At 61.4% G+C, this 456726-nt stretch overlaps 23 protein-coding genes and 1 long non-coding RNA gene across 54 annotated transcripts; 9 read left to right on the top strand and 15 right to left on the bottom strand.

Annotated features, from left to right (window-relative positions):
• The first annotated feature begins 822 nt into the window (after positions 1-822).
• Positions 823-11002, top strand: CDK4 (cyclin dependent kinase 4). 2 transcript variants are annotated; one of them, XM_050925312.1, is made up of 8 exons: positions 823-883; positions 1823-2056; positions 4075-4210; positions 4592-4759; positions 6312-6421; positions 7440-7490; positions 9462-9597; positions 10128-11002. In XM_050925312.1, the coding sequence occupies exons 2-8, from the start codon at positions 1839-1841 to the stop codon at positions 10218-10220; spliced, it is 912 nt and encodes a 303-aa protein (XP_050781269.1). In that variant the 5' UTR covers positions 823-883; positions 1823-1838; the 3' UTR covers positions 10221-11002. The 2 variants fall into 2 exon arrangements, with proteins under 2 accessions (XP_050781269.1, XP_050781268.1); XM_050925311.1 differs by lacking the exon at positions 823-883 and adding an exon at positions 1171-1256.
• A 498-nt stretch (positions 11003-11500) lies between these two features.
• On the bottom strand, positions 11501-30605 carry TSPAN31 (tetraspanin 31). The gene is made up of 6 exons (XM_050925322.1): positions 30449-30605; positions 21988-22155; positions 17913-17993; positions 15161-15310; positions 14648-14776; positions 11501-14426 (listed from the first exon to the last, which is right to left on the bottom strand). The coding sequence occupies exons 1-6, from the start codon at positions 30512-30514 to the stop codon at positions 14352-14354; spliced, it is 669 nt and encodes a 222-aa protein (XP_050781279.1). The 5' UTR covers positions 30515-30605; the 3' UTR covers positions 11501-14351.
• Positions 30606-37411: 6806 nt separating this feature from the next.
• Positions 37412-43179, top strand: LOC127035422 (uncharacterized). 2 transcript variants are annotated; one of them, XM_050925303.1, is made up of 5 exons: positions 37412-37882; positions 37985-38050; positions 39873-39980; positions 40118-40264; positions 40400-43179. In XM_050925303.1, exons 1-5 carry the CDS (start codon positions 37783-37785, stop codon positions 41149-41151), a joined length of 1173 nt encoding a protein of 390 aa, XP_050781260.1. In that variant the 5' UTR covers positions 37412-37782; the 3' UTR covers positions 41152-43179. The 2 variants fall into 2 exon arrangements, with proteins under 2 accessions (XP_050781260.1, XP_050781261.1); XM_050925304.1 differs by lacking the exon at positions 40118-40264.
• A 4536-nt stretch (positions 43180-47715) lies between these two features.
• LOC127035580 (uncharacterized protein F54H12.2-like) lies at positions 47716-49023 on the bottom strand. Its single transcript, XM_050925600.1, has 2 exons — positions 48208-49023; positions 47716-48048 (listed from the first exon to the last, which is right to left on the bottom strand). Exons 1-2 carry the CDS (start codon positions 49021-49023, stop codon positions 47716-47718), a joined length of 1149 nt encoding a protein of 382 aa, XP_050781557.1.
• A 357-nt stretch (positions 49024-49380) lies between these two features.
• On the bottom strand, positions 49381-51673 carry LOC127035431 (uncharacterized). Its single transcript, XM_050925317.1, has 2 exons — positions 51507-51673; positions 49381-50684 (listed from the first exon to the last, which is right to left on the bottom strand). Exon 2 carries the CDS (start codon positions 50270-50272, stop codon positions 49532-49534), a length of 741 nt encoding a protein of 246 aa, XP_050781274.1. The 5' UTR covers positions 50273-50684; positions 51507-51673; the 3' UTR covers positions 49381-49531.
• A 9137-nt stretch (positions 51674-60810) lies between these two features.
• Positions 60811-66479, top strand: LOC127035428 (uridylate-specific endoribonuclease D-like). The gene is made up of 6 exons (XM_050925313.1): positions 60811-61106; positions 61784-61986; positions 63465-63581; positions 64780-64886; positions 65601-65743; positions 66358-66479. The coding sequence occupies exons 1-6, from the start codon at positions 60871-60873 to the stop codon at positions 66470-66472; spliced, it is 921 nt and encodes a 306-aa protein (XP_050781270.1). The 5' UTR covers positions 60811-60870; the 3' UTR covers positions 66473-66479.
• Positions 66480-73364: 6885 nt separating this feature from the next.
• AGAP2 (ArfGAP with GTPase domain, ankyrin repeat and PH domain 2) lies at positions 73365-133701 on the top strand. 6 transcript variants are annotated; one of them, XM_050925277.1, is made up of 21 exons: positions 73365-73684; positions 113693-113751; positions 114677-114764; positions 116210-116295; positions 116511-116652; positions 120221-120355; positions 120948-121069; positions 124424-124576; positions 124894-124980; positions 126261-126365; positions 126659-126821; positions 127268-127387; positions 127755-127901; positions 128699-128758; positions 129390-129541; positions 130084-130174; positions 130257-130479; positions 130994-131249; positions 131894-132748; positions 133112-133161; positions 133317-133701. In XM_050925277.1, the coding sequence occupies exons 1-19, from the start codon at positions 73525-73527 to the stop codon at positions 132098-132100; spliced, it is 2556 nt and encodes an 851-aa protein (XP_050781234.1). In that variant the 5' UTR covers positions 73365-73524; the 3' UTR covers positions 132101-132748; positions 133112-133161; positions 133317-133701. The 6 variants fall into 6 exon arrangements, with proteins under 6 accessions (XP_050781234.1, XP_050781235.1, XP_050781230.1 ...); XM_050925273.1 differs by lacking the exon at positions 73365-73684 and adding an exon at positions 92395-94151; XM_050925278.1 differs by lacking the exon at positions 128699-128758.
• Positions 133702-136352: 2651 nt separating this feature from the next.
• On the bottom strand, positions 136353-148122 carry LOC127035426 (glycoprotein-N-acetylgalactosamine 3-beta-galactosyltransferase 1-B-like). Of its 2 annotated transcripts, XM_050925308.1 has the most exons (4): positions 148010-148122; positions 146053-146223; positions 139088-139752; positions 136353-136896 (listed from the first exon to the last, which is right to left on the bottom strand). In XM_050925308.1, exons 2-4 carry the CDS (start codon positions 146201-146203, stop codon positions 136732-136734), a joined length of 981 nt encoding a protein of 326 aa, XP_050781265.1. In that variant the 5' UTR covers positions 146204-146223; positions 148010-148122; the 3' UTR covers positions 136353-136731. The 2 variants fall into 2 exon arrangements, with proteins under 2 accessions (XP_050781265.1, XP_050781266.1); XM_050925309.1 differs by lacking the exon at positions 146053-146223.
• Positions 148123-157030: 8908 nt separating this feature from the next.
• On the bottom strand, positions 157031-164161 carry LOC127035423 (glycoprotein-N-acetylgalactosamine 3-beta-galactosyltransferase 1-B-like). Its single transcript, XM_050925305.1, has 4 exons — positions 164121-164161; positions 159984-160213; positions 158611-159275; positions 157031-157775 (listed from the first exon to the last, which is right to left on the bottom strand). Exons 2-4 carry the CDS (start codon positions 160177-160179, stop codon positions 157557-157559), a joined length of 1080 nt encoding a protein of 359 aa, XP_050781262.1. The 5' UTR covers positions 160180-160213; positions 164121-164161; the 3' UTR covers positions 157031-157556.
• Positions 164162-171731: 7570 nt separating this feature from the next.
• Positions 171732-189143, bottom strand: OS9 (OS9 endoplasmic reticulum lectin). Of its 2 annotated transcripts, none has more exons than XM_050925290.1 (15): positions 188948-189143; positions 182910-183086; positions 182194-182257; positions 181301-181377; positions 180820-180918; positions 180358-180559; positions 179592-179741; positions 179033-179127; positions 178434-178476; positions 177616-177704; positions 177116-177349; positions 176332-176536; positions 175508-175675; positions 173914-174026; positions 171732-173150 (listed from the first exon to the last, which is right to left on the bottom strand). In XM_050925290.1, exons 1-15 carry the CDS (start codon positions 189119-189121, stop codon positions 173013-173015), a joined length of 2028 nt encoding a protein of 675 aa, XP_050781247.1. In that variant the 5' UTR covers positions 189122-189143; the 3' UTR covers positions 171732-173012. The 2 variants fall into 2 exon arrangements, with proteins under 2 accessions (XP_050781247.1, XP_050781245.1); XM_050925288.1 differs by having other exon boundaries at positions 173908-174026.
• Positions 189144-206580: 17437 nt separating this feature from the next.
• On the top strand, positions 206581-228736 carry B4GALNT1 (beta-1,4-N-acetyl-galactosaminyltransferase 1). Of its 3 annotated transcripts, XM_050925286.1 has the most exons (12): positions 206581-206670; positions 209247-209389; positions 217610-217825; positions 218399-218572; positions 218660-218766; positions 219049-219086; positions 220678-220858; positions 223346-223447; positions 224057-224244; positions 224365-224505; positions 225521-225758; positions 226482-228736. In XM_050925286.1, exons 3-12 carry the CDS (start codon positions 217611-217613, stop codon positions 226694-226696), a joined length of 1599 nt encoding a protein of 532 aa, XP_050781243.1. In that variant the 5' UTR covers positions 206581-206670; positions 209247-209389; position 217610; the 3' UTR covers positions 226697-228736. The 3 variants fall into 3 exon arrangements, with proteins under 3 accessions (XP_050781243.1, XP_050781244.1, XP_050781242.1); XM_050925285.1 differs by lacking the exons at positions 206581-206670; positions 209247-209389 and adding an exon at positions 214936-215868; XM_050925287.1 differs by lacking the exons at positions 206581-206670; positions 209247-209389; positions 224365-224505; positions 225521-225758; positions 226482-228736 and adding an exon at positions 214931-215868 and having other exon boundaries at positions 223351-223447; positions 224057-224154.
• A 36-nt stretch (positions 228737-228772) lies between these two features.
• LOC127035604 (solute carrier family 26 member 10-like) lies at positions 228773-243934 on the bottom strand. 3 transcript variants are annotated; one of them, XM_050925649.1, is made up of 18 exons: positions 243902-243934; positions 235794-235904; positions 235194-235351; positions 234382-234546; positions 234090-234242; positions 233834-233916; positions 233545-233692; positions 233215-233328; positions 232757-232834; positions 232310-232405; positions 231564-231670; positions 231174-231243; positions 230693-230872; positions 230321-230375; positions 229864-229949; positions 229707-229761; positions 229503-229609; positions 228773-229116 (listed from the first exon to the last, which is right to left on the bottom strand). In XM_050925649.1, exons 2-18 carry the CDS (start codon positions 235900-235902, stop codon positions 229078-229080), a joined length of 1803 nt encoding a protein of 600 aa, XP_050781606.1. In that variant the 5' UTR covers positions 235903-235904; positions 243902-243934; the 3' UTR covers positions 228773-229077. The 3 variants fall into 3 exon arrangements, 2 of the variants coding, with proteins under 2 accessions (XP_050781606.1, XP_050781607.1); XM_050925650.1 differs by lacking the exon at positions 243902-243934 and adding an exon at positions 237303-237404; XR_007769884.1 differs by lacking the exons at positions 229707-229761; positions 243902-243934 and adding an exon at positions 237303-237381.
• A 15728-nt stretch (positions 243935-259662) lies between these two features.
• LOC127035773 (transcription factor Sp5-like) lies at positions 259663-260505 on the top strand. The gene has a single exon (XM_050926038.1). It carries the CDS (start codon positions 259663-259665, stop codon positions 260503-260505), a length of 843 nt encoding a protein of 280 aa, XP_050781995.1.
• A 2209-nt stretch (positions 260506-262714) lies between these two features.
• On the bottom strand, positions 262715-291584 carry ARHGEF25 (Rho guanine nucleotide exchange factor 25). Of its 4 annotated transcripts, none has more exons than XM_050924631.1 (17): positions 291462-291584; positions 285457-285637; positions 275233-275552; positions 274293-274382; positions 272370-272494; positions 271786-271852; positions 271306-271409; positions 270789-270858; positions 270147-270236; positions 269661-269753; positions 268770-268820; positions 267751-267828; positions 266964-267155; positions 265110-265290; positions 264468-264691; positions 263997-264098; positions 262715-263597 (listed from the first exon to the last, which is right to left on the bottom strand). In XM_050924631.1, the coding sequence occupies exons 1-17, from the start codon at positions 291567-291569 to the stop codon at positions 263508-263510; spliced, it is 2166 nt and encodes a 721-aa protein (XP_050780588.1). In that variant the 5' UTR covers positions 291570-291584; the 3' UTR covers positions 262715-263507. The 4 variants fall into 4 exon arrangements, with proteins under 4 accessions (XP_050780588.1, XP_050780587.1, XP_050780590.1 ...); XM_050924630.1 differs by lacking the exon at positions 291462-291584 and adding an exon at positions 288350-288535; XM_050924633.1 differs by lacking the exons at positions 285457-285637; positions 291462-291584 and adding an exon at positions 283430-283649.
• Positions 291585-296928: 5344 nt separating this feature from the next.
• On the bottom strand, positions 296929-298976 carry LOC127035126 (uncharacterized). Of its 3 annotated transcripts, none has more exons than XR_007769580.1 (4): positions 298902-298976; positions 298371-298453; positions 298147-298202; positions 296929-297699 (listed from the first exon to the last, which is right to left on the bottom strand). It is a non-coding gene; the product is annotated as an uncharacterized LOC127035126 (long non-coding RNA). The 3 variants fall into 3 exon arrangements; XR_007769579.1 differs by having other exon boundaries at positions 298147-298229; positions 298342-298453; XR_007769581.1 differs by lacking the exon at positions 298902-298976 and adding an exon at positions 298566-298597 and having other exon boundaries at positions 298147-298229; positions 298342-298453.
• Positions 298977-299960: 984 nt separating this feature from the next.
• DTX3 (deltex E3 ubiquitin ligase 3) lies at positions 299961-310114 on the bottom strand. Of its 3 annotated transcripts, none has more exons than XM_050924604.1 (6): positions 310037-310114; positions 305660-305793; positions 304995-305066; positions 302200-302933; positions 300733-300950; positions 299961-300071 (listed from the first exon to the last, which is right to left on the bottom strand). In XM_050924604.1, the coding sequence occupies exons 3-6, from the start codon at positions 305005-305007 to the stop codon at positions 299996-299998; spliced, it is 1041 nt and encodes a 346-aa protein (XP_050780561.1). In that variant the 5' UTR covers positions 305008-305066; positions 305660-305793; positions 310037-310114; the 3' UTR covers positions 299961-299995. The 3 variants fall into 3 exon arrangements, with proteins under 3 accessions (XP_050780561.1, XP_050780559.1, XP_050780558.1); XM_050924602.1 differs by lacking the exon at positions 310037-310114 and adding an exon at positions 309261-309332; XM_050924601.1 differs by lacking the exons at positions 304995-305066; positions 305660-305793; positions 310037-310114 and having other exon boundaries at positions 302200-304077.
• Positions 310115-312514: 2400 nt separating this feature from the next.
• PIP4K2C (phosphatidylinositol-5-phosphate 4-kinase type 2 gamma) lies at positions 312515-327100 on the bottom strand. Of its 4 annotated transcripts, none has more exons than XM_050925697.1 (11): positions 326935-327022; positions 324759-324922; positions 323093-323190; positions 320112-320208; positions 319562-319708; positions 318688-318834; positions 317776-317814; positions 315474-315587; positions 314378-314621; positions 313909-314012; positions 312515-313531 (listed from the first exon to the last, which is right to left on the bottom strand). In XM_050925697.1, exons 2-11 carry the CDS (start codon positions 324780-324782, stop codon positions 313451-313453), a joined length of 1095 nt encoding a protein of 364 aa, XP_050781654.1. In that variant the 5' UTR covers positions 324783-324922; positions 326935-327022; the 3' UTR covers positions 312515-313450. The 4 variants fall into 4 exon arrangements, with proteins under 4 accessions (XP_050781654.1, XP_050781653.1, XP_050781650.1 ...); XM_050925696.1 differs by having other exon boundaries at positions 324759-325427; positions 326935-326996; XM_050925693.1 differs by lacking the exon at positions 324759-324922 and having other exon boundaries at positions 326935-327100.
• A 3190-nt stretch (positions 327101-330290) lies between these two features.
• On the bottom strand, positions 330291-355046 carry KIF5A (kinesin family member 5A). Of its 3 annotated transcripts, none has more exons than XM_050924609.1 (30): positions 354851-355046; positions 350714-350801; positions 350407-350480; positions 350127-350231; positions 349448-349496; positions 349092-349147; positions 348594-348681; positions 348270-348394; positions 347903-348007; positions 345940-346088; positions 344651-344799; positions 343743-343918; positions 343313-343381; positions 342979-343185; positions 342728-342874; positions 341722-341910; positions 340552-340669; positions 340397-340464; positions 339755-339864; positions 339512-339613; positions 339290-339350; positions 339128-339199; positions 338743-338847; positions 337467-337487; positions 334733-334946; positions 334332-334473; positions 333920-333978; positions 333521-333548; positions 333157-333246; positions 330291-331877 (listed from the first exon to the last, which is right to left on the bottom strand). In XM_050924609.1, exons 1-29 carry the CDS (start codon positions 354977-354979, stop codon positions 333168-333170), a joined length of 3084 nt encoding a protein of 1027 aa, XP_050780566.1. In that variant the 5' UTR covers positions 354980-355046; the 3' UTR covers positions 330291-331877; positions 333157-333167. The 3 variants fall into 3 exon arrangements, with proteins under 3 accessions (XP_050780566.1, XP_050780564.1, XP_050780565.1); XM_050924607.1 differs by having other exon boundaries at positions 333920-334002; XM_050924608.1 differs by lacking the exon at positions 337467-337487 and having other exon boundaries at positions 333920-334002.
• Positions 355047-360376: 5330 nt separating this feature from the next.
• DCTN2 (dynactin subunit 2) lies at positions 360377-384775 on the top strand. The gene is made up of 14 exons (XM_050925410.1): positions 360377-360492; positions 362593-362661; positions 378427-378523; positions 378830-378891; positions 380143-380241; positions 380598-380758; positions 381396-381549; positions 382334-382399; positions 382548-382586; positions 382915-382992; positions 383541-383612; positions 383993-384095; positions 384211-384302; positions 384436-384775. The coding sequence occupies exons 1-14, from the start codon at positions 360457-360459 to the stop codon at positions 384520-384522; spliced, it is 1215 nt and encodes a 404-aa protein (XP_050781367.1). The 5' UTR covers positions 360377-360456; the 3' UTR covers positions 384523-384775.
• A 436-nt stretch (positions 384776-385211) lies between these two features.
• On the bottom strand, positions 385212-399085 carry MBD6 (methyl-CpG binding domain protein 6). Of its 4 annotated transcripts, none has more exons than XM_050925383.1 (13): positions 399052-399085; positions 392607-392747; positions 391448-391578; positions 391252-391354; positions 390604-390775; positions 388529-389893; positions 387782-388353; positions 387373-387550; positions 387125-387297; positions 386298-386870; positions 386144-386196; positions 385979-386054; positions 385212-385799 (listed from the first exon to the last, which is right to left on the bottom strand). In XM_050925383.1, the coding sequence occupies exons 3-13, from the start codon at positions 391552-391554 to the stop codon at positions 385725-385727; spliced, it is 3447 nt and encodes a 1148-aa protein (XP_050781340.1). In that variant the 5' UTR covers positions 391555-391578; positions 392607-392747; positions 399052-399085; the 3' UTR covers positions 385212-385724. The 4 variants fall into 4 exon arrangements, with proteins under 4 accessions (XP_050781340.1, XP_050781337.1, XP_050781338.1 ...); XM_050925380.1 differs by lacking the exon at positions 399052-399085 and adding an exon at positions 395160-395424; XM_050925381.1 differs by lacking the exon at positions 399052-399085 and adding an exon at positions 393106-394586.
• Positions 399052-403516, top strand: DDIT3 (DNA damage inducible transcript 3). Its single transcript, XM_050925415.1, has 4 exons — positions 399052-399351; positions 401944-401991; positions 402438-402592; positions 402667-403516. Exons 3-4 carry the CDS (start codon positions 402464-402466, stop codon positions 403093-403095), a joined length of 558 nt encoding a protein of 185 aa, XP_050781372.1. The 5' UTR covers positions 399052-399351; positions 401944-401991; positions 402438-402463; the 3' UTR covers positions 403096-403516.
• On the bottom strand, positions 403457-420743 carry MARS1 (methionyl-tRNA synthetase 1). 3 transcript variants are annotated; one of them, XM_050925405.1, is made up of 22 exons: positions 420582-420743; positions 418950-419040; positions 417861-417939; positions 417632-417766; positions 417195-417270; positions 416894-417066; positions 416393-416505; positions 415443-415559; positions 414776-414979; positions 414251-414452; positions 413928-414002; positions 413629-413799; positions 413240-413335; positions 412168-412285; positions 406391-406604; positions 406142-406273; positions 405516-405620; positions 405002-405185; positions 404823-404894; positions 404475-404501; positions 404062-404178; positions 403457-403891 (listed from the first exon to the last, which is right to left on the bottom strand). In XM_050925405.1, exons 1-22 carry the CDS (start codon positions 420682-420684, stop codon positions 403742-403744), a joined length of 2754 nt encoding a protein of 917 aa, XP_050781362.1. In that variant the 5' UTR covers positions 420685-420743; the 3' UTR covers positions 403457-403741. The 3 variants fall into 3 exon arrangements, with proteins under 3 accessions (XP_050781362.1, XP_050781363.1, XP_050781364.1); XM_050925406.1 differs by lacking the exon at positions 404475-404501; XM_050925407.1 differs by lacking the exons at positions 403457-403891; positions 404062-404178; positions 404475-404501; positions 405002-405185.
• Positions 420744-422182: 1439 nt separating this feature from the next.
• Positions 422183-441945, top strand: ARHGAP9 (Rho GTPase activating protein 9). The gene is given in 21 exon segments (XM_050925408.1): positions 422183-422235; positions 422483-422768; positions 422770-422801; positions 425178-425215; positions 426111-426525; positions 428009-428265; positions 429739-429957; positions 430588-430734; positions 431515-431625; positions 431953-432014; positions 432793-432880; positions 433399-433494; positions 434693-434791; positions 435956-436082; positions 436187-436300; positions 439326-439424; positions 439869-439946; positions 440140-440193; positions 440569-440703; positions 440998-441103; positions 441720-441945. Coding segments are annotated over 20 exon segments (2556 nt in total). The 5' UTR covers positions 422183-422235; positions 422483-422676; the 3' UTR covers positions 441907-441945.
• Positions 441946-443445: 1500 nt separating this feature from the next.
• LOC127035581 (zinc finger E-box-binding homeobox 1-like) lies at positions 443446-448944 on the bottom strand. Its single transcript, XM_050925601.1, has 8 exons — positions 448821-448944; positions 448562-448711; positions 447930-448123; positions 447636-447723; positions 446097-446686; positions 445237-445399; positions 444248-444448; positions 443446-443537 (listed from the first exon to the last, which is right to left on the bottom strand). Exons 1-8 carry the CDS (start codon positions 448942-448944, stop codon positions 443446-443448), a joined length of 1602 nt encoding a protein of 533 aa, XP_050781558.1.
• Between the last annotated feature and the right edge of the window lie 7782 nt (positions 448945-456726).

Genomic DNA, 456726 nt, shown 5'->3' on the forward strand with positions numbered 1-456726 from the left:
CCCCATGGAACCCAGGAGTCCGGGCTCTCCACGTCCCACAGAACCCAGGAGTCCAGACTCCCCCCATGGAACCAAGGAACCCAGGAGTCCGGACTCCCCATGCCCCACGGAACCCAGGAGTCCGGGCTCCCCCGACAGAACCAAGGAACCCAGGAGTCCGGGCTCTCCACACCCCACGGAACCCAGGAGTCCGGGCTCCCCCGACAGAACCAAGGAACCCAGGAGCCCGGGCTCCCCCGACAGAACCAAGGAACCCAGGAGCCCGGGCTCCCCCGACAGAACCAAGGAACCCAGGAGTCCGGGCTCTCCACACCCCACGGAACCCAGGAGTCCGGGCTCCTCCCATGGAACCAAGGAACCCAGGAGTCCGGACTCCCCATGCCCCATGGAACCCAGGAGCCCGGGCTCTCCACGTCCCACAGAACCCAGGAGTCCGGGCTCTCCCCACAGAACCAAGGAACCCAGGAGTCCGGACTCTCCACATCCCACAGAACCCAGGAGTCCAGACTCCCCCCCATGGAACCATGGAACCCAGGAGTCCGGGCTCTCCACGTCCCACGGAACCCAGGAGTCCGGGCTCTCCACATCCCACGGAACCCAGGAGTCCGGGCTCCCCCCACGGAACCAAGGAACCCAGGAGTCCGGGCTCCCTGCACGGAACCCAGGAGTCCGGGCTCTCCACGTCCCACGGAACCCAGGAGTCCGGGCTCCCCCCACGGAACCAAGGAACCCAGGCGTCCGGGCGAGTGGGGGGAGGGGGCTGCTCCATCGACCTTCCTGCCGGCCCGTCTCGCTGGTTCCGGTCCTCCGGCCCCGCCCCCGCCCGGGCCCCGCCGCCGACACCCGCGGCCCCCGGCCCCGACCGCTGCGCTGCCACCTCGGGGTGAGTCCGCGCCCCCCCCGACCTCCCCCTCCCGGGCCCCGCCTCCCCGCGGCCCCCCCCCGCGGCCCCCACAGCCCCCCCCCGCCAGCCCCCCCGCCTGGGAATTCTGCCCCCCCCGCACTGCCCCCCAAGTTAGCCCCTGCCGGGGGGGGTGCTGGTCCCCATGGGGATTCCCAGGGGAGGGGCAGTTCAGCTCCCTCCCCTCCCCTCCCCCACAGCACATGGTGCGGGCCGGTGGGGGCAGGGCTGGCCCTGGCCGGGGGGGTGGGACCGGGGTGGGGCGAGCCCTTTGCCCGGAGCCTCCCCAGCGACCGGACCGGAGCCTCCCTCTGCCCAGGGCGCCGGAGCAGGGTTTCTGCGCTGAAATGGCCAGGTGGGGTGTCTGTTATTGTAGGGTCGCTCATGGGGGCTGGGCCCCACGCGTCGTGTGCTTCCCCCCCACACACACACACGTGGGTGCCCTTGTAGGGCTGCCCAAGGGGTCTGGGGCCGAGGTCGCTGCTGTTGTAGGGTGGCTGTGGATATGGGGGGGTCGGTGCATTTTTAGGGTGGCATGGGACAGCTGTAATGTGTGTCTGTGTGTGTGGGTGTGGGGGGGTCTGTGGTAGGGTTATTGAGGTGGTGGGGCAGCCTTTCTGGGGTCGCTCAGGGTCCCAGGTGCTGGGCAGTTGTGGGGTCGCCCTGGCTCTGCTGCGGGAGCCCCATATTATATGTTTCAGGGGTGGGCTAGGGTGGAAGGTGACACATCTATCTTGGGTGGGGAGGGGGGGCATGGGATCCAATAGCAGGGGATTGAGCTGCGGGGGAGCAGACAGGGTATCTGAGTGAGGGGGAGCGGGCTGGGCAGTGGGGTGCAAGAGGGAGCAGGCGAGGTTGCTAACCGGTCATAATCCCCTCTGCCGGAGTCTCTGCTTAACCCGCCATCCCCTTCCCTCCTAGCCGGCGTGGAGCCAGGATGGCGAAGGAGATGCGGGCACAGTACGAGCCGGTGGCGGAGATCGGCGTCGGCGCCTATGGCACCGTCTACAAGGCCAGGGACCTGCAGAGCGGCAAGTTCGTGGCCCTCAAGAACGTGCGCGTCCAGACCAACGAGAACGGGCTGCCGCTCTCCACCGTGCGCGAGGTGGCTCTGCTTAAGCGGTTGGAGCATTTCGACCACCCCAACATCGTCCGGTGAGGCGCTGGGGGCGGCTGTACGGACGGGGAAGGGCTGGGGGGAAGCCAAGACCCAGGGAGGACTTGCACGTGGTGCCCCGTCACGTGGGGCGGGGCTGGCAGGCGCTTAATTTGCATTGGAGGGAGTTTGGTTTTGGGGACCCAACAGCCACTTCCCTCTGGGATAAAGGCCCCAGGCTGTGCAAGAAGGGGAATCAGTATCCCATGGGGGGGGGGCTCCCCCCCAGCTTGGGGGTGTGGGTAGAAAGGAAAAGGAGGCTTGGGGGCATGGGTGGGAGACAAGATGTGGGGAGGGGTCCCCAATCGGGGTCTGCATAGGAGGCACATGGCTAGGCCTGCTTGGGAGGTTGGAGTGGCCATGCAGGGGACAGAACCCTGCCCTGCTCTCTGGGGCCTCTCTTCCTGTATGAGCTAATCCCTGGGAGCTGGAAGCAGCCCCAGGCCGCTTTGCGCTCGTTTTTCCAGCTCTGGGAAATGTGCGGCCGGTTCTAGGAATTGAGCCGCGGCGGCCTGGGAGCTGCCTCCTTCCTGCAAGTTCTGAAACGCCGGCGCCGGGGCTGGGCCGCGGGATGGCTCGACTGGCAACCGGGCGGGTTTCCACTGGCAGAGGATGTCTGTCCTCCCGCTCCCGCCGAGGGGCCCGCCTGCGCTGGGGGTGGGGGAGGAGGCTCAAGAGCTGCTCTGAGTCTTGCCCGGCCTTGGCCCCCAGGTGTTTATAGGCCTGGTGCATTAGGGCTTTTCTGCCAGCCGGTTCCGCTCTGCTGGGGGTCCGGCCCACCCCTGCCTGGGGCACTGCTGGCTTTACAGAAACACTGGGGTGACGGCAGGAGAGCTCCAGGGAAGGAGGTCACTGGTGGGTGGGGTCCCTGTCCTGCCCCTCTCCTGGCTGGATGAGATGCTCGGGGGGTAAATTGAGACGTTTTCGGGAGCTTCTAAAAATCCAGCTTCGGTAGCAGGGCCTTGGCGGGAGGGGATGGGGGCAGGGCTGGTGGGACGAGTGGCAAGCCATTGGGGAGAGGAGTGGGTGTCGGGAGGCAGGAGAAGCGGCGGGGCAGGGGTGCGTTGGGGACTGAGGGCAGCCGCATCTCAAGGGACCGTAGCTTTTTAAGCGTTTAGCTCCCTGGTGGCCTCCTATGGTGAGAGGGGCTAGTGGAGCTGTCCCGACCCCACTGCGAAGGGCCAGGCCCTGGCACACTGCCCCCAAGTGATCTCCAGGAGTGGGGACACTGCTGCCCTCGGCTCTACGGCTCCCCCTGTCAGAGGAGCTTGCAGGGGCTGGTTCTGTCGCATTCTGTCTACACGTGAGCCCGGCCCAGCCGTTTCCCAGGCAGTTCCCAGCCCCTTGCCAGTCTCTGTGAGCCAGAGGGCAGTATGGGGGTGCAGTGGGGGAAGGAGCTCCCTGTCCTGCGCTGATTAGCTTCCAGGAAGCAGGGAGGAAGCAGTGGGGCCCCAGGAATTGCTGATTGAGTTAGCCAGATAAGAGTCTCCAGCCCTGCCTCGGGCTATCTGGCGGTAGGATCTGCAGCTCGGGAATCGAATCAGCCTGGTACTGGCTGCAGCTCTGTTATTGGGGGGGGGGGGGGGGTTGATGCTATGAGCTCAGGGACATGCTCAGAACAGGGGCTCAGGAAGCGTGTCCCCAAATTACCATGTGATATGAAGCATGGGGAGCAGGAGAGGGGGCTGAATGTTGGGATTGAGGGACATTGGCAGAGCGGGGGGGGAGGGGGCTGGGTTAGCAGGGGGCTGCAGGTCAGGACTGAGGGGCATTGGCAGAGCTGTGAACCATCTCTCTAGATGGGCCTGGGGGCGGTCCTTGGCCCCCATCTGTCCCGCCTTGGGTCCAGACAGCCCTGGTCCTTCGTATTGTGTTGAGCTGGATTGTTGAGTTTCTGCAGCTGCGAGCGGGAGCCCCCTTCCAGCAGAGCATGTGTCAGTCAGACCCCTGCCTGGCCCCTCCCTCCCGCACTCAGATCCCCAGCCCCCGCCAAGCTCCCTTCTCCGCCGCCCCGCAGGTTGATGGACGTCTGCGCCACCACCCGGACAGAGCGCGAGACCAAGGTGACCCTGGTGTTCGAGCACGTGGATCAGGACCTGAAGACGTATCTGGACAAGGCGCCGGCCCCTGGCTTGCCAGTGGAGAAGATAAAGGTATGAGGGAAACCGAGCCCTCGGCTGTAGGGACCTTCGGGGGTGCTCCCACCCCGCGGTACCCACTGCCCTTGTGACAGAGGCTGCTAGGGTGATCAGGGAGGGGAGAGCTGCTTGCCCAGAGGAGGCTCCAGGAGCTGGGCTGGTTCAGCCTGGCCTAAACACATCTGATTGCTCTCCATCAGTACAGCTGGGGGAAGCCCAGGGGAGGGACGAGCTAGTGAAGCCAAAAGACAATGAATTGGATGGCATGACAGGCTCCAGGGCTGGACTCGATGCCCCAGGAGGGTCCTTCCTGTCCTGTATCCCTGGCCCCCGCCCCACCTGTGCTGCTGGGGTAGGCGGGGAATCTGACCCTGCGCTCTCCCCCTGCTCGGCCAGGATCTGATGCGCCAGTTCCTGAGCGGCCTGGACTTCCTGCACTCCAATTGCATCGTGCACCGCGACCTAAAGCCGGAGAACATCCTGGTGACTAGCAGTGGGCAAGTGAAGCTGGCGGACTTCGGCCTGGCCCGGATCTACAGCTGCCAGATGGCCCTGACCCCTGTGGTGAGCACTCGGCCTGTGTGTGTGGAGGGGGTAGACAGGAGCAGCTTTTGGTTCATGGAGCCTGGCTTGGAAATGCTGAGGTGCCTCCTCCCCTGCTGGTCCCCAGGCCCTCTGCCATCCCGCACTTGTGGTTGTGATGCAGATGCCTGGATCCCTCCTCAAATACTCTGCCCTTGGTGCTGAGGCTCCTGCCACTGTGGGGAGGGGAGAGCCACTGCCGTGGGTGGGGATGGCAGGTTGGGAGCCGCATGAGCCTGAGTCACTGGAGGGTGACTGCCTGCTGCCTCATCCTCTGCTGCGGGCATCTTCCCCCAGAGGTGCCGGCCCGGCCCCAAGCCAGAGATCCTGTGCTGGGCGACAGGCTCCTTCCCCGGGCCGGCCTGGCCTGGTCTGCTCTCACTGTCTGAGCCCACACGGTGCTCCGAGCAGACGGGGCAGCAGCCCGCTGGGTGCCCTCTCTGCTGCAAAGGGAGGATTTCCCCAGGGTTCGGAGCCACCCAGACATGAGTGCTTCCCAGTTACCCCCATCAGTGGGATCTTCACTCAGCTTCTACAGGGCACCACCCGTGGGGGGATTACGGTGACCAGACAGCAAAGGTGAAAAATCGGGATGGAGGTGGGGGTAATAGGAGCCTATATAAGAAAAAGACGCAAAAATTGGGACTGTCTCTATAGAATCAGGACCTCGGTCATCCTAGGGGGGATCCCGGGGAGACCATGCTGAGTGGTCCCCCTGCCGCCGATGTTGCTGGGAGCGGGGTGTGCTGGGAACCTGGCAGAGGCTTGGGCGCACTCAGCCATCATTGGGCTGGGCTCCCAGGGCCCTTATTGGGCTGGGGGGTCCAAGAACCGGGCGGGGGGCACGGTATAGCTGGAGCTCATGGCTGTGTGAGCAGCAAGGGGGCCTGACTCAGCAGCTCTTCCTTCTCCGGGGGCTGGAGATCCAGGGCCTAGTCTGAGGGCCCCTGCCCTGCTTGAGGGCTGAGAGAAATGAGGGTTCTCCAAGCTGTTAACTTTCAGCTCTTGGGGCACCTGGGGGCAGGGCCTGGGGCAGCCCTGCCCGGGCAGGCTGGGTCTGTTGCTGGGATGCTGCTGTCGGGGTTTACCCGGTCACGTCTCCACGGAGTCGAGCTCCAGTGTGGTGGGTCTCTGTGCTGGGGGGTGGAAGGGGGGAAGCTGCAGTCTCTGGCAGCCCCCATGCTGCTTCCCCTCAGCCAGTGGGGTGCGTGGAATCTGTAGGGTAAATATTGTGCCATAAGCAGGAAGTGGGACTGGCGGGTGGGGACACTCAGCCTAAAGGCATTTCCTGCCAAGCAGGGATCAGGAGCTCTGAGCTTCCAACCAGCCCTGGAGAGACTCTCCCTCCAGGAGATGGGGGACTCATAAGCTGTTTGCGGGAGGGGAGCCCTAAACCCCAGCAGGCGTCTAGCCAGGGATGGGGACACAGTCTCTTTCTGGGAAGCATCAGGACGTGTGGCCTTGGGGGCTGCCTAACTGTGAGGGCCCCTTTGAGCTTGTCGCACCCCCCTCCCATGTGACTGTGCCCGTGCAGGTGGTTACCTTGTGGTACCGCGCCCCGGAAGTGCTGCTCCAGTCGACCTATGCCACCCCCGTGGACATGTGGAGCGTCGGCTGCATCTTTGCCGAGATGTTCCGGCGAAAGTGAGTGTGCGTGGGGAGGAGCTTGGCGGGTGCTGAGCAGGGCTGGGGTGCGGGCAATGGAGTTCCTGCAGACACAGGGTGGGCACTGGGTGGCGTGGGCACGGGCGGGTGAGGGCGTGGCTGTGTGTGGTGTGGGTAGGTCTGGCTGCGTGTCTTTGTATAACCTTGAACCCCACCCACAACCTCCCAGGTTGGCATCTCCCCAGCACCACTTAACTCAGGACCCCAAAGTGCTTGATGCCAGGGGGTTGGTCTTGCCAGGTCCCTTCTCTGGGTGGGAGGCGTCTTGCCTGAGATCTCACACAGCCAGGAACCCTGACTCCCAGGCCCCTGCTCCGACCAGTCAGTCACACTGCCTTGCGGTAACGTGGCCCTGTTGGGGACTAGGACGGGCACGGCTGGGTTGACTCTGGCCTCCGGCTGGCGGCAGCCCATGGTGGGGAGCCCACCTGCTGGTCTCTGCCTTCTCCCCCCCCCCCCCCCCCCAGCCCCTTGCCGTAGCTTAGCAAGCCCAGCTGGGAGACAATTAGGGCTGAGCCAGGAACTACCCCCCCCCCCCCAGGCTTATCGGCTGGGCTCTGTGCTGATAGACAGGGAGGGGCCCCGTGCTGCCAGATCTCCCCTCCCGGCCTTGTGGGCTCAGCTCTGGGCCTCTCCAGGGGTGGGGGGGATGTGTGATAATGAGGCTGACGCCCTGGTGCCCAGCGGGCCCCTTCTGGGCAGGTCATGGCTAGCTGGGGGAGGGGGAGTTGGGCCCTGGCCTCGTTACTGTCCTTGTTACTGGCCCCCCTAAGCCCTCCTGCCATTGTTCAGCCTCTTTGGCCTCTGAGTGGACGGGAGGGTGACGTGGGTGGGAGTCTGTGCCCATGCAGCCACCTCTGGGTAGGGACGGAGCAGCTGAGCAGATCCCGGCTCTGATTCTGATATGAGTCCTGCCCCAAAGGGAGAGGGGAGGGGGCTAACGGTGGAGAGCACGCCCCACGCTCAGCTCAGCAGCCAGCCCCTCTTTCCCCTGCAGGCCCCTCTTCTGTGGCAACTCAGAAGCCGACCAGCTGGGCAAGATTTTTGAGTAAGTTCTGAAGCTTCCCTAGTGTCTTGCGGGAGAGGGCTGGATGGGGGCAGGGGTGGTCCCCTGGGATCTCAGCAAGGGGAGGGGGGTTAGGCACTAAGGGCAGAGCCAGGGTGGGGCTGGGCTACCCAGCCCTGGGTGAGAGCTGCTGATTGATGGGACAGGGTGGGGCAGTGTGCCTGGGTGTAGCGCTGCTGCTGGAGGTAGAAACACAAGAGTTTGTGGGGTGGGGGGGCTGCTGGGAGCTTGTCGTCTCCGTAACCAACCCACCCTGCTGTGCTCCAAGATCAGACCGGGTCCAGCCTTGTGCTGCTTAGTGACCTCCTTTCCCATCCCCGCTTCCCTCCCCGGGGGGCCAAGGCAGGAGGCGACCGGCCGAGGGGTTCTGTTGCCGCATGGAGCAGAATGTCCAGGGAGCTGCCTCGTGCAAGCGGCCTGGTGCCCAGTGGTGTGGGCAGCTCTGTGCTAGAGGAGAGAAGGTGCATTTCAACCCTGGTGCCGAGGGGACAGTAGCGTCTAGGAGCACCAGTCACAGACCGGGACCCCTTGGTGCACGGTGCTGCGCAGACGGAACAGAGACGGCCCTTGCCCCAGAGAGTGGCCGCTGTAAGGGAACAGTCTGGTGAACATGGGTTACGTTAGTGGGGATTAAAGAGGCCCCTTTGTTCCTAGCAGAGACAAGGTGTAAGGGAGTCCCCGGGCGACGCTCTGGAGCTGCTCCCTACGAAGCCAGCCAGGACTCTGGGGAAGTCTCCCCTCTCGGAGCAGACTGGCTCCAGGGCAAGACGCTCACACAGCTTCACCTTCCTGGGTTTGACCTTGGAGCATTCAGCATCCTCTGTCCCTCCGTACGCTTCCCACAGCGAGCCCACCCAGGCGGGGGCCTGGGGAAGCCACCGGGTTCTGCACGCCCACTTCGCAGTCAGACGTGACTCTCAGCCAGCCAGTAAAACAGAGGTTTATTAGATGACAGGAACACGGGCTAAAACAGAGCTTGTAGGTACAGAGAACAGGACCCCTCACCCGGGTCCATTCTGGGGGGCAGTGAGCCAGACACCCACGTCTGCACTTCACTCCTCATCCCCAGCCAGCTCCAAACTGACTCTCCAGCCCCTCCTCCTCTGCTTTGTCCCTTTCTGGGGCCAGGTCACCTGATTCTTTTGTTCTCCAACACCTTTAGCTACCCCCTTGCAGGGGGGAAGGGCCCAGGCCATCAGTTGCCAGGAGACAGTGTCGGCCATTTATGTACACTGGCCCTTTGCTCTGCAACAATTACACCCCCCTTATCCCACCACCTAGAGACTTAAGAAATATATAGGGGAAACTGAGGCACCCCTGCAGTATTTAGAGGAAACATTAAGAGCAGTCCCAGTTCATCACACAAGGCTGGAGGGGCAGAGAGCCGGGGTGGGGGAGATCCTGGGACTCGTGGGTGAGGGATTCGGAACTGGGCCGGGAGAGGCTTTTGTCTGAAGAGGCTGAGGATGTGTAGGGGTGGGCGGGAGATGGGACAGCGAGTCGCTAGTGGGTCAGGGAGCCTGGGCTCAGCTCACGAAGGGCTTATCAATGAAACGGAAAGCCGATATCCTTGGAAACCCATGCAGTGTTAGCCTGGGGAACTCACTGCCACAGGAGCTCATGAGGCCAAGAGCTTGGCAGGGTTCAGAAGAGAATCCGACCCCTCCCCCCCATGGGTAACGAGACAGACAGAGAGAAAAATAGCTTGTTTTTAAACAAGGGATCAGAGTCCTTTAGCCTCAGGGCAGAGGGAAAACGCTGTTCCCTTGCATCCCAGGCAGGGTTCCTCGCACCTTCCTCCTGCCCTTGGTTGGATGGGACAGTGGGCTGTGTGGACCTCTGCTCTGGGCTAGCAGTGCCCATGTCCCACCCCCTTCCTGGGTGCCAGTTGCTGTGCAAAATCCACCCCCTCCCTGCTGCCCTGTCCCAGTCATTCTCTTCCCTCCCCCACAGCATGATCGGGCTCCCGGCAGAGGATGACTGGCCCCTGGACGTGGCCCTGCCGCACTGCGCCTTCACAGCACGCTCCCCGCAGCCCGTGGAGATGTTTGTGCCAGAGATGGAGAAGCTGGGGGGACAGCTTCTCTTGGTAGGTCGGGGCGGGGGGAGACGATGTGGGAGTAAGGGGGGGAAGCAGCAATAATTCAGCCTGAGAAGGAGAATTGGGGAGGGGGCCCTCTGGAGCCCTCTGGGCTTTGCGTCCGAGCCCCTAGAGCTGCTGATGCTGCTTGGAGAGACAAAGGCCTGATCCGTGTTTGTTCCCACCGCAAAACCAGTCCGTGGGGTCGGCTGACTCCGGAAATGACATGCCCAGGAGCATCGGCAGAGCCGGGGGGAGCATGCCGTGCTGGGAGAGCAGGGGGCTGCGCATCGGGATTGTGGAGCACCAGCAGAGCTGCGTGGTGGGGAGTCGGGGGTTGGGAGCGCTGGGGGCTGCGGGTCGGGGAGGGGGGACAGGACACAGGGTCCTGTTAATTTGCCCTTCGCTCTTTGAACACCCAGTTAGCTCAGCTGGCCCCCAGCTGATCCATTGGGTGCGGAGGCTTAGCCCCAAAGTCCCTCTCTGTGGGGGTAGGGTGGGGGTCCGTCCCATTTAACCCTTTCTCCTCTCCTCCCTAGGAGATGCTGACCTTTAACCCCTACCAGCGGATCTCGGCCTTCAACGCACTGCGTCACCTTTACCTCCAGGACAAGAGCCTGGTGGAGGGATAACGCCCCAGCGCCCCCCTCTCCCCTCCACGGGGACCCAACAGAGGACTCGGGATAGTGCCAGTTCTGCACCCGCAGCCACGGCCCCTCCTCACTTTCAGTCCCCTGCACCTGCCCCACGCACACGGAGACAGACTCGAGCAGGGAGCGAGACGCCTCCTCCCCAGGGACGCTGGGATTCCGGTGGCGTCTCCCCTCCCCCCCCCAATAGGCGCCTGGTCCCGAGCAGGCCTAGCTCTGTTGAAGGTCAGTTTGTGTTGGGAGGGGGCCCGGCGGGGCCTCACCCGAGTTCTCACGGACACTTTGAGTAGCCTTTTGTAACCGTTTACAAGATAACTGTTGCTGCCTTATCGCATTCCAGCCTCCTGCTGCTGGTCTCAGCTCTTCCCACCCCCCTAGCGAGGGGCTGAGAGCAGCACGACAGGCCCCTCCCACTCCCCACACTTGGGGCAGGTGGGGGTTTTTTTACAAGAAATATTCACGCGCGGTTTTTCTACTGCCAGGGCTATGGGCCAGGGCGAACTGCCCTATTCTTGGTGCACATGTGAGAGTTGCTTCCCTGAGGGTGGACTGGGGAATCCCGGGGGGGGGTACTCCCCCGGGGCCAGGGATCGACAGTTTATATTTATAATGATTTTTCTCAGACACTTTTTTTTTTTTTTTTTAAATCGGCTCTAAATATGGTAAGAGTCCAATAAAGGGAAGGCAGGGGGATGGGAGGGCAGCACCCAGGCAGACCTGGCTGCCCTGGCGTGTGGCCCCACCCCAGCCTGCTTTGTCACTTGGCTTGCCTGAAAGTGTCTTGGGTTTGACTGATGCGGCTGAGAAGCCAAGACCGCGCCCCTAGTCATGTGGGGGTCAGAGGTCCCCTTCCTCTGATCACTGCTGCCCCAGTGACACTGGTAGGTTACAGGGTCGCTGGAATGGAGGCAGCTGGGCATCGCCCCTCATTGCTCTTGACTGGCTTGTTCGCCCTTGGGTCTGAGATCCGGGGTGGGCTGTCGACCCCGGAAAGTGGACACCCCTTCCTCTGCGGCAGTGAGCAGAACCATGCCTCCTGCTCCCAGAGCATCCATCCAGGCTGCAGCGGGGGGCCAGAGACAGGACCCTGAGAGCTGTGTACGTGTTCTCACCTGGCATCCCCCTCAGGGGCAGGGGTCATGCTCATGTTCCTGCCTTCTGCCAGCTGGTGGTCTCACCGCTGCCTCTGGGGGGGGCACTACACCTTTACTCGACGGGGACAGAGGAGTGTCCGCCCCCCAGTGATAGCGCAGAGCCAGAGGGTCACTGAAAGGTGTTTATTTGAGTGATCGATAAAGTAACAAATACACACAACAATGAATGAGCTGTGCAGGTTCCAGCCACTCCAACGGACGCTGATAACACGGGTCCAGCACGGATCCCCCGGCTGGGGAGCCAGGACAGAGGCTGAGCAGACTGGGGAGAGGCTGACGTCCTGCTGCCCCTCTGTTTAAACTCAAGTCTCTGGGAGCAGCGTCTGCTTTGCTAGCGCCCCAGCTGAGTTCTGCCCACATCCACAAGTGCTGCTGGGAAAGCATCCTCTGCCCCAGCAAGCCCAGCTAAAGCACCGAAACCTTTAGTATCACTGCCTGGGGCTGAGTCACACGGGAGTCCCCAGTGCCCCCCGAGGGCCTGTGTGCAGGACCTTGCCCTGTGGCTTTGTTTACATACCAGCTGGGGCCGGTGACTTCCCCAGGGAGCGAAGCCTTGAACTCCATGCTGCAAGGCTGGCTCAGCTGGCAAATGATCCAAGCGGGCGGCAGAGAGGAAATCGACTCCTTCAGCGCCTGGGATCCCCGCTGTTGGGCTGCGCCCAGATGCCTGCTAACGGCAGCCTGCACCTAGTGTGCGTTTAATACTGAGGAGTGGGCACTCTCACTGCGTTCCCTACAAGGGTTAATTGACAAGGGAGCCAGCAGCATTCTGCTGCTGCCTGGTCCCTCCTTGCTGGCTCCGGTGGGCATAGCCCAGAGACTGAAGGGCAGAGTTTGGGGAGAGGGCCCTTTAATGAAGCATGGCTGGAGAATCAGGCGCTTGTGCTGGTTCTGCAGAAGGCCCCAGTCTCCTTGCCCCGAGCCTGGTGCAGGGAGGGCTCTGTCGCACTGCGGGAAAACACCTTCTACTCCTACCACATACCTAGAGTTTCCAGCTAGACTTATAAATAAATAGCATGCAGCCCCTCTGGGCTCTAACCACACTAGTCACATGGGTGAGGGGACTCTCAGAGGCAGGGCGGGAAGAAGAATCAAAACTATCCAGTGTTGGTTAAGGATGGTGCTTCTGGGCGGGGTGGGGGGGGAGGGAAGTTTACCCGGCTGTGCCTGGGCCCTCTACTGCATGCGAGTGGAGGAGGAGCAGCCGCCATCTTTTGGGGAGCCTCCAGCCCCATCCTACTGCCCGTCTGAGTCCAGCCAAGGGGTGGCTGGGCCAGCGCTGTCTTGCCAGGGAGCTGCGGCCTGCAGCGGGGGCTGTTCTATGCCATCGGAGCTGGGAGACACTCATTGCAAACTCAGGTGAAGGTGAGAAGCTAGCACTGTCTGTCCCCGTACTGGGGGGGAGGGGGGAGAATCCATTGGCCCTGGCTCTATTCCCAGCCCCACACGCTAATCAACTTAGCCACACTGCATAGCACAGGACTTGTGTGTGGGACTAAGTGCCCAGCTGCACATGTAACAGCACCAGGCTCCAACTCCCCATGTCTGACCCAGAGGAAGGGGCAGACACTGCCCCTTGGAGACAGCAGGTGGATCTGGGAATGCAGTGGGGCTGGGCCAGCCCAGCCCTCCCAATCAGTCTCAAGCCAAACTCACCTGCTGCAGGGAGGTGTAACACTGCACTCTAAGTAAGGCATCCGTCAAGCTGTGTCTGGCTGTTGGGCTAAGGTCTCAGGCCGGGGATGCAGCAAAAACCAAAGATGCCACAGCTGGGGGCTGGCAAAGAGAGATCCCAGCCAGCCCTGCAACAGGCAGGGAACTGCCCTGCAGAGATCACCTGGGCAAGGAATCTGGGTGGGGGGTGGCCCCTCTACAGCAGGCCGATCCCTTTATGACAGCGCAGAAGCAAGCTCCAGCTGACTGTGGCAGTGCAGGAGGATGGGACCCCCAGCTCGGCTGAGGCTCTCACCGTTCCAGGAAGGCAGCTGGTCTCTACTGCCCTTTGGGAGGTTAGGGGCAGACACCTGGCGGTCAGCCATGGACATAGAGGTCAGAGGCTTTGAAAGATTCTTCTGCAGGGGGCTGAGTTGCTGGTCCAAGGCTCTGAAATGTCCCTGCAAAGCCCTTAGGTGGGGCAAGAGGCAGCAGGAGCAGCTGCCCAGGTGCCACCTGCTGAAAGGCTACAGCCTGGCTCTTAAGATTCTACTTAGTTTAAGGATAAAAATGCCAAATTTCCTGCCACGCACCAGCACCTCGGCACCTGTTAGATCCCCTCCACCACTCCCCCCCAGTCACATGAACATCTTCAGGGCAGGTAGCTCCGTGACAGGCTGCACATTCATCAGAGACAAGGCCCCCTGCCCCACCCCTTAAAGGAACGTAACAACTTCCTAGATGATGGGGCCCTGGCGCTTCGCTCCAGCTCCGTGGTCTCTAAGCCGCACAGGTCCCTCCCTCTCCTTGTCGGGTCAGCACAGCTGTGGCCAGGTGAGTCTCCACAAAGGTAAATACAGCCCTGGAGTTTGCTCCTGATCAGGCTGGCATGGCTGGTCTCAGCAGGGCAACCTGCCTCTCTGCCTTTGGCTACGTGCCAGAACAGAGCCGGGGAACTGGTCGGAGCAGGGCCCTAACTACAGGTTAGCAGCTTCATGCTCCTAGCCGTGCCCAGCGCTCAGCGGGGCTGCCTGGCTCTGGCACGGCCGAGCCCGGGCTCTCGCTGCACCAGAACGTTCTCGCGGGGCTCCCCACCCCACACCACTCCCACCAGCCGTTTGCCAAAGGCTTCATTCCAAGGATGGAGCCACACAGCTGCCGTTTCATCCACTCAGTGCTTTGGTAACACGGCCGTGGGAGAGGGGGGCAGATGCAGGCGTCGCTTTCCTTCTGAGCAGGAGGGAGATGGAGTCTCAGGCCTAAGGTATTATCAGCTGGGGAGGGGAAGGTGCAGGGGGTGGACCATCTATAAGAAGGCACTGGGATTTGCTCTGGGGTCTTTCTGGTTTCTGTAGCGCATGGCTAGCAAGACTCCGAGGATCTAGGAGAACAGAGAGAGAGAGAGAGAGCAGGGGGGGGGGATTAGGTGCGATGGGGGCTCCCCGTGTCACAGGCTGCAGCTCCCACTGGTAGTGCTGGTCCCTCCCCAGTGAGTCACAAGGAGCTCCTGAGAGCCACTGTGTAAGCGCTTTGCTGAGATGACCTGGAGTCCCCACCATCCCAACCCACCCCACTCGCTCCAGCCCCGGCCAGAGGAATTACCTCTGTGAAGCTGAAGAAAAGTCCGACTCCTCCGAGGATTTTCAGAGCCTCGTCCGAATGCTTCAGCATCTTCTCCCCGCACATAGGACAGCTGGGCATGTGGCCCTTGGTCGTGTTGTCCTTACACATCTGGAGAGGATGATAAAAACCCTGCAGTGACACTCCCCTCGCAGGCAGGGCAGCGCGGCTACGGGGGAGCAGAACCGTCCCCCCATTAGAGCATTCGGGAGAGCATGGCATAGGCAAGGGGACTGGGCGTGAACGGGATTCACTCTCCTGACGGAGACATGCCTGATCCTCTGCCGGCCCCAGCACATACAGACTTGTGCCCAGCTGGGAGGAGTCAGAATTACAGCCTTGGAGCCTGAATGCCTCAACAGCCGCCCCGGGAACCAGGCTGGAGATCTCCCAGCTGGTTTCCCCTGGGGGTGAACAGCTGGGCACCCCTGGCAAGCCTGGAAAGCCCAGAGGCAGAAGCGCTGGGGTAAGGCGCTGCCCCACCCTGGGACTCACAGCTGTGCAGAGGTTGTAGTCCATCTGGAACGTCCCGATGGCGACTGGGTCATTGGTGTTGTTTAGCAGCCCACAGCAGTTGAGATTCACCTCGATCTCGTTGCGAGTATTGTTGCTCAGGAGGTCCCAGGCAGCGCGGAAGAGACTTTCCTGTGGGCAGAGCCCCCAGGGTTACCCCACAAACAGCACAGCCAGCAAGTGCCCTCTGGGCCAGGGCCCTGCCGGCCACACTGACCAGCCTGCAATGCTGCTCTGAAGCCACTAGAGGACGCTGTTCCCCACAGCCAGGTAGCCAGAGGTTTTACCCTTTGTCCCTCCTTCGGGCAGGGGACCAGGGGCAGGGGACCAGCTTTACATGGATAATGGGGGAGAAGTGCTAGAAGAGGGACCCCTAGGAGGGGAGCTGGCAGACAGAGTTGGGGGAAGAAGCCCCCCCAGAAGACAATAATGGGCACAGCCAGAGTTAATGATGGGGCGGAGTGTAGGGCCTGCTGTGATCAGTGGGGCTACACACGTACCCAAATTGTCAGCTCGACGGCAGGAAGGGAACGCAAGTTCTCAAGATGTCGTGGTAACTGGGACCAACAAACAGTAACAGGGGAACGGTGTGACACAGCCGAAAAGGCCCATTGCTCTAACTTAAGGGCTGGGTTGTGAGCAGGCCTGGTAAACCTGGGACCAGGCATCAGGGAACCCAAAATTGGTGTGCTGGAAATAGGGTGACCAGACAGCAAGTGTGAAAAATCAGGATGGGGGTGTGGGGTAATAGGAGCCTATATAAGAAAATGACCCAAAAATCAGCACTGTCCCTATAAAAATGGAAGATCTGGTCACCCTAGCTGGAAAGTAGGGCTGATTGATGGACAAAGCAAGGAGGTATGGGCTGTTCTGCCCCACCCACTGCTCCCTCTGGAGTGGTCTGTAAAGAAAGAGACTCGGGAGAAAAATCAGCTACTGGAGGAAGTGTCACCATCAGTGATCGCCCCACTAGCTCCTGGACTCTCAGCCCTCCACCAGTCTGATCCTGAGAGATGCCCCGGCCAGGCCCAGGAGATTTAGACACCAGCTCCAGCCCAGACACCAGCTGGGATGAAATGGGCTCGGACTTTAGCAGCTGCAGCAGTTCCAGGCAGCTCAGCTAACTCTCTTCCCTGCAGGACAGTTCTTACCAACGTCGATACCGTCCAGACAGTGTTCTTTGCCTTTTTTAATAGCGGGAACCAGCCAGGGAGAGCTCAGGGACCGGTCGCTGAGACACACTGATCTAAGAGCCTGGCACCCAAAGGGGTTTTTCCTGTTAAAAAACTCTCACCAGCTCAAGGGAATGGGACCAAGGGCCGGGGCCAGCATGGGAGCTGTAGTGAACAATTGACTGTTCAAAGGCTGGACCTGTTCTGCCTTCTCATTTTTAACGAAGGTTAAGATGATTTGTAATGGGGTGTTTGCCCTGGTATGAAGCAGGACTAGCCAGCCCTGGATCTTCCTTAACACTGGTTAATGTTGAGCCCTTACAGCTCCCCCCCCCCCGCCCTCCCCCAGCACTGACAGCTGGCTTTGGGCTGTTTCCATGATGAGATGCCGGCTCTCGCTGTCCCGAGGCGCAGGGGCGGGGGGCTGAGGGTGCCCTCTGGAAGAGATGGTGGGGGTGATGGGTTGCAGGAGACAAGCTTTAAGACCAGCGTGAAATGGGTGTTTTGTGAAGCGCTGCTGATGCAGCTCTTCAGACGCTACCACAATCAACCCAGCTCAGCAGGAATGGAAGAGTGGGACAAGGGGCAAGGCCGGGGATGGTTTTAAAATGCAGAGAGAAAGTGGGTGGGTGTTCCCGAGAACCCTACCTCTGCTCCGGGGTAAGACTCCCAGCAGCTCCCTGAGGAACAGAGTTAAACCAGTCCCCCAACTAGCCCCATCCTCGCTGCATGTAGAGAGAGTTCCTTGCGTGGTCACCTCTCCACCCCCTTGCCTGTCTGGCCTCTCTTCTGAGTTAACCCGAGTTCTCCACCCTTGTGAGACTGGCCCCGCGGACAGCCTGTTCCAAACCTCCACCCTGGGGCCTGGTGCTGAGACCCCTGGGGGCGCAGCCTGAGCTGAGCGCTGCAGCAAGCTGAGCTGCTCTTCGAATTCTTTCCCAGCGGACTGTGGGCAAAGATGGCTCTCTTTGCCAGCCACCAGAGCGGCAATGTGGGAAGGTGTTTGAGGACTATCCGCCCTCACGTGGAGCTCACCACCACCTGCACTACACGTGCTGGGGCAAGCAGGTGATACAGGGCACTGAGGCAACCTGTAACCTCTCCGAGACAGGCCAGGCAACTTGGGTTAAAGCACCACCGTGCCTGCGTTAGGAGTTGGGGTGTCGGGATAAGACTCAAGGCGAGATACAAGCCAAGTAGTGCCCCTGTGTCAACTCTGCGGTAAAAAGCCCTTGGCCTATGCTCTTCGGGGCAGAGCCTGGGATCTCACATGGGTCTGGCTGGCCTGCAGGCCCTGATTCCGGAGGGATACTTTGGGGCTGTAACTAACCAAACCAGATAGAAGATCCACCTCACTGCACTTATGGGCTGGTGAGACATCTACCAGGCCCAGAGCTTAGTGAGAAGAGAGTTTCACCGAACACCTTTGAACCCATTGGTTGGAAGCCACAAGAGCAGCTGCCAGGACCATCCTGTTTCCCCGCGAAGACGGATGTACAGATTCTCCAGCGCATCTCGCTGAAGCCGCTGTGGCCCAGGGTTGGGGAGGGAGGCTGACTCACCTTTCTGCTTTTGTTAAGGGCCAGACAAGAACAGGAGAGTCCCAACTGGAAGAGAAAGACGAGCCCCAAAATGACCATGTACTGAGGAAGAGTTGGTGTTAAGGAAACACGGCAGGGGAACGCTGCCATCTCCTCCCAGCCTCCTGGGTGGAACAGGACAGTGACAGCAACCCACCACCTGCCCAGGCAGCTTCCAAATCCCCTGCAGAAGACCAAACCTGTGCCATGCTCTAGCACCCTCTATCCACAGCCCACTGTTATTTCAGGGGAGCCAGGAACCCCCAGGGAGAGGACACTTATTTGTGCAACCCTTGCTTATGCTAGCACCACAAGCCAACTCCCCAAGCATACTGGGTGCTTCTCACAGCGACCTTCTGAACTTCAGACTGGAAGGTGGCACAGGAGCAGGGGTTAGCTAGACAGTCATGGGGTCATTTTAGGGCTGTTTAAACGTACAGAGGGGGGCATCGGGGAAAGGAGGCTGTGGCTTTACAAAGAGACAGCGCTTGGCTTTATTGCTACGGGAACCTTCCGTTGATGCTATTCCACTGTAGATTTTGTGCTGGAAGTGGGTCCACAGAGTGGGTTATTCCAGAGCAGGTCTGTTGGGCAGGTCTCCCCTGCAGACAAGCCCTGGGGTGGGGGGGCTGTGCCAGCTCCATGGTACAGGTAGGGAACCGGAGCCAGAGGAAGGTTAAGTGACTTGTGTAATAAGAAAACCTCGCTGTGATCTTAGACAAGGCCAGGGCAGAGCTGGAGTAGAACCCATTAGCAGGGTCCTGCTCTACCACCTTGTTCAGGGGACAAGGTGGGTAGTTGCATGGAAAGAGACTTTTGGTCCAGGAAGGACTCTGCCATCCCAGCTGCCTTGTGAGGAGAAAAGGGCCCATCTTCCTCCAGCCCACCCATAGCAGCTGAGCTGGCAGCTTACCCTTCCCAAGGGGTAAAGAATCCTGTGGCACCTTATAGACTAACAGACGTTTCGGAGCATGAGCTTCTGTGGGTGAAGTGGGTATTCACCACGAAAGCTCATGCTCCAAACGGTCTGTTAGTCTATAAGGTGCCACAGGATTCTTTGCTGCTTTTACAGATCCAGACTAACACGGCCACCCCTCTGGTACTTGTTCCCAAGGGGTGACCATCAAAGGCTAATTAGGGCCCTTTAAACAGATTATTATCCACAGGCAACCTCCCCAAGTACATGTTAATGTAGAGCTCAGTATACCGCTGAGTCAGAGAAGGCAACAGACATAAAACCAACAGCCTCAGCTTGCTGGTGCGGCACGGAGTTTGTCCATACTGCTTTCCTGGGCAGGGCCTGGGGCCAGCAGAGCCACCGTTTAAAGTGTGTGTGTATGGCAGGGAAAAAAAAAGATTTTCCACCCCCCACCCCAACCCACCTTTCTCTCTTTCCCTCTCCTCCAGCAGCCTGATCTCTCCTCTCCCCCCTCCCCTGCCCAAGCCCAGGAGTGGAGGGCAGTGGGACCCCCCCTGCAGGGCACTGCACCATTTGGGTTCAGCCAGCTTGGCGCTCCAAGGCCTATGCTGGAGCCTGGCCACCCTGAGGCGATTACAGGATGAGGCTGATCTCTGGCTGTGCTAGGCAGGGTGCAAACACGACAAAGCCACCCAGAGCTTCCTATGACCTAGTCTCCCCTTCAAAGGTTTGTGGTCTCACCATACTGGCAAACACTCCTAGGGGACCCACCGCTTACACCCATGGCCTGAGGGAAATAAGCTAGTCCAACAAAGCCCTTTTATACCCATATAACTGCATCTACACTAGGGCCAAAAGAAACGCCCATCTACTCGCCCTTAGTCTGCTGACAAGAGCAGCGTGTGCAGAACCTGGCCTCAGTGACTTGAATGACTGCAGCCCCAGACTGCGCAGCCTCAGCACGAGAGTTAATGACCTCCTGCTTCAGCTTCTCCTACCTTCCTCCTGCAATGGTCCCCCTAAAGTCTGGGGCATTGCCCACCCCAAGATTGGAACAGTCCCTACTGAGACCCGGCTTTCGCCCTCTGGTGCCTCAGGAGCATTTGCCACCCAGCCTTGTTTAACTAGAGTTTAGCCTTGGCAGAGTTCCCGTCACCCTTGCTGAGGTCTCCAAAACTGCTACAACCACCAGCCAGCTCAGCTAAAGATTAGGTCAGTTTCTCAAAAGCTAAGGTTTCAAGTGGAACTGTGGTTTCCTCTTCGCATCACTTCCCTTCACTGAAATATCAGCCCATTTGTAGGTGGCAATCAACCACGCCTGGCCCTGTTCATGCCTCATCTAGGTAGATAGAGGTTCTGCCCCGATCTGGGCCAAGATGGGTCCCCAGGTCCCTTCTGGCAAGCGCCTGCCTGGCGTCGAGCCTGTGGCAGCCCCTAGCAACCAGCACTCAATGCCGAAGTGCCCCAGTGATGTGACAGGCTCTGCAGAAGAACATATTCAAAGTGCAGCAGCTACATCTGCCAGCCTCATGACAGCTAAATGGAGATGAAAAACCCTACCCACACGCGAGAGGAGCGGAACGGGAGCTGCATGTTAGCCTGGCTGACAGAGAGGGTGGGGAGGGATGTGCTGGGGGTTTATTTATAGACAAAAGGAGCATCTGGAAGAGGGGCTAGAACCATAACTCCCAAGCTTCCACCAGACACGGCTTCCCCCCCCTCCGTATGTTTGAGTGGGAGGGGTTAGAAGTCCATGGAAACCCTGCTGCTGCGGGCCTTGAACAAGATCCTCGCTCTCAGCCACCCTTCCTCCCAGCCCGCAGCTCTTTGCCCACAGCAGCTGGCAGTGGGCAGGGCCCAACGGGGCCCCCCTGGCTGACTGGCCTGTAGAGATGCAGGCCGGAGGAGTGGCTTGCTCTGAGATGCCAACCTCCTTTTTCTTAAGGGGCACAGGAAGACAGACACCCCACTGAGCACCCATGGGCTGCCCCATGCCCCTGGAGTGGGAGAGCAGAGAGACTCCTTCCCCCCCTGCTTCTCCCTTGGCAGTCTGCAGGGCTGTCCCTGCCACATGGTCTCAAGGGCTTTACCTAATGAGAGTTCAAAACGGCCCCAGCCTGAGTTTACCCACAGCCCGTCTCGCTCAGATTCCCACAGCACATTCACTTCCTCCTCCAGTCCAGTCTAGACACCATCTGTTTTACCCACTTGCTCTTAGCTACTTCTCCCGCCAAGCCTCCTCCCCAACTTTGGAGAGAACGGTCACGTCATTCATGTAGTTGTTGCAACACCACATGCCCCTAGCTGGGCTGGGGGCAGAGGGGAATTCCAAGGAAAGGCCCTGCCACCTCTTCATGGATGTCCGAGTCAGAACAGACCCTGGCGATCATCTGAGCTGCAGCACAGCAGGGGCCAGAGATCCTCACCCTAAAGCCAGGCCCGCTGCCTGAAGGGAGTGTCTGGCATTCCCGGCAGAGGCTGCCGCTACAGCAAGACCACCTGGCAGGGTCCTAAGGATCAAACCTCCAGATTTCAGCCTCTCAGGCTGGGTTCCCAATCGTTACCACCACCAGATCAGCTAGAGCAGTGGTCCCCAACCTTTTTCGCCTGTGAGTCGTGGAGGACTGTGGCGGTAGACGAGCATCTGCCGAAATGCCACCAAGCGGCAATGTCTGTAGGCATTGCTGCCAAAATGCCACCAACAAGCAGTGTCATCCAGGTGTCACCACCAAAATACTGCTGAAAATCAGCAGCATTTTGGCAGCGACACCTCTGGATGATGCAGCTTGTTGGCAGATGCTCGCCCGCTGGCCAGTACACAGGTGCACTTGGACACCATGGCACCCGCAGACACTGTGTTGGGGACCCCTGGGCTAGACAGAGTGTGACCCACCCATAGCCCTGCTCAGAGAAGGGCCTGACAGTGCCCCCCCCAAGCTGCACAGCCATAGCAACAGTGGGAGTTTTGTCAGCAGATGGATCCGAGCCCTAAGGTTACTCAAGGCCTGTTCTCGCTCTACACAGCAGCTGAGCTCTGGAGCACTTCTCATGCCAGAGAACTGGGAGATGACGAGCGGCACAGGGCAGTTGCGAGGAGCATGGCATGGCCCTGGCCTCCCAGGTGGCAGAGAAGGATACGAAGAAGAGCATGACTTGGTGGTGGTTGATAGCCCCGATGAGTCCCACAATGGCAATGAGCAGCAGAAAGAAGCCCACGACGATGACTCCGCCGATGATGTGGATGCTGGAGACGATGCCAAAGCTTTTGCCCCAGGCAGCCACGCCGATCAGCAGCAACCCAACCAGCTGGAAAACAAGAGGAGAAGGTTAGCCTGGGATGCGGGGGGCCCTTTCCCCCACACCACCCAGCACACTGGTCCCCACATCACCTCCACATCCTGGGAGAGGCACCTCATCTCCTGCATAGCACAGGAGGGGCTTCAACAAGATCCCAGCCCCCAAAAAACTGACAGTCTAAACAGAGAGGCTGCAAAGGGGGAGGGCTGGGGGCTTGTCATGTTACTTGGAGGGAGGGTGGATAAGTGGACTACACACTGGACTGGGGAGAGCTGGGTTCTGTTTCCAGCTGAGTGACACCCTCTGCCTCAGCTTCCCCATCTGTAAAATGGGGCTAATTATACTTACCTTTGTAAAGCACTTGGAAACCTGCTATTTGGTTTTGTAAACAGGACTGTCCCCTTCCTGGCCTGGCCTCAAAACTTACCTGCTAAACCTGGCCTTCCTCTTACCCAGCATTTTACTCTCCTGAGTAGCCCCACTGACTGCAACAGGACTCCTCAAGCCTGGAAAGGCAAGCATGGGCTTAAACATCAGCTGGACTGGGGCCTTGTTTTGTGACTTTTTTCCAGCTTTTATTTTCAGCTTCTCATCCAACCCCTGCCGGTTTCCCCTTAAATTAACCATTGTTTATTCCAGCCCTTTGCCCCCACCCCAGCTAGTGGGCCTTCCCCCATTCCTTTCATGCCAAGATCCAAGCTCACATTCCCACCCACGCACACCTGCAATTAGCTGGCTTCTTAATCACCCATTTCAAGAGATCAGATGTTGAAAGAACGGACGCCAGCTCCAGTTTTGGATCTTTGGCGGTGGGGGAGTCTCTGCACATTTTACATGCACCCCCAATGCACTTCTGTATCTCTAATCTACGATCTCTACTCCAGGAACCTAGCGACTGCCAGACTGGATTGGACTCATTGTCCATCTCATCCAGTTTCCTATCTGACAGCAGCCAGCACATTTCAGAGAAAAGTGCAAGAAATGCACAGTAGGTAAATGAGGGATAATCTATTTCCTGCCATCTAGGTCTCAGTCTGGTCTCTATAAGCCTGAAGCATGAGGGTTAATATCCCTTCTAGATTGTTAGCTTTAATTATAACTTGAGATCTGTTATCCACAAAAGGATCCAATCCCTTTTGAAACTTGCTACATTTGTGGCCTCAGCTTCCACTGTTTCACTACATGCGTGTGGTGTATTGTTTTGAGTTTGCCATCTTTTAATCAGTTGGCTTGTGACTGATTATTATTATTATTATTATTATTCCCCATACTTCAGAGCCAGAAGCACATTCGACAGCACGAATGTATTTTTCACATTAAAGTTAACCTTTACGAGTGTGGTAGATGCTCCTTCTCATCTCCTAGACGATAGGTTTCAGAAAGAACCACTCACCATTTGCGCTCATAAAACAGGTTCCAACTGGGGGAGGAATTGGCTAGCTCTTGCCATCTTTTGGCCTCGTTTATACACAAACGAGTGTCCATTTAAACTGATCTGGTTTCTTAAATTAGCCTAAGCCCCTCTGCAGGCGCTCAGAAAAAAAAAGTTTTAAGGGCTTATGTTGGCTTTGCAGTGTTTGATTCCTTAATAACTTGAGCTACATCAGAATAGGCCAATTGAAGTGAGTTAAGAGCATCTCCATAGGGGCTTGTGCTGGCTTACCAAATCCAGTTAAAGAGGCACCTTTGTGCATTTGCACCTTCCAGGTCAGCCAAATGGCAACAAGACAGAGCAATAAAGGGGGCTGTGAGCCAATATAGTTAAACACAGAAGCTGTTGCCAAACAGCTGTTTAGCTTGTGCACATTAATAGGATCAGGCCAGCAATAAGAGAATATAGACATTAACACAGGCTGCTTCTCTTGCAACTTATCCTCCATCACATCACTCCTCATGGGGTCTCTGAGACCAGGCTCCAGCCTGAGCCAAACATCCACCCTGCAACTTTATAGCCCCTGCAAGCCCGAGTCAGCTTCAGCTGTGCCATGGCTCTTACACTCCGGTACAGACACACCAAGTGATAATCGCTGTGATATCTTGGGGTATTTCTGGTGCTCGTCTGGCCCCAGTGAAGTTGGCGGCAAGACCTCCTTGACTTAAACGGAACCAGGATTTTACCCACCTTCTCTGTGTTCTGGGTTGTGAACAATTAGGTTGCCTAGAACCAGAGGTTTGAATCCTGGCCTGGCTGATCGTCCAAGATGGCGTGTGGTACTGTCAGACAAGTCTCATGCACTCGCTACAGATGCTCAGTAGCCCTAGAGTTTACGTTTTCCCCGATCGCCTCGAATGGAAGCATCTCTTTGCCAGCAGGCTGTTCACTGCTTTCTTTTAACAACCCCATGCCCACCCCCAAAAACAGGCTGCATTTCTTGATTAGGTAGCTCTTGGGTGAGTAGTTTGTGAAGCACTTTAGAATGACGTGAACCATGCAGCTCTAAGATCTGTACCAGCTTACTGCACCTCCTCTCCCAGCATGGCAAATCTCAGCTATCTGGCAGCGTGACAGTATTTAAAGTCACCCCTCCAAAGAGTTGGTGCAATGAGAACAGAGTTAGGGTGGCACTTGCATCTCTAAACTTCTAGTGTTTCGGAGATTCTGCGGTAATGTCAGCGCTAGCAGAGACTAGATGGGTTTTTAAGTCAGTGAAACTCTGCTGATTTCTGCACAAACTAATGCAGCTGGTGACCACTGGGTTGCCAGGAAAACAAGAGAACATCGCAGGTGAACATTGCTGCTGGCGTTGCTCTCATGGAAGATGTCTTTGTGGGCAGATGAGGGGGCACCTGGCAAAGAAGAACATGAGATGCCCTCTAACTGGGCTATGTTGAGGATACAGATGGCTGGGGAGCAGTCATGCAGGAGCACTGGGATTTCTCTCCTGTTCTCATTCTTTAGCACAGCGACACAGATCTGCTTGCTGGTCAGCTGCTCAAGACAGATGTGCTGGTCTCCTCTGCAGAAGGAATCCCGCACAGCTGTCTTCTGGGACAAAGGAAACACTAGGCCAGATTTCCCCTGCTGCAGCTGACCACGAGGTTCCATCAGCGATGAATCCAATGAATCCGCTTCCTGTCAGCATGCATTTCACTCTCCGCCTACAGCATTCCACCTCCTCATTCCCCATCAGCCAAGGGCTGGGCCCTCTCCCCAGCCCAGTTTGGTTTCTGACATCCCTTCCTGTCTCATTTTATAGCAGTCAGCCCCATGGAGCAGACAAGCTACTGTGGTTACCTACATTTAGGCCAAGCTCATGGACATGACGAATTCCTCATGTCTGTGGGTGGGTGCACAGTGGCTGGAAGACAAGCTCTGCTCCAGGCCGGGACTGTGGGACACGAGGTCTTATTCCAACACAGTCATCCCCACGTGCACTGCTCCCTTTCAGTGCTGTTCCTACGCAGTTTGCTTTGGAAGCACAGGCTACAGCAGATGCCTGGCAGCTCGCCTAGGGGTATGGGCAGCACTATTCTGGCTCTCACTTCTTGAGCTGATGGGACCTAAAGCCTGAACTGCGCTCACAGCCTGCCCTGCCGTGGTCCTAGTTCCCAGTGCTCTCGCCACGTAGAAGAGGAACTAGTGTTTAGTGCTTTAAATGAACTGTCCTTTTCACTAGGTTTTGGCTGCTTGGCTGGGCTTTCCATTCAAGCCATGGTCGCACAGATGCCTTCGACTTCCGTAGACACCTGGGGCCTGATTCCCCATTGCTCAGATTTTACTGTCATTTACATCCATTCAGCCCTGGTGTGAAGTGCAACAGGGTCAGACTGGTAGCACCGTGTACTGGTGCGACTGCAAGGCACCAGAGAATTGGGCCCCCAGTGTACTTTAACCAGGCACATCCAGAGAAGGCAGCTCACGGATTTGCACACTAGATCACTCAACACAAGGGCTCCAACCATTTCTGCTGACAGACCTTGATTCATGACTGCCCTCCCACCCCTTGTCTGTCCATTTTCCTACCCCCCGCCCCACACCGTGTGTTCTCTCGCTTTCCGTCTGCATTCATTTCACCCAACCCTGCCTGTTACTACATGCTGCTCAGGGAAGATGGCAGCCTCTCTACCTTGATGCATCAGTCAAACCCAGCGTCCGGCAGAAAAAGCTTAGAGCAAGACAAGAAACAGAAACATTGCCACTTTGAGCACCGAGTCTGGTGAGGCATTATGGGCCATAAATGCTTCTGAAGACTCAAAACCTGTGCAGGACCTAAGGCAAAAATACTTGGGTCCTGATCCACAAAAACACCCAAGTCTGGGGCATAGGTGCCTACGTCCCAGATTTATGCACCACTTTAATCTGCAAAACCACACATGGCGGCCACCTAACCCTGTAGGCACCTAAACTTCCCCAACGCTCAAGTCTTTGCAGTAGACATGGCCTAGGTGAGTAAGTTTCTGCCTTTGAGTCCCAGAAAGATCCATCAGCTGGAGGAAGGTAGATATTTGCCTGCCTATCTTCTCTGCAGGGCCCAGTCCAGGAATCACATTCAGAGGCTGCATACAGGACAGGGCCCCATTCAAAATCTGGCTGGAGGAGCCAGTCAGTGAGACTGTTACCATAGACCACCTCAACACTTTTAGCCCAGTGGTTAGTGCACTCACCAGGGATGTGGGAGACTCCAGTTCGATTCCTCTCTACCAAAGGAGGTGACAAGATTTGAACATAGGTCTCCCACCGCTCAGGAGCGCACTCAGCGATGGGATAGTCTGATGTTGGGCTCCCTTCACCTACTGAAGCCGATTGGAGCAGTGGGACTGGACTGTAGGTCTCCCACCTCTGAGGTGGGTACTCTAACCCCAGCCTATGGAATCCCTCACCCAGTGATGCCTCACATATTTATACATGATGAACAGCAGGAGAGATTGAGAATCCCACATCAGAATACCCCCTAACTCAGTGATCAGAGCACTCAAAGGGGGGAGACCCTGTTCAAATCATCACCCCCCCAGGCAGAAGGGGGCACTGTCTTCCACATTCCAGGTGGGTGCTCGAACCACTCGGTCTAAAGTGGACACAACCATCTCCACTCATCACTCCATTGTGTGGCACGAGGCAGGGGCTTAACTCACTCTCCCAATGGTTGAGGTGCCTATGCCGTCCAACTCCAGGAGAGGGTCACTGGCTGGGGACTGCGAGCAAGGACTGGTGCCTCCCTGCAGTAGAAGGGAGCCTATAAGCAGGTCCTGCCTCATACCAGGCCTCTGATACAAGAGTTTATGTCTCAGGCTCTTCCTAATACACAGCTCAGACTTGGCCACCTGTCCCTGACAGAGAGGCAGGACTCAGCCTACATCCCCTCTCCTGGGCACCTCCAACTGGCTAGCTTAGGCAGTTCCCCCTCCCTCACTCCATTCATTACATAGAGAGCCTAGGCACCTAACTCAGGCTTTGTGGATCACCATGTTATTCCTGTGAGCATCTCAACATGGATCCAGCCCTCAGTTATCAAATTCACAGCAATCATTGGGCCACTCCATTCATTCCAGACCTGAGCTGCCCAGGCTTGGGGCCTCACCAGGAGCCCCAGGCCTCAATTTGAGAGATCCCCTCTCGTGGTTAGAGTGTGATCTTCTGGTCTGTTCAGCATCCAGCCCCCTTGGACTAGGGCTCTCAGGCACTACCCCAATACAGATGATGGCGGAAAGTCCATGCTGTCGATATGTCATCATCCATGCTAGGGACACTGCTAAACCAGGCCAGTTTCTCTTATGCCAGCGCACTCAGTACTGCTAGAAACGCCTCTGACAGCCCTAGAAGATGCATGTCAGTTATGTGGGTGTGACCTCTGGCTAACCAGATTAGAAGAGTATCCCAGAGAATCAAGAGGACGCTGCTAAATAGGCACTGAAATAATGTGCATTTATGTAACACTCTCCCGCAGAATACATTTGATTACTGAAGCTAACAGCCTTCAAGTACCAGCTGAAACTGGCTGGTGAGTCTTGCCCATATGCTTGGGTTTAGCTGATCCCCATATTTGGGGTCGGGAAGGAATTTCCTCCAGGGCAGATTGGCAGAAGCCCTGGGGGTTTTTCGCCTTCCTCTGCGGCGTGGGGCACAGGTCATTTGCTGGAAGATTCTCTGCACCTTACAGTATTTAAATCATGATTTGAGGACTTCAATGGCTCAGACACAGGTCTGATACAGGAGTGGATGGGTGAGATTCTGTGCCCTGCATTGTGCAGGAGGTGTCAGACTAGATGATCGTAATGGCCCCTTCTGACCTTAAAGTCTATGATCAGCGTAAGATGCCTACTACAGCAAGATGTTAGGAAAGAGCTACTGTCTCACAGATACAATCACCAATGAATAACTTTTAGGTCTGGCTTACACTAGGATTTTTACATTGGTATAGCTGTGTCTCCCGGGGGTGTGAACCCCACCCCCCAGAAGTGTTGCTATAGCAACCTAAGCCCAGGTGAAGACAGCACTAGGTCGATGGACGAATTCTTCCATTGACCTAGCTACCACCTCTCAGAGAGACTGACGACCTAGACCAATGGCACAGGTAGCATCTGAAATGTTACAACAGCACAGCTGCTCCTGTTTCCATATAGACATGCCCTTAGAAGCATTAATCTAAAATGACAGACTGCAGCTTTTATACTTACAGTGGGGTACCTTGTTTTCAGCTTACTCAAGAGAAAAAAACCTTTGCCTCACAGCTGTGGGCAGCTCATGAACCCGGCAGATTTGGGCTGCTTCTTGGGTGTTTGAGGCACTTTTGTACTCCACTAGAAAGTTTGGTCACTTGATCTATTCCAGTATAACTCAAGCAGCTAACCCCCCTGGGGTGGATATATCAGGATAAAGAACGAGGAGTCCTTGTGGCACCTCAGAAACTTACAAATTTGAGCATAAGCTTTCATGGGCTGAAGCCCACTTCATCAGATGCATGCAGTGGAAAATAGATTAGGAAAATGTGTGTGCGTGTATACACACACAGAGGATAAAAATGTGAGTTGCCCTACCAACTCTAATAAGACTAATTGATTAAGGTGGCCTATTTATCAGCAGGATTTTCCACTGCATGCATCCGATGAAGTGGGCTTTAGCCCACAGAAGCTTATGCTCAAATAAATTTCTGAGTCTAAAGGTGCCACAAGTACTCCTCGTTCTTTTTGCTGATACAGACTAATACGGCTACCACTCTGAAATATATCAGAATAGACAGCTTAAAGTGTATGGCTTACTCTGGTTCAGGAAGGAGAAACAGCTTTACTAAAATCAGGCACTTTTGACTGATGAATGCAGTTATGCACTAGGCAGGGCTTATGCTGCTAAAGAATCACATCCCTCACACACCAGTGAGGCCTGGTCTACACTTTAAAAAAATTATATCAATTTAGTCATATCTCTAAGGGCTAGGCTGATGGACAAATTCTTCACTCAACCTTGTTGGCACTTCTCTGAGGGGTGGATTGATGACATCCCTGGCAAAACCCCTTCCATCGCTGCAGGAAGCATCTACACTACAGGGTTACAGCAATCAAACTTTTCGGAGTAGACCAGTTGCTGGTGGTGACTGAAGATTGTTAGATGCTGATGTCCAGGCAGGCTGCCGCCTCAGGCATGATGGAAGGGGATGGGGGAGGGCTGTTTTTACAGCCTGTTGAGGAGCAGACAGTGAAGTCCACCCCACCCTGCGTTGGGTCAGGGACATGGACTTCGGCACTAACCCATGTTTGTTTGGGAGCGGGGGAGGCTCTACTTCCTTCCGGCCAGGAGTGGGAAAAGCAATTCTCCTCCCGGAGCTCAGGGCTAGGGAAGATGTCAAGTCAGCTGCCCTAGATATCAGAGCCCCTATGGGCCCCAGAGAAGTTATAGCCAGAGCAGAGACAGGCCACATACCCACGCAGCACACCCTGCCTTAGGGACACCCCCACCCCAACACAGGAGGGGGCAGCTCTCGGCTCCTCCCCTCCCCCCGATTAAAGGGGATCCCTCCGCTCCTCCCCTCCCCCACGATACAACGGGGCTCCCCCCAACCCAACAAAGTGGGGGCTCCCCCCAGACAAGGGGGCTCCTCTCCTCCCCCCGGACACAATGGGGCTCCCCCCCACACAAAGTGGGGGCTCCCCCAGACACAAGGGGGCTCCTCTCCTCCCCCCCAGACAAGGGGGCTCCCCCACACGCGAACAAAGTGGGGGCGCCCCCAGCTCCTCCCCTCCCCCCTGACAAGGGGGGGCTCTCGCCCCCCCCAGGCCCAGCACGGGAAGGGGGGGGCCCTCTCCCCCCAGGCCGAGCCCCACCCCCGAGCCGAGGGAGGCCCCGCCGGAGCCCCGGGCCCGCGCTCACCACGTAGACCACGTTGAGGGCGCAGAGCGCGTTGCGGGAGCAGGCGAAGCCGCCGCCACACACCATCTTCCCGGGCAGGGGCACCGGCCGCAGGCTCCGCAGACAGCGCCGGCCGGGCCGCTCCCGGCCCTTTAAATCCCAGTCCAGCGCCCAGCGCCGCACTGCGCCTGCGCGCCGGGCCCGCCCTCCTCGCCGCATTGCGCCTGCGCACGTACCTCCTCCGGGCCGCCTCCTTTGGACGCGCCTGCGCAGCCCTATGCGTGAGTGCGAGTACGTACGCCGCGCTCGCACACACGCACTGCGCCTGGGTAGAACCTCCTCTCGTGCGCTTGCGCAGCACTCTGGCGTGGCGCGCGTGCGGTCTTCTCAACCACAGCTCACGCGCACGGCGCCTGCGTACTAGTCTCACCTCCCGTGCCAAGCTTTCCTACCCCCCTCAGAGCGCGTGCGCCGAGGGACGTGATTTGATGATGCGCATGCGTGGGCATTCCAGGCCTGGCTTTAGCTTCGTCTCCAAATACCGGGATGAGAGTGGCTCACAGGTGGCCAAAGACCCGGATGGAGGGGACAACTTCCCCCAAACACAGGGCCCCCGCCCAGAGTGCGCCCTGTCCCAGTGCCTTAGAGTCCTCCAGTGCCATGTCCTGGTGCCCCCCTGTGCCTTGGGGTCCCCTGCCCAGTGATGTCCCCCGACACCGCCTGCTACCCCCACCCCCAGCCTTGTGCCAGGCTGCTCCCTTCTCCCCGCTCGCGATGAGCACCCCAGGATGACAGCCGGCCTGGCGCCTGCCCGCCCCAGCGTGCTGCCCACAGGGCAGGCGGTTGGTACGTCGTGGCAGCGTTTCCTTTCCGCCGTTACACGGGCAAAAGCAGAGGCTGGAGAAACTCCTGAATGTTTCACCTCGTGTTTTAACAGGCAAAGTCTCAAACAAGAAGTTGCGTCTATGGTTTTGATCTCAGGTGTGCAATCTTAGGGCAACACCAAAGGTGAACCTTTTTATCTCCTTTTTATTTATTTTTTTGAGCTGTGTAGTCAGTTTTTGTTACAAGATTAGATTTCTTCAGGCTGAATTCTACCCCGAAAACAAAGTCTAATCAACAGTTATATTGCTCTGCAAAAGTTTGATTCACTGAGGACAGGTCCCATCAGTGGTGATTAGCCAACATGGTCCAGGATGCAAACCCATGCTCTGGATGTCTCTAAGCCCCTGCCCGCTAGATGCTGGGACTGGACAACAGGAGATGGATCACTTGATAGTTGCCATGTTCTGTTAATTCCCTTTCAAGCACCTGGCACTGGCCACTATTGGACGACAGGATACTGGGCTAGATGGACCATTGGTCTGACTCGGTATGGCCTTCGTATGTTCTAGCCTTCCCTTACTCATGCGACAAACTGAAATAAGGGAGTCAAGGGGCACCCTTTAAAATAAGGGATGGGGAGTCATCCTAAGGAACAAATGAATGAAATAAGGAACTGTCCCTTGAAATAAGGGACAGGTGGTCACCCTGTGTGCTGCCGTCCACCCTGGGCACTGAGGGTGCCAGTCAAAGTAATACAAAATAATAACAAACGGCTGAGGGGTTTCCTGTTGAGGTGTGCGGCAAATGTGGCCAGTGGAGCTGCCCTACGGGACTAGTGCGCTAACAAAATGAAATCCTGCCCTCACAAAGTTCTTCTCTGGACAGAGAAAGCATCCATTTGTTCCAAGGCCTTTGTGACTCCTTATTTTTCTGAAGAGCTTAGATAGCAGGGTCAGAGGTGTTATAAACAGCACCTGGATAGATGGAGAGGGGAAATCAATGCAAAACCTGAAATAGCAGTGAGGGAAGGGAGTTCAGAGGGAGAGCCTTGAAATGCAGTGACCAGAGGTCTAAATGCAAATTCCACCTCTGACAATTCCCCGGTAAAGAAATCTTCCCATCGCTTCTCCCATCCCCAGTGGCTTCAGAGAAAACAAGAAGGGACCACAAACCTGAATACCAATCGGCAAGAATGGAGTTTCCTTATGGCACAATTAGTTGCTATTAAGAGACCCTGGTGAGGAGCCCTTGAGTCACTTTATCTATCTATCTATCTATCTATCTATCTATCAATCACAATATTGCCAACCCCAAATATTCAAGAATCGTTAATCCAGCACCAAAATAATTATTTTTACATGCCTTCTGGTTTTTAGGCTTTTTGGGTATTCACTAAGGTCACATTTTTGAGCTTTTCTTCACAGTCATGAAGGGCAGAAACTTGTTTTTTTTAAATGGAAGCTGAGAGTCTCATGTGTTGGGATTCCCTCCAAGACCTGTTCCATTCAGCTTATCCCGAACAGCTTGTCCAGTTCTGGGAGGACACTTCATCCAGTTCTCTGGAACCCAAAACAATCAATCCGACTCTGTATTTCATCAGTCAAGTCCTTTATTTGGCATACAACAAAGCTATGCTGAATGATCGGACTCAACCATAGGGGGTGGCAGGTATAAGGCACAGACAACCTCTTCCTTTGTATACATTTACACATTACATAGCATTTGCTATATATTACACCACACTTTTTTTATTGGATTGGTCACTTTGCAGGAGCCAATCCCTGTACAGCATGGATATTAGGAAAAACTTTTTCACAAGGAGGGTGGTGAAGCACTGGAATGGGTTCTCTAGGGAGGTGGTGGAATCTCCTTCCTTAAAGGTTTTTAAGGTCAGGCTTGACAAAGCCCTGGCTGGGATGATTTAGTTGGGCTTGGTCCTGCTTGGAGCAGGGAGTTGGATTAGATACCTCCTGAGGTCCCTTCCAACCCTGATAGTCTATTCTATGATCTGTGCTCTGTCCATGTGATGTTCACATGGAACCTGATCTTTACCTTACAAGTTTATCTTGTCCATGGTTCCTAGCATCAAGGTGTTGCTGCTTATCTTAAATAACACAGACATCCTGACTCCAGCATACTGGTTGTCAAGCCCCTATTTACAACTTAACCTTCCAGTCACCTTCCCAACTATGCCCACTAAGAAATGAGGCAAATTTCTTATGACAAGCCCGGCCTACATCATGTCATCGCCTGACTCCAGGAGCTGGGGCTGTAAGTAAAAAAATCAGTTATTGTGAGACTCACAATAAAACTACGAGAGATGGCAACGTTGTCAACGTGGGAATCTGACACTGGAAAAAAAGCCAACATGATTCTGGGATGCATTAACAGGTGTGTTGTGAGCAAGACACGAGAAGTCATTCTTCTGCTCTACTCTGCGCTGGTCAGGCCTCAGCTGGAGTATTGTGTCCAGTTCTGGGCACCGCATTTCAAGAAAGATATGGAGAAATTGGAGAGGGTCCAGAGAAGAGCAACAAGAATGATTAAAGGTCTAGAGAACATGACCTATGAAGGAAGGCTGAAAGAATTGGGTTTGTTTAGTTTGGAAAAGAGAAGACTGAGAGGGGACATGAAAGCAGTTTTCAGGTATCTCAAAGGGTGTCATAAGGCAGTGGGAGAAAACTTGTTCGTCTTAGCCTCTAAGGAGAGAACAAGAAGCAATGGGCTTAAACTGCAGCAAGGGAGGTTAAGGTTGGACATTAGGGAAAAGTTCCTAACTGTCAGGGTGGTTAAACACTGGAATAAATTGCCTCGGGAGGTTGTGGAATCTCCGTCTCTGGAGATATTTAAGAGTAGGTTAGATAAATGTCTATCTGGGATGGTCTAGACAGTATTTGATCCTGCCATGAGGGCAGGGGACTGGACTTGATGACCTCTCGAGGTCCCTTCCAGTCCTAGAGTCTATGAATATATGAATCTGTGAATGGAGGTACTGGTTCCCTGGAAACTCCACAAGGAGTTATTCTGTGACTGGTGCAACAGGAGAATGAGACATTCCTGATCAAAATACAAAGAAACGCGAGTAACAAATAGTGAAAGAGATGCCATTACTGAGCAGCTGGGAGGGGAACGAGGCAGAATTGCAGTATGTGTGAGCCCTGAATCTGCATGAGAAAAGGTCAGTCATGAGAAATGGGCACACAGTGTTAAACCCTGTTCTCCCCATGAAAGCTACTCTGCACACAGGTACAGGTCGTCAGGCCAATCAGGTGCGGGGCAATGAAAATGAAGTGTGAGAGACAGAAAGTTGCTGTACTCACCTGGGCTCCCTGTGACCTCCTGTCAGACATCCTGTGCGGTGTCACTCTCCCATGTGGAGCACAAAGAGGCATCTGGTGCTTCAGAAGGGCGGATCTTTTGGTGTGATCCAGTAGTATAAGGGCCCTACCATCAATCAAACCCTAACCCCGCCCCTAACCCCGCCCCTTGACCCCTCTAGTCCCTCCCACCTGTCACCGGAAGTCCCACCCTATGGGGGTATTACTTCCGGGGTCAAGATGGCCACATGACCGGAAGCAAAGTGGGTCATGTGACCCCTCTAAGAACTCCTCCCACCACCCTCTACCAATCAGGAGGGGTTTCCTCCAGAAAGGACCACCCCAAGAGGAGATTTGACCAATCAGGGCAACTTCCGGGGGCGGGTGACCTATCTAGAAGTGGGTCATGTGACCCCTCTAAGAACTCCTCCCACCACCCTCTACCAATCAGGAGGGGTTTCCTCCAGAAAGGACCACCCCAAGAGGAGATTTGACCAATCAGGGCAACTTCCTGGGGCGGGTGACCTATCTAGAAGTGGGTCATGTGACCCCTCTAAGAACTCCTCCCACCACCCTCTACCAATCAGGAGGGGTTTCCTCCCGAACGGACCACCCCGAGAGGAGATTTGACCAATCAGGGTGACTTCCGGGGGCGGGTGACCCCGTCTAGAAGAGGGTCATGTGACCCCTCTAAGAACTCCTCCCACCACCCTCTACCAATCAGGAGGGGTTTCCTCCCGAAAGGACCACCCCGAGAGGAGATTTTGACCAACCGGGGTGACCCCTCTAAGAACTCCTCCCAAGGCCCTCCGCCAACCCGAGTGCAGCACCAATACCCCATAAGTACCAGCGCCGAACAGAGGAGGCCATTTTTCTTACCAAGGACACGTGTTTTAGAAAGCGTGGAAAGGCTGCTCAGAGGAAAACATGGACTCCTTTACCACCCCCGTTAGAACTTCAGACTTTGTTTTACCCCCGAGAGTCTTTGATCGTCCACGGAGAAAACGTTACATCAGTGACAGTTCTGAGGAGGAGGTTGTGACCACGGGGAGCCCTTTGGCCCAGCCGTTGTTGGATACGCCGGAATCCGACCCCGAAACTCTTGTGAGACATCCCAAAGAGCCTGATGGCCTCTCTTTGTCCAACCCCTCAGATCGCCACTTGGGAGAGTCACCGGTGGACAAGGCAAATGGAAAAGATGGCGCTCAGGTAAATGAACGATTAAGAAACGGCGGTGGGGAGGGGGGAGGGTAATGAGACTAGGAACAGGGGGGGGGGGTTGTGTAAATTTTTAAAAAAAACCCTAAGCTGAGGTACTTACACTGTTTCTTTTTTGAAAAAATCTTTTAGCAGCTCAATGATGCCTTTCTAGAGGACCCAGAGCCCCTGGACAGCATTGTATCAAGCAGCGAAGATGAACCGGGCCCACCATGTTTTTGCTCAACACCAGTACAAATTGTTGAAGAGGGCTCCGAGGATGATGGGTTTGAAGAGTTTAGGAGGAGGCTAGGCATAGAACTGTCCGAGCCAGTGCCACGTCGTGAGCGTAAAAAAGTTATGCGGATTATTGTACGTGTTGCTGTTTATGCTGTCCTTAAACACTGCCTTAGGGAAAAGCTTTTTGAAGATTGTGAGGGCTGTGTCATAGATGCGCCAGCCCAACGGCACCATGACTGTGTGACTTGGACTTCAGTGGATATAAACTGCAAGCTCCGGGCCCTGTGTGCTGAGCTGTGTTTGGAAAGCTTACTAAACACTGTTATTGCCATAGGTTATGCTATGCAATGTCTGTGCCTAACCCAAGAACATTTAGCACAAGGGGTGACTTTGATAAATGCTGTGCAATTCAGTGGAGACCCTGACCGTGTTTTAAAGAAAATGACCAAGCCGGAAGATGCCTGCTTACAACGTTATATTGACCGTCTAGTTCGCACAAGAAGTTACAGAACCCTGCTTAAGAAAAAGACTATTTGTAAGAAATCTAAAAGGATTAAGTTAGAGAATGGTGAGGGTGCAAACATGCGATATAAAACTTGGCAGCTGTAAATTAAAAAAAAAAGGGGGCGGGGGGCTTTTGTGACTATCTGTGTTTTGTTAGAAGGCTTTTGGCCCTTAAGTTTTAATGAAGCATCTTTGTTTGTTTTTAAGGAGTTGTATGTCTTTTTAAAATAAATAAATAGTTTTTGTGAGAATTAGTTTTTGTGTGTGTGTGTGTGTGTGTGTGTAAAAGACATTCATTTGTAGCAAAAAGCTGAAATGCATGTTGTGGGAGGGAAAAAATCCTAAAAACCAAACAAACAGGATAGTTCAGACATGTTTGAGTATAATACAGTTGTTATGGAGAGCTGCTTTTACCAGCAGGACCAAATATTGTTTTTTTTTTTTCATCCCATGTCCCTAAGTGGCTCTCTCAGGGATTGAACTCCCAACCTTGGGTTTACCAAACAATTACTTAAGCCACTGAGCTATCCTGCTTGTTGAAATAAATAGGTTTAAGCACACACCCCACCCTCACTGAATAGCCAGAATGTTTGCAATTACTTACCTTTGTTCCTATAGGGTTACAATTGATTGGTGAGTTGGATGGGGAGTTCTGATTAATATGAAATGCTATTGGACAGTTTAAATGTAACCCCCTGGGGTAAAGGTGAAGCACTATTGGGCAGTTTAAAAGACCCAGGAGTTGGTGGAATGCTATTGGACAGTTTAAATGTAACCCCCTGGGGTAAAGGTGGAGCACTATTGGGCAGTTTAAAGGACCCAGGAGTTGGTGGAATGCTATGAGTCATTCTTGCTAGAAAAACACTCCACCCCCCCCAAACTTTAAGCATGAAAGAAACAACCAACCCCAAGACATTAACTGATATTGCAAAAGGGGACCCTGCACTTGGAAATGGGGTACTGTTTAATACTGTAAGAAAGCCACAAATGTATTTTAACTTACAGGGGTGGAGGAAGCCCTATTGTGTATATAGCATGGTTCCCACAACAGAGATACAAAAGGGTGTTCTGCAGAATCTATTATTTGAGAGCTGTGGTGATTAAATTAACCTGTTAGCAACTATGTTGAAACAATGGGGCTAAGAGGGTATAAAAACCTTAGGTATGCTGCAGTCTGTCCTTTTAACAGAAAATCTTTTTACATAACTGCTGGACTGCAAAAAGAGGTAAGCTTGCTGTCTCTAACTCTGAAACTACTGCCACTTTTTGCCCATGCTGTCTTTAGTAAATAATGGTGCCTATGCTTATTGCAGTGTGATCTGTTTTAGCATGGAACCAGTAACTTCAAACTGCATTTTACCACCAGGCCAAGGTAAAAACCATTTTAACTATAGTTAGCTTAATACTGTTAATTTTAAAAAAGTATAGGGATTTGGTGGTAATGCTAACATGTTTGCTTGTTTTTAACCTGAAGGCCCACACACACATGGGGGGGAACAGAACAATCATGTTCCAGCAACACTTTATCCCATAGTGAAAGGTAACTTTTTTTTTTACACAACTGGTTTTTAAAATGCATGTGGGGTTTTTGAAAAGTGTGTGGCTGCAAGCTTGATTTGGGATGGGGGGGGGTGGATTTGTGAAGGCATAGGTTTTTTACATAAGTATTTGGTTTGTTTTAAACAGGTTTTTTGTTACTGTACATAATGTGGTGTGTGTTTAAAAATGGGCTTTGAGGGGGAAAGGCCCAAACACATGGGCTTTTAAATGCAGAGGGGTGGGGGGGCTGCAACTGGTTTTTAAAATGCATGTGGGTTTTTGAGAAATGTGTGTGGCTGCAAGCATGATTTGGGATGGGGGGGGGAGGGAGGCAAGGGGGATTTGTGAAGGCATAGGTTTTTTTAAAAAGTATTTGGTTTGTTTTAAACAGGTTTTTTTGTTACTGTACATAATGTGGTGTGTGTTTAAAAATGGCCTTTGAGGGGGAAAGACCCAAACACATGGGCTTTTAAATGCAGGGGGGGGGGGGGGCTGGCTGCAACTGGTTTTTAAAATGCATGTGGGCTTTTGAAAAGTGTGTGGCTGCAAGCTTGATTTGGGATGGGGGGGGTGGATTTGTGAAGGCATAGGTTTTTTACATAAGTATTTGGTTTGTTTTAAACAGGTTTTTTGTTACTGTACATAATGTGGTGTGTGTTTAAAAATGGGCTTTGAGGGGGAAAGGCCCAAACACATGGGCTTTTAAATGCAGAGGGGTGGGGGGGCTGCAACTGGTTTTTAAAATGCATGTGGGTTTTTGAGAAATGTGTGTGGCTGCAAGCATGATTTGGGATGGGGGGGGGGGGGGGAGGGAGGCAAGGGGGATTTGTGAAGGCATAGGTTTTTTTAAAAAGTATTTGGTTTGTTTTAAACAGGTTTTTTTGTTACTGTACATAATGTGGTGTGTGTTTAAAAATGGGCTTTGAGGGGGAAAGGCCCAAACACATGGGCTTTTAAATGCAGGGGGACGGGGGGGCTGCAACTGGTTTTTAAAATGCATGTGGGTTTTTGAAAAGTGTGTGTGGCTGCAAGCATGATTTGGTTTGTGTGTGTTATAAAGCTGGGATGGGGGGGGGGGAGGCAAGGGGGATTTGTGAAGGCATAGGTTTTTTTAAAAAGTATTTTGGTTTGTTTTAAACAGGTTTTTTTGTTACTGTACATAATGTGGTGTGTGTTTAAAAATGGGCTTTGAGGGGGAAAGGCCCAAACACATGGGCTTTTAAATGCAGGGGGGACGGGGGGGGCTGCAACTGGTTTTTAAAATGCATGTGGGTTTTTGAAAAGTGTGTGTGGCTGCAAGCATGATTTGGTTTGTGTGTGTTATAAAGCTGGGATGGGGGGGGGGAGGCAAGGGGGATTTGTGAAGGCATAGGTTTTTTTAAAAAGTATTTTGGTTTGTTTTAAACAGGTTTTTTGTTACTGTACATAATGTGGTGTGTGTTTAAAAATGGGCTTTGAGGGGGAAAGGCCCAAACACATGGGCTTTTAAATGCAGAGGGGTGGGGTGGGGGCTGCAGCTGGTTTTTAAATGCATGTGGGCTTTTGAAAAGTGTGTGTTATAAAGCTGGGGTGGGGGGGGGGGGGAGGCAAGGGGGATTTGTGAAGGCATAGTATTTTTTAAAAAGTATTTGGTTTTTACTGTGCATAATGGATTTTTAAAAAGCAGTTTTTGGTTTTTATTTTGCGAAATAAGATGTTTATTGTAGGGCCAGAAATGGATTATTTTGTTGTAAAGCTATGATTTTTTAAATAGAAAAACACCCTGCTGAATGAATATATATAATTTAAGTTTTACAAGATGGCTTTATGTGTTTGCTCCACAGTACTGTCAAAACATGACCAGAGGGAAAACAAACTCAAAAGAAAAAGAGAGGAGAAAGCTGAAAAGGAAAATTTACCAGCATCAGTGACTGATGGACAGATGAAGCCCAGTAAATATATTTTGCTTATTGGTTTAGTTGTTCTATGAGGTTTTGTATTTTAAGTAAATACACAGGTGTGGGTGAGAGAGAGAGAGAGATGGTAAAATTCAGTTTTTGTAAACTGTTGTGTTTTTTTCCCCTCATAGGCATGGGCAACCTTTCTGAAAATACTGTAGTCAGCGCTACAAGGACACCTCCTCCAGAACCACCAAAGAAACTCAAAAGAAAAAGAGAGGAGACAACTGAAAAGGAAAATTTACCAGCATCAGTGACTGATGGACAGATGAAGCCCAGTAAATATATTTTGCTTATTGGTTTAGTTGTTCTATGAGGTTTTGTATTTTAAGTAAATACACAGGTGTGGGTGAGAGAGAGATGGTAAAATTCAGTTTTTGTAAACTGTTGTTATGGTTTCTTTCCCCTCATAGGCATGGGCAACCTTTCTGAAAATGCTGTAGTCAGCGCTACAAGCACACCTCCTCCAGAAGAACTACCAAAGAACCAAAAATCTGCTTTGAGACCTTTAACAACGCAAAACAGCACTGAAGTGCAGATGAAGCATCCGGGCAGCCCAGACCTCATATACGTGAAACCCAAGGACAAAACAAAAGACTCTGGTAAAAAGCAACCACACAAACACAACTCCTGTTGCTCAGCGGCTACAGCCACACCAAGCCCTGAGAAAACTGTGAGTGAAAATGCCCACGTTCACAAACCCAGAGCACGCACTCTAGGGGTTCTGAAGGTGCGCAAACCTGGAGCATGTGGTGTATGGGCTCCATATAAAAAACCACGGTCTAGAAGCTTCTGCGATGCCAAGGTGTTGCAACCACACACACACAATTCCAGTTCCTCAGCGGCCACCGCCACAGCAAGCCCTGAGAAAACTGTGAAAGAAAATGCCCACGTTCACAAACCCGGAGCATGCGCTCCAGGGGTTGTGAATAAAACACCGAGCACTGACAAAACATTCTCCCAAAACCATAAGCTCGCCACAGCTCCCCCAAGTTCTAGTGTTTGGGAAGAGTTTGATGCTTCCATCAGAAAAGTGATGGATGCTGTATCCTCGGGGAGTCTAAAAGAACGGCCTTCTAGAAAGACTTGGGAAAAATATGATGCTTTGTTCAGAGCAATGTTAAAAGACAAGAGGGCTGAAAAGGGTGTCTCTGAGCAGGCATGACTAGTCGTGGAAAGGGGCCTGGGTAAAAGGGGCACCCTCCAGAGTACACATCAGCTTATGTGTAAACAAAAGGGGGGACAGCGCTTGAGGGATAAACGAATGGCTGCCAAAAAGTTTCAGGCCAGGGTGGCTGTAAAAATCTTAAAAAGGGCTAAAGAGGTAATGAGGAAAAAAAAACAAAGAGAGATGCCTCCTACTGGAGGCTCTCAGACTGGCTTCTCTGAAAATGGGGAGATGGAATCAGACTCTGGTTTAGCAAATTCCCCAGAGGGCTCTCTAGACAGGCCCCATTCTACTTCCAATGACCCTCATGGAGGCTTCTCAGAGTTTGACTCCCAAATAGCATCTGATGTAGAAGATCCCGCTAATGATCCCATAGAGGAACCCCCAAGTAACCCCGAAAATGCAGAGGTGTATATGGAAAGAGTGAGAAGTTGGCAACATGAATTACCTAGATTTGGGGGGTCGGTATATTGTGAGGAATTTCGTTTTGTCAATCTTGAGCAAGTAAATTCAGCTCAGCGGGTTGTTGAAGCCATACACCAGGGAATACAGTTGGTACTCGATGATGTTAATGGTAGGGTAGGCCCTGATGATTACGTTCAGTTACGTTTAGAGAGCCGTAATTTAGCTAACCCTTTGTTTTCAGTCAGAAGAACTAGGGATGAGCTATCTGCTGAGGATTTCTTAAATCAGACCTCAAAGCTGCTACAGAGCAATAGAGAGTTGCATCTCGATGGGACATTGCGCCTTGTTGTGACAGTTGTAAAAAACAGGGGTGGGGGTGCTCGTAGAGTTTTAAATTCTATCCTTAGTAGTCAAATTATTCATAAAAAAAGACAGTGTTTGGTAGACCTGACTTACACCGGTACCAATCTGTGTTTTGCGGGTGGCCTTTTGGCCGTCATGTCCGATCGTAAACCTACGGACACGGAATTGTTAGCGGAGGCGAGAAAGTTGCATGAGAAACTGGGGTGGTCAGATCAAAAAAAGATTCTGGTCAGTGACGTAGCAAAGTTTGAACAGCATTTAGGAGTGAACATACACGTGGTGCTGTATACGGAAAAAGGTGGCTGGGGCTTTTTTAAAACAGGAGGCCTCACGTACCCCAAGACTTATTTCATCCTGTTGCACGATGAGCATTACTATGGAGTTCTGGATGTGAAAAAGTTGTTTGGAGCGAAAAATTATTGTGAGTTTTGCCACACGGTGTACAGCCACGACCACTCTTGTAGGTATCGTTGCCGCCTCTGCTTGAGTGTAACGTGCTCAGACAGCGTGGGCGTGCAGCTGCGGTGTCCTAGCTGTAGACTGTATTGTCGATCCAAAGAATGTTTAGACAGACATGTCGACTGTGCATCAAAAAACCAAGTTGAATGCCTGTCTAAAACTTTGTGTGATAAGTGTCAGTCTTACGTGAACAAGCGGCATAAGTGTAAAGGGAGGCGATGTAAGCAGTGTCAGGGTTTGATTGTTGGTGATGTAGACAGTCACTTTTGTTTTATGGATAGCCTTAGAAAGCCTGAATCCTCAGAAAAGTATATTTTTTATGATTTTGAATGCATGCAGGAGACTGGGTTGCACACTCCCAATTACATTTTTGCTATGTCCTTAAATCCAGAAAAATCCTGGGAATTTAAGGGCGATGAGTGTCTGTCTGTCTTTGTTAAGACCTTTATCGGCAAAGAGTTTCGCGACTATACGTTCCTAGCGCACAATTCCAAAGGTTATGATGCGTACTTCATCGTTAGGCAGTTACTGAAGGAAAAGATGTGCATAGAACTGATCACTCAGGGTAGTAAACTAATGTGTGTGGAAGTGAAGGCCCTGGGGATTCGTTTTATAGACTCTTTAAACTTCTTGCCCATGAAGCTTAGCAAGCTACCGCAGGCATTGGGATTTGAAGGGTGCAAAGGTTATTTTCCACATTTTTTTAACACTGTAAAAAATCAAAATTATGTGGGACCTATGCCCAGTGTGGCACACTATGGTGTAGAAAGCATGATGCCCAGGGAGAAAACAGAGTTTCTCGACTGGTATCAGGATCACAGTTCTGAGGTGTTTGACTTGCAGAAAGAGCTCGCGTATTACTGTCAGCAGGATGTCAAAATTTTGAGACAGGCTTGTATTCTATACAGAAAAGAGATTATGAAAATGACGGAGAAGGGAGATGTAGTAGAGAAAGAACCTGGTAAATTCACCGAAGTAAAACTGTGCATAGATCCATTCCAGTACATAACACTGGCATCTGTTTGCATGGCTATGTACAGGTTTATGTTTTTGGAGCCTAACACAGTAGCTCTTCTGCCTCCAGACAACTATCACAGGCAGAAAAAAAGATATTCAACTCCATCTATTCAGTGGCTGTTGTATATCTCTTACAAAGAAAATATACAAATACGGCATGCTTTACAGGGTGGGGAACTACAGGTAGGACCCTACTTTTTAGACGGTTATGCCGATGTTGATGGGGTACGCACAGCCTTTGAGTTTAATGGATGTTTTTTCCACGGCTGTGTCACCTGTTATTGTGAAAAAGCACAAAATCCTATGACGGGGACATCTTTTGGGTTTCTTTATTACAAGACGCAGCTCAAGGCTGACTATCTGAAACGACTTGGTTTTGTAGTGAGGACTCTTTGGGAGCACGAGTGGGAGGTGATGAAAGAAACAGACAGGGAGTTGGCAGACTTTTTAAACCGAGCCCAGTTACCCCAGCCTCTTGTGCCTAGAGATGCTCTTTTTGGGGGGAGAACAAACGCTATCCGCCTGTATTACAAGCCTAACCCCGGGGAAGAAATCCACTATTATGATTTTACCAGCCTGTACCCTTTCGTAAACAAAACCAAAGAATACCCTATCGGACACCCCGATATACTTTATGACAAATTTGGACCCCTGGCAAATTATTTTGGAATTGCAAAAGTTAAAGTTTACCCCCCACGAGGTCTCTTTTTTCCATTGTTACCCGTCAGAGTGGGTGGCAAGCTTATGTTCCCGCTATGCCAAACCTGTGCGGAAACCGAGCAGCGGGAGATATGCACCCATACTGACGAGGAGCGGGCCATCCTGGGGACTTGGTGCACGGTGGAATTGAACGCGGCTATAGCGAAGGGGTACGTGGTGGCTGAAATCTATGAAATCTGGCATTTTAATGAAAAATCTAATAAACTCTTTTCAGAGTACATAAAATTACACCTCCGCCAGAAACAAGAGGCTTCAGGGTATCCCAGTTGGTGCACCAACGAGGAAAAACAAAATAAGTACATTAGCGATTTCTACCAGAAAGAAGGCGTTCGTTTACGCCAACATGAGATCAGATCAAACCCTGCTAAACGCCAAATCGCTAAACTGTTTTTAAATTCTCTGTGGGGTAAATTCGGCCAAAGAACCAACCTACCCAACACCAGCATCGTGAGAGACCCTGACGAACTCTTGCAGTACCTATTTTCCCCCAATTACAAGGTTTCATCCTGCGAGTTTATCGATGATGAAACAGCGTGCGTGTCTTGGAAGCACGCAAAAGAACGGTACTCTGTCTCTGGCAATACCAATGTTGTCATAGCCTGTTTCACCACCGCTTATGCCCGCTTAGAATTATACAGTCTGCTAGACGGTTTGCAAGAGCGGTGCCTGTACCACGACACTGACTCGGTGATATTTGTGAAAAGGGAGGGTGCCTGGAATCCCCCTCTGGGGGATTATTTAGGGGAGCTCACAAGTGAGCTCCCGCCAGATCAACACATCACCGAGTTTGTGTCGGCAGGCCCAAAAACGTATGGGTATAAGTTGTCTGGAGGAAAGGCCTGTATAAAAGTCAAAGGTATTACCCTAAACGTAGCAAACTGTGAAAAAATCAACTTTGAAAGTTTAAGAGATCTAGTCCTGGACTACTGCACGGGCCTGCGAGATAACGAAAACACCTCAAAAAAGATAGAGGTGCAGCAGCCCTCTATCGTAAGAAACAAAAACCAGTGGCAAATAGAAACAAAAACCCTTAAAAAAACACAAAAAGTGGTTTATAACAAGAGGGTCCTAGGAAAAGGTTTTAAAACCCTGCCCTACGGCTTTTGAAAAAAAAATGGATACGAGGTGGAAACACCCCTTTTCCGCAATTCTTGCGGGGCCTAGCAACTGCGGAAAAAGTTACTTTATAAAAAATGTGTTGAATAATGCCAAACAAACACTATCTGTTATGCCTGAGAATATCGTGTGGTGTTATAGTTGTTGGCAACCTCTGTATAAAGAACTGCTCTGTAAATATCCCTTTATCAATTTTATGGAGGGGTTGCCTGATGCTTTGGATGATGACAGTTTGTTTCCTACTAATAAAGTAAATATGGTTATCATAGACGATCTGATGAACTCTGCTTGTGAAAGCAATGAAATCGAGAAAGCTTTTACCAAGTACGTGCATCACAGAAACCTGAGCATTATGTATATAGTTCAGAACGTATTTTGTCAGGGAAAAAAGAGTCGCACAATTAACCTAAACACAAAGTACATGGTTCTGTTCAAAAACCCCAGGGATAAATTACAAATCGCTACGCTCGCTCGGCAAATGTACCCTGGCAAAGCTCAATTCTTTCTAGAAGCTTTTGAGGATGCTACCAAAAGACCTTATGGCTACCTGGTGGTGGATTTAAATGCTTCCACACCGGAAGCTTATAGACTAAGAACCGGTCTTTTCCCTCCAGACTGGCCAGTGGTTTATACTTTAAAAAAAACAGCTGGATATAAAAAGAAATGACTTATCGGCAGGTCCCTTTTTAACAGCTGGGACTGCTGACTGAAAACATGTCTAGCTGCGTGAAGAGAAACCTGGGCCTTTTAAAATTACTTAGCAAATCGTCCCCGCAGCAAAGGAAGGCTATTCTGTGTTCGGCCTCTGACGATCTAGTAGTGGCCATCTCAGAAATAGCGCTCAATACCTTAAAAGGAAACATACCTTTAACACAAAATCAAGTGCGTGTGTTGAAAAAGAAACGCACGCTTATAAAAACTTTGTGTAATAAGAGCGTTTCACTTAAAAGAAAAAAGCATCTGGTAAAGCAGTCTGGGGGGTTTATTGGGCCTCTGTTAAGTTTTGCTATCCCTCTGATAACAGGGCTTTTAACTAATCGATAATGGAGTATGCAGAAAAAATGTACCTGGTGCCCAGCCACCAGTTGGAGCAATTAAGGGCTCCCCCTCCAGCAGAGGAAAATATCAGAACAACAGCAACTCGCTTACTGGACGCTGAAATGAAGTCTGTTCTTCAAAGAACTGACCTGGCCGAATACGAAAAGGCTAAACTTTACAGCGCCGTGCTTCAAAGGTACCTAACGTACGTGAGGCAAAGTGATGCGGATAAAGGGAAAATAAGTCTGTTTCTACCGGAACAGGAACAAAGCGTAACTGCCAAACCCCCAGAAACACCAAAGAACTCAGACTCTATTGCTCAGGAGGTGCTGGATAATGTGAATAAGCGTTATAAAAAAAATGCAATAGTATTGCTAAATAAACTGGGGCAGGATAAAAATCTCTCTTCATGGAATGATAAAGGGTCTTTTGTGTACAAAGGCTCTGTGGTTAATGGTTCTAACATGCTTGACTTAGTCAGGGCTGTCACCCAAACTCGCTCTGTACCTAGCAAACGTGTACCTAAAGGATGGGATGTGTTTATGAATGCCATGGCGGAACTGAACGTACCATCTTCTGTCATGGGCAATGCAGCCAACAGAGACCTTTTGGAACGCCTCAAGGCCTCGACTGCTGACACCGGGGTGGATCAGGAATCCGTGACCCCTTTTTTGCCCTATAAAAAAAAAAAAAGATTGGCTAAAAGAGCCCAATGGCTCAGTGTGTAACGTTTTTCACATTCTAAAAATTTTAAAACTTGTAATGTTTTGCTTTAAATAAAACATTTCTAGATTTTTTTTAAAAAATCTGTGTAATTTTTTCAATTGGTCATTTAAAAAAACAGACAAACATCAATTTCTTTAAACCCCTAACCTGGGGTGCTTTATTGGGTAACATGGCTATAAAAATCATTACAAGATACACATGTCTGGGCTTGTTGAAACATGTTTTGAGCAAGGCTAGGCATGCCCAAAAATTTAAATTTATTTTTTACAAAATTTATCACCATCCGGTCATTTTGCACTAAGTCGTCAGAATACAATTTTAAAATCCGGTCAAAAGATAAACCCTTGCTACGATGATGTAAAAAAAACACGCAGTGATAGCCACAGGCGACGGAGCGGGGGTCTTGTAATTGTCTATTGTGAAACACCATGTCTGTGGCATTTTTGTTTAAAAATTTCATAATGCTTTTAGGAAACAACACGCTGTTCGGGGGTTGCCCATATGAGTCAAAAAACTCTCCACGGTTATGCTCCGCCAGATACAGGGCGAGCCAGTGTTCACCCGGTTGGTTGTGTGGATGCGTGTTCACCACCAAACCTACGGGCCTCTGAGACAGCTTGCTTCCAGGGAGCCAATCACAAGGGAACACATCTAAAAAATTCTTTTTTGTGTAAGGATCCGTTGATAAGACACGTGAGAGCTGCACGGTGTCCATGTTCACATGTAGTCAAACAGAACGTTTCTTCTCTGATTTATTTCTATGACATTGTCAAAAACTCCATACACAATCATATTGACGGTAACCGTTAAAGCCTTTCCAAACCGTATTTCTGCTCTCAGGTTCCCAGTTTTAATCAGGGAATAGTGATCTGCGCATTCCTGGTCGGGAGACAGGTCAAAGGCAAACAAGGTGTAACCCTGTGCAAACTCCTCACGGTCGATTAACAGAGAACGATCTTTCATGTGTTTACCAGCTGTCTGTACCAGATTCATGTATTCTCTCACGCAGCGTCCTGCCTCGAAGTCCGGTTGCAGAGGCTTGGTCGGTACCTGTTCACCATCCACATACAGGGCCACAAAATTAATATCGTAATGTTTAAAATGAAAGGGATTTTTAGTGTAACTGCCGCTAAAGGCATCGTTATCCACAAATCCTAGGACAAGCATTTTGGGTAACTGTCCCAAGAACAGGTTTTCCTGGTTACTGACCCTGCTGCCTGCAGGGATGCTAAACACTTTCATTCCCACACGGTCCACGGGGTATTTAGCATTAGCGGCAAGCAGGGCCTCTGCATGCCCCAAACGGACACCCGGGGCCACCCGTACTTTCTTCACAAAAAGGGACGCTGATACAATGCGCAGTTTAAAGCCTTCAGCCGCACTGCCCATTAAACAGAAGGCGTCTTTACTGCGTGTCAGTTTAATTTTCACATCCACTCCGTTTAACAAAAGTTTTTCTTGAAAAAACAGGTCACTGTGTAGATGGCCCAGCAGCTCTACCGTTCTGCTCTGGGCTGTCAGCTTTGCACGCTTCACAAACCCTAGATTCTCTCCATCCAACTCTGTTTTTTCATGTTGTCCAGCAGTGTCTTTGTAAAACAGGCCGGCAGAAAATTGCGTGGCGAGGGTGTCATCGCTGTAATTGAGCACTGATTCTATAAAGGCCCTGTAAGGGTAACAGTTGTTGCTTTGGCTTACAAGGCGGTCTCCCAGCGTAACATCCAACTGACTGAAAATAGAGGCCACGGGGTAATTCACCAGGCCCACTTCAGCGTCCGCAGCAAGTTCAGTTCCGTCTCCTTTTACAATCTTGCAACACAGGTAAAGCAGCGTGTTGTTTAAATCCATATAATCTATGCCATTCCCTGCTATAAAAAAGTCAATGGGGGCAGACTCCGTAACGGCCGATAGAGGTGGCACCTCGATGTAAATGCTTTTCTCGATGCTGGTCTGCGTAGGGGCTATTTGAAACAAGTCTAGTTCGGATTTGGTGCACTCTTCAGACCCGCAGTGAACAAAAGCCATATTGATTAAAATATGTCTCTTTTACCAAGCAGAGCGCGTCTCCTCTTTTGCCCAGGCTGCTTCTTGGACTTTCGTTTATGGCCGGCTCTGCATGTCAAAGCCCTTCTTTTAAAAGGTTTTGGGGGACCTGTGCGTCGCGGGTATGACGTATTTCTCTTTCTTTTCTTCCTCCTTTTAATGTACATCAGCCCCGATCCTTCCTGTGAAGCTGTATTCCCCACCTTCTCCAGAACAGCACGGGAGACATGACCTACCACATCTTTAGCTATGTTTTGAGCGGCGGTTTTTACGTGGGGCTTAATAATTTCTAGCCCCCTCCTCAAAAGCGGTACAGCTTTTCTAAAGAGGCTACGAAATATTCCACCCACACCAGCCCCGTACATCACGGGGGCCCCATGATATCCAGGAAGGGCGTATCCAGCCTGGGCTTTGTAATAGTTCCTGTAGATGGTGGGGTCGCCATAATTTTTTAGGATCGCCATAATAGTGGTTTTTTTTTTTTTGCTTTTTAGAAACCTCGCTCTCTCCGCGGTCGCAAATGCAGCTTGATGATCACCTTGCCGAAGCGAAATGAGACATGTCTGTTCTGATCTGTCTTTATTTCAATGGTAATGGTGTCGATGTGGTGTTTACTAACAGGAACGTAATGAGGTTTATCATAGGTGATGGTAACAAACTCATTGTTCCTTCCTTGGACAGGGACGCAGCGTAACAGGGGAACAGAAAAGTCCCCCACAAACTGGTGTTCTACAATATCCGTGTACAGATACAAGGAGTTAAAACCCCCTGTAATGTCTGCTGAGAAGGGAAATTTTTGGACGTTGCGTTTTGGGCCCAAACCCAAAATGTTAGCTAGTTCCCCGCCAGTAGAAAACCCGTAGTTAAAATTGGTAGATTTAAGTCTCACTTTTCTACCTACAGGGTCGTAGTTCATGACCATCTCAGGCGGTCCTTGGTGACGAGCCATGGTGCTGTTCATATGCTCCAGTAATTCAGGTATGGTCGAGTAATAACCTCGTCGTAGGATGAAATTCCACTTCATATCTTCAAAGGTAATTTCAAAAGGGGTGTCTTCATTGATAGTGTTCCAGCTGTGCGGGTATTGTATTTCCACTAACCCCACCTCCCAGGCACCCGGGAGATCCAAGGGCTTAATTAGCCGTATTGTAAAGTTCGAGATGGTGTTTTGGGGAAAAACTGCAGAGCTGGCATTGCTGGGCAAAGTGATGTAAAACCCGCCGTCGCTCATTATTATTTTTTCTTCTATCTGTCTTTGCAGGAGGAATTGGTTTTTTGTTTTTTTTTTTCTCTCTTTGTTTTGTGTCTAAATGTCACAGAGTTGAGAAGCTTCCACCCAGCTGTTAAACTTATCAGGCCAACCCAACCATTTTACCAGTAAGTGTTTTTTTCTCCCTTTTCCTTTCTCCGCTAGAATTTTTTCAATCCTGTAAATCCTGTCTCGTTTGGGGTTTACTTTTTGTAACTCTTCAGGGTAAAAAGATCCAGTAACTGCCTCACCTTCGTAATCTTTTAATCGGTATACAGGTCTTCGGCCCCTGGTTAAGGCTTCATCCACTATGAATATCTCATCGGTAAACGTCTGTTCATAACCTTTTTCAAAAGCGCCTTTGGTTTTAGATAGTCTCACGTGATCGCCTTTTCTAAAAGGGGGAACAACCTGTTTTATTTTAAAACTGTCTCCATAAACCGTTTTCCACACCTTCAGAGAATTTGAAGGGTTAACATCTATGGGTCTGGTACGTATAGTCCTGTGAAAGCTCTGGTTATAACTCTTTATAAAGTCAGGTAAGACGTCAATGTAGCGAAAGGTGTTATGGGCTGTAAAATATCTCCACATCCTAGTTTTTAAAGTTCTGTTAAATCGCTCCACAACCCCTGCTTTGACTTCATTATTAGTAAGAAAATGGTGAACCCCATGCTGCTTTAACAGTCCACTTAAAGGTTTGTTTAAAAATTCTTTCCCCCGATCGGTTTGTAATTTTTGAGGCACGCGACCTTCGCTGAAAATAGCTTTAAAGGCCTTGGATACCTCACCACTTGTCTTGTCTTTTAGGCATAAGGCCCAGGCATATTTGGATAAAATGTCTATCACTGTTAAGATGTACTTAAAGCCACTGTTGTGTTTGGAGAACTGATGCATATCCACCAAATCTGCCTGCCACTGTGCATCCACATCTGAAACAATAGTCTTGTTTCTTTTAAAATGTATTCGAGCTGGTTTGTGTAAAGTGTATGCATCCTGGTCTGAAAGCCAAGCTGTTACCTGTCTTCTATTTAAAGTTTTACTATGCTTTCTGGCCACTTGAAAAAGAGAGTTCACCCCGCCAAAGCTCCCAACTTCCCTGGGATTGTAATATATTTTCTTTAACAGAGCTGTCGGTGTAGACATGACTGTTACTGGTACCGTCTTTTACTACCACAAGTATGAAAGGGGACACGCTCATATTGACACATTTAAATACATTTTATTAATTGCCTGGTTTAACATGATCTTTTACAGCCGCCTGTAAAATGGACGCCATAACTGCTACCATAAGGGAGTCTGAGCTGTTTCATTCTTCCATTTTGTGATTTTCGGTTTCAGATCTGTCTCTTGGATAGCAGTAAAAACAGCTGACGCGCAAGTTCTTAAAGGCATCTAGAAAGGCATCGTCGAGCTCCTGAAAGATTTTCAGAAAAAGAAACAGAGTAAGTACCCCAGCTGCTGGGGTTTTTTTTTAATTTACGCAAACCCCCGGTTCCTAGCTTCATTACCCACCCCCTCCTCTACCGCCATTTCTTAATCGTTCATTTACCTGAGCGCCATCTTTTCCATTTGCCTTGTCCACCGGTGACTCTCCCAAGTGGCGATCTGAGGGGGTGGACAAAGAGAGGTCATCAGGCTCCTCAGGGCGCCTCACGAGGGGTTTCTGGTCGGTTTCCGACGTATCCATCAACTGGTCGGCCAAAGGGCTCCTCTCGGTCGTTCCCTCCTCCTCAGAACTGTCGCTGGTGTAGGTCCTGCGCCACATAAGTATGGTGCTTGGGTCCAAAACAAAGTTCGAAGTTCTAACGGGGGTGGTAAAGGAGTCCATGTTTTCCTCTGAGCAGCCTTTCCACGCTTTCTAAAACACGTGTCCTTGGTAAGAAAAATGGCCTCCTCTGTTCGGCGCTGGTACTTATGGGGTATTGGTGCTGCACTCGGGTTGGCGGAGGGCCTTGGGAGGAGTTCTTAGAGGGGTCACCCCGGTTGGTCAAAATCTCCTCTCGGGGTGGTCCTTTCGGGAGGAAACCCCTCCTGATTGGTAGAGGGTGGTGGGAGGAGTTCTTAGAGGGGTCACATGACCCTCTTCTAGACGGGGTCACCCGCCCCCGGAAGTCACCCTGATTGGTCAAATCTCCTCTCGGGGTGGTCCGTTCGGGAGGAAACCCCTCCTGATTGGTAGAGGGTGGTGGGAGGAGTTCTTAGAGGGGTCACATGACCCACTTCTAGATAGGTCACCCGCCCCAGGAAGTTGCCCTGATTGGTCAAATCTCCTCTTGGGGTGGTCCTTTCTGGAGGAAACCCCTCCTGATTGGTAGAGGGTGGTGGGAGGAGTTCTTAGAGGGGTCACATGACCCACTTCTAGATAGGTCACCCGCCCCAGGAAGTTGCCCTGATTGGTCAAATCTCCTCTTGGGGTGGTCCTTTCTGGAGGAAACCCCTCCTGATTGGTAGAGGGTGGTGGGAGGAGTTCTTAGAGGGGTCACATGACCCACTTCTAGATAGGTCACCCGCCCCCGGAAGTTGCCCTGATTGGTCAAATCTCCTCTTGGGGTGGTCCTTTCTGGAGGAAACCCCTCCTGATTGGTAGAGGGTGGTGGGAGGAGTTCTTAGAGGGGTCACATGACCCACTTTGCTTCCGGTCATGTGGCCATCTTGACCCCGGAAGTAATACCCCCATAGGGTGGGACTTCCGGTGACAGGTGGGAGGGACTAGAGGGGTCAAGGGGCGGGGTTAGGGGCGGGGTTAGGGTTTGATTGATGGTAGGGCCCTTATACTACTTGTGTGAGCCCTGAATCTGCATGAGAAAAGGTCAGTCATGAGAAATGGGCACACAGTGTTAAACCCTGTTCTCCCCATGAAAGCTACTCTGCACACAGGTACAGGTCGTCAGGCCAATCAGGTGCGGGGCAATGAAAATGAAGTGTGAGAGACAGAAAGTTGCTGTACTCACCTGGGCTCCCTGTGACCTCCTGTCAGACATCCTGTGCGGTGTCACTCTCCCATGTGGAGCACAAAGAGGCATCTGGTGCTTCAGAAGGGCGGATCTTTTGGTGTGATCCACGCTTTCCGCTTGCTAATCGGCCTTGTGGTGGAAGAGACAGAAGAGTGATGAAACGGCCTCCTGATCGCACTGTTGCAATCCCTGCTCCAGCCTTCTAGCAACAAGAAGAGACTGGCAGGTCTCCAGACAGACGAGGAGCCCTTTCAGTGTGCATGGATCACAGGGCCTTGGCAGTCCAGAATCCTGTTAAACTGGACTCCCCAGTGTAGACTTGCTAGCACATAGCACATGCAAATTCTCCTTACCAACTCTGTTCCAAAGTGCCATGTGCTAGGATCTTCCTATTGAAACAGAGCATATGTCCTCCGGAAACCGGGACCAGCTGGATCCTAAGGCTGGCTGCTTGCTGGGGGTTACCAGAACTGTTCTCTGCCCCTCCCTCTCCATGCAGGGAAGGCCCGTGCCAAACAGCTAATAGACATGGTGTTAAGGCATCTGTTACCCTTGGGGCTGGAAGCTTAAGGAAATCATCAAAGCAAATGGCCTGTTTCGTTATATAAATGTGCAGGAACTCTAACTGTTCCAACTGCCCCGGGCCCTGTGCTTTGGGGGGGTTCCTGTGCTTCAGGGAGATGTGGGGTCCAGGGTGGCCTAGGGGATTAGCGGGGGGCAGGAGCAAGCAACCTGGCCCCAGCGCACCGCACGCCGCTGGCTCCTGGCATTGCTTGGGGGAGGGAGTGGAAGCCGGAAAAAGGTGGGGTGGGGCCTTGGGGGAAGAGATGGAGTGGGGGCAGGGAGGGGGCAGAGCAGGGATGGGAAGAGGCGGGGCGGGCTGGGGCCGGATCGCTCGCTGCTGCCGGCACAAATCCCCCCACTAACCCTCCAGGCTGCCCTGGACCCCACGTCCCCTTGAAGTGCGGGGCCCCCCAAAGCGTTGGGCCTGGGGCGGTTGCCCCAGTCTGTCCTATGGACAGGACAGCTCTGAAAATATAAGCCCAAATATTGGTGGAGCCGGGCCCACGTTCCTCGATATGGGTGGAGCTTGGGCACCACGAGCCCATATAACTCACCGATTATGGCCCTGAAGGGGAGGTAAGGGGAGACCAGGGCTAATTTACTTCCCCTTACTATCCCCCCACCCTTACATTTCAGAACATTTACCCAGCAAAATCCCTCTGAGCCCTCAGTGGGAAAGTCTAACATAGGCAGCAGTTGGTCACTTAAATATTAAACAAGCCCTTAGAGATAAAATGATCGTGTTGCGGCCTGCCTGTCGAGCAGAAGGGTAATTTACCAGCTGAGTGGAATCTATGTAATCCAGACCAGGGGCCTTGTTGGGTGTATTGGAAATCAAGAGCCTTCAAATGAGAGAGCACTATCCCCAAGGCAGAGGGGTCAGTCCTTGCACGCACACCGTTCCTCTCAAGGCTGGCCTGGGGTCTGAAGAGAGGTATAGCCTAGGAGTCGATTACATTCATGAATGACTGAGAATGCAGTGCACTTCCTTTCCTGGCTTCTGAGTCGCACAGCATCACCCTTCCTGCATCCTTCACTGTTCCTGCATCCGGTGATTCTGCCATTCCTGTCCTGAGTGGGAACAGAAACGTCCCCTGTTTGTCCACAACTTCTTGGCACAGCTTGCCTGCGTGCACCGTACCAGAGCGATCCGCTCTTTGAGGACCCCTTTTGGTGGGGAGGGTGTACTGGGCTTACCCCAGCTTCCAGGGGGCGTAAGAGAAGTGAAGGGACCGTGTGCAGTTAAGATCGTTGGCATCTAAATCTAGCTACGTTGACAACTGGGCACAAGCAAATAGTCACACCTCATTGGAGGTGATTTCAGTTGCCCCTACCACTAGTGCAACAGTGGGGTGTGTGGAGGCCAATAGTGCTTGCATGCAGCATGCCATATTGATGGAGCAGGGACCATGCTGACTGGGGCCTCCAGGACCCACTGCAATATACATATTGGATAAGCTGACTTTCTGTAGTGCAGGAACACAGCATGGGCAGGCTCAGTCGAGACTGAGTCTGGTATGCTGAGATGTCTGGGACAGCCATTTGAAAGGTGAATACGGTCAGCGCTATGTTACAGAAGTCCCAGGACTGGCTGTATTTGGACTCCGAGCCACGTGTCCTTCACCCGCGATCTGCTGGTACTGCAGACAAGCGCCAATGAATCTCCAGCTCCATCCTCAACCTGAAACAACCAAACAGTCCGTTTCTCTGACAATAAAACACGTGCAGATGTCGTGGAACAATGAAAGTGAAAAACACGAGGGTCTGCATTCTGTATCTGAACGGCCACAGGGCTCCTCCACCTCCACGGGTTTTGGCTAAACCACGCCGAGGCGTCTAAATACGCTTCCAACTGGAAATGTTAAATTAATGTGTCTATCCAGCCTCCGCCTGCCAATTTGAGATGATTAACGGCTTTCAGGACTAATCCTAAAGGAGAACGGCATTAGCATATTCTGCTTGTGTCTGAGACCCCGGATATTTGATACTCCAATCCCTCCCGGAAATAAAGCTGTGGGAGTTAGCTGCCGTGTAGATTTCTTGGGAAGGGCATCGCTCCCCCAACCTCATGCCCTAGAGACCATCCTGTTTCCCACTGGCCTCTTTGTTCTTTTGAGGTTAGTACTTCGGAGATAATGCGGCCATTTACATACAAATATAAAATCCAGGCTAAGCGCATCTGCTCAGAGGTGGGCAATGAAGAGGAATCAAAAAAAGAATTAACTCATGGTTTTCCCTGAAAGAGGCGATTTTATTTTTTAATTTCTCTGATCCAAGGGCAGTTGAGATGCTTTGACGTGTCATGTGTTGTCCCCCACCCCCGGCTAAGCAGCCAGATTTGGGAACCGTGGAGCCTCCAGCCCCTAGGAGCTATCCTATCTAGCACCACGAGGGTGCTCCTTCATGAGATCAGAGTGCCGGAGTGAGCCGATCCCTGGGGAAGCCTGACTCTTGCTACCAGACAACACAACCAGTCCTAATGTCCATCCCAGTTACCTCGTGGGAAGCTGCTCCTTTAGCGCGCTGGCTGGGGGGGTGGCGATTTTGGAGCCCACAATCGCGAGTTTGAGCCTCGTCGCTGCTTGTGTGTGGTTTGGCTGATTGTGCCCATCCCACTGCTGATTTGTGTGTAAATGTGGCTTCCATACGGCTTCATTTACACTGGAGCCAGGCAGAGAGCTGCCTTCCCTTCTGTCTGGGAGAAAACCTGTTTCTCCTTTCGTTTGGTCACAGACTTTAAAGCATGATATCAGTGCGTGTCCATGACTCATATAGTGTGAACACATTTCACGATGATATTGATCACCAGCGTGTCGCCAGCTTTCATAAAAGACCTTACTCAATATACTTTTCTGCTGCAGTAATACTATAAACAGTCGTTTACTCTTTGGGGTTCAGGCCCCCTGTTGTCTCCCTGGGGTGTCACACTGACTGCACAAGGGCCTTGTGTGTCCCACATCGCTCCATAGAACCAGTGGGGAAACTGACCTCTAGTGGAGACTTCTCAGATCCTCAGAACTCCAGCTGCTGTTCTGCATTGGACTCTTGACTGTCTTTCAGTACCTGAATTCTCTGGTCTTGCATATTATCCAACCTGCTCCCACCTATCCCTGGCTTATCTAGCTGTGCAACAGCTGCGGCTGACTTTATCTAGTTCTGCTCACAAACTTCGCATGTGTTCATTATCCCTGGGCTTTGAGCTGCTGCTCCCAACTTAGAGCAGTTTAATATTTCTCTAACGTTATCTAAGCGATACAGCAAACTGATATAAACCCTCAGTGCTGCTCCGGTGTCAGGTAGGTTGCAGCCCATCCAAGATGAAGGGCATTCTTGCACTGGTCTGCTTCCTGCCCTGTTTAATGTCTGAGGCCCAGCTCTCCTTTCCGGGTAAGAGCAGATTTTTAAAAAATTTTTTTTAAACTATAATGTATCCCATTTGGATTTATGTGATGATAACAAAAGGGTGATTCAGAGTGAGATTTATCTTCTTGCCCAATAGCTTGGCAAAAATTATGGGTTCAAACGAGCCGCTTTTGCATGAATGCAGCTGCCCAAAGCTCTGATTTTGCAAAAGCAAAATTCAGCCCTGTTCAGAAGGCCGGAGCAAGGTCTATGCGAGGGGTAGGCAACGTATGGCATGCGTGCCGAAGGCAGCACACATGCTGATTTTCACTGGCACTGTAGAACTGATAAATGAAATTGTTTTTAATTGTTCACTTTATTAATGTAACTTCTGTTCACCATTTGTTACACTTGTCTACATTGTAACTTCTGTTTACTGTTTGTCATCCACTACACTTGTCTATATTGTAACTTCTGTTCACTGTTTGCCATATTGTAATTCAAAGCCCATTTTAAAATGCTCACTCCATTTTGCAAAAGCTTTGTCCAACCTTCATGTTTGCAAACCCTGCTGTAATCTTATTAATTTACTTTAAATGTGTGATTGAGGTATGTATGAATGATGGAATCAACCTCCAGCCCCAGCCTGTCCTGATGAAATAGAGTTCAAACATCACTGGCTGAAGATGCAGACAAGAGCCCTAACAAAGTAAGAGGAGTCTACCCTAAAAAGAAAAGGTACAATAGAAGGAAGATCAAAGCCAGGTCCGAGGCTGAAAGTCATGCCTGCAATTGACGGGTGATCAATCACCAAACCCAGAGGCAGCCTGACACAGCAAGACCTATAGACTCTGGATTCAAACTAAAGCCTACAAAAAGGATGGATGAGATGGGAGATTTTGGAGGGTAACATTCTGCTGCCAACATGGAAGGGCATCGGTGCATGCCCAACAGAGACCCAGCTCGTCCTTGTGCCCGGCTTTCCTGGCCAGTTAGCTGCCACAAGCTACAAACCCAAGCTGCAAAATCAAGCCACAAACTCAAGCTATCTTCAGGACTGGTAACTATGCAGCAACTGCAGAACATCTGATGGATGTATGTGTGTATGAATGTGCGTGTGTATAGGTATTAGGTATAATGTGTGTGTATAAGAATTAAGATATTAGTTTTTGGTCATAAATCAAATTGTTATCATAATAAATGTGGCATCTTTGTCTTGCCCCCTGAAAAGATCCTGTGTAGTTTTGTCGGTACAACAGCACTCACACTGCCCAGGTCCTGGCTACCGGTCTGGGGGGCTCTGCATTTTAATTTAATTTTAAATGAAGCTTCTTAAACATTTAAAAAAACATTTTTACTTTACATACTATAGTTTAGTTATATATTATAGACTTAGAGAAAGAGACCTTCTAAAAACATTAAAATGTATTACTGGCATGCGAAACCATAAATTAGAGTGAATAAATGAAGACTCAGCACAGCACTTCTGAAAGGTTGCCGACCCCCGGTCTAAGCACTGCTTACTTTTCACTTCTTAAGTGGTTGAGAAGGCCCCATGTTGGCCTCTTGCATAGGAGTGAATTTTACCGTTGTAGAATAATTTACCAACCAAGGGATGTGGTGCATTCTCCATCCTTGACAGCTTCAAATCAAGATTGGATGGCTTTCTAAAATACATGCGGTAGCTCGACCACAAGGCATGGGCTGGATGCAGGACTCATTGAGTGATATTCCCGGGCTTTTGTTACGCAGGGAGTCAGACTGCTCCTAACGGTCGCTTCTGGGCTTAACATCCACGACTGTAAGGAAAAAACAGACAAAAATCTGTTCCGTGAAAAGCTGCCGTTGGCCATCATCGGGGACAAATTTGGGCAAAACCACCCACCTCTTTGCTCACACTTGAGGCCACCTTTTAAAAGTGCTCTGCACCCAGAATCGGCCTCCGGGTTTTAAAAGGATTCTGCTGCCATTATACATGCCACAACCAGACTTCCCGAGTGTCTGTTCCCACTCCAGTGCTAGATGGTGAAGTTCTAAAGCGCGGCAGCAAAATCGACACTTGGGGGCTTTTCTCTAGGTGGGTCTGTACGCTGTGTTCTGGTAGCGCTTTCTGTTTTGCTGCAGGAGTATCTTCCAATCGCTCTTTGCTTAACGTTACTAGCCTGGTGCACGTTCACCATCGACGACAGCTGCTCTTCCCCCCTGCAGGTTACTTTGTGCAAATGACCACCGTGTCACGTGCACTTTGTCAGACCCATGAAATCAAGTCATAGCCACCTATGCACGAGCGCTTCAGAAATCCTAGCTCAATGAAGCCGACAGTAGGTTTCCCATTGATTTCAAGGGGGCCAGGATTTCACCCATGTTGTTTCCCATCTGTTTTTGTGGTCAGCTGCTTGCTTGTTTGTGCCAAGAACTTGTCGGTGGAGTTTCCGGCAAAGGCAGAAATAACGCTTCCCTGTTTCCCTCGTGTACTCGCGTAGAGCAAATGTGTAGCAAAGAATGAAAGCTGGGATCCCAAGAACCTTCATGAATAATTAAGGTCAGATTTGTAGTTCTAACCTGAAAGGCGAAGGCTTGGCTGCCATATCTACAGGCGGGAGCAGATTCTCCCCCGAGCTTCCACAGATACGTGCATTTAGGGCTCATTAAAAATCCATGGATAACGCTCTTGGCAGCAAAGCCTCTGATGGGATTTCAGCGCCGGCATGATTTGCTCTCAAGGCGGTTGAGTCCTGCTGTGCACTGGGCAGGTGACATGGGGCAGTCAGGGCCAGCTGCCTCCAAGACGGAGAGCTGCTTCAGCCCACCTCTGCTTGCACGCACCCCAAGGACGGCATTGGGGCGCGAAAGAGAGAGAAGCAACTTCTGATTCCCAGCTATATTACATGAACGGTATCATTTTCCCTTGTCACCAAGGGTGTGCCTTGGGTCAGTATCCACCTCACCATTGGATAGAGGAGTTAAGCTGAGGCACATAGAAAAATGCTCTGCCCAAGGTCTTCTAGTGAGTCAGTGGCAGAGCTGGGAAAAAGGACCCAGGAGTCCTGGTTCTCAATCCACTGTGTAAAGCAGGCCCCGTGTCAATCGATCCTTCCGGAGAGGGAGTCCTGGGGCTGTTCTGTACAGCTGTGGAATCAAGCAGAGAGGGAAAGTTGAAGAAACCCCCAGAAAGGTGAAAGTGATTTGAAGCAGGTCTGTGTCGATGGACTTTGTCCGTATCTGGAATGGAAAATCCAGGAAACGTAGCTTCATCCTGCAATCAGCAGGTAGTGTGAAATAGCAGCAGTGGGAAAGGATAGCATAGAGAAGACCAAGCTGAGGTGTGAAAGGAAACGGAGGGTCGACGGAGCTCATTCCAGATGGTTGGAGCTGGGTTCTCTCACACACATGAGAGGAAGTAGATTCTACTCAGACACAGGGAGAATGGTGTGTATAGACAGTTGGGTATTAAGAATGGAGCACATGGAAGAGGGAAGCTGGAGTCTCCCCTTTGACTATATTGCCTGCACAGGGCTCCTTGGGAGTAATTATTCCATAACAACGATGGGGCTTAGTGACTATTCCAATCGGCACATTAGCTGGATGAACTGAATAAACCAGCCATCGTGCTTTCAGTGAGCCAGCTACCCCTTTGAGCCGGGTAAGAGGGGAGTTGGGGACTGGTGCTGTATGTGCTCCTCCGTCCACATTTCTAGCCCATGACCCTAGTATCTGGCCATGGGGGGCGAGGCCATAGTGAACTCTGGTCTGTCTCTTTTTGCCATCCCAGGAGAAGGTGAGCCATGGGAGATCCCCTCGTTCTACTCTGTCTCTGATAGTGAGATCAAGAGAGTCTCTGAGATGCTGTATTCTGCCGACGTGAACAAGGCCACCAGCCACGAGATTGTCCTCAACCTGCAGCACAAGATCTCCTCTGACCAGACTGGGGAAGGCCAAGACTACGCCAGCCAGAAGTGAGGGCATGGGGATGAGGTGGACGGGACAGGAGATGCTGGTAAACCCACATGTGTGGGATGTGCAGATTGTGGAGGGGGGTGCGTTGAGGTTACAGCAGATCCTTGCATGGGCAGAACCTTCCACAGCCACGTAGACGTTCCCACAGGGCAGACAGAGAGGAGTGCCGCAGAGGTAGCACACACATGCGGCAGATGGGTCTGGTCAGGGTGTGGGGGTGCATGAAGGGGGATGGAAGTGGTACGTACGCCTCGTTCTAGCTCTCTGGTAGGGGTGCCTCCTTCTGCAGATCCCATTTATAACTATCCGAGAGGGACTAGTTAGTCTCTGGTCAGAGAGGAAGGATGGTTCAGTGGTTAGGGTACCAGCCTGAGACTTAGGTGACTTGGGGGGTTCTATCCCTTCCTCTGCCACAGACTTCTTGGTGTGACCTGGGGCAAGTCACTTAGTCTCTCTGCCTCAGTTTGCCGTGTGCCCAGTGGGGAAAATAGCACTGCCATGCCCCCCGGGGGTGGTGAGGATAAATGCCTTAAAGATTGTGAGGCCCTCTGATGCTCCAGTGATGGGGCCCAGATAAGTACCTAAGGCACAGCTATCAGCCCACTGGCTCTGCCTCCGATTCTCCGGCTGGGTCTGTGACCATGAGCCGTGTCTCTAAACTCTGCTCTCTTGCCAGGCTCTTCAGCTACGTGGATGAGGATGCCCTCTTCTCCAAACCCACCTTTGCCAGGCTCCTGGCTCTGCTGAATAACTACGAACGCATGACGGGCAAGGAGGAGGTGTTGATCACCTCTAAGAGCCAGGAAGTGGATGCTTTCCTGGATGAAATCTTCCAGACCCAGGTGATGGAGAAGCTGACCCAGTTCTTTCTTTCTGAAGGTAAAGTGCTGACTGTGCAGGCGTGCACAGCTGGGTGATGACACAGGTTGTGTCTGCTGCCAGGCGCTAGAGGGACCATAGGGAGGCCTCAGCTAAGTGCAGGATCCTGTCGCTCTGCCAGGTGCTGTGCAGACAGGCTGAGCCATCAGGAGTCCAAGCAAGGAATCGCCTCCCCTCGCTAAGCCGATTTGTACTAGGTTCTGCTCTGTGTGGAGGAGCTGGCCATCCACCCCAACGTGAGGCTGCTGGACGGGAGTTTTGGCTCCCTGCGGAATGCTTGTCCCTCTAGCTTGGCTCCCACCCTAGCCGAATGCAGCTCCCGGCACCTGCTGGCCATCAGCGCCGGCAAGCAGGACTGCCTGTTCTCACCACAGCTGGCTCTCGCCTGGGAAGCTCGCTGTGCGCGTCAGTTGGAGAAGGAACATGTGTTTCTTGGTGTATTTCCCAACGCAGCGTCTGCTAAATACCAAGCACGATGCTCAGGAGCAGACCGTGAAAGCCAGCCTACACAGCGCCCCGGTTGTCCCTCCCCGCTCAGCTGCTCGCCGTGAACAGTTGTCACAAATAGCACATTGCGTCCCGGTGCTTCGCTTCTGAGGCAGGAACGGGAAGATTCAGGCCACTAAAGACAAGGCTGCTGTTAAAACGAAGGCACACGGGGAACTCGCTGCTTGCCAGTAGGGGGCGTGAGTGACACAGAGGTAGTAGCTGGCACCTGTGCCCAACGGGAGTCTGGGAGTGACAAAGGAGAAGGGAAAAGTGCAGCAGAGGGGCAGTTTGCACATTCAGAGAGGAGAGGGCAGGGCCGCCCAGAGGAGGGGCAAGTGCGGCAATATGCCCGAGGCCCCGGGCCCCGCAGAGGCCCCCACAAGAGTTTTTCGGGGCTCCTGGAGCAGGATCCTTCACTTGCTCCGGGTGCCCTGGAAAACTCTCGCGAGGCCCAGGCCCCCGGAGCTTCTTCCGCTCCAGGTCTTTGGCAGCAATTTGGTGGTGGTGGGTCCTTCCATTCCGGGACCCACCCCCGAAGTGCCCTGAAGACCCGCGGCGGGGGGTCCTTCCACCCCGGGACCCGCCACCAATGTGCCAGGTCTTCAGCGGCAATTCGGCGGCGGGGGCCCCCGCCATCAAAAACCCCAGACCCCCTGAATCCTCTGGGCGGCCCAGGGAGAAGAGCCCATGTCCCGGCTATGAGGGTTTGATGTTCTCAATAGCGAGAATGGTGATGGAGAACATCCGATCGCTATCTCCGGGCCTCACCAGTTTTTACAAGTGAAGAGGTGGCATATGACCCTGGTAAGCCCATGCCGGAGCCAAGCAGACACTCTGCCGCCTCTCGCTGAGCTGAATCACTGTGGCTGCCTAACCCATGGATTCAGACCAGCAGTGGGCTCTGAGATCTCCCATGGTTGGGCTATGGGGAGCTAGCTGCATTGCCCTGCCGGAGACCAGCTCTGACACCCGCTCTCTCCCTGGGCCAGGGATCTATTTGTCGGAGAATGACTTCAAGGCAGACCTGAAGGAGATGTGGTTTGGGCTTTACTCGCGCTCGAAGGGAGCGGCCATGGACTCCTCTGGCTTCGAACACGTCTTCCACGGTACCGTGCTGCTCGCGGGGCGGTGGGGGGAGATCTCTGATGAGGGCACAACACAAATGCACAGCTCCGGGGGCTGTTGGAAAGTTGAATAAACCCGAGGCTCCGGTACGCCCACTTGCAGAGCCCCTTCGGCTGGAGGGAACCCCCCTCCAAACACTAGAGCCAGAAAGGTCAAACACAGGGCAGGCTAAAATCTGGCCCCTAATATTCAGGTTCCTGAGGAAGCAGCCTCATCTGCAGAGGGGCTGACCTGCTGAAAACTGCCACAGGGCAGCCTCTGTGGAAATCAGGCCACATGTTTAAGAAGCAGCAGCCCGAGCTCTGGGGACAGCCCTTTAGATCCATAGATCTCCAAGCGTGTTCCAAAGGAGGCTGGTATCATTAGCCCTCTTTTACAGATGGGAAACTGAGGCACAGACAGGGATGCTCCTGGCCCAAGTTTGCCCACCAGGCCAGTGGCAGAGACCGCTGGGAACAATCACTGGGATGTAATTTCTGCCAATCACACAAGTGTGAGCAGGGATGGGGCAGGGGGAGGTCAATCACTGGGAATTTGCCAAGGGGCTAGTTTGACGTGAAAGCTGAAATGGACCAGACTAGGTGTGCCAGTCTGATAGGTGGCATAGCCAAGCCTAGGGTGGGATTTCCTGGGGATAACCCCCTTGTACTGAGGGCCGGGGTGGTGTTGGTGGCCTGCAATACACACATCACTCCGGATAATCTGGTGGACCCTCCTGGCTGTAAGCTGCATGGCTCTGAGTTTAGTGCTGGGTCTTTTCAGGCCGGCATTTACCTTGGGCAGCATTTCTCAGGTCAGGCCACTTAGTTATTCTTAGCCACTTAACAGGATATTAATTCACGCCAACCCACGTTAGCACGTAACCCACGGTGTCGAGACGACGGATGTTCTAGGTCCCTGCTGAACAGACAGATACAGCCCCACGAGTGATTGTCCTAAAGTGCCGTGTGGTCAGGCAGTTGTACCGGAGAACTTCACAGACCCCTATGTACGCTCAGAATCCCCGGGGGAGATGGAAACTCAGGGAAAAGTGATGAGCGGCTAGAAGAAGCTGAGAGGCCCGTTGGGAAGGGCACAGGGTCTGCAGGAAGCCGTCGGTGGCGCTCTCTGCTCTGGGGCGGGACGGGAGATGAGCCAGAAACAGGCCGTGACTCCAGCTCTGCTTCCTCTCGCCTGCAGGTGAAATCAAGAGTGGGAAAGTCTCAGGCTTTCACAACTGGGTCCATTACTATGAGCTGGAGAAGAACGGGCAGATCAATTACCTGAGCTACAGCTATGATGGGCCTGTGAGTGCTGAGGGGAGAACATCCATGGGGCCTAGCTTGGCCTGGCTTCTACCCGCCCGCTCCAGGGGGAGGCGGCTCCCAGCCCAGCTCAATGCGGCTCCTACCCGCCCGCTCCAGGGAGAGGCGGCTCCCAGCCCGGCTCAGTGTGGCTCCTACCCGCCCACTCCAGGGGGAGGCGGCTCCCAGCCCATCTCAGTGTGGCTTCTACCCGCCCACTCCGGGGAGAGGCTCCTACCCACCCGCTCCAGGGGGAGGCAGCTCCCAGCCCGGTTCAGTGCGGCTCCTACCCGCCCACTCCAGGGGGAGGTGGCTCCCAACCTGGCCCAGCTCAGCATGGCTCCTAGACTGGAGGGAGGATCTCTTTCTGCTCCCCTACTCAGCCTGCTGCCTCCTGGCCCCACGAGGGGTCTGGGATCAAGTTTCAGTCTCAGTGGCGGGGTGGGGCAGTGTGAGGGGGGCTTAGTGAGTCCCTTTGCAGGCCTAGCACAGATGGGGGGACAAAGTCTCCACCCACGGAGTCCTGAGCCATCGCAGTCCAGCTGTCAGCTGGCGAGCGGGCTGCCCGGCGTCCCTGCCCGGCGCTGGCTCATTGGGTAGCGAACTGGTGCCGTCCTTTATCCAATGTGCCCTCTTGAGATAGTTTCCAACCGGAGACAGCCCAGAGTACTCCCTGCCAGGGGCACCCACCTCTTGCGTCCCCTTGTCTGGTTGCAGTGGACCGGCTACCCTGACATCATGGCCTTCCAGTACCGCTGGACGGGTTATCTGAAGAGTGTTGGCTCCTTCTTCATTGGCTCCAGCCCCGAGTTTGAGCTGGCCGTGTACACACTGTGCTACAAAACCAGGCCCAACAAGCTGTGAGTATCAGACACAATGCCAGGTAGGCCAGGCCTCAGTGGGGGTGTTGCCCCCGAAGAGGCACTGGCCCAGGGGGACAGACGTTCAGGTCATTTCTGGTAGCAATTGATGTACTTTTTAAAAACTCTTTGTTGTGTGTAAAACCCTTTGAGAAGCCTGCTAATGTCTCCTTCCCCACAGGTTTTAGTGGCAAAGACGATCATTGCAGTCTGATCCTTAGAGCAGGGGGAGCTGGCAGTCAGGACTCCTGGTTTTTTTCTCGGCTCTGGGAGGGGAGTGAGGTGTACTGGTTAGAACAAGGTGAACTGTCAGTCACGACTCCTGGGTTCTCTCCCAGCTTTGGGAGGGGAGTGGTGCCTAGTGGTTAGAGCAGGGGGCTTGGGATCAGGATTCCAGCCTTCTCAGCATTGCCATCCCCAAGTGTTCAAAACTCATGTCAGGCCACAGGGAAACAAAACACAGGATTGGCTTAAACACTGTGAGGCTTCTAAGAGATACCAAACGTGGGGACACGTTTGTATCGCCCTGAGGGGCGCACTCAAGGCTCGAGGCTTCAGAGGGCGACATGGCGCTGGATGGCCTCCCCAGTGGCCTCACGTCCATCTCCTTGCAGGTGCACGCTCAGCCTTGATGGGAAATCGGCTCAGATTCAGACTTACTCCTGGGCCAACTCGGAGTACGGAGCAGGCAAGCAGTACCTCGCCTCCTCGTACCCCAACTCCCCCTGACCCTCCCCCCCAGCACCATGACAATAAACCTTTCCCTTGCTCAGCCGCTCCCTCTTGCCTTTTGTTTTCAGGGGCCCAAGTGGGGGACTTCCCCCAGCCCCCGCCTGCACGCGTGGCACCTGCTGCTAGTTTCTTGCAGTGATTGTTGTTTGGGGAGGGTGCATACGTGGCCTGTTATGTGACACTAGGTAATACCTGTGTCCAGTTTTGGGCCCCACACTATAAGAAGGATGTGGAAAAATTGGAAAGAGTTCAGCAGAGGGCAACAAAAATGATCAGGGGGCTGGAGCACATGACTTATGAGGAGAGGCTGAGGGAACTGGGATTGTTTAGTCTGCAGAAGAGAAGAGTGAGGGGGGATTTGATAGCAGCCTTCAGCTACCTGAAAGGGGGCTCCAACGAGGATGAATCCAGACTGTTCTCAGTGGTGGCAGATGACAGAACAAAGAGCAATGGTCTCAAGTTGCAGTGGGGGTGGTCTAGCGTTGGATATTAGGTGTATTGGGGTGAGGGCTCTGTCAGGGAAAGGAGCTAATAGGCTGATTGGGGAGGTAGCTGCAGTTGGGCCATGCCCCAATCAGGCCTCATCTGGCCCTATATAAGAGACTGGGTACCAGGAGCTCAGCAGTCTCTTCCTAGCTGTAGAGGGAGAGGGACCTGGCTGCAGGGACCGGAGCAGAGTGGAGCAGGACTGGGGAAAGGCAGAGGAGCTGGGGAGCTCCAGCCTGGAAAGCCCCAGGCTGTGGCCTAGCACAAGGCCAACAGGTACTGGGGGTTGCAGAGGGCAGCCCTGGGGTAGGCAAAGGCAGCAGGTCCAAACCCCTGATGATAAATCAACCAGGTGATGAATAGTCTGATACTGCAGTCTGCGCCAGGGCGCAGGGCTAGACGATGCCTGGCAGTAGCCTTATACTGAGGCAAGGTGGAGATAGAGGGTGGGGGCTCCCCAGGAAGGGAGACCCCTGAATGTGAGGGGTTACTGCCAGGGGCAGCACCCCAGATAACTGGGCACTGGAGTCCAGGGAGGAATGCGGGGCCCCAGGAGCAGTGGGATACTGGCCTGCAGGGGGTGCTCCGGAGGCTAGATGAGCTAATTCCCGAGACGACTAGCAGGAGGTGCTGCAATGGTGAGTCTCACATCGCTACGTCAGGAAACACTATTTCTCTGGGAGGGTGGTGAAGCGCTGGAATCAGTTCCCTAGGGAGGTGGTGGAATCTCCTTCCTTGGAGGTTTTTAAGGCCCGGCTTGACAAAGCCCTGGCTGGGATGATTTAGTTGGTATTGGTCCTGCTTTGAGCAGGGGTTTGGACTAGATACCTCCTGAGGTCCCTTCCAACCCTGATCTGATTCTATAAACCTTGGGCAAGTGCAGAGCAAATTTAGTTCTTGTTCCTTTGCCCCCAGCAGGCTCCAGGGTTAATGCGCCGTGTGCACATTGTCCGGCTCTGTTTGGATCTTGGAACGCGGGTGGTGGTCATGAGTCAAGCTTCTGCCTTGTGGTTTGTGCTGTGCTCAGAGCTGCCCTGGCCGGGAGCCCCCCCAGGGCAATGGGGTCCCTGAGAGCAGCCAGCCACTGAGCTCTCGCTGGTAAAGCAGCCCGACTAACGGCCTGCTCCATTGTCGCTGTCCATGGTGACGGCAGTGAGGTCTCCAGGTGGAGTTTAGATGGAAAACATCCCTTATCGCTGCAGACTAAGCCCTCCCGGCCACACACAGGCCTGAGAGCTCCTGACTAGGCAGCAAACAGGCACAGATGCCCTGGAAAAGCCAGTCTTCCTCCCCATCCTGCAGCTGGCCCAACCATTCCCAGTTGCTGAGGGTGGGCAGGTGTCAGGGAATCTCCCTTGGCAGGGCATAGGCCAGGCCATGGTAGCGCTCCTGAGAAATGCAGACCCTTCTCCGAACACACACACACACGCCCGCCCGCCCTGCCCTGCCGGCTGATGCAGTTTGCAGCCAAATCCATCCCTTCTCTCCTCTCCACTGCGAAGACCCCTTAATCACCTGCAGAGGTGATTCCCCAAGCAGCAGCTGCAGTGAAGAAAGCACAAACGTAGGATGCATGGAGGGGAGCAAAGCCTTTTGCCTTCCTGAAGCCTGCTCCTGAAATCAGTGGCAAAACTCCAGTGGAGCAGGACCAGGCCTTTAAACGCCCCCAGGGCGGCCTTGGATCCATCTCATTAGCAGCTCAACTAGCCCTTCCTATGATGAGAGCAGGGATCCAGAAACACTTTACAGGCCGAGAACTCTCCCGTCGCAACCAAAGGCGGCTGTTCTGATGGGTGCTGTCATGAAAAGAGCTGCTGCGTCTGCCCAGTGAACACGCCGCCACTGTCCCCCGCCAGGAGAGCCGCTGGCCCAGACGGGTCAGGCAAGGCTGTGGGGAAATGGAGGACAAATTCAGCAGGGCTGCAAACAGAGCAGAGGCCGGGGACGTGTGCGGCTTGTGAAGTCAAGGGCTGGGGCAGGAGAGCTGTTCCTGTTCAAACCAAGGGTCCCTTCTATTTTCAGGGGTGCCCGATTGAAATGTCCCGAAGGTGCCTGCTTTCCAGAGGGAGGGGGCTCAGCACATTCTAAGAACCAGGCCCCTTTGAGGTGACACCCCCCTACCCATGAAACCAGAGAATTCCCAAATCCCTTCTTCTGTCTGGGCTCCAGCGCCGTCTCTCTTTCCCCGCCTTCCTATGCCGAGCTGCAACGCGCGGCCAGGCCCTGCTGTGCTGCATGTGATTTCCCTGGCAGCGCCTCCGATTTTCCAGGCAACAGAAAGACGCCCGCAAAGCATGAAGCTGCTGGGGGTTTATGGCTTTCGGCGTCAATGCTGCCTGATACCTTCATGGCTCGCGGTCATTGGTGCTTGGTGAATGGGGAGGTCGTGGCTTGTCTTAGAAGCCTGCGAACTGGCACCATTTGCTCACCGCCAGCTGCGTCTTTCTTCACTGGCTGATTTAGGCCTCGTAATTCCCCCTGGCAGTAGCACCGGTGGGAAGTACAGCGTAGCCTGGGTTCGGGCGTTAATATTGTCGCCCCTCTGCCAAGCGGGAGTCGATTTTGAGGCCTCCCTGTGGTTAGAGAAGTCGGTGCCATGGTCTCTGGCTCTTTTCTTGGTGTCACTTGTAAGCATTGAATTAGAGTCGAAGGCAGAGAGCGAACTCGCCCGCTGCTTGCAACGGCTGCCCCCTCCCGGCGAACGTGCATCGCGGAACGAACAGCGCTGCAGCCTCGCTTCAAAGACTGAACTCCGCTTGCATGCGCCGCAAAAGGCAGCAGCTCCATTGGGTGTCTCCTGCTCTAGCAGTGTACGCAGGGCCGGGCTTGAGTCCAGGCAGAGTCAGGATACCAGAGGATCAGAGTCTGAGACGAGTCAGAGGGCAGCCGGAGAGTCTGGTGGCAGGAGCAGACCGGGTCCCAGGAGATCAGAGACCATAATGCCATAACGAGCCCCACCGAAATCCACCATCACTAGTGCTTTTCAAACCACGCCCCAGACCGCAAAGCTCCCGTAACGAGAACCAGGGTGGGTGAGAGGGCCACCAGGTGGCGCTTTAAGGTGCCAGATTTGCAAAGGTGCTCAGTCCCCAGCAGCTCCCATAAGGTGGGAGAGGTGGTGATGGGGGAAATACGCCATTGTTCCCAGTGGGGAAAGGGATCCTCCATCCCTTTGGGAGGGAGCCGCTGGGTGCCAAATGCTTCTGCCAAGCCGGCTGCTTCCGTTCGATGCCTAGCCGGGAGCTGAGTAATACTGAAAACCCAGGTCCAGTTTCCAAGCTGCTGTGTTGGCACTTCCTGCCTCTCTGCGGTGCACTCTAATGATGGCCTGCACCTTTCCCCGGCCAGGGTTGTGCAACTGACAAAATCCCCCCCATGGGGGAAAGGGCTGAGGGGGCTTTCCCGGAACGTGGATTTCTAGGAAGGGAGAGGCACCCATTCAGCATTTCCTGCACCGCAGTCGAGAGCGCTGTGTTCCCCTGTGTTCACCAGCATCCAACTGACTCATGGACTGCCTGTAAGCATGGCAGGCAGACAGCCTTCCTCCCATTCACTGGGACCGGCTCTGCCTCATGGATGGGGACGGCACATGAACAGCCAGCATCCCGGAGCTGTACAGAACACAAATGCTGCAAAGACACTGGCTGCTCTGGAGACCCTCATTGCTTCCTGGAAAGGGAGGAGAAATGCAGGCTCAGCCCAGAGCTGGATCTAGACCCCTGGAGTCCTGACTCCCAGATCCTCGCTAAAGTCAGGGCCCCTTGCCCCTTACGGCTGTGAATAAAACCTTCTGAACATAGAAGTCTGCAGACAGCCTGAGATGGCAGCCCAGAGAGAGGTGTAAAGGGTGGTTGTTCACCTCAGTGGGTATTTACTCTGAAACCTAACAATGGCAGTAATTTTAGCAGAAACATCCAGCTCACGTGATTCACCCAGAGTGCCCCCCCCATGCTAAAAACGCCAGCTCTGGATCTCTTACAATAGGACCAGATGCACCTTGAAACCCAGCCACCCTCTCTAACCATTAGACCCCATCTGACGAAGTGGGACTGTTCTTAATGTTTCCTCTGAATACTGTGTGGGTGCCTCAGTTTCTGGCCGACACTCTGTCTCCTGGCAACTAATGGCCTGGGCCCTTCCCCCCCTGCAAGGGGATGCTAAAGGTGTGGGAGAACAAAGAGGTCAGATGACCTCCTGACCCAGGAAAGAGACAAAGGCCAGAAAGGAGGGGCTGGAGGGGGTTTCAGTTTGGTGCTGGCTGGGGATGAGGAGTGACTGCAGATGAGGTTGTCTGGCTCGCTGGGCCCCAGAATGGACCTGTCTGAGGGATCTTGTTCTCTGTATCTACAAGCTCTGTTTCAGACCGTGTTCCTGTCATCTCTGTTTTACTGGCTGGCTAAGAGTAACTTCTGGCTGCGGAGTCGGGGTGCAGGACCCTCTGGCTTCCGCCTGGGCAGACTCGCTGTGGGAAGCGCACGGAGGGGCAGAGGATGCTGAATGCTCCAAGGTCAGACCCAGGAGGTGAAGCCGTGTGACCTGCTTGCCCTGGAGACAGTCTGCTCCAAGGGAGAGGAGGCTCCCCAGAGTCCTGCCTGACTTTTTGGGGAGCAGTTCCTAAGCAGCGCCCGGGGACTCTGTGACACCCCACTTCTGGCTTGAGAATTATAATGCAGGGGTCACCGTGGATAAACAACTCAGCATGAGCGCCCAGTGCAATGCCGTGGCAGAAAGGGCTAAACGGGAGTACAGAACAGGAAGTGGGAGGTAATTTTGCTCAGTCTATGGGACTGGTGAGACCAGTCCTGGAATCCGGCATCCGGGTCTGGAGTCCCCATTTTAAAAAGGATGTTGGGTAGTTGTCACGGGTGCAGAAGAGAGCCACAAAACCGATTGGCAAGCCAGAGAAAATGCCAGACAGCGAGAGACTCAAGGAACTTGTCAAAAAGGAGATTGCGAGGGGACTGGATTACAGCATCTAAGTACCTTCGTGGGAAGAAAACCCCGGGTCCCGCAGGGCTCTTTGCCCTAGCAGAGAAAGGCAAGATGCGAACCAATGGCTGGAACTGAAGCCAGACAAATACCAGTTAGAAATAAGGCCCCAACTTTTAACAGTGAGGGCGATTAAGCACTGGAACAAACCACCAAGGAAAACGGGGGAGTTGCGATCGCATGTTGCCTTCAGCTCAAGGCTGGAGGCCTGGCAGGAAGGGAGATGTTCAGCCAGACAAAAATTACTGAGCCCAATGCAAGCATAACTGGGTGAAATGTAATGGCCTGTGGTACACGGGATGTCAGCCGCCAGGATCGAATGGTCCCTTCTGGCATTAAACTATGAATCTAGGAATTAGCAAGGCCCTGCAATTCTATAGTGATGGTCACCCTGGAAATAAGTGAGCTAGAGAGATGGGGCGTGTGGGCCTGGATAGATAGGTAGAAGGGGTGCATAGCACAGATAGATGAGATGAGATGGACCTGAGTGGATGAGATATATGTATATGGCTAGGGATGTACAATGTGTTTGCACATGGGCGGATGCATATACACATGTGTGTGTGTGCACGTGTGCATTGATGAGTCTGTATGTGTGTTCATGGGTGGGTGCACAGTTACATTAGGGTGCCTGTGTACATGCAGGGGGTGTTTATGGATCGCTAGCTAGCTAGGTGTGTGTGGATGAATGTGTGTGCATGGAATGTGTGTACATTGATGACTGTATGTGTTTGTGTGTGGATGACTGATGCCTGTGTGCAAGGACAGGTGGGTGAGGGCATGTGTGCATGTGGAATGCATGCCTGCAGGGTGCACGGAAAGCGTGTTTGTGTGGGTGCATGGTGTGTGCATGTGTGGTGGGCATGTTTGTGTGGATGGATGTTCACATAGGTATGTGCATGGACGGCTTGTTTGTCTAGATGGACGGGTGTTGGCATGCATGCATGGGCAGGTGCGTGCACCTGTGTGCACGGCGACATGTGTGCATGGATGGGTTTGAGTGAGCGGCTGGCATGTTTGGATGGATGTCTACATGCATGTGTGGTGGATGGGTGCATGCACAAGGTGTGCATGGAGGGGTGTGTGTGCAGAGATAGGCGTGTTCAGCTGGGTGTGCCCCTGCGTAGCCATATCTGGGTGCTGCCGAGATGAATGAAATAATTACACGTTGCGGAGAGCCAATGTTCCAAACACTGGCAACGAAGCAGCCTGACGAGCTGCTCCACCCGCTGTGGGAGTTCCCTGCTCCGCCTGGGAACCTGCGGGGTGTTTCACAGGCCCCAGTCCTGCTGCCGTTGGGCCCTCGCCGAGCGACACCCTGTGCGTGTTGTCAGAATCAGGTAGGGCGGCAGAGGCTGAGCGCGGCTGGTTTGGGTGACACGTGACTCAGGAAGTGCAGCGGAGACGGAGCTAGACAGAGCCACAGACCGAGCCGGATGGGCCGGGGCCCCTTTCATTTTTAAGGAGGATCTGGGGAGTTTTGGTCTCGGGGGGCCCTGGGGGCTGAGCCATGGGCAGAAGATCCAAACGTAGCCCTGCCAGGAATTAGCAGACGGGGCGAGGGGCCTGGGACCATGAACGTGCAGAAGCAGTTGATGTCTGCAGCCATCCGCGTTGAGGCAAAGAGGCACGAGGGGGTCAAACTGCATCTGAACAAAGTTTTCCGCCTAGTGGAACGGGTGAACGACCAGCAACTGAAGAACAGCATCAAGGCCTCGCTGAGCATCGTCCGAGGTAAGCGGCAGGTGTGTGGCTGGGCTGGCTCCTCTGACCCACATCGGGGCTAGCGTGCGGGGTGACCACAGGAGACTCTGCTTTCCCGGGGCAAAGGCATGCGGCGGCTGGATCGCTGAGTCTGGGGAGGCATTGGTGGGAAGCCATCCAAATGGCTCATCCCGGCCAGGCACCGAAATGCACAACAGCAGGCCGCTTGCAGAGAGCTGGGGCCCCGGGGATGGAGCGCAGAGCACCCTGTTGCTCTTCCCCGGATGTCCCTCATCAGTGTCATGCAGCTGCAGGGCTCCTGTGCTCTCAGGGCAAGTCCCTGCAGCCCTCTTTAGGAGGTGGCATCTCGGCTTGGGTGGCAGGGGACGGGGAAGGTCTGGACAGGCGAGGGCTATGCAGGGGGCATTCGGAGCAAGCCCAGACAGTGGCTGGCGGCTGGGAACTGGCCCCCTGGATGAGTGTTAGGCTGGCGCTGGAGGAGACAGTAAGCAATTTGCTCCGTGCAGCGTCAGGTCCATGCTGTTGGGACCAGGCTGGCGCTAGCAGAGGCACACTGGGTTTCCCTCCTCCCTTTCGTGGCTCTGGCTGCTGTGTAAAGAGAGAGAGAGGGGACCCTGCAAACGGCTGGGGAGGGGGAAGGGAAGGGAGAGAGTCCCATGGTGGCATAGAGATTCGTCGGTTAGGCTGCTTTCCTGTGGGTTTCTGGAGCCTCCTGCGATCGGTGGGGGAGGGCAGCTGGGGTAGGCGTCCCTCATGCAGGCCTCCTCTGCTCCAAACAACCTGCCCCCGGCTGGTGTCCCAGGCACGCAGGGTGGGCTCTAGATGCAGATGCCGGAGGGCTGGCCAGGGCAGGGCTCCCTAGTTGGCTGAAGGGGACGCTGCCACCCTGCCCACCCTGGCAGCAGCCATCAAATCCCAGCCCCATCTGGGCTTATTGAGCGTCTGAACATAGCACAAGAAACTCTCAGGACCTCAGGCCTGGCCTCCCCCAGCACAACACATCCCAGTCTCCCTGCAGCCAGGTGGGCTCTGCCTGCTCCCTCTCTCCAGCCCAGAGCCCCCCTGCTTCCCAGCTAGGCATCTGATAGCACGGCCCCAACCCCTGCCTCTGTCCATTGACTTTTCTGTCCAGGGAAGCAGGGTCACCTGGGCCTCCTCTCCCCTCTTCTGTCCTCTGGCTGGAACCGGCTGGTCAGGTCACTGGGGTCCTCTCCCCGCAGCCCATTGTCCTCCCACTGGCTGGAACTGGCTGAGACTCCTGAGCTGGGCCTCCAGGTCACCAGTCACTGGGGTATCCATCCTCCAGGCCATCGGCCAGGGTCCGAAGTTCCATTGCTGGTCCTCTGTAGCAACAAACTCCCTCTCCCCTCACCTGGTTAAACCAGTAACACCCAGGGAAACTGAGTCCCACCCCCTCTGCATGAAAACCATTGGAAAAACATGGAAAAAGCAAGACCCTCCCCACACACTCTCACTTCGTCACATCTCTCCCTCCTTCGAGTCTGAACTGAGCAGGGTCACTTAGCCAGTGACCTGGGGAAGTTCAGGGTCCCCGCCCCGTGATAAAGCATCAGCTGTAACATTGGCACTCCCCCTCACATGGACCACCTCCAGGTCACACTCCTGGAGAAGCAGGCTCCATCTCAGCAGCTTGGCATTAGCCCCTTTCATTTGGTGCAGCCAGGTCAGGGGTGAATGGTCAGTGTACACGGTGAAACACCACCCACAGTTGGCCGCAGTTTCGTAAGGGCCCTCACCATGGCTGGCATTCCTTCTCTGTGGCTGGCGCAGCAGGGGACGCCAGCCAGCCGGGGGACTTCCCGCTCCCTGTGCCCCAGAGCCGCCAAGCAAAAGGCGCATCCTTTCCTGATGCCCAGGGAGAGCACGCGCCATCGTCTGACCCTCAGCAGCTTGCCAGCTTTCTCCCAAGCAGGCGCCGCAGCAGCTGGCTGCCACGGTCATCTACTTCCCAGGGCTCCCGGTCGCCAGCTCTGTCCCACGCTTGGCCATCCAGAGATGTTCCTTTCACATTGGAAACAGCTGGTCCTGACAGCTGGAAAGTTCCCTCCGCTCTGGCCTGTGCACAGAGCTTCCTGCAGGGAGTGGCTCCTCCTCTTTGCACACGTGTGTGTGCACACACATGCTTGTGTGCAGTCACACCTGCACTCGCTCACACCCGCGTGCAGGCACGCGCTCCAACGTGTGTGCAGCCCTCCGTATGTTAACGCAGACAAGCACACAACACTGGACACACGCCGGTGTTCGACCACACCTGTGTTCGCGCGTGCGCGCACACGCACACACACACACACAGAGCTGCACCCTCGGATTAAACACCCACACGCATCCACACACGTCACACACATTTGCCTGTAGCCACCCACCTCTTAACCAGCCCACATCCGTGCACGCGCACATGTATGCACGCAGGCTCGCACGCATGTGTGTACATGCGCACACACACGAGTCGTGCCAGGGGTTGGCCACCTTGGGGATTTGAAAGCCCAGCCTCCACGTGGCTGGCTGCCCTCCCGCGCCACTCGCCGGCTCCTTGCTTGGCAGCATTAGTGCCGCCCCATTAAGCCATTAGCCGGTGATGACAGCCGCGCACTCCGAGCAGCAGGGAGGTTTCTGTGGTAACAGGCCCCTGTGCGCCTTCCGGCTGGAGTTTGCCTCCGAGTTTCCTGGGGTGCCTGCTCCCCCTTGTATGGGACTGGGGGGGGGAGCTGAGGCTGTAGCAGAGGGGGCTGCACTGTGCTGGGGAGAGGGAGAGCTGCACCATGCTGGGGGGAGAGCCTGGGCTGATGCTGTAGTAGAGGGGGTGCACTGTGCTGAGGGGGGCTGCACTGTGCCGGTGGGGGGGCTGGGCTGATGCTGTAACGGGGTGCACCATGCTGAGGGGGGAGGGGAGTTGCACTGTGTGTGTGTGAGTTTCACTGTGCTGGGGGGTGGAGTTGCACTGTGCGGGGTGGGGAGGGGATTTGCACTGTGTGTGTGTGGGGGGGGAGTTGCACTGTGAGGGGTGGGGAGAGGAGCTGCACCGTGCGGGGAGGTTGGGGGTGGCTGGGCTGATTCTCTAGCAGACGGGGGGTGCACCATGCTGGGGGGGAGGAGAGCTGCACCGTGCTGGGGAGTAGGGGCTGATTCTGTAGCAGAGGGGGGGTGCACCATGCTGGGGGGGAAGAGAGCTGCACCATGCTGGGGAGGGAGGGCTGATTCTGTAGTGGGGGGGTGCGCCGTGATGCGGGGGGGGAGACTTGCACTGGGCTTGGGGGGAGCCGGGCTGATGCTGATCCCATGGCCACATTCCAGCTGGGCGGGACAGTGCCTGGGCCTGGGGCAGGTGCCAGGGACAACAGATCTGAGAACGATGGTGCCCAGTGCTCGCCTTGGCTGTTGGGGCCTGTGGGCACCATCGCTCCCGGCCTTGTGCGGAGGGACAGCCCGGGGTCCCAGGCAGCAGCTGCCTGGGGCTCAGCACCGGATGGCCCCCCGCCAGGCCCTTCCGGCCCCGCCACTGGCGTTTAGCGCTGCGGTTTTCCTGTGCAACGGGACACCTGACTCCTGCGGTCGGTGGCACCGCCTCATTCTCCACTGCTGCCGCCTGCTGGGGATCCTGGACGGGGCTGCCTCTCACCGGTGCCGGAGCCCGGTTCGGTGCTCGCGCCTGGCTCTTTGGGTGGCTCCTGTTCGCCTGGCTCTGATGCAGAGGTGGATCCTGGGTGCTGGAGCTGTTGCCATGGCGAGAAAGGAGACGTGGGCGCCGGTGCTGCTTGGCACACGCAGTGCGGTGCCTTTATAGGGACCGAGGGGAGGGGGTGTTTGTGAAGGGCTGGGACCCACCCCTGTGGCCAACCAGTTGCATCAGGGGCATCTATATTCAAGGGGCTGGCTGGGGTCGGGGGAGGGGGGCTCTGGGATGAGCAGGGCCAGGCCGGGGGCCAGTGGAGTACTGGTTTTGGGGAGAGCAGAGGGCTGGCTCTGGGGTGAGGGGGGCAGTGGAGCAATGTAGGGGCTGGTCCCCATCGGCGGCTGCTGCTCCAGCGGGGTTATGGGCCGGGGGGCTGGGGGATCGGGCCTGGAGGGGGGGGGTCGGAGGGAGATGAAGTCCAAGATTCCCCCCGACCCAGGGCAGGGGCCCTGTCGCTGAAACCTCGCAATGCCCCTTGCCACTGGCATCTCGAAGGCGCCGCCCCCGGCTGTCTGCCCGGCTGGTGGCTGACACGCAGGCTGGCATTTCCACCCGACCCAAGAGCTCACCGGGCTGCTCTCGCCAGGTGGCATCTGGGGCCCGGGTGTAGTGCCAGCCAAGCCCCCATGGAGCTGCCGTGACATCGGCTTTGCCTGTCCTGTGCTGGCACCTCCTGTGCCTCCCCCTGCCCTCCCCGCTGCTGGCCCCGGGCACTTGCTGGCCCCGTCGACCTGGCCTCTCCCACCCTTTTCCTTTCGACAATGGCTGCCCAATCCCACGAAGCAACCCGCTGTGCTGCTGTTATGCCAATGGGGAGGAGGTCCAGTTGCCACGGTGCAGCTGGGCACCTCTGGAAAGGCAGGTGCCTGTGCCCTGGGCACAGGGAATCAAGCTGGAGAGTGCCGGAGACGGAGAATGCATCTGTCTCGGCGCTGCCCTGGTTTCCACCCCCTGCCCTCGGGCACTGGCAGCGCTGCTGACTCAGGCCAGCTGTGGGCAGCTGGTGAATTCCAGCAGCCGGGCGCCACCCCAGCAGGTAACTAAGGGAGAGAGACAACACGGCTTGTTTGGCTTCCCTCCGCCCAGCGTGCCAGGTCCGGGAGGTTTCCCAGGCATCACAGCAGGGAAATGCCATGCACTCAGCCATCGGCTTTCTCTGCTGAGCCAGCAGCTCCGGCCCCGCCATCTCGCCACCCCGACCCTGGGTGAGGGAGAGGCAGAGTGGGGAGAGATTAGACGCTCAAACCATCTACCCCCCTGGGACATGCCACTCACCGCCCTGGCCGGGCAGGGAGGCCCGTGATGGGGACACTGTCCGGATGCCCACAGTTTGCGGGCAGGGGCTGCGGAGGGAAGCGTGTACCCGAGGCTGCCCCCTAGAGGTGATGCAGGAGGGGCACCGGAGAGGAACCGGCTGCGCCCACTGGCCGCAGTTGGGGATCCAAGTGCAAGCGAGCAGCAGGCTTGTCTGGGGGCATCTTCCTGTCGCAGTCACGTGCGCTGGGCTGGCCAGATGGAGCGGCAGTGCCGGCTGCCTGGCAGCGTCCCGGGCCCCACTGTGTGGGCTGCCTCGATTCGTCTTCTGCTTCCCTGAAACGTGCCAAACGGGAAAGCAAGGCCCCCACGCCAGCCAGCAGTGAGAGAAACCTGCAGCAAGGGCTGTTAGCCAAGCTGGTCAGGGGTGCAACCCTGGGAGGCCCCAGCCTCTGATGGCCAGGAGCTGGGACTGGACGATGGGATGGATCGCTCCGTTCGTTCCCTCCGAAGCACCCGGCATCGGTCACCGTCAGCTGCCAGATACGGGGCTCACCCTGGATAGCCGTTCTCATGCTGGTTCCAGAGAGCAGCTCGCTCTCGCTCTCGCTCTCTCTGTGTGTGTGTGTGTGTGTGTGTGTGTGTGTGAGAGTGAGTGAGTGAGTGAGAGAGAGAGCGCACCAGCAGGTGACCCCTCAATGATCCATCCTGTCTCTTTGGCATTCGCTGTCAGGACCATCGATGGAGGAGATCCTGCTGTGTATTACCCTGAGGCCTAGTGAGAGCAGACACAGCCCCTGCCTCAAGGAGAGTGTAGCTGACACAGACGAGGAGTAGGAGGGGTGGTGACTTGACCAAGGGCACCCAGAGAGTCAGTGGTAGAGCTGAGATTAGACCCCGCCCCCAGGGCTAATGAGTGCTCTAGCCACTGGGCTGCGCTGCAGTGAGGCTGCTGGAAAATGGCTGATGGGAGGGCTGACTCGATGCCAGACCCACCCAGCCCGTCCGGGAGTGGATTGGGCCGGGCCGATCCCCTGTGCTGAGCTTTGTGGTAGTGAGACGTCTCTGAGGAGGGAAAGCAAATCTCGACAGTAGGCAGGACAGGCCGCTCAGACTGGCACCTCGGCGCTGCGGCAGCCTTCCCCAGAGTTGGGGGGATGATGGTCCCCGGGCCCAGTCCTGCTGTATGTAAGCCGGGGAATGGTCCCGCTATTGTGGGGAACTTTCCTGGCTTATACAGGACCCTGGTGGAATGGGCTAGTGAGAGGATGTAAGCTTCCAGTCCCTTTACCCAGAAGCCTGCCTGACCTTAAGGGCTCCCCTTCCGCTCTCCAGTGTGGCAGAGTCCTCGTAACCCCAACAAGGCTGGGCACAGGATTCCCGGGGGGCTCGACCCTTGTCGTGGTCACTCAGGGCAGGGGCTAGGGTGTCCCCACTCCGGGGGCTCTCTCTGCACTGGACACTTCCCTGACCCACTGATCATCACACACAGTTCAAAGCAAATATAATTTATTAAACAGCAACCAATTAAAAAAAATAAGGAAAAAATGGGAAAGGTGAAAGGAAAAACCCATCACCCAGCTCTGTGGCACGGGGACATCACAAGCAGCATCTCTGGGATGTCAGGGGAGTTCACTCTGTTACTCACAAGTCCCAAGGGCCTGCCCAGGCCCTGCTGCAGGCCAGATACCTGCTCTGGCGGAGGCCACACACCCTCTGGCTGTAGGTGGCAGGACCCTTCTTCCCAGTGTCACCTCCGCCCCATCAGGGTTACAATCCCCCTCCAAGTCTGGCCTGCGAGGCCTCTTGGCTGGGGGCGTCTCCCTGCACTGGGCCCGCTGCCCAGGGTCCCCCCTTGCTCCCCCCAGCTGCTCACTGCACCCAGCTCCGGATGGCTCCCACTCCAACTCCAGCTCCACTCTGCCTCAGCACGGCTGCTGCTCTGTCTCCAGCTCCTGGGCTGCTTCTCTGGCCCCTCTGGCTCTGGTTGCTGCAGCTCTGCTCCGAGCACAGGTCTGCTCCCGGGGCTCCTTCTGTGACTCTGCTCCCAGCTCTGACCTGCTCCCTGGGCTGCTTCTCTGGCCCCTCTGGCTCTGGTTGCTGCAGCTCTGCTCCGAGCACAGGTCTGCTCCCGGGGCTCCTTCTGTGACTCTGCTCCCAGCTCTGACCTGCTCCCTGGGCTGCTTCTCTGGCCCCTCTGGCTGGCCCAGCTCTTCTCCCCAGCTCAGCTTGGGCCCCTCCTTTCTCCTTAGCTCTGCCCTCTGCTGACTGACACAGGCAATTCCAGCTCTGGAGGAGGGCCCCCCACCCCCCCGCCTCTTGACTCCCTGATTAGCCTGGCCTCTGTCAATCAGGCTGACCTGGAGCATTAGCCTCTCCCCATTGCCCCGGGGACTGTCAGTCTCAGGATCCTGATTTCCCATTGGCCCTTCCCCTTTCGGGACTGTGGCCTAGCCAACTGCCCCCCCACCAGTGAGAGTTAGTAAGGGGACCAGAGTCCCCTTACATATAGATGGGCCCTAGCCCCCTGCCCGGACCCTAAACGTAACCACCCCCCAGCCCGAGCCACAGGCAGCCGATGGCAGGCAGAGGTCTGAGCTCCAGACCGGTCCATCCCCCAGACTCAGCTTCTGCCTCCATCCTGCCGACCGTGGCTTCCGAAAGCCTGGCATGCGCTGGGTGACACAACAGCGACAACGGCTGCGATGTCCCGAGCAGAGGGGCATCTGACATCCTGCGGGGAAGTCGGCTCTTTGTGGCATGTTCTGCCACCCACCCCATGCGCCGTGTCCCAGATCTCCGGCCCATGCCATGGCCCCTGGCGGAGACAGGATGGGGAAACCCAGCTGGGCTGAACTCTCAGGAGGGGCCGCAAGGCTGCAGCCAAAAGATCCTGCCGTGCCGCTGTGTGCGTTGACCCCGGGCTCAGGGCGGGCTCTCAGCCTGTGCTGCCTGCGGTTTTGGGAAGGCTGCGCAGGGGAGCCACAGGCCAGGCTCAGGGAGCCTGTTTCCCGCGGTGGGCGCGGTCGGGTCCCAGGCTCTCTCCAAGTGCCGGGGTGGCTGCCCGCTCTGCCTGGCGCAGGCCTGCCCCTCTCTGCTGAGCCGGGCCCTGAACCCCAGGCCAGGGGTTGAAACTGCCTCGACCCAGCCGAAGGGACGGGCACCCTGGGTTCCCTCGAGCTTGGCCGTGGGCTGGAGCGGGCAGAGGGCGCTTCTTGCCTCTGACACTGTGGTGCTCCAGCAGATGCCCAGTGCCATGGGGAGGGCATCTCCATGGGCAGCCCAGCCCCGGGATGCCCGGGTCACAGTCCCGGCTGCATGGGGGCATGCTAGAGACAGGGGGTGAACTCACACCCCCACCCCCACCCCCAGCACAGGCTCCAGTTTGGGGGAACGAGCTGGGATTCAGCAGCAGCACACGCTGTGGGTGGGTCGCCATGGCAATGCGAGCAGCTCTGTCACGAGTGTGGGGGGGCTGCTCCTGGCTCCCCAGAGTCTCCTGGAGGGTGAGGGCACCCTGTGCTTTACCACACACGGCCGGGCTGCTGCTGTGAGCTGGGGCACTGGTCCCTCCCACCCGTCCCCCAAGGGCAGAGCCTGGGCTGTAGCACCCTGGCACTGTGGGGCCACACCGGGCAGCGTTGGGGAAGGGGGCATAACCCAGTTTGCATGGGGAGCGGACACATGCTTCCTGCATTTCAGCTGGGCAGGGCAGGGGTGCAGGGTGGGCGCAGCCACTCCCCATCACGCCAGGACTCAGGGCAGTGGGGGGGTGTGGAATCAGGGTGGGGGGGGTCATGCCCCACTCTTCCCCAGGCCTTGGAGGCAGCGGGACAGGGGGATGGGTTTTGAGGAATCTGGGGGCACCATGCCCCATTCTCCCCCAGCCCTTGGGGTGTAGCGAGGAGGAGGGACTCCCCCTCCTCTCCGGGGACTGGGGCAGCAGGGAGCAGCTGGGCCTGGGAGGGTCCCCTCTGCTGCAAACACCCTGCCAGGAAGCCAATGTCTTGTGTCCACTTCCCCCTGGTAACTGGCCCTGCCTCCCCGAAAGCTGCCTACGGCTGAACTTATTACAGCCCTGCCGGGGGGACCCCCCACTGGGGGAGCCGCAGCTCTGCTGCTTGGCTGGGTTAGCAGAGTACAAGGCATGGGGATGTGGGGGCTGGCAGACTGAATGGGGGGCAGGTGGGTGAGGGGGGCTAGCGGTGGGAGAGCAGTGGAGGTGTTGAGGCTGGTGTGCTGAAGGAGGAAGTGGGGTGTTGGTGGGGCTAGTGGGGGTGGCAGTGGGACAGTGGATGAAGCTGCCCCCCCTTCACTCCCCACAACCCATTGGGATGAATGGAGAATCCCGGGTGATCTCATGCCAGCGTGTGCTGAGCTTGTTCCCCACCTGGTGCCACCCTGGGGCGGGCGCTGGGGTCCCATCGTCACAGCTGGGAGAACCCCATGAGAGCTGGCACTGCAGGCTGCTGACTGAGATTAGTGCCTCTGGGCTTCCCCCCTAGATTCCCCCTCCCCAGGGTCCTGCCTGCTGCCTCAGCAGCTGGGAAGGGGCTTCGGGCCCAGCCCTGCCCAGGCAGCAGCTCAGGGTGACGCGCTGACCCAGCTGCTGGCAGCTCCAGAGCCGCCCCATCAGCACCCGCACGTCAGTTCTGGAGCCTCCTCCATGCTCGGCTCCAAGGTCAGGTTGAGTCACCATCGCCAGGCAGGCAGGGGCTGCGTCAGGGAGGGCTGGGAAGAGGCGGGCACGGGGGAAGGGGACCCACACAGGGCCAACTCTCCCCCAACCCCTCCTCTGCATGCCCGGCACCCTTGGGTGCCTGGCACCCCTGGCTGGTAACTGGACGTTCTCTGCAACGGGCAGAGCCCTGCGCAGTAGTAACGGCTTGTCGCCAGCATTCGCGGCTCAGGCAGGAGGTGCCAGGAGGCTGCCTGTGCCAGGCTGGCGCCTCTCCCAGGGGGCCCCTTGCTGCACCAGGCGCTAGGTGTGAGTGGCGGAGTCGCAGTGCCAGTCACTGGGAGGCGGCTCACGCCACAGCGGTTGCTGCGCGGACGCGTTGCAGGTGTGACCGGGGCTTTGTGCTTTAATTCAAAAAATGGGGTAATGTTTAGTGTGTAACAGGGAGAGCTGCTGCGGGAGCGGGAGGTGGGCAAGTTTGTTCCCCACGCTGGGCGGGGTGGAATAATGCTGCTGGCGGGTGTGTGAGCGGCTAGCCGTGCACCTCCGGGGGCTAGGCCTGCTCTGGAGTTTCACAGCGGCCTCAGCTCGCAGGGCCTGACGCCTTCCCCATCCCCCCGGGCTGAACTCACAGGCAGCGTTTTGCAAAGGGGAAAAAAAAACCCTCTTCTGCCCCCACAGCAAACAGCACCGAGTTCGAGGATCAGCTGCTCTCTGCAGGAAAGGAACCGCGCCTGGGGTGGAGGCAGCTCCCCACCACGCTGGCAAACCAACCCTGGCCAGAGGGACCTGGAGCAGCTGGCTCCAGGCCTTTCCTGGTGGCTCCCGGGGTGGACGAAACGAGGGAGATGTGCCAGTGTCACATGATGTGCTTCTGATCCACGTGGGTCTGTGAGAGCCCCCACAACCCCTGAGCTGGCTGTAGCCTGGGCGTCTGCCAAGATGGCAGCCATGGCCCTGGGCAGCCAGCAGCCATATTGCCCAGCCTGCAGGACCAGGGGGGCTGGATTAGCGACACCCCCATGCTCCCTGGCTGGACCTTCAGCACGAGGGTGTCGCCGGGAGTCTCCCAGAATCAGGCCCTATCTCCCGGAGGCAACTAAAGCCAAACCGGGAGATTTGAGGTCGTTAAAAGTCAGGCAGTGCAGCAGGGCTAAGGTAGGTTCCCAGCCTGCCCTGGCCCCTCGCCGCTCCCAGAAGCAGCTGGCATGTCCCTGCGGCCCCGAGGGACTCTGCACGCTGCCTCTGCCCCCAGCACTGACTCTGCAGCTCCCATTGGCCACAGTTCCTGGCCAATGGGAGCTGTGGGGGTGGCACTTGTGGGCGTGGGCTGTACGCGGAGCCCCCTGCCTCCCGCCAGGGGCCACAGGGACATGCTGGTTACTTCTGGGAGCACTGCCGACCGGGAGCCTCCAGGCCAGATCCTGCATCCCACACACCCCCCTGCACCGAAATGCCATCCCAGAGCTCACACCCCTCACCCCCTCCCTCACCCCAATCTCCTGCCCCAACCCTGAGCCCCCTCCAACATCCAAACTCCCTCCCAGAGCCCGCACCCCTCCCGCACCCCAATCTCCTGCCCCAGCCCTGTGCCCCCTCCTGCACCCAAGCTCCCTCCCAGAGCTTGCACCCCTCACCCCAACTACCTGCCCCAGCCCTGTGAAAGTGAGTGAGGGTGGGGGAGAGCAAGTGACAGAGAGGGGGGGATGGAGTGAGCAGGGGTGGGGCCTTGGAGAAGGGGTGGGGCTGGGGCGGGGCCTCAGGGAAGGGGCGGGGCAAGGGTGTTTGGATTTGTGCAATTGGACAGTTGTCAATCCTACTTGGTACAGGGGCGAGTGCTCCCCCCACCGCAAGGCACAGGGGAGCCGGTTTCCCTCAATCGTGCCCCAAGGGCCTAAGGGGGGTTTCAGTGCTAACGTGGCAGAGAGGTACCATGCAGGGGGGCTGCGGCTGAGAATAACTCCCGCTTTGAGTGAGGAGTGGCTGTTTGCGTCTGGAGCAATGGTGATAGCACAGCAGTGCGGGTGGGGACATGGCGGGGGTGGGAGGATCGAGATTTAGATTTGCCTTAAATAACTCGGGGGATTATTCAGCCCAAAAGGCCAGCAGAGAGCATCCCAGGGCGTCTGCTGGTGACATCATCACAGCACTCCCCATGGCACCTGATTTTGAGGTCACAGATGGGGCTATATGACCTCGGGGGGGGGAAGGAGGGGCAGATGGCATGGGGCTTTGGGCCACCTTGGCACTCCCTGTGTTTCAGTGGCAATTACAGCCACCCCGAGGCTGCTCTGCGTCACGCTCTGCTTCCCACGGGCTCCAGGAGGTGCAGGGCGCCCTCTCGGGAGTGCAGAAGGGGGGCGCAGGGTCTCCCAGGCAAAGCTGCATGTGGAGAGGGCTGCGCAGGGCTAGAGCTCGAGGGTTGGCAACAGAGCTCGTGTCCTAGTGTCCTCTGCTTGATCCTGCCTGGGCTGCTGCCCTGATCAGCTGTTTGCCCCTTAATACTCCCCCCCCCCCACCGGGAAAGCAGGGGGCTGAGGCTCTGTGAGATGGCCCTGGCCTCACCCACCCTGCACAGAGCCCAGGAGGTCACACACCCAGCGAGTAAAATCCCTACCACTGGAGCAGGGTCTCTGGGGACGGGGTGCACACTGCAGCCTTGCCTGGGGGGGGGGATAACCCCCTCTGATTGGCTGTTTTCCCCACTGCTCCCCCTCCTGGGGTGTAAGCAGCCAGTCAGAGCTCCCCCGCCCCCACCAGGAGCCCTGTTGTCACAGGAGGGGAGGGGGAGCAGAAAGAGCCCAGCTGATCAGGGTGACTCCACCCCCTCTTCCCCCCTCCCCTCCTGTGAGCAATGGGGCAGCTCCTCTGTTTCTCCCCCCTCCCCTCCCCTGCAATAACCTGCTGGGAAGGGGGCAAGGGGACCTGGCTGCAGCCCCCCCACTCCCCCAGGCCTGGTTGAGGGGGTGATGAACTCCTGGAGCTAAAGCAGGAGCAGAGATGAGACTGGGGGGCGGGGGGGTCAATTGATGGGGGCAGGGGCCCAGGCAGATGTAGCGTCACTTTCATTTCTATAGAAGCTGGGAGCCACCCCCCTCCATGCACTTTTTCCAGTCCACTTCCAGCATTGGCCCCGTGCCCTGAGCTCCTGCTGGCCTGTTGCCCCGGGAAGGGGTGAGGGGCACTGCACCCTGCATCTGCAGCTGATGCCAACTGTCCCGCCTTTGTCGGGCCAGGGTCCTTCTGCAGCCCATTGGGCCTGGTGGAGGAAATGCCATGCGGGGGCCTGGCAGGGCAAACGAAGGAGGCTGGGGCAGGTGGAGGGGGTAGACGGAGCTCACCCTGTACCCTGCCAGGCCGGGTGCCAGACAAGGGCCACGCTGCGGCCTGGAGAGAGCTGACAGAGGGGGTTTGAGCAGCAATGCCTCCGTTAAAGCAACGAATGCAGGATCTTCAGGATAGGGTGTGGCTCTTTGGCTTGTGTTTGTACAGCACCTAGCGCCAAGCGGGCCGGCTCCACGACCGACACCACAGCCCAGCGGCAGGTGCCGATCAACGCCAGGATCCACCCCCTCCCTGGGCAGAAAGCTGGGCCAAGCAAAAGCCCAGGTCTAGAGAGAGGGATGTTGCATCCAGCATCTCAGGCCCTGGCTTTGTCTCCGTGGCAGGATGTGGAGAGTCAGGGGCAGTGTGGCTACCTGGACCGGTCCAAGTGCAGCCAACGGAGGCTGCGTGCCGGATCCAGCCTCACTACGCCGCCTGGTTTTGCCTTTGCCTGCTGCTCCCCCCTCTCTCCGCCACACCCACTCGCTCATTTCCCTGCTCTCCCCGCCCTGAGATGTCTTTCTTGAGGGGCTTTTTAACCATTCCCCTGATCGCTGATTTCCCCCCACTTAGGTTAATTATGCCTGCTGTTTTTGCTGCATTTTCAGGGCTTCTGTTGCCATAACAACCAAATGCAGATTTTTTTATATTTTTTTAAATCTAGGAAATTTTGTTGTCAGCTTTTCTGACTCAGAGAGGCAGCCAGATTGGATTGGATCCTTTTATAGATCTATTCTTGTAGGCTCAGGGGGGTGGGGGAGGAAGCATCCAGAATCAAGCAGCAGCGGTGGGGATGTTAGTTTCTAGCTAAAACCGGGCTTTTCAATAAGAATCGGGGTCTGTATTCGGCGGCTTTCTCTCCAGCCCTCTATTCTCTCTCTCCTGATCCGGCGGAGTAATGGAGCCATTGATTATGCTCTCCGGCTGGGGCTAGGAACCGAGCTCGCAGTTGATCTGTGCTAACAGAGCCGGGATTTCTCTTTGCTGGCCCATTTGTCTCATCCACCTGTTAGGCCTTGGCTTTTGGATCCCCACTTAACCCAGGGCACTTGAGGGCAACTCACGGGGTGGGAAATGAAGCCCGTAGGAACGCAGAGATCAATCCCTCTAGGCCAAGGCACAGCACTAGATGCATCAGAGGAAGAGGGTGACTGGCGCTTAGCCTCTCTGTGCCTTGGTTCCCCCTTTGGCGAAATGGGAATAATGAATATCCCTACCTCGCAGGAGGTGTTGTGAGGAGAAATATAGTAAAGACGGCACAGCGCTTTGCAATCCATTCTGGATCCGTGTCAGTGTCCAGGCCTTTTTTTGACATCATGTGGCAGGAAGTTCCACAGGCTCATTACCCTGCTTGCAAAAGTGTTTCCTTTTGTTGGCTTGCCACCTTTCAATTTCATCCAACGTCCCCTTGCCCTTGTGCCAGAAGGCCAGGAGAATGGAAGCACCTGATCCCCCTTCTCTGGACCACTCAATATTTTATAGTTTTCTATCGTGTCCCCGCTTATGCCTCTCCCAAGGGAAGCAACCCTGATCTTTTCAATCTCTCTCCACGGGAGAGTTTTTCCAGGCCCTGGACACTGCCCTATGCTTGGGACAACCCTAAATCTCTGACTGCCGGAAGCCAGGAGGGGAAGACGGGTGGATTTCTCAGTAAATGCAACATAATGAAGATGGTGGCTCCTCTGGGAGCCTCCCAAATCTGTAAAAATACGAACAATGGTACCAGTCTCTCATTTCCTTCCCAACCTGCAGGAGATAAGAGCAATGGGGGTGTGCGTGGGCGCTCGCTCTGCGTGAGGATCATACGGGAAGGAAGCTGGGGTTTTGTATTCAACTCTGATCGTGCCAAAGTCTGAGGTCCCTTATCTCTTGTGGCGGAGAGTTCCACAGGTCTGGGTCCTCGGACAGCTCTGGCTCTCCCTTGGGCTCTCCCCTCCCCCAAATGTTGGCTGAAAGTTTCAGCATCCAGATGAGATGGGAACATGGTGATGATTCAAAATAATAATTAACTTGTCCTCAGTAGCTCTCCAAGTGCTGTGCAAAGGAAGCCAGGATCCGTAGCCCCATTTGGCAGCTGGGGAAACTGAGGCATAAAGATGACTTGCCCAAAGTCATCCAGCAGGCCAATGGCAGAGCCCAGATCTCTTCAGTCCTGGTCCGGAGCTCTGGCCACTAGGCCGCACTTTCAGCTTTCACAGTCACGAGGGGCTCAGCTGGCCTTTAGGCTCAGTGGAGAGGTAGTGCAGAGATCCCGGCACTGGGGTGGCATGTTCCCAGCGAGCCACGTTCTGCCCCAGCTAGGACACCCTAGATACAATGAGATGCACTAGGCACACAGGGGAAGGGGTCACCATGTCCAATGAGGCTGGAGGGGGGCGTCTTCCAGCCAGCCAGAGGTGGGAGTGGGTGCTTCTGCTTCTGCTTCCAGGGCTGGAGAGGGAGTTGGCAGGTGGCAGCATTTGTCGAGGGGGATACCAGGGGGTCCGCGAGCTCTTGATTTCTATTGACGAGGTCTCGGCTCAGCGGCTCCGATCCCTGGAGGGTGCTGCAGTGACATTGGAGGCTGAGAAGGGGCAAGTGGGGTGTCACCCCCGGCCCATGACGTCTCACCTGCCCTCCCCGTGGTTTCCTTTGGCCATGCAGCAATGGGAATCACGCCACGCATGTGCCTAAGCAGCCGGCTGCTTTTGAGGCCTCTAACTGTGAATTTAAGGGGTCTGACTTTTAGCACCCCGTCACCCCCAAGATTTGCAGATGTTGCCTTTGAGTTCTCTGCCTCGGTTTCTCTACCGGTACATTGGGGATGGCACACTGCGCCTTTGTGAAACACCCTCTGAGCCTTGGCTGGGGCTGGCGCCATTGCAGTGAACCCAGGGTTAGTCGCTTCCCCTCTCTGTGCCTCAGTTTCCCCATCTGTAACAATGAGCTAACGATCGCAGGGTGGTGGTATTCCGTGACTTCAGAGTGTGTTGTTATTACCGGGAATACAAAAGGCCTCATTCTGTCCCTGGATCCACTAATAACAGGGCCTCAGCGGCTAGGCCTCTGCCCAGGTGCTTCCCCCAATGACTGTGCGGGTGTGTGTGGGGGGGACACTGGTACTGCTCATACAAGGGCAGGGCAGGGTTAGATCTACCTCAGCCCCAGTCCCACCCCCACCCATCAAGGATTGACAGTCAAGGGGGGTGAGCTCGGAGTGGGGGGCGAGGCTGCCCATTGGCAGGAACCAGCGTTGGAAAGGAAGCGTTGGGGGAGGTGGGTGATGGAGCTCGCTGGGTCTGAATGTGAATCATTTTTAATGGCCCCTCCCCATCAGTGGGGATATTCAGGTGCAATTAGCATTAATTAGCCCCTGTCACCGGCAGCCTCTGTGGAGAAGGCTGGGTGAGCCGGGGGAACTGAAAAGGCTGTGTGGGTGGGTGGGTGGGTGCCTATACCCCCTCCTGTTCTGTGCCTGAGCCCAGAATAGAGAGAGGCCCCCTCCCTGTGCTGTCAATCACACCCCCCCCTTAGGCCGCTGAACTGTAGGGAGAGGTTTCCTCTCACTTAAAAATTGCTCAAGTTCCAATTCCTCTGCCCCCCCATTCCAATTCCTCTGCCCCCCCCCCCAAATCCCCTGTGATTCAGGCAGGGCTGGCTGGTTCATGTCCCTATGCCAGCCGATTTGGCAAAGGGATTTGAACCAGCCTCTTCCCACATCTGGCTGCACAGTCAGAATCTGTCCTGCCCCAGCGGTTCCACTGGGTATGAAGCGTTCAGCGGCCCTCAGGCCGGCGCTCTAGCCCCGGGAGGAGGGAGACCCGGCTGCACAGCCCTGAGCTAGACTGGAAGCCAGGTCTCTAGCTCCACATCTGGCAGAGCAGGGATTTGAACCTTCCTGCCCAGCTCTGATCTCAGGGAAGCCCCATGTGGGGGGAGTTGGGGAGCTCACTGCCGGGGCATCTGAGGCAGGGGTGGGTAGGCCCTACCCGAGTGGTGCGCCAAAGATGAGGACCATGCATGGGGGTGGAGAGAGGGACGCAAGTGTATGGGGACAGACAGATCAGTGAGCACTTTAGAGACTTAAAACACGTCATCGGGTGTAAGGATTCATTAGGTTCTGTTTGTACAGCACCTGGCACCATGGGAGACATTACCATAATACAGCTAATAGTATACAGCACCTGGCACAATGGGAACCATTACCATAACACAGCTAATAGTGTAAGGCACCTGGCACGAGGGAGCCATTACCATAATACAGCTAATAGTATACAGCACCTGGCACAATGGGAGCCATTACTGTAACACAGCTAATAGTGTACAGCGCCTGGCACAATGGGAGCCATTACTGTAACACAGCTAATAGTGTACAGCGCCTGGCACGATGGGAGCCATTACCATAATACAGCTAATAGTGTACAGCGCCTGGCACAATGGGAGCAATTACCGTAACATAGCTAATAGCGTACAGCACCTGGCAAAATGGGAGTCGCTACCATAATACACCTAGTAGTGCACAGCGCCTGGCAGAGTGGGGTCCTGGTCCCTGACTGGGGCTCCTGGGAGCTGCTATAATACACCTAATAAATAATGTACAGCCCCTAGCACAGTAGGGTCCCGGTCCATTGGCTGCGGTAATACAGATCAACCATAGCAATAAGAGGAGAACACTAACGGTTAGCTAGGTGGGCCGCGTTGGTGGGCTGGACAGACCCATCCGGAAATGGGTGTAGGGGGACGGATGGCTGTTCCACAGGCAGGCTTCCGATCTGCCATGGCCGCTCCCCTGGGTGCTCCATCCTGCCCCACAGGTTTCCCTTCAGCCCCCGCCCCCCATGTGGAGCCCCTCCACCTACTCCTCTGAGCTTGGCCCAGCGGTGTCACCCAAGTGGGTCAGCACCCGGGGCCACCTGCCTCCCCCTCCAGGGGTGCCCTTTTTGCCAGGGTACCACATTAGGCGCCCCCCCCCCCACTATCTCCTTTGGGCGGGCGGGGACGTGGGCCAGGGATTCCCGAGCCGGGGAATCCAGCCCAGGTTTTCCCCGCGCCTATGCAGGCGGCAGCCTCACGCCTTGGCGCTTGGATTTTCCAAGGTGCCAACTCTCAGATGCTCATTCGCTTCCCCCGGGCCCCCATCGGCGGCTGGCGGCTCCCTCGGCGGGGGGTGCTGTGGGCTTGATTCTCCGGACCGACGACCAGCGAGGGGGCGGCTGCCCCGCTCCGCCCGCCCCCCCTCTCCGATCGCCCTGCGGTTCTGCGGACACCCCCCGCCGCCCGCCCCCACCCCAGCCCCGCCGCCTTCTCCAAGCAGGTGGGGACGCGGCATTGGCCCCTCTAGAGCGACCCCCGCGGGCTGCGGCGGCGGCGGGGTCCCGGCTTCGGAGCCCGGCCGCCGACATGGCAGATTCCTGACGGGTGGCACCTGCCGCGGCGCGCCGGAGGAGGAGGACGCATGGGGGAGGCCGTGCGCCACGGGGCCCGGAGCTGTGCCAGAGCCAGGAGCCCCCCGCGGGGTTGGCCGCTCCGAGGCAGCCTGGGCGCCGCACAGCGGGGGCTGCTCTGAGCCCCGCGCCCTGCGCTGCGAGGCGGGCCGGGCCGGGCCTCGAGTGGCTGCGGCCGGAGGGGGATGCCCAGACTTGCGCGCTTTTCCTGCGCTCGCCGCCTCCCAGCTGCGCGGAGCGGCCGGGCCAGGGAATCGACGCCCCGCTAGGGGCTCTCGCCGCAGCCGGCCCGGTGGGCGCGAAGGGGAGGCGCGCCGGGCGCAGATGCGGGTCGCTGCTGCCGGCGCGGGCCGCTCCCCCGGGCACTCATGAGCAGAGGGGCCAGTCTGCAGCGGAGAACCACCTACCTGATCTCCCTGACCCTGGTCAAGCTCGAGTCCGTGCAGCCGCCGGAGGAGCAGGCCAAGGCGGGGGCGGGAGATGGAGCCCCCCAGGCCGGCTCCAGGCCGGCCACCCCGGGCCTCTCCGGGGTGACGGCGCGCCGGGAGGGCGAGGCGCCCCGTGCGGACGAAAGCGCCAAGAGCAAGCGGCAGGAGCGGAGCTTCCACCGTCAGGATGCGCTTTGGATCAGCACCAGCAGCTCCGGCCCGGGGGACTATTTCCTGCAGCTGTCGCCCAGCAGCCCCAGGACCCCGGTGCCCTCGCCTTCCCCGTCCCCGGAGAGCGCCGGCCGGCTGCTCGCCCTCTGGGCCGGCCCGGGGCTGCCCTCGCCCAGCGCCGGTGCCCCGGCTGAAGACCCCAGAGCTCCGGATCCCAAAGCAGACGCTCCTCTGACTCTGACGCCGCCGGCGGTGCCCCCCAAGCCGGGCACTGCTCTGCACCCGGCAGCCCCAGCTGTGCCCCCTAAGCCGGACACTGCACTGCATCCAGCTGTGCCCCCCAAGCCAGACACTGCACTGCATTCAGCTGTGCCCCCTAAGCTGAGCATTGCACTGCATCCAGCTGTGCCCCCCAAGCCAGACACTGCACTGCACCCAGCTGTGCCCCCTAAACCGGACACCGCACTGCATCCAGCTGTGCCCCCTAAGCCGGACACTGCACTGCACCCAGCGGTGCCCCCTAAGCCGGACGCTGCACTGCACCCAGCTGTGCCCCCTAAGCCAGACGCTGCATTGCACCCAGCTGTGCCCCCTAAGCCGGACACTGCACTGCACCCAGCTGTGCCCCCTAAACCGGAGACCGCACTGCATCCAGCTGTGCCCCCCAAGCCAGACGCCGCACTGCTCCCAGCTGTGCCCCCTAAGCCGGACGCTTCACTGCTCCCAGCTGCCCCACTTGTGCCCCCAAAGCCAGAAGCCATTGTGGCCCCAGTGGCTCCGAGGGCGAATGAGACCCTGGAGGTGCCAGGCGAGCGGAGCCAGACCCCCAGGGAAGGTTTGCCACCCCTCACCACCAGCTGCTCCTCCAGTGCAGCGGCTCCAGGCCGGAGGCTGCTGCTGAGCCATGCCAGCTGGGGCTGCCCCGAAGTGCGAGAGCCCAGGGCACCCGAGGGCAGTGGTGCCAGCCGAGCCGGGGGCTCCTCGTTCTCCTCCGCGCTGGGCCCTGGCGCCTCCTCGCCTCACCCAGCGGCCGGGAGCCGGCGCCTCCGGCTGGCCAGCAACAAGCCTTTCAAAACGGTGACCACCAGCGGCGTCAAGATGGGCTCCGAGCCCAAGGCAGGCAAAGGCGCCCACAAGGGGGGCCCAGGCAACCGGCTGTCGTGGCCGGAGAGCGAGGTGAAGGGCCGCATGAAAGGGGCCCCCCGGGCCCCCGCCAGGGCGAAGCTGTCGCCACGCAAAGGCAAGAGCAAGACCCTGGACAACAGCGACCTGCTCCTGGATGCCGAGGGCCCGGTGGCCCTGGGCTTCTGCCCCTCAGAGGCCGGCGTGGGGCTGAAGCGGGGCCGCGAGGGCGGCCGGGCCTCCACCCGGGACCGTAAGATGCTGAAGTTCATCAGCGGCATCTTCACTAAGAGCCCGGCCTCCACCCCCACCCACCCTGGGCCCGGGTGGGGCCTGGGCAGCCGGGAGCTGCTGAGCCCTGAGCGAGCCAAGGGGTCCTCGCCTAGTAAGTACAGTGGCAGGCCTGCGGAGGGGGCTAGGGTGAGGAGTTTGGGGGGGATCGCTTGAAAGCCAAGGAGGGGGGACCGGATTGGGGGTGGGGTTGGATTATTTCTGCAGTGATGGGGGCAGGGGTGGGAAGCCAGGACTTCTGGGCTCTATTCCCAGCTCTGGTAGTGGAGGGGAGGGGGGTCTAGTGGTTAGAGCAGGTGGGGCTGAGAAGCCAGGGATGAGTGCAGGTGAGGCACATCTCTCCATGGTGCCTCAGTTTCCCTTTTGGTAAAATGGGAGTGGCAGTCCCCACTTGGGGAAGTGCCACTGATGAGGGACCAGTGCTCCGAGGCCCGTGGCGAAAGAGGATCTCGATGGGCAAAGTAAAACCACCGCTCCCCCGAGAATGACGCAGATCCGTCCCTGCCCCATCCCTTAGTTGTGAGTGGGGGCTACCGGCAAATCTGCATTATGGAACTTTGGGGGTCCAGTCCCACATGTGAGCCTGGGCACGGATCCCCCACTGCGGGTGTGTCGGGTGTGATGGAGCCCGGAGCCTCCACTGCGGGTGTGACGGTCATGGAGATGGGGGATTCTGGTTACGGTTAGAAAGCCTAGTCCTCCCAGAGCTTCTCCGGGGAAATCTGCCTAGAAGAGGAGGACGCTTTGACCAGTACCATGCAGGCAGGTTTCTGAGACCGTGGACATCCAAGAGGCTCCACATTAGGTGTCTCAGGGGATCACCGAGCAGGGACGTGAACTCAGAAACTGCCGCGCATGGGGGGCGTTTGGTCTCAAGCCGCTGCTGCTAAAGGGTTAATAGAGGCCGATGGGAGGCGAGTCTTACAGCGGGGACACCAGGGCCCTTCTGTGCAGGGTGCTGCACAAACACATGGCAAAGAGCCGGTCCCTACGTGGTTAGTATGAGCAGCGCGGGTTAGGGCGGTGAGACGCCCAGCAGGGCGGATTCTAGGTGGGGCTTTGGCCTGGTGGATTCTCCAACAATGGATTAGCCATTTATTGAAACTTCTGCTTGGCGTTTATTAATGCTCGATTAATGGAACCATCCCAGACAGTGGGACCTGCTGCTCTTTGGCGAATATGTGACACCCAACCCCCCCTCAGGGATTTTAGCCTGTGGCTGTGTTGTCCCCCGGAAGCTCTGGTGCTAGGATTGAGGGGGATGGAACGGCTTCCGTATGAGGAGAGACTGGGACTTTTCAGCTAAATCAGGGCTGGCTTTAGGCTGATTCCCCTGATTCCCCCAAATCGGGCCCTGCGCCCTAAAGAAGAGCACATAACTTAGGCGCCTTTTTCATTTTTACTCACCTGGCGGCACTCCGGGTCTTCGGCGGCACTTTGGCGGCGGGTCCTGCAGTGCCGCAGAAGACCCAGATCGCCGCCAGGTGACTCATCCCGCCAGGGCCCTGTTGAAACAATTCAAATCGGGCCCCGCACTTCCTAAAGCCGGCCCTGTTCAGCTGAGAAAAGAGGCGACTAAGGGGGGATATGACTGAGATCTATAAAATCATGACTGGTGTGGAGAAAGTAAATAAGGACGTGTTATTTACTCCTTCTCATAATAGGAGACCCAGGGGCCACCCAATGAAATGAATAGGTAGCCGGTTTAAAACAAACACAAGGAAGTGTTTTTTCACACAACTGCTCTGTCAACCTGTGGAACTCCTTGCCAGAGGGTGTTGTGAAGGCCAAGACTATCAGGGGATACAAAAGGGAGCTAGCTAGATTCATGGAGGACAGGTCCATCAGTTAGTCAGGATGGGCAGGGATGGTATCCCGAGCCTCTGTTTGCCAGAAGCTGGGAATGGGCGACCGGGGATGGATCACTTGACGTTACCTGTTCTGTTCATTCCCTCTGGGGCACCTGGCTTTGGCCACTGTTGGTAGACAGGATACTGGGCTTGATGGACCTTTGGTCTGACCCAGTATGGCCGTTCTTATGGTCTTATGATTTTGCAGCTTTGATTGCTTGGAGATGCTTCTCAAAGCCAGGAGCGTTCTCCCCCCATCCTCCACCGCCCCCTTCCCGCCCCCGTCCGTGTTTGGCACTGAGAGTTTCCACGGTGAAATGATGAGGGATCACCTAGGAAACGCTCTGTCGGCAGGGAGGTGGGTACCGAGCATCAGTTCCCCCTGCCAGGCCTCTCCCGTGGGAAAGGGACACAGAATCGGCTCCCAGGAGCAAGGGGGGAATTTCAAGGGCCGGAAGGGGCAGCCTGGATTGACCCTCTGACCAGCTGTGACAGAAGCCAAGCGGGTTCTTAGCCCGGCCTGTATTACCCGGGAGCGGGTGCTCTGGGATATGGCCGGGGCGGAGGGCAGGAAAAGGACTTCTCAGCGTTGAAACGGGGCTGCACTTGTAATGATCCCTTTGCAACATGAAGAATGAATCGGCCCTGGAAGCTGATGGGTGGGTGCATATTAGCAACCGGGAATGATGGGCTGCCCCGTCACTCTGCCACGTCAGGGTAAGAATGCTACAGAGCCGCAGGGCGTTGGGGTAGCGCAAAGGGTTAATCAACACACAACCGTTTCTCTGTCTTAGGGGTGCAAAGGGTTAATACACACACACACACACACACACACACACACACACACACACACACAACCTTCCCCAGTCGTGGAGGTGCAAAGGGTTAATACACACACACACACAGACACACACGCACGCACACATGCACTCATGCAAAACCTTCCCCTGTTGTGGAGGAGCAAAGGGTTAATACACACACACACACAACCATTCCCCTGTCATGGAGGTGCAAAGGGTTAACACACACACACACACACACACACACAAACACACACACACACACACACACACAACCTTCCTCTATTGTGGAAGTGCAAAGGGTTCATACACACACACACACCACACAACCATTCCCTTGTTGTGGATGTGCAAAAGGGTTAATACATACACATTCTCCTAGTGTGGAGGCACAAACTGTTAGTACGAACGAACACATACAAAACCGTTCCCTTGTCATGGAGGTGCAAAGGGTTCACACACACACATATACACACACACACGCAAAACCTTCCCCTGTTGTGGAGGTGCAAAGGGTTCATACACACACACGACACACAACCGTTCCCTTGTGAATGTGCAGAAGGGTTAATACACACACACACACACACACACTCATCCTCCAGGCAACAACCCAGCTGGCTGCAGGTAGCTCCAGCGGCTCGGGGATGCAGTGTATCCGTGTGGACCTCCTTGCTAGACTTTAATTTCACAACCCAGCCCTGCGTCCGTCTCGTGCAGTTCCAGCGCTGATCCAGAGCTTGTCATGCACTTAGTTCCTTTCCTCTGATGAGGCAGCCCCCCTGCCCCTGGATCTCTGACCGCTAGGCCCCACTCCCCTCCCAGAGCTAGGGACTGAACCCAGGCGTCCGGACTCCCTCTCCCTTGGACAGCCTGCCTGAAACACTGAAAACATCTTATAAAGCAGCTTTATAAAAAGTGTATTTGCAAATTTTATTTTTCAAATATTTCAGGAGCCTTTATCTGTGGGGTAGAGAGAGGGGAAGGGAAAAGCCTGGGAAGAACCACTGAGTGGAAGGGGAAGAGAAAAGCCTGTTTTCCAGGACAGCAAGTTGGGATACAGAAGATTAGAAAAGCAAAGGCACAAAATGAACTCAAACTAGCTATGGGAATAAAGGGAAACAAGAAGACTTTTTATCAATACATTCGAAGCAAGAGGAAGACTAAGGACAGGGTAGGCCCACTGCTCAATGAGGAGGGGGTAACAGTAACGGGAGACTTGGAAATGGCAGAGATGCTTAATGACTTCTTTGTTTCGGTCTTCACTGAGAAGTCTGAAGGAATGTCTAGTATAGTGAATGCTTACGGGAAGAGGGTAGATTTAGAAGAGAAAATAAGCAAAGAGCAAGTAAAAAATCACTTAGAAAAGTTAGATGCCTGCAAGTCACCAGGGCCTGATGAAATGCATCCTAGAATACTGAAGGAGTTAATAGAAGAGGTATCTGAGCCTCTAGCTATTATCTTTGGGAAATCATGGGAGACGGGGGAGATTCCAGAAGACTGGAAGGGGGCAAATATAGTGCCCATCTATAAAAAGGGAAATAAAAACAACCCAGGAAACTACAGACCAGTTAGTTTAACTTCTGTGCCAGGGAAGATAATGGAGCAGGTAATCAAAGAAATCATCTGCAAACACTTGGAAGGTGGTAAGGTGATAGGGAATAGCCAGCATGGATTTGTAAAGAACAAATCATGTCAAACTAATCTGATAACATTCTTTGATAGGATAACGAGCCTTGTGGATAAGGGAGAAGCGGTGGATGTGATATATCTAGACTTCAGTAAGGCATTTGATACAGTCTCGCATGATATTCTTATAGATAAGCTAGGAAAGTACAATTTAGATGGGGCTACTATAAGGTGGGTGCATAACTGGCTGGATAACCGTACTCAGAGAGTAGTTGTTAATGGCTCCCAATCCTGCTGGAAAGGTATAACAACTGGGGTTCCGCAGGGTTCTGTTTTGGGACCGGTTCTGTTCAATATCTTCATCAACGATTTAGATGTTGGCATAGAAAGTACGCTTATTAAGTTTGCAGATGATACCAAACTGGGAGGGATTGCAACTGCTTTGGAGGACAGGGTCAAAATTCAAAATGATCTGGACAAGTTGGAGAAATGGTCTGAGGTAAACAGGATGAAGTTCAATAAAGATAAATGCAAAGTGCTCCACTTAGGAAGGAACAATCAGTTTCACACATACAGAATGGGAGGAGACTGTCTAGGAAGGAGTATGGCAGAAAGAGATCTAGGGGTCATAGTGGACCACAAGCTTAATATGAGTCAACAGTGTGATACTGTTGCAAAAAAAGCAAACGTGATTCTGGGATGCATTAACAGGTGTGTTGTAAACAAGACACGAGAAGTCATTCTTCCGCTTTACTCTGCGCTGGTTAGGCCTCAACTGGAGTATTGTGTCCAGTTCTGGGCACCGCATTTCAAGAAAGATGTGGAGAAATTGGAGAGGATCCAGAGAAGAGCAACAAGAATGATTAAAGGTCTTGAGAACATGACCTATGAAGGAAGGCTGAAGGAATTGGGTTTGTTTAGTTTGGAAAAGAGAAGACTGAGAGGGGACATGATAGCAGTTTTCAGGTATCTAAAAGGGTGTCATCAGGAGGAGGGAGAAAACTTGTTCACCTTAGCCTCCAATGATAGAACAAGAAGCAATGGGCTTAAACTGCAGCAAGGGAGATTTAGGTTGGACATTAGGAAAAAGTTCCTAACTGTCAGGGTAGTTAAACACTGGAATAGATTGCCTAGGGAAGTTGTGGAATCTCCATCTCTGGAGATATTTAAGAGTAGGTTAGATAAATGTCTATCAGGGATGGTCTAGACAGTATTTGGTCCTGCCATGAGGGCAGGGGACTGGACTCGATGACCTCTCGAGGTCCCTTCCAGTCCTAGAGTCTATGAGTCTATGAGTCTATGAGAAACGGGGGCGAGGGGGAAGGATGCTAAGCAGAAATGTAATTTGATTAAAATAGTCCCTGTGTCTGTGGTTCTGGTGCGATAAAGGAGGCCCCTTGTCAGACTCAGAGGCCAGGGTGATGGGCCTGACATATGAACCGAATAGAATGCTTAGCTGTTATTATGAGCTTCTGAAGTGGAGCATTTACTCCAGATTAAAGCCACTTTCAAGGGTTCGCATGGGAAGTTGTGCCGGCAGAGTTAGAGCCGCCGATTGCTCCTTATAGACAAGCCCTGAGTCTTTCTGGCTCAAATCCTGAAAGGTCGGAGAACATGCCTTAGAGAGAGATCTAGAACCGATCCCCAGTCTCTGGGATGAAACAGAAGGGAAATGACTGAGCTGCTGGTGCCTGGGAGAAGGGATTGCATGAACAGGCGCTGGTAGGAGCCGGGCCCCAGATGTCTCCATTTTTCCCTCCCACTGCAATGACTGAATCAACCTGGCTCAACTGGGGCCAGATCCCTGCTCTGGGGAGCTGTCCTGAAGACATGTTCATCTTCTGGAATTGCAAAGCCGTTCCCAAAGGATTGGACCCCCCGCCCCGGCAGTGAGCTGGAAAAGCCCAGCGGCTTGGGGCTGCCCAGAGCAGGGAATGCCCTCCCCTCCGAGGACTGGGGGTGGGTGGGCTATGGTTCTCAGCCAAATGCCAAGTGCCATTTCAAGGCTGATGCATCCTGCCTCCTCCATGCCATCGGGCAGGCCGGGAGGTGAGCCAGGTTGGGACGTAGGCCTGATCTAGCCCTGCTGGAGAGCATATTTCCCTCCACCCCTCCCTGCGGATCGGGGGGGGTGCGGGAGGGTGTCATCGAAGGCAGCAGCAGGCACATCGCTAGGTAGCTGCAAAGCTGTCTTGGCTGGTGGCCAGACTCTGAGCAAATGTGCTCCGAGCCAGGGCTAGGAGCCGGGCAGTGGGATGCTAGTGTAACGCTGGTTTCTCCACACACGCCCCCCTCCCCCTGGCTGTACCAGGGGTTCAGCAGCTTCTCGCTCCCTTTGTTCCCCGTTTCCCTGGATCCCCCAACATGGCCCCTTTCTTCGCCGCACCCGCTGAGCGATTAGCAGAAGTGGGAGGTGGGCACGGGGCCAGCGGAGCCATCTCACAATTTGCAGAGTGCCTCGTATATGAACACAGTAGCCTCAGAGCGGGGTTCGAATCCCAGCTGGGTGCAGCTGGACTGCTCCCTGCAGAGCATCCCAAGGGAGCAGGGAAATGCCAAAAGCTGAAGTGGGCAGAAGCCGAGATAGCTTCTTCCTCCTCCCAAGGTGACACTGTGGAGAGGCGGCCGCGATCCGGGAGGTGGGTTGGGAATTTTCCACTGGAATGTCTTTCCAGCAGAAAATACCTTTGTGGAGTCCCAGATTCCCAGGCCTCCTGGATGCCACAGGCCACAGCCTGTCCATAGAAAAATTCCTAGAGCCAATATTATACTTGGTTCCTGTCCGCCGATGATGCAGCCCCCTTACCCCTGGATCTGTGACCACTAGGCACCACTCCCCTCCCAGAGCTGGGGTCAGAACCCAGGCATCCCGACTCTCTGTTCCTTGGACAGTCTGCCCGGAACACTGAACCCCCCCCCCTCCATAAAACAGCTTTATAAAAAGCGTATTTGCAAAGACATCCTACCTTGGTTTAAAACCACCCCTGACAGCGAATCCACCAGGGACAAGCCCGGGGGTGAATTGTTCCAACGGTTATTTACCCTCCCCCTTCGAAAGGGCTGCGTTCGCCCCACCTGAGTTTGGCTCGTGACAGCTTCCGAGCAGAACGCTTGGTGGTGAAACATTGCACAGAAACGTGTCGATTGCGTTGGCGGGGGAGGACAGGGCAAACCTACAGTTTGATGAGCTGGGAACATTTTGTTTCGACGTTTTTTTGGACGGGCGGGTTGGAATTTTCCCTTCCAAACGGTTGTGTGTCGTGGAGAGATTTTTTTTTGCGCCGTAAACATTTTAGCGGGAAGCTTTTCCTTGACGATGTTAAAATGAAACGTTCTGATTCGGGTGGAACGTTTTGCTCGGCCCGCAACGCAGGGTTTGTAGGGGTTGGTGTTTTGGGATTGTCTTGCAGAGGGACTTTCTGAATGGGTTTGCTTTGCTGGAGGGGAATTTTTTCCACCAAAGCCGTAGAATTGATTTCAACCCCCTGGCGATTTCTCCCTGACCCCTGGGGCGGCGTCCTGGGGCTGCTTCGTGCCCACTGCTCTGCAGTGTCAAAGAGTGTCCTGGGCTCCGGCCGTTGGCAGCCCTCGCAGATGTGGGGACCCCCTTCCTGGCCCTTAGCTGGGACCCGTAGCCGAGTTGTCAGACCGGAGACCAGGCTTCTTGGCTGGATGGGTTGAATTTGGAGAAGGTTTGAAGGGAGCTGGAAATGCCATGGCCTGCCTCAATCCGGCATCTCTGACAACTGCCTGGCCTGGGCACCAGCTGAAGCAGGGGAACCCGCCGCTGAGCCACTTATGTAATGTGCGACATGCCTGGGGGCATTTTCCGTGGGAGTCGCGGGCTCGTGGGGAGGCTGGCATGGCAGCTAACAGGAGCTGAGCCAAGCTCTTGGCATGAAAGGTGGGACCAGACAAAATGCCTTTTTTGCAGGGGTGGACAAACAGGTTGTGACATGCCCCGATTGCAGGGGGGTACCCGGGGATGGCTCACTCCACTTTTCAGGGGAAGCCTGGGGCCGGCACACGCCGATTTGCAGGGGCTGGGATCTGGCCCATTGACCTCAGTGGGGTGATGTCAGTTTACCCCAGCTGGGATCTGGCCCGTAGAAGTCAGGTCTGGGAAGGACCCTGTAGTTCCCATTGATTCCCTCTCCTGGGGCCCTCCCCGGATTGCCCCTGCAGGGCGTTCTCCGGAGTTTGGCCTGGCTTGGGTTGCTGCTCCTTCCCTGGCCTTTACCTCCAAGCTAGGAAGCTTCGCCTGAAATTTGGTGTCCCCTCTCGCTAGCTACCCTTCAGTATCTGTCCGTGATGCCCAGCAGGGCTGGAGCAGCCTTGGGGCGGGGGGTAGTTGGGGGGCGAGCGTGGGCAGCAGCTGAGCGGGGCGGATGGGGTCGGCCAGCCTAGGACAGGAACTCTGCTAGGGGAGTAATGTTCCCATACAGTGAAATGACCCGCGATTAACCTTGATCTCCCCGGCCGTGCGTTCTGCGTCAGCCTCTTCTGCGGGGCCGCAGGGACAGGCAGCGGGATGGGGAGCCCAGGGAGGTGAAGGGGAAGTGCCTTGTTGTTCCCGAGCCCGATGAGTTGGTCTCGGATCCATTGCTCTGTGTGGTTATTCTGCGGTACCACCAGGCAGCCTCTAGTGAGCTCAGGGCCTCGTTGCACCAGGTGCTGCACATACATAGCAAGAGACGGTCCATGTCCCAGAGAGATCCCAGTTTAAATAGACAAAGGCTGGGAGGCGAAACTGACGTGATTTAGAACTGCTCCAGCCTCTGCAGTGAAATGACACTAAGGCCTGGGTTCTGGTCCTGGCTCTGCCACTGTCCTGGGCACGTCCTTCCCCCCTCCCCGTGCCTCAGTTTCTCCTTCCACCCCTTTGTGGCTGTTTTGCTTGTCATGAGCAGCAGGCCAGACCCCCCAGTGGCAGGGATGCCTGCTTCTGTTCCCAGAGTTGTTGTGGGCGTCCTCAGGCTCTGCTTCGATTTGTTCCTTCACAGTTTGGGATTTGAGGCTAATTTGATGTGATGCTGGTTGGTTTTTTCCCCCCGTCAGAAAGTATAATGGTTTGTGAAAGGCTTCACGCCTGGCTAGGGGGTGCTTCTGTCCTACCCGCTGCGCCCAGGCACTGGGCCAGTAGGCACGCTGGCACCCCGCTGGTGACATAGTGCGGGGACGGGGGAGGCGGAGCAGGAAGGGTGTGGAGAGCGCATGGTGGGCTGTGATCTGGGGCTGAGTCAGTAAGGACCCAAGGATACGAGGGGGGCACCATTCACTCCCTGTCGCTGGAGGATGTTCGCTTTCCTTAGTGCTCCAAAGACCCAGCCATGTGATGGGAACGGGGTGGGTGGGGGAGACAGACGGCGGCCCAGATACTACGGTGAAAGGCAGAAAGAACATGTGGGCATCATGCCCATAACCTGACCCCACCTAAGCTCACTGTGGGGGCAGCGTGGAATCCTGCTCCCTGTTGTTCAGCTCCTGAAACCCCCCCCCAGCCCCAAGGGGATCCCCAGGTGCCACTGGCAACAGAGCCGGGCACGCCCTGGGCAGGAATGGTGTGGGCTGGGCTGCCACCCTTCACCCTGGTTCCCCTTTGTCGGAGGGAGGAGCGCTCGCTTCCCTGCTGCCGGGCAGCGTCCAGCGATGGCACCGTGCTCCACCCCCTAGGCCATATGGCGCCCTCCCCATGACGTCCCAGCTGAGCTGAGTCTAGGGGTCAGGAGATTTTGGGGCCCAGTGGGTCTGAGTCATTACCAGGCCTGCGGGCACATGGACCCCCCTCCTGGGCATGCCCTGGCCGAGGGAGGCAACATGGAGATGTAGCATGAGTGGGCCGAACGAGGGAAAGGAGCGGGCCAAGCACCCTGCACCACAGCTCATCTGCAGCCATGCGAGGCCCCAGAGAGGCCACGAAAGCAGGGCAGGAGTTTTGATCTGTTTTGGCCTGTGCCAGGGGCCCCCTGGTCTGCCACGCTCGGACCCTTGCCAGCTGCTCGCCCGCCATCTCGCCACTAGCCAAGAATCTGGCTCGGTGTCCATGGTGCCAGCCTGGCTTGAGTTGACCGGGTCTGGGCTCTGAGACCCCCCGTGATGGGAACCTTGATGCTGGTGCCCATCAGATAAACTTGGGGTGGTGGAAGGGAGTAGATTTGTGCCCCTTGGGGAGGGCGTTGCTTCCTTGGCCAGGTTCATAGTCACTCTGGTAACGAGGCTGTAATTAGCAACACCAGCCTTGGGTACAGGCACCGTTATTCCCGCCCACCCATCTCCCAACCTGGGGCCTCACCGTGGGCTCGGATAATACTCGTGCCCCCTGACGTGAGAGACAGTCCCAGCCCTAAAACGCTCCCGGTCTGAATAGACAAGATGTGGGAGGGGAAACTGAGGCACAGGGCTGGGCTAGAAGGGGGCTGCGGGTTGGGATTGAGGGGCACTGGCAGAGCTGGCGGGGGGAGCCCAGGGCTATGCTAGCAGGGGGCTGCAAGTTGGGACTGAGGGGCACTGGCAGAGCTGTGGGGGGTGGGGAGCCCAGGGCTGGGCTAGCAGAGGGCTGTGGGTTGGGATTGAGGGGCACTGGCAGAGCTGGGGGTGTGGGGAGCCCAGGGTGAGGCTGCAGAACAGGAGTGATGCCCCTTGGCAGAGCTATGGGTGGGAAGCTTGCAAGTCACTGGCCTATGCCAGCCCTGCTCTCAGCCTTCCCTCTCCTGAGACCTTTCTGCAAAGACCCTGAACTGCCCGGGTCCTGTGCTCAGTTTGCTGCTACCTAGTGCATTACGGTAGCCCTTAGACGCCCCAAACCAAGATTAGGGGCTCCATTGATCAGGGCTGCACAGACATAGGGTGAGAGGCAACCCCTCCCCTGCAGAGCTCACAGTCTAAATAGATGAAGGGTGGTAGGAGAAACTGAGGCACAGAGCCAGGAAGGGACTTGCCCCAGGTCACCCAGGAAGGGCAAACTGGAACTTACAGAACCCAGGAGTCCTGAGCCCTTGCCTGGTGCTGTATTTACCAGACCAGGCTGCTTTTCCAGTTGCCTTTCTCGACAGCGTTCCTCGGTGCCCAAGCACCCGTTTATGGGGTGTCTCCTTTTTACATGAGTTCCTAACGCCCAGGGCCAGGAGACAGTGCTGGGAACCGTCTCCAACCCCAGTCGGCAATTGGGCGCGTCTGTGGTCTCGCCGCTCAGCAGATCCCGGCGTCTGAATGAGCCGCCCGGCAGGTGATTCAGCTTGGAAAGCTGATCATTATTTCTCGTCTCTGAAATGAGCCAGCATGACCTGGCGTTGTGCCTCTGAAGCGCCTTTCTCCGCCCAGAGACAGGCAGCTTCTGGGCTGGATGGTGAAACCTCACCCCACAGTCCCACTGAGAAACTGGGGATGGGGGGAGCCAGAGTTTTACCCCATTTCCCCCTATGGAGCAGGGCCTTAGCCCACAAGCCGGGCCACTGAAATCCACGGGGCTCCGGAGTGCTGATCTCTCCAGGCCCGGCTGCGTGCTGCACCCCTGCCTTCCATTTACAGTGCGTGTGATGGTAGCACCCGAAGGTCCCACCTGATAGCAGGGCCCCTCTCGTGACAGCCCGAGCCCCGAAGAGCTCACAGTCTGAACAGACAGCGTGAGAGGGGAAACCAAGGCAAGGAAGCGACTTGGCCCAGGTCACCCAGCAGGGCAGTGGCAGGGTCGGGAATGGATCTTACTGTGGTGTTAGGACAGAGGTTGTGACGTTTCGCTGCCCCAAACCCAAGACGCCTAGTTTCTGCTCTGGCCTAAGGCGCACTTTGTGTGGGGGAGGGTTAGAACGGGCTGCCCCCCACAGCCAGCCACACCATTGGTGCCCGGGCTGCCCAGCTGTTTGCAGTGGCGGTGGAGGGCTTTCTATAAGGCCTGTCCCTGCCATAACCCAGTGCCAGCCCCCCCTCCCCCATTAGTAATGCCAGAACTCTTGGTGTTTATTAAACACCTTCCCATCAGCCCTCTGATCATCCCGTGCTGCGCAGCCCCTGAATTCCTGACCATCGGGGTTATTGCCGGTTGCTTTCCGCAGTCCATTCCCCATCGCAGCAGCCTCTGTGGGGCGGACCGTGAGGGGCTGTAGAGGCAGTGCAGGCTAGTGGCTAGAGCAGCGGACTGGGAGTCGGGGGCTCTGTCCCCTCACACCCCTCAGGAGACTTGTGATGAGGCAGTTGGGCTCACCTGTGAAGCGGGACTGTCAGCGTTAGCCCTTTGGCCTGAGCGGTGCAGTCGATTACCAGGCCTGGCCAGGCGGGCTGGCCGATGCCCTGAGTCAGGACAGAGTCCCCCATCCCTGAACGCAGCGGGATGAATGACAGCAAACTATTTCCTTGCTCGGAAATCCCCAGGTCTGCCCTCCGGCAGGTTCTGTGCCCAAGGAGCACTGTCCCTCTGCGACCTGCTCACAACTCCGGCTGCTGGCTTCCTTTGCCTCCAGTGCCCACAGGCTGCTGTATCTCCCTTGCCCCTTCTGTCCACACGGCTCTGAAGGAGAGCACTTGGCCACTCGTCGGCTTTAATGAGGTCTGTGATTGGCTTTGGATCCAAGGTGACTCACCTGAGGGCGGCTTCTAAGCACCTCCCAGCACCACGGTGATAAACAGGGAGCTGGAAGGAACCAAGGCCTTGTTTAGGACTAAAGAAGACCACCCTCCCCTCCCATGACGAGCAAGTACGGGAAAAGTCCTGGGCAGCTCAGCTGGGCTTTTTGGTGAAAATGCCTGAATGTGAGAGTGCTCCTCTAATTTTATTTAGATGTGTTACGGTAACAGCTAGTGTCAGGGATGGGGGGCGAGCATTGTGTTAGGTGCGGTACAAACACAGAATGAGAGACATTCCCTGCTCCCAAGAGCTCATGGATTAGATGGCTAAGAGTGGGAGGGGAAACTGAGGCACAGAGAGGGGGTTTTTTTGGGTGCGGGAGGATACAGCACTATTCATCCATCGATCTCAGAGCACTTTACAAAAGAGCTAAATAGCATTATCCCCATAGTACAGGCAGGTAAACTGAGGCACAGAGCAGCATTGTGACTTGCCCAAGGACAGTGGCAGGGCTGGGAACAGAACCCAGGTCTCCTTAGCCCCTAGGGAGAGCCCCTACGCACTAGACCTCACTGCCCACTGGCTCCCTGCCATGATGGGTTCATAAGACATACAGTGCCCCCTCCAGCCACGACAGGTCGTGTCAGTAGACATCTGCCCGGCCCCGGGGAGCTGGTCCTGAGGCAGAGGAACGAGAGGTAACCAGAAGCAAGGGGCGGGTGAGCTGGCTGGGTGAACAAGGTGGCAGAGCAGTGCCAGGCCTCGGTCTCTGGAAGGCTTCCTGCGGCACAATCTACCTGCTGGCAGAGGGGGCCAATGGCCTGTCGGGAAGGCAGGGAACGGGGTTCACGCCACATCCCAATGAGCACACAGCATGCGGCTACAGGGACCTGGCCATCCCTGCCTGGCAGATCCAGTGTATAGACGCAGACACCCAGGCAGCCGAGCGCCAGTCCCTTTGATGCCCTGCGTCTGCTCTGCCTCCACGCAGCGGGGGTGTTAATCAGGGGCGTCGTCCCCGTGGAGCGCCGGTATTGTACCCGCCAGCCTTGCCTTTGATCTCGGCTGACTGGCATTTCAAACGCCGCAGCCTGGGAGAAGCCACCTGCGGGAGGCCTAGACAGATGGAGCGCGCGGCGGGAAGGGATTGCGGGGCAGGATTAAAAATGTGTTTTGTCTGGGCGCCGTGGCAGTCAGCACCGAGGGAACTGTCGGCTTCCATGACCCGCATAGCCGCTCGCCCATTGCATGGCTGTGCCCCCTCCTGTACCTGGCGCAGGGATGCTCTGCTCCAGCATTCGGGGTGTAACGGGGTGCTAGCTGCCTGCCCGTGGGAGCACAGAGGAGGTGATGCACAACCGGTCCGTGGCTGTCAGGTGCTCATTCCCTTGTTTCGTCCGTCTCAGCACCGTGCATCTGCTGGAACATGGGCTCTGGGAGGAGCTGGGTAGGGCTGGGATTTTGGAAATCTCTGGCTGTTGGAGCCAAGGCGTGTCAGCGGGTGCCCGACCTGCTTTTGGAGACTCTCAGCCTGGATAGGAACGTGTTCTAGCTCACCCACCAGATATGGGCTGGATGTAGGAATCCCAGGGGAAGAGCCTCTGGATACCCGCACTGGTTCCTTCTGGTCTCAGCTCGATGCCTGCTTGGCCACCATGGAGAGCGAAAGCTCAGATCCTCATTCGGCGCCTCAATCCCTTGTTAGGATCTGGGCCCAAGCCCGCACTATGGTAAGTGGGGCAGTGCCAGTGTAAGTTACCCAAACTACCAACCGCTGATATCCCTTAGCCCTGGGGGACCCTCTCCGGGCTTCAGAAGCGAGTTTGTGCTGTGCCCCCTGCTGAGGCGGCCGACAAGCCCAATGCCCAGCGTGGTGATGGGTTTTGTGAGGTGGGCAGTGTACCACAGCCGACAGTCATTCTCTCTCTGTATTGTGGTTGTGCCAGGAGACCCAGTCAGGGATTGGGGCCCTGTTACCCGGGGTGCAGTGCGGTCCCTTCCCCTACGAGACGGCAGGCGGGCCTGACAGAAGGAAAGACCCAAGCTGGTACCGTTGGCACGGATCATCCTCCAGCCACAGCCAGCCATGGCGGCGTCTCCCCAGCCCTGCCCGTGGCCGGTGGTTCCGTGCCCTCGTGCCAGTCCCCTGCCCTCCATCCCAAGAGGGTTAGATTGCAAGCGGCTAGGGCGGTGCTAACCCTCCACACCCATCCCTTGCCAGCTGACACATGTTCATGGGATGTGTAGCCGGGGAGCCGGATTTCAAGGCTTTGTTTATGGCCTCGTTTGGCTGTTTAATTGACAGGACCTGCCCTTGGCTGTGGGGTGGAAACCAGCAGCTCCTCTCCTGTTGGCTGCCAGGGTCTTCAAGGCAGCTGGAGGCATTTCCTTCCCGCCCGGCTATACCAGAGCAATAGAGATGAAGGCCTCAGTGGTATGTAGGTGTCTTAACTCCTAGTGGTTTAATGGGAGTTAGGTGCCTAAATTCCATGGCCGTATCTCAGGCTTTAGCATCCTCCAGAGAGCAAGAGCCCTGCTTTGCTCTCAGCCTTGTCGCTGTGGCAAAATAGCCTCGACTCCCAACCTCCTGTGACCGCTGCTCTGAATCCCTCCTTAGGACTGTAACAGGGTGAGCTGGCCCTTTAAGGGGAGGCGGGCTCAGCCACACCTGGGCCAGGTGGCCCGTGATCCCTGCTGGCCCTCTAGCCCTAAACTGATTTGAGCCCCTCCCCTCACTTGGGAAGGGGACTAAACTCCATGCCCCTTAAAGGGCCAGCTCACCCTGTGATTAGGACCTGGAGCCGGGGGTGGGGTGGGTTTCCAAAGCCAGCTCGCTAATTGGTTTCCTGCTAATCAGATTTGTCTTGCAGCCCTGACAGCTGGGGCTGGGGGCAGTCAGATCTCAGGTTCCAGGGCCTACACTGATCTCTCATCCCGGGGTCAGGAAGGAATCCCAGCCCCCGGCCCACTGGCCAGGTGCATTCTGGGCTTTTCTTCCCACCACGCAGCAGATATTGGCTGCGGCTGGGAGCAAGATGCCGAACCTGATGGGCCAATCGCAGTGGCTGAGTTTGTCCCAATCTTGGTAGCTGATTTGCTGCTCGAGCGGTTCCACCCCAATCAGGCTGGGGGAGGGCTGATGTCATAGTCCGGAAGGGTTGTTACTGGTGCCAAGACAGGATTTGCCCAGCGATACAGTGGCCGAGTGTTGCACCAATAGCTTATGAAAGGCCTGTCGGGTCGTGGGGGGAAGCAGCAGCCCCATTGGTCACCGTTGTGGATAAAGGTGCACAGGCATCTTTGCACGACTTCGAAGTGCTGCATGGGCACTTTGCACGCGCACCCCTCCGGCCCCATATGTGCACGCCCGGCTTCCAGAGTGGGATGCGAGCATCCTTCAGGGCAAAGGGAGACCGAATCCATAGGGCAGAGATTTGCACCAACCAGGTGCAAGGCCCGGGGCGAAGGAGAATTGGGTCCAGTCTGGCTGCAACGGGTCCAGGCGGTGGCATGACACTGAGCCAAAGGGCATCAGGCAAAGTCCTGGCTGGCAGGATCCATCAGGCTGTGACATAGTTTTCCAGCACTTGATCTGGGGCCAGGCTTTCAAAAGAGCTCAGGTCCTTTTGAGGCACCTGAATAGCCTGGGGTGACCCCACGGCTGGATTATCGGAAGAGCTCGCAAACTGCCTAACGTGGAAGCTGTGCTCTAGTGCAAATGTTGGGTGCTGCTCTCTGGCCCTTCATCCCGGGGGGCAGGGGGCTGTCGAGACAAGGGAGCAAGGAGATGCTGGCTGAAGTGGTGCAAAAGGAAGGGAGTTTTGTAGCTTTCCAACCCAAAGAGACGTACAGCCCCAGGCAGCCTCCCCTGCACCGGTTTCCTCCAACCCCCAGCAAAGCTGCATGGCAGAAACCTCGAAGGACCTTCACTGGGCTGTTACTCGAGGTCCTGCTCTAACTGGTGCTGTTGCTTCTCCTTCATTAACACTAGAGTGGGGGGTTGTGTCAGGGGGACGCTCGGTGACACCTGTCAGGCTCCCAGCCATGTCCGACCGATCCAGTGGGTGCCTGCAGGTGCCAGACTGTGGCTTCTCCCAGCCTGCTTGATGCTGTCACCCGAGGGCTGTGTGCTAAGGTGTGTGTGGGGGTACTGCCAGGCTCCCCCCGCCCCACCGATACCTGCAAACGTGGCATTGTGTTTGCCATCTGGGCACAGCCGGGGGGCAGCGTCCGAGGCTCAGTCCTGAGCGACCTGCTCCTCCGAGGACGATCCCTTCCGCCACCGCGGCCCGGTCCTCATTGCAGGCCGCAATCTCTCGCATGTGACTGTGTCCCCAGCAGGGAGCAGCGTTCCAAGGAGGCCTGGGCAAGGTGGAAGGGTGTAGTGGGACTTGTCGCACATGGCGATGGGGTGTTTAACTGGGCCCTCTCCGGGGCTGCTACGGCTGCTGGCGCAGAGCCGGTTTGACGTGCCTGGAGGGAGCAGCGTGGGTCTGGGTGGGGGGCATCAGGAACTATCCAAGTGCACGATTTCTTTGTGGATTGGCCTGGCCATGTCCCGGGATCCAAGCTCCCCATCCTGCCCCTGACCGAGAGGATGGGGCATCTGCCTCATTCGGGGCTAGCGGCTCCTTAATGCTCTGAACCCAGGGCTTCCCCATGGCTTTTCTGAACCCCAGTCGCTTCCCAGTTTTGGGGCAGGTCACGAGCCATCCAGATTTTGCCTCCTTGCCAGCGTGGGGCATCCAAGGGGACCCATGCCGGTCATGTCCACTCCTCTCCGTCATGGGCTGGAGTCCTGTGATCGCCGAGGCCGGAGGGCCATGCCCAGTGACAGCCTTCAGTAGCTATTAGAGCAGCGCTTACATAATAACCCGAGATGACAGTGCCAGCCTGGGGCAGAGAGAGACGAGCCTGTCGCTGCGACTCATCGCGCCGGGCATCACCAAGTCAAGGTGGCTGCAGGGGGGGAGGATTCTTCAGCCCTGCTTTCTCGTGTCTCGCACCGATACTGAAGGAGGGGGTCTCCTGCCCCCCGCCTCATCTGTCCCTGTGTCCCTGCAGCACTGGGATAGTCAGAGGTGCCTAAGGAGAGTTAGGCACAAAATTGGCTTTCACTGGGGCTTGGGCTGCTTTTCCCACTGAGGGCCTTTGAAAAAGGCGTTCCTGGAGAAGAAGGCCAGCCCTGTGGGGGGATGGGGGCGCTTCGGAGAACCGGATTCAATGCCCTTTGCTCTACCACCTCGGACAAGTCATTTAGCTACTCTGTGCCTCAGTTTCCCCATCTTTAAAATGGGGATAACACTCGGGGGGGCGGGGTTGAAGAGCGTGAGGTGCTCAGATAGGGTGGTGCTGGGAACCATACAGGAACCCGACAAGAGAGCCACGGACGTGCCTGACTAGGATGTTAGGAAGGTTGGGTAGCATCCCTCATCGGGGGCCAGGGCATGAGAGAGAGACACCCCTAGGTGGGGGTGACGGAGCTGTCAGCTGGTTGGAGTGGGGTGGCACCAGCTGGAAGCCGTCCACCGTGGGACCAGCAGCCAGGCTGGCTGCATGGGAGGCGGCACCCGCGGGTACCTGGCAGTCAGGAAACACCCTCAGCTCCAGGAATCCAGCGCCTGAGCCCTTGTCTCTCCGGGTCGCTCAGCAACGCTCCGGGCACTGTTGCTTAGCAACTGCTCCATGGTAACCCAGAGAGAAGGAGTGAGTTCCACTGTATGAAGCCCGGCTGGGTGGCAGCCTGGGCCCAGAGTCGCCCCAGAGCCCAGACCCTGGGGCAAATCAGCAGAGAAAGGACATTAACCCGCCCGCCCCCCACTCCCTGCTTCGCGGGCGAGCCCCCATCTCTGGGAGCCAGATCCAGCCCTGGGGGGAGGCTGCCCTCGCTTTCCACAGGGGCCAGGATATACCGTGCGGTGGACCGCGGTATCCAGGCTGGTCTATATGGGGAGGGGTGGCGTATATGTGGGTTAGTCTGTATAGTGAAACTGGGTCCTGGATCCTTGCTGGGCTATACGGGGCAGTGGGATCTATATGGGGCTGGTCTCTATAGCGTTTGTGGTGCGCTATGTGGGGTGTATGTGGGGTGGTATGTACAGTATAGCCCAGAACTACGTCCATGCTGTTGCGTCCGGAGCTGGGGGGGCCTGCGTGGCACTGTGGGGTGGTGCCGGAGTAGCAGATCTAGCAGCCGTGGGGCTCCCCCGCTGTAAATGCCTCCGGTCGCTTTCCCGCACCACTCTCCCGCTGCTGATCGGTGCCTCTGTCGTCCGGGGTTCAATAACCCAGTGTCTCCCCAAGCAGCCAGGCCTGCGTGTAAATAGCCTCTCTGTCCCGCGTCTCCACGTCCGGGCGCCCCGTGGCTCCATTCAGCTTCCAGTGTAAAGACCCAGGCTCTAGGCCCTGCCGTCCCCAGGCTGGCATAACGCCCTCCCCCCACCTCCACTTTCCCCCCGGGGGCGCAGGGTAATACCGGCCGCAGCACGGGGAGCCGCTCCCTTAGCTGAGCGCCGGGCCCCCTGGCCAGGCCAGCACTGGAGGACAGCACCTGGGTACGCACCGAGGGGGCCTGATCCGGAGCCCCAACGCCTGCCTCAAGGCCCCTTTGCTCCGGTCTGGCTGGTGTAAAGAGGCCAGAGCCCCAAATTCCCGGGTGGTTCAGAGCCAGGTCCTTCCATACAGCACCACGGGGTTGGGGATCTGTCGCCAGGGGCAGCGGGAGCCAGCGCGGAGCTGCCTGGCCCACCAGGGGCATCTCCGTGGGCCTCATGCCCCCTTTTCTTTCTCTCCTCAGAGGCCATAGCAAACAGCCAGGAATGGACCCTCAGCCGCTCCATCCCAGAGATCAGACTGGTAGGTGTCTCCTCGCCCTCCGTGCCAGCCACCATGCGGGCGGGACGTATGGAAACATGGGACCTATGGCAGTGAGACCCGCCCCCCAGGCCTGGGTCGTCCCCCCCCACATCATATTGCCCCTCAATCCTGACCTGCAGCCTTGGGGTTCCCCCCCACAGCTCTGCTGGTGCCCCTCAAACACAACCTGCAGCCCCCAGTCCTGGGCTCCCACCCCCCAACCTCTGCGGTGCCCCTCAATCCTGACCCCCAGCCCCCTGCCTTGTGCTCTCCCCCCAGGTCTGCTGGTGCCCCTCAGTCCTGACCTACAGCCCCCCTGCCCTGGGCTCCCCCCAGCTCTGCAGTGCCCCTCAATCACGACCCGCAGACCCCTGCCTTGGGCTCCCATCCCCAGCATTGCTGGTGCCCCTCAATCCCAACCTGCAGCCCCCTGCCCTGAGCTCCCCTCCCCAGCTTTGCCGGTGCCCCTCAATCCCAACCCGCAGCCCCCTGCTAGGCCATGGCACCGAGCCTGGCGGCTGACACTTGGCATCAGTTCAGACGCCCGAGCTCAGAGGCCTTGTGACTCTGCTGTGGGATGTGCCGAGGGGGCTGTGGAGACGGATGCTGCCCCAGGCCTGCTCCAGGACACGAGGAGCTCCCAGCCCAGTCATGGGGCAGCAGAGAGCTCTGGGGGCCCCCCAGTGGGGGATGGGGGACGGATTGGGGGTGCACTGGGCTCCCAGACACGGGAATTCCTTCCCTCCTGCCTTGCGCAAGGGAGAGCCAGTCCCCTTACCCCTTGGCCAGTGACTCCTGGGGGGCCGGGTTGGGGGGGGCACTGGTGTGACTGGAGTGGAAGGGCTGGGTGGCGGGATGGGGGAGGTCGCTGTCTAGCACAGGACCGAGCGTGACCTGCCATGACCTCTGCCCTTTGGCCTCCCAGGGTGTCCTGGGGAGCATCAAGAGCGGAAAGTCGGCCCTCGTCCATCGCTTCCTCACCGGCTCCTACCTGGGCCTGGAGCCAGCTGAGAGTGAGTGCCGGGGGGCGGGCGGGGCGGCCAAGGAGCCCCACCCCGGCCTGGCCCTGGCTCAGGCTGCTCCTCTCCTTCATGGCCCTGCAGAGACCAGGGGGCCATGTCGGGGTGTGGGCATCCAGGCCAGCAGAGCGGAGAATGTGCTGGTTCTGTGGCCAAACTGTGCCGGTTATGTAACCAGACCGAACTGGTTCCATGGTCAGACTGTGCCGGTTCTGTGGCCAGACTGTACCGGTTCCGTAGCCAGACTGTGCCGGTTCCATGGCCAAACAGTGCCGGTTCTGTGATCAAATTGTGCCTGTTCTGTGGCCAGACTGAGTCGGTTCCGTGGCCAGACTGAGCCAGTTATGTGGCCAAACCATGCTGGTTTCGTGGCTAGACGGTGTCCGTTCCATGGCCAGACGGTGTCTGTTCCATGGCCAGACCATGCCGGTTCCATGGCCAAACCGTGCCGGTTCCGGCGCCAGACCATGCCAGTTCCGTGACCAGACCATGCCGGTTCCATGGCCAGACTGTGCTGGTTCCATGGCCATATCCTGCCAGTTCCGTGGCCAGACCATGCCCATTCTGGGGCCTGAATGTGCCCCTCAGCCTAATTTTTGCCATACCTGGATTTTCTCCTAACTGGGCATTTCCCAGCAGGGTATCTTGACCTCTCCCCTCCTCCCCTGCCCCGCTAGCCCCACGTGGGATGGCTCTGTCGGGTGCATTGTGGGGAGCACCCTGCATTGACTCTGTCCCAGCTGAGCCCCCCTGCCTGGCTCTGTGGATCCCCATCTCCCACCTCTCCGCTCTCCTAATGGGAAGCTGCTGCCCGGGTGTGGGTGCGGGGCACTGGCCAGCTGCTGGCGCTGAGGGAGCTGCAGACAATGGCCCTGATTGAGTCCCGCACAGCTGACGGGCTGGGCACACAGAGCTGGCAGCAGCTTCCCCCCGGCCATTGTCCAGAGCCCGAATGGGCCCAGATTAGACACAGGGGCTAAGTCATCAGGGCCAGCAACCGGCCAGTCGCAGCCCTTAGCCCCCAGCCCATCCACACACGGGCTCTGTGCCCAGGAGGCTTCAGCCTCCAATGTCCTCTTTGCTTCTGTAGTTCACAGCCCTGGCCCTGCAGGGGAGTGCGTAGCACTGGCAGCTCTGCTGGTGCCCCTCACTCCCGACCCACAGTCCCTGCTATCCCAGCCCTGGGCTCCCCACACAGCTCTGCCGGTGCCCCTCACTCCTGACCTGCAGCCCCCTGCTAGGACTTTTGAGCAGAGGCCAGTAACTTGAGCTTTGCATCACCTCAGGGGCTGATTTTGTGACCCCAACAAAGACCTCCCCCGAGCTCTGGGACAAGGCTGCCCATGCCCGGGAGGGAGTTGAACCTGGTGTGGGCAGGCAGGGGCCATCAGGCACAGGGGCCCTGCTCACCTGCTCTCTCCCCCTCTCTGTGGACCCAGGCGGACAGTTCAAGAAGGAAGTGGTGGTGGACGGGCAGAGTCACCTGTTATTGATCCGAGAGGAAGGGGGTGCCCCGGACATCAAGGTAACCGCTGGGGCAGGACTGGGAGGGGTGGTGGTATCGCAGGACACTGGATGCTCCCATGGCTGATCCCTGTCTCCCAGGGTCTCCACTCCGAAGACACCCCCACAGCTCTGGCCTCAAGGCCGGGGGTGGGGGTTCCCTGGTTGTGTGTTGGGGACCCTTCCCCCCGGCACAGAGGGCCAACCCCCCTTCCTGCTCTCCCCCCACACACACAGTTTGCCAGCTGGGTGGATGCCGTGATCTTTGTGTTCAGCTTGGAGAATGAAGACAGCTTCCAAGAGGTCTCCCAGTACTACAACCTCCTGACCAGCTACCGCAGCCCCTCAGAGGTGGCCGTGGCCCTGGTGGGCACGCAGGGTGAGTGGGGCATGGGCAGGGCTGGGGTCCCGGGGAGGGGCAGGGAAGGTGGCACACCCAGAGTGAGCGCTCACTGCAGGCCGTCACGATGTAGGTGGTGGATATCTGCGGAATCCCAGGGGGCTGCAATGGGGGAGGGCTCAGCGGGGGGCGCTGTGGTGCAGGGAGCAGGGCGGGGGTCACTAGGGGGTGCTGTGCTGCAGGGAGCAGGGCGGAGGTCACTAGGGGGCGCTGTGGTGCAGGGAGCGGGTCGGGGGTCAGTAGAGGGGGTGCTGTGCCGCGGGGAGCAGGGCAGGAGTCACTAGGGGGCACTGTGGTGCAGGGAGATGGGCAGGGCATCATTATGGGGTGCTGTGGTGGAGGGAGTGGGGGAGGGGTCACTAGGGGGCGCTGTACACAGGGAGCAGGGTGGGGGTCACTAGGAGGCACTGCTGCAGGGAGTCGGGCGGGGGTCACTAGGGGGCACTGTGCCACAGGGAGCGCGGCAGGGCATCACTAAGGGGCGCTGTGGTACAGGGAGTGGGGCAGGGGTCACTAGGGGGTGCTGTGCTGCAGGGAGCGGGGTGCGGGTCACTAGAGGGCGCTGTGGTGCAGGAAGTGGGGCAGGGGTCACTAGAGGGCGCTGTGCTGCAGGGAGCAGGGCAGGGCATCGCTAGGGGGCGCTGTGGTGCAGGGAGCGGGGCAGGGTTACTAGGGGCACTGTGATGCAGGGAGGGGGGCGGGGATCGGGATCACTAGGGGGCGCTGTGGTGCAGGGAGTGGGGTGGGGATCACTAGGGGGCACTGTGGTGCAGGGAGCGGGGCGGGGGTCACTAGGGGGCGCTGTGGTGCAGGGAGGGGGGCAGGGATCACTAGGGGGCACTGTGCCGCAGGGAGCGGGGCGGGGATCACTAGGGGGCACTGTGCTGCAGGGAGCAGGGCGGGGGTCACTAGGGGGCGCTGTGCCGCAGGGAGCGGGGCGGGGGTCACTAGGGGGCGCTGTGGTGCAGGGAGTGGGGCGGGAGTTACTAGGGGGCGCTGTGCCGCAGGGAGCGGGGCGAGGGTCACTAGGGGGCGCTGTGGTGCAGGGAGCGGAGCGGGGGCTACTAGGGGGCGCTGTGCCGCAGGGAGCGGGGCGGGGGTCACTAGGGGGCGCTGTGGTGCAGGGAGTGGGGCGGGGGTCACTAGGGGGCGCTGTGGTGCAGGGAGCGGGGCGGGGGTCACTAGGGGGCGCTGTGGTGCAGGGAGTGGGGCGGGGGTCACTAGGGGGCGCTGTGGTGCAGGGAGCGGGGCGGGGGTCACTAGGGGGCGCTGTGGTGCAGGGAGCGGGGCGGGAGTTACTAGGGGGCGCTGTGGTGCAGGGAGCGGGGCGGGGGTCACTAGGGGGCGCTGTGGTGCAGGGAGCGGGGCGGGAGTTACTAGGGGGCGCTGTGGTGCAGGGAGCGGGGCGGGAGTTACTAGGGGGCGCTGTGGTGCAGGGAGTGGGGCGGGGGCTACTAGGGGGCGCTGTGCCGCAGGGAGCGGGGCGGGGGTCACTAGGGGGCGCTGTGGTGCAGGGAGTGGGGCGGGGGTCACTAGGGGGCGCTGTGGTGCAGGGAGCGGGGCGGGGGGTCACTAGGGGGCGCTGTGGTGCAGGGAGCGGGGCGGGAGTTACTAGGGGGCGCTGTGGTGCAGGGAGCGGGACGGGGGTTACTAGGGGGCGCTGTGCCGCAGGGAGCGGGGCGGCGGTCACTAGGGGGCGCTGTGGTGTAGGGAGCGGGGTGGGGGTCACTAGGGGGCGCTGTGGTGCAGGGAGTGGGGCGGGGGTTACTAAGGGGCGCTGTGCCGCAGGGAGCGGGGCGGGGGTCACTAGGGGGCGCTGTGCCGCAGGGAGCGGGGCGGGAGTTACTAGGGGGCGCTGTGGTGCAGGGAGTGGGGTGGAGGTTACTAGGGGGCGCTGTGGTGCAGGGAGTGGGGCGGGGGTCACTAGGGGGCGCTGTGGTGCAGGGAGCGGGGCGGGGGTTACTAGGGGGCGCTGTGGTGCAGGGAGCGGGGCGGGGGTCACTAGGGGGCGCTGTGGTGCAGGGAGCGGGGTGAGGGTCACTAGGGGGCGCTGTGGTGCAGGGAGTGGGGCGGGGGTTACTAGGGGGCGCTGTGCCGCAGGGAGCGGGGTGGGGGTCACTAGGGGGCGCTGTGGTGCAGGGAGCGGGGCGGGGGTTACTAGGGGGCGCTGTGGTGCAGGGAGCGGGGCGGGGGTCACTAGGGGGCGCTGTGGTGCAGGGAGCGGGGCGGGGATCACTAGGGGGCGCTGTGGTGCAGGGAGTGGGGCGGGGATCACTAGGGGGTGCTGTGGTGCAGGGAGCGGGGCGGGGGTCACTAGGGGGCGCTGTGGTGCAGGGAGCGGGGCGGGGGTCACTGTGGGGCGCTATGGTTTAGGGAGCAGGGCGGGGGTCACTACGGGGCGCTGTGGTGCAGGGAGCGGGGTGGGGGTCACTAGGGGGCGCTGTGCCGCAGGGAGCGGGGCGGGGGTCACTAGGGGGCGCTGTGGTGCAGAGAGCGGGGCGGGGATCACTAGGGGGCGCTGTGGTGCAGGGAGCGGGGTGAGGGTCACTAGGGGGCGCTGTGGTGCAGGGAGCAGGGCGGGGATCACTAGGGGGCGCTGTGGTGCAGGGAGCGGGGCGGGGATCACTAGGGGGTGCTGTGGTGCAGGGAGCGGGGCGGGGGTCACTAGGGGGCGCTGTGGTGCAGGGAGCGGGGCGGGGGTCACTAGGGGGCGCTGTGGTGCAGGGAGCGGGGCGGGGGTCACTAGGGGGCGCTGTGGTGCAGGTAGCGGGGCGGTGGTCACTAGGGGGCGCTGTGGTGCAGGGAGCGGGGTGAGGGTCACTAGGGGGCGCTGTGGTGCAGGGAGCGGGGCGGGGATCACTAGGGGGCGCTGTGGTGCAGGGAGCGGGGCGGGGATCACTAGGGGGCGCTGTGGTGTAGGGAGCGGGGCGGGGATCACTAGGGGGCGCTGTGGTGCAGGGAGCGGGGCGGGGATCACTAGGGGGTGCTGTGGTGCAGGGAGTGGGGCGGGGGTTACTAGGGGGCGCTGTGCCGCAGGGAGCAGGGTGGGGATCACTAGGGGGCGCTGTGGTGCAGGGAGTGGGGCGGGGATCACTAGGGGGTGCTGTGGTGCAGGGAGCGGGGCGGGGGTCACTAGGGGGCGCTGTGCCGCAGGGAGCAGGGCGGGGATCACTAGGGGGCGCTGTGGTGCGGGGAGCGGGGCGGGGGTCACTAGGGGGCGCTGTGGTGCGGGGAGCGGGGCGGGGATCACTAGGGGGCGCTCTCCCCTCGGAGTCAGAGCTGGCCCCGATGGCCCCCAGGATCCAGAGGCCGGAGCTGTATCTGGTGCATTGGGCGTTAACCCTTCGCACGCTGTCACTCTGGGGTGTTTTTCCCCATCCCTGGCCGGCCGCCCGGCTCGTGACTTGATCCCTGCCCCGAGGAGCCTCGTGGGGGGCAGCGCCCGGCCGCCAGAAGGGGGCGGTGGTGTGGAGCTGGGTGGTGCCCGCCCATCCCGTCCGTCTGTCCGTCCGGGTGAGACGGGGCCGTTCTCTCTCCCGTCCCCCAGACAAGATCAACTCCACCAACCCCCGGGTGATCGAGGACCCGCAGGCCCGGGCGCTCTGCAGCGACATGAAACGCTGCCTCTACTACGAGACCTGCGCCACCTACGGCCTCAACGTCGACCGGGTCTTCAGTGAAGGTAACCGCCGGCCGGGGGGGTCTGAGCTGCTCCTTCCCGGTCTGCCACGGGCAAGGCCTGGCCCTTGTGGGGCTGGCGTGGCTGGGCTGGCGTGGTCTGTTCCCCCATGGATCCCTGTGGCTGGGATGGTTTGTTCCCCCTAGGGGTCCCCATGGCCGTGGCTGGGGTGGGCTCTCCCCCGGGGGGGTCCCAGTGGCTGTGGCTGGGATGGTCTGTCTCCCTGGGGGTCCCTGTGGCTGGGGCAGGCTCTCCCCCTGGTAGGTCCCCATGACCTTGGCTGGGGTGGGCTTTCCCCCTGGAGGGTCCCTCTAACCATGGCTGGGGCAGGCTCTCCCCCAGGGGGTCTCTAACTGTGGCTGGGGTGGGCTCTCCCCCAGGGGGGTCCCTCTAACTGTGGCTGGGGTGGGCTCTCCCCCAGGGGGGTCCCTCTAACCGTGGCTGGGGCGGGCTCTCCCCCAGGGGGGTCCCTCTAACTGTGGCTGGGGTGGGCTCTCCCCCAGGGGGGTCCCTCTAACCGTGGCTGGGGTGGGCTCTCCCCCAGGGGGGTCTGCGTGGTTCCCTGTCTCTCATAGGACTTTCCTTCCCCTCCCAGTCGCCCAGAAGGTCGTGACTCTGAAGAAGCAGCAGCAGCTCCTGGCCTCCTGCAAGTCCCTGCCCAGCACCCCCAGTCACTCGGCTGCCTCCACCCCCGTGGGCGGGATCCACCCTGGGCAGGTACGGCCCGCAGGGGGCACCGCAGCACCAGGGGTGCCCCCTCCCCAGCCCCAGCCGCCTCCAGGCCTGCAGCCCCCTTCACGGAGCCGACGGCGGGATGTTGTACAGACAAAACTACACAGGATCTTTTCAGGAGGCAAGACAAAGACGCCACATTTATCATGATAACAATTTGATTTATGACCAATAACTAATATTTTAATCCTTATACACACACATTATACCTAATACCTATACACACACATTCACACACACACACACACACACATCAGATGTTCTGCAGCTGCTGCATAGTTACCAGTCCTGAAGATAGCTTGAGTTCGTGGCTTGATTTTGCAGCTTGGGTTCGTAGCTTGTGGCAGCTAACTGGCCAGGAAAGCCGGGCACAAGGACGAGCTGGGTCTCTGTTGGGCCTGCACCGATGCCCTTCCATGTTGGCAGCAGAATGTTACCCTCCAAAGTCTCCCATCTCACCCATCCTTTTTGCAGGCTTTAGTTTGAATCCAGAGTCTAGGCCATGTCTACATCTAAAATTTTGCAGCGCTGGTTGTTACAGCTGTATTAGTACAGCTGTATAGGGCCAGCGCTGCAGAGTGGCCACACTTACAGCAACCAGCGCTGCAAGTGGTGTTAGATGTGGCCACACTGCAGCGCTGTTGGGCGGCTTCAAGGGGGGTTCGGGGAACGCGAGAGCAAACCGGGAAAGGAGACCAGCTTCGCCGCGGTTTGCTCTCGCGTTCCCCGAACCACCCTGCAAACCGCAGGGAAGGAGACCTGCTTGTTCGGGGAACGCGAGAGCAAACCGCGGCGAAGCTGGTCTCCTTTCCCGGTTTGCTCTCGCGTTCCCCGAACCACCCTGCAAACCGCAGGGAAGGAGACCTGCTTGCTCGGGGGTTCAGGGAACGAGAGAGCAAACCGGGGAAGGAGACCAGCTTCGCCGCGGTTTGCTCTCGCGTTCCCCGAACCACCCTGCAAACCGCAGGGAAGGAGACCTGCTTGCTCGGGGTTCGGGGAACGCGAGAGCAAACCGGGGAAGGAGACCAGCTTCGCCGCGGTTTGCTCTCGCGTTCCCCGAGCAAGCAGGTCTCCTTCCCTGCGGTTTGCAGGGGGGTTCCCGGAACGCGAGAGCAAACCGCGGCGAAGCTGGTCTCCTTCCCCGGTTTGCTCTCGCCTTCCCGGAACCACCCAGCAAACCGCAGGGAAGGAGACCTGCTTGCTCGGGGTTCGGGGAACGCGAGAGCAAGCCGGGGAAGGAGACCAGCTTGATTACCAGAGGCTTCCTCAGGTATGCTGGGATACCTGCTTATTCCACGGAGGTCAAGAAAAGCGCTGGTAAGTGTCTATACTTGATTACCAGCGCTGGATCACCAGCGCTGGATCCTCTACACCCGAGACAAAACGGGAGTACGGCCAGCGCTGCAAACAGGGAGTTGCAGCGCTGGTGGTGCCCTGCAGATGTGTACACCTCCTAAGTTGCAGCGCTGTAACCCCCTCACCAGCGCTGCAACTTTCTGATGTAGACAAGCCCTATAGGTCTTGCTGTGTTACGCTGCCTCTGGGTTTGGTGATTGATCACCCGTCAATTGCAGGCATGACTTTCAGCCTGGGACCTGGCTTTGATCTTCCTTCTATTGTACCTTTTCTCTTTAGGGTGGACTCCTCTTCCTTTGTTAGGGCTCTTGTCTGCATCTTCAGCCGGTGGGGTTTGAACTCTATTTCATCAGGACAGGCTGGGGCTGGAGGTTGATTCCATCATCCACCCATACCTCAGTCACACATTTAAACTAAACTAATACGATTACAGCAGGGTTTGCAAACATGAAGGTTGGAGGAAGCTTTTACAAAATGGAGTGAGCATTTTAAAATGGAGTTTGAATTACAATATGGTAAACATTGAACAGAAGTTACAATGTAGGCAAGTGTAGTGAATGGTGAACAGACGTTACATTAATAAAGTGAACAATTAAAAACAATTTCATTTATCAGTTCGTCTGTTCACCATTCACTACACTTGCCTACATTGTAACTTCTGTTCAATGTTTACCATATTGTAATTCAAACTCCATTTTTAAACTCCATTTTGTAAAAGCTTCCTCCAACCTTCATGTTTGCAAACCCTGCTGTAATCGTATTAGTTTAGTTTAAATGTGTGACTGAGGTATCCTGATGAAATAGAGTTCAAACCCCACCGGTTGAAGATGCAGACAAGAGCCCTAACAAAGTAAGAGGAGTCCACCCTAAGAAGAAAAGGTACAATAGAAGGAAGATCAAAGCCAGGTCCCAGGCTGAAAGTCGCCTGCAATTGACGGGGGATCAATCACCAAACCCAGAGGCAGCCTGACACAGCAAGACCTATAGACTCTGGATTCAAACTAAAGCCTGCAAAAAGGATGGATGAGATGGGAGACTTTGGAGGATAACGTTCTGCTGCCAACATGGAACGGCATCGGTGCAGGCCCAACAGAGACCCAGCTCGTCCTTTCCTGGCCAGTTGCTGCCACAAGCTACGAACCCAAGCTGCAAAATCAAGCCACGAACTCAAGCTATTTCCAGGACTGGTAACTATGCAGCAGCTGCAAAACATCTGATGTGTGTGTGTGTGTGTGTGTGTGTGAATGTGCGTGTGTATAGGTATTAGGTATAATGTGTGTGTATAAGAATTAAGATATTAGTTTTTGGTCATAAATCAAATAGTTATCATAATAAATGTGGCGACTTTGTCTTGCCCCCTGAAAAGATCCTGTGTAGTTTTGTCTGTACAACAGGGACAGTTCCAGCCCCAACGGCACCGCAATGCCCAGGCCTGCTCGATCTGCCCGCTGGACCGAGACAACTGGGATAAGCACGGCCCTGGGGGGGGTACAGACAGAGCTGGCACTGCCCTGGCCTGGAGGGGGGGAATAGGCAAAGCTGACACTGCCCTGGATGGGGGGGCATAGGCAGAGCTGGCATTGCCCTGGGGGGGCATAGGTAGAGCTGGCACTGCCCTGGCCTTGGGGGTTATAGGCAGAGCTGGCACTGCCCTGGCCCTGGGAGAGTGTGTGTCCGGGGGCGGGGGGTTATAGGCAGAGAATAAAAGTCAGGAGTCCTAACTCCCAGTCCCCACTGCTTTAACCACTAGGCCCTACTCCCTTCCCAGAGCTGGGGAGAGATCTGAGGAGCCCTGGCTCCGCCCCTGCCCCTCTAACCCCTAACCCCCCACATGTTCACTGCACTCCTTGGCCCTCAGCCCGTCAGGGAGAAGGAGTCGTCAGAGGGGAGCATTTCCATGGCCCAGGGGGAACGGGGCCCGTGGGCAATGGGTGGCTCCGGGCAGTGGGACACTGATGCCCGGTGCCCGGGGCTCTTTTCCAGGCCAGTAATGGAGGCCACGCGAGCGATTACTCCTCTTCCTTGCCGTCTACACCCAACATCAGCCACCGCGAGCTGCGGAGCGAAGGCTCGGTCGGGATCGGCACCCCCAGCTCCCTGCACCGCGGGGCCAAGCGCCGCACCAGCCTCTTCACGGTGAGCCCCCCCCCCATCTCCGGAGCTCCCGCCTGGGCACGTCGAATGGTGCCGTTCCCCAGAGTCCCGTGCCACTGCTGGCCACGTGCCGCTGTGGGCTGCAGCCACGCCCCACCGTTGCCGGGGATTGGGAACGCATGGGAAGGTGGGGCACGGGCATGTGGGTTTGGCTCTCAGACAGCTCAGTGGCACCCCCTGGGGCTGGGACAGCTCAGTGGCACCCCCTGGGGGCGGGACAGCGGTGTATCCTGGGGGCGGCTCAGTGGTGCGCCCGAGGACCGTGTTCCTTTTGCTGAGGGCTCCTTGTCGCGTTGCAGAACCGCCGGGGCAGCGATTCGGAGAAGAGGAGCCTGGACAGCAGAGGGGACAGCACAGGCAGCGGCCGCGCTATCCCAATTAAACAGGTGAGAGCAGTGGGCACAGCCGGGACCCGGCCACCTCGCCCCGTGGCAGCTGGCATCCCCCCCCTAGTGCCCGAGAGGTGCCCCTAGGATTTTCCTTTGCAACAGGGACATCCTCAAGTGCACACACACACACACCCAGCAAACACACACACGCCCAGCACACACATACACACCACCCAACACATGCATGCCCGCCCAGGAACACACACGGGGATGCACACAGCTCTGATGGCTTCAGCCCAGCCTCCCTGGTATTTGTGCATGTCCAGCGAGGGGTCTGACCCCGACTCGGGGGGAGCAGTCCCGGCACCCAGCCAGCCCACCGCACACACGGACAAACACTGTCTCCACCTCCCTGGCCCTCCCGGGGCGGCTGACTGCCCAGATGCCAGGGAGTAAGTGGCATTGGCTGTAATCTACCCGCTGAGCCTCTCCATCCCCACCAGCGCTGGTGGGGACGGATCAGGGAGCTCAGATCACAGCTCCGTGGGGATCCGGCCGCAGCCAGCGCGCTGCGGTGACCAGGTCTGCAATCCTGCGCTGGGCAGAGGGCGAGGGGTGTCCAGCGAGCACGGGTGAGCTATCAACGCAGGGAACCTCCCGCGGGCAGCAGCTCCTGCCACGCTGAGGCTCGGGGCCGTGCCACATCCAGCCTGGGCCGAATGCAGGATGACCCACAGCCGTGGTCACGGCTGGATACCGGCTGTGGGGTCCCTGAAAGGAGGTGGTGGCCCCTAGTGCACGGAGCACTGGACTGAGACCCAGCCAACCGGGGTTTTATTCCAAGCTCAGCCACTGACCAGCTGGGTGACCTGGCACCTGGCACAGTCTTGCTCTGTGCCTCAGTTTCCCCCTCTGTCAAAAGGAGGGAGGCTCCTTGGCATGGATAATGCACTCTGCGACCCCAGGCCGGCAGCCCTGGGAAGGGCACAGGGTTCATCCCACACCCATGCCGAGGCCAGGCGGGAGAAGGTGGCTCAGGGCTGGGCGGGCTCCATAAATGACCGGCAGCCCCCCTTGCTCACCGTGGGACGAGGCCCAGTGTCACTCCAGGGATGGGGTCACTCCAGGGGTGGCGCCATCACCATAGAGTATGGGAGGGGGAACTGCACTCGCTTGGTCTCTGGGACACAAGGTCCTTGGGGCTCACACTGAGCACTCCCCCGGGCTGTGAGCTGCACCCCAAGTCACCCCGCTAGCCTCCCCTGATGTGGGCAGAAGCCTGGAGGAACCCCGTGCCCCCTCCCCTGGCCTTGGCTAACCTGCCCCACTCTCCCCAGAACTTCCTGCTGAAACGCAGTGGCAATTCCCTCAACAAGGAGTGGAAGAAGAAATATGTGACCCTGTCCAGCAACGGGCTTCTCTTCTACCACCCCAGCACCAACGTAAGTGCCTGGCCATGCCCCCCGCGCCAGGGCCCTGCCCGGCTGAGAAGCGGCTGAGCACCCAGATCCCTCGCCAGCTGTGGCTCATTCAGCGGCTCTCCTGGTTTCCCCATCTCCCTCTGCCCGCTGAGTGCCAGCACTCAGGACCAGGTGCCCAATCTGCACCATCCCGCCATGGGAGAGGGGACGCTGCCCCATTGTATGGGACTGGAGATGGGCATGCAGGGCGGAGAGAGGTGGAGTTCGCTCCACGGGGGCTTTGCGGTGACTCCCCGTCTCCTCCCTCCCCCTAGGATTACATTCACAGCACCCACGGGAAGGTGATGGATCTTCTGCGCACCACTGTCAAGGTGCCTGGCAAGCGCCCCCCCAGGGCCATCTCCGCCTGCAGCCCCTCCTCCAGCATCAACGGCCTGGTGCGGGATGTGAGTGGGGGGCAGGCGCCCGAGGGTGGTGGTAAGTGACCGCAGGGCCTAGCTCTGTGCGGGGACCCAGCCGGGGTGCCAGCACCTGGACCGTGGGTGGTGGGCAGCCTGGCACCCCCAGGGAAGTGAGGGAGGCAGGGAGCCTGACACTCGTGTGCGTAGGGGAGGCTGGCACACTGAGGGAGGCAGATGGAAGGGCACGAAGGGGCCTGGCTCTCTCTGGGGAGGGAGGCCGGGCTAGGTGCCCCTGGAGGGTCTGGCATTCTAGGGTGACTCTGGGTCCCCCCAGGCTGAGCCCAATGCCCAGCTGTCTAACACAGCCCAACAGTGACACCTAGTGGCCCGGTGGATTGCTCCTTGTGCCGGCTGGCACGGTGTGGGTCCATATGTCATCGTATGGGCCCAGCACGCTGTCTCGCCTGGATCCACGGTCCTTCGCCTTGGGAAGACCCCTCAGCTCCCTTTGTCTCCCCACAGCTAGCCTCTCCCCTGCGGCACTGACCATCCCGACAGAACAAGTGGCCAAGGCCCTGGGGAAGACGGACAGGCCCCTCCAGCGTTGCGCTTCGGCCGCCAGCGCCAAGACCTCCGGTGGGGGTAGGTTCGGCGCTACCCACTGCAGCGCCCAGCGTCCCTCGCCAATGGCCGGAGAGCAGAGTGGGGGCAGGGAAGGCCACTGGGGGGGTTACGTGGCGGCTGTGGGGCACGCTGGGCTCCCAGCAGGACCTCTGCTGATGGAGGCACTGACGCTTCAGGTAAACCCTGGCTGGATGCTGCCCAAGGACCCCAGAGATTGAACCTGGAACCCCGATCGTGCCCAGGGGCCCCAGAAGTCCCTCTCCAGAGCCTGGCAGGGTAGCTGGCTCCCAATCCCTGAGAATGCCAGTGGGGTTCTCTGGGCACCGGAGGGATCGGAAGATGGGGCGGACGTGGGGTGACTTCTCCCGCCTGTGTCTCTCTGCAGAGGGGTCCCCGGCCGGAGAAGGGGGGTCCAGCCCCAGCCCCGGCGGCAAAGACCCGCCTCCTTCGCCCATGATTGACAGGAAGAAGCATCGCCGAAAGAAGCTGATGACCCCCTCGAAAACCGAGGGGTCGACGGGGCAGGCGGAAGGTGAGGGAGGCTGTCACCGCGGTAACGCAGGGAGCCGCCTCTTGGCAGCCTCGTGAGCAGCAGCCCTGGCTCGGGGGCCCCAGAGCACCCTGGGAACGGCCTCGGAGGAGGTGCCCGGAGCCGAGCGGGGGGCGGCAAGGGGGGCCCGGGGGCCCTTGATGGAGAGGACAAAGAGGTCAGCCCGTGGGACTCTTGGACGCCTTCGACGGGCTCCCAGGGCACGAGTGGGGCTGTGTCTACACTACAAAGCAACAGGGCTTGACACCTGGGTCCCAGCTTGACTCTGGTTCGGACCCTCCACCCCTGGGGGGTCCGGAGCCTGGATCCAAGCCCTGGGGGCTAGCGCTATTTGCGTGTAGACAGGAGAGGGTTTGGCTTGAGCCCACCTTCGACCCCTGCAGTGTAGACGTACCCAGAGACCTGCCCCGGCGGGGAGGACTGCCACAGAGCCCGGGGGGCAGGGTGACTCTGACCCAGAGCAGGGTGGCATGGGGCACGCCCAGCCCAGAGCAGCACGCCCCGGCGATACCGCTCCAGTCTGACAGCCAGACTCTGCGCCGTTTCATTCCTGCTCTGCGAATGGCTTCCCGGCACGCCCCACCCCCTCGCCCAGCTCTCCCCACGCCCCCCACCTCTCCTGGGGTGGGGGCCTCATACTGCTCACAGCTTCCTCCCTCCCCCACCAGCGCTTTGCCTCCCCTCCCCCCGGGTGGGATCCCCATCTTCTGGCTTTTTCTCTTGACTATATCCCTTTATTCTCTCCCGCCTCCCGCCATCCCCCCCCGGACTCTCGGCAGCCAAGCGCAAAATGTGGAAATTAAAAACCTTTGGTAGTTTAAGAAATATTTATAAAACAGGTAACGCGCAGCGGCCGTCACGCGGGGCTGGTGTCACTCATGCATGTCAATGTGCTTCCATCGTTTGGTGCCGCCGGCCTCCTGGCTCTGGTGCCACCACCCCCACCCGGGGTGGGGAGGAGCCCGACTGTACCTAGGGCAAGGGGCAGGGCAGACAGCCGGGTCTCAAGCTCCAAGCCAATGCCGAAAGTGCTGGCTGGCACAGGATGAAGGCAGGGGCACTGCTCTGACAAGTTGCCATTGGCCCCTGCCCCGCCAGCTTGCTGCATGCCCGCATGCTGCTTGTACGCTCATCCCCGCCAGGTTCCCCCGCCTCACAGCCACCCTCTGGCCAGTAGGGGGTGGTAAGTGCCACTTCACTGGCGCTCCCAGCTTCCTCCTGACACTACCCAGCTGGCCCCAGCTCCTTTAAAGGGGTGTTTGGGGTCCTCCCTGCAAATAAACCTGGAAGCAAGAGGGTGCTTGGCCAGGCAGGGAGCCCCTCATGCCCAGCCTTGGTGCCCCTTGTCCAGCAGACAGACCTCCCCCAGCCTGATTGTTCAGAACCATTGGGTCGCTCCGGTGGGGTGCCCACGTGGTGACCCTTCCCTCCCACCCCCCCCGGGCTGGGGGCTCCTTTTCCCTTCTGCAGAGGAGGAGAACTTCGAGTTCATCATCGTGTCGAGCACGGGCCAGACGTGGCACTTCGAGGCCAGCAGCTTCGAGGAGAGGGACGCCTGGGTCCAGGCAATCGAGAGCCAGATCCTGGCCAGCCTGCAGTGCTGTGAGAGCAGCAAAAACAAGGTATGTCGGCCCCAGCTGCTCCCCAGGGCCAACCGCCTCCTGGGGCATTTCCCAGAGTCCTCTCTCTGCCATCCAGCTGCCGAGCCACCAGGACAGCCTGGGAACTCCCTGCAAAGCCCTGCCCTGCCACCTGGGCGGGGCCCTGCCTGCCATCAATCAGTCCCTTCAGAGAGGGAAATGCAGCCACTTCTGGGGTACAGTGGCCAAAGTGTACAGCTCCCAGCATAAACATGCATTGGGGGTGGAACTGGGCCAAACCCCTTTCTCTGGGGTCTTTAATGTCTGTGCAGGGAACCCTCTCACAGGGAGCGATTCACCCCTGAGCAGAGGGGGAGCCCAAGGTGGATGCCACTGATGTCCCACAAGGCAGAGGGGAGTCTGCCAGGACTAGAACTGGGGCCGTTTCAGCTTGGACGTGGCTCACCTCGAGCCCTGCGGCTTCTGCTGGGGTACACCTCGGGGGGCTGGTCCATGTCCTGGGTCCGGGATCTCCCAGCATCCCAGCTGTTTGGCCAACTGCCCCCCTGCTTTGCTTCCCGCAGGCCCGGATGGACAGCCAGAGCGAAGCGGTAGCCATCCAGGCCATCCGGAACGCCCGAGGCAATTCCCTGTGTGTGGACTGCGGGGCACCGAGTAAGTCTCACTCCTGGGGGGCGGGCGGCTGGCTCCCAGACCGCGGTGCTGATGGGAAACTCTCCTCCCTCCCTTCCCCCAGACCCCACCTGGGCCAGCCTGAACCTGGGGGCGCTGATCTGCATCGAGTGCTCAGGCATTCACCGAAACCTGGGCACCCACCTGTCACGGGTGCGCTCGCTGGACCTCGACGACTGGCCCCTGGAGCTCACCCTGGTGCTGACGTCCATTGGCAACGAGACGGCCAACAGCGTTTGGGAGAAGAACACCCAGGGACGCCGGAAACCCACCTGCGAGTCGTCCCGGTGAGTGACACGTGCCAGCCCCATGCCCACCCCGGGGGGCTGGGCAAGAGCTGCTGGGGAAAGAGGCAGAGAAGGGTGAGTGCAGCCCCTCTGTGGGGTTTGCCACTCGGCCGGTGTTTCCTGGGGGCGACAGCTAATGGCTCAGGAATGGAGGAGGAGGGGGTGATGCTGAAAGGCCCCTGGAAATAACAGTCCTTTCTCACCTAGTAGGACCCTGTGGGCACCAGGCTATGGGCATTACCAGCCTGCTGAGGGGTGGAGGTTGCAGGCATCATGGGTTGGGCACTGGGGGGTACCCAGTTCTGGGCACTGCAGGTCCCTGGAGGTACCCGGCTCTGGACTTTGCCCAGGGGGGGGAGCGGTACCCAGCTCTGGGCACTGCAGTTTCCTGGGGGTGCCTGGCTCCAGACACTGCAGATCCATGTGGGGTACCCAGCTCTGGGCTCTGCGTCTCTGCCCAGTCTACCTGCATCGCTGGGCACACATCACCACCCGTGTGCGTCTCTCGCCGCAGGGAGGAGCGGGAGTCATGGATCCGGGCGAAGTACGAGCAGCGGCTGTTCCTGGCCCCATTCCCCAGCCCTGAGATCCCACTGGGGCAGCAGCTGTTCCGGGCCGTGCAGGAGAAGGACCTGGGCACTGTGTTGCTGCTGCTGGCGCACAGCACCAAGGAGCTGATCAACACCTGCTCCGGGGACAAGGACCGGCGCACAGCGCTGCACTTGGCCTGTGACCTGCCCCATGTGGTCATCACCCAGCTGCTGGTCTGGGTACGTCCGTCTGCCTGGGGCACCACGGGTCCTGGGGGGCTGGGGGATCCGCTGCCCTCATTCATAGCAAGCAGGGACCAGATGGGGAAGGGGCACCAGCACACTGGGTTCCCCCTGAGCTTGGCAGGGGCCCATGTGCCCCCCGGCACTGCAGGCTGCGGGGCCGGGGTGCCAGCTGCAGGGCATTCCAGCCACGAGCAAGCTTATAGCAGAGCTCCACCCTGACCTGCAGTGATGTCATAAAACTGGGCAATGACATCACTGCCTGTTGCTCCGGAAATGGCTGTGACATCACTGGTTGTGCGGGTACCCAGAGACCTATATGGGGTGGCCAGTCCAAGCCAGGGAGGGCTCCTGCCCTGCCAGGTAGAGCCCAGGGCGCTCCCCAAGCTGGACAGATGGGATCCTCCTTACCCCACCCTGGGGGTGATGAGCCCCGATCGCCCAGCCTGGGGACCCCCCGTGGCAGTGGCATATCCCAGTGCCCCTGTCTACTTGTTAGCCCGGGATTTCACCTGCCGGAGGGGCAATCCCATAGAGATGCCCGGCTCCGGGATCCCCCCCCAGAGGGTTGATGCCCACTTCCGGGGCAGGCTAGCTCTGGTCCAGAGCCAGACTCCTCATCCCCACCTCTCTGTCTGCAGTACGGCATCGAAGTGAAGGCCCGAGACGCGTTGGGCCACACGGCCCTTTTCTACGCCAGGCGAGCCGGGAGCCAGGAGTGCGCCGAGATCCTCCTGCAGCATGGCTGCCCCAGCGAGGGCCACGGCACCGCTGCCACGCCTGGCCTGCGCCGGAAAAGCAGCACCGCCAGCATGGGACGGTGTGACACTCGGACCGCTCTGGTATAGCCAGCCAGCCCCGCTGGACTGCCCCGTGCAGGGCCTTCGGGCTCAGCCCCGAGCGGAGGGGGAGACTGCCAGTGCCTCAGCCCTCTGCAGAGCCCTGCCCAGCAGGCTCCGGGCTGCCTCGGGCCACCTGGACCGGGTGCGACAGAGCCCGAGCCCGACGCAGGGCTGGAGGGGAAGGACGCGGGGGTGGCCAGGGGACAACGTCAGTGACAGGCCCATCCCGCACGGGCGGCACCTGCCGGACGCTGAAGGGACGTTCGGCCCAACGGGCCCAGCTTTTCCGGGCACGGCTGGCGAGGCGGGTGCCCAGATGAGGCCACCCCTGGGTGCTGGCTGGGCAGGACGCCGGGCGTCCCCATCCTCCGGCCAGTGTCGGACAATTTGTATTTTTGATGCTCTATTTATTACTCAGCCCCTGCTGGTGGGGCCCATTCTGTCCCTGTCTCCTCGGGGCCCCTGCTGGCCCTCCCTACTGCGCCAGCACATCTTCCCGAGGCCTCCCGTGTGGCTGGGCAGGGGATGGGAACACACAGGACAAAGAGAGGCAGCTTTTTTCAGAGCACAAGACTGAGAGCTAGGACTCCTGGGTTCTGTTCCTGGCTCTGGGAGGGGCGTGGGGAGGGTCTGGTGGTCAGAGCACAGGGCCGGGTGCCAGGACTCTGGGAAGAGAGTGAGGGGGGTCTAGTGGTCAGAGCACAGGGCCAGGAGCCAGGACTCCTGGGTTCTGTTCCTGGCTCTGAGAGGGGCGTGGGGAGGGTCTAGTGGTCAGAGCACAGGGCTGGGAGCCAGGACTCCTGGGTTCTGTTCCTGGCTCTGGGAAGAGAGTGGGGGGTCTAGTGGTCAGAGCACAGGGCCGGGAGCCAGGACTCCTGGGTTCTGTTCCTGGCTGTGGGTGGCGCGTGGGGAAGGTCTTGTGGTCAGAGCACAGGGCCGGGAGCCAGGACTCCTGGGTTCTGTTCCTGGCTGTGGGTGGCGCGTGAGGAGGGTCTAGTGGTCAGAGCACAGGGCCAGGAGCCAGGACTCCTGGGTTCTGTTCCTGGCTCTGGGAAAAGAGTGGGGGGGTCTAGTGGTCAGAGCACAGGGTCGGGAGCCAGGACTCCTGGGTTCTGTTCCTGGCTCTGGGTGGCGCGTGGGGAGGGTCTAGTGGTCAGAGCACAGGGTCGGGAGCCAGGACTCCTGGGTTCTGTTCCTGGCTCTGAGAGGGGCGTGGGGAGAGTCTAGTGGTCAGAGCACAGTGCCGGGAGCCAGGACTCCTGGGTTCTGTTCCCAGCTCTGTCACTCAGTTGCCCTGTGACCCCCCCACGGGCCACATCCTCCCGTCCTTGCCATGGGGTTTAAGGACACGGCCGGGGTGGGGAGGGATCCTTCGTCGCTGTCCGTAATGAGCTTTGCCGGTGAAATGTGATCAGTGTTGTGCCAAGGTGTTTGGGTTCCCAGCCTGCCCCGGGCCAGACAGGGACCCGCAGCAAGGGGAGAGGGCTGACGTTACCGGGGGTGGGGTGATGGACCTGCAGCTGCCTCTCACATGGTGACCCTCCCACCCCAATCCATCTGATCCAGCTACCATAGCCCTGAACCTCCAGTCCCTGTGCCCCCCCTTTAGTCTCCATCCCATTCCATGAAGGGGGGAGGAGAAGCCTCTCGCCCTGCTCTCTGTCTGCACCATGGCGGCGGGGGGGGACAGCTGTGCCCCCACCCCGTGCGGCTGGGGGCTCCCAACTGGGTGCACTGGCCCTGTGCAGACACCAGAGGGCGACAGTCTCCTTGCTACCCTTTTGTGAGGGGAGCGGGAGTGGGGTGGCGTGTGGGGCTGGACGCCGGGGTTCCACTGGGGTTTCTGGGAGGGGAGTGGGGGGCTGATGGGTTAAAGGGTGGGGCTGGGAGTCAGGCCCTCTGGGTTGTATCATGGCTGTGGGAGGGGAGTGAGGTCTAATGAGTAGAGCGGGGGGGGGGGGGCTGGGAGCCAGGACGCCTGGAGTCTATCCCCAGCCCTGGGAGGGGTGTGGGGGCTGGTGGGGGCCGGGAGCCAGGACGCCGGGGTGCTCCCTGCTGTAGAAAAGCTGGTCCCTGATGGCTCAGGCAGAGACGCAGGACAGGGATCACCCCCCCACCCCGAGAGAGGCGCCAACCCCTGCCCCCCCCCCCTTGCCAGCCTGCACCCACTGAGCCAGGCTCCTGTTTCATGCTCCAAACCCAGCCAGAGGCGCTGGGCTGCCCCACGCCCACCCTCCCAGCCAGCACCTCTCTGAAAAGCAGCATCTCACCCCAGTCCTGGGCGAGCTGGGGGGGCAGGGGCCGGCACAGGGCATTGACATCCCCTCCCTTGGGTCATCCATACAGGAGCTGGCACAGCACCTCCTTAGCGCCAGGCCCAGCTTTCAGCCTGTTCCTTTTGTACAAAGGCCCCGTCCCCTTGCCCCACCGACCGGCCTTTCCCAGCCTCCTCTCGGGACTGTTTTAATTTATTTGCTTCTCTGAGCATTTGGCTTGTGCCAGGAATCTCTCGCCCTCCCTCCCTCCGTCTCTCCGGCGAGGCTGGGTTGGCAGCTTCCCTGGCACAATGTTTACAGGGCACGCGTGGCCCTTCGGTGTTGTGTGGCCCCAGCTGAGGCCTCCGAAAGTGGCTGTTGTGAGTGACGTGGTGTCAGGCTGTATTTCGATACGTGATCAGGGTAATACAGACCCCCCCACACACACACACACACCCCAATCGGCCGTCCCTGCCGCTGCCCGGGGCACTGGCTGGCATGTTACCCCCCCAGTGCTGAGCTGAAAGCCACGCCCGCTGGGTCTTGCTTTAATTCCAGGCCTGGGTGGGGGTTGATCTTCGGGGGCCGGGGGGTGCAGGCCCAGTGGCTGGGCCTGACGGGAGTTCAGTGGGCCAAGAGCTCCGTGGCTCTCTGCTGGGCCCGCAGTCAGCCCCCCAGCCCTCCCTCGTTCTTCCAAACCAGCTGGGCGGATCAGTTCATGAATGTACGGCTACCGTGTTGCACAAAGAAAGCCTCGTCCACCCTCTCTGCGCTGGCCCCGGGGGGGTGGGGGTAGAGCCAGGCCTAGGGGGCAGGGACGGTGCCCCGTCCCTCCAACCGCCAGCGCTGCAGGGGACGGGGCAACTGGTCTGAATGTGGGGGGTGGAAGGGAACTGACTGGCCTGCACGGCATTGCAATGGCTCTACCCCTTGGGAGGCGGGTAGTGGATGTTGGCAGCGACGTGGAGGTCTGGGGGAGGAAGCAGCCTGCTGCAGGGTCCACGCCGGCCCCGGGCGTGGCTGGATCGTGGCGGGGGGGGGCCGTGTGTGTGTGTGGGAGGGGGGCTTGGCCAGCCGGCACTGACACCAGTGGCCGTGTACAGCGTTTTAATCTCTTGGATTGTAACTGTAAGTACGTAACAATGTCAGATTTAGAGCTGTAGCGTGTGCCTGGTTATTTGCGCTGGGAGCGACCCTTCCTGCAGAGCAAGCAGGGGCTGGGGCAGGGGGCAGGCGCGGGGGGGGGGGGGGGATCAGGCAGGAGAGTTGGGGGGGAACAGGCCCCCTGTAGCTCTCTCTGCATCAGCGTTTTTGTTGTGCACAGGAAAGTTGCCCAGCGAAGCTGGGGGAGGCACGGACTGATCGTGCCGTGGCTGCCGAGGGCTCCGTGGCCGAGCAGCAGGAGCCACCCGCAGCCCCGTGTGGCACGAGCAAGGAAAATCAGAAGGGGGCCGGGGGAGGGGGTTCTGAGGCTGCCAAAGGGGGGGCAGGGCTTGGGTCGCTGCCTTGTCCCGTGCTGGAACCAGGCACCAGGTCCTGAGCCTCCCCCAGCCACTTATGGCCTTGGCGGGAGCAGCTGGGAATTCGCCGACAGGGCCCCAGGGTGGCCAGCGAGTGGGTTCTCGCAGGCACCGAGGTTAGCACACGCTGGCACTGCCCTAGCACCCCCATGGGCAGCGGGCGGAGGGGAGGGGAGTCTGCCAGCTCAGGCAGCAAAGGGCAGAGCGGCAGGGACAGGGTGAGGGCTGACGGGAAACGGAGCCATCCCATTAGCAGCAGCTGTTCCCTTGGGGACTGGGTCAGCAGAGAGCCCATGGCCCGAAGGGGCCCCACAGCCTGGCACCCCCTCAGGAAGGCCACGGGGATACACTCTGCCTGTCCTGGGGATACACGGGATTTGTCCACCAGCTGGCTCTATCCCCCATCGCCGAGAGGCCCTGGGTGCTTCGTGTCCACCCCTACCTGCCGTGATCAGTGCAATGGGCTTTTCCCCCCACCCCCACCCCACAAGGACAAACCCTCATTTCAGCCAGAGGTAGCTAAAAAGGGAGGTTTGTAATGACGATAGGACACCTTAGATGTAAACACGATCTGCCCCCCTTAGCTGGGGATCCCCCCCAACTCCGTTAGCTTGGATGCCCAAGAACACCCTCCCCCCAAACCCACTGAGGTGCCCTGCCTGAGAGCCCCCCACCTCTGCTCTGAGCTCACGCTCCAGCGCCAAATACCTCCTCCCTCCCTTCTGGCGCCTTTATATGGCCCCTGCCACTGTGGGCTCCAGGCACCGAGCACCTCACACTGGTTCTAAAGCACCGTCGGTGTAACCCCGGCCCTTGGGGTTTCGCACCCTTCGCTGGCATCGCTCCGCGGAGTCCCCGCCAGTCACCCCTCCCTGGGCTCCATGCGGTTCCCGGCCGTTAGAGCTGGCTGGTAGCGGGGTCGGTAGCCATGCGGGTGCAGGTGTCGACTCAAATATTCCAACATGTACATCTCCTCCGGGCTGATGTAGTGGAAGGAGATGGATAAATCCGAGCAGCTCTGGGCACCCTGTGGGGACGAGAACAAACCAAGCTCAGGCTGGCTGGGCCCAGGGGCTGCATCCCACCCCAGACTGAGCGGGGCGGCCTTGGACCCAACACGGCTACACCCCGAGGGCAGCAATTGATGCCACCCTGCCCCAAGCCGCTGCCAGTCACAATTCCACCCTCCGCCCCCAACCTTCGTGCCCCGATGCGCAGATGTCGGCCCAAGGATTCTGGCGCCATGCGGGGAGAGGCCGGCCATGCAGCACAGCACATGGGGATAAGGGGTCTCTTTAGGGCCGAAGGCATCACATAGAATCATAGAATATCAGGGTTGGAAGAGACCTCAGGAGGTATCTAGTCCAACCCCCTGCTCAAAGCAGGACCAATTCCCAACTAAATCATCCCAGCCAGGGCTTTGCCAAGCGGGGTCTTAAAAACCTCTAAGGATGGAGATTCCAACACCTCCCTAGGGAACCCATTCCAGTGCTTCGCCACCCTCCTAGTGAAATAGTGTTTCCTAATATCCAACCTAGACCTCCCCCACTGCAATTTGAGACCATTGCTCCTTGTTCTGTCATCTGCCACCACTGAGAACAGTCTGGATCCATCCTCGTTGGAGCCCCCTTTCAGGTAGTTGAAAGCAGCTATCAAATCCCCCCCCATTCTTCTCTTCTGCAGACTAAACAATCCCAGTTCCCTCAGCCTCTCCTCGTAAATCATGTGCCCCAGCCCCCAATCATTTTTGTTGCCCGCTGGACTCTTTCCAATTTTTCCACATCCTTCTTGTAGTGTGGGGCCCAAAACTGGACACAGTACTCCAGATGAGGCCTCACCAATGTCGAATAGAAGGGAATGATCAGGTCCCTCGATCTGCTGGCAATGCCCCTATTTATACAGGCCAAAATGCTGTTCGCCATCTTGGCAACAAGGGCACACTGTTGACTCCTATCCAGCTTCTCGTCCACTGTAACCCCTAGATGCTTTTCTGCAGAACTGCTGCCTAGTCATTCGGTCCCTAGTCTGTAGCATGGGATTCTTCCTTCCTAAGTGCAGGACTCTGCACTTGTCCTTGTTGAATCTCATCAGCTTACAGGTCAACCCCCCCAACTCCCATGTCACTTGCAAGTGTGGTCCCTGTGAATGGGCAACGGGATGGATCACTTGATGATTCCCTGTTCTGTTCAGTCCCTCTGGGGCACCCGGCATTAGCCGCTGTGGGGAGACAGGACTCTGGGCTAGATGGGCCATTGGTCTGACCCAGTGTGGCTGTTCTTATGTTTAATACACTCACAGCCCGGTCTGGAGAAAGCCCAGCAAGGCAGAAATGTTTTACCCGAACGAGCTGGTGACTAAGAGGGACCATTAGTCACGCTATTGGCTCCTACAGCCTATTAAGGGTCTGGCTATAAAGGATTCATTTATGTTATAACCATGTTGCTGCCGTGAGCGGTAGGTGGTTAGAAGCTCCTCAGCGTTACAAGAGGCCCTAATATTGGTGTTGCTATTTATTCAAAGGCTGGTCTGCTTCTGTGAACCCTTTATCAACGGTTCACAAACCGCGCCGTCATACAGAGCGCAGCCCAGACAACGCCCTGCTGGAGAGATGGTGGCTCAGCCGTGCTAGGGAACATGACTACGTGAATTTAACCAGCTCTGCTAGGAAGAAAACCTGCCCCGGGGGTTGGAGAGCTTATAACTGGGGGAAACAGGTGATCTGGACCACCAGAGTAAGAGACAGAATCCTGCCCCCCACTGGCCTGCAAAGGGGTGCGCACCTCAACCGCTGGATGACTTTCGCCAGCCTGGGTTAGGCAGAGATTCAGCACCTGGCTCATGAGGGTCCCCGCTGGCTTTGAAACTGACCAAGGTCATGGGGATCAAACCCAGGACCACTGGATCTAAACGTATGAGCCAGCAGACCCAGATCTGTTGGCCACGGCAGCGGCAGGCTCATGTGGCCCAGCCGGCACTGGGGGAAATGGGGAGGACAGAGCAGGACATCGAGCCCCACAGCATCCACACAGCAGCAGCAGCACCATCTGTAGTGAGTGGGCGGAGCAGGGCTGGTGGGCGGAGCCAAGAACAGTGCTGGTAATCATGGGACCATGAGGTCTGGTCTTAAGCGTTACGAGGCCCAGTAGTCCTCTGACCGGGCCACCCACCTCTCGGCTGCCCCCCACTCCCACCCTGAGCCGGGACTCCCGGACACTCACCAGCAGGATGGGGTAGAAGGAGTAGCTGGGATAATAGTAATCACGCCGGAGATTCTCCGTCAAGTGCTTCTCTGGGGGGAAGGGGTGGAAGGTCTCCCGCCCCTTGGTGTCCCGGGAGTCCCCCGCCTGCACCCCCATCTTCTCCATGCACTGGCCCAGCGCCAGGTCCTCCACCGCAGAGGTGTGGGTGCACACCTGGGTCCTGAAGCCCTCCACGAAGCGCCTCAGGGCCTCCTTGCTGAGGACGTAGCCGGCCCCGCCGCTCATGTAGCCCTGCTTGACGAAGGGCTTGAAGCGCTTCCCGAAGTAGACGGGCTCCTCGGGCGTGTGGTTGGCCAGCAGCCAGCGCAGGTTGTCCAGCACCACGAAGGTGTCATCGTCCGCCTTGAGGAACCAGTCGGCCTGCTCCAGGTGGTGCTGGTGGACGTACTGGAAGGCCCGGATGGTTTTCCAGTACAGCTGGCCCCGGCCTTCCTTGGTGTCCAGCCCCACGGTGGGGAAGCCGTCGTCCCGCACGGAGCTCATGAACAGCACCACGTTGCAGTGCCGCGTCCACGTGGCCTGGACGTGCCGGGCCTTAGTCTCCAGGTTGCTGGGACCCGTCATGACCCAGCACAGGATGCGCACCTTGCTGTACAGCTCGGCCGCAGTCGCATTGTCCTCTGCTGGGAACAGAAGGGCAATGCCTTATTTCTAGGGCCCTCCCAAAGTCACGGTCCATTTTGGTCACAGAGGATTTTAAAAATTGTAAATTTCATGAGCGCAGCTATTGAAATCTGAAGCGTCACTGTGTTGTAACTGTGGGGGTCCTGATCCAAAACTGGATTATATGTGTGTGTGTGGGGGGGGAATCACAGGATTCTTGTAGCGGGGTTGCAGTATTGCCACCCGTACTTCTGTGCTGCTGCTGGCAGCGGCTCTGCCTTCAGAACTGGGTGGCCGGAGAGCGGTGGCTGCTGGCCAGGAGTCCAGCTCCAAAGGCAGCGCCGCTCGGATACTCTACACCCCAGGAGAGATAAGGGGGCAGAGTGTGTGACGAAGTGGGAATGTTCTGAATGGTTTCTCTGAATACTGTGTGGGTGCCTGTGATGCAGCAGGGAGAGGGGAGTATTGACCTGGGAAGGTTGCAGAGGAGTTTTGCTGGGACTGTTTGCATTGGGGATGGGAGACTTTTCTTAATACCAGATACCTGAGTGTGTAACATGAGAACCAGGATGGGGGTTGGAGCCAGGTGACACCTTTGCCGAGGAAATGGACAAAGGGTCGAGGAGGAGGCAGGGAGAGGCTGGGCCAGATGGCTGGAAAGAGTTTCAGTTTGGAGCTGGCTGGGAAAGGGGAGGGGAGCCCAGATGGGGCTCTGGCCTCCCTGGGGCCCCCCAAGATGGACCTGACTGAGGGGGTCCTGTTGTCTGTACCTGCAAGACCTGTCCTGGACTGTGTTCCTGTCGGCTAAATAAACCTTCTGTGTTACTGGCTGGCTGAGAGTCCCAGTGAATTGCGGGAAGTGAGGGTGCAGGGCCCTGACCCCCTCCCCACACTCCGTGATACGGTCCCACAGGCTCAGGCTGCACCCCCGGTTCCCATTACAGTGGCGCAACAAGAGGGGGGAAATACACGACTTGGTGCACTGAGCAAGATTTGCATTTCGTACGCTGCTGTAAAGATTGGACGGGAGGGTTTAAGCCTGGTGGCTAAGGACAGTCAGGAGGTGGCTACCGGTTCGTTATTTTCCGTTTGCTTATTTTGGGAAAGGGAGGAGGGGACAGAAAAGCCGGAAAATGAGTGAAAGCGGTGAAGTGATCGTGCAGCTGTAGCTTTTTAGGCTGCAGGTTGCAGAAAAAGAGAGAGAGCACCAGAGACTATTGCAACTGATTTAGCTGGGGATTGGCCCTGCTTTGAGCAAGGGGTTGGACTAGATACCTCCTGAGCTCCCTTCCAACCCTGCTAGTCTGTGAGTCTATGATTGAACTGAAAGAACTGGAGATAAATGAGAAGGAAAGAGAAAGAGAGTGGAGACACTGGCTGAACCTGCCACAGAAGCAGAAGCAGAACCCACTGACCCCAGTGATTCCCATCACTCCACAAATCCACAGTTGGGACCATTTGTGTCCTGCATACAACGAGGCAGACGATATGGCTGAATATCCAACCACTGTTGAAAGGCCGTGAGCAGCTGATTGTGAAATTAACTAGCAAAGCTCTGAATGCAGTCAATGAAATGCCTGTTGAGGATGCTTTAGACTATTGTAAATTCAAAAACACTGTTTTGCAAAAGTTTCCAATCCCCCCTGAAATATATAGAGTTACATTTAGGAATCTTAAGCGGGATATTGGTCTGAGTAATGAGGACTATGTGAACAAAATGAAAGATTCGGTGGGAAAGTGGGCGAGGGGCAGAGAGGTGTTACAAGCTTTGAGGGGCTGTTTGCTCTTGTGACTGAAGATTATTTCCTAGGCACATGTAAGACTGATGGAAAGCAGAGTCTATGGGACAAAGATGTAAAGTCTGTGGCGGAGACGGCAGCTCTCGCCGATGCCTTTGACCAGACCCAGGTGTCTAGTGAAAGCAAACCACCAAAAGAGGGATTTAAACCCGGCCGGGAGGGAGGATCCCGTTTTATCTCTGGCAAAAAGGAGAGTGGCTGGGAGGCTGGGCATTCACCTCCCCAGAGCCATTCCTCTAGCCCTCATCCCAAATATCCTGTACAAACAGAAGAGCCCTAAAGGTACCAGCCGTGAAATGTCACTGATCACCTGAGGAATAAATGCCCTGTGCCAGGAGGAAGCAGGCAAGCAATAGCTAATGTTAGTTCTGCTGTCTGCCATACAGAAAACCCCCAGGTGACTGAAATCCATCAGGTTGGTTTTGTGAGGGCAGGCTCTGAGGAACCAGCTATGGAGCACGTTACGTTGTCAGAATGAATGGCAGGGAATGCTTGGGGCAGAAGGCTACAGAGGCCCAGATCTCTCTGGTTAAGCAGAGCATGGGCCCAAAGGCTAGTGTATTACCTGGCCAAAGGGTGGAGATGGTGTGGGTGGGCCAAAGCAGATTCCTCGTACCACTAGCTAAAATCCATGTGCCGTGGGAAGGTTTGGAACATGTTTTGACCGTGGGAGTAATGGAACACCTCCTAGGCCACCTGCTTCTGGGTAAGGTTACATTATTTGCCTGCAGCAGGAGGGAGTTTCATGCTAGGCCCCCCGAGGGAAAGTTTAAGGGACTTGGGGAGAGTCTCTTTGATTCCTCTGCAGCCAGGGGAAGCCACATGCTTCCAGGTGGGAGGGTGGCTGAGACCAACTCCCGCACTGCAGCTGGAGGCAGCCCCACCTCAGGAAGGGCTGGGGGTGTGATGCCTGCCAGGGAGAGACCTGTCCAGGTTGTTAGCTGCTGGCAGGTTGCAGCTGAACCAGAGACAGACCCCGCTCTAGGGAGCAGAGAGCAACGTGTCCCAGAGGGGAGCCTAGGGAAGGGACAGCGAATCTCAGAAACCACTGAGGTGGGTGAGGATTCCTGTGACTAAGTAACACAGGGAAGCAGGGTGCTTCCAAGTACGGGAGGGCTGGAGACTAGCTCCTTTCCAGCACAAGGCAGCATGCCTCAGGATCGGGGACAGGAGGGGGGTTGTCAGTGATCCGGGAAACTGTCCCAGTTGTTAGCTGGCAGTATTGCAGCTGAACAAGGGATAGACCCCTTCCTAGAGAGCCTAGAGAAATGTGCTTTAGAAGGGGGTCCAGATGAGGAAACTAGGGTAGGAACAGTGGCGGGTACAGGAATGTCTCCTCAGTGGTCACTTGGGAGAGGATGCACAGGGCTGAATGGCTGGGTCAACATCTGTGCACCCAGGTGTGACAAAGTGGGAATGTTCTTGGTGTGTCCTTTGAATGCTGAGTGGGTAGTGCTGACCTGGGAAAGTTGCAGGGGAGTTTTGCGGGGACTGGCTGCCTTGGGGAAGGGGGGATACTTGAGCATGTAACATGAGAACTCAGGAGGGGAGGTTGGAGGCCAGATAACACCTCTGTCTGGGGAAACTGGACAAAGGACACAGGCTGGGGTGGAGCCGGGGGGAGGCTGAGTGAGACAGCTGGAGGGAGTCTCAGTTGGGAGCTGGCTGGGGACGGGGAGTGAGTGCAGACGTGGGGGGTCTGGCTCACTGCCCCCCAGAATGGACCTGGCTGAGGGGTCTGGCTCTCTGTACCTACAAGCTCTGTTTTAGACCATGTTCCTGTCATCGAATAAACCTCTGTTTTACTGGCTGGCTGAGAGACACGTCTGACTGCAAAGTGGGGGTGCAGGACCCCCTGGCTTCCCCAGGACCCCGCCTGGGCAGACTTGCTGTGGGGAGCGCACAGAGGGGCAGAGGATGCTGAATGCTCCAAGGAGAGACCCAGGAGGTGAAGCCATGTGAGCGTCTTGCCCTGGAGACAGTCTGCTCCAAGGGAGAGGAGGCTCCCCAAAGTCCTGCCTGACTTTGTGGGGAGCAGTTCCAGAGCATTGCCTGGGGACTCCGTGACACCAGGCACTCAGCCTGTGACCCAGGTTTTAAGAGGGAACTGTGTGACCGACCTCCTGGAGGGGAGAAATCACACAGCTGACTTCTCAGGGATAGAGAAAGGGGTGGCAGAGGGTACCTCCATCCAGGTCCTGGTTTTTCAGGATGCTGTTTCTGATAAGTTTTTAGAAAGTAACTGTGTCTCTTTAAATCAAAAGGCAGCTCCAATGCCTGTGATAAGAGAGGAGTTGGAACCAGGAAATTGCTAGGTGGTAGTTTGCCAGAATACAAATGACCCAGCTGACAGAGGGGGGTGTTTTGCCCCAGGCTGGTGAGAGACAGAGCAGTTATGGGAAAGCTGCTGGGAGAAGGTGAATCTGATCAAAGGTAAACACACCTAGTCCAGAGAGCAAAGATCACAGCCCTCTAGGAAAGGGGGCAGGGAAGGACTCAGTGCTGGGAGGGGGGGAAACACAGGTTAACCTCAAAAAGGAAGCTGGACATTTTGCATTTGTACAGTCCTAGGGTTGGGAGCCAGCTCCCCAAAGGCCCACCCCATGTGCAGGATCCCCCTGGATCCGTCTTGCCAGACCCTGAGGTACTGAAATCCCAGCAACAGAATTAAAATAAGAAGCCAGGCAGACAGGAACACTGGAGGGCGGGAAAGAAAAGCCAGTGACTGATTACGCGGGAGGGAGTCAAAGGACACAGGGGTAATGAACAAAGCAACCTCGAACCAGACTCTCTGAACAGAGAACATGGTATCATAAAGATACTTGTAAACGCCCAGCGGTGATAAAAATGTCGACATTAATGCTACGTCTTGGGATAAGAATTTTGATGCCCAATGTTAAACCTTGGGATAAGATACATTATGCCCAATTTTGGGGACATGCTAGAAATGGTCATTGGGGACACCTGTAATATTAATGACAGGTTTTAGAGTAGCAGATGTGTTAGTCTATAGCAAAGAACAGGAGGACTTGTGGCACCTTAAAGACTAAATTGTTAGTCTCTAAGGTGCCACAAGTCCTCCTGTTCTTTTTGCTGTAATATTAAGAATTTTTTTATGATAATGCTGCTTTGCAGTTAATAGCTGTAAACAGATTTCAACCTCACCACAGCAGAGAAACCCTGATGAATCTGGTTTGCTGTGTGAAGGGGGAAACTGGGGCACGCCACCTCATGGCCTGGATGGCTGGATGCCAAAAGAACCATAACACAAACTGCCTTCGAGATAGTCCATGACTAACCCTCTAAGGGGGGGGAGGTGAGATATTCTATACCTTGGGGGAGCACCCTGGAACCCCCATATTCCTCATTTATAAAGCATGTCGTGAGGTATCAGGAAAATGTCATGATCTGCTGAAAGCTGTTGTTCTAGCTAAATATTGTGACAGGGTCGGGCCAGATGGCTACAGGAGAGTGATCCTAATGGGATCCAGGAAATGGATGGGTGGAGCCCACCCACTGCTAAAGGATCCCCCCACCCCAGCCTGGTATGGTGATACCACCTTTACTTCTGCGCTGTTGCCTTCAGAGCTGGGCCCTCAGCCAGCAGCTGCCATTCTCCAGCCTCCAGCTTTGTAGACAGCGCGGAAGGAAGGGTGGCCGTACCGCGAACCCCCTACGATAACCTTCTGACCCGCTTTTGAGTCAGGATCCCCAGTTTGAGAACCGCTGGTCTCCCCCGTGAAATCTGTATAGTGCAGGGTAAAAGCACACAACAGACCAGATTTCACGTGCAGGGTAAAAGCACACAACAGACCAGATTTCACGGTCTGTGATGCAGTTTTCATGGCTGTGAATTTGGGAGGGCCCTGTTTATTTCCCAGCACAGAGACTCGGCCATTTCCATCCCCCCACTCCCACCTAATGGCCCTTCGGCCAGATCAGCTGCATTACAACCTCCTCTGCGACGGAGGTGAATGGGACAGTTCTGGCTACAGAGCCTGGCTCCTTTGCTGCAGCCAGGCCTGGTTCACTCCCTGGTGCCTGTCCCAAGGGCTTGCACTCGCCGCTCCTTGCACGGCACCCCTGGGAGACTGGCAGCCACGCTGGGCCCCGAGCACTGAACAGAGAGGTTGCGGAGATTCCTCACCTTGCACCGGTGCCTGGCTCCTGTCCCTGTGTGCACTAATAACCCTTATGGAGCTCTGCCTGGCCGCTGATCTCAAAGCTCCTAGTCACTGAGAGCACTGTCCTTAGCCCCATTTTGCAGCTGGAGAAACCGAGGCTTAGTGAGAGGCAGGCATTTGCCCCAGATCACCCATCAGGCCAGTGGCAGAGACACCAATAAAACGACATCTCCTGATGCCCAGGCCAGTGCTCCACCCAGTGGGCCACACTGCCTCTGTGCATTCCCCAGGACCAGTGAAATGTGCACAGACAACCCTGGGAGGGGGATTTCCCCAACCCAGGTCTAGAGGGGGAGGGGTCAGCTATGGCATTAGAAAGACTGTGTCCATCCCTCACCTGGGTGGGAACGATAGTAGTGGGGTCTTCGCACTGGCGCTGACGTGCTCTGCTCTGTCCTGAAGGCATAGATGAAGGTAAATCCTATGGCAAGCCCCATGGCCATGCCTAGGCAAAGCCACAGCTCTTGTGTCTTGGGGAGGAGCTTCATGGCGAGGCATCACATCCTATCTGTATGAGGTGACTCAGAATAAGCAGCCTGCCCAGGACGCAGGAGTCCCTGCTAGTGCTGGCAGCGAGCAAGGGGCCCACGCAGAGCCGGCGCCCACCCCCACAAAGCTCTCTGCACATCCAAGGAAATACTTCTAGCAGACAACATGTGGTTGGACTGTGGAACTCCTTGCCACGTGACTGTCTGAGGCCAAGCATTCATAGCAGGATTGGACATTGCAATGGGTAACAAGTGTTAGGCTAGTTAATGCTGGCAGATTCTGGAAGGGACATGAAACCACCTGCTTTAATCTCTGCTAGACACCAGCGAGAGACAGAATTTGGGGCGGGGCTGACTGGGAGGGGTCTCGCAAATTCCTCAGAAGCGTCTGGTGCCAGGCACTGTCAGACAGGCCCCTGGGTTCAATGGACCTCAGTTCTGAGCCAGTCTGGCCATTGCTTTGTCCCTGTGGGTCAGTACCCAACTGGTTCATGAAGAAGTGGGCTGCTGGGGGCCGGCGGGGAATTTAGGGGGCAACAGAACAGGTAGGTTTGGAGCTGGGCAGGAATTTTTGCCGATTTGGCAAAACCGAAAGGTTTCACAGAACCACCTTGCGTTCAATGAACTTTCAGCCCGTCACAGGCAGGGCTTAGATGGTGCCTGCTCTGTTGGGGGTCCCCGGTCTTCCAGGGTCTGTGGTTGCATCCGGGGCTTTCAGACTTTCTGCCACAGAGCTGGAGCCCCAAGAGAACCCCAGTCTAAGCCAGGGCTTCTGGGTTCATTGCTCCTGGCCAGCTGGCTTCCCCGGCCTGCCCGAGTCCTGAGCCCGGGCAGCAAGCTGGCCCATTATCTGGAAATGCCAGGGTGCTCGGGCAGCGTGCCTGGGGGGCTCTGGGATCGCAGATGTGAAACTGACAAGGATCACGTCAGTTTCAGGCTGCCAGGTCCCCAGGGAACACTATTCCATTTAAATTGGTCTGGGTCCACATTGGAACCTAACAAAACATAGAAACTCCCCTTGATCCGGGACCCTGCATTTTGTCCACTTCTCGGAGGGTGGAGCGGGGGCACTTGAGACACATGCTGGGTCAAGATGCTGCCTGGATCCTGAGTCCCCAACAGCTGCTCCTGTGCTCAGCCCGGATCTCCTCCCACATCTCATCTGAGCACCCAGTCCCCCCTACCCCCCAGCCCCTCTTTGTCTCTATCACCTGCCACCTTTTGTCTTGGCACCGATTCACCGGGATGATGCATCCCCTGTAGCAGCACGCGCAGACCTCCTGCAACAATCTCACAACACCCTGACCACAACTGAGAGAGGGTTGGGTCTCTGAGTCACCCACCTGATTGGGCGTCAGTAAGGAGAGATTAAAAAGAGATTTCCTCTGGCTGGGCACAGCTCATGGGGACCGACTAGATGCCAAGTTCCTAGAATAAACACTGCCTCCTGCCCAGAACCCACCAACCACGTGTGGTGGCCAGCCACGGCATGAAACCTGCACCCTCCGCCGGGCTGTAGTCCTGAAGGTGTGAGGGGTCCGTCTGTGTAGGGATTGCTTATCTCACTCCCCTCCCCCTCTGCGGGGAACCACCATCCCCTCGCCAGCCCCAGAGCCAGGTCAGGGTGTACTGGGGTCCCTGGATGCTGTTTGGCTCTGTGATCCCTGTGGGAGGGGGGGAATAGAGGCTATCCCGGTGCTGCCATATCACCGGGGCCTGGGCCAGTGAAGGCAGGTGAGTGTGTCTGTCCCCTCCTGCACAGGGCAGACTTGGGCTTGGGGTGCTGCACCCTCGTCATTTGCTCACCTTTATCCTCCTGCATATCAGCCAAAGGGACCGGCTCCTCCTGCTTGGGCTGTGCCTCCGGCTCCTGCTCTCATTCCTGCCGAGGGCTAGGCAGACACCAGGGAGGCTGCAGCTTCGCCTCCCTGGGGAGCAGTAAAGAGAATGACCTTGCACTGGAAATGTGCACACAGGAGAGCCATACGTCATGGCAACTACACCCAAGCCCCACCCCGGAGCTCCTCCCATGTACTATGGAACTGCGGCCTGGCACCGAACACCTGCCCCGGACGGCTCCTGCTCCGATGCACCTACAGGCCATGGGAACCCAAGAACAGAGGGACAAGGCCAGGGGCTCCCGTGGCTCCGCTCCGGGGGCAAACACGGTTCCACTGGGATCTTCGCTCTCAGCTGGATGTGCTGAGGGGCGGAGTCCCCTCTAGGTGGACCCCAAGCCTGTGCCCTTGTGGCACAAACACATGGTGCAGGGCGGTGGGCAGCAGCTGTCCACACTGTGGGGGGCACTAACCCCCAGAACCCCTAGGGGCGTCTGTTTGAGGAGATGGTTGCTGGGCAGGCGGCTCGTGGTTACAGAAAGGGGAGGTGACTCTGGAGGGACCCCATCAGGCCCATTCTGGACCAGACCATTGGTCCAGCTGGCCTGGTTGCCCACCATGGCCAACTCCTGATGCCTCATGGACCAGCAAGACCTCCAGTGCAGTCCAGGAGAGAAATCTCACCCTGCCCAAACTCTCTAGAGAGCGCTGGGCAACCTGGTGCCTGAGTCCTGGGCGCCCAGATATGAACACGGGACATGGCTGCAATGTTTGGTGCCACCCTGAGCCAGGGGCTCCTGATGGGCGACCCGCAGAGCTCTGGCTGGGGGAGGGGACACGGCTGGGCATATGGCACCAGATCCTTTGCTGCCTTTCCAGCTGTGAAAAGTACATTGAACTGTGTCCTTATCGCCCTCCACCTCTCAGCAAGCGCTGGATGGGAGGGGCCAGGCTGGGGCCCGAGGAGAGCGGGAGGGGGGCAGAGGTGCGGCCTGGGTGATGTGGGAAGAAGAGGGCAAGGGGAGGAGATGGTGTGACAGGGTGTGAGAGAGGAAGAGGGGGCTGGGTGGAGCAGGAGGGGAAGCAAGTGGGACTGGGTGATGGGGAGGGAGTGGGGGAGTCTGGCAATGGGGGAGGGGAAAAGAGTGGGGGATGAAGGAGGGGAAGGAAATGTGGGGCAGGGCAGATGTCAGAGGCTCACACGTGAGGCTGGAAGGGACGGGGAGAGGTCATGTCCTGCCCCCTGTACCAGAGCATACCTGACAGGTGATTGTCCAACCTGTTCTTGAAAACCACCCTAGGCTGCCGGTTCCAGAGCGTCGCTGCCCAGCGAGGTACCAAGTTCTCCCTAATATCCGACCTAAATCCTCCATGCCGCAGATCAAGCCCCTAGCTTCAGCGGACACGGAGACCACTTGATCCCTGGCCTCTTTACAGCAGCCCTCAGCAGCTGTTCACAGGTCCCCTCTCCACCACCTAAACACACTCAGGTCTTTCCACCTTTCCAGGGGGCTCCGTTTTTTTCAATTGTGCATCCTTTTTTGTTGCTCTCCTCTGGCCTCTCTCCGGTTTGCGGGGTACCCAGAACCAGACGGAGGTCTCCAACTGTGTGCTGCGGCAAGTGGGTCCATTACCGCCCGGGTCTGAGACATGACACGGCTGTTAATACACCCCACAATGGCACCGGCCTTTAGGGCCCAGCCTGCGGGGCGAGAGCTGCCCCCGGGCACCGGGCCACTTTGCTGTGGGAGGGGCGGCATTGATTGGGCGTGTGGGGACGGTGGCCAAGCCGAGCCCCCTGTTGGTGCTCGCCACTAGGGTGACCAGATCACAACACTGAAATATCAGGACACATTGGGGTGCCCTTAGCCCTGCCCACAGTCCACCCCTGTCCTCCCAGGCTCCGCCCTCACTCTGCCCAGGGTGGGGCCGATGAGACGGGGGGAAATCAATACAAATTACCGGGGCCCGGTGGTCTGGAAGGGGGTCGGGGCCCAGCTTCCTCCTCCTCTTGTCGGCCCTGTTTAGCTGGTGTGGTTCGGAAGGGGGCCCGGGGCCCGCTTCCCCCCCCCACGCTCGTCGGCCCTGTTTAGTTGGTCCGCCCTTGCTGGGGGAGCCTGAAAAATGTTTTTTCCCGGGGCCCAAACCTGCTCTTGGCAACCCTGGCCCAGAGTCCCCTCCCCGCTCGTCCCCCCACTGTGCCCTTCCTCATCCCCCGCCGGCTGCTGAGTCCCTCCCCCACCGCTCGCCTCTTCACCCTCCCCGCCTTCCACTCCCTTCTTCAGCCCCCGCCCACCACTCACCCCTACAGCACCAACTTCCCTCTGCCAGGTGGGTGCTCACCCCCCCGCCTCTTCCCGCCCCTGCCCTGCCTCTTCCACCTCCTCCCCTGAGAGGGCCGCGTCCCCCCTCCCTCTTGGAAAGCACTAAGTGCTGCCAAACAGCTGAGGGGGGGAGGAGTGCGGACACGGCGCGCTGGGGGGCGAGGGGGAGAAAGAGACAAGGAAGGGGGAGCTTGGCTACAATTTTTCCCCTGTGCCACAGAGTCGGCGCCTCCCTCCCGCTCGCCTCCTTACCTGAATATCGGGACTTATGGCGTCCCGATTAGACATTGATCAGGACACAGGACAAAGGGTTAAATATTGAGACAGTCCCAATTTTATCAGGACATCTGGTCACCCTTGCTGCCACGATGCAGCCACCCAGCTGAGCTCCAAGCAGCAAACCAGAGACCCTGCCAGGCTGCGAGGGAGCTGCCCCTTTCCCCCCAGACCAGGCACAAATCCTGGCTTGACCCCGTCTTTCTGGGGAGGGATGAGATCACCCACATGCCTTCCACTCTCTGGGCATCTGGCAGATTGTCACCGAGACACCGGGGGATGCTCTGGAACTGCTCCATACGAAGCCAGGCAGGACTCTGGGGAGCATCTTCTCTCGGAGCAGACTGGCTCCAGGGTAAGACCCTTCCACAGCTTCGACCTTCCTGGGTCTGACCTCGGAGCATTCAACATCCCCTTCCACACGGGGCGTTTCCCACAGCGAGTCCACCCAGGCAGGGCTCCCGGAGAAGCCAGAGGGCCGTGCCCCCCAACTCTGCAGTCAGACATGACTCTCAGCCAGCCGGTAAAACAGAAGGGTTATTCGTAGACAGGAACACAGCGTAGAACAGAGCTTGCTATTACAGACATCAGTGACTTTCAGCCAAGTCCATCTTGGGAATCCTGGGCCAGACGCCCTGGATTCAAGACCCCCCCACGCAGACTGCCAGCCTCCACCCACCCGACCTCCGACACTCCCTTCATGCCCCTCTGTCACAGACTCACAGATCGTGCCCACTCTTGGCCCCGTGCGGTCAGTGGGGGGTGCCCCTTTCAGTGAGACAGCCCTTCTCGGGGGTCCACTCTCTCTCGAGGTCAGGCCCCTCCACCTCCTGGAGCTGCACCTCTCTGAGCCTTAGAACGTCTGTCTCTGCCATGGGCCCCCTCAGGGAGTCCACGCACTCTGGACCCCCCGGGCCTCCTCACCCCTGAAGGGGTTGATGCAACCCTGCTCTCTAGACCGGAGCAACTCTCAGCCAGCATCAAACAGGAGGGTTTATTGAGAGTTGAACACAGCACAGGAAACTCTCAGGGTCTCAGGCCTGGCCTCCCCCAGCCCAGCATATCCCAGTCTGCCCTGCATCCAGGTGGGCTCTGCCTGATCCCCCTCTCCAGCCCCAAGCCCCCCTGCTTCCCAGATGGGCCTCGGATATCCCTAACCCCATGCCCCCTCTGTCCATTGTCTTCTCTCCAGGTAAACTGGGTTGTGAACATGAAGGCCTGGGTCTCCTCTCCTCTCAGCCCTCTTCTGGCTGGAACCAGCTGGTCAGGTCACCGGGGTCCTCTCTTCGCAGCCCATTGTCCTCCTACTGGCCAGAACCGGCTGTGTCTCCTGAGCCAGGTCTCCACGTCACTAGTCTCTGAGGTCTCCATCCTCCAGGCCATCGGCCGGGGTCCCTCTCCGGTCCTCTGTAACAACAAACTCCCTCTCCCCTCCCCTCGTTAAACCAGTAACACCCGGGGACACTGAGTCCCACCCCCTGTGCATGCAAACCACTGGAAAACACAGAAAACCCCAAGAAAAGCCCTCACTTTGTCACACCCTTCTCCTTCTTGTCTCGCTTCTCAGGCCAAAGGTGTCACCTGTTCGCACCCCTCTCCTGGGTCTCAGGACACACAAGTGCAAACAGCTGGGCAGTCTCACCTGCCCCGATGGCCTCAGCAAAAATCACACCCCCAATTCCCACCACCTGAGTATTGCTGCAGGACGCTGAGGAAACTCAGGTACACCCAGTATTAGCATCAGAGTGGTGGCCGGGTTAGTCTGGATCAGCAAAAAGCACGAGGAGTCCTTGTGGCCATCCTGATTATCACTACAAAAGTTTTTTTCTTCTGCTGATAATAACCCACCTTCATTGATTAGTTTCATTAGAGTTGGTATGGCAACCCCCATTTTTTCATGTTCCACACACACACACACACACACACACACACACACACACACACACACACACACACACACACACACACACACACACACACACACCCTCTTCTGTCCTGGAGTCTTCGGGCGATGCTCTGGAGCTGCTCCCCGTGTCCTCTGTCCCTCCGTGCGCTTCCCACAGCGAGCCCACCCAGGCGGGGGCCTGGGGAAGCCACAGGGTCCTGCACCCCCACTTCGCAGTCAGACGTGTCTCTCAGCCAGCCGGTAAAACAGAGGTTTATTTGATGACAGGAACATGAGCTAAAACAGAGCTTGTAGGTACAGAGAACAGGACCCCTCAGATGGGTCAATTTTGGGGGGCAGCGAGCCAGACACCCACGTCTGCACTTCACTCCTCATCCCCAGCCAGCTCCAAACTGACTCTCCAGCCCCTTCTCCTCTGCTTTGTCCCTTTCCCGGGCCAGGAAGTGACCTGATTCCTTTATTCTCCCACACCTTTAGCTACCCCCTTGCAGGGGGGAAGGGCCCCAGCCATTAGTTGCCAGGAGTCAGAGTGTTGGCCATATGTGCACACTGGCCCTTTGCGCTGCAACAATCCCACCCCCTAGAGACTTAAGAAAGGCATCGGTGAAACTGAGGCACCCACACAGTATTCAGAGGAAACATTAAGCACAGTCCCACTTTCTCACATCTTCCCCACTCTATTCTCCACTGCATGCATCTGATGAAGTGGGTTTTAGCCCACGAAAGCTTATGCCCAAATAAATTTGCTAGTCTCTAAGGTGCCACAAGGACTCCTTGCTCTTTGTACTGTATTAGTATAGGACAGTAAGACACACATGCAACATAGCAAGACGAATAAACCCCCCATGTCGTCACACAGATACACACTGGGTCAGAGAAAACTCAGAGCCTGGACGAGCAGCCCCCCTGCAGCAGCGCCTCTCTAAGTGGTCTCGCTGGCTTGTCCTGGTTGGGCCGTGGTTACCTCTGCAGGGATGGGGGGGGGTGAATTGCCAAAGTGCCAGCAGCTCCCTCCCCAAGCCCTGTGGCACCTGTCCTTACCCAGCCGTTCCTCTGCTGAACCTTCCAGCAGGCACAGCCACCGTTAACTCTGAACCACCACCCCTTCCCCTCCGGCTGGCAGCACAGATCTCACCTCGTGTCCCTTCGCCTCCCGCCCCTGCTGTGCAGCCACTGACCTCCAACTCAGAGCCAGCTCTGTGACGGGTTAGGTCACAGAGATCCCCTTGGGACTGTCACCTGATGGGCTGAAATTACCTCTGAGCCCATTTTCCCTGCCAGCTTGGGATTCCCAACCCCTGCCTCATTGAGCCAGACACATTAGCCTACTGCCAGGGCCGTCCCTAGCTATTCTGGGGCCCTACGCAGCCGCCCTGCAGGGGGGGTGGGCTCCCAGGCCTCTGCAGGGGGGAGGAGCAGGAGGGCTGTCCCCAGGCCTCTGGGGAGTGTGGGGGGCTGCCTTGGGGGGCAGGGGGGAACCACTCCCCAGCTCTCACCGGTGCCCCGCAGGCCCGGACATGCTGCAGAGCTCAGGGGAGTGGGGTGGGGGGGCTGGGGCAGAGGTGGGGCAGGGGCTTTGGGGAAGGGGTGGAGTGGGGAGGGCTGGGGCAGAGCAGGGGTGGGAAGAGGCAGGGTGGGGCAGAGCAGGAGTGGTTGGGCCTGGGGAAGAGCTGGAGCAGCACGCAGCTGCAGAGAACACCAGGAAATTTGGTGCCTCACGCAGCTGCGTTTTTTGCTTATGGGTAAGGACGGCTCTGCCTACTGCAACCCAGACTCAGGGTCTGGGCCATGCCCCCAAAGCTGCAGACTTGAACCAAAAACAGCTCAGCAGGTCACCTCTCTCGCACCCAGACACCTAGTTCCCAATGGGATCCAAACCCCAAATACATTTGTTTTACTCTGTATAAAGATATACAGGGTAAAATCATAAATTGTCCCCCCTCCATAACACTGCTAGAGAGATATGCATGGCTGTTTGCTCCCCTGGGTATTAATCACTTAATCTGGGCTCATTAATAAACAAAAGTGATTTTATTGAGTATAAAAAGTAGGATTTAAGTGGTTTTAAGAAATAAAGACAGAACAAAGTAAGTCTAAGCCTAATATATTAAGAAACTGATTATAGGTAATATCTCACCCTCAGGGAAGTTCCAATAAACTTCTTTCCCAGACTAGACTCCCCCCTCGTCTGGGCCCAATCCTTTCCCAGGTACAGTCCTTGTTAGTTCCAGCAGACATCTCAGGTGGTAAGCAGGGGGTTTCTCACCACTGGCCTCCTTTGCTCTGCTCCACCTGCTTTTATAGCTTTGACACAAGCCAGGACTCTCGGTCCCCACCCTTCCTTCTCAATGTACCAGATTTATGGTGGATTTTAGTATCACGTGACATGGCTACATATCCTGAGACCCCACAGTTCCTGGGCTGACCCACACAGACACGGGAAGGTATGCAAGTAAACAGAGCCATTTATAGAAGCATCCTGAATGGCTTCCACTTAACATGCTTACATCAGTAATACAAGTTTATATCTTCTTCTTCTAAGCTGTGACGTAGTGAGGGATTTTCTTGTTTTCCAGGGGGTTGCATGCAGAGAGGGTGGGACTCAGTTTCCCTCGGTGTTACTGGTTTAACAAGGGGAGAGGAGAGGGAGTCTGTTGTTACAGAGAACCGGCGAGGGAACTTGGGACCCCGGCCGATGGCCTGGAGAATGGATACTGGTGACCGGGAGGCCCCGCTCAGGAGTCACAGCCGGTTCTGGCCAGTGGGAGGACAATGGGCTGTGGGGACAGGACCCCAGTGACCTGACCAGCCGATTCCAGCCAGAGGGGCCAGAGGACAGAAGAGGGGAGAGGAGGCCCAGGTGACCGCTTACCTGGAGAGAAGACAATGGACAGAGGTGGGGCTTGAGGAGGTGATATCAGAGGCCTAGCTGGGAAGCAGGGGGGCTCTGGGCTGGAGAGGGGGAGCAGGCAGACCCCACCTGGACGCAGGGGAGACTGGGATGTGCTGTGCTGGGAGAGGCCAGGCCTGCGGCCCTGCGAATTTCCTGTGCTGTGTTCAGACGTTCAATAAACCCTCCTGTTTTACGCTGGCTGAGAGTCACTCTGGACTAGAGATCAGGGTTGCATTATTCCCTCTGGGAGTGGAGGCCCCGGGGCGGGTCCAGAGCAAGTGGGCTGTGTCACTGATGGGGGTTTCCCCCCACAGAGCGCACGGAGCCAAGAGTGGGCACATCCTGTGAGTCCATGACATAAGCTTTGTAATAATACCTAACAAGAGCCCTTATGCATAAAGCATATTCCAATTACCCCACATTCACACACATACTTTCATAACCTGTGGTGCGTCATCCCCACATTGCAACACGCAGGTGGACTAAACTCTGGGAGGGAAGGGGTTAATGTCTCCACATCTCTGGCGCTAAGACTGCCCTGCTCAGGCCGGGACCCAGCACCAGGCCCAGGCCCCTGACCAAGAAGCATCCAGCTCAGGCCCTGCTGTGCAAACATCTCAGCCCAGGGGGCAGGGCCGGCTCTAACAATTTCGCCGCCCCAAGCACGGTGGCACACCGCGGAGGACGCTCTGCCGCTCGCCCGTCCCGCGGCTCCGGTGGACCTCCCGCAGGCGTGCCTGCAGATGCTCCACCGGAGCCGCGGGACCAGCGGACCCTCCGCGTGCCGCAGCCACCTGCCGCTCTCCCAGCAACCGGCAGAGCACCCTCTGCGGCGTGCTGCCCCAAGCATGCGCTTGGCACGCTGTAGCCTGGAGCTGGCCCTGCCAGGGGGGAGCCAGAGCAGGCACCAAGATTCTGGATTCTGACCCCAGCCACAAAGTGGGTGCAGGGAACCTGTCCTGCCTGGCACTTATCAGCCGCAGGGCCCCCACTGTCCTGCCTGGCACTTATCAGCCGCAGGGCCCCCACATCCTTTCCCCCATGTGCCTTCCTCAGACCTCACATCCTTCAGGCCCCCCTGGGCAGCAGGGGGAGAGGGGGAGATGGCTGCTGCCCCCATTATAAAGCCTGCCATGGACTGAGCCAGACTTGCCCCCTCCTGGAAGCACCCATCAGACAGAGCCCCAAAGGCCCCTCAGTGGCCTGGGCCACCTGCCTCATCTCCCCTGTGCCTTGTGACCTTGCCCTATTAACTGTGGGGGAAGGGGAGGCAGCGAGGACCCTCCCTCACCACCAAATGTAGCTCCAGCCTCCTCTTCCCCCAAGTCACCACCGGTTGGGCTCCGGACATCTCCTAGGGATCGGGTCTGTTGGAGGGGGCCAGGGCAGGAGCATGGCACCAGAGACACGGGCCAGGAGGCTGAACCCCTCACCCCACACCCAGGGCTGGTGCAAGGATGTTTCGCGCCCTAGGCAAAACTTCCACCTTGCGCCCTCCCGTCTCCGAGCCCCCACCCTGAGCCCCCCCCCACAGCAGCTCCCCCCTCTGCCCTGAGGTGCACCCCCCCACCCCGCCACCCTGAGCTTAGGCGCTGCAAGCCTGGGAGACGGGAGAAGTGAAGCAGCCACAGCGTGCTCGGGAAGGAGGCGGGGCAGGGGTGAGCTGGGGTGGGGAGTTCCCCTGCGTGCCGCCTCCCCCACCCTTACTTGCTGCAGGTGGCCCTCCCCACACTCCCCTGCCCCAGCTACCTCCACCTAAATGCCGGTGGCGACAGGGGCAGCCGAAGATCCAGCCGCTGCGGTCGCTGCCGGAGAAAATGCCATCCCCCAAATCCTAGGACCCTAGGCGACCGCCTAGGTCGCCTAAATGGTTGCACCGGCCCTGCCCACGCCTCCCTCTGCCCTCGAGGGGACCCTCTATAGGGTGGTCCCTCTGCCCCTCTACCAGCGAGGGGGTCAGTTAGTGCCAACTGGGATGGCAGCTAGACTGAGACAGCCCCCTCCATCATCCAGTACAGGGGCTGCCACGTGGCTCCTGGCCACGGCTCGCCCAGGGTGCCAGCACCACATCAGGCACAGAGCCCGATCCCAGACTGACCGCCTCCTCCCAGCCCCACTACAGTCTCTTGGTGCCCTGCACCAGCAGCGTAGCATTGGCCGCCTTCGGCCGGGCCTGGCGCTGCAGCAGGCGAGCGGCGTTCTCCGGCAGGGGTGGCTGGTAGCGGAAGCGGTAGCCGTAGGCACGCAGGTGGTAGGTCAGGAACTCCAGTGTGTACATAAGCTCGGGGCTCACGTAGTGGAAGGAGACGGCCAGGTCGGAGCAGCACTGGGGGCCCTGCAGAGCGCGGGAGGGCAAGGGTTAATGGGAGAGGCCCCGAGCTACACAAAGGGGTGTGAATGGGGCAGGAGGAGCAGCCCCAATAGAAATCCCCTTTCCCACCACTCCAGCCCCCCGTGCAAGCAGCTCCACTGGCTCCTGCAGCAGCAGCTCAGCGGTAGCTAAGCACCAATTGTTCCAATTCCCGATGCTGGCAGATGCCCCGGCTCTGCTGCTCCCCCAGTGCAGCCGCGGGATCGTCCCGCCAGGGGCCTTCAATGAACAGCAAACAGACAGCGTGCTGAGCCTCTCCCTGCTCCCCTGGGGGCAGAAGGGGCATTGGCTCTGGATCAGGATCCAGTCCCCTTGGGGCGGCACCGCTGGCTGCCTAATGCTATTAACTCTGCCTGCTTCTCCGCTGGCTTCCACAGGGCACTGTGATACCCCAACACTTTGTGAGCTGCCCGTCTGCAGGAGCCCCAGCATGGAAAACTACCAGAGGCCCCAGGGACTGAGCCAATGTGGGGCTGAGACCCACCCCTTCCATGGGAAGCCACCAGTGGGACCCAGGCAGCTACCCAGGGCTCACGTACTGCCAGGGTGTCTTAGAGGCCTGCAGGCTGGGCACCTGGCACTCCAGCCTTAACGACGGAACCACCTCCCCTGGCCACGGAGAAGCCAGAAGAGCAGGGCCTGTCCTCAATTCGGTCTGGGCACCCATGCCTGGAGGATGCCACGGGGGGTGGGGGTGATAAATGCAGCCCAGAAACCCAGGGGAGGGGAAGGGAATGCAGCCATAGGCACCTATGCCCGGAGGATACCACGGGAGGGGGGCATGCAGGCAGCCACGAACCTCCACGATGGGATAGTAGCAGTACTTCCAGTACCAGAAGCTCTTGGAGAACTTCCCGGTGAGGTGGGATTCGGGCCCAAAGGGGTGGAAAGTCTCTCGCCCAGCGGCGTCCCGGGAGTCCCCCGCCTGCACCCCCATCTTCTCCATGCACTGGCCCAGCGCCAGGTCCTCCACCGAGGTGGTGTGGGTGCACACCTTGGTCCTGAAGCCCTCCACGAAGCGCCTCAGGGCCTCCTTGCTGAGGACGTAGCCGGCCCCGCCGCTCATGTAGCCCTGCTTGGCATAGGGCTTGAAGCGCTTCCCGAAGTAGACGGGCTCCTCGGGCGTGTGGTTGGCCAGCAGCCAGCGCAGGTTGTCCAGCACCACGAAGGTGTCGTCGTCCGCCTTGAGGAACCAGTCGGCCTGCTCCAGGTGGTGCTGGTGGACGTACTGGAAGGCCCGGATGGTTTTCCAGTACAGCTGGTCCCGGCCTTCCTTGGTGCCCAGCCCCACGGTGGGGAAGCCGTCGTCCCGCACCGAGCTCATGAACAGCACCACGTTGCAGTGCTGCGTCCACGTGGCCTGGACGTGCCGGGCCTTAGTCTCCAGGTTGCTGGGACCCGTCATGACCCAGCACAGGATGCGCACCTTGCTGTACAGCTCGGCCGCAGTCATGCTGACCTCCCCTGGGCGCAGAAAGAGCGTTAGGGGCACAGGGGTGGCCAGGGGAGACACCCCCAGCTCCCCAATCACCCCAAGACTGAGCCAGCCCCTGGCATTGCAGGCAGCTGTGGGCGCCAGGGCCTCCCGGATCCCATCCAACCTGGTGCACGCTGAACTGGGCAAGGACAATAAGAAGCGAGGTGGGCGGGGGGGCTGGGCCGTTCTCATTTACTTGAAACTGCCCGGGAGGGACCATTATCCAGTTCCTCCTGCCACCCACCTCCTCGGGGCGATTCCTCGGTGCCCTGGTGCCCAGTGCACCCTCTGTACAGCCCAACAACCCAGTGGGGATGCTACATGAGGGGTTCCCTGCCCCCAGAAATGATCCCTGCCCCAGTGCCAGGATTCCCTGTCTCCATCAAGCAGCCTCCCGAAGGAGGCACGAGAACGGGGGTGCAAAGGCCGCAGGGGACTGGTATTTTCCTGGGGGTCTCCTGCCAGCCGGCACAGGAGCTGCTGCCAGAATCAGCCTGAGGGGATCCTCTAGGTGCAAACGCTGCTGGAGAGCCCTGGCCCACCCGTGTCCACCTCATCCCACAACCCCTGGTGCCAGCTTGGCTGCCAACTCCCTCCCCCAGCCTCTGCATGATCAGTCCCCAGCCCCCATGCCCTGCAGAAACACCGCGCCCCTGGGCTCTTACAGAATCTTTCCACCCCCCGGTCCTGCCCACCTGAGAGGTGCGGGTGGCCAGCGCTGAGGAGCGCTGGGTGCTGGACGACCCAGACGTCAGGGTGGGGCGTCTGGCTCTCGGGGCCCGGGGACCGCGGCCAGAGCAGGCCGTTGAGCAGGTAGAAGGTGCTGATGAAGCCAGTCATGATGCCCACGTGGAAGGCCAGCCAGGAGCCCTTGAAGCCCCCCAGTGCCATGCTGCCCAGCTGCCCAGGGAGGGTTTCACACAGCCTAGGGGGAAAGAGCAGATCGGGCTGCTGTGGGGGGCTGGGTGGAGCCACCAAAAGGGGCGACTCTTCCCCCCCACCTTGTGGCTTAATCATTAATTAACAGTCGGGCTCAGACAGGCCAGGAGCGGAGTCCAAAGCTAAACCTATAAAGAGGCAGAGACTGAGCTGGGAAATGCCCGGCTGGCCCTGGCTCCGGTGCCCATGCCCTGCCAGGGTCTTGGGGGGGCAGGATCTGCCCCAGCTGTTCCCCCCTCCCTCCCCCCGGCCAGGATTTCTGCCCCTTCAGGACACTATCCCCCCTCCCCAGTTCCTTCTGCAACACTCGTAGCCCTGAGCGAGCTGGGATGGGGCTCACGCCCCAGTTCTCCTCCCCATCCACAGCCCCCAGGGCCATGGCAGAGATGAGGCACCAGTGATGCCAGCCAGAGGCACATTTGCCAGGAATGTCCCCATCCCAGCCCCTGGACCCTAACCTGAGCTCCCACCCCAGGGGGATGCTAGCGACTCCAGGGGGACCCAGCTAAGGGGTCTGCCTGGGCAACCACTAGCAGAGGCAGGATGTTGGCAGAGGCTATTCCACCCCCCACTGCCCCTCCTGTGCCCGCGTCTCCCTGCACTGGGCAGATCCTGCCCTTCTGCTCCGGGGACCCCGGCCTCTTTCCGGGCTCAGAGCTGGGTCAGAAATGAGGTGGAAGTGACCCCAACCCCCCAGAGAGCTGAAGGGTGAAGAGTCAAGGGGGGCAGGGGGGTGGGAGGGGAGCAGAGGCAGACGACCAGAGAGAGACAGCCAGGTCTAATCTAGGTCAATCCATCCCAATGGGTGTTCAGGGAGTCTATGGGGCGGGGCAGCCACGCGTGGGGGAACCAGACCCCCTCCGCCCCACGATGGGCCGAGTCTCCCCCACCCAGCCCCTTTGCCATCCCTGCCCCCATGCCTCTGGGGGGAGCCACCTGCCCTCCCCCCATCACTCACTAGGAGAGCGTAGCCCCCAGGCAGCCGGCCGCTCCCCAGAGACTCCAACAGGCGGTCGGGATCCGATGAGCGCCCCAACCCGCATCCCCACCTTGCCCTCCCTCCTCGCTGCTCGGAAGGCCTGGCGGCCACAGCAAACCAGAGCTGGCAATGGGGGGGGGGCTCTCTGCCCAGCCAGACCCCGCTAGAGGGAGGGGATGGATGGACAGAGGGACAGACCCACCCAGCACCCTTCACATCCCACCCCTGGGTCTCCTCCCACCTACCCACTCCATCTACCCAGTGCCCTCCATGCCCCCCCAATGTCCCCTAAGTGCCCTCTGTGCCCCCTTGTGCCACCCCCATGCAGTGCCCCCCCACCAAGTGCAGCCAGTATCTTCGCCCTTAAGGGACCCTCCATATGCCCTAGGTTCCCACCCCAGCATCCAAGAGGACCCCCCAGCCAACACCCTCCATCTCCTGCCCCCCTCCAGCCAGAACACCATCTGATTCAAGTGATCCAGACAGCCCCCGTGCCCCACCCTGCAACCTCCATCTCACCGCTCCAGGGGCACCCCGCCCCTCACAGCCGGTGCCCCTGCCGAGCAGCCCCCCACTTTCCGTTCAGAGCTGGGCTCTTTACTAGCCAGCTCCTGGAGGGCTCAGAGCCAGGCCCCTGGGCCAGTCTCCTCTCCCTAAGTGGGACCGGCCCCGACAGGACTCGGGCCCACAATTAAATTAACCCCACAGCCCAGGTTCTTCTTCTGTTGGCAGTAGGGGGCAATCCCCTTCCCCGTGGGGCTGGGCCAGCAGAGTCAACGGGGCTTCCTGGGCGAGAGCCGGCTCAGGAAACCATCACCACCACTATGCGGGGGCACAGGTTAGCCTGACGTACCCCCTGCCCGCTCCCACGCACTGGCAGCGGCTCTGCCCTCTGTACTCCAGCACCAGAAGGAACAATCCTGCTCGGGCAAGGGGCCCTCCCCAGCTCTGCTCCCTGGGAAATCCAGCCACCCCGGGGCCATTCACGGGGTCAGGATGGTCCAGGGGCCCTGGAATGGGAGCCCAGATGGGGGTCACCTTCTTGTCCGAGTGGAGCGCGGGGACCAGGGGATTAAGGGACAGGAGCAGAGAAAGATAGAGGGACCCTGGGGTGGGACACCAGGGTACAACCCTCCAGAGGGAGCAATCCTAGGACCCAAGCGGATGGGGCAGCCCCACGGCAGAGGATAGAGCGCGGTGGGCAAAGAGAGATGCCCTCTCCCTGCCCCATCTGTGCCAGCCTCAGGGCTGAGCCCCTACCAAAGGAGCTCACAAGGAGTGCGGGGGGGGGGGGTCCTAGCCCCCTCAAAAGGGGGAACACGGAGGGGGGCAGAAGGGGGAGAACAGAGAAACCCTGGGGGTGGGGACACCAGTGGATGGAAGGGGTAAGAGGGGGAAGGGAAGGAGCATCCAGGGGCAGAGGGAAGGTGCGGGGCCTTAGGGCAAGTGGGGTGCTGGGAGGATGGGGGGCACTGGGGGGACTCCAGAGGACATGGGAGGGAGAGGGAAGGTGGCACCCTAAGGGAAACAGAGTGGCAGGAGGATGGTGCAGACGGGGGGGACCCCAGGGGAGACGGGCAGGTGAGGGGGATGGGGGCAGACGGGGGGGCCAGGGGAGAGGGGGTGGTGAGGGGGATGGGGGCGCACAGGGGGGACCCCAGGAGAGACAGGCTGGTGAGAGGGATGGGGGCAGACGGGGTGGGGACCCCAAAGGAGACGGGCTGGTGAGGGGGATGGGGGCGGACGGGGTGGGGACCCCAAGGGAGACGGGCTGGTGAGGGGGATGGGGGCGGACGGGGGGGACCCCAGGGGAGAGGGGGTGGTGAGGGGGATGGGGGCAAACAAGGGGGACCCCATGGGAGAGGGGGTGGTGAGGGGGATGGGGGCGGAAGGGGGGGGCCAGGGGAGAGGGGGTGGTGAGGGGGATGGGGCAGATGGGGGGACCCAAGGGGAGAGGGGGTGGTGAGGGGGATGGGGCGGACGGGGGGGGACCCCAGGGGAGAGGGGGTGGTGAGGGGGACGGGGGGCGGACGGGGGGGGACCCCAAGGGAGACGGGCTGGTGAGGGGGATGGGGGCAGACAGTGGGGACCCCAGGAGAGACGGGCTGGTGAGGGGGATGGGGGCGGAAGGGGGGGGCCAGGGGAGAGGGGGTGGTGAGGAGGATGGGGCAGATGGGGGGACCCCAGGGGAGACGGGCTGGTGAGGGGGATGGGGGCGGAAGGGGGGGACCCCAGGGGAGACGGGCTGGTGAGGGGGACGGGGGCAGACGGGGGGGTCAGGGGAGAGGGGGTGGTGAGCGGGATGGGGCAGACGGGGGGACCCCAGGGGAGACGGGCTGGTGAGGGGGACGGGGGCGGAGGGGGGGGTCAGGGGAGAGGGGGTGGTGAGGGGGACGGGGGCAGACGGGGGGGTCAGGGGAGAGGGGGTGGTGAGGGGGACGGGGGCAGACGGGGGGGGTCAGGGGAGAGGGGGTGGTGAGGGGGACGGGGGCAGACGGGGGGGTCAGGGGAGAGGGGGTGGTGAGGGGGATGGGGGCGCAGGGGGGGGTCAGGGGAGAGGGGGTGGTGAGGGGGATGGGGCAGACGGGGGGGTCAGGGGAGAGGGGGTGGTGAGGGGGATGGGGGCGCAGGGGGGGGTCAGGGGAGAGGGGGTGGTGAGGGGGATGGGGCAGACGGGGGGGCCAGGGGAGAGGAGGTGGTGAGGGGGATGGGGCAGACGGGGCGACCCCAGGGGAGACGGGCTGCTGAGGGGGACGGGGGCAGACGGGGGGGCCAGGGGACGGGGGGCGCTGAGGGGACGGAGAGGCACCGGCCGGGAATGGGGCAGGGGTGTGGGGAGAAGCAGGGGTGGGGCCGCTCTGATCTGAACCCCCCCCATCTGGGGGGCGTGTCAAGGGCCCCGCGGCACCGTTACCTTCCCAGGGGAGCGGCCGGACCCGCCCCGGGACCCCCGGCAGCAGCAGGACCCCCCCACCAGGAGCCCCACGGCGGCCGCTTCTAGCGGAGCCTCCGCAGCGGACTCAGCCAGCGCTACATTGTATCCAGCTCGGAGACCAGACCCCGCCCCTCCCTGCCCCCATTGGCCGCCGAGCTGCCAGCCCGCTCTTGATTGGCTCAGGGCCCCCCATGCGGGTGGGAGGAGGGGGCGCTGGGGCGGGTTTCTTCCTTGTATGGAGCGAGCCCTGGGGGGCGGACTCCTTGCCCCCCCCGCAGATTGGGGAGGGGGACAAAAAAGGGGGGGAGGTAGTCACAAGGGGGGAGGATCCAGTCCCAGCTGCCCCCCCTTCAGCAAATAGGGGAGGGGAAATGGGGGTTGGGTAGGAGGAGGAATGGGGGGAGGCGGGCTGGGGAGCGCCTTGCAGCATAGCTGGGTCTGGTCCCACCCCGCCCTGGCACCTGTCCCCCTGCCCCATAGCCAGGTGTGTGTCCCACCCCGCCCCGGCACCTGTCCCCGCGCCCCATAGCTGGGTCTGGTCCCACCCCGCCCTGGCACCTGTCCCCCTGACCCATAGCCAGGTGTGTGTCCCACCCCGCCCTGGCACCTGTCCCCCTGCCCATAGCCAGGTGTGTGTCCCACCCCGCCCCGGCACCTGTCCCCCTGCCCATAGCCAGGTGTGTGTCCCACTCCGCCCCGGCACCTGTCCCCCTGCCCCATAGCCTGGTGTGTGTCCAACTCCGCCCCGGCACCTGTCCCCCTGCCCCATAGCCTGGTGTGTGTCCCACCCCGCCCCGGCACCTGTCCCCGCGCCCCATAGCCAGGTGTGTGTCCCACCCCGCCCTGGCACCTGTCCCCCTGCCCATAGCCAGGTGTGTGTCCCACTCCGCCCTGGCACCTGTCCCCCTGCCCCATAGCCTGGTGTGTGTCCCACTCCGCCCCGGCACCTGTCCCCCTGCCCCATAGCCAGGTGTGTGTCCCACCCCGCCCTGGCACCTGTCCCTGTGCCCCATAGCCAGGTGTGTGTCCCACCCCAGCACCTGTCCCCCTGCCCCATAGCTTGGTGTGTGTCCCACCCTGCCCCGGCACCTGTCCCCGTGCCCCATAGCCAGGTGTGTGTCCCACCCCGTCCCAGCACCTGTCCCCCTGCCCCATAGCTAGGTGTGTGTCAAACTCCACCCCGGCACCTGTCCCCCGCCCCATAGCCTGGTGTGTGTCCCACCCCACCCTGGCACCTGTCCCCGTGCCCCATAGCCAGGTGTGTGTTCCACACCACCCCCGCACCTGTCCCCCTGACCCATAGCTAGGTGTGTGTCCCACCCCAGCACCTGTCCCCCTGCCCCATAACCAGGTGTGTGTCCCACGCCAGCACCAGTCCCCCTGCCCCATAGCCAGGTGTGTGTCCAACCCCTGCACCTGTCCCCATGCCCCATAGCCAGGTGTGTGTCCCACGCTAGCACCAGTCTCCCTGCCCCATAGCCAGATGTGTGTCCCACCCCAGCACCTGTCCCCGTGCCCCATAGCCAGGTGTGGTCCCACCCCAGCACCTGTCCCCCTGCCCCATAGCCAGGTGTGTGTCCCACCCCATCCCGGCACCTGTCCCCGTGCCCCATAGCCAGGTGTGGTCCCACACCACCCCGGCACCTGTCCCTCTGACCCATAGCTAGGTGTGTGTCCCACCCCAGCACCTGTCCCCCTGCCCCATAATCAGCTGTGTGTCCCACGCCAGCACCTGTCCCCCTGCCCCAGAGCCAGGTGTGTGAACCACCCGGGCACCTGTACCCCTGCCCTATAGCCAGGTGTGTGTCCCACCCCACTGCAGCACCTGTCCCCCTGCCCCTAGCCAGGTGTGGTCTTACCCCCTCCTGGTCCCTGTCCCCGTGCCCCATAGCCAGACACGTTCTCCCTTCCCCCATCCTTCCAGTCCACATCCCTATGTCCCATAGCTGGGTGTGTCCCATACCCTCTGCCGGGGAGGGGGAGGTGTCCTTGCTTTGACACCTTCGGTCTCCCTGCTGCTCACTTGGCTGGGCTGGTGGTTTTACTGGTTTGGCAGGAAAACCATTTCCTGCCCTTGCCTGTGAAGGTGGATTTTACCTATATGGGCAGGACGGAGCCCAGCCCTTATGCAGGGCAGAGGGGGCAGGGGCATGTTCATTGGGGGTGAACTCTGCTACCCCTGCTGACACCCTGTCCCGGAGTCACTGGGGAATGCTCTGGAATTGCTCCCTACGAAGCCAGGCAGGACTGTGGGGGAGCCTTCTCTCTCGCAGCAGATTGTCTCCAGGGCAAGAAGCGTCCACAGCTTTGATCTTCCTGGGTTTGAGCATTCGGCATCCCCTGCCCTCTGTGCACTTCCCACAGCGAGTCCGCCCAGGCGGGGTCCTGGGGCAGCCAGACGTGACTCTCAGCCAGCTAGTAACACAGAAGGTTTATTAGACGACAGGAACACGGTCCAAAACAGAGCTTGTAGGTACAGAGAACAGGACCCCTCAGTCAGGTCCCTCTTGGGGGGTAGGGAGCCCAGACCCCACTTCTGGGCCTCCCTCTGTTTCCCCAGCCAGCTCCAAACTGAAACTCTCCAGCCTCTCCTCTAGCCTTTGTCTCTTTCCCCAGGCCAAAGGTGTCACCTGGCTGCACCTCCCTCCTGAGTCTCAGGTTACACAGGTGCAAATAGCTGGGCAGTCTCATCTGCCCTGAGGCCCTCAGCAAAATCACATTCCCAATTCCCACCACCTAAGTATTGGTGCAGGACGCTGGAGAAACTGAGGGCCAGAAAGACTCACATGCAACATAATGAGATGAATAAAACCCCGCTTTGTCACACATCCCCACACGCCCCAGGGCAGGAGTTGGTCCGCGTCCATTCTCCACAGGATACATGTTTGTTCTCCTTACCTGGATGAGTAGGAACAAAGAACAGGCTTTAAATGGCACCTTCATCTGATCCAGTGAGCTAAAAGCACACAGTGCCGCTCCTGGGGCTGGCACAAACTGCCTTGTGATCAGGGCGGGGCGGTGAGGGGGGAAGCTGTTAGCTCCCCAGGATGGAGCCCTGTTCCCATTGCCCCAGAACACAGGTTCACACCTGCATGCAGCCGCTGTGGGATAGTGTAAAGCATGCCCCCCTCCCACCCAAGGAAGGTGCTTCCTGAACTGGGCTGATGGCCCAGGACTGGATTTGCCAGCCTCAGATGGAGGTATGAGGACAGGAGGCTGGGGGGAGCGGGCGGGTGGGTCAAATGGGCAACAAGGAGACTACTGCAGGCCCTGTCTGATCCCCCCCCCACCATTTACACACACAATTGCCCACTTTGCACACAGAGCTGAAGTAATTGTGTGTGGGTAAATCCACCCAAAGTCAACATCCCTCTCCTGAGCTTTGCTGCAGTCACCCCCCACCCCCCGAGTCAATTGCACCTGCAGACCGCAGGGAAGGCTAGAAAAACAGAAAGCCAGGATGCAGCCGGACCCGGTAGTGGCCTGGTGGCTGGCCAGATACATGCAGGGGCCAGAGGGCCTGTCACGGACTCACAGGTTGTGCCCACTTTTGGCCCCGTAGTCCCTGGGGGGAACCCCCTTCAGTGACAGCCCTTCTCGGAGGTCCAGTCTCTCTCGGGGGTTAGGCCCCTCCACCTCCTGGAGCCGCACCTCTCTGAGCCTTAGCACCTCTGTCTCTCTCTCTCCAGTCCCAAGCCTGGCCCTGTGCTTCCCAGCTGGGTATCTGATATCGCCTCCCCCAAGCCCTGCCTCTGTCCATCCTCACCTATCCAGGTAAACAGAGTCACCTGGGCCTCTTCTCCTCTCCTCTCTTCTGTCCCCCTCTGGCTGGAACTGGCTGGTTAGGTCACCAGGTTCCTCTCTTCACAGCCCATTGTCCTCCCACTGGCCAGTTCAGGGCCCCTGCCGGGATAAGGCATCGGGCCCTCCTCCTCACATGGACCATGTCCATGTCATACCCCCGAGGAGCAGGCGCCATCTCAGCAGCTTGGCATTAGCCTCTTTCATTTGGTGCTGCCCCATCGGGGGCGAATTAAGTTCAAGTTGCATTAGGGTTAATACCTCTGGGGTCCCTGGTATTACACATGCAATGGAGTACAGGCAGCGGCGTATTATCGCCTAGGCCAACAAGGCCTATGCCTAGGGCGGCAAATTTGCTCCTGACCCCTCCCCAACTCAGCCCCTTCCCCAAATCTCCGGCCCGTCTCCTCCCCCCGGCGCACCGTGCTTCCCTCTTTCCACCTCCCTCCCAGATTTGCAGCCCGAAAGCGCTGGGAGGGAGAGAGAAGCGAGTAACGGCGCGATCGGAGGAGGCACAGCAAAGGTGAGCTGGGGCCAGTGGGCGCAGGGAGTGACTCTTGGGTGCGGCAGGGAGCGGTTCCCTGCCCCAGCTCACCTCCACTCCACCGCTGCCATCCCCCGAGCGCGCCACAACTCCCCTTCTCCCCCCTCCCTCCCAGGCTTGCAGCGGGGCAGCAGAGGTGAGCTGGCGGGAGGGAGGGGCAATTTTTTGAGGGCCTGGGGCACCAAATTTGTTAATCCGCCACTGAGTACAGGTGAATTCCTCTGGAAGGAGGGGGACGCAAATGTACTTTCTCCCTTGTCAGCCTCTTTTGAAGCCACCCCCTGGAGGGATTTGGATCTACAAGGTCAGCCTAGTTTCCCCAGGGACCTACGGACACAGGAAGGGTTCTCAGATAAACAGCCTGGTCCAGCAAAAGGCCAGGACCCCTGGAGGGACTGGGCCTACCAAGTTGCCAACCCTCCAGGATTGGCCTGGTGTCTCCAGGAATTAAAGCCGAATCTTTAATTAAAGATTATGTCATGTGATTAAATCTCCAGGAATACCGCCAACCTCCTACCAAGACCCCATGAGAGCGTGTGCTTGTTCTGAGCTGAAGTGGGGGTGAACTTGAAACCCTTTGGGTGAGCGGGGGTGGTCAAAAGCCTGCTCCCCCAGAGCCCAGGCCTGGGTTCGGGTGATCTCTGGGAAGTGCGTTAGCATGTGCATGGGTCTTTTTAAGATTGTCTCTGGAGAGCTTTTCCCTTAAGGAGAAAAGTAGCTGGCTGGCACAGGGTGGCTGGCACAGGGTGGCTGGCACAAGGTGGCAGCTTGCACGCAGGCAGATTGTCAGCCAGCGCAGAAGGGAGAGCAAGCAGGCCTCCTAACCTGGGGAGGCAGGGACCTGTTGAGCCTGGAGAAACCCCGCTCAGAAGGGAGCAAGGCGTGTTTCCACCTGAGACATGTGACAGCCGGGGAGCCGGAAACCTTGGGGGGGGGGCCTTGCTGGAGGGGATACACAGGTCCAATTGCCCTGAGCTGTGACCATCTCCCAGCACCGCTGGCCTAGCTCCAAACAAGAGCCAAGGAGGAGTCCGGAGGATTCTCGCTCACTAGCCCTTGGGGGCAGATTGGGGGCGGGGGTGGCCAGCCTGAGCAGGCCCTGGTCTGAGATGGTGACCTGTGCCCCTCTCACCCCATGCTACTGGGAAACCAGCTGCCACTGGGTGTGGGAGGAAGAGGCAAAGCAAAGGTGCAGATAGATAAAGCAAACACGGAGCCCATCCCTGCTGGAGCAGTAACTCCACCGTCACTACTGCTGTACGAACACCAGCTGGGTTTGAGCACTGGCGGGGGAGCAGGTCCATCCTCTTCCCAGGAGTTGGTGCCCACTGGCATTGCCCTCTGCAAGGGGCGCACCCAACCAGTCACATGATGGGCACCGACTGGGGCACTGGGCCAAGCAGAGGTGCCGGGGAAGAGAGGTTCAGAGAGGCACTTGGGAGGCATGCAAGGACAGAGGTCGATTTTGCAGGTGTTGGGACGATGCTACCCACCCGGCCACGGGCGCTGGCTGGCGCATGCTACGGCCGGCACCGTTTATGCCCAAACCCCCGAGGCACAAACTTTGTCCCCAAGCAGCACGTTGGGGGCAGAGGACCATGCCAGCCTCTCTGCACTCCCATCCCACACTGAGGCCCTCACACACCCGCTTCCCATCCCCGGGGGGTTAATCATTCGCCGAGCAGGTGGCCAGGCCTCTGAGCACAGGAGTGCCCAGGAGGGGCCCTGCCTGCTGGCTAAACAAGGAAGTGCGCAGAGCAAACACAGAAGGGATTTTCGGGGAAGAGTTCAGGGTGAGCCAGGCCCGGAACTTCCTCACCATCTGGGACATTGTTTTCCTGCTCTTCGCACATGGGCTGGCCAGTCGCCCATCCCCGTCTACAGCAACCTGGCTGCTGGGTGAGGCGTACGGGTTGGGGAAAAGGGCGCACTACTGGAGCCGATGATCCCCTGCTCCAAAAGGGGGATGGGGGGCAGTGGGGCACGGCGGGGGGAGCAACCCCCTCGCTCCTCCTGCTGGAAAGGGCGCTGACAGGCCAGAGCAGGCCTGGAGGTGGGGATGGAGGCAGCTCACAAGTCAAGGACGAAGAAGCACCAAGGGGTCACCCTGTTTCGAGTCTAAAGAGTAGAATGGGCCTTCTACCCATCCCGCATGGGGCACGTGCCTGGGAGAAGGGCAACAGCTGGCCAGCACGAGAGGCACCAAGCGAGGCAGAGGGCGAGGGATCATGGTTGCAGCTCCATCCGAGGGAGCAGTGGGGGGAGGCGGCAGGATGGGGGGACTGCACGGAGCAGGGGTGCCATCAGCTGTCTGTGACCTCCGCATCCAAGCGGTCAAGGCAGCAGGCAGATCCACCACAGAGGGCAGAGCTCACGAGCAGGGAGGTTGGAGGAGTGCCTGGGTCCTACCCCGCATGGCCTCCCATGAGCTGGGGCAGGAGGATAGGTGCTAGGGGAGGGGAAGGGTGGATTGCTCACTCCCGCACCCCATCATTTGCCTCTGGGTGGTAGGCAGGGGCTGGCCTAGCTTCCCCCCAGCCCCAGCCACTTGCAGCACCTGACACACCTCCCTGGAGCAGAGATTCTTTTCCCCCTGGCATCACCCAGTAAAGGTGGCACTGCCACAACTCAGACAGGTGCTGCCACCTGTTGCCAGACTGTAGCATTGCGCGCACACCTGGAGTGGTGACTTCTTCGCCTGGGCAAAGCAAGGCTGGAACCCTCAGGCAACTGGCAGCCGCACCCCCTGGTGCCCGTGCAAAGGGAAACGCAAGGGCACAGACCCCAGCAACAAGCTGCTGTGGATTCATTTGCCCAGAGGCCGGGAAGTTACATTAAAGGCCTCTGGGCAGCTGGGAGATGCCAGCGAGGGCCCTGGAGCCAAGAATGTGTCTCACATGAGACCAGGACAGTTAGGGAGCCAGTGAGGAACATGTGGTTATTCTGGACCTGAGCAGATCTGTGGGGATTTCAGCCATGAAAGCAGGCTGCATCCCAGCCGGCCTTAGCTGAATGAGCTGCAAGCAGTGGCCTGGGGGCCTCCCTGGTGTCACTGACCCCAGATGAGGTCCAAAGGAGGGGGGTGGGGGGACGAAACCAGGGTTGCTCGCCAGGAGCCAGTGTGATGCAGCAGGAAATGCTCGTTTCCAGATGGTGCGAGGCCTGGCAGCCCGGAAGGAACGTGAGCCGCTCCCAGGGGCAGCTCACGGCCCCACTCCGCCGTGAGGAATTAGACACAGGGAGCGGACTAGTCGAGCCTGGTTTATTGATACAAATTGAGTTGTGGATGGTTTTCCAACCTTTCCCTTGGGAAGGGGGGTCCCCCCAGCCCCTCCCAGAGCGGGCAGGGGCTGGGGAGACCTTTTCTTCCCGCCGCTTGTGAGAGAAAGTGAATTGTTTCGTTAGGAGAGAGGGTGGATGGGCTCAGAGGCTGCCACAGGCAGAGAGAGGCCCAGCGTGAGGTCTCGCTAACCCTCTGCGCTCCTGCTCTCACCCAGCTCCTGTGCACGGTGACGCTCTGATGCCCCCAGCTGCGTCTGGAGCCCAGGCTGGGCAGGGCAAGGAGAGCATGCTGGGTAACAACTTATGCAAATGACCTAAGCCACCTCCCCTGCTCCAGTTGAGCACTGGCCCTGGGGAGGCCACAGGCCATGGGGCGCAGCTGCAGCACAGCTCCTGCCAGGTTTAGCAGTGGCTAACCAGGCTCCAGGCCCCGCCCCCCAGCTCTAGACCCAAACCTGGCAGCAGCTGCAGGCACCGAAGGGCATTTCTCCATGTGCCTGGCTCACGAAATGCCAGGGCTCCAGCTCCACCCTCCCTTTTCCCAGGCACCGCAGACACACAGGGGAGATCCCCGCGCCCAGCCTGACCTCGTCTGCCCGGACTGCAGGCGGCACCCAGCAGCCTGCCCCTGCCACCTGATCTCTCCGCTGGGCAGAGCTTCCCCCGGGGAGTCCAGCTCTATGAAATGTGGAGGCCCGACAGCCCCTGCTCCTCAGGGAGTTGCCAGCCGGCAGAGCCCCCACGGGTGGGGAGACACCATTATTCTCATGGGGAGGCGGGTTGGTGCATGGAACCCGCTAGCGTGTGCTAGACGGGTCACACGGGCACAGGTGCAGCCCACGCCCACCCTTCCTTGAGGGATCAGAGGATGTTCCCACGGTCAGTTACCATGGAAATCAGCCAGTCCCTCTCCATCCTCCTAACAGGAGACATCCCAGACACTGGCCCCCTAGCTGGCTGGTGGGACAAGAGCGATAGATGCCCCCCACCCCAAAGTGCTGGTGGGTGCCAGGCCCCGCCAGGCATCCTCTGGAGAGAAGCCATGGTGCCTGGGTTACTAGTCAATAGGGTGACCCGATGTCCCGATTTTATAGGGCTAGTGCCAGTATTTGGGGCTTTGTCTTACAGAGGTGTCTATTACCCCTCACCCCCCAACCTGATTTTTCCCACTTGCTGTCTGGTCACACAACTAGACGAGTCAAGGGGACATTCGGGGGTGGCGGGGGGTGTCATCTGGCGCCTGCTCAGAAATCCAGCTCCTCCGAGTCGGTGCCGCCGGCCGCTGGCGCCTCCTCCTGCCGCTGCCCCCACACAAAGCGGTAGTTGTCCTCCAGCTCCTGCTGCCGCCTCCGCTCCTTGTGAGCTTCCTCCGTGCCCTGGATCTGGAGAGGCAGAGAGCAGGGGCCCATGGAGGCACTGGGTGGAGATCCCACATCAGCAGCTGGGGCGAAAGTCAGGGCAGGCCGACCGACCTTCCCCCCAGCAGGGAGCTCTGCTCCAGGCCCCAGTCGCCTCCCGCCCTAGCCCAGGGGAGGAGGGCACCGCCCTGTAAGGCTTGGCTCCAGGAAGAGAACCGTCAATGCTGACTAGATCCTCAGCAGCAAGGGTAAAGCTGGGATCATCGGCTGCTGGGGGACAGGAGTATCTAGGGTCAGGCTCCCTGGTCACAGTAGCCGGAACCTGGAGCAAGGAGACTCAGCCCTTCGTCCCTCATGGTAGATTGGCCATGGTGTCTGGGGATCGAGACTTTGGGGGCAGAGGGGACCTGTTTGGTCTGTATGGGGATCCTAGCTCCTGCTCACGTCCCCCCATACAGCTGTGTAGCTGACTCATGCCCTCCTCCCCAGAGATGGCTGCATTTCTGGGACATCTAGCTGTTGTGAAGCAGGAAGGCTGTGTAGGTGAACAAACAGCAATGTCAGGACTCCTGGGTTCCATCCCTAGCTCTGCCATCCACTCACTGGATGCCCTGGGGAAAGTCACTTCCCTTCTGTGACTCAGTTCCCACCCCCCCGCCCCCCCAAGCTGCCTTGTGTGGGGATTAATCCATTAGTGGGTGCAGAATGTTTGGATGGAAGAAGCAAGATAAGGCCCCGCCCCCATCCACAAAGGCCCCGCCCCATGTAGCATTAAACTTGCTTTCACCAGGATATTGAAGAAAATGTCTTTGAGGTTCTTGGTGTCCTCGTCTGACAGCCAGTGGGTGTCGTCCTCATCCCCGAAGCCCCCCGTCGTCACGATTTTGATCTCGATTTTACCTGTCGATCAAAGCGCTATGAGTGTTAGCCCTGGTGTAGGCTCAAAGTTCGACTCAACACCTCCAGCGCTCAGGGGTGTGAAACCCCCACCCCCCTGAGCACTGCAGCTATGCCAGCCTAGCCCCCCGTGTAGACACGGTGGGGACAATGCTGCTGTCCACCCAGCTGCTGCCGCACGAGGAGGGGAAGTTTCTCCAGAGGTGGGAAACCCCCTGGTGGGCGATCCCAGAGGATGCGACTTTACATCCAGCGGTCCGCACCTTAAGCATAATCCTGATGGGAATTCAGGCCCCCACCGTTGTCGTTCTAATGCGAATGTGCTATTATATGATCCATCAAATGAAGGAAGTGAAGCTACAGTGTCACGTGAATAAGGGGATGGAAATGGCAATTAACACTGCTGCGATACACCCAAACAATCACTGCACCCCTTCCCTGAGTCTGCCATGCCCTCGCTCCCCCCTCCATCCCAGAGCCTCCTGCACCCCAGGAACCAGCTGATCGGGAGGTGCGGGGAGAGAGGGGCCAGTGCTGATCAGTGGGGCTGGCAGAGGGCACTGGGAGGGGTGCTGGCGGGGAGCTGATGGGGGGCTGCTGACGTATTACTGTGGCTGTTTGGCCATGTACATTGGTAAATTCTGGCTCCTTCTCAGGCTCAGACTGGCCACCCCCGGGCTAGGCGGTCATCCTGCTGAAAAGGATCTGGGGGTTACAGCGGCTCACAAGCTCAGCATGAGTCAATAACATGAGGTAGCTGTAAAAAAGGATAATATTCCGGGGTGTATTAACAGGAGCATCATGTGTAATGCACCGGGGGGGAGGGGGAGGGTGTTGTCCCGCTCTATGTGGCACTGGTGAGACCTCAGCTGGAGCACTGCACCCAGGCTGGGGTGTCACACATTAGGGGGCACAAATTGGAGAGAGTCCAGAGGAGAGCGATAAAAGGTTTAGAAAACCTGACCTGTGAGAACAGGTTTCAAAACTGGGCACATTTGGTCTTGAATTAAGACCGGCTGAGAGAGGCCCGGACAACAGCCCTTAGCGTATCCGAGGACTTATCGAGAGGACCCATCGCGCCTTCTCCAAATCCATGGAAGGTGGGACAAGAGGCAACGGGTTTGACCTGCACCGAGGGAGATTTCGGTCCGATGTCAAACTTTAAGGTGAGCTTGGCTCCGGAACAGGCTTTCAAGGGAGGCTGTGGAATCCCATCCTTGGAGGGTTTTAAGACCAGGTTGGACAAAGCCCTGGCTGGGATGGTCACGGGTTTACTTGGTCCTGTCTCAGTGCCCGAGGCTGGACTCTAGATAACCTCTTGAGGGCCCTACAGTTAGCAGAAGAGCCCCTCACTCCCCTGGATTTATTCAGATTCCCTCAGTAACCCCAAGGCAGCCCCTTCCTCTCCATCAGTAGGGTCTGGTCCCTGCCCTCGGGATTTCCGACCTCAGCCCCCCTGTACCCTTCCCCCTGGCCAGCATTACCTTCTGCTTTCAGGCCCTCTCTCTCCAGCAGGTCCTTAACCACATTCTCAATGTGTCGTAGCTGTGGGTTCTCGCTGCTCATCTCTCTCACCCTCAGCTCCTTCTGAAGGGGGCTGCCTGGCTTTATCCTAGTGACCCTGACCTTCACACGCCCGTCCGAGTCAGCCTCTGAGACAGAAGGTTACAGAGAGGGGCTTCAGTGCCCAGGGGTGGCACCGCGGGGGGGCAGGCGGCTCTGTGTGCTTTGGGCACTATGGCCAAACCTGTCATCGCTCACGGATGTCTAAGTGCAGAGGCCAGGCCGCTGAGGGCAAATGCCGACAGTTACGGCCCCACTTTGCCAAGCCGCCTGGGCTCCCACCCATTTGGGCAACTCCCTCTGGGATTCTCACTGGGGTTATGCAGCCCCAAGAAGCCTTCAGAAAGTGCTTCCCCAGGCCAGTAGTGCCCTCCTAGGCACCGTGTTCGGGGTGGCGATGCGAGAGAAACAGCAATCCCAACCCCTCTGCTCCAGGCATTGTACAGGGTTCAGCCACACTGCTGCCCCAGCCCGGACACCAGCCCCACCTCTCCCATAGGAGATCTACAAGGGGCAACTTCCTGCTGCACAGGGGGGAGTGATCCCCAAGTTCAGCTCCGGAGGCTGGGGGGGAAGAAGAGAGCTCTGAGCAGCCCTGATGCGAGGAGTTCCCCAGATGGGGCGAGGCCAGGGCCAGATTTCCAGACATGACACCTTTAAGTGCATGCCATCACACCCCCTTGAAGATGACATGGGCAGAGCAGTCCAGGGGTGGATCTAAGCAGCCCAGGGAACCGGTGCATACCAGCTGCTTGCTTATCCAAGTGATTCGCGCTGCTCCTGGCCGAGTCTCCCTCGCCCTCCTCTTCCTCCTCCTCCCGCCCTTTCTCGGCCGCTTTGCCGCCATCCAGCTTGTCCATCAGTTTGTTGAGGGTGGAGGCCAGCGACTTGGAGGCATGGTTCCGATCAAACTCGCCCTTCAGGCCCTCTGTCTCCAGCTCATCCTCCACCTGGGGGGCGGGAACCGTTACCTCCCAAAGGCCAGGTCGGGCCACAGAGCAGCGATCTGACCCCGCTGATGCCAGCCCAACAGCCAGGGCACCCTGCCCCCTGTCCTGGGGCACAGCGGCTGGGGAGTACCCTACCGGTGTGGCTCCGTCGCCCCCTAGTGGCTACACACAATACAGCCTCCAAACCTGATCCCTGAGTCCAAGCAGTTAAAGGCAGAGGTTTGGGGATCGCTCCCCAATGACCCCACCAGTGTCATAGTTACAAGTAACGGTGCCAAAGGAAGGGGCAGGGAGAGGCCACTGGGAGCACAGCATTGGCAGGAATATCCATGTGCCCGCGGGCCATGAACGCTTCCTGATGCCCTCAGGATGGGCAGCCGACACTTGGGTCCCCCCGCACTGTGGGGAAGGGCCGCTGCCCATGCTCCAGCAACCAGCCCGATGGCAGTGAGGGTCTGCGCCCATCGGGATCTGGCTGTGCCCCAGGGAAGGCAGAGAGGAGATGGGGCTGGCAAGAGAGGACACCCTGGCACCAGACACAGGATGGGGGGTGGGCAGAGGCCACTCCCTCAGCCTCACCTCGTCAATGATGTTGTCGAACTGCTTCTCCATTTCCGTTTTCACCTCCTCCTTCAGCTTGGCCCGCTCCGAGCTGGGCAGCAGGATGTCCTCCAGCTCCTCCTCAAACTTCCCCAGGAGGTCGTCCTCGTCCTCGTCGTCCTCCTCCTCCGGGTGCTCGTTCCCGGTGGCCGGAGCCTCCTCGGCCCTCGGGGCCTCCTGGCTCTTCTCCGACTCACTCACCTTCTCTTTCCCCTGGGGGGAAAACAGGATTTGTAGACACTCCCCACTCAACAGCCACATGGGGTCAGACCAAAGGTCCCTCTAGCCCTGTATCCTGTCTTCTGACAGCGGCCAAAGCCAGGTGCGTCAGAGGGAACGAGCTGGTCTGTGTAGTCAGGGAGGGTTGGCATCCCAGAGGGGGAAACTAAGGCACAGAAAAAGGCCTGGACCAGCTCACATTAACAGAGGGAATCAAACTCAGTGCTAGATGGAGAACACTATGCCAGGCCCCCACGTACCTTCTTGGTGCTTTCCTTCAGCGCCTCGATAAATTGGACTAGATCCCCTGGGTTCCGGATCACTTTGAAGTGGATTTTTTGCTGGAAATCTGAAAGATGCCAGAGAAACAAGAACATCAGAGGCTCTGTGCTGGAAAGAACCGTTCCCCTCCCGGCACAGGCAGATCCTGCCCCTTGCCAAGCCAGTTCATAGAATATCAGGGTTGGAAGGGACCTCAGGAGGTATCTAGTCCAAGCCCCTGCTCAAAGCAGGACCAATCTCCAGACTGATTTTTGCCCCAGATCCCCAAATGGCCCACTCAAAGATTGAACTCACAACCCTGAGGTTAGCAGCCCAATGCTCAAACCACTGAGCTATCCCTCCTTCTTCTGAAGGAGAACCAGGCAGAGGACTCTCGGGATTCCATGCAGGCAGAGGACTCTCGGGATTCCATGCAGGCAGAGGACTCTCGGGATTCCATGCAGGCAGAGATTTTAACCCCCAACGTCCCAGAGAGTCAGGCACTGTCTACCAGCGAAGGTTCGTCCGATCACTCGGAGAGCTGACGCACTGGCTCCAGCCTCCTGGCAGACATTCCCCTGTGTTTTACCAGGGCCATAAAATGGACTGGTGGCTTCAAGGCCATTGGTTTGAGCACCACATCCGAGATCAGGATTGCAAATCACAGTAACACTCACTAGATGATCTTTGTCTTGCTATTGTCAAATTTACACCACGACACCGGACGGGCTCCCCCCCTGCACCCAGGACACCCACAACCCGCCCTGTGTAGTTATGGCCCAGAGAGGTTTGCCCCAGGATTCTATTAGACACTCACCAGCCAGGTCATCATCTGCCGGCTTCACAACCGCCTCGTCCTCCTGCAGTGGGAACACCACCGGGAGTTTAGAGGAACACAGGGGACTCCAGACGCAGATCCCCCACAGGAACAGGGGCAGGGGGAGAAATTACTCAGCCATAACTGCACCAGCTACAGCACCGGGGAGCTGGGCTCCTGATTTGCCAACCACAAAGCTACCGCTGTTCAGCCTTGTCCTACCCAGAGAGATGCAACAGGGCAAACTGCTCCCAAGCCGCGGGACTCAGCAGCAGTCCCCTCCCCCCCGGGGTCCTGCAGGAGAAGGTCTGGCTGGGACAGAAGGGAGACAATCGACATGCTGCCCACGTGGTGGCAGACCAAGGATCACTACAGGAGTTAGCGGGGGCTCTCCGTCGGCGGAGTGAGGGGGAGCTGCTGCCCTCCGCCCAGCACTGAACCTCGACAGTTATCACTGACCCCATGCCCCACCCCAGGGTGAGAGCAGGGGGAGCGGTGCCTGGCACGGCTGCGCCAGCTTCCTGGCTCAGATCACAGCGAGCCAGCAAAGCCGGAAGAGAGACCATGTGTGTGGGGGGGACGCAGGACAGAGCCGTTACCTTGGTGGGGTCCGGCAGCCCGCCCGCTTCGAGTGCTCTATCCCCGAAGTCGGTGTCATCCCCTGGGCCAGGTCTGGGGGTTTCCCCGGGAACGGCTGGCATAAAGCAAGGAGAAAACGTCACCCGCACTGCAAAAGTCCTGAGGCCCTTGAGTAAGCTTCACACGTGCCCAATCCCGCCAGCCTACTCCAGTCCTAGGCAGCCAGGCGCTCTCCATCTGGGAAGCAGGATCTCGCCCCGGCCCACCCAGCTGTTTTGCTCACCCGCAGTGTCCCTGACACCTCGTCAATGCTCAGTGCAGCAGCTCCTGAGTGCGGAGGGGAAGGCTCAAGCCAAGCGGCCCCACCCACGCCCAGCAAGCTGCCTGAGCGCTGGCCCTGGGGCACTACCAGATCCTCACGCGCCTCCCTGACGTCCATAGGGCTGTGAGGGGGCCCCGCCAGGCGCACAGCCCATTGCAGCAGGAGATCCCAGCAGAGATCCCTGAGCCTGGGCAGAGGACAGGGCTGCCCACAGGGCTCACGAGCACCCAGAGATCAGCGGGAAGAAGCTGCCATACCATCCGCTTCCTGCCCCTCGTGGAGGGGGTGGGCTGGGTCCACACCTTCCGGGCGCTGGGTGGCAGGGTTGGGATCTCGCTGGTTCCACAGCCTTGTGTCCAGGGTCTTCAGCTCCTCGGAGATCTCTTCCACCCTGCGCTTGGTGTCGACTGCATTGGCCCGCGTAGATGGAATTTGAGTCACTACAGAGGCCCTGCCCACCCCGGACGGGGCAGGGCAGCCCGACAACCCACCCACCCCAGGGGGGAGGAGCAGCCCAAGAACCCGCCCACCCTGCAGGCAGGGAGGAGATGGGGGGCAGCCCAAGAACCTGCCCACCCCAGGGGGGAGGGGAGATAGGAGGCAGCCCGAGAACCCGTCCACACCTGGGGGGGAGGAGAGAGATGGGCCAGCCCCAAACCTGCCCACCCTTGGGGGGAGGGGGAGGGGCAGCCCGAGAACCCACCCATACCAGAGGGGAAGAGGTGGGGCAGCTTGACAACCCACCCATCCCAGTGGGAAGGAGCAGCCCGAAAACCTGCCCACCCCGGGGGAAGGAGCAGCCCGAAAACCTGCCCACCCCTGGGGGGAAGAGGCGAGGCATCCCAAGAACCTGCCCACTATGGGGAGGGGAAGAGGCGGGGCAGCCCAAGAACCCGCCCTACAGACAGCTGTGATCTGCTGGCCTGGGACAAGCCCTGCCATGAGCTGCTGTTGAAGGCCCTCGGAGGGGCTTGGATTTAGACCCGAGTTCCTCAGCCCCCGGTCCCTGGCCCAGATACTCACACACTTGGGCTTGGACGTAGTCCACGTACTGGGCCGGGCTCAGGGCCGGGTGGCAGCGGATGGCCTGGGGGGTGGCCATGGAGGGCGGGCGCAGGAAGGGGTGGTGGCAGATGCGGGTCGTGTGGATGGTCAGGACGTAGGAGCAGGACTGCGGCTCGTCCACCCGGGCGATGTAATCCCCAGAGCCCTCTTCACACAGGAACTGCCGCCGGGGGGAACAGGGTTAAGGTGCCCTGGGGCTCACGGCAAGTCCTGCCAGGCACCCTGCCGTGCCTGAGGGGCTCGTCTGCCTCCTCCCCTTCCCCACCCCCCCACGGAAGCCTCCCCTAGTCACTGCTGGCATTTTAAACAGCAGATAACCGAGGCCAGAGAGCGGCTGCCCTGCCCCCTCTGTCTTCAGGGAGTCTCCCCGGCTCACCCAACTCCAGAGACTTAACACACACACCCCTCCCCTCAACTTACCCTGACTTCAGCCTCCCTGGGCTGCCCGCTCAGGTCACACCTGGAGCCGTTGCCGTAGGCCTGGCTGTGGTAGCGTTTGAGCCTGTGTTGTTTCGAAGCCTGGGAAGGTGAATTTTGGATGAAGGCATTAAAGCTTCACTGTCCACGCTGAGCTGGGCAAGGGGCTGTCCCCAAGGATCTCAAAGCACCCCACACACCAAGCCACTTGGCCTCCTGGGAGATCGTCGGCCCATTTTACAGATGGGGAAACCGAGGCAGCTCAAGTTACTTCCCAGGTCACACAGTGAGTCAGTTCCTTGCTCTGCCCAGCAGGTCCCACTGTCAGGAGGGGGAGCTTGCAAGGACTTAGAGTTGAACTGCTTAGCCTGTCCGCTGAGCCAGCGCTAGCCAAACTCCCAGCCGAGCCCACCTCCCTTCTCCCGAACCTACAGCACCAGGGTTCCCACTTCAGCACGACACAGGAGGCCCAAGAAGCACCAACCTTTGCTGTCTCGTTGTCCCAGTCGAACGCCGACTGATAATACCCGAGGTACAGGATGTCGCCTTTAATCTCTGACTCTGAGAAACAAACAGCGACACAGAGCGACCCATGTCAGAGTGTGCTAAACCCCTGGGAGACCCCAGCGTGCAGACACACCCGCCAGGAAGGGTGGCCAGTGGTTCCAGCACTCGCCTGGGACTCGGGACACTGCTCTGTCCCAGACTTCCCGCGGGACCGTGGGAACAACAGCATCACCTGCCTCAGTGCAAGACAGACCCACCAGAGACAGGGTATCAGGAGCCGTGTAAATAGCTCGCCCTGACGCAGTATCCTGGCCCAGCTCAGGTTCGGGGAAAGGGTGGATGCTGGCCCAGTCTTTGGGCGGTAAAACCCCTTTTGCTACGGGCACCTCCCCGAGATCAAACCTCGAGCGTCCCCACCCCGAGCGCCCCGCGCAGAGATGCTCGGCAGCTGCGCTGGGTGTCTCAGTTTCCACAGAGAAGACCCTAGGGGGCCACCCCTCGTGCAGCTCGCGGAGGGGCCTCGGCGGTGCAGTGAGCCCACAACTGTGACAGGGAGACGAGAGGGGGATTGGATACAGGATGCCACAGAGGTGGGAGGGGATCTCATGAAAGTGATCACAGCAAAGTAGCCACAGCCCCTTTGCCCTTCACATTGTACCACCGGCCGGGGCACAGCTGGGGCTAACACACCAGGTTCTTTCATAGCCTGAGCCTTGAAACTGGGCAGCTTTCCCAGCTCCCAGCCAAACTCACTGAGCGAGCCCAGGCCAGTCAGCTGGACATGTCCTCGGGCCTGTCTAATCCGCCCGCACACACCCCTGCCGCCGGGCCCCAGCAAACAGCCAGTGGACGTGGCAAGGCGAGGATTACCTTCGACGTGGTACTGCTGGATGTGTTTCCCGTAGCAGAACTCGTACGTCCACCAGTCCTTGGTCTGGGAACAAGGCAGCAGCAATGGCTTTAAGGTCAACGAAGGCCAAGACCAACCCTGCACCCCAAAACCTTCACACGCCCCCCCTAAACCTGCTGTCGGCCACAGCCCCAGCCGTGGAGCCCGGAGATCGCCCCAACTGTCTTCCAGTCTGGGTCTCGCTTCAGGCCGCACCCATGAGGGAGGGCAAAGCCAGCGGTGGCTCCGTCCGACGAGCAGTTAAAGCTACATCCTGGAGATACAAACCCCTGGGCCTTCCCTTGCTCCACCGGGATCTCCCGACCGCTTGCATTCTGCGGGAAGCTCTCACACCAATGGCCAGGCCCCCGGGGGAGAGCTGACGCTGGCCGTTGCTGGGCCAGTCTGGTTGCCTGCCTCAGTGTGAGAACATGTTACTGGCTTGCTGGGATCAGGTGCTCCGGACTGAGAGCTCAGCAGGGAAGTGGGGAGACAGCTGTGGCACCCCCGTGGAGGAACCCCTGAACATCAGCCCCTTCAGGACAGGAGGCCAAGACAGAAGCAAGTCCCTCAGCCTCGTTAACGGCTGCAATGGAGGGGGGCTGGGAAAGGGTGGGCAGCGCCTGTGGGCGCCACAGCCCCTCGGCCCCCTGCATCCTTCAGTCCCATCCCCCAGCGCGCGCGGCGGCAGGCTCACCTTTACGAGGCAGGGAGCAGCCTCCATCGGCCTCAGCAGATCCGAGATCCCCAGCCCGTGGTAACTCTGCGGCTGCTCCTCGGCGTCCTGGTGGATCCTCACGGCGGCGGAGGGCAGGCGGCACTCATATTTCTGCTTGTACTTGGACGAGACGATAACCACGTCCTCTGGCTTGCTCTAGGAAAGCGCAGGTGGCGAAGTCAGCGAAGGAGAACAGGGCCCGCGCGAACGGCAGCTCGCCACGCAGGTGCTGCCAGCCCGATGACCGAGTGCTACTGAGGGCAGGATGCCTGCAGTGGGCAATCCAGGGCTGCTAATCTTGGCAGAGGTCTCATGGAGCAAAAAGGAGCATCTGGTAGCTAGATGCTCTGCCTTTTCTCTGGTTCCTGCCATACCACGATTTCATTAACCCTCCCACAGCGTGGGGAGCACAACCCCCATTTTGCAGAGGGGGGAATTCAGGCCCAAAGAGGTGACCTAACAGAGGTCTCTGAGTCAGTGGCAGGACTGGCTGCTCTGAAATTGAAAGCGGAGCAGTCACGAGGGACTCGGCACCAATTTCGCTACCCTGCTTTGACGAGGGGGCTTTCATTAAACCAGTGCAACTCTAGGCCTGAGAATGTCAGTTGTGAGAGTTAGTGCTACCTAGTGGGTAGAGCACCGAACTGAGACTCAAAAGACCCAGGTTCTAGTCCCAGCTCTGTCAGCGACCTGCTGGGCAAGTCATGTCCCCGCTCCGTGCCTCAGTTTCCCCATCTGTAAAACCAGGCTAGTAACACTGACCTTTGTAAGCCATTTTGAGGTTGGCCACCGAACGGCGCTAGGTAAGAGGTGGATATTATTTCTGGCAGGACCCTCATAAGTACAGACCCAGATTCCTTTGAAACCCCGGCCCCATTCCAGTTCAGCCAACCCCTGCTCATCAGTGCCAGGGGACGCATGGGACCATCAATGCCAACGTACCCATTCAGAAAATGCCCCGCTTGTAGCAGTGGCTCTAGTCTGGCTATCCCCGCAGGACACCCTAGGTCTGTCTGATGCTGTGAGTTTTAGGCTGTGGCAGAGCCCATCGGTGGATTTGTAACTTGCTCACTGCCCCCCTGCAAAGGGGCTGTCCTTGATCAGAACAGGAAAGAGTCTAGCAGGCAGCGGAGGTGAGTGGAGGCTCAGAACAGCGTGCAAATAGCCGAGGTTACTGTGAAAACGGGCAGTGCCTGGGTGGCGCTGGCAGGAGCATCATGCCCCAGGAGCAGCTGTAAATGCAACTCCCATCTCCCCTTCAGGACGCTCCTGGGCACAGGAGGGGGGAAGTCGGTGCCCAGCCAGGGAGATCCTTAAACCCAAACACGAGGCGTCCTCCGTTAGCCTCAAGCTTGGCCACCTCAGGGGCAGGGGTTTTCTTGAGACTTTGGGATGGTTTTTGGGTTATTCTGACTCTGCCCTCTCCCCTGAGCCAGCCTCCTATTTGAACCCTTCCCGACCCGGAGCTGCTGCTCTGCCGGGTCACTGGCAGCACAGCGGGCCTGGAAATGAGGCCTTTGAAATGAGAGAGGGTCTTTTTGATGATTGGATGTCAGAGGAGCAGCTCCGCACAGCCCCAGCACCACGCAGCCCCATGCCCAGGGAGCAGGCTGCACTCACGAATGTAAACGGTAACGAGCCCAAACGGGCTGCCTGGCACCTAGAGGAAACTGACCCCCCCCCCTTGCGTATCAGCCAGAGGGGACTGGGGGTCGTTTGAGAGCAACAGCCCCTGTAACCCCAAAGCACCTGACCTCAGGACACCCTCACAAGCCTTGCTAAGGCCCCCTTTGCTCAGGGGTCAGCTCCCAGAGTAAAGGATCTGTACCAGAAACCCCCTCCTCACCCCCCTGCACCATGTCTCAGGGCTGGCTACCTTGGGCAGCCTCCGGCAGGATTCTGAAGCACTTCAAACCCCCGCCACACACACCCCAGTGCTGACCCCTCAGCCAGTGCATCTGTCCGCATCGCGGGGCACTAGGACCCTAGACCCCACAGCGCCCAGCAGCCCAAAGATCCGCTTCTGCTTTTAGTAAAGGGAAGTTTGGTTTCCATGCAACCGCGGAAGCGTAGGAGAGACAGCTCAACCTCAGAGAAAGAACCAAATCAAGTCACAGGAAGGGAAGGGCCTGTGGTAAACGAGAGTAACAAGGAAGCGCTAGTACACGACAGGCAGGTGTCTAGGAACACACTCCCAGTCCAACGTCTGCCCAATTATCCAGCCTGCCATGGAATTACCAACCCACATCAGTCATCACCCCCCCGTCCCCCACCTTTCCCCAGCCTCTGTCTGACTCTGCTCCTATGTTTCAGGGCAGGAGCTGTGCCACCTCCGGATGCGTTTATGTCTCGCGAGCGCCGCCCCAATCGAAATATATCTTCAGGCACCAAAACGCAGGGGGCTCTATTATTCATATGCCGGTAGCATCTACAGACCTCAGCCAAGATTGCAGCCCCGCTGTGCAACACATGGCAAGCCGCAGTCTCGGGGGAGAGGTAGATATGCTGGAGGGCTGGGATAGGGTCCAGAGGGACCTAGACAAATTGGAGGATTGGGCCAAAAGAAATCGGATGAGGTTCAACGACGACAAGTGCAGAGTCCTGCACTTAGGCAGGAAGAATCCCAGGCACCGCTACAGGCTGGGAACCGACTGGCTAAGCAGCAGTTCTGCAGGAAAGGTCCTGGGGATAACAGTGGATGAGAAGCTGGCTTTGAGTCAGCAGTGTGCCCTTGTTGCCAATAAGACTAATGGCATATTGGGCTGTATTAGTAGGAGCATTGCCAGCAGATCGAGGGAAGTGATAATTCCCCTCTATTCAGCTCTGGAGAGGCCACACCTGGAATATTATGTCCAGTTTTGGTCCCCCAGCTACAGAAGGGATGTGGACAAATTGGAGAGAGTCCAGCGGAGGGCAACAAAAATGATCAGGGGGCTGGAGCACATGATTTACGAGGAGAGGCTGAGGGAACTGAGGTTATTTAGTCTGCAGAAGAGAAGAGTGAGGGGGGATTTGATAGCAGCCTTCAACTACCTGAAGGGGGGTTCCAAAGAGGATGGAGCTCGGCTGTTCTCAGTGGTGGCAGGTGACAGAACAAGAAGCAATGGTCAAATTGCAATGGGGGAGGTCGAGGCTGGATATTAGGAAACACTATTTCACCAGGAGGGTGGTGAAGCACTGAAATGGGTTACCTAGGGAGGTGGTGGAATCTCCTTCCTTAGAGGTGTTTAAGGTCAGGCTTCACAAAGCCCTGGCTGGGATGGTTAGTTGGGGCTGGTCCTGCTTTGAGCAGGGGGTTGAACTAGATACCTCCTGAGGTCCCTTCCAACCCTGATATTCTATGATTCTACTTTGGGGAGACAAACAGCAAGAGAACCGGAGTACTGGGGAACAAAGCACAAAGGAATGAGGGCCCTGCCCTACGAACAGATTTTATTCTATATCAGAGGGGTCGCCATGTTAGTCTGGATTTGTAAAAGCAGCAAAGAGTCCTGTGGCACCTTATAGACTAACAGACGTATTGGAGCATGAGCTTTCCTAGGTGAATACTCTTTGCTGCTTTTACAGATTTTATTCTGGCATAACTACATTGGTTACGGGCAACAATTTCTTCTTTACCAAAATAGTTTTACCCAGGGTCACAGGGCTCGTCTTCGAATTTATGCCAAAGCAAAGCAGCAAGGCACAGATGAGGTTGCTCTAATATTTAGAAAGCACGAGGTACCCAAAATAAGGTGCAGGGTGACCCATTAAGATTCCTTTCCTGCACTTCAGTAGCTGAGGGGAAGCTTTTAGGATGCAAACACAAGCAAATTTTCCAAACAGAGGCTTTTAGTCCAAGTCTCCCTCTGGGCCAGCGCTGCGAATGAAGAATCAGGTGGTGTTTTGCTGTCAGAAAGTGACAGTGCTCTTAGGGTATTTCCATCTGTCTTTGCCCTTCTCCCCCACCCTTCCAGAGTCGTTGCTGATTCCGAGAAGCAGGGAGCCAGAAAGCAGAGCCAGGTGCATGCAGCCACACCAGAAATAGCCATTTCAAAGCACAGGAGAGATCAATAGCGTTAAACCACATCTCATAAATCGGCTGGTTTCGCCCAGGCGCCCCTTCGTCACATGCAAAAGGGAGACATCAGATGGTTGAAGTCCCAGGTGCAGCTGTTCGACCTCTGCCACAGAAGTAAACACAGGCGCCAGGGGCAGTGTCCTGCCAGTGCTGCTGAGTCTGCACAGAGCAAGGGTGAGGGGGTGCCTCAGCCTGCGCCACGATGGGGCCGGTAGTTGGGAACAGAATAAAGGGGCTTTGTTTTCTAGGGGCACCAGGTCCGATGTGGCCTAGAATTGGGGGTACGGTGGGGGGTGGGAGGGCTGATGGGGAGTTCCGCACGGGCCTGGCCCTTTACCTGCACTTCATATCGCTTGGTAACCAGGCCCTCACCCGACCCACCTCCCCTAACACCTCTGCTCCCCCCACTCAGCCCCATCACCCTCCCACTCCCTGGGATGTCTCTGCCCCTTGGCCCCCGCTCTCCAGCTCTCTTTTTTTCCTGCCTGCCCGCCTCCTCCTGCCCAGGTATATCCCTCACCCGCCCTCAACTCCTCACTGCCCCTTCACCCACCTACCCCACCCCAGCCCCCCTCAAACCGCAGTCTTACTCCCTAACACCCCAGCATTCACTCAGTGCCAACTCCCATGCCATGCCTCCCCCCCTCCACTCTCCCTCACCCCCAACGGCTCATTCTCCAACCCAACCCCCACATAAAGGCTGGCCCCCCACCTGGCTCCTCAACTCCTTGGGTCCACATTGGCCCCCTCAATTCCCCAGCTAACTTGTACCCTGGCTCAGGCCCCCCCCATGCCTGTTCGGCTCCCACTTGGCCCCACACACCCCACCTTGCTAGTCTCCCGACCACCTATCCAGTGGGGCACCATCACCCCCAGCCTGACCCAGCCCAGACGCTCTCAACCCCCACTCTGGCACCCCGGCCCATAGGTGCTGGAGCTGGGGGGACGGACGGCTGACGCACCCCTTAGCTTGAAGTGGATTCCAGTATGTCCAGGGTTTACAGTTTGGTTCAATGGCTCTCAGCACCCCCACTATACAAGCGCCCCTGCCCTGCCCCCTCTTACCTCCTCTCCCCTCCCTCACCCCACCTGCGCGTGCCTATCACCCCCTTGCACCTACCCCCCCACCCTCAGCCGCCTCCCCCACACGCACCTGCCTGCCCCCCCCCACACCTGTCCACATCCCCAGCATACACCTGCTGCCCCCCTCACCTCTTCCGGCCACCCCCCAGGCCTGACCCATCCCGTCCAATTCCTCCCCCGCCCTGCCCCCCAAAATACACCTTCCCCCCGTCCCTCCGCACGCACCTGCCCCCCCACGCACCTGCCCAGCCCCCCCCCGGCAGCCCTCCCACCCCCTCACACGTAGCTGCCCAGCAGCCCCCTCCAAACGCACCTGTCCGCCCCCTCCCCCGGCTGCCCCCCCCACGCACCTGCCCGGCCCGGCCCCCCCGGCTGCCCCCCCCATGCACCTGCCCGGCCCGGCCCCCCCGGCTGCCCCCCCCCACGCACCGGCCCGGCCCCCCCCAAGCACCTGCCCGGCCCAGCCCGGCCCCCCCCCACGCACCTGCCCCCCCACGCACCTGCCCAGCCCCCCCCCCGGCAGCCCTCCCACCCCCTCACACGTAGCTGCCCGGAAGCCCCCTCCAAACGCACCTGTCCGCCCCCTCCCCCGGCTGCCCCCCCCCGCACCAGCCCGGCCCCCCCGGCTGCCCCCCCCCACGCCCCGGCCCGGCCCCCCCGGCTGCCCCCCCCACGCCCCGGCCCGGCCCCCCCGGCTGCCCCCCTCCCGCACCGGCCCGGCCCCCCCGGCTGCCCCCCCGGCACCTGCCCGGCCGCCCCCCCCCCGCACCGGCCCGGCCCCCCCGGCTGCCCCCCCCCCACGCACCTGCCCGGCCCCCCCGGCTGCCCCCCCCACGCACCTGCCCGGCCCCCCCGGCTGCCCCCCCCCACGCACCTGCCCGGCCAGCACGGGCTCGGCGGCGATCTCGATCCCGTACTTGAGCTCGTTGAGCTCCTGCAGGTTCAGGCTCCCCGCGGCCCCGGGCAGCAGCCGCCCCGGCCCCAGCAGCGCCAGCACCAGGAGCAGCCCCGACCCCGGGAGCCCCCGGCCCCGCCGCGCCTCCGCCATCTTCCCGAGCCACCTGCCCTCACCGCTGCTTCCGCCCTCCTCCACGCGGCCTCGCTCGGGCCCTTCCGCCCGGCCGCAGAGAGCCCAGCCATTGGCTCTTTTTTATGCCAATCAGCAGTGCTAGCTTCTCATTGGTGAATCTCCGGGGGACGGCCCTTGGGGAGCGAAGCCGGAGTGGGGATTGGAAGGGGCTGGCATCTGGCGAGGACGGATTGGGCCGAGTCAGCGCTCTCAGGAGCCAATCATGAAGGCGAGGACCGCCTCGATGGATGACGTTCATCGGGGCTCTTAAAGGGCCAGAGCAGCCCAGAGAGAGAACAACACTCTTGTAGAACATTGTATCTTACTAAGGGGGGGAGCCAAACTGATTGGTTAAACTGGGGTCACACGATCAAAAGGGCCTCAGTAGGGCCTGGGCCATGAGGCAGGCAGTGGGGTGGGGGCTGGGCCAGGTGAGGCATGAGTGAGGAGCCCAAGCTGCATAGGGTCACCCAGGGGGGCTGAGCCACACAATGGGTGTTTGTGGGGCCCAGGCTCAGTGGGAGGTGATGAACGGGGTGGGTGATGGGGCAAGCCATGGAGAGGGGCTTAAGGCAACATGGAGGGCAAGGGGTGGAGTCCATGCAAGGGGGCAGGCAAAGGGGGCAGCCCAGGTGCCATGGTGGGGCAAGATCTGAGCCATGTGGCACTTCTGAGGACTCCACGTGTGCTGGGAGCCCGCTGCGAACCCTCCCAACGATGGGATACGGCAGCCTCCCGTCACCGACCCCAAGGGGTTGTCCACGCAACAGCCGCACAGCAACGTGTAGACGCTTCCTACATCTGTTTGTGCAGTTAATCCACCTCTCCAAGAGACAGTACCTAGGTCAACAGAAGAATTCTTCCTTTGATCTAGGCACGCCTACACCGGCGGTTAGGTCAACCTAACAACAGTGCTCAGGACATGCAGTTTTTCACAGCCCTGAGCAACATAGCGAGGTTGAGCTAATTTTTAAGTGTAGACCAGCCCTAGTCCTGCCATTGGTTCCTTGTCCCCAGTTCCTTGGTTGTGACCAATTTCACTTTAAAATGTGTCAATGTAAGATAGAATTTTTAGAAATTTCCTCCAGTGAATGTGCTTGGATGTGATCAAAATTGCAATAACTAATTCGTTGATTAAATCAATAAGGAGCTGAGTTGTGACTGACCGTGCGTGACCAAATAAGCATTGTGTCACCCAAGCGACACATCCCCGCGACTGCCGGACGGTTCTGAAGGAGCTGGGACATGCCACCCTGCACCCGGAGCTTCGTTCTTGAGCAATATGCTGCCCCCAGTTTTGCCCCCACCCCACTTCCTTATTGCACATAGGGCTTGAAGAAGGAGCTGGGTTTTGTCTGGCTGCATGTGACAAAATGTGTCTCGGGTCACCCCGAGTGACTTAGCCCTGTGACCTTTATACTCTTCTACAGAGTTGAGACATAGAACTCCCTGGCATGAAGCTTCTTTGCAAAAATTTGTGGTCCCCTGTCACCCCCAAATACACACCCTTTAGTAGGGCAAGAGGAATGACAGAGAGGGCGAAGCTGTGGATCCTATGTTTGCAGGCAGAGGGACTTGGTGATTGTTGTGTTTGTTTCAGCTGTTCTCTGGGAGGGTGGTGGGACTGGGCTGGCAGTGGACCCCTGAGCTGCCAGGTGAGAGGGGTCCATCAGTGTCTGAGTGAAGGCTTTGTCACTGAAATCCGTGGGGCTTTGAGCCGAACCGGAGTTTGAAGTGTCCGAGTGGTTATTCCATCCCTGTTTTCAAGGGAGATGGGGAGGTTTCAGACTCAGGTCTGCCAGATGAAAAGGAGTGACAAATGGGATGAGTTTTGGGCGGGGGTTAGAGGGGGACTGTGGTTCCAGTTTTAGGTATGATTCTACACTAGTTAGCGGATACGGTTGGTTGTGCTGTCTTTTTCTTTTGCTGGAAGACAGCATAGATTTCTGGGGTATGAAATGCGAGCTGGTGGCTAGACTGGAGGAGAAGATGTATGATGTGGAAGGAAGCAGGAGTTGCAACATGGTGCAGCATTCGAGAAAACAGAGACTTCTTAGACAACTAGGTTACTAAATCACTGCCACAAAGGCCACAAAAGGAAAGGTAAGAATTGGAAAGAGTAGAAACCAAAGAAGCGGATTGGTAATTTATGACCACGAGGGGAAAGAGAAGCAGGAGGGATTCAAACAGGCTAAAAATATCAGGACGTTTTCAGATACTCAGCAGGTCAGCTACAGAAGAACCCATCTCTGGAGGAATGGAACAGAAAGCTACAGGGGACATACCTGATAGTTTGTCCTTGCAGTACGTAGTGAGTAGCATCACGGGAGATTCTCCAACCATCCTCAAAATGCAAACAATCAGCAGCAACAGCTCCATAGTAAGAGTGGACAGAGAACTCAGCAAAGGCCACAAGGACAGTAGGACGATGTTCTGTCTCCCTGGAGCGAAGAAATGAGACGGAATCGCAAGATTAGACCGGATTGGGAAATTTGTTACATATTGGAACCAATGACGTGGCATCACATGGAACTACACAGATTATAGAAGACTTCAGGCATCCTGGAACAAAGCAGAAGAAGAGGAATGGCCAACTGATCTTCTCAGATATCCTAACCAGTCATTGACCAAGAGAAGGCAGAAAATACTGGACAGGAACTGTTGACTGCCTGACTGGTATGAAGCTGATGGTTTTGGTTTTATTTAACATTGGGCCACATTTCGGCAAGAGAGAGAGATCTACAAATGGGATGGCCCACATGTCCCAAGTAGGGGACTAACCTACTTGGGCAGAGACTAGCTGGAGCATCTTGGAGGGCATTAACCCACCAACACAAGTGGAGGTTGCCCCGGAGGCAAATGAGGTACGAAACTCAAACTCAAAGCGTCATGAACAAATTGAACTGATGTGGCAAGAAAAGAAACGTTTCTTGTGCTTATTAACCAGTCCTGGGAGGGTAGGTGACAAGAGGAAGTCGAAATTCTCACAGTTTTTCTCGTCAATGTGTATTTCTGTAATTGGCATTACTGAAAGTGGAGGAGACCTTTCACAGGATTGGTTATAATCTGTTAGGAGGGATTAAGGATTGAGTGGGCACTCCCACAGAGTGAGTTCCTGCTTGCAGACAGATGGGGGGCTGCTATGGGGGAGTTTGACTTAGGAGACATACCCTGGAGGTATCATTCAGCCAGTAATAAAATGTCATTCCAGTTATTAAAAATTATAGGTGATAATTTGCTAACACAGAAGGTATTGCACCCAACACAAGGTAACTCTTTTTTGGTCCTCGTTATGACAGATAAAGATGAATTAATCACTGGATTGGAGGTTGCCTAGGAACCAGTGACCATCACCTGATTACATTCAACATGGCCTAACATATACTTGGTGTGACTCTGCTATAATTGCTGTGAAAATAGCCCAGCTAGATTTGCAACAGATTGGCTTCTTTCCATGCATGTTGTGGGTTTACTACCAAGGAAATCACAAATTAAAAACGGAGGTAAAGTATTTGTCAAACCAGAAACACCGGCTCCCGTCCGGGAATGGCATCTCCTCATCTCTTCATAACACAACATCCCAGGGATGTGTCCCTGGGGTTCGCCCAGGATGTGTTTTGTCACATACAGCCTGTCAAAACTCAGCTCCTTATGGTCTGATGCAGAAGTGTGGTGTGACACAGGACAGCATGCCATGCAGGTACAAAACTTCATGCCAGTGAATGGTTGGTCCCGGCTCTTTCAGAGCAGTCTGACAAAACTCCCCCCGGAGTAACGCCCACGCTCCGACGAAGTGACACCACCTACGATGCTCTCTGACCCCTACAGAGGCAGCTGCAGAAAGATAATTTCCCGGGGGAATAAAGCTCCATTGCTGGCCCCTGGTGCTCCCAGTTTTGGGGTAGCCAATAGCCATCTGAGCACTGGGCAATGTCTTAGTCTCAGGTTGCATTTCTAGGCTGTTTTATTTATTTATACAATAAAATGATTAATGATTGTTGCCTCTTTTTCCAATGCCACCTGTCAACCCAGAGCAGAGCAGTAGCGGATGGTCAAGGCCTTGCAGGTCATCTTCCCAGTGGAGGAAAAATCAGTGAGTCTGGCCCTATTCTAAGTGCATCTTGTTTACCTACGTTGTATACACCTGTCCAGGAGCAGAGGTGGGCAAACAGCAGGCAAGGATTCCTGTGTCCAGGAATCTCAGCCTTCCAGGTGACAGTTACTTCGCCTCAGAAATTGACTCCAGTTTGAGTCCAAGGCAGAGGACAAACACTCCCACTGAATCCAGTCCCCAAAATCTTTTATAACCCAAATCAGCAACACAAGCATTTCTTCAAAGACTAAACACGCACACTAGGGTCTGTGCTACACTACAGCGTCAGGGCGACACAAGGCAGTTTACATCCACCTAGCTATGGAAGCGTCTACACTTGCATTTCGCTTTCCCCAACGTCACCGCCCAGCTGCGCTGACTTAATAACTCTCCCTCCCCAAGCGGCACAGAGTCGGTTGATGCAGAGTCAGTGTAGACATGGCGTTGTTTATGTCAACCGCCACTGGCTTTCCAGAGCCTTCCCACAATGCCCCACACGGACGGCACAGTCAATCAGACAAGCGGTCATGGTGAGGACACTCACCGCTGACAAAAGGAGCGAAGCATAGACGTGCACTAAATTAGGTCGACTTAATTTTGTAGTGTAGACATGGCCTAAGAGGGAGAACTTGGAAAACTGTAACAGCGTCACCTGGTGACACCCGCCATTGTATTATAAGAATTGTAATACATTACGGCTAGGGCCTACCAAATTCAAGGCCATGAAAAAATGTGTCCCGGACTGTGAAATCTGGTCTTGTGTGTGCTTTTACCCTATACGCTACAGATTTCACGGAGGAGACCAGCATTTCTCAAATTGGGGGGCCTGACCCAAAAGCAGAGGGACGGCAAGGTTATTTTAGGGGGGGTGGCAGTATTGCCACTCTTACGTCTGAGCTGCCTTCAGAGCTGGACAGCCAGAGAGTGGCAGCTGCTGACTGAGGGCAGCGCAGAAGTAAGCGTGGCAATACCATACCAGGCCATCCTTCTGCGCTCCTGCTGGCGGCGGCTCTGCCTTCAGAACTGGGCTCCCAGCCAGCAGCCACCGCTCTCCAGCCGCCCAGCTCTGAAGGCAGCACTGCCGTCAGCAGCAGCGCAGAAGTAAGGGTAGCAGTACCACTACCCCTCTCTACAATAACCTTGCGACCCACCCACCCCCCAACTCCATTTTGGATCAGGACCTCTACAATTACAACACCGTGAAATTTCAGATTGAAATAGCTGCAATCATGACATTTACGATTTTTTAAATCCTCTGACCGTGAAATTGACCAAAATGGACCATGAATTTGGTAGGGCCCTAATTATAGCATGGCTCTGTCTAGAGGTTTAAAGGGCCACCCAAAAATGACAGGAACCTTGTCATGGAGCTGCATGCTCAGCGCTACGCCCGTTTGAAATGAAGGTTAAAGCATCAACCCTTCTGGTTAGCCCAGAGCAATTCACCAGCCAAAGCTGGAGTGAGCTTCGCTTCCAGGCACCGTGTTTCTCTCTGATCTCCTTCATCAGTTCGCAGGTGAGAGAGCTCCCAGAAGCTGACTTTTATGCCCCTCGACCCACACTCCCTTCATTCTCAAGAGCGGGTCTCCGCTGAGCTGCCCTGCCGAGAGTGTGGATCCACGACGCACTGGAGCTGGTGTGGTCTCTCTGGACCCCTTGTTGATCCGGGTTGGTTTCAACCAGTTCCTTAATGACTCTGTTCATTCCACCCGAACAGGGAGGTGACCCACACACCTGTGTCTGCCCCAGAGCAAATGTCATCCTTTCCTCCCCACTGCGTAGCAATGCAAAGTATAGGGGGAAACTGAGAACATAGGAACGTCCATACTGGGTCAGACCAAAGGTCCATCTAGCCCAGTATCCTGTTTCCCGACAGTGGCCAATGCCAGGTGCCCCAGAGGAAATGAACAGAACAGGGAATCATCAAGTGTTGCCCATTCCCAGCTTCTGGCAAACAGAGGCTAGGGACACCATCCCTGCACATCCTGGCTAATAGCCATTGATGGACCTATCCTCCATGAATTTATCTAATTCTTTTTTTAACCCTGTTATAGTCTTGGACTCACAACATCCTGTGGCAAGGAGTTCCACAGGTTGACTGTGTGTTGTATGAAGAAATACTTCCTTTTGTTTGTTTTAAACCTGCTGCCTATTCATTTCATTTGCTGACCCCTAGTTCCTGTTTTATGAGAGGGAGTAAATAACATTTCCTTATTTATTTTCTCCACACCAGTCATGATTTCATAAACCTCTGTCATATCCCCTGTGATGGTCCACACCCCTAGGGTTAGGGCAGCGTGGCCTATCGGTCACAGTCTATAAAGCAGCCCTTCGGCGCAGGGCAGCATGGCCTAGAGCCAGAGTCTATAAAGTTGGGGTACCCACAAAGAGGTGTGGTGACCCCGGTGAGGGGGCCTGGGCCCATCTGACTCCACTGGGCTCCAACTCAGGGCCCTAACAGTGGCATAGCGGCTTGCCGCTGGCTCAGTGGTGGGGTCCTACCGAAACACACTGAGGTTTCCTGGGCAGGGGGGTTCCACTCCATCACCCTCCCTGGGTCACTTCCTACCAGAGTCTGCGCTGGTGTTTCCCATGCGATGTTGGGTTCTCTGTGTTCAGCGGGGCCGGTCGTCTCCGGGGGCTCCTCAAGCCGCTGGGGCGCGGATGGGCTGCGAAAGGCTTCGATTCCTGGTGCAGTCAATGGCTGTAGCTGGCTCTCCACAGGAGCTTCCCAGGCGGGTCCTTCCGCTGCAACCTCCTATCCAGAATGAGCTGGGCTCCCTCCCTTTATACTGCTAAAACACTTGGAGCATGCCCAGTCTTGCCAGGGAGGCGGGACTTCCGCTGTCCATAATACGGACTTAACTCTGTCCAGGTCCCCCCTTAGTCGTCTCTTTTCCAAGCTGAAAAGCCGCAGTCTTATTAATCTCTCCTCACACAGCAGCCGTTCCCGACCCCTAACCATTTTTATTGCCCTTTTCTGAACCTTTTCCAATTCCAAGATATCTGTTTTGAGATGGGCGACCACATTTGCACACAGCATTCAAGATGTGGGTGTTACCACGGATTTATATAGTGGCAACATGATATTTTCTGTCTTGTTATCTGTCCCTTTCTTAACGATTCCCAATATTCTGTTCGCTTTTTTGACCTGCCGCTGCACATTGAGTGGATGTTTTCAGAGAACCGTCCACAGTGACTCCACGATCTCTTTCTTGAGTGGTAACAGCTAATTTAAATTCCATCATTTCACATTTACAGCTGGGATTATGTTTTCCAATGTGAATTACTTTGCATTTATCAGCACTGAATTTCATCCTCCATTTTGTTGCCCAGTCACCCAGTTTTGCGAGATCCTTTTGCAGTCTGCCTGGGACCTAACTGTCTTGAGTAGTTTTGCATCAGCTGCAAATTCTGCCATCTCACTATTTGCCCCTTTTTCCAGATCACTTGTGAATATGTTGTTCATTATATTTTTTCACTTCCTTTGCCAGAGTTTATTGCTCCTTTCTCTTTTCCGCACTAGGATTTAACTTCCACTTTTTAAAGGAGGCCTTTTTGCCTCTCGCTGATTCTTTTACTTTGTTGTTTAGCCAGGGCGGCTCTTTTTTGGTTCTCTTACTATGTTTTTTAATTTGGGGGATACATTTAAGTTGAGCCTCTATTATGGTGTCTTTAGAAAGTTTCCACGCAGCTGCAGGGATTCACGTTTGGCGCTGTACCTTTTAATTTCTGTTTCACTAACCTCCTCAATTTTGTGTAGTTCCCCATTCTGAAATTAAATGCTACCATGTTGGACTGCTGTGGCGTTTTCTCGCCACAGGGATGTTACATTTAATTATATTCTGGTCACTATTACCAAGCGGTCCAGCTAGATTCACCTCTTAGACCAGACCCTGTGCTTCATCTAGGACTAAATCAAGAATTGCCAGGACTAACTGCTCCAAGAGGCAGTCATTTAATGTGTCAAGAAACTTTATCTTTGCATCCCATCCTGAGGGGATATGTACCCAGTCAATATGGGGATAGTTGAAATCCCTCATTATTGCTGAGTTTTTTATTTGAATAGTTTCTCTAATCTCTCTGGGCATTTCACAGTCACTATCACCATCCTGGTCAGGTGGTCAGTAATATAGCCCTACTGCTATATTCGTATTATTTGAGCATGGAATTACTATCCCTAGTGATGCTATGGTACAGTTTGGTTCATTTAAGGTTTTTACTTCATGTGATTCTACGCTTTCTTTCACATAGAGTGCCACTCCCCCACCAGCACGACCTGTTCTGTCCTTCTGATGTGTTTTGTACCCAGGTATTACTCTGTCCCATTGATTAGCCTCATTCCACCAAGCTTCTGTGATGCCTGTTATATCAATATCTTCATTTAATACGAGGCACTCTAGTTCACCCCTCTTATTATGTGGCATCTAGCATTGGGATAGAAGCACCTTAAAAATTTGTCACTTTTTAGCTTTCTGAGGCACACACAGAATTCATAAAAATGTTACAGAAAATTCCCACTTGGTCACACCTGCCCCGGTGAGATCACAATATAATTCTGTGTATTAAACTGTGTGCAATGACAAACAGGGGCCCAACTCACCCACGCTGGCAGGACAGGAGGCTGCGTCCCAAAGACGTCCCCTGCACGTTACCCCACCATGGGGGGAGGGGTTCCTCCCCACACTGTGGAAAAGGCCAGAGCGTCGACCCTATACTGATCCTGTGTGATCCATGAGTGGCCAGAGCCTCTGCCACATGGGGCCAGATTCTCAGCGGAGGTAAATCAGGGGTGCACAGAAGTGATTTACTCCACCTGGGGATCTCATCTAACCCCGTATCTGATCCTGCACTGGCATAGATAAATGGTATAGTCGAGTGCCTGGCCGCAATTTGGTTCATTGTCTCGTTATGCAGTATACTCAAGAGACCAAATAACCGATGTCAGGCGCTTTTATTAATGTGCTATGGGAAAAAGGTTCTCTAAGATACCAGGCTCCTGTGCAGCCAGTGTTCCATTTGCCTTAGGCCAAAGGGGTGCTTTCCAGGTTGCACATTTCAGCTGATATTATTGATATGATCTGCCGAGTTCCACATTGCCCCAGCTCTGTACTTTGGTGCTCTGTTCCTTTCCATGAGAGAGAACGACAGTGTCTCGATTGCTGACAAGTTTCCTGTCCGTTTGCACCAACTGCTGATTTCAGCCAATGCCGGGTGTGATGGGGTACTTAGCATAAATGAACAGGATGGAGGTAAAGGTCAGTACTATGTTTGTGCTTAATATTGTTGGTGTTTAATCAGGGCCTGTGCAACCATTTAGGCGACCTAGGTAGTCGCCTAGGGCGCTAGGATTTGGGGGGCACCATTTTCTTCGGCAGCGACCGTGGCGGCCGGATCTTCGGCCGCCCCGGCTGCCGCCAGCATTTAGGCGGAGGGAGCTGGGGCAGGGAAGCGCGGGGAGGGCCACCTGCAGCAAGTAAGAGAGGGGGCGGCACATAGGGGAACTCCCCACCCCAGATCACCTCTTTCCCGCCTCCTCCCCGAGCACGCTGTGGCCACTTCACTTCTCCCGCTTCTCAGGTTTGTGGCACCTAAGCTGATTGGCTACGCAAGCCTGGGAAGCAGGAGAAGTGAAGCAGCCACGGTGTGCTCGGGGTGCTCGTGCTCGTGCATGGAGCAGGGGTGAGCTGGGCCGTGGGGGGGGGAGCCTCAGGGCGAAGGGTGGGGGGTGTGGAGCTGCCGCAAGGGGGGCACCTCAGGGCGGAGGGGTGGAGCTGCCGCGGGGGGGGCACCTCAGGGTGGGGGTGTGGGCGCAAGCTGGAAGTTTCGCCTAGGGCGCGAAACATCCTTGTACCGGCCCTGTGTTTAATGAATACCGATTCAGAACTATGGTGTGGATCATACCTGTTATTAATATGATATATATTTATGTGCTCGCCAGCCTATATTTGTCAACACTGGGCATTTTGGCACATCAGCTGCATTGATGGTAGCTAATGTCGTAGGAAGAGAGCCTGAGATATAAGCCCATTTCACAGAGGTCTGGTATGAGGCCTGAGCTGAAGTCGTGGGCAAGCATTGCTGACATAAAGCAAAGTTAGCAAACACCAGGCATTCACACAAACACATTCCTGACGAGGGGTACCAGACCATCCCGACATCGAGTGGTACCAGACCATCCCAATATCAAGGAAGGTACAAAAACATTCCTCAAGGATAACAGGAACACGCTTACCCCTCCCAAAAGATATGATCAGGATCACAGCGTGATGAATAAAGAAGTTTTGATTGAACCAACGTATACAAAGAGGAGGGTGATAACTAGCCATGCCAGGGGGCAGTAACTAACCATGTCAGAGGAGCAGTATGTAACTTGTTTGCATCAGGGCATAAAGAGGTATCCCTGAGAGGTGTCCTGGTCCAGCCGAGGGGAAATGGAAAGTCCCGGCATTCACTGAGCTGCATCCATTGTCATATACTCAGATATACCCTTGTAGAGTGTGCCAGGTCCTTTGTTGACAATAAACCTGGCCTCGTGCCTTCATTCTTTAATGGATCTTGTGGTCATTGGGCAGTTTGTTCCCAGTATGCCGTGCTGGCTGTCTGGGCACAGCTGGGGGCAGCACACAGGGAGAACAAACACGCAGCCGAACATCTGACCACAGCTGCTACCAGCTGCCTGCTCTCTTGAAGTGGCACAATTCTCCCGCCCGCATTCCTTTCCTCCCTCGCGCATGTCACCAGCTGAGGGATCAAATTAAAAGTCTTGTTCTGTTTCATCTGCAGATCACACTCAATGCATCCTAGCGTCTCAACAAGCAGAGACCCCAAAGAGTTCGCACCCTAAATACTCTGCGGGCTGGCACTCCAGCGAGGCATGTGGTCGCACTAATTCCCCTGCTCTGAAACGGCAGGGCTCCTAGGCTGTCGGCCTAACACACGTATTTCAGAGGCCTCTATCACCTTGGGGTTTTATTCCTGACACCCCTTACAATGCCTCCGGAGAGATACAGGGGCAGGCAGCCTGTAATTGACACCAAGCACGTGCATGACAATAGCTTGAGCCCTTGGTGCATGCAGTCACCTCTGGGGTGGAGGGCAGGAGGGAAAGTGTCCACCAGTCACCAGAGCAAACCCCTCACTTCTGGAGAACACCTTTCCATTGTCAACACCTCTGCAGTGCAGCCAAGGACCTGGAGCGCTGTGCTTTTTCCTGAAAGATACCTCCCCACACACAGAGCCCATAGCACACAGGGCCTGGAGAGGGGAGGAAAGGTGGAGGACCAGCGATTCCTCAGGCTTTTCCAAAGAGCTCTGCTCCCCTTACTCAATGCAGGACTCCTCTGCACCCCCACCCCCGAACATCGTGGGGGGGCTTCCCAGGAGCCGCTGCTGTTCCCAAAAGGATCCAGACAGTGCGGGTGGAGAATGGAGTGGGAGCCAGGCCTCTGGGGTTAAAATCAGCTTCTTGCCACTGGTTTGAATCCTTGTTCGCAGCTGACGGACCAGAAGAGGCAAAGGGCATTTCATCAGGAGCAACAGCCGCCCACTGCCATTGGACAAGGGACATCTTTGTGCTGAGCCAGCGGGAGGCGCCGACGGCGCACAATGTGGGGGACTGTTTCCTGGGCAGATGGCTTGCATCTCGAATGGGCCACTTGCATCATGGCCCTTGACTCAGGCCCAGAGCCCCGATGGCTCTACTCTGGTGCCTGGTCTGAGAGGAGCTTGGCTTGGTGCCCTATGCAGGAGGATCACAGTAGGATTAAACTGCAGATCTTGCAGTCCAGGCTAGTTACTAGGAAATACAGACTCCTCTCCAATGCCTGGGAGTTCATAGCGTTAGGCCCTGTGACCCTGGAGCCTGCTCCTGGCACAGGGAGAAGGGAATGGAATTGAGTACAGGGGGTGGGGGGGCAGTGGAGGGGGGCTGTCATTCATACTCCTGGAAATTAGCTGCATGTATTATAGAATCATAGAATATCAGGGTTGGAAGGGACCTCAGGAGGTCATCAAGTCCAACCCCCTGCTCAAAGCAGGACCAACTCCAACTAAATCATCCCAGCCAGGGCTTTGTCAAGCGTGACCTTAAAAACCCCTAAGGATGGAGATTCCACCACCTCCCTAGATAACCCATACCAGTGCTTCACCACCCTCCTAGTGAAACAGTGTTTCCTAATATCCAACCTAAACCTCCCCCACTGCAATTTGAGACCATTGCTCCTTGTTCTGTCATCTGCCACCACTGAGAACAGCTGAGCTCCATCCTCTTTGGAACCCCCCTTCAGGTAGCTGAAAGCAGCTATCAAATCCCGCCTCGCTCTTCTCTTCTGCAGACTAAACAATCCCAGTTTCCTCAGCCTCTCCTCGTAAGTCATGTGCCCCAGCCACCTAATCATTTTCGTTGCCCTCCGCTGGACTCTGCAATTTGTTCACATCCCTTCTGTAGTGGGGGGACCAAAACTGGACACGATACTCCAGGTGTGGCCTCTCCAGTGCTGAGTAGAAGGGAATAATCACGTCCCTCGATCTGCTGGCAATGCTCCTACTAATACAGCCCAATATGCCGTTGGCCTTCTTGGCAATGAGGGCACACTGCTGACTCAAAGCCAGCTTCTCGTCCACTGTTATCCCCAGGGCCTTTTCTGCAGAACTGCTGCTTAGCCAGTCGGTCCCCAGCCTGTAGCGGTGCCTGGGATTCTTCCTGCCTAAGTGCAGGACTCTGCACTTGTCCTTGTTGAACCTCATGAAGTTTCTTTTGGCCCAATCCTCCAATTTGTCTAGGTCCCTCTGGACCCTGTCCCTGCTCTCCAGCGTATCTACCTCTCCCCACAGCTTAATGTCATCTGAGAACTTGCTGAGAGCGCCATTCATCCCATTCTCCAGATCATTAATAAACATGCTGAACAAAACTGGCCCCAGGACCGACTCTTGAGACACCCCTCTTGAGACCGGCCACCAACTAGACATCAAGCAGTTGATCACTGCTCGTTGAGCCTGAAAATCCAGCCAGCTTTCTATCCACCTTATAGTATTACCAGCCTCAGTATTCTAGCTCTGCCATGGCTCGGCGTATGGTTACCGCTGCCACTGACCTTGGCAAGTCACTGCACCATCCCGTGCCTCAGTTTCCCTGCAAGTGAGTGGCCTCCTCCCCAAGTGCCCCCTCATGGCCTTGTTCTCACCATGCTGCAGGTATCCTGCTCCGTCCTCTCCTGTCTCTCAGTCAGGATGGCAACCCCAACCTTTCCTTCTGGGGTGCAGCCATCTCTCCGTTCCTAGGGTCCAGCTGTCCAGCACGGAGACATCAGTGGGTAGCTCCCCCTTTCTTCAGAATGGTTGCAAATCCTTACAACCAGAACATCCCTTCCCTTGTCAGCGACGAGGTATAACAGATACTTTACTAGGAATTATAAGGACAGAGAATTCTAAATTCAGTAGATCTGGAAGCATTGAAAAATAAGACCAGCATGGTAGAAGCACTGCATCATACTATTGTAAGGGGGCAAGTGCACCAGATTGCTGAATTGATCCAAACTGGGATAGATACTGGGATAAACTTCCAAGGGCATACTTGGGAACATGTTAACCAGATATTCTGGGCTTGATACAGCATCATGAGGGACATAGCAAACAAAATGGTGTTAGCCTTGTGGTGTTCTGAACAACTATTAGCTATTATGCTGACAGACGGGGAGATGGATTGGGTAGGAGCTAAAGATATGACAGTCTTAATTCCTCTGCTGACAAAACATGAAAATAATCTTTTCCCTCCCTCTGTTTCTGGAGGGTGCAAGGCCCTGGAATCTAATGTATACACATCGATCCTTGCAGGGCACATCACTGCACACCATTTTTAGAGGATGGGCCTCCACTTGGTCTTCAGCTTTCAAAATTACGTTTTGCCCATTTGTTGTTTTCTTTATTCTGGTCAATGTAATGTTCGTTGCAATGTCTGGCATGTGCGGTTGGACGAAAAGGCTGGATTTTAAGCTGAAACCACAAGCTCGCATTGTCTCGCAATATATCGCCATGAAACAAGGACATAAAGTGTGACCCATTCCCTACCTCTGGATTGAAGGGTCAACGGGGGACAATGTGGAACTGAAGAATGAAATTGTTTTTTTTCTTTAATTACTATTATCGTTAAGGCTTTATTCATATGACTTTATCGTGTATCAAATGAACAAACAGAACGTCACCATTTGAACATTGTAACACCGTTTACTGTTTGCCTCCGAACATTTTAAATTATTCCTTATGCTTATTTTAATGACTCCATCTTGTAACTAAAACCCCATTTTGAAATGTTGGCTCCATTTTGCAAAACCCTGCTGTCAGGTGTGTGTATGAAGTGTGCAGGGATAATGGAATCAACCTCCAGTCCCAGCCCAAAATGAAGTGCAAACACCAACGGCTGAAGATGCAGACGACAGCCCTGACAAAGTGAGAAGGGTCCACCCCAAGAGAAAGGAACAAAGGGGCAATTGAAACAAGATCCAAGTCAGGTCTGAGACTGAAAGTCGTGTCTGCAATTGACGCGTGATCAATCCCACAGTACCCAGAGGCAGCGTGGCGCAGCAAGACCTGTAGACTCTTGTTCAAACTAAAGCCTACGAAAAGGTTGGTTGGGATGGAAGACTTTCGATAAAGCTCTGCTGCCAACATCGAAGGGCATCAGTGCGCGCCCAACAGAGACCCGGCCCTTCCTTGTGCCCGGCTTTCCTGGCCAGTTAGCCACCACGAGCTACGAACCCAAGCTGAGAAATCAAGCCATAGACTCAAGCTACGTTCAGGACTGGTAACTGTCGAGCAGCTGCAGAAATTTGATGTGGGTGGGTGGGTGGGTATTAGCAATTGGTCATAAATCAAACTGTGTTCTCATAATAAACGTGGCATATTGCCTTGTCCCCTGAAACAATCCTGTGTAGTTTTATCTGCATAACAATTTCAGGGCAGCAGGGAGTCTGGTCTCGATGGAGGTATTTAGGTGGCACCGTGGTACACAGACGAAAGTCCCACCCCATTTAAAAGCCGTGCTTCTCTGCATTTCTTGCCCAGCTTTTCCCTGCCTGTGAATTACCCATAATCTCAAGCACTGTCCATAGACGAAATGGGTTAATCCGAGCAGGGTCGGCTCTAGGGTTTTTGCCGCCCCAAGCTGCAATCGCGATCGGCAGCACTTCGGCGGCAGCTCCACCGTGCCACTTCATTCTTCGGCAGCAATTCGGCAGCAGGTCCTTCCTTCCAAGAGGGAGTGAGGGACCCACTGCCAAATTGCCACCGAAGGGCAGGACGTGCCGCCCCTCTTCATTGGCCACCACAAGCACCTGCTTGCTGCGCTGGTGGCTGGAGCCAGCCCTGAACCCAAGAGATGCATTTGTTTTTCTGTTTCCTTTTTTGGTTTTCATTCCCTTGGGGGTTTACAAAAGTGACGTACAACTGAACAAACTTCCTTGGGCGGGGAGTGGCAGCAGCCCATCCTGATGGGTTCCTGCCTTGCAACACCAATTCGGCAGCCCGCTGGTGTCACTTCTCCAGGGAAAGCAGAAGGGGGCTGTGCCCTGGCATTCCAGCCGTAAGGAACAATAAAGACAAGAAAACCCGGAGCCGACTGGAAGTTTGGTAGGTTTCTTTAAGCCACTTCTTGGTGACTGCGCCGGTCGGGGGTCTCGTCCACCTGCTCCGGGTCAGGCCCGACGAGGCCCTGAGCTGGTTGGGTATCGTCCAGCTGCCCCTCAGCCTGCAGGAACCCCCTCCCCAGGCTATTTGCTACTCACATGGGCCCCACCGCAGAACCAGGCTCCTCCCAATCCGGCTCCCACGGAGGACCCAGAACAATCATGGAGACGGCTTTGAGTCACCCCCCCACCTACCCCCACCCCACTGGCCTCACCCGGCCAGTCTAGTGGGGAAGGTCCCACCCGGTCCCCAGCGATGTCTGGCCCTTGCTCCCTCCATTCGTGCTGGGAGTGGTCTTAGATCCAATTTGGTCTCTAGTGTCAGGAAGTAGCCATGTTAGTCTGTATCCACAAAAACACCCAGGAGTCCAGTGGCACCTTAAAGACTCCTGGTTAATTAATGGTGTTAAATCTGCAAATGAATTTTAGTTCTGCTGTTTCTTTTGAAGGCCATTTCTGAAGGTTTTTTGTTCAAGACTAGTGACTTTTAAATCTGTCATAGAATGTCCGGGGGGATTGATGTGTTCTCCTACTGGCTTTTGTATGTTACCATTCCTGATGTCCTGTTTGTGTCCATTTATTCTTTTAGGTATGGACAGTCTGGTTTGGCCAATGTACATGGCAGAGGGGCATTGCTGGCACATGATGGCATATATCACGTTGGTAGATGTGCAGGTGACTGAGCCCTCGATGGTGTGGTTGAGGTGGGTGGGTCCTCTGATGGTGTTGCTAGAATAGATATGGGGATGGAGTAGGCAACGAGGTTTGCTACAGGGCTTGCTTCCGGGGTTGGTGTTTCTGTGCTGTGGTGTGTAGTTGCTGGTGAGTGTTTCCTTCAGGTTGAGAGGGCTGTCTGTAAGCCAGGACTGGCCTGTCTCCCACGATCTGTGAGAATGAGGGATCCTTTTCGAGGATAAAGATTGTAAAATTCATTTGCAAATGTAACACCATTAATCTGGGCTGGAAAAGGGCCTGGGAGTGGCTGGCTCATTACAAAAGCAGCTTTGACACCTCCTCATCCATTATTGGGAGTGGAGCACATCCACCCTGATCGAATTGGCCCTGCCAACACTGGTTCACCACTTGGGAGGGAATTCCCTTCTCTCCATGTGTCAGTGCATCATGCCTGCAGCTGCAACTTTCACTCCAGGCATCTGAAGAAGTGGGTTTTTTACCCACGAAATCTTATGCCTAAATAAATCTGTTAGTCTTTAAGATGCCACCAGACGCCTGGTTAATTTGATACCTGTTTCCAAGGTTCCCAGGTTTCTGGCAGGGACTGTGCAGGGGGTGATGACCCCTATCTCTTCGGTCCGTGCCCCCCAGTGATAGCCCATTACAAGGTGCCACCTGCTTTCTAACGCCTCTCCCCCACCACTCCTGCCATCCTGACCCTCCCCCCCAAGTCCTTTGTCTTGGGATTACTTTGTCTGAGCTGGTCCCCCTCCCCCTGGCTCCCCAGGGCGCAGGATGCGGGGGTGGGATCGGGATCGGCAAAGTGGGGGGGGCGTCTCTGTGCGAGACAAAGGCGACCCCACCCCACCCCCCACAGACACCGGGTTGCTGAGGCCTCCATTCCCTCCTCGGGCCAGCGGGGGCGCCCTCCGCCTGCCAGGCTCCCGGCGGCCCCAGCCAGCCCGGTCGGGCAGCGCTAGATCCGGAGCGGGGTCCGGGGTGTGTGTGTGCCGGGGGCGTGGGGGCGCCCGAAGATGTGACCATGGGAGGCGAGGCGGGGAGATGCGCTGGGCAGCCAGGTAGGCTGTGGGCTGGAGGGGGGGGGGGGCGAGAGGGAGCTGGCCAGCAATTCAGCAGTGCCGCTCCGACAGCGGAGCCGTGGGGGGGGGGGGGTAATTGTGAGAGTGGGGGGTCTATAGGGCATCGCGATCCCGCCCCCCCTTTCCCTGTCGTGGTGCCGATGGGGGAGGGGGTGTCGTGCCAATGTCGCGCAGCGCGGGGGTGATTTATAGCGCTGCGGCTTGCGCGCCCCCCCCCCCCAGCTGCGCGGGACCGGCCGGGGGCGCAGTGCAGGGCTGGGGGGGGGGAATGGGAGCCGGTGGGGAGGGTCGGGATCAGGATCAGCCCGTTGCCTGCGGACACCCCGGCCCGGCCCGGAGGTTCTGCATGATCCGGGGGCGGGGGGTGATTTGTGCCCCCCCCCCCAGCTGCAGCCATGTTCTGCGCCGCGCACTGAGCGAGGGGGGCTGTGGCGGGGGGGGGGCTGACAGCCTGGGGCACAGCTGTGCCAACCCCCCCCCCCCGCGGGGCTCTGCAGCCGCCCCGGGAACTGCGGATCATTGGACCCCTGCAGTGGCGTCCATCACCGCAGCGTCTGGGCGCACCGGCAGACCGCGGATTAAAGGGCCAGTTTCCCTCCTCTCCGGCTGGCTGGCCCCGGCCACCCCAGCGATCCGGCTAGTCCCCGGCCTCCGCACAGGGCCGGGAGCGATGGTGCCCGGGCGCCCGGTGCCCACGGGGGGCTCAGACCCCAATAGCCAAGGCCATCGCTGGGCTCAGAGGCGCCAACTTCCTCTAGGCCCAGGGGGTGCTCGACCCCCCCCACTCCACCCCTTCCCCCAAGCCCTCACTTCTGCCCTGCCTAGTCCTGTCCCATCCCCACTCCACCCTTCCCCTCAAACCCCCACCCTGCCCCTGCTCCTGCCCCCTCCCCACTCCACCCTTCCCCTCAAACCCCCACCCTGCCCCTGCTCCTGCCCCATCCCGCCTCTTCTTGCCCCATCCCCAATCCACCCTGCCCCTCAAACCCCCACCCTGCCCCTGCTCCTGCCCCATCCCGCCTCTTCCTGCCCCTCAAACCCCCACCTTGCCCCTGCTCCTGCCCACTCCACTCTTCCCCTCAAACCCCCACCCTGCCTCTTCCCACCTCATCCCTGCCACCTCTTCCTGCCCCCGCTGAACAGCTGATCATGGCAGGCAGGAGGCTCTAGGTGGGAGGGAGAGGGAGGCGCTGACCGGTCAGGCACCTTGGCAGGTGGGAGGCACTAGGGGTAAGGGGGAGGCACTGATCCATGGGGCTGCCGGTGGGTGCTGAGCATACACCCTTTTTTTCCCCATGGGCGCTCCAGCCCTGGGGAAGCCCACAGAGTCAGCACCTAAGGGCCCACCTACCTATGACCCAGCCCTCCAGACCACCATCTCCACACAGACCCCTAAGTATTTACCCCAGCCCCTCCTCTCAGCATCCTTAATCCAGTGCTGCCCCCTCAGATTGGCCCGGGGTCACCCAGTACACCTTGCCTGGGGATGGGGGTGGGGGCATTCAGATTGACTTGCTTCAGTCCCTTACCCACCATCTCCCCCCAGCCCCAGGGCCTGTCACTGGCTCCCCTCTCCCAGCTCTGTCCCCCTCGCCCTCCCGGTGCGGCTAACTCTGAGGGGGAAGCAGCCCCCACGGCCCCTGCCCCCTGCAAAGTCCTGCGGGGCTGCCGGCTGCCCAGTGAACCGGCTGCACGGGCAGGAGGGGAGTGGGGGATGTCGTTAGGAGAGGGGCGGGGGCCCAACATCACCCTCGGGCCTCCCCGAGGTGCCCCCATGCCCAGCCCAGCTGAGGAAGTCACATAGCAGTTCCAGCTGCCAGGCCCGGGTGTCACTGGGCACCACTGAGGGGCATTCAGGCTGGCTGAGGGCTCCTCTTGGCCGGGCGATTGGGAAGGCTCCCTGGGACAACAGGCCCCATGTCGAGCCCAGTAGCAGCAGAGAACAATTAAACTGTTAAGTATTTTTCTCTGGCTGGCCACAGGGCCTGTGGGCGTTGGAGAGCGGAGAGGCCTTCCACAGGCAGGGGAAACAGGTGGCAGGGGAGATTGGCACCAGCTGGGGTGGGGCTCCGGCAGGCAGAGGTAATGGGGAGGGGGGGCTCTGGCCAGCAGCAGCAATGGGGGGGGCCTGTGGAAGACAGGGAAGATGGGCACAGGAAGGGCTCAGGCTGGCAGAGGAGATGGGCACTGGGAGAGGACCTAGGAGAGACTTATGCTGCAAAAAGCCCAAGTCAAGAAGTGCCTCCAAGTGGGGGGTCCAGTCCCTGACTCATCCCCGCCGCGCTGGGCCAGGTCTGCCATGGGCCCCTGTTGGAAGGGTGGGGCTCCCCAGGCTCCCCACTCCTGCCAGGGATTGCACCAGCTTGGTCCCACCCCCAGGATGGGCACTAGATCCCTAGCGCAGGGTAGCCCAGGCTGGGCTTTCCCAGCCCCCTGTCTCTGCCCCACAGCTACACCCGCTGCCCTCCTGGTGCCTGGGGGTGTGGGGCAGAGCTGGGTGGGATCCCCTGGTTCTGCCCATTCTTCAGCACCTCCCTGTGTCTCTCCCACCCCAGGCTGGTGCCACCCCGCCCATGGCAGCCGTGAGGGTCTCCAGATGAGACGGGGGAGTCTCCCTGCCTGGCCCTAGAAGAGCCCAGGAAGTGCCAGAGATCGGGAGCTGTAGGCTGAGCCGTGGGAGCCCCGCGTCACCCTCGAGGTGAGGCCTGCCGCGGGGGACAGGGAGTGCAGCCATCACACCGGGTGCCAGGAGCACCGACCTGGGCGTTACCTCCTGGGCAGCAGTGGGGCAAGCTACCCCTCCCACCCCACACACACCCCCATACCCCAGTGGGGTAAAATCAGGTTAAATCCTCCCAGTGCCATCCCACAATGCACTGCTCCTTCATCCGTTCCCTCTCCATGCCTCATCCACGTGGAGAGGCGTAGGCGGGCAGTGAGTTGTGAGACAGGTCGGAGGGGGTTGAACCCACGCTCCCACAATTCCAGCCAGCATCCCACAATGCACTGCCAAAGCTTCCCACCCGGCAGCGAGCAGGATGCCGGGACGTTTACCTGCCGTGCCTGCTGCTGGGTGGGCACCAGCATTGGGAGAGCACCGGGAATGCCCCCCGAGCGCTGTGCCCACATGCCCTGGTATGTGCCGGGCAATGCCAATGTACCAGTGCAGCTCCTGGGGAGAGACAAGCCCTCGAGTCCCCTGATCAGGCTTCTGGTCTCTTTGCCCATTCATGCCAGCTCTGCCCTTTGCAAAGCTGAGTGAAATCTGCTCCCCGTTCACACAGAGTCCAACAGCCACCAGCCCAAGCCGGCTTTGAACCAGCCCCCTGGAGGGCAGAGCCCCCTGTGCCAGCCTGCATTGCTTGGAGCCGAACGGAGGTGCTCCAGACCGCCCAGCCACCCAACCTGCTCTATTTATAGCCCTGGTGAAGTCCAGCTCTCCAAGCTCACACTCCTGCTAAGCAGTCTTGTGACTGCCTTGGGGCTCTGTTGTTCACCTCCTGCGGGAGGGGAGCTATGGGTCTCTCTGCTGCTTCCCTGAATAGATTTGTATTGCAAACATCAGGTTTTTGCTCTGGGCCCTGGCCCAGCTGTGGGGGTCAGGGAATGATGGGTTTGCACAGAGTGGCTACAGGTCATTTGGCACCAGTCTTTTGCACCTGAGCATGGTCTGATCTGCTGCAGGCTTGTCTCTCCGGGGACCACTTCCTGGAAGAGGAGGGGCTTGCCCCCGCCTCGCATTGTTGGTGCTGTGTGCCACTCGGCCGCTCCTCCCCAGAGCCGGTTGCGTTTCGGTACGTGAGAGGCAAGGGAAGAAGGGAGGGTCATTTCACCGGCGCAGTGTGGCTGGCGACGGGATGTGGCGAAGCCCCGAAAGCCGGCAGGACAAGGAGCGGCACCAGGAATAAATTGAAATGGACCCACCTCAGAATCCTGCCCCTCATGGACTGCACAGCACTGTGGGAATTCTCCGCAGGTTAGAGCTGCCCCCAGGCTGCTGTAATTTACACTGGGAGCCAAGCAGGGCCAGGCTGCCCAAGCATGAGGGTCAGGTCACCTTGGAGCCTGGTGCAGAGAGAGGAACAAATGTTGTGCCTTTCTGTGTGCATGCCGCGCCCATCCCCCTGGCCTCTGGGCACCTCAGATTCTCACAGACCGTTACTGTCTTTTAAAGCCCAGCAACGGCTCTCAGAGGCTGGAGAGAAGGGAACACAGCTCCTTGCAGGTGTTGTGCCCACCTCCCGGGGCAGGACTCAGACCCCCCCAGCCCCTGCCCTCAAACTCTGGGAGCGCCGGGGCGCACGTGGTCCGTCGAGGGCTTGCCCAACGGCGCGCAAATCTCTCTGAGATTGCATGGGGCTGTGCCAGGCCCGAACGGGGCTGGGTCGCACGCTGGGAGTGAATTTCTCTGAGGCGTGCAGTGGAACCTGGCACGACATCAGCATGTAGATAGTAATGATTGTTTAATGGCAGGCCCACTCCAACCCCTGGCAACTCTGTTTGCGCCCTCACTCCCGCTGCTCCCAGACTGGCACTAAATCAGAGCTGACACTAATGGAAAATCAGCTCTCCCCGGATAAGGGAACTCGCTGCCTGGCTGCACGTCCCCCATGGTAGCTTCCAGCCCTGGGGTTACCCAGCTAATGCCCAGGCCGGGGTCTCTGACACCTGTGCCAGCTAGATGCCCCAAATCCAAATCCCTGAGGCTAGTGATTCTCAATTTTCACCAGCACTGGGACCCCTCACTCCCTTATTAGCTGGGTCCCTCCCTCATCCAGCAATGCAGGAAGGGCCAGGTGGTCCTGATCTCAAGCTGAGACCCTCCTGCATTAGGTGTCATTTGTATTGCAATAGTGCCCAGTCGGCATCCAGGCTTCGTTGTGCCAGGCACCAAGACGAAGGCACAGGCCCTGCCCTTTGGTATGGTAGGTGGGCCCCTGGCCTGGTCTGACACAGCCTGGCTGCATTAACCTCAGCCGCTGGAGGGGGGCTGGCAGTTGAAGGCGCTGTGAAGCCCCCAAAGTACAGAGATGCGCTGGCTGGTGTGGTGGGAATCTTTCAGGCAGTTGCCATAGAGATAGCTTCAGATCTGGCCCCCACATGGGTCATCAGCTCCAGAAACTCTGGGGCGGGTAGGGGGGGCAGGGATCCACCCCCCCTCCTGCTTAGATGGTCTCCCGCTTGCCTGTCGAGAGACCCTCACAAGCTGTGACCCAGATTCCCTGCACATGCTCACCCGGCTGTGCTCGGCCACGTGCTGCTGGTTAATTTCACAACCCCCCTAGGCCAGACTGAAGAGTGGGTGGCTGCAGCTCATCCCACGTGACACTGATTGGGGTTAACCCAGGTACCCTGGGGAAACTGCCACCCCCTTTCCCTCCACTTCCAGCCAAGTCTGCACCCTCCTGCCCCCTGTCCCCGGGGGAAGTTCTCCCAAAGCTCCACTCCGGGCTGCCGCGAGCCCCCATGTCCCTTTTCCTGCTGCAGCCTGGTGATTCACACAGCCCACCTTGCTCCCGCCGGAGCGGCCAGTCTCATGTCTTCGGGACCTGTGCAGCGTCCCCCGACCCACTGCCTCCGCAGCCGTGCGCCCCAGCATCCCGACTTCCCCTCGGTTCAGCCCACCGCCCCTTATACAAAGCACAAACCAAGCCGGCATCTTCTGAAAAAAGGCCCAAGGTGAAGAGTCTGCTAAAAGCCAGGGGGAAGGCTTTGAAAACAAGCTTCTAGGCAAAAGGAAAACAGAACTGGCAGTCGCAGGCCTGCCCTTATTAACAGTCCCTTTCCTGGCTGATCAGGGATCCCCTTGTCGACAGCCCTTGGCCACCTTCCACGAGACACTTCTGCTGGCAGGGGATCTCTGTAATGGAGCACGTCTGTGCCCTTTTTCCTCCTCTGCCAGGCGCTGACTTTTAGCCTCCTTTCAGCATCAGGGCGATTCGCGAATGTCCTGGGGCCCCGAAGCTCCCCCGTTCAGAGTCCATTCTTGGGGGCGCTCAGTCCTGCCCTGGCTCCAGACTGCAAGCACAGGGCCGGGCGGGCTGGGAAAAGGCAGCTAGATCGTACGCTTGGCTGGGGTTAGCTGTGACCCTCAGGGAGCGGCCTTCATCCCCAGCGGTTTCGGAAGGGAATAGTCTACCTGTTACCTCCCGCTGAAAATATGTCCTGTACAAACATCTCGCTTTGCTCCTCCCTCACCTTGGGGAACTATCAAGTGTAACGTACCTGCCTGTGCATACCGGTGTCAGTCCCCGTCGTCCCGTTCGGGCCACTCAGCCCTGTTCCAAACATCCTTCATCAATCATCACTGCTCCCGAAAGGGAAGCAAATCTGAGCCCCCTCAGCTTTCCCAAGCAGGGAAAAGCTGTGACTGGGGCAAGGCAGAGCTCAGGTGATTCCCCAGAGCCACGCTGCAGCCAGCTGAGACCTGCTCCCCCCAGCACAGCAGCATCTCCCATGTGTGGCTCGACCAGACCCCCTGGGCAGAGTTGGTGCAGTGGCGACAGTGCCTCTGGCTGGCTCCATCAGCAGGGATTGAACCCACAGCCTTTGCAGCTGTAAGTCCGAGGGGCTGTTGGTAACCTCTGTAAAGGGGGGCGGGGAGAGAACCTCGGTGGGCCAGCGGGGTGGGGGGGTGCTTTGAGGTCCGAGAACCTTGGTGGACCAGCAGGGAGGTGGGTGGTTGCTTTGGGGTCCGAGAACCTCGGTGGGCCAGCTGGCGGGTGGGTGGGGGGAGTGCTTTGCCCCAGTTGGGTCCAGCTCTGGGCTTTCTGTGGATTCATGGCTGATGGATGCCGGGGGGCAGGCGGCGGAGGGATCACAAACGGCTTTTCTCTCTTTCATCGGAGCGGCCTCGGTTCCGTCCCTGAGGGGCTGACGGGCGGGGGGGCAGTTTACCCCACGGGCTGAAGCGCCTGCCTTTGCCCTGCCCATGAACAGCCTGGAGGACGGGCCCCTCGGCCCTGGGTTTCCTGTCAGATCCTGCCCACTGTGCTGCGGGCCCTTTGCCAGTGGATTTATGCCAGATGAGCACATCTGGGCTCCAGAAACCCACCATGGTTAGGTGCGCGCTCACCCAGCCTGGCCCAGGCTCGGGATGCAAGGGAGGGGCCCATGTTCTGTGCAGACAATGACCACCGCAGATTTTGCCCCGAGGGTGCAGTGGGGATTCTGGCACAGCTCTCCGCATGAGGGGTGGGGCAGGGGCCCCATGTTTCCCCAGCTGGAAATATCTGCCCATCTCTGACAGGAGCTGGAGGCCTGAGGTGTTTGGATCTGTCTTTTGTGCTGAGCTTTTGGGTGGGGCAGGATTCCGGGGGTGGGGTGTTAATTGCCCCCCCTCAGGGGGTTGTGCTGCCATGCTTAGCAGCAGCCAGCCTTCCTCCAGTGCCTCAATTTACTGCTATCAGCCCCCTCCCCGCCCACAGGGGGGCTATTCTCCCAGGGACACCGGCTGCCCCCTTGGCACTGCCTGACAGTGGGATGCGCCCTGCTCTGGCTGCTAGATCCTGTCCTGGAAAAAGCCACCCTGGCAACAATTTGATCAGAGATTCAAGCTGGAGGCCCGTTTATTGTACAAACTCCAACGCATTGGGGGGTAGCAGGTTGGATACTGCACCCCCGATATAAAGCATCACTCGAGTATATAAAGCTGAAAACCACAAATACATCATATATTTAAGTAACAATCGCCCTTCCTTGGAATTAACACCTTACAGGGGTTAGGAACTTTTTGGGTCTTTTTGGTACTTTCCAATGTGGTTGCTCGCATCCCTTTTATGGAAGTAATAAGGATTAGGGTCTCGGCTGGTACTTTCCAGTGTTTAGACACCATTCCTTTTATGGGGTACCACCAAGGAGGTCACGGGGTACAGCGCTGTCACGGGGCAGTTACACAACAGGCGTGGGTTATCGTTATAAATGCTTCATACTTGTTACAATCTTATCGCACACAAGCGGTTGTTACACTTCATGAGCATTAGACACATATTACAAATACTTCCTCCTGGGGCTTCTCATTCCTCCCGCCCCGCTGCAGCCAGGGGACACAGCTAGTTTGGTTCAGGCTTAGGGCCTGTTAGAAACAAGACAGGCCCATGTTAACAAATCAAGGCCTCTGTAATTTGGGGGGGGTCTTTTCCTCCACAATCCTAATCTGGACCCAGGCCTCTTCCAGCCCTGGGACGCGGGCAGTGATGTGCTTCCTTTGATAGATGCAAAGGTGGGGTTGCACCCGCCTAGTGCCCCACTGAATCTGAGCCCAGGAGGCCACTCCCACAGACCTGCCCTCCCTGCATTCAGCAGCCGCACTCCATCTGCCCCACTGCTGCTAGGATCCCCCTTCCCCAAAGCGCTTGCCCCATCCCGAGAACGCCGCCCTAGCTCCCGGAGCCGTCACCTGCGCTGACCACGAGACGTCCCGGAGACAGAAATCGGGGGCAGCCAGCGCAATAAGGACGTCAATTCAGCGGCTGTGGGGCAGAGAGTCCTCTCCAGACACCGGTCTGCTCTGGGGGCAAGGCCTGCACCGCCAGTGACTCGTGGTGGGGGCGGGTGGGAATATCTCGCCGGTGGGGTGGATTCCCAGAGCCGTTTCCCTGGGATCCTGGCAATGAGGGTTTCCCAGCCTTTCCCAAACAGTGGCAGCGCTGACTGGATTGGAGGGCAGCGTTCATGGCTTCGGAGTTGTTTGTGGGGTTGCATTCTTGGTTTCCTCTGCCCAGGGCTGTGCACGGCCTCTGACCGGGCTGCAGGGCAGATATCAGCAGGTTCCTCAGCTTCCCCAGAGCAAGGAGCGGCACCCCCGGGGGCAAACGGTGTCGGAACGCAGGGCCGCGCAGCGGGTGGGGACAGCGGTGGAGTGGGGGGTAGCGTGACAGCAGGAATTTGGGACTTCGGGGAATGCGGCATAATTGCATCTCAACGTGATGAAGCTTCCCCCATGCTGGTAGTCAAAACTGGCCCACTCTGGTGCTCTCCGCAGGGCTCCTTCCTGTGTGTCAGTCTCGGCCAGGTGGTTTTTGCTTCTGGTGCTGGGCAAACAGACTTGCTTCTCCCTCAGTCTGAAGCTGTCTGGCGACCCCGCTGGACGGTGCTTCTGCCTTCGAGGTGCTTTTGGGAAGGAAACGGCTCCTCCTCCCACCTCTCCCGAAAGGGCCTGGATCCGGGGCATCCCAGGTTAGTGCCATGCCGGGGGCTGCCCTCTGGGCGCCATGTTAGATTGGAAGGTTCTTGGCACAGGGCCCTTCTTCCATTCTTTATACAGCCCCTAGCACAGCGGGCCCCTGCTGTATGGCCCCCTGGTAATACAAATAATGAAGAGTGAGACTGGCAGACTCTGAGCCAGTTAACACTGTGCAGTTGGGGGCGGGGGGCAGTGCCTGGCACAACGGGGCCCTGACCTCGGTTGGGGTCTTTGCAGCTCCTGGCACAACAGGAGTGTGCTCTCAGTCGGGATCTGGGCAGCGCCTGGCACAACAAGGCCCCTGACCTCAGTCAGCACTTCCAGGTGTTGCCCTAAGACACCAAACGGCAATGCCCGGTGGGAGGTTTTTCCAAGGGCGCAGGGACCAGGAAAAATGACGAGGTGGATGGTCAGAAGAGCTGAGCAGCCGGCCGCCGCCCCACCCCTCCAGAACAGGGCAGGATCCTTTCCTCCCAGCCACCCCCACTGGCTGGTGGGTGCTGAACTCCTGCCAGCCTGGCACCCAGCTCAGAGCTGGTCGGATCAACAGTGCCCGCAGCTTTAAACACGTTTTCCAGCATTCCTCTCACCCTGGGTTTGTTGGCAAACACGCCCCTTGCAGCAGAGACCCTGCTTCGCTCACTGGAACCAGACCAAGCCGGGCCAGCCAGCTCCCTCGGGCAGACCGTGCGAGCTCCCGGGGGCAGGAAGCTTTGGTGCCTTGCACCGGCTTTGGCCCCCGCTCCACCCCCGTGCATAACTGGTGCTACGCTGATTTCACACCCGCTTTGCACTAGTGTACATGGCTGCCCTGGGTGGAAGAGCCAGGCCCATCCCCATCAACGGGGAGGAACCAGAAGCCGGTCCCGGGAGGAGCAGAATCGGGCCCCTTTTCCGGCCATGGAAGCTGCCAGGTGTACCTGTTGGCCAGCTCCCTGGCACAGGCTGGTCCCAAGCCAGGGCCCTGCTCTGTGGATGGTGCGGAGGGAATTCTTGTCTGCCTGCCTCCACCCAGCCCTGGGGGGACCCAGCCAGGGGACTCCCACCATCTTCCAGTCATAGTTTGCATCTGAACTCCGGCCCCAGGAGAGCCAGCTAAAGCCTCGTTCCTGGTCCAATCAAGGAGATTCACCCAAGCAGCGCAGCCAAGGGGTGGGGTGGGTGCACCCCGTGTAAAATCACGGGGAGAGATCAGGCCTGCAGGGGCAGCTGGGGGGTGTATTTCAGGGTGGACACAGCAGCATTGTACCCTTGGCCCTGGCAGAGTGGATCTGGCCCGATGCCCTTTGAAAGCAGGTCCAGCCAAGTTCCACGCACTCTGAGCCCTCTCCTCTGTTGCAGGGGTGTGTGTGAGACTCCAGAACCCCCTGTCCCCCTCTGAGCCCCCCCCAAGAGCTGCCTAGTGCCCCAGGTAGGGCTGCCGACCCTCCTAGGGGTCCTGGGGTCTCCAGGAAGTCAAGCTTAATCTTTAACTCAGTGTGATGCAACCTCCAGGAATACTTCCTCCCACAGCTGGCAACTCCAGGCTAAGAAAGTGGCACCGGGCCAAGAGCGGACCTGGGGAGCAAAGTCTGGTTGGAGCCGCAGGCCAAACAGAGCCGAGACGGATGTGGGCGCAGTCCCTGAACCCACATGCCAGGCTGGGCCCCCCCCCCGAGTCCCTAGCCCAGCCCAGATCCCCCCTCCCCTGCCGGCATGGGGCACCCCCTCTCACCTCCCCGCTGCCCCCTGCAGGATGCGTCTGGTGCAGAAGTCCCTGTGCCTGCTGCTGGTGGTCACCGCGTCCCTGGCCCTGCTGTACCTGCACGTCTGGTCGCCCAAGCCCTACAGCGCGGTCGATCTGCGCAACCGGCCAGACCGAGTCCCCGAGCAGCTGCTGGGTGAGCCCTTGCTGGGCCCCTCCAACAAGTTCGCCCACATCCCCTTCCGGCTCAAGGAGGAGATCGTCGAGTAAGGACCTCTGCCCCCACCCCCAGGGATGGGTGGGGAGAGGGGCGCGGGGCGAGCGAGGGTGGCCAGGGCTGGGGTGGATGCGGGACTGGCCCCTATGGGCAGGGCTGAAGCCTGGCTCCTGGGTTGGGCCTTGGGAAGTGGATTTTCCAGGCTCCCAGCCCTTCCCCAGAGCCTTGCCCTCTCCTGGGGGGCGGGTCCCCAGACACTCCCCCTTGCCAGCACTGGGGTGCCCACCCCTTCCATGGGGTCATCAGCCTGGGGCAGGAGGGCAAGGGCAGGGGTATCAGTCTGCAGCCGGGGCAGGAAGGTAGAGGCAGGGGTATCAGCCTGGGGCAGGAGCAGGAAGGCAGGGATAGGAGTGTCGGGGGCAGGAGGGAAGGGGCAGGGGCATCGGCCTGGGGCAGGCAGGCAGGCAGGTGGGGTATCGGCATGGGACAGGTGGGCAGAGGCAGGGGCAGTGGCCTGGGGTAGGGGCAGGTGGGCACTGGCCTGGGGCAGGGGCAGACAGGCGGGCAGGAATCGGCCTGGGGCAGGGGTGGGCGGGTGTGACCGGGCGCCTGGTCTCCGCAGGCTGCTGCCCAGGAATTCGTGCTCCTGCGAGGTGGCGTCCGGCGGGAAGTTGCCCTTCCCCAAGCAGCTCTTCAGCCAGCTCTACTCGCTGGAGTTCGCCACGGCCTTCGGCCCCGCGGAGCTGGCGCAGATCCACAGCAGCCGGGAGCTGGAGTACCAGAGCTACCGGCAGCGGTGAGCCACGCCGGGGCCGCCGGGGAGGGGGGCCTGGGGTGCGGCCGGGGCTGGGCCTATCCCCCTCACTCCCTCCTTCCCCCCCAGGACCCAGTCTCCCGCTGAGCAGCTGCTGATCGTCAGAGCCAACTCCCCGCTGGAGTACCCCGCCCAGGGCGTGGAGGTGCGCCCGCTCCGGACCATCCTCATCCCAGGTGAGTGCCTCAGCCTCCTGGGGGGGCAGCCTGCCCTGCCACCCCTGCTCCTGGGCAACCCACTCCCAGGGCAGAACAGAGCCAGTGGTGAGGGAGGCGAGGTGGCTGGGTGGAGCCTGGGGTGCTGGCCATGGCCGGCTGGACCCTGCAGCCCCTATTGGCTCATCCCCTGCCCACGGGCGCTGCTGCCCAGGGAGGACCAGCGGGCAGGACCTGAGCTCGCCGGGGCAGTGATGTGCGGGGCTCCTTGGGTCTCACTAATCCCTTGTCTTGCCTCCCCAGGGCTCAGCTTGCAGGCAGCCAGCAGGAAGCTGTACCAGGTAAGGCATGGAGGGGGCTCACCGTGGGGCAGGGGCACGATCCTGGGGCTGGCTCTTTGGGGTGCAGGGTGAGGCCCTGGACCCCACGTTGCTCCAAAGCTGCCTGGTGGGAGCTAGCACATGGGTGCTGGCCTGGGGAGGGGCAGAACCCACCCTGCCCTGGTGTTGTCCCACAAACTTACACAGGATCGTTTTAGGGGTCAAGACAAAGATGCCACATTTATTATTAATCCGTAACTATTAGCAAATACCTTAATGCTTATACACATACACTCACACACACACACACACCCCAAAATGTTCTGCGGCTGCTGGATAGTTACCAGTCCTGATTGCAGTTTGAGTTTGCAGCTTGGGATTGGAGCTCGTGGCAGCTAACTGGCCAGGAAAGCTGAGCACGAGGAGGAGCCGGGTCTCTGTCGGGCGCGCACCGATGCTCCTTGATGTTGATAGCAGAACATTACCCAAAGTCTCTCATCTCACCCTTCCCTTTTTATAGGAGTTTAGTTTGGATTCAAAGTTCCTAGGTCTCGCTGTGTCACGCCGCCTCTGGGTTTGCTTGATCACCCGTCGATTGCAGGCGTGACTGTCAGCCTGGGACCTGGCTTTGATCTTCCCTCTGTTGTTCTGTTGTCCTTTTCTTTTTAGGGTGGATGCTTCTTACTTTGTTTAGGGCTGTTGTCTAGGTCTTCAGCCGTTGGTATTTGAACTTTATCTTATCAGGACAGGCTGGGGCTGGAGGTTGATTCTATCACCCATGCATACCTCATTCACACATGTAAACTAAACTAATAAGATTACAGCAGGGTTTGCAGAAATGAAGGTTGGAGGAAGCTTTTACAAAATGGAGTGAGTGTTTTAAAATGGAGTTTGAATTACAATATGGAACAGAAGTTACAGTGTAGGCAAGTATAGTGAATAGAAGTTACATTAATAAAGTGAACAATTAAAAACAGTTTAATTTATCAGTTCTACACTGGGGGACACTGACCCACAGGGTGGGTCTGAAGAGTTTATTCCAGGGGGCATGCTTGGCATCTGTTCTCATGGGGACAGCATCACTGCGGGGCCCGAGGGTCACGGCCCATTGCACAGGGCCAGCATGGGCACTTTCCACACGCCCAGGGTGACCAGACATCCCATTTCTAAAGGGACAGTCTCATATTTAAGCTCCCCCTGCAGCTGTCCTGACTTTTTCTTAAAAATGGGCAAATTGTCCCATATTTTCTGTCTCCCCGACCCCATCAGTACTGGTGAGTCCTCCTGGTGGCCGGGTCCCTATTCACCAGCTGCCCGCCCACCAGTGGTGAGTGGGGGGGGGGTCCAGTGGCTGATGCTGGGGGTGGATGTGCAAGACTGGTGGCGGGGTGAAGATGCAGCATGCAAGGGCAGCCGCTGCCTTGCTGCTTCATCAGTGCAGCCCCTGCCCTGTCCCGCCCCATCCCGTTTCCAGCTGTCACACGCCCCTCCTCATGCAGTGCCAGCCTAGCACCCATCGCCAAGCCACGGGCAGTGTCCTTTGCCACGAGCTGCCCCCTTGCCACACCTAGCCCCAAGCGCTAACCCTGCCTCTCTCTTCCCCCCTCCCTAGGTGACCCTGATAGCCACCCTGGGCACCTTCGACGTGGCAGCGATGGTGGAGGGGGTGAAGGCGCAGGGCGAGGGGGAGACGCGACTCTCGCTATCGGCCACCCAGCTGGACAACCTCAACCGCCAGCTGCAGTTCGTCACCTACACCAACACGCTTTTCCACCCCAACACCGCGGACACAGGTGGGCACCCGGTGCCGTGGGGGGGCGGAATCTGACAACTGGCCTGGAGCAGGGCAAGGGGCAGCGCATGGGCGGGGAGCATCCTTCAACAGGACACAGACCCCCGACAGAACATTCCAATATAAAGCATGTGACGCTGTGTGCCCCTCCTTGCCTCGGGAGGACATGGCACCAGGAGAGGCGGGTCCGTCCCAGGCGGTCAATCAGGCATGGAGGGCGCAGAGTGCCGGGCAGGGAAGGGAGGGCCAGTCAGTCACCTCCCTCTTCAGCAAGTTTGCAGATGACACTAAGCTGTGGGGAGAGGTAGATACACTGGAGGGCAGGGATAGCGTCCAGAGGGACCTAGACAAATTGGACAATTGGGCCAAAAGAAACCTCATGAGGTTCAACAAGGACAAGTGCAGAGTCCTGCACTTAGGATGGAAGAATTCCATTCACTGTTACAGACTAGGGATCGCATGGCTAGGCAGCAGTTCTGCAGAAAAGGCCCTGGGGGTTACACTGGAGGAGAAGCTGGATAGGAGTCAGCAGTGGGCCCTCGTTGCCAAGAAGGCCAATAGCATATTGGGCTGTATTAGTAGGAACGTTGCCAGCAGATCGAGGGACGTGATTATTCCCCTCTATTCAGCACTGGAGAGGCCACACCTGGAGTATTGTGTCCAGGTTTGGGCCCCCCACTATAGAAGGGATGTGGACAAATTGGAGAGAGTCCAGCGGAGGGCAACATAATTGCTTAGGGGGCTGGAGCACATAACTTACGAGGAGAGGCTGAGGGAACTGGGATTGTTTAGTCTGCAGAAGAGAAGCGTGAGGGGGGATTTGAAAGAGGGCTCCAAAGAGGATGGAGCTCGGCTGTTCTCAGGGGTGGCAGCTGACAGAACAAGAAGCAATGGTCAAGTTGCAGTGGGGCAGGTCTAGGTTGGATATTAGGAAACATTATTTCCCTAGGAGGCTGGTGAAGCGCTGGGATGGGTTCCCTAGGGAGGTGGTGGAATCTCCATCCTTAGAGGTTTTTAAGGCCTGGCTTGACAAAGCCCTGGTTGGGATGATTTAGCTGAGGTTGGTCCTGCTTTGAGCAGGGGGTTGGACTAGATACCTCCTGAGGTCCCTTCCAACCCTGCTAGTCTGTGAGTCTATAATTCACGGAGAGGGCAGGATCAGTACAGGGCTGTAACGGGGCAATGACTCACTGCTGCAGCGCCTCCTGCTGGTCATCCTGGGAATTAGCTGTCCACTCAGGAGTGCCCTCTACAGGCCAGTGTCTTGCTTGCCGCTGGCCCTGGTGTCCCCAGACTCCAGTGCCCCTTCTCTCAGGGTCCTGCCCCCTGCTGTACCCCGCAGTCTCCCAACCCCCTATCCCCACCTCACCTCAGTCGTGGGCTACTGCCTGTCACCGTCTAGCCCCACGCCCTGGGGCAGGCTGCAGTGTCAGCCACTCATCACTGGCAAGGAGGGTTTGGACCTGCTGCCTCTGCCTACCCCTGGGCTGCCCCTCTGCAGCCCCAGTACCCTTGTTGGCCTTAACAAGGCCTGCAGCCTAGGGGGTTTCCAGGCCGGAGCTCCCCAGCTCCTCTGGCCTTTCCCTGCCCTGCTCCACTCTAGGTACCCAGCTCAGTGCCCAGCAGCCAGACCCTTCCCTCTCAACATCTAGAGAGACTGTTTCTTGGCTTCTCACCCCAGCCCTCTTATAAGGCCGGGCTGGGCCCGCATTCAGCCAGCCACAGCTGCGGTCAGCTACCCACTCCGCTCCCCCAGCCGTTCCTAATCCGTCTTACCCTGCTGCAGCCCTTCTCAGGGCTGGAGCGGGGTGATCACCCTGCTCCAAGGGCACTACACAGTGGGGCATTATTCCAGGGTATTGCCCAGTCGGTCAGGGTGACGCAACCACAGAAATTGGGGGGCAGCCACAGAATGGAGCAGTTTTTAAAAGACCCCCACCCCTCACCCATCAGTGTTTATATTCCCACCCTCCCGTTTAGCCCCCTTCCCCTTTTCCTCTCTGGACAGTCCAAGGCTGCTCTGAGGAAGCTGCGAGAGGAGAGGGCAGTATCCGGTGCCATCAGGCAGCCCTGGTATGGGTAGATCTGCAAAATACCGGGTGGGGGAAGCCAACCTGGGGCACCGTAAAGAGTGGGCAGCTGCACCCAGGGCTGTTGTGGGGAGGGGAAGATTCCCAGCCCCCAGACCGCAGAGAGTGGCTGGGCAATGAGGCTGGCCTGTCTCCTCCCGTCCCTTGGCCAGGGGCAGGGGGGTGGCCGGGGACAAGGCTGGCTGAGCTGTGGGCGGGGAGCACAAAGGGGCCTGTGTCGAGGTGGCCCCCTCCCTGGGCTGCGGGAGAGAGGAGAGAATCCAGGGGGTTCCATGGAATCCAAAGGGTACGGGGCCCCTGGGGGACCCCTGCTGCCGAGGGGGGGCTCCTGTACCTCAGAACTTCCTCTGCATTGACCCCTCCCCCTTCTAGTGCCCATCTCCCCCTTTGTTTTCCAGTGCAGTTTGCCACCGATGGGAACCAGGCGTCTTTCACCATCCGAATCCGCCATGCGCCCACACCCAAGCTCTATAACCCGGGCACCCCAGGCGATGGCGGAGGTGAGTGCCAGGCGGGCGCCAGGGCCCAGCGAGGATTGGGGTGTGGGGAGGGCTTGTGCTGGGTGACCTACAGGCTTCTGCAGTGGAGAGGCTTTCAGCCCATGGTATTCGGGGTCAAGGCTGCCCCCACTGTCCCCCACAACCTAGGGTCCCCCTGAATCCTGCCACCACCTCCCCAAACAACCGGGGTCCCCTGAATCCTGCCACTGCTCCCTCCCCCTGACCCAGAGTCCCCCAAAATTCTGCCTGCTCCTCCCACCCACCGTCCCTCTGAATCCTGCCTGCGCCTCCTCGCATGACCAGGGTCCCCTGAATCCTGCCATAGCCTCTCCTCCAACCCAGTGTCCCCCTGAATCCTGCCTCCATCTCCCTGCATGACAGGGGTCCCCTGAAGCCTCCTGCTGCCTCCCTCCCCCCAACCCAGGGTCCCCTGAATCCTATCTCAGCCTCTTCCCCTCTCTAGTGGCTGGAGCAGACGGTGCCCAGCAACATCTTTCTGAGGCTGGAATTGCGGGGGAAGCTTGTCCTCCCAAGATGGGTCCCTGCTCCCTGGGCTCTGGGGTGCTGCTCCCCTTCCCCGCAAACCTCTTGCCCCCCCCACCCCAACAGATTACAACATCAGCGCCCTGGTCACCATCGCGACCAAGACCTTCCTGCGGTACGACAAGCTGCGGGCGCTGATCGCCAGCATCCGTCGCTTCTACCCCACGGTGACCATCATCATCGCGGACGACAGCCAGCACCCCGAGCCCGTGGGGGGGCCCCACATAGAGCAGTACTTCATGCCCTTCGGCAAGGTGCGGGGTTTGGGGAGACACAGGCGCGGAGATCTTGGGGTTCAGGGTCTGGGAGGGGGTGGGGCTCAGGTGGCCGGGCCAGGCACTGACATGTCCCCCACTTCCTCCCCCCACACCCAGGGCTGGTTCGCGGGGCGCAATCTGGCCATTTCCCAGGTCACCACCAAGTACGTGCTGTGGGTGGACGATGACTTCATCTTCACGCCCCGCACCAGGGTGGAGAAGCTGGTGGACGTGCTGGAGAAAACCAGCCTGGACCTGGTGAGTGGGGCTGCGCCTGGAGTGGGGGGACTGTGGGGGGCAGGCCATGCTTTGTGGCAGGGGGGAATTGCAGGGTGTCCAGTTATGAATCATAGATTATCAGGGTTGGAAGGGATCTCAGGAGGTATCTAGTCCAACCCCCTGCTCAAAACAGGACCAATCCCCAGACAGATTTTTGCCCCCAATCCTGAAATGGCCCCTCAAGGGTTGAACTCACAACCCTGGGGTTTAGCAGGCCAACGCTCAAACCACAGAGCTCTCCCTCCACCAGATCATGCCTGGCTGGGGATGTTGGGGGGAGTTCGGCCACATCTGGGTGTGGGGGGGTCCTGAGAGTGGGAGTCCATTCCCCCCCACCTCCCTCTGCCGCTCCCCCACCCCCACAGCTCAGCATGGAGCCATGGGGAGGGCAGGGGAGCCCCCTAGTAGCCACTGTGGGACACAACATGGTGGGAGTCGCAGGAGCTGTCCCTGCTGGACGGGAACCCCCAAGTCCTTATCCCCTGCACCATGCGGCTCCCGCCCCAGTGCATTGGGGGCACCCAAGTCCTCGCCCCAGGGGGCAGTGGGGCAGGATGGGTCACAGGAAAGAAGGTGTCAGAGCTCCCTGCACACCGCCCCCAGCGGAGGGGAGAGCTGGTGCAGAGCCCCCAGGGAGGGGGTGGAGACCCAGGGGAGGGGGGAGCTTGCCCAGGGCCCTCAGGGGAGCGGGGGAGGTGTCCCAGGGTCCCCAGGGAAGGGAGGTTTGGCCCAGGGGAAGGCGACGCTAGTCCAGGGCCCCCAGGGGAGGAGGGGTTTGGCCCAGGGGAAGGGAGTGCTGGCCCAGGGGAAGGGGATGCTGGCCCAGGGCCCCCAGGGGAGGGGGTGGTTTGCCCAGAGTCCCCAGGGGATGGTGAGCCAGGGGAGGGGGGAGCTGGACCAGGGCCCCCAGAGGAAGAGGGGAGCTGGTGCAGAGCCGCACATGCTGCCCCCAGCAGCCCATCTGTCCCCCTGCTCACGTCGGCGTGTCTGGCAGGTGGGGGGCGGAGTGCGGGAGATCACGGGGGTCACCACCACCTACCGGCAGAAGATCAGCGTGCAGATGGGGGGCGAGGAGGGTGACTGCCTGCAGACACGCCAGGGCTACCACCACCTCCTCGAGGGCTTCCCCGGCTGCGTGGTCACCGACGGCGTCGTCAACTTCTTCCTGGCCCGCACGGCCAAGGTGCTGGAGGTGGGGTTTGACCCCCGGCTCAGCCGCGTCGCCCACCTCGGTGAGTGCGGGGGGGGCGCTCATGACAGGGCTGGACCACACCACTGTAGCACCTGCCTAGTGGTTTAAGCAGGAGGGGCGGGGACTGGGAGCCAGGACACCTAGGTTCTATCCCCAGTTCTGGGAGGGGAGTGGGGTCTAGTGGTTAGAGCAGGGGGAGAGAACTAGGACTCCTAGGTTCTATCCCCAGTTCTGACATTATCTCACTGTGGCATTGATCACCTCCCCCTGCCTCAGTTTCCCTCTCTGTGGCATGAGGGTGCTAACATGGGGCTCCATTGCAGTCACATGGGGTCCCTGGCCAACCAAGGCAGTAGGGCTGCAGGCTGTCGTTACCGCATGGCGGTTAGCCAGGCAGGCCGGTGCCACCCGGAGGGCCGACGTGCCAAACAGAAGTCACCACTTTTGCTAGGACCCGGGGAACGAGACACTTCATGGCAGTTCCTGCCTCTGGGGCCTGGTTCCCAAAATCCCAAGGGGCAGCAGTGCCTGGTGCCCAGGAACCCTTGGGCATCCCATCCCCCCCAGTGCATCCAGATGGGGAGGGGATCAGTGGGAGGGGACACCGGGTGGTCTGAGGGGTCAGATCCTGGGAAGACCCAGGATCTGGGATGCAGGTTCGATCCCGTTGCCCACAGCCCCCCGCACCCACCCCCCGTCATGCATTGCTGGGCCGGCTGACCCGGCCCCTCCTGCGCTGACCCCCATGCCCTCTCCCCGGCAGAGTTCTTCATCGACGGGCTGGGCGTGCTGCACGTGGGCTCGTGTGCCGATGTGGTGGTGGATCACGCCTCCAAGCTCAAGCTGCCCTGGCAGAAGTCGGAGAGCGAGAAGCAGTACGCCAAGTTCCGCTACCCCACCTCGGGCGACAGCAGCGTCAGCGTCAAACACAGCCTCTTCTACTTCAAAAACCGCTTCAAGTGTATGACAAGCAACTAGCCACACCGGGCTACCAGCCTCGCCCTGCCAGTGAGCCGGACCCCAGGGAGAGCCCCCCCTCCCCCATGGAGCTGGGGCTTTTTATCCTTGTACCAGGCCAGGGAGTTGACCCCTGCTACCCCAGCTCTCCAGTGCCTCCAGCCCCAGTGCCATCCCTACGCCCTGTTGTCTCCATGGGGGGGGGAGGCTCCCCCACTTTCCCAGCAGGCTCTAGGGGAATCCACAGATGCACAGTGGGATACTGGGAAATTCCCTGGATTGCCTGGGAAAAGCTCACAGCACCCCGGTGGCCGAGCCCCCACTTTCCCCAGGAGATGCTGTTTTCTACTGGACAGACCTGCCCCCGTTCACAGCCAGATTTCTCCAGCGCCCCCTCCCAGAAGAGAACCGGCACAGCCCCTGCCCCTCCCAGCTGCCCCAGGACAAGCACCAGGGCCCCATTTTATTTTGTGCCAAGTGGTTATAGCCCCAGTCCACCCCCATTGCCATCCCTGGGAGATTTCCAACTTCAGGTGCCAAAGACTGCAATGGGTGGCAGGGGACGGCCCCTCGAGCAAGGGGAAAGGCTGGTGCCCATGGCTGGGGGGCGGGCATGGCCGGGGAGGGGGCTAGTTATTCCCAGTGCCGGTCCGAGGCTGAGGTCTCTTTTGGAACCTGGGGAGACTCTACGCAGAATCCAAGAGCATGGGCACAAGGCGAAGGGCCGACCTCATCTTTGCCCCCCACACCAGCTGGCCCCAGCCCCACACTGCTCACTGAAGGCCCCATAGTTACAGCATTGGATGAACGGGTTCTGGCTTCTAATCCAGGATAGCGGTGGGGGGGGGGGGGGGAGAGAGGAGCTGGCTGGTCTCTGCGGGAACTGGAGGCAGGACGCTGGGACAGTTTGTGTCGTGTGTGTGCGCATTTAATGTGAGCGAGTGAGGAGCCGGGCACTGCCAGCCTGCACCCACAGGAGCCCCAAGGCTGGCAGAGGGGCTGCTTGAGTTGCCATCCCCAGCTGCCATTTTCTACAGGTGACAGAGAGGTGAGGTTTTAAGGAAAAAAAAAAGATGTTTTTATTTAAAAAAAATTCTTTACCCTAAAGGTTCTCCAAGCCCCGCCCCCTTTGTTCTGAGCCCCGCCCCCTCTGTCCTGCTTCCTACCGTCGTGTTTTAGCCGAACCAGAGAAAAAACTATACTTTTTTTTAAAACGTTGGGCTCCGACCCATTGGGGCAGTGACATCAGAGGGACCAGCCCATGGGGGCACCCCCCGCAGGCACAAACCCCGCCCGCTATGTCCCCCTCCAGTGGCCCAGCTCTGCAGGGCGCCTCTCCGGCAGCCCAGAGCCGGTGTTCGAGGGCAGTTTGGCACCAGCCCCTTGCTAGCAGGATGATAGTGTGATGCCAGCCTGGGGCTGGGGCATGTTATGGGAGGGGAGCAGGAGTCACAGGCTGAGGGGACAGATGCAGCCTACAGAGCTGGTGCTGGGGGCCAGGGCCAGCAGCCAGCCACAGTGTGTGTGGGGGAAATAATTCCCTGGACCCCCTCTCAACCCTCTCCAGCAGGGGGTGGGAGGGCTGGATGCAGGGGGCCCCTCCAAGGCAGGGAGAGGCCCCTATGTGCCAAAGCACAGTCCCTACTGTCCCTTCCCTGCATGAAGTGGCCAGAAGCACCTGCCCTAAGGCCATGCCAGCCTGTGACACCAGCAGCCAAAGCCCCCCCCCCCCCCAGCACAGACAATTGGGGGATGACAATAAAATAAGGGATTTTGGTTCTTTTCTGTGGTTTAAACCCTGTCTGTGAGTCTCTGTTGAGGGGGGTTAAATTCCAGCTCCTGTCCTGGCCCCATCACCTCACAGCAGGGGCGGTGGATCTTTCTTTGCCCTGGCGCTGGGGAGGGAGGAGGGATGAGGCACAGAGCCCCCACCCACCCAAAATGCCAGTGCCCCACAGCGTGCTCTTCCCAGCTGTAGAGGGCCAGCCCCCAAAACTGTCTTGGGAAAGGAAGGAACCCAGCATCCTTTGGGGGCCAGTGCCTCCACTGGCACCCAGACTGCCCCCCCTCTGCTTCCTGGCCAGCACCAGCCCTGCCTGCGTGCAGCCAGGTCCCTCTGCCCTGCGCTGCTGCTGCCCCCCTGCCTGGGAGCCGCTTGCTGTAGGTCAGTCTGCCCTGGAGACCTGGGGCAGGAGGCTCCATCCATCCTGGGAGCAGGCAACTGCCCCATCCCGGCTCTGTGGTCTGCAAACAGCTCCTTGGCCCCCTGGTCCCGGGGAGCCCTGTGGGCAGAGCAGGAATTCACAGCACCTGGCAATCAACCTGCTTTTACGGCCCAAGAGCCAGGCTGGTCCCAGGGGCCCTACAGGCCGGGCAGTGCCCACAGTCCCGTGGCAGGGCTCCTACACCCAGATTGGCGGATTCTTCTCAGCCACCTTTTCCTGGGGGGAGGGGGGGAAAAAAGAGCAGCGTGAATCCTGAGCACGAGTCACATTCTGCCCCCAGCCCCCCTGCCAAAGCCAGCTGGCCTACAGGAATGGGGTGGATGGAGCCCAGCTCTTCCCCCTCTCCTTAGGGGCACTGCACTGTCCCCACACCCCACTCATTCCACACAAACTGGAGATGTCAGTTCCTGCTGGGCTCTATCCGAGATGGATGGGGAAAGCCACCCCCATGTCCCACTCCCAGCCCTCTGGCCAGTCCAGTTCCCCCCACCCTGGGGCTGGATCAGAGCCAATGTCCCCAGAGGGGGCAGACCCCCATTGGCCCTAGAGCCAGATTAGAACTGGCACCCCCTAGAGGGGAACCCCTGCGCCAGCCCCCTCACCGTGGTTTGCGTGATGTAGGCAAGGGCATCCTGGACCGTCACAAACACCTGCTGTGGGGAGAGGTGCTGTCCCAGGCCGCTGCTGGTCAGCGTCTCCAGGACCTCACCTGCAGCAAGTGAAAGGAGGAGACGCGGCTCAGCCCAGCACCCCCGGCGGAGCGCTGGGGGACTGGGAGAGGAGCAGAGGGACACCCCCCAACTCACCATTACATGCTGCCAGGTTCATGCAGATGCCAGCCTTCTGGCACGCCACGCACATCTGCAAGGCAAGGAGAGCCCAGGCTGGCATCTCTAGGAGTGGGTGGAGCCACATCCCAGCCCCACCTCCCACTTGCCATCAGGGCCACCCCGCCCCAGGTACCTGAATGAGCAGCCGGGCCCCGGCGGAGTCCACGAAGACAATCCCACTGCAGTCGAGGATGGCAGCCTGGATTCTGCCAGTGGCACCTGCCCGGGAAAGAGAGGAGGGGACGATTGCATGGACCCCCGGCCTGAGGATGGGGTGGCTCTGTGGAGACACCCACAGGATCTGGGCCCCATGATCCCAGCCAAATGGGCCCCCACACCACAGAGCACAGTGCCAGGGAGACCCCTCCCTACAGAGGGGCGGGGGCTCGGAGACTCAGGGCTGCCACCCTTCTGAGAAACCCCCCCTCCCCCCCGAGGATCCACCTCCACAGCCCCCCCCCAGCCCACAAGGGGACCACTGCGTGCCACCTGGGCTGCTGGGACCTGTGACAAGATGCCGGCCCTCTCCTATACCAGCGCACCCATCCACCCCAAACCAGAGAATGGGAGCTGTGGTGGGCCCTGTGTACCTGAGCTGGGGCACCTGGCTCCCCCATCCGGCACAGAGCTGGGGACACAGTTTTCCTGAGGGAAACAAGCCAGTTAATGCCACCTTTGTGGTCACCCGAAACCCTGCCCAGGGCCTGCCTGGATTCCGCCCCCGATACCCCCTGCCACCTCCAGCCCAAAGCCAAGTCCCACCCCCAATGGAGAGGACAAGGCACCCCCAGTGGAGAGGGCAGGATGGCGGGGAGAAGCTGCTGCTAGACCAGGGCTGGGCATCTCCAGAAACATGCTGGCGGCTGGGCTCTGCTGGGGGGCGGGGAACCCCTGGGAAAGCAGCCCCTCACCCAGGATCCTGGGGCCCCTGCAGCCCCCCAGATCTCCACTGGCTCCCTTACCACAGTGCTGATGCTCATTTTGGCCCCACTCTCCACAGCCCGTGGCACCTTCTCCCCCCGGCTGCCCTTCGGCCGGCTCAAACCCAGCAGCTGGCTCAGCGCCTCGCGGAAGAAGTCGCGGTTGCCGTAGTAGATGGGGGCGTGGTAAGCCATGATCTTCACGCCGGGGATCTCAAAACACTGGGGGGGACAGAGCGCTGGCTGCAGCCTGGGGGGCAGGCCCTGCCCATGGGTGTCTGTCTGCCCTCTCCAAACAGAGAGGGGGGTTTGGATGCTGAATTGCCCCATGGGGGTGGGGAAGAGGGCTGAGAGATCAGCCCTGCCTCTCAGGACACGGACACCCCCGTACCCAGGCCAGTCTGGGTGCCATCCGAATGGAGCCCAGGGCAAGCCCCCCCCGCATCCTTCCCAATGTACCCCACTCCCCAGCACTTTCAACCAGCCTGCCCCAGGTTGCAGCCAGGCCCTGCAGCACCTGTACCTTGCTGTGGCGTTGGAGAGGACGGTAGATTTCCGTGTTGGCCGCTTTGCCTAGCGTCATGCACTCGGCCCTGTGGGAGAGGAAGGTGCATCAGGCGGGGAGCTGTCTGGCCGTGCCAAGGCCAGGCCGGCACTGGCCAGAGACAGGGACAGCAGCTGGGAAGGCAGATTCCTGCCTTGGAACCCTGGTCCTGTTTTCCTCCTCCTCTGATAACCAGATCTCCAAATAGCCATGGCCGGCCGGCTCCTTGGGGGGCTTGTGCCTGGAGCAGGGGGCAGAGAGAGCTACCCCCCAGCCCATGCCAGAGCTGGATGCAGCTCCCTGGCTCTGCAGGTTCCCAGGAAGCAAGCCCAGCTGTGGGGCAGGGCCGGGCACCTGGCGCTCCGGTACCTCTGCGTGCGGCAGATGATGGTCATCATGGAGAACACGACCCCCACGGCCAGGCCCACGTCCACATTCAGCACCACCACGGCCAGCCAGGTGACCACCCAGACAGCCTGGAACGAGAGTGCGGGGTCAGAGGTGAGACGGGGAAGGGGGGCGTCCAGCCAGCTGGTCCTCCTGGGGCTCATGCACTCGCTGGTCACACATACAGGACCCAGTGAGGTTACACCAGGGGAGAATCTACCCTAAGTCTCTGGAGGAGCGTGGTCTAGTGGGTAGGGCACCCAGTGGGGACTTGGAGAGCCAGGTATTAGGCTTACAGCCCTGCTGTGCTGCAGCCTCTGCCCTCTCCGTGCTGCCAACCCCTCATCTAGTTCAACTGGGAGTTCGGGGACAGTCTCGCTCTGTGCCAGGCACTGCCCTGGCACAATGGAGCATCTACAGGTCACCAAAAACCCCCTAATGCTAGTAACCAAGGAGTACGGCCCTGATCACGCCGTGGGTCAATCGTGGCTGGTGCCCCAGGGGCCGGAGAACTCTGCCTCTGGGGGGAGTTGGCACATACTGGGCCCCAGTCTGCTGCTCTGGCCGATTTCAGTGGGTGGGGCAGGCCTGGAACAGCTCTCGGAGGGCTGGGCCAGCTGGCAGTGCCCACCCTCTACCCTGGGGCAGCAGCATGCCTGGCTCCGGCACCAAACCCAGGGCTCGCCCCGCCCGGGGACAGGTGAGTCGGGGGAGGCGCAGCTGCTTACGAAGTCAATCCGGCTGATCCTCCAGAGCTCGGGCAGGTCCCAGAACTGCAGGACCATCTGGCGCAGGCTGGTGACATTGATACAGGCCAGGACAGCCTGGGGGGGTGGGAGAAGGGGTGTGAGCGGCGAGGTGCCAGCCCCTGCCCTGTGCTAGCTGGTGCCAAGGGAGGGAGCTCTTCCCCCCCACCCCACTCCAGCCATCCTGGGAAGAGCCAGCTAGTCACTGGGGTGGGGGGCTGCCATTTGGTAGGAGGAAGTGGGGTGTCTGCCATCGTCCAGCAGCCCCCACCCAACCCAGGCTGGATCCCCCAGGCGAGGGCAAACCCCACCAGCACACAAGGGAAGTCAGTGCCTAATGGGGAGGGGTCATTGGGCCTGGCACCCTCAAGGGATGAGGAGGGTGGGCACCAGCCCTCCCCCAGGTTACGCGCACGCCCCCAGCCTCACCTTGGGCAGGTAGCGGAAGAGGGGTCCGAGCCACATGAGAACCATGAGCACCACCGTGCCGGAGAAGAAGCCGGTGAGCTGCAGATGAGGAGGGCGGGTTAGTGGGCAGGCTCTGCCCGGGCGGTGAGGCCAGCGCTGGGTCCTGTGGGGGGATGCAGGGCAGCACAGAGGAAGCCCCCCACCCTTCATGCCCCACTCGAAGCCTCAGTGCCAGCCTCCTCTGCCCGGTGTCTGCAGAGGAGAGGGTTCTGATTGTGCCCAGCCACACAGGTCAACTGGCCACCAAGCTGAGACCTGGCAAAGTCATTACATGAGCCAGCCAGGGCTGCAGGAGGGACCCCACTAGCTAGGGAGCATGAGAAACTCACCCTCCACACACCTCACGGCCCCACCTCCAGTGCACATTGTCTCTCCCCAGGTCTGCAGCCCCCCTCCGCCCGCCGCCTGTACCCACATACCTGTGTGTGTCCCCCCGCGCTCTCCAGGATGTTGGTGGTTGCCAGGGTGGCCGAGCTCGGGAAGCAGGCGAAGAGGGAAGAGACTATGTTGGACACACCATGGGCCAGCAGCTCCTGTGGCCAGGGACGGAGACAGGTCAGGGCTCCAGGGACCAGCCAGGAGGGAACCCAGATGCTCCGGGGCCAGGTGAGACACTGGGGCACAACTTGGGGGAGGGGGCGATCCTGGGCACAGGGCCTAGGCAGCCTCTGGCAATAGAAAGGCCAGGCCAGGCCACTCCATGACCCCCACCCCCAACCTCCGTCAGCAGCCCGAGTGCGGCCACACACCTGGTTGGGGTTGATGGTGTAGCTGTGCTTCTCGGCGTAGATCATGGCCAGTGACACAGAGACGGCATAGGCCACGAAAGCGACGGCCACTGTGTCCCCCAGCACCTGGGGCAGCGACTGCAGGGCCGGGAGCCGGGGCTGCGGGAACCTGAGTGAGACAGAGGCAGTCACCAGGCCGGGCGGGACAAGAGGGGCTGTGCTGGTCCAGTCCCCGGAGGAGGCGGCTTTGGAGGTTGCCCCCGTGGGATGCCACTGAGGGGGTGGGCAGGGGGCCCTGGGGACTCCTTACCCAGCTGGCAGGTGGCCAACTATCTGCACGTCGTAGCGCGTGTCCAGGGAGGAGGCAAAGCAGACGCCGGTGGCTGCCAGCACCTGGCGAAAGGGCAGAGGACCAGCAGGTTACACCACCCAGGGTGGCACCAACCCTCCCATGCCCATGGCCTGTCACCCACCCCTGCTAGACCCCCACTCCCCCAACCCCTGGCTCTTCCTTACGCCACTTGGTGCACGGGACGGGCAGATCTGGACCGGGCAGGGGTACATACCACCACGATCTCTCCTGGAATGGGGGTCCGCAGCTTGTTCCGAAAGCGTGTGTTGATCTCCTTGATGGGCACCAGCAGGGCCAGGCACAGGGCGGAGATGAGCAGCTCGGCCACGTTAGTCCGGGGCAGCGCCTGCGCCACCGATGCCAGCGTCTGGGGGCAGCACAGGGCACGTTATGCAGCGGGGGGGCCTGCTCCCAGCTCCCCTCCCCTGCCATTCCGCCTCCCTGCCCCCCTTCTCTCACCACCACCCCATGCTCTTCTCCCCCCCACCTCCCCGGGCCGGACACACCTTGAAGATGGTGAAAGAGCCAGTGTGGCGGGGCAGGGCCAGGCCCAGCAGGCTGGGCAGCTGGGAGACCAGGACATGCAGGGCCGCCCCGTTGGTGAAGGCCTTGACGATGGGCTCCGAGAGGTAGGTGGCCAGGAAGCCCAGTTGCACCACAAACATCACCAGCTGGGGGGAAGGGGATATCAGCGGTGCCTGCTGCAGGGCACGGTGCCGGGGTCCCTCCTCTCTTCCCCAATGGATCCCTCTGGGGTCCCTCCTCCGCCAGTGGATCCCTGCCCCACTCCCCTCCCCCCAGGGTCCCTTCTCTCCCACCCAATGGATCCCCAGAGTCCCTTCTCCCCACACCCCATGATGGATCCCTGCCCCACTCCCCGCCCCTCGGGTCCCTCCTCTGCCCCCTGATGATGGATCCCCACGGTCCTTCCTCCCCCCAGTGGATCCCTGCCGCCTGCCCTCACCCCAGGGTCTCGCCCTCTTCTCCCCCCAACTATGGATCCCCCAGGGTTCCTCCCCCCCACATGATGGATCCCCCCAGGGTCCCTCTCTCCCCTCCATGATGGATCCCTGCCTCACTCCCCTCCCTCAGGTTCCCTTCTCTCCCCCACGATGGGTCCCTGCCCCACTCCCCTCCTCTCTCCCAATGGATCCCTCCTCTCCCCCCCCGATGGATCCCCACCTCACTCCCCTCCCCCAATGGATCCCTGCCCCACTGCCCTCTCATCATCCATGCCCTGTCCCCCTTCCACCGCTCCCACTATCTCCAGGGAGGGTCCCTGCCCCAGGTTCTGGCAGCCTGGCAGGCACAGACTCACCAAGAGAAGCCCCACGAGGAAGGCCATGGCAGCAGCCACGCCAATGCGCCGCTCCTCCACCCACGCCAGCTCCGCGCTGGTCGCGTTGGGCTCCAGGGGCCAGGGCACCAGCTGCTCCACCACGGAGCCCGTCATCAGGCTCACCACGGCAAAGGTGCCTGGGGAGGGGAAGGGAGACATGGCCCCTGAGCCCTGCCCAGCCGCCCCCTGGGAGGCCTGCCCTCCTGCCCAGACAGTGCCACCTGCCCTCCCCCACCTCTGCCCCTCCAGTGCCCGCCCCATGCACAGATCCCCCCACTGTCTCTAGTCCCATCTCCCATGATTTCTGCCCCCCCGCATCCCACCCCACAGAGACACCCCCCATGCCCAACACTCTGTGGGAGGGCACAGCTGGCAGCCACATGTTCCTAGCTTTGGGAGGGCACCAATCAGGGTGGGGCCCTGTTCAGCCCCTTGGCTGGTTATGGGGATGTCCACCCCACTCCCCCCTGCGCCAGCACTATCATGGGAACACGCTGCTGGTCCAGCAACGCCCGAGGAACCAGATCCCACCCTGCCTATTTCACCCAGCTGAGCCCTGGGCATCAGCAGCCCACTCACCAGTAGAGATGTGGCGCCCGGTGCCAAAGAGCATGTAAAGGATGACAGGGAAGAAGGAGGTGTAGAGCCCGTAGACGGGGGCCACGGAGGCCAGGAGGGCGAAGGCCATGCCTGCGGGGACCCGAGGTGGGTACGGGGGTAAGCCGGGGGCAGCTGAGTCCATAACTGCCCCCTGCTCTCCTAAGGACTGAGCGGCATCATCCCGCTGAGAGCTCAGGGACGCTGCTACACCCCCGCCCAGAGACCTCGGCAAGAGGGTGAGATACAGACTGAGATGGGGGGGTCAGAGCAGCCCCCCCAAACAGAGGGCTCCTGTTTCAGAGGGGCATTGAGGCCAGGCCGGACCCTGTCAACACCACAGGGTTGAGTCTGTCTAAACCTTGCCCTTCTCCTGGCTTGGTTATTCCCACACCCGGAAGAAACTGAGGCCCCGAGGGGTGGAAAGACAGTGAGTCAGAGGCAGAACTGGGGATCGAACCCAGGAGTCCCGGCTGGACCCCCGCTGCCCCAGGAGTGAACCCAGGAGTCCCGGCTCGCTGTCTCTCCCGTGCAAGTGGCTCTCCAGCCTCTGGGCACCCCGGCCAGAACCGCTCTAGAGCTGGGATCCGTCTCTCCATCGGCCGTCGCGGAGCCGGCAGCTACCCGCCTTGGGGCACCCGAGCCCGCGGAGAGATGCGGGGCAGGGGACTGTGGGACAGCTGGGGAGGAGATTTCCCCCTCACCGGAGCTGGGGGCTCAAGGGGAAACCGAGGCTGGGGGGGGCCAGGGAGAGCCCAGTAGGGGGTTGGGGGAGGAGGGGGAGCCAGGACTGGGGGTGGGGTTAGCGGGGAACAGGGGGAGCGAGGCTGGAGGGGGGTGGGGTGAGCCAAACCTAGGGGGGTGTTGGGGGGATCGGGGGCGCAAGCCTGGAGGGGAGCAGGGAGAGCCAGGACTGCAGAGAGAGCAGGGGGGAACAGGGGGCCGAGGCTGAGGGGGAGTGGGGGGAAACGGGGGGAGCCAGGACTGGGGGGTCAGGAGGAATGAGGCTGGAGAAAGAGGGTGAGCCGGGACTGGGGGAGAGCGGGGGGCCGAGGCTGGAGGAGAGCTGGGGGAACCGGGACTGGAGGAGAGCGGGGGGGACGGAGGGGCGAGGCTGGAGGAGAGCGGGGGGAGCCGGGACTGGGGAGGACAGCGGGGGGAGCCGGGACTGGGGGAGAGCGGGGGGGAGCGGCTGGGGCGAGGCTGGAGGAGAGAGGGGGGAGCCGGGACTGGGGGAGAGCAGGGGGGAACGGCTGGGGCGAGGCTGGAGGAGAGAGGGGGGAGCCGGGACTGGGGGAGAGCAGGGGGGAACGGCTGGGGCGAGGCTGGAGGAGAGAGGGGGGAGCCGGGACTGGGGGAGAGCCGGGGGGAACGGCTGGGGCGAGGCTGGAGCCGGGACTTGGGTGGAATAGGGGGGAACGGCTGGGGCGAGGCTGGAGCCGGGACTTGGGGGGAATAGGGGGGAGCGGGGGGCCCGGGGCAGCTGCTCACCCTGGGGGATGTGCACGATCCCCACGGTGAGCCCGGCCAGCGCGTCCCCCAGCAGCCAGGGCCCCAGCCGGTAGCCGGGCAGCCAGGCGGCGATGGGCAGCCGGCGCCGCAGGAGCCGCAGCGCGGCCGCCCCGGAGCAGCGGCAGCCCCGGGCCACCCGCCGGCGCAGCGTCCCCGCCGGGCGGCCCCGGGGCTCGGGCGCCCCGTAGAGCTGCTGGAAGCGCTGCTCGGTGAGAGCCCGGCCCGGCGCCAGGCGGCTCATGCTGGCAGCCCAGGCGGGAGGGGGGCGCAGCCCCTTTTATCGCCCGGGCCGGGACCCCGCCAAGCCCCGCCCCCTGGGACGGCCCCGCCCCCTCTGACCCACAGCCCCCCATCGTTCCCAGTCCCACTCACTCCCAACCTCTGACCCACAGCTCCCCCCGGGCTCCAATCTCATCCCCCTCTGACCCACAGCCCCCCACAGCTTCCACCCACCCCCTACCCTCTGACCGACAGCCCCCCCAGGGCCCAGGTTCTAATCTATCCCCCCTCTGACCCACAGCTACCCCCCCAGCTCCCACACCCCCCCCATCCTCTGATCCACAGCCCCCCCGGGCTCCAATCTAACCCCCCTCTGACCCACAGCCCCCTCTGGGCTCCAATCTCATCCCCCTCTGACCCACAGTTCCCATCCCCCAACCTCTGACCCACAGTCCCCCCCCCCCCGGGTTCCAATCTAACCCCCCTCTGACCCACAGCCCCCCACAGCTCCCACCTCACCACCCTCTGACCCACAGCTCCCCCAGCTCCAATCTAACCCCCCTCTGACCCACAGCCCCCCACAGCTCCCACCTATCCTCCACCCTCTGACCCACAGCCTCCTCCCTGGGGTCCGATCAAGCACCCTCTGATTCACAGAGCCCCCCCACCTCTGACCTACAGCCCCCTCCTGGTCTCCATCTACTCCTATCTAACCTACAGCAACCCCTGGCTCCCATCTACCCTCCATCTGACCCACAGCCCCCACCGTCTCCCATCTACCCCCCCGACCCACAACCCCCTCCCCCTTTCTGACTCACAGCCCCTTCCTGGGCTCCGATCTACCCCCCTCTGACCCACAGCTCCTTCACCACCATCATCCCTAGGGAAACGTAAAGGCAGGACACTGGCTGGAGAAGGGGCTGAGCCTTGGGACACAAGGAGCATCCTGCCCCTGGGGGCTGATCCTGCCGGATGCCCAGTCATCTCCCCCTGACTGGGGGCCCCACTCCTGGCAGAATTAGGCCCTTTGAGTTCCGCGTCCCCAAGGCAGAATGGGGTTATGAATATAGCCCCACTGCACCCAGTCGTGCCCACTGCTCCCTGCCCAGTCTGGGGGCTGCACTCAGAGAGCCTGGTACCTTCAGGATGTGTGTGTGTGGGAGGGGTGCACTGTCCTATCCCCCTTCTCTGCCTCCAGCAACCCCCAGGCCTCCTCCCACCCCAATCTCCAAGCCCCCCCCCCGCCTCGCAAGGGGAGTCGCTGTGGCCCCCCACCTGGGAGCTGTCATCCCGTATCCTGTTTGCCAGCCCAGGTGGGGGACACCCCTCCCCCCGCCCCAGGCAACCAGACGGATTCAGCACCAAGCCCCCTGATGCTGGGGGGGCAGCCTCAGCAGAGAGGTCAGGGGCTGAACGGGCCACGGAGACCAGGCTCCCCTCGGCCTGTTGGGGGAGGGGGCCCTGCTGGGTGTGCCCTGGCCTGGCACATTGGGAGGAGCCCACATGAGTGGCAGGCCCATCTTCCTGGGGGGTCTCCAAGCACCTGAACCCCAGAAGCCCTGCAGCCAGGCAGCCCCCACCCCATCACTGTGCCTATAGCCACCGTCCCTGCCACCCCCCCGTTCCCCCCAGCCTGGCCTCTAGGTAACCCGGGGACACAGAAGTGAATCCTTCCCTATAAACAGGATCTTCCCACTGAATGGGCCACAAGGCACTTAATCCCAACAGGGAGGAAACCGCTCCCCCCTCGGCCCAGCCCGGGGCCCGCTCGCAGGAGCCGGACTCATGCCTGGCCCTGCGGCGCAAAACACAGGAACTATCGTGTGCCCGGGGCTGAGCCAAGCACACGCAGGGCACAGGCCCAGCAATGGCCTGTAGCCAGGAGCCTCCTGCTCCGGGGCTCCCGAAAACCTCCGCCGGCCGGATGCTGGGACGGGACACCAGGGGAAGGATGGCTCGATAACCGCCTTGGTCTGGCAGCAGCCCTGGTCAGAGACAGGGCACTGGGTGAGCGGGCCTGCCCCAGCACCTGCCCCGCTCACACACACACACACACACACACACACACCCCGAGGTGCCGTGCAGGGAGGGCAATGCCCTCGGCCTTTGGGGAGAGGGGAAAAGCAGCTGATCTGCTACATGCCTCCCCTGCTCCCCCATCAGTCTGTCCATCCCCCTATGCACCCCTCTATCCCCACCCCGTGCACCGCTCCCCAGCCATCCTCCCCTAGTTCCATATCTCCCCCGCTAGCCATCCGCACCCCTGGCCCCATCCACAGGGCCCCTTTGGTCTGTCTGCTCCCATGCCCATGACTGTGGTATCCAGCGGCTGATCCCAGGCTCTGAAATCGGCCCCCTCCCCCCATTATGGAAGGGAAGCCGCAGGGGGACAGGACCCTGGCAAGCAGTAGGCCCCTCACCCGCGCCCCCCGTGCCACAGTCACACGCACTCAGACAGGAAGATGCCACGGCTGGCATGGAGCCCCAGAGCCAGTCTCCAGCACCCTCCAACCCTGCTCCTGGCTGGCTGTCTGCCCCCCCTGCCCCCCGAGAGATTCCAGGGCAGGTGCCGGCTGTAACATCCATTGCAATGACGCCTCCGCCTGCATCCATTTCCAGACACTTCCAGCCAGTAGGAGCACAGCAAACAGGGAGGAGGGGGTCCCATTTAGCCTGAGGGGGGGAGGCATGTAACCTTTTAGATGCTGGATTGTTCAAAGCAGAGGCTCTCCCAAGGGAATCGCATTCTTCTCTCACTCCAGCCAATGGGAGTTAGGCACCGAATGACCCGTGAGGCACTGGACTAAAGGCCTTGGGGGCAGAGAGAGGCTGCCCCCGCCCATCGCCCAGCCCTACATCCACCCCCTTGTCCAGCCCCCACCTCCCCTCCCTATCCATAACATCCTCATGCTGCTATGTCGCAGCTGAGAACAAGGTGGTGGAGCTCCCTGCTGGCCCCCAGTCCCTCCCTCCCATGTCCTGCTCTGTGGGATCCTCTCCCATCACCAGCACCCGTGGGTGTGGGGAGCCCAGCTCCTATGGCCCCCGACATTCTAGCAAAGCCACCCGGCGGCAGCGCCTCGCCCCAGGGAGCGGCACCTGGCTGCCCACAGCCATGCTAGGAGCTGGCAGGAGAGGGACAATGGCTCCCCAGCTAATTGCCCTGGTGGCCGCCAGTTCGCCGCCCAAGGATGACGGTTTGCGGCCTTCTCAGCTCGCCCCTGGCCCCGGGCCCGCTGGGCACTGCCCCCTGTCGCCGGCAGTGGGCACTGCCCAGCACAGGCCCTGGCTGTGTCCAGAGCACGGCAGCACCGTCCGGGTGCTATGGCCAATGTGTTGGGGCCCTGCCCCGCCACAGTGGCCTGCTTGTCAGCGGGGCCTGCTTGGTGCTGCCCTGGCATCCCAGGCCGTCCTGCGCTGCCCCATCCCCATCCTCCCAGCTGCGGCCCGCACCCGCCTCGGCCAGTCGGGAGCTCCTGCTGCCTCTCCCCGGCCCATTCTTCAAAGTCTGGGTGGTGCAGGCTGGAGCCCGCGGCCTTCCAATTCCTTCCATTGTTCCCCTGGCGTCTTATCGCGCCGGCTGGCTGCCTGGCCCGCTCGCTCAGCACGTCCTGTCAGCGTTAATCCCACCTCGGGGAGGCCGTGGCCAGCTCCCCCTCAGCCCCCACATTGTTCGCGGGGAGGAGAGCTCCAGGATGGGTTCCTGTATTTCAATGAGCCTCCGAGGATCCGCCTGGCTGCCTGCCACTTGGCAGCCTGGCCCGCCCGAGGGTAACAGGGTGATGGGCTGGGGCCGCGGAGAGTCATCTTCACTCTCCCTCCCACCCTGAATGCTATTGTCTGACGGCAGGAAACCAGGCCAGCTTGGAGCAGGGAACACGCAAACCCCCGGGGAGACAAGCACAGGCTGCGCAGGGCAGGGTTAGCGGGCACCCCAGGGCACCGGGAGAGACCCACACCTAGGTGGGTGCATGGCCCAGGTTGCTGGGAAGATAGCGGAGCATTCAGGGAGTCAGGACTCCTGGGTTCTATTCCCCAGCTCTGGGAGGGGAGTGGGGGCTAGTGGTTAGAGCAGGGCCTGGCCATCAGGACTCCTGGGTTCTATTCCCCGGTCTAGGAGAGTGGGATCCAGTGCTTAAAGCAGAAAGGGATGAGAGACAGGACTCCTGGGTTCTGTTCAGGCCCTGGGAGGGGAGGGGAGTCTAGTGGTTAAAGCAGTAAAGTGCCAGGATGCCTGGGTTCTCCTCCCATCTCTGACGATGTGACATGGAGTGAGTCCTTGTTCTGTGCCCTGGTTTCCCCATCTTGCAGTGCTGAGTTCTGGATCTGTGGCATTTCCCCTAAGAGTTGGGGATCTCCCTGTTCCCCTCAGGGGCTCAGTAACCCTGGGGGGGCGGATCTCTGCCTCCTCGGGAGGGGGTATCTCTGCAGTAACAGCTCTCCTAGGGGTGCTACTGACATTATGTACCTATCTGTACTAGGCCCCCCACCCCAACTCCCAGCCCCCCTACTCTGAACCCCTTTACCCTCCCCAGTCCAGCTGACTCTGAGCCCCCCACGTTCTTCTGCTCTGAACCCCCCTTGTCCAGCTGCTGGCCCCTCCCTGCCCCCATGCTGGGCTTGCTCCACAGATACAACAATCCACTCTGTCTCTCCTTGGCAGGTCTGGTTTGGGACCCCCGATAGCTCTGAGCACAACCCCGTTCCCCTCCAACAGGCCTCCCTGGGCGGGCTCAGAAAACCCTGCTGCTGCAGCTGAGAACGCCCAGACTCGTGACATCTGCGGCTGACCCTGCACCCCGAGCCACTGCCCGGGATAAGTGTTAGTGTCCCGCTGTGGTTCAAAGCCAGCGCAGGATTGCCCGGGGCTTGGCCCAGCCCCCAGCCCCCGGGCTAGTCTTCTGCAAGCTGCTTCCATATGGGCTGGCAGGGATCAGTCATTTGTCAAAGCCCCCGGGGAGCCCTTGGCCCAGCTTGACGAGCCGGAGCAATAAACACCAGGCCATTTAGCCTTTGCCCTCCAGAGACCCCCTCCTGCCACGGGCTCCTACGGAAGGATGTGCTGCGAAACTCTGGGTCCTTCTGCACCGGCGAGGGGGGGGGATTTCCTGTGTGGTGCCAGCCCCGCCCACCTCCTGCCCCTGTGGGCACTCAGCTGTTGTGCAGAGACCAGGCCCCAGACGGCCTCTGCTCCCAAAGAGCTTACAATGGACACAGACCATGGGTGGGAGGGGAAACCGAGGCACAGAGCGAGGCAAAGGGACTTCCCAAGGTCACTCAGCACTATAGGCGAGAGACTAGGGCCCAGCTCAGCGCGCTACCCACTGGACGGCACTGCCCCCTGCAATGGGTGACTCCAGCCCTCCAGGCAGCTGCCCCAGGAGCTGCTCTTTGCACTGACCCCTGCAGGATTCACGACGCTAGTGCAGATCACCATTCAATGTGCGCCGCACTCAGGGATAAAGGGCCGGAATCAGGCTGTTTCCACCGGTGTGGACAAGACCGGAGCCTGCCCTGCTCTTACAGGGAAATCGGGGAGTTTTTTGGAGAGCAGAGGGACTGCAGTTCCCTGCCTTAGCGGATCCTTCCCCTGCTGAGGGTCTTACCCCCAAGCTAGGAGTCCCGGAGACCAGGCCTCCAATGGGAACAGCTCCAGGGTGGGGGAGACAGATGCCCCAGTGGGAATTGCTCATACCCAGCACTTCGCACCCACAGCTTCTTCCCTGCTGCCTCCCTCCATATGACATCAGCGCCGGCAGGAGGTTCCTGGCTGCCCCAGGTGGCAGGGGACTGTCCACTGCCTGCGCCTGCCCCCCGGCTCTGGGGTGACTGACAGCTCCAGGGATGGGTGGAGGGCAGCAATCCAGTGCACCTCCTGGCTTGGTCGCTCGCTGTCCCCCTCTAGTGGCTATTCCATGCACCGAGGGATCAAAAGGTCCCTGGTTCAAATCCGCCCCCTTCCCTGGGCGGGGTGTTTTGCAGCACAAGGGGTGTTTTGGGGGTAAGCACAGTGGGGCCAGGTCCTGGCACTCAGCAAATGGGACTTGCTCTTTCCGGGGAGCCAGCTGCTGTCCTGAACTGCCCCTCCGGGGAGCCGCTGGCCCGTGAAGCACCTGCCTCTCGTATGTGGTTCGTGCGTCACGAGAGCTCTTCGCCACGCCCGGGAGAGCCAGCAAGTGGGTCCCAGCCAAAGCCAGAGAGCAGCAGCCGCACAATCCATGCTGAAAAGACCAATGGCCCCTCTCTCCCCTGCGCCTAGACCAGGGGGGCAGGAGTGGACACAGGCACTGCAGGCCTGGGCGAGCTCTGGGGTGCACACCCGCATCCCCAAAGGGTTAACTAGCTTTACCCAACAGTACCTGATAGGCAGAGGAGGGCACCTGAGAAGGTTGGCCGAGGGAGGAGGGGAGCTCGAGCCACTCTCCCCACACTGCGACTGCTCCCGCAAGGTGCTGAGGACGAATCTCCCAACCAGACACTGTGGTGATGGGCCCAGTGGAGGAAGCTGGAGAGATGGGATCCGGTGAGCACAGGCGACAAGCAGGCCGGGCTCTGGGCAGCTCTGCCCTTTGCTGGCTCTGGCGCTCTGGGCACAGGCTCTCGCCCTCTGCTGTCCTTCACCCCAACTCTGCCCTGGGGGTCGGAGGGCATCCAGGCACTCGAGAGAATCCCAGCACGGCCCATGGGAGAGGAGGCTGCACAGCTACTTTTTACAAATGAGGAAACTGAGGCACAGAGCGGGGGCGGGACTCGCTCAAGAACACACAGCAAGTCAGTGACTGAACCCAGGAGTCCTGGCTCCCAGCCCCCTGATCTAACTCCACTAGACCCCTCGCACCTCCCAGAACCAGAACCCAGGAGGCCTGACTGCCATTTGCTGTTCTCTAACCACTACTCAACTCTCCCCTCCCAGAGCCACAAATACAGTTCCCTGCTCCAGCCCACCAGACCCCGCTCCCTCCAGAGATGGGACGAGAACCCAGGGGAGTCCCTTGCTCTGGCCCTGCCTGTCTGATAATGGAAGCGGGAACCCCAGGGGGAAATGGCCCATCTCCAAAGAGCCAAAAACTTCTTGGGTCAGGGAAAAGGGGGTGCTGGCATCAGGGTATTGGTGCCAAACTCCAGCGCTGCAGCTTCCCAGCTCTTGGCTGCTTGCCCAGTTCTGCACCCAGGCTGGGCGGCACTTTTCTGAGGGTTTCAGGGGTAAATAAATTGGTTCCGGCTGGGTGCAGGGAGAGGAGCCCAGAGCAGATTTTCTCTGCAGCCTGGTCACTCCTTGGCCCCTCTCCCAAGGCTGTGAGCAAAGGTGCCAACAGTCCTGGGGCTCCCATCCCCTGGGACCCACCTGGGCCCACCGCTCACAGACCTCGGGACTGGGCAGAGGCCCTGGCCACTGCAGGGCCAGCTTTCCCGGCAGGCCGGGCGACGGATCCCTCGGTTATCTCCACGGGGGCCAACCTTCCTGTGCCCTGGCCCCTCCTGACCCTGCTCCCTGGGGGGCAGGAAGGGAGGGCCGCGACTGCCCCACCCACCGATAGGAGCTTGGCCCCGGAGCCAGACTCTCCAGCCAGCCACGCTCCTTGTCCTTGAGCCTCTGCTGATCCTCGCTCCCCCGGTGGGTTCCTTAACAGGCCAGAGTCCAGACGTCACAGCTGGGCTGGGCTCTGGCAGCGGCAGGGGGGCGGGGGGCAGGGGTCCCCCGACGGGCTCTGCCCAGCAACAGGGCCCGGGCAGCGTCCCCCCCAGGGGGAGATCATTGCCCAAAGATGGGTCCCCCCACATACACACACACGTGCCACTCCGAACCCTCCCTCCTTGCCTGCGGGGTGGGGGGGCGTCTGTGGGGTACATCTGTCATTCAGCCCTGTCCCTGCGCCCCAGCCTCGGGCCAACACAAGGGGGCAGCAGCGAGCTGCCTTTGGGACAGGAAGGCTGGAGTGGGGCCTCTGCCCCCTTCCTCGCTATGGCCCTCAGGGACCGCCGGGGGGCGCTGTGGGACTGAGATTTAAAGGGACAATACGTCTTTACACTCACAGTCTCCCCCCATTCTAACCACTAGACACCACGTCCTTTTTGGGATAGAACCCAGGAGTCCTGGCTCTCAGTCCCCTCCCCTCAGCTCTAACCACTCGTGCACGTGCTAGAGATGCCAGCTGGGGCAGGCCCGGCCCAGACCCCCCCAGATCCCCCTCTTCACCCAGCCCGGCACCCGTCCTGGGGATGGAGCCCTCTCCCTAGGAGGGCTGTGTGGTGAGATCTTGGGGAACCTTTCCCCCCCATTGGAGGCAACAGATCGGCCAGGTCCCCCTAGGCGCTCACTGGCCCCTCGTTGGCTGGAGGAAGGCTCAGAGAGGAGCTGCAGGCCCACGCCCAGCTCCCGGAGTCAGGGGATCAGACCAGACTCTTGGCTCTTACTGGAAAAGGATGGATTCTAGCCCTCACAGCTGGGGAGAAACACTCAGAATTATGGCCCAAGTGTAACTAACTCAACAACGCTGCCTGAGTCTGCCGAGAGCCTGAGCCCATAGCTCTGAGAGCGGGGGGAGCTGCCTCATTCATCCCCTGGGGTGTAACCACCAAGATCCTCCTCTTTGGGGGCTCCGGCCAGTGCCACCCCAGCACGGGACTCTGTGTGTGGCAGGAGGGGGAGAACGCAGTGGGCCCAGCCCCCATCCAAGCAGAGCCACCCTGGCAGTGGGCAGGAAGGGGAGGCTGTGGGGTGGAGAGAGAGAGCTGGACACTGTCCCTCCAGTGGGGTCGGACCCCTGGGGAGTCCACAGGGCCCTGGAGGTGCCTTAAACTGGTCATGGGACGGGGCTGTGCTCTCTCTCCCTACTAGAGGGCGCCCTCCAGAGCAGGGGTGAGCAGCTCACCAGGGACCCCAGCCGCCCAGGCTGGCACCTCTCCCCAGGACCAGCTTCTGGGTGCCAGCCACGCAGGGCTCCCGCTCCCCCCAGCCACCCAGGGCGACCCCGTCGGGAGAGGGACGGGCACCGCGAACCCCCAGCCCAGAGCTCACCTGGTCTGCAGGCAGCAGGACGCCATCCCCGGGCGGGGGCTCCGGGGTGCTTTGATTAGGGGGGGTTGAAGATCAAGCGAAGCACGAGGTAAATTCGGGCCTTTGATCTGCGAAGACGCAGGCGTCGATTCCAGCTTTGATTTCCTTCGCTGCGGGCGCGGTGCCAGGAGCCGCTGCACAGGGCAAAGCGCCAGCCACGCAGGGCAGCTGGGCGCAGGGACAGGGCAGGGCACACACAGCACGCACAGCGGGCACACATGGACACACTGCACGGGTCTGCAACACAGCACACACTGCACAACAGAGCGCACACGGACACACTGCACAACACAGCGCACACTGACACAACGCACAGCTACACAGCACAGTGCACACTGCACAACACAGTGAACACCAACACAACGCACAGCTACACAACACAGCGAACACCGACACAACACAGCGCACACTGACACAACGCACAGCTACACAACACAGTGCACACTGCACAACACAGTGCACACCAACACAACGCACAGCTACACAACACAGCGCACACCGACACAACACAGAGCACACTGACACAACGCACAGCTACACAACACAGTGCACACTGCACAACACAGCGCACACCAACACAAAGCACAGCTACACAACACAGTGCACATTGCACAACACAGCGCACACCGACACAACACAGTGCACACTGACACAACGCACAGCTACACAACACAGTGCACACTGCACAACACAGTGCAGACTGACACAACACAGCACACACTGCACAACACAGCGCACACCGACACAACACACAGCTACACAACATAGTGCACACTGCACAACACAGCGCACACCGACACAACACAGTGCACACTGACACAACGCACAGCTACACAACACAGTGCACACTGCACAACACAGTGCAGACTGACACAACACAGCACACACTGCACAACACAGCGCACACCGACACAACACACAGCTACACAACATAGTGCACACTGCACAACACAGAACACACCAACACAACACAGCGCACACTGACACACCGCACAGTTACACAACACAGTGCACACTGCAAAAACAGCCCACACCGACACAGCACACACTGACACACCGCACAGTTACACAACACAGTGCACACTGCACAACACAGCGCACACCGACACAACGCACAGCTACACAACACAGCGCACACCGACACACTGCACGGGTCTGCAACACAGCACACACTGCACAACAGAATGCACACGGACACACTGCACAACACAGCACACACCAACACAACACAGCACACACTGACACACCGCACAGCTACGCAACACAGTGCACACTGCACAACATAGTGCACCCTGACACAACACACAGCTACACAACACAGCGCACACTGCACAACACAGCACACACCAACACAATGCACAGCTACACAACACAGTGCACACTGCACAACACAGTGCACCCTGACACAACGCACAGCTACACAACACAGCACACACCGACACAACACAGCACACACTGACACACCGCACAGCTACACAACACAGTGCACACTGCACAACACAGTGCACCCTGACACAACGCACAGCTACACAACACAGCGCACACTGCACAACACAGCACACACCAACACAACGCACAGCTACACAACACAGTGCACACTGCACAACACAGCACACACCGACACAACACAGCACACACTGACACACCGCACAGTTACACAACACAGTGCACACTGCACAACACAGCACACACTGACATAACGCACAGCTACACAACACAGCGCACACTGCACAACACAGTGCACACCGACACAACGCACAGCTACACAACATGGCGCACACTGACGCACCACACAGTTACACAACACAGTGCACACCAACACGCTGCACAGCTACACAACACAGCACACACTGCACAGCAGAGCGCACACGGACACACTGCACAGCTATACAACACGGCACACACTGGTACACTGCACAACACAGCACACACCAACACAACATACAGCTACAGAACACGGTGCACACTGCACAGCACAGCGCACACCGACACACTGCACGGATCCGCAACACAGCACACACTGACACACTGCGCAACACAACATAACGCACAGCTACACAACACAGTGGACACCGACACACTGCACATCACAACACTGCACATGCCAACACACCGCACAGCTACACAACACACACCAACACACTGCACAAACCAATGACTATTGATGCACTGCGCAGCTACACAACGCACATTGCATAACAAAGCACACACTGATGCACAGCACAGCTACACAATGCACACTGATGCATTGCATGACACACACTCAACACACTAAACAGTCACACAACACACTTCAACACAGAGCACAAGCTGGCAGAGCGCACACTAACATACGCACGGATCCACATACACCAGGGACCCTTCCTCATGCTCAACACAGGTCAGACACACCGGTGTGTTGCACACACAGCACAGCTCTCTGCCAGCTCCACACCTGTATTCCACACCTCCCTGCCCTATTCCTGCACCCCGGCCACATCTCCCTGCCTGTCTCACCCCTCCCTGTCACACCCTCAGAGTCCCACACCTTCCTGCCCCACACCTGCACCCCCACCTCCCTGCCTACCCCACGTCTGCACCCCAGAGTCCCACACCTCCCTGCCACACCCCCAACTCCTCACACCTCCCTGCCTGCCCTACATCTGCACCCCACACCTCCCAGCCCCACATACCTCCCTGCCAAACCCCAACTCCCCACACCTCCCTGCCTGCCCCACACCTGCACCCCACACCTCTATGCCTGCCCCACGTCTGCACCCCAGAGTCCCACACCTCCCTGCCACACCCCCAACTCCTCACACCTCCCTGCCTGCCCTACATCTGCACCCCACACCTCCCCACCTCCCCACCCTGCTACACTGGACCCTGCTCCACAGCTGCCCCCCAGCACAGAGCCCCTTGCCCAGCACCAGGTCCCGTCTCTCAGCCCGGGCACTGGGGCCCACTCTGCACTGAGCTGCCAGAGGGCACTGGTGGGGGGCTGACACAGGGCCCTCCAGGCCTGTGGCTTAGCCAGGCCAAAGCCCCCACCCTTCACGGCAGGGAGCGCGGGCCAGGGTGGGGCTGCTCCCTGCCAGCCCTGGGGGCAGCAGAGGCCGAGAGGCCATTGGCACCGGGAGCTGCCATCCGGGCACATCCCCGGCTCAGCTAATGAGCCGCAGCACAAGCCAGACGGGCGGCTGCCCCCTGCTGCTTCGCCGAGCAACCCCCAGATGTATTATTCATGCCCCCCTGGACTTTTCTGGGACTGGTAACACAGCCCCCCCCAAACCCCCCTGGCTCCCCTCGGAGTCATCTGCTAATGAGCCGCTTCCCGGGGGACTGCGGGGAAGGAAGGAGCCCGGGCGGTCGTGACTCCAGGCTGGCGGCCCGTCCACGCCCCCCCCCCGGCGCTGCCCCCCATGGACGAGCCCCAAACTCCAAGGGGGAAACCGAGTCCCCCGTGTGCCCTGGGAAGGGCCAAGCACCTGTGGCTCCCGGCCCCGGCCCAAGTTAAGTTCTAGAGACTGGAGCTCGGAGGAGGGGCAGCAGAGGAGCACGCGTGCTCCCCCCGCCCCCCACATCAGCCTAATGCAAGGAGAGGGGGGCGCCCGCCCCGCTGCCTTGTTTTCCCCCTAATTGCATGGCGGGGGACTGGCAGCAGCTGCTCCTCAGCTGGTGGGTGCCGTGGGATGCTAAACAGGTGCTTCAAAGCCGGGCCTACACGGCACTAGCAAATTGGACCCGTCGTCCCGGCTCCGTGCGGGGCCCTCCAGGCCTTTGTACCCCCGGATCAGAACCATTCGGCTGCTTCCTCCGATATCCGTCAGCCGGGTGGCAGGAGACGAGATGAAACAAAGGCTGGGGGGGGCCTGGCCCGGCCCCGGGGTCCCCCCGAGCTGCTGCTACTTGTTCTCTGCTGCAGCTGATCCCTGGATTTCCCGGGCAGCTGGGGTGGGACTTGGCGAAGATTCACTTTGCGGAGAAACTTTCGGTGCCAGGGAGCCGGGGAAGGGGCCGCTGCTGGGGGAGGGGGCTCCCGGCCTGGCAGCGTGAGGGGCTGGGAGCCCAGGATGGCGCTGGGACTGGGGTACAGAGCGGACATTGCAAGCTAAGGGCCCCTCCATCCTGCCTGAGTCCCCCAATCCTGCCAGGTTAGCTGCCCACACGCAACTGTGCCAACACCCTTCCATTCCCACCTACAGCCCCTGCCAGCCCAGCCCTGGGCTCCCCCCAGCCCTTCCGGTGCCCCACACTCCCGACCCACAGCCCCCTGCCAGCCCAGCCCTGGGCTTCCCCCACAGCTGTTGGGGCAGCAGCTGGACACCCAGAGCCCATAGGGGAGAGCAGCGGGCACCACTACCCCCCCAGGTGCCCAGCGGGACCATCTCCAGCCCAGTGCGTGATGGGCAAACCCCCTGCAGGCTGCGTGAGTCACCCACCATCTGGGTGCCATTCTGAACCTCTTCCTTCCCATGCGGGGAGCGAGCTGAAGTGGGGGCGTGGGGGAGGCGCCAGGACTCCTGGGTTTTCTCCTAGGATGCAGGCACCTCAATAATATCCATTCCCAGCTCTGGGAGGGGAGGGAGCCGACCCAGCTGAGTGGTCAGAGCAGGGGAGACCAGGGAGTCAGAACTCCTGGGTTCCATCCCCCAGCGCTGCCTCTGGGTCGGTCACCACCATGCTCCAGGCCTCAGTTTCCCCCAATCTCCCATAAGTTACGTGCTGGGGGCTGGGGAGGGGCTGATTTCAGGGGTGTCGGTGAAACACTCCAAGACCCCAAGTGAGGGACACTTGCTATTACCTGGCCCCGGGAGCGGGGGCTGGCGAGCCCGGGGGCGGAGTCCGGCAGCTTCCCCCCAGGGCTGGAGCAGAGACCCAGAATCCGCTGGGGTTTGGCAGCTCTGCAGACCAGCTCCATGGCACCTCCTGCTGGGAGCACATGGGCCGGGACACGGCCCCCTGGCTGCTGGGATCTTTACCCCCGTGCCAGCCTCCCAGAGCTAGAACCAAGGGGCCAAGTCAGGTCCTGTCCCCAGCTCTGGGGTTAAGGGGTTGGGGGGGGGGTGTCTAAGGATTAGAGTGGGAAGCTGGGAGCCAGGACTCCTGGGTTCTATCTCCAGCTCTGGGAGGGGAGTGGGGTCTAGTGGTTAGAGCGGCGGGGGGATTCAGGGGGGGCTTGAAGCCAGGACTCCTGGGTTCTATCTCCAGCTCTTCCCATGGGATAACACTGTGGCACAGGGGGCACCCTGGCAACACCCACCCAGCCAGCATCAGCTGCCCTGCCCCAGCCCCCCAGCTCTGGTCAGGGTGCAGGGCAGAGGGAGCCGGGGAAAATCCCGGCTGGCGGGAGATGGGGGGCCAGGGCCCAGAGCCGGGGTGGGGGGAGTGCAGGCTGGAGCTTTGTTTCAGCAGTTCAAAGCGATGCACCGGTTGTTTGCACTTCAAAGGGCGCAGCTGGGCCCGCGCCGAGTAATTAACAGCTGGGTTAACAAGGGGCCCTGAAAGAGCCCCCCCGCCCCGCCTCTGCCGCCACTGCACGTGCGCGCTCACACACACACACACACACACACACACACAAGCACGAACGCACATACCCTGTGCTGCGACTCCACACACACACACACACACACACCCTGATGCGACTCCACACACACACCCTGCTGTGACTACACACACACACTGCTGCAACTCCACACACACCCCACACACCTTGCTGTAACTCCTCCCCCACATCCTGCTGCAACTCCACACACACACACACAACACCTGCTGCGACTCTACGCACACACACACACCCTGCTGTGACTCCACACCCACACACAGCCTGCTGCAACTACACACACCCACACACACCCTGCTGTGACTCCACACACACACACACCCTGCTGTGACTACACACACACACACCTTGCTACAACTCCCCCACACACACACATCCTGCTGCGACTCCACATGCACACACACACACCTGCTGCGACTCCACAGACACACACACACCCTATTGCAACTACACACACACACACACACCATGCTGCAACTCCACACACACACACAAACACACTCCACACTGAGACTGCACACACACCCAACCCCGTGCTGCAACTCCACACACAGACACCCTGCTGTGACCACACACACACACACCTGCTGCCATAATGCATATTTGCGCACCCAGAGCTGCCACCATGCACACTCACACACACACACCCTTGCCACTACTTATACACAAACATAAACACCCACCACCATCACACACACGCAGGAGTGTGTGAGACGTGTCTTGGAAATAATGCCTCTTCCCTGACTGTATTGGACCCTACAGACACACACACACACACACATACACACAGTCACATCTGCCACCGTTGGTCCACACAACCTACCCACAAACACCTGCCACTGACACGCACACCCCAGCTGCTGCTGGACATTCTCTGCACGCGCACACATGCTGCGGCAGCGCCACATTCACACACACACATGCATAGACAACTCACACGCATCTACCATTGCTACACTCACACACCTGCCATCATTGATACACACACGAACACCCCAGCTGCTGCCACACGTGCAGTGAACAAACACACATACACTGCACACACACATTGCACAAACACACTGCATGTGCATGTACACACATTGTATAAAAACATGCATAGCACAAGCACACTGCATACACACTGCACAAACACTGGGTGCGCACACCCATGCACACTGCATATCCACACTGCACAAACACTGCGTGCACACACACTTCACAAATGCACTGCATGCACACGCACTGCAGAAACACAAGCACTGCAAAAACCACACTGCACGCACACACATATACTGCACACGCACCGCATGCACACATACATACTGCGCACATAGGCACTGCACAAACTGCACACACATGCATACTGCACAAACACTGCACGCACACACACACGCTGCACAAACACACTGCATGCACACATGCACTACGAACACAGTGCACAAACACATGCATTGCATGCACATACACACCCACTGTATGCATACACACATGCACTCCTGCACCACACGTGTGCTGCTGCCACACTCATACAACACTCACACACACAACTCCCATTGCTACACACACACTCTCACTACCACACCCACCCACTTCTGCCTCTTGATACAACACCCAGCTTAGGGCTGCCTGGCATGGCCCTCCTGGGGGACAGAATAACCTGCTGCCCTCAGCCCGCCACCGCACCCCTCCCCATGGCACCGGGGCCATGCCCCACACTGATCCCAGTTCCCATCTCCATGTGATAGATGTTTCCCAACAGATGGTGCCCCTGGCCCTGACTCCACCACACCCTCTGCCAAGCGGTGGGGCCAACTGGCCGGGAGGCCGAGCTGCAGCCGGCCAGCTAGGGCCTGGTGCCATCCACACTAGCATTGTGTGAACACGTTTGAGTGACAGCTGTCCTGTAGACATGGCAAGGGCGGGGATACCAGCTCCTTGGGCTGAGGGGGAAGGGCTGAGGTCCTGGCCCATGCCTGAGGGCTGAGGGGGAAGGGGAGACAGAAACAACCCCTCCCAGGCCGTTCACTGAAACCCACCCTAGGGATAGAAAATGCAAATGGGGGGGGCTGGGCCCTCTGATGGGGGGGATAGCCCAGAGCCAGGAGATAAGGCTGCACAATGGGCTATTTGCATACAATGCCCCCACACCCAGGCCTGGGCCCAGGTCTTCCCAAGGCCTTGGGGGTGGGGGAGGGGAGGAGAGCTGGGGAAGGTGCAAACCTGCGGGTGACTGGGATGGAGTGGGGAGGATTCAGAGCCTGGCTGACACACGTACCCACCCCCTCCTGTCAGACTGGGGCCCACTGTGCCTCCTGCCAGCTCCTGCCTGCTGGGCACTCGCTGTCCTAGCTGCTCTCTCACCGTATCTCACCACCTGGGCAGCGCGGGCGGATGCCAGCCCCTGTCTGGGTCCAGCAGCCACAACCAGGCCCCTGCCAAGCAGCGGAGAGGGACGGGCACAGCCGGGCGCCACTCCCCCAGGCCGGACACACGGACGCAGCACAGGGAGTCACCCCCCAGGCCGGACACACGGACACAGCACAGGGTGTCACCCCCCAGGCCGGACACACGGACACAGAACAGGGTGCCACCCCCCAGGCCGGACACACGGACACAGAACAGGGAGTCACCCCCAGGCTGGACACACGGACACAGAACAGGGAGTCACCCCCCAGGTCAGACACACGGACGCAGCACAGGGTGTCACCGCAGGCCGGACACACGGACGCAGCACAGGGTGTCACCACCCAGGCCGGACACACGTTCCATGTGGACGGAGGAGGCCAGCTGGCCGGTCTTGGCAGAGCGGAGCCTTGGCAGACCTTGGAGAAGTGGGGGGATTTATCATCTGTCTGTCTGTCTGTCTGTCCATCCTGCTGTAATTCTGTCCATCTTCCAGTCAGTCTCTCTTGCTTTCCCGCAGGTGCCCCTCACCGGGGTATCTGGGAACTAATGCTAATAATGGCTCTGGCTTCAAGCCGGTCTCTGACCCACACCCCAAGTCAGACATGGGAGAGCTGAAGCTTCACTCCCACCTCCCGTGGGCTGGTCTGCAGGGGGATCTCTGGGCGCCCTTCCCTGCCCTCCGGCTGCAGAGCCACCAGGGGAATCTCCAGTCAGGGGCGGCTCCAGGCCCCTGCACACCAAGCGCGTGCTTGGGGCGGCAAGCTGCGGGGGGCGCTCTCCTCGCCGGGAGGGCGGCAGGCAGACAGCCTTCGGGGGCTTGCTTGCGGGGGGTCCGCTGCACTTGGGGCAGCGAAATGTCTAGAGCCTGTCTCCAGTGTGTCCGAAACACCCGGCTCTGTTCCCAGGAGCGTCCCAAGGGGCTGGATACGAAGTGAGCCAAGCACCAGTGGGCCTGCCACCTGATCCTGGGGTGCCAGGCTGAGGGGATTCCTGTGGGCCCCTCCCCTCCTCTGTATGGCCACAAAGCAGGAAGGTGCCAGTTGGGGTGGAGTGGTTAGAGCCAGGGGGGAGTCCTGGGCCCTTGAACTGGGCAGAGGGCGCTGGGCAGAAGGCAGGGGCATCCTGAACCCACAAACGCCCTCCCCTGTCCTGGATGCAGCCAGCTCTGGGGTGAGTCCCGGGGCCAAGCCCTGCGGCTGGGCTGGCATGTCACGTACCATTTGCTGCATCCCACGAGCTCCTTCCCCTCCCCCCGACTCCCTAAAAACCCCACCTCGCGCTGTACCTTTCAAGAGATAAAACGAGCAGCCGGGGCTCTTCACACGAGCCCAATCGGCCCCTTTGCATCCATAACGAGCGGCCCAGCAGGGGAGCCCGGCGCTTAAAGGAGACCCCGCCAGACCCCTTTGAAATCCCTCCGTCTAGTTTAATGATTGGTTCGCTCCCCGACTTCAAAGGCTGCCTCCCCTCCGCACTCCTGATTGGCTGAGGGGGCAGCCCAAAAAAAAAAAGTTTGCGCGCAGGGGGAAAAGCGAAAAGATGCGGCCGGGGGAGAAGAGGACGCTGGAGACGGAGAATGACGCCTGCAAACTGCGGCGCGCAGCGCTCGGTGGAGCAGCCCGGCTCCCGGCCCCCAGCCCCGCTACAGGTAAGGGGCTTCCCTTCCGGCCGGGAACTCAGGCGAGCTGCCGGCTCCCCGCCCCAGCAGGGTGGGGATGGGCCGAGGGACCCCCCGACCCTTCCCAGCTGGAACGCTGCGTGCGCCCCGGAGAGCTGCGCCCTCCGTGCCCAAGTCCTGCGCCCTGCGACGCAGGGAGGCGAGCCCTGTGCTGGGGCGGGATGTAACAGCTCTCCGAGGGCCCCGATCCTGAGCACGCCTCGCTGGGAGGCAGGTCGCTGCCCGGAGCCGAGAGGGGGTGGGGTTTTTTCGGGGGGCGGGGGAGCAAAGAGAGGGGATTCCCATGGAAGATCCTCTCCTTGCGTTTTGCATGGCACGGGACAGGGACCGTCTCCTCGTCCCCGGCCCGCCCTCTGGATCCCTCCCCCTCAGAGCTGAGCCCAGCGGAGGGTAGCTAAGCCTCGGGCTTTGCCTCGGTGTTAGCCCCACGCCCCTTGGGCGTCTTCCCCGGGGCCCCTGGGGCCTAGCAGGTCCCTCACACGCGCCGACGGAGAGACACCTGGAGCCGGCCAGCCGCGCACCGCTCGCTCTGCCGGGGCTTCCGGCCGAGGACAGGCTGCTGCCCCCACCGCCAGGTTGTGGGCCATGGCTGGGCTGCCCAGTCATAGGAGAACTGCCCGCCTAGAGAAGTTTATTCTTCCAGAGGGGCTGGTGGAAAGCCCCGCGCCTCCCCCCCCCACCTCTGGAGCCCAAGGGACAAGAACCCACCAGCGGCGGCTGTTACCAAGCTGGGGTCCGGGCTCAGGGCTGGGACCCCGGCTGCACAGTGGGACAAGCAGACTGGTCACCTGCTGTCACGGGATGCACCGTGCCCCCTGCCCCCCAGGCTGCGAGTCCCAGGTCAAGCACCCACGACCCTCTAGCCTGTGACACAGTCGGAGGGAGCTGAGCGCCGGGTCCTGCTAGGGTTGGGAGCGGGAGGGGATCATATTTTCAGACTCCTCCCTCCCCTCAATCACAGGGCATGAGTCACTCTGCAGCCTCTGCCATCTGGAGCTGCTCCCCTCCCCTCTCCTCTGCAGCCCCTGCCTTCTCCTCTGCAGCCCCTGCCACCTGCCTCTCCTCAGGGCCCTGGTTCCCCTGAAACCTCAGCAGAGCCCCCTTGTCCCATTTATAACCGAGTAGGCTGGCTCGCTCCTCACATGCGTCCGCACGCTCATGGGTACCGGAGCGGTGCCCATGGCCAAACCACTGGTGATACGGGATGCATGGGGCAGTCTCTGCATCTCCCTTGCTGGAGCCACCTAGTGAAGATCCCCCAACCTCTGGGCTGGACTCTGCTCCCTGATACATGGGTGAAATCTGGAGTGAGTTCAGCACCCACGGGAACAGGCTGGGGACTGGCGGGCGAGCCCTCCTATGGCACAGGACCACGGCAAAGCAAAGTTCTCAGACCCTAGAGAGAAACACTCCAGGATCTCCAAGGTCAAATGACTCCTGGTGGAAACAGCCAGTTGGACAGAGCCCTGGAGGCTGACGAGAACGGACCCTGCTGGGTATCCCAGGTTGGCCTGTGCCAGGCTGCCCGTGCCAAGCTCAGTGTAACACCCACTCCCGGGCAGTCGTGCATCCTGGCTTGGGTTAATAACCCAGCTTTGCAAACGCCTCAACTTTCTAGTCTTAGGGTGCAGGAGTTGGGGGCTGAGCCCTGTGCTCTACGCCAAGCTGTGAGGCCCAACGCTGGGCACTGGGAGGGTATAATAGACTGGGAGCTATTCCCACCCTGAGGCTGATCAGCCGGGAAGGGGAGCCCCCCTAGAGGCCTGCCCCACCCTGGGCAGGGCACACCCACAGCTGCCAGGGCAGGAAGAGGAGTTTGCAGCTCCACACCCCCAGCTGCCAACCCAGAACTGTGCTTGGCTCCACTCAGGCAAGTCTGTGAGACTCCCAAGTCTGAGCTGTGCCCTGAGGTGGTCCCAGCGTTCCCGGGGGCTCACCGGGAACCGCACCCAGGCTCCCGCCCCAACCCTGGCTCTCTCCTGTGCCCGCTGCCTCTCCAGACAGGAAGGTGGGGAGGGCAGGAACCAGCTGGGGTTTAGGGGTGGGTCAGTCCTGCTGGGGGAGCTGGTGCCCAGGCACAAATAGGGGCCTTTCGCATTAGACGCTAATGAGCACCTGGAGGGGGGGACGGAGTTCTGTTCTGTGGGGCCCTGGGCACCCCCTAGAGGCAGGACTTGTGGAGCTTGGGAGGTGGGTGCTGCAACTTGGGGGGCTGGAGGCACGGTGGCTGCGGGGGGTGATGCTGTGATGGGAAGTCAAGTGGGTGATGCTCTGGCAGAGGAGAAGGTTGCTGTGGCGGGGGGGCAGGTGATGTAGAGGCTGGGGGTGATGCTCAGGCTGAGGGAGCAGGTGATGCACTGACTGGGCGGGGTGAAGATGCTCAGGGGGCAGATGATGCAGGGGCTGGAGGGGTGAAGAGATGCTTGGTGGGGCAGGTCATGCAGGGGCTGGGGGCAAGCTGCAGAGAGTGGTACTGGGAGGTGACACTGGTGCAGGGGGTGGAAAGATGCTCAAGCTGGGGGGGCAGGTGATGCAGGAGCTGGGGGGCAGGTGATGCAGGGGCTGGGGATGATGCTCAGGCTGGGGGTCAGAGAATGCACTGGCAGGGGGTGAAGATGCTCGGGGGGCAGGTGATGCAGGGGCTAGGGGCAAGCTGCAGGGAGTGGTACTGGGGGGTGGTGCTCTGGTGCACGGAGTAGGAAGATGCTCAGGCTGGGGGGACAGGTGATGCACTTGCTGGTGGGGAGAAGATGCTCGGGGGGCAGGTGATGGAGGGGCTGGGGAGTGACGGTCTGGTGCAGGGGTGGGAAGATGCTCAGGCTGGGGGGGCAGGTGATGCAGGGCCTGGGGGTGATGCTCAGGCTGGGTGGGGGCAGGTGATGCAGGGCCTGGGGGTGATGCTCAGGCTGGGTGGGGGCAGGTGATGCAGGGGCTGGGGGGGTGAAGATGCTCAGGGGTTAGGTGATGCAGGGGCTGGGGGTGATGCTCAGGGTGGGTGGGGGCAGGTGATGCAGGGCCTGGGGGTGATGCTCAGGCTGGGTGGGGGCAGGTGATGCACTGGCTGGGGGGGGTGAAGATGCTCGGGGGGTAGGTGATGCAGGGGCTGGGGGTGAGAAGATGCTCGGGGGGGCAGGTGATACAGGGGCTGGGGGTGATGCTCAGGCTGGGTGGGGGCAGGTGATGCACTGGCTGGGGGGGAGAAGATGCTCAGGGGGGCAGGTGATGCAGGGGCTGGGGGCACGCTGCAGGGAGGGGTACTGGGAGGGGGGTTGTTCTCACTGTTAGGCCTGGCCCTGCCTGACTCCAGCTCTCTCTGCCCCAGGAGAGGACCCCCGTCTCCTCCCCCGAGCAAGCTGCTCCCCAGCACCCCTCGGCGTTCCTGGCAGCAGCTGCAGGACCCTCCTCTGCGGACTTTGCCCCGGCCGCCTATGAGGATGCGGGTGGCCCCGCCAGGATGTTTCAACTCTGGAGCAACGAGGTGCCGGCCGGCTCCGGCCTGAGTGCCCACGCCATGGCCTTCGGGCTGCCCAAGGCGCAGCACCCCGGGCACGTAGCCCCGGGTGCCCACGAGCTGCCCCTGACCCCACCGGCCGAGTACACCTACACCTTCGAGCTGTCCCCGGTCAAGGTCCTGGCTCCCCAGGGGCCGCCCGGCTCCTCCTACCACTTCCCTGAGGCTCAGGACTTGCCCAGCTTCTCGCAGAGCTCTGGCGGCATGGCCCCCCGGCCCCTGGGCCCCGGCCCCCCCAGTGCCCCAGCCGCCCCAGGGGGCCATGCGGAAGATGCCCCCTGGTGGAGCCTGCAGCAGCCCACCCCGGGCAACCTGCCTGCCTTGCACCTGAGCCGGCCCCTGATGCTGGGGCCACAGCCCCCGCTCCCAGCCCTGCTACACGGCTCCCCCAAGGGGCTGCTGGGCCCGGCCCGGCGCTGCCGGCGCTGTAAGTGCCCCAACTGCCAGGCGGGTGCCGAGGAGCCGGGCAAGAAGAAGCAGCACGTGTGCCACCTGCCAGGCTGTGGGAAGGTCTATGGCAAGACGTCCCACCTGAAGGCCCATCTGCGCTGGCACGCGGGCGAGCGCCCCTTCGTCTGCCCCTGGCTGTACTGCGGGAAGAGCTTCACCCGCTCGGACGAGCTGCAGCGCCACCTGCGGACTCACACGGGCGAGAAGCGCTTTGCGTGCCAGGGCTGCGGGAAGCACTTTGTGCGCAGCGACCACCTGGCCAAGCACGTCAAGACCCATCAGGGGAAGCAGCCCAAGGGGAGTGGGGCCCAGCTGGGAACCATCAAGCAGGAGTGAGGGGGCTGCTGGGGGCGGGGGGCACGGGGAGGGACGGCGCAGCTGCTATTGGGGGCAGGGAAACTGAGGCACACACTCCTGGCCACACATACAGCCACTTCACGTTGTGCGCACACACCTGGAGACACATGGCAGAGGGACGAGACAGAGCAGGTCCAGCCTGGGATCTGCGGGAAAGGTCCCAAATCCGGCCACTCAGGCCAATGGGGACTGTTCCGAAATACCCCAGGTAGCCCTGATCACACGGCCCAAAGCGCTTGGTTCCTCCAGGGTGGACCCTAGCGTCTGCACGGTGCCGGGTGGGTTTTCCCTGGGCAGCCCGCGGCACAGCCAAGGCAACGCAGCCGGGGCCATCCCTCTCCATGGGAAACTTGGAGACAGAAGCCGAGAGACGTTTGGAGTTTGACATTTCCCGACAGAAAACCCTGCCTTGGGAAAACTTTGGGTCAAAGAGACATCCCCCACCAAGCACCCCAGACATCTGCAGAGCCGCCCCCCCCAAGCACCCTGGACACCCACAGAGAGGCTCCCCTGGAACACCCCAGCCAAATATAGAGATGGCCCCCCCCCCGAGCACCCCCAGGCACCCATGGAGACGCATCCCCCAGAGCACCCCGCACACCCATGGAGATGCCCCCCCCCAGAGCACTCCGGACACCTGCGGAGATGCCACCCCCCCCCCCCAAGTGCCTGGACACACCTGCGGAGAGCCCCACAGGAGTCTCTCAAAGTTGCACAGTGCGCTCCTCCCAGAAAGGCCAGTCCTTGTGACCCGAGGGTGTCGGGGGACCCCCCACCCTGGGCCTCCTCCCTCATGGATCTTCAGCAGGAATGATGGAGCGGCCAGTCCTAGGACCACCAGCCGAGCTAGAGGGTGGTTGGAGGTGGCTAGAACTAAACATGGCACTGAGACTCCCTTGTCCGGGGGGGGGGGGGGGGCTGACACCTGGACCCCACAGTGAACATGGGGGCAGCTGCCATATACCCCTTCCCCCTCTGGGGCCCGTGCAGTCACAGTGCAGCGAGTGAGGTCACACATGCTTCTGACATCACCATGCGGGGGGGGCTGGCTCCGGGGGGGCCAGACTGCACCCCCCCTGCCCCGTGTACAGTGCTTGACACCCATTAAACGCCTGACGCCACCCCAGCCACTGTGGTTGGTCCAGTCTCTAGGGCCCCGGTGGGGGGGGGGGACCCCAACCCAGCTGAGATGGGGGTCGCCGCCCAGAGAATGGGGGAAACCCTGGGGCGCTGTGAGGCACCACCAGAATGCGGCCACCTCTGGGGAGAGGAGGGGATGCATGGGCGAGGGGCTGAGCCCACGTGATCTCCCCGCTCCCACCCCACCTGCACCCACCCTTGGGGGGATGGAGGGTGCTCAGCCCACATGGGGTTCTGGGGGGAATGTCAGAGCAGATCCCCTCACTTTAGGCCCACAGCGGGGAGGGCTGTTTCAGGGAGCAAATTTGGGGAGGGGGAATTCAGGAATCCCTTGAAGGGGTTCATTCCTGGGGGGGCTGTGGAGTGGGGCGGGGGGCAGAGCCAGCAGGTGGGTAAACAAACACTCCCCCATCCTCTGCAGGAGGGGAGCTGCCCTGAGGTCTGATCTGTCTTAAAGCCCCCCTCCGCTCCATGGCCATAAACAGAAAAGGAAAGCCCCCCGCCCCCACACCCGTGTCCCTCACTCAACCCACAGCCCATGCCCCTATCCCCCACTCACCACACGGGCCCCCACAGTTCCTGTCCCTCACTCCTGACTGCAGCCCCCACCCCAGTTCTACCACTACCCCGTACCCCCAACCCGCACCCCCTACTAGTCAACACCCTCCAAGCTAGCGGCTGTGAGTGCAGGACGGGGCTGTAGGCACAGTCCCTGGGGCTTCAGGGGCCCCTCCTGCTGCTGCTCTCTGGCAAAACTGGGGCCCCACCTCACGGCCTTGCCTGGGGCACCCTGCTGCCCCCCCAACCCCTGGAGCTAGGCCTGACCCTGCCAGGGCTGTCAGCAGCGTAAGGAAGTGCTGCCCCCATGCCCTGAGCCTTGGGGTGGGCCGTGGTACATGGCCCATGCCCCGGAAATGGGCCTGCCCCACACAGGCATGGGACCGGGCTCCTACAGGTGGGGAGGGGGCTGCCCCCCAGGAGCACAGGAGGTGCTGTCACCATTTAGGGGGTTGCGGGGGAGCTCCAAGCTCAGCCAGTTTTTCCCCATTTGATAAACCAAAAACTTTATTAAACAAAATAATTCCCCCGCCCGGGCCTGGCAGCATGCATATACAGGGGCCTGCGGGCCCAGGGGGGTGAGGTCCCTGGGGGGCAGACCCAGGGGGGCCCTGCATTGCATTCCCTGGTCCAGAAAGGGGGCCTGATTCCCATGGGGAGAGGTGAAGCCTGGGAGAGAAGCCACCTTTGGGCTGGGAAGCTGGGCCAGGCTAGAGGGTTGGGGGCAGGGGGGCATGTTGCAATCTCGGGGGCCAGAGATGATGGGTGGGAAGGGAAGGGAAGGGCCTGACAGCCTGGGGCTGCTAAACAACCCCAGGGAGCAAGGTGGGGACGTCTGGGAACACCCCCACCCCACAAAGTGGGGGCCGCAACTGGGGGTCAGGGCGACGGGGTCAGGGTCCGGCTTGGTCCAACCCAGCTCCCAGGAGGGGGCAGAGGCACCCTTCCCATTTGTCCAGAGCCCCATTTCCCCCCTCCCCAGCACCCCACTGCCCAGCCCCATGGCAGCTCCATGCACCGAAGGGTCCTGGGTGGGGGAGGGGCAGAGCCCCGTACCCCCCTCAGCATGAGGGTCCTTGGCCCAAAGGAAGATGCTCAAGGTCATGTCCATGGTCCCTGCCTGGCTGCCTCTCCTCCCGGGGGGGGGGCAGTGTGGGGTCGGGGCTCCAGGTCTCCCCAGCTTCACTCCAGTCTCTGAGGGGGGGCCCAGCCATTCCTCACGGGTCACTCGCTGGGCTGGGAGGGGGCAGCAGCATCCTCCAGAGTCCCCAGTGGGGGGTGGGTCACAGCTCGTCTTCGTCGAGTTTGGCAAGCCGGGCGCCAGGGGTGTCAGAGCCCAGCTCAGGGAACGGGCAGCCTGCCCCCCTCAGGGCCTGCCAGGGACAAAACACAGCCAGAGTCAGCCTGCCCCCCGGCCCCAGCACTCCTCTGCCCGCCCGAGCGCTGGCCCCTGCTCCCCAGAACCCGCAGTCCCCCCAGCACCACCAGGCCTCAGCCCTGAACTCACAGGAGCTGACCACAAACCCCCAGTGGATGGGAACCATTGCAGGTTTGGGGCTCGGGGGGCTGCAGGTTGGGATTAGGGAGGAGCCCAGGACTGGGAGAGCAGGGGGCTGCGGGTTGGGATTGGGGGCCACCGGCAGGGCCCAGGGGGATGCTATTGCAAAGCAGGATGTGAGCCCCCATTGCCCCATCCCCTCCACCTGCTCCCCACCCCCCAGCTCCAGCCCAGGAAGCCATGTGGCCCTTATTGAGCTGTTCCCATCACTCACCCCAGGGGGGGGCTCGCCTGGCTGGGGGCCCCCGGGGAAGTTGAGGCAGACGTGGGCCGGGGAGGCCGTCCTGGGCGTGGGGGAGCTCTGGTTGCGGGCAGGCTGCAAGAGAAGCATGAGAAGTGGACCCAGGAGTCCTGGCTCAGTGAAGGGACTTCCCCAAGACTGGGCCCCCCAGACCCCAACCTCAGTCCCTGCCCCCCATCCCTTACCCCAACTGGGCCCCCCAGACCCTGACCTCAGTCCCTGCCCCCCACCCCCTACCTCAGCTGGGACCCTTAGACCCCAACCTCAGTCCTTGCCCCCTGCCCCCTACCTCAGCTGGGCCCCCCAGACCCCGACCTCAGTCCCTGCCCCCAATCCCTTACCTCAGCTGGGCCCCCCTAGACTCCAACCTCAGTCCCTGCCCCCTGCCCCCTACCTCAGCTGGCCCCCTAGTCCCTGCCCACCGTACACCAGTCCCCCCCGTACCTCAGTGGGCGGTGGGTGCTCTGGGCGCGGGTGGCTGCTGGGCAGGTAGATGGAGGGCAGGGAGGAGTTGTAGGCCCGGAGGCTGGGCCCCGTTTTCCTGTCCATGGAGGCGGAGGAGTGGGGCCGCATGGGGCCGCTGGGTGGCGATGCCCGCAGGGCCCCCCCCCAGCCCAGGCTGTGAGACTTGCTCTCCCGCCGCTGGTACTCAATGGGCGACTGCAGCGCTGGGGGGGGGAAACCACACAGGGCATCACGTGACACACAGGGGCCACACGCGTGTCACATGCTGCAGAGCCACACTCGCGCTCACACAGCACACGGGCCGCACATGCCTGGGGAACAGCTCCCCTCCCCTGCCAGGCTCTAGGTAGGGGAGATAAGGGGGGAGGGGGGAAAGTGCAACCCAGGGGGAGGGGGATAGGGCAACCCGGAGGTCTGTGGGGGGCAAGGGCAGCCCAGGGGGCGTAGCTGTGGGTGGGACGTCCCAGGGGTGGGGCTGTGGTCGGGGCAGCCTGTGGGCGGAGCAGCCCAGGGGGCGGAGCTGTGGGCGGGGCAGTCCTGGAGCAGGGGAGGGGCCAGGGCAGCCCAGGGCCGGGGGAGGGGAGCTTGGGCAGCCCCGGTGGAGGAGTGGGGGGCACCTACCATTGAGGAAGTCACGCTGGGTCTCCAGGATGTGGCTGATGTCGGCCGTCCAGGCCCGGGCGATCTCTGGGGTCGTGGCCTGGAGCACGTAGCGGATGCTGCTGCGGTCGGCGCCCCGCGACGTCAGGGCAAATTTGCAGGGGTCGTTCTCCACATCCTCCTCCAGCCCCAGGCAGCTGACCTGCCGCAGGGAGCCAGGCCTAAGCGGGGAGCCTGCCCAGCCCCCCCGACCAGCTGCCCCTTCCCCTCAGGGGCCTGGGGCCCATGCTGGAGCGGGCAGGCTGAGGCACAGCCAGGAGCGCCCAATTCCCCTCGAGGGTACCCTGGTTCTGGTCCCAGTCCCTCTGGTGCACAGGGGCAGGGGGGGCTCCCAGGCGTGGGTCACAGGGCGGGAGGCTGCAGGGGCGCGGAGCAACCCCCAGGCGTGGGTCACAGGGCAGGGAGCGTGCAGCGGCAGGGAGCGACCCCCAGGCGTGGGTCACAGGGCAGGGAGGGTGCAGGGGCAGGGAACGACCCCCAGGCGTGGGTCACAGGGCGGGAGGCTGCAGGGGCAGGGAACGACCCCCAGGCGTGGGTCACAGGACGGGGAGGCTGCAGGGGCAGGGAACGACCCCCAGGCGTGGGTCACAAGGCGGGAGGCTGCAGGGGCGCGGAGCGACCCCCAGGCGTGGGCCACAGGGCGGGAGGCTGCAGGGGCGCGGAGCGACCCCCAGGCGTGGGTCACAGGGCGGGGAGGGTGCAGGGGCAGGGAACGACCCCCAGGCGTGGGTCACAGGGCAGGGAGGGTGCAGGGACGGGGGGGCTGCAGGGGCCACAGCACGAGGTCCCAGCCCCTCACTTCCCGCTCCCTTTGGAAGCTGCCCCTGGGAAAGGTGCCTACGAACCCCATTTAGCCCCCTTTGCTGTGTGTGTGTTGGGGGGGCAGGTTGTGGGTCCTGCCCCACACGATGGCCCCAGGGCTTGAGCTCTGGGCTGGGCACCAGCTTCCAACCATTTGGGTCTCACCAAAGGGAGTAGGAGGCTTCTCTGAGAGGCGGGACTTGCCTGAGTGGGCGGAGCTTCCTGAGGCTAGGATGGGTAAGGCCTGCTGGGGGCGGGGCTCCCTGCTGGGAGCTGGGCTTCTGGCGTGGGCAGTCTGACAAAGGCAGGGCTCCCTGGTGGGGAGTGGGTGGGTGTGGCCTGCTAGAAGAGCGTAGGGGGGCTGCTGGGAGAGGGGCTCCATGGGTGGGTGTGGCCTGCTAGAGGTGGGGGCAGGGCCTGCAATGGGCGGAGCTCTGTGGGTGGGTGCGGCCTGCTGGAGGGGGCTGCTGGGGGGGGGCTCCATGGGTGAGTGTGGCCTGCTAGAGGTGTAGGGGGGGCCTGCCAGGGGCAGAGCTCCATGGGTGGGTGTGGCCCGCCAGAGGTGGAGGGTGGGCTCCATAGGTGAGCGTGGCCTGCTAGAGGAGTGGGGGGATGCTAGGGGCGGGGCTCCATAGGTGAGCGTGGCCTGCTAGAGCTGGGGGCGGGGCCTGCCAGGGCAGGGCTCCATGGGTGGGTGTGGTCTGCCAGAGGTGGAGGGTGGGCTCCATGGGTGGGTGTGGCCTGCTAGAGCTGGGGGCGGGGCCTGCTGGGAGCAGAGCTCCATGGGTGGGTGTGGCCTGCTAGAGATGGGATTGGGGCCTGCCATGGGTGGGGCTCCATGGGTGGGCGTGGCCTGCTAGGGCTGGGGGCGGGGCCTGCTGGGAGCAGAGCTCCATGGGTGGGAGTGGCCTGCTAGAGATGGGATTGGGGCCTGCCATGGGCGGGGCTCCATGGGTGGGCGTGGCCTGCTAGGGCTGGGGGCGGGGTCTGCCAGGGCAGGGCTCCCCGCGGTACCTTGATGCTGCTCTTGAAGAGGTAGGCGGGCGTGGCGAAGGCCTTGCGCCGCTCCAGGGGCTCGCTGAGGATGACGAGCTGCTCGAAGAGGAAGACACGTCGCTCCCTGCAGCGCGGCAGGAACCCGCCGTCCTGCTCCGTCACCCAGAAGGTGTCCTGCTGCAGCAGCTTCCCCTGCGCCGTCAGCTTGCCCTGGAGGGGGCGGGGGGGTCACGTGGGGGACAAAAGCTCCCCTATCCCAGCCCGCCAACTTCCTGTCACCCCGCTGCACCGCACAAACACCTGACCCACCCTGCCAGCGCCCCCACCTGACCACGCCCCAGCCCCCCACCAGCACCCACGCCACCTGGCCAATCAGGGAACAGCTACGGCCCCATGGGACCCACTGGGGTGCTCAGGTTCGGATCCCAGCTCCAGGGAATCCTTGGGGGAAATCGGTGCCCCCTGGTGGCCGCTCGGCAAACAGGCGAGAGGGCAGAATGCAGCTCTGCACCCTGGAATATGGGCAAAGAGCCATGGACACTCCCACACACACGCCCCACAGGGACATGGAACCCTCAAACCCCCCCCCAGTGGGCACAGACCCCCTAATCCCCCCCACATCCCTGGGTCGTAGATTGCCCCTGTGTGGGGGCATGGCAGGCTGATAGCAGAGCCTCCTCCACCCCCCTGGAGCAAAGGCTGCCCCAGCACAGGGCCTACGCATGGGGGGGAGACGATTGCTTGGAGCCCCCCCAAGGGATCCCAATGCCCATAGCTCAGAGGAGAGACCACCCCCAACTCCTACCTCAAATCCCTGCAGCCGCCCCACGTTCATCATGTCGTTGCAGCGCTTGGGCACGAAGCACATCACCTCCACGGCTTTCTGCCAGGCAAGGGGGGGGGGTGAGAGCCGGGGAGAGGCCCGGGGCCTGGCGCGCCCTGGGTGGCAGGAGCTGCGGATACTTGGGGCTGCAAGTCGGGAGTGAGGGGCACTGGCAGAGTTGGATGGATTATCCCCAGACTCGGGCACTCCCCCAACACACTGCCCATGTAATGACCCAGTTGCTTTCATTTTCTCAATGGGAACTGAACCAACCCCAGGATGAACCCCCCTGGCAAACACCCACTCCGGTCCCCATGAAGACGCTGCCTCATACCCCCCTCTGGTCCCCACAGAGATGCCCTGTGCCCCCTCCAGTCCCCATGGAGACACTGCCCCCTCCGGTCCCCCTGCTGCCCCATGCCCCCTCCAGTCCCTACGGAGACGCTGCCCCGTGCCCCCTCTGGTCCCCACAGAGACGCTGCCCTGTCCCCCTCCGGTCCCCACGGAGATGCTGCTCCATGCCCCCTCCGGTCCCCACGGAGATGCTGCTCCATGCCGCCTCCGGTCCCCACGGAGATGCTGCTCCATGCCGCCTCCGGTCCCCACGGAGACGCTGCCCCGTGCCCCCTCCGGTCCCCATGGAGACGCTGCCCCGTGCCCCCTCCGATCTCCATGGAGACGCTGCCCCATGCCCCGTCCGATCTCCAGAGAGACACTGCCCCTTGCCCCCTCCAGTCCCCACGTAAATGCTGCCCACTGCCCTCCTGGTCCCCATGGAAACGCTGACCCATGGTCCCCCGTTCCCATGGATATGCTGCCTGCTGCCCCCGGCAACCTCACCCTGTCCCCATGGAAACGCTGCCCAATCCCCCCAACAATGCTCCAGGATTGGAATGGTGCCTTTGCAGGGGGCGACCTCCAGTCCAGTGGGGCCTTGCCCGGGGCAGAGGCTCATGGGCCGGGCGCTCCCCCACGCCACTCCCAGCTCTCACTGTCCCTACCTCCAGCTGCTCTGTGTCCATCCCGGCCTTGCTGTAGTACTTCAGGAAATCCTGGGACACAAGAGAAAAGGGACTGAGGGATGGGAAAGAGGGCGCCCCAACCCCTCCCAAGGGGCTGGCATGGCCCCAATTAACCCTCAAGCAGATGGCTCGTGCCCCCTGGCAGTGTGCCAGGGCAGGATGCCAGGGCTGGGAGCCTGGTTCAGAGCCACTCTGTCCCACTTGGCTCACAGGGCCAGGTCCCCAAGATGCTGGGTTCGCTGCTTTTCACACCAAGCCTTCAGCAGAACCCAGAGCAGGTGTTTACAATCTGGAGAACTCAGGGCTAAGCGGTGGGGGCGGGGGCTGGCAGGGGGCTGTGGGACGGGGTTGAGGAGCATCGGAGAGATGTGGAGCTGGCTCTGGGGTGGAGCGTCCACAGCCCTGGGCAGCCCGGCATGGGCAGCTGGCTCTGGGGCGGAGCATCCCCAGCCCTGGGCAGCCCAGCGTGGGCGGCTGGCTTTGGGGCGGAGCGTCCCCAGCCCTGGGCAGCAGGGTGTGAGCGGCTGGCTCAGGGGTGGAGTGTCCCCAGCCCTGGGCAGCCTGGTGTGGGAGGCTGGCTCTGGGGCGGAGCATCCCTAGCCCTGGGCAGCAGGGTGTGAGCGGCCGGCTCGGGGGTGGAGCATCCCCAGCCCTGGGCAGCCCAGTGTGGGAGGCTGGCTCTGGGGTGGAGCATCCCCAGCCCTGGGCAGCCCGACATGGGCGGCTGGCTTTGGGGCAGAGCATCCCCAGCCCTGGGCAGCAGGGTGTGAGCGGCTGGCTTGAGGGTGGAGCATCCCCAGCCCTGGGCAGCCCGACGTGGGCGGCTGGCTCTGGGGCGGAGCGTGTCTGGCCCTGGCAGACCTTTCTCACCTTGAGCAGCAGCTGGTATTTCATGATCCTCTGCACCGGCTTGATCAGCAGGTCATTGAGCTGCAGCCTGTGGCCCAGCTCCTGCTTCAGCTCCTGGGGAAACAGAGGCAACACATCAGCTCCCTCATGCCCCGCACTGGCCTGGTCCCGCCCACCTCCAGGAGGGTCGGGAGGGGCCAGCCAGGGCAGCAGGGTGGGGGACAGAGGGGGGAAACTGGTGTTCTGGCTGGGGCAATAAGTGTGTGTGTGGGGGGGGTCAGTTTAGCCAGGGCAGCGTTGGGGGTTGGATGGGGTGAGCTGGGGTTTGCTGCTGCAGGAGCGAGGGGGGGTTGGATGGGACAGGTTGCACAGGGTGAGGGGGGAGCATGGGGCAGGTTGCAGAGGGGGAGAGGAAGAGTGTGGGGGGGTCCAGTGGGGGTAACCAGAGTCCCTGCTGTTGGGGGGGGGTCATAGAGGGGCCAGAAGGGGAAACCGGGGTCCCCTCACCTCAAAATAGGAGTCGATGTACTCAGAGACAATGTGCTCCGATTTGGGTTTGTTCTGGCAGTAAACGACGTACATGTGCAAACGGCGCTCCTGGAAGGGAACGGGGGGCAGGTGACAAGAGTCCCCGGCACACGCCAGCACATGCCAATGCACGCCAGTACATGCCAATGCATGCCACAACATGCCCCACACATCCGCACACCCCTCAACACATGCCAGCCCATGCAATCACATGCTACATCATGCTGGAACATGATCTCAAGTCTGTCCCCGCAGGGGGGTGGCGGATGCCAGCCGGACCCTGCGGTAGCCCCCAGCGGAGCCGGTAGGCCCAGCAGTTACGTGCCCACAGGCGAGGTGGCAGCCAGCCCCATGGTGCGGGGCCCTCGCGATGTGGGGCAGGAAGCGGGGGGGGCCTTGGGGGCAGGGCAGTGCCAGGTGCAGGCTGGCGATGCAGGGCTGAGGGTGGGATGGGGCGTGGAGGTAGGGTCCGGGGGCAGGGTGGGGGTGGAGCCGGGGGGCAGGGCAGTGCCAGGGGCAGGCTGGCAAGGCAGGGCTGGGGGTGGGATGGGGCCTGAGGGCAGGGCAGTGCCAGGTGCAGGCTGGCGAGGCAGGGCACATGCAGCAACGTCCGGGACTCACGTGCTTTATAAAGAGCTGCGCCAGCAGGTCCGGGTTGTGCAGACATTTCTCCAGCTCTTTAAGGAAGTAACTGGGGGGGGGGGGGGACAGAGAGGGCTGAGAACCATGGGGCAGACCCCCACCAACCCTCCCCCCCCGCAGCCCCTCAGGCAGCCGGGTGTGCCAGGGGCCGAGCACGCAGCCTGGCATGGGCACCACAAGGGACCATGTCTGGGAGAGGCCAGAACAGGGCACCGGATGGCTGGAAGCAGGGGACTCGCCTGGCACCTGTAGACGTCTCCCTGATCCTGCCAGAGCCCGGGCATCCCCCCTGCAGCGGGCAGAAGAGGGGTGTTGCTGTAGAGATCTCTTAGGGGTATATCTGTGTGTCCCCCCAGCCTATATGTGGGTGGGGAGAGGCAGCCGGCCTGGCCCTGGCAGCACAGGCAGCCCCAGCATCTGGAACAAAGCATTCGGGGGAGTCCCTGGGACCCACGCAGGGGGAGGGGGCTGGGAGGGGTCCCATCCCCTGACTCACTCCTTGTGCCAGTCATAGATCTGGTGGATGTTCCCGAAGATGATCTTGTCCTTGCCCTCCATGTCCTCGGGCACGCCTCGGGCACGCATGGTCGCCATGTAGCCCTGGGGGCAGGAGGGGCGGGTTAGCAGGGAACTGGCACCGGGGGGGCACACAGGGTGGGAGTGGGACTCTGCTGCTGCCCAGACTGGGGCAGGGGGAGTGGGGCTCCCGGTGTGGGGGGCAGGGCTCCTGGTGGGAGGTGCTGGGCCAAGGGAGAAGCATCTGCTCACCCCAGGGAGGGGCAGAGCTCTGGGGCTGAGGGAGGGGTCTGGGGAGAGGCTCTAGGCTGAGGAGGTTACCTGGGGAGGCTCTAGGACTGGGCCTGCTGCTTGCTGTGGGGGGCTGCTCAGGGAGGGGGTCCCTAGGGCTGGTGTCTGGGGAGGGGAGCCCGGGGAGCAGGGGTCTGCCTGGGGAAGGGCGCTCTGCGGGGGTTCACACCTCCACTATCTGGCCCAGGTCCTCCACGTACATCTTCTCCGTCTCCACGAGCTCCGTGAGGACAAACCTGCCCACGGGAGGGAACAGCTAAGTCTGAAATTGGGGACGGGCCGTGGCCCCTTGTGAGACCCCCCATATCCATCAACCCCGTCCCGCCCTCGGCTGCCAGTGGGGAGATGCCTCGGCCCCCTCCCAGCTCAAGCCCAGAGTGATGCCAGGAGAGACTTAGGGTCGAGGTCGCCCTCAACCCCAGGATCCGTCCCTATCAAACCCCTGCAGTGCTGGGGATGCAGCCTCTGTTCCAAGTGCCCCAGGACCCCCCAGCCCTGCCCCTGGCACCCACAGCCCTGCGCCTGCCTGCTGGCACCCCCTACCCAGGAATTCTGTCCCTACCCCCTGACACCTCCCCCCAGGAACCTCCATCCATGACCCCTAGCACCTCCCCTCAGGAACATCCATCCATGCCCCTGGAACCTCCCCCCAGGAACCCCCATCCCCGACCCCTGGCACCTCCCCCCAGGAACCCTCATCCATGGCCCCTGGCACCCCCAGCCCTGTCCCACGGGTGCAGCGGCTCCACTTACATACTCTTTTCTAAGGCACTCTTTCTCTCCTCCTCACTCGTTATCTCTTCTGGGGGTAGCCCAGGGAGCTCTTCAGGGGGGGCCAGGCCTTGGGGGTCACTGGAGATATGAAGGGGGCTGGGGCCCTGCCAGGGGGAGGGGAGACAAAGTTGGGGGCACAGAGCAGCTCTGCCCACTCCCACCCGGGCATTGGCAATGGGCCTCGAGGCTGCTGGGCAAAGAGCCCTGGGAGACCCTGCCAGGTGGGTGGGTGCGGGGGCCCACGGGGAGCAGGGCCAGGGGCCCGGCACCTCAGGTGCATGTGTCAGGGCAGAGCTCCCCCCATAACAGACAAGTTGGCTCTGGCCCTGGAAGGGGCCCTCAGTGGGACACGGAAAACTCCGACCACCTGCCCCCAGCACTGCAGTTGCTGAGCCCCCCAGTCGCTTCCCCCGAGAGCCAGGATGGGGCGGGAGGCACCTCCCATGTGAATGCGTGTGCACAGGAGTGTGTCTGCTTGAAGCACCTGTGTGCACGTGGGGGCACATCTGTGTGTGCAATGGCATGTGTGCAGGGCCTGTCTGTGCATGCATGGGCTTCTCTGTGTGTGGAAAGGGGTGTGCCTGGGGCATGTCTGGGTGTGCACGGGGTGTGTCTGGGTGTGCGTGCGGCATGTCTGGGTCTGCATGGGGTGTGTCTACGTGTGCACAGGGTGTGCATGGGGCATGTCTGGGTGTGCACAGGGCATGCATGGGGTGTGTCTGCATGTGCACGGAGTGGAGGGCGTGTCTGCGTGTGCACAGGGTGTGCGTGGCACGTGTTGGCATGTGCACAGGGTGTGTCTAGGTGTGCATGGGGCATCTGGATGTGCACCAGGGGTATTGCCGAGGGGACTCCTCTGCTCTGTGGAGATGTGGGTTGGGATCTCGGAACCCAAATGGCCAGAGATGCAGTTTCCATAGTTTCCTCCATGGGATGCCCTGGGAACCGAGACCCCATAGCTTGGGTCCGGGGCACAGTCATTGGGGGGGGTGTCAGCAGACCCACCTCAGGCATCGTGCCCCCAGGAGCATCCCAGAGCCCCGCTCCCTGCTCCTGCCCCCCAGCCCCAGGCAGACCCTGCTAGCTGGGGCGGGTCCCTCCAGTGTGTGCAGTAATGGGGAAGTCCTGCCGGGTCCCAACCAGCCCAGCAGCACTCTGGGCAGGATCAGGCCCTGCGAGGGTTAAACGCCCCAGGGACCGGGACTCCTGGGAGTCAAATCCCCCAAGGACCCCCCCACCAGAGTCAATCCCCACAGCAAACCCCCCAAGGGCTGGCCCAGGGTCTGCTTCTCTGTGTCCCAACTCCCAGCCACCCTTGGTACCAGTGGGGCAGGATCTAGGGAGGCGGGGGGGGGGGGGGAGCTAGCAACATGGCCCCCGGGCAGAGCCTGGGAAGCCACCGACAGCGGTTCCAGAGCTAGGACAGGAGGGGGCTGCCTGCAGTGCCACCCCTGCCCCACAGCTCCGTAGGTGGGGAGGGACTGGCCCCTGCTGGGTGAGGGGGACCCCTCCCTTCGTGTGACTCAGCCCACCCCCTGCAGAGAAGCAGGAACAAACCCCCACAGCCTGGCACCCACTCGGGGTCTTGGCACCTGCTCCAGGCTGACGGAGACCATGTGCGTGGGCCGGGGAGGGGGTGGGGGGCTCCGCAAGGGGCACCCTAAGAGGCCAGGTGTGTGCCCACCTCTGGGGTGGCACCACTGCCCCCGCTCATCCCCCAGCCCCTCCGGCATCACTGTTGACCCTTGGCGTGGGTAGGAGGCTCTCAGGGGGCCGGCTGCAGTGCAGAGCGACCTGCCCTGGGGTGGGAGGTGCCGGGGGCAGTGAGGGTGACCTGGGCCCTGAGAGAAAAGTGGGGGTCTCCTGTGGTGCCAGCCCCCGCCCCCAATGCTCCCTCCTCACCTGTGTGCTTGCCTCTGCGGCACCCCCCTCCAGCAGGCTGCACAGCAGAGCCAGGCCCGGCAGTTGCTCGCCCCCCAAGGGGCCCGATTCCTGCAACACAATGGGGAGGGGCGTGGTGTCAGATGGGGGCTAGGACTGCCGCTCTGCCTGGGGCGGGGCGCCAGAGGTTCAGTTTGCCCTGGAGCAGGATGGGGGGGGCTACACCCCCTGCCCCTGATCTCCAACCCCCACAGCCCTCACTCTCCCTCAGGGGGTCAGGTGCCCCCCATGGCGGATCCCCGTTTTCCAGGGGAAACTGAATTCATGAGGCTGTTTTCCCAGCCGGAGGGGGGCAGATTGCGGGCGCTGGGTGTGTCCTGACACATTACCAGCTCCCTGTGCCACCCCGGAACTGCTAACCCAGAGCACCCCCATAGCAATGCCCAGCCCCTGGGAACCCAGCCCCCCATGGCAGTGCCTGGCCCCCAGGCACCCAGCCCCCCATGACAGTGCCCAGACCCGGGAACCCAGCTCCCCATGGCAGTGCCCAGCCCCCAGGAACCCAGACCCCCTATGACAGTGCCCGGCCCCTGGGAAACCGCCGCCCCCATGGCAGTACACAGCAGTGCCCAACCCCCCATAGCAATGCCCAGCCCCTCATGGCAGTGCCCGACCCCAGGAACCCAGCACCCCCATGGCAGTGCCCAGACCCCGGGAACCCAGCCCCACATGGCAGTGCCCAGCTCCTGGGAAACCAGCCCCCCATGGCAAAACCCAGCCCCCCATGGCAGTGCCCAGCCCCCGGGAACCCAGCCCCCCAATGGCAGTGCCTGGCCCCTGGGAACCCAGCCCCCCAATGGCAGTGCCCGGCCCCTGGGAACTCACCCTCTCATGGCAGTGCCTGGCCTCATGGGACCCAGCCCCCCATGGCAGTGCCCATCCCCACCCCCAATGCTCTCACCGTGCCCTTGGGCTCTTGGAGGGCAGCGAGGGGTTCGTTGGCCTTGCCCAGCTGCCCCAGGTCGATGCTTTTCCTCTCCTCCTGCCGGCCGTGCCGCCTGCCCTCGCGCCCGCGCCGGGGCCGACCCTCCGGCTTCCGCTCGCCCTTGGCCAGGCTGCCGGTGCTCAGCTTGCGCACTGGTGTGGTCAGCCACTTCTTGAGGGTGGTGACAGAGCGCCGGGAGCCGGGCGAGCTGGGCGCGGAGCCGGACGAGGGCTGGGGCTGGATGGAGGCCACCGAGGCTGAGATGCTGCCATCACTGCCTGCCACGGAGTAGGACTCTGCGGGAGAGAGGCTGAGGGGGTCAGAGAGCGGGGCAGGCACAGGGTGGTCACAGGGAGAGCAGGGTCCTGGCATGGGGAAGAAGCTCTGGAGGAGCGAGGGCTGACTCTCCGGGTGGGCCGGCGGGTACTCTGTGACAAAGTGGGAATGTTCTTAATGTTTTCTCTGAATACTGCGTGTGTGCCTCAGTTTCCCCTATGCACCTCTCTAGTGTCTGGGGTGGGGGGTGATTGTTGCAGAGCACTAGGGGGCCAGTGTGATGGGGTCTGCACAGAGAATGGCCGACACCCTGTCTTCTGGCAACTGATGGCCTGGGCCCCTCCCCTGCAAGGTGCCAGCTGCAGGTGTTGGAGAACGAAGGGAACAGGTGCCTCCTGGCCCAGGGAAAGAGGCAAATGGGAGGCGGGGGAGGCTGGAGAGTTTTCAGTTTGGAGCTGGCTGGGGAAATGAAGGGGGCCAGACAGGGCTCTGGTCTCCCTGGCCCCCCAAGATGGACCCGACTGAGGGGGTCCTGTTGTCTGTACCTGCAAGACCTGTCCTGGACCGTGCTCCTGTCATCTAATAAACCTTCTGCTTTACTGGCTGGCTGAGAGTCCCAATGAATCGCAGAAAGCCAGGGGTGCAAGGCCTTGCCTCCCCGAAACTCTGTGACACTCCATGGGGTGTGGCATGGGGGTGTGGAGAGCCAAGGGGCACCCTGAGCAGGCATGGAGGACGGGGCACAGAGACATGCTGGGGGCTCTCACATGCGATCCTCCGGGGGGGAGGAGGGACACACACAGAGCAGAGATAGCGTTTGGGGGGTCATGCCCTGGGTGGCTTGAGAGGGTGCCAGGTGGGCGTAGAGGGGGGCTGCTGTGGGTGGGCAGGGCTGGCAGCTTTTTTCCAGGCCCAGGAGAGAAGCTAAGTCTCTCCGGGGCCCGGTTGGCAGCTTGGGGTAAAATGCCTGCGAAGGGACGACTCAGGCCCTGAGCAGCCCAGCTGGAGCCGCCATTAGCCCCTGGGTTTGCAGCACAGTGGGGCAACACAGAGGCCTACATGTCCAGGCCCCCAACCCTCAGCCCCACAGTGGGGAGCGCTGGCAGCGGAAGGGGTTCTGGGACTTAGCCCAGCTCAGAAATCTAATCCCTTCTATTCCAAACAATTCCAGCTGCGGAACGGAGCCGGCGCCGGAGGGCCCTGGCACGTCAGCTGCAGCCTTGTCCTCTCTGTCCTGCAGACCCCCTGCAAAGCCCCCTGCCCTCCCCACAAGCCCAAGTGCTCAGGGCCCATGGACATTTCAGGCCCCAGGGACCGGGGCCTAAAAGGGAGCAGAGTGAGCTTTTTGGATAATCGGGTCCAGGGAGTGCATGCGAGACAAACATGAGAAGCAATTAAGCTCCTTTATGGCACGAGAGAGACAAAACCACAAGAGCCACCACCCAAAGCACCAGCCAGTCAGGAATCTGAGCTATGGGGATGAGGGGCCTCCAAGGGGGGCCTGAATGCAAACCCAGTGGGCTGGGGATCATTTGGATGAAGCTGCGGCTACCTGAAGAGAAGCAGCAGAAAAAGCACAGGAACAAGGCCCTGAGAGCAGCCTAGAGAGTGTGAGAGCTTTGGGCACAGCACGGGCTGGGAAGGGGCTTGGGATGGGAACAAAGCACCAGCCTCACGCTGTTTGATTCCTGCTGCCTCGGGGGAAACAGGACTTTGTCGATACGCAGGATTGCATCAAAGATCCCAGCTCCAGCTGTGATTCCTCCCCCCACCGGAAACAACCCCCTGTCCCCTATCTCCCCCACCTTGCCTCTAGCCCATTTTGAACCCATACTTTACCCAGCTGGGGAGCCTCATCCCAGCCCCATCTCCTGGGAGGGACAGCAAGGGAGGCGCCTCCCCAAAGCAACGGAGCTGGGGAGAGAACCCAGGAATCCGAGTCCTGGGTTCGCAGGAGCGCCCCCTGCCGTCTGCTTTGGAGAAACTGGAAAATGCATTCGAGAAGCAAGAAACGTTCCCTCACGCTGGACCCCCCCCATCCCCTCCCTGAGGGAGACCCTTCCCCTGCCACCCCTCAGCACAGCTATCAGTCAGCAGCAAAGCCTGTAGCAGGCAGGATGGGGAAGGGAAGGTCCCCCCAGCAGGGCCCAGCAAGGCTGGGGGGGCCGGCGTGGGCTGGGCCAGCACCTGGCGGGAGGTGATAATCCCATGCAGCGAGACTGCACCTGCTCTCGAAATAACCTCGCCTGCGTCAGGAGCCAGAGACGTGTCAAGCCGCCGGCACGGGCACCTCGCCCCACCCACGTGGCCACGCCAGCAGGGGCGAGGTGGAGAGGCCTGGGCACACTGGTAGGGTATCATGCCACCCCCCCAGGAGAGGGGCTCCCTCGGACATCTGCTCAAGCCAGCACCTCCCCCCCTGAGCTGGGGAGTGGCCCTGGCATGAGGACAGAGGCCCATGGAATGCGGGGGGCAGCAGGGGAGCATCCCATGGGCCAGCCTGGCACAAGCAACAGGGCATGGTTATTGGCTCCCAGGCCCCGGCAGGGGCTGCTCCCAGATGCCCCCCCAGCAGCCCCTACTCTCTCCCTAGGGATCAGGAGGTGCCCCCCTGAACCCTCCGGCACCAGCATCCTGCCCCCACGGCCCAGCTCCCGGGACCCGCCCCCCCCACCGTGCACCAGGGAGGGGCCACACACTCGCTGGGGGGACGTGCATGGAGAGGTTCTTGGCGAGTAGCCGGCCTATTCCACCAGCTGTTCCCGGGGCAGGGCGGGAGGGGGCGGGGGCCGAGCCTTGGGATGGGCAGGGGAGGGGCAGGGGATTGTGTGACTTGAGTTTGGTCCTTTATCATTTAGTTTTCTTTTAAAGGCTCCTAACGACCCAGGGGTGGGTGGCAGAGTGGGGGGCAGGGCCCCAGAGATGGGGTTTAGGAGTCTGCAGCAAACAGGTGCCCCCCAGTGGGGAAAAGCCCCGTACCCCACTCCCTGCCCCCTTGAGCCAGGCAGTGCCCTCGCCCCCGGGGGCCGGATCAGAGCCAGTGCCCTCTAGACGGGAAAGGCCCCATGCCTCATTCCCTGTGTCAGCCAGTGCCCTCACCCGGGGGCCGGATCAGAGCCAGTGCCCTCTAGAGGGGAAAGGCCCCATGCCCCATTCCCTGTGCCAGCCAGTGCCCTCACCCAGGGGCCGGATCAGAGCCAGTGCCCTCTAGAGGGGAAAGGCCCCATGCCCCATTCCCTGTGTCAGCCAGTGCCCTCACCCAGGGGCCGGATCAGAGCCAGTGCCCTCTAGAGGGGAAAGGCCCCATGCCCCATTCCCTGTGCCAGCCAGTGCCTTGCCCCGGATCAGAGCCACGTGATGCTCTCAGTAACGTTGGGGATCCCTGCACTGGCCAGTTCGCCCTAGGAAGCCCCCCAGGGCGGTGCTGGTGCCAGGGCTGAGATGGGGGAGCTGGGTGGCCGTGGGGGAGAGGTCAGCTGCAGTGCTGGGGCTGAGGCTGGTGTGGAGCATGGCTGGGACGGCGGCCAGGCGCCCGAGCCAAGCAAAGGCAGCTGTGTTCGCTGTCTCCCCAGCCCTCCCGCGCCCAGGCTGGCACTGGGCACCAGGCTTAACATGCAGAGGCCTGGCAGCCGGTGCCAGCCACGCCCCAGGGTGGGCGGCGCTCAGCGTGGCTGGATTTACTGAGCCCCGGGGACAGGCCTGTGGGCTGAGCAACCCCTGCTAGCGGAGATAGGAGAACCCAGGAGTCCTGGCTCCCAGCCCTCCCCCCTGCTCTAACCACTAGACCCCACTCTCCTTCCAGAGCCAGGGATGAAACCCAGGAGTCCTGCCTCCTCGCCCCCCACCCCAACCAAAGAGAGATGAGCAGGGCACGTGGCTGACTCAGAACAGAGGGTGCTGAGGGGCACCTCTCTGCAGCACCCCTGGATGGTGAGGGGCCATGTGGGACCTTTGGGGGGCAATCTGGGAAGACATCCTCCAACAGAAAAATACTGGAGGGGGAGTCAGGTCCCTGCTGCCCTTTCTGGGGGCGGGGGAGCTGCTGCAGTGAAGTGGGGACTCCAGTAGGCAGGCGGGGTGGGGAGGGGTGGCGCTAAGACCTGCCCCACACTGGGGCTGGTCTCTGGGGGAGGGGCTTCCAGGCAGCAGCCAGGGGGTTAAGTGCAGGGCACTCCGCCCCCCCCCCACCCATCCCGGGATGCTGCCAACATTTTTCCCATTACGTTCTGTTTATTTTAATGAGGCTGACAAAAAAATGTTGATTTTATTATTGTATAAACAGGCCGGGCTGGGGGGGTGCAGGCCCCGGGCTGGGGGCGGGGCAGGGGGCTTGGGAGGAGGGGGCAGTACGATCAGCCTGGGTGGAAGAGAATTGGCTGGGGGGGGGGTAAGAGACCAGAGAACTCAGGGTTTGGGAAGCCAGCTGGGGGGGGACCTGGGGAGATCAGCTGGGGGAGGAGCCAAGGAGCTGGGGGGGGGCGTCAGCTGAGGAAGGAGCTGGGGGTTGAGTGGAGGTCAGCTAGGGGAGGAGCCAGTGAGCTGGGGGAGGAGCCTGGGGGTGTCAGCTGTGGGGGACACAGGGAGATCAGCTGGGGGAGGACCCCAGACTCACTGGGCAGCCAGCGCCCCCCTCCCCACCCCATGGCTCCAGGCCCCGCTGCACGGGGCAGCCACAGAGCCTGGGAGCAACAGGACACTACTGCTGACTCAGCGGGTTTGCTAGGCGGGTGGGGGGAGGCGGGGCTGTCTATGCTGCGCCCCCTCCCTCCGTAAGCTCATCCCTCCCACACAGAGCCCTCCCCAGGCATTGGGAGCCGAACCCTGTGCAGGGGGGGGGAACCCTGCCAGGGGAAGGAAACCTGGGGCTGGGGGGGCAGCTGGGGGCTGTCCAGCAAGGCGTAGGGGTGGAGGGGTGTCTGACCAGGGCTCAAATTGTCCGTGGTCACAACGGCTCCATTTCGGAGTAGGGGGTTCGCACCGGAGAGACCTGTGGGGAGATCAGGTGGGGTCCCTGTGGCCTGGGGTGTTCCCCAGGGCTCAGCCCTGTCCTGCTGGGACCCCCTGAGGGAAGCGCGGGTGCGACCGGCCCCTCTGGCACTCAGGGGAGCTGGGAGCTTTGGACCAACACGGGGGGGGGGTCCCCAGATTCCAGGCCAAAGGGGGCAGATGGGCAGGGAGGAAGCTGTGTCGCCTCTGGCTCCACACTAGGTCCTGCCCCAGGGCTGCCCCCTCCCTGGCCATCAACCACGTCCCCCCAGGCCGCTTGGCTGACCAAGCCCCCCATCACCCACAGAGGGGTCAGACTCCTGCCAAACGATGCCAGCAGGAGCAACCCGCCAATAAGATCCCAGTCTGGCGAGAGACTCTATGCAGCCCGCAGCCCTGTGCCCTCCAGCAAGCTGCCAACAAAGGATCCCCGTCTGCCCAGTCCAGAGCTTCTGGGAGACCCTACAGCAACAAACCAGTCTGGGTACAGCCACGTAACCCCAGAAAGACCCTACAATAACACACCAGTCTGGGTACAGCCACGTAACCCCAGAAAGACCCTACAATAACACACCAGTCTGGGTACAGCCACGTAACCCCAGAAAGACCCTACAATAACACACCAGTCTGGGTACAGCCACGTAACTCCACAAAGACCCTACAATAACACACCAGCTGTGACGTGTGTGTGTGTGTGTAGGGAAGGAATTCTCAGCAACAAAAGAGAATTTCAATGCCAGGTTTCTGAGGAGAGCCTCAAGCCTGAACGGGGGAGGGGTCTGCTGCGCTGAGTGCATCTGGGGGGTGGGGACAAGACAGAATGTGAACCCCAGGCAAGGGTTAGGGTACCCATACACCGAGCAGAGCCCCACCCCTCTCCCGGGGCTGGGGATAGAACCCAGGAGTCCTGGCTCCCAGTCTCACCCCCAGTCTAGCCCACTAGACCCCACTCCCCTCCCAGAGCCAGAGATAGAACCCAGGAGTCCTGGGCTGAGAGCAGCCCCCTCTCTGCACTCATCTAATTCTCTACCATTAAGCAGGTGAAAGCCCCGCTTGGCGCAGCCAGTCACGTGCCAGGTGGGGGCTGAGGTCGGTGGGTATTGGGGGCGAGGGGACGTGGATGTGGCAGTGTGGAGGCTGGTGACTGGAAAGCGGCTCTCTCCTGGCAGCTTGGGTGCCCCGTCCCCTGACACTGGGTCCCTAGCACCCCTACAGCTTGTCCAGCCCCCAACACCAACCCAGGACACCTCCTGGCACTGAGACCCTCCCCGTGATTCCTGGCACTGGGACATCCCCCCGCCACTGCCAGTGACCCAGGCCTGTGGGGAAGGGGCAGAGGTCCTGGCACTAGGGGCAGCTGGTCTGCACTGCGCCCCATCAGCCCGCTCTGCCCTCAGGCTGGCCAGCTTGGGGGCGCTCTCGAGAGAGACAGCATTGGGCTGCAGCTCCCAGAGAGGATCCCCTAGCGGCCATGAACAGCACCACTGTGCCCCCAAGTGAGTGGTCACACACGCACCCCCAGGGTACCCTGGACTCCCAGCCCCCACTGCTCTAACCCCCTAGCCCCCATTCCCCCCTAGAGCTGGGGATAGAACCCAGGAGTCCTGGACTCCCAGCCCCCACTGTTCTAACCCCCTATTCCCCATTCTCCCCCAGAGCTGGGGATAGAACCCAGGAGTCCTGGACTCCCAGCCCCCACTGCTCTAACCCCCTAGCCCCCATTCCCCCACAGAGCTGGGGATAGAACCCAGGAGTCCTGGGCTCCTAGCCCCCACTGCTCTAACCCCCTAGCCCCCATTCTCCCCCAGAGCTGGGGATAGAACTCAGGAGTCCTGGGCTCCCAGCCCCCGCTGCTCTAACCCCCTAGCCCCCATTCTCCCCCAGAGCTGGGGATAGAACCCAGGAGTCCTGGACTCCCAGCCCCCACTGCTCTAACCTGCTAGCCCCCATTCCCCCCCAGAGCTGGGGATAGAACCCAGGAGTCCTGGACTCCCAGCCCCCACTGCTCTAATCCGCTAGCCCCCATTCCCCCTCCGACCCAACCTGGGGATAGAACCCAGGAGTCCTGGACTCCCAGCCTCCACTGCTCTAACCCACTAGCCCCCCCTGCCCTCCAGAGCTGGGGCTAGAACCCAGAAGTCCTGGGCTCCCAGCCCCCACTGCTCTCACTCGCTAACCCTCACTCCCCCACAGAGCTGGGGCTAGAACCCAGGAGTCCTGGCCTCCCAGGACACCCACCCCCCGTCCAGCTATGCCAGTGCCCCTCAATCCTGACCCACATGCCCCAGCCACGGTGCCACCGGAGATGCCCCCCCCGGTCACAGGGCCACCCCGGACACCTCCCCCATCCAGCTCTGCCAGTGCCCCTCAATCCTGACCTGCAGCCACCAGCTTGACCAGCCCTTGGCTCCCCCAGCTCTGCTGATGCCCCTCAACCCAGGGAAGAGGAGCTGCCCCTGAGTACAGAGCACCCCCCGGAGAAGGGCGGGGGGTGGGGATGCTGCAGGACCCTCACCCAGCATGGATAGAGCAGTGGAACTGAGCAGCTGGGACAGGGCACCTCCTCCCCCAGACTGTGAGGTTCCCCCTCCCGATACACCCTGGGCCGCCCACAAACTCCCACCGCGGACACACCAACCCACCCCAGGACCCAGTCCTTAACCCTGACCGACGCACCAGTCCCCTCCCCCTCAGCCCCCCCCAGCCCCAAATCTGCCCTTCTCTCTTGGTGCAAACTTCGCCTGCCCCCCATGCGCCTGTTGGCACAGCTGCCCTGGGCAGCGGGGCGAGGCCAGGGGGCATCTACAGGCTGAGCTGCTGCCCGCTGTGCCGTACCCCAGAGAGGTGCCCGCAGGGGCCGGCGCCCCAGTGAAGGGGGGGAGAGGGGTGTTGGGGGAGGGGAGTCACTGACCTCGCGCCCGGGCGTCACAGCAGCTGCACTTGGCGAGGACTTTGCGGAACAAATGTTGGCAGGAGCAGCCCTGCTGATGCCCCCCTTTCATGGTGCCACCCGGCCGTGCTGGGCACCGGCGCCCGCTGCCCGAGAGGTGCCAGCCATAGACCGGGCAGCGGGGGGGGGGCAGTGGGCGGCGGGAATTGGGGCACGGAGCCGGGGGGCCCAGGGCTCCTGCCCGCTGCACGCTCAGCGCTGGAATAACAGGGCTGGGGCTGGGGCTGAACTGAGCTGCCAGCGAGGAGGAGCCTGGGCTTTCCCTCCCCCCTCTCCATCCCTCCATCCCTCCCCCTCTCCCTGCCTCCATCCCTCGCTCCCTTGGGCTCGGGCTCTTCCCAGCCCAGGCTGCAGCCAGACTGCAGAGGCGCAGACCTGCAGCGGGGAGCACCTGGCGCTGGGCAGCCGAGGGTCCCGGGCGGGTCCCAGCTTGTGCCCTCGCCAAGGCCTGGCAGGGCATGGGGGCAGCCCCAGCTGCCTGCCCTCCTCCTCCAGTGAGGAGGCCACAGCCGGGGATGGGGGGAGCTTGTGGCTAATGGGAGGGAGTGACTCCTTTGCCCCAGAGCAAGGGGGACTGAGCCCCAAGGGGGGGGCTGAAAGGTGCAATTGGACCCTCCCCCTCTGGGGAAAAGCAGAGCAAGAGGCCTGTGTTGTTTGGATCGGCCCCTCCAATATTAATCACTGCCCCCCCCCAAGTGCACTGCGGGGGAGCCATCCATCTGCCCGCACCGCAGTGCCATCTGCTGCCCGTCGCCCCCCAGCCTGGGGCCGGAGCCAGCGCCTGAGTCACCGCCCGGAGCCTGGCACCGGCTCTGCCATTTCTAGGGCCACCGCTGGGGGTGAGGGACATGGGGGATGGAGGGGGGCAGGGAAGTGGGGCACGATCCTGGGTGCGCCTCACCCCCCCGGCGCAGGCCCCACCCCACAGAACCTTCAAAACAAACCACAGGGGTTGTCTCTCAGACAGCCCAGCGGCCCCCCAGCCCCGCGCGAGCCACGTACCCCTGCCCCTGGGGGTCTGTGCCAACCGGCCCGAGGGCACTAGGAAGGGACAGTCACTGGACCGGCAGGGGCTGCGGGTCGGGACCAGCAGAACTGGCTGCGGGGCCATTCCCGGGGCATCTGGGCCTGTGAGGCAGCTGTGGGGCCAGCCCCACACTGGGCTGGGATGTACCACGTGAATGAGACTGGCTGGCACATGGGGGACAGGGAATGGAGCAAGGGGCTTGTCCCCTCTAGGGAATGGAGCAAGGGGCCTGTCCCCCCCCAGCTCTAGGGGGCACCAGCTCCCATCCGGCCCTGGGGCAGGACTGACAAATTCAGTGACCTTGGGAGAAATAATTGGGGTGGGGGAGCTCAGCTCAACCTGCGGAAGGGGAGATCAGCTCAACCTGCGGGGGGCGGGGCAGCCACAGCATGGAAACCATCGGCACCAGCCGGCCCCCTTACTGGCCAGCTCAGTGGGGAGGCTGGGGCTACACAGACCAAGGGGCCGGAGTGTCCCTTGTGTGTGGGTCAGGCCAGGGTCTGGGGGGTGGGGTTCATGCTGTTCCCCCACTTGGGACAGACGCAGGATTTCTCCAGACGTGTGTCAGGACAGAGCCCCCAGCGCCTCTCAGCAAACTCCCCCCGAAAAGGCCCTGAGGGGGCCGCTGACTCCAGGACGTCTGGCTGGAGGGGCTGATTTGTCTGGAGCAGAACTGGGGATGGCTGTAGTCCCCGCTCCTGGACCCCCTCCCCATGTCTCAGCTGCTCTCTGGGGCTCCCCAGGCCAATCCCTCCCTCACTAGCCCCAGCCCCCAGCCCCGATCCCTCCTCATGCCAGCGCGAAGCCCACGGACCAGTTCAGGGGGTGCTAATTCGTGCTCTTGGCTGTCACAGCTTCGGGGACACAGCTGGGGGGTTCTGAGCACGAGCTACAAGCCCCCGGCCAAGGCCCCAGAGACCTGGGGGGCAGACAGGCGCAGGGGGACCGGAGCTGGCCTCACCTTCTTCTGAAGGGCAGGTGTCTGGGGCCTGGTCCACGCCATGGGGCACGGGGGGCCCCGGTGCTGCTGGCCTGCTCTGGGGGTCCCCGCCATGCGGCTCCCCATTCCCTGCAGGGGCCTCGGAGTGGCCGTGCTCCGGCCGCATCTCGTCCCCCGGCCCCTCCGAGCACAGATCCGGCAGCTGGAAGGGAGGACAGACAGGTTGGAGGGAGTGGGGAGGGACAGGCAGAACAATGCCAGAGAACAGTGCTGGGTCCCCCCCAGTCCTCCCTCATGCCCACCTGTTCCAGCTGGAGGCAGAGCCTGGGCACTGGCTTTGCTGACTTGTTTCCTGGTGCTGCTGGAGCAGCCAAGGCATTGGCACCGGCCATGGCCGTACCCAGCCCCCCCTGCACCCTCACCAGGGCGGGGGGGTGTCAGCCACTGTCACTGATCACTCCTCACCCTCCGCCACCGCTTCCTGCTCAGAGACTCCCCAGACTGGGGCCAACCCAGGGAGGGGTCCCGGCTTGGATCCCTCGGACACGGAAAGAGGAGCTTGTTTCCTGCCGGACTGCCACCCACAAAAGAGCTTGTTATTGTAGGGTCTCTAAGCGCTGGGTGTCATGCTCGGGTTTGTTATTGTAGGGTCACTCTGTTTTGTTATTGTAAGGTCGCTCTGGTTTGTTATTGTAGGGTCTCTAAGTGCTGGGTGTCATGCTCCGGTTTGTTATTGTAGGGTCGCTCGGGTTTGTTATTGTAGGGTTTCTATAGCACTGGGCGTCATGCTCTGGTTTGTTATTGTAGGGTCTCTAAGTGCTGGGTGTCATGCTCCGGTTTTTATTGTAGAGTCGCTCTGGTTTGTTATTGTAGGGTTGTCCCTTTGTCTCCTGATATTTTTAAAAGAAAAATGTGTTTGGAAGCACGGTCCAGAACCCCAACCCCTTCCCCCTGAGAAGGGCAGGGGGCTGTGGGCTGCTCTGATGGGGGGAGGGGTTGCCAGCTGATCTGGGGACAGGCAGGGATGGGGCCGTGAGCTCCCCCGGAGCAGAGCCCTCCTGTCTGACGAGACTCCCTGCACTGCAGCCCCCCGCCTTTGGCCGCTGCTCCTCCCTAATTCAGACGTGGCTCCCTGAGCCTCAGCCCCAGCCCTGAATGCTCAGGGAGGGACAGGCTGAGAGTCAGCAACATGTGGAGAGGTGGGGGTGTCCCCGGCTTGAGATTCTGCCCCTTGAGTTACCTTTAAAAACGCTGCTAATACAGCAGCCACTGAAGCGCCTGCCATGTTGCATGAACAACCCTACAATAACAAACCAGCATGCACCCCCCAGGCCCCCTGAGAGACCCTACAATAACAAACCAGCATGCACAGCCCCAGTGCTCCAAGATACCCTACAATAACTGACCAGCATGCACCCCCCAGGCCCCCCGAGAGACCCTACAATAACTGACCAGCATGCACCCCCCAGGCCCCCTGAGAGACCCTACAATAAAAACCAGTATGCACAGCCCCAGTGCTCCGAGACACCCTACAATAACTGACCAGCATGCACCCCCCAAGCCCCCTGAGAGACCATACAATAACAAACCAGCACAGTCCCAGTGCTCCGAGACACCCTACAATAACTGACCAGCATGCACCCCCCAAACCCCTCAAGGGACTCTACAATAACAAATCAGCATGCACCCCCCAAGTCCCCCGAGAGACCCTACAATAACAAACCAGCATGCACAGCCCCAGTGCTCCGAGACACCCTACAATAACTGGCCAGGATGTACCCCCGAAGCCCCCCAAGGGACTCTACAATAACAAACCAGCATGCACCCCCCAAACCCCCTGAGAGACCCTACAATAACAAACCAGCATGCACCCCCCAGGCTCCCTGAGAGACCCTACAATAACAAACCAGCATGCACAGCCCCAGTGCTCTGAGACACCCTACAATAACTGGCCAGGATGCACCCCCCAAGCCCCTGAGAGACCCTACAATAACAGACCAGCATGTAGAGCCCAGTGCCCCAAGAGACCCTACAATAACAAATAACATGCAATCGAGAGATCCCACACTAACAAACCAGGCTACCTGCAGTGCCTCAGCGGGAAGGATCTGCAGGGTGGGGTATTTATACCCCCCATCCCTGGGACTGTCTCTGCCCCACACCAGGAACCCTGTTTGCTGGGGGTGGAGGGGTCCAGGCTCTCTCTTGAAGCTCTGCTCTAACCAGTCTCTCTCACACACACAGGAATGAAGCCTCTGGGCACCCACCCAGGGGGAAGGGGAAGGGGAGTCTGGGGGGATCCCTCTGCCCAACAGTTGGGAAACACTCCATGAGCCGGAGAGGAGCAGCATCAAGGCCGCAAAAGTCCACAGCCCCATGTGCCAGCACTGGGGGCACAGCCCCATTAGTGACCCCCACCAGACCCCACAGTCAGCCCCACATGGCCTGTGTAATTCCTTTTGCACGGCCCCCCAGCCACCCTGCACAGCTGCCCCGCACATCCCCCCCGAACACCCCTAAAGAGACCCCCAATTACCCCCACATGGGTCCTTCTGCCATCCTGCACAGCCACCCGACTGCCTCTGCAGAGACTCCCCGATTACCCCCACATGGCCCCCCAGCCACCCTGCACAGCCCCCCCAAGATCCCTTGCAGAGACCTCCCAATGGCCTCCATACAGACCCTCCAACCCCCTCTTCAGAGATCCCCCCCAATTGCCCCTAGACCACCCTCCCATCACCCCAGCACAGAGCCCCTGACTGCCCCTGGGCACCTCCCCTGTCCGGCTGGCCCAGCGCAAACAGGGGACCCAGATGGTCCTGAATCCCCTGCACCAGCCCCACATGCTCCCCAGAGATGTCATGTGGCTCTGACATCCCCAGGAGCTGCCCCTGGCCCCATCCCAGGCCCTTACCCACTGCTGGCTGGGGAGGGCCATGGAGGTCAGGATATCGGCCATGGCCCCCAGCATCTGGTCCGTGCGCCCCGCTGCCTGGTGAGGTGCCTTCATGGCCGGGGGCCCCACTCCCACCTCACTGCCCCCAATGGCTCCCTGCTCCAGCACGAGGCTGGAGGCGTCTGGGGGCAGCATGGGCGCAGGGCGGAGCCGCGGGCATCCTGCCCGTGTGGCAGCCGAGCATGACCGGGATTGCTAAACAGCAACGGATCCTGCGTGGCTCCGAGCCGAGGCCCCCGTCCCAGCCCCCCGCTCCACCGCAGCTACCATAACTTCTCTGCTACAAGCTGCTACCCTCCCCGGCCCCACCACCACCCCTTTTCTCCTGCCTCCTCCCTATCTGCTCCCCGGCCTTGGGAGAGCACAGGGGAGGAGCCGGGGGGGCTTAGACTCCCCCAGGACAGCACTCAGAGTCGGAGGGAGCTCAGCGGCAGGGCTGCCTTTGGAATGAAAGAGGGACCCGTGATCTAGAAACCAGGGTCTAGAAATCACCAGGCCCAGAGGAGCCGGGGGCTATGAACCGTCAGGCCCAGCTGAGCTGGGGGCTATGAACCATCGGGCCCAGCTGAGCTGGGGGCTACGAATCGCCGGGCCCAGCTGAGCTGGGGGCTACGAACTGCCGGGCCCAGAGGTGCCGGGGGCTATGAACCGCCGGGCCTTGGCACAAATGAAGCACTGCTCAGCGGGCATCGCTGCTCCGGCTGGGAGGGCAAAGGGTAGCACAGGGTGGCCAGATCTGGCTCAATCTAGTCCCACAGGAGACCAGCTCAGCCCAGCCCCAGGCCTGGGGGGGGGCGGCGTCTGGAAGGTCTCTCAGTGCCCCCAGGGGAGCTGCAGACTCAGCTCCGCAGGTGTCCTGGGCTCAGCTGGGGCAGGGGAGGCCCCTAGGAAATTGGGAGCTGGTTCCAGGCCAAGGTGAGGAGCCAGCGGGGCAGTGGAGGGTGAGGGGGCAGGATATGGAGAGGCTCAGGCCACTGACAGTGCCCTAGAGAGAAATTTTTTGGCAGTGCTGCAGGGCAGAAAGCCCCAGTTGGCTCCCTGTTCCCCCATAGCCCTGTGATTATGGTTGGGAACTCCCCCAGAATCAGGGCCATCCCGCTGCCCCCTATAGCCCAGTAATTATGGTCGGGGACTCCCCCAGAATCAGGGCCATCCTGCTGCCCCCTATAGCCCAGTAATTATGGTTGGGAGCTCCCCCAGAATCAGGGCCATCCCGCTGCCCCCTATAGCCCAGTAATTACGGTCGGGGACTCCCCCAGAATCAGGGCCATCCTGCTGCCCCCTATAGCCCAGTAATTATGGTTGGGAGCTCCCCCAGAATCAGGGCCATCCCGCTGCCCCCTATAGCCCAGTAATTACGGTCGGGGGCTCCCCCAGAGTCATGGCCATCCCGCTGCCCCCTATAGCCCAGTAATTACGGTCGGGGGCTCCCCCAGAATCAGGGCCAGCCCACTGCCCCCTATAGCCCAATAATTACAGTCGGGGGCTCCCTCAGAGTCATGGCCATCCCGCTGCCCCCTATAGCCCAGTAATTACGGTCGGGGGCTCCCCCAGAGTCATGGCCATCCCGCTGCCCCCTATAACCCAGTAATTACGGTCGGGGACTCCCCCAGAGTCAGGACCATCCCGCTGCCCCCTATAGCCCAGTAATTACGGTCGGGGGCTCCCCCAGAGTCATGGCCATCCCGCTGCCCCCTATAGCCCAGTAATTACGGTCGGGGGCTCCCCCAGAATCAGGGCCAGCCCACTGCCCCCTATAGCCCAATAATTACGGTCGGGGGCTCCCTCAGAGTCATGGCCATTCCGCTGCCCCCTATAGCCCAGTAATTACGGTCGGGGCTCCCTCAGTCATGGCCATCCCGCTGCCCCCTATAACCCAGTAATTACGGTCGGGGACTCCCCCGGAGTCAGGACCATCCCGCTGCCCCCTACAGCCCAGTAATTACGGTCGGGGACTCCCCCAGAATCAGGGCCATCCTGCTGCCCCCTATAGCCCAGTAATTACGGTCGGGGGCTCTCCCAGAGTCAGGGCCAGCCCTTTGCCCCCTATAGCCCAGTAATTACGGTCGGGGGCTCTCCCAGAGTCAGGGCCATCCCACCGCCCCCTATAGCCCAGTAATTACGGTCGGGGACTCCCCTGGGACGTTCATTTCCTGCCATTTCTCTCCCACTTTCCAAAGTCAAAACACATTTTTGAAGCCCGAGCTCGGAGGAGCCGGAGCCACAGCCAGAGCCCCTCCCCCATTCCCCCGCCACGCAGAACCTTCCCCCCGCATCCTCCCGCCCCGCCCCCGCCACGCAGGACCCTCCCCCCATCCTCCTGCCCTGCCCCTCCCCCACCTCGCAGGACCTTCCCCCCCATCTTCCTGCCCCCACATCCTCTCCCCCCCACGCCACGCAGGACCTTCCCCCACACGCCTGCCCTGCCACGCCCCTCCCAGCCCTCGCCACGCAGGAGCCTCCCCCTCTCCTAACCTACCCCACTGCGGCCATGCAGGACCCCTGCCTCCCATCCCCCACCTGGCACGCAGGACTATGCTCCGTGTCCCCCCCCCCCCGGGCCCCATCACAACCACAACTCTTCCCCCCCACCTCAGGCTCCCGCCCCACCCACTTTGCAGTCCTCTGTCCCTCTCACTCATGCCAGCCACCTTCTCCCCCCTCCCCCGAGCCCCTTGCTGCTTCCCCCTCCCCTGCACAGACCCCTCCCATGGCAGTTTGCTGCTCTACCCCTCACGCCCCCTCCCAAGGTACCAAATTCTCCCTCCTCCTCCGAATGAGCTTGGAGGGAGCCCTGAGCTCCCAGCTCCTGTAGGACATGCTCAGCACATGGGGACTCACCTCCCCCTCGCTGCCTGCTGGTTTGTTATTGTAGGGTCTCCTGGGCTGAGCATGCTGGTATGTTATTGTAGGGTTGCTCGGGCTGGATTCCTCCCCCTGATAGAGCTGACAAGCTGCTCCCTCCATGGGGATGTTAGCCACAGAGGCCCCTGTCCCCCATCCCCTGCACTGGCCCCCCCACGCTGAGACCACTAGACCCTGGAGATGGGACCCAGGCAGTCAAACCTACCTGGGCTGCGTCTCCTGGCTGGCAGCAGCAAAGCCCCTTGGCCGCTCCTTCCTGGGCCGCAGGAGGCCTGAGCCTGCAGCTTTCCAGCCAGAAACTGCAGCTCAGCATGAATAATTTACTGTGCTCCAGGAAGCCTTAATAGGCGGCCTGTGCTGCGGGAGGTGGGGGGCTGACCCTGCCCACGCTCACACCCTCCTGCCAAGGTAGGTGTGCAGGAGCACGGCTGTCTCAGCCCCAGGGACAGCGCCCTCCCCTGGCTCAGCCACGCCCAGAGGGGAAGGCGAGTGCTGAAAATGCAGCTGCCTCTGGGGAGGAACAGCCCCACAGGAACAGGCTAGACCAGGAAACCTGGCATGTCCAGGTAAGCCTGAGCTGGGATTTAGCCAGGAGGCTTCGGCCTAGTCCCTGGGACCATCAGGAAGGAGGCGGGGGGTTGATTTTCCACCATGCTGGGTGCAGCTGGGGTCAGACTGGGACAGAGGGGAGACCCCTCTGCCCAGCACCCCCAGTGCTGAGGCCAGTCCTGGCTCCAAGGGGAGCCCCCGCCCCAGTTTTGCAGTGCCCCTTGTGCTCTTTGCAGCCTCCCAGCCAAGGGGTAACCGGGCCTGGCCCCGCTCAGCTGATGAGCCCAGTCAGGGTTCCGGGCCGTGGCACCGTGCCCGCCGGGCGCGAGACTGCCCTGAGGCCCTCTTGGCCAATCGGCATCCAGCTCACGGTCAGCGACCCGCAAGCAGAAAGCTTTTTATAACCACCGCTGAGTATTTATAGCGCCAACTTGTCTGCTGCGGAGCCCTGCCAACCTCACCCCCGTCCCCCCCTGGCAGTGCCCTTCTCTCCCCCACCCCAGCCCGCCTGCTTCACTGAACCAAGGATTAATTCTACTGTCGCCCTCCCCTCCCAGCCGGGGGGAAGCTGGCCTTGCCCTGCTGCCCGGGCGCTAAAATCAACCCCCCTGAACCTCATTTGCCTCGGGCCAGCTCCTGCCAAGCCATGGGGCAAGGCAAGGGATCTGAAGTCAGGGCAGGCTGGGCCGGGGCGAGAGGCCACTGTGGCATTTAACACACACCCCCTTGTCGATGCCTGGGTGGCCCCAGGGCCCAGCAAGTACAAAGGGGACTTAGAACCACTTTGAGGGGGTGTAAATGGCTAGAAGAGGGTCAGAGGCACATGGTTGGTGCCAGCTGGGCACGTCCGCATGAGGAGGGAGGGATGGCTAGCAAGTCAGGGGGGATAGAGGGGTCTGGATAAGCAGACATGCTGTGTGGGGGAGGAGAGCTGGATAGAGGGATGTGTGGGCAGGTGGATGGGGCTGGGGACGGCTGGATGGGCAGCGGGTGTGTGAGGGAATGGATAGAGGGAGGGGGAGTGGATGGATGGACAGACAGATGTGGGGGGGGGATGGATGGTTGGATGGATGGAGAGGTGTGTTAGGGTGGATGGATGGACAGAGGGATGTGTGGGGATGGATGGATGAACAGAGGACTGTGTGGGGACAGATGGACGAACAGACAGACATAGGAGTGTGTGCAGATGGATAGATGAATTGTGGTGTATGGGGGCGGATGGATGGACGGACAGATGACTGTGTGGGGGTGGATGGACGGACACAGGGGTGTGTGGGGATGGATAGATGAATTGATGTGGGGGGGTGGATGGTTGGAGGGGTGTAGGGATGGATCTATGGATGGATGGACATGGGGGTGTGTGGGGATGGATGGATGGAGAGAGGGGTGGGGTGGATGAACAGACACAGGGTTGTGTGGGGATGGATGGGTGGACGGACAGAGGATTGTGTGGGGATAGATGGATGAACGGAGAGAGTGGTGTGTGGGGGTGGGTGGATGGAGAGAGGGCTGTGGGGGGTGGATGGATGGATGAATTGGGGTGGTGGTCAATGGATGGTTGGAGGGGCATGGGGGTGGATGAATGGATGGATGGACATGGGGCTGTATGGGAATGGATGGATGAATTGGGGTGTGTGGGAGAAAGGATGGTTGGAGGGGCATGGGGGTGGATGAATGGATGGATGGACATGGGGCTGTATGGGAATGGATGGATGAATTGGGGTGTGTGGGAGAAAGGATGGTTGGAGGGGCATGGGGGTGGATGAATGGATGGATGGACATGGGGCTGTATGGGAATGGATGGATGAATTGGGGTGTGTGGGAGAAAGGATGGTTGGAGGGATATGGGGGTGGATGGATGGACGGACAGATGGACATGAGTGTGTGGAGATGGATGAATGGAGGGGGTGTGGGTAGATGGATGGATGGACAGAGAGGGGGTGTGTGGAGAGGGATGGATGAATTGGGGTGGTGGTGGATGGATGGTTGGAGGGGTATGGGAGTGGATGGATGGACGGACAGATGGACATGGGTGTGTGGGAATGGATGAATGGGGGTGTGTGCATGTGTGGGTAGATGGATGTATGGACACGGGGTGGGGGGGATGGATAGGTGGATGGAGAGGGGGTATGTGGGATTGGGTGGATGAATTGGGGGGGTGGGGGATGGAAGTTTGGAGGGCTATGGTGGTGGATGGATGAACGGACAGATGGATGTGTGGGGGTGGATGGACGAACGGACAGACTCGGGTGTGGGGGTGGATGGACGAACGGACAGACACGGGGTGTGTGGGGGTGGATGGGAGTGAGGTGAACGGGGCTCCCGGCTCCAGCCATCTCCACTCCCTGGGGCATGAATTGGGGGGTGGTGTGTGAGGTCCCAGAGCTTACAGAGGGATTTGGTGGGAGGGGTAGTAGCCAGTGACCCCCATTTCAGGGAAGGGGGCATAGATCAGCACACAGACACCCCACGGGTGGGATGAGCCCAGCTGGGCACTGCAGAATCTGCCCCCCACCCTCACCTGGCTGGGACCAGCTGGCCAAGTGCAGGGGGTGGAACTTAGCACCTGTGCCTGTGCCGTGGAGCTGAGGTGCCCTCAGGCATCGATCTGTGGGCAGAGGTGCCCAGCTGGGCCCAGCAAGGCAGGGGTCAGCTGGCCCGGGCTAGCTTGGCCCGCCCACTGGGGTTGTCTATTAAAGCAGTGATCCCCATCCTCCTGGGCGCACACGGGTGCGACCGACTCCAGGAGGTTTGGGGCAGGGGATCCCACCCCCCGCGAAGCCCCAGCACCAGCGTGAGGAATGTACCGTTCTCCCGGGGGGACACTGAGGCACAGAGCTGGAGGGTGACATGCCCAAAGGCAGGAGCAGCAGCTCAGGGCCAGAGCTGAGGCTAGAACCCAGATATCCTGGCTCCCAGACCCCCTGCTCTAACCAATAGGAGCAGCTGAAGAAGTTTGCGTCGTGATTCCCCGGGGCCTGGCCGGTGCTGGAGCAGAGCCTGTCCTTGAGGCAAGGCCGGGAGGAAACGCCCCGAGCCCCCCAGGGCTGCAGCAGGAGCAGCCTATATTTAGCCCCTTCCCCTCCCAGGGGCTCCTCCACCACCTTCCCATACTTGGCCATTTCCCGTCCTCGATGGGGGCCCCCCTCCTCCCTGGCCAGCTGGCTCTGGAGTCCAGCCTGCAGCTGGGATGGCGGGGGGGTTCACTGCAGGCACCGTGCGGGAGGAGACAGATGCTCCATCACCACATCTGGCCATCCTGGGGGGTGGGGGGGTTCCAACCCCTGACCAAAGGTTGGGGGGGGGGAGTGCAGCCATCTGAGACACGCTGTTTGTGGTGAGGGAGTGGAGTGGAGTGGTTAGAGCATGGGATGGGCTCGCCGGACTCCTGGATTCTGTTCCCAGTTCTGGGAGGGGAGGGGAGGGGAGTGGGGTTGAGTCCAGTGGGTTAGCGGGGGGGGAGGGGCTCGGAGCCAGGACTTCTGGGTTCCATTCCCAGGACTGGGAGGGGAGTGGGGTCCAGTGGGTTAGAAGTGGGGGGGCTCAAGAGCCAGGACTCCTGGGTTTCGTTCCCAGCTCCGGGAGGGGAGTGGGGTCCAGTGGTTAGAGCATGGGGGAGGGGGTGGCTCAGAGCCAGGATTCCTGGGTTCCACTCCTGGCTGTGTCCTAGTCGCATCCCCTCCTGCTGCTTCCTTTTCTCCCGGTGTAACATGGTGCAGCCCCAGGGGTGGCTGCACTTTTTCTTCGAGCTGGAGGTCCCAGCCTTACCCAGGTGCTGGTGGGGGGGAGTGGAGGGGAGGGGAGGGGGGATTCCAACACAGGCCAGAGCCCACCAGGGGAATAGCTCAGCCCGACTGGGTTAGTCTGGATTTTGGGCACCGAATTCAAGGCCTAGTCAGATAACTCGGGTTCTTATGCCCAGCTCGACAGGCAAGCTGGTTCTTACCAGCCTTGCTCCCACTGCTCGGGGAGCTGGATTACCTACGGTGACGCATCAACACCCCAGTGGCACAGCCCCCGCGGTGCCAGGGCAGCGCAGCTACAGCCCTTGTCAGCCTCAGTTTCCCCCCCTAGCCCTTGCGTCTTCAGCCCATGAGCACTCGGCGGCAGGGCCGGCGTATCTCTGCGGTACAGAGGAAAGCCCCTCAATACCGTTCAACATGGGAATGGCTATTTCAGCCCATCCAGCCTTTCAGAGAGTCCCTGGTTTTCAAATCCTCTCTACAGCTGGCCGGTGTCGGCACAGGGCAGAGTCCTGAAGGGAGGGTGCAGAGTGTCCCATGGGGCCAGCAGTTGGGTCCCAGGGCCCCAGAAAATGAGAAAATCCTGCCCCAGGGCATGCGGGAGTGAGAAGGGGCCCTCAGAGCGGAGGGGGGCACCACACGGGCGGGCGCTGGCTGTGTTTCCTGTGCCCATCTAGGCTCTCTGGTCTGGTACTGAGACTGGAGGCTCATGGGACAGGCCTGCCTGTGTGTACAGCCCCGAGCACAAACAGTGTGGGGCCATGCCGGGGGCTCCTAGTGCTACCGTAATACACCTAATAAATAACATACAGAACCGAGCACAAACAGTGTGCGGCCATGCCGGGGGCTCCCAGCGCTACCATAATACACCTAATAAATAACATACAGCCCCGAGCACAAACAGTGTGGGGCCATGCCGGGGGCTCCCAGCGCTACCATAATACACCTAATAAATAACATACAGAACCGAGCACAAACGGTGTGGGGCCATGCCAGGGGCTCCTAGTGCTACCGTAATACACCTAATAAGTAACATACAGCTCCGAGCACAAACTGTGTGGGGCCATGGTGAGGGCTCCCAGTGCTACCGTAATACACCTAATAAATAACGTACAGTGCTTAGCACAAAAGGTGCAGGGCCATGGCTGGGGTGAAGCGCTACCGTAATACACCTAATAAATAATGTACAGTGCTGAGCACAGTGGGTGTAGGGCCATGCCGGGGGCTCCCAGCGCTATTGTAATACACATCAATAATAGCAGCCCTGCAACTCCCAGAAAGCCAGCACCAGGCAGCCTCGGGCAACCTTATCCTCAATAATCCCAGCAGAGGCCCTCCCCCCACGGCCCCCGCCACCGGGCTCAGAAAGGGGGCTGCAGACGTGTTGCATACTTTTATTCAACCAAAGCTACAGAATCCAGGACAGACAAGTCAGGGGCCGAGAGACTCGGTTTCTCCTCTTTTTTTAACCAGCACCCCCCCCTCTCCCCCCCGTGGAAAGACACGGGACCCATCCTCCCCGGGACGGCACTCAGCCGGGGCATGGGGGGGGGAGGTTAACACAGGACAGAGAGCAGAGTCTGCTCACAGAACGTGACGCATCGTCTCTACCACACACGGTACACGCTGCGTGCCCGCAGCCACATGCTGAGAATAGGCAAAAGAAACAGAAGGGCCCCGTGCCACCCGCCGGCAGTGCCCGGGCAGGTGGAGCCAGCGGCAATGGCTGGGGGAGGCCGGTCGGCAGAGTTCAGATCCAGACGACGGCACCGGGCTCTTGCGTAGCCGCGTCCAGGACCAGGCCCCGGCAGAGAGTCCGGATCGGGATTGGAGGGGTATGTACAGGAGAGGCGGGTCCCAGCGGGAGCCTTTGTCCACAGGCAGGCAGAGGGTGCTGAGGCAGGCGTCCTGGCAGGGCCGAGTCATTGCAAAGCTCCGGAAATCAGTGCACAGCCGGCAGCGGCTCCGGGGCTCTGGGGCCCAGCAGGAACCGGAGAGGAGGGCGGCTGGGCCCAGGGCCGGGTGCGGTGCAACAGGGTGTCATGTGCGAGCCAGGCCCCTGTTACACCTACACACGTCTCGTACAGTCACAGCAAGTGCACACCCTGATCTCACCCGCACAGTGCACATGCTCCACACACAACCCCCGACCTCACCCACCAGGTACAGCCACACCACCCTCACCCCTTGTACACGCAACCCCCGACCCCACCCACCAGGTACAGCCACGCCACCCTCACCCCCTGTACACGCAACCCCCGACCCATCCGCCAGGTACAGCCACACCACCTTCACCCCCTGCACACGCAACCCCTGACCCCACCCACCAGGAACAGCCACACCACCTTCACCCCCTGCACACGCAACCCCCAACCCCACCCACCAGGTACAGCCACACCACCCTCACCCCCTGCACACGCAACCCCCAACCCCATCCGCCCGGTACAGCCACACCACCTTCACCCCCTGCACACGCAACCCCCGACCCCACCCACCAGGAACAGCCACACCACCCTCACCCCCTGCACACGCAACCCCCAACCCCATCTGCCAGGTACAGCCACACCACCCTCACCCCCTGCACACACAACCCCCAACCCCACCCACCAGGTACAGCCACACCACCTTCACCCCCTGTACACGCAACCCCCGACCTCACCCACCAGGTACAGCCACACCACCTTCACCCCCTGTACACGCAACCCCCGACCCCATCCGCCCGGTACAGCCACACCACCTTCACCCCCTGTACACGCAACCCCCGACCCCATCCGCCCGGTACAGCCACACCACCCTCACCCCCTGCACACGCAACCCCCAACCCCACCCACCAGGTACAGCCACACCACCCTCACCCCCTGCACACGCAACCCCCGACCCCACCCACCAGGTACAGCCACACCACCTTCACCCCCTGTACACGCAACCCCCAACCTCACCCACCAGGTACAGCCACACCACCTTCACCCCCTGTACACGCAACCCCCGACCCCATCCGCCCGGTACAGCCACACCACCCTCACCCCCTGCACACGCAACCCCCGACCCCATCTGCCAGGTACAGCCACACCACCCTCACCCCCTGCACACACAACCCCCGACCCCATCCGCCCGGTACAGCCACACCACCCTCACCCCCTGCACATGCAACCCCCGACCCCATCCGCCAGGTACAGCCACACCACCCTCACCCCCTGCACACACAACCCCCGACCCCATCCGCCCGGTACAGCCACACCACCCTCACCCCCTGCACATGCAACCCCCGACCCCATCCGCCCGGTACAGCCACACCACCCTCACCCCCTGCACACGCAACCCCCAACCTCACCCACCAAGTACAGCCACACCACCCTCACCCCCTGCACACGCAACCCCCGACCCCACCCACCAGGTACAGCCACACCACCTTCACCCCCTGTACACGCAACCCCCGACCCCATCCGCCCGGTACAGCCACACCACCCTCACCCCCTGTACACGCAACCCCCAACCTCACCCACCAAGTACAGCCACACCACCCTCACCCCCTGCACACGCAACCCCCAACCCCACCCACCAGGTACAGCCACACCACCCTCACCCCCTGCACACACAACCCCCGACCCCATCCGCCCGGTACAGCCACACCACCCTCACCCCCTGCACATGCAACCCCCGACCCCATCCGCCAGGTACAGCCACACCACCCTCACCCCCTGCACACGCAACCCCCGACCCCACCCTCCCGGTACAGCCACACCACCCTCACCCCCTGTACACGCAACCCCCGACCCCATCCGCCCGGTACAGCCACACCACCCTCACCCCCTGTACACGCAACCCCCAACCTCACCCACCAAGTACAGCCACACCACCCTCACCCCCTGTACACGCAACCCCCGACTCCATCCGCCCGGTACAGCCACACCACCCTGACCCCCTGTACACGCAACCCCCGACCCCATCCGCCAGGTACAGCCACACCACCCTCACCCCCTGCACACGCAACCCCCAACCCCACCCGCCCGGTACAGCCACACCACCCTCACCCCCTGTACACGCAACCCCCGACCCCATCCGCCCGGTACAGCCACACCACCCTCACCCCCTGCACACGCAACCCCCGACCCCACCCGCCTGGTACAGCCACACAACCCCTGATCTCTCTCTCTCTCTCACACAGACACACACACTTTATCTCACTCTACCCTCTCCATACACCCCCCTCTCGTCACCCATTTCCCTCCCCCCCACCCCTTTAGGTAGCATTGGCAGTGCGGAGAGGCTCTGGCACTGATAGCGCGGTGCCCTCAGCCGCAATCCAGGGTGGAGACAGCGAAGCACCTTGCCATGACGGATGCGTGGCCGCCCCAGGCCCAGCTGGACATGAAACGCTGTGGGGCCGTCCTGCCACCCCCCGGGTCGCCCCCCTGGCACCACAGCAGGAGCCGCAGCAGAGAAAGGGTTAATCCTCAGTGAGGCCTTTGGCTCGGAGCTCCTCCTGCACCCTGGCGAGGTACGTGGGGTCGGGGTACCCGAATCTAGGAGACACACAGGGGAGACGTCAGCCATGCACAGCCCTACCCCCACCTGGACAGCTCCCCAGCCCACCTCCTGCCCCCGCCCGCCGCAGCAGCCCCCGGCTTGGCCAGCTCAGCTGTGCACTGCCATGCACAGGGGGATCCCGGCACCTCCCGGGTCTGGGGGGCGCTTGGCCAGGGCGCAGGGTAGTTTGTGTCCCAACTCCTAAGAAACGGTCCCGGGAGCTGCCAGGGTCACAAGCGTCTTGGCACGCAGCACAGTGCCCCCTGGTGGTGGCGACTGGGGTCAGCGCCGACAGCCAGGGCAGAGGGCCCCCCCGCTGAGCTCCCGGCACCGGGCACTGGGGTCGTTGCCAACAGCCAGGGCAAGGCGCCCCCTGCTGAGCCCCCACACTGCAGCACAGCACCCCCTAGCACCACATTGCGGAATTAGGGTCAGCACTGACAGTATGGGGAGAGCACCCCCTATCTCACTGCCCGCAGCACAGGGCCCCCTAGCACCGGGGCCAGCGCTGACAGCCAGGGGACAGTGCCCCCTACTGAGCCCCTCACCCCCTGAGTTTCCAGGGCCAGTCAGGCCCCACTCAGGAGCACAGACGGGTCACCCCCCGCCCCTACCCCTGGCCCCCAGCCCGTGAGCCCTGCGGCGGCAGCTGCCTACAGCTGGGGTCCCCCGGTGCAGTTGGTTTTGTGGTGGATGTCGTTCCACGTGATGACATTGGCTCTGCCTGTGGTCATGGAGGTGCCGATGGTGAAGGTCAGGCGCTGGTCGAAGGCCTTGCGGAACAGGGCCAGCACCTTGTTCCCCTCCGGGCAGTCGGGCAGGTAGGCCACCCGCGTGGTGCCCGGGTACCGCACGCCAGGGTTGGGATGCTCCACCTGTAAGGAGGGTGAGGAGAGACCATCAGACCCCAGGGATGCTGTGAAGCCTGGCACAGACACTGCTGCCAGGCAGGGCTGATGCTGCCCACGGGCCGGAGTCTCCTCCAGTGCTCGCTGCAGGCATCAGACAACCCCCTGGGTCGCTCCGGCTAGGGGCTTGGTCTCTGCAGAACCCCGGGGGCTGATGATCCTGCATCTGGCTCAGGGGGCATCATGCCTGGGGAGGCAGAAATGAACCCTGATCACTGCCCCTCAAATGCCAACCTGCTTCTGGCCTCCACAGTGCCCAGCCTCCCTGAGCCCCAGGGCACCGGCAGTCCAGAGGAGCCAGGACAAGGTAGGGCTGGTGTCCCCGAGCATCGCCCCCTGCCAGGGCTGTGCCCAAGGCTCTGCCATGCCCCTGGGACAAAGGCAGGGATCAGATGGTTGTGGGAGGAGTTAGATCTACCTAGATTTACCAGAGCGGAGGGGAAATTAGCAGATTGGGAAGGGGGGTGACAGGAAACAGGGAGGCATCCACGGGCCAACGCAGCTGGGGGCGGGGGCACTGCACATGGGACTGGGAGAGCAGGGGCTGGGATTGAGGGGCACCGGCAGAGCTGGCAGGCGGGATCCCAGGGCTGGGCTAGCAGGGGCTGTGGGTTGGGATTGAGGGGCACCGGCAGAGCTGGCCGGGGGAAGCCCAGGGCTGGGCTAGGAGGGGCTGCGGGTCTGGAGTGAGGGGCACCGGGGTTAGGGGGAGCCCAGGGCCGCACTAGCAGGGGTTGCGGATCGGGAGTGAGAGGCACTGGCAGGGCTGGGGGTGGGGAGCCCAGGGCTGGGCTAGCAGGGGGCTGCGGGTCGGGGGCACCGGCAGAGCTGGGGGTGGGGAGCCCAGGGCTGGGGAGCAGGGGGCTGTGGGTCGGGACTGAAGGGCACCAGAAGAGCTGGAGGTGGGGAGCCCAGGGCTGGGCTAGGAGGGGGCTGTGGGTTGGGAGTGAGGGGCACCGGCAGGGCTACGGTTTGGGGAGCCCAGGGCTGGGCTAGCAGGGGTTGCGGATCGGGAGTGAGAGGCACTGGCAGGGCTGGGGGTGGGGGGCCCGGGGCTGTGGATCAGGGTTGACGGGCACCGGCAGAGGCAGGGAAGCTGACCCAGAACACCCCCCTCACAGCTGACTGCCTCAACAAGCCCCCTGGCCCCCACTGCAGCCAGGCTGGGGGGGAGAGGGGGCTGCAGAGCTGAGGCTGGAGGCGAGGGAGGACTCACCCCTTGGACGCCAGGCGGGAAGACGTACTGGATGATGATGGTGCCGTATTTCTCGTAGCCGGGGAGCAGCAGGCTCGAGTCCTTGGACACCAGCATGCGCCCGTTCTCGGGCTGGTTGCCCACCAACTGCCCGTAGAAGCGCCCGCACATGGGGCAGGCCCGCTTGACCTGCAGCGCCCGCGTGATGCAGGCCTCGCAGAAGGAGTGCCTGCACTTCTCCAGCGTTTTTACGTTCTGGATCTCGCCCAGGCAGATGGGGCACTGGCTCTCCTGCTCCTCCTCCCGCGAGCCGCCCGCTGCCGCCCCCCCCAGCCCTCCCCCGCCTCCTGGGCCCCCCGCCCTGGCCCCGGCGGGCTGCTGACCCCGGGAGACGAGGCCGGCCCCGTGCGGGCGCAGCTCGCCCCCGGGTTTCTCCAGCAGGGCCATGCACCCCACCAGCTCGCTCTGCCGCTGCGCCCTCTTCAGCTCCTTCTCCGTCTCCTTGAGCAGGGCCTTGAGCGCTTTGCGGGCCAGGTAGAGGCCGTTGCCGGCCCCGGGGGCCGGCGTGGAGAGCTGCAGCACGTAGATCTCCGAGGTCTCCCCGTCGATCAGAATGCTCAGCTTGGACTCCTCCTTCAGCCTGACCAGCTTGGAGGGGGCCTCTTTGGTCAGGAAGTCCCAGACGGGCTTAGAGACCGTGAGCTTATTTTTAGTGGCGCCTCCGCATGCCGCCATCCTGGATAAAACAAATGACACTGAAGAGAAAAGAACAGTCATCAAAGCCGCCAGCATCGCCTCCCGGGTGGGCTAGACAGACAGACAGATAGACAGACACGGACCCCGCCCCACCCCCTTCCACAGCCAGCCAAGTGCCCCAGCCCTAGCCGGGATCTGAACCTTCGGCTCCAGGAAGCATCAGGAGGGGCAGATCCCCTCCGGGACCCGGCCGTCCCCTCAGTCCCGGTGTTCTGCAGCGGCGGGCAGCCTGGGCGACCATCATTGTCCCCTCTGGCTTTTAAATCTCTACCCTCAGATCCCGCGCTGACGGGGGTGTCTCTCGGGTCTATTCCCCAATCGCTGTTTGAGTTAGTTCCCGTCCTTCTCAGTGGTGGCAGGTGGGTTGTACCCCACTGCCTGCCCCATGCGAACAACCGCCCTCAAGTTCAAATGAAACACACACCCCCCACGGCTGATCAGTCACCCATCACAAACATGACAGTCACAAGAAAATCATTTAATAAATATCATTGCAATTAAAATAAAACAGTGTGGGGCGAGGAAGAAATGCTTGTTTGGGGGCTTAACAAATGGGGGGGTTAACAAACAGGGGGACATGATTGCTGCGAAAACCCCACTTGTAAGGCCCAAGGCTGTGTTCCCCCCCCACACACACACCCCTTGGGTTATGAAACAGCACAGTAATGAATGGGAAATCCTGGGTCCTGGGGAGGAATAAGGAGGCTGGGGGTGAGGCTATCCATGGGAGAAGGAGGGGGGTCTAGCAGGACCCTAAGACACAGCTCTGTCCTCCCGTTAAACTCACCCTCCAGCAGTGCGAATGGGAGTGCATCCTCCCCCCAAGAATCACCCCTGTAGGGGCCTCTGATGGTGAAGTGGGGTCAGGCCCTGCCCCTCCACATGGGGCAGATCAGGGGTGCGGTCAGAGGGCACTGCACCTTGGGTAGCCTCTACGCGCCAGGGGGAGCAGAGCTGAAGTTAGAGCAGCCCTGAGGCTGCTGTCATTGACACCTCAGGCCAGACCCAGAATACGGGGAGCACAGAGAGGTGCAACCCGCCCTGCAGGGATGGGGGACCTTGGGATCGAGCCCCACAAACTGAGCCTGAGCCCTGGACACTAGGAGCAGGTGGCTCCCGAGCCCCATGGCACATTTGGGGAGACCCTCCCCCCTACACTTATCTCTCCCCTCCCCCCAGTAAGTGCCAGGAATAACACCCCCTCATTTACCCCACTTAATCCTGTGCCCCGGGGCTATGGCTGGGGCCCTATACCTCATGGGGCAGAGAGCAGCACCAGGCAAGTGCCAGCCTGGATCGAAGGGGGGCACTGGGGTGGGGACAAGGGAGGAGGCCTCTCCCTTCCCCCAACACTGGGGGCCACCCAAGGTCATGGCTCCCCCCCCCCACAACCTCAGCAGGATTCAGACCAACCCTCACCTTGGGGGTGCCCCAAGGAGCTTTTGCCCCAGTCAGTCAGTCCCTGGGCTGGGGTGTCTCAGCAGGGGCGAGGGCTGAATTGGGGCCTGTTGTCTGGGGAAGCCCCTTGGCACCTGACCAGATGTGGGGGGGAGGGGACCGGGAGAGCAGGGCTGGGGTAGCCCCAAAGTGGGGCTGAGTTGGGGGGTTGACGGGAGGGGGGCAGGAGAGCTCCACAGAATAGGCCCAGACCCCAAGTGCTGGCTCCCAGCACCCCCTGGATCCCCATTCCCAGACGAACCCAGGCGTCCGGGCTCCCAGACATGCCCCCACCCCCAGCAGCTGTAACCCAGGCCCACCCCCACCAGGGCCCCATGAGCAGACCCACAGCAGGGAGAGGCCAGCCCCTCCCCCCGCAGGAGAGCCCCACACCTGGACGGGCGGGGGGGGCTCACTGAGACCCCCCCCCATGGATGCAGAGCCCCGGGGGGGAACTATCCCGGGGGGGGTAGGAGGAAGTGGGGGGCTGGAAAAGGGGGAGACGGACCCTATCGGAGTGGGGGGGGCGGGGAGGCCTCCTGCCCCTGGGGGGGGAGCTGCCCCCATGCGAGGAAGGGGGGGTGGGGCCGTGGCAGGGGGGGTCCGTACCGGGCGGCACCTACCTGGGGAGCCCATGGGAGAGGGAGGCAGGAAGCGCCCGGAGCGCGGAGTTCAGCGGAGCCGCGAACCAGGAACTACAACGACCGGGCGGGGGGGGGAGACAAGGGGGGTTGCGGGTTACGACGCTGCAGGGGCTGCCCCGCCCCCCGTCTATGCAGCCCCCCCCCCCCACAGTGCCGCGGCTCAGGGCCCCCCCCACCATTCGCGGCAGCTGATCGGCCCGGCTGGCGTCATGTCCCCCCCCCCGGCTGTCTCAGCGCGGTACGGACCCCCCCTGCCACGGCACCAGGCAAGTGCCAGCCTGGATCGAAGGGGGGCACTGGGGTGGGGACAAGGGAGGAGGCCTCTCCCTTCCCCCCACACTGGGGGCCACCCAAGGTCATGGCTCCCCCCCCCCCAACCTCAGCAGGATTCAGACCAACCCTCACCTTGGGGTGGCACGAGGGGGCGGGGGTGCCCCAAGGAGCTTTCGCCCCAGGCAGTCAGGAGAGCTGCCAGCCCGTCCCCTGCCTCCCCACCTGATCTCCCCACTGCTCAGGCCGCAATCCCCAGCGGGCTGGGCAGGCCCCACTTCCCCATCCCCAGCGGGCTGGGCTGACGGGCATGGGGGGGGGTCACAAGGGGTTGCAGACGTAGCCTGTGGGGGGCACCTTGCTGCCCATCTTACCAAAACGGCTGCTCCCAGATTACGTTGGATCCCTCACTATGTTCAGAGCCCCGCAGTCAGGGCAGGGAAGGAGCCAAATTCCTGGGACGGACTCACTGCAGGTGGGGGGCCGGGCCAGCCGGACCTCAGGGTTTCTGGGTTGGGGGAAATTTTAACACTGAGTTTGGTTCCAATTCAGATGGAAACTCCACTCCATTTTCTTTTTTGGACATCCCTCTCCCCTCCCCAGGGTGCTCCCCAGATTAATTCCCCCGCGGGCACCCGCTGATTGAAATAGACAGTTTCACCGCTGCTGTTCAGTGCTGGGAAACCCTGAAACGGACACGAATCCTGGCAGTTTCAGTCAGCAGCAGGCTGAGGCCCTGGGAGCAGCCCGGCCCGGCAGACTGCTCTGGGAAAAGCCAGAACTTCCAGACTCGTGGGCTGGCTGGCTCCCTGCTTCCTCCAGAGCAGCCCTAGGACGGAGGCTGTGAATGGGAGGGGTGTGAACGCTAAGAACCCCCCGGTTTCATTAAGGGGCACACACTCCTCCCTGCGCAGGGATCCAGCCAGCAAAGGGACATCCATGATTCTCCCCATCCCCCAGTGGGTGCTGATGAATAACGTGCCCCGAAGGACTTTTTCTCCTTACTGCCAGGGGGCTAAGGGTTCGGTCGGTGCCCTGGGCAGGGCCGTTCATGCCCCTGTTGCATTGGGTCTCCTGCCTGTCACATCCTCACTGGCCTCAGGAACACCCTGCCAGTTTCTCTTCTCCATGGCTGTTCTCGGCCTCCCTGATATCCTGTGGCAGTGAGTTCCACAGGCCTGTGTGCTACCAAACCTCTAAGAACTTGCTCTGCCAGGCAAGAGGCAACCCTGGGGGATGCGAGGGGGCACTTGGGGAGGCAGCTGGCATAAGGAACTGAGAGGGGTATGGCTCTCTGGGCCCTGCTCAATTGATGCAGAGGATGGGGGTGGGGGTTGCTCCCAACCTGCAGGGAATGACCAGCATCTGGGGGAGGTGCCAGGAACTGCCAACAAACAGCCTGTGTGGATCCATACAACCCAGTGCCCAGCAGCCATGGTGCACAGGCCCCTCCCCCTGGTCCGTAAGCCTCAGCCGGGCCCTGGAGTCTCTAGCACCTGGGAGCTCAGAGTGTTATGGGCGCTGCCCGGAAAGGCAGTGTCCCAGCGTGGGCTGTTCACTCCCAGAGCCCCTGGCAGCTGGCATCACATCTGGCCTCGAGCAGAGCCTGGCATTGCATCTGGGCATAGGCCTCCAAGCTGCAGAGAGACCCACTGAGGCTTGTGCATCCTCTGATGGGACCAGGACCGGAGCCTGACCCAGCTCCAGGCTTGCAACCTGCTCTGGGGGGACCCTCTCCACCCCAGGAACTCCCTTCCCTGCTTCTGAGCTCCCTGCCTTCCTGCCCAGAATGCCCACCTCCGTGCTGCCACTGAGTGCCCGGGGCCCAGCCCTGCCCCACCAATGCTTACACCCTCCCACCACCAGGACAATGCCACGTTTGCCCCACGGCTCCCAACACCGACTGCAGGGTCCCAATCCCCCTACCGGCCATGCCTCAGGCTGAACCCCAGATCTCCCCTGCGCTCCTGCACCCCAGATCCCCCCAGCTGAGCTCACGTCCCCCAGCTGGGCCATTTGATGCCAGGTAACTTTGACTGACGTCACCAAGCACCGGACAATGATGAAAACAGCCAGATCGAGAACATTTTGTAGCCAGATCCCTGCACGGTGGGGTCCTGCCTCCACCCTTCAGCGAATGGGGGGTCAGTGTTTGGCTGGGAGACCCCCTGAGACCACCAGGGCACTGCAGGAAGTGTGTGGGGGGGTCGGGGGGGCTCTCCTCACACAGTCAAGGCTGGCTCCAGGGCCACGCTAGGGGGTATCATGCTGCAGGGAGCCAGGTGGGCGCTGGAGCTGGTATTTGCCTCTGCTCCAGGCCATGGGTCAGTGCTGCTCACTGGCACAAGGGCTGGTACCAGCGGGGCCCCAGTGGCAGGGCCGGGAGGGGGCACCTGATGGGGAACTCCCCACCACAGGGACGACCCCTTTGCCAGTTCCCCAGGGGAGGAGTCTCTCCCACTGGGAGCAGCAGGCCAGAGGCTGGCCCCCCGTCCCCAGGGCAGCCCTCCTCCCAGTATGAGTGTGACCCTGTAGGCCCCCCCTGCACAGCAGCAACCCCAAGCTGCCATTGGCAATCACAGCCCCGCTGGGATTTACCATCTCCTTCCCTGCGGCTGCATTGCAATAAACACAGGGCACAGCCCCCGGGAGACCCTACAATAACAAGCCAGCCTGAGCAACCTTCCATTAGCAACCCAGCCACCGCAGCTGCTGCAGGAAGGGACCCCACATCCCACCAGCTGCTCCCATGGGACCCTCTGGGAGCAAACCAGCACTGGCCAGCTGCTTGTGTTGGGGGGAGGGGGGTTGCCAGATTCAGTGGTCTGAGCCCTTGCAGTGTGTGTGTGTGTGTGGGGGGGGAACAGGCAAGAGACAGGGCTCCCCTCCCCCATGGGTTGGGGGGGGGGATTTGCTGGAAAAGACCCTGGCTTTTCCAGCCCCAGCTGGGCCCGGGGGGAGACCAGGCATGGACTGAGATGGGCCAGGGCTACAGCAGATCCCCTCCCCACCCCCTCTCAAACAGGTGTGTCAGGGCTGCTCCCCCACCCCCAGCACCATCTCCCTTCAAGGCGGGCTCCCAGGACGCGTCAGCCCCGCTGGGAGGGGCAGGGGCGCAGGGTTCTGGGGGGAGCTGGCTCCAATTCCTACAAGGGGCCCCAGACCGGACAGTGCCCAGTGCTGAGATCCTACTAGGTCAGCAGTGCAGCCGAGTGCCCCCCCCCAACAGGCTTCATCCTAGTTTGCAGGTGGATCAGGCCCCATCAGGGCACCAGGCACGGGGGCGGGGGGGCAGGAAAGGAGGTCGGGCTCCGTCAGGGCACCAGGCCTGGCATGGTGGGGGTAAGGCCTATCTGGGTGCCAGGCTGGGGGGGGGGGTTGAGCCCAGCCAGGGCATCTCTGCCATAGGACAAAGAACGGGGAGGGGTGGGCATGGGCTGTTCTGAGCATCCAGCACAGGCCGAAAGCTGAGAGAGTGCAGGGATCCTTCCCCCACCCCCGCATCCTTCAGCTCAGACCCCCCCTCCCCCCAACCTTCTCCCCTCCCCATCACACCTTCAGCTCAGACCCCCCCATCCCCCCACCCTTCTCCCCTCCCCATCACACCTTCAGCTCAGACCCCCCCTCCCCCTAGCCTTCTCCCCTCCCCATCACACCTTCAGCTCAGACCCCCACATCTGGCCCCACCATTCACCCCCCCATCACCCCTTCCCCATCCTTCAACTCAGACCCATCTCAACCATCCTTCTCCCCTCCCCCACCGCTCCCCCATCTTTCAGCTCAGACCCCTTCATCCCCGCACCCTTCACCCCATCCCCCCTTCAGCACAGACCCCCCATCCTTCACCCCTCCCCCATCACCCCTTCCCATCCTTCAGCTCAGACCCCCCCTTTCTCCCCCACCCTTCACCCCTCCCCATCCTTCAGCTCAGACCCCTTCGTCACCCCCACACCCTGCACCCCCCGCAGGACTCACCCCACTGCCGGGACAGGTGATGGGCTCGACCCTCCTCAATCTGCAGCCAAAGGCAGGAAGCCAAGCGCCCCCCTCGAGGCCCAGATCTATTTTATTCCAGCCCCCCCCCCCCCACCCGCCCACACAATGGCCCGCAGCGCTGGGAAAGCTGCTATTGTGCATCCGGGCCACGATCCCTGGCACGGGCCCCCTGGAGCAGCCAGACAGGGCCAGAGCCATGCAGCCTCCCCCCTCAGCCCTACTGCCCCCATCTCAGCAGCCCCCCCAGCCCTGCCGCCCCATCTCTGCAGCCCCTCCGCCCGCCTCTCCACCCCACCTCTGCAGCCCCCAACCCCGCCGCCCCATCTCTGCGCCCCCCCGCCCGCCTCTCTACCCCACCTCTGCAGCCCCCAACCCCGCCGCCCCATCTCTGCGCCCCCCCGCCCGCCTCTCCACCCCACCTCTGCAGCCCCCAACCCCGCCGCCCCCATCTCTGCAGCCCCTCCGCCCGCCTCTCCACCCCACCTCTGCAGCCCCCAACCCCGCCGCCCCATCTCTGCGCCCCCCCGTCCGCCTCTCTACCCCACCTCTGCAGCCCCCAACCCTGCCGCTCTGCCCCCGCCCCACCTCTGCAGCCCCCCAACCCTGCCGCCCCCCATCTCTGCGCCCCTCCTCCCGCCTCTCCACCCCATCTCTGCAGCCCCCAACCCCGCCGCCCCCCATCTCTGCAGCCCCCCCAACCCGAGAAAAAGCCTCGCAGCGGCGGCGGGGGGGGTCCGATCCCGGCCGCTCCGTACCTGGCCGCGCAGCAGCCCCGAGGCGCCGCGGGGCGGGAGCGGGGGTCGCGGCCATGGCGGGTCCGGCCCTTCCCTGGCCTGGCGCGGGCGAGCGAGCGACCCGCTCCCGGCTCCTCTGGGGGGGGGGGCGGGCGCGATGCGAGCGATGGGGGCTGCGGCGGCGCTATGGAAACGGGGGGGGGGGTCGGAATGTGAGTGGCGGGGGGAGGGGAGACACTGGAGCTGGGATTGCGGGGGGGGGGTCCCCAGCTTTGTGCCCACTGGGCCTGCAGCCCCTGGCCCGTTAGCCCCCCCCAGCTGCTTGGTGCCCAAAGCCCAACTGCACTTGGGGCCTGGGGGGGTTGCAAAACCGGGGGGGGTAGAGAGCCCCTTGGGCCCAGCTGAGAGGGGGGCAGGGGATTCACCCCACCCAACAGGTGCCCCTGGACACCCAGGGAGGGGGTGAGCCAAGGCTAACACGGGGGGAGCCAAACAGGAATGCACAGCCCAGCTGGACGGTGCCTCCTGCCCCTGGGAGCACAGGGCAGGGGCAGGAAATTTTGCAAGCAGCAGGGCTGGCACCATAGGCAGGATGGGGCAGTGCCAAGGCTGGGCGAAAGCGATGCCACCCCAGAGCTGTCATCGCCATTACCTGGGTTTGGGGAGCATCCAGGGGTCCCCCCCACGGTTGTGGGGCCCACTACCTAGGCAGAGCTGGAGCCAGGCCCTGACTCAAAGTGCTACATAGCCAGAGCAGGGAGGTAAACTGAGGCACAAAGCAGGGCCATGACTTGCTCAAGGGCCCACCGCAGGTCAGGGAAGATGTGGGACCACAACCCAGGTGTCCTGACTCCCAGCCCCCTACTCACTAGGCCTCACTGCCCCCCTCTCACAAACTCAGTAACACCCAGGGCGCCTCCCACTCATCTCCTGATTCCTCGAAGGGTCGAGAAGAGAAAGAGGAACTGCCTAGGCCCAGGGCAGCGGGGGTGAGATGTGCCCACCGGGGGGGGAAACAGGATTTTGAAAAGCATGAAATCGGGTCGTGCCAGCTCTAAGCAAGTGACTGGTTTCATCTGAGCCAGGCATACCGGGGAGGGAAGATAATACAGTAGTGACACCCCCCTCCCGCCAGCACTCAGAGCAGGCAGTGCCAGCTCAGGGGGATCAGCCCAGGGCTGGGGGTGACTGGAGAGGGGAGTAAGGGAATTGGGGTAGCTGGTGAGGAGCTCCCCTGGGGGGTGGCCCTGATGCCAGGAGCCATGAGGGGGCAGAGGTGGTTCCCTCCCCCCATTGGGGGTACCACTCAGTTATCTCCCCCCACCCCCACCCCCCATAGGCAGAAGCAGCTGGAGGGGCCAAGGTACATGCAGCTACAAAACACCACAACCTTTTTCTCCTCTACCAGAGATGCCACCCCCCCCCCCCCCCAGGGCAGGGGCCAGCAGCCCTAAAGGAATGAGGATCATCCGTCCCCACCCAGCTCACGCCCAGGCTGCAGGGGTCAGGAAGGCACTACCCCTCCCTGTTCCTGCCCTCCTAGCACCAGGCTGGGGGCACCACAGCCTCACCCCTGGCTCTGGCATTGTCCCAACCATGGATGGCAAAGTTCATAAGCCTTAGCCCCTGCCCAGACAGCCAGTAGGGGCAGGGCGGGCACTACCCCATCCCATCTCTCCTTCCCTTCGCCGGCCACTTGCCAGGGCCAAGAACCCAGAGCCAGGCTGCTGTCAGTCAATAATTTATTTCTATCCAGACACAGGGAACGGAAATACACCAGAGTTTACAAAAATAGAAGGTGCAACAGACTAACCTGCAGCCCGGCTTGCAGGGCCCCTCTCCCTGCGCGGCTCCAGGGCAGGATCAGGGCCCTGCCCAGACTGGCACACAGAGCGTTATTGCGTGCAGGGGGATCACTGGAGGGCAGGGAACCGCACCTGGGGCCTCAGGCAGCCTCCTGCTTGGGAGCCCCTGCCCCTGCTGACCCCCCTGTCCCCTACAGGTAGGGGAGCAGGCATTTCGTGTGGCCTGGCCAGCACAGCTGATGGGCGCCCCGTGGGCGAGGTCAGAGCACCTCTTTGACCTGTTCTACCATGCCCACCACCCCCCCCCAGGCAGCGGTGGGGATAACGGATTGCAGACCAGGCCCGGGGAGAGGGGACCAGGCCAGTAAGGCGCTGCTACTTCCCATCCATATCCTACCCCAGCCCGGGCCTCCCCAGGCTAGCTGTCAGCTCACCGCACGAGCCCAGCCAGGGCTGAGGAGGGCTCAGGCCAAGGGCAGAAGCAGCCCCACATCCGGGGAAAGCCCAACCCGTGGCCAGCAAGTGCCAGGGAAGAATCGCAGCAGCAGCAACGCTACCCCTTCCGTAGAGCCGCTGAGAGCCTGGGCAGGGAAAGCTGAATCTAGCACGAGCCTTGCCCTGCTGCATGCTGTGAGTGCCTCCTACTGGAGGAAGGGTCAAACTGGATCCACCTGGCATGGGGGCAGCTGGCGCAAGGTGCTGTGGTTGCTGCCGCTGAAACAATTAGAGGGGGTGGCTTACCCTCACCTTGGAGGGCCTGCCGGCCCCAGGAGCCCAGGGTACGGGCTCAGAGTACTCACAGCCGGGGGCAGGGAGCTCTGCATCCAGTCGCTCCCCTCCGGCACCCGGGGCGGAGGAGCAGTTTCAGGCCACAGCGGCCTAGAGAGACATGAGCACCGGTGGCCCAAAGCCCAGCCCTGGTTCGAACCTGTGGCTTCGTGCGGGTGAGGCTGGGGGCAGGCGACGGGGATGTAGTGTGTGGGGAGAGGTGGCTGCAGGGGGGGGCTAGGATCCCAATGCAAACTAGTGTTAACAACTTCCCCCATGACCCCAGCCGGTAGATTTCACCTAGGAATAAATTACACCATGGGACAGGCCAAGAGAACCTTCTCCCTTCTGGGGGGGGGGGGGCAGTGTGGAGTACACATGGGGGGTGGGCAGGAGAGGGGATCTGCTGCCATCCCCAGGCTCAGGAAAGCGGGGGGGTCACTGTTGCTAGGGAGGACCTGTCTGCCTCCTCTAAGGCACCAATGGGTCGAATCTTTTATTGCATACTGCAGGGCCTGGACTGCCCCCTCCGCCCTGTGGACAGGGCTGGTTGCAGACCCCAGCCCTAGAGATGGGCTGAGCTGACAGGGCCCCTCAGCCAGCAGCACCCACCCCCCCAGCCCAGTCAGAGGATCCATCCCCCGCTCTCCCACCCGGCGACGGCAGATAAAGATAAGGCACTTGGTTAGCAACCGAGCCTGCCCAGCCCACCGGGCTTCTCTGGAGCTCAGCTGAGCTCTCGGGCCAGCCAACAGCAGGGGGCACGAAGACCAAGGGGTGGGGGGCAGGGGACACCTTTGATCTTCAGCTCCGACAAGACGAGACAGGGGTGAAGAGGGGGGCCTCTCCGGGCGGGTAACGACTAAGCGAAGATATTGGTGACAAAGTCCAGGAAGCGCTTGGCATACTGCTCGGGGTGGACGGTCGAGATCTCCGCACCGGCCTGCGGGGCACATAACAGCATCAGTGCCCCCTCCGACACCCCAGGGCGACCCTCCAACGCTTGCCAGCAGCCGGACGGGCTCACAGGCCCCGGCGCTTCCCGGGGAGGGGGAAGAATTCCTGCTTCCCTGGCCACCCCCAGGCCCAAAGGAGAGCAGAGCCCAGAGCCAGCATGCTGGGTGCAGAGCGCAGGACGGTGCCCCACAGCTCTGACACCTCCTCCCTTGCCCAGTTTTCTGCTGGTCCACAGGCCAGGCAGCCCGGCTGCGTTTAACAAGGCTAATTCAAGTGGGGTGTGCGCAGCTCCAGCTGCCGTCCTCCCTTCCCCAGCAGCCCCCCCCGGGTGGCTAGCCAGCTCCGGCCCCGGGCGGGACTCACCCCGTGCTTGACAGTCTTGGCAGCATGCGCGGCCTTCTTCTTGGCGTCGTACTGCGTGAGGATGTCGATGAGGGCCATGAAATACACCTCCGGCTGGGGACCGCCTGGGGGAAAGGCCACAGCCCGGCTTAACCGGGCTCCCAGACCTCCAATGGACCCTTTCCCCACCGACTAGCTCCCTGACCAGGGGCCCAGCGGGTCTGTGCCCTGCCACTCTCAGCAAGCTCCACGGCCGCCCCCGTCCCTGCCACCTGGCCCTGAGGCTGCTGCAAAGGGCCGAGCAACCCACCGGCCACACGGAGCACTCTGGGCCAGCGCTCATGGCTGGGGGAAAACCCAGCCCTGAACATGAGGGCAAGGGGCCCCTGTCCTTTAAAACACCTTTTGGGCCAGCCAGCGAGGAAGGAACAAAGCTACCCACCCCCATAGAACCCTGCCCCCGCAGCATGGCACTGCCAGCCCCACTCACCTTCCGCGCTCTTGATGGCATACACGTCGACGTAGGGGTCGAACTCCCCGGGGCCCAGCGGCTTGTAGGAGTTCAGGTAGCCGCCGATCCCCTCGGGGGATGTCCCGTAGGAGCCCACCGCCATGACGTCTTCCCCCTCCTCTTCCTCCTCCTTCAGATCCTCATCCTCCTCCTGCTCGGCCCGCAGCACGTCATGGATGCCCAGCAACAGGCTGTAATCCATGATCTTCAGCTGGACCAGGAACTAGGGGCACAGCGGGCAGGGGGTGAACAAGGGCAGCAGTGAAAGGCTCCATTCCCACCCAGAGGGGCTCCTTAGAAGCCACCGCTGCTTCCACTCAGGTCATGTTACCTAGTGGTTAGAGCAGGGCCCTACTTTGGCCTGCTCTAAGGGGTGTTGCCCTGCCCCGATCTCCACGGTGGGGAGACCTCCGACTGCACAGGGCTGCACTGCACTCCAGGGAGAGATGCTAGACATGGCCCACAAAGCAGTTCTCCGGAGCCGTTGGGCTGCAGGGATGTTTGGGGACCTCCCCACACACAGCTGAGAATGTCAGCGGAGCCGCGAGAGACCTGCTACTGTGGACACGGGAAACGCAGCAGTGCCAGGCCTCGATGCCAGCCAGCACCAACAGCCTGTGCCCCTGGCAAGGCAGCCTCGCTACCCCTCCTTTGCGTGGCTCTCACTGGAACATATCGCCTGGCACAGGCAGGGCTGCTGAGCCCGCTGGGGACCGAGCCTCCCAAGGCAGTGCCCTTCCTTCCCATGGCGGAGACCCCTGATCCCTCTGCCACAGGTTTCAGTCCCTGACAGCAGTGGCAGTGCGCCCGAGGGGTCCAGCAGAACCTGGTAACTGGTTCTGGTTGCCAGACAAGCAGCGCTTGACAGACCGCCCTGGGCGGGTCTGGGGCGATTGGCTTGGGGAGGACAAGATGTTTCGGGAAGGTTAGACGCCCCCAAGCACCCTCCTGCAGGCAGTGCCCACAACCAATCCCAGTCGGCTTCCCGAGGAGAGACGGGACAGCTGCCACCTCGGCGTGGAGGTCAGACGTGCCCGCGCCCCGCCCCACCAGGGGCCAGAGGCACCTGCCCTACCTCCACATCCCTCTTCAGCTTCTCCATGAAGTCGCCCTTCTGCCCCTCGTCCACGTACACCTTCTGGTTCATGTGCAGGAAGTCCATGTCCTTCAGCGTGGGCAGCTCCTTGCCCTGGAAGGAACCAGACACAGTCAGTGGTCCAGGGAGGAAGGGGTCCCCCAGATGGAAGCAGCCTCGCACCTGTGGGGTCCCGAGGAACGACCTGCAAAGCAGCCCAGCTCATGGAGTTGCCTCAGGCCCCAGGAAACCTCCTCGCTGCCCATCGCCCCTTTAACAAGAAGCCCTGTCAGACCTGGGGCTGCCCCTCCTGGACAGGTGCGGGGCAGATGCCCGTGGGGTGCCAGGGCTGCAGGTAATGCAGTGACCCCACCCCACCTCCTCTGCAAGGGTCCCTGGGGCAAAACTGAGGATCCACCTGCATGGCCTAGCGAAACCCAAGGGAAATGCCCCGTTTAACCCCCCAGCCCCTGCCTGGAAGCACCATGCAGAGCATCCGTCCCCCCGCTGCGTAGCCAGGGGTACCTGCCCCACAGGGCCCTGCCTGCGAATCCCAGTTTATTCCCCACCCGCTGCTCCAGGAATTCTGCAGCCAGGCCCGAGAGGGGGCGCAGGGCCAGAGATGTGGCGCCCGTGCCCAAAGGCAGGAGGATCCAGCGACACAGCCCGGCCGTCAGGGAGCCGCTCCCCCCACAGGCAAGATTCAATAGGAGCCGGTGGCGCAACACCGGAGCCCCTCACCCTGGCAGGATTCCCCCAGCAGCTGAGCCGAGGGCTCCAATCCAATCAACCCTCCTGTCATCATCTCATGGCCCTCAAATCTCGTTAACTGGATGCTGACGCCACTCCTGGGCTTTAGGGCAGGCGAGGCCACTACCGAGATCAGGATTATCCTGCTAACTCAGGTCATTCCCCCACAAACAGGGTAAGGTGGGCGGAGGAGCCCCAGCTGCATCTCGCCCTGGCTCGTTTAGAGCCACGGTTGGTTAGTTAATCACAGGCCCCCACCAGACAGAGTGAGCCTCTGGCCAGGGCTGGCATCAGCTCGTCCCCACTCCCACCCGTGAACCAGCCTTCCTGCCCCTTCGCATCAGCCCCCCCAGAGCTAGCTGCAGCTGGAGGGCGCTGGCAAGGCAACCACACAGAGCTCCGCACAGAGCCCACCGAGGCCTGTGCTGGGGGAGAGGGCTGCTACCCTGGGCACCCCCTCCCCGGAGGGCAGCGCGCAGAGGGGTGGTCGTGCAGGGCTGAGAACAATTTCCCCTGCCCGGTGCTTCGGTCGGAGATTTAACAGCGGCCGATTCCTTGCCAGCTCGAGCTGCCTTTCGAAGGGGGCTGGGTCGCTCCCCGGCACGCTCTGTCTGGCCAGGGGATGCCAGCCTGAGCCCAGCCTGGCTCCTCCGCCCCGCCAAGGATGCCCCGCCACACCCACCTGCTGGCCCGTCCCAGCAGTGGCACCATGTCAGAGATCAGAGGCACAGGCCCATCCTACACTCCTGCTCCCTGGGGTGGGGAGGATAAGACAGTGGCGCCCCCCGGCCCCCCACAGACCCTGAGGGGACAGAGCCCAACTCTTCCTATGGAGTCAGCAGGTCCCAGTTAACCAAGATCCCCCTAAGCTGGGCACAGGACACCCCATAGCTTCTCGCTGCCCAGCTCCAGGGACCCTTGAGGGCGAACCCAAGCCCCTTCCCTAACCGGAAGCACAGGGCTGCATCCCTGACAGCTGCCACCCCCTGCACTTCGCTGCTCACCCCGGCTCCCACTCGGCGCGGGGCAGGGCGGGGCAGCCAGGAGGCGGCTGTGTGAACAGCGAGGTGGATCCCAGAAGGCTGGAGTCCCAGGGAGTCAGTTCATGGACCCAACCTCCAGGCATGGAAACCCGGCAGCTTCGCCCCAGTTCTGCCCCAGCAGGCAGGGTCTGGATACTAACCCAGGCCTCGAGGAGGGGCGGAGTTCTCACACGCTTTGAGGAGAAAGGGAAGCGAGGTGCCCCTGCCACAGCTGCAGCCTGAGGACACCCGATGGCCACGGGAGCCACCAGCCAGGCCTACCAGAGCAGCCTCTGACGCGGTCACCACCCCCACCCCCGCCCCCACTCCCCCAGCCCTGCCCATCCCACTGGGGGCGGCGATGCCCATCAGTCAGGGACTCAGGCCCCCTGCTTGCTCTCCTGGAGGCCGGGCGCTGTCGCCCGCCAGAACAAGCTAGGCATCGAGGAGCAGGGAAGCAAGCTTCAGAGCAGAGAGATCCATGGGTCAGAGACCCCACTCCCCCCACACCCTCAGGCATCCCCAGCTACCTTCTCCTTGTCGCTGGCTTCTCGGGACACCAGGGAGCCCTGCAAGAGAGGTACCCTCTAATTAATCACGAGCCCCCGCCCTGGGTGCAGGAGGAGGGGTCAGATACACGCAGAAGTCTGTGGGGAGGGGCAGAGCAGGCGGCGACAAGAAGCCACAGCAAGAGGGAGAAGATGGCTGAGATTTAGGGGACTGTCACCTGATTATTATGGATGGGAGCCAAGTGGCTAACCCCCCCACCCCCCCACTGCCCTGAGCCCCTGGGCTAGTCACAGCACCTCCGAGCCGCTTGGCTATGGGATCCGTCTGGCCCTAGCCACACAGCTGCTGCTGATGGCCTCTCCAACCAGCAACCCCCAGCACCTGGGATCATGCCAGGGTGGGGGTGGGGAGGACATGAACAGGTCCAGGGTGGGTAGTAACCACCTGCCCTTTGTGGGGAAATGGGGCCCCAAAAGTAGGTTGCCCCGTGGTGTCCTGGTGTGGAAAGTGACGAAAGCCACAGCTCCAATGGGGGCCTGTCCTGGGGGTTTTCAGCCGTATGCCGCACAGCCCCAGCCTGCCTGCCCCTGATCCCCACCAGCCTGGGGGAGCCCTCTGGCGTCCTGAGGCATGAGAGAAGCTCCTTGGCCAGGGCAGACCCAGGGCTTTGCCTGGAAAGCAGCGCTCCAATCTGGAGGAGGGTCTGTATCGAACTGCTACCGAAAGCGGGGCTCAGGGCAGGGAGACCAACTGGATGAAGCTGGGGCGATCGATTCCTTGGGGCACAATGCTCTGGGCTGAGCCCCAGTGACACAGCCTCACAGGGGGGCTCAGGAGGGCACAGAGACTAGACTGGCCAGCAGGACGATCAGCAGAGGGACAGCGGGTGCCCCCAGGAGCCTGGCTCAGGTGACTGCCCCCGGCCCCATTACCTTGAGGTCGTATTTCCTGTGCACGGCGAGCCGGTGGCTGAACACGTTCCTCATGACCAGCATGTAGGTCTCTTCGCTGTCCACGCTGAGCCGGTACATCCCCAGGAACTGGGGCAGCAGGGTGACCCCGTGACACTTCACCACGTACTGCAAGGAGACGGGGCCGCGTCAGACCGGCAGGGGCCAGGGCAGAGCGCGCGGCGCCAGCCGGTCGGGCCTCTGGAGACCCCAGTGTCATGGAGTTTGGGGGAGACAAGGCCCTGCACCCCCAGCTTCGTGCAATTCACCGTGACTCTCAGCCAGCTAGTAAAACAGGGGGGTTATTTAGACAACAGGAACACAGTCCAGGACAGGTCTTGCAGGTAGACAACAGGACCCCTCAGTTAGGCCCATCTCGGGGGCCCCAGGGAGGCCCAGACGGGCCCCCCTCCATTTTTCCAGCCAGCTCCAAACTGAAACTCTCTAGCCCCCACCTCTGTGGCTGATCCCTTTGTTCTCCAACACCTTCAGTTGGCAACTTTGCAGGGGAGGGGCCCAGGCCATCAGCTGCCAGGAGACAGGGTGTCGGCCTTTCTCTGTGCAGACCCTTGCACACCCCTGCCCTTTAGGGCTCTGCACCAATCATACACCCTTATCCCACCACCTAGATACTTAAGAAAGGCATAGGGAAACTGAGGCACCCACACAGTATTCAGAGAAAACATTAAGAACATTCCCTCTTTGTCACACCCAGCCAGACGAGACGGGCAGTGATGTGCCCTAGCGGCCACAGGTTGGTGGGAGCGCTGGGATTAGAACTCGGCTCATTTCCTCCCAGCGGCAAGCAGGTTTGCTCTGGCGCCCCCAGGTGGCGAGGCAGGGACACCAGCCATACCTGGTGGTAGTGCGAAAGGAGGCTGTGCACGTCAGCCACGTCTTCGCTGGAGATCTCCTTGATCACCAGCGTCCGGTCGTAGGAGGTGAGGAAACGCCGGTCGCCCCCGTCACCTTCGTAGTGGGGCGGGCTGCGCGTCAAGGAGACCTAGGAGTGGGGGGGTGGAGAGCAGGCATGAGAACTGACCCCGGGGCATACCGGGGACACCCCACCCCGGGCCATTCCATCCTTTAACGGGACAAACGGTGAGTTTCAGGAGCATCTGCTACCAGCAGCCTGCCTTGCCAAGGCGCCCAGGTGAGGGGCACCACCCAGCGATATCAGAGACTCGGCCAGGGCTGCTGTGGCCAGCCCCCAGCTCAGCCGGTCCCAACCCATTCCTGGCAAAGAGGCAGGCATCCCAAGGAAAGCTTTAAGGGGCGCAGGGTAGCTGCCTGGGTCTGTGTATGTCCCCCTCTATGCACACAGGGCCCTGGAATGGGAGGCCCAGGACACACATTCACCCTCCTGCCCCCATACACGATCGGGACCGAGGGAGCAGTCTACCCACCTGATAGTCCTGGTCATCAATCCCGAAGCGCTCGCGGAGGTTGCGGAAGACCTGCGGGCAGTACTCCTTGAACTTGAAGTGGCTGGGCAGGTTCTCCCTGGCGGGGCAAAGGGGGTGGGGGGCAGAGAGGGTCAGTGTTTAGAACCAGAGGGACCAGGAGCCTGGCACAGTCACAGCTGTAACCGTGTGATTCAGTCCAATACCACAGGGCTCATGGTCACCTTAACCCACCCCAGCATCGGGACCCTCCTTGCTGGCAGTCGAAGCAGAGAGCAGAGGTTGGAGGACACCAGACAGAGCCAGGGATCACCCCGCAGGTGGGGACGCTGGCAGGAGGTCAGCAAGCAGGTGCAAGAAGGCTGGGGTGTGCTCCCCTGGGACGCAGGGACTCTGAAGACGATTCAGGGTGGGCCTGGCAGATAATCAGCTGAGCACAAGCTCCCAGTGCCACGCTGTGGCCAATCTAACGCCATCCCAGGACACAGGGGAATCTCGAGTGGGAGCGGACAATGGAGAGGTTATTTTACCTCTGCGTTCGGCACTGGGCTGACCGCAGCTGGAATCCTGCGTCCAGTTCTGGATGTTGCTACATCAATCGGAAAGGGTTCAGAGCAGAGCCCCGAAAACGGTTACAGGCTCAGAAACCCGCCAGACTGAGCTCCCTGGGTTAACAAAGGTTAAGTGATGGGAAGGCTAATGTAAGAACGGCCAGATGTAAGGTCCATCTAGCCCAGTATCCTGTCTTCTGACAGCAGCCAATGCCAGCTACTTCAGAGGGAATGAACAGAACAGGACAATTTACCGAGTGATCCATCCCCCATCATCCAGCCCCAGCTCTGGCAGTTGCAGACTTAGGGACACTCGTGGTATCGCACCCCGACCCTCTCGGCTACTAGCCATCGATGGACCTGTCTTCTGTGACTTTAGCGAATTCTTTTCTGAACCCAGTTCTGGTTTTGGCCTTCACAACAGGCTGACTGGGCGTTGGCGAAGAACCACGTCCTTGTTTATTTTAAACCTGCTGCCTCTTCCTTTCATTGGCTGATCCCCAGTTCTCGTGTCAAGGGAAGGGGGAAACAACACTTCTCTAGTCACTTTCTCCACCCAGGTCACGATTTTACAGACCCACCTCAGTCTCTTTTCTAAGAGAAACAGTCCCATCTTTTTAATCTCTCCTCACACGGAAGCGGCTCTGCCCCCCCAATGGTTTTTGTTGCCCTTCTCCCAATTCTTTGGAAAAAATGCATCTTTTCTGAGGTGGGGGTGACGAGATCTGTGTGCAGTCTTCAAGGGGTGGGCGTAGCGTGGATTTCGATACTGGCGTTAGGATATTTTCTGTCTGATTCTCTCGCCCTTTCCGAGTGGCTCCTAACTTTTGACGGTTGTGGCACATGGAGTGGGTGTTTTCAGAGAACTTGAGCTCCGTCTGTCAGGATCTAAGTGGGGAGCAAAGATCTAACAGGCTCTTCCACCGAGCGGAGAAAGCCAGAACGAGAGCGAGTGCCAGAAGCTGAAGCTAGACAAAGAAGGTGGAGGTTTAACAGGGAGGGGAATTAGCCTGCGGTGGAGTCTCCATCGCGGACTGTTTTTCACTCCTGACGGAAGGGCTGCGCGTCCAAACGATCTGCTGTAGCAATTCGCTCGGGGCAGGTCTTGACTAAGTGGTCACAATGGAGCAGCGTGCACCACCTGCTCGGCCCCTGCTGTCAGAGAAAGGGACTCGTCTTCCATTCAGCCACGAGCCAGAGCTTCAGGAGCCAGCTCCTTGCCCGAACGGCGGTGATGTCCCCGGCTGCTCCGCTCCGGGCAAGCGAGACCCACACGGGAGCTTTTAGGTCACGTTTGCTGTTTAGTCTTCGCCTGGGCCCATGTGCAGGGTGATTAAGGCTGGCAGGAGAGCAGGGAGGGGCAGCAGGGGAGGGCACTGGCACAGCCAGAGCACTGGGCAAGGGCCCCCTAGCTCCAGGACAGGGCGTTAGGCCCGGAAGGGGCTGGGGAAACAGTGGCTAATGCCAAGGGGCTGCCACCTTGAAGGCACCAGAGGCTGCACCCAGCGCAGGGAGACAGACTCAGGCGCCAGGTGCAGTGGGCACAGGAGGTGAAAATGCTGCTCCTGGGCTGAGCAGAAGACACGAGGGGGTGGGACGTAGGGATGGGTGGAGGTGGGGCTCGTCGGGGGCCGGCTAGAACCAGCTTGTATCAGAGGATTTGGAAAGACAACGGATGCCTAAGGGAATGAACTGAGACAACAAACAGGAAACAACGGCGTAGGATCCGAACTGGCCTTTCCGGGACACCAAGCTCTGACCTGGGACTGACGGCGAGCGAGCCATGATGGGATCTGCTTCTCTGCTCCCCCCAGGGCTCCCCAGACTGGGCTCCAGCTACTACTAAACCCTGCTCGGTTTTGAAAATGGCTGCCTGGTGTCAGTGCGTCAACAGGGGGAAAGTCTCCGATCCCAGGAGCTGAGGCAGCCCTTGAGGAAGGGTGAGACCTGCCGGGGAGCGGCCTGGCTCGCGGAGGGGTTCCTCCAAGCGCCCGTTTAAAAGCTGCGGCATAGCATAGATCCCATGGGCCAGCGACACCCCTGCAGCCGGCATGGAAATCTGGGGAATCCAGACAAAGCTGCCCAAACTGAAGGACACATCAGCCCCTGCGAGCATTGCCCGGAGAGCTCTAGCAGGGAGGGGGCTGACTCCAAATCCCGCGGGTGATGCCTGGAGGCCGGCACAGAAGCAATCAGAGAAATGCAGGACCCCGAAAGGTCAAATAATCCAGTGCCCCGCACCGAGGCAGGACTCTGTCACCTAGGAGGATGCCTACCCCGCTTTCTCCTGAGCTAGTCAGTCTGCTCTCCGGTGCACTGTGGTGTAATGTACCAGATCCATGCTCAGCCACTTTGATCCCAGCCGGCGAGCTGTGCGTGCGCACACGGCCCCCCTCCACCCCCACCCACTCTGTGGGGGCCACAGCGACTCACCTGTTGAAGAGATGATTGTTCACTTTGATTTTGGAGTTGGCTTTAAAGTCATCGGGTAGCAGCATCACCGGCAGGGGAACCTGGCTGAGCTCATTGATCTGGCAACAGAACACAGGACAAGCAGGTTACTCCCCGCCCCGCGCGCAGGTTTTGCGCTTCAGAAGGCGCCGTTCAAACCCCCGACGCACTCAGATCTGCTGCTGGGTATCCTGCCAACCCCATCCAGGTGCACAGAAGCGGGCAGAGCCAGCGCCACACGGGACAGCTTCCATTCCTGCTAACAGCACGGCGGGTAGGGGGCTAGGACAGCGTTCCCAGCAAGTCCCTGCAGAGCCAGCTAGGATGGCCAAAACCACCCCAAACGGCCCAGGGCCTGGTCAGGAGGCTGCCTGGCAGTGTCCACAGCATGGTGGTAGAGAGGTGCTGGGGAAGAATTTGAACTCCCTTCCCTGAGCTATTCAAATGAACCGAACAGCAAGTCCCAGGCAACCTGTGAGCACCCCCTACTGGATGGGGTAATAAACAGCCAGGCCATTGGATCGGGGCGACAGGAGCCCAGTGGAACAGTGTAAGCAGCTATAAAGAGCTAATTCAAGCAGCAAGCACCCATCAGTTGGCACGCGAGGGAGCTCTGGGAATGTCTGTGGATTAACACGGAGGGGCTGGCCCACCACCTGGCATAACAGTGCCAAGCACGTCCAAGGAAAGCGGCAGCTGAGACAAGCCAGACTCCGGCCTGCAGCCGCTTAGACTCCACCCCAAACCCCAGGCACAGGGAGCAGAGACAGATCAAGCCTGTGGGAGGAGCAGGCTGGCTGGGAGGGTGTGCGTGAGGTGGGAGCTCCCGTTTCAGCAGGCTGCAGTGAGCCCAGCACAAGGGGAGAAGCCACGCCCATGTACCGCCCAGCTTTGCCCTACAGACTCTGTGGGGACAGTCCCCAAAGCTGCACAGCGCGGTTTGGGGGCTCTGCCATCAGCTGCTAGAAGGCAACCAAGCTCCAGCAGAGCACTGGGAGGCCATGTGGGTAGCGCGCCAGACCTGAGACCCCCTGTTCGTAACCCAAGGCCCCTCCCTGCCCCATGCCTTGGCTCCCCCGAAATGGCACTTCCCTCTCTGTGAAGTGCTTGCAAGTCAGGGGTGGAGGACACCGTACAAGAGTTAACAACAGCCAGCTGAGTCCCCTTAAGAGTCTAGCAGACATTGCCCTGGGTAGTCAAAACAGAGAGGTTCAACGCCGTGCTCTGTACCGCTCACGGACCCGTTCCCGAGAGGGGAACCACCCGACACGAGGGCCAAGCCACAGTCATCAAAAGAAACCCGCCCTCGATACCAAGAGCCCCGGCATGAACAGACACAAAGCGACAGCACAAGGCGCGGTCCCGGCAGCTTGACACAACACTGTGAGTACATGTGCACGGGAGCCCATGCGAGGCAATTCCAGGAGCAGCTAGACGCTCGAGCCATCCAAGCTCCAATGGTTCGAAAACTTGCTCTGTTTCTTACCCAGGCACATGATTTTTTTAAGCCAGGGCACAAACTGAACACACCAAACAGCAGGGAGCCGATGAAGCCAAGGCACCATTCTGGAGGACCAGCCAGGAAGGAAGCAGCTGGCCAGGCTAGGGTTAAGAGACCACCACACTCCATGCTCCGAGGCCCACGTACCATCAGCCTGCTACACTGTGACATCCAGGTTGTTCTGGGGCTGGTTAAGCAGGACACAGAGCTCTGGCTTTCTAGGGGGCTGGACTGGAGTGTCTCTTACAGCCCCTGGAATCAGCAGGCAGGTCCCTTGGCTTCTGGTCTCAGCCGGCGGCTAAGGGGTGGCCCTGGTACGGCGCACCAGAGAAGTGTGGGTTGAGACACTGAGCCCTCAGTGCAGGCGCCCGCTCCAGGTCCCACTTGGCACCACGGGGCTGGGACGTTCTCCCTTTTTCAGCTTGCTGCTGCACGATGATGCTGCGCCCCACCTCGGACCGGGACACGAGGTGCTTTTTGCGTTCGGGATCTCACTAGCTTTGCCTGCCAGGGTCCCTCAGGCGGGCCAGTCGCCGTCAGGCGGGGGACTGAGGCGCTCACATGCCAGAGCAAGGAATGCGGTACACATGCCTGGAAAGGTACAGGCCACCCCTTCTAAACCCCACAAGGCTCCCTGGGATGGGGTCTGAGCAGAGGACTGATGCCAGCAGCGCCTGGGAGCCTCACGTTCCCTGTCTGCAGACTGGAATAATTCTGCCCTGGCTTCCAGGGAGCCTTCCTTTCTGACCTGGTTACCAAGCTCCACGGCTGTAGCCCTGGAGATCAGGACTATTTAAGGAGCGCAGCCGCCGGGAGCTGTGGGGGCACAAACTGGTGTTCAGCAGTAAACCCCACAAAATTCACACCCCCGCCCACGGGGTCAGATCTGCCTAAAGCCCCGGCCCAGTCAGACCCACTGCCTCAGGTGAAGGCTGGGGAAAGGGGCAGCTTCTGCAGAATTCACATGGTGACTCATGCTGGGCTGGGAGGGAAGCAGAGGGAGATGAGCTGCCCAGTCCAGGGGGAGGGAATCGTGTGGGGTGTCTCACCTGCTGGGGGTTACTCCAGCTCAGAGTGACAGTGAGGTCCTAGGCTGGAGGGAGTCAGTGGGCCCCGAGCTGGGGACACTGCGAGGGGGTGTCCTGGTCTCATCTGGTGCTGATCGCCACAACTCACTCCCAGGAAGCAGTGAGGTTGGGGGTCGAGGAGAATCACAGGCTCTCAGGATGTGGGGGAGGGTGTCCCATGGGCCCTGCCCTCATCCAGGGCTGGACACCACAGTCCTAAGAGACTCAGGGTCAGAGGGCCCTGAGCCAGGATATGGGGTACACCAAAGAATAATAGGGGGCCAGGATCAGGGGACTCTGGGGAGCACCTGGTGCTGGACACCCCAGCCCAGGGGAGCAATGAAGTCTTGGGCGGGGCCTGTGGGGACCCAGGCCAGGATCGAGGGGCCAGGCACCCACCCACATCTGGTGCTGGACACCCCAAACCAGCAGAACAGTGAGGTCTCAAGGGGCCCCTGGCCAGGATCGGAGGTCCCAGGAACAGAAGGGGGCTGGGAGTCCTGGGGTGCAGTGCAGGACCAGGCTGGGGACCCCAGAGGGGCCAGAATCAAGGGCTCCCAGGGCAGCAATAGGGGGCCAGGATGGGGGACTCCCAAGGTGGAACAGCGGGGGGCCAGGACCAGGAGCTCCTGGGGGAGGAGGGACACGGGGGGGACTGGGAGCTCCCAGGGGAGGCAGTGGGGGGCCTGCATTGGGGGGCCCCAGGGGAGCAGAGAAGGGATGGGATTGCGGGTTGTGGGGGGGCAGGAGCTCACAGGGGTGCAGTGGGGGCCATGATTGGGGGGGCCCCAGGAAAGCAGAGGGGGCCAGAATCAGGAGGGCTCCGAGGGACCAAGGGGAGCTGAGACCGGGAGCCCTCGAGGGGGCAGCAGTGGGCAGGGATCGGGGGAGCCCCGGGGGGGGCCGGGAGGAGCTGGGATCAGAGGGCTCCAGCAGTGGGGGGCCAGGATCGGGGGGTCCGAGGGGCGGCGGGGGGGAGCCCACCAGGGGAGGGGGTCCGAGGGGTGGCCGGGATCGGGGGAGCCCCCGGGGAGGGTCCGAGGGGGGCCGCGATCGGGGGGGAGCCCCGGGGGGAGGGTCCGAGGGGCAGGGGGGAGCTGGGATCGGGGGGGGTCCGAGGGGGGCCGGGATCGAGGGGGTCCGAGATCGGGGGGGGGCCCCGGGGAGGTCCGAGGGGCGGGGGGGAGCTGGGATCGGGGGGGGGTTCGGGGGGCCGGGATCGGGGGGGTCCGAGGGGCAGGGCGGCCCCGCCTCACCTGGTGCTGGACGCCCCAGCCCAACACGCCCAGCAGCGGATCCGCCGCCCGCGGCACCTTGAGGCGCTGGGGCACGAAGCGCTTCCGCTTGGTCTTGGTGCGCGGCGCGGCGGGCCCGGCGGAGGCGGCCATGTCCCTGCTCGGCCGCGCGCCGCGCTTCCGCCTTCTGCCCGCGGCGCCGGAAGCGGGGCCCAGCTGACTCCCCCGTCACGTGACGCCGGCCGGCGCCGGCCACTTTGCGCCTGCGCCCCCGGTTCCCCCTCCCCACCGTGCGCGGGTGTTCGAAGGGGGCAAAGGTCACGAGCATGCGCAGGCCAAGTTCTAGGGTCGTGACCCCATCTGGGGGCAGAGGGCAGAGGTCACGCTAGAACACGTGTGAAGAGTGGGTCAGGCCCCCTCGCCCGTCCGGGGGGGGGGCTCGTTAGGCTGGGGGGGGGCCAGGCTGGGTAGGGGACTGGGGCAGGCTGGGGGGCCAGGCTGGGTAGGGGACCGGGGCAGGCTGGGGGGTTCAGGCTGGGCAGGGAACCGTGGCAGGCTGGGGGGCCAGGTTGGGGGGGCAGGCTGGGTAGGGGACCGGGGCAGGCTGGGGAGCCAGGCTGGGGGGGCAGGCTGGGTAGGGGACCGGGGCAGGCTGGGGAGCCAGGCTGGGGGGGCAGGCTGGGTAGGGGACCGGGGCAGGCTGGGGGAGCCAGGCTGGGGGGGCCAGGCTGGGTAGGGGACCGGGGCAGGCTGGGGGGGGAGTCAGGCTGGGTAGGGGGGATCAGGCTGGGTAGGGGACCGGGGCAGGCTGGGGGGCCAGGTTGGGCAGGCTGGGGGGGGGTCATGCTGGGGCAGGCTGGGGGGGGAGTCAGGCTGGGGGGGCCAGGCTGGGTAGGGGACCAGGGCAGGCTGGGGGGCCAGGCTGGGCCAGGGTTGCACCCAGTGAGCAGGGCTGGGGGAGCGTCGCTGTAGAGCAGGAGCTGAGCCCATTCAAACAACCCCTGTTTTCACACAGCCCCGTGCACGGTGTCCGCTGTGGGCAAGCCCTGCCGGCCAGACCTACAGAAGGGGGGAATCCTGGACAGCAGCGTTTCCGCAGAGGATCGTGGGCTCATCCTGGACACACGACTCCCCCAGCTCCTGGGGTGATGTGGCGGCAGAGAGCTAGTTAGCAGGGTGGGGATTTTATCTCTGTCTGCATCGGGGAGAGCGAGCGCTGCTGGATACTGCAGCTAGAGCTGGGATCCCCATTTTTAAAAGGGTGTTGGACAGTGTCAAGGGTGCAGAAAAGAGCCACAAAACTGATTTGCAGGCTGGAGAAAATGCCGGACAGTGAGAGACACCAAAAGCTCAGTCCATTTCACTTATCAGAAAGGAGATTGAGAGGGGACCCAATTAGAACATCTAAGTATCTTCACAGGGAGAAAACCCCAGGTCCTGCAGGGCTCTTTGCCCTAGCAGAGAAAGGCAGGACGAGAATCAATGGTTGGAAACTGAAGCCAGAGGAAATCACATTAAAAATGACACACGTTTAACTGGATGGGTGTTTAACCATTGGAACCACCTCCCAAGTGGTGGATTCTCCCATCTCTTGGTGTCCCCAGATTCAGGCTGGAGGCTTGTCCGGAAGATATTTTAGTCAAACACGAGTTCTTGGACTCAATGCAGGGGTAACTGGATGAAGTTAAATGACTTGTGTTACACAGGAGGGTCAAATGGTCCCTAAGCTCTTTGATCTGTGACCCCACTCAGGCAGAGTAGTAGGTAAAAGCCATGATCCTAGGGGCACCTGCTTCAAAACAAGGGGTAAAGGTTTATAGATTCTAGGACTGGAAGGGACCTTGAGAGGCCATTGAGTGCAGTACCCTGCCCTCATGGCAGGACCAAACACTGTCTAGACCATCCCGGATAGACATTTATCTAACCTACTCGTAAATATCTCCAGAGATGGAGATTCCACAACCTCCTTGGGCAATTTATTCCAGTGTTCAACAAACCTGACAGTTAGGAACTTTTTTCTAATGTCCAACCTAAACCTCCCTTGCTGCAGTTTAAGCCCATTGCTGCTTCTTCTCTCCTTAGAGGCTAAGATGAACACCCTTTGAGATACCTGAAACCTGCTATCATGTCCCCTCTCAGTCTTCTCTTTTCCAAACTAAACAAACCCAATTCTTTCAGCCTTCCTTCATAGTCATGTTCTCTAGACTTTTAATCATTCTTGTTGCTCTTCTCTGGACCCTCTCCAATTTCTCCACATCTTTCTTGAAATGCGGTGCCCAGAACTGGACACAATACTCCAGCTGAGGCCTAACCAGCGCAGAGTAGAGGTCACAACTTCATTCCCCTCTTGTGCCCCAAAAGGGGGAGAAGGTTCAGCCTTCAGGGCTAGCAGGTGTTGGGCCCACAAGCCACCTGTATGTGTGTGTGTCACAAGGGCACAACCTCTCCTGAGACCTGGCCTGAGAGCTCCCACGTATTAGCTGGGAGCTGAGGCAGGTCACATACCCCCAGCTGGGGTGGATCAGAGCCAAGAGATTCCTGATCTCATTCTGGCTCCCAGACATCCCTGACACCCAGCACAGCATCACACCCCAAGGGGAAGCCCCCCAGCCACCTCCCATTCACTGCATCCCTTCCCTCAGCTTCCCTTTCATCTCTCCTCTGCAGCAAACTGCAGCAAACTGGGCTTGGGGTTCTCTTGGGCACATCCACCCCCGTGCACAGCTACAGCCCTGCGTGGGGATCAGAAACCAGAGCTCAGGGATGGTTCCATGGGCAGGCACCTGTGGGTTAGCATCACTCCCACGGCAAGCGGCACAAAACTGGCAGGAGGGGTCATGCTCTTCTACAGCACGCAAGGGTTGCTCCTGCCCTGCGAGGCTGCGTCTGGCTCTGGGGTTCTTTGATGTACAAAGCGAAATAGCTGTAAACAGTGGGCTGGGAGGTGCCAGGCTCAGGGCCAGTGGAGGGGCAGGAGGTCAGTTCTGTCCTAGCTTTGGCCTGCCAAGATTGGCTTTTCTGAGCATCAGGTTTCTTCCCACCCACCCACCCACCATACCGCCTTCAGAAGAAAGCTTTCATGCCCAACACTAGGATGTGTGTGAGAGGAGAGATGTTACATTACCCTGTTCTTCAATCCTCAAAAGTCCCCTGCCCAGCTAGCTCCCACCTCCCAGGTCAAGGCAGGATGACAGGCCCATGGGCTAGCAAAGGTTATTCCCATCCCCGTCCCATGGAGGAGCCCCCCTTGTGGACCATGCCGCTGTGCAAGGTGCTGCACAAACCTGAGATTGAAGGACATTGCCTACCCACAAGAGTTTCTTGCTCCTGTCCCATGTCCGCTGCTTTCCCCCAGTCCCCAAACACCAGGCCGCTCGCTCATTCTCATCTCTTTATTGATTTTCTTAAATAAACACTTTTTACTCCAACATGCAACATTTTGGTGTGATGTGAGCAGAGGGGGAGTGGGCGGGGCCTGCGTGTTCCCGCCTCACAGGAGTGGGGCAGTGACCCCAGCGTTAGGCCAAGGGTTCCCCCGGCCTGCTCTGCTCTGGGCGTAGCGGCCGTGGCGACGGGAGAAGGTTGGGGGATACACACACACAAGCTAGAGGCGGCTGCCCGCCGGCCCAGGAAAAAAAAGACACCGAGGTGGGTTTAGCAGCTTCGGTTTGTCCAGAACAGCACCGGGCAGGATGCCCGGCCCCCATAGGCTAAGCTGTATAATGGGCATCGAGGAGGAGGGGCAAAGCCCCCAGGCAGATTTCACAACCGCGGCAGTGTCCCCCCATTTCCTAGCACAGCGGCTCTGCCCCCAAAGCCCCCCACCTGCCAGCTCTGAGGGAAGCCCACCTTGATCTGGAAGGCACCCAGAGGAGACGATTGGGGCACACACACACCCCGGGATCAGTAGCCTGGGGAGTGAGGCTAAGGAGGAGACAGGTTCCCGGGGCAGGAAGGGGTCCAGCTCAGGCAGTGCCGGGGGGGGTGGGACTCCTCCTGGGGGCAGGATGCAGAGTGCAGCCCCGAGCGCCAGCACAGGCACCTCTGCCCTGCCCAGGAGCAACCCCACTCTGGGAACGAGAGCTGAGCCGGCCGCCCAGTGGTTGTGCTGGGGACATGGGCTCTCTGGGGGTTAGTCTGACGCTGGGTGAGGCTGGGGACTCGGCCTGGGGCGAGCAGCTGTCTCCCCAGCACGGCTACAGGTGCAAGGGACGGCCGGCCACTCGGTAGCCACTGCAGCCCCAAGTCCAGATGCCAGGCTGGGCCGGGGCAGTGCTGGCAGCTGGGCGAGCTTGGGGGGAACAGGGACAGAGGAAAGAGCCTGAGGCACTGACCTACATGCGCTGCGGGGCCCCTTCCACCCCAGCGGGACGGCAGGCTGGGAACCAGGGGGCCGCTCACCCCTTGAGACGAGAAAGCAGGCTCCCAGGGCCTGGCCAGGCAGCCCTACTGCTGGTTACATGTAGGGTGCCCCTCTGCTTCAGCAGGTCCCGGTATAGCAGGGGGAAGGGCAGCGCCTAGTGGTGCCACGAGCTCTGGGAGCCCAGGGCTGGGAGGCGGATGACGGGGTGCAGCGTGAAATGGCTAATACCCCCTCTCTGCGGGGTACAGAGGGGCTTGTCCCGGGCCTGGGTTCGATGCCGGACATTCCTCGTGGCGTCTGCTTAAGGCATTTTAAAATCAAGGTGGGTTGGGCCGGGCCGGAGGTGCCACCGCGCCAGCTCCTATGCCGAGCCCGGCTGGAACGCCAGCCCCAGGCCCGACGGGCAAGCTATGACACCAACGAGCTTGCAAGGACAGAGAGAGAGCACGAGACAGCGAGTGCAGCAGCTGGGGAACGACACAGGAGACGAGAGAGCAGGACAGGCAGACACGCGGACGGACGGACAGACGGGGGTTAGTAGAGAGGCCCCGGGAAGCCAGAGAGCAGCATGCTGAGCAGAGGCCTCCAGCCCAGTTAGAAACTACAAGAGAAGAGGGGAGGGGGTGAGATCTCAGGCCACCCCAGACGGCAAGGACCTGCCCCGGGCTGAGCCTTGCTCACCCACCAGCACTATGCCGGGCAGGGGTCCCGCCCTGCCCGCTAACGGGATGCTGGGGAAGGCCGGCTTGACCTGGGGGGCAGGAGGAGGAGGGGCAACCCCCCAGCAGTTTTCATGGTAGGACCCCCAGGGCAACACACAATGGGGGAGGTTTAGTGTGGGAGACAGGAGGGGAATGCACCCAGGGGTGCAGGCACGATATCGTGGGGCTGGCGGGGCAGTGCCAGCGTGATGCTGTGGGAAGGTGGTGCATGCGATACTGAAAGTCTTTGGGGGGCAGCAACAGTGCTACGGCAGGGGGCGGAGGCCAGGTGCAATGGGGGGATTCCCCTGGGAGGATGCAGACAGCAGGGAATCCCTAATGGGGGTAGGGGCAGAGGCCCATGGGGCAGTACCTGGCAGGAAAGGGCAGGGGGTGCAGGGGCAGAGGCCCACAGGGTGGTACCCGGCAGGGCTGGTGGGGCAGGAGCAGAGGCCCATGGGCTGATAACTCGCAGGGCAGGGTGGGGGGGGGGTGCAGGAGCAGAGGCCCATGAGCCAGTACCCAGCAGGGTGGGAGGGCAGGAGCAGAGGCCCACGGGGAAGGGCGTTACCCAGTTGGGTTGGGGGTGCAGGGGCAGAGGCCCGTGGGCCGGTACCCAGCAGGGCAGGAGGGCAGAGGCAGAGGCCCATGGGGCAGGACATTATCCGGCCGGGTGGGGGGGTGCAGGGGCAGAGGCCTGAGGGCCAGTACCCAGCAGGGCAGGGGGCAGATCCCATGGGGCAGGGTGGTACCCGGTCGGGTGGAGGGTGCAGGGGCAGAGGCCTATGGGGCAGGGTGGTACCCGGCCGGGTGAGGGGGTGCAGAGGCAGAGGCCCATCAGGCAGGGCAGTACCCAGCCAGGTAGGGGGTGCAGGGGCAGAGGCCCATGGGGCAGGGTGGTACCCGGCCGGGTGAGGGGGTGCAGAGGCAGAGGCCTGCAGGGCGAGGCGGTACCCGGCCGGGCTGGGGGTGCAGGTCCAGGCAGTACCCGGCCGGGTGAGGGGATGCAGGGGCAGAGGCCTGCAGGGCGAGGCGGTACCCGGCCGGGCTGGGGGTGCAGGTCCAGGCAGTACCCGGCCGGGTGAGGGGGTGCAGGGGCAGAGGCCTGCAGGGCGAGGCGGTACCCGGCCGGGCGGGGGGTGCAGGTCCAGGCAGTACCCGGCAGGGTGGGGCACTCACCAGCTGCGCTATTAGCTGGCTGCCGTCTCCTGGTGGAGGGGGAACAGCTTAGCTTGTTCATCAGCCTGGCAGCTGCAGGGCAGCTCACTTCTGCGGGCAGAGAGAGGGCTTAGCTCTGCCCCTAGCTGTGCCCCGGGAGGCCCCTTCCCTCCCTCCCCCGAGTGCCAACCCCCTCCCCAGGCCAGGGCCTGGCTGCTCCAACCCTGGGGCAAACGACCTGAACCCAGGGCTGTCTGGGGTGTGGACGATGCCCTCCCTGTGATGCCCCTTCGCTAGGGGATGCCCGGTTCCAACCCTGCCATGTGGGTTGCTGGCCACTCCCTGAGCCAGGCCCCAGCCCCCCCACGGGGGCCCCTGGCCTCACCTGTTATCGTTGATGTCTGTGACGTTCCCTACAGCCCGGCAGACATGGAAAGGAAAGTGCAGAGTCAGGGGGAGGCCTGGCCCCCCCATCATCCTGGCAGCCAGCCCCATAGAGGGTTCCCCTGAGGGTAGGGGCCCTGGGATGTTCTCCCAGGATGGGCCCTGGCTATCAGGGATCTCTGATGGGCTGCAGGTTCTGGTCCCCAGCAGATGGCCACCTCCAGCCCCATCCCACCCCAGCCGCAGCCGCCCACTCCCCAGCAGCAGCCTCCACCCAGCCGCTCCGCCCAGCTGAAGCCGACGCATCCAAAGGCTCCAAACTCCCGGCTCCCCCATCAGGATTGCCCTTCTCCCCAGCCCCCAGTGCCCCCCACCCCCATGCAGGCTGGGCCCCTCTCACCGTTATCCATGCTCAGCTTCTCGTAGGGGGCCAGGGGGCCGCTGGAGGAGCCTGTGCCGCTGCTAGACGAGGAGTTGGCAAAACTGAGCAAGGGGAGACCCAGACAGACGGAGCTGTCAGAACCGCAGCACGGACAGCCGCTCGCGGGGGGCCACGGCCCAGGGACCGGCAGCCCCAGGCCCCACACGTACCAGGGGTGACGAATGGAGGATCCCTGCCTCAAGGGCTGGTAGTGCCCACCCCCGCTACGGGTTGGGATCCATGCCAGGCTCACAGCCTAGATCCTCTGTAACCGGCACCCGATAAGGCAGCTGGCTGGGCTGAGGCAGAGTATGCCTGGGGGGGGTGGTTGGGCACATGCGTGGCTGCCCCCGCAGCGGGGGTTCCCCGTCCCCCCATCCCCAGCACTCACTAGGCGTCTGGGGCGGAGCCCTGCCCGTAGGCCGCCTGGTAGTTCTGGAAGAGGCTGTTGGTGTAGCTGACACAGTCAGAGTTGCGGGCGCCGTAGGGGTTGGTGGGCGAGGCCGGGTAGTGCCCTGGTCGCACCGGCTTGGCTGAAAGGAAGAAACCTCCATTGAATCACGGCCCCTGGGAACCCCGCAGCCCCTGGGAACCCCCCAGTGCAGATGTGACGTTGAGACGGGCTGGCTGGGGGGAGCACATGGCCCCCAGAGAACGGGGGGACGGGGGTTACACCATGCTGGCTCGAGGGTCTGCCAGTGCCCATCCCTCATGCCCTAGGAATCACCAAGGCCTGCCCCCATCTGCATGGAAAGGGGGCAGGGACCCCATTGAGCCCGGGTGGGCGCTCACCGATCTGCGCCGAGTGGGCACGCTTGGTGTTCTTGTAGCGCACGGCCTCCTTGATGCGATCCACCTCCTGCTGGTAGCGCCGCTTGTCCTTCATGGCCCCCTCCTTGGCCTCCCTCAGTGCACCCTCCAGGGCCTTAACTCTCTCAGCCGTAGCCCGAAGCCGCTTCTCCAGCTTAGGAAGCTCACAGCGCAGATCTGCATTGTCACGAACCAGCTGGGGGCACCGGAGAGACAAGGGGGTGTTGGTGGAGCCGAGATGATACCCCCTCGCCCTGAGTCCTTCCCCCCCCACACCCCGGGAAGCAGTCGGCTCCCACCTTGCCCTGTGCAGGGAGCCACGGCACATCTCGACTCGTCTCCTGCCCCTCTGCCCCAGGGCCGGTGGCCTGCTTCAGGGAAAGGAGCCAGCACCCCCCAGAAGCAGGCTAGAGGGGTCACCTCCCCTGGAGGGAGACCCCCACCCCATCGATTTGGGGCTGGAGGGTTTGAAGCCCCTCTCACTCCGTCTCTGGGATGTGCTCATGCACCCCCTGCTCCTAGCTCTGAAGCCCCCTAAGCTCTCAGGCTCAGCACCCTCCTGAGGCAGGCAGTTCCACAAATCAATTCATCTCGTGCTACATCACTTGCACCGGGGAGCGATGGGGAACCGGGTTTCCCACGCAGAGGGCAGTGGGAGCCGTGACCGATGGCCCTAGGGAGGGGGCCTTGTAGGGGGCCGGGGTCTCCAGCAACCTGCCCTCCTTCTCTCGGCCCTGCTAGCGTGTTGAGGTCGGGACCCCTTCGGCAAGGGGGGCCAGCATGGGGAAGGGAATGGGGGTCATGCCCCCTGTCTAGAGGCATGGGGCGCCTCCCCATTGGTGCTCTCTCTCCTGTGCCCATGGAGACTTGGCCGAATTCATGCCCCTTTCCTTGCCCCCCCCCCTCATATGGAGCCAGGCTCAAGGCTGCATGGCGCAGGACACACATTGGCTGAAAGGTTGGAGAGCCGGGGGGTCCACAGGGAGGTGGGGGGCAGGTACCTACCGTCTCCAGGCCGACCTCACCCCCCCCCCAGCTCTGCCAGGCACAAGCCCACAGCAGGCCATGCCGCCAGGCGTGTGGCATGCAGGTGGCAGTGGTGGCGGGAGAGCAGAAGCCGAGCGCGTGGCAGAGGGGAGCGTGGAAGCGGGAGGCAAGCTGCAGCGGGATGGAGAGAGACAGTCGCCGTCTGGCACAGCCGCCGCGGGCGAGGGGCGGGCAGGAAAGTGTTTGAGATCACGCAGCAGAGAACATAAGAGCGGCCAGACTGGGTCAGAGCAAAGGTCCATCCAGCCCAGTCCTGTCTGCCAACAGTGGCCAATACTAGGTGCCCCAGAGGGAATGAACAGATCAGGGAATCATCATGTGATCCATCTCCTGTCGCCCATTCCCAGCTGCTGGCAAACAGAAGCTAGGGACACCATCCCTGCCCAGCCTGGCTAATAGCCATTGATGGACCTGTCCTCCAGGAACTTCTCTAGTTCTTTATTGAACCCTGTTATAGTCTTGGTCTTCACAACATCCTGTGGCAAGGAGTTCCACAGGTTGACTGTGTGTTATGTGAAGAAATACTTCCTTTTGTCTGTTTTAAACCTGCAGCCTATTAATTTTATTTGGTGGCCCCTAGTTCTTGTGTTTATGGGAAGGGGTAAATAACACTTCCTTATTTACTTTCTCCACACCAGTCATGATTTTATAGACCTCTATCATATCCCTCCCTCAGCCATCTCTTTTCCAAGCTGAAAAGTCCCAGTCTAATTAATCTGTCCTCACACAGCAGCCGTTCCAAACCCCTAATCATTTTTGTTGCCCTTTTCTAAACCTTTTCCAATTCCAAGATATCTGTTTTGGGATGGGCGACCACATCTGCACGCAGCATTCGAGATGTGGGCGTTACCACGGATTTATATAGAGGCAACATGATATTTTCTGTCTTGTTATCTGTCCCTTTCTTAACGATTCCCAATATTCTGTTCGCTTTTTTGACCTGCCGCTGCACATTGAGTGGATGTTATCAGAGAACTCTCCACAGCGACTCCACGATCTTTCCTGAGTGGTAACCGCTAATTGAGACTCCATCCTTTTATATGTACAGTTGGGATTATGTTTTCCAATGTGCATTACTTTGCATTTATCAGCATTGAATTTCATCCTCCATTTTGCTGCCCAGTCACCCAGTTTTGCGAGTTCCCTTTGTGGCCCTTCGCAGTCTGCCTGGGACTTAACTATCGTGAGTAGTTTTGTATCAGCTACAAATTTTCCCACCTCCGTGTCTACCCCTTTTTCCAGATCAGTTATGAATCTGTTGAATAGGACGGGGCCCGGAACAGACCCCTGGCAGACACGACTATTTATCTCGCTCCATTGTGAGGGCCCAGCCCAGCCTGCCTGAGGGGTGCCCATGGGGAGGGTGCACAGACCCTCCCTATCCTGCATGGCCCATCCTGGGTGCTGCCCCAGCCCCCTGCCTCCAGGGGAACAGGGAGAAAGCAGCACTCAGGGATGCTGTCAGGGGAGGGAAAGTGCCCAGCTCCTGGCAGGCCCTGTCCCTGGCACGGAGAGACTGTCCCGACTGCGGCTAGGGGAGGGGAGGTTTTCGGGAGGGAGGGAGGTGCCACGTCTGAACCCTCGAGTGAGCTCTGCAAACATTTCCTGCCCAGCCCAGCCCTGCCTGCCCGGCGAGGGAGCAGGCGGGTGGGGGGGGGGGGTACGGTACCTTGGAGACCCAGAGATCCAGCTAGGGAGAGGCAGCGAAAGGGGACACAGAGCAGTGACTCAACACAGCGCGGCACCTGGGGGCAGCCCCACACCCCATCTGCCTCCCACGGGCCCCAGGGCATCAGCCTGGGTGCCCAGCAGCAGCGGGCAGGAGACTGGGGAGGGCTCCGTGGGCAGGGCCAGGTTATGCTCAGCCTGGGCAAGTGGCTGCACCCCCTCCCCTATGGCGCTGTGCTACTCTCCCCACCCCAGGGACACAGGGGACCAGGAAGGTGGCCCCCGCTGTGTGGCAGCAGCCTGACACCCTCTCCGCCACGATGGGGAGATATGCCCCCCCCAGCGCAGGGATGCAGGGGGACGGGACGCCAAGGCACCACGGGAGGGGGAGCTGGAGAGACATCAAGAATGGATGGAGACGGACACAAGTCGGGCTGGGGGAGAGGAGAGGGCTGGGCAGGGCCAGACGGGATGTGGGGGAGGGAGAAGCCTAGGCGGGGGCTGACGGGGATGGGAGTCAAGGCAGAGCTGGGGCGGGGGGGGAAACACGGCCAAAGCCCACATTCGTGCTCCCCGCTCTAGGAGCTGGGCATGCACCCCCCAGGATCCGCTCCCGTGCACCCCAGTGCCAGCCGGCCCAGACAGCCCCCCTGCCCCCCACCACCGGGAAGGGGGCCTCTCATAGGGGAACAAGGCGGGGAGCGTTGCCTGATCTCCCCAGCGGGGTGCCCCCTCCGGGAGCAGCTCCTCCACCCAGAATGCACCACAGGTGGTGATGAGTCTGGCGTTCTCAGCCCTAAGGCCCCAGGGTGGGGGGTGCCCCAGAGGAGGCGGCTGCAGACGGTACTAGCTGGGGTCAGATCCAGCCAGGGGCTGGTGGGGTCAGGGCACTGGCAGCACTGTCGGGGAGGGGCATGGACTGCAGGGATCAGCCCAAGCTGAGCAGAAGGGGAGGGGGGCTCAGGATGGGCATGGAGGTTTGTGAGCAGTGCACAACACACATGGATCAGAAAATAAAAACAGACGATGCCAATGACGAGGTGGGGTCCTGTGACCTCCCTCCAGCCCCCCAATGGGCCTGCCCGGTGCCAGGCAGCGGCACAGAGAGTGTACCCCCAGGGCAGGGGGCATGTCCCTCTGGCACCCCGCTCACAGCGAGCGCCCCCCACCCCAGCCAGTTCCAGCTGAGCCCTCCCCACCCCTCCACACTGGCTTCGTTCCAGCCCCCTACTCCTGCTCCAGCTGTCCCCCAACCCAGGCGCTTGGCCCCCGCCTACCTGTTTGTGAACCTTTGTAAGCTGCTCCAGGTTGTTCTCAAGAAAGGAAATCTTCTGCTTCTGAGAATGGGCCCCCCCACTGTCCTCGGGTTCCATCTCTGCGCTCTGGAGGGCACAGGGAGGAGGGTACCGGTGTGAAGCATGGACACATGGTGAAACTGGCAGGGGGGAGTTCGGGGAGGGGGCTGGCACCAGCTGAGCGGGGCACAGGGCTGGGGATGCCAGAACTGGCACCGGCCCAGGAAGGTTGGGGCAGGGCTGTAGTGTGCATGGGGGTCCTTGCACCGGCTTGAGGAACAGAGGCAGGGCAGGACTCGGGCCCGGGGGCCTGGCACCGGCTCAGGGGGCAGGGCCGGGGGCAGGGCTCAGGCTGGACTCCACTCACTTTCTTGACTCGAGTCGTGACGTCTTGAACAAAAAGCTTGCGCAGGTTGTGGAGGGTCTGGAGTTCCCGGGCCTGGGGCAGAGACAGACAGACGGAGCAGAGGTCAGGTCAGGTTCCCCCCCCACCCCCGCCCCCCGCTTTGGGGAGCTCCCCGATACTTACGACAGTCTCTTCCAGCCCCTTGAGATCCTGCTTCGACTGCTCGTGGCGCTCGTACAGAAATCTGGGGGAGGGCAGAGGAGAGGGGGGTCAGGCCCCACATTCCCCCCCGGGGTTGGAGCCGGTCCGGGGACTGGGGGCGCTGAATTGGCTGCACATGGGCTGGAATCTCAGGGGACTGGGGGAAGGGGGCTGCAGCGAGTGGTGGGGGGGGGGGGGGCTCACGTCAGCTCCTGCAGTTTGATGGTTTTCTCCTGCTCCTCGTTCTTGAGTTTCTCGTAGTCGGCCCGAAGCTGCTCCAGCTCCAGCTGCAGCTTCTGATTCAGGCTGCGGCGGAACAGAGACAGGCACAGTCAGTGCGGGGGGCTCAGGGCACCATCCAGCCCCCCCTTGATCCTGAGCCCCTGCCCCATCCGGGACACTCCCCCCTCCCCCTGCAGGGTGTCTGCAGGCCGGGGCGTCACTCACTCCTTCAGCTCGTCGATGACCTTCTGCTTCTCGTTGATCTCGTCACGCAGCCGGGCCAGGTGCTTGTGGTGGGCTTCCCGGTGCCCCTCCAGCTGCAGCTCCAGGGCCCTCTGCACCACAAGGGCCACAGTTAGAGACAGGGCCCCACATCCCCCCAACCCACCCCCGGGGGTCCAGACCACCCCACCGGGCTCCCCACATCCCCCTCCGCCAGGCCCCCCCTCTTGCCTTGGGACCCCATAACCCCCACACTGGATCCCCCCTTGCCCTTGGGACCCCATGTCCCCCACACTGGGCCCCCCTTGCCCTTGGGACCCCACATCCCCCACACTGGGCCACCCATCCCCACCCTGCCTGGGGGTCCTAGACTGCCTAGCCAAGCTCGCTGCCCCCACCCCACCGAACAGGCCCTAGATTTCCCCCCACTGGGCTCCCCATCCCCCACATCCTAGGGCCCCAGATTCCTCACCGCCCTGCCCCCCCTCCAATATTCTGGTCCTCTGGTGAGTGGGGAAGGATGAGGGGCAAAGGCAGGCGGGAGGAAGAGAGCCCCGCCCCCGGCACAGAGACCCCTGCCATCCCCCCAGCAAAGGGCACAGAGCCTCCCCCCAGAGAGCTCCGGCTCTGCCCGCCCCCACACACCTTGACCTCGTCGGCGTCCTGGATCAGGTCCTGCTCCTGGTCCTTCCGGGCTGCCTCGTGCACGGTCTCTGCAGGGCCAGCAGCAGAGGGTTAGGGGACCCTGGCTCCCCGCCCCACAGCCCCCCGCCCAGGAGGGGCAGGACCCCCACACGCACCTTGGGCCTGCAGCTTGGCCAGCTCCTCGCTCAGGGTGTCGTACGACTCCTCTAGCTGACGCTTCTTCAACTCCACGCTGTGCATGTACTCGCTCAGCGACCGGATCTTGGCCTCATGCTGCGGGGAGGGGGGGCTGAGCCTGCGGGCAGCCCCACGGCCCCAGCCCCACTGCATCTGCCCCCAGCCCCATGGCCCCATCACATCCACCCATGGCCCCATCCCAATCCCACCCGCCCTCAGCCCCATGGATCTGGCCCCATTGCATCTGCCCCCAGCCCCACAGCCCCAACCCCATCGCATCTGCCCCCAGCCCCATGGCCCCATCACATCCACCCACGGCCCCATCCCAATCCCACCCGCCCTCAGGCCCATGGACCCGCCCCCATTGCATCTGCCCCCAGCCCCATGGCCCCATCACATCCACCCACGGCCCCATCACAATCCCACCCGCCCTCAGCCTCACGGCCCCGGCCCCATCGCATCTACTCCCATCCCCACAGCCCCATCACATCCACCCATGGCCCCATCCCAATCCCACCCACCCTCAGCCCCACGGCCCCAGCCCCATTGCATCTTCCCCCAGCCCCACGGCCCCAGCCCCATTGCATCTGCCCCCAGCCTCCCGGCCCCATCGCATCTACCCCCAGCCCCATGGCCCTGGTCCCATCGCATCTGCCCCCAGCCCCACGGCCCCATCCCATCCACCCATGGCCCCACCCCAATCCCACCCGCCCTCAGCCCTACGGACCCGGCCCCATCGCATCTACCCCCAGCTCCACGGCCCCATCACATCCACGCACGGCCCCATCCCAATCCCACCCGCCCTCAGCCCCATGGACCTGGCCCCATCGCATCTACCCCCAGCCCCACAGCCCCAGCCCCATCGCATCTGCCCCCAGCCCCACGGCCCCATCACATCCACCCACGGCCCCATCCCAATCCCACCCGCCCTCAGCCCCCCATCCCCATCCCACCCGGCCCCATCACATCTACCCACAGCCCCATCCCACCCGGTCCCAGCCCCGGCCCCCATCCCCATCCCACCCGGCGCCGGCCCCCCCATCCCCAACACACCCGGCCCCAGCCCAGGAGCCAGCCCACAGCCCCTCCCCCCAACCGCCAGCACGGCACCACCCCCATTGTGCCGTCCCGCGGCTCCCGCCCCTCACCTGGGAGATGAGCAGCTGGCAGGCGGCCAGCTCCCGGCCCGTCACGGCCATCTTCCGCTGGCACTCGACCTGCAGCGCCTCCAGCTGGCGGCATCGCTTCACCACCCCCTTCACCTCCGCTTTGATCTTACTGATGTAGAGCCGGGCGACCGTGAACTCCTCCTCGATGGCCCCGCTGATCTCCACCGGCTGGGGGGGCAGGGAGCTGAGAGCCGCCCCCCTCCCCCACCCCGATCCCCACCCAGCCCCCTGCCCCCACCCCGATCCCCACCCTGCCCCCAGCCCGCTGAGAGCTGCCCCCGCCCCCTTCCCCCACCCCGATCCCCACCCCGCCCCCTGCCCCGATCCCCCTCCTCCACTCTGATCCCCCTCCCTTCCCCTTCCCCCACCCTGCTGAGAGCTGCCACCGCCCCCTTCCCCCACCCCGATCCCCACCCCCGCCCCGATCCCCCTCCCTTCCCCTTCCCCCACCCTGCTGAGAGCTGCCCCTGCCCCCTTCCCCCACCCCGATCCCCACCCCGCCCCCTGCCCCGATCCCCCTCCCTTCCCCCTCCCCAACCCTGATCCCCCTCCCTTCCCCTTCCCCCACCCTGATCCCCCTCCCTTCCCCTTCCCCCACCCTGCCGAGAGCTGCCCCCGGCCTCCTTCCCCCACCCCGATCCCGCTCCCTTCCCCTTCCCCCACCACGCTGAGAACCACCCCCTGCCCACATCCCCATCCCGCCCCCTTCCCGCACCCTCTGAGAGCTGCCCCCAGCCCCCCTCCCTTCCCCGTCCCCCACCACGCTGAGAACCACCCCCTGCCCACATCCCCATCCCCCCCACTTCCCCCACCCCACTGAGAGCTGTCCCCTGCCCCCATCCCTTCCCCATCCCCACCCCACGGAGGGCCGCCCCCTGCCCCCGCCCCCCTTCCCCCACCCCGCTGAGAGCCACCTTCTGCCCCCTCCTCCATTCGCCTCCCTTCCTTCCACCCCATCCCCTCCCTGCCCCCCGCTCCCCCTCACCAGCTTGATCTCCCCGTTCCCCACGATGACGCTGAATTCGCTCAGGTCCTTCATGAGCCCGTTGAGGACCTCGGCCACGCGCTTGCGCTGGTGGGTGCCGAACTCCTGCAGCCGCTGCAGCTCCGTCTCCAGGGCCAGCAGGGTGCTCTGGGGTGGGGAGGGGGGAGCCGCTCAGATCCCAGCCTGGGTGTGCCCCAGATCAGCACCCCCCGCCCCCGGCCCTCAGCCCCCCTCCGGCGCCGCCCGCTCACCACTTTCTGGGACAGCTCGTCCACCAGCAGCTGGTTCTGCTGCCCCTTCTCCTCCGCCTCCTGCGCCTTCTGGTCATAGTTGAGGGCCAGCTCCTCCAGCGCCTGCAGCACCTCGCGCACCTCCTCCTTGGCCGAGTCGTTCTCCGCCTGCAGCCGGCCCAGCTCCCGCTGAACCTTCTCGTTGTCCCCACGCGTCGACACCAGCAGCTGGGGGGGGCGGGCACAGCTGGTCAGGCAGGGAGCCCCAGGCAAGCGCCCCCCCAGGAGAAGAGGGGGCTCCCCTGGGGTCCAGCCCCCTCTCTCCGCCCCAGCCTGGGGCCTCCTGGCCTCTCACCTCCTCCTGCTCCAGCATCTGCTGCGAGAGCTTCTCCATCAGCTGGCTCTGCTGGTTGATCTCATCGTCCTGGGGGGGGAGGGAAGAGATGGGAGGAGGGTCAGAGCCCTCTGCCCCACGGGCGCCCCCCGATCTGCTGCACGGCACCCCTGGGCTCAGAGGACAGAGATGGGGCTGAAAACATGAGGTGTCAGGCAGGGGGGCTCTCTGGCCTGTACTGGCTGGCAGGTTTGGGGCTGGGGGGGGTCTTGGTAAGCCTGGAGTGGGAGCCCGGGGGGGGGCACGGTGCACCCAGAGGTCTGTGTGTGCCCTGACATCTCCTGGGGCTGCAGGAATGGAGGGGGCTGGCCACAGTAATGGGGGGCAAATGGGAGGGGCACCAGGCACTGGGGGGGCAGTGGGCACTGCGGGGGGCAGCATCCTGGCTGACCTTGTCGTCCAGCTGCTTGTACAGTTTGCGGATCTCCTCCTCGTACTTGTGACGTTCCTCCTCGGAGATGCGGATGACGATGGACGAGGCGTTGTCGTTGACGGGCGTCTCGTCACAGGTGTCGGGCGCCGGCTTCTCCTCCTCGCTCAGCTGCTCGGTCTCCGGCACGTTCTCCCCTGGGGGGGAGTATGGGGGGCGCAGGGTAACTCCCTGAAGCCAAAACAGGGACAACAGGGACCCCTCCACCGGCCCCCAGGGATGGCCAGAAACTCAGCCCCGGAGAGCAAAGCTTTATCCCCACAGGACAGGGTGAGCTCCCCTCCCCACCCGGATGCCTGGGTCCCCCGGCCTGGCCTCACCGTTCCTCCAGCAGCAGGACCAGCTCCCCCTCCCCACCCGGATGCCTGGGTCCCCCGGCCTGGCCTCACCGTTCCTCCAGCAGCAGGACCAGCTCCCCTCCCCACCCGGATGCCTGGGTCCCCTGGCCTGACCTCACCGTTCCTCCAGCAGCAGGACCAGCTCCCCTCCCCACCCGGATGCCTGGGTGCCCCGGCCTGACCTCACCGTTCCTCCAGCAGCAGGACCAGCTCCCCCTCCCCACCCGGATGCCTGGGTCCCCCGGCCTGGCCTCACCGTTCCTCCAGCAGCAGGACCAGCTCCCCATCCCCACCCGGATGCCTGGGTCCCCCGGCCTGACCTCACCGTTCCTCCAGCAGCAGGACCAGCTCCCCCTCCCCACCCGGATGCCTGGGTCCCCCGGCCTGACCTCACCGTTCCTCCAGCAGCAGGACCAGCTCCCCCTCCCCACCCGGATGCCTGGGTCCCCTGGCCTGACCTCACCGTTCCTCCAGCAGCAGGACCAGCTCCCCTCCCCACCCAGATGCCTGGGTCCCCCGGCCTGGCCTCACCGTTCCTCCAGCGGCTCAGCTCAACCTCCAGCTTCCCGATCGTCTCCTTCAGCGTCTTGTTCTTCTCCTTCTCCTTCTCATACTTCTTCTTCCACTGCTCGGCCGTCAGCTCCAGGTTCACCGATGCCGTGTTCTTGATGGTCTTGGCCCTGGAGGGGAGGCGGGGGGGGGAGGCCCCTTTCACACGGGCCCACGAACCAGCCCCACTCCCCAGCCCCACCCCCGACTCTCCAATTGCCAGCACTGCCTCTCTGGGCCAGAATCCCCCGGGGTCGATCCCCAAGCTGCAATGATCTCTCCAGCTGGGGTTCCCCCTGAACTCCTCCTAGCACCCCCCTCTGGTTCTTCCCCTACCTCGGCTCTGCCCACCCCCTGGATCCGGGACACCCCAGCAACCCCAGACCAGCCCTCAGCCTCTCCTGGCTCCTGCCCTGGCAGCTCCTCAGAGGATTTAGGGCCACTCCAGGCTCCCTTGCGGGTCGGGGGTGACTGTGACCGGCTGCGGTGGGGTGGGGGTGGGAATCCAGCCTGCTGCCCCCAGCCCCTCCCCAGGGGGATTCACAGTGCCAGAGTCCAGCACACACACAGGAGGGTGGGGGAGTTGCACCAGGGGTAGCGGGGGGGCAGCCCCACAGGGAGGGGGCCTGTGGGCCCAGCGAGCAGGGAGACCCCCCAGGGTAGCAGGTGGCCATCGGCTGGCACCAGAAGGAGGGGGGACCCCCAGGGTAGCAGATGGGTGCCAGCTGGCACCAGAGGGAGGGGGGACCCCCAGGGCAGCAGATGGGCGCCAGCTGGCACCAGAGGGAGGGGGGACCCCCAGGGCAGCAGATGGGCGCCAGCTGGCACCAGAGGGAGAGGGACCCCCCAGGGTAGCAGATGGGCGCCAGCTGGCACCAGAGGGAGAGGGACCCCCCAGGGTAGCAGGTGGCCATTGGCTGGCACCAGAAGGAGGGGGGACCCCCAGGGCAGCAGATGGGTGCCAGCTGGCACCAGAAGGAGGGGGGACCCCCAGGGCAGCAGATGGGTGCCAGCTGGCACCAGAGGGAGAGGGACCCCCAGGGTAGCAGGTGGCCATTGGCTGGCACCAGAAGGAGGGGGGACCCCCAGGGCAGCAGATGGGCGCCAGCTGGCACCAGAAGGAGGGGGGACCCCCAGGGTAGCAGATGGGCGCCAGCTGGCACCAGAAGGAGGGGGGACCCCCAGGGCAGCAGATGGGTGCCAGCTGGCACCAGAGGGAGAGGGACTCCCAGGGTAGCAGTCGGGCAGCGCCGCAGACGTTGTTCCGGTACCGTTGGCCGAACATGAGGGTGGACTTGGTCTCGGCGTCGTTGTAGCTGGAGGGCGAGCAGCAGATGAACATGGTCGTGCGGCAGTTCCCGCCCAGCGAGTCCTGCAGGATCCGCGTCATCTTGCTGTCCCGATAGGGCACGTAGCTCTTCTGCAAGGGGCGCGGGCGGGGAGTTAGGGTGGCACTGGGACAAAGCGGGAAGGGTCTGTAACTGGTTTCTGACCCCGATGGGTGACTGCCCAGCAGACCCGGGCGCTCCCTGTGGCCGGGGGACTCGGCAGCCTGCAGAGGGCAAGGGAGGCTCGCAGAGACCCAGGCGGGGAAGTGGGCCACCAGCGGCTGGCAGGGCCTGGGCGGGTCTCCCCCGGCGGGTACAGCCAGGCCGCTCTCAGGCTGTGACCAGGTGGGAGTGAGTTGCCCCTGACACCCTGGGTCACCCCGGAACATCATGGGGGCACCTCAGGGCAGGTGGGAGGCGGGAGGGGCAGAGACAGGAGGTTATGGGAGGGGTGTCCTGGAATGGGAGGGGCACCCTGGGGCACAGAGGGGCTGGTGGGGTTGGGATGGGTGCCTTATGGGGAAGGGATGCCCAGGGCAGAGGAGGGCTATAGGAGGGGTGCCCTGGGGTGGAAGGGGCACCGTGGGGCACAGAGGGACTGGGGGGACGGGTGCCCTAGGTGGGAGGAATGCCCAGGGCTATAAGAGGAAGGCTATGAGTGGGGTGCCCTGGGATGGAAGGGGCACCCTGGGGCACAGAGGGGCTATGGGGGAGGGATGCCCAGGGCAGAGGAGGGCTATGGAAGGGGTGCCCTAGGGTGAGAGGGGCACCCTGGGGCACAGAGGGGCTGGTGGGGGTGGGACAGGTGCCTGGGGGGAGGGATGCCCAGGGCAGAGGATGGCTATGGGAGGGGTGCCCTGGGGTGAGAGGGGCACCCTGGGGCACAGAGGGGCTGGTGGGGGTGGGACAGGTGCCTGGGGGGAGGGATGCCCAGGGCAGAGGAGGGCTATGGGAGGGGTGCCCTGGGGTAGGAGGGGCGCCCTGGGGCACAGAGGGGCTGGTGGGGGTGGGACAGGTGCCTGGGGGGAGGGATGCCCAGGGCAGAGGAGGGCTATGGGAGGGGTGCCCTGGGGTGGAAGGGGCACCGTGGGGCACAGAGGGACTGGGGGGGGACGGGTGCCCTAGGTGGGAGGAATGCCCAGGGCTATAAGAGGAAGGCTATGAGTGGGGTGCCCTGGGGTGGAAGGGGCACCCTGGGGCACAGAGGGGCTATGGGGGAGGGATGCCCAGGGCAGAGGAGGGCTATGGGAGGGGTGCCCTGGGGTAGGAGGGGCGCCCTGGGGCACAGAGGGGCTGGTGGGGGTGGGACAGGTGCCTGGGGGGAGGGATGCCCAGGGCAGAGGAGGGCTATGGGAGGGGTGCCCTGGGGTGAGAGGGGCACCCTGGGGCACAGAGGGGCTGGTGGGGGTGGGACAGGTGCCTGGGGGGAGGGATGCCCAGGGCAGAGGAGGGCTATGGGAGGGGTGCCCTGGGGTAGGAGGGGCGCCCTGGGGCACAGAGGGGCTGGTGGGGGTGGGACAGGTGCCTGGGGGGAGGGATGCCCAGGGCAGAGGAGGGCTATGGGAGGGGTGCCCTGGGGTAGGAGGGGCGCCCTGGGGCACAGAGGGGCTGGTGGGGGTGGGACAGGTGCCTGGGGGGAGGGATGCCCAGGGCAGAGGAGGGCTATGGGAGGGGTGCCCTAGGGTGAGAGGGGCGCCCTGGGGCACAGAGGGGATGGGTGCCCTGGGAGGAAGAGGAGTGCCCAGGGCTCAGGAGGTAGCCAGGCTCAGGTCCTCCAGAGGAGGTGAGGAGAAGGGGCAGGAGCCTGTCAGGGTTGGAGCGAGAGGGAGACCCTGAACTCCAGCTCTGGGGTGGGGGACAGGGGGATTCCCCCCCCCACCAAGGAGCCTGGGGGGGCGTCTCTCACCGTTCCCTCAGCCAGGGCCGAGATGACGTTGCCCAGGGCAGACAGCGACTTGTTGATGTTCTTGGCCTCGTCCAGCACGGCCCCTTCGGCCCCCGTCTTGCTGACCTGCCAGCAGCGCGGGTGTTGGTTACTGGGGTGGAGGGGGGACTCCCGACCCACTGCAGGGCGTTGCCCTCTGAAAGGGGTCTCGGCTGCAGGGATGAGCCAGGAGCCCCGTGGGAGCAGGGCCTTCTCCCCCGGGACCCAGGCGTCCGGGCAGAGACCCCAAAGCAGGGTGGGGCGGTGCCTCTGGAGGACCCGTGCAGGGGAGAGGGGTCCCAGCCCTGCCCACCCCCAGACACTCTGTGCGCCCCCCCGTCCCTGGCACCTTCTCGCTGCCAGCCAGGTCCACCAGGTAGAGCTTTCCACTGAGCTTCTGCTCCGTCTCCAAGTTCTCCTGCCTGATGTTGATGAGGAAGATGCTGTGGCTGCGGGAGCTGTGCTCGTTCATGTCTGGGGGGAGACGCAGGGGTGGGAGGCCTGCTGGCACCGGCCCCCCCCCCCGGGCACCATGTGCCATTGCCCAGCTCCCATCCACTCGCCCAGCCCCCCCACTCCCCAGCCCTGGGGGCCAGGGCTGATGGTGACCCCAGGCCACGGCCCGGCCCCAGGGCACCTGCCCACCCCCCAGGCTGGTGCCCCAGCTGCTCACTGGTGACAGCCACGTGGCGGTTGGATTTGCCCTCGTCGATCACGTCCAGGATCTCCTCCGGGCTGGAGACAAAGCGCTCGGTGCAGCCCTGCGGGGGGGATGGAGGGGGTCAGCCTCAGGTGGGGGGGTCCTTACCCCCCTACCCCCACAGCATCCCTCAGGGTGGCCCTCCCCGAAAGCCTCACACAGGGGGTCCATCACCCCCCCAGTCCCCCACCCCCACAGCTTCACATGGGGGGCTCCTCGCCCCCCACCCCCACCCTTAAGGCGCCCCCCCCACAGCCCCTCCTCAGGTCCCCCATCTCACACTGGGGGCTCGTCACCCTACCCCATAGCCCCCACAGGGGTCCTCCGCTCTGCTCCCCACAGCCCCCTTCCACTTTCCCTCATGCAGCAGGTGATTCTCTTCCAACCCTCTGGGTGCTCCCTAGGTCCCCTTCTCCACCCCTCCACCGCCCACCCCCACTTCCCCACACGAGGGGACCCCTCCCCCCTCACCTTGACGTAGGGAACCCGGTTCTTGTCCTCATGCACCGACAGGTTGGTCTTGGTCACTGGGGAAAGAAAACGCTGAGCTGGAAAGGCGGGGGGAGGGCCCAGGGGTGGGGGGCAGCGGGGGCTGGAGGATCAGGGAGGGGCCCTTGAAGGTGGGGGGCAGCAGGGGCTGGGGAATCGGGGAGGGGGACCCAGGGGTTGGGGGCAGCAGGGGCTGGGGGATCACAGGACCCCCTGGCCTGCTCTCCCAGCTCAGCCACTCAGGAAGCAGAAATAGCAGCCCCCTCTGCCCACATCCCTGACCCCCTCAGCGACCCCATCTGTGCCCCCCTCCCCACTCTCCTGGGGGCATCACTCACCATCCAGCAGGTCCCGGATTTTGTCCAGGTAAATTTCAAAGTAAGAAACCTGGGAAAGAGCGAGACGGAGCCACGTGAGCACAGACTGGGGGGTGGGGGGAGATGAGCCCATAGGGACCCCCAGGATCACCACCTGCAGCTCCCTCAGGCCCCCATAAACCTCCCCAACCTCTTCCACCCCAAAGATCCCCAGTGCATCCCCTCACCCCAATCTGAGGCTCTCTTCAAATCCCCTGAGTCTCCCATCAGCACCAATCCCAGAGGACCCCCTGCCCACAGCTCTGACTCCAGAGCCCCCCCCATGGCTCCGATCCCCCATGACTCCCACCCAAAACCCCCCTGAACCCCCTCCCCCACAGCTCCCACTCCAGAGCCCCCTCAGGACCCCCTCCTCCACAGCTCCCACCCCAGAGCCCCCCCGGACCCCCTCCTCCACAGTTCCCACCCTATAGCCCCCCCTGGAGCCCCCCCACAGCTCCCACCCCAGAGCCCCCCCTGGACCCCCTCCCCCACAGCTCCCACCCCAGAGCCCTCCCGGACCCCCTCCTCCACAGTTCCCACCCTAGAGCCCCCCCTGGACCCCCCCCACAGCTCCCACCCCAGAGCCCCCCCGGACCCCCTCCCCCACAGCTCCCACTCCAGAGCCCCCCCCAGCCCTGACCCCAGAGGCCCCCCTGACCTTGATGTGGAACTCCAGGTTCTCATCCATGGCGTAGATGTGGTTGAAGATGTCGCGGGCGATGCGCGGGATGATGCCCATCAGCTGGGGGTCGTGCAGCTTCCCCTGGGGGCAAGGGGGGGGATCAGCCGTGGGGTCCAGTCTCCCCGGGGAGGGGGTCCTCTTCCAGAACCCTCTCTCCCACAGCTTTTAGGGGAGGCCAAGGGGCTAACTGAGCCCCCCCACCCCCAGCACCAGCCCCTCGCCCCAGGGGGGCATCACCCTGCCCCGCCTGTCTCACCTCCATGGTGTGGGTCTTCCCCGACGACGTCTGCCCGTAGGCGAAGATGGTGCCGTTGTACCCGGCCAGCACATCTACAAGAGACGGGGGTAAGCGAGGGCACCCTCCCCCCACACCTTCCCCTCTTCTCCCCTGCCCCCCTCCTCCCCCACCCTTTACTCCCCCACTCCCCTTCCCCCCCATCCTCACTCCCACTGCCCCCCAGCCCCTCCTCACCCTGCACCGCCCCCTGCAGCCTGGATCTGGCCCCCCCGTCCTCCCCACACTGCTAAACTCCAGTCTCTCCCCCCACCCCTCCCCGGCTCACCCTTGACGATCTGCATGGCGCAGGCATGGTACACCTGCTCCTGGGTGGTGTTGGGGGGGAAGACGCGGTCGAAGACGTAGGGCTTGCCCTGGGGGGAAGCAAATGGGGTGGGTCAGTCCCCAGGCAGAGACCCCCCACCCCCTGCCAGAGAGTTCACCCCGCGGGTCCCCAGGCTGAGCCCCCCTCCTCCGGAACTGAGGGGGTGAGACTGGTGCCAACACACAGAGATAGAGCACCCCCCTCCTCCCTTCTCCCACTGCCAGGCCCAGCAGGGAGGATTGTTTCCTGGCTTGCTGCCCCCAGCCTGTGCCCACCGCTGGGGGCTGGGGGCTCCCACCAGGCTGGGAGCACCAGAGTCAGGGTGTCCTGCCGGAGCAGAACATGGTGGGAGGGGTCACAGCCAGGAGCTCAGGGATGCCCCCACCCGGTAGAGCCTCCTGGGTGCTGGGGGGGAATGAAGCTCCAGACCCAGCAGCAGGAATGGGGCATGGGACAGCGGCTCGACACCCCCGGGAGGGAGAGCATCTGCTCCCCCATCCAACCCCCCCCCAGCCCCAGCCCATTACCCGGAGCCAAGACAGCCTCTCCCTGCAGCATGGTTAACCTGGGCAGGAGGACTGGCAGGGCGCCAGCTGGGGGGGGCTGGGGGGTTGGCAACATTCAATAGGAATGAGCTCCCCCCTCCCAGGCCAGAGGGACCCCCCCACAAGTACCATGTGGGGAGGGGGGATGAGGCAGCATGGGGGGGGTCTTGGCCTCCTGAGTGAGGCTTGTGCCCACCCTCACCCTGGTCCGCATGGGACACAGGCCTCAGACAGGCTCCAGTCCACCTCCCCCACTGGAGGCGGAGGCAGGAGGCCAGGCAGGCGCCGGGAGCTGTCCAGGTGCTGGAGACGTCCCGGCCCAGGCCCAGCTCTGCCAAGACAGGACGGCAGCTCCCCACACAGCGTGGGAGGCAGGGTTGGGATGCCCCGGGGGGGGGGTTGCGGACCAAGAGCCAGGGGACTGACCGACTTCTTGGAGGGGCCAGATCCCACCCCCAGTTCAAGAGACACACGGGACATTATTGATACAGGAGCCAGGCACAGAGCTGGGTAGGTGCCGTGCCAGCTGCTCCCCAGCTCTGCTGGTGCCCCTCACTCCTGACCCACAGCCCCTGTCAGCCCAGCCCTGAGCTCCCCCCAGCTCTGCCAGTGCCCCTCACTCCTGACCCGCAGCCCGTTAGCCCAGCCCTGAGCTCCCCTGCCAATGCCCCTTTCTCCCGCCGTCTGGCTCACTCCAGGGCAGAGATGCCAACGAAGCCAAGCCCAGAGGGGAAGCGGTGACGTGCCTGAATGGGGAACTTGGCCAAGGCCCAGCAAACTCATCCCACTTGTGTCCTTGGAATGCCGCACAGACAGAGCTGAGACGTACCCGCCCCCACCGAGGAGCCCTCTCCAAACACCCAGTCTAGCCCGCGGCCCTGCTCCTCCGTCACTCAGGCCCCCCAGAGCCCACCCCCCCATCCCTCCCTGCTTGGCTAAGAAACCCCTTACGCCAGCAGTGCCACCCAGGGGGGGCAGAGTATTTGTGCCACTCATTGGTCCACCTGCAGCCCCGACGCCAGAGCTGGGGCCCACAGGGAGACACAGCCCACGCCCAGCTCCTGTCGCCTCTGGCTAGGGCTCCAGATGCCCAGGGCTCTCACAAGCCAGCAGCTCGGGAACCAGAACAAGCCAGAGAAAGGTTCACCCCAGGCCGGTGCTGGCAGCTCCCAGATCACCCAGTCCGTGCTAGGGCTCTGCAAACTGCCCACACCTGGGCTGCAAGCCACAGATCCCTCCCCTACCCCTCAGCCCTCCGGGGGGACCGGGACTAGAACCTGTGACCTTCAGCACCAGCCTGGAGCAGCTAGTCCCTTATACATCCTCTAGGGGGCACCCAAACCCGCCAGGACATTGGGGGGCTGCCAGCCTGGCACTGACTCCCATCATGCACCTGGCCAGGGCTCAACACATAATAATGAATCCACTCAGCCCCCTGCACTGTGTACTGGCACTGGCCTGTTATTGTAGGGTCACCTGCAGGGGCTGGCTTTTTGCCATGAGGGCTGGGTTGTTATGATATGGTTACCCACACGGGCTGGGTTGTTTTTGTAGGGTCACCCAAAACGGCTGGGTTGTTATTGTGAGAGCCAGTTTGTTTTTGTAGGGTCTCCCAGAAGCCTTGGTTTGTTATTGTAAAGTCACCCAAAATGACTAGGCTTGTTATTGTAGGGTCACCTGTGAGGGCCGGCGCATGAGCTGCTGAGGATAAAGCCCCCTCAGACTGGCAGGCTCAGACACTCCGGTGACGGGGGCTGTGTAACGGCTACGCAGTAGGGTACTCAACCGCCCTTGGGCTCTTGTGCCAATCCCAGCCGCAAACCCCTCGTCCCTCTGCTCCCCTGCCCCACAATCTCGTACCTGCAGGCGTGAGAGCCTCCTGCCTCGCAGGCGGCCTCCCTTGCCTCACCCCCCTCAGGCCCCATGCAAACCCCCCGGGGGCCCTAAGCCCGGTGGGAGCCTGTGACCCCGCAGCGAGAGGGAGGAGGGGGGATTCGGGACCAGCTGCAGGACCAGCTGCTGCAGGGCAGTCACCAACCAAGCTCGTTAATTTGGGAGCCGCAGCCTAATCCCTGACCAGAGAGCTTCCCCTCCCCAGCTGGCAGCGAGGCCCCCGCCGAGGGGACTCCGTGGACTCCAGTGGGCTCTCCACCGCCCCCGCCGTTCCCCAGCCTCAGACGGGAAGGAGAGCAGGAGATGGGGGGAGGGGAATGACCATCCTGTTGTTGTCTGGAGCCGGGCACAATGGAGGGGAGGCGCTGCGGGGCTGACAGAGCCACACGCCGGCGGGTGGCATCGCTGCTGGGCGCGTGGACGGACAGGAAAGGGCCTTTATGCCGGGAGGAGAAAAGTGCAGGAGCCTGCCTTCGCTCGGCACAGACGCCCCCCAGCTCTGGTCAGACAGCGGGGGGGGGTGTGTGAAAGAGCCAGACTGGGGGACGCAGGCTATGGGAGGCAGCGTTGTCTAGTGGCTAGAGCACCCAACTGGGATGCAGGACAGCTGGCCTCTAACCCCAGCTCTGCCCCTGCCCTTGGGTTCCCCTCCCCTGCTCGGTGACTCAGTTTCCCTTTCAACCTCTTGTCTACTTAGCCTGGGAGCTCTGGGAGGCAGGGACTGTCTCTCACTCTGTCCCTGCAGTGCCCAGTCTGACAGGGGCAGGCCCCTGATCTCGGTTAGGGTCTGCCCCAGTGTGACGCCCCCCCCCACGCCCATCTCAGCTGGAGCATCTGTAACACCCATCTCAATACCAGACCCTGCTGAGGCAGCCCGGGCTAAGCACGACCCTCACTCTTGGCTAAACCAAGGGGCAGATTTTGACAACCCCACCCCCGGACCTGGGGCCCTGCTCTGCCCTCGCCTGGCCTATGGAGGCCGGGATCCCAGGCTCCCTGACCACCCAGCCAGGTGGGCAGCTGGGGACAGAGAGCAGCAGGGGCATGGACACCATGAAGCAAACAACCTGCACCCCCTACACGACTTGCACCATTTGCCCCCCTCCCCCCGGCTCTGCCAGCCCCGCAGGGGCACCGGGGCAAGCTGGCATCATCGCAGGGCTGCAGGCCTGTCCGCGAGCAGGGTGGGGCTTTCACCTGTCACCCTCGCAAGGTCGAGGGGGGGTGAGGCAGCCGCTTTGCAGGCTAGGGACAGATAGATGGACAGAAGGGGGGGATGAGTCAGCTGGAGGGGCTGGATGCAAGGGGGGGTCCCCATCCCGGGGGGGAGGGTGGAAGCCAGCGATTCCTATTTTCGATGGGTCATGCACCAGTAGCCAAATCCCCAGCTCTGCTAGCCACACCCAGTTGCCTCCGCTGGGATGGAGGATCCGCAATACACCCCCCCCACCACCTGCCACCCCCTCGCCCCCCCTTCCCGACAGCCGCAGAGTTTGGGCTGACAGAGCTTTGGGGGGGCTGGGGGGACACCCCACAACTCCCCAGCTCTTTGTGCGCTGGGCACGGGGGCCCCCTTCCCCCCGCCCGGGCCGCCCGGGGCCGATGCCGCAGCGGGGGGAGGGAAGTTGGGGGGGGCGCACCGGCGGGGGGGGGCACTTACCCCGAGCATGACGCTGTCGTCCCCTTGGAAGAGGGGGATGAATTTGTCCCCCCGCAGGATCTCCGCCTGGTTCAGGGGCCGGAATCGGCACAGCACCTTGATGCTGCATTCGGTGCTGGGCTCGGCCATGCTGGGCGCTGAGTTGGGGGGCGCAGGGCCGTGGGGCGCTGGGCTGGCACGGGGGGGGCCGTGGGGTGTTGGGGGGCACAGTGCCGTGGGGCGCAGTGCCGGGAGGTGCTGGGCTGGCACTGGGGGGGCCGTGCGGCTCAGGGCCGTGGGGTGCTGGGGGTCACAGTGCCGTGGGGCGCAGTGCCGGGGGGGTGCTGGGCTGGCACTGGGGGGGCCGTGGGGCTCAGGGCCGTGGGGTGCTGGGGGTCACAGTGCCGTGGGGCGCAGTGCCGGTGGGGCGCAGGACTGGCACTGGGGATCCTGCTCGGTCTCTGCCTGCTGCGCGGGGCGGGTGCTGCGGGGCAGCTGCTGGAGACGCTCCCGCTGGTCCGGCCTCGCCTCGCCCGTATGAGCCGCGCCGGGTCCCGCTCCTGCGCCAGTCCCCGGCCCCGGCGCCCGCCGCAAGCACCGGGCTGGGCTTAGCCACGGCGCCAGCCCTTAAGGTGGAGCGGCCCGGATCGCTTAAGGTGGCAGGGCCCGGCTGGGAGCCAGAGGCCGGGGGAGGGGTCTCTGGAGCCAGACCCGCGCCCCGTGCCCTGGCCCCAGGCTCCCGCCCGCCTCCGTCCCTTTGTCCCCGCTCCCGACCCCAGACCGCTGGGTCCTGAAGGCCAGGCTGAGGAAATGCCGCCCTGCCCCCAGCCCGCTTTACGGGGGGTCTTGGGCGCTGAGACTGGCAACCTGCTGGGGGAACCAGCACCAGACCCATGGTGGGGAGGGAGAAAGTAGAGGGTGAGTGAATCACCCACGATCATCCAATGAACCCAGGAGTCCTAGATCCCAGCACCCCTCCCAGAGCTGGGGAGAGAACCCAGGAGTCCTGGCTCCCAGCCCCCTGCTCTGACCACTGGACCCCACTCTCCTCCCAGAGCTGGAGAGAGAACCCAGGAGTCCTGGCTCCCAGCCCCCTGCTCTGACCACTGGACCCCACCACCCTCCCAGAGCTGCAGAAAGAACCCAGGATTCCTGGCTTCCAGCCCCCTGCTCTGACCACTGGACCCCACCACCCTCCCAGAGCTGCGGAGAGAACCCAGGAGTCCTGGCTCCCGGCCCCCTGCTCTGATCACTGGACCTCATTCCCCTTCCAAAGCCGGAGAGAGAACCCAGGAGTCCTTACTCTAAGCAGCAGACCTACCCTCCCTTGATCCCAAGGTGTCCCAGTGCTGGGAGGATGGGACGGGGCTGAGCTCAAGAGGGGGGCCTGGGACCCAGAGTCATGAAGGAGCCCAACCCTCCTCCCTCCCATACTCGGTCTGGAGGCCGCTTAGCTGGGCAGAAGCTGCACATGTCAGACGGAGACGGGGCACAAGGGAGCCAAGCAGCCCTGGCGGGGTCCCTGGGCACCCACAGGCCCACAGCCAGCCCTTCCTCTCTGCTCCTGGCCTTGGGCACCAGGGTAACCCGGCGAGTGCCAAAGGAAGCCATCAGTGCCCCGCTGGAAGTTCCTCAGCTCAAGGCAGGGGTCACCGGGAGGCATTCTCCAGACTGTGCTGTCCAGGAGCTCAGATGATCAAATGGTCCCTCCCGGCCTTAAACGCTCAATGAGCCCCAAGAATCCCCCTCTGGGCCAGCTGATGCTGCCGTGCAGCGGTTCACTTTGCTGGAGCTGTGCCAAGGACCCGGCCCCTTTGCATTCGGACTCCCTCCTCCCTTCTTTAGCTGCTGCTTTAAGGGAGACAAAGGGCGAAGGAAGCCAAATTCCAAGGCTGAAGCCTGAGGCCGGGCCTGGCCCAGATACAGCCACAGCTCCAAGCCCAGCTCTGGGCCTTCTCTGTGGGACTGATCATGTTGCTTCCTTGTTAGCACCTGGCAGAAAAGGGTCTGAGGGCCTTGGAAATATGTGGGGCCTCGTGTATGTGTGTGTGGACATGCATGTACGTGTGCGGGCATGTGTGTACACATGTGGGTGTGCGCGTCTGCACATGTGCATGCACACGTGTATTTGTGTGCATGCTGTATGTGCACCAGTGTATCTGTGTGCATGTGTGTGTCCATGTGTGCCATTCACATGTCCGTGTGTGCATGTGTGTCTCTGTGTACACCTGTGTCCATGTGTGCATTCATGTGTCTGTGTGTACATTCACGTGTCCATGTGTGCCTGCATGTCTGTGTGTGCATGTGTCTGTGTGTGCATTCACGTCTCTGTGTGCATGTGTCTATGTGTGCTTTCACATGTCCATGTGCATTCATGTGTATGTGTGCGTGCCTGTTTCTGTGTACACGTGTCCATGTGTGCCTTCATTTATCTGTGTGAGCATGCATGTCTCTGTGTACGTGTTTCCGTGTGTGCATGCATGTCTGTGCGTACATTAATTTGCCTGTGTTGGCATGTGTGTCTCTGTGTACACATGTGTAAGCTCAGATGAGCTACAGTTCTTCAGGGGAGTTCAGAGACGAGCAGTAAGGGTGATCCGGGGCTGGAGGGGTTCGTTTATGGGCAGGGGTTAGAGGAGAGGAATGCGTGTAACTTGGCCAGCAGACAGATAAAGGGGCACATTAGGGAGGAGGGATGATCCAGTGGGTCAGGAGACCTGAATTCAGTGCCCTGCTTCAGCACAGACTCCCTGAGCAAGTCGGGTAGCCATGCCATGCCTCAGTTTCCCCACCTGTACAATGGGGATAATAGTCCTGCCCTTCCTCTCAGGGGCATGTGGATTAAACTCAGATACCGTGGGAAGGAGGACAATGTACTTTCCCTATACCAGGCACAGGACAATCCCCCAGGGGGTCAAGGAAGCATGGAGGGCGCTCAAGAGATCATCGTTAAGAATAAAGGGACAAAATTAAGACAGGGAACCTTTGCCCCCTGGCAGACCAAGGGAAAGGCATTAGGAGAACGCATAGTTCTTTGTCTTCAAAACAAAACACCTCTGAGCGAGTCAGCAAAGGGTGTCGCCAGCCTGCAGGATATGGGGACCCGGGAGCGGAGCTGCTGCATCCTTTTACTGGAAGGTGGGTGGGGAAGCTGCAGGAATCCGAGTCATGCGGAAACCCGAAGAAGCAGCAGCTAGAATACGGGGCAGGCCCTGCATCAGAGCCAGTAGAGCTGAGCTGGAGGCTGCGTGTGGGTACAGGCTTGGCTTGGGGTGGGGGGGGTCACCCAATGGATCTGCCGGGGGTCTGGGTTTGAGTCTGGAGGGTCTGTGACAGGCAGGAGGCCTGAAGATGCTGAGTCACTTTCATGGCTCTTTGTCAGCAACATGGGGGCAGGAAGGAAGTCAGGGGTGTGGATGGGAAGCAATCTGCAAAAAGACAGGAAAGTTTAGGGTGACCGGATGTCCCGATTGTATAGGGAAAGTCCCAAATTTTGGGTCTTTTTCTTATATAGGCTCCTATTTCCCCCCCCCCCACACACACACACTCCCCATCCCAATTTTTCAGAATTTGCTTTCTGGTCATCCTAGCGAGAGCCGGGCTTTGCATTGCAACCTCTCCGGTGAAACGCAGCTGTGGGGGATCAATTGTGTAGGGAGCTGGTGGCCTGAACTCCCAATTCTGGCAGCTTCTGCACTTCACCTCAGAGCTTTGTCTTGGTACAGTCCAGTTCCCGCTGCCCCCATCCCAGGCCCCGCTGACTGGTGGAGAGAGAGGGGACCAGGTGGTTCTTTGTTTGCTTTCTGATATTGCAAGGCACTCAGCCCCCCCTGCTGCACCTTCCCGCCCCGCCCTCCCGGGGGTACAGTGCAAAAAACCTGGAGTGAAAGAGGCAGGGACTGGAAGATTAGATTTGGGATCAGAAGGAACCAGCTGGCAAAGCCTTCCCTTCTGCTACAAAGGCAACCAATGAAATAACCCCCACCCGCCTTGTGGAAGAGGGAAGGGTACCGAGCAAATGGGAGTGCAGACACCGCAATGGGTCCCGGGATAGATAGATGAGACGGGGGAAGGTATGGGACAGACAGATTTGGGGTGGAGAGATGAGATAGATTTTGCCCTGGGACTCGTAGCAAGAGCTTGATGTCCGAAGAGGCAGAGCCCCGAGAAGCCCAGTTGCAATCAGTGGGATGCAGAGCACAGCAGAGAATGGGGTGCTGAGACCCAGGGCGGGTACAATCCTAGAGTGGTTGCTATACCCAGCCCAGGCAGGCCTCTCCAAAGGGTCCAGTTCGAAGCCAGGCTCAGCCCCGTCTCCTCCATCCAGGTCTAGCAGCAGCAGCTGGCAGCTTGGCGCAATGACCAGGCTGGGAGATGGTGCACTGGCCACAGGATCAGTTTGGTGTAAGAGGGTTTGGGATGTTTTTCTGGGGGAGGAAGGCGAGAATGGGGCCTTTGCAGGCGCCCCGGTGCCACAGCTGCTACTGCACGGGGGGGGGGGGAGTGTATCCCAATAAAGCTCCAATGGGGATGGTGCTGAGCCCCACTTTCACGGTGGTTCCCAGGGTGTGAATACAGCAGCATTTTCCCCAGGTCCTGACAGCCTCCCTAGTCCCAATCTCCACCCCCGCCGCCCCCTCCTCAGATCCACTCCATGGCCCTTCTCCAGCCAGCCTGGCACAACCCCGGCCCATGCCAATCACAGACCCCTCCTGCCCACCCCACAATCCTTTCTCAACCCCCTTTCCTACACTCCCCAGCCCCGCACCAAGTTCCCTTCCTCTGCGCCTCATGGCCACCCTCCCTACACAGTCAGACTTTCTTTTCTAGCCCCACCTAATGCCCCTAAACCTTCTCCCCACCCCAACACCCCAACCCCAAATACTGCACCTGTTACAGACCCCTTCCCCAAATCCACCCTACACTATATACCCCCACCCTCCACCCAAACATATCTGCATCCCCAACCCACACGGCCCACACCCCCCTCGCCAGCCCCATGGACCCCCCGCCCCCCACCACACCACAGCCCCACATACCCCCTCCAGCCCCACAGCCCAGCCCCACAAACCCTCATCCAGCCCCACATACCCTCATCCAGCCCAACACCACAGCCCCACATCTCCCCATCTGCAGCCCCACATACCTCCCCGACCCTGCATCCCAGCCCCACATACCCCCTCCAGCCCCACAGCGCAGCCCCACATAACTCCTATCCAGCCCCACATCCCCCCTCCAGCCCCACACCCCAACCCCTCCAAACCCTACACTGCAGCCCCACATCTCCCCCTCCCCGACCCTGCACCCCAGCCCCACATACCCCCTCCAGCCCCACAGCGCAGCCCCACATAACTCCTATCCAGCCCCACATCCCCCCTCCAGCCCCACACCCCAACCCCTCCAAACCCTACACTGCAGCCCCACATCTCCCCCTCCCCGACCCTGCACCCCAGCCCCATGTGACCCCCTCCAGCCCCACTTCCGCCCCCAGACTACAACTCCCAGGCTGCCCCGCGCGGCCGGGATCTCGTCGGCCCCCGCCCTCCCTGAAGCTCTCGCGAGATTGGCGGCTCCTCCCTGAGTCCCGGCCCCGGCGAGTCCAGCTCAGGCCCCGACCCGGCGCCGCCATGGCCGAGCCCAAGTACGCGGAGCTGCCCGGCATCGTGAGTGCGGGGACTTGGGGGGGGGCGGGGTAACGGGGGGGAGGGGACTTGGGGGGTGGGGGTAACTGAGGGGCTGTGGGGGAGAGGTGGGGTAACTGGGGGGAAGGGTGGTTGGGGGCTGTGGGGGGGGACAGTGTGGTGGGGGGGTAACTGGGGGGCTGTGGGGGGAGGAAGTGAGGGGGAGGGGTGGGGTAACTGGGGGGACGGGGGTGGGGGGCTGTGGGGGAGAGACAATGGGGTGGGAGGGTAACTGGGGGGCTGTGGGGGGAGGAAGTAGGGGGTGGGGGTAACTGGGGGGCTGTGGGAGAGAGACAATGGGGGGTGGGGGTAACTGGGGGGGCTGTGGGGGAGAGGTGGGGTAACTGGGGGGAAGGGTGGTTGGGGGCTGTGGGGGGGAGACAGTGCGGTGGGGGGGTAACTGGGGGGCTGTGGGGGGAGGAAGTGAGGGGGTGGGGATAACTGGGGGGAGGGGTGGGGTAACTGGTGGTTGGGGGGCCGTGGGGGGAGGGGTCATTTCTGTCCCTGGAGCCCCCTCTGCGTTGTTGGGTGCTCCCCACCGAACCGCGGTGCGTGGGGGGATTCCCGAATGGGGCGTTGCAGTTTGATGCAAGTGAGGGGGTGAAGTGCCTGCCCAGCTCCCCCCAGGGCGGCGCTGGCCCGAGCGCTGCTCTGTCTCGTTCTCACGGGGCCCAGCACTTCCCCTGCACCTGATTTCCCCGCCCCGCTCCCCGCCAAGCTCTAGGGCTTCCCCCATTCTTCTGGGAGCCGGTTTCCTGGGTCTCCCTTCCCACCTCCCCAGACGCCGGCGCGCGCGGTTCCTGCGCTGGCATTTTGGAGAGTCCTTTGTACAAGGTAAATGGACCCTGAGCACCTGCAGCGTGTTCAACGTCTCATCGGGGGGCAAGGTGGCCACACGGCTAGAGCACTGGACTGGGAGCAAGGAGATCTGGGCTCTGTTCCTGGCTCTGCCACTGGCCTGCTGAGCGTCCTTGGGCAAGTCACTTTCCCCTCTGTGCCTCTGTTTCCCATCGGTACCCTGCCCTCCTTTGCAAAGTGCTTTGAGGTTTCGAGATGAAAAGCGCTGGATAACCGCTAGGGACTGCTGCCTGCAGAGACATGTACTGAACTGCTGGCGTTGCTTAGTTAGCTCTGGGGTGATGTCATGGGTGGGAAAGATAGGATGCTGTTGCTAAGATGTGTTTGTCATGCAAATCTGCATGTCCTCGTTACAGGGTTACATGCCCTCTAACAAAGCCTTGATGGGGATGTGTCTCTATTTGGGTTGGCCCAAACTTCAGAACGTGCACAGATGAATGATTGGCAGTGCCAGGCACCAGCTGGCACACTTGAGGCCTTCCCTCAAAATCTTAGGAACCGCTTCCCTTTGTGAAGGAAGCCATGTACTTCCTGGATGTTCAGTACCCCTACAACCCACCTTTTAAGATCCATGGGTCCTATACATGCCTATCGCAACATGTGGTGCACCTTGCCCAGTGCGCCAAATGCCCCAGTAGCAACTATGTGGGTGAAACGACACAGTCACTACGCTCTCAAATGAACTGGCCTGGAAAAATGATAAAAGACTCGCCATCTCACCTGTGAGTGAACACTTTTTCCCAGAGCGATCACTCCAGATCTGACCTCTCAGGCCTCGTCCTTGAGGGAAACCTGCACAGCATCTACAAATGAGGAACCTGGGAGCTTAAATTCATAACTTTGCTAGATGCTAAAAATCACCAACTTAATAGAGACACTGGCCACCTCACCTTGAATGGTCCCTTGAAATAAGTGCTGACTACTCATGCTAAGCAATCTGTTCTACCTTGTGTTTAGCTGTGACACTCTGAGTATGTTCCCAGACCTGAAGAAGAGCTCTGCGGAAGCTCGAAAGCTTCTCTCTCTCACCGACAGAAGTTGATCCAATAAAAGAGATTCCCTCACCCACCTTGTCTCTGTAATATACTTCCTGAAAGCAGCTGCGTTCTCTGTGTGCCTGGCGGTGTGAGGGGAGCACTCACTTTGGGTGCTATTCTTTGCAATAAGAGACGCGTCTGTCCAGAACTGCCAGCTGTCCTGACTATAACGCATTTGTGCTTCCAGGCCAGGAACGAGCCAGATGTTTATGAGACTAGCGATCTCCCAGAAGATGACCAGGCGGAGTTCGATGCGGTAAGGTCGTGTGGAACGCAACAGCTCTCTGACTAGCGTTGTGGTGAGAGGGCAGTGATAAGTGGGTGTGCCAATCCCAAGTCATTTCCAAAGCTGCTTTTGTCCAAATGACTCGCGTAACTGTACCATATTGGATGTGAACTCCAGCAGATCTGGGCAGCAGAAAGCTTCATAAAATGGTGCTGTTTTCAGAATAGTTCCTAGCAAGGGAGGTGTGACAGTTCTCTTCTAGAAATGCTGCCCCCATAAACAGCTGTTAAATCCTAGTCCTTTTCATCATCCCAAAGGATAACTTGTGTAAGGCTTTGGGGTCCGCAATCTCTGAAGAGGCCCTTTGCTTTTCCTCATCACTTTCTTCCAAACTGGAATTGGGTCTAGTGGCAACTGGAGAGATTATCTGCTTTAAATCCAGTTGAGCTCGGTCATCAGAAAGGGTCTATTCTCCCTTTGACATGAGGTGCTCACCATGTTTGTTTGGCTAAATGCAAGATAGCGGGGTGGGAGTGGGTTAAAAATCAGTTGACATCTTGGCATTTTATTTTGGGGAAGTGTTGGGATAAGCCAGGCTGCTGTGACTGCTGACGCTTTAAATGCCTTATCGTCTAGCTGCGCAGCGCCAGGGCTAAGCAACATGGTATTAAACATGGAGGCAGGCTCTGTCAGCGCTCCTGGCGTTGCTTCCTCGCATGGAAAATGTTTGCCAAAAGCCCTGGTGTAGATGAGGCTTTGAGGACTAGGAGTGGCAACTGGCCAAACCTGGTCCTGATTAGAATGGGTTCTCTTTCTGATCCGAGAGCAGCTCTGACACTGCCGGCCGTTCTTCGGGGATGCCAGATGCACTCCCGTGCCTGAGGAAATCCACACCTTGGATTTGTAGCCTGCGTGAGGCTGCCCAGGGGAAAACGCCGACTGAAAACGTCCGTTAAACTTGTGGTGTTTGTGTCTTGCACCTAGTTTGGCCTGAGCCCCTTGTAAAAACAAATTGTCTAACATCTCATTGCTGTGCGGAGTGCAGGGTCTGCTGATGCTTCTGCGGGAGAATTGCAGAAGGTACATTAGCCTCATGGCGTCTTGCTTTAGAAAAGGGAGTGTTCAGGGTTGGGAAGGAGCTGAGTAAAACGCCCAGGAAATGCAGGCTGCCGGCACTGAGGGAACACTAGAGACTCAGGGTTTCATCCTGCAGGATGTAAAGCATCTCAAAATAGCAGCAGGAATGGGAGTGCCCTGGAGACAGTCTCATTAACTGGACGTGGTCGGTGCGGTGCTGTGGGTTGCAGGCTGAGCTGTGCACCACTTTGAAACGCGACTCCCTGCATGCTGGCTGCCTGCCTGCCAGGAGCAGCTTCTTTTGCCCCAGCTGTGTGCTGAAGGTGACGAAAGATGGTGATAGAGGAGCAGTGAAGGCCAGGGCTGAGTGATCCCTGCCCTCAGATCAATGCTCACATACCCAGGGGTGGGGCGGATCCATCCTGATGGGACTGAGAGGCTGGGGGAAGGTCGCTGGCCCTTTCTGGGCCTCAGTTTTCCCAGCTGTAAAATGGAAAGGATCCTTTCCCACCACCCAGGGTAGCGTTTACAAAATGCGTTGCAATCCTCTGGCGATAGGTGCCCTCCAAAGTGCACTTGCTAGCTTGAGAGAGAAGGGGTGCATTTTCCTTGCTGAGCAAAGACTAATATCATATGGGTGATTTATTGTGACCTATCGCCAGCTGGGACTCGTGTTCTTTTTAGTGCTCTGCCCTGCTTTTGAAGTCCTTTTCCTCCCAAGTCTCAGGCCTCGGAGTCAGAAGCCTTTAGCAGAGCACAGTTTAGTCAAGGAGTAGCTGCCATGGCACGGCCTGGGGTTGTGGCATCTTTCTGCAGCCTGGAGCTGTGCCTGGCTCTGGCGCACGGACGAGTGTGAGAAAGATTACGGGTTCTAGCATTTGGAATCTTGCTGGCATTTCCGGTGCAAGTGACTAGACCAGGAGCTGGGAGGAAAATTGCCTGGTTTTGATTGAAAAAGAGCTTAAAAGCAGCAACCCAAGTTGGAGACGCTTCTGCAATAAACCTGGAAAGTGGGTCAGCACTTGTGGGAGACATGAGTCTTTCTGCTCAAATCAGCGTCAAGGGTTTGGCTTTTTGGAGCATGAGCTTTCGTGGGTGAATACCCACTTCCTCAGATGCAAGGGTTTGGCTGATTCACAGGAATAGACAGAAGGGGCATTAAATGAATGTTCTCCAACGTGGGGGCGGTAACGCGAACACCCTGAGTGGCCGTGTTCTGTAGCACCCACAAGGAAGCTAGGGGGTTCCCTTCTCTGCAGCTCTCACGGCCTACCTGAGGGTTTAACGTAAGCAGGAGAGTGGAGCTGTGAGGACAAGGCTGGCTTGCAGATATGTGGTGCCGGTGGGAAACAAAGGAGTGTACGCATCCTCCACCAGCCTCCAACGTAACGAATCGCTTCCCTCATCCAGTCAGAGGTTTAGCTTTTGCAGTGCAGCGTGTTCCCCTCAGTGCCCTTCCCACTTTCTCCAGCTCAGTCTTGGATCTCTGCAATGAAGGGACCTCACTTAGGGGTTTGCTCAATTGCCTCTTTCCACCAGGGTTTCCCCCTTCCTTAGCTTCATGGCTGTCTTACCATCTTCTCGGGCTGCGAGTCGTTCCCCTCCATCACGTTGTCACGGACTCGCAGGTCGTGCCCACTCTTATCCCCATGAGCTCTATGGGGGGTTCCCCTTTCATTGTGACAGCCCTTCTCGGGGGTCCACTCTCGGGGGTCAGGCCCCTCCACCTCCTGGAGCCGCCCCTCTCTGAGCCTTAGCACACCTCTCTCTCACCGTGGGCCTCCTCAGGAGTCCCCTCGCTCTGCACCCCCAAGGCCTACACTCCCAGGGGGAGTAATGCAACCGTGATCTCTAGACCGGAGTGACTCTCAGCCAGCGTAAAACAGGAGGGTTTATTGAGTGTCTGAACACAGCACAGGAAGCTCTCAGGGCCTCAGGCATGGCCTCCCCCAGCACAGCACATCCCAGTCCCCCTGCATCCAGGTGGGCTCTGCCTGCTCCCCCTCTCCAGCCCAGAGCCCCCCTGCTTCCCAGCTGGGCATCCAGTATCACCTGCCCCAAGCCCCCGCTGTCCATTGTCTTCTGTCCAGGTGTCGGAGTCCTCGGGCGACGCTCTGGAGCTGCTCCCTACGAAGCCAGCCAGGATTCTGGGGAAGTCTCCTCTCCGTGAGCAGACTGGCTCCAGGGCAAGACGCTCACATGGCTTCACCTTCCTGGGTCTGACCTTGGAGCATTCAGCATCCTCTGTCCCTCCGTGCGCTTCCCACAGCGAGCCCACCCAGGCGGGGTCCTGGGGAAGCCACCGGGTCCTGCACGCCCACTTCTCAGTCATATGTGACTCTCCGCCAGCCAGTAAAACAGAGGTTTATTAGATGACAGGAACACGGGCTAAAACAGAGCTTGTAGGTACAGTGAAGGGACCCCTCAGCTGGGTCCATTCTGGGGGGCAGTGAGCCAGACACCCACGTCTGCACTTCACTCCTTGTCCCCAGCCAGCTCCAAACTGACTCTCCAGCCCCTCCTCCTCTGCTTTGTCCCTTTCTGGGCCAGGAGGTCACCTGATTCCTTTGTTCTCCAACACCTTTAACTACCCCCTTGCAGCGGGGAAGGGCCCAGGCCATCAGTTGCCAGGAGACAGAGTGTCGGCCATTTATGTACACTGGCTCTTCGGGCTGCAACAATTACACCCCCCTTATCCCACTACCTCGAGATTTAAGAAATGCATAGGGGAAACTGAGGCACCCCTACAGTGTTCAGAGGAAACATTGTCACAGTCCCACTTTGTCACACCAGGTAAACAGGATCACCTGAGCCTCCTCTTCTGTCCTCTGACCCCTCCGGCTGGGACTGGCTGGTTAGGTCACTGGGGTCCTGTCCCCACAGCCCATTGTTCTCCCACTGGCCAGAACCAGCTGCGACTCCTGAGCTGGGCCTCTGGATCACCAGGTCGCCAGGACACCAGTCGCTGAGGTATCCATCCTCCAGGCCATTGGCTGGGGTCCCAAGTTCCCTCGCCGGTCCTCTGTAGCAACAAACTCCCTCACCTCATTAAACCAGTAACCCCTAGGGAAACTCAGTCCCACCCCCTCTGCATGCAAACCATTGAAAAACAAGGAAAAATCAAGAAAATCCCCCACTCTGTCACACATGTACACTGAATGCAAGCGCTGTTGGACCCCACGGCTCAGCCTTTAGACTCTCAATCAGGTGCCCCTCTTGCTTAGCCCGACTCTGCTACTCTGTTGTCCTGGAATTTCCTCGAGCCCTGGGATCTGCGTGGCGTATGAGGGCAGCACTGAAGAAGCCCTGTCCCCGTGCGTGCCAGGTTACGTGGCAGTCAGATAGGTGAATGGGAGCAGTGGGTGCCCAGCAAGGTGTCCCCATATTGATTTTGTCGCTTGCCTTTGGCGAGAGGATTTGAGTCACTCGAGCTTTCTCTGGGCAACGTGCTCTGCAGTGAGGCTCCAGATGGAAACGCCATGGCAGGGTGGCTGGGAGCGGGCTTGGCTTGGCACACTCAGTTATCATTGGCCTGCCTGCGTGGTGCTGTGTCCGGCAGTGTGGTAACAGTGTCTGTGTTTGTGTGTGGAGCTCAGGATTGCTGCTAGCATGTTAGCCGTTTGAGTTAGTGCAGTCAGGAGGCTGGGGTAAATGGACGGTGTAAACTCACCACACTTCTGGAGGCTGGTCAGAAACCAGGCGAGTGAAATACCGAGCAGGCCCTGACACTGCTCCGTACCCGATGTGCAGGGCAGGCAATTCCTCTGCAGCCCGTGGCTGTCCAGCCACCCTGGCCCTGTCCCATGATCCTACCTAAGAGCAGGATTTCGCCAAAGAAACAGCCCGCTTCTCCCAGGTTCCCTCTGCCATGCTGTGTGTGAAACTGGCACCGAAGGGCCCGGTGTGGATGCCGGCCCATGTACGATGGCTGTTTTCCCAGGCCTGCAGCTTCGCACCTGGGCACATCCCCGTTGTAAAGAACTCCGCAGAGCTCTGCTGTTGACTCTGAAGTGGGAGCTTCCCACGTAAAAGCACAGCGGTTTTGGGCTGCTCTTGCCCCGCCTGTGTTGCTGCCTTGGCTTTCAGAAATGGGTTTGAGACCATGCCCCACTGGGTGTCCCTGTCTTTCTTCAATGGCCTCCTGCCTATAGCCAATTTCCCCCATACTAACACGGTCTCCCACAGCCTGCCCTAAGGGGGTAAAGCTGAGCCTGTGCCCAGCCCCATGGCCCTTTCCAGGTGAGCAGTGGGAGACGCTAGTCTACCCTGGGAGCTGGGTCAGAGAGGGCTACGCCCAGGGACTGGTTGTGCCAATAACATTGCAATAATCTGACTACGGACCCAGCCCCTGCATTGTAGACTAGAGACCCGACTTGTAAATGACCCTCCTGTATTAAAACAACACAAGCTCAGATGTTTCTGCCCAAACCCAGGGCTAGCGACTCGTTTTCACCCTGAAGAGGGCACCTGCCTGCCTAATGTGACCATTTTTATATTAGTGTCTGCGTAGCTTTTAATTGGCTTGTGAAATTCATTTTCCCAGCAGCATAAACTGATCCAGCCTCCACGTGTTACCCCTGCTGCTGTGGGGCTAATTTGGTTTTTAATTGCTAAGTCTAATGTCCTTTTCTCCAAGATGATCCTTCCCAGAACAAGCTACGAGCCTTTTGCTGGCTTCACCGCTGGCCAGGTTTGGTGGTTTGCCACGGGAATTGAACAATCTTGCAAAGCTCAGTCATGGCGCTGGCTCATTTTTAGCAGCTTTTGGATCCAAATCTGCCCTTGTTCCAGCTGAGAGGCTGCATGAAGTGTGGGGCTGCTTTGCCCTGGTGCTCTGTACTGTAGGCTATTCCTGGGTGCAGGAGTTCAATCTCCAGTCCCCATAGGCCAGACATGCTTGACTCTGAAGCCTTCAGGCTGCTTTTATCCTTAGGAGCAGGCACATGTTCTTCTGAGCTCCAGACTTAGCGATTAAAGCCCAGAGGTTTTAGGGCACCGATGCCTTGTTCACGTTCTTCCGTCTCACCTTGCCCATTTTGAGCCCCGCATGCATGTTACCCAGAGCGCTGCAGAGCTGGTCTCTTGGTAAATAGATCTTCCCAGGACGGTTCTCGCTACCTCTGGACCTAAAAGCTGCAACGTTATTGCTGAGACTAGATCTCGGTTCGGTGGAATTATATTTCTGCCGTCCCTTTAAACCAATTTCAGTCCGATGTTCTAACTAATATTCCAAAGCCGGGAGCCTGAGCAGACATGAGACATCTCTTTCACCGTATTAACCCAGGGCCATTGGCAGGATGAACTTGGCAGTATCTCATGCAGTAACACGCACCGCGGCAGTGCCCTGCTGGCGTACGCTACAGCGTTATTATTTTCTGCTCAAAGGGCTTAAAAGAGAGACTAGATTTAAAAAAAAAAAATCAGTGTTGAACTCACTTTAAAATGAATTGCCCCAGGTTAAAATGCCACAAACGGTGTCTGAATTGGGGACTTTCAGCCAGCTTAGGGGTTTTTTTCCTCCCCTGCCAGCCACAAATTTAATGCAAACAGCAGCCTTGGCCCAAGTGAGTTGGCAGCAGCTGCTGTGAGCTCTGTATGCCCGGAATGGCACCTCGGCCTGCTTGCTTCAGAGAAACCAGCAGCAGCCTTGCTTCTCTGGGCATGTGCTGTGTGTCTGCGACTGGCGTCTTCTAATGGCAACATGAATTAATTAAGCTGAAGAATTTCCAGTGCACTTCGGGTATTGCAGGGAGTGCATTCGAGCGCAGACCGTAGGGCGGGGCTGTCACGCCTGCGCTCTCCCTGCAGCTCCTCAGACCACCCCTCCCGTTTTGGGGTACCGGCTAATACTGCTTTATTGTGTTGATTGACTGTTGCGCAGTTGAACTTACCTGAGTTTTCCTCACGCTCTTCCCCCCCCGCCTTTTCACTACCTTGCCTGGATTCTAGTTTGCACAAGTAAGACCATTACAGCGCTTCTCTTTTGCATGCTTTGGAATTTGATTTTGCATGCGGGTAAATCTGCACCGTGCTTTGTTGTGAATGTTGCAAAGAGTTTTAAATTCCAGTCATTAACCTCCCCCCCAACTTGTTGAACTCACTGGGGCCTGATTTCAAGACGATTGTTGGGTTAATCAAGGTGTGGGTTTGAAATTGGCATGTGGCCCGGGGCAGCGTTCTCTCTCCCCGCCCTAAGGCGTGTAGCCAGAGCAGAGGAAAACAAGGAATTGGACGTTGGTTTTAGCAGGAGGAAGGTTTGGTTAGCGGGGGGATTCCTCGCCCGGAGTGGGAAGAACAAAAGAGGAGCCTAACTCCGGGCTAGTGCACCGGCCCGGTGCCCTGCCGAGGGCTCTGCTGGCTGCATGGCAGGCGCCCCGGGGTAACTGGCATGAAACGGAGCAGATTCGCTGTCCTGCTGGAATACACAGGGGTGTGCAGGTCCCAGGATGCAATGCAGGCTTTCAAAGATGGCACCCAGCCAGAGCTCTAGCCCAGGTCCCCCTCCACCACCTGCCATGGCTACTGCAGTCTCCTCTTCTCTGACACTTGCACCCTCCTGGAACACTTCTCCTCCCGACCATGCAAACTAACCATCCTCCTCTCCTGAGGATTGGGCCATGTGCCCCCCACCCCCCCCACTTCATCGAGTTCAAGCTTCTCAGCACTTAGACGCCCTGGATCTGGGGTCTAGTCTCCTACTGCTTCCCGCCCGGCTACCCCACCCAACTGCCCTCTCCTCATTTAAATCCCTCTCCTGCCATGCAGCCTCCATGAATGCACCCTGGCCGTGGAGCCCCAAGGGCTGCGTGCTAGTCTTCTCCAAGTGATCCTGTCAGCCAACGGCTGCTGGCCCTGGCCAGGCGCTAGCCCTCGCCCCATAGCCCTGTCAGCTGCTTTCCCTGGCCGGGCGCTAGCCCTCGCCCCGTAGGCTGCTGGCCCTGGCTTTCCTCATCCTACCCCCTTGGGCGTCATGCCTGTACCGTGTTAGTAAGATGCTTGGGGCTTGGCTCTCTGCGTTGGGAGAGAGCCGGGCATTGTTATGACGACACAACCAGACTGCTTAGGTCAAACTAACGTGGTATGCTGGGACCTGGAGCCTGCGGGCTGCTTTACTGGTAAAGGCAAAGACTGTTGTCTGGCAACATGGTACTAGAGAATGAAACCCCGCCCCTCCCCCCCCCCCCCCGAAGTCCCATCTTCTGGTGAAACAAATCAGACTGAGGCCTGCTTAACAATTCTGCTCTCCAGATGTTGCCAGGGGGAGCTCAGGTGACAGCTGGGGCAGGACACAGGGTCTTTTTTTTTTTTTTAAATTAATCTGTGGCTCAATTTGTGATCCTGAAAGTGGCCAGCTGGGGCCTGTGACGGCCCCGCGTTGAGGGTGGTTCTTGCTGAGCAAAAAGGACCCTGTGTTTATTTCTGACCATCAGAACGACCAGTCAATCGGGTGGTTTAATGACATCCAGCTAAGGGATTAGTGGGACTTCTAGCCTGGGAAATGAGCAGTGGTAGATCCCGGGTTCCCGGCATGCCCCGTCTGGGCACCCGAATCTCTAGGGGAATCATCTGAATGATTGAGGCACCGTGTGGGACCTGCTTTCATGGGCAGTGCTTTCCAATCCGCTGATTGCACTGTTGTTTTAATGGCGACGGTCTCTCCGTTTGTGTAAGTTCCTGGAGCGGCGCTCTGGAGGTGAAACACGCACTGTATCCTTTTGGACTAGCTTCCCTTTAATTCCCCCCCCCCCTTTTCACGGCAGCTGCTGGAGCAGGCTTGCCCCGAGGAGGAGAAAAGGTGCTCTTAATCCCCTCCTCCCTTAAGAAATGACGCGCACTCCTCCGCTTTGTTCTGCAGCGGTTGGGTAAATGCAGCTCTGGCTGCGGCCTTTCCTGCACCGCCACTGTGGGTGGTTCCTGGAGGTGGCGGGTGTTTCTCCGCATGTCATCTCCACTGGGACCATCCCTGAGCCTGTGTCGCTCTGGCCTCAGGCAGAAGTCTCCTCTCCTGAGGAGCATGCCTGGATTTTGTTGTTCCAACATCTTTACAACTAAAACCCCTCGCCCCCGCCCCAAAACCTCCAGATGGTAGCCATTGATTCTGGGGGAGAGTCTTGTCTACTGGTTAGAACAGCTGGGCCCAGGAGCCGGGTGCTCACAGCTCTGACTGTGTGAATGTAGGCAAGTCAGCGCCCCCTTTCATACCTCCTTCCATTAGCCCTATGGGACATTTGGGGGGAATGGGGAGTGTTGGGTGCATCACCCCTGTTGTTACCTCTGGGAGGGGTTGTGGTGACAGCCTGAGGAGAAGGTGCACAGGTCCGGGGTGGCCCAAAACACACTGCAAAAGGTGCCTCAGGGGCACCTCTGATTCGCTTGCTGAAAGCTGGAGCCTGTTCCCAGTTCCTCAGTGGACGGGGTCTCAGCGCGGTCCCCACTCTGCAATGGGCCCCAGGTGCCAGGCGGAACGACCCCATTTTAAGCCATGGCTAAGTGCTGCTGAGCTCTGACTCCCCTGCCCGCTTAGGTTTGGCTGAGCAGCCCCTGCCCTCCTGGGCGCTCAGTGTGCGGATCCAAGGTGGCCTCGGGCTCCTTGCTCGACTCCCCTGTGTGCGTGAAGAGGCAACGCCAGGTGTGAGTGCGGCTAAGCGAGCGAAGCTCCCCTGCCTGGCTCACTGCAGCGTGTGGAAGCAGCCTGGTGCCCCCAGCAGCAGCATGGAGCTGGGCAGGGACCTGCTGTCGCTTTCTCCTTGCAGGTGGTCAAGTCAGTTGAGATGTTTCCCTCTCAGCTCCCCGTCCCCAGTGTCTCAGGATGGGGCCCCAGCTTCCCCCCCCCCCAGCTGGTGGCAGGAGGGGTGCTTTCCTGTTCCCTGAGGATGCCCTTGGATAGCGACTAGCCTGAGCCCTCTCCCCTGTGAATGCTGCCGTCCACCTGTCCATGGGGAGACCTGTCAGCGTGCAGCCTCGCTGCCACCCAGCAGTAACTGCCAGGCCAGTGCTCCCGCATGCCAGCTCCCCCAGGGCCGGAGCTTGGGGCCTGAGCCGCTCCTGAGGCTGGCACATCCGCTGGGTCGGCAGCTCCATTCACTGAGCCCATAGGGACTTGTCTTTAGCATCTAGCTAAAAGTCTAAAGAAAGTGTCTTTAAGCCCGAACCTTTGGAGGTGCTTAGCCGAGGGCTGGGGGACACCTGGCCCCTTGCCACGGGGATTTCGTCTTCAGCAGACGGCCGCTAGCGCCATTCCAGACTTTGGCTCTCTCTGGTTCTCCGATGTTGTGTTTCCAGGGTGTTCTCATGAGCTGGGGACTCTGCTGGGGTGAAGCTGGCGCACGGGGCGGGTTGGAAGCCCTCCCGGGTGTCCTCTTCATCTTTTCTGTAGACCTGCTCCTACCCCGGCAGCGGGCACCGGATACACCTGAAGGGTGCTGGGCTGGGGGATGGCAGAGCTGCCCCCCTTCTGCAGAAGGCAGGTGGTGAGGGCAGTGGAAAGAGAAACCTGGCATGAAACCCCTGCCAGCCTCCCCAGGGTGAAGCAGTACCTCTGGGCAGTCCAGGTGTGAGACGATTCTGGGTCCTGTCTCGTGCTGTGCTCCAATTCCAGTGGCTTGTAGAGCAGGTAATGCCTACTCCCCTTGACCAGCCGCACGCGAGCTGGCTAGTGGAACTAGTAGCCAGAAGAAAGCATCTCCTTAGGGGTCAGGCAAATGCACCCCCCTTTGGCGCTCCCCCAGGCCAGCTTGATTCAGGGGCACCGCCTGGCGTTCACCGAGGCCCCATCTTGGTTTTCACCCAGCTGCCTGGTTGGTTGGCTGAGGTGGAAGGAGGCCAGCGGCTTGGCTCCCAGTCACTCAGTGAAGGGTTAGGCAGGGCTTTAACCCAGGTCTGTTGTGACCTCTAGACCACACCCGGCCTCCTGCTGCCCTAAGGGAACAGCCGTTGGGAGGGCAGCAGAAGAGAAAGCAGGGGGTGCAGAGACGCTGGGCCCCGGGCACCAGCAGCTCCCTGCCTGGCTTTCCTGGGGCTGGCAGGAGCGTGTCCTCCAGACCACAGCTTCAGAAATGGCCCCCTAGAGATGACGGGGGTGGCGAGGCGGAGATTTTCCCTGCTGCCCGGTTCCCTTTGCTATTAACGGCTTTGAAAATGGCAGCCCACCTGAATGCTAGCTGCCTGCCTAGGCGCAGGGGCTGCTGTCGAAAGCCTCTCCTTGCCGCGTCCTTGCAGCCAGGCGCTTGCCGTCGAGGGCATCTCCTCTGCTGCGATCTGTTCAGCGAAAGCGGGTATTTGTCTGCATTTCCCTGAGCTGAGAGGGGAGAGAGCTGCCTCTGTGTGGCCCGTCAGACTTTTCCACAGCCCCCCCTCAAACGCTCCTTCCCGTCCCGCTGCCCATGGGGCACCATCTGCCATTGCAGCCCAGTGATCTAAGCTCCCGTCCATGCACACGCCAGCCCGGGAACGGCCGGCCGTTCAGAAGCCTGACAAGCAGCTACGTTCACTGGGTCCCCGCATCGGGAGATAACGGAGCCCCTGGGCGCGCTCTGCCGGAGTGACTGACTAGGGTGACCAGACAGCAAGTATGAAAAATTGGGACGGGGGTGGGGGGTAATAGGAGCTTATATAAGAAAAAGACCCATAATTGGGACTGTCTCTATAAAATCGGGACATCTGGTCACGCTATGACTAACACACGGGTGCCGTTGGCTGAATCCTGCTCCACGTTTGCTGTCTCCGAAGCTCCCCATAACCTCGTATCTCCTAGGAAAGTGGCCGTGGTGCTAACGACCTCCCCTGCCATAGGGCGGCTGCTAGCTTTGCAAGATGGGGGGGTTCCGTGCGTGGGGACTGTGAAAACCGGTGTGTCGTGCATGTGACCAGCTTCTAATACAATTTTTGTCTTTTTCTCTTCCCCCTCCCCCCATTCCCTGCCCTCCTAACTTTTCTTTGACTTTCTCACCTCTGGGAAATCGCAAGGAGCTGGTAAGGATCCTGACCCCTCGTCTGCTTGAATGTTCGGCTGAGCGAGCAGCTGCTGTAACCTTTTGTCTTTACCGACCCTCGAAAGAGGCTTCCCTCGGGCAGCAGAGCAAAACTTGATAGCTGCTTCCCCCCTCGCCCCTTGGTGAAAGCAGAGGGGGGTCCCGTAGCCAGGCTGTTCTGATCACTTCTAACCCCTGGGCATTATTACTCCCCAGCCCGAGACCTGCGGCTCCCAAATGCTGACAGTTCATGTTCTACCTTCGGAAATCGTTCTGAAGTAAATCGATGGCCCGTCAGGCTCACGTGCGGCCTGCAGTTTGGGAGCCCCCGCCCTGGACGGCACAAAAGCTCCAATGTGCTGCTGTTAATCTCAGATGGCTGAATCCAGGGGCCATTGTACCAGCAGGCGCAAAACGAGCCCAGCCACCTCCTGCTTTAGGCCCTGGGTCAGTAAAGTCGTTACCGGCGCCTGCCCAGCTGGTAATCACGAGGCCTCTTTTCCGCGGAGTGCCAAACGCACCCCAGCCATTCATTGCAGCCCGCCGTGCTGGAGGCTGAATTTTGTAGCGGCCTTTAAAACAGAGCAAATCCGGATTGTGCACCCCGTCCTCCAGGACGGGCTGGCGGTAGAAAGCAGCCGTGGTTAGCTGGGAGGCGTTTCCCCTTTGTTTTAACGGCTGCTTGGTTCACATCGGGTCCAGTGGGTGAATCCATCCTGAGGGACTGAAACTGATGGCTGGCCCTTGACTCCCCAGGCATGGCCCGGGCCCCCGCTGTGCTGGGACCGAGAGGTGGCCCCTGCCCCAGAGAGCTTCACGATGCTCAGGAGCAGATTTTTCCAATATTAATAACTTGGCTGTTTAAAAAGGTGCCAGCTTGAAAGCCTTCAGCCCATGTGGCGTAACCCAACGCTGGCAAGCGTCTCAAACTGGGACGCTCCCGCCTCGTGAAAACCACCCTGTAGAAGGGCAGACACCCCTGCGGCGCCTCCTGCGGGTGACTTTGGGAATTAGCTCATTCCAGCTCCGAAGCGCCCTCTGCAGGCCAGTGATCCGCTGCCTCTTGGGCCTCGTGTCCCTCCCAGGACCCAGTGCCCCTTTATCTGGGGTGCTGCCCCTTGGCAGTAACTCCTTTTAGCCTCAGGGTCTCCCCCTCCCCAGGGATCCCCCACCCACTATCCCCACCTTGCCTCAGGATGAGGCTACTGCCAGGCATCGTCTAGTCCCGCGCCCTGGGCAGGCTGCTGTATCAGCCACTCATGACTGGCAAGGGGGGTTTGGACCTGCTGCCTTGGCCTACCCCAGGGCTGCCCTCTGCAACCCCCAGTACCTGCTGGCCTTGTGCTAGGCCACAGCCTGGGGCTTTCCAGGCTGGAGCTCCCCTGCTCCTCTGCCTTTCCCCAGCCCTGCTCCACTCAGGTACCCTGTCTGTAGCTCCCTACAGGCAGAGGGAGACTGGCTGGGCTCCTGGCTCACAACCTTTTTATACCAGCCAGCTGTGGCCTGATTGGGGCGTGGCCGAGCTGCAGCTACTTCCCCAATCAGCCCAGCTTAGCAGCCCCCAGCCACAGCCTTCCCCCAGGGCAGGACCAGGGTAACCACCTTGCTCCACACCCGTGTATTTCAGCCCAGCGAGATTTGCCAGGGCTGAGTTCGAAATGCCCTAAAACCCGTAGGTGCCCTGGCATGTTCTGAACGTCAGCGGGTGAGCGTGGAGGGACAATTCCCCGGCAGGGACAGTTTAGGTTTTTAACCGACGTCGGTGGTCCCAGCTGCCTCGTTAGACCCTTTGTTCAAATGTTAGGGGTTTTTACAAGCCGGTTAGTTACCGTGGAGTGCAGAGCAGGGCAGGAGCCTGGGACACAGGCCCCCGACCAGGAAGCCCCAGGCGAGAGATAAAGACAAAAGGTTTCTCTTTAACTGTGATTAACCTGCCTTTGGTGTTCTCCTAGCACTAACCCCTAGCGCGGGCGAGTTTCTGCCTGGCACTAACGCTCTCTGTGCGCGGGAGAGGCTCTGCTCTGGGCCTGATGCCCTGAAGCTGCCTGGTGACTGACTCACCCTCTGAGCACTGAGCGAATCCAGGTCAGCAGCCCCTAGCCCTGCACAAATCCCTCCTCCGAGGTGCAGGAGGCCTGCATCCGAGCCGAGGCCTATGCCTGCGTCTAGTGCCCCCCTCCTCCCCCCCGGGGCCTGGTAAAGCTGGGCTGCCCCATCTCCTAACCCCTGGAGAGCTCCATGCCCAGGGGCTGCCCTGTTCCGCTAGCCAGATGAGCCAGGCCGATTGCCAGACGGGCCTGTTCCCAGTGCGGAAGTCAGACTCATCATCCAGGGCCGTCCCTCCGCGGGCCGTTAGGTGTGAGTCGAGGGCTGGGCTCCGTACGCTGAGATCAAGTCCTGTGCTGGGAGACAGGAGGAGCAGCCGGAGGGGTTTGCTGGGGATTCCCTCCTGCTCTGTCATGGGGGCAGCCCTCTCTGTGCAGCTCCCAGCAGGCCATTTCCGTCACCCTGCCCAGCTCAGCTTGGCCTGGGACTCTCCAGACCGGGGCTGCTTGGGGGCGAGCCCTCGGGTCGTAGCCCCAGCTTTTCTCCCTTTTCACGGCTTCAGGGCGATCTAGCCACCTGTTCAAACTGAGCCATCCCCGTCGCCTGTACAGGCCCAGGGCCGGCAGCAGGGCCTGGAGAGGGGGATCCTACCCAAACGTCCCTTGCAACTGGGACTGCTCCCTGCGGCCACAGGGCTCCACGCAGGGCCCGCTACCGCAGAGCGACTCCCATTGCTCTCTCCAGTGAGCTCGGAGCAGTACCGGCCCAGGAGGAGAATTGTGCAGGGACCCCTAGTGAGAGAGAGGGCAAGACGGGCTGGGGTGAGTGACCCCTGCTGGCAGAGGTGCTGCCAGCAGCACGGGGAATGCGGCACAAGAGGCTCCTCTAGCCCTCGGGGGGCCACGTCCCGCTGCATTGACCGTCTGCGTCTCCTCTTCATTGCACTGCGGTTTGCTGGCAGGAGGGGGTACGGGTGGCCTGGGGTTCGTGGCCTGGCAGCTCTTCTCCCTCTCTGCCGGGAGAAGGTGCGGTTCGTTGGGAGCCCCCGGATCCAAGCGCAGCGTCTTTGCGGGTAAAACCCTCCCTGAGCCTCCTGTCGCTCAAAACGGCTGGTCAGCAGAAAACCATTTTCCGTATCAATTTCCGTGTCAGCATTTACAAAAGAACCGGCCCTGCAAGCCCACGCCCCGCGGGGCCACCCCCTGCGGTCCTCTCGCGGCCCAGGGCTCCTGCTGAGGCTTCCCAGGACGGGCTGGCACTAACGAGACCCAAGGAGCATGTTAATGTTATCCTGTAGCTATCCCCCGCCCCAGTGATACCAGAGTCTCCCTTTATCTGCAGGGACTTTGGAACAGCCCCCAAAGTCCTGGGCCAGAGGCAGGGCCTGAGCTGAAGGCTTTGAAGCTGTGGACATTGAGCAGGCCAGGCTGGTTTGCACTCCTGTCACCGGGGGCTATTTAAAGGGAGCCCCCCCCCCCCCCCCCCCCCCAGTGACCCAGCCAAGTTATTAACATCTGGTGGGCTCTGCTCCTTGCAGCTTCCCCCAGGGCGAGGCCAGGGCAGCCCTGTGCCTCCTGCAGCGCTAAGGGGCCGTCGGAGGGTGGGGGTGTCCTTAGGGAAGTGCTCTCGGCTGTTTTGGGGGGAGGGGGTTGGGACGGGGACGGGTGGCCCCGGGGTCTCTAACGCTGGCCTGTCTGCGCAGGAGGAGTTGACGAGCACCAGCGTGGAGCACATCATCGTCAATCCCAACGCTGCCTATGACAAGTTTAAGGACAAGAGAGTGGGCACCAAAGGGCTCGGTAAGGCTGGCCGGGGGGGGGGGGGGGGTATCCTACGCTTGGGCGCAGGGGGAGGGGAGGCAGCAGCCAGAGCGACTGGCCGGTGGCAGAAGTGAACCGGGGACGTGCTGTTGTGTCCTTTGATTGGTTGGGGGGGGGCCCAGAGCAGCACAAGCTGCTGCCTCCTGCCCTGCCCCTGGTCCGTACCGACAGCCGGGGTGCACTGAGCGTGCAAATGGGGGGGTCCCGTGGGGGGGGGACGACATGCCCAGCCAGGGCCTGGTTTAACGTCCCCGGAGCAAACCACTCTCTCCTCTCGCTGTGCAGATTTCTCAGATCGGATCAGCAAAGCCAAGCGGACGGGCTACGAGTCGGGGGAGTTTGAGATTGTGAGTAACCGGCCTGGTTGTGTGGCCCTCCCGCCTTGAGCTGCGCAGGGGGAGGAGGGTACTGGGCACGCTCAGGAGAGAGAGGAGCTGAAATCGGCACATTGGTCCTCCCGTGCTTCCCCCAAAGGGAAGTTAAACCGTCCCCTGAGCCCAAGGGTCCTGGAGGCCAAGCTGGGGTCCGTCACCCCCCCCCGAGGGGTCTCGCCACTCCCTCCCCTGCTGGCTGCCTGGCCAGGGACCGGACTCCAGGACCTCTGGGCCCAAAGCGAGTGTGACGGGCTAATGACCCTGCCCGCATGTAGCCAGTTTCTTGAAGGCTTTAGCTGTGCTTGTCACTGGCCTGGGGGGGGGGGAGGAAATGCCCCTCCCTGGGAATAAAACCCAGCCGTGGTGAACTCCCTGGCTGTCCTCCCTCTGCCTGAGCGAGTGTCGCCCGCTGGGGAGCGCACTCTGGGAGGGGCTGCTGTTCACAGCCTCTCCCGGGGAGCTGAGAAGCAGGAGGTATGGTCACCCTGGGCAGGGCGTTAGGACCCCTCCTGGCATTAGACAGAGGAGCTGCTGGTGGGTGGCATGTTGCCCCCAGGAGGAGCCTTGGTGTGAATTTGGCATTTCTGCAAGAGATGGTGCCCACAGGCCCAGTCACGCAGGCCTTGTGCTCTGCCCGGGCATCGCAGGCCTGGCGCCTGCAGCGTCCCCTGGCACAAGCAGCAGACCCGAAGTGAAGGGCAGATGGTTCTTTGATTTGGATAGACGGCCCGGGAGGACTAGGCTGTGGTGGGATCCCCTGCGCCTCCCCGTGTCAAGCACGCTGGGTAGGACGAGGCAGGTGAAAGGTCCCTGCTAACAGGGTAAACCCAAAGCCTTGGCCGGAGACCAGCTGGCCTCCCCGGAGAACAAGATGCCCCAGTGATGCCAGCTGGATTCCAGACTAGAAATAATGCAATTTCCACTGAGATCTGAGCCGGCAGCTCCCCCACCAGCCACATGCTGCCAGGTGGCAGCCCCCCGAGGAATGCCGACCGACCGCTCCAGCCTCATGGCCTTGTCTGGCTCGCTCAGCTTCGGCTGGCCCATTTCAGGTCCTCCTCAGCTCAGAGGCTGGCTTTCCGGGAGAGAGGCACCCAACCCCAGCCCGCTGGCCCTGGGCCCACAGAGGGAGCCCAGTGCAGAAGCTGATTCCCTGTTGCAGGGTTAGAATTCGTTGAACCAGAGCGGAGGGGACATGTAACCTGAACCCCTCTGTGTTGTTAGCTAGGGGAAGGCATTGGTGTGAAAGAGACGCCCCGGCAGAAGTACCAGCGGCTGCTCCATGAGGTTCACGAGCTGAGCACAGAGGTGGAGAAGATACAGGTAGGAGTCACCTTGGGTGGCCCGCGTCACCCCCATCGGGTGAGATGTCCGGATCATCGCCCTTTGGTCTGGTGGGAGGCAGTGGGGTCTAGTGGGCAGAGCACTGGACTGGGACTCAGAAAACCTGGGTTCTGTGCCCAGCTCTGCCACTGACCTTGGCCAAGTCACTCCACTCCTCTGTGCCTCAGTTTCCCCATGTCAAACCGGGAGCTCTTTGAGATCTACGGCTGTGCCGCTGGCTGGGAGCAGACTCGTCAGGGGCTGAATTGTCAGAGCCTTCAGCTGGGAGGCGGTGGGTCCCCGTGACCACAGAGCCCCACGCCTTGGCTGTAACGCAGCAGCGTCTCCCTCTGCAGAGCACTGTGAAGGAGTCAGCGGCGGAGGAGAAGCTGAGCCCCGTGGCGCTCGCCAAGCAGGTCGTGGCGCTGAAGCAGCAGCTGGTCTCCACGCACTTGGAGAAACTCCTGGGGCCGGATGCAGCCATCAACCTGACGGACCCCGACGGAGCCCTCGCCAAGTGAGCTGGGGGAGCAGCTGCAGCTCGGGTCGGCGGCTGCTTCCCCGGCCCGTGTCCCTCAGCCAGGGAGCAAGTGGAGCTGGGACGGCCCCACCCTGGAGCTCAACCCCCCTTGTGGCGACTTCTCCCCATAAATCCCCGGTCTGCCCTGCTCTGGCGAGTGCTCGAGGCCATATGGTGCCTGGGAGAATTCAGCCCCAGTGAGACCTGCTGACCCCTGGGCAGGTGTGTGGGACTTGGGCTGAGAGGGAGCGTCCTCTCCTGACCTTGGCGCCGCTGATCGGAAATCAGAGACCGGCTGGCCCCCAGCCGCCCCTCGGCTCCCGGAGCTGCCCGCGTCCACTCGACGACAGCTTGGCTCTTCTCCATGGTGGGGACGGGGACCGATGGATGAGATATGGAGCTGTCCCGCCTGTCACTGCCTCGGAGAGCCCCAGGGGTGGTCGTGGCGAGGGGCATTAGTGGGCGTCACTGCAGCCTGGACCGTTGGTCGCTGTGGCCACGAGGCTGGCGTCTCCCGGTCCCCATTAACCCGTTGGGAAACTGGCAGTGCGGAGCAGCAGGGCCCTGCTACTTCCCAGCTGGCGCCCGCCACTCGCAGGCCCTGGAAACCAGCAGGGTCTTTTCTGTTTACCAGGCGCCTGCTCATTCAGCTGGAGGCAGCTAAGAGCGCCAGGGGCACCGCCAGGGCAGGGAAGAGCCCATTGAAGGCCCCTGCGCCTGCGGGGAATATGGTGACCTACGAGCTGCACTCGAGACCTGAACAAGACAAATTCTCTCAGGCTGCAAAGGTGAGTCTGGGGCAGCTCTGGGTTTGGAGTTCTTTGCCAGGCAGCAGTGGCCACGCGACAGCAGCGCTGGACGCCGGGAACTCCTGGGATCTACCCCTGGCTCTGGTCTGGAGACTTTAGCTCTTACGTCACTTAGCTGGTATGCCTCAGTTTCCCCCATCTAATGCTTATTTACTTGTCCCCTGGGGGAGGGAGGTGTTAATACTGAAAAATACCAGCCAAGTTGCTGTTTGAAAACCTGCTCCTGAACCCATAGTAACGTCACCCGGAAGATCTGTGGGGCAGGGCCCCTCTGTTGTGTGTCAGGGCACGGAGGGGCCCTGTGCAGACGGTTATTTCCTGCCTGGCTCCCTTGCCTGGCTTCCCATGGGGGCCTGTTGGGGAGGGCTTTGGGAGGCTGTGACGAAGGGTCTGGGGGCAGCTGGGAAAAGGAATCCGGCTCCCACCCTGGGGGGTGCCGCAGCTTAGCACAGGAGCGAGCTGCAGCCAGCAACTCTGCTGAACTGTCCTGGTGGCTGGATCGCACCCGCCAGCGGCTGGGCCTGGGCAGCCCGGGCGTCTCTCGCTGCTTGGCTGGCACAGGCACAGCTCGTGTCTCGGCAGACTGGCGCAAAGCTCTGAGCGGCCACCTGGCCGCCTGCCTGGGCTTTCTGGGCAGCGAGGCGCTGTTCTGGCACCACGTACCCTGGCTAGGAGCTGGGCACCCGCAGGGCCCATGGTGCCAGCCTTGTGGGTCGGGGAAGCTGGGGGAATCGCTGACCCCTCCTCTCGCCCGTTGATCTAGCTAGCGGAGCTGGAGAAGCGGCTGAGCGAGCTGGAAGCTACAGTGTGTTGTGAGCAGGACAGCCAGGTGAGCACTGCTGCAGAGGGATCAGGCTGCCCAGCCCCCCCCCCCCCCCCCCCGCTGGGCCTGGCGTGGGCGTAGTGCCCAGGGCCGGGCTGTTCTGAAACCCAGGCTCCTGGACCCACACGCTTGTGTTCTCTCTCTCTCCCCCTAGAATCCCCTGGCGGTTGGGCTGCAGGGAGCCAGCCTTATGGTAAGCCTGAGTGTGGGGATGGGGATTTGTAACGGCCTAGCTGGTGTCCCGTGGAGCATGGAAACCCAGGGGGGCCATGGGGCCGAGCCCCCTTCCCATGCTGGAGGCAGCGTTTCCAAGGTTGGTCTTGGGGGATGCAATGATGCAGCCTCCCAGGGTGCCATGTGGCTTCCCCTGTTCTCAAGTGGGGCACCCGAGCCCAGTCCCAGAGGATGCTGGGTCCCTGGGAACGCTCAGCACGGCCCCGGCTGGGGTGGGTTCTGCTGGGCATGGCACAGGCAGTGAACTTCAGCATTCGCGTCTTTCACCCCCTTCCTCTCTCCCGCAGGAAACGGTGGAGATCCTGCAGGCCAAAGTCAGCACCTTGGACGTGGCTGTGCTGGACCAGGTGGAGGCGAGGCTGCAGGTGAGCAGCCGAGGGGGGAGGACAAGCTGGCAGCCCCCCCCCCCCCACCTGGCGACAGCCTGCTTCTGTCGCACCAGGGCAGCTCTGGCTCCGGGCCAGCCGCCTGCCCTGGGCTCCCTCTCCGGCGCCCTGTGCGCTCTCCTGCGTCCCCTGTGAGCTGGGGGGTACTGGAAGCAGGAGCCCGGTGCCGCCAGCCCGGCCGGCTCTGCCCTGCTGGTGGGATCCAGCGCCCTGGGGCTGGGAAGGACCCGGCTGTGCTGGGTGTCTGCACCGAGGGCACCTGGCAAATGCTTCCCCTCCGCTGACCAGGTTCTGGGGGTCCAGGAGCATGGGGCAGCGCCTTGCCCCAGGCTTGTCTGATCATGGCCCCAGCAGTGGGTGGGTGCATGGCACAGAGGGACTCACCTTGTCCCTGGTGAACTGGTACCATCCTGGCTTCTGGCCCAGCCACTGGCAGGGCTGTGCTGCAGGGGGCTGTGCTGCCAGCTAGTGGGTGGGAGGGGGGCACCGGCTGCCCTAGGATCCTCACGTCTCCTTTTCTCCCCCAGAGCGTCCTGGGGAAGGTGAACGAAATCGCCAAGCACAAGGTGGCCGTGGAGGATGCAGACACCCAGAGCAAGGTCAGGTCCCAGCCTCCCTGCGCTGCAGTCCTGCCAATCCCCTGGCAGACAGCGCTGCCCGGCGAGTGGGCGCCCTCAGGGCCAGGGCTGCAGTCATCTGCACCCACACCCCTCCTGGGGCCCCCCGCCCCTGAACCCAGCTAGGGCCTGGCCTGGCTGGTGGCACCACGCCCCCTGCTCAGTTGATGTACTTCGAGCAGCGGCACCAGCAGAGGGGGACTAGGGTGGCATAGGATCTGGGGCTGGTGAAGGGGAGAGGGGACAGCATGCGACGCCTGGTACGTTGGGCTGCCCATGACTGTGGGGGGGTCAGTGTGGGCCTCGTGGCCACCCCCTCCTCGGCCTGGCACTAACATCCATCTTCCCTCTGGTGCCACCAGGTGCATCAGCTCTATGAGGTCGTGCAGCGCTGGAGTCCCATGGCCACCACCCTGCCCGCGCTGGTGCAGAGACTGGCCACGGTCAAGCAGCTGCATGAGCAAGGTGAGGGGCAGGGGGGAAACGGGCTCTGTGCCCGCCCAGCTGGTGCAGGTAGATAGGTGCCCATGTGCCTCAGGGAGGCTCTGAGCTGCTGCCTCTTGGCTCTCGTCCCTTCCAGCCATGCAGTTCGGGCAGCTCCTGACCCACCTGGACACCACCCAGCAGATGATCGCCAACGCCCTGAAGGACAACACCACGCTGCTGACACAGGTGGGCATCCTGGCACCACCCCTTCCCCCCGGCTTGGGAGTGAGTGAACCTCCCCCCCCCCAGGGGCTGTGCAGCTGCCAGAGCCTGAGGGTCCCCATGCTGCCCCCTGCGCTACCCGCTCTCTGTCCTGCAGGTCCAGAAGACCATGAAGGAGAACCTGGTGGCCGTGGAGGAGAACTTCGCCAGCATGGATGCGCGGGTGAAGCAGCTGTCCCAGTGAGCCCCGCGGCCCCCTCCCTGCTACGCCCACACCCACTGCTTGGGGGGGACCAGCGGCTCCCCTGCCCCAGCCCCTGCCTTTCTGGGGGGGGAGGGGGCTCTGCTGCTGCTCCCATGACCTGGGGTGAGGGGTAGAGCCCAGGGCATGAAGGGAGGAAGGAGACTCTCCTCCCCCCAACTCTAGGTGACTCCCTAGAGGGTGGGGCTTGTGCTCATCAAGCTGTACAATGATTTACTATTAAACACTGTCTGCTGCAAGCCTGGCCCTGGCCCTTCCTGCCTGGGGGGGAGGGGGGGCCCTCGGCGCTCGCCACACACCACAGGCTTTTAAATACACATTTTAATAATTGATACAAAACACCCCAAATCCCCGCGGAAGAGCCAGCGGCGCTTGGCCCCCAGCTGTTAAATTAAGTGGCTCCCATGGAAAAGCGCCGGTTCCAGCGTCTACAAAAGCAAGGCCCCTGTCGGTGAGGGGGGGCAGGGCCCAGCCCCGGCTTTGCATAATTCCCACCAGCAGCCTGGGAGCGCGTAGTGTGGGTGGGTGGGTGGCGCTGGCGACGCGGCCGGGCCCCGCCAGCTGCCGGACCTGAGTGTTCTCGGAGGAGTTCAAAACAAGGAGAAAGGAGACTGGGGCCTAGCCCCCCCGGTGCCCCATGGCTGAGCCGGCATCCCTGCCAGGCACCCCCCAGGCTCTGCCCATGCCCGGGCTGGGGCCACGCTTATTGCTTTGTACCATTGCCCGGGGGGGCTGCCCCCCGGCGAGGGGCACAGGGAGGTTTTTGGTGAGTGGGACGTGCGGTAAGCTAACCCCTGAGGCGTTCCTGGCCCTGCTGAGACCCGCAGGCCTGAGGTAGGGGAGGAGCCCTCCCCACCCAGCCTTGATACCGGGGGGGGGGGCAGAACGGCAGCAGCTGGGAGCCCCGGCCCCAGTCTAGGGGCAGCACAGGCTCGTGCCCCCCCATAGCGCTGCCAGGGCTCCCTGTCATGTCACTGCATTGCAAAATGGCTTCAGAAGTGCTTTGGCAGGCCGCGGCCCAGCACTGCCTCCTGCTGGGTGGAGCGGGAAGTGCCCATTGCCAGCAACGGCACCTGCTCCGGGCCCCCCACTGTCCACAGGGCACCCCCGGCGGGGGCTCGTTCCTGGCTGTGGGTGGCTGGGCCTCGCTCAGTTTCACCTCCCCGGGTACCTCTGGGCCAAGGCTACGTCACCAGCTTCCTCCGGCGGTTCTTGGCTGGGCGGCCAGGCCGGGGGCGCCGCCCGGGGGCGCCATCCTCCTGTGGGATGAGAAGGGAGGGTGCTGCTAGATCGATGCCCCGAACTGGGGAGAGGAGTCAGGACCCGGGCTTGTTCTGGGCTCAGCCCCTCGCCCATTGAATGAGACAGACAGAGGGGCCCAGATGCCCCTGGGGGTCACCTATTCCTGTCCCACCCCCCGCCCAGCGGTGGCACTTACAGTGGGGACGGAGCCTGGCTCAGCAGTTGGGCCCCTCGCTCGCGGTGTCTCCAGGCGGGTGCTAGGCCGGGGGGCGCTGCAAAGACAGAGCACGTCAGGGGGGAGGGAATGGGGCAGACTGCACCTGCCTGGGAGGATGGGATCCCAGGTCTCCCCCACACTCACCTGACCTTCCTCCTCCGGCCCCGGCGTGACGGGCGCAGCCTCCCAGGGTTCCCCTGCAAAGACAAAGGATGTGGCTGGGTCGGGCACAGTGCTAGCTCCCCCCCAGGCTCCGCCCGGGCCCCTGCCCTGCCCAGAGGGGCCCCCCGTTCCGTACCTTTATCTCCTCTGCTTTGCTGGGGGCCAGCGGGCTGGCTGTGCCTGGCACCGGGATCTCACCATTGCACCTCCAGGCCGGGTGGGGCATGTGCCCCGAGGGTGCTGGCTTCTCGCCCGGCTCACCCGCCTGCCCATTGAAGTGCCGCCGGCTCCCCCAGGCCCCACGGCCTCGCCTGGCCCCACGGCGGGCGCTCTTGGTTCTGCGGGGGGCCGCCCGGGGGGGGATGTTGCCATTGAGCCCCTCCCCGCTGTGCCGGGCCCGTTTCAGGGGGGTCCTGGAGCAGGGGGGTCCTGCAGTGCCTCTCTCCAGCTGGCCCACGGGGGTGGCAAAGCCCAGCGCTCCCTGCTGGCCCGGCCTGGCCGGCTCCAGGGGGCCTGTGGCCGGGCAGTCTGTGGCCCTGGGCACTGCAGGGGAGTCTAAGGCACTTGGCAGGGCAGGCGGGGCAGCGTCCATGCAGAAGGGGGTGAAGGGGGCCGGCGGCTCGGGCTCCGGGACGCTGGGCGGGTTCGAGGAGGGGCCTTCGCTCGGTGCCGGCGCTGGCTTCTCGGGGGCGCTGAACCCGGGGCTGAGCTGCCAGGGGAGGAGACGGAAGAGCCGTGAGGGGGGCAGGCCTGGCACTCCCCCCTCCCGAGGCTCCAGCAGGAAGGAGAGACACCCCACCCCTCTACCCGCCCCCGAACCCCCACTGTTGGGAGGGGCTTTAGCTATTGGCCTAGCTGGCTGCATATGATAGATTATTTGCCTCACGTGTCCCACCCAGAGCTGCCTAAACCGCCATCCTCAAAGCACAGCCCCCCCTCCTCCCCACGCAGCCCAGCACTCACCTGCAGGAGGCAGGCCAGGGGGCTGGAGCTGCCCAGTGGGCTCAGGACGGGGGGCTGGCCCTGGAAGAGCTGGAAGCCCAGGGGCGCTGGCAGGGCAGGAGGCAGCAGCTGCGGCTGGCTCTGGAGCATGGGGCCCCCGGCGGCCCCCAGGGGGCCCAGCGCCGACAGGTCACCTGGGGGGGAAGAGAGTCAGTGGGGGGCAGAGTCCTGGGTGCGGACCCCCCCCCAGCGAACGTGGCCCCACTCACCCAGCAGCGCAGCACTCAGCAGCGGGCTGACCAGCGGGGGCAGCAGTGGGTGGAGCCTCCCGGAGGAGCTGGGGGGCACTGGGGCGCTGCCGAAGGCGCCAGGGGGCTCGGGGGCCTCAGTAGTCGTGGGCGTCGTGCCGGTCGAGGTAGGTGCCATGGGGGAGCCGGCGACGCCAGGCTGGGGGAGAGCAGAACGTAGCACCAGGTCCGAGAGCAGGGCTGGGATAACGCCCGCCTCCCCCAGCCCACCTGGGGCCACCGCCCCCCCCACAGCCCCAGCCCCCAAAACAGAGCAGGGCTGAGGTGATGCCCCCAGACGTGCCCCCTGCTGGATGACCACGGAGGGGCCGCGTGCTTCTTTCCCTGCCCCCCCAGCACTGAGACACCCACCCCGGGGCCCCCGCCTTACCTGGGCGTCGGGGGCTGCCAGGCCGGCTGCCAGCAGAGCTGAGTTTAAAGCTAAGACGGCGGGCGAGGCGGGCAGCGCCGGGAAGAGCAGAGGCTGCAGGGGCCCGTCTGGGAGGTCCCCCTGGCAGGGCGGGTCAGGCAGGGGCAGCAGGGCCGGGAGGAGGCCGCCGGGCTGCTGGAGCAGGTCCAGGCCGAGGCCCCCCAGGGGCAGCAGGGGCGACTGAGGCTGGCTCTGCAGCAGCGAGGCCATGAGCAGGGTCTGCAGCACCTGCCCCTCAGGCTCGCCCGGCAGGCCCAGGGTGGGCAGTGGCGCCTCCCCCTGCCCTGGGCAGCCCAGCAGCTGCGGCTGGCTCAGGGCCAGGGAGAAGGGCAAGGAGCCGAGGAAGCCGCCCTGGAGGAGGCCAGGGGGCAGGGAGCCCCCGAAGGGCAGCACCTGCTCCTGGCCCAGGAAGGGGAAGGGCTCCGGGGCCAGGGGTGGCAGGCCCCGCTGGCCCCCCAGGCTGCCCTCCCCGGCGCCGCTGCAGGGGCCGGAGCCCGAGGCTGCTTTGGTGGCGGCTGGCAAGACGGTGGCACCTGCAAGGGAGAAGGGCTGGGTCAGAGGGGATGGGCGGGTGCTGCCCCCTGCCCACCCCATGCCCCTCACCCCCGCCATGAGGCTCTGGCATCTTCAGCCAAAGCCCTGCCTGGGTTCCCATGAGCCAGCCCCAGCCCTTGCTCAGCTGGCGCCCCTCCCCCCGTGGGTCCCTACCTGCGGGGCTGCTGGGGGCGGGCGCTTTCGGCTGGGGGGTGCTCCCTGAGGCCAGGTCGGAGGAGGCGGAGGCCAGCTGGCTGAAGAGGCTGAGGAGCTGGCTGTTGAAATCCTGGAAGGAGGGCAGGAGGCTGGGGGGGCTGTCGCCCAGGGGCAGCGGGGGCAGGCCAGGGGGCTGGGCACCCAGCAGGCTCAGCAGGGACGACAGCGGCTGGCTGGGGGCGAGAGGGGCCAGGGGGCTGCCCTTGGCCTCTCCGGGTGGTGGGGCGCCCCCCGGGGGCGGCCGGGGGGGCTGCTCTCTGGGCCGGGCCCGGTGGGCGGGGGCCTCTTCCGGCCCGGCAGGGCCCTGCTGCGAGTCCTTCAGCAGGCGCAGCACGGTGGGCGCGCGGCGCTGGCGCCGGGGCTTGGGCAGCGCCCGCCCGCCCACCACGGAGAGCAGCACGTTGGAGCCCAGCAGGCGCCCGGGTAAAGTGCTAGAGGGGGGCTCGTCGGCGCGCTGCTGGCTGGCCAGCTGGGCCTTGGCAGCCGCGCTCAGCAGGCTGCTGGCGGGGAAGGAGGGGGCACCCGGCTGCTGAAGCAGCTGGCTCAGGGGCAAGCCCAGAAAGCCGGGCGGCCCCCTGCCCTCGGGCACGGCGCCTAAGGGCACTGGTGGGTTATTGCTGCTTTGGTTGGCTAAGGCATTGCTGGGGGGCGCCTCGTCCTTGCAGGGCTGGGAGGGCCCTGCAGGGGGCCGGGGAGCCAGCGGGGGCCCCCCAGGCTCGGAGGAGGTGGAGGAGAGGCAGGAGCACTGGGGGGACAGCTCGGCGTTGCCCCCTGGCGACGAGACGGAGGAGAGCGTGGTGGAGGCTGCCAGCCTGCCGAGGGAGGCGCCTGCGGGCAGCGGGCAGGCGCGGCTGCTCCAGGCGGGGGCCCCCTCGGGGGGCGCCGTGGCGGGGACCGGAGGCTTCCCCAGTGGGCTGGGGGCGGCAGGTGGCACCACCTCGTCCAGTGGGGGGAAGGGGAGGCCGGCGGGGGAGCCGAGGGGGAAGGGCCGGGGGGCTGCGTCCAGGGGCTCCAGGCCAAAGCTCTGCAGGGGGAAGGCCGGGCGCCCAGGGTAGGCGCCGTCGGAGGAGCTGACGCAGGGCGTCCTGGCCGGGAAGACGTCCCCGAAGAGGGCGCTGTGGTGACGTGGGAAGGATGACGCCTGGCTGGGCCGGGTGCTGGTGGGACGGTCTCTGGGGCAGGCCAGGCAGGGATCTGCTGGGGCCTTCTCCACGGGCTGGGGCTTGCCGGGACCCTCGCCCTCCGGGCCGGGCGCTCTGCCGAAAGGCGCTGGCTGCTGGCGGCTGGCGATGCCCGAGTGATACATCTGGCTCAGTCCGGCCCCTGCAACAAACATGGGGGGGCTCAGCGCCAGGGGAGGGGCAGGAGTGAAGGATGGGCCTTGGGGGAGTCCAGACAGGCCCGGGGGGAGGGTGGGCACAGATGGGACAAGGGGGAGGATGGGCCAGGAGGGCACAGACAGGCTGGGGGGGAGGAGCAGCTCTGGGGGGCACAGACTGGCTGAGGGGGAGAGGATGGGCTCTGGGGGGGCACAGACAGGCTGACGGAGGGAGGGGCCTGGGGGGGAGGAGCAGCAGCTCTGGGGGGCTCAGACTGGCTAAGGGGGAGGAGGGGCCCGGGGGAGAGGAGGGGCTCTGGGGGGGGGGGCATAGGCAGGCTGAGGGGGAGGAGGGGCTCTGGGGGGGCACAGACTGGCTAAGGGGGAGCAGGGGCCTGGGGGAGAGGATGGGCTCTGGGGGGGCTCAGACTGGCTAAGGGGGGAGGAGGGGCCCGGGGGAGAGGAGGGGCTCTGGGGGGGGGCACAGGCAGGCTGAGGGGGAGGAGGGGCCCGGGGGAGAGGAGGGGCTCTGGGGGGGCACAGACAGGTTAAGGGGGAGGAGGGGCTCTGGGGGGGGCACAGACAGGCTAAGGGGGAGCAGGGGCCTGGGGGAGAGGAGGGGCTCTGGGGGGGCACAGACAGGTTAAGGGGGAGGAGGGGCTCTGGGGGGGCACAGACAGGCTAAGGGGGAGGGGGGGCCCGGGCTGTCTCTTACCTGGGCCCGGGTGCGGCAGGCCCAGGGGCGCGGCGCTCTCCATGCTGCGGTACAGGGTGGCCATGGCGACAGTTTTCCGGCGGTGGTTGCACAGCTTGGTCATGTCCTGGTCACCCTGGGCCCCGGCCCCCCCCCGCGGCACCACCACGGCCACCGGGCTGAAGTTGAAAACCTGCCGGGGGGAGAAGAGGACGTCACAGCTGCATCCTGGGGACTGGGGGGCACTGGGAGAGCTCGGGGGGAGGGGAACCCAGGGCTGGGCTAGCAGGCGGCTGCAGGTCGGGAGTGAGGGGCACCGGCAGAGCGGGGGGGGGGCATGTCCCCAGCCCCTGCCCATTCTGACCCTCACTCCTGACCTGCAGCAGCTGCCAAGGAGGACAAGGAAGCCAAGCCCAGGGCAGTGCCTCCTGGTAGTGCCCGTCCCAGGCCCCTTCGCATGGGGCAAAAAGCCCCAGGACTGGAGTTGGGTCCCCCCCAGGCTGCAGCCCCCAGCCAGTGGAAAGCTGGAGGATGAGATCCCCAGGGGCATCATGCCCCCAGCCTGCCTGAGCCCCAGGTCCTCCCGCCCGGACTCCAAGCCCCTGGCCCCGAGCCCGGGCTCCAAGCCCCCTGGCCCCCAGCCTGCCTGGCCCCTGGTCCCTGCAGTACCCTGTGCACGTTGAGCGGACACTCCAGGCCGCACTTGCAGGTGCCGTCTGTCAGGAGGTAGGCGCGGGTCTGCTCCAGCGAGGTGAGACTCGTGCCACTAGGACTGAGAGAGAACGGAGGGGGTCAGGGCAGGCTGCCGGGCCCATCCCGGGGGCGGGAGGGGGGCTGCGGTGCCACCGCCGAGGGGAAGCCCTACCTGATATAGCGCACGGCGCCCTCCTCCACCTTCCGCTGCCAGCCCACGGGCACAGCCACCGGGCACCCACCTGGATCTCCACCAGCGGGCTCATCACCACCATTCATTGTGCCCCGGCCTCGCTCGGATACCTGCCGAGGCGCCGGGTTAGCGGGGGGACAGACCGCCCCCCCCAAGCACCAAGGGGAGGCGTTATGGGGCCCAGTGGGAGGGGCTAAGTGGGAGGAGTTATGGGGCCCAGTGGGAGGGGCTAAGTGGGAGGAGTTACAGGACCCAGTGGGAGGGGCTAAGTGAGAGGGTCTATGGAATGGGGCGGGGCTGGATCCAGCTGCCCAAAGACTCCTGGGAGCAGGAACCATCTGAGCAAGCAAAGGGGTCCCCCTGCTCCCCTCAGGGAACAGCCAGGGAGTTGCTCACAGGGACGCCTAGGGGGCTGCGGGTCAGGAGTGAGGGGCACCAGCAGAGCTGGGGGGGGAGCTGAGGGCTGGGCTGGCAGGTGCTGCGGGTTAGAAGTGAGGGGCACCGGCAGAGCTGGGGGGAGCCCAGGGCTGGGCTAGCAGGGGCTGCGGGTCGGGAGTGAGGGGCACCAGCAGACCTGGGGGGAGCCCAGGGCTGGGCTGGCAGGGGTTGTGGGTCGGGAGTGAGGGGCACCAGCAGACCTGGGGGGAGCCCAGGGCTGGGCTGGCAGGAGTTGTGGGTCGGGAGTGAGGGGCACCAGCAGACCTGGGGGGAGCCCAGGGCTGGGCTGGCAGGGGTTGTGGGTCGGGAGTGAGGGGCACCAGCAGACCTGGGGGGAGCCCAGGGCTGGGCTGGCAGGGGTTGTGGGTCAGGAGTGAGGGGCACCAGCAGACCTGGGGGGAGCCCAGGGCTGGGCTGGCAGGGGTTGTGGGTCGGGAGTGAGGGGCACCAGCAGACCTGGGGGGAGCCCAGGGCTGGGCTGGCAGGGGCTGCAGGTCGGGAGTGAGGGGCATCAGAAGCCTGCATGTTCTCATCCCCATGCTCCCCCAGACTCTAGAGTCCTGTAATTCCAGCCCCCGTTAATCCCCGGCTGCGCCTGACCTACTGACCACTGCCTGGGCCCTGCAGCAAGCAGGCAAACAGCTGCTGGCTCCTTTAATCCCCCCCAGGCCCCGGCGCGGGGGCCGGGCCTGGCTCCTACCTGCTCATGGCTGCGAACATGCTGGCGTTAAGTGCGCGCACGCTGCCCTCCTGCGCTCATGGCGGGCTCCCTTGCCCGGGAAGCGCCGGCGGCTCCGTCCTCCGCAGCTGCGAGTTCGCCGCGGCCGATACTAGCCCACGCCTGGAAGAAGGGAAGGAGGGACCGGCCTCAGTGCCGGCCACAGCAGGGTGAACAGCCCCCATGGCCCACGGGGCAGAGACCTGGCTCCTCCCTGCCGAGGTCTGAGCCCAGGCCTGTGCCTGGCGGGCTCAGCTCCTAGGCACAGGGCAGCGCTGAGTCCCGGGCACAGGGACACTCACTGCTACCCCCGGGCTACAGATGGGGACACAGACAGAGAAGGGGCTTAGTCAGATGGCACACAGACAGTCAGAGCTGCGGAGAGAACCCAGGAATCCTGGCTTCAGCCCCCTGCTCTAACCACTAGTCCCCCAATCCCAGAGCTAGGGTTAGACCCAGGATCCTGGCTCCTGTCCCTCACCTAGGTGAGCTAAAGAGGCGCCCAGGTCAATGTAGGGGCCGTGTCTTCTCCCGCAATGGGAAGGTGTCACTCGAGTGGCCTCAGGGAGCCGCCCTGGTGCTGCGGGGTCCAACTGTGGGAGGACTGGGGCTCCTCGGCGAGCCCAGCACCTGCCTCCCAAGGGCCACAGCTCAGCAGCGTTTCTGCTGTGAAATGCACCAGAAACCTCCAAAACTGGCCCCCACAGTGAGCCAGTCAGGTCCATCCGAGCCGCCTGAGGCCGGGCAGCAGCAGGAGAGGCAGGGTTTACCCCAGGCTCCCGGGGCTGCGACGGGGCGGGATTCTCTCGCTAGCTCTGGGGCTCAAAATGCAAACCGAGGGGCTGGGAGACAGGGAGCTCAGAGGTGGGAAGCCGGGACACTCATGCGGCCTGCGGCTCTCTCTGCCCAAATGCCGAGGCGAGGGGCCTGGGAGGGGAGGCCGGCTCTGCCCTTGGGATTCGGCACAGCCTGAAAGACGTGGCATGTACCTAACCTAATTGCGCCCCAGAAATGATGCCCCCCACGCCAAGGGACGCTGCCAGGATTGGGGCCCTGGAAGTCCATATTTCTGAGGCTGATCCATAGGATAAAAACACAGGAAGACTCAATTAATAGTATTTCCCGCCCCAGCCCCTTTGGGGAGGGTTAAAACAGCTGCCACATCCCACCCCAGAGGTGGCTGCATTTCAGTGTCAGGCCCAGTGACTCGTATGGGGACAGCAGAGGCTGGCTGCGGGGTCCCAGGGTCCTGCAGGGACAGCGTCTGTCAGCACCCAGCAAGGCCCAGGGAGGGGCACTGTATGCCCGCGGCACCGCTGTACCCGGGAGCGAGAGAAAACAGGGCTGAAGCTGCTAAATCAGCAGACCCCAAAGGTCCAGGGCTGCTGTCTCCTCTCTGAACCAGCTGCGGGACTCCTGCCTCCTGCAGGCCAGGAGCGACAGGGTCCCAGTCCAGCAGCCCTTAGCCCCATGCTGCAGGCCCCCAGCTCAGACCCAGGGTGGCAGCGCCAAGCCGGGGTCTGCCAGCTGCGGCTGGGCCCGGTACCCTAGAGAGAGTCACCTGCGCAGCCGGACAAATGCACCCACCCCCCAGCCCCAAGGAGGGGGGAGCTGGGGAGAGGGCTGGGATGGCATCGATGCCCCGCGCCAGGCACTGTACATGCACAGCTGCAACCCGGTCCCCAGGGAATTTCCAATCTATGCAGGTGGCAGGAGGGAGGCCCAGGGCCACCTGCACTAGGCTCCACTGCCCCATAGGGCTGCCTGGCTATGGGTCCTGGGGCCCTCCCCCCATCTCACAGGCACCAGCCACCATCCAGTGAGACGGGACAAAGCCAGGGCCGGCAGCCTGGGGTCCCGAGTCCCAGCAGCCCGCTGTGACCCCGGGACCATCCGGCATGCGGGGACCCCCAGGCTGGCCCCGCCCCGTGTCCCTGCAGCGCCGGGCACACGGGACCCGCCGGGCCGGGCTCGCTGCCCCCCAGCCCGTGTCCCTGCAGCGCCGGGCACACGGGACCCCCCGGGCCGGGCTCGCTGCCCCCGGCCCCCCCCGGCCCGTGTCCCTGCAGCGCCGGGCACACGGGACCCGCCGGGCCGGGCTCGCTGCCCCCGGCCCGTGTCCCTGCAGCGCCGGGAACACGGGACCCGCCGGGCCGGGCTCGCTGCCCCCGGACCCCCCGCCCCGTGTCCCTGCAGCGCCGGGCACACGGGACCCCCCGGGCCGGGCTCGCTGCCCCCGGCCCCCCCGGCCCGTGTCCCTGCAGAGCCGGGCACACGGGACCCCCCGGGCCGGGCTCGCTGCCCTCGGACCCCCCCGCCCCGTGTCCCTGCAGCGCCGGGCACACGGGACCCGCCGGGCCGGGCTCGCTGCCCCCGGACCCCCCCGGCCCGTGTCCCTGCAGCGCCGGGCACACGGGACCCCCCGGGCCGGGCTCGCTGCCCCCCGGCCCGTGTCCCTGCAGCGCCGGGCACACGGGACCCCCCGGGCCGGGCCGGAAGCAGCCGGAGCCCCGCGGGGGGGGGGCCGGGCCCTACCTCGGCTCATGGCGGGGCGGGGGGGTCTCGCGGCGGCCCCTCCCCCCTCCGGAGCGGAGCCCGTGCCAGGAAGAGGAGGGGGCAGCGCAGGGAGCTTCCTCCCGGGCATGCGCAGTGGGGGCCAGGGGCAGCCCTGGGGATTCCGTTCCCAGCATGCCCCGCGCCCCAGGGCGGAGGGTTCCTATCCCGGCATGCACCGGGCTCCGGGGAAAACCCGGGGTGGCTCCTGGGGTCGGGTCGGGTCCCCCCCCCTCCCCGGCTGTTCCAGGGCCCCGGCCGGGGCGGCCCCCGACACTGGGGGTGGGGAGCCGGGGGGGGCACGGCCGGGGCGGCCCCCAGACACTGGGGGTGGGGAGCCGGGGGGGGCAGGGCCGGGGCGGCCCCCCGACACTGGGGGTGGGGAGCGGGGGGGGCACCGCTGGGGCGGCCCCCCGACACTGGGGGTGGGGAGCCGGGGGGGGCAGGGCCGGGGCGGCCCCCAGACACGGGGTGGGGAACCCGGGGGGGGCACCGCCGGGGCGGCCCCCCGACACTGGGGGTGGGGAGCCGGGGGGGGGCAGGGCCGGGGCGGCCCCAGACACTCGGGGTGGGGAACCGGGGGGGGGGGCACGGCCGGGGCGGCCCCTCCCCAGATGGCAGGGGCCCCAATGGGGCTCTGCAAGCCGTGGCAGCTGGGGAAGGGCCCAGGGGCACCTGGCACACTGCGGGCAGACCCCCCCAGCTCTGACTCAGGGGGGTTCAGACTGCCCCCAGCACCTCCCCCCAGGGCTCCCCGGGTGTCGGGGGGTCTCTGACCCCCTCGCTGAGATGTTCCTGCTGGAGTCCTTGCCCCAGGGCTCCCTTGAGGTCCCACAGGTTTGGGGGCCCTTGCCCTGGGGGGGTCTCTGGCCTGGAGGATCCTCGTCTGCCCCTCCCCAGGGGCTGCAGGCCCTTGTCTTGGGGAATCTTTGGCATGGGGGGAGCCTCAGTGGGGCTCTCTGGCCTGGGGGGGAGTTATCCCAGGGATCCGTGGTCTGGGGGAGGCCCTGGAAGGGGGTGTTGCCTCAGGGGGGTCCCTGGGATGGTGGGGCCTGGACCCAGGAGGGGGCATTACTCTGGGAGGGGGCCTGGGATGGGGGGCTCCTGAGGTGGCTGGCCCCAGGAGGGGGCGCTACCCTGGGGGGTCCCTGGGATGGAGGCTTTGGGGGGGGGCTGGCCCTGGGAGGGGGTGTTACCCTGGGGGGTCTCTGGGAGGGATTTTGGGGGGGCTGGCCCCGGGAGAGGGGATGTAGCCCCGGGGGTCCCTGGTCTGGGGAGCTGGCAGGGGGGGCTGTCAGGGGGTTACCTTGGGGGGGGGCCCTTGCCGGGGGGTTACTCTAGGGGGTCCCTGGGGGGGCTTGGGACGGACACTGGCCAGGGCGGGGGCTGTCGGGGGGTTACCCTGGGGGGGCCTTGGGGCAGGTGCTGATTGAGAGGGCTGGCCGGGGGGGTTACCCTGGAGGGGGGCTGGGGCGGGAGCTGGCCAGGGGGGCTGTCGGGGGGTTACCCTGGGGGGGGCTGGGGGCGGGAGCTGGCCAGGGGGGCTGTGGGGGGGTTACCCTGGGGGGGGGCTGGGGGCGGGAGCTGGCCGGGGGGGGAGCTGGCCCCGGGAGTCCCTGGCCGGGGGGGGGCTGTCGGGGGGTTACCCTGGGGGGGCTGGGGGCGGGAGCTGGCCAGGGGGACTGTCGGGGGGTTACCCTGGGGGGGCCCCTGGCCGGGGGGGGGCTGTCGGGGTTACCCTGGGGGGGCTGGGGGCGGGAGCTGGCCGGGGGGGCTGTCGGGGGTTACCCTGGGGGGGGGCTGGGGGGGGGATCTGGCCCTGGGCGGTCCCTGGCCGAGGGGGGCTGTCGGGGGTTACCCTGGGGGGGGCTGGGGGCGGGAGCTGGCCGAGGGGGCTGTCGGGGGGTTACCCTGCGGGGGGCTGGGGGCGGGAGCTGGCCAGAGGGGACTGGCTGGGGTGTTACTCTGGGGGGTCCCTGGAGGGGGACTGGGGCGGGAGCTGGCCCCGGGGGGGTCTCTGGCCGGGAGGGCTGTCGGGGGGTTACCCTGGGGGGGCTGGGGGCGGGAGCTGGCCGGGGGGGCTGTCGGGGGGTTACCCTGGGGGGGCTGGGGTGGGATCTGGCCCCGGGGGGGGTCTCTGGCCGGGGGGGCTGTCGGGGGTTACCCTGGGGGGGCTGGGGTGGGATCTGGCCCTGGGGGGTCCCTGGCCGGGGGGGGCTGTCAGGGGGTTACCCGGGGGGGGGCTGGGGGCAGGAGCTGGCCGGGGGGTGCTGTCGGGGGGTTACCCTGGGGGGGCTGGGGTGGGATCTGGCCCCGGGGGGGACTGTTGGGGGGTTACCCTGGGGGGGCTGGGGTGGGATCTGGCCCCGGGGGGGGTCTCTGGCCGGGGGGGCTGTCGGGGGTTACCCTGGGGGGGCTGGGGTGGGATCTGGCCCTGGGGGGTCCCTGGCCGGGGGTGCTGTCGGGGGGGTTACCCGGGGGGGCTGGGGGCGGGAGCTGGCCGGGGGGGGTCTCTGGCCGGGGGGGCTGTCGGGGGGTTACCCTGGGGGGGCTGGGGGCGGGAGCTGGCCGGGGGGTGCTGTCGGGGGGTTACCCTGGGGGGGCTGGGGGCGGGAGCTGGCCGGGGGGGCTGTCGGGGGGTTACCCGGGGGGGGCTGGGGGGAGCTGGCCCTGGGGGGTCCCTGGCTGGGGGGGGCTGTCAGGGGGTTACCCTGGGGGGGGCTGGGGGCGGGAGCTGGCCGGGGGGGGTCTCTGGCCGGGGGGGCTGTCAGGGGGTTACCCTGGGGGGGCTGGGGGCGGGAGCTGGCCGGGGGGGGGTCTCTGGCCGGGGGGGCTGTCGGGGGTTACCCTGGAGGGGGGCTGGGGCGGGAGCTGGCCGGGGGGGCTGTCGGGGGGTTACCCTGGGGGGGGCTGGGGGCGGGAGCTGGCCGGGGGGGCTGTCGGGGGGTTACCCTGGGGGGGCTGGGGTGGGATCTGGCCCCGGGGGGGTGCTGTCGGGGGGTTACCCTGGGGGGGCTGGGGGCGGGAGCTGGCCGGGGGGGCTGTCGGGGGGTTACCCGGGGGGGGCTGGGGGGAGCTGGCCCTGGGGGGTCCCTGGCTGGGGGGGGGCTGTCAGGGGGTTACCCTGGGGGGGGCTGGGGGCGGGAGCTGGCCGGGGGGGGTCTCTGGCCGGGGGGGCTGTCAGGGGGTTACCCTGGGGGGGGCTGGGGGCGGGAGCTGGCCGGGGGGGCTGTCGGGGGGTTACCCTGGGGGGGCTGGGGTGGGATCTGGCCCCGGGGGGGACTGTCGGGGGTTACCCTGGGGGGGCTGGGGTGGGATCTGGCCCCGGGGGGGTCCCTGGCCGGGGGTGCTGTCGGGGGGTTACCCTGGGGGGGGCTGGGGGCGGGAGCTGGCCGGGGGGGGGCTGTCGGGGGGTTACCCTGGGGGGGCTGGGGGCGGGAGCTGGCCGGGGGGGGGTCTCTGGCCGGGGGGGCTGTCGGGGGGTTACCCTGGGGGGGGTCTCTGGCCGGGGGGGCTGTCGGGGGGTTACCCTGGGGGGGCTGGGGTGGGATCTGGCCCCGGGGGGGTCCCTGGCCGGGGGTGCTGTCGGGGGGTTACCCTGGGGGGGCTGGGGGCGGGAGCTGGCCGGGGGGGGTCTCTGGCCGGGGGGGCTGTCGGGGGGTTACCCTGGGGGGGGTCTCTGGCCGGGGGGGGCTGTCGGGGGGTTACCCTGGGGGGGGCTGGGGGCGGGAGCTGGCCCTGCCCCCCCCCGGGTCTGGCCCTTTAAGGGGCTGGCGGGTGTGGCGTGGCGTGACGTCACGGCGGCTCTCGGAGCGGCTCGCCGCGCACCCGGGCCCCCGTTGCCAGACGTTGCATCACCCGCCGCGTGACTCACCCTTTAAGACTCGTGACCCAGCGGGAGCCACTTCCGGGTGCGACGCGGCGGGCGCTCGCGCTGTCACCGTCAGGGGGCGTGGCCCGCCAGGCCGATTGGCCGGCGGCGAAGGCTACGTCATCAAGGGGGCACCGCCGATTGGCTAGAGCTGGTGCAAGGGTTGCGTCATGCGGACTTAAAGGGCGCGCGGCGCTGGAGGCGGCGGTTCCAGGCCGGCAGCAGCAGGAGAAGATGCGGGCGAGGATGAGCCGGAGGCAGCGCGGGAGCCGGGGCCAGGGGGAGCAGGGGCCGCGCAGGAAGGTGCGAGCGGGGCCGGGGCCTCGTCACCAGCCCATTGGCCGGCCGCCCTGGGGGCAGGGCTACAGGGGCAGCCCGGACTCCTGGGTTCTATGGGGGGGGCGGGGAGCCCGGACTCCTGGGTTCTATGGGGGAGGCGGGGAGCCCGGACTCCTGGGTTCTATATGGGGGGAGTGGGAGGCGGGGAACCCGGACTCCTGGGTTCTATATGGGGGAGGCGGGAAGCCCGGACTCCTGGGTTCTAGGGGGGGGAGTGGGAGGCGGGGAGCCCGGACTCCTGGGTTCTATATGGAGGAGGCGGGGAGCCCGGACTCCTGGGTTCTATGGGGGAGGCAGGAAGCCCGGACTCCTGGGTTCTATATGGGGGGAGTGGGAGGCGGGGAACCCGGACTCCGGGGTTCTATATGGGGGGAGTGGGAGGCGAGGAGCCCTGCCTCGTGGGTTCTATGGGGGGTGCGGGGAGCCCGGACTCCTGGGTTCTATATGGGTGGAGTGGGAGGCGGGGAACCCGGACTCCTGGGTTCTATATGGGGGGAGTGGGAGGCGGGGAACCCGGACTCCTGGGTTGTATATGGGGGGAGTGGGAGGCGAGGAGCCCTGCCTCCTGGGTTCTATGGGGGGTGCGGGGAGCCCGGACTCCTGGGTTATCTCCAGCTCTGGGAGGGGAGTACCAGCCACGCTGGTTCTGTCCCAGTGAGGGGAGGGAGGAAACTGGCTGAGCCAGGACTCCTGCGTTCTGTTTCTAGCTCTGACCTTGCATGAGCTCAGCCGTTCCCTGCCTGACCCCTGCAGTGTGTACTTACCATAGTGCACTGGTGGGCAGGCCCCTAACCAAAATGCCCCTGCCCCACACAGCTTGAAATGCAGGGAGGGAGTAGCTGCTGGCATCTGGGGAACTGATACAAGTGCCAGACTCCCGCTGTGAATTCCCTGTGACCCTGCTGTGGCACTTAGAGGCCAGGGTGAGGGGCATGTTAGACTTGCCTGAGATGAGCAGCAGGGCCGAGGGCTCGAGTGCTGGCCTGGGGAGCCCAGTCTCTCCTGCTCCAGGAGATCCTTGGCCGTGTGCAGCCCTGCAGGGTAACGGGTTTGAGGGGAACACAACTTCCCTAGTGCTACTGAGATACTAGGCGCTCCTGCCTGGACCACCCAGCCTCTGCTCCCATTCCTCTGGGATCTTGGTGGTGGCTCCATGCAGCCAGGGCCCAAGGTGGTTCTGGGCCCCTACCTCAGCTGCCTTCTTGCATCAGTTGCCCCAGAAGCGCACCGCGGGATGGCTGACGAAAGCCCTTGGAGTTTCTCTGGGGGTTACCGGGGAAGCACTGCTCTGAAATGCTGCTTTAACTGGCCAGGGAACCCCCATAGGGAGGGCCAGGAGCCCCTGTGGGGGCCCTGGAAGGAGTGGGGACCTTGCCCTACAACACCCAAGAGGCTGAGATACCATGGGGACGAGTGCAGTTAGAGGAGGCAGCTTCTCTCCCCAGGCACCCAGACCAGCTCAGCCTGAGGCTGCAGAGCTTTGTTCTATTAGCAAGAGAATCCAGTTCCTCTTGGCTTTTGATTCCAGCCGCAAAGCCCAGGCTCAGGGTGGCTTTCAGCAGCACTGCCTCTGATGTCTGCATGTCTAGCACTTGGGAGGAGATCCTGGCTCTTCCCCCAGCAGTGGGGTGGAAGCAGCTGGCTGGGAGAGGGCCACAGCGAGGCACACAGGCTGGTTGGCTCATTGCTTGGAAGTTCCCCAACATCATAGGCTAAAAATAGCCAGTGCTTGGAGCAGGCAGCAGTTCCCGGCAGGGAGGGGTCCTGGGGTCACACCAGGCTGGAGCAGGCAGCAGTTCCCGGCAGGGAGGGGTCCTGGGGTCACACCAGGCTGGAGCAGGCAGCAGTTCCCGGCAGGGAGGGGTCCTGGGGTCACACCGGGCTGGAGCAGGCAGCAGTTCCCGGCAGGGAGGGGTCCTGGGGTCACACCGGGCTGGAGCAGGCAGCAGTTCCCGGCAGGGAGGGGTCGTGGGGGTCACACCGGGCTGGAGCAGGCAGCAGTTCCCGGCAGGGAGGGGTCGTGGGGGTCACACCGGGCTGGAGCAGGCAGCAGTTCCCGGCAGGGAGGGGTCGTGGGGGTCACACCGGGCTGGAGCAGGCAGCAGTTCCCGGCAGGGAGGGGTCGTGGGGGTCACACCGGGCTGGAGCAGGCAGCAGTTCCCGGCGGGGAGGGGTCGTGGGGGTCACACCAGGCTGGAGCAGGCAGCAGTTCCCGGCGGGGAGGGGTCGTGGGGTCAAACCGGGCTGGAGCAGGCAGCAGTTCCCGGCAGGGAGGGGTCCTGGGGGTCACACCAGGCTGGAGCAGGCAGCAGTTCCTGGCAGGGAGGGGTCCTGGGGGTCACATCGGGCTGGAGCAGGCAGCAGTTCCCGGCAGGGAGGGGTCCTGGGGGTCACACCGGGCTGGAGGGGAGGGCAAGCAGCAGTTCCCTGTAGATTTCTTTGGGTCGCACTTTCCTTTCCATCTCCGCTAGTGCTGCCTGGTTCTGGCTTCATGGGGCCCGGGAGGGATTTGCCAAACCGCTGCCTTGTCTGATTCCATCTTTGCTTTTCCCCCAGTCTTCTAGACGAAAGTGCGTCTTCATACATCACCACACGTGAGAGCAGGTGAGGCCTGGGGCTGGTCGGTTCGTCTTAGGGGGGATGCAGCTGAGATGGAGGTCCCATGGGGATAGATCCCTGCCCCCAAGCTCCCTCTGCAGCAGTGAAAGGGAGCTTTCCTGCATGCTGGGCTGGAGAGAGCCGGCCTGCCCGCCCCACTCAGTCAGGCTGTGGGGACACCCAAGGGGGCAGCCCTCCACCTGCCCACAGCTGCTCCTGCCAGGGCATCAGGCTGAGACATGCTGCTCTCTGCCCTGGGCTAAAGCCGCTAGCCCCCCTGGCATGACTGTGGGATGTGGTGCTGGCCCTTAGAGCCTCTCCCAGGGCCCCTTTCAGCTCTTCCCACAGCTGCTGCTTTGTTTTATTGTAGGGTTGCCGAGGGGAGCTTTGCACAGTGCCCCCTGGGCCCGGTTTTGGGCCTGCTGCTAATGGTTTTCTCCCTCTTTCGCCAGGGAGACTGCCTGGCCCAGACCTGACGATGGCAGCCGAGCCAGCGCCCGCCTCCCTGCCCAGCTGGGAGCTGGAGGCCTGGTACGAGGACCTGCAGGAGGTGCTGTCCTCAGATGAGAATGGGGGGACGTCCCTGCCCCCCGGGGGAGTGGAACAGGTGAGTAAGGGGCAGGCAGGGGGGCCCACTAGCCTGGCTTGCCCCTTAGCCCCACTGACTCACTCTCTCTGCAGAAGGACCTTGCCACGCTTGATGCCACAGCCCTACTATGGGGCTTGGATTGCCCAGCCCCCTTGGTGGAGCCGACAGGCGATGCCCCCGAGAGCTGCGAGCTGGATGCCAGCTTGACAGCCGAGCTGCTGGAGCTGCTGAGCGGAACGGCCGAGGAGCTGGCGGGGCTCCCTGAATCCGACTCCAGCCAGAGCTCCCCGGCTCAGACCTGCACGGAGGACGAGGAGGGGGCAGTGAAGAGGAAGAGAAGCAGCCAGCCCCAGGGGCAGGGCAAGAAGCGGAGCGGGGAGAAGGAGCAGAATGAGAGGAGGGTGACAGAGCTGGTGGCCGAGAACGAGCGGCTCAAGCAGGAGATTGAGCGGCTGAGTGCGGAGGTGGAGGCCACCAGGGCGGCGCTGATCGAGCGCATGGTGAACCTGCAGAAAGTGTAGGGCTGAACTGAGCCCAAGGGGCTGCAGGGTCCTGTGCCTGTTGGACTCACAGTGGGCAGCTGGGCCCCACTTGCCACAAGACAGCTGTGCAGAGCCAGGACTGAACCTGAGGCTGAATGGACCAGTGGCTGCCCGGGGCAGACTGACTCAGACCACAGCCCCGGGGGCCCTACGGCTGCTGGTGCTGCGGGCGGGAGCTCCCACTCCTGGTTGTGCCAGTGTGGTGCTTCGGGCTCGAGGCACTCGGCCACGTTCTCACAGGCCAGCTGGCACAACCCTGCACACGATGAACTGCTATTTAACGAGGGCTGGTGACTCCCGCAGCTGCAGAAAGGGCTGTTGTAACGAGCGTCACAGCATGTCTAGCAAACCCTTTATTGTACGTCCCCGCACAGTCCCCCATTACAGCCCATCTGCCCGAGCGGCTCTGCGGGTCCTTGTGTGGGCTGGGAACAGCGGGAGGTGGGTGAGGGGCCCCTTGCACTCGGCGCAGTTGCTGCAGACAGGGCCCAAAGGGGAGGCTGGGCTGGGCCGGGCCCCACAGCCTGGGTTGCTCACAGGTATTTCTTCTGGGGCTGGAGGGGGCAGGTGCAGCTCTCCCAGCATGGGGAGAACCAGTGCTGCCAATGGGGCTGCCACTCAGGAGTTATTTCCTTTTCCCCTTGGGGGCCGGCAGCTCAGGGGTCTTCCCCTCAGCCAGTGCCAGCTGCTTCTTCAGCTCCAGCAGCTTGGCAACCTCGCCGTCGATCTGCCCCTTCTCTGCCTTGCTGGCCTTCAGCTGGCGCACATGGTCGGCCTGGGCACAGAGGGCAATGGTTAGCTCAGTGCTCTGACTCCCTCCCTGCCCCATGCAGAGCTGGAGCAGCTCTGGCCCCAGGCAGGGGAGAATCTGAACCGCAGGGCTTGGGGGGCTTCACCCTGCCAGGAGTGCAGCCTGCCCTGAGCACAGGCAGAGGTGCCACTCACCTGTTTGGCCACCTCCTCGGCCAGCTCCTTGACCTTCTGGGGGTCCCCTGCCAGCACAGCGCCTCCCCCAGGCCCAGGGGGTGTCATGTCGGCCGAGGCCACGCGGGCAGCCTGTGCCTGCGGAGGGAAAGGGAAGTCAGGGAGTCCCAACACAGCAGGCTCTGCCAGGCCTAGCTGAGCCCCCTCCCTGGGGGGCTGAGGGAGAATTCCCCCCAGTGGAGCCAGGCAGCGGGTAGGGGCAGTGCCTCCATAGCAGCGGTGAGGGCACCACGCATGCGTAATTCCCGCAGGGCTGGGGCACACAGCACTGGGGGTGTGGAAGAAAAGGCAGGGACGGGTCACTCATGCCCCCGCCCCCCCTCTGGTCCCCTGCCAAGCCCCGGGCGTGCCCCAGAGAGCAGGGCCAGCGTTACCTGCAGCTCCAAGGTGGAGTCTTCAGGCTGGGAAAGGAGAGAGGAGACAGAAGGTGAGGACAGGTAGCAAGAGCACAAAGCATGAGGCTGCGCAAGGCAAGCAAGGGCTTCCTGCCGTCCCCCGGGGCCAGAGGGATTCACAGGCTCCCTGCCAGCAGGGGGAGCCCCGGCACACACCAGCTTGGGCCCCCCCCCAGCTCCTGCACAGCAGGGCTCTCCTTCCAGCAGTGGGTCACACAGGAGCTGGGGGGCCTGCCCCAGCCCCCAAGAAATGGCTCTCTGTATGAGCAGGCCCCAAGGTAACAAAGATTCCACAGGCAGGGGATGGGGGTCAAGATTAGGGCTCACCTGCCCTCCTCCAAACTGCTTCCGCAGGGCTTCAATCTGCTCGTTCTCCAGCTTCTGGAACAGGGGTGTCACCTGGCAGGGGAGGGGGAAAAGTTAATGTCCAGCCTGCCCACCACCTTCCCTCTCCCTCCCTCCAGACTCCGCCAACCCCCTGCGCCAGGCCCTGGCTGTGCGCCTACCGTGCCGATCTGGTGCCCGGGGGGCAAGAGGCAGAGGAAGGTGTCCATCAGCACGTTGCAGGCCTGTGGCACACAGAGCTGGCGCTGGATGGTGGCGCTGATGCCTGGCATGTAGGGCTGCAGCATGACTGAGATCAGGGCGGCGATATTGATGGCCACGCCTGTCACCGTGCCCGCCCGAGTCCTGGAAAATGGGACCACCCCACGTCAGAGCAGGGCGCAGATTCCAGCAATCACAGTGTTTTGGGGGCATCGGCCTGGCTCCCAGCCACAAAACCAACGGCCAGAATCAGCACAATAGGCAGGCTGGACTAGCAGGGAATGTGCAGGGGAGGGGATCCCATATCAGGGGGCGGGGGTGAGTTTGGCCCATTCACCTGGTCACTAGGACTTGGCTAAGCCAGTGGAACAGCTACCCCCCCTCGCTGAGCCAGGCAGCCCCAATTCCCCCCCACCGGGGGTTCCTCTGCCCCCCAGGGGTGAGCTGGTAGGTGGGTCTGGCCCTGCCCCCTACCTGTCAGCGTCGTGACCCTTGATCCGTTTCCAGGGTTCGTTCACCTGGATGTACTGGTTGCCATAGCGAGAAATACTCAGGATGCAGCGCAGGGCGTCCCGGATCCTGCGGGGGCGGGGGGGGACACGGACTCAGACTGCAGCCAGCATGGAGCAGGGTGATCACCTAGTCCGCCCTGCACCTCTAAGGCCCCCCCCCCGACCTCCAATCCTGGGTTCCAGAGCCCACCATCCAGAGAAGGCATCATTGATGCCAGTTCAAATCTGCCTGGGCCCCTCGCTGCAGGGGGAGGCGAAAATCTCGGCCAATCTGACCAGGGGGGGAATTCCTTCCCGACCCCACTTATGGTGACCAGCTGGAACCTGGGCATGTGGGTGAGACCTGCCAGCCACACACCGTGATGAGCTGGGGGAAGGAATCTCACCAGCTCGCTGTCCCTGGCTGCATGGGGCATGGACGCCTCTTCTGCCAGCTACTGCCCCATATACGCCCCAGGCCGCACCCTCCTGGAGCAAACCAACACAGGGCCTCTGGGGGCTGGCCACTCTGTGCCCCCCCCGCTGACCACAGCTGGGCAGGGCATGGCCAGAGCCAGCCTGCCGGGCCCCTCAGCCCCCGGGACGCACCGGATCTTCTCCAGCAGCTGGTTGTACCGGCGCAGCTCCAGGGTGACATGAGCCAGCAGCCGCTTGTCGTCTGCGCCCAGCTCCATGGGGGGGACGCGCCCACCGAAGAACTTACAGACGAACATCCCGGCCCTGAGGGGGGAGAGAGTGTGAGCCACATCCCACCCACGCCAAGCCTGGCCCATCTCCTCCCACATCCACAGCCTGCCCAGCTCCCAACCCCCGCAGCCCGGCGCCCCCGCCTGGTACCTGTTGGCGAAGTTGCCCAGGTTGTTGAGCAGCTCGGAGTTGTACTTCAGCATGAGGTCGGTCCAGGAGAAGGCGCTGTCCTGCCCCTCGGGGCGCAGGAAGAGCAGGTAGAAGCGCCAGCTGTCGGCGGGGATCCCCGTGTCCTGGGCCATGTCCCCAAACACCCCCACGCCGCGGCTCTTGGAGAACTTCCCGTCCTCGTAGTTCAGGTACTCTGGGGACAGCGCGAGAGACTGGAGTCTGCACGTCATCCCCCCGAGCCTGCCCCCCAGCCTGCAGCCCCCATGACCTAACTCCTCCCTCGCCCCCCCCCGCACTGCCTCCTAGCAACCAACCCTGCTCTGCCCCCCCGCACTGCCTCCTAGCAACCAACCCTGCTCTGCCCCCCGCACTGCCTCCTAGCAACCAACCCTGCTCTGCCCCCCGCACTGCCTCCTAGCAACCAACCCCGCCCTGGCCCACCCATCACTGCCTCCTAGCAACCAACCCTGCTCTGCCCCCCGCACTGCCTCCTAGCAACCAACCCCGCCCTGGCCCACCCATCACTGCCTCCTAGCAACCAACCCTGCTCTGCCCCCCCGCACTGCCTCCTAGCAACCAACCCTGCCCTGGCCCACCCATCACTGCCCCCTAGCAACCAACCCTGCTCTGCCCCCCGCACTGCCTCCTAGCAACCAACCCTGCTCTGCCCCCCGCACTGCCTCCTAGCAACCAACCCTGCTCTGCCCCCCGCACTGCCTCCTAGCAACCAACCCTGCTCTGCCCCCCGCACTGCCTCCTAGCAACCAACCCTGCTCTGCCCCCCGCACTGCCTCCTAGCAACCAACCCTGCTCTGCCCCCCCGCACTGCCCCCTAGCAACCAACCCTGCTCTGCCCCCCAGCAACCAACCCTGCTCTGCCCCCCCACAGTGCCTCCTAGCAACCAACCCTGCTCTGCCCCCCGCACTGCCCCCTAGCAACCAACCCCTGCTCTGCCCCCCAGCAACCAACCCTGCTCTGCCCCCCCGCACTGCCTCCTAGCAACCAACCCTGCTCTGCCCCCCCGCACTGCCTCCTAGCAACCAACCCCGCCCTGGCCCACCCATCACTGCCCCCTAGCAACCAACCCTGCTCTGCCCCCCCGCACTGCCTCCTAGCAACCAACCCCGCCCTGGCCCACCCATCACTGCCCCCTAGCAACCAACCCTGCTCTGCCCCCCCCGCACTGCCTCCTAGCAACCAACCCTGCTCTGCCCCCCGCACTGCCTCCTAGCAACCAACCCTGCTCTGCCCCCCGCACTGCCTCCTAGCAACCAACCCCGCCCTGGCCCACCCATCACTGCCTCCTAGCAACCAACCCTGCTCTGCCCCCCGCACTGCCTCCTAGCAACCAACCCTGCCCTGGCCCACCCATCACTGCCTCCTAGCAACCAACCCTGCTCTGCCCCCCGCACTGCCCCCTAGCAACCAACCCTGCTCTGCCCCCCGCACTGCCTCCTAGCAACCAACCCTGCTCTGCCCCCCGCACTGCCCCCTAGCAACCAACCCTGCTCTGCCCCCCGCACTGCCTCCTAGCAACCAACCCTGCTCTGCCCCCCCGCACTGCCCCCTAGCAACCAACCCTGCTCTGCCCCCCAGCAACCAACCCTGCTCTGCCCCCCCCACAGTGCCTCCTAGCAACCAACCCTGCTCTGCCCCCCGCACTGCCCCCTAGCAACCAACCCTGCTCTGCCCCCCAGCAACCAACCCTGCTCTGCCCCCCCGCACTGCCTCCTAGCAACCAACCCTGCTCTGCCCCCCCGCACTGCCTCCTAGCAACCAACCCCGCCCTGGCCCACCCATCACTGCCCCCTAGCAACCAACCCTGCTCTGCCCCCCCGCACTGCCTCCTAGCAACCAACCCCGCCCTGGCCCACCCATCACTGCCCCCTAGCAACCAACCCTGCTCTGCCCCCCCGCACTGCCTCCTAGCAACCAACCCCGCCCTGGCCCACCCATCACTGCCTCCTAGCAACCAACCCTGCTCTGCCCCCCCACAGTGCCTCCTAGCAACCAACCCTGCTCTGCCCCCCGCACTGCCTCCTAGCAACCAACCCTGCTCTGCCCCCCCGCACTGCCTCCTAGCAACCAACCCTGCTCTGCCCCCCCGCACTGCCCCCTAGCAACCAACCCTGCTCTGCCCCCCGAACTGCCCCCTAGCAACCAACCCTGCTCTGCCTCCCCCTGCACTGCCTCCTAGCAACCAACCCTGCTCTGCCCCCCCCACTGCCCCCTAGCAACCAACCCTGCTCTGCCCCCCAGCAACCAACCCTGCTCTGCCCCCCCACAGTGCCTCCTAGCAACCAACCCTGCTCTGCCCCCCCGCACTGCCTCCTAGCAACCAACCCTGCTCTGCCCCCCGCACTGCCTCCTAGCAACCAACCCTGCTCTGCCCCCCCCGCACTGCCTCCTAGCAACCAACCCTGCTCTGCCCCCCGCACTGCCTCCTAGCAACCAACCCTGCTCTGCCCCCCAGCAACCAACCCTGCTCTGCCCCCCCACAGTGCCTCCTAGCAACCAACCCTGCTCTGCCCCCCGCACTGCCTCCTAGCAACCAACCCTGCTCTGGCCCCCCGCACTGCCTCCTAGCAACCAACCCTGCTCTGCCCCCCGCACTGCCTCCTAGCAACCAACCCCGCCCTGGCCCACCCATCACTGCCCCCTAGCAACCAACCCTGCTCTGCCCCCCCCGCACTGCCTCCTAGCAACCAACCCCGCCCTGGCCCACCCATCACTGCCCCCTAGCAACCAACCCTGCTCTGCCTCCCCCTGCACTGCCTCCTAGCAACCAACCCTGCTCTGCCCCCCCCGCACTGCCTCCTAGCAACCAACCCTGCTCTGCCCCCCGCACTGCCTCCTAGCAACCAACCCCGCCCTGGCCCACCCATCACTGCCTCCTAGCAACCAACCCTGCTCTGCCCCCCGCACTGCCCCCTAGCAACCAACCCCGCCCTGGCCCACCCATCACTGCCTCCTAGCAACCAACCCTGCTCTGCCCCCCCGCACTGCCTCCTAGCAACCAACCCCGCCCTGGCCCACCCATCACTGCCCCCTAGCAACCAACCCTGCTCTGCCCCCCCCGCACTGCCTCCTAGCAACCAACCCTGCTCTGCCCCCCCGCACTGCCTCCTAGCAACCAACCCCGCCCTGGCCCACCCATCACTGCCTCCTAGCAACCAACCCTGCTCTGCCCCCCACACTGCCCCCTAGCAACCAACCCTGCTCTGCCCCCCGCACTGCCCCCTAGCAACCAACCCTGCTCTGCCCCCCGCACTGCCTCCTAGCAACCAACCCCGCCCTGGCCCACCCATCACTGCCCCCTAGCAACCAACCCTGCTCTGCCTCCCCCTGCACTGCCCCCTAGCAACCAAACCCACCCTGGCCCACCCAGCACTGCCTCCTAGCAACCAACCCTGCTCTGCCCCCCGCACTGCCCCCTAGCAACCAACCCTGCTCTGCCCCCCCCACACTGCCTCCTAGCAACCAACCCTGCTCTGCCCCCCCACACTGCCTCCTAGCAACCAACCCCGCCCTGGCCCACCCATCACTGCCCCCTAGCAACCAACCCTGCTCTGCCCCCCCCACACTGCCTCCTAGCAACCAACCCTGCTCTGCCCCCCCCCGCACTGCCCCCTAGCAACCAACCCCGCCCTGGCCCACCCATCACTGCCCCCTAGCAACCAACCCTGCTCTGCCCCCCCCTGCACTGCCTCCTAGCAACCAACCCTGCTCTGCTCCCCCCGCACTGCCCCCTAGCAACCAACCCTGCTCTGCTCCCCCCGCACTGCCCCCTAGCAACCAACCCTGCTCTGCCTCCCCCTGCACTGCCCCCTAGCAACCAAACCCTGCTCTGCCTCCCCCTGCACTGCCCCCTAGCAACCAACCCTGCTCTGCTCCCCCCGCACTGCCTCCTAGCAACCAACCCTGCTCTGCCCCCCCACACTGCCCCCTAGCAACCAACCCTGCTCTGCCCCCCCACACTGCCCCCTAGCAACCAACCCTGCTCTGCCCCCCCGCACTGCCCCCTAGCAACCAACCCTGCTCTGCCCCCCCGCACTGCCCCGTAGCAACCAACCCTGCTCTGCCCCCCCACACTGCCCCCTAGCAACCAACCCTGCTCTGCCTCCCCGCACTGCCCCCTAGCAACCAACCCTGCTCTGCCTCCCCGCACTGCCCCCTAGCAACCAACCCTGCTCTGCCCCCCCGCACTGCCCCCTAGCAACCAACCCCGCCCTGGCCCACCCATCACTGCCCCCTAGCAACCAACCCTGCTCTGCCCCCCGAACTGCCTCCTAGCAACCAACCCTGCTCTGCCCCCCCACACTGCCCCCTAGCAACCAACCCTGCTCTGCCTCCCCCTGCACTGCCCCCTAGCAACCAACCCTGCTCTGCCTCCCCCTGCACTGCCCCCTAGCAACCAAACCCGCCCTGGCCCACCCATCACTGCCCCCTAGCAATCAACCCTGCTCTGCCCCCCCCACACTGCCTCCTAGCAACCAAACCCGCCTTGGCCCACCCATCACTGCCCCCTAGCAACCAACCCTGCTCTGCCCCCCCCACACTGCCTCCTAGCAACCAAACCCGCCCTGGCCCACCCATCACTGCCCCCTAGCAACCAACCCTGCTCTGCCCCCCCCTGCACTGCCTCCTAGCAACCAACCCTGCTCTGCCTCCCCCTGCACTGCCCCCTAGCAACCAACCCTGCTCTGCCCCCACCTGCACTGCCTCCTAGCAACCAACCCCGCTCTGCCCCCCCACACTGCCTCCTAGCAACCAACCCGCTCTGCCCCCCCCACACTGCCTCCTAGCAACCAACCCCGCTCTGCCCCCCCACACTGCCTCCTAGCAACCAACCCGCTCTGCCCCCCCACACTGCCTCCTAGCAACCAACCCCGCTCTGCCCCCCCCACACTGCCTCCTAGCAACCAAACCCGCTCTGCCCCCCCCACACTGCCTCCTAGCAACCAAACCCGCCCTGGCCCACCCATCACTGCCCCCTAGCAACCAACCCTGCTCTGCCCCCCCCTGCACTGCCTCCTAGCAACCAACCCTGCTCTGCCTCCCAGCAACCAACCCTGCTCTGCCCCCACCTGCACTGCCTCCTAGCAACCAACCCCGCTCTGCCCCCCCACACTGCCTCCTAGCAACCAACCCGCTCTGCCCCCCCACACTGCCTCCTAGCAACCAACCCGCTCTGCCCCCCCACACTGCCTCCTAGCAACCAACCCCGCTCTGTCCCCCCCCACACTGCCCCCTAGCAACCAACCCTGCTCTGCCCCCCCACACTGCCCCCTAGCAACCAAACCCACCCTGGCCCACCCAGCACTGCCTCCTAGCAACCAACCCCGCTCTGCCTCCCCCGCACTGCCTCCTAGCAACCAACCCCGCTCTGCCCCCCCCACACTGCCCCCTAGCAACCAACCCCGCTCTGTCCCCCCCACACTGCCCCCTAGCAACCAACCCCGCTCTGTCCCCCCCACACTGCCCCCTAGCAACCAACCCCGCTCTGTCCCCCCCCACACTGCCCCCTAGCAACCAACCCCGCTCTGCCCACCCTGCACTGCCCCCTAGCAACCAACCCCGCTCTGCCCACCCTGCACTGCCCCCTAGCAACCAACCCTGCTCTGGCCCACCCAGCACTGCCCCCTAGCAACCAACCCTGCCCTGCCCCCCCCCCCCCCCCGGCACTGTCCCCAGTCCCTCCCTGGCCTGCCCTGCACTGCCCCCTAGTAATCAGCCCCCTCCCGCCCCACGGTACCCGTGGCGACAAGGTGGTTGACCAGCGTGTAGTTATCCTCAGCACCGAGCAGCGTGCAGGGGAAGACGACGCTGTGGAAGGGGACGTTGTCCTTGGCCATGAAGTTGTAGAGCTGGACCTGAAGATGTGGGGGGGTGGGGGGTTGTCAGTCCTAGCGGTGCTGAGCCCAGTGGCACGGCTTGGGGGGGCTCAATCCCACCCTCAGAGGCAGCCTAGCCCCCGGCCCCCATGCACCCTGGAGCTAGGTGGCACTGTGGGCGCTGCCCCTCCCTTGCCCCTTCTCATCTCATTGGCAAGTTCTGCCCATTCCAGACCTAATGAGTCCCGGATGGGCTCCCACTCCGCCTCCTAGAGCAGGGGTGGGCAAACTATGGCCTGGCCAGCCCTCCAGCTGTTTTCATCTGGCCTCGAGCTCCCGCCAGGGAGTGGGGTCTGGAGCTTCCCGCTCCGTGCGGCTCCCAGAAGCAGGGGCATGTCCCCCCTCCGGGTCCTACGCGTATGGGCACCCAAGGGGCTCCGCTCTGCACGCTGCCCCTGCAGCTCCCATTGGCTGGGAACCGCGATCAATGGGAACTAGAGGGTGGTGCCTGCAGACGGGGCAGGGCACAGCTGCCTGGCTGCGCCTCTGCGTAGGAGCCGGAGAGAAGACATGCCGCTGCTTCTGGGAGCTACTTGAGATAAGTGCCGCCCGGAGCCTGCACCTCATTGCCACTCCCCATGCCCCAACTCCCTTCCCCAGCCCTGATCCCACTCCTACCCTCCGAACCCCTCAGTCCCAGCCCGGAGCCCACTCCTGCACCCTGAACTCATTTCTGACCCCACCCCAGAGCCCACACCCCAACTCCAATTTCGTGAGCATTCATAGCCCCCCATACGATTTCCCTACCCAGATGTGGCCCTTGGGCCACAACGTCCCCACCCCCGTCCTAGAGCATTTTCTAGCCATGGCACCACAAGTGGGGGAGGGGACAGGCTGCAGATCCGGAGCACAACCCAAAAGTCTTGACTCCCCCCCCACAAGGTGGGGCCAGATCCCAACCCTCCGAGGGGCCCGGGCTCGATGGCACCTCACCTGCTGCGGGTTCTTCCACCATCTCTCCCACTGGTCTGTGTAGTTGGCTGTGATGGACAGATAGCCGATCGGGGCATCGAACCAGACGTAGAACACCTGGGGGGACAGGGACAGAGCGGCACATGGGCACAGGGGCTCACTCACATTTGGTCAGGTCAGTCTCTGAGGCAGAGCCCGCTGCCCTTGCCCAGGGCATATATGTGGGATGAAGCAGGGCGGTTCCTCGGGGCAGCACATCCCAGGCTGGCCCGCCCCAGAGCAGGCCCACGGCTGCAAGGCAGACACCCCGGTGGAGCGCCAGGGCAGAGGATGCTCCCGGTGACAGAGCAGGCAGCAGGGGGTCCCAGGCTGAGCTGCTCCAGCCCCGTCCGCCCAGCGGCCCAGCTCACCTTGTCACGGAAGCCGTCCAGGGGGACGGGCGTCCCCCATTTCAGGTCACGGGTGATGCAGCGGGGCTTGAGGCCATCGCGGATCCAGGAGCGGGTGATGAAGCGGGAGTTGGCCGTCCAGTTGCCCGTGGCCCACGACTGCTCCAGCCACTTCTCCAGGCGCTCCTCCAGCTGCCGGGGGACGAGAAACAAGCTGGAGCTAGAACTCGCTGTCGCAGATTTTTTTATTTTTTTGGGGGGGCAGGCGGGTTCCTCCACCCCCTGCTCCAGACTCCTTCCCATCCCCTCCCAGCACTCACCTGGGGCAGGTCCAGGAAGAGATGCTGCGAGGATTTCACCACCGGGGAGTCTTTGCACACTTTGCACTGAGGTTTCTGGGGGGAGGAAGCACACGGCCTGTGAAGCATGGGTGAGGGGGAGGAGGAGGGCGAGAATGCAGAGACCGCAGTGCACGAGGCAGGGGTTCATGGGCCGATGGGCACAATCAAAGAGCCGCCTTCCCAGGGTCCTTGGGGAGCGTCACGCTGGGGGGCCAGACAGCGGCCAAGCGCTTGCTGCCCGTCTCCTGCCATACCCGACTCCCCCACGCCAGCCCTGCCTGGCCCCCCGCTGACCGCGGTACCTTGAGCTCCACCGCATTGATGAGTTTCCCGCACTTGTCGCACTGGTCGCCCCGGGCCTCCTCATAGTTGCAGAAGGGGCAGATGCCCTCCACAAAGCGGTCGGCCAAGAAGCGCTGGCAGCGCTCGCACCGCAGCTGGTCCACGGTGTCCGTCAGCAGCATGTTGCGCGCCAGCAGGCGCTGGAAGATGTCCTGGGCTATCCTGAGACAAGCCAGGGGATGATGGGAGAAGGGCTACACTGGGGCCCCGCCGCCTGCCAGTCATCGCCCCCAGACCGCAACAGCTGCTCAAGGAATGCGGGGGGCAGGTCGCGCCTTGGTCTGGAGGGGGAACAATGCCCAACACACCAGGCCCGGGAGACAACTGCGGTGTCCTGACGGAGCCATGGCAGCCCCATGGGGAACGTCCCCCACTCCGCATCCTCCTCCCTCCCTGGGTCTTGCTGCTCCCGCGCACCTGCCCCAGTCCAGCCCCGCTCTCCTGGGCCCTGCCCTGGTGACACCCCCGGCCGGTGCGACACCTACGTGGTCTGGTGGGTTGTGGTGGTCCGGCCAAAGTAGTCAAAAGAGATGTCAAACCAGCGGTAGATCTGGACGTGAATGGCGTTGTACTTGTCACAGATCTGCTGGGGCGTCAGCCCCTCCTCCAGGGCCTTGGTCTCTGTGGCTGTGCCGTACTCATCTGTGCCGCACACGTACAGCGTGTTCCAGTTCCGCAGGCGGCAGTACCTGGCCGAAGGGGGGAGCCTTAGGAGACGAGATCCCCTGGAGGGGCCTTGTGCCCCGCTGCCCTTGGGGGCTGCAGAGGCCCATGGGCTTTGAGGGCTGCTGTGCTGGACCCCTGGGGTGTGGGGGGGGATGGTGGGGCAGGCTCTGGGAAGTGGCCTCTAAGCTCTGTCCTTGGGCACCCTTCTCTCCCACTGACCCAAGGGGACAGACGGACCTACCAGTCCCCGGTACCCCAAGTGCCTGCCATACCCAGGCCCCTGGGTGCCAGTCATGCCTACACAGCAGCGTGGCCTCCCTCTGCCAGCCCAGCCCTCGTCCTCCTCCAGGCTGGGACACAGCTGCTCCAACTGGGAAGACCCTGCATTCCCCTTTCTCTGGGAGCCCAGCAGGGCTGCGCTGGGGGCTGGCCAAGACTCCCGGCCAAAGCCGCCAAACCGCCGGGACCTGCCCCAGGCCGCCGTACCTGGCAAAGACGTCGGCACTGAGGACGCAGCCGATGATGTTCCCCAGGTGGGGCACGTTGTTGACGTAGGGCAAGGCGCTGGTAATCAGGACGTTCCTTCTGCCCTCCACAGGCAGCCTAGGGAGAGAAGGGCCATGAGCCGCCCAGGGAGGGGGATCCTGGCCTGCAGGCTGGGGGCAGATGGCTGGGCCCTTGCCCCCAAACCAGAAGGGGCTGGGTATGCTGCCCAGGGAGAGAACAGGACGAGGGGCCCCCTCTCATCGCTCCGCTAGCGATCACGGGCCAGCCAAAGGGCCTTTTGTGACGAAGTGGGAATATTGTTAATGTTTTCTCTGAGTGCTGTGTGGGTGCCTCAGTTTCCCCTATACATTTCCCAAGTGTCATGGGGTGTGTGATTGTTGCAGAGCCCTAGGGGACCAGTGTGATGGTGTCTGCACAGAAAATGGCCAATACCCTGTCTCCTGATGGCCTGGGCCCCTCCTCTGCAAGATGACAACTGAAGGTGTTGGAGAACAAAGAGGTCAGTGACCTCCTGGCCCAGGAAAGAGACAAAAGTGAGTAGTGGTGGTGGGGTGGGGGGCTGGAGAGTTTCAGTTTGGAGCTGGCTGGGAAAATGGAGGGGAGCCCAGACAGACCTCCTGGCCTCCCCTGGCCCCCAAGATGGACCTGACTGAGGGGGTCCTGTTCTCTGTACCTGCAAGGCCAGTCTTGAACTGTGTTCCTGTCGGCTAAATAAACCTTCTGTTTTACTGGCAGGTTGAGAGTCACGGTGAATCGCAGGAAGCCGGGGGTGCAGGGCCTTGTCTCCCCGAAAGCCCATGACAACTTTCACGGGCAACAGAGCCGGACCCTTACACAGCAACGCCACCCGCCATGGGTGAGCTCAGCAGCCAGTCCCGCACCCTCCAGCCCCCTGCTCAGCTCCCTTCTCCCCACCCCGCGGCACTCACACAGGGCTCGGCGGCTGCCAGCGTTCGGGCAGGGCTGCCGGGCCTCTGGCCCAGGCTTCCGCGGCAGCTGCGATTTCTTCCTCCGACAATGAGCGCTCGGCCAATTCCTCTTCCTAGCAGGAGGGACGCTGAGTGAGCAAGGTGGGGCAGTAGCTGCGCTTGGCGCTAGGGCCGCAGATGCTCAAGGCAACGCCACCAGCAGAGAAAGCTGCCAGATGGAGCCCTGCACCCCAGTGTGGGACTGAAGAGTGTCCCCACACCCAGGGGAAGGACGGGCACTGCTCCAAGGCAGGGGGCTTGGAGTTTCTCCTCCTGCAAAGCAGGCGTCCGCACACCCACCATAAGCCTTGCTGTTCCCAGTCGTGTTTCTCTCGAGAGGGTTTCCATGCTCTGAAGAACTGCAAGAATCCCCAGCCTAGCTCAGCCCCCAGGTCCACCAAGCGCAGGCAGCCCCAGGCCGGGCCGAGGGGCAGCCGTGCCAGAGCTAAAGGGGGACAGTACCTCTGGCTCATTAGCTGCTGGCTTCTCCCAGTGCAGGGTGGGCCCTGGCTGTTTCTGCAGATAGACTTTGAATGCCTGGGCTCCCTTGGGCGTCAGCACGGACACCGCGGCACTTCTGCAGGGCTCCGAAAGGTTCATGGTCTGGAACCAGCTCCTCAGAGCCTGCAGCTCGTCTTCAAAAGAGGAGAAAGGCGTCAGAGCCAAGAGGCCAAGAAAAGCGTCACCCCAGGTGGGCGCAGGCACCCGGTCCTGAGCAGACCCTTGGGGTGCCAGAACCACAGCCCCCGGCAGCAGCTCTTACCTGGCAGGCAGGATTCATCCCGTAGCACAGGGAACAGGGTGGCCCACAGGACAATGTCGGCTACCGATTCTGCCTCCTAGAGGAAAGCAGAGCGTGTGAAGGTGAGAGCAGCGGGGAGCCGAACGCCGGGGGTTTTTGTGCAACCATGTTTACGCCCCTGCAGCTCTGAGCGAGACGCTAGCATTGCATGCTGGGACGAGCTCACCACATCAGAGACAGAAGCTACAAGCTGCTTCCTTCACGTGACTTTGAGCACCTGGCCAGCTGCCCTTTCAAGGGTGAAGTCGGGGCTCCCTGGGCTAACGATTTAAGCGATTCCAAAGATCAGGGGACCAAAAGCCAGGACTCCTGGGTTCTATTCCCAACCCGGCCATGCCCTTCCTGTGGGAGAGACAAGGCACTTCAGCTCAGTGGGCCTCGGTCCATATATTACTCACCCCGGCGAGGTAAGGAGTGGCTTTGCTGGTCAAGCTTTGATCGATGTAGGTTAACGTTTTCCTGATGGCCCCCAGAACCTCTCCTCCTTTCTTTCCTTGCACCAGGTGGCAATATAGGGCTGTGGACACGGCCGGCTAAGGACAGAGACAAAGGTTTAGCCTCGTCGGAGAAAGCCTGTGCATTGGACACGCATGTTGCTGCCAAGTTGCGCTTCTCCAGGTGACCCACCTGCAGCTCCGTTGCTTCCCATTCAAGCCACTGATTGGTGAGATCGTTGGGCTCCTCTCCAGCTAAGAGGAAGAAGTACCTGCAGGGCAGGAAGGAAGGGGAGGGCTGAACGCATGTGGCAGATCCAGCCCAAGGGATTTGGCAGCCCAGGTAACTCCACTCAGCGCCCATCACCGGAGCGTTGACTTCCCCTCACTCACACAGCACGTCACTGGTACAGCTGGGAACAGACCCAGGAGTTCCAACGTCCCTTTGCTCTAACCAGTAGGCAGGGGACTTAGCATATTTTTTGGTGGCCTCCCACTCTCGCTGGTGGCCGCACTGACACATTTTCCTAAAACACTTCATTAACGTCAGGAGAAACAAACTTGCACATCCACACCCCCAAATCCTGGTCATTTCTTCGTGTAGTAAGTCTCCTGAAAAAGTGATACTTGCCTGTTTAATATCCCTTTTTTCAGCAAGCCCCAGCACAGATTAAGCCTGGGGGAAAGCGAGAGGGGGAGGAAGCGGGAGCCAGGGGCCATGGGGGGGATGCAACGGGGGCCTGGGGTGGCAGCAGAAGCCCCACCTGACCCACTCCTGCCCAAGGCGGGTCGAGAGCTCACCTTGCTCCTGCAATGTTGTGCCCCACCTGTCTCCAGAGGCACATCCTGGAGCAACAGGGAGGAAGGGGAAGAGATTGATACTTTGCAACCCCACCCCCCGTCCCCCTCTGGGTCTGTTCTGGCCCCCCGGTGGCCAGACCCCGCATTTGAGAAACTCTGCACCAGACCCACTCCCCAGCTGCCGCCAGGAACCCCTCCCCCCGGCCCTAAAAGCTGCAGGAAACACTTCAGCAAAACCAGCGGATTGTCAGGCATAAGATCCTGGGGCGGGACCCAGCCCTGAACGCTGAATGCCCAAGAACTGGCCAGGACCCGAGAACAGCACGATGCCAAGTTCCTCGTCCGACTGCAGCAGGCACCGGGGAGTCGCTGTTGGGGCCCGTTCCCAGCCGCGGGACAGCGTGTGCTCAGAGAGCACTGGCACGACCTTGCACCGGGCCGGGGAGACCCGCCAGCCCAGAAACCAGCAGGGGACACTTACTGACAGATGGCATTTGGGGAGAAGAGGACAGTGCCGCTGTCCAGGTGCAGGGCTGGCACCCGCGGGTGGGTGAGAAAAGGGACCACATGACCTGCAGAGGGGAAAGCATGTGGCATTAGGGCACTGGAGCCTGAGCCAAGGAGACCGGGGCCTAGGGAGAGGGGAGGATTGAGGGGCATGGGCCCTGGGGGAGCTAAGGCACAACCAGGGGGATTGAGGGGCCCTGAGGGAGGTGACCCCAGACAAAAAGGAACTAGGGCAGGGTTGGAACCACTCAGGGGGCCGTGAGATTATTACATGGGGGGTCGCGAGCTGTCAACCTCCACCCCAAACCCCGCTTTGTTTCCAGCATTTATAATGGTGTTAAATATACAAAAACGTGTTCCTAATTTATAAGGAGGGGGGGTCACACGCAGAGACTTGCTGTGTGAAAGGGGTCACCAGTGCAAAAGTTTGAGAGCCCCTGGGCTAGGGAAAAAGGGGCAGTAGAGACGGGTCCCTGAGAACAGCGAGAGGACACCAGGAAGGGGGTCATAGAAGATGGTCCGTGATGCAGGTGGGGGGGGTCTTTACACATGGGGGAGAACACATCTGGCAAGGACCTGGGGGGGCTCCAGGTGGGAGGGGAGCACTGTGAGGGAGCCATGGGCAGGTGGGGAGGTCTCCTGAGGGACACAGGGGATGTGCCCTGGGCGGAAAGGGGGGATGACTTGGGGAGGGGGCAGAGGGGCACAGTCAGGAGTAATCCTGGGGGAGTGGGAGGCACAGTTCCCTGGGAGAACAGGGGGAGGTTGGACGGGAGGGGGCCTGGGGGCCATGGGGAGAGGAGGAGGAGGAGGAAGAAGCCCGGGGGGGCCCAGGCTGGAAGGGGGGGCAGAGGGGGAGAAGAGGGGGACGACCACCAGGGGAGTGGAGCACTAGAAGGCTGGGGTTGGAGGGGAAGGGGAATTGGGAGGCAGGGCACTGGGGCAGATGGGGACTGGGGGGTGCTGAGCCAGGGGGGTCCCAGGGACAGGACAGCAGGTCGAGCATGTGGCGGTTCAGGGATCTGCACCAGGGAAGGGGAATCTGGGGGGGGGGGGACCAAGGGGCAGGCAGGTGGGCTTGTGAGGGGAGCACTGGGGCGTGTTGAGATGGGGGCGCGGGGGGGAGGCAGGTGGGGCTTGGGAAGGAAGTGGGGGGGCGGGCAGAGAGGCTGGGGCGGGCAAGGGACAGGAGGGGTTGGGGGGGCTAAGGGGCAAGCAGGGGTGCCAACGCGCAGGGGGCGAGGGGCAGGATGGGGGTGCCGAGGAGGAGGCAGATGGGGCTGGAGATGGGGGTTGCTGGGGGGATGGTGGGGGTAGGAAGGGGGGCGCTGGGGGGTCAAGGGGCAGAAGGGAGTTCGGGGGCCAAGGGGCACGGGGGGGTTGGGAGGGGGAGCTGAAGGGACAGGCAGGTGGGAGTAGGGAGGAGGATGCTGGGGGGGCGGGGGCTCGGGGCGCTTTGGGGGGTGGGAGGAGGCGGGGGGGCCGGGGTGGGGGGCGCTGGGGGGGCCGGGGAGGGGGGCGCTGGGAGGTTGCTGGGGGCGCTGGGGGGGTGGGAGGAGGCGGGGGGGCCGGGGAGGGGGGCGCTGGGGGGCCCCGCCCCACTCACCGTCCGGGGGGACCCGCTCCAGCCGCACGCGGGCCCCGCTGGCCCCGGCCGCCGCCAGCACCTTGAGGCCCTGGGCGCTGCCCTCGCTCAGGTAGAGCCGCATCCTCGCCCGGCCACGCTCCCCGCCGCCCGCTGATGCAACGGGTCCGCCGGGCCGCCCCGGGGCGCCTGGGGCCTGTAGGCCCGCCGGCCGGGGCGGGACTACGAGCCCCACAATGCACCGCGGCGCAGCGAGGAAGTGTCGTGAAAGGGCCGCTAGGCTGGTGGTTACCAAGGAGAGGGGTCCTGGCCAGGGTTGCTATGGTTACCAGGAAACGGGGCTCGGATGGCCAAGGTTACTATGGTTACCATGGGACGGGGCAGACCCCCCCCCACCATTAATCTCATTTCACACACACACCTTATTACCCCATGCAAAATGGCCGTGGGAACATGACAGCACCATGCTGTGATGTCACCAGCACACGCCATGACATCATGGGAGCATTGTCACGGGGGGCGGGGCGGCCTGACGGAAAGCCACGACGTCACGGGATTGCACCCCACATCACGCGTGACACTCACACCATTTCTGACCTCACACGCGCCTTCGCCCTCACCTTCGCGTGCCGCCTCTGGTGATGTCATAGCACGTCTGATGTAGGAGACGATGTCATGACGTCAAGACCTCACAGCGTTCCCAGGGACCTGGGCTGGATTGATCTGTCTAAGGTTTAACCCTTCTCTGGCCCCATTGTTACACAGAAGGGAAACTGAGGCACAAAGACACAACGTGGTGTGCCCATAGTCACCCAGTGAAGCTGCCAGGGCAGGGCCTTGAACCCAGGTTATGTATGTGCCCCACCGCTGGCCCACCCTTCCTTTCGGTGTGGGCTGTGGAGTTTGCTGGGAAAATCCAGGAAAGTTCAGACTGGGGCTAACAGCTTGCTTCGTAACAGACAAGACGAGGATGGAGACCTCCAAACCCTCGGTCTTGCAGCGCTTGGGCGCACCCCAGGATGCTCACTGGGGTTGTGAGGAGGCCAGCGTGTGCTCCAGAGCTCAGCTACCGCACAGACCAACCACAGCAGCATGGCACAAGAGAGCAACGAGCGACAATACACACCGGACTCCACTGCCGGATGCACACTCGGCTCAGTGTCAGCCTGGCGGCGCTGGATAGCATCACCTTCCCTGGCACAGCCTGAGTGGAGAATGCCCACCACTCACCCTGCGAGTCAGTGACAGAGCAACAGATGGGACCCTGGAATCCCGAATCCAGTCCTCTGTCCTTGCTGCTAGAGCACACCTCCTTCCAGAACTGGGAACAGAACCCAGGAGATCTGGCGCCCCTCCCCCCGCTCTAACCACCAGACCCCACAACCAGGAACACAATCCTGAGCCTCAGTCCCTCCCACCATTCTCATCCACTAGGCCCTGCTCCCTTCCCACAGCCAGGAATAGAACCCAGGAGTCCTAGTGCCCCCAGCAGCAGCCAAGCTCTGTGCCCAGGGCCAGCCCTGGCTGCCTGTCACATGGCTGGGGAGGTGTCACTACAGCTGCTGACGTGGGCCTGTGCTGTCCCAGGACCCTCCTCCTTTGGCAGCCGCTGCTGAGAAGCTGTCAGCAAAGTTGGTCCCGCAGTGAGGGGAGCGACTGGACAGTGAGCGGCCAGGTAAGGGGCCTAATGGGACAGGGAAGGACTTTTTTGCCCAGCCTCTTATCCAGGGAGAAGGTACCCACACTCCTGGCACTGAAGCCCTCGTGAGATGCTGCTCAGAGCCATGGGGCTCCCTAGAAAGATACGTAGGGAGGGGGGCATCTCTGCAAGGCTCCCTCCGAGATCATGCACCATTGGGAAAAACCCTGGGAAAAACCCTGTCAACTCAACACGGGTGCTGCTGCCTGGGCATCCCATACAGGTGCAGAGAGCCACTGCCGGGCTAAATCCTATTACTACGGCCACACATGGGCATCGTCCGGCTGGAACCACACACAGCCATGATCGGGCAGGAGCCACACATAGCCGCCGCCGGGCTGGTGCCACGCACGGCTGCAGGTTGTCTGAGGCACAACTTTGCAAGAGGAAAAGCGCTGAGCCGGCGGTTCAAACCACATGTCTGTCTCCACACTGCCCCCCGCACGCAAGGAAGTGCAGCTTTCAGAACAACATCTGAGGGAGCCACCCAGGCTAAGCCGGGCTGTCCAGGCTGCAGGGATGGAGAATAAAACAGAGGGGTGGTAGGTGGGACTCTTTACTCCTAGGAATGGTCAAAAGGGGCGGACTAGGCAGGGCTGCTGCCTGTCCAGATTTTCCCAGGATGGGCCGTTTCTGGAGGTAGCTGTCCTGGGAAATGTGCAAGGATGCTTGCGCAGCACACGCTGCCGGCTGTCCAGTTTTAGAGGCTCAGGATGACCCCACCTATCCTATGTTTTTATACCTCAGAAGTGGCTGCCCTAGGACGAGGCCCCAGGCTTCCCAACGCCCACGAGGGGGGCACACGATTGGTAAGAGAGAGAAGGAGGAAAATCCAGGTGTGTTGTTTGTGGGAGATGCAGATCCCCATTTTCCAGATGGAGAAACTGAGGCCAGGGGTAGATGAAATGACTTGCCCAAGATCACCAGCAAGTCAGCGGCAGAGGAACCCTGATCTCCTAGATCCCTTCCCTGTATCCCATCCCCACAGCAGCCTCCCTCCGTCTCAGTGGGCATGTCTCTGATTGCCCAAGGCATCATGCCTCCCTGCAGCTCCTGTTGGATTTGGCTAACGTTTGCTCAGCTCCTCAGCCGCCGGGCTGCATTTTTGATGGACTGCCGTTGGTTTCGTGCAGGGCCGAGGGTCCTGTTTAACTGATGACTGGTCAAGGACAGTCCATTTCTGAACTAGCAGCTTCGGGGCGAGGGGAAGGGACAGAACTGGACAGAGGCAGGGGTAATTGACGAGGCTCGGCTGTCAGATGCAGTCCCCCAGAGTGACTAGATTGAAGGGGTCTCCAGGGAATAGCCCCCTGGCCAAAGGGGGGCATGGCATATTTTGGAATCAGTGATAAAGAAGCAGAGAGGGCTTGGGGGATGCAGAGTCTTGAAGGGCTGTTAATCCTCATTGCTGGCTGCAATGTAGGCACCACCCAGAGCTAGCTGCATCCCGTCAAATTGAGGTTTGTCCTGGGGGGTGGGGTGGAGTCTGATGAGGCCCCAGCAGGGAGGTAGGTTAGAGGGAACAGGACTCTCCTTTCACATGGATCTTCCCCCGACCCAGTTCTCTCCTTCCCATCTGGGCTGAGCATGGGCTGCGACCCAGGGCGCTGGAGACAGAGACTCACTCTGCTCACGCCGCAGCTCAGCTCACAGGAAGCCGGTGCGGAAATGCGGTACCTGCGCTCTGCACGTCGGGGTGTGTGTGTGTGTGTGTGTGACTGTACGAAAACAATTAAAACCAGGTCCTTTGTGCTGCCTCGAGGGCGGGGGGAGGGGAGTGAGGCTGGGCCAGTGGCTGCCTTTTCGGGGTCCCTGACTTCAAGACCCCCAGCCGCTCCTCCACCCAGCTGAAGCATCTCAGAGACGGACACCAAGAACACACATACCCCCACCCGGTCCTTGGCCAGTCATTCCAGGCCTTAATAGCCTTCCTTGGTGCCAACTGGCACCTTGGTTCTTGGCTGCACAGGGGAGGGCGTGGACTGGCCCCACGCAGCGCAGAGCAAACACCAGTCCCGCCGCTGGAGATCCCTACAGGCACGCTGTGTCTGGCTCCCCCTTCCTATAGTGACATGCAGAATGGGCAGTCAGGAGCCAGGACTCCTGGGTTCCATCCCCAGCTCTGAGAGGGGATCTAGTGGTTAGAGCGGAGGGCTGGGAGTCAGGACTCCTGGGTTCCACCCCTGGCTCTGCTGGTAACTCTGCCTTGGGGGTATCCCCCTGCCGTGCCCCAGGTTCCCGCTCTGTCAGTGGGGCGAGGCTGACCTGCTGACTGGGCTTTGAGAGCCTGGGCTGGCAGGGGTATCACAGAGTGTGGAGGAGTCAGGGCCCTGCACCCCCATCTTCCCGTGATTCACCGTGACTCTGAGCCAGCCAGTAACACAGAAGGTTTATTGGACGACAGGAACTCAGTCCAACACGGGTCTTGTAGGTACAGACAACAGGACCCCTCAGTTAGGTCCATCTTGGGAGGGGGGTGGCAGGGAGGCCAGAGCCCCGTTGGGAGGCCAGAGCCCATCTGAGCTCCCCTCCATTTCCCCAGCCAACTCCCAAATGAAACCTCCTCCAGCCATCTCAGCTTCCCCCCGGCTCCTCCCCACCCTTTGTCCAGTGTCCCGGGCAGAGGGTGTCACCTGGCCTCCAACCCCCCTCCTGGGTTCTCCTGTTACCTGCTCAGGTATCCTCCCTCAGGGAAAGTCTCCCATCCCCAATGCAGCTAGTCCCAGCAAAACTCCTCTGCAACCTTCCCAGGTCAATGCTCCCCACCCAGCATTCAAAGAAAACATCAAGAACATTCCCACTTCGTCCCAGGGGCGCCAGTTTTGTAAGCGCAGCCCTGGCCTTCGCCCTTGGTGACGGATGCACCCAGCTCAGCACCCTGGTACCCTTCAGTGCCTGCTTTTCTCCTTTTCCCCCAGGTCCTGCAGGCCACCCCCATGGCAGCACCCCGGCGGTGGTGAGTCCCTGCGCGCCGCGCCAACACCTCCAGCCTAGCCCGTCCCGGAGCCTGAGGTCCCTCCTGGCCACGTCCTCGCCTTGGGTTCAGGGCAGCTGGCCCCCTCCTCTGCCCAGCCCCATGCAGACGCCTGCCCCTGTGGCTCTGGGCACGTGCAACGGACACATGGGCACAGAGCATGGGCCGAGCCCCCTTGCCATGCCGGTTCTCGGCTCCACCTCCATCCCCACGGCCCAGGGCGCACGGGCGGAGGAAGGGGCCTGGAAGATGCCTCCCAGGGTCCCGCCTCTGGGGGAAATGTTGGGGTCACCCAGGGGAGGAGAGAGGATCCCCAGGGCTGTGTCTCCACCATACAGTTGCTGGTTCGGGCCCTGGGCAAGAGCCGCTTTTGCTCTCCTCTGCCCAAGGCTGCCTGGTCCAGGGAGGGGAGGACATGCCAGGGCTCTGCCCCCCCCCCACACAGAGCCAGTCACCTCGAGCTGTACATGGCCGCCTGCGATGAGCCACTGGCTGGAAAGCCGCAGAGCTGGCTGGCTTCCTGTTGTAGCAGCATCTGGGCTTCCTGTAGCCATGTGGCCTCACCCGCTGGCCGCTACCAGGGCACTGAGCACTGGCTTGGACATGTCCTCTGGGGGGGGTAGGGCAGGCAGCCATGTCCCAGTCTGTGCAGTGCCCCCCCGTCTCCCTCCCGGCTGGTCCAGCAGCAGGCCTGAGGCCAGGAGGTCTGGGACTAGGGGGAGGAGTGGGTCAGGCCGCCTGGGCATACACCGGCACCGTGCATCCCAGAGGGGGAAGCCCCCATTCCCCGCACCCCGAGCCAGCTGGTCCCCCTTTCCCTGTGCCATTGGGGCCGACGCCCTGTGTCTCAGCCTGGTTCCCTGCCTTCTCCTTCCAGATGACGGTGCTGGGCCGCGGCTGGGCTGGGCTCGCGGCGCGCACTGAGCGGCCAGCCGCTCTCCCCCTCGCTGAGATGCTGTCAGGGCGGTGGCGGCTGGAAGGCCGGTCCTGGCGCCGGGCCGGCCCCTCATCAGGCTCCTCCTCGGCCGTGGCGCTGCGAGCCCTCTACGACTACCAGTACGAGGCGGAGGACGGGCGCCAGGTGGCCATCGCGGAGGGCGAGCGCTTCCTGCTGCTGCACAAGTCCAATGAGGACTGGTGGCAGGTGCGGCGGCTCAGCGATCCCCGGAGGGCAAGGCCCATCTTCGTGCCGGCCACCTACGTGGCGGAGGTGGCCCCTCATGTGCAGGGTGGCCCATGGCTGAGCGCCACGCTGCTGGCAGCCACTGGCACCAGGCAGCACCCGTCCCCGGGTGAGTGTCTGCCAGGGACCGGGGTGAGGGCTCCCCTCCCAACTTGGCACGAGCGGGTACTGGGCTGCAGGGACTGGCCTGGGGGTGTCACAGATCCACAGGATCAGGTCCGGTCTCTGGGAGGAGCCAGACCCCCTCGGGGTGTCGCTCTCTGTCCAGGGTCTCCGACGTGGCTTCCCTGCCTCCTTAGACTGGCCCCCTGGCCATCAGCCCCCGTGTCCCACCAGGAGCTCCGCCAGTGAGTCTCACTGAGACAGACCCCTGAGGGTGACTAGTCCGCTCTGTGCCCCTCGCCCGCCAGCTGCAGGGGCACTCCCACAGCGGGTATGTCAGCGGGACCCTGGCCCGGGAAGCCCTGGGCTAGCGCCGAGGGACGAAGGCTCTGGGCACCCCAGCACTCGGCTGTGGGGAACCCCCTTGTTCCAGCTCTGACTCTCCGTCCCCTTGCTCAGAGCCCACATCCTCCCTTCTCCAGCCCCTCGCCTGCTCAGCCCCCCTGCGGAGAGGCGGGGCCCAGATCTCTGTCCTGGGTTGCTAGGTATCAGTGTCTGGGCAATTGGGGTGGCCATTGTGTTCGCAGCCGCTCCTGGGATTAAGACCAGGCCAGCCGGGCACCACCCACACCTCCACCTCTTCGCCTGCCCTGGGAGCAAATGGCCCTTTGCCACCCTGGGGAACAGGGCGGAAACTGAGGCACGCACAGGCTTCGTGGAAATGTTACAAAATTCTCGCTTTGTCACAGGGGGTTCAGCAGGGGACGCTGGCCCCAGTGTGGTGCTGGGGGTCTCTGTGCTGCAGGGAGCTGGGTGGGGGGCTCAGCAGGGGGCTCTGTGCTGCAGGGAGCGGGTGGGGGGCTCAGCGGGGGGCTCTGTGCTGCAGGGAGCGGGTGGGGGGCTCAGCAGGGGGGCTGGGCTGCAGGGAGCTGGGTGGGGGGCTCAGCAGGGGGCTCTGGGCTGCAGGGAGCTGGGTGGGGGGCTCAGCAGGGGGCTCTGGGCTGCAGGGAGCGGGTGAGGGGCTCAGCAGGGGGCTCTGGGCTGCAGGAAGCGGGTGGGGGGCTCAGCAGGGGGCTCTGGGCTGCAGGGAGCGGGTGAGGGGCTCAGCAGGGGGCTCTGGGCTGCAGGGAGCTGGTGGGGGGCTCAGCAGGGGGCGCTGGGCTGCAGGGAGCGGGTGGGGGGCTCAGCAGGGGGCTCTGGGCTGCAGGGAGCGGGTGGGGGGCTCAGCAGGGGGCTCTGGGCTGCAGGGAGTGGGTGGGGGGCTCAGCAGGGGGCTCTAGAGGAGGCTTCTGTCGAATGAGCTGGGAAGCCAGGGGGACAGAGGGGTCATGGCCAGAGCTGGGGGGGGGGGTCCCAGGCTCTGAACTGAGCAGTGGGGGATCCTCTGTCGGCCCAGGTGCTGTTCATAAGCCGAGGCGCCGCCTCCCCTCCCCCTGCTGCCCCCTGGCACACCAGGGGCTCTGACCCAGCTGTTCTCTCCCCCTTGCCAGGCCTGCAGCCGCGGTACCGATCCCTCCAGGACCTGTCCAGCCCCCCAGCCCAGCCTGCCGAGCCTGGCCACCACTCCTGCCACAGCCTGAGCCTGCCAGCCTGGGACCCCGGCCCCCAACTCGGCCCGGCCCACCCCGTCAGCAGGAGCATCAGCGCCACCGGCCTGGCCCAGAGACCCGGCAGGGACGCGCTCGCCCCCAGATGCCAGCAGGATCGGTGCCCGGAGCCGGTGGGGCAGGGGGTCAGCCCCCCTGGAGTGAGTATGGCCTCCGGGGGGAGGGGCAGGGGTGTGTGCATCTGGCTCCCCGCCCCATCCCGCCTTGCCCTTCTCCACATCACCCACTCAGAGCCGACGGGCAGGGGTGGAGCAGTCCCACAGCGCATGGGCAGCCCCCCAGCTCTGCCGGTGCCCCTCACTCCCGACCTGCAGCCCCTGCTAGCCCAGCCCTGGGCTCCCCACCCCAGCTCTGCCGGTGCCCCTCACTCCCGACCTGCAGCCCCTGCTAGCCCAACCCTGGGCTCCCTGGTGCCTGGCTCTGGCCTTGGGTTCATTTAGGAGCCTCCCCCGTCCCATCCACCCGCCTTCCTCTTTCTTCCTCTCTCTGACCACAGGGAGGGAAGTGTAGGTGCAAGGGCTGTGCTAACCCACAGGATGTGGGGTGAGCTGTGGGAGGGGCTGCCCCACGGGGTGCGGCCTGGAGCAACACTACAGACTCAGCTCCCCAAGAGGTGCAGGCCCAGCTGCTGCGGGGGGCCAGGGTTGAGTGCTCGGGGGGGGGGGGGAACTGACGGGCTGACCAGCGGCGCCACGCTGTGAGTTTCTGCTTGGGACCTGGGGGGAGGGCGGGCAGCGGGGCTTGGGTGGCAGGAGGGAGAGGAGAGGGTCATGGGGAGGGAGGAAGGGCACTGCAGCGAGGGAACCAGGTGCAGAGAGGCACAGGGTAGGGGACAGAGGGCTCAGGATGGGGGGGAGCAGGGGGCTCAGGAGGGGGGCGGGAGCCGGGGACACCAGCTGACAGGCGGCTCAGAGCCCCTGGCATTGTTCCAAGCCGCTCTGGGGAAACCGTTCCCAACCTTGGCTAAGGCAAAAGTTTATCTGCTTCGCCCAGGGCCGGGAGGGAGAGGGAGGCGGGTGTGTTGCAGGGTCCCAGCCCCGGTGCTCAGCACCTGCTCCGGATGCAGCCAGCCAGGACTCTGGGGTGGGGTCCCCCTTGGGGCTCACTCCCCCCAGGCAAGGAACCGGCTCGGCTTTGGCGCTTCATGGGTCTGACCTCAGTCATGCCGTGAGCTCCCCTGGGGGAACCTGACATGCCCCCAAGGGCCATGCCCCCCCCCTCCCGCGGCCGGCAGGGACTCCTAGGCAGCGGGTGACAGGTGGGTTGTTAGTCGCCGGGAACCCAGCGTAGGACAGGGCTGGTTAGCACCCACCAGGGACAATCAGCAAAGTGCATCTGAGTGGGGGGGCAGAGCCCAGGGGGCTCCCCCTGAGTCCCAGCCCAGGAGACTGACCCCTTCCAGCTGCCAGCCCCCCCCATCTCTGCCGGTGTCCCTCACTCCCGACCCGCAGCCCCTCCTTGGGGCTCTGCGAGGAACTTTGGACCCTCCGCTCCCACGCATCCTGGATGCTCTCTGACTGTGCACCCCCGACCCTGACATTGGGGTGGGGGGTCCTCTGTAGCCCCTGGGGGCAGCAGCCCTGACAGTAACCATGCCCCCGCATGCCCTGCAGGTTCCGCCCCCTGGAACCACCATGGAGGAGTCCCCGATTTACTGCAACCTGGAGGAGATAAAGCGGGTGAGGGGGGAGCCCCCCAACCCCAGCGGCTCCCCGCTGCAGGTGCTGGACACCTGGGAGCGCCACCTTGACCCCAGCACCGGCCGCAGCTACTTCTACAACCCGGAGACAGGCGACAAATCTTGGAAACCTCCACGGCGCCACCGGGAGATGGTAGGGGGGGCTGCCTCATTGTCCCCCTGGGCTGGGTGTGCTGCCCAGCCTCCTATGCCCTAGCCTGGCTGAGCCAAGCACCCGGACTGCCCGCCAGGTGCCTGAGAAGGCTCAGCACTAATTGCTCTAACGAAGCACCCCAGGCAGGGGAGGGAGCTGGGGGGGCCATAGGCAAAACCCAGGAGTCTCCTGCTGCGACAGTGTCCCAGGAGCGCGGTACCAAGAGCAGAGCAGGTCAGGAGGGGCCCCGGCAGAGCTGGGGGGAGCCCAGGGCTGGGCTAGCAGGGGGCTGTGGGTCGGGAGTGAGGGGCACCGGAAGAGCTGGGGGGAGCCCAGGGCTGGGCTAGCACGGGCTGCATGTTGGGAATGAGGGGCCCTGGCAGAGCTGGGGGGAGCCCAGGGCTGGGCTAGCAGGGGGCTGTTGGTCGGGAGTGAGGGGCCCCGGCAGAGCTGGGTGGGAGGGGGGAGCCCAGAGCTGGGCGAGCAGGGGCTGCGGTTTGGGAGTGAGGGGCACCGGCAGAGCTGGGGGGAGCCCAGGGCTGGGCTAGCAGGGCTGTGGGTCGGGAGTGAGGGGCACCACCATGCTGTGGGATGGGGGCACTCCCTGACTCGCTCCCCTCTCCCATGTAGAGTTTGCTCCCCGTGGAGGCCCTGAGCCCCGAGTCCCCGGCAGCCGCTGACCTGGGGGAGACGCTGGCGCAGGGCGGGGGCAGTGTCCGGGCCGCTCGGCTCGGCTACACCAAATCCATGATCTTGCCAGAGTCCCGCGTACCCAAGGTGAGATGCCCACAAGGAACTGGGGTCACGTGGGGGGGCTGGGGGCAGCGCTCTGTTGTTTCTCTGGGGTCGGTGTGTTGGGGGCAGGGCTGGTCCTTGGGCCACATCTGGGGGGGGCACGTGTCAGGAGAGGGGTGTCTGGACTGTTCGGTCTCTGGGACTTCAGGGTGCATGGGGGTGGGTCCTTGGCTCTGGGGGGGCAGGAGGGTGTATGGGGCAGCAACCCCATGTTCTTTCTCAGGAAGACAGTGTGTTTGGGGCATGGGTGAGCATTCTGGGGGGAGCCCCATGCAAATCCAGCATCCTCCTTCAGGGGGCAGGATGTTGGGGGCTGGGCGGGGGGGCAGGGTATTGGGGGTAGGGTGAGAGGCAGGGCACTGGGGGTATGGTGGGGGCAGGGTGTTGGAGGGCAGGGTCAGGGGTCTGGGCATTGGGGGAGCATGGTGGGGGCTGGGTGTTGGGGGACATGTTGGGGGCAGGATGGAGGGGTGGGTTTTGAGTGGCATGGCTGGGGGCTGGGTGGGGGGGCAGGGTGTTGGGGGACTGAATGGGGAGGCAGGGTGTTGGGGGTAGGGTGGGGGCGGGGCATTGGGGGTATGGTGGGGGCAGGGTGTTGGAGGGCAGGGTCAGGGGGCTGGGCATTGGGGGGAGCATGGTGGGGGCTGGGTGTTGGGGGACATGTTGGGGGCAGGGTGGGGGGTGGATTTTGAGTGGCTGGGTGGGGGGCAGGGTGTTGGGGGGCAGTGACTCATCTCCCCTGCTCTCTCACTCTCTCTGCAGGTGTCTCACCGCAGGAATCGCTCCCAGCACAACTTTGAGGACTGGGTGGGGACCGGTCCGCCCTCCACCTCCCCTGGGGGCTCCCCCCCTCACCCCTCTGACTTACCCCATGTGAGTTACCCCCCAGCCCCCTCCTGCTTCCGTGCCCCCCACCCCGGTTACTGCACAGGAAGCTCTGAGCCAGCAGCTCCCAGGGCTGGGGAAGGGGGGTAAATGGGCCCTGCCCCCATCCCCTTGGCCACCCCCAAATTGATTCAATTCCCAGGAGTTGGCTGCAGCCTGGGGCCCCCGCTGGGTGGTTCAGCTTGGGGGGTGGGAGCGGGAGGCAGGACTGTGGGGGGTGAGGGGTGGGGTTGACCAGGGGGCTGTGGAGGAGAGGGAGGGAGTGGGGGGCAGGGCTGTGAGGGGTCGGGGGGCTGACGACTCTCCCCGCGGCAGGAAGTGGAGAAGGCCGGGCAGCTGAACAAAACCAAGATTGCAGAGGGTGGTCGGAAACTCAGGTACGTGTGTGGGGGGGTGTCCCTGCAGCAGGTGGCAGGCATCCAGGAGGGGGGGTCCCTGTGACAGAGGGAGGCGTCCTGGGGGCAGGAGGGAGGGTCCCTGTGACAGGGGGAGGCGTCCTGGGGGCAGGAGGGAGGGTCCCTGTGATGGGGGGAGGTGTCCTGGGGGGCAGAAGGGGGGGTCCCCGTGGTGGGGGGGAGGCATCTTGGAGGAGCAGGATGGGGAGTCCTTGTGGTGGGGGGAGGCATCCTGGGGGGCAGGAGGGAGGGTCCCTGTGATGGGGGGAGGCATCCTAGGGGGCAGGAGGGAGGGTCCCTGTGATGGGGGGAGGCATCCTGGGGGGCAGGAGGGAGGGTCCCTGTGGTGGAGGAGGCACCTAGGGGGGCAGGAGGGGGGCTCCCTGTGGCGGGGGAGGCACCTGGGGGGGCAGGAGGGGGGGAGCTGTAGTGTGGGAGGTGCCAGGGAGGCAGGAGTGGGGGTCCCTGTGGTGGGGAGGCGCCTGAGGGGGCAGAAGGGGGGGACCCCGTGGTGGGGCGCGGGGAGCCGCTCGGCCTCTCACAGCCCAGGGGGTTTGGACAAGGAACGTCCTGGGCATGAACGGACAAAGGGGCCTTTCTCAGCTGCCCTGAGCACGTGTGTGTGGGGGAGCTTAGGGCCCAGGGAGGGGGGAGCTCAGGGCATGGCGGGGGGGAGCTGAGGCTCCCGGGGGGGTTCCAGGGCAGCAAGGGGCGGGGGGGGGGGCTATCCCAGCTGGGCTCAGTCCCCTCTCTCTGGCAGGAAGAGCTGGGGTGTCTCCTGGGTGGTGCTGGCTGGGAACAGCCTCGTCTTCTACAAGGATCTCAAGGGTCCGGCCCCCGCCAGCTGGGTGAGTGGGGAGCTGGGGGGTGGGGAGAGTGAGCGGGGAGGGGGTCACACCTGTCCCAGGCCCCAGGGGCTGGGAGCTGCCTCAGAAGGGGCCGCCTGCCCCCATGCCCCCCCGTGCAGCCCACCCTGCAGCCCAGGGGGTACTTTGGGCTGAGCCCCCCCCTGCAGCCCCGAGGCTGAGCAATGCCCGTGGGTGCTGCCCTGATGCCCCCTCCCCTGCCCCCCAGAGACCCTCCAGCAGCCCTGAGGCTGAGCGATGCCCGAGGGTGCTGCCCTGATGCCCCCTCCCCTGGCCCCCCAGAGACCTGCCAGCAGCCCCGAGGCTGAGCGATGCCCGAGGGTGCTGCCCTGACGCCCCCTCCCTGCCCCCCAGAGACCCCCCAGCAGCCCCGAGGCTGAGCGATGCCCGTGGGTGCTGCCCTGACGCCCCCTCCCTGCCCCCCAGAGACCCCCCAGCAGCCCCGAGGCTGAGCGATGCCCGTGGGTGCTGCCCTGACACCCCCTCCCCTGGCCCCCCAGAGACCCGCCAGCAGCAGGCCCGAGAGCAGCGTGGACCTGCGGGGCGCCGTGCTGGAGCGGGCACGAGACATGTCCAGCAAGAAGAACGTCATTCATGTGAGTGTGTGGGGAGCCCGACTCCCAGCAATGCCCCCCCCAGGGACCCAACCCCCCCCAGCTCCCAGCCACCCCCCCAGGGACCCAGAAACCCCCCCGGGATCCCAGCAACCTCCCCACAGTCCCAGAACCCCCTGGCTCCCAGCAATGCCCCCCCAGGACCCAGACCCCCCCCAGCTCCCAGCCAGCCCCCCCAGGAACCCCCCCCCGGATCCCAGCAACCTCCCTACAGACCCAGAACCCCCCCGGCTCCCAGCCATCCCCCCCAGGGACTCAGGACCTCCCCAGCTCCCAGCAATCTGCCCCAGGGACCCAGAACCCCCCATCAGCTCCCAGCCATCCCCCCTGGGGACCCAGAATGCCCCCCCGGATCCCAGCAACCTCCCCACGGACCCAGAACCCCCCCAGCTCCCAGCCACCACCACCCAGGGATCCATAACCCCCCTGGCTCCCAGCCATACCCCCCAGAGACCCAGAACCCCCCTGGGCTCCCAGCAACCCCCCCATGGACCCAGAACCCCCTCCTGCTTCCAGCAACCCCGCCCAGGTATCCAGAGGCCCCCCCCCGGCTCCCAGCCATGCCCTCCCAGGGACCCAGAACCCCCCTCAGCTCCCAGCCATCCCCTCCCAGGGACCCAGAACCCCCTAGACTCCCAGCAACCCCCCCCAGGAACCCAGAGCCCCCCCCGGCTCCCAGCAATGCCCCCCCAGGGACCCAGAACCCACCCAGCTCCCAGCCATCCCCCCGAGGAACCCAGAACCCCCCCCACAGGCTCCCAGCAACCTCCTCACGGACCCAGAACCACCTCCCCCGGCTCCCAGCAATGCTCCTCCAGGACCCAGACACCCCCCCAGCTTCCAGCAACCCCCCCCGAAACCCAGAGCTCCCCCCGGCTCCCAGCAATGCCCCCCCCCAGAGACCCAGAACCTCCCCTGGTACACAGTGTCCTTTCCTGGCACCACTGCCGAAATCCGGGGCTCCTGAACCCCAGCACCCCACTGTCCCTGCCCTCAGAGCAGCTAGGGAGACGATCCCCTCAACTGCCCATGGGGGGCCCTGCAGGGAGGAGGCTGCCCCTGCCCGGCCCCCTGACCTGCTGGGCTCTGCCTGGAGACCAGCCCCCCTCTTCCTTGGGGGCCCTGCGGGGAGGGGGCTGCCCCTGCCCAGCCCCCTGACCTGCCCGTGCCACCCCGGCAGCTCCGCACAGTAACTGGCAATGAGTTCCTGCTGCAGTCGGACAGTGAGGCCGAGATCCAGGACTGGCACCAGACTATCAAGGGCGTCATCCGTAGGCTGGTGAGTGCCGGCGGGCAGAGGGTTAACGCGGCCCAGGTCTGGGTATTGGGGGCCCCCACCCATGGGAGAGCTGGGGACGGGAGGGGATAAGGGAGCTGCCCCCTACCACCTCCCCCCCCCCCCCGCCCTGCCGGTGCCCCTCACTCCTGACCCGCAGCCACTGCTAGCTGAGCCCTGGACTCCCCACCCCCAGCTCTGCTGGTGCCCCTCACTCCCGAACCGCAGCCCCTGCCAGCCCAGCCCTGGGCTCCCCACCCCCAGCTCTGCTGGTGCCCCTCACTCCCGACCCCCAGCCCTGCTGGTGCCCCTCACTCCTGATCCGCAGCCCCTGCCAGCCCAGCCCTGGTCTCCCCACCCCCAGCTCTGCTGCTGCCCCTCACTCCCAAACCGCAGCCCCTGCCAGCCGAGCCCTGGACTCCCCACCCCCAGCTCTGCTGGTGCCCCTCACTCCCGACCCGCAGCCCTGCTGGTGCCCCTCACTCCTGATCCGCAGCCCCTGCCAGCCCAGCCCTGGTCTCCCCACCCCCAGCTCTGCTGCTGCCCCTCACTCCCGACCCACAGCCCCTGCCTGCCCGGCCCTGGGCTCCCCACCCCTAGCTCTGCTGGTGCCCCTCACTCCCGATCCGCAGCCCCTGCTAGCCCAGCCCTGGGCTCCCCACCCCCAGCTCTGCTGGTGCCCCTCACTCCCGAACCGCAGCCCCTGCTAGCCCAGCCCTGGGCTCCCCACCCCCAGCTCTGCTGGTGCCCCTCACTCCCGACCCGCAGCCCCTGCTAGCCCAGCCCTGGGCTCCCCACCCCCAGCTCTGCTGGTGCCCCTCACTCCCGAACCGCAGCCCCCTGCAGCCCAGCCCTGGGCTCCCCACCCCCAGCTCTGCTGGTGCCCCTCACTCCCGACCCGCAGCCCCTGCTAGCCCAGCCCTGGGCTCCCCACCCCCAGCTCTGCTGGTGCCCCTCACTCATGACCCGCAGCCCCCTGGGCTCCTCCAGCTCTGCTGCTGCCCCTCACTCCCGATCCGCAGCCCCTGCCAGCCCAGCCCTGGGTTGCCCCGAACGTGGGGAATGCCCAGCACTCTGCCCCTCCCCCTCTGTCCCCTTGCGTGGCTGGGAGCAGTTCCCATCCCCCACTGGCTGCTGCCTGACCTCACGCGTCCCCCTGCACCCCAGGACCGGGAGAACCCCCTGGACGAGCCGGGCTACGTGCTGCGCCGGGCGGGCAGCTCCGAGCTGGGGGACCTGAGTGGAGACGAGGAGGACGAGGGGCTGAGGCCGAAGGACAGCTGGAAATCCGCCGGTAGGTGCCCTCCGCATGGGGGGCAGGGGCTGGCCTTGGGGGAGGGGAGTGGGCGATGGGTCTGGGGGGTCTGTGGCTGCTTCAACCCCTGTGCCCCCCTCCAGGCTCCCTCCGCGGCCCGGACAGCAGCGAGAGGAAGCGAGTCAAGAGCAAACTCAGGCGCTTCATCGTCAAGCGGCCCCCACTGCAGAGCCTGCAGGAGAAGGGGCTCATCCGAGGTGGGAACCCCCTCACCCCCACTGCCCCCCAGCCCCTGCATCCCATCCCCCTGCCGTCCCCCACTGCAGAGCCTGCAGGAGAAGGGGCTCATCCCCCCACCCCCACTGCCCCCTACCCCCTGCATCCCATCCCCCTGCCGCCCCCCGCTGCAGAGCCTGTAGGAGAAGGGGCTCATCCCCCCACCCCCACTGCCCCCCACCTCCTGCATCTCATCCCCCTGCCACCCCCCACTGCAGAGCCTGCAGGAGAAGGGGCTCATCCGAGGTGGGAACCCCCCAACCCCCACTGCCCCCCACCCCCTGCATTCCATCCCCCTGCTGCCCCCCACTGCAGAGCCTGCAGGAGAAGGGGCTCATCTGAGGTGGGGACCCCCCCATCCCTCCCCCTGCCCCACAGCCTGCAGGAAATGGGGCTCATCTGAGGCGGGGACCCCCCCGTCACTTGCCCCTCCCCCGTCACTCCCCCTGCCCCCATCCCCCTGCATCCCATCCCCTATCCCACCGCTGCAGAGCCTGCAGGAGACGGGGCTAATTCGAGGTGGGGACCCCCTCTCCCATCGCTCGCCCCCCCACCCCCTGCTGCAGAGCCTGCAGGAGACGGGGCTCATCCGAGGAGGGGACCCTCTCTCCCATCGCTCTCCCTGCCCCCCCGTAACGATGCTGGTTCCGGGGACCCAACTGAGAGAGCCAACTCAGGACAGATTGCTCAGAGCAGGGCAGTTACAGCCCCAGGCTGGGGGTTTTCCACCTCAAAGGCACCAGACCAGCCAGCCAGAGAGGACTTCGCTCTCACCCCACTGGCTAACCACCCGTCACCCCAGCAATTCCCTCAGACGCTCCAGTTTCCCAGTATCACCACCAGTGCCACTTGCTATGGGGACGAATGGTTATGAAAACCAATGCCCCAGTCAAAGAAAAAAGGTTCTTCCAATCCCAAAGGACCAAGCCCCAGACCCAGGTCAATACACAGATCAGATCTTACCCACTAATCACGCTGCTGCCAAGTCTTTAGAATCTAAAATCGAAAGGTTTATTCATAAAAGAGAAAAGCTACAGGTGCGAGCTAGACTTGGTGAAATGGAATCAGTCACGTACCATGATGGCCAAGTTCTTGGTTCAGGCCTGTAGCAGTGATGGGCTAAACGGCAGGTTCAAATCAAGTCCCTGGCACATCCCCAGCCCGGATGGGTCATCAGGCCTTTGTCCAAGGCTTCTGGGTAGCAAAGTTCCTGCAGAGGTGTGACGATGCGGTTCTGGTGGGACCCAGCTGAGGTGCCAATTCAGGACCAATTGCTCAAACAGGGCAGTCACAGCCCAAGGCTGGGGCTTTTCCACCTCTAAGGCAAACCAAACCAGCCAGACAAAAAAGACTTCGGTCTCACCCCACTGACTAACCACAAGTCACATAAGCAATTTCCTTAGACACTCCCGTTTCCCAGTATCAGCACCAGTGCCACCCGTCCTGGGGATGAATGGTTATGAAAACCAACACCCCAGTAAAAGAAAAAAGTTCTCCTGATCCCAAAGGACCAAGCCCCAGACCCAGGTCAATATACACATCAGATCTTAACCACAAATCACGCTGTTGCCAATCCTCTAGAATCTAAAATCTAAAGGTTTATCCATAAAGGGAAAAAGATAGAGATGAGGGCTAGAATTGGTTAAATGGAATCAATTACATACAGTGATGGCAAAGTTCTTAGTTCAGGCTTGTAGCAGTGATGGAATAAACTGCAGGTTCAAATCAAGTCTCTGGAACATCCCCAGCTGGGATGGGTCATCAGTCCTTTGTTCAGAGCTTCAGTTTGTAGCAAAGTTCCTCTAGGGGTAAGAAGCAGGATTGAAGACCAGATGGAGATGAGGCATCAGCCTTATATAGGCTTTTCCACGTGTAAGAACCTCTTTGTTTTTACTGTGGAAAATTACAGCAAAATGGAGTCTGGAGTCACATGGGCCAGTCCCTGCATACTTTGCTGCGTTACAAGACGTAACTGCTGTATTCACCCAGGAAAGCTCATGCTCCAATCCGTCTGTTAGTCTATAAGGCGCCACAGGACTCTCTGCTGCTTTTACAGATCCAGACTAACACGGGGACCCCTCTGATACTTGGGTCAATTGCGTAGCTGATGGTCCTTAATGGGCTATCAAGCAGGCTTGGCAGAACTAACACCCACTTGTCTGGGGTGTCCCCCAGAAGCAGAGTGAACGTTTGAAATACAGGCAGTCCGGAGCCAATACTCCTAATGTCAGCTACGACGAGACACACGTACCCGGACCCCCCCCGAGACCCCTCCCCCAACCTTTCACTAACAGCACCTTGGTTGCAACCATGAGCTATACAGTCCCTGTTCATGTCAATAACGTCACACCCCACCCCTCTGCAGCCCATCCCCCTGTGCCCCATTCCCCCTGTGCCCCCTGCCCCACCGCTGCAGAGCCTGCAGGAGAAGGGGCTCATTCGATGTGGGGACCCCCTTCACCGTCACGCCCCTGCCCCCATCTACCTTCACCACATCCCCCTGCCCCCCATCGCATGTACCCCTTCCCCACCCTCTGCACCCCAGCCCCCTGCACCCCCACAACACCCACACCCCTTGCTCCTCATCTCCCCCAGCCCCTCTGTAACCCACCCCCTGCCCCCCACCACTTCAGAAGCTGTAGAAGAAGGGGTTCAATCAAGGAGGGGACCGCATATGTCCTGCCCCTCTCCCCCCTCCCGCTGATACAGGACTGCATGGCCTTAGGGAACATTTGATGCAAATGATTTAATAAGGAAACTTGCATATTTGTAAAAACTGGCCCCTGCCCCCACTCAGCCCTGCCTCCCTCCTCCGCTGGGCACTGTTCTCAGCCCCCCCCAGCCTCCCCTTTTCCCTCACCCGAAACTTGGTGCCCACAGCACCCCCCAGTGGCAGCTGTTGGGATTGCAGCTGGTGGGGCGAGGGGATGGGCTTGGCAGCCCTTGGGGGTGAGAGCCCTGAGGGCCCCCGGCCTGGCCTGGCACCCACCGCTGCCCTCTCTCCAGACCAGGTCTTTGGCTGCCGGCTGGACGCCCTGTGCCAGCGGGAGAATGACACGGTGCCCCGCTTCGTTCGGCTCTGCGTGGAGGCCGTGGAGAAGAGAGGTAGGAGCCGCTGTGCCAGGCCCCCACCCCCAGCGTGGAGCCCTTCCCTCCCTGGGGCCCTGCCTGCCATTCGGGGGTGTCTTTCTGCATGGGCCCCACATATGGGGGAGTCCCAAAGCCTCTCGTGCCCCAGCCCACAGGTCGTTCCACCCATGCCCAGCCAGCGCCACCAGCACCCAGGGAGGGGAAAGAGATCACAGAGGGCAGACGTGCTCCCCCGTGGGACTTCCAAGTGGGGCCTGGGGGGTGGCAGGGGGACACACAGGGGGGGCTCCAAGCAGGGGCAGGAGCCACATGGAGCTCTGAGCAGGGTCTGAGGGCTGGGCGAGGTCCCACGGCACTGGGAGCAGGTGGGGGGCACACGGGGTTCTGCAGGAGGGGGACAGGAGTCATAACTGTCCCGAGCAGAGTCTCACCTTCCCCCCCCACCCCACCCCCCCGCAGGCCTAGACGTGGACGGGATCTACCGGGTGAGCGGGAACCTGGCTGTGATCCAGAAGCTGCGCTTTGCCGTCGACCGAGGTGAGCGTCTGCACCCGGGGGGCGAGAGGGGGCAGTTGCCCCAGGAGCTGCTCCCTGCAGGGGGGTGGCCGCCCCTCACCGTGGCCCTTGGCCTTTGCCCCGGGGCTGCAGTGGCCCCACCCAGCCGGCCTCCCCGTAAGCCCTGCCCCTTGGGCAGCCAGGTGGGGCAGTGACAGGGTGTGTTGTTTTGCAGAGCGGGCAGTGACCTCAGACGGGCGCTACGTCTTCCCGGAGCAGCCGTGCCAAGGTAGAGCTGTGCCGGGTGGGCATCGTGTGCGCGTCCCCTCCCCCTGTGCTGGGCCCACGGCTGGGCCTGTGCGCAGAGCCCCGTGGGGTACCCAGCGTCAGCGGCGGGACATGCGGCGCTCGGGGGGGGACGCGGGGGTGTTTGATGTGGGGCTGCCCGGCATCATCAGCAGGGCACACGGCGCTCAGGGGGTGCGGGGGTGTTCATCATGGGGATGTCCATGACCTCAGGGTGCACTGGGTGAGGGGGTGCAATGGCCCCCGTAGTCCACACCCTGGGCGCTCGCCATGGGGCTGGCTCGGTCTCTCCAGCGCAGCCGGGCCGGCCCTGCGCCCCTCGTGGTGCCCCCCAGGCTGACCCGCTCATGTCCCCCAGAGGAGCGGCTGAGCCTGGCTGACCCCGAGTGGGACGACGTCCACGTTGTGACCGGCGCCCTCAAGCTCTTCTTCCGCGAGCTGCCCGAGCCCCTGGTGCCCTTCGCCCTCTTCGACGCCTTCGTGGCCGCCGTCAGTAAGGACATGCCCCCCCCCAGGGCCTCCCCTGTGCCCAGCCTCCCCCCACCCAGGGCCCAGACAGTGCCCAGTCCCCCCACCATGGGGTCTCCCCTGTGCTGCATGCCCTGCGCCCCAATCCCAGCCAGGGGCAGGGGAGGAGGGTGCTGGTTGATGCCCCGTGGGCCACCCAACCCCAGGGGCCCAGGCTGCCTCGCGCGGCCAGTGCCCACAGACTCTGGCGGGTGAGGTGGGGGGCAGCCCTGGGCCCCCATCTCGTCCAGCTGCAGAGTCACGTCGCTTCTCCCCACAGAGCTCCCGGCCTACGACGAGCGGGTGCAGTGCCTGGCTGAGCTGGTCCAGAGCCTGCCCCCGCCCAACTATGCCACCCTGCGCTACATCCTGGCCCACCTCCGCAAGTAAGGGGGGGCTGGGAAATCCAGGGGGGCAAATATCCCTGGGATGGGGAACAGAGCCAGGGGCTGCAGGTTGGGATTGAGGGGCCCTGGCGGACATGGAGGGTTGCAGGTTGGGATTGAGGGGCCCTGGTGGACGTGAGGGGGCTGCAGGTTGGGATTGGGAGGTCCCAGCGGCCGGCAGAGGCAGAGGGTTGGGCTTGAGGGGCACCAGCGGCCTTGGGGGGGCTGCTGGTTGGGCTTGAGGGGCCGCAGTGGCCGGGGGGGCTGCAGATCAGGATTGAGGGGCCCCGGTGGCTGGGGGGCCAGCGGGTGAGGATTGGGGGGCCCCAGTGGCATGGGAGGGCTGCAGGTCAGGATTGGGGAACCCCAGTGGCCAGGGGGGCTGCAGGTCAGGATTGAGGGGTACCAGTGGCTGAGGGGGCAACGGGTCAGGACTGGGCCCCAGTGGACATGGGGGGCTGCAGGTCAGGATTGGGGGTCACCGGTGAACATGGGGGTCTGCAGGTCAGGATTGAGGGGTACCAGTGGCTGAGGGGGCAGCGGGTCAGGACTGGGCCCCAGTGGACATGGGGGGCTGCAGGTTGGGATTGAGAGGCCCCTCTCTGCCGCCCCCCAGGGTGATGGAGTACGCCGACGCTAACCGCATGACCCGGCAGAACATCGGCATCGTCTTCGGCCCCACGCTGCTGCGGCCCGAGAAGGAGCTGGCCAGCATGGCCGTGGACATGGTCCACCAGAACCAGGCCGTGGAGCTGCTGCTCGCCGAGTTCCAGCGCATCTTCCCGGCCCCCAGCGCCAGCTGAGCCCCCCACCCCTGCCCCAGACCAGGACCAGGACACCACCTGGAACACCCCGGCCTCGGTGCCAGCTGAGTCCCCCACCCCTGCCCCGGACCAGGACCAGGGCACCGTCTGGAACACCCCGGCCTCGGCACCAGCTGAGCCCCCCACCCCTGCCCCGGACCAGGACACGGACACGGACACCACCTGGAACACCCCAGCCTCGGCGCCAGCTGAGCCCCCCACCCCTGCCCCGGACCAGGACCAGGGCACCGTCCGGAACACCCCGGCCTCGGTGCCAGCTGAGCCCCCCACCCCTGTCCCGGACCAGGACCAGGGCACCGTCTGGAACACCCCGGCCTCGGTGCCAGCTGAGCCCCCCACCCCTGCCCCGGACCAGGACCAGGGCACCGTCTGGAACACCCCAGCCTCGGCGCCAGCTGAGCCCCCCACCCCTGCCCCGGACCAGGACACCACCTGGAACACCCCAGCCTCGGCGCCAGCTGAGCCCCCTGCCCCAGACCAGGACCAGGACACGGACACCATCTGGAACACCCCAGCCTCGGTGCCAGCTGAGCCCCCTGCCCCGGACCAGGACCAGGGCACCATCTGGGACACCCCGGCCTCGGCGCCAGCTGAGCCTCCCACCCCTGCCCCGGACCAGGGCACCGTCTGGAACACCCTGGCCTCGGTGCCAGCTGACCCTCCCCACCCCGGACCAGGACCAGGGCACCGTCTGGAACACCCCAGCCTCGGTGCCAGCTGAGCCCACCCCGGACCAGGACCAGGACACCACCTGGAACACCCCAGCCTCGGCGCCAGCTGAGCCCCCCACCCCTGCCCCGGACTAGGACAGCACCACCATCTGGAACACCCTGGCCTCGGTGCCAGCTGAGCCCCCCACCCCTGCCCCGGACTAGGACAGCGCCGCCATCTGGAACACCCTGGCCTCGGTGCCAGCCAAGGACAATGGCCCTGGGGCCCCGTCCCACCCCCGGGCTTCAGACAATGGAGCCCTCCCTTGGGCCATACGCCGGGTGGGCGCCGGTGCCCCTGGAGGGGAACGGCCCCGTTCCCCGAGCCAGCCTGTGCCCGGCGCCCTCTGCCCTGCCGCGTCTGTTGTGCCCAGTGCACCCTCTGTCTGGACTCTCGAGCCCGGAGCCGGGCAGTAAATGGCTGCTCAGGGAGCCCCCCATCTCTGTGCTGTGATTCGTGGTGGGGGAGGAGGGGTCACCCCACTTACTGTGAGCTGGGGGGGGCCCAAGGGGCCGGTGGAGGGGGGTCAGTTAGGCTGCTAGTCCCTCCCCCAATTGCTTCTCCTCTAACCCACTCCTCCCCCCGAGGATAGAAGCCAGGAGTCCCTTGGGGGCACCAACCCCATTGCCCCCCGCACTGAGTGCCCCCCACCTGACTCCCCACTGTCCTGAGGGCATCAGCCCCGCTCTGCGAAGGACCCAGCCATGCTGGGGGGAGGGTATTTATTTATTGATTTCTCTCCCCAGTTTACAATCAGAACAACCCCCCCCCGTCGAGCCAGAGGTTGTGCCACGTGCTGCCAGGGTCCTAGCTGGCTCCTTCGTGGGCCGCAGAGCGAAACTCCCTGGGTGCGCCGGGAATGGGGTCGGGGGGGGGACAGGACTCGCACTGGGGCCTGGCTGCGAGGGCACCGGGAGGGCAGGGAAGCTGTGTGGCTACAGGCTCTGCCGAGCAGCAGTAACTGCGGGCTCTGGGGCGGGTGCCCGCGCTGCCTGCCCAGCAGTGGCAGGCCAGGGCCGTCGCCATGGGTGGGGGGGGGAGCCACAGCTAGCCCCAGGACGCTGGGGGGCCTGGCCTGACGGGAGAGTCGCAGGGGGTAGGGGCTCCCTTGAGGTCCTGGTGCCTGGGGTGGGGGTGGGGTCTCCCCATGGGAGATGGGGGCCGGTGTGTCACCCTGGTGACCGTGGGTGGGGGCCAGGATCTCCCTGTGAGGGATGGGGGCGGGGGTGTCGCCCTGGTGACAGGGAGCCAGGCTTTCCCCCTTGGGGGGCAGGAGTCTCCCTGTGGGGGGCATGGCTGAGGGTGGGGGTCTCCCCATGGGGGGCAGGAGTCTCCCCCTGGGGTGTGTGGCTGGGGGCGGGGGTCTCCCCATGGGAGACGGGGGCAAGAATCTCCCTGTGGGGGGCAGGGCTCTCCCCGCGGGGGGCGGGGGTTTCCCCCTGGGGTGTGCGGCTGGGGGCGGGGGTCTCCCCATGGGAGGCGGGGGCCAGGATCTCCCCGTGGGGGGCAGGGGTTTCCCCCTGGGGTGTGCGGCTGGGGGCGGGGGTCTCCCCACGGGGGGCGGGGGTCTCCCCCTGGGGTGCGCGGCTGGGGGCGGGGGTCTCCCCACGGCGGGCGGGGGCGCCCCAGGCCCGGCAGCAGCCCTGCCGGTGGTTGACGTGCTGCGAGTAGGAGCCGGAGTGGGCGAAGCGGCGGGCGCAGCGGGCGCACTGGAACGGGCGCTCCCCCGAATGCAGCCGGGCGTGTTCCGCCAGGTGGTGCTTGTGCTTGAAGGCCTTGGGGCAGAGCGGGCAGCGGTGCGGGCGCCTCCCTGCGGGGACGGGCACGTCGGTGTGGGGACCCCCGGCCCCCCACTGGGATCTCCTCACCTTCCCTGCTGGGATCCCCTGGCTCCCCAATCCCACCCCCCTGCCCCCATCTCCCCAGCCCCCTCCCCCCAATCCTGGGGCCCCCCACTGGGATCTCCTCACCTTCCCTGCTGGGATCCCCCTGGCTCCCCAATCCCACCCCCCTGCCCCCCATCTCCCCAGCCCCCTCCCCCCAGTCCTGGGGCCCCCCACTGGGATCTCCTCACCTTCCCTGCTGGGATCCCCCTGGCTCCTCAATCTCACCCCCCTGCCCCCAACTCCCCAGCCCCCTCCCCCCAATCCTGGGGCCCCCCACTGGGATCTCCTCACCTTCCCTGCTGGGATCCCCCTGGCTCCCCAATCCCACCCCCCTGCCCCCATCTCCCCAGCCCCCTCCCCCCAATCCTGGGGCCCCCCACTGGGATCTCCTCACCTTCCCTGCTGGGATCCCCCTGGCTCCCCAATCCCACCCCCCTGCCCCCATCTCCCCAGCCCCCTCCCCCCAATCCTGGGGCCCCCCACTGGGATCTCCTCACCTTCCCTGCTGGGATCCCCCTGGCTCCTCAATCCCTCCCCATCTCCCCAGCCCCCTCCCCCCAATCCTGGGGCCCCGCTGCTGGGATCCTTCCGGATCCACCCAGCTCCCCAACACCAGCCCCCCCCACTGGGCTCCCATCATCTCCCTGGCCCCAGGATCCCCCCTGCTACCCCCACCAGGCAGGACCCCCAGCACTGGGCCCCCCGAGCTCACCTGTGTGCTCGTACTGGTGCCGCAGGAGGGAGCTGCTCTTCCGGAAGGTTTTGGGGCAGAGTTCGCAGAGATACAGCCCGTCGGGGGTCCTGCGTAACTGCCTCCGGCCAGCCCCCGGCTCCCTGCCCGCCTGCAGGGGGTGCCACCCGGCCCCGCCAGCTCCCTGGGGCAGGAATGCGGCCATCAGTGGGGCCGAGGCAGGGAGCTCCGCCCCCTGCCCCCCTGGCACAGGCCAAACCAGGGAATGCAACACGCCCCAGCTCTGCCAGTGCCCCTCACTCCCGACCCGCAGCCCCTGCTAGCCCAGCCCTGGGCTCCCCACCCCGAGCTCTGCCAGTGACCCTCACTCCTGACCCGCAGCCCCTGCTAGCCCAGCCCTGGGCTCCCCCCAGCTCTGCCGGTGCCCCTCACTCCCGACCCACAGCCCCCTGCTAACCCAGCCCTGGGCTCCCCACCCTCAGCTCTGCCAGTGACCCTCACTCCTGACCCACAGCCCCCTGCTAGCCCAGCCCTGGGCTCCCCACCCCGAGCTCTGCCAGTGCCCCTCACTCCCGACCCGCAGCCCCTGCTAGCCCAGCCCTGGGCTCCCCACCCCAGCTCTGCCGGTGCCCCTCACTCCCGACCCGCAGCCCCTGCTAGCCCAGCCCTGGGCTCCCCACCCCGAGCTCTGCCAGTGACCCTCACTCCCGACCCGCAGCCCCTGCTAGCCCAGCCCCAGGCTCCCCATCCCCAGCTCTGCCGGTGACCCTCACTCCTGACCCGCAGCCCCTGCTAGCCCAGCCCTGGGCTCCCCATCTCCAGCTCTGCCGGTGCCCCTCACTCCCGACCCGCAGCCCCACCTTCCCAGGGCAGTTTCTCACCGGAGGCCCGTGTTGCTCCCAGTGGCCCGTGGGCAGTGCTGGCTCTGACTCCGCCCCGTACGGGCACAGCAAAAAGGGCAGGAACTGGGGGGCCGGCAGGTCCGGGTTCCCGTGCAGCCGCGGGGCCCCGTGCGGGAGGAGATGGCTGAGGGTGCTGGGCAGGAAGGCTGGGAAGACGGGGCAGAGGGAGGTGGGCAGGTAGAGGGGCTCGTAGGGCACTGGGCAGGGCTCTGGCTCCTTGCCTGGCTTGGGCAGAGACAGGTCCAAGGGCTGCTCCATGGTGGGGGATTCGGGGGGGCCCCGGTCAGGGCCAGGCCCTGGCACATTGGCATCTCTGGGTCCCTCCGTTCTCAGGTCAGGGGGGCCCAGAAGGGGCCGGGCTGGGCCGGGGCTGTGCGGGGAGCGGAGGTCTCTGCCGTAGGCCCCACAGCCCCCAGTGCGGCCCCCCAGGAGCCTGGCAGCACATGGGCGGCTCTCCCATGGGGCCAGGGGGGCAGGCAGCAGGCAGCGGCGGGAGCTGAGGTGGGAGCTGTAGGAGCCAGAATGGGAGAAGCGTTTCTGGCAGGTGGCACATTCGTAGGGCTTCTCGCCTGGGGGGACGGAGACAGGGGTCAGTGCTGTGTGGGGGGACAGGGACACGAGCTCAGAGCCGCAGGGTGTGAGAAAAAGACGCAGACGCGGGGCCAATCCCACCCCCCCCCGAGTTCCCAGCCCCCTACTTTCACCCGAGCGCTGGGACATGGGGGGCATCGGCTGCGTGGGAGGCTGGGGGGCCCTCAGCGCTGTGGATGCGCTGACAGTGGCGGGGGGAGGGAGGAGAGTGGAGGGACGGGGGTCTCACTGCTGTGGATGCTCTGACAGCAGGGGGGTTGTTGGGGGGGTTGGGGGACGGGGAGAGTGGGGGGGTCTCACTGCTGTGGATGCTCTGACAGCGGGGGGGGTGTGTGGGGGAGCAGGGGGGGGTCTCACCGCTGTGGATGCACTGACAGTGGGGAGGCTGCTGGGGGGATTGCGGGGAGCAGGGGGGCGGTCTCACCGCTGTGGATGCACTGACAGTGGGGGGGCTGAGGGGGAGCAGGGGGGGATCTCTCCGCTGTGGATGCACTGACAGCTGGGGGGTTATTGGGGGGTTGGGGGGATGGAGGGGAGCAGGGGGGGTCTCACCGCTGTGGATGCACTGACAGTGGGGATGTTGCTGGGGGGGTTGAGGGGGAGCAGGGGGGGATCTCACCACTGTGGATGCACTGACAGCGGGGAGGTTGCTGGGGGGGTTGGGGGGAGCAGGGGGGGTCTCAGCGCTGTAAATGCTCTGACAGCAGGGGGGTTATTGGGGGGAGTTGGGGGGATGGAGGAGAGCAGGGGGGGGTCCCACCGCTGTGGATGCACTGACAGAGGGGGGGCTTGGGGGGAGCAGGGGGGGGTCTCACCGCTGTGGATGCACTGACAGCGGGGGGGGGTTGGGGGGAGCAGGAGGGGTCTCACCGCTGTGGATGCACTGACAGCGGGGGGGGGGGTTGGGAGGAGCAGGGGGGGTCTCACCGCTGTGGATTCGTTCATGCTCTTTCAGGTGGTGTTTGTATTTGAAGCCCTTCCCACAGGCCTGGCACCAGAACCGCCGCGTCTCCGCCTGCCCCGAGACAAACCCCCATCGTCAGGGCCTGGGCAGAGCTCCCCCTCCTGCCCGTGCTCCCCAGAGCTCCCCGCACCCCAACCCCAGCTTCCCCTTGGCTCCCCCTGCCCCCCAGCTCCTCTCGGGGCTCAGCCTCCCCCACCTTCCCTGCAGCGCCCAGGCCCCAGGGGTCCCCCCGCCCCCCGGCACCGGCTGCACCGCACCTGGCTGGGGGTGGGGCGGGCTGGGGGCCGGCAGTGAGTGGCCACGGGCTGGCTGAGCTGGGCCATGCCCCCCAGGGCCCCCTGGAGCCGGAGCCGGGCACGCTGCCTCAGGCAGTCGAAGGCGCGAGATCCGCACTTGCAGGACGGGGCACCCAGCCACGGTGCTGGCGCTTTGGGGGGCTCCGGAGTCTGACCTGGGGAGAGAGAGCAGCGTCGCCAGCCACAGCAGCAGCCAGGGCTGGTTGGGGGGGCTGCGGGTTGGGAGTGAGGGGCACCGGCGGAGCTGGGAGTGGGCAGCCCAGGGCTGGGCTAGCAGGGGCTGCGGGTCAGGAGTGAGGGGCACTGGCAGAGCTGGGGGGAGCCCAGGGCTGGGCTAGCAGGAGCTGTGGGTCGGGAGTGAGGGGCACTGGCGGAGCTGGGAGTGGGCAGCCCAGGGCTGGGCTAGCAGGGGCTGCGGGCTGGGAGTGAGGGGCACCAGCGGAGCTGGGAGTGGGCAGCCCAGGGCTGGGCTAGCAGGGGCTGCGGGCTGGGAGTGAGGGGCACCAGCAGAGCTGGGGGGCAGACCCAGGCTGGGACACCCCTTAGAGGGGGCCAGGCTTGTGCTGAAGGTGGAGTTTGCCGCTAGGACTTACCTTGGTTGGGGTTCGGGTGGCTGTGTCTCTGGTGCATTTCGCCCACTGCTCTGCCTTGGTCTCCGGGCGCCGGCAGGAGGGCAGCCGTGGGGCTGGGGTCCTGGCTCAGCTCGGTCTCCCGGGGGTCCCTGCCCCCCTTGAAAGCCAGCGCTGCAGCAGGAGTGACAGGAGATAGTCAGGGACGGGGAGAGAAACTCGGGCAGCCTCTCTGGGGCCTGCACCCTGAATCCCCTCTGCCCCGAATCGCCCCCTGCATCACCTGCCTGGCCCAGCAGCTCCAGCCCCACCCAGCCTTGTGAAGCACCGGGCAGGCTCTGGGGGGACTCTCCACTAGCCACCCGCCCTGTGGCCCAGGCAGCACGGGCGGAGCTCCCCTTGCACATCCGGCCCCAGCCTCAGCCAGGCGCTGCAGGAACAGGTGTGAGAACGCCCAAGGCCCAGCCCTGGCCTGCATGGAGGCTGAGCAGCCCCCCACGGGGCGGGGGGGAGGAAATGGGCCCAGGCAAGGGTGTGGCCACTGTACTGCGCTGCTGCAGGGGGTCGCGGGGTGGAGATCCCGCCAGAGCAGCTGGTGGGGTCTCATGGCACAGAATCACAGGACTGGAAGGGACCTCGAGACGTCTCGGCCACTCGTGCCAGGACCAAGTATTAGCGAGGCCATCCCTGACAGGTGTCTGTCCCTCCCGCCAAGCTGTGGGGCAGGGTAGCCCTGGAAACCCTCGCTGGGGCCTGGGCTGTGTCCTGCAGCCCCCCGACACCGTGCCTGGCTGGAGGGGCCCTGGCCAGGCGAAAGGTCTTTGGTTCCCAGCAGCCCCGGGAATTCCCCTGACAGCGTCGGGGCTTCTGGAGAACTCCCATTGCCCCGCGGGCACCGTGCCAGGGCCTAGGCAACCACCGAGTGCCCACGCCTGGGACAGGCCCAGAAATACCAGCCAGCCAGAGAGCGCCAGACCGGCGAGGGTTAAACCTGCCAGCACACATGGCTGCAGAGCCCTGAACCCCCTTCCAGTACATGGGGACATGCGAGACACACACATACCCCATTCACCGCACATGCAAACGCGCGCACGCACACACACGTGCACACAGACACGCACACAAGCAAACATGCGCACACACGCAGACGTGCACACACAATTCCTTACAATAACCTTGAGGAGGCTCGAAGCTGTTTCCCACCGCCCCATCACATGCTCGCCCTGGTTTGTTTTTATAGGGTCTGCGGTGCACGGGGCCACTCGCCCTGGTTTGTTTTTGTAGGGTCTCTGGCGCACGAGGCTGCTTGCTCAGGCACCCAGGGGCGGGGGAGCATGGAGCCTGGCGGCTGCTGGCCAAGTCTCCCTGGGCAGGGGCAGGGGCTGCCGTAGCCTGTTCTGCTCTGAGTCACACTCACCACAAGCAAGATCTGCGGGCGGCCGGGGGAGCCGGGCCCTGCGGGGCCCTTAGGGGCCGGGGGGAAGAGCGAGGCCTGGAAACTCTCCAGGGCCCAGCAAGGCAGGGAGCGCGGGGGCAGGGAGCTGGCAGTCCCTCGCTGCAGCCATGATGCCATCTTCGCCAGGATGCCAGGAGTGCGGGGCGGGGAGACAGCTGGGGACGGGGTTAGCACCTCAGGCACAGGCCCCCTCGCCACCACGTGCTCCTCCCCCGAGCCTGGCCTGCGTATCCAGAACCTGCCCCTGGCACCCAGGGGCTGATGGGGGAGCCCAGGGCTGGGCCAGCAGGGGCTGCGGGTCGGGAGTGAGGGGCACCGGCAGAGCTGGGGGTGGGGAGCCCAAGGCTGGGCTAGCAGGGGCTGCGGGTCGGGAGTGAGGGGCACCAGCAGAGCTGGGGGTGGGGAGCCCAGGGCTGGGCTAGCAGGGGCTGCGGGTCGGGAGTGAGGGGCACCGGCAGAGCTGGGGGTGGGGAGCCCAAGGCTGGGCTAGCAGGGGCTGCGGGTCGGGAGTGAGGGGCACCGGCAGAGCTGGGGGTGGGGAGCCCAAGGCTGGGTTAGCAGGGGCTGCGGGTCGGGAGTGAGGGGCACCGGCAGAGCTGGGGGTGGGGAGCCCAAGGCTGGGCTAGCAGGGGCTGCGGGTCGGGAGTGAGGAGCACTGGCAGAGCTGGGCTGGGGGCTCCTCTAGGACCCAGCTTCACCTCCCTGTTCTCCATCTTGCAGGAGTTTTGCTTTCCTTAGATGGACCCTCCCCTCCCCCCTCAGCTCCTCTGGGGCTGCCCCTGCCCCGTGGGGCTGCCCCTGCCCCGTCATGCTGGGAGCTGGGGGACGGGAGGTGTGACAGGAGGTTTCCAGGAGAAGCTGTTTCACTTCCTGCCTGAGGAGGCTGAGGGGGCAGGGAGCTGCAGCCCCCCTGCCCACACTCTCCACCTGGGGCAGAGACTCTCCATGCTGGAGAGAACCTGGCCTCACCCTCACCTCTGACTGGGGCTGTGGGTTGGGTGTGAGGGGCACCGGCGGAGCTGGGGGTGGGGAGCCCAGGGCTGGGATAGCAGGGGCTGCGGGTCGGGAGTGAGGGGCACCAGCAGAGCTTGGGGGTGGGGGAGTCCAGGGCTGGGCTGGCAGGGGCTGCGGGTCAGGAATGAGGGGCACCAGCAGAGTAGGGACTGAGGAACCCAGAGCTGGGCTGGCAGGGGCTGCGGGTCAGGAGTGAGGGGCACCAGAAGCTGGGCCAGTCCTTGCCTCGTGGGTTCCTTACGCTCTGGATCCCAGCGGCTCCCCTGCCCTGGGGTTTGGGCTACATCAGCGCGTGGGGCCCAGCCAGGCCAGGTGCCCCCAGGAGGGGCCGAGGGCAGGCGGGTCCCTAGCAGGCGCTGAGCACACGGAGCCGGGCCGGGACAGCAGCCGGAGACGCGGCCGCAGCACACGCAGGCCACACACCCCCAGCGGGCGCTCGCTGGCGTGCAGAGATGGGGCCGTTTCCTTCCCTGCTCACGGACTCAGTTCCCGCCCCAGCCCCCACCCCGCCGGGGACCCCATGAGAACAGATGGGCACCCCAGGGCAGGCAGTGGGTGGGAGCCGAATGTTCCCAGGCCTGGCCCCTGACACAGCCCTGGGGAAGCGGGGGGGTTGTGGAAACCCTAAGCTGGCCTCCCAGCCCCACATCAGTGCCCGGGGTGGGGCAGGGAATAGGCTGGCTCAGGGGGCAGCATGGGGCAGGCTCGTCCCCCAGCACTGACACCAGCCGGGATGGGGTAAATATCCCCCCCATCACCACCGCTTTCTCCTCAGGCTGGGGGCTGCTTGTCCCAGGTGGGGTGGGAGGTTCAGCGCCTTTCCGGTGCCCCCAGAGCCCAGGCAGCCAGAGCTGGAGAGGAGCGGCGAGCCGGAGCCAGCCCATCATACGGGCGTCTGGACTGCATGTGCAGGTGCCCTCGCTGCCCCCCCTGCGCGCACACCAGCCTGGGGTGGGGCAGCTTCCTTGGGACCTATCTGGTGTCCTGGCCCCGACCCCCCAGGCAGTGGGTCCCAGACAAAGGGCCCTGCCCAGGCCTGGCCCCGTGGCCAGAGCTCCTACCGGCCCAGGAATGGGGGAGAACCCCGGGGAACAGCCCGGGGGGAGGGGGGGCACCAGGGACGGGACAACGTGAGAGATGAGCTGAGGGGAGGGCAGAAGACACGGGGCCCTGCAGTCCCACACGCACAGACACGCCGTCACACGCAGGCACACATGGATTGCACCACACGGATGCACAACACACACACTTATGCACACCACATGCAGTCACACACACGCAGTCAGAGTCCCAAACGCACAATAACACGCACACACGCAGGCGCTGTGCCGGAGCAGGGGGACAGCGCTGGGCTGTGGTTTCACACACTCACATGGGGGAAGTCAGAGGCAGCTGCCAAACCCAGGGACCCGCCTGGGCATCGGGGTAACTCTAGTCGGAGTCTTGGACAGCCGGGGAGTGTGCAAACTCCGGACCCCGCCCCCAGCCCTGCCAGTGCCCTTCACTCCCGACCCGCAGCCCCTGCTAGCCCGGCCCTGGGCTCCCCCCAGCCCTGCCGGTGCCCCTCACTCCTGACCCACAGCCCCTGCTAGCCTGGCCCTGGGGGCACTGTCTACTGGGGACAGTAGGGGATGGGGCCATCAAGTAGGGGTGTTGCCCCGAGTGGGGCAGGAGGGGAACAGGGACCCAGTGTCCCTCCCTCCCCAGCCCCCAGGTCCTGCTGCCTGGGGTCCCCGACGCTCCTTTCCAGCAAGGCCCGGCTCGGTGCAGGCTCCCCTCCCCAAGCCAGGTGCCCAGGGCACCATGCAGCAGGGCTCCCGGGCACACGGCCCAGCCTGGCACCCCCGGGCCAGCCCCACCCCATCAGTTGCCTTTGAAGATGCATGCAGGGTGGTACCTGTACGAGGCAGGTACCCGCTGAGATACCAGCCGCAGCCTCCACCCTGGCTCAGCAGCCCAGCCCTGTCCATCACGCAGCCCAGGCGTCGCCAGCTTCCCCGGGCCCCGGGCAGCCAGGCTGGGCAGGGCGCCCAGGAAGTCGGATGTGACAGACACTTGGCAGCATGTTAAATCTCACGCCAAGGAATGAGAGTGGCTGGGCCCAGGACGCCTGGGTTCTATCCCCAGCTCTGGAGGGGAGGGAGCTGGGCTAGAGTGGGGGAGGGGGAAGGGAAAGTCAGGACTCCTGGGTTCTAGCCCCAGCTCTGCCCCCGACTTGCTGTGTGACCTGTGTGACTCCCTCACGCCTTTCTGGGCCTCAGTTTCCCCATCTGTAGCCAGAGGCCAGCGATTGGGGCTCGGAGGACCCAGAGCAGAGGGTGGAAAATCACCGGGCGTGGCAGAGCCGCAGGCAGGGGCCTAGTGGCCCAGTCACCCAGAAGCCCAATATCCCACCCCAGGGCCCTTGGACCGTCCAGCCCACCAGGGCACACTGCTCTGGGGGCACGAGTTGGGCCCCTGGTACGCTGCCCTGCCCCCCACCCCACCTCCACAAGGGGGATGGGCCCAGGAGCCCAGAGACCGGGATACACCTCCCCAGGGCCCCCGGGAGCGAGGGGACAACACCCCCCAGGCAAGAAACTACCAGCAAAAAGCGACTGCTGGCCAAGAGCGTGTACAGCAACCCTGACACACACACACCGTGCACAACCGCCTGACACACCTCGCACAACTGCCATGCACAACCACCTGACACACACACAGTGCACAGCCCTGACACACACCTCATGCACAACCACCTGATGTACACATAACCCTGACACACACACACACACACTGTGTACACCATACAACCCTCCCCCCCGCATTCCCCCCCAGCAGGCACCTGGACCGGGGTAAAAGTCCCCCAGTGAGCGACCCCGACCCAGCCCCAGGGTCACCAACCCTGTGCCCCTCCGAGTGAAGAAGGAATCTGACTCTGCTTCCCCCCACATCACTAATTAATTTGCTAATTAATAAACACAATCAGCAAAGCCAGCCAGTCCCCCACTTCACTCCCCGCCCCTGAGCCAGCTCCCAGCTCCCCAGCCAATGATCCCAGCCCCCCAGCCGGTCCCCCCTCTGATCCCAGCCATCCCCCCACTCCACTCCCAGCCCCCAGCCAGTTCCCCCTCTGATCCCCACCCCCGAGCCAGCCTCCCACTCCACTCCCAGCTCCCCAGCCAGCCCCCTGTGATCCCAGCCAGCCCCCCAGACGGTCTTCCCTCTGATCCCAACCCCCCAGCCATCCCCCCACTCCACTTCCAACCGCCAGCCCCCCAGCCAGCCCCCCACTCCACTTCCAACCGCCAGCCCCCCAGCCAGCCCCCCACTCCACTCCCAGCTCCCCAGGGAGCCCCCTCTGATCCCAGCCCCCGACTCCACTCCCAACCACCAGCCCCCGACTCCACTCCCAGCCCCCCCTCTGATCCCGGCCCCCCATGCTCCGATCTCTGCCCCACAAATCGCCCCCGAGCCCCAGCCCAACTCCTGCCACCCAGCCCCGGGGCGCAGAGCCCGGCCGCTTCCTCACTGCGTCTCCCGCGGGGCTCCGGGGCCACGGTGCGGGGCTGCTGCCGGCTCCGCTGGCTGAGTGCGGGGCGCCCCGGGCCGCTGCCCGGACCCGCCCCGACGGCGGGGGGGCGGGATTCGGGCGCGGCGGGGAGGGAGCGGCCCGGGGGTATCCGCTACCCGCAGAGGGGCCGGGGGGCAGTAAGGGGGGGTGCTGGGGTTACCCCAGGGGCAGTGGGGGGATCACCCCATTCAGGCATTGGGGGGCAGGGAGCACCCCAGGAGTACAGGCAGTGGGGGGAGGGGCTGGGGACACCCCAGGGGAGCAGGCAGTAGGGGGAGGGGCCTGGGGCACCCCAGGGGTGCAGGCAGTGGAGGGGAGGAAAGCCAGGACAGGGCGCACCCTTCCCCCCCCCAGCCCTCCGGACCCCCCGCACGGCCAGAACAGAGTCCACTAGCCACTCACATAGCCCCTGGCAGGGCCGCCCTTGCGGTGATCTCAGGTGTGTCACTTCCCCTCTCGCTGCCTCAGTTTCCTCCTGCTGTGAAATGGGCAGCAGCCTGGAGCCCCAGGCCCTGCTTGCCCTGAAGCCAGCCCCCTTGGACCCCCTCCCGCTGCCTTGCTCACTGGGGCAGGTTGGTTCTTAGGCCCTGGGCCCAAGTGGGGATGGCAGGAGACGGAAGTAGGGCAGAGCTGACGGGGTTAATCTTCATCCCGGGAGCCTATTGGCTAAGAAGCTGTGAAGGGTGTGGTGGGGAGCTTGCTGCAGCTCAGTCAGGCCGTGACATCATCATCAGGGCTATGACATCATCCCCGCCCATGACATCAGAGCAGGAGCCCCTCCCTTTCTCTCAGCTGTTAGCTCGCTCTGCTGCCCCTTGGCGCTCCTAGGCCGGGCTGGCGTTAGCTGGGCCTGGGGTGCCCATGCCTGGCATGGGGGTCGCTCTGAGAGCTCTGGGGACCATGGCACGGGCATCGTGGGAGGAGGGACCTACCTGTGGGCACATTCCCCCCTCCCCCGGGAACTCAGACTGTTTCTTCCAGATGCCTTCCCCCCACATGGGCTTTGGGGAACGCCTCTCCCCCAGCAGCACCCCTCACTTGGACTGCTTTGCCCTCTGGCCCCACCCCGCCCAGTCCCGGGAGCTCCCGGACACCTGGGTTCTAACCCTCCCTCTGCCACTGGCTCCCTGTGTGACCCTGGACGTGTGGCTCAGTTCCCCCACCTGTAGGAGAGGGGGTGATGCTTTCAGGACGCGGCTGGCACAGGCTGGGGGCTCAGCGATCTTCCCATTACTGGGACTTTCCAGCCCAGAGCAGGGCCAGGAAGCCAGCCAGGCACCGTCCCAGTGAGGGACCCTCCAGTTCCCCCCACCCCACCCTGCTGCCCCAGGGACAGCCTCCCCCTACGCCGCACTGGGGGGCAGCTTCTAGACGGAGTGTCCGGCGTGGGGGTGGGGTCGAGCGGGGAGAGTCCAGCTGCCGCTTTGAGAGCGGGAAGTGGGGGTGAGTGGGGTGAAAATCCTGCACCAGGGACATGAGTCACCAGTGGGTGCTTCTCTGTGTCATCAACACTCCGCCCGTCCAGCAGCAATGTCCCGGCATGGACTAAGGGGGGGCGGCAGGTCGGGAGTGAGGGGCACCAGCAGAGCCGGGGGGAGCCCAGGGCTGAGCTAGCAGGGGCTGCGGGTTGGGAGTGAGGGGCACCGGCAGAGCCGGGCGGAGCCCAGGGCTGGGCTAGCAGGGGCTGCGGGTTGGGAGTGAGGGGCACCAGCAGACCTGGGGGAGGGGGGGGCAGGGGGATTTTCACATCCTTTGCCTGACTTACCTGAGTCTCGGCCCTGCATCTTCCTTAGAACAGTCACTGAACCAACCTCAGACCCCACCACCCCCAGTCTGTGCTCCCCCACACACCTGAGGGGGGCACCGGGGGTTACCAGGACATTTGTTTGCTGATAAAACTCCAGCAGCCCAGCAAGAGATGTGGGGCCCCAGCACATCGGGGGCCCTGACCTTGGGGCCCAGGACAATTGTTCCCCCTTCCCCACCGTCAGGCCTGCCCCTCGTGGCCTGGGACACCACGGAAACGCCCCCAAAGCCTCCCCCAGAGAGGGGCCTGCCCCACAAGCCAGTGCCCGCGGCAGCAGCCTGAGCTAGGCCCCAGCTATGGGGGTTGAGGGGGCTGAGGGTGCCTCTGAGCACCACCTGGATGGGCCCCGGGTCTGTGCA

Source organism: Gopherus flavomarginatus, chromosome 16 (genome assembly GCF_025201925.1).
Source record: "Gopherus flavomarginatus isolate rGopFla2 chromosome 16, rGopFla2.mat.asm, whole genome shotgun sequence".
Classification (NCBI taxonomy): Eukaryota; Metazoa; Chordata; order Testudines; family Testudinidae; genus Gopherus; species Gopherus flavomarginatus.

What these genes read in the sequence shown, in the direction of transcription:
- MBD6 (XM_050925383.1), bottom strand. Translation starts at nt 391,554, where the DNA reads ATGAATGGTGGTGATGAGCCCGCTGGTGGAGATCCAGGTGGGTGCCCG. An exon ending in CGCCCCCAGCAGCCCCGCAG is followed by an intron (nt 388,354 to 388,528) that starts GTAGGGACCCAC and finishes TCTCCCTTGCAG; the next exon opens with GTGCCACCGTCTTGCCAGCC. An exon ending in TGGCAGCCCCCGACGCCCAG is followed by an intron (nt 387,551 to 387,781) that starts GTAAGGCGGGGG and finishes GCTCTCCCCCAG; the next exon opens with CCTGGCGTCGCCGGCTCCCC.
- LOC127035431 (XM_050925317.1), bottom strand. Translation starts at nt 50,272, where the DNA reads ATGAGCGACGGCGGGTTTTACATCACTTTGCCCAGCAATGCCAGCTCT.
- LOC127035422 (XM_050925303.1), top strand. Translation starts at nt 37,783, where the DNA reads ATGCTGTCTTTAGTAAATAATGGTGCCTATGCTTATTGCAGTGTGATC. An exon ending in ACTTTATCCCATAGTGAAAG is followed by an intron (nt 38,051 to 39,872) that starts GTAACTTTTTTT and finishes TTTGCTCCACAG; the next exon opens with TACTGTCAAAACATGACCAG. An exon ending in TGATGGACAGATGAAGCCCA is followed by an intron (nt 39,981 to 40,117) that starts GTAAATATATTT and finishes TTCCCCTCATAG; the next exon opens with GCATGGGCAACCTTTCTGAA.
- CDK4 (XM_050925311.1), top strand. An exon ending in TGCCAGTGGAGAAGATAAAG is followed by an intron (nt 4,211 to 4,591) that starts GTATGAGGGAAA and finishes CTGCTCGGCCAG; the next exon opens with GATCTGATGCGCCAGTTCCT. An exon ending in CAGCTGGGCAAGATTTTTGA is followed by an intron (nt 7,491 to 9,461) that starts GTAAGTTCTGAA and finishes CCTCCCCCACAG; the next exon opens with CATGATCGGGCTCCCGGCAG.
- LOC127035580 (XM_050925600.1), bottom strand. Translation starts at nt 49,023, where the DNA reads ATGGCTTTTGTTCACTGCGGGTCTGAAGAGTGCACCAAATCCGAACTA. An exon ending in GCATCCCTGCAGGCAGCAGG is followed by an intron (nt 48,049 to 48,207) that starts GTCAGTAACCAG and finishes GATGGTGAACAG; the next exon opens with GTACCGACCAAGCCTCTGCA.
- LOC127035428 (XM_050925313.1), top strand. Translation starts at nt 60,871, where the DNA reads ATGGGGGGCGAGGCCATAGTGAACTCTGGTCTGTCTCTTTTTGCCATC. An exon ending in CAAGACTACGCCAGCCAGAA is followed by an intron (nt 61,107 to 61,783) that starts GTGAGGGCATGG and finishes CTCTCTTGCCAG; the next exon opens with GCTCTTCAGCTACGTGGATG. An exon ending in GCTACAGCTATGATGGGCCT is followed by an intron (nt 64,887 to 65,600) that starts GTGAGTGCTGAG and finishes GTCTGGTTGCAG; the next exon opens with TGGACCGGCTACCCTGACAT.
- OS9 (XM_050925288.1), bottom strand. Translation starts at nt 189,121, where the DNA reads ATGGCGGAGGCGCGGCGGGGCCGGGGGCTCCCGGGGTCGGGGCTGCTC. An exon ending in GGGACAACGAGACAGCAAAG is followed by an intron (nt 180,919 to 181,300) that starts GTTGGTGCTTCT and finishes TCACCTTCCCAG; the next exon opens with GCTTCGAAACAACACAGGCT. An exon ending in GGCTGCCGGACCCCACCAAG is followed by an intron (nt 178,477 to 179,032) that starts GTAACGGCTCTG and finishes TTCCCACTGCAG; the next exon opens with GAGGACGAGGCGGTTGTGAA.
- LOC127035423 (XM_050925305.1), bottom strand. Translation starts at nt 160,179, where the DNA reads ATGGCACTGGGGGGCTTCAAGGGCTCCTGGCTGGCCTTCCACGTGGGC. An exon ending in TGGCCACCCGCACCTCTCAG is followed by an intron (nt 159,276 to 159,983) that starts GTGGGCAGGACC and finishes TTCTGCGCCCAG; the next exon opens with GGGAGGTCAGCATGACTGCG. An exon ending in GCTACTATCCCATCGTGGAG is followed by an intron (nt 157,776 to 158,610) that starts GTTCGTGGCTGC and finishes CGCGCTCTGCAG; the next exon opens with GGCCCCCAGTGCTGCTCCGA.
- TSPAN31 (XM_050925322.1), bottom strand. Translation starts at nt 30,514, where the DNA reads ATGGTGTGTGGCGGCGGCTTCGCCTGCTCCCGCAACGCGCTCTGCGCC. An exon ending in CCCTCAACGTGGTCTACGTG is followed by an intron (nt 22,156 to 30,448) that starts GTGAGCGCGGGC and finishes CTTGTTTTCCAG; the next exon opens with CTGGTTGGGTTGCTGCTGAT. An exon ending in CCCTTAACAAAAGCAGAAAG is followed by an intron (nt 15,311 to 17,912) that starts GTGAGTCAGCCT and finishes CTCTGCCCACAG; the next exon opens with GAAAGTCTCTTCCGCGCTGC.
- AGAP2 (XM_050925273.1), top strand. Translation starts at nt 92,414, where the DNA reads ATGAGCAGAGGGGCCAGTCTGCAGCGGAGAACCACCTACCTGATCTCC. An exon ending in AGCCAAGGGGTCCTCGCCTA is followed by an intron (nt 94,152 to 113,692) that starts GTAAGTACAGTG and finishes TTCTCTCCTCAG; the next exon opens with AGGCCATAGCAAACAGCCAG. An exon ending in GGGGTGCCCCGGACATCAAG is followed by an intron (nt 116,296 to 116,510) that starts GTAACCGCTGGG and finishes CCACACACACAG; the next exon opens with TTTGCCAGCTGGGTGGATGC.
- PIP4K2C (XM_050925693.1), bottom strand. Translation starts at nt 327,066, where the DNA reads ATGGCCGCCTCCGCCGGGCCCGCCGCGCCGCGCACCAAGACCAAGCGG. An exon ending in ACAGGAAATACGACCTCAAG is followed by an intron (nt 317,815 to 318,687) that starts GTAATGGGGCCG and finishes CCTCTCTTGCAG; the next exon opens with GGCTCCCTGGTGTCCCGAGA. An exon ending in AGCTGAAGAGGGATGTGGAG is followed by an intron (nt 314,622 to 315,473) that starts GTAGGGCAGGTG and finishes CTGTGCCCCTAG; the next exon opens with TTCCTGGTCCAGCTGAAGAT.
- DDIT3 (XM_050925415.1), top strand. Translation starts at nt 402,464, where the DNA reads ATGGCAGCCGAGCCAGCGCCCGCCTCCCTGCCCAGCTGGGAGCTGGAG. An exon ending in CCCCCGGGGGAGTGGAACAG is followed by an intron (nt 402,593 to 402,666) that starts GTGAGTAAGGGG and finishes CTCTCTCTGCAG; the next exon opens with AAGGACCTTGCCACGCTTGA.
- MARS1 (XM_050925405.1), bottom strand. Translation starts at nt 420,684, where the DNA reads ATGCGGCTCTACCTGAGCGAGGGCAGCGCCCAGGGCCTCAAGGTGCTG. An exon ending in TCCCCAAATGCCATCTGTCA is followed by an intron (nt 417,940 to 418,949) that starts GTAAGTGTCCCC and finishes CCTGCCCTGCAG; the next exon opens with GTACTTCTTCCTCTTAGCTG. An exon ending in GGTGGAAGAACCCGCAGCAG is followed by an intron (nt 412,286 to 413,239) that starts GTGAGGTGCCAT and finishes CCACATCTTCAG; the next exon opens with GTCCAGCTCTACAACTTCAT.
- DCTN2 (XM_050925410.1), top strand. Translation starts at nt 360,457, where the DNA reads ATGGCCGAGCCCAAGTACGCGGAGCTGCCCGGCATC. An exon ending in AATTCTCTCAGGCTGCAAAG is followed by an intron (nt 381,550 to 382,333) that starts GTGAGTCTGGGG and finishes CCGTTGATCTAG; the next exon opens with CTAGCGGAGCTGGAGAAGCG. An exon ending in AGGTGGAGGCGAGGCTGCAG is followed by an intron (nt 382,993 to 383,540) that starts GTGAGCAGCCGA and finishes TTTCTCCCCCAG; the next exon opens with AGCGTCCTGGGGAAGGTGAA.
- LOC127035426 (XM_050925308.1), bottom strand. Translation starts at nt 146,203, where the DNA reads ATGAAGCTCCTCCCCAAGACACAAGAGCTGTGGCTTTGCCTAGGCATG. An exon ending in CTACTATCGTTCCCACCCAG is followed by an intron (nt 139,753 to 146,052) that starts GTGAGGGATGGA and finishes TTCTGTTCCCAG; the next exon opens with CAGAGGACAATGCGACTGCG. An exon ending in CCTTCTACCCCATCCTGCTG is followed by an intron (nt 136,897 to 139,087) that starts GTGAGTGTCCGG and finishes TCGTCCCCACAG; the next exon opens with GGTGCCCAGAGCTGCTCGGA.
- ARHGEF25 (XM_050924630.1), bottom strand. Translation starts at nt 288,526, where the DNA reads ATGCTGCCCCCAGACGCCTCCAGCCTCGTGCTGGAGCAGGGAGCCATT. An exon ending in ACCTGGGCCAGATAGTGGAG is followed by an intron (nt 271,410 to 271,785) that starts GTGTGAACCCCC and finishes TCCTGCCCCCAG; the next exon opens with GGCTACATGGCGACCATGCG. An exon ending in CAGGCGAGCCCCCCCCTGGG is followed by an intron (nt 263,598 to 263,996) that starts GTGAGTGATGGG and finishes TGTCCCTGGCAG; the next exon opens with GCCCTGAGGGGGGCAGGCTG.
- LOC127035773 (XM_050926038.1), top strand. Translation starts at nt 259,663, where the DNA reads ATGTTTCAACTCTGGAGCAACGAGGTGCCGGCCGGCTCCGGCCTGAGT.
- DTX3 (XM_050924601.1), bottom strand. Translation starts at nt 302,970, where the DNA reads ATGCTGGCGGCTTTGATGACTGTTCTTTTCTCTTCAGTGTCATTTGTT. An exon ending in TCCCGCCTGGCGTCCAAGGG is followed by an intron (nt 300,951 to 302,199) that starts GTGAGTCCTCCC and finishes CCCTCCTTACAG; the next exon opens with GTGGAGCATCCCAACCCTGG. An exon ending in TGCACCGGGGGACCCCAGCT is followed by an intron (nt 300,072 to 300,732) that starts GTAGGCAGCTGC and finishes TGTGTCTCCTAG; the next exon opens with ATTCGGGTACCCCGACCCCA.
- LOC127035581 (XM_050925601.1), bottom strand. Translation starts at nt 448,944, where the DNA reads ATGTGCAAGGGGAGCTCCGCCCGTGCTGCCTGGGCCACAGGGCGGGTG. An exon ending in CCACCCGAACCCCAACCAAG is followed by an intron (nt 448,124 to 448,561) that starts GTAAGTCCTAGC and finishes CTCTCTCCCCAG; the next exon opens with GTCAGACTCCGGAGCCCCCC. An exon ending in CTGGGGCGCCCCCGCCCGCC is followed by an intron (nt 443,538 to 444,247) that starts GTGGGGAGACCC and finishes GTGCCCTCGCAG; the next exon opens with CCAGGCCCCAGTGCGAGTCC.
- KIF5A (XM_050924607.1), bottom strand. Translation starts at nt 354,979, where the DNA reads ATGGCCGAGCCCAGCACCGAATGCAGCATCAAGGTGCTGTGCCGATTC. An exon ending in ACCCTCATGTTCGGCCAACG is followed by an intron (nt 344,800 to 345,939) that starts GTACCGGAACAA and finishes CCTCCCCTCCAG; the next exon opens with GGCCAAGACCATCAAGAACA. An exon ending in TGGATCTCTGGGTCTCCAAG is followed by an intron (nt 334,947 to 337,466) that starts GTACCGTACCCC and finishes CGGTGCCCCCAG; the next exon opens with CTGGTTCGTGACAATGCAGA.
- LOC127035604 (XM_050925649.1), bottom strand. Translation starts at nt 235,902, where the DNA reads ATGGCCTTCGCCCTCCTGGCCTCCGTGGCCCCCGTCTACGGGCTCTAC. An exon ending in ACACCATCAACCCCAACCAG is followed by an intron (nt 233,329 to 233,544) that starts GTGTGTGGCCGC and finishes CCCTGGCCACAG; the next exon opens with GAGCTGCTGGCCCATGGTGT. An exon ending in AGCCAGGTGCCCCAGCTCAG is followed by an intron (nt 229,950 to 230,320) that starts GTACACAGGGCC and finishes TTTCCCGGGCAG; the next exon opens with GTGCCACTGGCAGAATCCAG.
- B4GALNT1 (XM_050925285.1), top strand. Translation starts at nt 215,303, where the DNA reads ATGAGGGTTTCCCAGCCTTTCCCAAACAGTGGCAGCGCTGACTGGATT. An exon ending in CCAGCAGGAAGCTGTACCAG is followed by an intron (nt 219,087 to 220,677) that starts GTAAGGCATGGA and finishes CCCCCTCCCTAG; the next exon opens with GTGACCCTGATAGCCACCCT. An exon ending in CACCCCAGGCGATGGCGGAG is followed by an intron (nt 223,448 to 224,056) that starts GTGAGTGCCAGG and finishes CCACCCCAACAG; the next exon opens with ATTACAACATCAGCGCCCTG.